The 562,890-nt window shown below is 36.4% G+C and overlaps 11 protein-coding genes across 27 annotated transcripts; 6 read left to right on the plus strand and 5 right to left on the minus strand.

The window, feature by feature from the left end:
- Positions 1-6,734: 6,734 nt before the first annotated feature.
- Positions 6,735-188,088, minus strand: grin2aa (glutamate receptor, ionotropic, N-methyl D-aspartate 2A, a). Its single transcript, XM_051105723.1, has 13 exons — positions 187,347-188,088; positions 184,877-185,284; positions 84,889-85,481; positions 72,048-72,162; positions 41,388-41,590; positions 26,668-26,839; positions 26,157-26,310; positions 25,623-25,748; positions 24,712-24,941; positions 20,132-20,292; positions 17,499-17,686; positions 15,204-15,442; positions 6,735-13,142 (listed from the first exon to the last, which is right to left on the minus strand). Exons 2-13 carry the CDS (start codon positions 185,279-185,281, stop codon positions 11,349-11,351), a joined length of 4,380 nt encoding a protein of 1,459 aa, XP_050961680.1. The 5' UTR covers positions 185,282-185,284; positions 187,347-188,088; the 3' UTR covers positions 6,735-11,348.
- Positions 188,089-192,804: 4,716 nt separating this feature from the next.
- On the plus strand, positions 192,805-204,003 carry atf7ip2 (activating transcription factor 7 interacting protein 2). Of its 5 annotated transcripts, none has more exons than XM_051105727.1 (12): positions 192,805-192,955; positions 193,640-193,725; positions 194,496-194,627; positions 195,106-195,192; positions 195,977-196,071; positions 201,988-202,040; positions 202,140-202,198; positions 202,569-202,611; positions 202,707-202,753; positions 202,853-202,913; positions 203,037-203,095; positions 203,179-204,003. In XM_051105727.1, exons 2-12 carry the CDS (start codon positions 193,642-193,644, stop codon positions 203,569-203,571), a joined length of 1,113 nt encoding a protein of 370 aa, XP_050961684.1. In that variant the 5' UTR covers positions 192,805-192,955; positions 193,640-193,641; the 3' UTR covers positions 203,572-204,003. The 5 variants fall into 5 exon arrangements, with proteins under 5 accessions (XP_050961684.1, XP_050961685.1, XP_050961686.1 ...); XM_051105728.1 differs by lacking the exon at positions 192,805-192,955 and adding an exon at positions 192,999-193,149; XM_051105729.1 differs by lacking the exon at positions 192,805-192,955 and adding an exon at positions 193,319-193,338.
- A 7,378-nt stretch (positions 204,004-211,381) lies between these two features.
- Positions 211,382-255,528, minus strand: emp2 (epithelial membrane protein 2). Of its 4 annotated transcripts, XM_051105956.1 has the most exons (6): positions 255,348-255,528; positions 255,213-255,244; positions 218,681-218,795; positions 217,518-217,614; positions 214,466-214,606; positions 211,382-212,095 (listed from the first exon to the last, which is right to left on the minus strand). In XM_051105956.1, exons 3-6 carry the CDS (start codon positions 218,756-218,758, stop codon positions 211,926-211,928), a joined length of 486 nt encoding a protein of 161 aa, XP_050961913.1. In that variant the 5' UTR covers positions 218,759-218,795; positions 255,213-255,244; positions 255,348-255,528; the 3' UTR covers positions 211,382-211,925. The 4 variants fall into 4 exon arrangements, with proteins under 4 accessions (XP_050961913.1, XP_050961910.1, XP_050961911.1 ...); XM_051105953.1 differs by lacking the exons at positions 255,213-255,244; positions 255,348-255,528 and adding an exon at positions 235,741-235,900; XM_051105954.1 differs by lacking the exons at positions 255,213-255,244; positions 255,348-255,528 and adding an exon at positions 235,625-235,869.
- Positions 255,529-264,176: 8,648 nt separating this feature from the next.
- Positions 264,177-297,415, plus strand: nubp1 (nucleotide binding protein 1 (MinD homolog, E. coli)). The gene is made up of 11 exons (XM_051105826.1): positions 264,177-264,315; positions 264,791-264,895; positions 266,696-266,829; positions 279,036-279,104; positions 279,205-279,237; positions 279,326-279,416; positions 287,432-287,586; positions 288,384-288,494; positions 291,548-291,650; positions 291,980-292,063; positions 296,831-297,415. The coding sequence occupies exons 1-11, from the start codon at positions 264,285-264,287 to the stop codon at positions 296,878-296,880; spliced, it is 966 nt and encodes a 321-aa protein (XP_050961783.1). The 5' UTR covers positions 264,177-264,284; the 3' UTR covers positions 296,881-297,415.
- Positions 297,416-298,226: 811 nt separating this feature from the next.
- ciita (class II, major histocompatibility complex, transactivator) lies at positions 298,227-316,135 on the plus strand. Of its 4 annotated transcripts, none has more exons than XM_051106135.1 (20): positions 298,229-298,899; positions 305,415-305,465; positions 305,566-305,610; positions 305,690-305,716; positions 305,901-305,978; positions 306,062-306,100; positions 306,308-306,448; positions 306,535-306,627; positions 306,737-306,787; positions 306,885-306,998; positions 309,573-309,641; positions 309,723-311,406; positions 313,229-313,408; positions 313,559-313,624; positions 313,747-313,827; positions 313,939-314,022; positions 314,140-314,223; positions 314,311-314,394; positions 314,599-314,682; positions 315,532-316,135. In XM_051106135.1, the coding sequence occupies exons 1-20, from the start codon at positions 298,554-298,556 to the stop codon at positions 315,605-315,607; spliced, it is 3,477 nt and encodes a 1,158-aa protein (XP_050962092.1). In that variant the 5' UTR covers positions 298,229-298,553; the 3' UTR covers positions 315,608-316,135. The 4 variants fall into 4 exon arrangements, with proteins under 4 accessions (XP_050962093.1, XP_050962092.1, XP_050962095.1 ...); XM_051106138.1 differs by lacking the exon at positions 298,229-298,899 and adding an exon at positions 302,974-304,098; XM_051106137.1 differs by lacking the exon at positions 298,229-298,899 and adding an exon at positions 304,115-305,101.
- Positions 316,136-322,287: 6,152 nt separating this feature from the next.
- Positions 322,288-391,143, plus strand: clec16a (C-type lectin domain containing 16A). Of its 6 annotated transcripts, none has more exons than XM_051100972.1 (23): positions 322,288-322,304; positions 325,402-325,530; positions 325,612-325,745; positions 325,838-325,986; positions 328,740-328,845; positions 332,893-333,016; positions 333,187-333,361; positions 335,808-335,858; positions 335,980-336,093; positions 346,444-346,675; positions 349,950-350,070; positions 350,771-350,871; positions 353,633-353,752; positions 355,614-355,723; positions 358,629-358,673; positions 361,006-361,056; positions 361,847-361,975; positions 363,400-363,520; positions 372,635-372,786; positions 375,236-375,440; positions 375,834-375,971; positions 379,886-380,026; positions 389,168-391,143. In XM_051100972.1, exons 2-23 carry the CDS (start codon positions 325,406-325,408, stop codon positions 389,611-389,613), a joined length of 3,090 nt encoding a protein of 1,029 aa, XP_050956929.1. In that variant the 5' UTR covers positions 322,288-322,304; positions 325,402-325,405; the 3' UTR covers positions 389,614-391,143. The 6 variants fall into 6 exon arrangements, with proteins under 6 accessions (XP_050956929.1, XP_050956921.1, XP_050956925.1 ...); XM_051100964.1 differs by lacking the exon at positions 322,288-322,304 and adding an exon at positions 324,680-324,869; XM_051100968.1 differs by lacking the exon at positions 322,288-322,304 and adding an exon at positions 324,680-324,869 and having other exon boundaries at positions 346,444-346,627.
- dexi (Dexi homolog (mouse)) lies at positions 323,200-324,545 on the minus strand. Its single transcript, XM_051100995.1, has 2 exons — positions 323,729-324,545; positions 323,200-323,656 (listed from the first exon to the last, which is right to left on the minus strand). The coding sequence occupies exon 1, from the start codon at positions 324,151-324,153 to the stop codon at positions 323,884-323,886; it is 270 nt and encodes an 89-aa protein (XP_050956952.1). The 5' UTR covers positions 324,154-324,545; the 3' UTR covers positions 323,200-323,656; positions 323,729-323,883.
- A 6,733-nt stretch (positions 391,144-397,876) lies between the features above and the next one.
- socs1a (suppressor of cytokine signaling 1a) lies at positions 397,877-399,490 on the minus strand. The gene is made up of 2 exons (XM_051098035.1): positions 399,286-399,490; positions 397,877-398,837 (listed from the first exon to the last, which is right to left on the minus strand). Exon 2 carries the CDS (start codon positions 398,761-398,763, stop codon positions 398,152-398,154), a length of 612 nt encoding a protein of 203 aa, XP_050953992.1. The 5' UTR covers positions 398,764-398,837; positions 399,286-399,490; the 3' UTR covers positions 397,877-398,151.
- Positions 399,491-406,019: 6,529 nt separating this feature from the next.
- pigq (phosphatidylinositol glycan anchor biosynthesis, class Q) lies at positions 406,020-416,622 on the plus strand. 2 transcript variants are annotated; one of them, XM_051106730.1, is made up of 11 exons: positions 406,020-406,092; positions 407,445-408,184; positions 408,274-408,405; positions 409,807-409,927; positions 410,702-410,828; positions 410,914-411,067; positions 411,533-411,644; positions 411,723-411,803; positions 413,794-413,908; positions 414,056-414,117; positions 414,355-416,622. In XM_051106730.1, exons 2-11 carry the CDS (start codon positions 407,487-407,489, stop codon positions 414,505-414,507), a joined length of 1,755 nt encoding a protein of 584 aa, XP_050962687.1. In that variant the 5' UTR covers positions 406,020-406,092; positions 407,445-407,486; the 3' UTR covers positions 414,508-416,622. The 2 variants fall into 2 exon arrangements, with proteins under 2 accessions (XP_050962687.1, XP_050962686.1); XM_051106729.1 differs by lacking the exon at positions 406,020-406,092 and adding an exon at positions 406,927-407,153.
- A 2,623-nt stretch (positions 416,623-419,245) lies between these two features.
- Positions 419,246-441,271, plus strand: rab40c (RAB40c, member RAS oncogene family). The gene is made up of 6 exons (XM_051105872.1): positions 419,246-420,479; positions 429,316-429,376; positions 433,334-433,394; positions 433,682-433,759; positions 437,032-437,254; positions 439,682-441,271. Exons 1-6 carry the CDS (start codon positions 420,338-420,340, stop codon positions 439,954-439,956), a joined length of 840 nt encoding a protein of 279 aa, XP_050961829.1. The 5' UTR covers positions 419,246-420,337; the 3' UTR covers positions 439,957-441,271.
- Positions 441,272-442,186: 915 nt separating this feature from the next.
- Positions 442,187-454,675, minus strand: tmc5 (transmembrane channel like 5). Its single transcript, XM_051106666.1, has 18 exons — positions 454,609-454,675; positions 454,411-454,526; positions 453,420-453,522; positions 453,258-453,327; positions 452,923-453,177; positions 451,298-451,440; positions 449,409-449,556; positions 449,177-449,332; positions 448,929-449,098; positions 448,776-448,851; positions 448,589-448,686; positions 446,086-446,181; positions 445,917-445,992; positions 445,703-445,836; positions 445,348-445,521; positions 445,140-445,218; positions 444,953-445,036; positions 442,187-444,533 (listed from the first exon to the last, which is right to left on the minus strand). The coding sequence occupies exons 2-18, from the start codon at positions 454,499-454,501 to the stop codon at positions 444,471-444,473; spliced, it is 2,016 nt and encodes a 671-aa protein (XP_050962623.1). The 5' UTR covers positions 454,502-454,526; positions 454,609-454,675; the 3' UTR covers positions 442,187-444,470.
- Positions 454,676-562,890: the final 108,215 nt, after the last annotated feature.

The following is a 562,890-nucleotide window of genomic DNA, read 5'->3' on the forward strand; positions in this document are numbered from 1 at the left end:
AAATCACGTTGTCATAATAGATTTGCCACCAAATGCCCCCATTTGGCTCTACTGAGCCTTGGTTTAAAAAAAAAAAAAAAAGCTTAAACTAGTCTAATAAATGCTAAGTTTTGTCATGAAACTCTAGATGGCACAGGCTGATGGGTCGTTACTGCAAACTGATGATTTTCACAGCATTAAACTACTTGGCATTAAGCTGATTGGTTCATGTCACATCTGCAGCCAATGAGCTACAACTCACTATATAGTGAGCTGAAACTAGGTCCTTTATAAAATATACAAAAATAAATAAATAAAATAAATATTTAGTGTTCATCTTTTGGAAGTGAGATTTCAGCAGCAGCAGTTGATAGTTGTAACATCCTTCATCATTCAGCAGAGTTGTTCAATGGCTCGCTGATTTTAGTGTTTTCTACTCAGGCTGATGCTCAGTCAAAGCATTTAGTTCTATGTGTAGCCTCCTACAGGATGAAAGGCACAGACTGCCATTCAAAGACCTGCTGGAATTGTCTATAGCTATGAGCTGTCGCTTTATGGCTCCCATCAACAAATTATCTCATTCAGAGGTAAATAATGCACAAGGCTTAATTATGACTCGTGCAACACAATAAACCACGCAGAATGCCAGCGCCCTTCTGCAACTGCTCTGCTGCTAACCATGATAATATTACTGTTCCCATCTCCACAGTTTGCTAAATTGATTGAATTATGCAAGATACAAACCATTCTCTATCGCTCTCCTCTGGGATCGGAGAAGTTCATATGTGAGGTCGTAACCTGATAAAGGACAAAAGAGTCAGACATGCAGCATATGGAATAAGCTTGCACAGATAAGCAGTCAACATGCAGCTGGAAGCGTATCATGCATTTGAATACATGCCCTAGATACCCAAATAAGTCTGCCTCCATTTGCTGGAAATCATATTCAAAGCATTCAGCTGGGGGATCCATACTGCTAACCCAGATAACTTTTTGACTTTTAATAATGCTAGAAGGTATCTTAGAGCATGGAACATTATTGAGTATCACATAAATCTTGTGCCCCCTGCATTATGACTCCAGAAAGATGAGCCATTACATCTGTGCAGTACCTCAGGCCAACAAGACCCAGTGATCTGAATATATCCATACTGAATAAAAGTCATTTCTTAAATAGGTAGAAGGACTGCTGACTGATGATTTCCTTAGCGTTCACACTACTATACTACACTACACACTAGAGCTGTCACTAATGATTATTTTGGTAATCGATTAATCGGTAGATTATTTTGGCGATTAATCGAGTAATTGAATAATTATATGTGACCCTGGACCACAAAACCAGTCTTAGATAGCTCGGGTATTTGTAGCAATAGCCAAAAATACATTGTATGGGTCAAAATTATCGCTTTTTCTTTTACGCCAAAAACCATTAAGTAAAGATCATGTTCCATGAAGCTATTTTGTAAATTTCCTACCGTAAATATATCAAAACTTAATTTTTGATTAGTAATATGCATTGCTAAGAACTTCATTTGGACAATTTCAAAAGCGATTTTCTCAGTATTTAGTTTTTTTGTTTGTTTTTTTGCACCCTCCGATTCCAGATTTTCAAATAGTGGTATCTCGGCCAAATATTGTCTATCCCCTAACCCAACCCTAACCCTAAACCCTACCCCTTACAGAAAACATGTTTGTATTGTTACATTTTCAGATAAACACCATTTACTATTTTTAATCATTTTAATCATTTTTAATAAATCTATAATTTACATATATTTAAACAGGCCGGTCCCCACCATGTCAAAAATTTCAGGTTTTACTATCCTTGTGGGGGCATTTGGTCCCCACAATGTAGCAAGAACAAGTACACACACACACGCACAAATATATATTGTGGTTATAAAATATATATACTTGAATATATAATTGCGAAGTGGCAATAATTAGTTCAAATAAAGTGTCAAAAGCAAGTAATCTAATAGTTTTATTGAACAAAACTATTAAAATACATAACATATTATAAACAATAGAGCTAATGTAGCTAAATTCATTATAATAAATGCCTGCAAAGGGCGCCAACGGCCTGACGATTGTTTTTATACTCTACAGTGCGATCTAATATTGACTAAACATTTAATTCAAATGTCAACTTTATCGTTAATATTTGGCCATTTATTTATGACAGAAATGCTACAGCCACTGTAACATATAAAAACGTGTAAACTCAGAGTGAGGGTTTAAGCTTTTATTTTGAATTCGCGATGAACAGTTAGCTAACTGAGAAAGCTAAGGATGAATTCTCCTGTATTTGCGTTATAAATGATTCACCTTACAAATCTGATGAAACGGCGTTCCCAGATGAACCTATGGCTACAATAAACCTAAACTTACATCAATATTCAGCAACTGAGTTTTAGACGCAACACACATGTAAATGATAATATTTCTGTCCAGCAGCATTTACTGTGAACGCAGTTGCTCTGAGACGCACGTACGTAACCTACAGGCATAGAAATCATTAAAGCGCATATATTAAACCTGCATTGCTTACATTTATTTAATTTAATTGTTTATAGGTCCACAAAAGAAATGATTGCTCCTAAAAATAAAATTATGCTTATAATTTTCAAATGGGTTTATTATATCATGCAGCCTTGGAAAACGGTCTAATAATTCCCTGTTGAAAAAAAAAAAAAAAAACAGCTAAAACCAGCCTAGGCTGGTTGGCTGGTCTTAACTGGTTTAAGCTGGAGGTAGCTGGTTTTAGCTGGTCTCCCACCCTGGCTAGGCAGGTCAGACTGGTTTTAGCTGGTTGTTCCAACTGGTCTCCCAGCCTGACCAGCTAAAACCAGCCTAGAAGTGGCCAAAACCCCTCTAAAACTAGCCCGAATGACCAGTTAAAACCAGCCAACCAGCTTAGGCTGGTTTTAGCTGGTTTTACAATGCATTTCATGGATTCTCCTCCATGGAATGCGTGACTTCCGGTATTTTGCGGTTACTCGACACGGGCAAATTGCAGGTGAGGATGTTTTATAATCGAGTACTCAAATTTAATTGGGGGTACCTGAAAGCTCTACTACACACTTTTAAAAATATTTTTATTTCGTTACATATTCTGTTGTAAAATGCTAATCATATTTTGTACATTAGCTAGTTTTGTAAATGAAAAAAGAATAATTTCATACATCAAATCTATCATCAACTACAGATGCTGCATTGTGTGCGTCATGTTTTTGCTTTCACAATGACAAGCTGCAATCTCTGAAACTCTCATTCATAATTGTGACATTGCACTAGGAATTTATGTGCATTTAATTCATAAATACAATCTTTCTGACATGACTTGAATGCAACATTAGCGTAAGGTCAGTTGAAGAAGTCACAAGGCATTCATTTTTATAACTGTACAATATATTCATCATGAAAATCTCTGATTTGTCATCTGGATTCATGCACATTGAGTTTCATTTGTTCTGCTGAATAGAGAAGGATCACAACAGAAGAAAAGGAGGGAGAGGGACAGTGTTTAGCCTAGAATACTATATTTTGTCAGCCCATGTCAGCTCCAAAAAGTAAACGCTCTGGAAGTGGGTTTTGTTGGCTAGTTTGTAAAGTAATTAATTACAGGTTCGGTGCTGCCAGTCCACATCACACTTGTGATGATTAATTGCAGCCCTTTACAAGATACAGCTGAGAGATCAGGAGCCCACATTAGCCAGTGTTTGAAAATGAGCAAAGCTGAGCAAACTTATTCATTTCCCTTCAGTGAGCAACAAAGGCGCATCTGCAGCCGAAGTCATTCCGCATGCAAGTAACTCATAGCACACAGATGCCGGCCCCTAGATTTGCTGCCATTGCATATTTCCTTTTAGCGCTTGCGGCATCTTCCTTTGTGTTCTTTTTTCATTTCTCTTTCTTCTGGAAAAAATAATGAGATTACTCTTGAGATTAAAATAAGAACCTATTCCATGGCTGAGTAATGGTTTTAGACAGGTAACATTGTTTTAGCATCCTTATGTGAAGATGATTACAAATTCTTTAGTGCTGAAACGCTGCAAGTAGTTCCAGCTAAACCAATTCATTTACACTGAGCAGGTTTTTCTCCTAAAGATTACATCTTCAATTGTTTTCTTTCTCCCAGTGAAAGTGAGTCATTGTTAGTCTTCCACAGTAAAGTTATTGTGCTTTGTTCCAGCCTATTCAACCATGAACACCAGAAGCATAAGATCCATTAAATAGCAAAGACGTAAATGATAGTGCCTTCTTCTCTCTAAAGCACAAAGCCTATTTAGATATTGGAGTATTTGTCCCAGTCATATCAGATATGATCAATATTACATTACCTCAGAACAAAGGCAGAGCTGCGTAGGTTAGGTGCACGTTCTAGAACAGCACAACCTTTGTAGCAAGGTGGAAATTGATGCAAAATGGCCTGAATTATGATTCAGCTTTATGTGATGAGAGATGCAATATCATTAAAAAAAATATGGCCACAGCTAGTGATTGGCAGCTTCATCATGATTATGCACCTGGCCATACGTCACGTCTCACGCAGAGTTTTTTGGTGAAGCATCAAATCATCCAGGTGACTACAGCCCCCTACAGCCCACATTTGGCGCCCTGCCACTTCTGGCATTTCCTAAAACTAAAATCACCTTTGAAGGGGACTGAGGCATCATTGTTCTTTGTACAAAGTTTCTTGTATCTTGTATCTTTGATAAAGTTCTCTATTTTTTAAATTACATGGCTAGATACTTTCTGGACAACACTCATATATATATATATATATATATATATATGAGATATGTGTGTATACTTCAGGGGTGCTTCCTCTGAGGAGGCAAGGGACAAAACATAACATTAAAAAGTGTATAAATCACTCATTTTATAAAAAAAAAACCATTGTCTAACAGCGACACCAGCAGGTAAAGTTAAAGCGGGAGTCCACGTCTCTCTCGCCTCCTCTGAGTCCACTGAATTTTAACAGACCCCCTAAAGTGTGCGGTGAGTTTGGTGGTGAGAGGAGGCAATGGCTCCATTGCGATATGATTGGATATGACTGGTTGTGATCAGCTGTGCTTGGTTCATGTGATAAATCCCACCTCTTGTGTTCATGTGTGATTGTGAATCAGTCTGAATGAACAATATAATGGCGTTAATGGGAAGACTAATTTTAAAAAAGGAACAACTCACTCACTTAGATATAACCACTTCGTTATGTCAAAATAAGACTTAAAATTACATGAAAACATGATCTGTGGGAGTTTTAAGTGAGTAATCAGCTTGGTGAAATTTGAAGTAAATTTCAGTGTCTGTGTGCAATATTTACTGAGCTCTAATGACTGATGATTCAAAAAATAGTTAAAAGTTAACTATTAAAAAGAACAGCTGAACAAGTTCAGAAATAAGACTGCCTTATGAAAAAATCTACCTGATCATGATGTAAAAGGACCTGTGGGAACTTTTTGCAAAAAAAAAAAAAACGCGAAATACGGACGCGAAATACATACCAATAAGTGCACAGTTTCCAACAGAAATGAACACTAGAGGTGGTAAAACAGCAAGCACTTGTAATTGTTTTTATACACAGTTATGATTACAGCTCCATATGTTTCGCTTTATGAACACAACAAACTTGCTCGGTAGCTCACCTGGCACAGATGTGGACTTAGGATCCAGAATCTTTGGGTATAAATCCTATGTAAAACATGACTCACAATGAAAGAGCTGAAAGATGAAAGATAAAAAAAAAAAAAAAAAAAAAAAAAAAAAAAACAAGCTAAAACGGCATGCTTACGATTGCGATTTTACATCACATTCGCTTTTGTTCATATTTTCAGGTAGGTTTAGATCAGGGGTGCTCAACCCTGTTCCTGGAGATGTACCTTCCTGCAGAGTTCAGCTCCAACCCTGATCAAACACTCCTAAACCAACTAAACTCTGCAGGAAGGTAGATTTTCAGGAACAGGGTCGGGCACCCCTAGTTTAGATGTAGTACAGATGGTACAATATTTTAAAACGTCATGGAGCATTAGAGTTATAGCACAACTCAATGGACATTTCAAGTCAGAGCTGTGGTGACGAGTACAAAACCAACGTCACATAAAACATACCATACGTATGTTAATCTTTTCCATTAAAGCGCCATTCAGTGGACATTTCTGTTGGAAACTGCAGTGATGTGTACTTATTGGTACGCATTTCGTGTCTTGCAATAAAAGTCTCGCGATAAAGTTCCCACAGGTACGTTTTTGTCATGAGACCAGGTTGGTAAAAATATAAAACTGATTTTTTTTCCCTGATAGTGTACATTTGTTTAATTAACAAAAATGATATCTACCATACTGATAATGATACTGTAATCCAGCATATTTAATTACTGCACTAAAAACATGGGTTGTCTAAATAGATAGACTAGATGGGTGCAAAAATAAGAAAAAAAAAAAATCTCAACACTGTCTGCGTCTCTCAACATGAGCGTCTCCACTGTGCACACATAATGCCTCATTTCTGCTGATAGCAAAGCTGCTTTTTTGACTCGTGTAATATTGCCGGGTCACGGCCTCTGTTTCACACATGTTCAGGCTGAAGACTGGAGGCCTGAGCTCTAATACAGCATGTACCAATCATCACATGCAATTACCAGAGCTGTCAGTCAGCTCACAACCCCCCCGCTTCATGAACTTTCGAGGTGTCTGCAAAAATTCACCTGCAGCACGGGCTTCGGAAATATACCGCAACAGATACAGTGATCATATAAAGTGGCAGAAAGAGCCTTTATTAGAAAAATGAAACTTTGACTTATATACATGTTTTTACATCTTGTATCCCAGCACACGTCCTGCAACCACATCGTACTGACATTTCACAAGTCACATATCAGACCTGTTCCTTTAATATGATCTACATACACATAAAAAAGCAGAGAACGAAAAAAAAAATTCCTGAACACAATACTTTATGTTACAAATGAAATGTACTTTAGAGAGAACAGGAGATATGTTCAAACCGCCCCACTGAATTAGTACTTTCTCATGCAATTTGCCAATAGCAGAAATGATTTCATTTATGCAAGTTTTTGTGTCAGCTTTATGTAAGCGATTACTTTCAACTTACATTAAAAAGTTCTTAAGACAGTTCAGTACGCACACAAGTGATAATGCTTCATTATAAAAGAACATTTAGGCAGCAGATCACATGGTTTCAGTGATAAATAGATTATAGTCACATGACAATCCCCACCCGCCCCAGTAGAAAACACTGTTCTAAAATAATTTCTACTTTTAACCACAGAAAATATGAATGCAAAGCTCACAAGATGTGTTTATTTAAACAGGAAACACAAGTGATTCTTTTCAAACAAATGCTTATTTCCATTCCGAGTCCACTACGATCAAAATTGTCATTTTTACACGGAAGGCAGCGTTCTTTTATCCTTTATTAAGTGCAAGTATTCCAGCACCTCTGTGCTCAAACTCAAACCACCAAAGAATTCCACTAAATCACTGTCTGTCCTTCATTTATTATTAAAATAATCAAGCATTTAAAATATCCGTCACTGGAAATGCATTACAGAAATCAAGCGCGGCGTTTGGTTGTAAAACTCAAGGTGATTGAATAATCCTAATATCAGTAATGCAATGATGAAAAAGAGCCGCAGTTTCCGCGATGTTTCCAAGCTGCCATTTTTGCCCCTGCAAACGTCTTCCTGAGGGTTATAAAGCGGCCTGAGAACGAAAGGGAGCGAGCTGCGGTCGACACAGTCATGCATGAGGACTCTCGCTCCTGTCTTTAGCCACCTGCCCCTTCTCACCGTGCCTTGTGTGGCTCTGGCAGATGTAATTTGAGCTGAGGTGATTTCTCCTTGAAACTACCTCGATGGGAACACAGCCAATGATGCGGTGACAGTACAACAGCTTGCCTGGCAGCCGAAAGGGCCTATTGTTCTTACTACGCTGCACTTGGCAAAATAGCGGTTTGGGAAAGAATGGATTTCAAATAGTCTTCCGTGTGGATGCAGAAGTGACTTCCATTGGAGATCCATTGTCATGTCAAGTAACGTCTCACATCCCTGCTCTCCCATGCTTCGCTTTTTGATGTTCAGTCATAAAACTCGCCTCAAAAGGAAAGAAAATTGGTTCGCTGTGTATCTTTTAGTCTAATGGGTTTTTATAAAAGACAAACCCGTGGTTATGGATGCATCTCTGTTGTCCGAAAGGACTTTTAACGTGTAAATATTCAAGATACGAACTCGGATCCAAAAGCTCCCTCTTTTTACGATTCGCAGATAGACGTACACAAACACACATCTCTGCTGAAAGAGCGTGACGAACGTGACGGACGAAGCAGAATAACCCTTAACTGGCGTTTAAGGTGTAGTTGAGAAAGTACTAATTTTTTTTTTCTGTGACTTAAAAATCCTCGACATTTAGAAACTGAACTACGGTACTTTGCCTAGTCTAGCTCGTCTTATGGAAATAATCAGCATCTGAGCTACGTTAAATTCACATTTGTGTACTATTCTATGAGGTAAATAAAAGCAAAAAATATAATAGAATAGATTTTTAATAAACTACAGATGGCTTTTGCCTAGCCGAAAACTGCTACATAAAATAATCCCACACAGTTCATCTGTATCCAGTTGCAATCAATACCTGACCTGCGCCGTTCCAGCCGACCGCCTCCGATAGCCTTCGACAAATGCAGAAGGATGAAGTAAAAAGTACATTTTGGTTTTCAAGATGTTTCTGTGTAAAAATCCCAGAAGTTTGGCGGCCTAAACGACACGCTATAGTGGCCACAGAGCTTTGGTTCATGAGCAGGATGGATTCGCAGCCTGCAGTCTCGCGACGGCCCACGTCTATGAACCAAAGAGGCCAGTTCTCCTCCCATCGATCTGTAGGCATGCTTGATCCAAGCTCACCTTCAAGTGGATTGACAGTATTTACTTAGAAAAAAATCTGCCGCAATACCTGTAGTCCCAACCCCCAACCTCCCCAGCCCAGCCCCGAAATGTTCAAGCTTAAAAAACCGCAGGGCTACAATCCCTGATAACAAACTGCATGGAGACTCTGAAATCTCGTAAGGTGACATTTGGATGCAGACCTTGTGAGTGATGTCATTTTTTCGTACACACGCTACAGAAAACGAGTGCTACTGTACAGACCTGTGAAACCCACACAAAAAATATTGTTTACTCTGTATCTTCGTAACTTTCATGAAGTATCTGAGTATGAATTTACAAGCAATTTACAAGTGTCATATATTCAAAATAGTTGCTAAGTCTTTGAGGATTTAAAAAAGCTCTATTCTTACAGCAAACCATAGATAATAGAGAAAATCAAGAAGACGTCATATCTTTGGAGGGATAGCAGACCCGAAAAGGATTTTTCTTCTTTCTCTCTTTCTCTCTTTACAAGTTAAGTCTGGCTATATGTGACAGGTAAGATACAGAAAGCGCAGCTGGTGATGTTTTCACCTGCCAATCGAGGAAGAGCAAGGATATTCACCTCGCTAAGATACGAAGTCAATGCAGATGTGGCTCTGTGATTAATACTAGAGGCTAATACCTTGCTTATTTCCCCGAAACAGCAGCTCTGCAATATGAATGAACATTTTCTTTCCATATATATGCTATATTTGCACCCTGTTACAAATAATTTGTGATCATAACATCATAACAAAAACATAGAAAGAGTTACAATTGAGTCGCATGCCATTATTATAATTCATGTAATCAAAATACATTTTCCTTAAAGACGGGGGTTATTACAAGGGTGAAAAAATAACTGAAAAACAAGTTGCAAAGAGTAAAAACTATGTATGGCATATATGATTACAAGACCTTGATATTTTACATGTGCGTACGCACATTAGCTTCTTAAAGCAGCACTTCATATGATGAATATGTTCGTGATTATGATAGTGATGACATATTCGAGATAAGTGTACAGTGAATTATGTCACATTATTGGGGAAGTTCAAAGAAAGCAAGTCTGATATGAGAGCAACACGAAGCAACACGTTCATGTCGATACACATCCTGTTTTCCAACAAGCGTTGGAGTCGTAAACATAAAGCTCGTTTCAAAGATGGCTGAAAGATCCTCTCTCTAAACGCGACTGGAAAGGAAGTCCTCGGACAACCATAGCGGAGTGAAGGAAAACATACGCAGTGTGAATGTGCCTTTAGGTCATGAAAACATTACACAAAATGACACAGAACCATCCTGAGGTATTTGATCTAATACACGATTTGGCTATGTGTTCTGATTCACATTGCATGGAGTTCATCGAGTGTGTCTGTACAGTATAAAGTTTAGTAATAGGTCTGCAGAACAAAGGTCTTGCGTGGTAGTCCTCAATGCGAATAGCGTGTTGATGGCGTTACGGACTGCAACAGAAAACCAATGCTCTAGGTCAGACTTCAAGCTTCACACGCGGCCCTCGTTACACTTAATGAGTGGATCGCAACAGCGAAGCGAGGCTCCGCCAAACTACAGTAAACAACAGTCTTCGAGAGGTGATGCTCTGATTCGGTTTCACAGTGTACAGTGACGGGATGGAAGTTTCGAATGAAATAAATGCGCGACAAACTTCCATCGCAAAAACTTCCCCACAATCTGGAAATGGAGGATCGACACGATATATTCCCAGTCGAACAACCTACATACAGGTCAAGTTTTCATTGCACAGATGACCACCTCAGCTGTCGAACGAAATCACCTTAATGTAAGTATATCTTCAACCGAAATAAGACGAGAAAAGAAACACACATGCAAAAGAAATCTATTCCTGACGGTAATATAGAAGTTCTGTTTATAAAGCAGAGGTGGGCAGTTAACTAATGATTATTGTGCTACCAAATAAGATAGAGAAGAGTCTAAATTCTAAATAGGGATTAGAATGCCAAAAATCCCAAGTCTATAGTAATAAAAGCAAAAATGCAATTGCTGAGTGCCATGGATGAAATACCCTTGCTTGCCTTAAGATCAGGAACTATTCCAGCCACAGTCCATCGGATACATATACGCTCTTGTCACATGCAGCGTGGGGCCAAATACCTGAAACCCCACCCTAGGATCTGCTTCAGCCCGGACTTGAAGCGGCACATCTGTCCTAGCACTCAGCGTTTCGAGTGCACACTGAGTGTTAGGGATAATTAACAACTTCCGTGCCGGCTCACGTTTTATTGGCTTACGCTCGACTAACTCTCGTTCTGCAGATACCTGGCCAGAAGGCATCTTTAAAATGCTGAAAACCTCTGGAAAGCGCTCATATAAGAAGAGCGGTATCTCGGGTACTTTGTAAATGTAGGTGACTGTGGCATTCTAAGTGAGTAAATAGTTCAACTACACAAAAAAAGCATTAAACATCTGACTCGAGACTAGGTATTTTCTTATACACTCGTCTATTGCTAAACTGCGAAGAATTGAGAACCCGGGGAGCTGAGTATGCACTAGTCTTGTTGGCTACATAAGGCATTACATGCTCTGAAATGTACATGTCATTGGGTATTCGACCATCCCTGGAACAGTATGAAGTGGTGGACTTCACGGAGGACCTCAGATTGTTCTCGTTCCTCGTTTTGATGGGAGCCAACTGTTTGTAAATATCCGAGGAGCTCCTGCCGTGGACCAGGCGAGTGTCATCCCGTATAGATTGCATGAAGGGGTTGTCCGAGGGGTGATCAGGGTAAAGTGACTTACTACGCTTGCTTTCCTCCAGGTTTCGGTTAAAGAGCATGGACCTGCTGCCGAACAGTTTGTCAGCCTTGATGTTAAACATGTTTGCATAAGGGCTGTCCTCCAGAAAGCGGTCCTTCTCCTTTAGGCTGACGCTCCGCGCCGGCCGGTTCAGGTCAATTTCTTTGGGCTTCTCGAGCATGATATTGTCAAAGGAGTGCTGACGGCTGAGCCTCAGTCTGTTCCTCCTCTGAACGTGCGGCCCATCCGTCTGAGGCCAGTAGTGGCTAAACATGTCATCTTGGTGCATGCTAGGGCTCATCATGGCCTCCTGCAGCATCTGGTCCTCGCTGATGTCGTAGAGGTTGCCCATGTGGAGACACGCCTCGCACCGGTTATACGGCGAGCGTAGGCCGGCGTACGGCCCCGTGCCGTAGTTGGTGACCTTAGAAAGACAGCTCCGGCAATGAGTCTGTTTGAACCGGTCATTGCTTTCGTGAGGACTAAGGTTCTTCTCCTTCACGCTGTAGTGCTTGTTGTAAACGTTGTCCGGCAGAAGGTCCGTGTCGCTTTGATGGAGGGGGCTGCTGTTGAGATGGATGATGGGCTGGTCGCATTTCCTGTAATTGTCATTGTGGTCTGAGTAAATTTCGCCGAAATCCAAATCGTCTGTTGTCAGGCCTCTGCCTTCCCTGTAGTGCTGTGACTCTGAGTGCAGACTCAGCTCCCGGTCAGAGTCTATGGTGTAGATTTTCTCCCGGCCCGCTCCGCCCTGCTTATTTTTTAAGTAGGACAGCTCTACTTCGCTGCAATCCCTAGGGTATTTTGACGTCATCGATCTTTTTTTTAAGTTATCCTTGGGTTTCAGGTGCTTGTTATTGTCTGGATCCTTGTAGGAGGTGGCCCTGCTTGAGCAGTCAGAGATATCTGAGTGTGCCGCGTCCTCTGGCAGGTACCTCTGGCTCTTCATGGACAAACGGGGGTCGAGGGTATCAGGCCCCTGGGTTTGACGCAAAGTATCCACAGATTTCTTCCACAGAGCTCGGGGCTTCGCATTGGTTTGGGCTGTGTCTGCGCTCACAGCCACCTCTACGGTATTAGGGTTTGATTCATTGAGGGTGAGGGGATGCTGACCTTGGAAGATGTAGTTGTTCAGATGGTCCTTGTGGCGGTTGGCCAGATACGCCTGCAAGTCGCTGGAGTCTCCGTAGATGTCCTTTTGGGCATAGCTACGATTGTCGGTGTAGATGAAGTTCCCCTTCTCTGCCATCATGTCCATGATCATGGGGCTCGCCGAATGCATGAACTCACTGGCACGTTTAGGAGAGTTGATCCTGGAGCCGCTGAGGTTGGTCATGTTAGTCATCTGCTTTGCAGACTTGATAAGCTTAAGCATGTTGGACTGTGGACTAAAGTCCAGGTCAGATGACTTTTTCTTCATGTCGATGTGAACCCCATGAATGCAGCTCCAAATACCCTATGGAAAAAAAGAGTGCATCAAGCTCAATATTCATACATTAATTGTGATGTCTGTGACTTGCAAATGTGCCCATCAGTGTGATCAAAGAGCATTAATGAAGTTTTTAATCAGGGCATAGATAAAGCCAGTGAGACAGATGCCTTCAAATGTAAAAACGAATTGCCAAGGGGTTTATTTTGAAAGGCGCATTTCCTTTCCTCTTACTATCTCTATGAATCTCTTTTCACTAGTAAACACTTACATCAGTTATGCTTGAGTTCTCCAACACCCGCATTTCATTACCTTAAAGATGCTAATCAGAGGCACCATATTCTCCACACTGACAGCGTGTACACAAACCCATCAGGGTTTAAAACTAAACACAGACATACTGAGCTTTTGGCTGTGCTAGAGATCACGCTGTCAAAACAGACTGCTGCGCTGTCATTTTAAGCTCCCGGCCCTGGAACGAGTGGTCGAAAATCAAATCTCTGACAAACTTTTTCTTTCAAACACTGCCCATGTCATGAGTAAAGACTGAGCTCAAACGTTAACTGGATTACCACTGACACTCTCAGAAGTAAAGATGAGTGATATTGGCTGTCCTCACTGTCAAGACTGAGGACATCTTTTATGCCATGATATTAAAATCAATAGCGGTGAGGGTGATCCAGTTCAGCAAATACCAAAACCTTCAACAGTGGGATCAAAACCCCAAGGTGGTCTCCTGCAGTACTATGGGGGGTCAGCCAATTATTGCTTGATCTCAAAATAATTTGTCCCTCATTTGTCCCTATTTTTTATTTTGCCTTTTATACTACTGTATATGACAGACAAGGCTTAAAACGCACTAAATACTAGGGATGTGCCCGCATCCGAATGTTCGGTAAGAAAATGACACGTACTATGGTACCCCTAAAGGGGAATAAATATGAAATGGGGGGAAAAATATATATTTCAATGCTTTCTCTCGCAATTATATTGTTGGGTAATTATACTGTATATAAATTGCAGGCATCAGGGAGCCACTATTATATGTAAGGCATTGAAATCACTTTTAATTGCATGCTCGTTTTTTACTTTCACTTCAAGATTTGTAATCACACACACTCTGTGTATACTAGGGATGCACAATATTATCAGAACAATATCGGAATCGGCCGATAATGGTTTTAAATTTAAATGTCGGCATTGGCTAGTTATGAAAAATTATGCCGAGGGTATGCTAGCGATTAGATCACGTCACCAGTGTGGCTGTTTCTTGAAGCAAAGTTTTGCCTGAATGATGATCAGATTCACTGTTTTGGATCGCTGCATTTACATGCACATACAAAATGACAAGTTCGGTGTGTGATACAGTAAACAGTATACAGGGTCTTAAAGCCTGTTAGGTAAGGAGTTTTAATTCTGTAGGGGGTGCTGTTGGCCTACTTCTAATAAAATTAAAGTAAAATACACAAATAACGTTTAGACTGTGTTTCTGATTAAATAAAGCAGTAATTGATGTCATAAAATCATGAGTATGTTTTAATTTAAAGGTCAGGAGCTATAGCTTACATGAATTCTTACATAACATTCTTAAAATGTTAAGGTTACCACTGCATTTTTCTGAGAAAAAAAAATGCAGTGATTGATATATAGTTTATTTCTAGTTATTTTCATATCATAATATATCAGCATCGGCTATCGGCATATCAGATATCGGAAAAATCCAATATCGCATATCCCTAGTGTATACTACTGAGCAGCAGTACTTACCACACTTTTTATAAGATTAGATGTTTGTCAGTCATGCCCAGGATCTGCGAATCATTTGCCATCGTCCTATCAATCAATCTCTCCTTACTCGGTTTATGTTGTTAGTGACATTTTATGTACTGTAATGTAACAGGCTACCACTTTCAAGCTGCTGTCCCTGGATCTGCAGAACACGTTATTCGTTTTTTGTGCCTTTCCGAATGCAGATTCACTATTTAGGCACATCCCTACTAAAAACTTTTTAAACATGTAAAAAGAAATCCTGCCTGATTTTCTCATTTTATTTCCAGGTACAGATGATTGTATGAACAGAAGCCTTACCCTGCTGATGGTGAAGAGCAGGCCAGGTTTGCCCGAGCAGACACCAGTGAAGCAGTATCTGAGCCTCCAGTAGAACAGGTGCTCCCAGACAAAGGTAATGAGGCTGAGACCCATGGCGGTCGCCAGCATGTAGAACACTCCAGCCATGTTGTCCACATCCAGCTGGCTGCTCATTACCTCGTTCTTCTCATTGTGGCAGATCCCAGTCAGCCACTGAGCCTCCAACTCCTCCATCTCACCTGAGGAGAGACGCACACGCCCAATCCCACGTCATCAATCAGCTCTTTCTCCCATTTCATGTAGACATCAGTGGGCCGCACTACTACACCTCCACAGACATATCCTCCTGTTCCAGAACTCCCCATGCGCTAGCATGTCAAAGTGAGGATCAGTAAAATTATACACTCAAGCTTTAGCCATATGTTAGCACCATCTGAGACTTTTTTTTCTCTTTCCCTACAAGGTGCAGCTGCCAGGAGGATAATTCTGCCATTTTTCATGCTCGCCATATAGCACTCCTGTGAAGCACAGCGTATAGTATGGAGAGAGAGAGAAATACTGCAGATGTCTAGGAAGGAAGATCCCTGAACTAAAAGTATGCTAAATAATTTAACAGATGGACATTGCTGCATGAATGAAACACATTCTAGTTCTGGCTTTAATACACTGCATAAAAACTCTTTAGGGTAGACATTTGCATTTACATTTATGCATTAAGCAGACGCTTTTATCAAAAATAGTAGCAAAACAAATAAGAAACAGACATATTTTCAACATAGAGACAGCAGTACACATAAATATTAATATGAGTCGTTAACACCTAATGTGCCTATGTTTTCTTAGGGGTAAAAATGTTTGGATGTCCTGTTTTTCACCTTTTTTCACTATGACTGTGACAAATTTAATTAATATTTTATAATAACAACAACTGTAATAAATATAGCTGCAAGCAGCAATTAAGGGGCCAAGCACAAAGAAGGCAAGATAAGTCATGCCATCATAGCTGGCAGCATCAGACCAACTGCATCAATGAGCAATTAAAGCCTATTTAATTGAATCAGTATTTATGATTTTAATCAAAATGGCTTAAAAAAACAAATACAGTCACTATTAATATGAATGAAAGATTTATCACTGTCGACCAGTAGGTGTTGCTGTTACAAAATTGATGTGGTGTTGTCAGTGTGAGGTGACAATGGCACAAATAAAATTTGGTGTCCATATATCAAAGCTTTGCAGAGATACGGCCTCAGAGTCATTTTGGCATCATGCCTCACATTTGTTGCACTGCTGTATGTCTATCGACACGGTTTCGTTTATCAACACAAAATCTATAACTTTTTGTCAGCACAGTCTGAAAATGATACGACTCAGTTTTGGGGGAAATCGGATGAATGGTCTAGGACGAGTTTGAAAAAGTAGGTTTTCAACATAAATCAAAGTGGCGGAGAGGAAGTTTGGCTGACTTCGGCCACCAATAACAATTTTCAGCTGTAAATTGGTATCTATGTTGTTGGCATGACCCAAGGAATATTTTGAGACCAGTCGTTACAATAGGCTTATGAGTACTCTCAGGGCGTGGTGCCAAGAACATACTGAGTTTCTTAACAACATGCCAATACGTTCGTAAAATATAGCATTTTACGACAAAATTAAAAATGGCCGAGCAAAAACAGCCATTTTTCATATCTCCCGACCATTAGGTGGCACATTGTCGAATCACTGCAAGTCGTCTCAGGTCATGCTTGTTATAATACACCAAGTTTGGTCTCAATACGCCAAACCGTTGCGGAGACGCTTTTCGTCGAATTTGTATGTGCATTATTCAAAAACGGTTTGACTAATCAACTTCATTTACATACGTTTTTGCCAGCATGGTCTGAGGATGATCTGAGCCAATTTTGGTGAACTAGGACAAGTTCAAAAAAGTAGTTTTTTTTAACTAATAAAAATAGCAAAAAAACTAACCCTTACCATTTTTAAATTTTGGTGTTCATTCTGCTCAGCATGAGCCAAGAAATCAGAGGAAAAATGAATTTTCCCTCTTTCCATAAGGTCAAAAGTTATTAGCATAAATACATAACAGCCATAACCTGGAATTGTTCGCTTCATTACCTACATATGTATACACATATTTAATAAGAATTTCAGTCCTTATAGTACTATGTTGGGGACTTCATGGTAAGGTCAGTAGTGCTTGTACAGCTGTAATCTCAGTGGGTTTATACAGCTTTAAAGCTTTTCTTTCTAACATGCGCAGCATTCTGGACTGCTGCCAGGCATGCAAGCACTTACCATCACCAATAATAGCAAGAATGGCCAAATCCACCGGGCGCTTCCAGGCCGATCCTTTCTGAAGGGCGATGCCGTAGCCAGTGGTAGCAAAGATGTAGCCACTGCCAATGGTCACTAGTTTACAGCCTTCATCCCTACCGGCCATGTAGTTCAGCACAGCTGCGTCATATATGAAGGCATCAAGTTTGCTGGTGAAAAGAAAGAGCACAGACATTATTCAGATGGCAAATAGAGAGGTTAAATGTTCTGAGTCATTCTCATGCCTTAACACCACTGCCATGTCACCAAAAGCACTGAATGAATCATGACACATTTTAACTTTACAGCAATGATGCAGTTGCACGAGTCACGAGTTTAAGGTGAGAGACAGCACTGGGTGCAATCACACCAGAAGCAACAGAGAGAGAAAAACAGCGCAATAAAAGCTATTTGATTGACTTTGGCTTAATGTTTTATACCAGGGGTTGTCAAACTGGTGTCTGCAAGAGGAAGCAGAAAATTTGAATTTGTTTTTTTACTTACAAAATGCATTTCAATAGTAAGAAATAAAAAGCCTACATACTTTACAGAATCATTTGTTTATATAAGCCTGCATCTTGCCATTGTCGCATTTAACTTGCACACTGAGGCCTGTGAGGCACAAGTCTCTGTAATGCTTTTTTGGAATAATATTTGTTCCAAGTTTGTGCTTCTTCATTAGACAGCAATCATATGACCAGCTCATGACAGAAATCTCCTACGAGCTCTGAAACTTGTCTCCAACAGCAAAAACGTGAGAAAAATCCCACTGTGTGCACCCGACTTTAGACCCCACCTACAAACTGACATTTGGAGCCACGGTGGGCTGCTTGTCAAACTCGATCTCTCTGTTGGAAAAGCCTTTGTCTAAGACTCATTAGTCTGGTTGTCTGACATTTCAAGAATGTCAAATGTAACTCAGGGATCACACTGACATCCAGTAGATTTGCTCAATGATTCTTTTGTGGCGGTGGATCTGCAGTATGTGTAGAGATACGCGAGAAATGATGCAGTGCACTTCCAAAGGAAATCATCTATGCTTTATTAATATACTGTAAGGTAATTTAATATTATGCATGTGCTGTACGCAACTGCTAATATACAACGACAGTCTTGCTGCAGTACAGAGAGATAATGAATGCTGTTTAATATCAGTCGCTGATGATCTACGCACTTCTTTCACTGTACCTCATAATACTCAGATGGCGGTATTGCTTGTGTTTCATGAATTATATGAAGCTGAATTGTCTTAGTACCCACTAAAATTGTCAGAAAATGAACTAGGGCCATTTGTTTATACCATCACTGATTTTTATCATTTTCATTTCAGAAACTGCACAAACTTCCTTGTGTTAGAACTGAGGTTTTATTTATCTAGAAATTAGCATGATAACAAAAATATATATATATATATATATATATATATATATAATGTTGAGTTTATAATAAATTTCAGTCTGTTCCCAGTGTTGCTATTGCCAACTAGTAAACTATTCTTTTTTTATTTTATTCATTAAAACGTAAACCTAAAAAAAAAAGAAAGTTTGTGTTCCACATAAGAAAAAAACCATACATAAATATGGAGCAACATAAAAATGAGTATATAATAACAAATTCATAATTTTTGGGTGAACTATCAGTTTTGTAATAGCTATGACACTTTAATAGATTAGTTCACTTCTAGAATAAAAAAATTCTGATAAATTTATTTACCCCCATGTCATCTAAGATGTTCATGTCTCTTTCTTCAGTCAAAAAGAAATAAAGGTTTTTGAGGAAAATATTTCAGGATTTTTCCCAATATAATGGACTTCAGTGGGGATCAGTGAGTTGAAGGTTCAAATTACAGTTTCAATGCAGCTTTAAAGGGCTCTACACACTCCCAGCCGAGGAATAAGGGTCTTATCTCGCAAAATGATCAGTCATTTTCTAAAAAAACCCCAAACATATATACTTTTAACCACAAATGCTCATCTTGCACTAGCTCTGTCCACGACTTCACGTATTGCGTCTGTGTACTCCGATTCAAAAAGGTATTCTAGGGTGAAAAACTCCCATCTCATTTTCTCCTCCAACTTCAAAATCGTCCGACATTGTTATTTTTATTTTGACTTCCTTTGCACGTTCGCTGTGTAAACACTGGGTTGATACTTCTGCCTATGTCATATGTGACCTTTCCAACAAGACTACATAATGTGTGGAGTCAAACAAGGGCAAGATGAGCATTTGTATAACGTATTGTAATTTTTTTTAGAAAATGACCAATCAAGTGGGATTGCTGGGATTGTGTAAAGCCTTTTGAAGCTGCACTGAAACTGCAATTTGGACCTTCAACCCGCTGATCCCCAATGAAGTCCACTATATGGAGAAAAATCCTGGAATGTTTTCCTCAAAAACCTTAACTTCTTTTGGATGGAAGAAAGACTAAATTAAATTGATTAAATTATTGATTAAATTATCAGAATTTTTATTCTGGAAGTGAAATCCTTTAAAGAATCACAGCCAGCATTCAGTGTAAGAAAATTATATGCCAGCAAAACCAATGACTCATTCACTATTTCACCCATTCTGCTCAGGCTGACAGGATAAACACAGTGAGGGTGTGCTATACATACCCAGTCTTCAAGCTGACCAGCGCATCGGTCACCCCGGACTGATGGTACTTCACCATGTACTGGTGCATGTCGGGGTAATTCTTACGGATGTTCCTCTCTGTGCTGCCATTAGGAACAGTTCCAAAACGGAATGGAGGAGAGTAGGAGTAGGGACTCTGAAACTGCAAAGTTAAAAAACAAAATAAACGATCAATAAAAGCACAGCAGGAAATAAAATGCTTCCATGGCAATAAATACAAACCATAAAAAACATGAACACTGAGTTTTATCACTTACACTCTTCAAATTATTGCTTCTAATAAGAACCAAAAAGTGTTTTACAACCCAAATTTTACGAAGTTCACAAAGAACTTTTCATTCTCTAGTACTCTGGAAAACCTATGTAGAGAAATTTTATTGTACAGTAACAATAAGAGCTTTTTAAATCTCTACAAAAGCAAAAGACAACTAAAATATCCTGTAGTTTTTGGTAAGAAAAACTTTGAAGAACCTGAATTTTAAAACTCATGTTCAGTATTGTGAAACATCTTGTAAGAGTTCATTGTACACTAAATGCAGTATTAAATACATGTTTGAGAGGAGTTTGTTAATCTAATCTAATGTAATCTAATCATAATGCAAGTATTGAAAATTCAAGTTCTTTATTAGCTTTATTTGCATTATTTAAAAAAAATCCACATTGTTTTATACATATTTTGAACTATGGGGGACATCATTAATTTGATGACGTGAAATGGTTGCACTCTGTGAGCTACTGTGCCTACCTGTTGCTATTTTTACTGCAACACAACTCGGAAAATAAAATACTGATACGATGCCACATTGTGCGGCTTTTGGTTGTAAAGTCAAGTGGAAACAAAAGAAGCGATGTAAGTCTTCACTGCTGTCCTAGTGATACAAAGATGAGAAAAGAATGGGAAGATGCCTGTGTATGAATAAAACCCTGGTTTTATTCATACTAGGACTTGTTATTCATATTAGGACTTGCATGGCTTAATATAACAAATAATGTTTCTTATGAAATATGTATAGAAAACCTATGAAAGACTTCTTATGAAAAATGAAAAATCCACATTTATACATATTTTAGACTATAGGGGGCGTCATTATTTCGATGATGTTAAATGGAATCTAAAACCCCTTGGATATCGAGTAAAATCCACGCTGAGAAAGTCCTTCAGTGGCTGCGGTGTAATGACAAGAGTCGGCATGTTTACATCCTGTCATGACGGCATCTAGCATTTTTTTTGTGTCTGCCGTTGTGCAAGCCCTTTCATGCGCTCTACTAAAAGCCTCAAAGGCATCAGGGCTAAAGTGGAGAGAACAAAGATGTGGGTCTTTAGGAAGTTCTCTTTAACATCCATGGAACCTAGACTGCACAAAAAAAAAGTTTCTTTTTAGTGGGAAAAGGTTCTTTAGTTTGTTAAAATCTGTGAAAAATAAATGGTTCTTTCAACTGTTCACTGTAAAGTTCTTTAGGGAACCCAGAATGGTCTATCACATCGCTATGAAAAACCCCTTTGGGAATGTTTATTTTTAGGAGTGTACAGTGACACTACTTGAAAATGTTTGCATAATTTTGATTTCATTTATCACCAACTTCATTAATAAGTAGTCTAGCTGGGTATTTAGGTTAATATGTGCTTGATAAGAGCCTAACATCACAGAACTAAGCCCGGCAGCTTTGCTTAAGAATCTCTTTTCATCTTTTCTTTAGACTCTATTCTGCATCACTCATATGACCAATCTGCCATAGAAAAGAAGTACTTTGCTGGTAGACTGGACATGTGTTTGAATGTGTTTGTTTGTTGACTATTTGACCAGAGTTGTGGCTCTTTAATTCATGGCTTTGCTATGAGCGCAAGCATGGGGCTTCGTCCTAAGCTGTTTCCTCTTGCTTTTCTTATCTTCCTCAAGCCCCTATAATACATGGATTCAACTCCCCTCTTGACTTCTATTTTAGAGAACCGACATTGCCTGTCTTATTATACCATTTATTCTCTATTACATGCCAAACTGTGCCCTTTTTGTCTGGAATAAGTAGCTGAGGAGCTCTTCTCGAGCCAGTCTACACCTGCTGCTCTTCTCTTGCCTCTGCACTCTTTCAAAGTACTTGACTCTGTATGGTTATTTATTTTCACCGGCCAGCCGTATTTCAAGTATTTCAACACTTAAATGGTCCCCGAATGGACAAAAAATTTCTGTTTTTGGCAATCAGGAAAAATACACATAAACTCTGGATTTGTACAGAAACACAATTCTTTGTATTCTGTTGATACATTTTTGCATCACAACACTCTACACCATTCACAAACGCTGAGCTTACACTACAACACCAACAAAAACTCCCATGACAGCTGAACAAGACAAATGCATCTACTTTAACAGAGCTCATCGCTACATAACAGAGTTCACAATCTATGTGAAATGGCTTTGGGCTTTGTTTTATTTGTGATTGAAGAGATTCTTTTCAAACAGAATATTTTATACTTGCCAGGATGCGCTAGTAGGTCAAATTTTTACTTGTTCTTGTCAAAAACTTACCGTATTTTTGACTAGCTCCACCACCAGGCCTTTCATTAACAGTAATACCTTGAAATTATATTATATTATATTATATTATGCTGCAATGCATAGTCCTTTTTTAAAGGAGAAGTCCATTTCCAGAACAAAAATTTACATATAATGTACTCACCCCCTTGTCATCCAAGATATTCATGTCTTTCTTGCTTCAGTCGTAAAGAAATGATGGTTTTTTGAGGAAAACATTTCAGAATTTTTCCCCATATAATGGACTGCTATGATGCCTCGAGTTTGAACTTCCAAAATGCAGTTTAAATGCAGCTGTAAATGATCGCAGCCGAGGAAGAAATCTAGCGAAACGTCTTTTCTTGCTCTGCCTGAACTCTGTGTAAAGAAGATCAAACACCCTCAACAGAAAAGGTAAAACAGCGATATAGGATAATTTTGAAGTAAAGGGAGAAAATACAAGTTTTTCGACATACCCTAATTGTCTTGAGCCAGAATTCACAGAGTTCAGGGAGAGCAAGACAACATGAGCCTTTGAGATTAAGAAGTATATCAATTGTATTATTTTTATGAAAATAACCAATTGTTTCGCTAGAAGATCCTTCTTCCTCGTCTGGGATTGTTTACAGCCACATTTGTGATCGTTTGAAGCCGCATTTAAACTGCATTTTGGAAGTTTGGAACTCGGGGCACCATAGAAGTCCATTATATGGGGAAAAATGCTGAAATGTTTTCCTCAAAAAACATAATTTCTCCACGACTGAAAAAAGAAAGACATGAACATCTTGGATGACAAGGGGGTGAGTATTATTAGTAAATTTTTGTTCTGGAAGTGGACTCCTTTAAGCTTCCAGGAATCCCAATTATTTTAAAGAAGGCTCAAGCTCATTGTCATCCAACACTCACAGCTGCGTGCTGGCGTGGTGCAGGATTCTCATGAAAGATTCTTGTGCATTCTCTGCCTGAAATAAATACTAATCAGTTGTGAAGGCTTTGTTTTCATGTAAAGGAGGAGCACTTGTTAGTCTTGGATATGAGCCTCATGAACAAAACATCCAGCGGCCGACATAACTTCAAGCCTGCAAAGTAAACACTCTAGACTGCAGTAAATACCCAGCAGAGACTGCAACGTCTTACCAAAGGTCAAACTACTTTGTTGTGCTATTACAGGATCGAAACCACTGTGCTGCCATCAGTGGCATAGCTTTCATTAGATCTTTGGGAGACACACACACACACTTTGCCACATAATCTATCAATAAACATGCTTACATGACCTAAATGCAAGCTAAACTTTAATGTGAATATTATCAATATTATATATTATATATATAATATATGTAATGTTAATGTAAATGTATAAATAGATGTATTAATAAATAAATGTATACACTGTTGTTCCAACATTTGGGGTCGGGAGATACGGTCAAACCAAATTTTATTCAGACACCTTCTCACATTATGCTATAGTTTAGAAAATGGTAAGAAAATATGATAAGAACTAAAGAGTTAAACTGTGTCAGAACAAATTCATCTCGATAATGTCAAATAACTTTGATAAAAAGGTATGTAACAAAACATGGTCAGGTCAGAGTATCAAATCAAATTTTTGGTCCCAAATTTTTATCAGTTTTACTGGTAGTCCACTGTATGTACAATTTTTGGGTATAATATGTCACAGTTCACTTTATTTTGCTATCCTCACTTAATGAGGAGAACTATATGAACTATAAATAAATGAACTATAGTGTCCTACACCTATAAGTAAAAAAAAAATTATCAAAAATTATATCTGGTGTCTGAATAATTTTTGGTTGGCTTCATTTAAATGTTTCAAATGTCTCTTATGCTCACCAAGGCTGCTTTTACTTAATCAAAAATACAGAAAAAAATAGTAATAATGTGAAATATTGTTACAATTTAAAATAATTTTTTGTTCAAATATATTTTAAAGTGTAATTTATTCCTGTGGTGGTAAAACTGAATTCAGTAAGAACTAAAAATCTTACTGACCCAAACATTTTAATGCTAGTATATAAATATTGTTTTACCTTTTTGTCACTTAGACCTGTCACTTGGTCCACAAATTCCTCCTGGATCATGAAGGCGGCCAGGTTGGCAGTGTAACTGGCCAGGAAGATGACAGCGAAGAAGGCCCAGACAGACACTATGAATTTACTGGTGGTGCCTTTGGGGTTTTGCACTGGAACAGAGTTGTTAAACACCAGGCCCCACAACAGCCACACTGCTTTCCCCATGGTGAAGGATGGTCCGTGGGGGTCTGTGGAAGATGCGTTTTCATTAACATTCTTCATTTGCACCAAAGCCTTTCTCAGTGCTTTAATTTCGGAAATAACATAATCTCCCCTCTGCACGGTCATTAGAGCACTTGCACAGAATAAAGCCAACATACAGTGCCCTGTTAATCTTCATATTCTTGAACAGTTCACAGGCCTTTTGTTTTCATATGAGCAGCAGGAGTTCACCGTGAAACATTAGGATAAATACACAGAAGCTAGAAACGGTTCCTTTGTAAGGTGGGTGTAGAAATAGACAGCCGATTTATCTTTAGATTGCTTTGACGTGCCTCCCTTTTGCTTTAAATGAGTCATCTAACAAGAGAAGAAATGCTTTTCAGTGCCACGTAACAAAGGCACTCCAAATGAGGCTATAAGAATTAAATCTGATCCACTTGAATCAAATGAAAATTAATTGAACTTTATTGAACTAACTCGGAGCCCCAAACCACTCGGCGCCGAACACGGTGAAATTAAGTATAAATTAAGCCCTTTATGTTTTGCAAAAGAACAGAGGGTTTGTGGTGCAGATGTGAGACGCTCTATCAGAGCAGGGCAAGGAATTACGAGCGTGCCTCAAACTCAAAGAGCGACTGCATTGCAGGGGAAACGGAGGAGGAACCGTGGAGGGAGGGAGCGAGTAGCTGAGAGTGCTAGTTACGTACCTTTGCCCTGAGCGAGGTTCCTGTTGAAGCCCAGGGGGCTGATGTACTCAAACATGAAGACAGCCATTGCAGTCACCAGCAACAGCATCACAAACATCATCACCCACACAGACGCACTGAAGGGCTCTGTGGCGAAGGAGGAGCGGAAGACAGGTAGATCGGGGGGAAAAAAAAGTCACAGTCAGCGACTATCATCCAGGCTTGATATGTGACTATAGACAAGCTGAAGAGATTAAAGAGCTTTACCGTGGGAAGCAAATGCGAAACTGGCAAGTGTCCATTGGGGAAGTTTCTCAGACCCGGTAATTATTGGCCTTATGCTAATTAAATAATGGCTTGCTGATCTAGTGCCATCAAGCATAAAGGAGCACTCAGGGTGCTATGAATCTAAAAGAGGTCCACTTCAGCGGATTTGTGGGTGACTTTATCGGCCAGTTTGATTGGTGGGAAGACTTCAATATTTTGACAGGTAGAAATAAGATTTGCCCCTCACGATCGTCAAGAAAACAGCCGCTGTGCCCTGCAGATAGTTACCTAAAAACGCTGATGGAGAGACGGTTCCGTTGCTACGGGATACCATCACGCTAATCCCTGTTTCCACGAAGGGGACGGAGAAATCGATGACCTCTGAGCGCTCCTCATTGATTGTCAGGGAGCCCACGGCCATGACTGCTTTTTTGTACACCACCTGTGGAAGGAGACGAGACGACACGGACGTTTAGTCAAAAGCTGCGAAGTTTATATACAGAACACTTGGGATATTTTGATTCAGTTTTGCAGCCAAATGAAACTTGAGTTCCAGCATTTCACTCTCTCTGGATCCAAATTGAACAAATATCTAGTTCCTTTCCCCAATTTCACATTTGATTGCTATCAGGCTTTGACTGTTACAAAATTACTTCCAGTGGAGAGACGGAGAGAGAAGCGCACCGTGCTTCTGTGAACAAAACTTTATTCAATCTAACCTTTGTTTAGCTCTGTAAATGGAAAAGCAACGTTCGATTCCAAAACGCATCGGCAGATTTGGCTATTGAAATCTTCTCACCTCTCCCACCATGCCGTTCCACACATTGTTGATCTTCTTCCCGTGCTTCCCATTGGTCACCAGATAAAGGTCGTAGGTGAACTTCACGTTGCGAGCGATTTTCTTGAGGATGTCGATGCAGAAGCCTTTGCAGCACTTTTTAATGTACGTTCCTCCTCCCACTGTGGTGTTGCTGATGGATAGAGTACATTAATCACAGTTCAACTTAAGGCAGGATATGCATTTTCTGGATTGTTTTGTGCTTTAAAAGAGACATCGGATGCAAAATTCACTTTTACATGGTGTTTGCATATAAATGTGTCTTAGCAGTGTGTGAACACAACCTCCCTACAATGATCAAAATCCATTTACTGATATTTTTAATCCCCTAAATTATCAAATTATCAAGCCATTTTGATTTTCTGAGTAATATGATGTCATACTGATCAAGCCCCGCCTACAACCGATGACGAACTGTCCTGTATTAGCATATTTCCACCCTCAGCCAGTTGTAAGCATCAACAATGTTTTCGTAAGCAATGCAGGTGTTTTGTAGTTAGATGTAAAAGTGAACATAAGAGTGGTGATGGTAACTCAACACCGAAAACCCCCCCCAAAAAATGGAAGAGAGGGGCGGAGTGAGCAGTAGCTCATTATCATTTAAAGAGACATGCACTGAAACGGGTCGCTGTGAACAGAGCTGTTTTTAACAAGGTAAAAAAGGTATTGTTTTACATGACCATTGAGGAATTTTGAAGTATTTTCATGAAATTTCATGAAGACCCTGAGGAATCATACCAACTTGGAAAATTATGTGCATCCGATGTCCCCTTTAAATATGGGAATGAATGGATATTGCGAATATGGGAATGAATGCATTAAATTATTCAAATGTTTTAGTAAGATTTGAAAGAAAGAAAAAATGAAAGAAAGAAAGAAAGAAAGAAAGAAAGAAAGAAAAAATAAAGAAATACTTTCATTAAGCAAGGATGCATTAAATTGATTAAAAGTGAAAGTAAGGACTTAAAATAAAATATCACTGTTTCCACAAAAAATATTAAGCAGCACAACTGTTTTCATCATTGACAATAATGTTTCACCAAATCAGAGTATCAGAATGTGACACTGAAGACAGGAGTAAGGCCTGCTGAATATTCAGCTTTGCCATCACAGAAATAAATTAAATTTTAAACTATATTCAAATAGAAAAAAGTTACTTTGAATTTGAAAATTTCATAATATTACTCTTTTTACTGCATTTTTAATCAAATAAAATGCAGCCTTGGCGAACATAGGAGGCTTCTTTCAAAAACTCTTAAAAATAATACCGACCTCAACAGTTGACTGGTAATGTAGATGGAAACTGTTTAACCCATGTGATGAAAGAAATGTTAATGACCATAAACACTTATCAGTAAACTGTAATTTACAAAACGGCCTTTTGTTTTTAAACAATGTGCTCTCTTTGGATTATAATGTATGAATCTGACAGATTTAAATTTAATGTCGCAACCTCAATGTTTGAGGATTAAATCTGAGCACTTGTGATTTTTTAACACTATATACAGTATATCACACACTATGCCAAGAGTGTTACTTCATATGTATAAATCCAACCTGATCTCATGACGAAAATGTACCTGTGGGAGCTTTTTCTCCAGACACAAAATACTTACCAATAAGTACATACTACTGCAGTTCAAAACAGAAATGTACACTGAGTGGCATTAACAGAGTGTTTGGTTTTCCCCCCTCAGAACAGATGAATGTACATATGTCATGTTTTATGAGACGCTGGTTTTGTACGTGTCACCACAGTTCTGTCGTGTTTTTTTTTGTGCCTTTAATGGACAGGACAGTAGAGAGATGGCAGGAAATAACTGGGCAGAGAGAGGAAAGCAGGATCAGCAAAGGACCTCAAGACGGGAATTGAACTCGGGTCACCGTGAGCACAGTTGCGCTATATGTCGGCTATCCGCCCTGACACCGCAGTTCTGTCTTGAAATGTCTGTTGAGTGGTGCTATAACTCTAATGCTCTGTGACGTTTTAAAATAACGTACCATCTGCACTACACCTAAACCTACCCAATAGTATGAACAGAAGCAAATGTGACGTAAAAATGCAATCATAAGCATGGCGTTTTAGCTTGTTTTTCGATCTCTCATCTTTCAGCCTTTCATCATGAGTCATGTTTTTCATGAGATTCGTACCCAAGGATTCCGCATCTTAAGTGAAAGTGACAACATACTGTCAACTATGGTGACCCATAGTCGAAACTGGTCCTCTGCATTTAACCCATCACGAGTGCACACACAGCAGAAGTGAACACACATGCACACACACACTGTGAACACACACCCAGAGCAGTGGGCAGCCATTGCTCCAGTGCCCAGGGAGCAATTGGGGGTTCAGTGCCTTGCTCAAGGGCACTTCAGTCACGGTATTGAGGGTGGAGAGAGTGCTGGTTATTCACTCCCCCCACCTTCAATCCCTGCCGGACCTGGGACTCAAACCCGCAACCTTTCGGTTATAAGCCCAACTCCCTAACCATTAGGCCACGGCTGCCCTAAATCCAATTCCCTGCAGCCTGAAGTATCAAACAAGCGTGTTACGTCTGGTGTAATTACCCCTCTCTCACCGAAATAGGTACATGATTGCCTAATCCTAACCCCACACCTAACCCTAAACGGGTATGGGTCAACACCGGAAAACAAAACATGTGGAGCTGCATAACTGTGTATGAAAACAATTGCAAGCACTCACTGTTTTACTGCCTTTGGTGTTCATTTGTGTTGGAAACTGCAGTGATATGTATTTATCGGTACGTATTTCACATCCTGCAAAAAAGTTCCCATGTATGTTTTCATCATGAGATCAAATAGCATAAATCACAAAAAAGGTTAAACATACATTTTAATCTCAGCACAAACATGAAATCATGAACAAAATGATCATTGTTATTTTTGTAGACCTCCTTTAGTGCAGTTACTATATACTGCATGTGTGAACTTCACACTGCGTGTGCACAAAAGCCAATCTCTGTGTGAACAGAGCGGGATTAAGCACTCAGAAGAGGAGTCAAAATTGTATTTAGCTGCAGTATGTCTAAAGCATATTTTGGACAGCAGCCTGCTTGCACAGACCATTCGCTAGCTGGGATTACAGTACAGTAGGTATAGTGTGCTGAAGCATGAACGATAAAGCCTCGCGCTGCCGGCAGTGGAGAAATTTCTTAATTACAATGAATAGTAGGGCTTTCCCTTGAGAGCCTCTCAGGGAGCCATCAAGGGAGTGCCAAACCTCTGGTGAAAATTGCAGTCGGCTGGAGATTTCTGATGCCTCGTAAAGACCACCGCCAATCTGTGCCGACTTAATTGAAGAGGGGTTCCTGTTTTCCCGAGCGAGGAGGAAGACAATTCTATTTGCGGCACAATCAAGATGATTATTTCATTTGGACTGGGGGAGAATGTCCTGTTTTTAGACTCAGTCAGGAGGAGTTGACTGGAGTTGAACCTGCATTTCCCCAGTTTACAGTACGTCAAGTTCATACTCTCATTCAACTTTTATTTCTACAGGAATGAAAATCTGGGTAATCCAATCACAAGCGGTTAGCCAGATAGATTAATGTTTATAACTGGTTTATAGAAAGAAAGAAAGAAGTTATCATCCAATTTACCAACTGTTTAATTATAATTCAATCATTTTTTTTTTTTTAATTTTATTAACTTAACAATAAAAAGGTACATTTATGGTACTATTAATTGTTACAATTAACTACATTTTCAAACAAGATTTAGAAGTTTTAAATATGTCTATTATTTGCCAATTTATTTGTCAATATTTGATTTATTCAACTTTTCATTTTTTAATTCTCAATAAACACATTTATATCATTTTACATTTTTATATTTTTTTTTAATTACAAAAAAAAAGTAAATAAATAAATCACTTTACTTAGGCCAATTTCACTCTAAAAAACTTGTTGTTTCAACATTTGTTGAGTCAACTTAAAATAATTTGTTACCCGGCTGCCTTAAAATTTTAAGTTCAGTCAACTCAAAAAAGTTTAGTCAACTTGAAATGTTAAGTTGTACTAAGGGACAACTTAGATATTTGAGTTGATTCAAATTAAAATTTTAAGGCAGCTGGGTAACAAGCCCACCATTTAAGTTTAACAAACCAAATTTTTTGTTTAGTCAACTCAAATATCTAAGTTGTCACTTAAGCACAACTTAACATTTCAAGTTAACTAAACTTATTTGAGTTAAATGGACTTTAAATTTTAAGGCAGTAAGGTAACAAATTATTTTAAGTTAACTCAAATTGTGTATTTTTTGTTTGTTTTGTTTGTTTTTTACAGTGTATATCAAATGAATAAAGAAAAGTATTTGGCAAAAGGACAAACAAATGCAATGTAGATCTTGCATTTAAAAATTATTTAGCAATATTTTTATTGTTACTTTAAACTACATTTTTAAATACATTTTATTTTCATCTATTACATCATTCTTAATATATATATATATATATATATATATATATATATTTATATTATTAAACATTTATATTATTAAACATTTGTCTTTTTTTCCTGTAAAAATGTAAAGGTCAAAACAAATGCAATGTAGAAAATAATTTATTAATTTATTTTTCATTGTTACATTTAATTACATTTTTAAACAGGAAAGAGATAAACAGGGATCTGCATTATTTTGAAGCACCTGAAACAAATATTTATAGTCATTGCATGCAGACTACATTAGGGTTACATCGGGACCACATCAAACACATGGCAGTAGCAAAAATAGTTTGCAGCAAGAAGAAGGAATTGGTGCGCATGGGAGCAATCTGCAGAGACAAAGTACACTCATAAGTGTTTTTTCTTAGTGTTGATCTGTTTAAAGAACATAGAGAGCCGAGTCTTAATTAGCTTCAATCTAAAAGTTAAATGAGGCTCCCAGGTGGCTTTGCTAGTTTAAGTGTTGTCTGTCTGAACTCTGCAGTGGAGATGTTCCACTCACAGATGGTGGTGTGATTATTAATGCAGCTCTGTCCTGTCTGCAACCCTGTCATTTTTTTCTTGGCGAAAGTACACTTTTCTCTACAAGCTTAGCTACTTTGTACAACTGTCAGCTAATTGGAGAGTGTTCTGTATTCACCCCAGTCTCTCATAATTATGACCAGAACAAGCCTCCTCCAGAGTGCGTGTTGTGCAGACTTGTAGTTAAGGGTGTGAGCTGTTAACCAAAAGGTTGTAGGTTTAAACCCAACAAGGGACAGTCCATTAACCACTGCCGGTTTGCCCCTGAGCAAAGCACTTAACCCCAGGCTACTCCAGGGGGACTGTCCCAGTAATAATGTTCTGTAAACTGTCTTGGACAAAACTAAAAGTTTTACACATTCCTGACTCAATGTAAAGATTTCTGTGAATGAAAACGATGCACAAACATCTGAATCATCTGAATATTTTCACACACATACAGATTTAATTGATTTCTTTACCAAATTGCACTGACTGCTCTAAAATATGAGACAACAATGTTTCAGAGGTTTGGGACACGTTTACTCAATAACTCTTTTATTTTGGGTTTACATATATGTTTTATTTTTTTTAAGATCAACTGTTTTTCCAAAGCATTGTAGACGCTGGTGTTTGCTGTCAGAGCTGTGCAAAGACTTGATTTCAATCAGTATCATAGCTATTAAACTATTTCTTATGATTTTAAATCTGTATTTAACCTTAGAATGATCTCAAATTAAAGTCTGATTTTATGATGACTGTGCTTTAAAATTCAATTACTATAATCTTAATTAAAGTGATCCCTTATGAAAAAGAAGTTTATTCAAGTGTGCTATTAGCATACTTTTTTAAAACTAAAAATAGTAAAGTATACTTTTAGGCTACTTTTTATGTATTTCTCAGAAATGTGCTCAGAAATGACATTTAAGTATACTTGACTTAGAAAAAGTCTAAATGTATCTGAGCAATATTTTTCTCTGAGAATCCATGTTTTCATTGTTGTATGGTAGGCGCTATTACACATTTTCTGTACAGAATTTCTAAAACACAAGCAAAGAAGAAACCAAAACACCAGATGCTTCCACACATTTTTATCACAATCATCAGTCTTTAAACAGCATCAAAACTGTAACGTTATGGAATAAAATGTCGATCAATGAAGAGGTAATAATTACTGTCAAGCTTTGGGGTGTTGATCGACTCCATTTACATTTTGGTTATCACTCTGAATCCAATTCATAGTCTTTTTTTTTTTTCATCTTTTTGTTCAAAATGTTTATTTCTTTTTTAGTATTATTTATGAAACTTACTCGTATTCAAGTGTTTATAAAAAAGATATATAAACAAATTAATACCTAATAGGGACATAGTAGTATACTTAAAATATGATGTAAAGTTCACTTAAAGAAAACTTACGAGTATACTTGCAGCATAAAACTACTAAACTAGTAGTTACTGAGAATATTTTTCAAAGTGTACTAAAAATGCTACAAGTATACCTATAAGTTCACTTTTAGTATAGTTGCAGTACAAACCAAAACGTAGATAAAAGCTAGTTGTGTACTCAAAGTTTACTACTGTTATACTTTTTTGCAGAGCTGATTTTGGCAAGGTAAAAGGGTGTTGTTTTACACAACCATTGAGGATTTTTAACCAAAGTATATTATAGACTTTTCATTAAGACCCTAAAGAATCATATCAACTTGTGGAAAATGGGCATCCAATGACCCCTTTAAATGTTTGAAAATGGTAACAGTTGAAAACATTGATTAGAAATTTAGAAAAGTAATCAGTTACATTCCCTTACCAAAAAGTAGTATACTTCAAGTTTATTTTGTTAACTAAGTAAAGTTCAAGTATATTTTTAAGTATACTTTATATAGTAAGTATACAAATATTAGTGTACTAGAAGTATACTCATAAGTGTACTATTTCAATACTCATTGGGACTAAATTGGCCCACTTTCTAGTATATAAAAGTATACTTGCAAGTATAGTTTAAGTATAACACAACTGGTTTACATCAAAATTTTTAGCCTGTACTGCAACTACGCTAAAAGTGAATTTATAGGTATACTGATAGTTTACTAATTAAATATGTGTATTAGTCTTTTTAGTATACTTTGGAATATAGTCTCAGTAAACTACTAGTTACTCGTAAGTTTTCTTTAAGTCAACTTTACATCATGCTTCAAGTATACTACTGTGTTCCTATTTAGGTATTAATTTGTATATGTTTTGTTTTTGTACAGGGTATCTGCTTGTAAAACATTTTATTCTAGCTTCATGCATTCTTTTTTAAACACTTGAATGTGGGTAAGGTTTTATAAAAAAAAAAACAAAGAAAAAACAAGATTTTGAACAAAAAGCTGAAAAAAGATAATGAATTGGATTCAGGATGATAATAAAAATGTAGATGGAATTGACCAACACCCCAAAGCTTTACAGTCATTATTACCTCTTCATTGGTCGACATTTTATTCCATAACGTTACACAGTTTGATGCCGTTTTATGTTTGATGATTGTGTCAGATTACATGTGGAGGCATGTTGTTTAGGTTTCTTCTTCACTTGTGTTTTTTGAAAATTCTGTACAGAAGATCTGTAATAGCGCCCCCTACCATATAACAATGAAAACACGGATTCGAGGAGAACAAGTATAAGTCAAGTATACTTAAATGTCATTTTAAGTATATTTCTGAGAAGTACATGAAGCCCATTTCTGAGAAGTATATAAAAAGTAGACTAAAAGTATACTTTACTATTTTAAGTTTAAAAGAAGTTCACTAATAGCACACTTGAATAAATTGCTTTTTCATAAGGGTTACTAAGGTAACTGAAATAGTTACACTACTTATTACATTTTAAATAGGGCAGCTTGTATTCTGTAACCTGTTACATTTCCAAAATAACCTTCCCAACACTGATCTTTGCTTGATTGTCCTAGATGTTCCATAACCTGCACAAAATAAATGAGTCTACAATGCAGATACAGTGCAGTCTACAAAAGGCTGAAAAGCTGAGCTATGAAATTTGTTCCTGTTATCGTGTTAGAAAAAAAAAAAAAGCTTATTGTAAATCCAGCCTAGCACTGATCGCTTGAAAGCAGAGGAGTGTTTTTGGCAGCAAGAAGTGGCTGCATGCCTTCTGACTGCAGAAATGAACAAACTTTCCTGTCTCCACTATGAGAGAGACGCACATTCGACTGCCTAGGCAAAATCCAGTTTAAAATCAATCTCTTCCCCTCTGCGCTGGCTATGACGCACACGGTGAATTCCCCCGGCTCCTGCAGAGGCTTTATTCAAACTCTCACAAGGCAGAATCCATATTATTGCAGAGTCTTCCTCACATTTCGATACCCAGCGGCAATAACAGGGGCTCCCTTATGTCACCAGACCACTTCCTCACTGCCTTTACTACACCAATTACACTCTTATGAACATGCACTGTCCACCATGTTTGCTTCTTCTTTTAGAGATTTTTTATATATACATATATACTCGCCAAGACAACACAAAGTCTGACAATCTCAGAGTTAAATCTAAGAGGTAAAAGTTGGAGGTGATAGTCTGAGCTGATAGAGTTGACAACAGGCTTTCTGACATTTGCTTTTAAAGCACAAATATCTCAGTGGCTCAGAGTGATCTTGAATTGTTTGCATCTGTTTGTGTATGTGTGTGCGTGTGCGTCCTGGTCACTGAAGCATGCCTCCTCTGTGTCTGTGGCTTGTCAAGCTGGCACTGCATCAGTTTCTGCATCTACAGACCTCCACAGCAGCTGAAGTAGAGGGTAAAACGACAGCTGAGGATACCAGATGAGCTGCCGTTCCCACATCGTCATATTTATCTCTGACAAAGATCAGTCAGAGTGCTAGACTGTCTGTCTGTCAGGCTGAGCCAAAAAAGGTGAAACTTCGCATAAATATAGTTCACTTTTTTGGAGTAAAAGTATTTGTTCAGCCATCTGTCATCTTGTACTTATCTCTATTTCATTCCAAACCTGCTGACTTTCGTCTTTCATGACATTTTGAAGTTCTGCTTATTTTGAGGAGACACTTTTCCATTCAGTTACAATGAATGTGGACTAAGAGCTTTCAAGATCCAAAAAGGATACAGAACTAAAAACCTACCTGATCTCATGGCGAAAACGTAAGACACAAGACACAAAATATGTACCAATAAGTACATATCACTGCTGTTTCCAACAGAAATGAACACTAGAGGCAGTAAAACAGTGAGCACTTGTAATCATTTTCATACAGTTATGATTACAGCTCCATATGTTTTGCTTTCCAGACATAACAAGCTTGCTCAGCCGGCACAGAATTGGACTTAGGATGTGGAATCCTTGGGTACGAATCCTGTGAAAAACATGACTCACGATAAAAGAGATGAGATATTAAAAAGCAAGATTGCACTTTTGCATCACATTTGCATTTTGGTGATACTATCAGGTAGGTTTAGGTTTAGTGCAGATGGTACGTTATTTTTATAGCGCAACTCAACAGACACACAAGTCAGAACTGTGGTGACACATACAAAACCAATGTCACAGAAAATGTACCAAATGTCTTCATTTGTTCTGGGGGGGAAAACACTCGTTTAGCGCCACTCTTTTAGTGCCAAACGTACATGGCAGTACATATTTCGCGTCTTGCTAAAAGTTTCCGCAGGTACAGGTTTTCATGAGGTCAGATTGATGAAAACATAAAAGCACCATTAATAAAAAAAACAGTCAAAACAAGTCTTCTGAGGTCCACAGAGACTGGACATTGATACTTCTTGTGAATTTTATTAGACTAAGATTACATGATACATCAGATGAACCACTTTTTAGTTTATTTGTCATTTTGAAGCCTCAGAGGCTTAATTTTCTTGCACTTAAAGAGCAGTTAAGACCTTCTTAAAACCTTTTGTGAAAGTCATATAGGTTGAAAGAAGGCATGAGGGTAAAAAAGTAAAAAGTAAAAAATGCCAAGTTTGGAGTCAGTAAATTTTTTTTTATAAAAGTAAAAGTTTATGAAAGAGGTCTCTTATGCTCACCAAGGCTGCATTTATTTTTAATAATAATAATAATAACACTGTGGAATATTATTACAATTTAAAATAGTTTCCTAATGCAATCCTTCAAAAAAAAAAAAAAAAAAAAAAAGAAAGATGGATTTTATTCCTGTGATGGCAAAGCTGAATTTTCAGCATCATTAGTTTCCTCAGTATCATTAATATTTTAATATTTTTGTGGAAACTGTGACACATTTTATTTCATAATTCTTCGATGAACAGAAAGAAGAACAGCACTTATATGAAATAATAAAATAAAAGAATGTATTGCCACTTTTAATTAATTTAACACATCCTCCTTGGATTTTTTTTTTTTTCAAGAAAAAAAAAACTGACCCTAAATATTTGAATCTTAAAATACTAAATGAACTATGGCTTCAACAACAGTTACATTTCCATTACCCTTCAAATTGCGCTAACTGAAATTGCAAATAAAAAAAATTTAAAAAACGCCAAATGGAAACACGGCAACTTCGCAAAGACACCAGTATATCACAAAAAAAGTCAAACACTCACATGAGGTGGTTTTCCAGGCAATTTGAAAAAGGAATATTTAGCAAAACTGCAATGGAATTTATTTATTTATTTTTTAAATTTACAGCTCACTTGGCGTAGATTCTTTAATGTACTATAACCTCCAAGAAACAACTCATACGTGGTTGCTCACAAGTGTAAGGGGACTTCCTTGGCATTAATGCTTGAATAACCCCTTATTTACACTGCATTACAACTCTAACACGGCTACCGGAGCTGATCGTGGCCAGTCTATGCTCTTAAAAATAAAGGTTCCAAAGATGCCATAGAAGAACCAGTTTTGGTTCCCCAAAGAACCTTTCAGTAAGCAGTTCTTAAAAGAACCATTTTTCCACTGTAAAGAACCTTTTGTTGAATGAAAAGTTTCCATGCATGGTAAAGCTTCTTTGTGGAACCACTGATGCCAATAAAGAACCTTTATGTTTAAGAGTGTAGTCAATGCTTTAGTTTATACCACGCACACCATCTCACATTTCAGAATCGCCCCAGAAGTGGCTCCCTATGCTGCTTTAGATAAATGTCTACATCTACTTTGATTAAAAGTAATAACTAGTATGGTGGCTGCAATATATGTAAACTTACCAACATTGGTTGTCATGATTTATCACGAGAGGAAAAAATGACGTTTAAGTTGTGTAACATTGGTTAATGGAAATGCCGTCATTCACAATTGTTTTTTATTGACATTTATAAAATATCACAAATGTTTTACACAAATCTCTAATAGAAATTCACCTAATGCTTCAGCAAATGAATATTGTATATATCAGTGACAGACCCAGATAGCACACGTACATCTACAAGATGTCTGTTAAAAATAACTTGATCTGGAAAGCATCTGCTGTGTACAAACATCTGACAGATGTCCGTAAGACGTCAGTTTTACATACTTTCTAAATCATAAACATCATAAAGACATCTAACAGACGTGTATTTGACATCTGACGTCTAATAGACATATTGCAGATGAGTAAACACCCTAAAAAATATGTCTTGCAGATGTAAATGCAGACGTCAAATAGATGTCTCCGTGATGTACGTGTGCTATCAGGGAATGAGCTTTCAAATATGTAAGAAATCTTCTATTGCTTTTACCATAAACATTTTCTGTGCTCTATAAGCAAACTAAAGCTTTTAGGAATGTAAATTTGAAGGTTGTTTATTGAACCACAAGGAATTTAATCAGATTTTTAAAAAACACACAGAAGATAATAACAACTCTCTGATCGTGTTTGCGTTTTGCTGAATTAGGGCAGAAGTTCCCGTTGGTGTTTCTGATGCACTAAGGCAACTACTAGTTCTGTTTACTGTAATTATAGCTCAGTAGTTAAGTTAACTGAGTAATTTTGCTGTTAAAAGCAAGCAGATGAGGAACCAATAAAGTGAGGCTGAGGGAGAGAGAGAAAGAGAGACAGGTCTATCTCAGGGAGGACCGGACTATATATCCTGCCAGTGTCTTTGCATGCCTCAGTAATTCCTGCCTCCTCCTCTTCCTCCAAACGGGCACAATGGATGCTTGAGTGGGAATTGTGCCGTTGGAGGAACACAACGGAGAGCACTGGCCTGTTTGCAAGTGGACATGTGTGGCATCCATGTATCCTCTTGTGTGTTCGTGCTCGGTTCTTTGATGAGACTAATCTTCATGCATACATAGCAGGCTACAGTGATCCTATGAGATCATATATTCTTCGCCCTATTTAGCAGTATGAAAAATTCAATAAAAGCCCCTGCGCATTTCTTTACATGGGCAGTTTTCACACACTGTGTTAATCATGGCTCACAGATCACAACAACTGTCATGGCTGTGACTTTTTTAATAACTGTTTATGCGAACTCAAACATGTACACTACATTTTCAAAAGATTGGAGTCAGTACAATTAAAAAATAATAATTTTGTAGCATTAATTTGATCAAAAGTGGCAGTAAAGATTCAGCATTTATAAGAAATGTTTCTTCAGCACCAAATTAGCATATAAGAATGATTTTTAAAGGATCATGTGACACTGAAGACTGGAGTAATGATGCTAAAAATTCAGCTTTGCCTCACAATAACAAATTAAAGGATTAATTCACTCCAGAATGAAAATTTTCTAATTTACTCACCCCTGTGTCATCGTGATGTTCATGTCTTCTTTCTCCAGTGGAGATGAAATTAAGGTTTTTAAGGAAAACATTCCAGGATTTTTCTCCATATAGTGGACTTCACTGGGGATTGACAGGTTGAAGGTCCACAATCGCAGTTTCAACGCAGCTTCAAAGGGCTCTGCACGATCCCAGCTGAGGAATAATGGTCTTATCTAGCAAAATCTGTCATTTTCTAAAAAAAATTAACCACAAATCTTGCACTCCCTTAAAAAAAAGTAGTATACTTCAAGCTTTTTTTATTAAGTATGCTTAAGTAAAGTTCAAGTATATTTTTAAGAATACTTTATTTAGTAAGAATACAAATGTAGTATACTTTCAAATGTACAGTTAATAAATTTCAATACTCCTTGGGACTAAATTGGCCCACTTTCTAGTATATAAAAGTATACTTTTAAGTATAACAGAAGTAAACTTTGAGTACACAACTAGTTTACATCTATGTTTTAGTTTGTACTGCAAGTATACTTGGTTTTATACTGCAGGTATACTCATACGTTTTCTTTAAGTGAACCTTACATCATACTTTAAGTATACTACTACGTCCCTATCAAAACATCGATGGAGTTGATCAACACCCCAAATCATGACAGTCATTATTACCTCTTCATGGGTTGACATTTTATTCAATAACGTTACACAGTTTTACATATCTAGGGTTTTGATGCTGTTTTATGTCTGACGATTGTGATTACACATGGGGTGCTTCTCATTTCTTATTTGTGCATCCTCATTTCTTCCTTGCTTCCTTTCCTCACATCTCAGCTCCACCCCTTCAGGATGCAAGGAAAAGACACGAGGACGGAGGAATCAAAGGATGAACCTTGAAATATTCTTGACCACTCAAGCGTTACTTCAAAGCGTCATCAGCTGCGCTAAAGGGATCTGCCCTTATATTGTTAAAGTTTGTTATTTAAGGCATTCATAATAAATATGAATAAAGAAAGACGCCCGTTTAAATATATGACATTATTTAAACTGCAAAGGTAAAATGTAAATGTAAATTATTACGACAGATGTGAAGGGGGAGGAGAATTTATATGTGCGTCACATTTAGTCTTTTCCGCAAAGGATACATCTGTGTCCTGTTTCGTAAGGGCTAGCTTGACTTCACGCATTACAGTCATGTTAGAAAGGTCACGTGTGACGTAAGGCGGAAGTACCGACCCAGTGTTTACAAACTGAACATGCAAAGAAAGTCAAACGCGCTTTATTAAAAAAAGCTAAAACGATGTTGGATGATTTTGAAGTTGGAGGAGAAATAAAATGGAGTTTTTCGCCCTACCCTACCGCTTTGAATTGAAGTGCATAGATGAAAAACTAACCACGTGTGACCTTTCCAAGGTGATTACGTCATGTGGGAAGAGATGCATCACAGAGCTAGTGCAAGACAAGCATTTGTGGTTAAAAAAAAAGTATATACATTTTATTTTTTAGAAAATTACCAATCGTTTCACCAGATAAGACCCTTATTCCTTATCTGGGATCATGTAGAGCCCTGTGAAGCTGCACTGAAACTGCAATTTGGATCTTCAGCCCATTGATCCCAATAGAAGTCCACTATATGAAGAAAAATCCTGGAATGTTTTCCTCAAAAACCTTCATTTCTTTTCGACTGAAGAAAGAAAGACATGAACATCTTGGATGACATGGGGGTGAGTAAATTATCAGGAAATTCAATTCAGGAGTGAACTAATTTTTTAACATAAAAAAAAATAAAACTCACATAAAACCCAGTTAAAACCTGTAAAAATCCAATTTAGTGTCTTCCAACCACAAGTGGACAGTAACACACTACAGTATTGATTAATGCATGTAGTCATGCAATCAACAACCCTCAACATATATCAAACACTCCTTAAGAGTGCTCTTACATCACACACCTCTTTAGGGTCAGAATGTCAAACATTGGAAATTTCAGGAAATGTGTGAGTGATAGAAAAGGTGAGCATAGGAGGGGAAATTAAGAAGAACAAGCCTTACTCTTTGATGTGTTTGCGGCAGGGCACAGAGTTTCTCATGCAGGTGCCGGTGAGGCGCTCAACGTTCTCCACAATGACGAAAGGCTTCTCCTCCAGAGTTACAATGGTCAGGTGATTGTCATCCGTCTCCGCATCACCAAAAGAGTTGAAGCGAGGCCACACTGGATACTTCAAAGTCAAACTCTGGTTCTCCCATTTGCCCATCTGGAAAAGAATTAAAAAATAGGAGTGTCACATTCTCGCCCAATAGCTTACTGGCATTATTGTTTTACTTACAATATTGCCAATACATCAGTGCACACAATAACAACAGTGATGGGGAAAAAATGCTGCTCATAATAGTAATAAAAATGTTAAAAAATCAAACTAAAATTAAAATTAAATTATTTTACAAATTTATAATAGTGAAAGAGGTGGTGTAGCTCAGTCTCAGCCTCAGCAGTGTCACAGTAAGCACAGATTTGTTTTTCCTTTGGATGTCATGTTTGTCTGCGTCTGTCTTCTATGGCTAGACTGTGATCACTGAGCCTGTATTTGCTGAGGATCCATCTCTGCTTTGTATCTTTCGCTCTGTCTCTCTCTCAGTCCCAGAGGGCAAGGTGTGGGGATAAAGCAATGCTTGAGAGCAAATCATATCAGATCCACAGAGGCCGGGAAACACATTCATCAAATAGTGCCACATAACACAGTCCCTGTGTCTGAATATGCAACAACACATGAAAATAAAGATGTGACACGAAAAAGAAGGAAAAAACAGGAAAAAAGATCAATAAAATAAAATAAAGATGCCAGAAAATTGTATTAATGTATGTTACAATTTAACACTGTATAGTAAATTAAATAAACAAATTAAAATATATAAATAAACAAATAAAACTAATCAAACGGCCCTGAATATGCAAAAATACACAAAAATAAAGATGTACATTTTTGCACTATGTTATTTAAAAATAAAATGTATTTAGTTTTTTGTTTGTTTGTTTATGCATGTATATTTATTATCTTTGGAGCTGTTTCTGTAGTTTCTGTATTTGAAGCAAAAACTCATGTCACACAATATTTTAAAGACTATAGATCATGTCAATACTGAATAAACGTGTCAAAATAAATAAATAAATAAAATTGAAAAGAACAGTGACAAGAATAAAATAAAATAAAATAAAATAAAATAAAATAAAATAAAATAAAATAAAATAAAATAAAATAAAAAACGATGCCATGATGTAAACTGTGACCGTGTGCAGTATGTTGTATGTTACAATTTAACATTGTACAGTAAAAACAACTAACTTAATACACAATTATAAAGACAGTGACAGGAATAAAATAAATAAATAAATAAAATAAAATAAAATAAATAAAATGATGCCAGTAAATTGTGACGTGTGCAGTATGTTGTATGTTATAATTTAACATTGTACAGTAAAAACAAATAACTTAATACACAATTATCAAGACAGTGAAATAAATAAATTAATTAATTAAAATTAAATTAAATACAATTAAATTAAATTAAATAATGCCAGTAAATTGTGACAGTGTGCAGTATGTTGTATGTTACAATTTAATATTGTGCAAAAAAAATAAATAAATAAAATGCAAATAAAATAAAAAGTGAGGCAAAAGATCAAGTAAAATATAGATGCCAGTAAAATCCTAAAATTGTACCATATGCTTTTTTAAAATAAAATGTAATTAACTAAAATGTAATAAATAAACAAATAATAAAACAAAAATATTAATCAAATAGTACCACATGGGAAAAGTTTAAATAAAATGAAGATGCCAGTAAATTGTAAACTTGTGTGTTTTATTGAAATGTAATTGAAAATAAATAATTAATTAAATAAAAAATATCTAAAACTAAATTAAATACAATAATCAAATACTGCCATACATATTTGTGTACATAGTTTGAAAGTGTTCGGTCAAATTGATATGTAATTCCTGGATGATGTTTGGAACAGTGGCATTCAAACTAACAAGAAAAAAAAAAAAACCTCTATGAAAAAGACGTTCAGCCATGACAGTCATGACCAAACTTTCTTAAGAGTATTAGGTCCATGCACTGCAGTGAAATGAGCAGTGATCGGGGGGGGACCGGGGTATCTCACTAGCTGCAGTGGCGCTAACCAGTGTCACAGGAAATTTGGGTTAATGCTGTTAATCCTATCAGCATGCTTTAGGAGGAAGCCGTAATCGCGTTCCTCCCACCCCTGATGAACCGGAGACTGAGGACGTCTGCGACACCGCCAGAGTTTCCTTTATCAGCAGCACAGCCCCCAATTCATCCACAACCTTATTAGAGTCAAAGCGCTTTTCTTTTTGAGTTTCCCCCCTCCAACTTTCTCCAACGCTTCTTGTTCTACTGTGTGAAAAATTCATTTCATTAATCTGTCTCATTTGGTTTGATGGCACATTTCTTTTGTCAAGCACTGTGGGTAAAAATGGCTCACCAAGCTTATCTGTCTCGGCTGAAGACAAAAGTAACTACTTGCAGTTTCTGTCGACTCAAGGCTTACCGTCCTACAAGAATGATTTATGAATTTGATGTTTTCAGAGTACTTCCTTTATTGAAAATAAAAGACCTGATTCCTCTTTTACCGCCAGTCGTTTATAGAGATGGCGTGCAAATCTTAGTAAGGCTGGAGTAATGCCATGTTATATTCGGGCAAAATTCCCACTTCGCGTGTCGACAGCGATGCTTACGCATGTCTGTCAGGACACATATGTTGCCGTATATGCTGATGAAGGAGCGATAGGCCATAAGCAGTTGAATAATTCAGTGTGTTTTGGAAGGGTGGGCTGACGTCAGCGAGCATGCCAATGAAAACAGAGCGCGAACGCTAAGAACAACAGAACGCTGCCTAGAGTTGAAACTGCACTGAGCCATTAATTCTTAATGGAACAGGATTCAGAAATTGCTAAACCTAGCTCTAGTCCCCTTTTTCTCTCTTATCTAACTTTCTCTCCACTGTCTCATGTGTAGTGTGCACACACATCTCTCTCTTGCTTTTATTCTGCTCACTTTTGGCCTCTGGCTCAGCTCTCTCTCTCTCTCTCTCTCTCTCTCTCTTTCTGTCTCTCTCTCTCTGCTTTTCATCCGTTATTTGGAAATGTTTGAGCATTTGTTTTTTTAAACTTTGTTGCCCTTGAAACTTCACAGTATACATTCAGTGCAAATGCACACAAGCACTTATATTGTAAACATACACAGACATAGAATGTCTGATGTCTTTCAGACTGAATATAAATAGCATGACATGAATAAGAGTTATTCCATGCCGAAATATTTAGACCAACAACACGACTGACTGAGATATTGCTTTTACACAACAGCAAAATGAACAAGATACGATTATTAAGTAACTTACATTTTAGATCCCTTATTGCCTGTTAATAAACGTCCTTTTTTAGGGGTTCAAGCACGTAGCACTGGAACCCTACTGTAATTGTTAGAATGGTTACGATCAGCGATCACCAATTAAAACGGATCGTGCATACCAAACCAAAAGTCACAGAGACTTCACACTTGGAGAGACGGTAGTACTCACACCGCCGACAATGTGACCAAAGCTCAGCCTAATCGGCTTGACAGGGTAGGAAAAGTAGGGAAGATTCTCCAGAGAGTGAATTTCAATAATTATCAAAAAAAGTTTAACTGTAAAAATGGACGCCAAAACGTTTGAAAGTGGCAGGGCCACCTTTAGTAAAATGCCTATAAATCCTGAACGGAATGACTTATCTCCACTAAACTTAGAACACTTATGTAAGAACTCAAATCGTGGAGCTTGGCCACTTGGTGGTGGTATACGAGGTGAAAAAATCATATAAATGGGTATAACTGTGCAACCATGTGTCCTATCAACACGAGGGTTGAAACTAAACTCTGCCGGACATCGGCACTCCAGGTTCGACATTGCCTATCCCTGGTGTAAACGATTGTATGTTGCACGGTTTTTCACACACATGCATGATATTTGTATCATATGATAGAACCCCTCATTCTGAACAACTTTGCCTCTAGAACCACCGCTGTCAATCAAATCATTTGTTAAATGACTTAAAAAAACGACTTTTGCTAACTAGTCCTAGGTTTTTTTGGCTCTATCTGGGAGTTTTTGAAACGTACCCTTTGGCTATAATGGGGTTGTTTAGAAAAGGGGCCTGTCTAAATTTACCCAAAATCCTATAAAGCCTAAAGGAAAACTCAAAACTTCACAAAACCTGGTGAGCACATGCGACAGGTGATTCTAAACAAGAATGCAAAGTTTTAAGGAGGTCAGACCATAGCTGGTGCTATAATGTTTAAAAAAAACATATTTCTATGGCAAATTACCTGTATTTGCCAAAAATGTTTTTTATCAATTATTGATTTAGGTGGTTACAGACTTTTCCATGTTTGCTTAAATGTCTTACCCCCCGGCTTGCAGCTATATTTATTATTTTGTACTGTTTTCTGAGGTCCACTTATGTTATCAAGATTTTTACATAAAAAACATCATAATTTAGAAGTAATAGGCTATTTTCTGTCTTTTTTTTAATGCCCCTTCATCAGAACACTCTGTTTGAATAGGCATGACTCAAGATTCATTTTTCTGCAGAGTTAATCAAACCCTAATTAAACACACCTGAACAAGTTAATCAATGTCTTTAGGATCACTAGAAAGTATATAGGCAAGTGATTTAAAAAAAAAAAAAAAAACTCTGCATTGTACACTTGCTGACTTTGAAAAAGGTTATGGAGAAAAACTGGGCATCATACACTAAATGACTACATGAAATGAAAACAAAATGTGTTCTAAAATCAGCTCAAAATATCAAAGATATTCAAAATACTCTGACTTGATGAAATCATAGCCTAAAGCTACAAAAAAATCAAAGTCCATTACATCTTACATTAAGCGGTTTCTGTGAAATCTGTCAACTTCAAATGCCTAAAAACTGCAGCTCACTTTGACTTTCTCTAACTAACATAATCTATAGACAAAAATAATTTCAAACGAAGCCACAGTAGTCTCTCAGAGCGTCAATGGTGGCGTTCCCAAATTAATCAGTATTTTGAACCGATTGGCTGAATGAACAATTTATGACTCACCCATTCCTAAACCCAATGTCACAACAGAAAAGAGCAGAAGAGAGTTCAGATGGCACCCAAGAGCTCAAAAAAAAACAAAAACAAAACACAGCTGCCTGTTTAAAATTACCAGTGTGGGAAATATAGGAAGACAAATATGTGGGGGGGTTATATGTATTTATATGAGAAACTGACTGCCTTCAGAAATGTTTCAATGCCATTTTCCTCTCCTCTTACCTCCATATAACGCATATTAGAGTAGTGTTTATAAGCGCAGCTGCTTTGTTTACAGTGATAACAAAGGAAACTCTATATCGCTGCTGTTCCATAAGTGCCACCTGCTGTTAGAGAGTGAATCTGCATTTTCATTAAGTCCGTCTGCTGTTTTTATAATGTGCAGGTGTCTTATGAGCATAATTTCACAAGTCTACAGTCAGACCATTCTGTTGCTTTTGCTTTAAATCTTGAAATTATACAATCTAATTAAAATCAAAAACATCTATACATATAAAAATAAGCTGTAATATAAGGCAATTTATTGAAATCACTTTCAGTGCCTATAGTAAGCTGGTAACCATACTTTGTGAAAACTATTTAGAATGTCTTTGCACATGACAAAAAAAGCAGTATTTTCAAAGGGTTTTAAAAATCAAAAGAGAAATAATCCTGGTATGAGGCATTAAAATCTAGCCGTGAAACCTTGTGAAAACCTTTCTCTTTTGTGTGAAAGTTCTTTGCTTTAATGAACAAAGTGAAAGAGAGCGAATATTCTTGAAACCATCCATAAAGCGAGAAGACACTTAAACTGGAGTCTTGTAAAGCAGAGAGAGAAAAAGACTAAGAAATTGGATAAACTAAATTGATGAAGAAAGGCACTTGTGCTCCAGACACTAAGTAATGACAGTGTTTGAGCCACTCAAAATCTAATCAAACAACACAGGCAATGTAGCGCCTGTGATGAAAACAGCCCCATCCCGCCACTATGCAAAGCAAGCCGGCTGCGCCTATGCATTTCAATGACCTCATTAGATAAATATAATTAAAAGGGAGCTTTGTGAAGCAATGGAGCAGAGAATCCAAATTAAGATGCTTAATTTCGTCCTCATTGTATTACTGCTCTTAATAGAGAAGAAGTAAGTTTGTTTTCTTATTTCCTTCGACCTCAGTTGTGTTTACCATGATGGTGAAAAGGGGTTAGGGTTAATACAAGCACAAACTAACCAAGGGGGCCTCTGACAACTTGATTTGAGGAGCCTAAATGGTTACAGATACAGTGAAGACAGTTTATTATAAGTATTTTAAGTGTTTAAATTAACTGCAGATCAAAAATGGGGAGACCGAGAATGTCCTACGAAAATGGAAAAATGTATTAAGAAGTTGAGTAAGACTAACAGTGCCGTACTGACAGTAAACTCACTGGCGTTGACAGATAATCTAGATGAAACGTGAGGAAGATACTAAAGCAGTGCTATAGGCGATGTCAATATTGAAGTCGGGAAAGATGCTAAAGTGCATCTTCTGAGAGTGCAGTGCAGTTCTTTTGCCAAGCTGTAGTTTGATATATCGAACTTTGTTTTATTTACTGTCAGGCAGGGTGCAGCACACTGTTTTTTGTTCCTGCTGCTGTCAAATATCGGAGTATCTGACAGCTAATGAACAACTGCCATATCACCAAATGTTTGTAAAAACAATCAATTTTTCTGTTCGCTCAAACAGACATGGTTATTTATGATAATATGCTGGTCTTGCTGATAAGACGGTCCCTGACAGTGTTTATCGTTCCACCGAACACCTGCAAGAACACACACAGGAAATATGAAGTTTGGGAGAAGACAGAGCTACATACATTTTTCAATTATTTTATTTTATTAAAGACAAATAAAAAAATACATGTATACAATTTTATAATTGCATTTGTTACTTTATTATTATTTATTATTTTTATTTATATTATGTAATTTTGTTTAATAAATAAAATAGTTTTTTTTTTTTTTTTTTTAAATGTAACCCTGTCTCCTCTCATGAAGACTATATCATACACTCTCTGAACAGGTATTTCTATCGAATAAATAATTGCTTTGTGACCACTGAACAATTTTCTTTTATATACTATGAATGTGTACAATAATTGTTTTTAATATTGTTTATTTTATTAATGTAATCCTAATAAAATAAAATAAAATAAAATAAATGGACCATGTTATTGCCAGTGAATTCACTCATACACTTTGTAGTGTATATATTGATCTGCACCATTGACACACAATGCATGCAGCACATATGGAACGATCTGAATTTGGGAAAATAAATAGTCCTCAACTGGTTTCCACACTGCATCCTATAACCTTCACTGGGAACTATTTATTAGGTGCTGGATGACTAGAAAAGTCATTAGCACTTTACCACAGGGATAGGAAATTAGCATTTTAATTGTTTGCGCGCTGTGCATTTCCATGGTCACGGTGCAAATAGATTTTGTGCTTGTAGATCTCAACCTGCTTCTATTCCAATCAAAGTTCCCCCCTTCAGGAGTGATTACATGACTGTCGCACAATATCGGAGGGCCCTGGCTTCACCTTCAGGCCCCGGGAGGATGAGGAAAGGCTTGTCACAAGCCTTCGTAGATGCTCTGCCCTCAAAAGCGACATAGAGAGGAATTGAAATGAATGAGAACGCCTTCGCCAGATGAAAACAGTATAATGCCCATCCTGGAGGCTTGCTTGCAGAGAGCTATTAAGATAAAACGCTCCATGTCTAATTCGGTTGAGAAGGTATAATTAATGACTCCTGTGTGGAGGGGAGGGGTTGCGTGCGCACTAAGCGCTAACCAAATAGCTAGCTTAAAAGCGGCTGACACTCAGCAACGCATCTGCCGCTGCCCACTCAAAATTCCACACTGGTAGAGCTGCGGCTTGCTGCGGAGTATTGACCTTGGATACTTCACTCTATATATTTCTACAAGCATCATTTATTACCAGGGCCAAAAGACGCTTAAGTGAATTATGATGTGGCTACTGAGTACTGATGTGGGAGCCGTACCCTGAGGGTTGATTAATTGTTCATATCAGTGCAGCAGAACAGTGGAACACCTGACAAAAATCAAATTCTGGTCATTGACATGGTCCTGGTAGAGTGATGGCCAAAGATGCCCATGAGAATATACTGCTCAAACTTTCTTAAAGGAACAGTATACCTAAAAATGCGAATACACCCTCATGTCATTTCATTCTTTCCTTTACCCAAACACAAAAAAGACATGAAAAACATCCTATTCAAGTCTTGTGAATCCATTGATGTTTTTTCCGCCCTTTGATATAAAGAAAGGGAATTTTATATATGTGAGGGGAAAGTTACATTAAAAACCATATCAAACTCTCCTCAGTTCTATCTGCATTCTGAGCAGTTTTGAGATATTGAGCTTCAAAGATTTTGCATTCTATAGACTTCTGTAGATAGAACCCTTTTTGTTTTCTAAAAAAAGACCCAAAATGTACACAGCTTACAAAAGAAACATCACATAATGTAACAAAATAGTCACCGAATAAAAATATGTGAATAACTCAATTTTGACACAAATGTCAGATAGAAGCTTAAAATTCCAAGGCGGCGATATTGATAAATTAACAAATTACATAAATATAACTTAGAAATATAATATAAATAATATTTAATTAGATTTTTTTCATATTTCATATATATATATATATATACACTACCGTTCAAAAGTTTGAGGTCAGTAAGACTTGTAACAGTCTTTAAAGAAGTCTCTTATGCTCATCAAGGCTGCATTTATTTGATTAAAAATATAAAAAAAAAACAGTAATATTGCTAAATGTTTTTACAATATAAAATAATGTTTTTTATTTTAACATACTTTAAAACAGAATTTATTCCTGTGATGAAAAGCTGAATTTTATCAGCTGTTACTCCAGTCTTAAGTGTCACATGATCCTTCAGAAATCATTCTAATATGCGGATTTATTATTAGAATGATCAATGTTGGATAATATCAACAGTTGTGCTATATTATTTAAATATTTTTTGGAACCTGTGAATTTTTTTTTTTTTTGATTCTTTCATGAATAACAAGTTTAAAAAGTACAGTGTTTATTCAAAATATAAATATATTATATAACAAATTAATAATTGTAAATTATTTATTATTAACTTTTAATAAACTTTTAATTATTAACTTAATACATCCTTGGTGAATAAAAGTATTAATTTCTTAAAAAAAAAAAAAGAAAGAAACAATAAAAATGTACTAACCCCAAACTTTTGAACGGTAGTGTATATATATATATATATATATATATATTTGTTAAACCATTTTCATTAAAAAATAAAATAAAACCAAATATGCTCTGTTTTAATTGCTCAATTAAGAAATATTAATCAAAAAGCATGTCTAATTAATTGAAATCATGAAACTTACACAATTTTACACAACAGCAATTAATTAAATTTTCAATTTAATTTTACCAAATGTGTTTTCCATTAATTTTTTTGGATTCCATTTTAATGGTCCCATTAAACTGTAATAATCAAAAGTATCTCTAATTAATTGATTTTATTATTATTATTATTATTATTATTATTAAATCTTCTTCTTCTTCTTCTTTGTATTATTATTATTATTATTATTATTTCATTTTGCTGGTAAATACATTTTGGTAAATAATTTTTCTGCTAAATATTACTTAGTAGAAGTACTATCATTACATTAAGTGATACATTTCTGTCACAGTTTCTTCAAGTTAAGTTTTAACTGAAGTTTTATTTTAATGGGTTCTTGTGAAGTTTCTGTTTGTATATGACAAAAGTTTTTCTCATAAGAAACAGTAAAATGCTCATGAAGTGTCTCTCAGAGCAGTTCTAGAGATTGTTCTAATGCACTCATATATTGACGCGACAGAGGCTGAAAACACAGTGTACAGTAAATTCCATGTTTATGACTTGATTCCGCAATTCCATCTATGTTTTTGAAATCATGGAGCCCTAAAAAAATCTATTGTACACACTCAAAATACTCAAAATATAGCAGATGGGTCATATGGACAATTTTTGTGATGTTCGTGTTCTTTTTGATGCTTGAAAGCCTTAGTTCCCATTCACTTACACAGCATTGAATAAATAATTCCAGTACATTCTTTAAAATTATGATAAGAAGTAATAAAGTCATATGGTGACAACATGAGTTTGAGTAAATGACAACAGATTGTTCATTATGAGTTTACTCTTCTTTTATCTTTTCATTTGAATGGCCGGCAATTAAAGAGAGGAAGGAACCACTCATAGGTTTACGTGGTGCACATTGTTCAGTACATTAAGGGAGCAATTATATTCTCTTTTGTTTGTCAAACCGTGGATCCCATTCGTCAAGTCAAGTCTGGGTTTTCTGTGTGGGCGGCAGTTGTTCTGTTGAAGTCCCATGTGGATCCAAGATCCAGCATTCAGCCAACATGAGACGACAACAGATTCCCTGGCTGCCAATCAGAGTTGAGGCCGAGTTTAATCACGGAGGCTGGAGCTGTAATTAGCTCTCCAGAAAACCAAACTCCTCCGTAACTTCTGAGGAGGATGGATTTGCTTTAAGCATGAGGCGTTGATTATTTATAGTTCAATGGTGGTAGAGCAGAGCTGGACTGAGTAGCATGGGATTTCTGTGTGACTGAGACATTAAGACGGGAGAGAAAGAGAGGGAGAGCAAGATAAACAGAGGAATAAAGGACAACAAGGCTCTAATGTGCGTCATGAGGTGCTGCTGCGCAGTCGTTTTCATCACAGCCTCTGGTCACGATTTACAGTGACCCGCTCTTTAATTAAAAGCAGCAACACTGTCTGATGAACTGCCTCTCGGCCACAGTTTTGCCACAGCGTCACCAGTACTGCCAGTACAATGACCCGCTCAGTTTCAGACGTCATTTGAGTCTATTTACTGACACTCAAACCTGGCCGGTGCATTGGGGTTATGCTTCATCTGACGCCAGCCAGCTTGTTGTGTAAAGTCTATTCAGATGGGATCAGTTTACCCAGAGGATTTCAGGCACATTTGTGTTTCATAGACGTATTTTGTGATTTTAATCCTACCCGAATCAAACATGTTTGTGTTTTTCTCACACAACCTCGGGTGAAAATTACAGAGTAAATTAACAAGAGGTTTTTTTTAGTAACTTGGAGGTCCTCTGAGAAAGTGAATTCCATTCGCATAAAAATGCAAGTGATTGTGGTACATTCTTTTTTTTAATGCTTTGCTTTTCTTCATTTATGCTGACCTTGCTAAATACCTTAAAGTCTAAATTACAGTAGATGTTAGTGCATCTTCATTATGAATTTATACTTTTTGGCCAATCTGTTCTAATTAGTACATGAAATCAAAGACAACAAATCCTGTCCAAATAGCATTTAAAGGGTTAGTTTACCCAAAAATGAAAATTCTGTCATTAATTACTCACCCTTATGTTGTTCCAAACCAGTAAGGCCTTTTTTCTCAAGACCTTTTTTGGGTCTTGAACATGGTAGTTGTGTTGCTGTCTATGCAGGATCAGAAAGCTCCTGGATTTCATTAAAAACATCTTAATTTGTTTTCTAAAGATGAACGAAGGTCTTACAGGTTTGGAACAACATGAGGGTGAGAGATTAATGATAAAATTTTCATTTTTGGGTGAACTATCCCGTTAGGAATTTGTTCCAACGACTTACACTACAAAAAAATAAATGTACTAAACATTTTCTGCCAGGACATATCCGGTAAGTTTCTGGACATTTCTTTTAACCCTAAAATACACCGCAATGCAATCCATGATTCAAAATACAGGTAAAACACTGCTGAAAAAAATCAATAAGAAAAGTTCCTTCATTTTAACACAGTACATGGTGCCCCATTTTTTTATTTGTTTATTTTATTTTATTTTATTTTATTTTTTATTTATTTATTTTTTTACAGTGCATGCATAATTATTAGGTATGACAGCATTTTAGTGCCACATTAAAAAATATATATATATATATATTATGAGAATAAAGTTGAAATTACTAAAATAAAGTCGAAATACGATGAGAATAAAGTTGAATTATTACGAGAATAAAGTCGGAATATTTTGAGAATAAAGTCAAAATACTACGAGAATAAAGTCAAAATACTTCCAGAAAAGTCGAACTATTTCGAGAATAAAGTCGAAATATTCAGAGAGTAAAGTCAGAATATTTCGAGAATAAAGTTTAAATATTTCGAGAATAAAGTCAAAATATTTCGAGAATAACGTTGAATTATTACGAGAATAAGTCAAAATTATGAGAATAAAGTAAAAATACTTTGAGAAAAAAGTCGGACTATTGCGAGAATAAAGTTGAACTGAAGTCTGTTCTGAGACTGAAGTCAAAATATTTAGAGAATAAAATTACGATAATTAATTCATAGCAATTACGAGATTAAAGTTATAATATTTTGAGAGTATATTCTAACCTATTACTTTTGCAAATGGTCCAGATTGGGAGCACTGGGAGATATAGTCTCAGCTTTCAAATTCTGTCGGTTTTATAGTGAAATACAAATAATATGTCTTACAATAATATGTTTTTCATGCTCTTTAATGTGACGTGACAGATTGCTGTATTCATTTCAGTTTAAGAGGCATGTAAGTCAATTATCTTTCCGATTACAATAATGAGACATTCGTTTCATTAAATTAAGCTATGGATACTTTTTTTTTTTAATGCCTTCTGATGTTCCTTCACTTTCAATGCGGAAGTGAGCTGTTTTCTGGTAATGTGTTAGATGTCCGGTTCATAATCCGCCATAGGGAAATAACGAGAAGAATATCGAAGTGCAGTAAATGGTAAAACAGTTTGCACTACAAACCACTGTGTTCATAATTAAGATAATATATTAAAATAATATGGTAAGACACATCAGTTTGCAATATCAAGCAGCAAAACGAGCTTTTTGTGCAGCTGCAAGTGAATGAGACCGGAAGCAAGACACAAAAAATGTACAAATGGCTGCACCAACTCTTATGGGAAAAATGAGGTGGATAAACTTGAAATAAAGAGGAAAAACACATTTATAATTTGTATTTCTTAATAAAATTGACAGAATTTGAAAACTGAGCTGTGTTATATTAAAAGCAACAAAGCACAAAATTATTGTGATTACTAGGTGGCTGGTGCACTACAAATAATAAATGGAAGACGTCGCATATTATGTCCAATCCTTTATTGAATTATACCATGAATAAAACAGATTGTGAACAGTCACTTAATGTTACATACCTCAGAAAAGACAACAATGTTAACGAGTTGGAGTCCACTTCAGCGTTTAGAATGTTTTATTGTTGTTTTTAATTAAATACATGTGAGGAATGAAAGACTGGATGCCACAGATGTTTTTGCAGAGTACGTGGTGGAATTTTCACAAAGAAAATGGTATAATTTAATGAATAACACATTATTGTAAGACACATTGTTTGTATTTGGCTATAAAACTGATTTTGAAAAGTTGAGACTTTGTTTTATACTAAAAGTACCAAAAGCACAAAGCTAATTGCTACTGGGGAGCTGACGCACTACAAATATACAATCAAAAACTTGAAATATCATTTCCAAGCATACTGTCCCCATGAGTATGACGCATGGTATGATTTCTGCTAATAATTCCACATATATTTGTGGTGTATTAAAAAGGGTTAAGTAAGAGAGCTACAGCATCCCCTAAAGGAATCGATTGGGTGTGTGAGCTGATGTTAAGATAAAAAGTTGAAAATTAAGCTGTTTCCGCAATCCTTAAAATGGACTTTTCCTCTTCCCAGTAAGATGACGCGGCTGCTCGGACGCAACAAAATTAAAATAATTTCCAGTGGCCTGGCAACTTCTCCCGGTGCTCCCAGTCCAACTTTAATATGATTTAAATTCTCAAAACATTTAAACTTTATTCTCATAATTTTCACTTTATTCTCGAAACATTTTGACTTTGTTCTTGTAGTATTTCAACTTTTTTCTTGTAATATTTTGACTTTATTCTCAAAATATTATGAATTTAATCTCGTAAACTTACTTTTCTTTATTCTTTTACATGCCACTAAAACGCACGTTGATATTCTATTCATATTTTTTTCCAAGCACATTTTACTAATTCCAAACCACATCAATCTTAATAACTACTATTATTTTTGTATTTAATCATTTAGAAGTGATATATAATTGTCCATAAAGGCTAGAAGTGAAAAAATCCTAATATACAACTGTGCATAATTATTAGCCACATTTTCTTTTACAGATAAAATGAGCCAAAAAAAAAAAAGAGATTTAACTCTGAGTGAAAAGTCAAAAATTATTAAATGCCCATGAGTAGGATGTAATACTAATGCAATACTACAATTTGCAAAGTGAAGGCATGACCACTGGACAGCGAAATTCTCTTTGGGTCAGGTGGTGAAGAAAAGACACATGTTAACTGCAAAAGAATTAAGGTGAGGAATTAGGTGTGAAACCATCAGGAACCGTTTAGTCTCCAGCGCCACCAGAACTGCAACCTACCTGGAGTCTAAAGAAGGGCAATGTGTCAGTTTCTCAGACTTGAGTAAAAAAATCCTAAGAAATTACCCTCACTTAATAAGAATAACATGCTAAAGTGTTGTGAAATACATGAAGACTGTTTTTTATAGGCTTTATAGACAGATAAGTTGAGAGTGACTCTTGAAACACCAGCATCACATTCTCTTGTACCACTCTTTCAAAAATTTATCTGGCAGTATGTTTTGGGAGTTCATTTTAGTCTGTCTGAAAACTCTGTCCTGCAGAGATAGACTAAAAATGAACTTCCAAAACTTACTGCCAGATAAATTTTTGAAAGAGTGGTACAAGAGGATGTTATGCTGGTCAAGAGTTATCAAGATTGATGTGGTTTGGAATTAGTAAATTGCTTGGGAAAAAAAAAAAAGACCAGAATATCAACATGTCTAATAATTATGCATGCACTTGATTAATTTGTGACCGCAATTCAATAATTTTTCCTTAGTTTTAGCTACATATTTCAGTGTTTTTTTTTTTTTAAATCATGGCCTCTATTTAACTAAAACAAGGGAATTAATGATAAGTTGTAGGAACAAGTTCTCAATTTGTGTCCACAATACTTAATATTCTTTTGATTTGTATTTTTTCAGTGAATCTTTGGTCTACACTGTAAAAAATAAAAAACACAATTTGTTGAATCAGCTTAAAATAATTTGTTACCCTGCTGCCTTAAAATTTTAAGTTCAGTCAACTGAAATAAGTTTATTCAACTTGAAATGTTAAGTTGTACTAAGTAACAACTTAGATATTTGTGTTTACTAAACTTAGCAGATGGGTAAGTAACCCAGCTGCCTTAAAATTTTAAGTTGATTCAACTCAAATATCTAAGTTGTCACTTAGTATAATTTAACATTTCAAGTTGAATAAACTTTTTTGAGTTGACTGAACTTAAAATGTTAAGGCAGCCAGGTTACAAATTATTTTAAGTTGACTCAACAAATTGTTTTTTACAGTGTAGTTCCTGTAACCCATATAAATGATCTGTTCACGAATCAAACCGATTCGGTTCTTGATCCGTTTTTAAATTGCAGCCTGTTCCTCAAATATCATATCTTATGACTTATTGCATAACACCTTTAATAAACTTTATATAATGCATAAACCCATAGACCACTTTTTATGATACTTTTATGATGCCGTTCTGTCATTTTGGAGCCCTAGTTTTCATTCACTTTTATTATACTGAACAGAGTACAAAAAGTCATAACGGCTTTGGAACATCATGGCGATGAGTAAATGATCGCAATTTTCATTTCTTGGTGAACTATCTCTTTACCTAATGACTGAGAAGTTACAGGCAAACTAAAAGCGTAATCTCAGCCATTTTGTCTATAAACACGATCTGCCTAATACACTGAGCATTCACACATATTAAACACTCCATCCTGCTATCGAATAAAAGTCCTGGCACAGTTCAATGATGACTCAACGTTTTAATGAGCCCTGACTGAACAATATGAAAAGCACATTGGAGGAAGGGCTTGGGGGAGTTGTGTGTTTTTTGGCCGCCTAAATTGAAAAGGAACACAGCGGTGAAAAATGAGGGCTGGTTTTCAAGGTGACAGCAGTACAGTTTGAATGCTATAGTACAGCACTTGTAGTCTCTCTCTCTCTGTGTGTGTGAAAAAGAAAGAGAAGAAGAATGGAAGCAGGACAGCAGCTTATTTCTTGCGACTATAGTCCACGGCTTAGCGGCCAGGCCAATTCACCGCAGGTCTCCGGTAGGTCACGCAGATAGGAGGATTACTTTAAGAGGGCCGACATTCCATTACTCTGTCGGACAATAGTATCAAAATAATCAGCGATACACAGATTTATGGGCAATATCAAGAGGCCGCCCTGAGCAGAGATGAGTAGGACAGAGTTGACCCCCCAGAAGGGATTCCTGACGGGAAGCCCTGGCCCCCGAGTAAATTACACAACACAAGCAATTTGCCACACGGCCGGCAAGGCCGGGAGCGAAGGGAGCGAGGGGGAGAGCGAAAGTGACAGACAAAGACAGAATGGAAAGGCTTTCTGCATAATTTTCGAGGATATAGAGGGCACTTGTGCATCATTCCATCTCATCAGTAGTCGAAAACACCTCTGTTGCCCTCCTCTAATGCTCTGTGCCATTCTTAAAACATCCACTCTAAAATAAAAGCTATTTGTGCAAACAATTATTCACTATAAGAAAGCCGCAGTCTAGAGACGGCTGTGTTCGCATTCCTCCTCCTGCAGACGTCTTGTTTAAGTGAAAATCTCTTCTTTAGGGAACTCATGCATGCAGTGAATTCTGATGGCTTCATTTTGAACACGGCTTCTCCCCATACAGACAGACAGACAGACAGCTGTGTGGTGAAATGGCTGGTCACACCTGCATTGCACTGCCTAAATGTTTGTGCTCATTTTTCTAGGCTTGTTTGCTGATGCAGAGAGCTCACGTTGACACCAGTAATTACACAGTATGGAAAAGCCGTACTAGGATCACGTTTCAGCTCTCTAGAGGATCACATGCTTGATTCGGATAGAGCTGAATACTGGAAAACAGCTACACTCTAAAAAATGCTGGGTTATTTCTTTAACCCATATGCTGGGTTCAACTTGTTGGGTCATTTTATTGGGTTATTTTTTAATATTTTTTACCCAGTTGCTGAGTAATTTTTCTGCAACTATGTTGCTGGGTAATTTTTAACGCTGGGTTATTTTTTTCTACCCAACCACTGGGTTAAAGGAGAAGTCCACTTCCAGAACAACAATTCACAAATAATTTACTCACCTCCTTGTCATCCAAGATGTTCATGTCTTTCTGTCTTCAATCGTAAAGAAATTATGGTTTTTGAGGAAAACATATCATGATTTTTCTTAATATAATGGACTTCAATTGTGCCCCCCAAATTTTGAACTTCCAAAATGTAGTTTAAATGCAGCTTCAAAGGGCTCTAAACGATCTCAGCCTAGGAAGAAGGGTCTTATCTAGCGAAACAATCAGTCATTTCTTTTGGAAAATAAAAATGTGTATACTTTATATAACGACTCGGAACTTTGAGTCTCGTTAAGCAAAATAAACAAATCCTTTTTCAAGTCATTTCGTTAATTTTAGCAAAATCAGCATCACGTGGCAGCCCATAAGATAAACGAATGACTCGAAAAACCCGAAGACTCGAAACTGAATGAATCACTCCCCGAGACGGCTCGTTCTTCGCGAGTCACATTAAAGATTCGTTCAAAATGAATGAATCGTTCAAGAACGACCCATGGACATACATCCGAGAGCCTGTGCTACGCGAACTTTTGTGCTTAAAAAGTATACGTTTTTATTTTTTCGAAAAAAATTATAATCGTTTTGCTAGATAAGACCCTTCTGCCTCATCTGGGATCGTTTAGAGCCCTTTGAAGCTGCATTTAAACTACATTTCGGAAGTTCAAAATCAGGGGCACAATTGAAGTCCATTATATGAAAAAACATAATTTCTTTATGACTGAAGATAGAAAGACATGAACATCTTGGATGACAAAGGGGGTCAGTAAATTATTTGTAAATTGTTGTTTTGGAAGTGAACTTCTCCTTTAAGCTGGTTTCTGATGAAACAGCTCAGCTGCTGAGTTACAGTCAGTCAGAGCGTGGGCTTTTTGAGTCGTCTACAGGACAAAGTGGTTTTCAGCACCGCCAATTTGCAATTCTTCAGCGGAATAAAGGTTTGTATGCATTTTATTTAATTTATAAAGTCTTTACTGTGCTGTAAATTGTATTATTTTACGCAGCAACGCAACAACGCAATGTAACATAAGGACGAGACTTTTGCCTTGCATAAAATAAATGGATTTTATTCGTTATTGTTTAATCTTAAAATATGTTTTCTAATGTCAGCACTGTTTGTTTATGGGCAGTTAACACGAGGCCACAGTCTGAAGTTCGCAGTTACCCCGGCGAACAGCAGCCCTTTACCAGCTCAGATTTCGGTATTTCGGAATTAGCACTATTTCGGTAAAAAGCATTTACAGAGAATCGTTGAATATATAAATGCTTGTTAAACAAGTTTAAATGTATGTGATATTGTAAACTATGCTGTATTCACCCAAATAAATTCAATTTGTCTTGTATTTTGTCCGTGTGTTCTTGCTTAATATTAAATGTTCATGTTTTGATTATTGCTGTTGCCTCTAGTAGTTCTGTGTGTGTTTCGAAGTTCCAGTCCATTTTAAACCAGCAATATAATAATTTTTAAATAATAGCTGACTTAAATAAAATAACCCATCATATTTGGTAAAAACGTTTAGTCCAACCAGCTGGGTCAAAATAACCCAGCATGTGTTCTGTCCAATATTTACCCAGCGCTGGGTTGCCAAATAACCCAAGTTGGGTTGTTTTTAACCCAGCATTTTTTGTTATCCATTGCTCAAATCTCTTTCATTTCTACATATTCAAATCTGCCATGTAAAAAGCAATACCGCTGCACCTTAAAGGGAAAAATGAAAATTCTGTCATTAATTACTCACCCTAATGTCGTTTCAAACCCATAAGACCTTCGTTCATCTTTACAAATTAAGATTTTTTTTATTAAACCCAAGATCTTTCTGACCCTGCATAGACAGCAACACAACTGACACATTTAAGGCCCAGAAAGATAGTACGGGCATTGTTAAAATAGTCCACGTGACATGTCAGTGGTAGACAAGCCCTCACTTAACTTCACTTAACTACTGTACCGGTTAAATTTTTAATAAAATGCCAGCCCCGGTAAGAGGAACTGTTGTGTTGCCACCCTTGGCTAAAGTTATCTTTCCTGTGTTGAGACGGCACGGTGAGCACTGATTGGAGGAATGAGAGTTTCTGCTATCAGAACGAACACAGCACTTCACTGTTGACCATGACAACATGCAGCGAGTCTTGACCGTCCCATCAGTCAAACTCTGTTGATTTGATAGTGCGTTAAATTAGGCAGCGGACGAGCACATCATCAAGTGTATCTCCGCAGCAGAACGCAGTGGCTATGAAGGGCAGAGCTGTGATTGTCAGTGTAGTGAGGGGTGGAGATGGAGAGGGGCACGGCCGTAAGTATGACAGACAGCGGAGGTGAAGAGAAGCACACCAGGCTTACTAAAGAGAATTACACCTTATCTCTGCTGGATGAGTTAAAGCCAGTGAAGGGAGCAGAAGCTCTGCCTCAGGCTCCCAACCACCTTCTTTTTTAGTGCTTTTTCCTCACATTTTCTGTCTTTGTATTTACCTCTTTGCTTCTTTCTTACTTTTGTTTGTTCATTTCATTTTGCTCTTTCTTGTAATTGTTTACTTTATCAAATTTAGAGTTCTTTTTCTTTCTTTCATTTGTTCATTTGTGTTCTTTCTTTCTTTTTTTCTTATTCTTTAGTTTGTTTGCTCATTTGCCCATTAGTTCGTTCATTCTTTCTTTCTTTCTTTCTTTCTTTCTTTCTCTCTTTCTTTCTAAGATTTTGTTTTCTGCTTTCTTTCTTTCTCGCTTGTTTACTAATTACAGAAATTACAGAAAAATTACAGAAATAAAAAATTAAGATAGAAAGAAAAGTATGTCTAATTTGTAAACAAGTGAGAAAGAAAGAGAAAGAACGCAGAATACAGAAACTAAGAACTCTTTAATTTTCTTTTCCTTTCTTTCTTTCTTTCTTTTTCATTTGTTCATTAGTTTATTATTTCTTTTTTAATCTTTTCTCTTTCATCCTTATTTGCAAGTTAGACATAGTCTTTCTCAAAGAAAGAAAGAAAGAACACAAATGAACAAATGAAAGAAATGGTCTCTTCATTTGGCCATTAGTTTATTTTTTTTCTTGCTTTTTTAAAAAATAAACTTTCTCATTTTCTTTCATTCTTGCTTGCTTGCTTTCTTTCATTTTTATTTTTTCACTTGTTTACAAATTAGATATACTTTCTCTCTTACTAATTTACTAGCATTTTCCGAGCGAAAAACGTTTCTACAACTATTTTCTTCAATATATATCAACAAATAAAACAAAAAAGTATGTCATTAAAATAAGCTAAAATAAAACAAAGTAAAATTAAAAATCAACTACAGTATAAGCAAATTTTATTTTTAGTGATGTTACGTTCAAAGTATATTAATCGTAAGTTATAAAAATAAAAATCGTTCTTTTCCGTCTTTCTTTGCTGTTATGAGAGAGCTGCTGGAAGGTCAGTCCAACAATTGGCCATGTGACACAATCATTTTCCACTGTGAGGTGGCAAAAATGGCAGAGAGATCCATTTCACACTGACGTAGTTTACAATAACTGCCTTCAACAGATTCAGTTGCAAGAAAGTCCCGAGGGTATCCCACCACCTCAAACTTACTGAGCAATAAATTCTTTTTTTTTTATACGTGTGTATATATGACAGGAAAAGGCAGAAAGAAAGAAATGCTGTATGTTACTTGACCAGCAATTACGGCCCTCAAAGTCTCAGATCTTTCCTCCATCTAGCGGTCAATCCTTTGTCATGAAGGGATCACTCAGATAAATATCTCTCTCGGCTAAAGTGCCCACAAGGTTCAGCGTCATGGCCTCATTCAGCAGCTCTGTCAATAAATAAAATTCTGAGGGCAAACTACAGCGAGCCACAGTCCAGCAGATCTCGGGGATCAGATTTTGATTAACTCAAGGTTCAGATGATTTCCAAGTTCACTGGCTGCAATAATACCTGCGCTTTGGGCCACATCGATGAGCTTACGGATGTTTGCTTCTGGTGCGGTTACAAACACACTTTTCGAGCACTGACACGGGTGGCAACCAAATAAAGCAAATAACTAGATAACAGATGTCAGAACACTGTCAACCAAGCATGCATGCGGGACTAAAGTGTTAGATTCATGAATATGTAAGTACAAAGCCCTGATTATAATGTTAATTATTTACTAACTAGCCTGTGTATGATTCAGCAATTCTTTGCTCATCACAGACTGTGTATTTCATGATTCACACTGAGATTTACACTATTATGTCGGCAGTATATGCCACACACACACACACACCACTGCCCCTGTAAGACCGGAGCGAATGGCCATGTGGCCCCTGACTGTACCAGTCACTTCCAGGCATTGAAGAGGCCCATCAGCAGCCAAGATGCTCAGACTTCATCTGTTTTAATTAGCCAATCATGTTCTCCTCCTGGCTCTCCATGAGAGCACTTCTCTCCCGCTTGGCGTCAAAACAGAAACACAACATAGCTCAACCACCCCCCAAACAATCAACCCATAGAGTCGCACCGGCCTCATCAAGCCTCGGGTTCTGGAGCCTTCTTCATCGCTCCTTCATCTCTAATTGGCATTCAGACCAGCCCTCAACACAGCAGCTGGAGCAGGGTCTTGCCAGCACTGCCTGTTTGGCTTGAATGCAGAATGATTGCTGGTTTTGAGAGGCAGAGACTCTTTTTTTGTCCATTCCATGTTACACGGCCCTAAGTAGACCAGAGCATTTATGTTAAAGGATGCTTACCCTCATAAAAAAATATATATATATTAATACATATGCAAATGCAAATTTAAACATACTCCTTCGCTATATATATGTTATAAATTAGTTTAATAAAAAACAATAACTTAAATGTACTCTATACTCTATATATATATTTGACCCTGGACCACAAAACCAGTCATAAGTAGCACAGGTGTATTTGTAGCAATAGCCAAAAATACATTGTATCAACATTATAGATTTGTACACTGGATCAAAATTGTATATTTTTCTTTTATGCCAAAAATCAATAGGATATTAAGTAAAGATCATGTTCCATGAATATATTTTGTAATTTCCGACCGTAAATATGTCAAAACTTAATTTTTGATTAGTAATATGCATTGCTAAGAACTTCATTTGGACAACTTTAAAGGCGATTTTCTCAATATCATAACAAACCATATATATATATATATATATATATATATATATGTGTGTGTGTGTATACATATATATATATATATATATATATATATATATATATTTTTTTTTTTTTTTTTTTTTTTTTATTTTATTTTATTTTATTTTATTTTATTTATTTTATCTTATGGTGGCCTAATATTTCTGGCAACTTTTCTTTGCATCCCCATTCATACAAAACAGCACTGTGCCAGTACCACAATACAGAGATGGTCTCTGACAGTATTTTACCATGGTACTCCAATATATAACATCACATAGAATGACATATTCAGTATCGTGATACTGCAAGCTACTACCTGTTTATTTTTTATGTTGATTTATTTTTTATATTACTGAGGTGCACACAGACATTTCAGACTATGTGGACTGTCGTGCTGAGAATGAATGGAGTCACTGCACAGCAAAAAGCAGTGTAAAAAAAAAACCTATAAAAGTATAGTTATTTCTCAGGCTGAAAAGGGTGTTTGATGTGAGCAGATCAATGGTGATATTTACTTGTTAAATATGACTTGAAATTATAGCTCCTGTATCAACTATGAAATGTCAGTCACAGTGGAGGCACTTCTTTGTACGATTAGAAATGCTTTGAAAAATACTGTTTTTTAAAAGAAGGAAAATGGTAATGGTTGTGACATTAGTGTCCAATCCATTTAAAACACAATAACCCCAGTGTATGACATACTGACTGCAAACTTGTCAGGGCTGTGCTTTCCTTTTGTGTCTGGATTACAATTACTCCAGCAATCTGCTCTGACAGAACACACACAGTTGTAAAAATAAAGTGTTAACCTGTGCGTACTAATAACAGGCAAAACAGCAAATCAATGCTTTGCATGCACTTCATTTGTGCATCTATTTTGGTGTTTTAATGAATGCACATAAAAAAGCTTAAGGAATAGGAAGCTCAGAGGCGACAGACTTTCCCGACTGTGTCGTGATGACAACAAAACCGTTCTAGTCACAATAAGATCAGTTGAAACAAACAGAGAACAAACAGATGCTTGTGTTTGGCAGAGCTGCCCAGACATAACTTGCAGACTAATCACAATCCCACACTTGGTAAATGAAAACAACAGCAAAAAATTGTGTGAACTGCTTTCATGGCAGACTGCAAGGTTGTGATATCATTAATAAACATTGTTTCACACATAGACACTGGCTTCTACAGCCAAAACCCAGTATTGTATTACATCTTCTATATATAGTTGTAGCTCAAAAGGTAGCTGACAGAAATGTACAAACATTTAGTACTTCTCTAGTGGAGAACATCTCCAATTTCTCGACTGCTGCTACACCTGAATGAAACTGCAGCTCTTTGAGTATAAAAGGTTTTTGCAGTGACAAAACAAATGGATGTCATTAATTTCCAGTTCATTTCAGCAACCATTGGCGACAGTAACAGAAATAAACTTTTCCAACAAGTTTTTTCTCATTTAATTTTTACCCGTTATGGGCATTTTTACCTTTATAAGACTTTTTTTTTAATAAAATGAAATGTATGGATCATCTTTTGTGGAGTTCAGAGTATAATTTTTTATCCACATTAATTTCACACTTGTCTAGTACAAATATGATGCTTTGTTTCATAATTACAATGAATACGTTCTTCGTTATTTACCTCAAAAAAAGGAAGTGAAATGTGACAACATGCCCCATAGGTGGAGTGCACTGTAACATGTGAGGGGCACGTTGTAACATGATCATATGACATCTTAAAATATTTTGTCAATAAAATAAAATTAGCTTTTTCAAATAAAATAACGCCGCTTTTTAAGAATTAAAAATAATCTTGGAGTTTAACAATGAACACATCACAACCATAACTGGGCCAGCCCTGATTACAACACACAGCTATACAGCATACTGTAGCTCAAAAAAATGTGCACGAACACATTCAGACGTTAAAAGACACTCCCCTCCTTCCACACACAGCTCTCATAAAACACAAGACACATAAACAAGCCAAAATGCTTTACATTTCTTGAAATATTAATTTCTGAATATTAAATATTGCTTTGTTTGTAACTACTTTCATTGACAAAGAGACCTGAATAACTGTTGCATCTAAAATGTATGTCACTTAATATTAACTTATTGTTTACTGAGCTGTTAGGAGAAAAAAATATCACTCTTCGTGAGATATGAACTATATCAGATGATATAAATACAAGTCTTGAATTTTGGGGGCATTCTAAGTATATTTTAATAAACTAAATCACACAGTAAATTGTGAACTCTAAATGTGCTCGTGCTATAGTGTAACCTACTACATCTCAGTGTACTCTCTAGGCATGTTTTTGTTTGGTTTTTGCAATATACTCGATAATGTCAAATCGCATATCGTTTAAACAACAATTAAGTTATTATGTAGACAATATATATCGCATACCCCTAAACTATTTTTTTTTTTTTTTTAATCAGTGTATTATAAAAACCTGACATAAATACCATGCTGGCAGAACATGCGCACAATTACCATGTTACAATATTAAATTGACAAACTGAAGGTTTCTATGCACTATATGCAATATCACAAAATCGGCATAAAATTACTGAGATGAAAATGCAGATACTGTCTGCACTATATTTGCCATTTGGTCATTTGCAAACTGAAATTGAAATAACTTTGCCCCATCTCCAACAGTCGTTGTCACTTATGTCACCAGAAATCATCAACTCAGATTAGAGGTCTGCTACCCGACCCAAAACCCAAGAGAATTTCGGAACCCGTCGGACTCGGGTCGGGTAGCAGACCTCTAATCTGAGTTGATGATTTCTGGTGACATAAGTAACAACGACTGTGCACAGCGCAAACAGAAAAACTGTGGCGCAGAGAAACTTTTATTAATAAAATAGCATCGATACTGACTGGCTATATTATATTTCTCAGCAACGAGTGGGTAAAATCGCTGTAACTAATCTCAGTTTCATTGTATTTAGAGAGAGAGAGAGACACACAGATGCAGGTAATCACACATGCAACTTTCATTCAACATTAGCAAGTTGAGAGCAATGATGGCGATACAGTAATCAGGAAAAATATTACTGTTTACAAGGAAAACTGCACAGTGGAAGAATTATGATCTTGCTGTTAAAACCATTAAAAAAATTCATAACTGGTAAGTGCTTTTTTGCCTTTTATGTTGAACCGGCCGTGAGCCTTAATGAAACTCTTTGCATTTGTTTACTGGCCGTTGCATGCAATAGCGAAATACAGCATATTTAAAAAGTTATTTATTGTAAAAAACAATTTCGGGTTCAGGCTTTAGTTTAAAGTCCGTGCAGACCTCTAACTCAGATGATTTGTTCAATTGTTTCAGACACAGGCATTTACATACACAGCGTGTGCAAAGCAAAATTTTTATAATGTGCAAAAATCAATGGCCAGGAGTTCCAGGAGTGACAACCGCATGTTTAGGGCATTTACAGGCCTAAGCATTATGGATGCAAGATCAATGTCATTCTGTCTAGCATCTGTACTCAGTTACTGCCATTAGTGCAGTCTTTGCAAAAGTGCAATATGCTTTATGACGTGCTGCTACTAATGGCCCATGTGGATATGTCGTCAGGGCAGGGTGTGAGATATTGCTTTGGTTCAACGGGGCTGTAAATCTGTCCCATGCTTTTGTCTTTGCTCTGCCAGCAGTTCATACTGATGAATAGGCTTTGTCAGATTAATATCAACATAGTGTGGTGTCAAACCGCATTACGCTGCAGTTATGTTCCTTAGAGCTACTCATTTGACATGTAACTCTGCCTACCCCGTGTGTCCTCCTAAAGCGTTTTAAAAGCTCCCAATGGTTCTGGACAGACCTGTTGTCACAGGGTCATGCTTCAAATTATTCTTCTTCATGATTTTTTATTGTCTTTCTGCTGTCCTCCACTATGAAACTACTGTGAGCAGCATCTTTTCAATTCATTGAGATGAAACCCAATTGAGAAGGTTCACTGATGAGTCAGTAGGCGGTGTAGTCTGCCGTGAGGTAGCAACATTCGTGTGGTTATTTCCTACTAAGTTGTAATTCTTTTCCTGACACTTGTAGTCCAGTGTTTTCTGTCATCTGTTTCCGAAACTCTGTCCAAAGGCGAAAAATAATATGTGAGCACAGAGTGACAACCAGTTCAACATTTTATCCGCTTTAATCAACATCAACAAGAGGCAACTTGACATGGAATTAATTAATGTAATTACTTTCATGTGGATTTAATTTGGCATTATAGCAGCTTGATCTTTGCAGCTGTCAGCTCACTGATAAAAGGAGGGAGGAGCGCGTTACATTTGTACATGGCCACTGGCAAACGCAGAGTGCAAAGAGTCAAAGGCTATTTTTAGATTGACTAAGGCCCAACAACTGAGCCGTCTGCCATTTGTTGTCCCATCACAAAAGAGTCAGAGCCCATACATGCATGAATCTCGATAGGTCAAGCGAGAAAAAAAAACATACACAGCCTGGTATCTCTTTTGCTTACAAAAACTTTATAATAGTATTACTGGGGGTTTTTTTGTTGTTTTTTTGTCATGGTGGCCAAATGTAAATACCATGATACAGTATCAATCAAAAGTTACCAATCAGCAAGATTTTTTAATATTCATCATTTATCATAGTTATGCTCATCAAGGTTGCACTTATTTGATACAGTAAAATACAGTAAAAACAGTAACACCATAAAAGACTATTGCAATTTAAAATAGCAAATAATTTTCATTTGAATATTTTTTAAAATGTAATTTATTCCTGAGGTGGCAAAAATAATTAGCAACCATTGGCCTGTCTTTAGTGTCACATGATCCTTCAGAAATCTTCTCTAAAATGTTCTAAAACATGGAACCCCATTTCTGCAACTGAATAAAAAAAAGGTAATTGTAACTTTTTATCTCACAATTCTGACTTTTTTTTCTCCCAGCTGAGAGTTATAAAGTCAGAATAGCAGGATATAAACTTACAGTTGCATGAAATAAAGTCAGAATTGTAAAAGAAATTCACAATTCTGACTTTTTTGCTCGTAAAAGCAAGTTTGTATCTTGCAACTCTTACGTCTCAGAATTGTGAGAGATAAATAAGTTACAAAGTACAATTCCAAGGGGGGAAAAATACTGATATTTTCTCATAATTGTGAGTTTATATCTCACAATTCTGACTTAATAACTCGAGATTTGTGTGACTTTATTTCTCAGAATTCAGAACTCAGAAAGAGTTTTTTTCCTCACAATTTTATATCATGCAATTCTGAGAAAAAAATCAGAACTGCGAGTTTATCTCACAATTATGACCTTTTTTAAACTTGTATTTGCGAAAAAAAGTCAGAATTGAGTTTATATCTCACAGTTGCGAGTTAAGTCAGAATTGTGAGATATAAACTTTTTTAACCTTATAAATCAATTGTGAGTTTATATCACACAATTCTGAGAAAAAAAGTCAGATTTGTGGGATACAAACTTGTATTTGCGGAAAAGCAAGTTTATATCTGAGAAAAAAGTAAGAATTGAGAGTTCATATCTCACAATTCTGACTTTATAACATGCAACTGCAAGTTATTAAGTCTGAAGTGTGAGATAAAAAGACAATTCTGAAAAAAAAATTTCTCTTTTTTTAACCCTTAGAGTTGGACTTTAAATCTCACAATTCTGAGAAAAAATTCAGAATTGAGAGATACAAAATTGCTTCTGAATTGAAAGTCTGAATTGTGAGTTTATATCTTGCAATCTCACTTTATAACTCACAGTTGCAAGTTTATATCATGAAATTTTAAGAAAAAAGTAATAATTGAGAGTTTATATCTCACAATTTTAAGAAAAAAAGTTAGAATTGTAAAATAAAAAGTTGCAATTACCTTGTTTATTCAGTGGCAGAAACAAGCTTCCATATTAAATGATAATTTGGTGCTCTTTGTTATTATTATCAATGTTAAAAACAGTTCTGATGTTTAATATTTTTGTGCAAACAGAAATCTTTTGTAACTTTATAAATAGCTGTAGTATCACTTTTGATCATGCATCCTTCCTAAATAAAAATCTTACAGAACCCAAATATTTCCACAATACAAATTAATATAGTAATCCTGCAATACTATGATATATATCATATATCTATGATATATATCATAGTATATATATCATAGTATGGTACCATGACTAAGTATCGACAACTAAACAACAGTAACAGTACAGCATGCATTGTACTACATGTCACGATTCAGTGAGATACAGCACAATATCATAATTGGATTAAGATTAAAACTGCAAGTGAGAGAAAGACTGAGTGTGGGGGGGAGAGAGAGTTAATCTACGGTATTAGTTTCAATCTCTCTTGTGCGGTTCATTTTACTTTTGTCCAGTGCCGCATCTCATTGAATCAGCTCTGACTACACTGAGAGTCTGCTCTTATTTGGACAACCTTGTTCTTCATGAAAAAAAAAAAAAAGATGTAAATTAGCACATAAATACGAACATCAAAGAAAACAACACAAAAAATGAATTGCGATTGTATCGGCATAGCTCTAAAGGAATTGAGCCTGGTTTATTCTGAAACATGTTAAATTGGCGAGCTGCATTGAAGCAGTAGAACCACTTTTTTAATTACATGTCGGATGAGAAAATGTGCTTTTAATATTAAGTTACTTACTGCAAAAAAATGTTGAAAAGTCACATGCTTTTACCTAAACAGTCTATCTTTTGTACACAGAGTCTAAACAATTTTATATTTTCGAACAGACTTTTTAAAAATATATTGTGCGAACATTCTATTAACGTTATAAGATTGAGTCTGCTAGTAAATTATTATTATTTTTGAGCATTTTTGCCTTTTTTTTGATAGGACAGGAAGCGAAGTGGGAGGGATCGGGAATGGTCCTCGAGTCAGGATTCGAACACGGGACACCCGAAGCGCAAAGATGCTGTATGTCGGTGCGCTGCCCACAAGGCTATCGGCACTAAGTTTGCTATTAAAATATTTTGATGGTGTATAATAATGAAAAAAATATTCTTCTCATTGCTGGTTCAACTAATATTTTCTCCACTGTGCCATCTAGTGTTTTGGAGAATAATGCAAAGGCGAAAGTTTCAAGTTTAAAGTGCTGTGAGCTACACTTATTAAAAAAGTTTCAAGAACTAATTTAGTCCTATTTGTGTGATAAAAATGACTTTTGGCCACACATTCATTTTTTGAAGACACTGAGGAGAATTTGGATAATGAATGTTGTTGCCACCTATTATATTTAACTTTAAACACTAATACTACTACATTGTCCCAAATGAGCTGAACGACATGGGATGCATTTTATAACCAACTGATGAAACCTCAAAAGTTTAGCAGACAGTCAAAACAGCATGAAAAATAACACAAAATAATAGAGCCCACAAGAACACTTTAACATCAGATGAATAATGAAGTCCTAAATACCTTAGGGATCTAATTTAGTGTGTTTTATCCTAGCGTAATACAAACCCAGTATCATATCTGCAAAACAACTGTTGTTTAATGAGCCATACGTTGTTATATTAAGACAGACCACCAGTATTACAGATTCAAGATGTTTTAATATTAGTGATGATCGTCACGCTCGCCCAACAAGAGATCAAAAGGCCTGATGGGAACAAATCTGTCTTTTGCCGCATGGACGTGTATTCATAACCGAATCCGTCTCTTAGTGCGAGCCTTATTCTGTCAATTAGACTCCCACCGATATTGACTGATTTGCAGAGCGAACTCCACAAATCAATTTCTTCCATTGTTTTGCCGTTCCAATTATTCCTTCCGCTCTGGTTTCATTGAACTGCATTCTCTACTAGAACAAAAAAAGGACACGCTCATCCAAGATACCTGCTCTAATGCACACGTGTGTGTTCCCGATCATGTTTGGTGTCGGGCTGGATTGCGGTGTAGAAGGAAAAAACAGGGCCTAATTACACCTCCGAATTTGCAGACTCTGGCAGTGTGCGTCTGAGGTAATTACCGCACTGACACACTTTTACACCGTTCCAGGGTGTAATTAAGATGGCGGATTCATGGGTACTAATATTGTGTGAACAGTTCTTAATGACGCTTTGCTTGGAGGAATTATAATGAAATTATAATGGCGGAGTTAAGAAGGTCAGTTGTTTTCAGCAGCGGCACGGAGCGTCCTTACCTTTTCCCACTCTCTGTCCTTGTTCAGCACGATCACAACCAGTTTGGGATGCACCTGGTAACCGTCCTCGGTGAAGGACAAATCTCTGCCATCCCAAGTCACGTTCATCATGTACCTAGAGGAAGCAGAAAGCTCATCAGGTTCAGAAATAGAGCAGTCAGGTGACACAAATCTTATCTGCTGCAGTAGGCACGAAAAGAGCTTTTCATCCTAATGATGTTCATTCTATACCTAAAAGATCAAAATAACATATGAAGGTCATTTTCAACATGCAAGCAGACAAAAAGAGGAATTAATGAGCCATCTGAAGACTAATGACTGACCTAAATCAGACGTCACATTAAGCGAAGATGAAAAATCTGCCCGAGTTATTATTAGTATCCAATGAAATCTACATGAATCACTACTATTCTTTCTTTTGTCTCTATCTTCAAAGAAATAGAAAGAGAGAGCACGTAGACGTAAAACAGAGGAGACCAGTCTAAGGAAACATTCTGGGTTCAATACAAGCTCTTTGATATAATTTGTGGCAATATGTAGATTACTACAGAAATTAATTCGGACTCATTCCTCAGTTTCTTTGTCATTTTTTTGGTTACAGTGCATAAGTAAATCGGACCAGTGTTCCGGAAGACTGGGAAGTATAGCTCATATTTTTGGGGAATTTCAACAAGCTGTCCAGGGACCACCCAGAGGTCTACAAAGTGGTGCTAGTGGGTTCCAGAGAAAATTTGAAAGATTTTTTTTTTGTGTGAAAGTTAACATGTTAACATTTCCGTTTTGTTAAATTTACCATAACTCATAATATTACTATTTTATTTATCAGAATAACAATTTCCTGATAATTTATTCACTCCTATGTCATCCAAGATGTTCATGTCTTTCTATGTTCAGTCGAAAAGAAATGATGGTTTTTGAGGAAAACATTCCAAAATTTTTCTCCATATAGTGGACTTCAGTGGGAATCGACGGGTTGAAGCTCCAAATTGCAGTTTCAATGCAGCTTCAAAGGGCTCTACATGATCCCAGCTGAGGATTCATTTTCTTATGTTGCAAAACAATGTCATTTTCTTAAAAAAAATTAAAATTTATATACCAATTAACCACAACTGCTTGTCTTGCACTAGCTCTGCAATGCATGTCTACGACTTCTGCATTACGTAAACACACTGGAAAAGTCACACATGGTTCATTTTTTGTCTGTGTTCTCCGGTTCAAAAGGTAGGGTAGGGCAAAAAACTCCAACATCACTTTTTACCATTGTTTTACCGTTTTTTCTAAAGTGCGTTTTTTGGTCGGTACTTCCACCTACGTCACACGTGACCTTTCAAACACGACTACGAAAAGCGTGAAGTCGAACTAGTGCAAGACGAACATTTATGGTTGTCACAATCTCTAGCAGGAGTGCCCATGAACTCCTCTAGTGGGCACTCCTTCCCAGTCTTTTGCTACTCCACCCCGGACTGCAATTCTCAGAAACCCCTGCCTAGGAACCAATTACAGACTCCTCCCAGTGTCAATCAGGAGGACTATAAAAGACGCACACTCACATACAGACATTACTGACCCTCCGGAGTGAGGGTCAACAGTTTCTTGAAGTGCACTTCTGCGTCATCATCCTATGACCACACAGAGGCACTGTCATCATGGAAAGAATCGGCACAAAGGATCATGGGGGCCCGAAGTGTCCATCAGTTGTACCCTTCAAAATCCTTCATTCCGAAGAGCCCTTCGAAGTGGTCAGTTTTGAGCACTTCGGTTTGGAACGACCCTCCATGACTGTTTTCACTCCGAAGTGCCCTTCGGAGGGTGATATATCCTGTTTGGAACGCACCGTGAGTATTGAATGAATGTTTATTAGCCTGTTTTCCTACTTCCCGTGTTTCTTTCCATGTTTTCCTAGTTTTGATTCTAGACTGTTTCCTTGATTCTGATTATTACTGCCTGCCCTGACCTTTGCCTATTTTGTGATTACTCTTTTGCACTGCTTTGGATATTGTTTTTTGCTGCTGTTGGACCACGTCTGTTTTTACCTCACTTTGTCTAATAAAGCATAAAGCCTTGCATTTGAATGCCCAACACCGTTGTCACAACTCTCACGTTACAATGGTTAAACAGCATATAATTTTTTTGTTTTTAGAAAATGACCCATTGTTTCACTAGATAAGACACTTATCCCTCAGTTGGGATTGTGTAGAGCCCTTTGATGCTGCATTGAAACTGCAATTTGGACCTTCAACCCATTGATCCCCATTAAAGTCTACTATATGGAGAAAAATCCTGGAATGTTTTCCTCAAAAACCTTAAATTCTTTTTTAATTTCTTTATTTTTTTATTTATATTTATTTTAAATATTTTTTTATATATTTATTTTCTAGTTTGAAGTCCTTGGCAAAAAGATTTTTTTTCTTTCCTCACAACATAAAGAGTGTTGTTAAAACCAGATGGGCATTTTTACGGAAAGTAAAACCCAAGTGAATAGAGTCTGGATCCTTCTTTTTTCACAATGCCACCATGTTCCTGTCATATCACTTTAAAAGCGATAAACCGAGGAACACGTTCTGTTGCATTGCCACTTTTCACACCATGTCGTCAGGCCTCCCCCAGAGACCCGAGTGGCAAAACACCGGCTGACACAAACACATCAGACTGCCCTTCTTCCTCAGTAATTACGACCCAGCCATTTTAACGAACACTGTGACACAGTATGGCCTGGTGGTAAGTTTTATGCCGCAGTACTGCCAGGTGAGCAGAATTAGAAGTGTGGCACGATGATCGATTTATGAAACGGGCCTTAGTGGGCGGCTAGTGACTGAATGGCAGTGCAGCTTGTTGAATTGATTGGGGTCCCATTTAGGGGGCGAAGCGAAGGCCCACTCACCCTAGATATATCGCTGAATCCAATTACATCAGACTGCGGGAGAGGAAGAGAATCGATAAGCTCCGCTCTCCTCCACTACAAGACATGTTTCCATTCACACTGGGCTCCCTTATTTATTTTAAACCTTCTTTCATATTTTACACCTCAGCCTGTTCCCTTTGCTGCCGCTAAGACTGTGAACTGTGGATCACTACACTGGTCACACCTGCAGAGCCCCTTTTACCAATTACTGAGGAAAGCAGACACTGGACACAGTGTGTCAATAGAGCTTTAGGTTCTCAGCAGGATCGCAGGAGTGTGAGAGTTGTGCTCATTAGCTTAGTATGTTCTGTCACTGCTAGACTTGTGGTGTTCGGACTGGAAGAACCATAGTGACAAACAGCAAAAACATGTGGTGGGGGAAAAAATGGAGGGAAAGGGAGAACTTAATGAAAGAAAAAGATTTGCATATGGAAAATGTGGCAAAATTGATCTTGAAGTGCACTAGACATGTTATGCCCATTTCAAACAATTGTTTTGAAACAAGTGGACATTTAAAGGGACTTGTATGGCTTAATATAATGTAAATGATGTCTCTGAAATATGTAGTAGAAAACCCATGAAAGATTTACATTATTTTAAAAAAAAACACATAGTTTTATTTATTTTGGACTATCGGAGGTGACATTATTTAGATGACGTCAAATGGTTTCACTCGGTGAGCAACTGGTGATATCTGTTGCTATTTTTACCGCAGATAAACAGGTATCACCAGCTCACCAAGTGCAACCATTTGACATCATCAAAATACAGGCACCCCCATAGTCCAAAATATCTATAAAAGATATGGATTTTTTTAAATAAAGTAAATTTTTGCATAGGTTTTCTACTACATATTTCCTCCTTTTCCTTTTCTAAAAGTGTTTTTTTTTTTTAAGATTAATTCATTTTTTAAAGATTAATTTTCATTTTGTTTGAGGGTTAGATGATGGCCAAAGTAATCTAAGCTTAAAAATATGGGAAATAAGCATGCATAATTGTGTATCCAATACTGGTTCATATATATATGACCCCAATATCAACTGATACCAATAAATCTGTGAAAAAAATATCTGTAATATTAGCCAATAACTGAAATGGTACATCCCTAAATTTATATTTAAAATATACAACAGTATATTAACCTATATAGTACATCCCTAAATAAAGTTTAAAAATAGAATGCTTAAATTATAGGTTACAAAAGGTTAATAGGTCAAAAAGTTGTCAAGAAGTGTAAATTTGATCTTTTGCAGATCATTTATTTATTTACACTGCCCTCCAAAAGTTTGGAAACACCCTAAAAAAAGTGGGATTTTTAGACAATATTGGCATGAATCTTTTTTTAATTTGTGATAATTTTGCATGGATAAGGGACAACACAAACTACGAAAAAATATTTTATTACATAAACAGTTTATAAATAGAAAAAACGTACATTTTCGATTCATCAAAATATCCACCATTTGCAGCTATTACAGCTCTGCATAATCTGGGCCTGAATTCATTGTATTCTAAACTTAATTGGCAATTAATTGTTAGCTATTAATAGCTATAAAGCTATTAAGGTGTGCTGACCCAAAAATCTTTTAAAAACCTGGGCCAGGTTTTAACCAGTAACCAGGCACTACAGCTGGCAAGGGGGCGTGTCTGACTTTGACATGTATATATTGCCATTATTATGTAATCAAAATGAAACTTATTATTGCTGGTCTTCATTTTTGTGAAAAAAAGAAGTGTACAGTGCCTCTGACTGCCCCACTCTGCCCTACATCAGCAAGACAACTAGACCCAACCCAGCAGACCCTCCAAGAACACTTCCACAACGTCGCAGCAACCCTGTACTTCATGGACAAGAACCCCAGCTCACTTCTCCCTAATTAAAGTACATAACAACCCCTGACCCATGCTTGCTCACTGTGAGCCCTTCATCAGAGTCCTCATTACAGCAGGTGTGCCCCGAAAGGGCTGCACAGCTGCTCTGGGATCATCCAGATTAAAATAGGTGGGTGGTACAACTGGCCTGAAAATGTGCACAGCACTTTATATGTGGTCAAACTGAAGTAGGCAGCTGCACTGCAACCGGCCGAGTGCGGATGAATATAACAGTTCCTCGTTAGGCATTTATAGTAACGGGGTTGACACTAATGAGGGCAGGCAAGATGTTCCCTATGCGACATATAGAATTTTTCAGTCATTAGAGAAGCAAGAAAATGTTCCAACATGAAGTTAGTTAATTTGCGGGGAGTCTGCACTTCTCGAGCCGAACCCACTTGCATGACGGAACACGTAAATGAAATCAGCTCTCCCTTGAGTAATCACTCCGGATGTGATATACAAACAAATCCAATCCTTTTTCTGACACAGGTATCTGTGCAGTGCTCAATCAATGTCATAAGAGAGCATCACATCTGTACGACAATACCAGGACAGCTGGGACTGTGGAGGTCTTTTCACCTGGGGCTCATGCAGACGTTACACAGACCCAGGGAATGGCAGAATGAGTGCATGTGTAAACCTGCGCTACTAAGTGCATCTGATACAAAGTGGGGCACGGCGAACCATATAAGATAAAATATGCTCCTGACAGCACGTGTGAGGAGAAGGGAGTGACTGGTGGGTCTGAGTGTTTGTTCTTTCTCCTCTCCCTTGAGGACACATTCAGGTCAATTAAAGTTCGTCCAGCCAAAGGTTTTAAAATAAAAACATGACCGCAACACGCTACTGTACCTATTGCCATGCTTGCATAAAAAATTGATTCTAGACCTTATGGATATGGAACATACAGTAGATATAAATGTAAACCCCTGACCAAATCATTCCACTATATTCAGTGAAGCAGTCTGTGTGTTCTGTCTGAGTGCCTTTATTTCAATGTAGACACAAGAAGAGAAGTAACAGTCCAATAACCATTAACCATCTTACTAGTGTCTTAAAGGGGTCATATGATGCGATTTCATGTTTCCCTTTGTCTTTGGAGTGTTACAAGCTGTTCGTGCATATATAAGTAAAGTTGCAAAGATTAGAGTCTCAAACTCAAAGAGATATTCTTTATAAGAGATAAGACTTAGCCACGCCTTCCTAAAATGGCTCATTCAAACACGCCGCCACGTCTACGTCACGGTGTGGGAAGATTTGCATAAAACCTCCCAAATGTATACGCAAAGAAAGAAGGTGTAACTTTTATTCTCGCTATAGTATTGTTGCAGTGGCCGCCATGTTGTGGAGACGCTGTGTGTTGTTCCAGAACAGCACAACGTAAATATTCAAGTGTGTGCAGCGCATTTTACGGAGGACTGTTTCCTGAACATGGGACATGCCGGCTGTGCACACTATAAAGTGGGACAATTCCAACTTTGCAAGGACAGTCTGCCGCTTCTGACTCACAGCCTGTAAGTACGATTTCATATTTAAAGAATTTGCTACTGGCTATTCAAACGCAAGTTTTGAGCAGTGTGAATGCATACATCGTGTTATGTTTACAGTGCAGCACGACGCAATGCAATGTGTAAAAAGACAGTATGAGTCATTGTAATTAGTAATTATGTCCTCACTGGATGCAACAAATGCCTCATTTATAATGGGTTTTATTGTTTTTGTCTCATCGCACTGGGACACGGCATTACAACATGGTAAAGGACGTGACATTTCCCTCACACAAGTTTTTCGGCCAATCACAACACACTGGATAGCTGGCTAATCAGAGCACACCGCACTTTTCAGAATGATGAGCTCTGCAAAAATCGATGAGAGCGAGTTTAATTTATTTAGGTCTGATGGGAAACCCAGAGAGGGTTGTGACTGGATAGTCTTCTGAAGTCTGGGCCACTTTTTGAGTCTTTAAAAAACAATGCTTTCTTCACCATAAGGAGGACAGCAGAGGCTCAAGAGAGTTATTTAAACCCAGCTCTTTATAATGCTTCCCATTGTGCTGCTGCCTGCCAACTTAAGTCGCTTTAATGTGCTGTGATGGCCATATAAAAGTATTATTTCTACAGGAGCTCATATTTCCCTTCACTCTAAGCCACAAAGGCTTTGAGGAGAGGGTACAGCCCGGGCCCTTTAAGGCCAAGGCGCCAGTGACATCACAGATAACCCTCCCCACATGACCTGTTGCTACTGCTTGGAAATACTTAGGCCGCTTCAGCTCATATTCCAGCATTATAACTGCCATAAGTCATATTTAATTTTGCCCATGAAACTTCCAAGTAATAGCGGTGACTCCTGTGGCATTGCCCTCTGTGAAATGGTGTTTTGTTGGGGGTGGTCAGATTGGCTCCCATCTCAATGGGAGTGTTTAAAGTGCCCTTTATTTCAGAAATGTATGGTTCCAGAGAGCACAGCTGACAGCTACCCTTGGTCCCAAGCACAGGGGAGGAGGCACACTGGACTCGCCGTGCCTCTCCCCTGTTGACAGGTAATTTCAGTATTCGTCACTGATATATGAAGGCTAAATTTTGCTAAGGTCTGCTTTTCATAGCACTTCAGACGACAGCCTTAAATCTGTCATAAAGGAAAATTTTGCTTGGGGACCACATATTTCACCCAGGCTTCTGACACTCAATTTTAACAAGAGCATGAAATGCAGAGGGAGGTTCACTTGCCAGTATTTTTTTTTTCTTTTACCCTAAAGAAAAATGCTGTGCCAAATACGTTCCCGATATTCACACCTTAAATATAGATAAATATAGATAGGATTTTCTGTGTCATTTGTTAACATTAGTTAATAAAAATTAAGAAGTATTGTTCATTCTTAGTTCATGTTAACTAATGTAGTTAAATAATGTTAACTAATGAACTAATGAACCTTACTGTAAAGTGTCTATAATTTTTTACTAAAACTAAATCAGCAATAATATTATTAAGATTATAAGAAAAATGCATTCTGAGTCATTCTAAATTATGAATTTGAAAGAAATGAATACTTCCTGAGCCATATTAGAATGATTTTTTTATTGTTATGTTAAATTGTAATATTTTACAATATTTTTGTTTTTACTGTTTTGATCAAATAAATACAGCATTAACATAAGAGACTTCTTTCAAAAACATAAAAAAATCCCAAACATTTAAACAGCAGTCTAAGTACATTGTAATTTAAATTATTAAATTTAATTATTATTAAAATTATAATTTAATTATTGCAATTATTAAATTATTCATTATATTTATAAATAATATTATAAAAAATATTCTAAACTATATTTACTCTATTATATATTATATGTGACCCTGGACCACAAAACCAGTCATACATTGCGTGGGTGAAAATTATAGATTTTTCTTTTATGCCAAAAATCATTAGAATAGTAAAGATCATGTTCCACTTAACTTAATTTCTGATTAGTAATATGCATTGCTAAGAACTTCATTTGGACAACTTTATAGCCGATTTTCTCAGTATTTAGATTTTTTTTGCACCCTCAGATTCCAGATTTTCAAATTGTATCTCGGCCGAATATTGTCCAATCCTAACAAACCATATATCAATGGAAGGCTTGTTTATTCAGCTGATTTATGTAAATCTCAATTGTAAAAAAATAGATCCTTATGACTGGTTTTGTGGTCCAGGGTCACATATGCTTTACCTAACTTGCTATTGTCTTAAATGTTTAATATATGTTTAAATTCTGTCAAAAAATGGCTAAAACTTGTTTGGAATCTTTCAAGTCCAACTTTAGAAGCATAATGCCTATTTTTTAATGATTCATTTATCAATATAATTCTATTTGTTAAGACATTCTAGATTCTATATGTCTATTATAAGCCTATTATTAGAACATTAACATTGTAATTGTATCATTAGAAAGCTACAGAGCATAAAACTCAATTTTGTTTCTGGGTCGCAGTGACTTAAAATGACGGAGCAGTGAGTCTAAATCTAACAAAAAGAAAATCTAATATTTACATGAACATTTCAGCATGGTTATTTCGTGGGAATTATTCAGTCGAAAGAACAAGGTCATGTTTTCAAAGAATCTCATACCTTCCATCTAATGATTTACATGCCTAAAAAGTCTAGAATACAAAAAAAGATCTCTTGCAGTCAGGGCACGAGTCCTCTTCTCTGCTGGCTCTAGTAGAGCCCGTCTCTGGCCAAGCCTTTGACCATCTGTGCTGAGACTATCAGGATTAATGTACCCTAGACACCAGGGTGAACGTGTATCTCAGGCAACACCGCTCCACTGCAAATGGGGCAATTCAGCGTGTCTGCTCAGCACTGGCAGGTTCTACAGAGGCATATGGGTGAGACAGACTCAGGACTGGCAGCATGCAAGCGGGGTGCTGCAGCCGGCTCCAACGCAGGAGCAAAAGGAACAAAAGCACCGGGCTCATCAAGAGCACTTTACATTTGGAGAGCTCTCCAAGCACATTAGCAAAGTCTCCATGTTGTTCTGCCCTGTGTAAAACATCATTCATTAAAAGCACAGGAGCGCTGCACTATGCTGCGCTGCGCCGTCCCGAGAGAGTTTGAGAAGTGCAGCAGTACCCACCTCTGGGTGTCTGGCTGGTGCTCTGCAACTCCCTAAAAACCTCCCTTAGCGTTTTCCCGTCTGCCCCCCTCACTTTATCCAACCATTAACTTTCTCAAGAACGCAGCTTGCGCTGAGAAATATATTAGCAGGATGTAACAATAAATTTTGCATATGCCCGACCCATGCCTGTTTTTCATAGACCTCTTGGGTTGCTTTTTTCCACCCGCTGGTTTCCTTTTTCCACCTGACTGACCAAAAACTGTATTTGCTTACATAAACAGCCTTCTTGTTTCCACTTTATAAGTGCATGAACAAGACAGACAGAAAACCAACAGACACACACAATAAGCTGGTATCATTCCCTCACTGACTTGTTTTTGATAAAGCAAAGTCACAGCTTTCAAAGTGCTCCCATTTTATCAGGACATTCAAATAAAAAAGCTTTTGATGCTCTTGAATGTACTACATCTCAAGTGTCTTAGCCTGATGTGTGATTACAAAGCAGAAAGAAGCAAATTAAACAACTTTCACCACATTCATCTCAATAAAATTAGTTAACCAATGTGTAAAGGTCAAAAATAAACAGTTTTTGTTTTGTTTGTTTGTTTCAAGAAAATAATACATTTACTCAGCAAGGATGTATTCAAAATGTCCTTTTTTAAAATATTTGTAAAAAAATTTACCAACCCCAAACTTACATATAAGGACTATACACTGTTGCACGTCCTGATTTTGATATTTTGTTGACCCTGGAACAACATTTTAATCCAAAAATTTAATTTTGACCACATCCCTACACCTAAACCTAACCTTCCCCATGAGTAATCACTAGAATTATAGGAAATGATAGATGAATGACACTGATGTACAAGCATCAAACACTGATTGTAAGCCTGAACTTCACAAACATTATAAACTGTTTTTTTCAAATCTGATTGGTTAATCACAATGTTGTTCCAGGGTCAACAAAGATGTTGATCCAGGAACATGTCATACTTGGTAAAATCAGGTTCTGCATACATGGTCCTGGCTCTTCCAAGCTTTGTAATGGCAGTGAATGGCTTTTGATATTTTAAAGTCCAATACAGTGCATCCATCCATCATAAAAAGTGCTCCGGGGGCTTAAAGAGCAAGTCATATGGGTTTTGTAACGTAGCTATCCTTCAATGTAAACAGTCTGCAAAGTTGTTAATCAAAATAATTTATGATAAATAAATATATTGTCTCGCAAAGACTAGGTCTGCAGTGATGTAGGATGATTTTTAAATGATTTTTGAAGTTGAGGGAGAAAATACAGAGTTTTTCAACATACCCTAACTGTCTTGAGCCAGAATACACAGTTCAGGCAGAGCAAGACAAGACGAGCGTTTGGGATTAGGTTGGGAGAAGTATTTAAATTGTATTTTTTTAATGAAAATAACAGATCGTTTCGTTATATAAGTCCCTTCTTCATCAGCTGGAATCGTTTATAACCGCATTTGGGATCATTTGAAGCCGCATTTAAACTGCATTTTGGAAGTTCAAACTCAGGACATATCAGTCCATTATATGGAGAAAAATCCTGAAATGTTTTCCTCAAAAAACATAATTTCTTTACGACTGAAGAAAGAAAAACATGAACATCTTGGATGACAAGGGGGTGAGCACGTTATCTGTAAATTGTTGTTCTGGAAGTGGACTTCTCCTTTAAGAGTCTACAGTTTGGCAGCTAAATCTTTGGTTGTGGGCACGATTCGCTTGCATAAGTGTTCAAATGTTTTTGTCAGTATGAATGGATTGGAGCACTATATTATTATTTTGGTGCAGCCAGGGTTGCCAGGTTTTCCCAACAAAACCTGCCAAATTGCTACTCAGAACTAGTCCTTAACAAGCCCAATCTTGTTTTGAGGGGGTGTAAAATACACGTTTTTTGTTGGGGTTCCCCTGGTGAATTTGCATTCCAGTGCGGCTAAATACAACCGTGGACTCGGCAACACTGATGGCAGCACTCGCTAACTTGCTCAAGCACTCCTCTCTGTACCAATCACAACAGGCTTGGCCAGCTAACCAATCAGAGCAGAGTAGGCTTATGGAAGGAAAGGGGTTTACAGACTTTATACTCAGAACTGATTAAACTAATCGTTTCGAAATCATTGAGAAATGACTCTATGTATAAATGTATATTCTAAAAAAATTACAATGTTTTCTGACCTTAGATGCATTTAAACATGTTGTAGGCACTTTAAAAACACCATATTAAAAACTTTATAAACCATAATTTCTAGTTTCCATTAACTGTCATACATGGTTCATGCGAGAGTGGCATTCCAACGAATGACATAGGATATAGGCGTACCGTAAGCTCCGATGAGAATATGCTAGTCTCGCGAGAGCTAAGTTTTGTTTACAGCAAAGGAAAACTAGTTTCCTCTCTCCTCCGACATTTTTCTTTACAAATCCTTGTTTTGTACTTTTAATTTGTGTCTGGTGTTTTGTTTTGTTTGCTTGTTTTGGAACACCACTCTCTTGTGAACATGCATTGACAGTTAACCAATCACAACACATTTCGGTTTTCGGAAGGCGGGCCTTCATTAAACACAGATGTAATCAAGCCATTTGTGCCAGGCTGGGAGAAATGTATTATAATAATGTAAATTATGTTAAAAATAATGCATTTTTTGAACCACCAAGCATGAAAGCATGTTCTAGTACACCCCCAAAACAAAATCAAGACTTTGTAAAAGAGCATAATAGGACCCCTTTAATAATAAAGAAATAACAAATAAAATGCATTAAGAGTGTCACAAAAACCGAAGTGGCCTATACTTGTCGCAGTTTTTTTTTTTTCTTTTGTTTATCTATTAATTATTTAAGAGAAATATATTTCTTGTCTAGCCCTATTTATTTTATTCCTTGGGTGATGCGACAATGTGTGCATCCTCATGGTCTATTGTTTATGCTGCTATTTGCGCATATAAATCTAACGCCCTAAAAGAATAAAAAAGCTTTGTTTGTCGGCCAGGAAAATAATCTAAACGAACAAAATGCTGTCTTTATACATTTCTCTGAAATTCTCTATGCTGCACGCAAATTCAGGATAACTCAAAAACTTGCGTACACAAGCTCAGACCTGACACGAGATTTGATCGTAGCAACCGCTCACATCCATATTGATAAATTCCAAGTTTTGCGTAGAAACGACGCCCAATTTTTTTGTTGTACATTCGTTTTATAAATGAGGCCCAGTAGGTCTATGATTAGAAAAGCTGAGACTTACTTTTGCAAATGCCCTATATGTCCTACATCACTAACAGAGACCTCTTAGGTTTTTCCACCTTTTCCTTTTTCCACTTGAGTGATCAAAAACTGTGTTTTCCCACATAAATAGCCCTCTTTTTTAAGTGCAGGAACTGGATGGACAGGCTGTTGACAGAAAACACTAACATACCACAGACAGATAATAACCCAGCTCTCATCCTTCACTCACTTGTGCAACGCGCTGGGTGGCAACTTGGTTTTCTCCATTTGGCCATAGCAGCTGGTTTTGGCCTCCGGGATGTCCCCAAACTCTTCCAACATGGCTGCAGCTGCTGTGGTTATAATCCCAAGCCCATCTCGAACCCGTGCCTCAAGAGGATAGTCCCAGTCATCGTAGGATACAGAGATCATTCCAGAGGGGAATGAATCTGGAGTGATTTCTGGGTTACCAGTGGTCAAGCTGGGCACGATCCAGATGTACCCGAAACCGGTCAGGCCCAATGATCTGGCCTCCTCCAAGATGTAAGCTGCTTCGTCTTTGGAGCAGTACAAGAGGATGACTGGAGACTGAACTTTCTTCAGCTGGATCTGGGTCCTGGAGTCCCCGTCTACGGCATCCAGGGTGATGGTGTGCTGGAGGTCCCAACCGACAAAGCTGTTGTCAACCGTGGTCTTCAGAATGGCAATGAAATCCTGGTAGCCTGGGAACTTGCTGGTCACTATGGAGAAGACGTGCCAGTCGTACTCTTCCATGATGTTGAGCATGAGCAGCGCCTCCTGCTGGATGGAGGCCCCAAACTGGAAGAATGTAGATTTCACATCCTGTTGAACAAAGAAAGATAAAAAAGTACTGTCACAACATGATAAATAGAGTTTATAGCTGTCAGCATTAAGGATGCACAATATATCTGTAACATTTTTGTTATATACAGTTGAGGTCAAAAGTTTACATACACCTTGTTAATAAATGTTAATTATTTTACCAAAATAAGAGGGATCATACAAAATGCATGTTATTTTTTTATTTAGTACTGACCTGAATAAGATATTTCACATAAAAGACGTTTACATATAGTCCACAAGAGAAAATAATAGTTGAATTTATAACAATGACCCCACTCAACAGTTTACATACTTTGGATTCTTAATACTGTGTTGTTACCTGAATGATCCACAGCTGTGTATTTTTGTTTAGTGATAGTTGTTGATGAGTCCCTTGTTTGTCCTGAACAGTTAAACTGCCCGCTGTTGTTCAGAGAAATCCTTCAGGTCCCACAAATTATTTGGTTTTTCAGCATTTTTGTGTATTTGAACCCTTTCCAACAATAACTGTATGATTTTGAGATCCATCTTTTCACACTGAGGACAACTGAGGGACTCAAATGCAATTATTAGAAGTTTCAAATGCTCCCTGATGCTCCAGAAGGAAAAACAATGCATTAAGAGCCAGGGGGTGAAAACTTTTTGAATTTGAAGATCAGGGTAAATTGAACTTATTTTGTCTTCTGGGAAACATGTAACTATCTTCTGTAGCTTCTGAAGGGCAGTTCTAAATGAAAAAATATGGTATTTAGACAAAATAAGAAAAAATGTACACATCTTCATTCTGTTCAAAAGTTTACACCCCTGGCTTTTAATGCATCGTTTTTCCTTCTGGAGCATCAGTGAGCTGAAAAGATGGATTTGAAAATCATAAAGTCGTTGTTGGAAAGGGTTCAAATATACTGAAAAACCAAAAAATTTGTGTGACCTGAAATATTTTTCTGAAGAACAGTGGGCAATTTAAATGTTCAAGAAAAACAAGGGACTCATGAACAGTTACCACTAAACCAAAAAAAACAAAAAAACAGCTGTGGATCATTCAGGTAACAACATAATATTTAGAATCAAGCTTATGCAAACTTTTGTACAGGGTCATTTTTATAAATTCAACTATTATTTTCTCTTGCGGACTATATGTAAACATCTTCAGTGTGAAATATCTTATTCAGGTCATTACTAATTAAATATAAATAGCATTCATTTTGTATGATCCCTCTTATTTTAAACTCTTATTATTAAACTTTTGACCTCAACTGTATGAGCAATAATCACGAGTAGCTATGCGATATGACTGTATGTCGGCACGGCTGTGGTTCAGCCATAGGTAATCACACTGTGTTTATTTACTGATTTTTGTCCTTAAACCAAACAGTACCGGCTCTTGTCATAGGACAACTTTTTTACGAACTTTTTTGATCCACTAATGTTGACTACTATATATATTCTCTTATTGTTTCAGGTAGAATTTTAATATGAGTGCATCACTAATAAACTTCAAATTAAAAACACAACATCAGTTCAAGTTAAAAATAATTCCCTCAAATAAATACACAAGTACAGCCAGAATAAAGAAACCATACAAATATTTCGAGAGCTCTGAACTCAATATTACAGACTGACAGAGTTAACAAAAGTTAATAAGGTTTTTTATTAAAATGTAACGAGACAAAAAGGAAAAAGAAGAGCTTTTCTGGTTCTTTAAGTCCTTTGAGATCCATCTGATACATGCAGCTCTGGCCTTGATGAACTCATTGTCTAATCATAATGATGCCCCGAGCCAGTTCTTTCTGACTGAGCAAATTCAATCCTCATGTGCGTTCAGAACTATTCCCTCCAGCGTCCCACAAGTCCACAGCTTTAACAGGCCCTCTGAGGTACAAAAGGCACAATGGTTTTTAGATTCATACTCGTGACTTCAAACTTTTCACTCATTTTATGAATGAGAAAATGGGAAGCTTGTAAAAGGAAAACGTCATGCTTTCATTAACCTTCTCAATCATGCAATTTTTCCCATCACCAGTTCAATGACAAACCAATTACTGCAGCCTTATAAATGGTAAATGAAAGCTAGCCAATGACTGAATACAGATTTAAGATGAGGCATCTGTCTTTGTGTTTATGTGTGAATGATGTCTGTTGGAAACAACATGTTGTGAGTCCACATGTGTTGGGAGAAGTAACGTTACACTTAGTTGTTTCGGTATTTTGGGGAAGCTTGGCTTGACATTACCAATTTCACACACTGGGGAAACTAAATAGACACTGGTGCTGCAAAGTAAACACATGATAACTGTGGATAACACACAAGCATCCACAGCACAAATAAACACAAATCTTCTTTGACCAAAACCGTTATGCTACCTTTCCATCTGGCCTCCCAGACAACACTCAGCCACGTCAATATCTTCAAACGCCATATCAGATCTTCTGCCGCTCTTTGTCGATCTTCTCCTTCAATGCCAGCCCAATATAACACATTCATTAAAGCTGCTTCTGATAGCCACACTGATTATCTTCTGTTTTTGTGACGGACAGTTAATGAAACAAGGGGTTCACGCTAGAGACGCTTGATTGAGTGCTCTTTGCAATAAATGTTTATTAACCAATCGGTGGGCTGGTAAAAACAGCTTTGTCTGCACCTATGCCCATTGTTTCTGCTAGATTTAATAAATGCCTTATGGGCTGTTGAATGCTTGAATCTGATTGGTTGTGCAGTTATTTTCAGTGAAATGCATGGCGAAAGTAGTTCCAGCCAGGTCTTGACCACATTACATGTCCATATCACATCAAATGATTTTGGTTATTTCAAAGGTCTACAACAATCTACAACGTCAAATTCATTAATAACTGCATCAGTCTGCTATTAATGGCTCAAGCCTCCATTGCTAGGTCTAAAATGACATTTAAGAATTAGCAACTGAGGCGTTGGATGAAATTAGTAAGAAATTAGTCCTAAATGCAAGGACATAAACTTGATGAATTTCTTGAAATACATCATCTGAACAATGGCACCTAATTACATTTGATAAAACAATGGCTTTTGCAAATGTTGCGCAAGAGTGGCACTGTTATGTGAAGTGGCGCCGTGAGAATAGACACATTTGCTTAAGTGATGGATGGATGACAGGACAGTCCTAATTTATTTTCACTGCCTCACCTTGGAAAGATTTTAATTATTCTTCAAAGGTTATCATGATGTTATCTTACAGTGGCACAGTACTGAGTGGCAATTTCTTTTCATTCTGATCTGGGGATGGCAAAGAAAATGGAGCAGATTGTATTACACATATGGAATAATGGAAAAAAACATTAATCAGCTTGAGCTGCCTGCTCCCCACAGTTGTCCATCAACTCTTGAAGTGCAGGGTTAAGAAAATATGACCCTCGTAATAATCGGTCCAATGGACGCCGCGTGTGTGGGGTGAACATGTAGATTGTGCGGAGTGAGCACTCGTTGACCTCATTCTGCAGATGAACTCAGGAGATGATGGAGAGAGAGAGAGAGAAAATGTGAAAAACAATGTGTTCTCTTTCTGCAATAAGGACGAAACTAATAATTACAAAGTGAGAGCAAGGAAAAGAAATAAAAGAGTCTGATGGAACGTTGATTTGGTAATTAAGTAAAAATAAGAGATTATTTTATACATCAGCAGAGTTTGATGTGTCCAAATATATTATATTATATTATATTATATTATATTATATTATATTATATTATATTATATTATAATATATTATATTATATTATATTACATTATATTAGTTGTGGGGATTTTTCAGTGACTCTTTCTATTGGTTACATCATTACATGTTTATGAGTTTGCCACTGAATCATTCATTTGAACAATTTGCTCAAAAAAACTGATTCGTTTGGAAATGAAACAAGTGACTGTCTTTATTATTGACTCACTGTATCAATTACTTAATCGATTCATTTAAAACAATGATTCTGCTTTGGCTTCAGTTGGAAGTATTTTCATTTGCAGAGCAAATTATATTATATTATATTATATTATAAAATGGATAGTTCCGGTCCTTGATTCTGATTGGTTGAGCCGCGTTTAAAGCCGTTGTAAATTACTCTACAAACATACACCTTTGTTTATGTTTGCTTGTTGCTCGACAACCACTTTGTTTCAACCACAATTGTTTCTGAGGAACTACATTGTTTGGCGGAAGAATAATGTTTTTATTTATTTCATTACTCTGTTTATTCTGTTTATCATTGCTCTGTTTTATTTTGTGAAACCTTACATGGAATAACCATTCTATAAAAGCAATAACCCCTGTGAAGCCGTGGTTTACAGTGAATTTATAACAGCTAACAACTAACACCCCTTAGCTGTTATAAAGTCACTGTAAACCACGGCTTCACAGGGCTTATTGCTTTATTATAGACTGTCACTGTGCATTAGTTGTGGTAATTTTTCTGTGACTCTTTCTGCTGTTACATCAATACATTTTAAGAGTTCATCACTGAATCATTCATTACAATGATTTGAAACACTGATTCAGTTGGAAATGAAACAAGTGACTGTCTTTAAATGCCTCACTGAGTCATTTACTTAATCGATTCATTTGTAACAATGATCCTGCTTTGGCTTTATTTGGAAGTATTTTCATTTGCAGAGCAAAATAAATGATTTATATTATATTATATTATTATATTTAGCATAATATAATTGTATAATTCAAAAATAAATTATAGCCACAACTGCAGCATGAAAAGTATGATTCATAAAGTAGATTTATAAAGACTTTGCATTGTTGCCTAAATGTAATTTCACAGCCAAGCACCGAGTGTGACATGAAAGGCATGTGTAATCACCTTCAGAGGTGTGAAAGAAGATTTGTGTGCATTTGACTGGAGCGTAGCAATACTAGTTTCTAATTTCCCACCCGCTTTCCTGAGGATCTGCATCATCCCTGCCTGCCGCTGAGCTTTCTCAATGCCATTTTCTTCATATAACAGGATGCCATTACCAGCCAGAGGCGATAAGGTTATATTGTTTGCTCAGAAATAGGAACCATGCTGTATCATATTTCGAAGCAGATCTGAAAAAAACAAGATTTGGAGTGGAGATATTTCTCAAAAGATATCGCTTAAGATCTTAAGACCTTCTGAAGTTCCCCGTTGACTCCTTTAGTGAAGTGACACTGTGTTTTGACATCAATCATTCTGCACATCTTTCATCTCTTAAGGACTAGTGTTTTTTTCTAATTGTGATGTAAACAAATCTTAATTGCATCAAGCTTCACAGCACCACATCAAAAACACGTAATTTTCCTTGTGTTCTCACACTGTTTTAAATCAAAAAGCAGACGACAAACTTGACAGACCGAATGTGTTATTTCTGAAAAAAACCAAATGCAATGAATCACATCAATAACTGCTAAGATCATCTGAGGTGCTCTTTTGGCATCTCAACAGCGTGAGCTCTCAGACACATTAGAGGCATTTAGATCTTTCTATTTAGAAACAATCGCTAAGATATTCAAATCAGAGCATATTTAGCAGCAAGAACAAGTGGCTGCAATTTCTCTAAAGCACTGGTTGATGGACCATCGTGCCTGATTAGACCTCCAGTATGAGGAGACGTGATCCGCCAATATAGGTTGGTGTCGCCATCTAAGCGAGCGATGAGAGTGCATGTACATAATCTACAGTAAGTATGCCATTTTGTATGTGAGTCAGTGTGTGGATAATCTGAAGCGCTTCAGAGGGCCGCCTCAGGGGTGGCCGGCATTATCCCCACAGCTCATGTCATTCCCAGCAGCAGAGCAAACACTGCACAGTTAGTCTAATAACACAACACAGAAGAGCCACACAGCGCTAACGCAATCACAGCGCCCGGCCCGGCTCCACTTCGTTAAATTCTGACTTTGTAAACTCTATAAATTGTCAATTCACTTTTGATGGAGTGGTACGCCACCAAGCAGCATAATGGTGTTGCTGCTAATGCCAATTTTTTGCACCGTTTTTCAAAGCCTCGGTCTCAAGAGCTGCTTCATGAGCTCACAGAGCTCTTAGTGAATAAAGCAAATGAGTGGAGCCAAAGGAAAAAAAAAGAGAGAGAGAAAGAGCCAGGCTGATATACACAGAGCAGTGCAGCAGCCAAAGAGACAGAAATGAACTTCACCATCTGTCCAACCTATGCTGAAGAAATTCTGTCCCAAATATGAAACTGCGAGGTTTCCGTCTTTTTTTGACAAAAATGAATTTCCATGACTTGTCCTCCAATTTATGATTACTGCATAAGTCATTTTAGAATTAGTTTATAAAGATTTCTGGCACACTTTCTGTGTGTGTCAAATCCCAATACATGAAATGAAAATACATTTGAAGTCAAAAGTTTACATACATCTTGCACAATATGCAAAATTTTAATTATTTTACCAAAATAAAAGAAATCATACAAAATGCATGTTATTTTTTATTGAGTACTGACCTGAAAAAGATATTTTACATAAAAGATGTTTACATACAGTCCACAAGAGAAAATAATAGTTTACATATGCTTGATTTTTAATGATTTTTTTAATTAATTACCTGAATGATCCACAGCTGCGTGTGTTTTTTTGTTACACTGCCAGCTGTTCTTCAGAAAAAAATACTTAAGGTCTCACAAATTCTTTGGTTTTTCAGCATTTTTGTGTATTTGATCCCTTTCCAACAATGACTGTATGATTTTGAGATCCATATTTTCACACTGAGGACAACTGAGGGACTCATATGCAACTATTTACAGATTTTTCAAATGCTCACTGATTCTCCAGAAGGAAAATCAATGCAGTAAGAGCCGAGGGTTTGAAAATTTTTGAATTTGAAGATCGGGGTAAATTTAACTTATTTTGTTTTCTGGGAAACATCTATCGTCTGTAGCTTCTGAAGGGCAGTACTAAATGGAAAAAAACTTTTGAACAGAATGGAGATGTGTACATTTTTCTTATTTTGCCTAAATATCATTTTCTTTATTTTAATTTAGTATTACTCTTCAAAGCTACAGAAGATACTTACATGTTTCCCAGAAGAAAAAAAACAGCTGTGTATCATTCAGGTAACAACACAGCATTAAGAATCAAGTGTATGTAAACTTTTAAACGTGGTCATTTTTATAAATTCAACTATAATTTTCTCCTGTGGACTATATGTAAACGTCTTTTATGTGTAATATCTTATTCAGGTCAGTAGTAAATAAAAAATAACATGCATTTTGTACGATCCCTCTTATTTTGGTAAAATAATGAACATTTTGCAAGATGTATGTAAACCTTTGACTTTAACTGTACGTCCAAATCTTCTAAACATTACGTACTAATACCTACAATAAACAATGAGACCAGGCTGTAAAACTCCAGTTATTTGTGATTCACTGGATAAGGAAAAAAAAAAATTCGAAAAATGTTACCTGATGAAATATTTACGAGCTTTGCTCCTAAAAAAAAAAAAAAAAAAAAAAAAAAAAAAGGTACATTCATTATAAAGACCAGAGTTATAAGATTTTATTAATTTACATTAATTTAATTTATTAAGCCAGGTCTAGAAATCACTGATGCTCATCACGAAATATATACATATATAAATAATTCTGTGATGCGCTTAAGAACACAATATGCCAAGCGCACATCATTATAAGGACTTTGCATATTGATTTCAGTTGCTTGTGAACTAAAGATGTGGGTGATGCTGGAAGTTTAAATGAGATTTACCTTCATTTTGGGCCACTCAGAGAGAGAAATAAGCTGTTTCCTGTCTCACAGTTCAAATTAAGCTGAATAAAAATAAGTCAAGCCTAAAAAAAACAAGAAGAAAAAAAAAAAACTGGAGCATCAGCTCCTTTTGACTGTGTTTATTTTAGCCAAAATCAGTGTAGTAATCAGGTGGTAAGCAATGACTGGTTGGTCAATTCTCCACTTCCTGCCCTACAGACTGAACATTTACTCTCCCTATGATTTGGAATCTCATTAAATTCCTTGCGAATCCACTTTGCAGGGCACTTTTAGGTGAACGTACCCAGAGCCAGAGCACTGCACTGCAGCACCGCCGTCACTCGTTACACAACTCCACAGGATCACAGTCTTTCTCTCTGTTTTCCATTCATTCAGTGCCTTTTTCTTTCCTTATTCATTCTCTCCTTTCATCTCCCTCTGCTCCTGTCTACCTCTCTTTATTTTATTTTTTTTCTCAGTACCCTCTCTCTCTCTGGGCTCCGCACACGAGTGTCCCTCCTAAACCCACCTTATCAGCACGTGTGATTGATGAAAAAGGGGAACGTGTGCTGAAATTCAATTATACTGACATGCTGGTGACAGAGAGAGAGAGATAGAGGGGGGGTGGAGAAAGAGAAACAGAGAAAGACAGAAAAAAAACAGTACCGTGGTGAAACGTCACTCACCGAAGTGCAATTAGCTCTCCCGTGAACAAAAGACGTGATTATTCTCTTTAAGATTACGCCTGAAAAACTTGCGATAAAAAGGTTCATCACTTTGTGTGTCTGGGAGAGAAGCATTATTTATGATCCTGTTGTAACAGACTCTTTTGAATATTTAATGAAATTCCTTCTCGATGGTTGAGCAAAAAAAAGAGGGGAAAAAGATAGAGAAGATCGGTGGAGGTATAATGAAGAGGGTCTGTAAACCCCTGGATGCTGCGCTCTGAGTAATGACTACGCCACTGTTTCATGAAGTGTTCATTACATAACTGTCATGAGTTTCTCAAAAACAGATTTTGCAGATCGCTCCCACAGCCTGAGGGGCATGTGACTGACAGCTGCCTTAGACAATAAAGTGTTCACCTCACATTACAAAGTGAAACACAGATTACTAACCACATTACCATCGAAAGAACCCTGTATAAGGGACAACGACTGACAAACCGTCAATGGTTCTGTTTTCCAGCAACATGTAATCCACTCTGAACTTCAAAAGCAAAATGCAGTAACCAAGAGAAAAAAAGGGTTTTAGTATAGGGATCTAACGATGCACCCAGGGCCAGTTGAAAATCACAGAGTCACTTGAGACCAGGTTTTCACAGCAAAACCCCCACTTGCTACTCAAAACTAACCCAAAACTAGCCCAATCACGCTTCGAGGGGGGTCCCCCTCGGGGGGGATAAGATACATTTTTTCGTCAGGGTTCCCCTGGTAAATTCACATTTCAGGGGCTAAATATGACATTATTGGGTCCAACTTGGACACCAAAAAAAAAAACGCAGACTTGCCAGCACTGGGTAGGTGTTTATATGAATGTATTTCTGAGGGGAACTGACTGTCTTTAGAAAAGTTTAGATGGTATTTTCTTTTCATCTGCATATTAAAGTAGTGTTTATAAGCACAGCGCTGCTTTGTTCACAGCATTAACCAAGAAAACGCTGTATTGCTGCTGTTCCGTAAGTGCCACCTGCTGTCAGAGAGTGAATTCATGTCTCTTTCATTTAGAGATGTTTTATGTAGGATTTCACAAAGCTAAAGTCACACCATTCTGTTTTTGCTTCAAATGATGAAATTATAAAATACAATTCAGATTGAAAATTACTCATGCTGAATGTATCTTTGTTTGGACCGTAAATAAAATGCAGTAGTTGCCTCTAATTTTAAATATAAAGAGCACAGACAAAGCCTTAATTTGTTTATATGAAGATATTTCTTTTGTTTGCATTAATAATTTTTTTTATTTATTTAATTGATTTTTTTTTTTACTTATTTATTTGACCTATTTTAATTTCTCACAAAAATGTGCAGCATTTTATATATATATATATATATATATGTGTGTGTGTGTGTGTGTCTGTGTGTGTGTGTAAAAAGCAATATAAAAGGACATCTTTTCATTTATAATTTGTCTCAAATCTCATTTTGTTAAAAAATAGTGAAAAAAAATGCATAGTGAAATCAGTATTGTCAATCGTATTGCATCATGAATCAAGTGAATTGTTACATCCCTAGATTTCAGACTGATTTGATTGTAATTTTCACACTCTTTGGAAGATCACTAAAAATAATAATTAATTAATATGTTCAAAAGTTTATATATAGACTGCCAATCAAAAAGTAATATTGTGAAATATTTTTTGTATTTAAAATAACTGCTTTCTATTTTAATATATTTTCAAATGGAATTTATTCGAATGATTAGAAAGAATATCTCAAGGATCATGTGACTGGAGTAATGATGCTAAAAATTCAGCTTTGAAATTACAGGAATAAATTACATTTTAAAGTATATTCAAACAAAATTATTTTAAATAGGATATTTCAAAATTTTACTGTTTTTGCTCTGGATCAAATAAATGAAGGCTTGGTGAGCAAAAGAGACTTCTTTGAAAAACATTAAAAATCTTACTGTTTAAAAACTTTTGACTGCTAGTGTACATACAGTGTTTTTATTAATAATAACAATAATAATAATAAAAATAATAATATATGGGATCTTGGGACAAAATAAAAGCCTCTGCAAACTAAAATAGTTGCAAACTAAAGAAGAAGAAAAAAATCCCTCAATCTGTGGCTCACAGAAACTATGACCCGATGGAAACTATGGTACAGGGACTGAAGAGATCAGGCAGACTAGAAAAACAGAACAAAGCTTACATTTTTAACCCGTCATAATGAATCTTCCATGCTCACCTGGAGAGATCCCTTCATTAATTCCCAAGCCCACTTCTGAATAAGACCTGATCTTTGTTGGAAACTCAGGAGATCAATAGAGAACAGAGGTTTTATTTTACCTCAAACAAGCGACAGCAATGAATGAATGATCACAGTGGCTTCCTCTTACAGCAACCCCCCTAAAGCACCTTAAAATAACACTTAGACTGAGCCTGCACTTGAAACATCCCAAGCTCTATCAATTCATCTAAGCTGGGTTTTTTAATACGCCATACAATAATTAGGAAACATGGTAAGGTCATATAGACGATCAGCTACTGTCTTAACAGAGACAGATATGTTCAAAAAGTGAGGCAACGAAAGGCAAAAGACGCTCTTTGGTACGAGATAAAGTTTAAAAATAGCAGACGGTTCAAGTTTGTTCATCTACACGCTCACTGAGCTTGCATTCACAACTGTCTTTTTGTTACTGCTGCTGTTTTTCTGTCAGGACTTTTTAACAAGCACCAAAACCCCACAGGGGCAAGCTGACAAAGGCAGATAAACTTTCTCCGAGCACAGATAGTCTCACTCTCGCTCTCTCTCTCTGTGGGCACTGGCCCACTCCTGTCAGAAAATTCCTGAGGACGTTCCCTTCAGAGTCCTTTATGTTTACATCATCAGATTACTAATCACATTACAAGTGCTGTCATTCTGAGAAGTGCTGCGTGTTTGCACTCTATTCCACTTGTTTGTTCAATCTTTACATGTCATGATCTGTGACGCAGCCCGTCCAGGAAGATGATGATCCACAAATCATACAGGCGGTCAGAGAGGTCAGTGTCACAACGGCTGGTAATCATCGGATGTGGCAGGGTATGTAACAGAGAGCGGGCATCTTTTTCTCTGAAATGACCTGATGACTCAATACAAAGCATTATATGGCAGAACGGCAACGTCAAAATTTCCTGTTGCTTTTCATACAGAAGCAATGGAGCTTTTACAAATGATTCATTTTATTTGTGTTTGTGATGACCCATGTGTATGTGTGTCATCTCTGGGTTGAATTGTGGAATCGCTCCGCCTCCTAACTGATTGCCCTCGGATGGGTTTATCGAGGACACCTGTTGCTGGAATCCTGTCTGGCCTTTTAAAAGGCAGTATTACAAATGGCCAGCGGGAGCTGCATGTGGGATTTGATTTCGTTTGGTTTCTGTTAACTTTGTTTTATTTTACACATCCAACATTCCCACAGCCCATTACATGTTCATGCATTCACTTAACTTTACACCACTAATTCCTGACTGTCTCATGCTACATTGTTTTGTTTCTGTATAGTTCTGTTTTGTTAATAAATTTTGTGTATTATTCGCACTTTCTTGTGGCCCTGTTTTTTGTTACGTCATGGGCATAACAGTGTTCAATCGCACTTAAGAAGCACAGAAGCACAGAAGCCAGTTATATAAAAATACATTCCATTGTCTGTGGCACATAAAAAGGAGATGTTCAGTTGAATGTCCAAGCTGCTCTTTTATTTACAATGAAAGTTAATGGTGACCAAAGCAATAAAGCAAGATTTTATGTTAGATTTAAAGGGTTAGTTCACCCAAAAATTAAAATTCCGTCATTAATTAGTCACCATCATTCCGTTCCAAACCCGTAAGACCTTCAGAACACAAATTAAGATATTTTTGATAAAATCCAAAAGCTTTCTGACCCTGCATAGACAGCAACGCAACTGACACGTTTAAGGCCCAGAAAGGTAGGAAGGACATTGTGTCATCAATGCAATGCTATAAAGCTATGAGAAAACTTTTTGTGCGCAAAGAACAAGAAATTAATGTAAGAGAAGAAATTGTTGAATTTGCGCACAAAAAATATTCTCATAGCTTTATAATATTACTGCTGAACCACTGATGTCACATGGACTATTTTAACAATGTTTTTACCACCTTTCTGGTTCTTGAACATGTCAGTTGTGTTGCTGTCTATGCAGGGTCAGAAAGCTCTTGGATTTTATCAAAAATATCTTCATTTGTGTTCTGAAGATGAACAAAGGTCTCATGGGTTTGGAACGACATGGAGGTGAGCAATTAATGAAAGAATTTTTATTTTTGGGTGAACTATTCCTTTAAATTTTAGTCTGTTCCAGTGTTATTTTAATATTTATATACTATTACCAACGCTATCTCACGAACAATACGTAGATATTTTACGAGGTGGCTAATTTGTACGATTTCGTATGACCTCACTTACGAATTTTGTGTATATTGTGTAAAATACGTACGTTTTGGCTAAAATCATATGAATTTGTACGAGGGAGGTCATACGAATTTGTACGAATTAGCCACCTCATAAAACATGTACGGATTGCCGTGAGATCAGGCTGACTATTATAGTGTTTATTAATATTTTGAATTAGCTTTTATTTTCAGTTTAAATTCCAATTTGGTTTGTTTTGTTCTGTTAAGTGCTTTTTTATTAGATTTTTATATTTCATTTAAGTTTTTTATTTAAGTTTTAGCAGTTTATTCAGCTTAGTTTTGCCAAAGCAACATTTCTAAATTCCAATCAAGATTTTTTTTTTAAGTTCATGTAATATTTAATTCTATTTCAGTTAAGCAAATGTATATATAGTGCTGCATAGTGCTGAAGACATTTTAATTACTTTTTATACTTTTATGGTGCTTTTATGGTGCTTTTATGTCCTTTTTGGAACCCATCCACTAGTATGAAAGAGAGCAGTCTGAATATTCTTCAAAACAATTCCTGTTTTGTTGCACGGAAGAAAGAAAGTCATACAGGTTTGAAACAAAATGAGGGTGAGTAAATAACAGAATTTGAATTTTTGGATGAACTTTCCCTTTAAGCAGCAATCCATGAGTGCACGAGAGAAAGAGAGTGAGAGAGTAGCACTGCATTATGGGATTGGCATTTAATCACTTCTAAAAGGAGCCAAATAATTAACATTACAGCTTTACATCAATTGTCTTCTGCAGTTTTCTTTGTCATTTTTCCTTAGCTTGCATTCATTTATTCAGTAAACAGCGAACACACACACACATCTAGACTAAATCAGATTATGTATACAGCGGCTCCAGGCAGGGCCTGAGTGTTGGAACGGAAGGACGTTCTGCCCTGTGGTTTGTGCTGTGTCCATTTCCACTGCAGAAAAACTTCAGCTGCAAACATCACCATCTAACTTTTTAAACCCACCGAAGCAGATGCCATATTTAATCGACTTCAAAACAAAAGCCAACCAAGATGAGGAAAAACACCCTTCTCTCTTTTGTCACATGGCAGGTGGTGGGGGAACGCAACCAGCCCGTGTTAAGTGCTCCCATTTCATTTTGATTGGCTGCCAGCAAACAGTACAGAGTAACTGGCACTTGTTATACTTCAGCAGACAAACGGCACTCCTGGGAGATGTCAATCAGGCATGCTCGAGGCTGTGACGTAACCACCCAGAGTTACTGAACCTGAAACCAAACAGCTCACCGAAATGCAACTGTTCACACACACTCACATACGCACAGACTAACACAAAAAATGCTGTACTTCAGCGGCAGACTTATATAATGTACGCAGACTAATATAATGTACAATGTCAAGTAGACTTTGATCTTCCCCCAGCAAATACACACACTTGAAAAAAAGGTCTTGATTTCACAGGATCCAATAAAATACATAGTCATCATATGGCGCTTTTCCACTGCATGGAACAGCTCAGTACAGCCTAGTACCTGGTACTTTTTCAGTACCATCTTGGTTTGAGTCGTACCAATACTAAAATGTGATTTGTATAAAGTGACATTTCATGAAACCACTAGATTTAAAGGTGACATATCATGAAAATCTGTCTTTTTCCATGTTTAAGTGCTATAATCGCGTCCCCAGTACATCTACCAACCCAGAAAACAGCGCTGCCACCAGTATACCAGTTTTAATGCCATGGCAAAAGTTTAAGCAGAGCATGCTAACTGTTCTGCCGTTGGCTGCACAGACGAGCACAGAACACTATTTAGAGTCCCAGCCTCAGAGGAGACAAGAGAGCAGTGGATTTATTGATTAATTTACTGTATATTACGCTGCTGCCACACAGATCTAATATAAACGTGATTTCTTTCCCAGCTGTTTAACTTCACAGACATGACTGTTTTATAACTACTGTGAGTATTTGACAGTTTAAGTGCAATAAGACATAAAAGAGAAGTTAGTTTAGTACTCACATGTCGTGTGACAGCCACTTTCTGTGCGTGTGCTTCGGATGTGCGCGCTTAGAAAACAGCATGTTTTTGCTTCCACTCAAAATAGGCATTTTTAAAATGATATAATAAATGATCTGTGGTATATTTTGAGCTGAAACGTAACAGACACATTCTGGGGACACCTGAGACTTACATTACATCTTGTAAAAAGCAGCATAATCGGTCTCCTTTAAATAGTCTGCAACAGCCACTGAAGTATCATTTGTTCGCACAACTTTTTTAAACGACTTGCTTTAAACAAATTTTGCATGCACCAAGCCAAATCCTGCCGAGCCGAGTCGTACCACGCAGTGGAACAGCGGCAACATGCTGGAAAAATCTGGTAAATAAACAATTTTCACTCAGAAATTGCTAGTAAATTTCACACACAATCACAAAGAACTGGCAAGTAACATTGAAATAAATGTGAAAATTTGAAGTAGAAAAACTTAAGTAGCATTTTCTTGTAAAACACACAATAGTCTTTATTTCCCTAATTGGGCTGTTTTAATTTTTTTTTCTCAACAAATTAATATTGGGTCCTAAATCATGACCCAGATATTAGCTTTAAGAAGTCAAAACAGCAACCTCTTTAATATTTTTTAATTGTTTCTCAAAGTGTTTTCTTCAAGATAAAAATGATATTAAATAATCTGTTATTTTAGTATTATTTTTGTATTTTCAGTTGTTTAATTTTAATTTTAGTTTAACTTAGTCATTTTGTTTTGTGCTTTTTTAAAAATTACTGTTTAGGTTTGTTTTTATTATAGTTTTAGTTTTAGTAAAATAGTAAAAACTTAAACTTATTTTATGTCAGTTCAACATTTTATTTCAATTTTTTTTCATTTAATACATATTTCATTTCATCTTTATACCAATTAACAAAAACAATTTTAAATAGTTTTAGTTTACAATAACTACTACACTGAATTCAATGTCCTGCTTTTCAGTTGTTCTTCTGAGGAAAAAGACCCTGATAATCCCACATCTCAATCTCCAGTGTTTTAGATTAGATCTCAAAACTTCCAAGAATGATGGTCAGATTTGCCATTATACCATGATTTCAATATATAAACTCAAGAATTCCTCTTCACAATTCTTACAAAAATTCTGTCAGAAATGCTACTCAAGTATATATTTTATAGCTCTGTTTTATAAACAGTCTGAGTCTATATTTGTATTTCTATTAAGGTATTTTAGGAGAAACATCTCCATAAGAACATAAGAACTCCTCTCAGACGCTTTAATATCACAATTGATTCTCAATTATGCAATGCAACGGAGAGCAAACAGAGCCTTTTGCGTAATTCTCCTGCTTCACAGCTTTCTCTAAATCTCTCGACAAAAGATGCTAATAATCTCTCTCATTATATCCCATCATCATAGTCAGGAGAATCTGGCTAAACAGAAAAAGCGAACGAAGGAAAGTGCTGCAGAGACTCGCAATTCTCTCCTTGACAGTCATTGTGTGAGAATGGTATTTCTTTCTATTGGAGTTTACAGAAAAATATTATGTGACTTTAAACTCAATTCTGAAGAAGCGAGACAATAAAAATGGGAAAATGTAGTTTGCGCTGTTCAGACAAATCAGTGGAAAACAGAGACAGAGCAGCTTTGTGTAAACTGCTCAGCCTGCCACATCTGTCTTAATATAGCCATGTGTTCACCATTAGATTGAACACACACAGACACAATCCCTGTGTAACCATGGCAAAAGTTTTTCTGAACTTTCCTAAGGACAAGAATAAACAGCCAAAGTGTCACCATTGACCGGCCCTCTATTGACTTTGTGGCTCATTTTCCGCCGGCTGCCCACTCTCTGTGTACTCATCAGCTTGACTGACAGGATGTCTGGTTCACTCTCAACCAATCAGCATCTGTGCCAGAGCAGACGTTTGGTCTGATCAGACAGCACCTGCGGGTGATCTGATGTCAGAGACGCGCTGGGACTGAAAAAACAGCTTGGGACATGCCGGTCTAATACTAAATACTGCACGCTGTATCATCTCGTTCACATACAGTATTGAATTTCACTGTATTTTGCAGTCTTTTTTTACATTTCAAACACAGAACAAAAAAACTTGAACTTTCATTATTCACTGTGAAATACAGGGCTCCAGACAAAAAAATTGAAGAAACAAACTTAGATGCCAAATTTTTTTTTAGGTGCCACAGAATATATGTGTTTTATTTTTTATTTTTTATTTTTTTTAACACTTTAACATTTAATTCATAATTTCATGTGTTAATTGTGTCTCCTCTTTTCGAAAATGTATCAGCATGTTAATCCAGAAAACCATGTACACTCTATAAAATGCGAGGTTAAATACAACTTAGCACTGGGTAAAATATGGACAAATCCAGCGGGCTGGGTTGTTTTGACCCAGCGGTTGGGTTATTACCAAGGAGGTTGGGTTAAACCTTTATCCCCACAGCTGGGTCAAAAGAACCATGATTACATGAGAACTTTCAGTACATTGTACTTCAGGCTCTTTTATAATATAGCCAACTTTTTGATATTAATTCATGTTCATTTCGTACTATAATAGTAAATGGACAGATATAGTAGGCTCACTTGCCGCTTGAACTGAATGCGCTAAACTGAGACGCTAAAAGCGTTTGCTCCTGCCACAATAAAGAACACCAAAACCGTATTTTTTGTTTGAAGTTCGTTATGAATTTGCCATCATTTTAAAGCTGATACTTTATTTATTAAGAGGTAATGAAGCTAATTGCGATTACTGATGTCACATGGACTATTTTTATGATATCCTTACCACCTTTCTGGGCCTTGAACATGTCAGTTGTGTTTCTGTCTATGCAGCGTCAGAAAACTCTCAGATTTTTATCAAAAATATCTTAATTTGTGTTCAGAAGACGAACGAAGGTCTTACGGGTTTGGAACGACATGAGGGTGAGTATTGACAGAATGTTCAATTTTTTGGGTAAATCCCTTTAAGAAGCATTTTTTCTCTAATTACTCCTATTTTTAATCTAATTGCTTTTATTATGAGAAGATTGTTGCATCCCAAGACAGTTTCAAATTAGCTTGTTGCTACCTAAGAATAGTCCATTCCTGTCTGTCATGATTTGTATTATTCACTGTCCAAATTGGAGAGTGTCAGCACAGAGTTTGAAACATGGAAAAATCATCTGGCATCTATTAAACAGATGCTCACAATGGCCAAATTGGTTTCAGAGGCTGTATTTATGATGCCTAAAAGTAGAGCCTCGGATTTCAGACCTACTTCATAATTAAGTCGTTTTTTGTTTTTTTTTACTGCAGCTTGGTGTTTTACCACAGTCTAATTGGACTAGAATCAACACACTCGATACCATGTAAGATTAAAAGTAGCCTGACCTTTAAAAAAGATGAAAAAGGCCTCTACATATTAACATTATAAGACTTCTCTAAATCCATGAGTATTTGCAAATGCATCTGAAAACGGCTTCACTCTGATGCCTTTAAAAAACAGCGATCTGACATCTCTGCATCGCTCAAAAAAATTCATCGAATCAAAGGTCTGCTACAAACGGCCCCCTCTGGCATTCAACGTGAGGGCATGAGCAGAGAAATATAAACATTTAGTAACAGTAAATTAAAGTGCTTATATAAGGCAGTGTGAGCCATCTGTGATCCGCACTGCTGAAGGAGGGAAGTGTAAGTGGGTCAGCCGCCCCGTCCTGTCCTCTACCGCACTTTAGCTTGCGGCTGAGAGCTAGCGCAACTTTAATGTACAGGTGAAGCTGACAAGCTTTCCATGTGCGCTAAGATCTTCGCCGTTGCCCATACACTGGAGCTAAAGTGCACCTCAGCACTTTAACCTTGCCGCTCGAGCACTAAAAAACAAAAACAGCCAATTAACAATGCAAGGAAACAAGTCACCATTATGCTGAAATGGCAAGACAAATAATACATGGCTTTATTACCATTTAATGCTTTTCTCTCGTTTGCTTAATTCACATCAAAAGGCTGAGGAGAACACAGCAAAAGTTGCTGACCTACTTTCACTCCTTCAAAGTTTCCAATCCCCCTTTTGAGAGGGCCGTGGAACGGCATGTTGGTAAAGCTCTCCCTGCATGGGAACAGAGGAGGAGCGGCAGGCTCAAGCTGTTCTTTAAGAGCTGTGCTCCACAGAGAGGGCTCACCTGCTCACACACAGAGATCAGATGCCCGGCCTCACCAAAACTCCCAATCACCCTCCACACACATACACACACATACACACATAATTATCTGTAGTCAGGTTGTTGTCACTCCTGGGAAGGAGGCAGCGGGAATGAAATGGAAAAAAATCTGTTTCAAAACCTAGTGAGCTGTCTCCTTAGGCAGGACTTTGAGGCATCGTAAACATTCTTATGACGCAAAGACTGTTCTAAAACATAATTATGCTGCCTCTTAAAGGGATAGTGCACCCAAAAATGAAAATTACCCCATGGTTTACTCACCCTCAAGCCATCCTAGGTGTATATGACTTTATTCTTTCAGACGAATACAACTGGAGTTATACTAAAAATGTTCTGGCTCTATGAAGTTTTATAATGCCATTGAATGAGTGTTAAGTCCAATAAAGTGAATCCATCCATCATAAAAAGTGATCCACCCGGCTCTGAGGGATTAATAAAACGTGGACGTAGACGTACAGTTGAGGTCAAAAGTTTACATACACCTTTCAGAATCTGTAAAGTGTTAATTATTTTACTAAAGTAAAAGGGATTATACAAATGCATGTTATTTTTATTTAGTACTGACCTGGAAAAGATATTTCACATAAAAGACGTTTTCATATAGTCCACAAGAAAAAATAATAGTGGAATCTCTAAAAATTACCCCGTTCAAAAGTTTACATACACTTAATTCTAAATACTGTGCTGCTACCTGTCTGGTCCACAGCTGTGTGTTTGTTTTTTTTTTGTGAAAGTGAAAGTTGTTCATGAGTCCCTTGTGTGTGCTTAACAGCTAAACTGCCCACCGTTCTTCAGAAAAATCCTTCAGGTCCCAAAAATACTTTAGCATTCTTGTGTATTTGAACCCTTTCCAACAATGGACTGTATGATTTTGAGATCCATCTTCTCACACTGAGGGCAACTGAGGGACTCATATGCAACTATTACAGAAGGTTCAAACACTCACTGATGCTTCAGAAGGAAACAAAATGCATTAAGACATGGGGGTCTTAAAACTTTATAAATTTGAAGATCAAGTAAATGTAACTTATTTTATCTTCTGGGAAACATGTAAGTATCTTCTGTAGCTTCTGAAGGGCAGTACTACATGAAAAAAAAAAAAGATATTTAGGCAAAATAAAAAAAATGTACACATCTTCATTCTGTTCAAAAGTTTTCACACCCCAGCTCTTAATGCATAATTTTTCCCTCTGGAGCATCAGTGAGTGTTTGAACCTTCTGTAATAGTTGCATTTGAGTCCCTCAGTTGTCCTCAGTGTGAAAAGATGAATCTCAAAATCATACAGTCATTGTTGGAAGAGGATCAAATACACAAAAATGATGAAAACCAAAGAATTTGTGGGACCTGAAGGATTTTTCTGAAGAACAGCGGGCAGTTTACCTGTTCTGGACAAACAAGGAACTCATTAACAACTATCACTAAACAAACAAAACACACACACACGGCTGTGAATAATTCAGGTAACAACACAGCATTCAGAATCAAGTGTATGTAAACTTTTGAACAAGGTCATTTTTATAAATTCAACTATAATTTTCTCTTGTGGACTGTATGTAAATGTGAAATATTTTATTCATGTCAGTGCTAAATAAAATATAACATGCATTTTATATGGTCCCTCTTATTTTGATTAAATAATTAACATTTTGCAGATTCTGCAAGGTGTATGTAAACTTTTGACCTCAACTGTAGTATAAGCTTCAGTGAAAAGTGACGAATCCAGAAGTACAGAGGAGAGAGCAAAACAAAACACTGGTCACGAATTAGAAGTACAAAACAAGGATTTGTAAAGACAAATGCTGGAGGATTTTGATACAAGCCAAGAGGAGATTGGTTTTGCTGTAAACAAAACTTCTTGCGAGACTAGCATATTCTCACCAGAGCTTACACTATACTAAAACATTTTTTAATAACTCAAATTGTATTCGTCTGAAAGTAGAAAGTCATATACATCTAGAAAGGTAAATTTATAAATTATGTTCTTTTTATCAAAGAATCAACATTGATGATAATAATAAGAAATGTTTCTTGAGCCCCAAATCAACATGTTACAATGATTTCTGAATGATCTTGTGACGTTGTGTAACTGTTGCTAAAAATGTTATAATATATTATATATTAAAACAAAAAACAGATATTTAATATTTCATATTAATTAATATTTCACAATATTGCTATTTTTACAGTATTTTGGTCAAATAAATGCAGCCTTGATGAGCATAAATCCCTATCAAAAACAGTAGTATAACGTTAAATAAATTAATTAAAAAAATGAATTAATAAAATAATTAATTACTACATTTAATACAATTTAAAACATTTTTTCTCTTTGCGTGTTCCAATATGTATATTTACATGTGTATCATACTGTTAGCTTAACATGCAAACAAAATATCTTGTTAGTAGTCGAGTATTCAGTTCATTTTGAGACACTGCCTATGTGGAACGTTCCAAACAGGTCACTTATGAAGATCCATTTCAGTTAAGATGCTTCTTCAGAAGGCAGCTGTTTATGTAGGCAGAAGGCAGCGAGGCAGCACATTAGGTTTGCAACAGAGCCAGAGCCAGAAAAGTCAGGGAATATGAAAGACAATGCTGACACATGTTCAAATTTAAAGGGTTAGTTCATCCAAAAATTAAAATACTGTCATTACTCACCCTCATGTCGTTCCAAACCCGTAAGACCTTCATTCATCATCAAAACACAAATTAAGATATTTCTGATGATATTTCTGACCTTGCATAGACAGCAACGCAGCTGACACGTTCAAGGCCCAGAAAAGTAGTAAGGACAACATTAAAATAGTCCATGTGACATCAATAATTCAACTGTAAATTTATGAAGGTATGAGAATACTTTTTGTACACAAAGAAAACAAAAACAATGACTTTATTGAACAATTTCTCCTCTTTTATGTTAGTCTTCACCACACCACACAGACGCTGCCTATGTGGAACATTCCAAATAGGTCACTAATGAGGATCCATTTCAGTTAGGATGCTTCCTCAGAAGAAAGCTGTTTATGTAGGCAGTGGGCAGCAAAGCAGCACACTAGGTTTTGGAACGGAGCCAGAGACAGGAGAGATAAGAGACAAAGAGAGAAGAAGAGTGAGGGAGCGCACGTGTGTCCGTGTACACTAATGAACATTGTCACTGGATGGGGCTGGCAGACGGAGCTGAACAGACAACATTTGCTTCTCATGACTAAAGGATTTGACACGGCCCTGTGCTACACGCTCAGCACACTGTAATGCTGTGTTAGCGGAGAGATTATCACAGATGCTCGGCACAGCCCTAAATGGTAGCGTGATGCAGGACAGGGATGGAAAAAAGAGAAAAAAAGGCCCCCTAATTTGCAAATCAAAGAAATGAGAGTCAGATATTTATAGCCCAAACAGCCTGAGGAGATCTACCCCACTTTTTTCTGCTCTCCACTTTCTTTTTTGCTGCCCATTGGCATTTAAAACTCACGTCTAACGTTTGTTGATAGGTACAAACTTGCGGTACACCCGTGGAGACCCACCCTGACCTCGCAACTGAAGTTTGGCTGTGGTGTCGGACGCTTCAGTCTCACTGAGCAGTCCTGGCATATGTGAGCTGGCAGAAACAACATCTACAACAACAGGCACGACAACAGGAGACAGGGCTCACCCTGCGTCAACTCCATGACAAAAACCTCCACACAAAGTAAGCAATTAAAGGTGAACTTCTAAGGGGACATGTCCAGCGCTCTGCTTTGTAATGCATCAGACACTGGCCGAGGGGGCGGTGAGTCACACGAGCACCATGCAGTCAGCAGAGCGTGCATGTACATGACACAGATCAGGGATCAGTTAAGATCTCATAGCTACAGTAACATGCAAACACTGAGGTTTCTTGGGGTCAAACTTTCTGTGTATACATGGAGGTATCTGGTTCTGGCTGAATGCTTCAGACAGTCGATACTCTATAGAACAGAGGCTATATAGTGTAGTGCTAAATTTCAGATATACAGATTACAGATATATCAGATTGCTCAAGCAAAGTATTCTGATTTATGAACAAATGACTCTGAATCAGTTCTTTTTAGTAAATCATAAACATACAGATTAACCAGAGTAATCAAATTCATGAACAAACATTTTTTTTACTGTAGTTTGAATCTCAGAAACATACAGCTCAATCAGAATGATCTAATTCACGAACAAATGACTCTTACAGTATGAGTTGGTTCTTTTTTGTAAATCAAAAACATTTAGCTGAACAAGAATAATCTGATTCACAAACTAATAATGACTCGTATGAATTAGTTTTTTTTTTTTTGAAAAATTAAAAACATACAGCTCAACCAGAGTTATTTGATTCACAAACAAATGACTCTTACAGAATGAATCTGATCTTTTTTGTAAATCAAAAACATACAGCTCAACCAGTGTAATCTGATTCACAAAGTAATGACTCTTACAGTATGAATCAGTTCCTTTGTTGTAAATCGAAAACATACAGCTCAACCAGAGTAATCTGATTTACGCACAAATGAATTTTACAGTATGAATCAGGTTTTTTTTATTTACAAATAAATGACTCTTATGAATCAGTTCTTTTTAGTAAATCAAAAACATATAGCTCAACCAGAGTAACGTGATTCACAAACAAATGACTCTTAGGTATGAATGATGTCACGCAGGTGGTAGAGCAATAACTTCTATTAATTAATCAGTTTAAGATTGAATTAATGTTTTTTTTTATTATTATTATTTACTTTTTTTGCTATAATATATATATATATATATATATATATATATATATATATATATATATATATATGATTATGGACATGGCATCTGAGGGCTAATTCTCTTTCGTTTTTCCTCCATTATTGTGCTTTATTTCCAGATTCAATCATTGGTTAATTCTCACATACTACAGCATGTTTGCACATGTTCACTTTCCTGCTTTTAAATGTCTTGACAAACTAAGACGTAAGTGAAATTTATATAAATGATGGATTACATATACAGTTTCTTTCAGGCAATGACCGTACTAGCTTGTTAGGGTTTGCAGGTAACCAGTTAGGTGAGAGGCTATCTGCTGGTCATAGGTGAAACCAGGACAGCCATGTGAGGCAATGAGAAGTGTCGGGTCGGCACATAGACAAGGCCTTCTAGGGCACTTTACCCTGCCCCTCGGCAAGTCCCCTGCTTTCAGTGCTGTCAAATGTGTGAATGTGTGTAAGAATGTGTGCATACGTGTTTGTCAGCTACGGCAATCAAAACCAGCCCTGAATGCAACTCGCATACAACCTGAGCGTAGGGAGACAGAGAGAATATGAATCAGTCAGAGATTTGACACGCACAATATTTCAGTCAATCTTACACCACCTGTTCCTGTGGTTTTTCCTCATTAGTGCATATTGTTTACCCTGCCAAATGCTCCTTCCCTTCAACTGCACACTTCTTCTTGAGTCAGGCCTCTGTAAAGCCATCAAAATGCTGTTCCTTCTCTCTTTTTCACACGCACATCCGCACGCTCTCTCGCTAGAACTCTTTCAAACACTCTACCGGTCTTTGAACCTTTTAAAAATGATAAAGATGCTATCGACAAGTCTTGTTTAAAAGCCACAAAAGCAGAGTTTCCTCAGGAATTTATGTGGATTTTTCCTCAGGAATTCCTTTCATTTGACAGCCCAGCTTCCTGTATGACTGGGTAAGGTGATGGTAAGTGACAGGGCTTCCTATAAAACAGGAAAGCAAACAGACTGGAGGTCCAGAGTGGGTTGATTATTAGAGTGGAGAGCCGTACCTCGCATGGGCCGAGCCAGAGCTCAGAGACAGCAGCACTAAATAAAGAAGCCTGCTGGCTCTGAGCCCTCAATTCTCCAGGACTGTGTCATATGTCAAATTATTTGTGAAGAGAAGTATAGAATGTGACGTCACTTCCACATACATGTTTCTCTACCCCTGTCTCTCAGGAATACAGTGTGGGTTTCTCCTCCAAGGCTTAATTTGCTGTTTTATTGCAGAGGAGTAGCTTTAGCTTAAGCTGGTAGCTGTGTTTTCAAACATGGCTTGTTTCTAGATAGCATAACCTGGTAGACCAGGGGTGTCCAATCATGCTCCTGGACAGGCACTGTACTACTGAGTTTAATTCTAACCCCAATTAAACAAACCTGCACCAACTAATCAAAATCTTTAAGCTTACTAGAGCTACATTGGTCCTCTAGGAGAAGGTTTGGACATCCTTGATAGATAAGCTATTGATATCTTAGTCCAGCTAAAGAACATTGTATACCATCTAATGTCCATCTTATACCAGCCAGTCTCCATCTTAAAACACCTAATGACCATCTAATGACCATCTTAGATTATCTCATGGCCATCTTACACCAGCTAATGACAATCTTATGCTAGCTAATTTACATCTTAGACCAGCTAATGAACATCTTAGACCAGCTAAGAACAGTAAATGACCATCTTAGACCAGCTAAGACCAGTTAATGTCCATTTTAGAATAGCTAATAAACATCATAGACCAGCAAAGACCAGCTAATGTCCATCTTAGACCAGTTTAGACCAGCTAATGTCCATCTTAGACTAAGCTAGACATTGACTGGTCTAAGATGGACATTAACTGGTCTATGTAAATGCTAATAAACATCGTGAACCAGCTAATGTCCATCTTAGATCAGTAAAGACTAGCTAATGTCCATCTTAGACCAGCTAAGACCAGTTAATGTCCATCTTAGATCAGTAAAGACTAGCTAACGTCCGTCTTAGACCAGCTAAGACCAGTTAATGTCAATCTTAGACTTTATCTAATGACCATCTAATGAACATCGCATACCAGCTAATGCCCATCTCAAGCAAGCTAATGTCCATCATAGACCAGCTAAGAACAGTAAATGTCTATCTTAGATCAGCCAATGTCAATCTTAAACCAGCAAAGACCAGCTAATGTCCATCATAGACCAACTAATGTCTATCTTAGACCAGCTAAGACTAGTTAATGCCTTCTTAGACCAGCCAATGTCAATCTTAGACCAGCACAGACCAGCTAATGCCATCTTAGACCAGCTAAGGACAGTAAATGTCTATCTTAGACCAGCCAATGTCAATCTTAAACCAGCAAAGACCAGCTAATGTCCATCTTCAGCTAGCTAATGTCCATCATAGACCAGCTAATGTCTATCTTAGACCAGCCAATGTCAATCTTAGACCAGCAAAGACCAGCTAATGTCCATCTTAAGCTAGCTAATGTCCATCATAGACCAGCTAATGTCTATCTTAGACCAGCCAATGTCAATCTTAGACCAGCACAGACCAGCTAATGCCCATCTTAGACCAGCTAAGAACAGTAAATGTCTATCTTAGATCAGCCAATGTCAATCTTAAACCAGCAAATACCAGCTAATGTCCATCTTAAGCTAGCTAATGTCCATCATAGACCAGCTAATGTCTATCTTAGACCAGCTAAGACTAGTTAGTGTCATCTTAGACCAGCCAATGTCAATCTTAGACTATCTAACGACCATCTAATGACCAGCTAATGTCTATCATAGACTAGTATAGGTCAGCTAATGTCCATCTTAGACCAGCTAAGGACAGTTAATGTCTATCTTAGACCAGCCAATGTCAATCTTAGACCAGCTAATGTCCATCTTAGACCAGCTAAGAACAATTAACGTTCATTTTAGACTAGCCAATATCCATTTTAGAATAGCTAATGTCCATCTTAAACCAGCTCATAACCATCTTAGGCTACCTAATGACCACCTTACACTGGCTAATGACAATCTTAGACTAGCTCATTTCCATCTTAGACCAGCTTATGAATATCTCATACCAGTGGCCGAATGCATAAACGGTTTAGACTAGTCTTAAAAGTTAGTCCTCTAATTTTTCCCTAGGACTGGCCATAATTTTTTTTTAATTCAGTTACTTAAAAATTTAGATTAATCCAAGTTAAATCCAACAAACAAGACTAATTACCCCTTGGGTAACTGCTAGTTGGTCAGACTAGGTCCAGGTCCAGTTGCATAAAGTTCTTAGACTATTCTTATAAGTTAGTCTTCTTATATTTTGTTAGTAGTGGTTGTAACGTTTTGAGTTAATTGGTCTACGTTAATTGATCTAATTTTATATCCAAAAATATAAAACTAATTTCCACTTGTTAGCTACATGGTCAGACTAGGTTAGAAGATTCATTGTTTACATAGTGGTTGTGCTCATGCCATTGGTCCAGATAATGACCATTTAATGACCATCATAAACCATTTCCCAATGTGTATGAGAAGAACTCAACTGACAGGGTTTAATATTCAATTACAAAATAACACACAGGAGATCTCAGTGGACTACAGGTGGTGGCTCAGGAGACATGCTCTCCCTAAGAGATTTATAAACAAATAGACACTGGGGATCAGGGTAATTACCAGGTGAAAGCTTATGAAAGATTTCTAAAATGGCTGCACACACATCGATCAATAAAACAGCAGCTTATAGTCGGGGGAAGTGTCTAACACTGACAAATGATGAAAGTGACTCAATTCTACTCCAACTCAACTTCACATTTAAGTTCATAATTCACATTCTGTACTAACATTCACAAGCACTTAGATTCACACTTAATACAGTAGGGATTGATTTGTACTTACAGTAATAACGCTGGCAAGATGAATCTAACGGGTAATGAGTCATGTTTACAGAGGGATACGGTGCCTTGGATTCAACACACCACCTGAGATTTTCTCGGAGGGGTCTGGAAGGTTTGTACCGCAATGAATCACACTGTCCTGAACACCTGCCCCATTTTCACTCAGGTATTTGAAAGAGCCATTGGGAACTGTTTAGAAAATTAAAGTGCTTTACCACCACAAAAGACAAAAGAACAAAAACAACAAAAACTAATCTTGGCAGCAACATTACTCAAACTCCACAATGGGTATCTTCTGGTGTGCATGGCTTTTTGTTGTTTTGTTTTGTTTTTTTTATTTTTTGTTGTTTTTTTTGTTGTTGTTTTTTTTCAGATAAAAAAAAATGTGCATGAGAATGAGGGAAAGAGTTTTGGGGCTCTGTAAATTGAAGATCAGTGTGATTTGCTGGAAGGAAGCAGGTGGGGACAAAGTTTGGACTTGGAAAAGAAAGATTCTTCTGGCTTTATCTCACCGAGCATCCGGCCGATGCTGCACAGCTCACTGCATCTTCCAATTACAGTTTCAGCTCAGCGATCACTGCAAACCCCTGTGTGATTTGATCTCTCTGGAAGATCCCTGCAGTTGGGGCCAGCTCATTTGCACCAAAGCTTTCTGGGAAGATGGAAAGGACTTGGCTTTGAAGGAGAATGCGACAATCTATAGACCCTAGACACATTCACATCATACTGAACAGTGCTCAAGCCACAATATTGTGTTTACTCAGTGAGGGAGATGATCGCTTTATCACAACAATGTTGATCCAATTAAATTATCGCTTTCATCTGCCTCGTCCAGCAAGTGGATAAAAGAGGGTGCACTTGTAAGCTGATCTTCACTAGCTGGTTGGTTTCCAGGCCTGACAGCAGCTTCACAATGTAAAAAGTAAAAACTAGAATTCAGAATAAACTAATTACATGATATGATAATTATTTTAATATTTTTGCCATAAAAATTAAGATCATTCAGCCTACAATACTGAATAGACATAAAAAGTGGCTTTAGAAATTACTTTATTGTTTACAGTTGATGTCAAAAGTTTATATCCCCCTTTCAGAATCATTAAAAATGTTAATTATTTTACCAAAATAAGAAGGATCATACAAAATGCATGTTATTGTTTTTTTAGAACTGACCTGAATAAGACATTTCACATAAAATATGTTTACATAAAGTCCACAAGAGAAAATAATAGCTGAATTTATGAAAATTACCCAGTTCAAAAGTTTACTTACTGTGTTGCTACCTGAATTATCCACAGCTGTTTTTTTGTTTAGTGATAGTTGTTCATGAGTCCCTTGTTTGTCCTGAACAGTTAAACTGCCCACTGTTCTTCAGAAAAATCCTTCAGGTCCCACAAATTCTTTGGTTTTTCAGCATTCTTGTGTATTTGAACTCTTTCCTACAATGACTGTATGATTTTGAGATCAGTCTTTTTACACTGAGGACAACTGAGGGACTCATATGCAACTATTACAGAAGGTTCAAATGTTCACTGATGCTCCAAAAGGAAAAATGATGCATTAAGAGCCAGAGGGTGAAAACTTTTGAATAGAATGGAGACGTGTAGATTTTACTTATTTTGCCTAAATATCATATATATATATATATATATATATATATATTTTTTTTTTTTATATATATTTTTTTTTTATCAGAAGACAAAATAAGTTAAATTTACCCTAATTTTCAAATTCAGAAGTTTTCACCCCCGGCTTTTAATGCATGGTTATTTCTTCTGCACCATCAGTGAGCGTTTGAACCTTTTGTAATAGTCTGAGTCCCTCAGTTGTCCTCAGTGTGAAAAGATGGATCTCAAAATCATACAGTCATTGTAAGAAAGGTCTCAAATACACAAAAATGCTGAAAAACCAAATAATTTGTGGGACCTGAAGAATTTTTTCTCAAGAACAGCAGACAGTTTAACTGTTCAAGACAAACAAGGGACTCATGAACAACTATCACTAAACAAAAAAACACATCTGTGGATCATTCAGGTAACAACACAGTATTAAGAATCAAGTGTATGTAAACTTTTGAACTTTTAAACTTGTGAACTGTGTGAAAATGTAAACTTTTCACATTACTGGTAATTTCTCATACAAAATTATAATACTATATAATATTAATACTATACTGCAATATCAATTTACGCCTTATGCAGAAAAATTAAAGTCATGGTGGACTCTGAAAGTTTCATTTTTGGGCCAACCATCCTTTAAAGAAGTGACGTCAAGTTAAAAAAAGGACGTGTTTTTAGGCCAATGCATTGCCTGTAGTAGCAGCTAGAACTGCACTGACTACGGAAAGAGCTTGAATTACTTTAATAGTAAAATAACATTTATTTCATTTATGCATTTAGCAGATGCAAAATCCAAAGCGACTTACATTACAGTCAAGGCACACATTTACATTTTAATCAGTTCTTCCTTTCTCTGGGAACAGAACCCATGACCTTGAGATTTTTAGCGCCGTTCTACTACTGTTTGGGCTACAGGAAGGCCCGGTTATTATAAAATGTTTTTAATAGTTAATTTTATAATTAACTGCACCAAAAGTAACATTAAATTGACAGCTGTACTAAAAATGTTCCATTTCAGTGCAATTTACAACCCTTAAACCCTTAAAGTCAGTTCAGTCATATAAAATAATATTTTAGATGCCGATCATTTTCTAGGTAACCTGACAAGGCGTATTTTTGACGGTGCAAACAGGCCCAGAATTTTGTTTAGTGGGCCGGCAGCCACGTGAGTTCACACCCCTGCGATGGTGTAAATCAATAGTGAAGGAGAGCGAAAGAGTCGTAACTGAGCCGTAATCCCGTTCCCACAGGACTGTTAGAGTGCCATGCTCTATAAAGCACAAGTCATTGCACAAAGCTGTATCTGCCGCGTGCGGCTGGGATCGGGTTTACAGCTTACCTGGCCTCCCTGCGTCAGTCCCATGGGTAGCGTGAACAGATTTTCTGACAGTCCTCCAAGCAGCCCATAATGGTTGGTTAGGCGAGATTTGATTTCACAGTTCGCCGAATCTGTGCAATCTGTGATCAATGGTGACAAAATGAGTGGGTGTGTTCATTTGTATGATTCTTGCGTGTTAAATTGGAGTAATAATAGTAATAGTGTCACTCATCATATTCACATTCAGACAGGCATAAAACCATTCAATGGGTTCACATGAAGTATCTACATTCAGGTAGAGAAGTGTAAGTAATTACAGGCCGACTACAATCAAAACAAACGTCACTGCTTCTTTAATTCCCGTATGAATCTTCTTACAGCTGTCGCTGAATTCCATCTCCGATATTGCGAACAGCTGCATCTTTTAAGCCCACCGCAGGTCTGAAATTCTCTTTCAGGGGGTTTGATCTGATGTATTTCTATTTCCAGTCCTCTCCCTTCACATGCCCGTGTGATGGCATGCCTAATTTATCTTCGCTCACCTCCCTCTGAAAATTCAATCACCCAGGATCGATTTTAGGTTTGCCAGCAAGGATCTAAAAACAGCTCTCTCTCTTCTGCCACTGACAGATCAGTCCCTGAGGGAGTCCCGGTCTAGACCGCACATCCACTGCATTGTCTCTCTCCCCTTGTTCAAGCACTAGGCCAACGTACCTTTATCTTTTCATTAAGCTGGGCTGCATGCACCTCGTGACATAGCCTTTCTCTCGCTCGAAACTTTGCAGAGGTCCTGCGCTTTCATTCTCAATGGTTCTGCACAGGTCTATCAAACTTACGTCAAGATTTTAAACTTCTTAAAGGGATAGTCAGAGCTTTCTGACCGTGCATAGACAGCAATGCAACTGACACGTTCAAGGCCCAGAAAGGTAGTAAAGACACTGTTAAAAAAAGTCCATTTGATATCAGTGGTTCAACCATAATGTTATGAAGCTATGAAAATACTTTCTGTGTGCAAAGAAAACAAAAATTACAACTTTATTCAACAATTTCTTCTCTTCTGTTTCTATGAAGGGTCAGAAAGATTTCATAAAAAAAATCTTAATTTGTGTTCTACAGATGAATGAAGGTCTTACAGGTTTGGAACAATATGAGGGTGAACAATTAATGACAAAATCTTTTGACAGAATCTCCCTTTAATGCTGACCCTGATATGATAGAAAAAGCACAATCAGAAAAAAGGACTATTTCTTACTACATTTCATTGGTTGCATCATGCTCTGTACATAGAATTGCATATTTATGGCTGTAAAAATCTGTAGAAAATCTATAGAGAAATGTCAAGAATATGAAAAGCATTTTAAATTTAACTGCAAAGAATATATTATTCAAAAAGTAATAATAATTTTATAATTTTGTATTTTTCATAATGTTTTTTGAAAAAAAATAAATTTTTAAATAAAAATGCTTAAAAATATATAGTGCCTCATACACCCAAATCAATCGTAGGTCCATGGCGAAAGTATAATGTAAACTAGAAAAATACAAATCCCTAACATTATTCAAGTTTTAATAATCACGAAAGGGTACCAGCAGGGTTATTTTTATTTGATTATCATGACAGACAGACAGAAAATAGGGCTAGTCGTTTTTTTTTTTTTTTTAGATTTTATCAATTAATTTGAATTTAATGTTTTGCCACAGTTTATTTTTTAGAAATCGGGTAATCGGGTAATTCTATTTGGAACAGAAATGGGGCCAGTGTCTAATTAGAATTAGACACTTTGACAAATAGCCAATGATAACAGTAAAGAGAAAAGAACGATCCAAACGCATGTCGGCGTACGTGACTATGTGACTCACATGTGACGCGCTCATATCGTTAGGCCAATGTTGCTAAGTCTGCGGTTTTCCTGCGGATTTGGGCTACTTTAACACTGTTGCCACGGGTTGTTTTTAATGCCTGCAGGTTGAAGCGACCCTAAATAACATCATATTTAGCCCCTGAAATACAAATTTCGCAGGGGAACCCCGACAAAAAAACATGTATTTTATCCTCCGGAATGCAATTTTTAACAGGGGATCCCCTCGAAACGTGATTGGGCTAGTTTCAAGCTAGTTTTGATTAGAAAATTGAGTGGGTTTTGTTGTGAAAACCTGGCAACCCTGAGCTAGGTGCCATTCACACAGAATGCGCTTTTGTGTTGCCAAAGATGCGATAGGGGCAGTGGAATAGGAAAAACATGTAAGAAGATGGGAGCGAACTACTTTTAAGTTGAGCACAGCGTTTTTAGTATGCGGTTTCGTGCATGAGATGCTGCAAGAGACACAAGCGCAGCAGTTAAACGTGTCCATGTTTACATAGAAAAAACAATAAATCGAATAAAGTCAAGGTAAATCAAGTTCAAAATGACTGAAGGTATAACACCAACAGACTATTAACTATAAATGTTCTGTAAAAACAATGAACAGCAGCTTTCAGCTGAGAAAAAAAAACAATTTGTTGAGTCAATTTGTTACCCTGCTGCCTTAAAATTTTAAGTTCAGTCAACTCAAGTAAGTTTAGTCAACTTGAAATGTTAAGTTGTACTAAGTGACAACTTAGATATTTGAGTTGATTCAACTTATAATTTTAAGGCAGCTGGGTAACAAACACAGCTGTTTAGTTTAACAAACACATTTTTTAATTTAGTTAACTCGAATATCTAAGTTGTCACTTAGTACAACTTAACATTTCAAGTTGACTAAACTTACTTGAGTTGACTGAACTTAAAATTTTAAGGCAGCAGGGTAACAAATTGACTCAACAAATTGTTTTTTTTTTCTCAGCTGAAAGCTGCTGTTCATTGTTTTTACAGAACATTTATAGTTAATAGTCTATTGGTGTTATACCTTCAGTCATTTTGAACTTGATTTACTTTGACTTTTGAGATTTTTTCTCAAAAGTCTTTTCTGCAAAGACATTTAACAGGTGATTTGTTTAACATTTACATCATGTTGACAACTTTGTGTGTGGTGCAATTGGAATAGAATTTCTATAAATAGAGGGTTAATAAAGTTACTTAAACAAGTTACTTGTATCATGTTGTAGTTAAATTTTCAAGTTGACTAGTTAAAAATCGTACAAAAAAATTGGTCAAGCGTTCTGAAAAAAAAAAATCAAGAATTACATTTTTTGCCATATCGCTCAGCCCTAATAGATAGACAGATTTTTACTTTTTGAGAAATATTTTATGATTTAGAGCTGTTTAGCTGTATTGAACCTGAATAACAGGGACAATTCTCTAGAGTTTGCTAGGACTCTCTTGCTGTCAATGCATCTTCAGTGACACATAAACCAAACTCACTGGTGAACAGATCAGAGACGAGAGACTAAAACATAACAATCTGGGAAGGAAGCAGGCCCAGCTCTACAGGGTTTGTGAACACATGGCTTTCACTGTGGCCTAGATTTTCAGTCGCACCATTGAACACTCTGCCTAGATAAGATATACATCAGGGACACGCATGCTCAAGTATAGTCAAACGATCACATGAATGTCATACATTTGCATGCTGTAAATTTTAAAAGCCGTCTTTGAAAGAAATCTCCTCCCTGTGGTCTCACATGACCGTGAGTGTTTCAGGAAGTCTTTCATGATCAGAAACACCATCAGGTTTAAAGGACACTGGAGAAAGAGTACTCAGACTAAGTTTGAGGTTCTTTTAATTTTTAAAAGAAGCCGTTGCTCTGTGGATTCAAATGTCTTGTAGTGAATTAAAAAACGGAGCTACCTTTCCGTATAAAAAGCCTCTTGACATCCTGTTTGTTTGCGGACTGTTTGCTGAATCCAAAGCCTGCAATAACATCCCACCCCACCCCCACCCTAAAGCGTGCCCGTCTCTCCGCTAGGCCCTTGGGTTCCTATTCTTCCACAAGGCTGCCTCGCAATGCAAGGCTGACTGCGCTACAGCCTGCCTTTTATTTTAGCCTGCAGGCTCTTTATAATTTCCCAAAACTTGGTTGCTAATGAGTTGTTCCTCCATTTCCTGCTTTTTCTTGCTTGCGGTAAACAGAAAAAAATCTTTGAGTTATAAAGATGAGATGCTCAAGCATTATCATCTCAGGCACTATGTGCTCAAACAAGGAGGTCAGTTGTTCAGATTGTGTTAACCTCATCATATGAAATACGACAGTCCCTCCTGTGAAACAATCAACATCAGGCAAACTTGTCCACCCACGGATCCTTCGCTGTATTCAGGAATGCATATAAAAACGCATTCACGTAGCGGTTTTGACAGGCCACCTAGATGATGCTGTTGATGAGTCACACAGTAAGACCATGCTGAATCACTCACATTGTGACTGACATGGGGTCACTGGGTCTTAGCCCTCATAAAGAAGTTCAGTTAAAACATTTTGACTGGAAATCTTACATTAAAGCATGGAGATTGTTTTAAAGTCGTTCCTAGTTCAACCACAGTCTATATACAGAATAGGATATTTGTGAACAAACATGTCCTGGATGTAAACCTGCATGTTTCATTTTTAGATTATGTTTTAAAGGTTTATTTTAAATATTAAAAATATGTTTAAATTGTGAAGAAATAATAAAATAATATTATGATTATTTAAAAAAAAAAATAAACATTATATGTTACAATAATGATAATAATAATAATAATATACAATTTGCATCACATGTGCTGGATGTAAACATGCATGTTTCATTTTCAGATAATGCTTTAAAGTTTTATTTAAAATATACACATAAATATGATTAAATTATGAATAAATAATCTTGTTTTCAGATATTGTTTTAATATTTTTTTGTAAATATAAAAATAAATATGATTGAATTATGAATAAATAAATAATATTATGATTATTTGAAGATAAAAAATCATAACTTTTTATAATAATAATAATAATAAAAATAACATTTGCATCATGTGCTGGATGTAAAATTACAGTTTGCTATAAATAAGTACTTATAATTAAATAAATAATATTTTGATTATTTTAAAATAAAAACATTACTTTTTATAATAATAATTATAATAATAATAAAGTTGCATTACATGTAAACCTAAATTTCATTTTCAGATGATGTTTTAAAGTTTTATAAATACATGAATGAATGAATGAATATTACATTACTTTAAATAATAATATAACTCACATTATTACTATTATTTAATTAAAATAAAGGTTTTTATTTAAAAACAAAGATTTAATAAAGAGAAATATTATTATTATTTAATTAATTAAAATAAATATTTAACCAGTACACTGCAATAAATGATAATAATACAATTTGCATCACATATGCTGGATGTAAACCTACATTTCATTTTTAGATAATGTTTTAAAGTTTTTTTTTAAATATAAAAATAAATATGAATAAATTATGAATGAATGAATGAATTAAAGTATAAATAAATAATATGATTATTTTAAAACAAAAAACATTAATTTTTACTACTGTTTTTTTCTACATTTAATTTTCAGATAAATACAAATAAATATGATTAAGTTATCAATGAATGAATAAATGAATGAATAAATAATATGATTATTTAAAAAAAAAATGTTTTAATAATATAATAATAATAATAATAATATGTTCCATCACGTGCTGGGTGTAAATCTAAATGTCATTTTCAGATTATGTTTAAAAGTTAAATAAATAAATATTACATTATTTTAAATAATAATATAATAACTCGTATTATTAATATTGTTTTATTAAAATAAAGATTTACACTTTTTCAAAAAAACAATAATTATGATAATCATATAAATATTATTATTATTTAATTCATTAAAATAAATATTTAAACAGTGCACTACAATAAACTATTATTATTATTATTATTATTATTGATTGTAAAAATATATATTTTAAATGCATAGTTTTTTATAATTTAACATATTAAAAAATAAAAATAAAATAAAAGTAGGGCTTTACTACTAGCAGATTTTTTAAATATATATGTGTTTATTTTTTAATATTAATATAAATAGTATTAATAATATAATATTAATATTATTTTATAACAATATAAATATTTAATATCAATCCGTTTTTTGTAACTTGCATTTTTCATTTTTAAGTACAATCCAGTTGTTGCAGCACTCTTACACTGGATGATATCCATGTCATACATGCAGTCGGCACAACCGCATTATGACTACGAGCGATGTACAGAGTACAGTAGGATGCACAGTGACCGCAGCTCATGTTCATGCCACCCCTTCAAACAGCAAGTGTTACATGCATTTTTCATGAACGAGCCTTTTTTATTGACACACCAGTGAGCAGTATACCCACCGCTCCCTCTTGAGCGGACAGGCGCTTGCGCTATGTATACGCGATGTTTCCTTAAATATTTATGGGTGATCTTAATCCTTCCCATTGAGTGGTCGCTGACCACTGATCGGCTGGGTGACCAAATCTCATTTCATGGTCGTTAACTGCAACAGGCTAATTGGAATGAAGCCTAGGCCCCCAGGCAGGGCAGCGTGGGGTGGTAGGGGGGCGAGCTCATTACTGCGCATTTATAGAAACTGAGGGTGAATGCCTTTGACTCGACACACTCAGAATTTCTTCCAAACTGGGCCACGAACGAGGGGACGAGAGGAGATTTTCTAGCCAACGCAGATACATACACTATATAATGAAGCTAAAGGCACAATCAAGCGAAACGCTCGACCGATTTTACCTGTAGATAAATATGTGCTCAATCTTTCTGACCTCCTTTTCTCACTTCCTTTCCTTCTTTACCTCCTTCCTCTCTGCTTCAGAGCTATTTCTGACTCCCTCAGTCATGTGCCTGCTTTAAGGAGGACAAGGGCGCTGAAGATGACCACTTGCTATAGAGCACAAACTCTCCTCGCTCTGGTGTATGTGTATTTGGGGCTGTCAGTTATGCATTGCTAAATACAGTGATTAATTAGTCCGGCGATGGCTAATAAAGACGAGGCCCTGCGTGCCGAGGCCTCTACGGTCAAGGTAGTGCAATCATTAACCTTGCCTGTTGCCGTATCGCATCTCGAGAAGCACCGAAAGGGCAAAAAACAGCTGTAATTGCACTAAGTGGGTGAAAATGTGTTTGCAGAGGCTATAATTACTAAACCGCCGCCACACCAGGAAGCCCCTCTGAATGGGAAGCGATCGTCACTGATGTTCTGCATATCTGCTGCGAATCAGATTAAACAAGTACATGAAATAAAATCTGAGCGCGGAGAGAGTTTTCCTTAAATAATGGAAGAAAAGACCGGGGAGTTCAAAATGTAATGGCTGGCAAAGCATCAGACAGATGCGACAAAGCCATTGCTTAGGTCCTGTGATGAAGAATTGGGCTATTCGGAAAGGGGATTCTGTTATTAATAATAAATTGTGATCCTCTAAATTACACATAAAACCACTGCATTTATAATACTTTTATACAATGGCCCAAAGGGTCCGGGTTTGGCTGGTTAGCACGGTCCCATTAGCATTTGCTGGAAGATGGCTGTTACTGAGTGTTTCATAAACTATAGGCACTTTTAGCCCTGTGACGTTTGGAAATAAGTGTTATCACAGTGTCATTTGCTTCATACTGCAAACAGTGTTTTGTGATTTATAGCATTTTGAGGTGGAAATGACATTTTTAACATTTCAGCTAAGGCTAATTTCACTGTTAGCATTATTTTAGGTATCCTAAATACACATTTCTTCATTCATCATATGTATTATCAGTGATGTGCATTTGGAATTCTGAAATAAGGAGGCAAAGTCCTCAAACGTTTTTTTTTTTGTTTTTGTTTTTTGTTTTTTTGTTTTTTTTCCAAATCAAATGTATATTCATGTCCTAGTCACAATTTCTTGGTTAAATAAACAGGTCAAAGACATTAAGATGTCCACATCAAAAGAAATTTACAAAAGTGATTTTATGTCCATAGAAAGCACATAAAATGTAAGTAAAGTGTCTCCTCTTAAAGGAAAAGTCCACTTCCAGAACAACAATTTACATATAATGTAATCACCCCCTTGTCGTCTGAGATGTTCATGTCTTTCTTTCTTCAGTCAAAAAGAAATTATGGTTTTTGAGGAAAACACTTTAGGATTTTTCTCCATATAATGGACTGATATGGTGCCTCGGGTTTGAACTTCCAAAATGCAGTTTAAATGCGGCTTCAAACGATCCCAGCCAAGGAAGAAGGGTCTTATCTAGTGAAACGATTGGTTATTTTCATAAAAATAATACAATTTATATAATTTTTAAACTCTCGTCTTGTCTTGCTCTGCCTGAACTTTGTGTATTCTGGCTCAAGACAGTTACGGTATGTCATTTACAACTGCATTTGGGATCGTTTGAAGCTGCATTTAAACTGCATTTTGGAAGTTCAAACTCAGGGCACCATATCAGTCCATTATATGGAGAAAATCCTGAAATGTTCCCCTCAAAAAACACAATTTCTTACGACTGAAGAAAGAAAGACATTAAAGGAACACTCCACTTTTTTTGAAAATAGGCTCATTGTCCAATTCCCCACCTCCTCATTGTCACAATGATATTACGCAGCGCCTGAAAGTGACCGGCACTTAGTTTGTGTAGATGCAGAGTTGCAGCCGGCAGAGTTGACGGCTGTGTAATATCATTGTGCCTGCTGCACCCATGGTATGGCAGATTATTACACCGAAATGAGAGTATAGTTCCTAGCCATAGCAACCTAGAACATCACAACTTTTAATTTTTTGTCCGTCTTTGTACATGATGTAACTACAGAAGGAAAAATATCGAAATATCTAGCCTATTTTCAAAAAAAGTGGAGTGTTCCTTTAACAACTTGGATGACAAGGGGATGAGTAAATTATCTGTGAATTTTCGTTCTGGAAGTGATCTTCTCCTTTAAAAAAACATTAAAGGAAAACTCCACTTCCGGAACAACAATTTACAAATAATTTACTCACCCCCTTGTCATCCAAGATGTTCACGTCTTTCTGTCTTCAGTCATAAAGAAATTGTGTTTTTTGAGGAAAACATTTCAGGATTTTTCTTCATATAATGGACTTCAATTGTGCCCCCGATTTTGAACTTCCAAAATGTAGTTTAAATTCAGCTTCAAAGGGCTCTAAATGATCCCAGCCGAGGAAGAAGGGTCTTATCTAGCGAAACGATTGGTCATTTTTTTTTTTTTCGAAAAATAAAAATTTGTATACTTTTTAAGCATAAAAGCTTGCATAGCACACGCTCTCGGATGCACGTCCATGGGTCATTCTTGAACAATTCGTTCATTTTAAACAAATCTTCAATGTGACTCGGGAAGAATGAGTCATCTCGGGGGAGTGATTCGTTCAGTCGCGCATGCACAACATCCTATTCGGTTCTGTACTGGAATTAGTTCACCTGTTTCGAGTCTTTGGTTTTTTTGAGTCATTCGTTCAATTATGGGGCTGTCACGTGACACTGATTTTGCTAATATTGACTCGACAAAATGACTCGACAAACGATTCATTTATTTTGCTGAATGAGACCTTTCTTCCTCGGCTGGGATTGTTTAGAGCCCTTTGAAGCTGCATTTAAACTACATTTTGGAAGCTCAAAATCGGGGGCACAACTGAACTCCATTATATGAAGAAAAATCCTGAAATGTTTTCCTCACAAACCATAATTTCTTTACGACTGAAGACAGAAAGACATGAACATCTTGGATGACAAGGGGGTGAGTAAATTATTTGTGAATTGTTGTTCTGGAAGTGGACTTCTCCTTTAAATTGACATTAAATTAGCATTACATTAAATTGATAAAAAGTGACAGTAAAGACATTTGTAAATGTTACAAAAGACTTTTTTTAAAATAAAGAATCCTTAAGAAAATGTGTCACAGTTTCCAGACACATTTCCACAAATGTTTTCAACATTGATAAGTATCTTAAGCAGCAAATCAGCGTATTAGAATGATTTCTGAAGGATCATGTGACACTGAAGACTGGAGTAATGATGCTGAAAATTCAGCTTTGCCATCACAGGAATAAATTATGTTTTAAAATATATATTCAAATAGAAAATAGTTATTTTAAACTGTAAAAATATTTAACAAAACTACTGTTTTACAGTATTTTTGATCAAATAAATGCAACCTTGGTGAGCAAAGAAGACTTCTTTCAAAAACATTAAAAATATCACAGATTCCAAACTCCTGAACAGCAGTACTGTATTTTTTTATTGTTTTTTTTTTTTTTGTTTTGTTTTGTTCCAAAAAAGCAACTGCCATTAAGATAAATGAATGGATAGTTTACACCAGGTATTACAGACCTCCTTGCAATTGCATAGCTGCAAAGACTCCTGCTAGAGTCGCTATAAAAATGAATCAGTGACATCTCATCTATTCAAAGCAATTCATAAAGGCTTTAATGTGGCAGTATTTTCTTTTTCAAAAACGTATTGTCTCTTTTAAAACCATTTGTGCTGTTTTTATGACTACAATGATGTCTTATCGGATAATCGTTATCTTTTTTCTATTTGCCCCAGCTAAATGGCCATAAAAGAAACAAGAAGAAAAAACACTAAATATCTTTTTTATATCAGTCCAACTGAGGACAGAGCAGAAACAAACCCAAACACACCAATGCATTCTCCTCAGACCTTTTTGTTCCTACATATCCAACGTATGTTCAAACAAACCGGCGTTATCGGAAACAAATCTGGCCTGATAATAAAACCGGCGCTTGCGGCGGCGTGGCTCGGCGTTTCAGAGCTTTTTCAATACCAGAGCTGATCTACTGCATCATGAGCTCTTCACACCAACAGCTTCCCTTTGTTCTCAGATAGCATCTCACAAGCTTTAGGGGCTTCTCTTGTTGTACTGCAAATCAATTTCCATGTCGTAAAGTGTGCAATACATGTGACGTACAGCGTTTGGCTATAACCGTGGGAACCACACACAACCCGACAAGGTCTTATCACTACGTCTAGCGCAACCGCAGACCCAGGGAGTGTGTCCTTTGCAGGGAGGTTTGTTTTAAAGCTTGTATTTGATGTTTTAGTAGATTGTGCCTCCGAAAGGACCCCAGATGCCGCCGCCACGCTTCCCGTGCCGGGGTGGACATATGCGGGCTGCCGTTGGCACGGCTGTCACAAGCTCCAGCGCTTCTCTGAGCTAATGTGCCAGGGCCAGTCACCATTAGCACAAACACACACACACATACACACACGATGGCGCCTGGTGCGAGCTGCCAGGGATCAACCTGCTCCAAATATCCGGCGACGTTACCTTGAGCGTGTGTGCAGAGGAATGCACGGAAAACACAAACACAAATAATATGCATGCACACACACAGAGCTGTGGGCTGTTTGAGCAGAAGTGTGTGCATCAGCAGTAAGGCGTCCTCATTTCAGTCCTGTGGGCTGTTTCACCCCTCCTCATGCATCCAGTCAGAGAAAGAGAGAGAGGAGGACGACGAGAGGGAAAGTGAGTGATGAAAGAGGAGGAAGAGACAGACTTGCGCGAGGTTACTTGGATAAGTGGGCCACTGCTGCAGCGTAAGACATCAGCATTCAGACGGCATAGCGGAGCGGGCTTTGACTCTCTCACACTCCCGCATTGAACAGAGGCAGACTCGCTCGCTTATGGCTGCTGATTGTCTTTCGTATACACACACAGAGCCCAGCCAAACACAGACCAGAACCAAGGATAGAGAAAGCCAGAGTGAATGAGAGAGAGAGAAAGCAAGGCCCTCTTGTGGTCAAACGTAAGCACTGCTGGTCTTTTTCCTACTACAGCAAAAAAAAATTAATCATGCCTAATACTTTGCAAATATGGTGGCAATTAATGTGTACTACAATAAATAATAGCTCTCTGTTGTAGTCAGACAAACAATGCATTGTAAATCCATTCATAAATCCTGAATCTGCTCTAAAAACACAAAACCGATTACCCAGCATGCTTCACAAATGCTAGTTTGGATAACGGATGAACAAAATTTCAGTACCATATGTGACCCTGGACCACAAAACCACATAGATGTATGGTATGTTAGGATAGGACAATATTTGGTTGAGATACAACTATTTGAAAATCTGGAATCTGAGGGTGCAAAAAAAAACCTAAAACTAAATACTGAGAAAATCACCTATAAAGTTGTCCAAATTAAGTTCTAAGCAATGCATATTACTAATCAAAAATTAAGTTTTGATATATTTAGGAAATTTACAAAGTATCTTCATGGAATGTGATCTTCACTTAATATCCTAATGATTTTTGGCATAAAAGAAAAATCTATAATTTTGACTCATACAATGTATCTCTACAAATATACCCATGCTACTTAAGACTGGTTTTGTGGTCCAGGGTCACATATCAGTTATTGGCTGATAATACTGACTATATATATATATATATATATATATATATATATATTGTTGTTGTTGCTGCTTTTTGTTTTGTTTTTTTCATTGTAATTTTTTTAGACTCTGTTTTAATGCTTACATTTTATTAATCTAAAAAAAGCCTAATTAAGTAAAATCATGAAACTTACACAGTTTAACAGCAATTTATTAAAAGTTTAACAAAAATGACATTTTAAGGCCCTATGAAATACGTAGTTTTTTTTTTTTTCAAATTCAGTTTTATTTTTACCATATTCAGTTTTTTCCATGAATTTTCTGGATTCCATTTTAATAGTTTCATTAAATTTAAACAATTAAAAGAATAGTTGATTTTATATTAATATATATATATATATATATATATATACATATATATATACATAGATTGTAGATACATAGATTGTAAATACATATCAATAAATACAATAATATATATATATATATATTATTGTATTTATTGATATGTATTTACAATAATAATTTATAATTTATAATTTAAGTAATATATTTCTGTCACGTTTTTTTTTTAAATTAAACCAAACTTATATTTTTATAAGTTGAATTGCTCAGCTCTAGAAATTATGTACACATGTTCATGTACTAGGTGGCAGGGGCTCAAAACACACAAAACATTCAGGACTCATTTAAATAGTATTTTTTCAGCTTAATATTCACAGACACTAGTCCATATCGCATTTTGATTTAAGTGTACTGAACTACTTTTGATTTATTCATCCAAAATTTGGCAAATTCCTTGACATTCCGCAGTATACAGTAAATTCCATTTTTATGACTGGATTCTGCATTTTCTCTATTGCAGAAATCACAAGGCTCTATATCAGTTATCAGCCATGACATGATGAAAATAATTATCATTTAACATCAGAACTTACATAACATGCATTCTTAAACTACACACATACTTAAACGATTTTTACATTTATGTAGCAGCGCAGCTCCCATGAGATGCACTTAAACAGTCTCAATCAAAAGCTCTTTGTTCCTTTTTAAACCTGATTTGTTTTCAAGTGTAAAAACGAGCGTAATTTTCTTCAGACAACATCCAGACTTATTGACTTGAAGTCAATGCATCAATCCCAACATGAGGTCTGGCAAGAAAGACTATAGATCTCCCTCCCAGCGTCAGGGGACTGATAGTGCTCAGCTCATATTGGATTTGATTGGATTTGTTGCTCATTTATGTCAGTGGTGTGAGCCGCACTGTAACAGCAATCCTCTGATTATTGTGCCTCGCTGCATGCCAGATGACCAGAGAGAACATCAATCAGAGCTTTGTAATTGAAACATTCTCCTCAGGAGTAGCCTGTGAGCCGAGGGATGCTGCAGACCCACCACCAGTTTAGAGGGGAATGCTGGGAGCTTGTGTTTGTCATCTTTTGGGGGGTTACTGACATTTTTCTAACATTGACAGGAGAGAAATGACATCTTCTATATAGCTATCACAGTTTAGTGTCACCTAACCATTTAGCCACAGCTCCAACATGATCTGAAACCCTGCAGATCATTAAAACCTGAAGAACTTAAGAGCTCTTCACTTCAACTTTCTCCTTGCCCTGTATGTGTCGTCAGGGTTTACACGATCATACATGCAGGCATGCTAGGATTGGTAGCTCAAGGAGACTCTGACCGGCATTTCTGTGGTGACCCTGTTGGAACAAGTCTAGAGTGTTTAATTAAGACAGTTATTTCAAATTCAAACCGGCCAATTAATGAAGCCACTTGGACAGGAAGGAGAGAAACCCCATCTTTCAAGTATCAGCATTTCTTTATAGTGAGCATCTCAGCAGAGCTGGAGAACATATCCTTTGACCTATAGGGACATCATTAGTACAACATAAAACCCTGAGCTCTCCGCATGCGGCACACAGCAAGCAGATAACACCTGCATCGCTAGCAACATGTGCCACCTGCACGGTGCTAGCAATGCCAAGGTTATGAGTTTGATTCCTAGGGAATGCAAATTCTGCTCAAATTTATGACTTGCATGGACTGTAATATGCTGTGGATAAAATATTTCAATCATGACAACTCCCAGAAGTTTTAGCTTGGTAATGGATATGACAGTCTTAATGTCTAATGTTTTGGCGGAATAGATCTGCTATGCTGCTGCTGTTGGTTATTTCTGTTGTTGTAGATTATTGCTGCTGCCGCTGCAAAGCAAGTACAGGAACTTGCTACTGCCAATACATACGCGAATACACGTCTGTGAGTATTTAAGACATACTGTAGCATATATACCAACCCGTAGCAGATCTATACAGGTGGAGCTGGGGAGGTGGAGGGTTTCAGAGGAACTCTGAAAGCGTGCTGCGAAATGCAAGTTTCAGTGTCGATGAGAAACTTTTGGAAAACACTGAAAACGCTAGTGTAGATGAAGAGCGTTTTAAAACAAAAACTCAGTTTTCAAATGTATCTGGGTTAATGAAGACGTAACCGCAGATCTTCAGCTCATTAGTAGAGACTTCAAGACCTGAAATGGGTGTGTCAGACAAAGGTGAGATGCATAATGTGCAGTGTTGTGGGGCCTCCAGGAACGTGGTTGGGAACCACTGTATTAAAGAATACTTAAAAAATTATGGTTCACTTTTCCTGAGCAGCAAACTAGCATATTAGAATAATTTCTGAAGGATCATGTGACACAAAAGAGTGGATTAATGGCTGCTAGAGATTCAGCATTGTCGTTACAAGAATAAATTACATTCGAAAATACAAAAGTCAAAAGTTTCCATACACCTTGCAGAATCTGCAAAATGTTAATTATTTTACCAAAATGAGGGGGATCATACAAAATGCTGGGTTTTTTTTTTTGACATATACTGAGGACAACTGAGGAACTCCTATGCAATTATTACAAAAGGTTCAAATGCTCACTGATGCTCCAGAAGGAAAAACAATGCTGGGAGTGAAAACTTTTGAAAAGAATGAAGATGTGTACATTTTGCTCATTATGCCTAAATATCAGTTTGTTTTTCATTTAGTACTGCCCTTCAGCTACAAAAGACATGTTTTATGCTTTAAAAAGTTTAAAAGCTGTAGATCATTCATGTAACGACAAAGTATTTAGAAGCAAGTGTATGTAAACTTTTGAACGGGGTAATTTTTATAAATTCAACTATTATTTTCTCTTGCGGACTATATGTGAAATACCTTATTTAGGTCAGTACTAAATAAAAATAACATGCATTTTGCATCTTATTTTGGTAAAATAATTAACATTTTGCAGATTCTGAAAGGTGTTGTCACGTTGTTGCTGCAGGATGGAAGACAGGATACAACGTACGGAACAAATCTAATTTTAATTACTTTCACGAGGAACAGACAGGAACACAGAGCGATATCCACACACGTAGAAACACACTAATCAACAATATGCAACAATAAAGACCGACAGGGAACTAAACACAAGGTGGAACTTAAATACACAAACTAATCAGAACATACACAGGTGAAGACAATGAAACACTCAGGAAGAAACAAGGAGGGCGTGACTAGGGTGACGAGAGGGCTGAGTCCAGGGAGCACATGGTGAAATCACAACAAAAACACACGATGACAAAAAGGATACGTGACATTACCCCCCCCTCTCACAAGGCGCGACTCGCGCCGTAACACATACACTGGGGTGGGGGGGGTGGGCGCCCTGGAGGTCCGTGCTGGACAGACACCGGGTACTTAGGGCGTACCTCCAGGGCGGATCAGGGAGTTCAGGAGGCCATGGTGGATCAGGGAGTTCAGGAGGCCATGGCCGGACAGACAGTTCAGGTGGCCATGGCGGGTCTGGGGCTCAGGAGGCCATGGCCGGGTAAACATTTCAGGTGGCCATGGCGGATCAGGGAGTTCAGGAGGCCATGGCCGGACAGACAGTTCAGGAGGCCATGGCCGGACAGACAGTTCAGGAGGCCATGGCCGGACAGACAGTTCAGGAGGCCATGGCCGGACAGACAGTTCAGGAGGCCATGGCCGGACAGACAGTTCAGGAGGCCATGGTTCAGGAGGCCATGGTAGCCCCCAAAATTTTCTTGGGGGAATTTACAATACTGCCAGCCCTAGGGAGCACTGGATGAGGTGCTGGCTCAGGAGGGCGCGCTGAAGGAGGAGCCGGCTCAGGAGGGCGCGCTGAGGGAGGAGCCGGCTCAGGAGGGCGCGCTGAGGGAGGAGCCGGCTCAGGAGGGCGCGCTGAGGGAGGAGCCGGCTCAGGAGGGCGAGCTGGGCAGAGCTCCGGCTCTGGAGGGCGAGCTGGGCAGAGCTCCGGCTCTGGAGGGCGAGCTGGGCAGAGCTCCGGCTCTGGAGGGCGAGCTGGGCAGAGCTCCGGCTCTGGAGGGCGAGCTGGACTTTGTCTTGGCTTATGAGAAGCACCAGGAACTTGATTTGACTCAGGAGATGTAGCCGTGACGTGACTTGACTCAGCCGTGACGTGACTTGACTCAGGAACCACAGCCGTGGCTTGACTTGGCTCAGTAGCTGCAGCTGCAACTTGGCGTGACTCAGGAACTTGACTTGCCTCGGGAAACGCAGCTGCAATTTGACTTGATTCAGTAGCTGCAACTTGACTTGACTCGGGGAAAACAGCTACAACTTGACTTGACTCAGGAAGGCTGGGCGGAACCAGCGGAGGATCAGGAAGGCTGGACGGAACCAGCGGAGGCTCAGGAAGGCTGGACGGAACCAGCGGATGCTCAGGAAGGCTGGACGGAACCAGCGGAGGCTCAGGAAGGCTGGGCGGAACCAGCGGAGGCTCAGGAAGGCTGGACGGAACCAGCGGAGGCTCAGGAAGGCTGGACGGAACCAGCGGAGGCTCAGGAAGGCTGGACGGAACCAGCGGAGGCTCAGGAAGGCTGGACGGAACCAGCGGAGGCTTAGGAGAATTAGGGGAGATAATAGGAGCAGTGAACTCCAGTGGGATTGCCCTGTCCATAATGTTCATTTCAGCAATCATGACTGGGGACTCAGGCTTGGGGGCCATCTTGGCTTGGGGCTCAGGAACGGAGGCCATCTTGGCCGGGGGCTCAGGAACGGAGGCCATCTTACGTGCAGATTCTGGCGTGGCGGCCATCTTGCGAGCAGGCTCTGGTGTGGCGGCCATCTTGCGAGCAGACGCTGGCGTGGCGGCCATCTTGCGAGCAGACGCTGGCGTGGCGGCCATCTTGCGAGCAGACGCTGGCGTGGCGGCCATCTTGCGAGCAGACGCTGGCGTGGCGGCCATCTTGCGAGCAGGCGCTGGCGTGGCGGCCATCTTGCGAGCAGGCGCTGGCGTGGCGGCCATCTTGCGAGCAGACGCTGGCGTGCGGCCGAGGGACAGGGCTCTGGGCGGTGGCCGGCGGATTAGAGCGCGGGGATGAGGCCGGCCGCATCGGGCTGAGGACAGCGGTGGAGCTCTGGAGGATGACTGGGGATTTGGGACTGGGCTGACGGTTCGAGCCGTTGACACGGTATGTGGAGGTTCTCGGCTCAGGGCAGGCGGGCGCGTTGCGCTGTGTCTGGGAGGAGACTGGAGGATGAGACCTAATCGGACTCTGAACTTCTTCTACTTCAAAATCAGATCCGTTTAAATAGAGAATCAGATTGATTAGCTCGATCAAGGGGAAACTACAAGTGGGAAGCTCGCAGCGTATTGTCTCATCATCCAGCCCCAAAACAAACACAGCGCCAAGAGAAGTTTCGTGCCAGCCTACCTGGTGGGAGAGTTCGATGAATTCCTCCACATACCGTTCCAACTCACGACCGTCCTGCCGCAGTCTCCACAAAGCGTCCTCAGCCCAACTCATCTTCTCTTTATAAGGTCGGTCTTTCTGTCACGTTGTTGCTGCAGGATGGAAGACAGGATACAACGTACGGAACAAATCTAATTTTAATTACTTTCACGAGGAACAGACAGGAACACAGAGCGATATCCACACACGTAGAAACACACTAATCAACAATATGCAACAATAAAGACCGACAGGGAACTAAACACAAGGTGGAACTTAAATACACAAACTAATCAGAACATACACAGGTGAAGACAATGAAACACTCAGGAAGAAACAAGGAGGGCGTGACTAGGGTGACGAGAGGGCTGAGTCCAGGGAGCACATGGTGAAATCACAACAAAAACACACGATGACAAAAAGGATACGTGACAGGTGTATGTAAACTTTTTACTTCAACTGTATATTAAAATAGAAAATAGTTATTTTAAATTACTGCATTCATCGTCAAATAAATGCAGCCTTGGTTAGCATAAAAGACTCCTTTCAAAAAAATCTTACAGACCCTAAACCTTTGAACAAAACCATATATATTGTATACAGCCTTTATAACTGTTATGTACCTAAACAGCATGCATATCTAGCATCAATGTTCTTTAAATGTTCGTACAGGATGTGTAGGAAACCGTTTGGGCACATGAGCTTTTGGTAAGAGGTACGGCTGTCTGCTCAGAGGCTGTGGCTTCCATGACAAAAAGGAAACCCTTGAATGATCATGGTATTCTCTCTCATTTGCTTGTCCCAATCCTCCAGTTACAGTTATCCCAGAGGCAGAGATGAGATTGGCTTATGCTGTCGGAAAGACAAAAGCAACAGCAGCTAAATAAAAAAATCAATAGACTTAACATGATTTAATGAGATGGACTTTTGTTTCCCTGATGGCAGGGAGTCCTAATAGATATCTCTTGCACTTTCTGCAATTTCATTTGGAAAGAGTTCAGAAACTCCCACCACAGAAAACTAAAATGAATAGTGTTGTTTTAAAAGGGCCCAGACATCTCCAGGAAAAGGGAAACAATGACTAATTGAGACGGTTATTAAAGTGTTCAGACGCCAAAGACTCAGCAAGCAGTCTGCCGACATTCAAACGGATCTTTTTATAGCATGTTCTCCCTTTGCGATCGAACGTCAATGCAGCAAACATGCTAAAAATGGCTGCGAGTTGAAAAGTGCAGAAGTATCAAAGCTCTCACACGTGTTTACACAGATGTAACACAATCCTTTGACTCTTTCTTTGAGCAGTGCATGTAAGCACGCAGCAAATCTCCAACTGTTCTCAATGGGAGCACAGCCACATATGTATGAGGTGAATTATTTAGCAGGCAAAAATTGCAAAATAAAGCAAGTCAGCAAAACGGCGCTCCGGCTTTTGATACGGCTGGCGTCAGAAGAGGCATGCGAATGGCGTAAGCACATGAGGGAGCAAAACATACTGGAAAAAAAGAAGGAAGACAGTCGGAAACGGAGAGGATGGAGGCAGATCCAGCTGTGTTGATAATGGATGAAAAGTAGCAGCTGGAAGCGGTTATCACCCCGCACTGAGTCCCAGATGAGATCCATCACTCACACGCACACGCATGCACACATGCAGCAGCCCCTGACAAACACATTATCAAGGTTATTCTCTCATATTAGCAGCCAGTGGAAGCAACCAATAAATGCTCAAAAACCATCAGGGGCTGCGCAGAACAAGAGGAAAGCAAAGAGAAAGAGAGAAAGATGCGGGGAGAAACTAAACCTTGGCTTTGTTTCCAAACAAAAACAACAGTTAGAGAAAGGAACATGGAATAAATAGAGAGCGAGTGCAGTGGTGGGAAAACAAAACACGGAAAGTCAGTCTAAAAAACACAGCTGAGACTGAGAGTGAGAGAGAGAGAGAAAGAAATGGGGTGGGCAGTAACTGCACTGCAGCAAGCTGCACACAACTTCTCCCTGCTCAGGTTATTCAACTAGACATGGGAATCTGGGAATGGGGAAGCAGGGATGCAGCAGTACGGATGGGACCAGTATAGAATTCTATTCTGGTTGCAATTACATTTCTAGTTTTTCAACAATCGTTTTACTAGTTTTGAGAGAGACAAACTTGAAAATAACGTCTGTTGCCAATTGATGCGCTCACTTCATATAAATTTAATAGGATAACACTCATATTTTCTTTAGAGGATAACGATGAGATTATGCAAATTCTCTGTGTAGATTTGCCCTTTACTCCCCTCTTCCGTTAAAAAGGGATATGTGTAGTCAAAACCACATATATTTTCTGCATGTACTCTTATTATACACAAAAAAGTAATAACTAGAAGTGTAATGGTACACAGAAGTCACAGTTCAGTCACGGTTCATAAACCCCCACATATTTGTCTTCGTATATTTCGAGCATCGCGAACAGTGAGCTTGATCTGCCTGCTACAGTATTTTCTCCTCTTTACAGACTGCATAAAAATTGCACATAAAAACTGCATTTTAGGAAATGACTGCAGTGCAGTTTGTGTGCAATTTTGGAATAGAGACTGACTAAAATAAAATAAAAAACAGTTACAATTTATAGCTGGTCGACCAGTGCATCTCTAGAACACAAAACTTCCCCACACTTCTGATTTACATCAAGCAGCTGGTTGTTCAAGATCTTGTGTGCCACCTGAACTCACCGTTCTTGTTTTGGGTTGGTGCTTAGATTGTCTTTATCTGCTCTTTCCTGTCATGACAGTTAGTGTTGCATTACCGTGTGCACCCACTTTTGGATTGATTGCCTATGGCTGACTGTATTCGTCATCTGACTGCATGAACCGAACTGTGACGTCTGTACCGTGATGTTTCAAGGTGAATATGGTAAATGTACCGTAGTCATAACTATTAACTAGATGAAAACAAACCCACCAAATTAGGTCAATGGATAGAAAAACTCAGGTCTGTATGTAAAATGCAGAGTTTATCTCCAACCCCAATAATCAAGCTCTTACTAGGCATACTAGAAACTTCCCGACAGGTGTGTTCAGGCTGGAAAGCTGGAAGTTTGCAGGACATCGGCCCTCCAGGACCGAGTTTGGGCACCCCTGGACTAGTGCGTTTTGTTTTAAAATGAAAATGATCGTCGTCACTGCCATTTTCATTGTGTTTTAGAAACAATCTCTGTCACACTACACAACCGAAAATGCATGTCACATGACAATTCATAATGAACATGATGTTATTGTTTACACAAGTCATCAAGGATACGCAGAGCAAATGTTGGCAGCAATGCCATCGGTTTTAAAGTTCTCATTTTTGATCCACTTACAATTAATCGCATCCTCTGAGTTTTCAAACGAAAACGGGGTTTGCAGCGTTTTCGAGGGTGTAGTGTAAACGACAGGCGTAACTGTAGCAAAAGTTATGCGTTTTAAAACGAAAACACACTAGTGTAAACGCAGCCTAAGGGTGCTTTCACACCTGTAGATCCCTTGCTTTGTTAAAATTATTACAATGTTGCTTTTTATTCTTGGTGTGGTTTGCTTTCACACGGCAAAGTTTATAAATGGACCGAATTTGTTAATACAAGTCATGTGCGAGTAAACTTTCCTCTCATTGGTCAAAGTTCCACAGTTTATTTTCCGGGATTCCACTCATAGTTGTCATCCGTCAGGATGTAACGACAACAGCTTTGTGGGCTTATTGTTGGGTTTTTTGTAGCTGGCGTTATATTAACTCATCATTCTGAAGAGAAGTCCAGGATTCGTCGGGAAAACATTTTTAAAATGCACCTACTACAAAGAGCAATAAAACGGCATAATAAAATGAAAAGGCACACTATTATTTTAAATGTCAAAAACGTGCTCACCCACAGACATTCACAGTTTCATTTTAGGAGGTATTACTGTAGCAATACAACAAAGCTACTGCTTTTCACTGAACTTACGTAATTACCCATCATACATTGTGATATAGCCTGATGGTTCGTTTCAATCGAGCCAAGACCACCTCATTCAGGCAATCTCGGACTGCTTTGGCACGGATCTGAGTGTGATTGCCATGTTCGCATATGCCCAAACGAACCGAGCTAAGGGGGGAAACGCGCCAGGCTCCAAAACAACGGGCCAGGTGTAAATGCACCTAAAACAGGTCTGCAGCATCTTCAAAAGTCTCAGTTTTTAAGGGTTAAAATCGCCGAAGTAGTGTAAATGTCAGGCGTATCCGTAGCAAAAGTTAAGCATTTTAAAACGAAAACGCACTAGTGTAAATGAAGCCTAATTGAAACTGGATGTTTTTATACAAAGGTTTACATATGTTATTATATATCTTGATGCACTGAAGCATGGATTAGCAGAGAGTTCAGATCCATTCCCTGTTTAGTCTTTTATCTGACCATCTCAACACTTTTTGGCTTCCTATGTCCTTTGCGGCATTCTGCATGCTAGTGGAACACAGCTATTGTCAATGAATGTTTAGTTCACTGTTTATAATGTTTTGAAATGAAAAAAAATTTATTTATCCAAACTCACTCATACAGAATTTTGAAGAATGAATCAAATGATCCAATATCAGTTGGCACAGTCTGAATAATTTATTCACTTATCAGGGGTGTGTTAGCAAACAATAAACGTAAGTTCTGTTGTGAGCAACGTAAGATAGAGATTCAGTGTTAAGTTGTGCGGTCGGAACTACAACTTTCAACTTATGGTTAATAGCATAGTTTCTTGTTAGCTTGACAAAAAACAGATTATGCTTAAAAGCAAATAAGCAGTGCATTACAATCTATATATGTCATTCCATATGTCAGGTGCTGTTTTTGAAAAAAAAAGTGTGTGCATATGCGAATGTGCTCCAGAACCCTGGAGTATGATGTAGAGTAGAAGGAAACCTGTGACCAGTGTTGGGAAAAGTTACTTTTAAAAGTAATGCATTACAATATTGAGTTACTCCCTAAAAAAGTAACTAATTACGTTACTTAGTTACTTTTTATGCACTGTAAAATCTAATTAGTTGGGCTTACTTAAAAAAAGCAGTAAAGTGAAATAGGAATAGTATGTTGGACTGACAAATGCTTAGTTAGTATAGTTTACTTACACAAGAGTTCTAGTAACTAAAAAAGAACTGTAGGGGGTACTTAATCATTTATTTTAGGCTTACACTTGACTTAGTATAGCTACTCACTGACTCCCAGAGTGCATTGCGGCATGAATAAATTATGCAATTGCTTTGTTTTACTGTTGTTGTTTTTATTTGCTAATTTTATTTACTGACTTGTGTCAGTAGTAGCACAACAAAAAGAGAAAATAAAATAATTTAATGGTTATTGTCACAATTAATAAAAATAAATAAAATTGAATTGTTACCATTGTTGTGATTCACATGCTGAATGTTGAAGTCTGTGACTTGTGCACATCACCACAAATATTAAAGGATTGTCTCAACCCAATAAAGTTTCTCAAGGTGTTTATGAAGAACAATGAAATTGTAAAAGGTCATTAATAAATATAAAAAATACATTAGCTAAAGAATTAAAATATTTGGCTAATTAGAAGATCAGAATTAGAAGGCTACCTTCTAAAAGCAACCTACTTATTACTTTTCTTCCCTTGAAATAAAAAATTATGACTTCATGTTGCATTGCTGCATTAATAGGAAGAAAATTATAATAAGAAAAACAAAGTTTCAAGTGCCCAACCAAAGGAAACATTAATCACTATAATGGTAAAAAAAAAGAAAAAGAAAGAAAGACACACAAACAACATTTTACGAAAATCAACATCAATTTATGAAGTCAGCTTATGTGATGTTCTCTCAAATATATAGTTGTATTGAAACAACATTCAAGATGACTTTGGGAAATGAGTGAATGTAAGTGAAAAATAACTGCAGATTAGCAATTGCCACTTCAAAAAAAAATTATTTTTGTTGTTATTTTTGCAAATTAGCAACATATTAGTGCACTGCTGCCTCTCACTGGTTTATTAATGTCATTGGTTCCTTTGTGGCTACTTAAATATTTTAAGTAAGTGTCACTCAAAGCAGTAAGTGAACTGTTTTACTCGCTTGAAAGTAGCTGTAACTTCATAAAACCTAGTAAGTAAAGCAACTAAGTAAAGATAACTAATTATGTCTAAGTAAGGTAAACTATTGGATTTTACAGTGTGGAAAGTAATGCGTTACTTTACCTTTGTGTTACTTTTTAAATCTGGGCAGGGCTTGCTTGTTTGTTTTTAATATAAAAAGTTCTATTTTTGGCAATTGTAAAAGCCTTTTCACACAAAAAGCCTCAGGCTTTAAGAAAAGTAAATTCACGTATGTACAGTAGACTGCAGAAGAAAAAAACTCTTCAGCAATAAAAAAAGGAAAACAAATGTTAGATTATCTTGAGTAATTTTTGTTTATTAGTATGGTTGAACTGGATCATCGAAGGCCAGCAGCAAAGACACTGGTTAATAAAATGGGATTAAATGCATAAAGGATATTTGTATTATTTAACATATTTAATTATTGCAGTTTTTTTATCATATTCTGAGTTGAATTTTAGTGTTTTTATTCATTTTGAGGAATACTGAATCTGCATTTTGTGAGTGAGATGAATTTTTTTAGAACTAACATCTTACTTCCGATTTCTCTCAACATGGGGACAGAATAATTAATCAATAAATGGGGGAAAAGTAACTGGCGTTACTTATTTGAAAAAAGTAACTCAGATATTTTCTTTTCAATTAAAAAGTAATGCGTTACTTTACTAGTTACTTGGAAAAGGTAATAATATTATGTAACTTGCGTTACTTGTAATGCGTTACCCCCAACACTGCCTGTGACTGAATCAAACATCTGAAAAGAAAGCAAAACAGGAGAACAAAAAAAGTAGCCTTTAGATGTCATATCCAGTATTTACAACAATAATCTAATATTCATTCAGTCTATAAATTAGCAGAAGTAATTACTCCATCATCTGTGTCACGCCATTAATGACGGTTCTATATTGTTAAACATGGTTCAAATTACACAGTTATTACAATTTCAGGAAACGGATGTGATTAGCTAGTTCATTTCTGCATAATACGATACATTGCTCTATGGTTGCTAAGCGGTATGTTACGTCTCTGAGGAAAAATGCAGCCAATACTGATTCACTTTTTGGGTTTGACTCACTGATTCAATGATTTGGTTAACAGCTCACTAGAGGAGAAAATCAACAGTGAATATTGACTTTCAGTCTGTTTCCTGCACAAAGCTTTTGTGCATCTTAAGAAGATTTTGATTATAGTTGTATCATACTTTTATAATGCATCTGTATGCGTTTTTGAACTCTCCAGTTCTATTCATTCAAAATTAATATGGTTTACAGAATGTCTCCTATTATGTTTTACAAATAAAATAAAGACATAAATGGTGAAAATAAATGATTATAGAATTTTCACGTTGGTTGAACTATCCCTTTAACACAATTCTATATTATATATATAAGGCATATATTTGCTATAAGGTTTGATATATGTTCTTAGAAATCCCCTCTGATACAAAGCAGCTAGATAAATCAATAACAGCATTGATTTCAAGGGCAAGCATGCACATGTCCATAAATAATAAAACCCCAGTGGCAGTGGAATCTGCAGCAGCGGGTGGCCAGGAGCTGTCCATGGTCCTGAAAACAGCTCCCTATAGGAAACACAGGGCTCCATCAGTCTCAACAGGGGTAATGGGGGGAAAAAAAGAATGATCAATACTACTTATCAGTCACCTGGCCATAACTAGAGCTGGGACCCAGAGCCTATTCTCCCAAGACGTGATTGATCAAGCTTTAAGAACAACGATACAGCCCAATGTCCCTTTTACAGCTGAACTCTGTTGCATGCATAAATAACAGTTTGGCTCCCGCTGAACAAAAGCACTGCTGGTGCAGGGAGCCAGTAAGAGGCATCAAAGCGCTGGAGGAGGAGGCTTTGTTGTACCTTGTGAATGAGGTCCATGTTCTGGAACGTGTTAAAACCCTCCACAGGAGTTTGGAGGATCTCTGGAACTTACTGTTCTTACAGTGTCTGAATATTCCTTCGCTTGCGGAGATAAACTTTAAAGAGCGCAGCGTTAATCAACTGCACGACAGTATGGCGCTGTCAACATGTAATACCTCCCTCCTCGTTCACGTTCCTTTCGTCATATGCATCTCCTCTGCACCTTCTCTAACAGAACACAGAAAGGGAGCGAACTGCGATAATCCCCTGCAGATATACACTAATGGGATTTGTGCGTCACTCCCGTTCACAAAGTGCTGACTTGCTAACAATGCCAAACTTCTGACCAGCTCCAATTTACTGTCCATCATTTTCAGCACAGGTTGCCATTCATCAGAGGACACATCTGCTAATAGGTGAATGAGATAGAGGAGAAAGAGGAGAATTTAGACATTGTACTTTGTCATTAAGACTTAAACTGAAAGTTCACCCAAAGATGAGAATCATGTCATCATTAAATCTCCTTTATGTCGTTCTAAACTTTTATAACTTTCTTTCTTCTGTGGGAAACACAAAAAAGATATTTTAAAGACTGTTTTGAATGTTTTGGCTTTACAAAGAATGTCAATATGGTTAAAAACACACAACTGATATTTTCAAAATATCTTCTTATGTGATCCACAGAAGAAAAAAAGCACATAAATTCGGACCTTTTGGCTCACCTCAGATCTGTTCTGGAAGTAAATTTCCATTCATTTTGTCCATAAAAATGATTTGTGAAGATAATGTATAAACGTTCCAAGTAGGGCTGGACGATTAATCAAAAAGTAATCGAAACCGAAATTCAGTACCCAATTTTCCCATGTCAGTTATTTTATTTTTTTAATCCTGTTAATACTTTCCAGTTAAAAACATACTACCGTGTGTGTAGTCGGCGTTATACGGAGATGTATGACCATTGCGTTCACATCTTTTGCAACATGTGAGTGGAGCGTTTAAGATGCCGCGTCAAGTTAACAAAAACTTTAACACACACTGCCACTCATCAATGTCTGTTCCAAAACAGTGGACCAATCAGAAGACCATGGAGGCGGAGCAAGCGTTACAAGCTTTTGTTTACAGTAGCGGGTTGGCATGGCAGTTTTTTGTATTTGACGGCAAGATGGCGGAGTAGGAATTCTGCGCTACATTTTTTTTTTAAACCATTCATGAGCACTGCGTCTCACGTTTTAGATGCAAAGATGTGTTCTGTGTGAATGGCCAGTAAGAACCTAGAGTAAACCTAGAGTAAATACTTGAAATGATACGTAAATACGTGAAATGATCTACACACAGTTTTGATTAATAAAGCCTAATTTTCAAACAAATACTTACAGTTGTATAATTATGGCTTCAAAACAATTTCAACATCCTGAGTGATTTGAAAACTGATACTTTTGAATGTTGTCATCACATATAGCTTCATAAGCATGAGTTTTATTCAGTAGCTAACGCGATACGGCGTTGCACTTGAGTGATGAAGAGTTACAGTACAAACCCTGTGAAACTACGATTAGAAAAAAACTAAATAGCAAAAATAGCACGGCTGCATCAACAAATGTGGTTTTTTTTACCACTTTTGCATTTTTTCAACACTATTGGTTAGGTTTAGGGTTGAGTTTGGTGTAGGGGATATTTCCAACACGATAGAGGTTAATCAATTAATCGAGGTTTTGATTTTAGGTCATATTGCCCAGCCCTAGTTCCAAGACCTACCAAGAGGTCTTTGACGGTAATATATCTAATACTATAAGCTTGTGTAGAAATCAGATATGTGAAACTCAGGGAGATTTCAAGTTTTTTACTTGCAGAATTTCCAGTGAAAAACTATTTCCGGTGAAGAAATAGAAAATACAGCAAAAGAGCTTAACAATGATCACCCATTTGTACTGCGAGTGACATTCTCCTCACACTTTTAAAATACTTCTGTATTTGTATATATTCACAGTTTTGAATGAACACAATTAATTGTCCTTGAATGTATAATCAATTATTATAAAATCGTTTTACCATTGTTTCTGATTTGATTATGCCATTTGTAATGCTTCACAGAATGAATAGTTTATTTTTTAAGTTCTTTTTGGCTTGGTTCATGGCTTTTTACTGAAGAATTTTGAAAAAAAAAAATGTAAAATGAACTTGAAGAATTTTCACAATCCAAAAAAAGGGTAAATACTTCTAGAACCACTGCCAGGAAAAAAATAAATAAATAAAAGGGAAAATGTGTGACTGTTGATTCCTGTACCATTCTTGTCATATAATCTCCCAGTGTACATTTTTCTGATTAAACTGAGAAACACAGCAGCTTATCAAAATAAAATGAGCTGTGAACAGTAAATGTGTAGCTCACTCAAAAATGACAAGTCATCGTTTACAAGCCCTTTTTCATTCTTTTTCATTTACCAGTAAACTGAGAGTTTTTCCCTGTCCTTTTCTTCGGATGACCACACCCTCTGTTCCAGCATACATCATGTCTAGCCAGCATTTTACACCCCTGCTGTTAGCACTGACTAAGCTGTGTTTCTCTCCCCATTCATTAACAGCTACACAACAGCACTCCCGCTGAACAACACACACACAAGCAAAGCAGGGGTTCACAAACATAGCCGGTCACCTCATCAACCCACAACATTCTCTCATACCAACGTTCAATTACCCCCACGACAGGACTCACTCTGACCCGCATGAACACTAGCAGCTGCAAGACTTAATGAGATATTATGAGACTGTTGATTTAGCATTATCTATATTACAACATGTTTGTCCAAACGCTGACTGCCAGCTAACTAAATCCAAAATCTGCCAATAGACAATGTCTCCCACGGAGCACCTAGATGATGAATAAATTACCCCTTGGTCCTACATCGATTCTTTTTAAAATGACAAACTGCCCACCGATGCCCTCCATAGTCTCCTACAAATAGAGTTGGAGACTGTGTTTGGTCTTACAATAGCAGATCAGAAGATATCCGCAAGGGTTGTACTGCATTAACAGTAATTAGGTGGGATTATTAAAAAGGGGTGGATGGAATATTTTTGGTGCAGTGAGCACAACCTGCTCTTCTTCTTGCTCCATTTTAAGGAAGTCAGGGGTGACGTATGTGGCCTCCGGGGCTTTGCGAGGTACATTTCACACTTTCACCTTCAAGAACGTGTGACTTTGTTCTCAATATTGGCCTAAAAGCTGGTGTTGTGACCTAACACTAATAATTATTTGCTAACAACACTATGACGTATACAAAACACTGAATATAGCTGCATATATCTGTGGCTAAAAGAAACGAAAGAATTAAAAATAAGTCTCTCACACAAATTTATCATGTGGATTCAGAAGAACTGGAATAAAGCATGAGTCATTTAGTCCACTTTTATGAAGCTATTATCTAATTATGAAGCTTAACATGCTCACTTCTCATTCATTTTCACAATACTGAAAATGTAACCAGGCTATGAATTCAGAAATTCAGAAGCACCTTTTTCCAATAAAGAATGAACATTATACAGGTTTGGAACAACATGAATGACAATAAATAATGTTTAAAAAGTCATTTTTGGTGAGCTATCGCTTTTTATTAAGTGAGAGCTACAAAGCCTTGATATTAAAATAATTAGCTTTATTAAAAAAAGGCGTGAGTGATGCAATATTCATTCTTAGACTTCCCACCTAAGGCCTTGGGTATACTTGCAAAAATATGCCAAATTTTAGGAATGGCTGTTAAATTATAGATCTGTCAGAGAGCCCAAATTATGTTTTAAAAAATTGATGGCTTTTGCAAGGAGGATGGTGAAGTTTGTATGGCAAATTGCAGGTAAATTAATAATAAACATTAGCGAAGCGTTCGACTGAGTGCAAATAGCATGCAGGATCTAAGCAATAGGACCCCCTGTCATCTCTACCCTCGGGCTGATATCAGAATATAGAGTTTAACACGATAGATCAGCAATAATAATACGTCATTTTGTGAAGATTACATCTGATCTTGATTGCACCCTGGGCAGCCCTGTTGGCAATGTCTGCATCTGATTGTGCTGAAAGAATGTAATGAAAAGTCACATTTGAGCACATGGTGATTTGGATACAGGAGACAGGATGCTGGCAGTGGTTCTGCTTGTCCTGCACCTCATATTGGCTGGAAAGATACGAGAGGAACAAGTCATTTAGACAGTACCAATGAGCACTTGGGGACTATGATATTTCTCTCCACTAAGACTATCTGGAAACAGATATACAAGAGGAACTGCACAATGGGCTACAATAAGAGAAATGCTACACTCATTTTTGAGTACTGGGACAAAACAGGCTACAAAACTGAAGAAGTTAATCTATCAAGGAATTATTTTGTCTTAAAATAATGATTTCAGATACTCTAGATACTCTTTTCGACATGGGGCGAGATTTACCAAACAGGGCAAAATTAGCATTAGACCGCAATTCCATAATAGATTTATTGATTTATTGACAGTGCGCACATTAAATAATACAGACACAGCCAGATCATTTCCATAACGACCAGCACAATCTACCAAGAGCAGAGCAAATTAGCGCCTTCTTTAAGACATGCTTTTTTGGGCGTTAAATAATGGTGCAAATACCAGTAATTTGATGAGTGCAAACGTTAGTTAATCATGTTGCGTGATGCATTTGAATACTCCACTCTCATTAATTTTGTGTCTGAAAGGGAAACTCGTACAAATGTATATTCAATAAGGTTAGGTGCAAAAATAACTGTGTCTACGCCTTTTCAGCGCTAATTCTTCACTGACAGTACTATTTTAACGCCAAAAGACGGTTTGCGCGGTTTGGGTATCTCCTGCTTCTTATATTTTCTCACAAAGTGTATATGAATATACACTACCGTTCAAAAGTTTGGGGTCAGTACATTTTTATTGTTTCTTTTTTTTTTTTTTTTTTTTTCAAGAAATTAATACTTTTATTCACCAAGGATGTATTAAGTTAATAATTAAAAGTTTATTAAAAGTTAATAATAAATAATTTACATTGTTATAAAATATTTATATTTTGAATAAACACTGTACTTTTTAAACTTGTTATTCATGAAAGAATCCTGAAAAAAAAAATTACAGGTTCCAAAAAATATTTGGCAGCACAACTGTTGATATTATCCAACATTGATCATTCTAATAATAAATCCGCATATTAGAATGATTTCTGAAGGATCATGTGACACTTAAGACTGGAGTAACAGCTGATAAAAATTCAGCTTTTCATCACAGGAATAAATTCTATTTTAAAGTATGTTAAAATAAAAAACATTATTTTATATTGTAAAAACATTTTGCAATATTACTGTTTTTTTGTTTTTTTTAATCAAATAAATGCAGCTTGATGATGACTACTTTAAAGACTATTACAAGTCTTACTGACCCCAAACTTTTGAACGGTAGTGTATATTATGGCTGGGTTTTTTTAAATTTCATGATTCAATTTGATTGTGATTCACAACCTTGTGATTTGATTCCATGGATTACTTTGGATATATATCAGGTACAGTAAATGCCACATTTTCTCAAGGAAAAAAAAATCTCTAACTAATGCTGTAAAATATACATGAGAGTCAGATGGTATTACAGTTCACCGTGTGAATTAATTATTTATGAAAAAATAACGCAATTAAAATATTTTCATGCAGTTAGCGCACTGGCCCCACCCCCAGACCTGTATGTCATCTTATATTTCATATATTTGACTGTTGACAAATATGATCTATAAATGCAGTTATGCCTTAAATTCAAGATATTGGTGAAAAAAATGCCCCTGTATGTGTTTTGTCTAATATTTATATATATCACATATCACACAATATCACATGGGCAGCAAGAGCAATATGACACATTTTAAATGAATCGTGTGAACCAATGATTCAAAAGCCCATTCATAAATAGAGCCATTTACTTCATTCCTGAATGAATCAGCCGTCTGAACGAATCGAATGAATAAATTAATGACTCATAAAGACATTTACCGCCACCTGCTGGCAGATTTATTTTCTTATTTAAAAAAATAAAAATTAAAAAAATGAGATTAAAAATTAATTTCTGTCATCATTTACTCACCCTCATGTCGTTTCAAACCTTTCTTTTGTGAATCATGAAAGAAGGTATTTTGAAGACTGTAACAAAGCTGTTTTGGTTACCAATGTTTACAAGCTTGAAACACAGATTAAGCGATTACATGAGACAGGATACGGATTTCGGTAAGTTGTACTCTTTCTTTTAACATACCTTGGGATGTTTATTCATGTTTATTTTGTGCTATAACTGGTAATAAAGTGGAAGAGATTATCAGTTTGTGTGCGCTTGACGTTGCTGCATCTCTTGAACTGAAGCGCTACAGTGATCTGCCACTCCACATCAAACAGGGGGAAAACAGCATTTATTGTTTGAATATTGTAATCAAATGGACAGAATTTGAAATATGAGACTTTGTTTTATATCAAAATAACAACGCACAAAGCTTATTTTTTAGAAGGGGTGTGCACAACAGGGGTGTGTTCTGTTCATTAACTGAAAACAGGCTAAACTACTCGATTCTTGGGATTTAAGAACTGATATCGTAAAAATGAGAACCAATTACAATCAAAAAATCAATATTTTACCCAGCCCTAAGATAGATAGATAGATAGATAGATATGTAATAACTATTGTAATGGCCTGAGATGGTTCAGAGTGCTGTTGTAAATAAACTTTTTAGCATGTTTTGATCCAGGCCTCAAGAACAAGTGGTTAAAATTTCAAAAACACACCAAAATAGATGGATTGTATGGGTAGGGAAAACAAAATTGTTGAACAATACATCAAAACCACTGGTGCCTCCTTTCAGTTATTTCAGCAGGAGGACCCATAAAATGAACAAAGGTTTTTAAAGCTTTTTAACACAGATACAGCAACGCCAGGACGCACTGTGGTAGTTTAAGCCTGCTGCGGCACAAATAGTCCTACACTCGTGGCTAAAAACAGCTTTGAATGAACATATAAGCTACATCTTTCCTCATTATTAGTCAGGGCCACGACCGCACATTTCTCCCTCTCTCGGTCACACACACAAAACAGAAAGAGATTATGGATCCCACTGCCACATCAGCTTCTTTTCCTCCTTCGTAAATTCACACACTTTTATTCCCTCATTGTGCCCAGAGAGAGAGCCAGTCAGCTAAAGTCAGCCATAAGCAGCAAAAAAAGGGTTACGGGTACAGCAAGAACTCATACAAACAGCTCTTCCTAAAGGGCCGTGCCTATGCGTCTATGCTTTCCTTCCTCTTTTTTCCCCTCTTAATCTTGTCATCTTGGATACGGCCACGGGAATGGATAAGATCATTTTTATAATTTAAAAGTGCAAGGCTTATAATTAGTTTTAAAGGAGAGGAATATGTGACCCAGTTCATCTTAAGATTAAAGTGCACTGGACAGTTTATGAAGCAGAAAGGAGAAAAAAAGCTGTATTAATCAGGCAAAGTGCAGCAGTGAGGCATGTCAGTCTTAAAGTCCCGCATTTCCTTGTCTGGAGACGTTCCAGAGGCTTCAGAGAAATACAGGGCTCTGTTTATTTATTTACAGCCCCGCATATATGAGAGCGATTTAGCTGCTCTTGTGCCGCGGATGTGAGCGTAATGCTAAAAGTCAATATGAGGAACGGTATGATTTATATTCCCAGAGCCCATTACCTGAGTCCCCTGGCAGCGTTTTACAGTGACGGTGACGTCCTTTAAACACCATTTACACTGGCCCCCCCCCAAAAATGTGTGCAAAGCAGTTCCTGCGGTACACAGATGCTTCCCATCCGTCGGGTACGTCGTCAAAGGATTTGCTGGAAGACAAGTAGATTAATTATAAAAGGGATCCTGTGCAAAAAATGCCATCAGCATTCAGAACAAGCAACCTTTTGTACCTCTTCTGCAGCATGGCCTTGTTTTAATCAATGCTGCTGTCAAAAGACCTGGAGGCTGGAAATATATGAATGGCCATCTCTTCATTACCATCATGAAAACAAACGGTATCAATATCGCATCTAATAATGTTTCTGGACTGGTTAAAGGTGACCTAAAAAAGCTTGAGGGAGTTATCTGAATGTAGTCTATCATTCTAATAATTCACAGTCCGTCTCGCAGTAGGAAGTGTGATAGGAGTGTTAGCATCTCTTTGCAGGGAAGTCTTCCAGAACATGTTGGATTTAAGGTCTAAGCCTATAGGGCTGGGTAAAAATAACCGTTTCCCAATTGATTTAAATACTTTTGATATAGAATCCTAAGACTGAAGTGCTCTGCCCATTACTCACAAAACCACGTTTTAGTTCTTATTTTCTCAATTTAACCAAGTTAGAAAACCCTCTGTGGCAATTAAGATAAAGACAATGGCAAAATCACTATGAACAAAACAAACAGAACAGTCCGGTCCAGTTCACAAAGAAATCAATCTTACGAGGAAGTGCTTCTTAGGGCACAGACACAAAAAAACAGTCCATTTTCTATTGTCTGTGGTGTAGAGATGAATGAAGCACAGCTCACACAGAAGTCACTGTCAAACCAAGCAGTTTTTTGTCTGGTCGCATGAGCATCTTGAACATGAGCGAAATCTTCACAGGGAACCTGTTCATCCTCACGCTAAACTTCCAATCGCATACATTCCTATCGAAAAGAATGGAATTCACCCATAAAATTTCGTAGAGTAACATGTGACAACAACGTGAGCAGTGTATCCCAATTCAAATGACTGCGTTATGGACCAATTCTTTTAAGCAAATCAAAAGCATACAGCACAACCAGTGTAGCCTGATTCACAAAACAAATTACTCTTATGAACCAGTTCTTTTTAAGGCCGGGACATACCAAGCCGGTTTCAAAGAAGTAGCGGCGACCAAAGCCGTCTGTGTTGTCGCTACGCGTAGGCAGTGTCTGAACAGACTGCGGTGAAAAGATCCAGCTGTCTAGATCAGCAGCTTTTAATAGCATATATTCGTCATTCAAAAGGAGAAACCATAACAAAGATATGCAAGATAAATGCAGATATATGAAAATTAAACAAAGCAGCGCTTGCTTAGTTTTTTGAATATCAATTATGTTTATAACTTTCTTCATTTTAAGCGGCTCATGTTGTTATGATAATATTCACATACTGGAATGCTTGAGTAAGATCACAACATTAGAGCAGCCTTCTGTTTGTGCCGCCTTCAATTACTTACTTATTTTGATCACTTTTGCTTTATTTTCCAGCACTGACTCATTCGCGAAACTACACTGTAAAAAACAATTTATTGAGTCAACTTAAAATAATTTGTAACATGGCTGCTTTAAAATTTTAAGTTCAGTCAACTCAAAAACAGTTTATTCAACTTGAAATTATACTAAATGACAACTTAGATATTTGAGTTGAATCAACTTAAAATTTTAGGGCAGCTGGGTTACTTACCCATCTGTTAAGTTTAGCAAACACAAATATCTAAGTTGTTACTTGGTATAACTTAACATTGCAAGTTGACTAAACTTATTTTAGCTGACTGAACTTAAAATTTTAAGGCAGCGGGGTAACAAATTATTTTAAGCTGATTCAACAAATTGTGTTTTTTTATTTTTTACAGTGTAGGCATCCAATCAGAGTTTTCGCTTTACCCGACCCCAATTCAACATGTGTCCCGTCCTTTAGTGAATCAGAAACATGCAGTATGGGCAATGTAGCCTGATTCGCAATACACTCTTAAAAATAAAGGTTCCAAAAGGGTGTTTTTGCAGTTATGCCATAGAAGAAACATGTTTGGTTCCCCAAAGAACCTTTCAGTGAACAGTTCCTAATATAACCATTTTAAAGAATTTTAAAAATGTTTAAAAATATAAAGAACATTTTTCGACTATAAAGAACCTTTTCTGCATTTGAAAGGTTCCATGGATGTTCAAGGTTCTTCACAGAACCACTGATGCCAATAAAGAACCTTTATTTTTAAGTGTGTAATTAGTAATTAGGTGGTTCTTTTAAGCGAGAAGCAAAAACATTCAATTTTGAACAATTTAAGTGAATCAAAAATCTACAACATAATAACTATAGTCCGATTCACAAACAAATAATTCTGTGCGATTCTGCCCTGATTCTCGAACAAATTACTCTTATAAACAAACTCTTTTAAGCAATCAAAAACATATAGTGTGATCAGTGTTGGACAATTCACAAACAAATAACTCTTCAACCAATTCTGAAATGGTTCAAAAAGATGAGTAGCCTATCTAAAACACAGCATTGTATGTACAATAGACAGTATATGCAAATTAAACAGAATTGAATCAATTTAAAATTGGAATCAGAAACCAACTGAGAATAGGGATGCATGACATTGGATTTTTGCCGATATCCGATATGCCGATATACCGATATTTTTCCACTCATTTTGGCCGATAGCTAATTCCAATACTGATATATTTCCTTCTGCTTGGAAACACCACCAATTCATGTAGAATAAGGCATTAATATGTGCTTAATTAGTACTAATAAATGGCTTATATTCAAGTAATATGCATGCTAATAAGCAACTAGTTAAGAAACCGTAAAATAAAGTGTTACCAAGATTATATACAAAGTCGCAAATTCGCGCCAGGCAACACAAATGATGCAAATTTGGGCATCGTGATTGCCACAAACACACAATATCACATCTTCCTCGCAAGTGTAAAAATTTCAACTCAAGCAGAAAATTTGCGTGACGCATTGTCACGCAAGCCAATCAGTGCAGAACTGTTGACACATCCATTTTGACATGTCCGGCTGTATCAGAAAATGAAATTATACACGATGACTGTATAATAATGCGATAAAAATATTTGCTTTGTGTTTGGTGTGCACACAGCATAACAGCTAGTGTAGGTGAGTTATATAGACCAGGTGGGTTCAGGAGGGTCTGATGCAGGTGGTATCTGGGTGGGCTGGCAGTTTCTGCTCTGTAGATTGAAGCCCAGACTAACAAGTTCTGTCAGAGATGTCAGAGTAGGAGTAATGGACATGCTGTTTTCACAAGGTCGGCCCCACCATGAGGCTAGACAACCTTGAAGATAAGAACAAATCCTTTAGCGACGAATGGCCACCCACCCCATCAAGCAGGGGCTATATGGTACAATACAGAGAGAATCGATATCAGGCAAGGGATGGAGTAATGACTCTCCAGGGCATTGACCAAATCTGCACCAAACCTCTAAATAGCAAAAAGACGAAAGGGAAAAGAAAGAAAGCGATGTTGCAGAGATCTTCTAAATGCTTCATTTAGCAGCACTGGCTGGACGCTTCCACAATAGTCTATGAAACGCCGGGCAGGAGTCCACCACCCTGTTCTCATCTGTGCTCTCCAGTCATTCATACCCATCCTTCAACTCCCACAATCCCTCCCCTCATTTCTCTCTTCTGTTCCCCATACGCAGCACAGTCTTTATCTTGACTACGCCACCATCTCAATGAAGCAGGAGTGCAGCCTGCGAAATCAGCCTGGCACCCTTGAATGACTCTTCTGGTGAATCATTGATTTTGTAATTCTCATGGTTTCCCTGGCAAAGCTCCCAGTTTAAAGCAATCATCACTGGCTTTTAGTGAGGGAACCTAGGAGGAGGTACAGAGCCATGCGGCTTAGCGCACTTTACTGCAGTGACTAATGATTCAGGAATAACGCGGGCCTCTGACTATCCCGAACCCACAGAGGACATCAGACAGACAGCCGCTTCTGAGGAGTCTGCAGGCGGACTTGGGTGATGCAAGTCTATGTATGGCTTCGATGTCTTCCAGAAAGAGAGGGTGGCATGCGTAGTGACATTTCAATTGATGCGAATGTGTGAGGGAGTTGTGGTGTGAATGTGTGAGGCATTTTTGCCACTTAAAAAGGAATAGTTCACTCAGAAATGAAAGTTGTGTTATCATTTATTCACCATCATGTTGTTTTACTTTTCTACTATTTTAGTTTGGAAAAAGTCATGTTATTCACTGTTATTCTAGCCCTCTAGTAAGCTGTTAACCACTGTGATCAGATGCATGTAGTCAATAAGTATATTTACATGCACTTAAAGTTCAGTCATTTGTCATGTAAATGCTTGAATCCTGAAACTGTACAAATGAAGTGCTTGCAAAGTTGTAGTTTCATCCAGCATATACATTTGAGGTTATAAATGTACACACACCTTGCAGAATCTGCAAACTGTTAATTATTTTACCAAAATAAGAGGGATAACACTACATTTAGCACTGCCCTGAATAAGATATTTCACATAAAAGATGTTTTCATGTAGTTCACAAGAGAAAATAATAGTTCAGTTTATTAAAATGACCTTATTCAAAAGTTTACATATGCTTGATTCTACTGTGTTGTTACCCGAATGATCCACAGCTGTTTTTTTTTTGTTTAGTGATAGTTGTTCATGAGTCCCTTGTTTGTCATGAACAGTTAAACTGCCCGCTGTTCAATCCTTCAGATCCCACCGATTATTTGGTTTTCCAGCATTTTTGTGCATTTGAACCCTTTCCAACAATGACTGTATGATTTTGAGATCCATCTTTTCACACTGAGGACAACTGAGGGACTCATATGCAACTATTACAGAAGATTCAAACACTCATTGACGCTCCAGAAAGAAAAACGATGCATTAAGACCCAGGAGTGTAAACTTTTGAACAGAATAAAGATGTGTACATTCTGCCCTTCAAAATCTACAGAATATACTTACATGTTTCCCAGAAGACCAAATAAGTTCAATTTACCCTGATCTTCAAATTCAAAATATTTTTACTCCCCAGCTCTTAATGCATCGTTTTTACCTCAGAAGCATCAGTGAGCATTTAAACCTTCTGTAATAGTTGCATATGAGTCCCTCAGTTGTCCTCAATGTGAAAAGATGGATCTCAAAATCATACAGTCATTGTTGGAAAGTGCTGAAAAACCAAAAAAATTGTGGGACCTAAATAACTTTCCTGAAGAACAGCAGACAGTTTAACTGTTCAGGACAAACAGCTATGTATATGTATATGTATATGTATATGTATATGTTAATTGGACTACATCGGACTACCTTGTTGTAGTGTACTTGATCTGAAAGAAAGAGGAGACATAACATGTATTCAATTCCTCAGATATCTGAGACTGTTGTTTTAACCACACAAGCTAAATTATAACTCTGCTTGTAAACATACTATAAATAACTTGAACTTGACAAACAGATTTTGTTTGATTTGTGAATTCACCATTTAGACTTTTTTAACCAGTGAAATGAATCAGCAAAAATATCTTTACAGCACAAACTGGGCATTGTTACTTTTCTTTGAGAACTTAAGAAAAGTAACATTTCTAATTAAGATCAAAGTTTAAAATCACAGTTTCATATTTTTGTGGAAACCGTAACTTTTTTTGATGAATAAAAAGTTCAAAAGACCAACATTTATTAGAAATTGATTTTTTTTATAATATTGTAAATGCATCCATAGCTGAATAAAAGTTTTCATTTCATTCAAAGAAAAAAAAATACTCCAATCTTTTGAAATACAATGATTCATAAGAACTACATTAATGGTGCTATCAAGTTGCTTTTGAAGTTTGACAGCTTCCGTTCACTTCAGTAATACGGAAACTAACACAGTTTTGAAACAATGTGAAGGTAAGTAAATGAAGGCAGAATTTACATATTTTGATGAACTATACCTTTAATGAATAAAATAAGAGTGTGTAATCAGATCGGTCGACAGATGCTGAGGAGACATTTGGTTGACGAACCGAAGGAAGGACTGTGAACTCCCTCAGGGGTGAAAAAACATGAGCCGCTCTGAACCTCAGTGGGGTCAGTCAGTGAAGTGTCACAGTCCAACACACCAACCCAATCACTTTATGAGACGAGAGAGAGCTTTATGTCACCCTGATGGAGCCATTAACCATCCTCTTTTAAACCCTGCAGAGAAACACAAGCAAACACTGTGCAACACACACACGCAGGAAGACTCACTGTCATGCCAATGACCCGCTCTACCTGCCAGACGGCCCTAGTAGCAGCCACTCTAGTTTAAGAGCCCCGGGTCCGCCCATATTCAGAGCTAGGGAGGAGAGAGTAGCTGGCACTGTCCAGGAACCATTAATAATTACGCAGTATAAGAGGGAAAAGGAGCCCACAGGGCACACACACACACACCAAAATACACACAGATAACCACAGCACTCAGCTTTATACACACCCCCTCACAAACTCACAAAACACACATGCCGTCTCACAGCCTGCGAGCGACAGATAGAGTCTCCCCCATTCATCATCGAGGCCAGGCAGAGGCCGCACACTTTACTGGATGGGTGAGGTGATGTTTTTCTAGGGCCAGAGGAGAGAAAACATCATTCTCGTCATTTGCGCCACCTACAAAACAAGTGGCAGACTCTGTCGCCACAGATACTGCGCCGCACTGACTTCCACCTGCAGATAAAAGTGCAAAAAACATGATAAAAAGCAAAAACAAGATTGAAAGACCTGCTGCTTTGCTTCAAACACCCCCATAATCTTTGCTGAATGCTAAGGTCCTCTGCACTGCACAAAACACGCAAGACAGAAGAAGAGTGCAGGACCCGTCCTTGATAAGTTTTCAATGGCTGTGTGGCTGTGGAATTACAATACAGAGCTTACCGTGCATATAAATACCTTTCGCAAGCCTTAATAAATAGCCATTCAGCTTCAGGTTTTTCTTAAAGTGATGATTACTGCATCATGCAAAACTGTTGAAGCTGAGAGGTCAAGGCTTCACTGGCTAGCAAGGCTTTCTTAGGCCCTGCTGGTGAATGCAATAAATACACCATTTAGAAACAAGTGTCTTTCTTCATTCAAAAACTAGTGCAAATAATGTTTTTTAATTCACACAATAATACTTATTAATAATTAATTACTATTATGAACTATAACTATTAATTATTATTAATTAATATAGACTATTCAGTGTGTTAATTTCTAGTTTAGACCTATTAATTGTTCAATAAAAAAAATATTGAATGGTAATATATATACATAATACATATACATTTACACACACATATATATGTATATATGTGTGTGTGTGCATGTGTGTGTGTAAAATATATATATATATATATATAAACATCTAAACATCTGTTTTATTTTTTTCTAAATTAAATTTTTTTGTTTTAATTTTCTGAATGCCTTTTTTTCAGTTTGCATTTTTCTAGACTCTGATTTATTAATTAAATTAAAACCTAATAATCAAAAAGCATACCTAATTTAAATTGTGAAACTTACACAATTTAACAGCAATTTATTAAAAGTTGAACAAAAGTTACATTTTAAGGTCATATGAAATTTTTTCTCAAGTTCAGTTTAGCAAATTCTGTTTTACATTAATTTTCTGGATTCCATTTCAATGCTTTCATTAAATTTTAATAATCAAAAGCATGTCTATTTAATTTATTTTTGTTTAAAAAATGTATTTATTTATATATTTATTCATTCATTCATTCATTCATTCATTCATTTACAGAAATAAATGTGTTGTGTATTTACATTTTCCTGTTTAATAAAATGCTGGCAAAATAACTTTTTTGGTAAAAAATAATGTTTTAATAATAATTTTATTAGTAGTAGCACTATCATTGCATTAACTAATATATTTCTGTCACAGTCTCTTCAAGTTAAACCAAACTTTTATTTTGACACTGTGATTTGGTTGCTGTGAAGTTTCTGTTTGTATATGATATGATGATGATTTTTCTCAAACAAAACAGTAAAGTGCATATAAAGTGACTCTCAATGCAGTTCTAGAGATTGTTTATGTGTTTATGTACTTGTATATCGAGGCGGCAGAGGCTGAAAATACAGGCAACGTCATTACTGTTGTTGCTGTATTTTTGATAGAATAATACAGCCTTGGTGAGAATAAGAGATGTCTTTCAAAAAACGAAAGAAAAAAAGCCTTTTAGACTTATAGAGTGTTTAAATGTGTATGTGTGTGTGTGGGGTTGTGGGTGAGTGTATATTTTTTTGAAGTACATTTACCTGTGCTCAATTTGTTGCATTTACAGCTTAGGTAATTGCCTCAAAAACAATTGTGTCTGTAGCTGGGCGCCAATGAGCAAAGATGGCAGATTTCCAGCTGCGTACTACTAGCAAAATCCTATCCGAGCAGTTACCATTAAATAAATGGGAATGCTAACCGAAAACTTTGCCAAGGTATTACAGACCTCCTGTGGTTGCTGCTCTCCTCGCATGAGGTCTGGCATAATCAAGGCAGCAGGTACAAAAAGAGCTCTTTCATCAAGAGACAAAACTTGTCTTTTACAGAAAGCTTCACCCAAAACAGAGCATGACTTGTGACTCAGTTGTGAGCATTCATCAGTGGCAGACACCTCCAGCACACGGAGAACAATCTATTCCCAGCCGTCAGATGCATCTGGAGGTGTGTTGACCTCACTCATAATTAATCTGCCAGGAACGGCTGGTTTAGGCTGGCTGACGTTGGGGAAGCTTGAGGGAGACGCACACACACTCACATAATCAGTGGAGGCCATCACATTGTCTCATTGAACAAGTAGTGAAGCACACCCAAAATGAGCCAATCAGGCGCCTGAAACAAAAGAAACACAGATGAATAATGACTCGCAGGTGATGAAACAGAGCTTAGGTGACTGGATTCATCCAGTTGGAAACTGGGATAACAGGCCCATTTTGCAAACGTTATGATAGGATAGAGAGGTGAGGACAAGCAAAAATCACAGGTAGGATGAGCCAGGACAGAACACAGGATGATGGATTTAGTTCAAATTGTTGAATTCAATTGCCGGCTAATGAAAACAAAATTCCCAGTACGGACGATGCTCTTTGTCTTTCTCTTTATAATGACAATCAAATTAAATTGTGGAATATGGATTTCCCAGTGTCACCGGATCAATACATGGTCTGGTCACTCTGACAAAAACATTCAAATGCCAAATGTTTGATGGTGGCACATATGCTAGCAGACCAGCAGGTCAGTACAGTCACAGCAAAGCTGCACAAACACTGAGCAGAAACGCTGCATCTGCTTTAATATGTTTGTTTGTTCATCATATTGGTGTTCCAGTGCATGTACAGTATCAGCCATGCTTGAACACATCTACATGACACTTTTCCATCTACCCAATTGATAAAGTCATAAAACGTATGAAATAACATAAATGGAAATATGGGAATAACAGAAAAAAATATTATACAAATTGAAACTTCTGTATTTTATCTTGGATTTTATATTCTTTTTAAAAAATCACTCTTTTTCTAGGAAAAAGTGGAATAGATCTACAATAAAATTTAACAGACCCCCTAAAGCATGCCGTGGGTTTGAATTGTAATTGAGAAGGCATGGGGGAAAGTCAAGTGAGAGGAGGCAACTTCTCCATCACAATATGATTGCAGGGTTTCTGCAGGTTTTAAGAGGGTAAATTTAAGACTTTTTAAGACCTTTTTAAGATAAACTAAAGAAAATTTAGGGAAAAAAACAGAAGGGAAAACAACACAGCAATATGTTCTCTAAGTATAGTTCAAGTTTTACTTTCACTTTTGCGTCTAGCAATTGTTTGTTTTTAGTTAGTTTCAGTTTTCCCATTTTTCCTCAGTAAATGCGTTGTGCACGTTTTACTTTCACTTTCAAATTAGCGACAATTCGACATCAAGCAGCTGTTTGTTTTTAGTTAGTTTGAGTTTTCTCTCTTTTCTTCACTTTCCTTCCATTTTAAGTAGCTTGTAAAAGTGTTGTGCGCATTTTACTTTCACTTTTAAATTTGTGGCATTACCATAACGTAACAAACTTTTATTAACAAAACAAATAAAAATACACCATGTTATAATATAAAATAATAACTTATACAAAGTTTAATATAAAAACTAAAAATACAGTGAACACTGTGTAACCAAATAAATAAGAAACGTTTATTAGTAAAACGAATAAGTAAGCTTGGAAGCATACACCTTTATGTAATTTTTTTTATTATAGAGTTTAAATAAATAAAAAAACACTGTGGAACCAAATAAATATTAAAACTTTCACTATCACCTTAGATGAATGGCAGAAGTCAACAGGCTTTTCAAAATCCAAAATATTTTTAAAACAGGCGCTTTTGCATTTCCTTTTGAAACACATACATAAAATTACATAAAGGTGTATGCTTCCAAGCGTACTTATTCGTTTTGCTAATAAACATTTCTTATTTATTTGGTTACACAGTGTTCACTGTATTTTCAGTTTTTTGAAACACTTCCGCCATGGTCATGTCTTTCTCACCTCTCTCTTCTTGTCAGTAAGCTCGACTACCTTCAGGTGATAAATGAAATTTGATCTGTGATGCAACAACTGTCGTTCGGCACACTGCATTGAGCGGGCGCGTTCAGTTTTAATTCTATTGTCTGTTCTCTAATTGAACGAAATTATTTTTATTTCTTTAAAAAAATCAAAACGACAAGTTCCTCTTCGGGTGACTGACAGATGAAGCAGCACATACTGCCATCTAGCGCGTATTGCTTAATGAATATTGAGTGACCTAAGCCATGTAGCACAGAAATTATTTCCATGTTAATGGAAAGACTAATTTAAAAAGTAAGTAAACAAATTACACACTTATATATCACCACTTTGTTACGTCAAAACAAGACTTAAAATGGACTGAAAAATTATCTGTGGGATTATTGATTATTCTAGTGAGTAATCAGCTTGGTGAAATTTAAAGTAAATATCCATGGCTTTGACCAATATTTACCAAGCTTTTTAATGACTGATGATCCAAACAATTACAAAAAAAGGTACAAATTAACTTTTATAATGATTGCTGAACATAAGTTCACAAATAAAATCTGTTGTTTAAATTGTTACTGCCTTGAGTTATCATTTTGGAATAAATGTAAAATGCTTAAAAACACTAAACTGATGAGATTCGTCTTTGACTTTAATAAATAGCATATTGATTACATTGTTAATGTAAAAATATAAAATAGATTTTTTTATTCTGATAGCGTAAGTAATGTTTAACCAAAAAAATGTGACTGGGACATGAATTTACATTTGGTTTTAAAAATAAAAAATACAAAAAAACTTTGAGGACTTTGCCTCCTCATTTCATAACACCACCACACACCACTGACTTAAATATACAAATAAGTTTCGAAGTGAAATGTCCAGAGAGTGCTGCTAAAACAAACGTTCAATACGTAACCGTGGCACATTTTTATTAAGTTGATACAGGCACGCATTGCTGCATTTTTTTTAAGCTGCTTGAGGTACGTATTGCTGTTCAGAATTCAAATATCCAGGGAGTGTCGCTAAAGGTTAATGCTCTGTTGTTTTAGAAATATCCCCTACACCAAACCCAACCCTAAACCTACTTGATAGTGTTAACAAATGCAAAAGTGATATAAAAACACATTTGTTGAGGCAACTATGCTATTTTAACTTCCTTACATGGATTTGGACTGTTTTGTTAAGCAGTAGTTTCACTGGGTTCGTACCAGAGCTCTTCATCCCTCAAGTGCAACGCTGTATCACGTGAGCTACCGAGCAAACCTACTGAATTAGAAAACTCACGCATATGAAGCTGTATATGTGATGACAATGTTCAAAAGTATTGGTTCAAATCGCGCAGGATGTTAAAATTGTTTTGAGGTCCTAACATAACATAACAATATTCTGCAAATTAGGCTTTATTAATCAAAACTCTGTACCTGTAAATCAAACTTTGTGTGAAAAGTCACTTTTACTGCCTCTAGTGTTCATTTCAGCTGGAAACTGCAGTGATTCGTACATATAGGTACGTTTTGTTTTGCTTTGTTTTTTTCAGTTTTGCAGAAACGTATGTAGAGGCATGTATTTACAACGAGCCTATGTAGCAACATTTGCTGATTTTTAAACAAACAGGTTGCAATTCCATTTGGTGCCACTAGTGGTGCAATTACAGACATTACCTTTAAACATTAACCTTAGAAAGGTTAAAAAAAAAGGTTAAATAAGAGAGAAAAAATCAGCCAGGTGTGTCCAAATATTTGACTGCTACTATAAATGAGCATTTGTGTATATTTGTCCACAACAAGAAATCCTTCACCTTTAGACGTGCTAGACACCAAGACATTTGCTGTCTTGTAAAATGTCGAGCAGGTGTTAAACCGCTCACCTCTGTCACATGTGTGCGAGGGACACACTCAGGCAGCCACGGTCATCAATCAAAACCCCGAATTCTCAAGTCTGCCTGGCCGTACGAGCACCAGTTCCCATCGCAAAAAAAAATAAACAATGAGACTCTGTTCAATGAGAGGCAGCAAACGTTAGTACTCTTATATCAATATGTTCAGCCAGGCTGCAAAGCTGAGTCATTTCTGTATGCATTATGCAGCAAAGTTTCAAAGGGACCGTAAGTCGATTCTTCGCACCAGGCTTTCTGATTACAGCCTGTAACGGGAGCAAATGAAATCCTCTGAGAGCTACAATAACCACATTTCATTTTGTTTACAATGAGGCACTCGTTCTAGATAACTCCACGCAACTGTCGTCAATGAACAAATGCAGAATGCTTAGGAGCGCGCGGCACAGCGAGCTTGACAAAAGAGAGGGTCGGAACAGCCTCCCACAGACGCCTTTAGACTAAATCTATCAAGCCCGTTCTTCACAATGACTTAGCAATTCACTTTGTATTGCTCTCTAAACTGAATTACATACAGTGCAATCATTTGATGGACCGTTTTATTTTAAGCAAGTCCCTATGAGGTGATGTCACATCATGTCTTTCCGTCTCTGCGGTTCATTTCATCATCTCTTAACCCAGAAGCCGAAACGTCCTCTCTTCTCAAAAGCTGCTATGAAACATTGGGAATAGTGTGGATCAGAGTTGGCACCGAGACATTTCAACTTGATCTGCTAATGAGGAACCTCATCAAAAGCTAAATTGGGGTCGAGTAGGAACGAGGGCGCTTCTTTCGCCGTAATACATTTCTAAGCAGATCTGTTACACCTTGACTCTCGTAGAGCAATTACGCCAAAGTTCAGCATGTGATCTAACTGCAAAATCTGAGCTTTAGATTTTTTTCATCCAGTAATGTCTGCAGGTTAGCGGTGATGACACGAGTCAGCCTGCCAAAGATAACCTCTTCTTTTCCTTCTCCTCCAAAAGCTTCCTCTACTTTTTCCGTCATTGTTGATGGATGCTCTGGTCTGATCACCAGTGCAGGGTGCCAGAAAGTGATTGACATGCTAGAGGCAGCGAGGAGCTAAGAAATCCAAACAGGTCCGTGTGTTGGACAAAGAGATAAGAGAGAGTGTGTTGAAAGGCACAGGGGGGTCCCCTGGGGGAAACTCGATGAGCTGCCACAGGGGAGGAGAACATCTGACAAAGTCAGACAGAAAGAGCGGAGATACCGCGGGAGCTGAGAATTCACTTACTGTTTTTTAACCAAGGAGGGATTGGGACTGAAATCAGCCTGGGATCTATGCCAGCCTAATACAAACTGTTGCCTTCTGTATTATGTAGCTCAAATATATCGATTTGCAATTTACAGTCATTTGATATGTGTAAAACTGATCATTTACGATGCAGAAGCAGTGTAATTAAAGTGTACAATATGCAATCAACTGGCTGTAGTCATTTCCAAACCAGTGTGACTTTCTTTCTTTCACTGAAAATAATTCTAGAGAAGAGCATTTTGCTAGATAGATCAACTGAATAAATAGGTGTTCTATTGATGTGTGGTTTGTTAGGATAGGGTGATATTTGGCTGAGATACAACTATTTGAAAATCTGTAATTTCAGAAATATTGAGAAAATCCCCTTTAAAATTGTCCAAGTGAAGTTCTTAGCAATGCATATTACTAATCAAAAATTAGGTTTTGATATATTAATGGTCAGAAATGTACAAAATATCTTCATGGAACATGATCTTTACCTAATATCCTAATGATTTTTGTCATAAAAGAAAAACCGGTAATTTTGACCCATGCTGTGTATTTCTATTGCTACAAATATACTTCATTATATTATTATTTAACCTGTTGTCTTTATTTAATGTATCGTTCAATAAATCCATCATGAAAACGTTTTTATTTAGCTTTATAAATGCTTGTATTTCAACAATAAATTTGACGTGGAAACATATTTATTTAATTTTTAAAAATGTCCAAATTAAATGTTTAAGTACAACGCTGTGTTCATTACTAAAGAATTTTTGGACTAATTAATGAATAATTTGAAAAACAAATATTTTTGCCACTTTAATTTTTTTTTGGTTTTGACAAATCGCTGAAAAATTAATTTTGGTGCGTCATTTTATACAATTGGTGTGCTATATTTCTAGTCTTTTGATAAAGATTTCATATGATTTTTAAAATGATGAAATATACCAATAATCTAATAATAATTTTAATATTATGGCCAATAACCAATAAATGGCCATTGTTAAAATTCCATACAATTTAACTTAAATAAATTAAAAAATAAAGCATTATAAAAACTAAAACAGCTCACTTTCGATGTTAAAACTGAATTTAGTACAATATTATAATATTATTTACAATATTCTAATATACAACATGAAAATGGAGTTCATTTTGATATTTTCCGAAGAACACATTTAACAGTGTTATTAAATTATAGTGTTATTACAGATTAACTTTCAGTAAGCGTTAAATGATGAAAAAGGCAATCTAAATGTAAAATAGGGGAAATAAGCATGAAAAATCAAATATTCACTGATATATTAAACATCCCTAATAGCTTTGTTTGAAATCCATTCTAGAGGACTGCTAATCATAAAACAACATCAAGTCAGTCAGTTTAAAATGAAAACCAGATCATTAAAAAAATAAAAACATAAATAAATTCAAGCGACATGAGCTTCACAAACACACTAGGGCTGTTGATGCTTAAAGTAGTTAGCCCTGGGTCATTCTAAACCCTAAAACAATTAATCCTGGATTTGATGTTTCACACTGTACATTCCTACACCCTGTTAAGCGCAGAAATAAAAGCCTTTTTTTCAGCACAATAGCCAACAGGACATCAACATAAACTTGCAACACACAGGCACAAGGTTGTGACTGGCTATGAGGAGGCAGCAAGGTTCAACGTGAAGGCATTATGACATGTCATTAGCCTATGAACACATTTGCTGTAACCTTAAGTGCTTCACCGGCAGCCTGTGAGTCATCTGTGTGTCAGACATGCATAGGAAGAGAGATATGTATGTGAGAACGTGTCATCACGATAAGGACATGGCGGAGCTCTGCTGGATTGGAATATTTTTATGCATGTTTTATCTAACTGAAAAAATTGATATACATACATAATTATTACATTCCAATCCAGCAGAGCTCCTTTTTGTGATGCCATGTCCTTCCATACATCTGACTGTCTGTATGCATGTCTGACACACTTATGACTCACAAGCTGCCAAAAGTGCTAATGACACATCATAATGCCCTTACGCCAAGCCTTGCTGATATATAAATCATCGAGCCTGCATTTACTACACCGTAAATACAGTAAAAACAGCAATATTACGAAAAATGTAAAATAACCATTTTCCATTTGAATACATTTCATATAGTAAAGCTGAATCTTCAACAGCCATTACTCCAGTTGTCAGTGTCACATGATCCTTCAGAAATCATTCTATGCATTTGCGAATATATTTCATTTTCTTCTGGTTTAGCTGGATTGAACTTGTGAACAGGTACACACATGTGCCACATGAATAGTCATGATATGCAACTATTGCCTGGCTAAATGGAATGACACAAGAACTTTAATTAAACAGCTTAAATCACATGACCACAGGCAGAGACTCAATGACGCCGATAACCTTACACACACTTCTTGGCTGCACGCACACAAAATACAGATCAAAGCCGGTCCGACCGAGCTATGACAGCTGTCTGTATGGGGTGGAAGTCAGCTGGCGTAGAAAGATTTCACAGCTCTGCCCTTGGGCCCGCTTTCTATGCACCAAACTCCAGTAAAGAGTTCAGCCCTTTGGGGCAAAACACATGTTTCAAATTGACTTCTGAGGAGTTCAATATGCACCATCCTGGCAATAATCACAGACACTTCCAAGGGAAACTGTGTCACAGAGAGATCTTTGCAGCGCATCTGCTATTTCGAATCTCAATTTAGACATAAAATGGGGCACACGAGCGCCTCTTTTCCCCTATAATCCAATAAATCCTCTCTGAAAATCTGATATTTTACAGTTAAGTGTTCCTTGATCATTCACCTCCTATGAAGGTAATTGGTTTTGAACCTGTGTTTGTTAAGTCCTCTGGTGCACTTGGACTGCCGCCAGCCTGATGCTGAAAATAAAATAAATGGTTAAAGTAACCCTGGCTTTTCAAAGCGTGTCAACACCCACCCTTTGATAAGGTTCATTGACTGCATCTCTGAATAGACTGAGGAGTCACAGGCATCCAAATGTTTTTCTTAATATGTTTTAAAAAGATTTCTGAGGGCTGTTTTTGATCATTTTTGCTCAATATATCAAGTATTGGCCGATATTAGAGATTTTGTTACAGATTACATAAATATACATCATGTTGATAGGTTATAATAGTTGACCATTTACTCACTTCATGTTGTATCAAACCTGTGAAAGTTACTTTCTTCTGTGAAACACATGTAATTTTTAGTTCTAAGCAGTACCTCGATTTTGACATCGAGGTTTGGTATGATTTCGGTAAAGCAGCGGGAAAAACTAAACATTTATTTTTTAATAAACAGTGGTTTACTGAACAAGTTGTTCTTTCTTTAAATAAATTCAGTTATAATTCAAATTTTCCTAGTGATAAAAATCTCCCTCAGCTACATTACTATAATGTTACAATTAACATTATCTATTATATTTATCTTAAAATATAATAAACATTCGACTTTAAAAAAAATATTGCACATAAATTGCACATAATGCGGTTTTTAAATTAAATTTCTATTTGTTGTTGAAATATATTTAGTTACACAGTGGCTGTCATAACTTGTTTCATAACAGATTAATTTAAACATGAATTAAATAATTAAGACATCACTATCAGGTACAGTAAAATATAATGAGTATACAGTCCAATATTTCAATAGATTTAATTTCTCTACACTCTAAAAAATGCTAGCTTATTTTTTTTTTTTAACCCAAATGCTGGGTTCAGCTCGTTTGGTCATTTTATTGGGTTATTTTTAATCATTTTTACCCAGGTGCTAGGTAGTTTTTCTGTAACTAAGTTGCAGGGTTATGTTTAATCCTGCATTAAAAATAATGTTATTTTTGCTGAGTTACAGTCAGAGTACTATTTACACAGCGCAACATAAGGACGAGATGTCAAGCTGCATCACTTCGCATGATGGAAACACCTTTTGCCTTGTATACAATAAATTGATTTTATTCATTATAGTACTGAGTTTAATTTAATTTTGATGTTAAAATATGTTCTCTAATGTCAGTAATGTTTGTTTTGGCAGGTTTTGGAGTCAGTCATGGGATCTTTCAGCTATGAGTGAAATGCTAGGCCGTGGTCTGAAGTTTGCAGTTACCCTGGCGAACAGCAGCCCTTCACGGCTCAGATTTTGGGACACACCGGCATGAGAATTATAGCTATTTCAGTAAAAAGTGATTACAGGGAACAGTTGAATACACTAAAATTAAAATGCTACTTTTAAATGTTACATTTTGATGCATAAAATGCTTGTCAAACAAGTTTAAATGTATGTAATATTGTAAACTATGCTGTATTCACTCAAATAAATTCAATTTGTCATTTTGTCCATGTGTTCTTTTTATCTTTTGATTATTGCTGTTGCCTCTAGTAATTCTGTGTGTGTGTGTGTGTGTGTGTTTTTCCAGTTCATTTTAAGCCAGCAATATAATATTTATAAACAATAGTTCACTTAAAAAATAACCCAGCATGTTTGGTCAAAACATTTATCCCAACCAGCTGGGTCAAAATAACCCAGCATGTGTTCCGTCCAATAATTACCCAGCGCAGGGCTGCCAAATAACCCAAGTTGGGTTGTTTTTAACCCAGAATGTTTTAGAGTGTAGCGAACTAACGAGCTGTGGACACTGATGACTTGCCAGAAGAAAATGAAATGCTACGTGACATTTTGTTTACAAGCTGTTTTATTGACGTCTTTCTGTGGTTGAAACACTGAATGAGCGATTACATGAGGCAAGAGGTGTTCATTCATGTTTATTTCACGTTAAAACTAGAATGAAAGAGGTGCGCTCTGCTCTGCCATTTGAACTGACCCCATTTATACTCCACAAATCTGCGGGGCGTTATGGCTCCAACGCGGCCACTCTAGTCAATGCTTGTGTTTACACCATGTGTTTCTGAAGCGTCACAGAAGCGGCTCTCCAAGACATTTATAACTGAACCAAAAGACCTGTACCAAAATGTTCGGTACGAATACGTGTACCGTTACACCCCTACTGATCATTTAATAACACCGTTTTCTCATGCTCTACATTATAATGGTGTGACACCTAAATTCACTTGTAGCATTTAAAACTATTGATTTTACTTTTGTTTATTATTTATCTAGTTTCCCTAAGGTAACTTGAACAATTTGTTTAGGTTTATATATATATAGAGAGAGAGAGAGAGAGAGAGAAATAAATTATATAAATATATATTTCTATAACATGTGAACATACATAGTCCAGGCTGTATACACAGTCGGTTTTTCATTCATTTGACCTACATTGAGGTAAATCTCAAGTGTGAAGCTCATCTTTCCACCTCAGAAACTGAGTAATGTGGGAAGCCGTTATTTATCAGTCACATAATCACTCTTTTCAGCTACAGTGAACAAGCTGCTTCTTTCAAATTCTTTCTCATTTGTTCCTCACGCAGCATTCTGTAGTATCTCACAATATTTCTCATGACTGCCGAACACTGTCACTCTACCGTTGAAGTAAACTCTTTGACATTTTCCCCTCAATGTTCTGTACATCTTCAAGGCCACTTTATAAACCAGAACGCCTCTACACTTTCCTTTCTAAGGAGGGCTGTCACGACTCGCGCATGCTCCCGTGTTTTTTGTTGCGCACAAAAAGCAGTCAAGGTTTCAGAAATGAGAATTTCATCGAATCTAAACCACGGCCTGATGTTTATCCCCCTACATCCCTGACAACTAAGTACAGCTATGTACATTTACATCAGCAAATAGCACTATTTCAAGACCTCGACTGCTGCCTCCAGCATAACAAAAATGCATTTTCTCTTCACCTCCTGAGATTAGCGACCTAACTGTGGAAGTCTCTGGAGCTACGAAAGTCCGCTGCCTCATTTGTCAAAGCTGACCCTGAAAAACTCAGCCGTTTTGTCATTTATCTTTGCTACCTTTGGACCTATTTTTAAGGCATGTCCATGCATTGAGAACGAAGGAACGTGGGAAGAAGTAGAACAAAAACTAGTTTACTCTTAAGGCGTGAGACGATTTTAGAAAGGATCATGGGTTCAGGAGAAAAAAAACTGAGGCTGAGCGCACATTGATGGTCACTGTCCCAAAATGACCGTTTTATGCTAAAATACATAGCACTTGTTTTTCTGAAGAAACACTGTCCAACAGTGACACCAGTCAGTTACAGCGGGAGTCTACGACTCTCTCACCTCCCCTGAGCCCACTGAGTTTTAACAGACCTGGTGAGTTTGGTAGGGGGTAATTGAGAATGAATGGGGGAAAGTCACTTGAGAGGACTTTCCATGATTGGATACAACTGGTTATGATCAGCTGTGATTGGTTTCATACGATGAATCCCATCTCCTGTGTTCGTGCGTGATCTACGTTTGCGAATCAGTCTGAATGAACAATATAATGCCTAGGAAGGCTAATAAAATGTAAGTAAATAACTCACACACCTATATATCACCACTTTGTCAAGTCAAAATCAAACATTTATTGGCCTGAAAACATGATCTGTGGAAAGTTTTAAAATAAAATATGTTTCATATTGTTAATGCCTTGCATATTTAATTTGGAATAAATGTAAAATGCTTAAAACACCAAACTGATGAGATTTATACTTAGTTTTATTAAATAGAATAGCCTAATAATTACATTATTATTGTAAAAATACAATATAGATTTTTATTCTGGTAGTGTAAGTAATGTTTTTGTTATTTAACCAAGAAAATGTGACTGGGACAGTTTAATATAAACAAATTGGGAAAAAATGTGAAATGTGTGACTTTGCCTTCTCATATACTACATGATGACACTCTGAAAAGAAGGCAGCAAAAAATGAACTTTGCTTCAGGCCATTCAGAATTAAGCATAGTGAACCTCCCGTTGAGCACAAAACAGGTCAATATCTTGCTATCGATTAAGACGTTAAGTCTCTGTTAATCAATTATCCAATCAAAATCCTCAAGTAGACACTTTTGTAATACATTTTGCAATAATGCTGTTTGGATAACCTCTGTTAAATCCAGCCTCTAGTGCCTGGAGCAAATGCAGCTCAATGTGAGAAAGGTTTGTTTGTGACACTTAACAGCTTCAGGAATGAAATGCTTTCTGTCCACAATTCTTTGCTAACCTATTCAGTTGAAAAGTCACCTTGAATGGTTCTCTATTAACAATTTAGCGAAGCCACCATAGGCTTGGTTCAGTACGCAACGTACATGTGAGTGTTCTTTTGAATAAGTGGCCCTATTCCAGACTCCAGAGCTGGTTCAACATCGTTAACATTAATAGCCTGAGCTCTGCAGAGAGAGAACAATGCCACTCAATACCATTCCTTCATCTACCCAGGGATATGCCTTCAATCTTCCTCAAGACTATGCCTTGCTTTTGTGAGCAATCAGCAATCACGTAACTTCCGCTGGGCTATCGTACATAAAAAGTGTTTCTAATGAATGCACGGTGCACAAAGAAAAATATATTTAATTTATGCCATCCACTTCCATTTTCTGTCTTTGAACACACTTCACTGCATCTGACAAGGAATTGTACCAATACGGAGGAGTGTATTCTGATGTAATTGTGTTCGCTGCATGAGCACTGCAGTGCATCTCTCATCTCGCCTTGGCTGAGGACAAGCGAGTCCAGAAGAATGCTTTATTCATTTTGCAGTCGCATGAAAGCTAAATAGCGTGCTTGTGAAAACGCAGCCCTCCTCTGCCTAAAATACAGTATCAGGTACTAAAAAGTTTGATGCAAAGCATACGTCATTCTTTGGCACTCAGTAATGGTGATGTCTGAATGCTTGTCGCACTCTGTTTGGAAGCGTTTCAGGCTCTGCTTCAGGCCTTGGATGATTGTTATTCTACTTTTGCACTCCAATAGTGGCAATACTATCATATTCATTAAAGAGGTAGTTCTGAAACTGAAATTCTGTAATCATTTGATTACCCTCATGTCATTCAAAACCTTGATGAACAAAAAACATCACTTGACAATAACAGTGAATGAGAACTGGGGATGTCAAGCACCAAAATTACAAAAATAGCATAAAAGTAGTGCATACAACTCACACACTATTTTTAAAGTAGGGGTAGACCAATACGTGCTTTTCAGAGCCGATATCGATTATTATAGATCAAGTAGACCCATAACCAATATATGGGTCTACCGATATGTCTGGTGTGAAAATTTAAATTTAGTCAAACTTAAGAATAACAAGCGCTCTGACAAAAACATTCTTTAAATGGTTTTAAATTATATTTACTCGGGAATAGGTTTTGAAAATAGCCAATACCGATAACCATAAAATATTGGTGGCACACCAACATATATAGCGCCTTTGGGCTTCAGGCATCTCGAGTTCGAGTCCAGCTCGTTGACCTTTCCCGATTTAAACCCTTCTCCCATTCACTTCCTGTCTCATATATTGTCCTATCCTAATTAAAAGGCAAAAACTTAAATTAAAAGGCCAAAAATTTATCTTAAAATGATAAAAATAAAAAAATATTGGCGCCCGATAATCAACCCCTATTTCAAAGCCTTCTGAAATCATAAAACAGTTTTGTGCGAGAAACAGAAACAGACAACTGATATGTGTTTTTCAGGGCCAACGCCAATACCACTTATTATAGATCAGGTAGACCGATAACCACTATTTTTAACTAATATACAAGGCTGGTGTAAAAATGCAAATTCTGTCAAAATTAAGAATATCAAGGGCTCTGACCAAAATTTTTTTTTTCACATTTTCCACAAGATGATATGATTTTTAGGGTCTTAATGAAATGTCTATAACATGCTTTGGTTAAAATTTCTCAATGGTAGTGTAAAAAACACCCTTTTAACCTTGTCAAAATCAGCTCTGCAAAAAATTAGTCTGTTCTGGTAAGTGTTGCTTTAAATGTTAATGAGCTCTGCTCACCCGCCCCTCTCTGTGAAGTGACGAGCCTGTTTACTTTAGCTGCATTTAGCCAGGAAACTTGCTAACTAGCACGTTATTAAGAAAGGCGATTGCAAAGATTCATTAAAAAAAACCTTATATCCACGTCTGCTGTAAGTGAAGCTGGATCACAAATGATTTGCGCGAACATAGACACATTTATGTAGATCGGGAGGTGCATTCCCTTCACAAATAAAAGTCATCCACTGCATCTTCAGCGGCTCATGTCAGGAGTAAATGACGACTACTACGTTCATTATGACATCCAACAACAGTACACCTTAGTTGCTTAGGAGCCATTCTTTTCTATGTCCCTGTTTCGGCATCGAAACAATGGCAATGGGACTGTTACAGCTCATCAGGGCGGGACTAAGGTAAGACGGCCAGTCACTCAATCTATCGTGGGAGCGGCCTCTGTCGGTGTGACACACACTTCCAACACACATTTATGTTCAAACAACATGAAAAAGTGAACTTTGCATCCGGTGACCAATAACTGATATTTTGAACTGATATATATATGTCTGGTGTAAAAATGAAAATCAAAATTAACAATAATAAGGGCTCTGACAAAAACTTGCTTTTAAATTTATTTTAATGGTTTTTGAAAATGACACCAATAACCATAAAAATGCTTAACATTGGCGCCAATCAGTCGACCCCTATTGTAGTCATGCAACAGTTTTGTGTGAGAAACAGACTGAAATTTAAGACATTACTAAAAAATCTTGGTATCTACCCTAGTGCTCCTTGACGTATTCATGTGATTGTTCTTTTGTGTCTGAACTTTCTCATAAAACACTGAACCACTTCACAAAACTGGTTTAAATGATTTGTTCACAAATTTGACTGATCTGGTCACAGTGATAAACAAATTTAGAAGATTGCCAGTGAATTTGAGAATGAAACACATCGAATAAAGTAAGGCTTTAGAAAACTTATATATTAAAAATATGGAACTTTTTCATTTTGCAACTTTTGCAAGCTTGAAAGCTCTGGTCCCCATTTATTGTAACTGCATGGAAAAGAGCAAGAATGCAATTATTCAAAATGTCAGTCTTGTGTTCCATAGAAGTAGAGAAAATCATAAGAGTTTGGAATGTTGAAAGAGTCATACCATGCGTTTACAGTACAGTGTAACCATATAGTGTTCATACACTGTGTAAAACAGTATAACACTGTTACAGTGAGAGAGTAAAGCAATCAAATTAACATTGTGTGCCCTTAACCGGGCCAAACAAGAACACTGCAGCAGCCAGAAAAACATCTGCCTCATGCCTCACCCTTCACAGCTGCACTGACCTGTCTTTAATTAATGAGCCAAGCTTCATAACACAGTGAATTCATTGTCATTTCCAAGCCCGTCCTGTACTTCCAGCCTGTCTTACGTAAGATTACAGTTTGGCTGTTAAGGTCCGCTGTTAGCAAGTGGCCCAATGTGTGATTACACCCTCCAATGGATTTGTCCTTACATAAGAGAGCATATAGCTGTGGGGTCAATCTCTCAGCTAGACCTTTGTTGTCTAATAAATGTCAGAGGCTTCATTTACCTCATAATTGATGGTAAATAATTTGCAGCATTTAACGAATGAAACAACAGACGACCAGCCTGTGACCCTAGATTGCTTTGGTGCAAACTACCTCGTCTTCATAACATCCTTCATTAATAGTGACATCAGCAAGTCTGAAACGCAGCGTTTCCAGGGGTCAATGGCACGTTTCCAGCATAGAGTGCAGCTTACAGCTGCTTGGGAATCCTTCAGCTGCAGGACTGCAGCAAAATTGTTTGCTCTTATTTACATAATCAAATAAACAGATAATTTTTGAATCAGATATCACAATGAGAGCTCTAGCAAAACCAAATGAGTCTGCAAAAATACTGATTAGAATTAATAACAATTTAGTTTTTAAACAGGCTTCTTGAACACTCCCCATCTGCCATTAATTGGACAAACAGACAGTCCCAGCCCAAATCTCATGCCACGTCAAGCCAACGCTGCTGTATCAACCCACAAATCATTTAATAACAGCTTTCACCCTGTCTTGCTGTGAAAAAGAGAATATTTTAACAATGAACCAATACAAACCTTTAGGTAACATTTGCAGTATGCCATATCTCAGTGAATACATCTCTATTTCTCAAATATTATATTAGTTGAATTAATGAAGGCTGTTTTCATAAACGTTCCAAATAACAACTGTTTATGCCTCCAGGAGGGAATAAATTAAAACGTGGCATTAATCTATGAAACTGTAGCTGATTGTTTTTCCGTTCAGTTCGATTCAATTCAGCCAACTGCTTCCTGGCTGATTTTATATGGTTAATTTGCAACAAAAACCTGCTCGGACTCATATTATCGCCAGGCTGAGGCCTGTGAGCATCAAAATTAGCTCTACAATTACTTTTAATGGCAAAATAAGGATTAAATGCTGAATATTTAATGGGTTGTTACTCCACTACTCCTAGTATTTTCTGAACACTGACCTTACATGCAACAGACCATAAACTGACTAGAATCACAAGCTCTGTGGAATTCAACCCAATAAAGAGATCTGCTCAAAGACTTAGAAATGAGCACGTGAAGCAAAAATGGAAAATGTGTTCTTGAGAAAAAACCGCACTGTCTACAGCTTTTCTGAGTAATGTTGCATCACCCATCCTGAAGGGATAGTTCACCCAAAAATGAAAATTCTGTCATTAATTTCTCACCCTCATGTTGTTCCAAACCCACAAGACCTTCGTTCCTCTTCAGTGCACAAACTAAGATATTTCTGATGAAATCTGAGAGCCTGCATAGACAGCAATGCAACTGACATGCTCAAGGCCCAGAAAGGTAGTAAGAAAACTGTTAAAATAGTCCATGGTTCAACCATAATTATATGAAGCTATATGAATACTTTTTGTGTGAAAGTTGTAAAAACCAGATGGTTGATTGTGGCTTTAGACTATTCTTTATGGTCAGAACATGACAAACGCTTTATGTTTTTTTAATTCTTTACACTTTTTCCAGTCATTTTTCTTTAACAGAATAAATACCTTAATAGAAAAAAATTATTTCTTAGTTCTGAATGTTTTAATGAATAATACTGTTTCAAATCAAGAAACAGGTTTGTGTTGCCTGATAATATTAATAATAATATATCTTTTTTTGTCTCTTAGAAATACACATTTGTTAGTAGCTTGTAGTTAGGATGCAGATGTACATTTATGTTCATTATCCAAATCAGTATTACCTGTAAAAATTGTAGCAACCTCATTTTTATATGGTGAAATTTAATTATTCTGACAGTTTGAGGTTTTTGTTTTGTTTTGTTTTTTGCTCTTCCATAGTATTATCCATAGATCATGATAATAACAGTTAAAACCACAAATATAGCACCTCAATACCACAGTAAAAATGTAATATGGTTCCTAGGTATTTGTATGAAAAACAGTAGTCTAAATACATTTAGTACAAAAGCATAAACGCTATAGCTTAATCTCAAAAAATACTGTAATTATACTTCATTGCTCTTCCTTCAGTACATTTAATACATGTCTACATTAATAATATGTGACCCAGGATCACAAAACCAGTCATAAGGGTCAATTTTTCAAAATTTAGGTTTATACATCACCTGAAAGCTGAATAAATAAGCTTTCCATTGATGTATGGATTGTATGTTTGTTAGGATAGGACAATATTTGGTCGAGATACCAAACCTGAATCTGAGGGTGCAAACAAATCAAAATATTGAGAAAATCGCCTTCAAAGTTGTCCAGATAAAGTTCTTAACAATGTATATTACTAATCAAAAATTACGTTTTCATATATTTACAGTAGGAATTTTACAAAATATCTTCATGGAACATGATCTTTACTTAACTTTCTAATGATTTTTGCCATAAAAGAATAATCTATAATTTTATAAGCCATGTATTTTTGGCTATTGCTACAAATATACCCCAGCGACTTAAGACTGGTTTTGTGGTCCAGGGTCACATATACTGTAATAAAATTCGACAGAAATATACCCTACATTTCTGACTCAATAGCACTGTACAGCTAGTGCTACTACAGTAAATCTATGGTAAATGATGGCGATTTGTAGATTAAGAAGCCTTCTGACTGTATCGTTGCACACAGTGTTCCTCCTGTTTGTCAGCGCTGTTTCATCTGGCTTTAAACGGAATCCTTGGTGTTCTTTACTGAATTCTAGTGCTTCACACCGGATCTCACAGTGCTGTTGTTTAGTGACGAGACTCATCAATGAGTGAACACATCTGCTCTAGTAAGTTTGCGCCGTGCCGCCATTTGAACTTTGATTTGACTACACTTTAAATGACTACAGCTCTTTTGTTCCACCTTTGCTGCATAAAAATCGAACATTTATCAAATTCTTGTTCTGAAGATGAACAAAGGTCTTACAAGTTTGGAAGGACATGAGGGTGAGTAATTAATGACAGAATTTTAATTTTTTAGTGAGCTAACCATTTCACAGTAAACACTACTTGGCAGATACTGTCTCTCAGCAAAATGTTGTTGCTCGAAGGTTGTTCATTCATAGCTTAAGAGCCATAATGGAGTTGAGTTCTCAATTATGTTCTGTTAGAATATCATGTGAAATCAAAAACAAATGAATCAATTGTTGAGATACTGTAAGAATGAAGAGCTATAGTGTTAATGTGCATACAGTATCTCAGATCATTTGGTTTAGCAAGAATTTGATCATAAATGTTTGAGGTTATATTGAAATCTTTTACTTTTGGCAAATATGAGCAAAAAAAGTATCATGGTTTCCACAAGAATATTAAGCAGTACAGTTTTCTACACCGATAATAATGTGATGCTGATTTGGTGCTCATTATAATAAAATAATGAGCGCCAAATCAGCATATTAGCATACTTCTGAAAGATCATGTTAAAGACTGAAATAATGGCTTCTGAAAAGTCAGCTTTGCCATCACAGGAATAAATTAAAATAGGTGAGACTGTGTGAAAGTCCATCTTCGCAGATGGTCTGAGCATATATTATGCAAATTACTACCTGCGGGACAGTGCTCAGACCCAATGTAAGACGTCTCTGAGCTCTCTTGTGACGCTCTACGCGATCAGGCATAGCTAAATTCTCAATTTGCTCTTTATATAATCTCACTGCAGTGTAGGAGAAACAACTGAGATTTTAAGAGATCTCATTTGTGATTATCCTGTGGGAAGTGCTTCCTTTCATCATTACTCTCCAGCACCACTGCGCAAAGCCTTATTGCCTTGGAAATAGCGGTTAGCTAATTAAATTCTTTTTCTCGCTGTCCTGTCCATGGGAGCCAGGCACACAAGAAAGCACAACTATAATCAAGAGTGTCGTAACGCTTGTCCCACGGACATTTGCTGTGATCTGATGAGTTCCGCACCCTTTGTTCAAGGCACCCTCTCTGTGATGCTGGTATAGAATGATAATAGGCAGCCATGTTTAACTCCTCTAAGGTAACAGCTAGAGACAATGTGCTGGACACAGAACATCTGTGTGAGGTTTAAGGCACATAAGAGGGATCCTGTCTACAGCTGAAGGGAACCAATGTGCATGTCCCTCAACACTAGTTATGCCATTATACAGCCAAGAACAGGCTCAGGGGATCAGGACATTAGCATTTGAGGAGATATTTGCAATCTCCGCTGTGTTGCTCTACAATAGAGCAATTATTTTGTTCAGGAGGGTGGCTCAGAATCGTTTCAGATGAATACAACTGGGGCGTTTCATTGGACACACCTGCAAATTGTGCACATGAGGCTAGATTTGCACTTGCTGAAATCACAAATAGAGAAAACAGCAATGAACACAATGGATACACAAAAGCCTCTATTTAGGGGCACTGACAGCACTTTGTTCCCACTAGTAGAAGTGGAAAAGCAATATGGCGCTCTCTTGAAAAAAGCTGTGACATCACAATGGCCTCATTGTTGTTAATTAATACTTTAATTGAAAATCTCCACCCTGTGGTGGTTCCCTCATCTACAGCAACAGCAGGTTATTAGTTGTAAGATGGCAGCAAGTTAATTACATTTCATAATTCGTATGTTCATAAATGCTCTCTTATTAGTGAACAGTAAACATAAGTGCTGCGCTTGTTCACAGCATGTCTTTGGTAATGAATTTTCGTATAAACAACATAAAGCGCTCCATGGATATGATTCGCGGGACCCGATTCAGAACTCAAAAGGACTGTAGCAAAATGTTACAGTTAGGTTTGTTTAAATGTTTATAATTTAAAAGGAAAGTTTATGTAAAAATTAAGATTCTGTCATTAATTATTCATTCTCATGTGGTTCCAAACCCGTGAGACCTTTGTTCATTTACGGAGCACAAATTAAGATATTTTTGATGAGAGCTGAGAGCTTTCTGACCCTGCATAGACAACAAAGCAACTGAGACGTTCAAGGTCCAGAAAAGTAATAAGTACATCATTAAAATAGTCCATGTGACATCAGTGGTTCAACCTTAATGTTATGAAACTACGAGAATACTTTTTGTATGCAAAGAAAACAAAAATAACGACTTCATTCAACAATTTCTTCTCTTTCATGTTAGTCTTCAACGTTCAAGACAGTTCATGACAGTTCATGACAGTACCACGTTACAGTCTACACAATAATAATTGTTTCTTGAACACCAAATCAGCATATTAGAATGAAAAATCTGTTTTGCTTTCACAGCCTTGGTGAGCGTTAGAAGCTTTTATACATTAAAAACCATACCAATCCCAGGCATCTGATGGTAATGTATATAAAATAACAAGTCACAATGTTACTAAAATTATGCAAACATTTACTACAAAACCAGAGGCCACTGATGTTAAAAGGTTTACTAACCCTGTACTTTGTTTTAGCTTGCAAATAGTAGGTTGTCTAGAGAACTGTACCAAAGAGTCTAAACTAGGCGGTGAGAAATAGGACAAAAGTAAAACTAACACACCTAATAGCATTTCAGGATTACTCTTATCATCTGAAATTATAAGATAGGTCTTAGGATATTTTTTTGAGTCCATCCCTGCACCACGGTGTGCTCTTGCATGCATTACACGCTCTTCTGGGGTGACACGTCCCTCCTCCAAACTGACAGCACTTGAAGGCTATTGGGGGTTGTATCTCATCCAAAAGAGAACATAATGATCAGCAGACTCCCTAAACACCAAGTCCATGAACATCTTAAGTGCCCTACAGGCATTAAATGAGGTCACAATAAGAATAATGGAATCTGCTTGGAATAGAAAATTCACCAACATGTTGGTGTCAAATGTAATCATGGAAAAACACTCCGCACTTTTAAACTATTATGTGTCTCCACAGAACCTTTCAGTGCACAGTTATTAAACGAACCATTTTTTTCTTGGTTTAAGGAACACTTTAAAAATCTAAAGAACCTTTTTCCACTATAAAGAACATTTTGTAGTATGGAAAGTTTCCGTGGATGTCAAAGGCTCTTAATGGAACTAAAGATGCCAGTGAAAACGTTTTACTTTTAAAGGAGAAGTTCACTTCTAGAAATTATGTATATAGTGGACCTCTATGGTGCCCATGAGTTTGAACTTTCAAAATGCAGTTTCGGTGCAACTTCAAAGGGCTCTAAATGATCCCAGCCGAGGAAGAAGGGTCTTATCTAGCGAAACGACAGGTTATTTTCTAAAAAAAATTGTCAATTTATATACATTTAACCTCAAATGCTCATCTTGTCTAGCTCTGCATGAACTCTGTATTCCAGTTCAATACAGTTAGGGTATGTTGAAAAACTCCCATCTCATTTTCTCCTTCAACTTCTCTCAATCATCCTACATCGCTGCAGAAGTACCGAGAAGTGTTTACAAAGTGAACACGCCCTTTACAAAAAATGGTAAAATGGCGATGTAGGACGATTTTGAAGTTGGGGAAGAAGCTGAAATGGGACTTTTTCGACATACCCTAACTGTCTTGAACTGGAATACACAGAGTTCACGCAGAGCTAGACAAGACGAGCATTTGAGGTCAAAAGGCATATAAATTATATAATTTTTTAGAAAATTACTGATCGTTTCACTAGATAAGACCTATTTCCAATTTCTTTACAACTGAAGAAAGAAAGACATCAACATCTTGGATGACAAGGGGGTGAGTACATTATCTGTAAATTTTTGTTCTGGAAGTGAACTCTTTTAAGAGTGTAGGATTGTTATTCAGGTACCAGCATGCTCAAAGCACACATCAGCACTGTTGATATCAAGTATATTACAACGGTTCTTTAAAAGCCACGTGTTATTGGCAAAAGTTTTAGTCCAGTGGTTGACTTACAGGTGCAAATGCAATGTGATCACATTCATTTTTGACTGTCATTGTACCACTACCACTGCTAAATCATCTGAGGCTGCATTTACACTCGCACAAAAAAATCACATTTTTTGCTCACATCTTTTTCTCACAAATCGGAATTTGTTGCACACGCGTAAACACAAAAATCTTTACAAGTTACGATTTTTTTTTTTTGCATTAAAGGGGTCATCGGATGTCCATTTTCCACAAGTTGATATGATTCTTTAGGGTCTTAATGAAAAGTCTCCAATATACTTTGATTAAAAATTCTCAATGGTTTTGTAAAACAACACCCTTTTTACCTTGCCAAAATCAGCTCTGCAAAAATTATCTCATTCTAAGAGGTTGTTCCTTTAAATGCAAATGAGCTCTGCTCACCCCGCCCCTCTCTTCTCTCTGTGGAAAGACGGTCTTGTTTACATTAGCCGCATTTAGCCGCGTTTAGCCGCTAAACTTCCTAACTACCATGTTATAAGGAAAGGCGATCGCAAAGATTCATAACAAAACGCTTATACTCACTTCTGCTGTAAATGAAACTGGATCATCAATGATTCGCGCAAACATAGACGGATATATGTAGATCGGGAGGTGCATTCCATTCACAAACAAACATAATCTACTGCATCTTCAGCAGCTCAGATGTCGGGAGTAAATGACGACCACTATGTTCATTATTACATCCAGCAACACAACACCTCAATCGCTCAATCAGAGATATTCTTGTCTAATTTACATCCCTGCTCCGGCATCAAAACATGGAAAGTTACTGGACTGTGACAGCTGGTCTAAGGTAAGAGCTCATGTCAATCAGCTATTGTGGGAGTGGCCTCTGTCAGTGTGACGCCACACCGACAGGCATCTGAGAACGGCTCAATTTGAAAAAGGGGACATTATTATTACAGATTAATTAAAAACCACTGCATGGATTTTTATCATTATAGGGTAGATTTGTACACACACTGCCAACACACATTAATGTTCAAACTACATGAAAAAGTGAACTTAGCATCCGATGACCCCTTTAAATCTAGGCCTCTTTCAAATGTGGAAATTTAATCAGATACACATCCAATTTCTGGACATCTGACCTACGTCTAAACGTCTGTCCGATTCCCCTCAGAACTCCCAATGTGAGGGAAACATGTTGCCCATACAGATAATGTTAGTGTTTTAATGCTACAGTGCTATATACTTCACATTTTATTGAGAAACATTCTACAGGTAATAAATTGGACATTCAGAAGCTGGTTTTCAACCCCTGCCCTGTGAATTTAATAAATATAACAGCTTCACTACTAAAAGCTACATTACATTTCTCAGCAATGAGGTGATAACTTAGCAGTTTTTGTCATTAAACCAACAAGCTTCACACTAATTCACACTCTCTCTCTCTCTTTCTTTTGAATTTATTTAAATAAGTATCATCTTGGCACTACATCTAACGAGCTGTAGGTAAAATAACTGAAAGAACTGAAAAATGAAAATTACCATTATTTTTATTCGTTATTTCAGATTTTATGCTGTAAAACATCCATGACAGATGTTGTCCATGCTGGCAGATAATAATGGCCATTCAACGTGAATTATATTAACAATTTTAATAGCACAGCCATTTAAACCCTGAGGGTCTACCATGTGCATGGTAAAACGATCACTGACAGTCATTTTGGGTGGGAATTATTGTAAACACAGATTTATAAAAACGGATAGTTCCGGTCCCCGATTCTGATTGGTTGAGCCACATTCTAAGCTGTTGTAAATTACTCTACAAACATATACCTTTGTTTACGTTTATGCGTTGCTCGGCAACCACTTTGGCAACTACAACCATTTCTGAGGAGCTACATTGTTTGGCGGAAGAATATTGCTTTTATTAATATCATTACACTTTATTTGCTCTGTTTTATTTTGTGAAACCTTACTACGTAAATGGAATAACCATTTTTAAAAAGCATTAAGCCCAGTGAAGTTGTGGTTTACAGTGAATTTATAACATCTAAGGGAGTTTTATGCACTCCACTTCGTGTTGTGCCTAACAACGCCTCTTAGCTGTTATAAATTCACTTTAAACTACGGCTTCATGGGGCTTACTGCTTTAATCGGATACCAGCTGCATCTAAAGTGAATGTAAACAGGCGGACCAAAAAATCAGACATGGTCAGTAGATTGGATCTGTGCATTAAGACTTGCAGTATAAATGCAGCTTGAAAGGATCTTTTTAACAGTGTCAAAAATAGCAAAGACCTCAGTTTGAACCACAATATGCAATCTACTGGGAATCTATTAGGAGTATATAAATGGATAAGCACTTTAGAGTTTATATATCCACTTTGGAAAGACAGATCATGGCATTTCTTTGTCAGTGATGGAGGAGAGAAAGAACTAAATTACCTACGTGGCCATCTCCATTGTATGTTGGCTCTCTTGGCACCTGCGTATATTAAATGACAATCATATGTCTTAAATCAATTGCTTCAGGCTGAAGATATATGGAACAGCAACCCAAAAACGTCAATAAGACAGTCAGTTGATCTTTGGCCGTAACTAGCCGTGAGCGTGCCTGCGCATCGGCCGCATTCAGTGGGAGACAGCACTTTAGATATAAAACAAAGGATCCCCTGACACATGCCAATGATCCCTGTGTTTATTGGGCTCAAATCCTGCTGCATGAGCACTAAATGAAGTAAGACCTGCCCAGCGGCCCAGCATTAATTACCACATGTATGCTTTCTTGCCTCCCAAAGAATGAAAAAGCCATGAGCTGCCATTAATTTCACCTTGTCTCTCCTAACCAGTAATGGAAAGAATCAGATCACATGACATGCCATTTGGGCCATTTAAAATGCACACAAAATAATAAATAAGACATATTTGAAGAGCTGTATTCACAAGCCTGATAGCACACACACATCATGGAGACGTCTATTTGATGTCTGCATTTACATCTGCAAGATGTTTTTTTTTAGATTGTTTGCTCATCTGCAATACGTCTATAGGACGTTTCCTATCACATGTCAAATAGATGTCTATTAGATGTCTTTAAGATGTTTATGATTTAGAATGTATGTAAAACTGACATCTTGCAGACGTCTGTCAGATGCTCGTACAAAGCAGATGCTTTCCAGATCAAGTGATCTTTAACAGACATCTTGCAGACGTACTTGTGCTATCTGGGAATGCTACCATGACAAAGATGTATGTAAACCATGCAAAGTTCACACCAATGTGTCACTAGTAGTATATACTCACATCCTAGTGATACACGGTTTAAAATGTATGCACGTGATGTATTATTCAACAAAAAAAGACGACACAAAGGTCCCCGTGACTTAAAACAGTGCAGACATTTATCTCCTTAAGGATCAACACAGAGTGCTTTAGAATGACTTAATGTACCGCTGAAGAAAATCTCCCGAGAATAAGCTTTCAAAACGTTGCTTCATTTGATACAGCGACATCCTGAGATGAAAAGCAAGTAAACACATTTAAATGCAGCAGCAACTGCTCATGAGAAACAGGATTATTATATAAACTCAATCCAAGTCTGCAACAAGATTTTATAGCGAGCGGGGATTCAGATGCGCCGCTAGTGGCCGGTAATGAAAACGGAACAAAGTCAACAGAGTGGCAAATTATCACCTCTCTAAGTTTACCACCTTGAACTGAGCTCATATCTGATTTTGGGTTTTTTCACCCTTCAAATGAAGTGAGTGTTGCATAAGGACAGCTGTGAATAAAATTATGACATTTCAGTATAAAGAGATATTTGTTATCGGGTTGAGTAAAGTGATTACTCCAGCTTTTTCTGATGGAGCATATGTCGTGAAATAACTCCATATGGTAATTTGTCAGGGGAACAGTTAAGCCACGACTGCATGTTGCACTAATGACATCATTTTACATTATTGTCATTACTAAACCACATTAAGAGTGCACACTGAACTCATTTTGTGATCTCAATAATATTTCGAGCTCATCTTCCACTCCAGATCTGGAGTAAACGAATTTGAAAAGCTCTTAAATATTCAATAATGTACCCTTGGTGAGCTGATGCTTGACATATTACCGACTGACCTTATCCGCCATGATCATGGACGAGCCGCCATGGATCCCCAGAATGGGTATCAAAGTCTGAGAGGAAATAAAATCCAAAATCTGGGCGATGGCTTCCTGGTCCGTGCCGTCCCCAAACACCACCCCGTGGATTTTAGTCCCGGACATGAGATCGCACACATGGGTGATGATGCTTTTGGGGTCTGTTTCATTCACCAGCAGGGTCACCACGTTGACATCAATAGGGTCATCTTTGCTCCACAGAGCCCTTATATCTCTATCGGAGATGTAGCGTGTTTGACCCAGGATCACGGCAATGTTCAGTATGGGCACTTTCTCTGCCGCATGTGAGATGCTGATGAGGGTAAGGAGAGCTGGAAGAGTCAGAAGAACCAACCTGGAAAACCCCATAGTGCTCGACTTCATTCCCTGCAAAACAAAAAAACACACATAATAGAGGTTGTTTGTGATATAATGCATTTAGAGGTTTACGAAACACATCAAGGAGGAGAAAACCCATAATGAATCCAGATTGCTAAAGCTTATGCAACATTGCTTAATAATTCTTTTAGGTCACAATTACACTACCTGAAATACTTATTCAATAGCAAATGCATTTTTCATACAATCCAGCGGAGTTACACAACAGCGACGAGAGGCGCAGGATTTTATAATCTCATTTTGGAATTTAGGCAATGAATAGCTAGCAATGAGCAAATGATGAATATTACATGTGACACTAGATCTGAGCAGCAAGCAGGGCAGAAGAGAGTGGAGCTGACATCATCACATGAAGAGTCTTGGACTGACTGAGCGGAGGAAGCTTACAGGCCCTCCGCTACTGTGGCCAGCATGTATACGCAAACAGATGCATTGTAAAGCAAGGCACAAAACTGCAGAGAAACAACATATGGTGCAGGGGCTGCTGGAGCTTGCGATTCACGTGAGGAATAATGCATCATATCGCCATTATTAAAGACAAATGAATGAACAAGCTAGATTTAGCACAGTTTTGGCTGATAGGAATTCAGTAGAGCAAGCAAACATGAATGGTTGATTTGTTTCAGTGCAGTTGAGCAGAGATTGGTGAAGGAAAATCATGCTTTGTGTGATTAGAAGCTAAGACTCGCTAAGTTTAATGCATTTTTGCAGATATGCATTTAAATTATATGCTTACATTTAGATTTACACTGATTTAATAATTGCTAAATATATACAGATGTTTAAATATAGCAGAGCATGCTTGTTTTTATGTCTTTAAAACAATGTTTTAAGACATTACGTGACATTTTGTCCAACACAGATACTGTGTCATCATGTTGCAAAAATTTTCATGTGAAAATAAATAAATAAATAAATCATCACATGAATTTTGAACCATGTGACACACAATAATGAATGTGGAGCTGAGATTGCATGCACTTTGGTTGGAGGCCAGGTCTTTTGACAATTACATTTTACATTTATGCGATTTTTCATTTTAATGCAACGTTAATTAATTAATCAGAGAGAGACAGAGAGAGAGAAAGAGAGAGAGAAAGGACATCATTTATGAAAGATTTTGCTGTTTGCGTGAATAAAACAGTCCTCGTTTGTTATTTCAGGCAAATGCCATATCGGTGTTCTTACAACGTGACAGAGATCTTAACATGGGAAATATATCTAGATGAATATTCCTTCTGATACCTCATTAATTTCCTCAAAACGACCATTATGCAAGTGCGCCCCCTATTGACGCGTCTCGTTTTGCGTTCTCAGCTGGAACCTCAGTACGCTGTAGGACACTATAATATTCAAAGAAAAAACATACGCATGAGAACTTTACAACAGAATTAACTATGAAGGTCGATCGTATCCATTCTGACAGAACAGAAGCTTACAATCCAGCTGTTTAATGGAAAATAAAACCAGCGGTATGATTTAACAAGAAAAGTAGGCTAGCCTGATATTGGAAGTTGGATCAACAACTCGACCAAAATCCGCATTCATCTGTTACATATCAAAGCAAGCACAGGCAAGTCGTCTATCACGTGAAAACGTTTAAAATGACACGTTTATCTTTTTCCCTGCTCTTTTTGGTTTTCTTTTTGTCTAAATTCCCTCGTTTTATCCAGTAAACGCGAAGCGCACTCCTGAGGGAAAATCTTCAGCTTTGATGCTCACATGATCATGACACGAGTTTCCTTACAGGTAAAACAAGAGCGTATTGTTTGACATAACTCGATAAAACACAACTTACTGTTTGAAAGCCCTGCATCCAAACATTACAAAGTATCAAATCCCATTTTCTTCCTTTTATGCCTCTGTTTTAGTACCGCGCATCGCTAATGATGCAAGAAAAGCCGCGTTTTCCTGCATCAAATTAATTTCACTGTAACTGGACGGTTAGACTGAATTCTAAAACGTTTATGTCCATTCTCCAGTGTCCTTTAAGAGACCAAACGGTTTGAATTTTAACAAACAGACAGAGAAAAAAAACAATAATACTCACAGCATCCCTCTTCCACAAAGCTCCAAAGATGTTGAATGGGATGACATTGCAACAGTCCTCCTCTCACCAGCCAGGTTGGAAATATGGATAATTATTCCCACCGACGAATCCTTCAAGTTCAACCACAGCAGCATATGAATCAAATTAATCCAGTGGTTTGCATGTTTATGAATTATCCATGACTCTTCCTCGGTAAACAGAACCGCGAGACTCGCGCGTTGGTAACTGAATCCGCAAGAAATTGGGACTGAATCTGCAAGCAGGACCACAGGACAGTCTCGCAGTCCTCTTTCCCCACAGCCTCTCTGGAACTGAGGGATGCCGTCAGTAACACATCCTTAAGGTGAAAATGAGAATTACACCCTGTTTCGGAGCACGGCACCCCCTAAGAAGAAACAGTTTTCAGTGCAACTGTCTTCAAATCTTGCAACTGTCTTCAAATCTCACCGTTCACCGGTGTTTAAACCGTCACTTGACGTAAGGCTAACTTACGCGTAATCCTAAAAGTTATAATAGACAAGATACTCATAAACTCGCTGGATGTGGATTATTAAAGTATGACCTCGGTTGGGTTTTGTGGAGCTTTTACCGGTCGTGGCGTGATTCTTCTGCTTTTTCAGCGGATCTGAATCATTTCGGTGAGGGATTGCCTCTCGGTGACGTATGAGCGTTTGAAATGCCAGAGCCAAACTTCACTGCGGAAACCACTGAGCTCATCATTCCCGCGTACAGTGAGCGCTGCTCGGACTTCAGGGGCTCGTCAGCGCAGATGCTGCTCTCACGTTATTCTCAACTCATCTGACCGTTCATAACGTGCTCGATTTGATGCGTTTCTGCAGCTTTCGTACAGCAGTACTTTCTTACACGAGATGAGGGAACCACGAACATTTCATCTCAGCTCGTTCATACCGTATATGACCGATCAGAGTGGCTCAGTACGCACTTATGCGTTTATCCTCACGTCTAGTTGCATAAATCAGAAACATTTTTATTGCAAGGTAGAAAGAAAGAAAAAGAAATCACATCAAAAATGCTGTGACAATGTTTTAGGTATTCAGTGGTGGCATGTTGGTCAGAACCTTAATTAATTGATAGATACAGTATACTAGAAGTCAAAAGTTTTTGAACATGATTTTTAATCTTTTTAAAGAAGTCTCTTTTGCTCACCAAGCCTTCATTTATATGATCCACAGTACAGCAAAAACAGTAAAATTTGGAAATATTTTTAATATTTAAAATAACTGCTTTCTATTTGAATATATTTTAAAATGTAATTTATTCCTGAGATCAAAGCTAAATTTTCAGCATCATTACTTCAGCCTTCACTGTCTCATGATCCTTCAGAAATCATTCTAATTGCTGTTCAAGAAACATTTTTATTATTATTATTATCAATATTTAAAACAGTTGAGTATTTTTTTTTTTTTTCAGGATTCTTTGATAATTATAGAAAGTTCCAAAGATCAGCATTTATCTGAAATAAAAAGCTTTTGTAACATACCGTTCAGAAGCTTTTTTTATAAAGAAATTATAGAAATTAATACTTTCATTTAGCAAGGATGCTTTAAACTGACCAAAAGTGTTGGTAAAGACATGTGTTATGTTACAAAAGATTTCTATTTCCAATCAGTGCTGTTCTTCTGAACTTGCTGTTCATCCAAGAAACCTGAAAAAATTCTACTCAGCTGTTTTCAACATAAAATAATAATATGATGTATAAATGTAATAATAAATGTTTTTTGAGCAGCAAATCAGCATATTAGAATGATTTCTGAAGGATCATGTGACTGGTGTAACAATGCTACAAATTCAGCTTTGAATTCACAGGAATAAATTACATTTTAAAATATATTCAAATAAAAAGCAGTTATTTTAAATAGTAAAAATATTTCAAAATTTTACTGTTTTGCTGTACTTTGGATCAAATAAATGCAGGCTTGGTGAGCAGAAGAGACTTCCTAAAAAAAACATAAAAAATCCTACTGTTCAAAACCTTTGGCTGGTAGACATACAGACAGACTTACGACAAAAATAAAAAAAAAAACATACATTTTTACAGTATTTTACAGAAAATAATAATTTATTGTACATTAAAACAATTTTTCCCACAATATGTTATAAGGAATGACAATAAGGAAACTTAATTAAAAAAAATTTCAATAAAATTACAGCATAACACATTTCTAAATATACAGTAACGGCAAAAAAAGTAGTTTCTAGATGTAGCAAAGCTTCTTCATATGATTATGAGGATGGATGAAAAAAATGATTCTTGACCATATTTCATGATTGCTTTTTCCTAACAGCAGATGCTCTCTTCAAGAAATGTGCCTAAAAGCACCGTGAGGATATGCTACCTCTCTGTTTTGCCATCATAACCTCTTTTGAATCATTTCAGTAAATGTAACTTGAACTATGGTATATTTGATTCAAACTATGCATTCAAAACACAGACATGAGTCATAGAAAAGCTCTTTGTGTGATGTCACCATGTTCTGTGGGAAGGACCTGAGTTTATTGAAGACTCTCCAAGTCAGAGCAATTGGTACACCTCCAGCCCCCAACTCCCATTATCCTCTCGGACAGAGGGAAATGGCCATTTTCTCATTTTCTGCAGTCGCAGTGAACATGATTTACCTATTAGCAGACTACTCCATGCAGCAGGTGCAGAATGTGGCTGATGCTTTAGATCTCAAAGGAGAACACGTTCCTCCTCCACACTAAGGTGAAGTTCTTAACATCTGCAAATGTTTCTGTTTTTAGCTCTGCATGTGAAACTGAAAAGAAAAGAAACATCCCAAAATGTGAGTAACCAAGTGCTTCTCTTTCTATTTTTGGTCTGTTCACTTCCACAATCATACTGGCCCTTATTTTCTGGACACTGTCTGCACCCTAACTCATGTTTAGTTTAAAAAAAAGCCAAAAAAAAGCAATTGTTCACGCTCAAACTGCGGCTCTCGCATTTCCCTGAGGGGTTTGTATTTCAGCTTAATACTGTAGTGCTGGGTATAGAGTCATGCATGAATGCAGGGAAGCGGTACCATGTCTGTTTGAGAAGTAATGCAAAGTGAATGCCTCTGCAAAACAAAGAAAATGTGAGCAGTTACATCAAGACTGTGCAACCAAAGATTAGGTAACAAAACTCAAATGAAGCCTGCTTGGAGAGATGCACAGGACTCCTAAATTAAAACTCACTAGAAATCAAAATGCTTCAATACTGAGGGAGACTATAACCATTAAAGGAATAGTTCACCCAAAAATGAAAAATCTGTCTGGATTTACTCAAACTCCACTTGTTCCAAGCTTGTATGAGTTTCTTTATTCTGTTGAACACAAAAGAAGATATTTTAAGAGTGTTGGGAATTAAACAGTTGACGGTAGCCGTTGACTTCTATAGTATTTTTCCCCATACTATGAAAGTCAATGGCTACCGTCAACTGTTTGGTTACCAACATTCTTCAAAACATCTCTTCTTGTGTTCAACAGAAGAAAGAAACTCACATGTTGACATTAGGGTGAGTAATTGATGATTTTGGGTGAACTATCCCTTTTATGGAATGATTTTTAACTGCACTGTATTGCATATGCAACTACACAAAGTGTGGTCTTAGAATCATTAAATAGAAACATTATACTCTCCCGCACAGTGGCATAGCAGCATATTCATTTGCTGCACCCCAATAGGGGGGATCTAATGCCTGTACTAGGGCCCTTGGGTACACCAGGGCCATAATATTTTCAATCAAAGATGTGGTAAATTGGGTATTTTTAGACAGGGAAACATTTAATTATGTTTCCGAGCAACCTTCTGACTGTGAAATGTGTGCGTGGTACCGCGCTAACAAAATCCCTATGGGACAGAGACGTCAGGAGCCTGCAAAAACATCTCCAACCGCAGGGTGGCGTTTTATCCTTAAGGGGGGCAATGTGAATTAAAGCTCATTGCAGTGGTTTATAAACTTTTGTAGTGGGCCTACGCAATTTGTTACGTGTTACACTAATCCCTACGCTAGTTAAGTAAAACCTATAAATAAATAAGCAGCAACTGGTAAAAAGAAATACGGGAGTAAAGAAGGGGGGTATTTTGAAGTTCTTTTCAAAGAACCGGTTCAAACATCCGATTCAGTGATTCTTTTCAGTCAGAACGCGTCATCACGCGATATAATGCTTCCTACATAAAATGTTCAGATGTAAAATAATAATAATAAATGAATGAATGAATGAATAAATAAATACATAAATTCCATTGCAACATACAACGTTAAAAGGCGTTATTGTATAACTAAATGTACACTACCAGTCAAAAGTTTTTGAGCAGTAAGATTTTTTGTTTTTTAAAGAAGTCTTTTCTGCTCACCAAGCAATATTTTTACTATTTAAATTCCTGTATTTATTCCTGTGATTTTAAAGCTGAATTTTTAGCATCATTACTCCAGTCACATTAACCTTCAGAAATCATTCTGATATTCTAATTTGCTGCTCAAAAAATATACTGTCTCCATTTTGAATGGTATAATGTATGTTACAAAAGCTTTTTATTTCAGATAAATGCTGATCTTTGGATCTTTCTGTTCATCAAAGAATCCGGAAGGAAAAATAAAACAGTACTCAGCTGTTTTAAATATTTATAATAATAATAATAATAATAATAATAATAATAAATATTTCTTAAACAGCAAATCAGTATATTAGAATGATTTCTGAAGGATCATGTGACATTGAAGACTGGAGTATTGATGCTGAAAATGTAGCTGTGATCACAGGAATAAATTACAATTGAAAATATGTTCAAATAGAAAACACTTATTTTAAATAGTAAAAATATTTCGCAATATTACTGATTTTGCTGTATTTTGGATCAAATAAATACAGGTTTGGGAAGCAGAAGAGACTTCTTCAAAAACATTAAAATTCTTACTGTTCACAAACTATTGACTGGTAGTGTATATTCAAATAGAAAAAAGTTGTTTTAAATAGTAAAAATATTTCACAATATTACTGCTTTTTCTGTATTTTGATCAAATAAATGCATGTTTGGTGAGCAGAAGAGACTTCTTCAAAAACATTAACAATCTTACTGTTCACAAATTATTGACTGGTAGTGTCATTTGCATTAAAATTACAATATTAAAAGAATTTCACAAAGATGTTTAAATTTAAGTTAATTTACAAATAAAACTGTCATACAATCACCTTGGTAAAAAATTTATTATTTGACTTGATTATTTGAAAATAATCCTCGATTACTGTTGTTCCCCACTAGGTATCTGCTCACTCACCGGTTCTCAGTTTATTTACGAATAGGACATGTCAGAAAGACGGTTCTTAGTTCAACTTAGTTCAGTGAGCCGATGATTCAAGAACCTCTCTGACCGATATGTTATTAGTCCTATTCGTGAACGAATCGTGTAGACCAGTTTTGTGAATCGGTTCCACTAGTTCTCTGAAAAGATTCGACTCAAAAGATCCATTTAGTCATAAAACAGGGTCTTTGTTACCCACTACCCTTCGTGGCGGGACTTATATTATTTAAAGAAACAGGAAATCTCCTGTAAGGACAAATCTGACGGGTAGTTACGACGCGTTAGCCATTCTAGAAAGCAGTGCAGGTGGGTTGTTTGTGAAATGTTTGTGTTTCGTGTTGTTGGGAGGATGCAACGCAAACGGTACCACACATGATAATTCGCGGGCTTCGTTTGGAGATTGTTACGCACGTTGTATGGCAAGCATCAGAGTCAGTGGGTATACAAAACGCGTTACTCGTGCTGGTGTGGCGATAGAAAACGTGAGGCCAGCTGATTTAGTAAGATATATGTATTGCATCCTGCTTAAACCTATCATTCTTTAAATTGTTAGTGGTTTGTTGTCGTCGAATGTAGCTTGCGTTTCAGATGAAACGTCATTCACCATTAGTGCGTTAGTGTCGGTAACGCTTTTAACCAGAGAGCTTCTTGTTTTGTTGCTATAAACTGCTAAAGCACGTCACTTCCGGGTAGTTCGATTCATTCATATTAGACGTGTTTACGTATATAAAAAACACTGGATTGGTTTGGGTGACGTGGTTTCATCCAATTGTTTGTATTAGTGAAGATAAATAAAATGGCTACGATTGAATCTCGGTTGCAGTTTAATCTGAAATCAAGTGCAAATGTTTACATTGAGACTTGTAAAGGAGCTAACGTTACTGCTTTATTCCATCTCTGATTTGCTTGCTTTTTATCGTGTAATGTTAATGTATTTGTTGATCATTCGAAATTAAATTAACGTTAGCTTTACATCTTGACATCCCTCAGGTATGAAAAGGTCCAGAAATGAGGACGACTCATTTCACTCGGGTCAAGAGAGTGGGCAGAAGGCGAACAAGCTCCCTCGATCCGAGGCAAGTGTGTTATTTACGTCCTTTTTTTCTCCAATGATATTAATGGAAGTGTCAGGATTTGGTAAGCCTTTGTCACCTTGGTTTTGAAATGGAAAGACAGCTGTTGTTGTTTTTTTTATTATTATTATTTTACGCCAGGGTTGGCAAAATTCTCTTCACCTCATGAGCTGTTGTATATGTAAATATGTAAATCTTTTTTCCTCAATTGAATGACATTCATTTGAATTAAGTTCAGTACTGTCAAAACAATCAGCAACCAAAAAATTAAAGCATCACAAAATGTGCACCACCCCTTTTCAGGTAACTAATAAACCTAGACATCTAGGGTAAAACATTCTGGAAAATGTCATGTGCACATTATTCTACCATAGTCCATAGTCTAATGTATTGTCCACCCAAAAATGAAAATTCTGTCTTCGTTTACTCACCCACAAGCTGTTCCAAACCTCTATGAGTTTCTTCCTTGTAACAAAAAATAAACAAATAAATAGATAACACATTTTAAAGAATGCTAGTCACCAAACAGTTGATAGTCCAAAAGCATAGAAAAAATGCTATGGATGTCATTTGGCACCATCAACTGTTACAATGTATAAAAATTTGCCTTGCAGCCAACCAAACCATGCAAAAAATAATTTACATGTTTTTAATGTGCAATTCATGTATTTGTTACTTTAATTTAAATTCTATATTAAATGGTGCACAAACTAGTTCTACACTTTCCAGAACTGCATATGATCTCACCCCATTTGTAACCTGTTTATTGATAGGTTGAAAAGATTATTGCGGATAAGGTTGTGACTGCAGTCGAGCAGTCTGACTACAAGATGAAGAATCTGATGGAGAGAATCAATGAGGTGAATAGTGAACCCAAATATGATGCCAGAATCCAGAAATTGGAAGTAAGTGACAAGCTTTGCATTTTTAGTCCTCTTCCATGATTTCCATAATGATATATATTAAAATATGTTTATTAATTAAAGGGATAGTTCACCTAAAAATGAAAATTCTGTCTTTAATTGCTCACCCTTGTGTTGTTCCGAACCTGTAAGAACTTTGTTCATCTTCAGAACGCAAATTAAGATATTTATGATAAAATCTGAGAGCTCTCTGATTCTGCATAGACAGCAAGACCGCTGAGGTCACATTAACTATTTTAACAATGTCCTCACTACCTTTCTGGGCCTGGGATCATTCCGTTGTGTTGCTGCCTATGCAGGGTCAGCTCTCGGATTTCATTAAAAATATCTTAATTTGCCTTTTTTGGATAAACTAACCCTTTAATATATTAATCCATATTGCTGTAGTGTCCTACAGGGCTATTATGTCAAAACCACCATATGTATTTTCTATGTTAAATCAGTGTTTTTTTGTTTGCAGGCTCATGTAAGGAAGATCAAACGAAGGGGAGATGCAGTATTTGCATATATCAGAAAGTTCAGATCCTTAGGAAGTTCTCAGAGTCAGGTATGAACTAGATGATAAGATTTAAAATGCTTTTCCACTATCGAGCCGAACCGTTCTCTTTGCTTAACCGTTCCATTCCGTGCCGATCCGGGTCAGTCAGCACGGATACGGTTTTATTTTCCACTGTGGTGCTGATAAAATGGAACTCTTTGGAATGTAAATACAAATGCATCAGTCGTTGCCTTGGTAACGTAATTGTAATGTAAACAGCGATATGGACGATTATTTTTTTTTAATTTTTTTTTTATTTATTTATTTATTTTTTATCTGAGATTTACTTAATTAAATAGCAGAAAAAAGAACACAATTCTTGGTGCAAAAAAACAAAATAAACAGAAGGTGACGACAGGTATAACGTTACCAACAATTGCTGAGGGGATATGCATGCCAATGGAGATGGACACAGAAGGTAAAATTCCTTTCTAAAAATACCACATTTATTGACAGTATTAATGCATGAGCTATGAACGCAGCGTAGCTGTTTACTTGGCAGTTTGATCAAGTAGCGTGCTTCCGTTTAGCACACACACTTTATCAGCACGGCAGCCGAAAATGGTTTGTAATTGTGCCGTGCCGTACCAGGCTCAGGTGGAAACACAACTGCAACCGTACCTTACCGTTCTAAGAACCGTTTGGCCCGATAGTGGAAAAGCAGCTTTAGTTGTAGAACCAAGGTTTAATGAATGATAATGCTAAGACATTTATGAAGCTGATTTTATTGTTGGAATTATGTATCTCATCGCTGGTGTTTTTTTTTTTTTTTTTTTTTTAATCTTTTTAACAGTCTCCCCCTTCTGTAAGTTCACCTCCTGTAAGTCCTCCTCCTGAGCAGCCGCAGCGATGCATCTCTCCAGCTGAACCAACAGTCAATATATACAGGTATTCTGAAGTATTTTAGACATAGCTTCATTTATGTTACATCGGTGGCACCAATAAAGTAAAATATGGCCTTTGAAGGGCTTTTGGTGAGTTTAATGTGAATCTGTATCCACCTTATTTTTCACGTAAGAGCGGGCGTGGCCATTTATTAATTTTATGGGTATGGGTTTGGCTTCTGGGCTCATCCATGTCCAGCTATTTTTAGCTGTACAAAACATCTTGTTTTGCTGCTGGATATTGCAGATTGGTGTGTCATATTGTTTTAAAGTATAATCTTAAAGGGTCATGAAACCCCCCTGTTTCAGCACTGGTTAGTTCTCACCACAGTTTTAAAAAATGCTGCAAAAGTGGTTGTGGTTGTGGTGCGCTGCGGAGCAGAGGGGGAGAGAGTCAACTTCGAGTTCAGACAGTTTCATTTTGTTCCCATTGAGTTAACAACACAAATAAATGCACAGCCATTTGCACTCTGCATCGAACACATATATATGAACGCGCTGTTGCACCTCTATTACGTTTTAAGGCTTATTTTGCGCCATTTATAATCCTTTTGATGGGTTGCGTCAAGGAGTTGTAAAAAAGTGCTATTACACTTACTCTATAAATTAATCGCGTTTGTGCCGAACTCTTACAAAGCAAACAAAAACAAACACTCTCCTTTCTCGTTTCTCTCAGTTAATATACGAAGAGTTCAGATGCAAAACCAGCTAAAAGCCATCTCGGTCAAAAATGAGATAATGATGCTGAGTGAATGCTCCTGACACACAGTATACATCCATCAAATACTTTTGCTTCAAACTCGCTAAATTCCAGCCTCAACCCATTCAGAAGTACCAGTACTTACATAGAAACCTATAAAAAGTAGCCAGAAAGAAATGCTCATTTTAAAATACGTCAGATGGATTTAGAGGCTTTTGCATCTGAACTCTTCATACGCAATCTCAGTTTGAAGCGTCTGTCATTGCAAATCAACACACACTGTCGTGAATAATTAGGAGAAGCATCTTCTCATAGGATAAGAAAATGCAGCCTCATGAATAATTATGAGACACCAACGCGTCATCGAAGTCTGTTGCCACAAACGGTGATGTCAGCACAATGTAAATTTTAAACCCGGAAGATGAAAATAGCGAAAAAAAGCTCAAAATTAACCAGTTTTCTCCAACAATTAAAATGAACAGATGCTAACATTGTAATCTATGATGTGCAAAACAAACACCTCTGCTAAAATCTCAGAAAAAGTAGTGCAGGGTTTCATGAACCTTTAATTATGAACACACTGGTTTGTATTGCGAACAGTTTTACCATTTACTGCATGTTGTTATTCTTCTCATTATTTCCTTATAGCGACTAATGAACCGAAAGTCTCACCCATAGGCTTATTTCTGCATTAAAGAATAAGGTGGATACACTATAATGCTGCAGACCGATGCCTTTCAACTTGAAAATGCTGCAGAAGCAGTGAGCCTGCTGAATGAATGACAATCACTAAAATATTCCATTTACTGTTTAATCAGAAGATATTCTAATAGAGTGATCAAAGTGAACCTTCTCAGTGGTCCTTTTTCTCTTCGGTGGGTTGTTTGTAATTCAGTAATGATTCAAGGCTGCAGTCTTGGCACCTTTCCATTTCTTTTCTTTCCCTGAGGTGCTGTATGCCGAGTGGCATTTCTTCACTTTGATGTGTGGCTGTTGCAGCCTTATAAACTAGTGTGCTTCACTAAAGAGGTATTCATTGCTGCTGAATGTTTGTGTTTCAAGGCCAACAAAGCACACTCATTCAAACCAACGATTACAGCTATTTGTTATCTTAGCCATCTGCTTAATTGTTGAATTACCACAATCACGATTCACTGTAAGAACACAAGTGTGATGGACAGAAACTGAAGGTGCTTGGCTTTTCTGTCCCCAAAATTATCTGAGATGTGAAAAATTCTCAATACAAAAGCATTGCCTTGTGGGCATTTAAATGTAATGATAAAGAGATTTTATTTTTTAATAATAAAATCAGGCCAGGCGTTGCTCTGTTTAATTGATCTGCTAGAGATGCAGCAATATTAAAGGAGAACTATAATGATTTTTTTTTTTTTTTTTTTTACATTTTCAACTTCCTTTAGTGTGTAATGTTGTTGTTTGTGCATGAAAACAATTTGAAGTTTTTCTTACAGGGAACCTCAGGTATTAAGACTTCTATAGCTTAACATAACATAAATGATGTCTCTTACTGAAATATGTAGTAGAAAACCCATGAAAGATTTACATTATTTAAAAAATCCACATAATTTTATACATATTTTGGACTATGGCTGGCGCCATTATTTTGATAATGTAGAACGGTTGCGCTCGGTGAGCTACTGGCATTGAGCTACCCTGTCTTTACCACAACACAACTTGGAAAATAAAATACTGATACAATGACGGCAACTACTAAAAACAGCTTACAGGTGGCGATGGATATTAGCGTAAGTTCAAACCAAATGCCGTACCATCAGTTTTCCCCACAAAGAGTCTAAATGCACCCGGATATCGAATGAAATCCACGCTGAGAAACATGACATCAGCGACATGACAAGCGCTGGCATGTTTACATCCTGTCATCCTTCAACCTGTCAGGGCATTTCCACCGTTACGGACGTGACATTTGCAGTCAAAACCTGAAATATAAATTCTCATAAATTATATTTATTGCCAATATATTGAACCATCTCTTTATATTAAAATACAGTCCAGACATCAGAAAAGTATCAGTCTATATTCCTGTTTTATATTTTAAATGAGGGAAAAACACATGCGTTATGGATGTGACAAAAAATAGCACAAGTTTCTGGGAGACAGTATATTTTGTAGACTTTCTGCAAACTACAATGCACAAACCAGAAGCAACAATATCTGCCGAATTGAGAAGGGGGTTGGATATTTATAAAGCATAAAATATAAATTTTATTGACGTTTTCATTTTTGTGTTTCACAGGAAAAATCAGTGTTCCGTTATGGATGTGACCGGTCTGAAAGCGGAATTTATCCGACTATGAAAACGTGTATAAAATGCTTTAAAAACTTTCTTTTCTAGTTAACTAGTCGTTCGTTTAAGCCATTGGGCTATTTAACTAATGGCGCATTTATATTAAATCAATAGACCTACTAATCCATAATGAGCTTCAATATATATTGTGTGCTCAAGCACATGTATAGAGTTTGCCACAAAGCACAAGCAAAAGTAGCTTAATGATTATTAATGTATAGAAAAAGACATTTTAATTATTTATTAATAAACCTTTCTTGTCGGCTGCAAGATGAAATTCACAGTGCTGACTCTTATCTCCACAGTTAGCCTACTGGACGTGCTTTTAGAGGGAAATACAACCTTCATACAAAATCAGGGACTATTTAATTTCATTTTTAATTGGTTCGTTTAAAAGTTCAAGCTTTCTATAGATATATTTCTCTATGTGAGACACACATGCTGAGTTTTGGTTCTTTTTGGAGACGCACCCCAGTTCACATAGACAGTAGAAAGTGCATTTGTTTTCATTATTAATTTGTAATTATATATATACATTCATTATCAATTTATAATTATAATTTACATAAATAAAGTCTGTTTCGAATTGAAAAAAATTGAGAAAAAGTGGAAAAAAATGCAAGTGACCGCATAGGCGCCTCCCTTTTATGCATGCGCATTGATATTCCGCACAAACACTTGAACACGAGCCAAAAATATAGCACATTTATAACCTATGGTTAACGGTAGAGTTTGGAATCCACATTAAAATACATTCCCACCAGTCTACATCCGAGACAGGTGTAGTTATAAATTGAAGGTTATTTCAATTTATTTAAGAGTACATTTATAATAGGTTAATGCTAGAGTGTGGGATCCGAATTAAAATAAACAATAAAATAGATGTAGTTGTAACCTGCAAATTGAACGCTGTTTGACGGCTGTTTATTCCAATAACGGGCTAATGCTGCTCCAGTTCGTTGATGATGTTGATCAAGAATAAATCGTTGCAGTCATACACTTGTTTTAATAAATCTCTTAAGCATTGAATAATAAAGATACAAAACAGGTTAAGTTAAATATGCTGAATATATATTATACAAATATTTATAAAATGCTAGACTGCGAATAAGATTAGTTTCACATTTTGCATCTGCATAACATAGTGAATTATTTTTTAACATGCAGTGATACCTGTGAGGATGACATTTGGCGTTTCATGTCTCTGCTGTTTGCAAGCTCTTACAGTAGCTGTGCTCTACTAAAAGCCTCAAAGGCATCAGGGCTAAAGTGGAGAGAGCAAAGACACTGGTCTTTAGTAAGTTTTATTTGTCCACTGGCATCTTACCATTTTTTTTTTCTTTTTCTCTTATCACTAGGAAAGCAATGACTTGCATCATTTCACTTTTCAGTCCTTTGACTGAAATTTTGAAACAAAAGTCGCACAATGTGACATTGTATCAGTATTTTATTTTCCAAGTTGTGTTGTGGTAAAAATAGCAAGAGGTATCACCAGTAGCTGTGGATTTTTAAAATAACCTAAATGTTTCATAGGTTTTCTACTACACATTTAGTAAGAGACATTATTTACATTATATTAAGCCATAGAAGACTTAATACCCAGGGTTCCCTTCAATAATTTTGTGTTATCTGAAGATAGATCTGAAATTCACTTCAAATAGAGTTATTCTCTATGTTAGTAAGCACTTTATCTGAATTCCCTCAAACACTTCGATTCTAGTCCTGAGTTTTCTTCCAGGAAAGTACACTTCACAATATCCTTCATTTAAATAATTCCCACCTAAGTCATACATCAGAAGATAAGAGGGAGGCCTGGTTGTTTTGTGTTAGTAGTGTGTTCTCACAAATCTAATATACTGATGCACATGCAGCTTTTCACAGACAAAACCAACTTTTGTTTTTGGTGAACTTTGTGTTTTTGACACAACCTTGTGTGCATTTGACAGCTGATGTGAGGTTGATATTCTGGGGACACCTGAGAGTTATATTATATCTTATAAAAAAGGCCATAATAGGACTTCTTATCATTAAGCCAATATTAAAATTTATGAAAAAAACATTAAAATTGGGTTTAAGATTAAGGATTTAAAATTGTTATAAAATAATAATCTACTGAATGAAAAATGGGGTATTTTAAGGGGTTTAGAAAAATATAAAGAGATGGTTCAATATATTGGTAATAAATATAATTTATGAGAATTTATATTTCAGGTTTTGACTGCAAATGTCACGTCCGTAACGGTGGAAATGCCCTGACAGGTTGAAGGATGACAGGATGTAAACATGCCAGTGCTTGTCATGTCGTTTTTTGTGTTTTTTTTTTGTTATATTATTTTATTATATTATTTTATTATTATTATTTTTTTACCAGTGCTATTAAATGTTTTTGAAGATGTGTTCATCTTTAGAACTCAAATTAAGATACTTTTGATGAAATCTGAGAGCTTTCTGACCCTGCATAAATGGAAAGCAACTGATACGTTCAAGGTAGTAATGTAGTAAGGACATAAATAGGTACAATAGTCCATGTGACGTCAGTGAGTCAACTGTAATTTTAAAAAAATACTGTCTATGCAAGGTCATAAGCTCTTGGATGTCATCAAAAATATCTTAAATTGTGTTCTGAAGATGAATGAAGGTCTTATGGGTTTGGAACGACATGAGGATAAGTAATTAATGACAGAATTTTCATTTTTGGGTGAACTATCATTTTAAGTGAGCATTGGGCCATCAAATTGTCAAAATAGGGGATTTATGAATGGACAAATCTACAGAAATGTATAGTATTTAACTATTATTACATTATTATAAGTAATATTTCTTTTAAATGTCTTGTCAGAGTGCATAATTCTGATTTTAGGCAACTTTATTTATTTTATTTTTTTTTCCCCTACCAGAAGTTCAGTTAATGGAGAGTGTTTCAGTGACAACGCTTCAGTGTCATCAGCAGGTCTTGTTGCTATTATCATTATTTATTCTAACCTCAACTATGTAAAATGTTTATACTGTGACACATTACAATGATTGATTTGGTTTTTTTCACTAATAGACAACGATTGTGACATGACCACATTGAGGAGACCGAAGAAAGGCTTCTGGCAGAGTTTGGTAATTGTTTCTTTTAATGTTTTATCATTATCAGTCATTACTTGGCTTTTGTCTATTCTTGGAAGATTGTTAGTTTTAAGGAGATCGGACCACAGTTGTCACTGTAACGGTCATAAACATAAAAAAAAAACGTAATATTTCTATGGTTAATTAACCTGTATTTGCAAAAAAAGGTTTGCTACATAATGTCTTTGTTCATATGTGCTTAAATGCCTTAAAGCGCTTGAACCTTGCAGCTTTATTATTTTTATAGTATTATAATATATGGCTCGTGTGATTAACGAGAAGATCAGACTCGGCTGGTGACTATAGATTAGTGTTGTTCATATATCTACTTCAAAATAGGAAAACTGTTCTCTTTTCATTTCAGCGGTCTAAGAATCCAGTTGTTGACCTTACAGAAGAAGACAGAGGTATTTGATCTTGAATAAAATTCAAATGATGCTATAAACAGTGCGCTGTTGTATTGACTGTATGGTGGACATGATGTGTTTTTCTTCTGGTTCAGCAGCCAGACTGAAAGAAGAGAGCCTGGTTACGCAAGAGTTGGATCAGGTATGCCATCATTCTCTCCCTTATTTTTCCTCTCATTCTAGATGTGCATTTTCAGACTGTTTTTTATAGTAGTTCTGTTTGCACATTTGTGCCCTGCAGCAGTTGGAACCATCTTCAAAGCTGAAACAACCATCAAGCACACCGCCTGTAGCCATTAAAGGTATGATGCCAATAAAATTGTTCGGTTTGTTTTTGTTAGTTTCTTTTTTCTGAAATTTTGGTTAATGCAATACACAAACTATTCATCAAGTCTTGTTTCACTGTCATTTTCTTTAACGAACAGAAGAAAATCAAAGTGTTCCGGAGGAGGACCGTGTCAGTTCTTCAGTACAGTTGGAAGAGGTATGCCGTTTTGTAGTTGCACTACATCAATAAGCTTATATCCTAAGAGTCATAACATTTCAGTTTCTACCTTTCTTTCATAGGAGGCCTGGCACTCCAAACTCCCTCCGTTCCCAGACACTCCGTTTCCCAAAGAGCTGCCGGTTGTAGCTGCCTCTCATAACTTGCCCCAGAAGCCAGTGGTGAAACTAGCTCGGATCGGAAGCGCACAAGAATTAGGCATCGCGTGGAACGTCGACCGGAAAGATCCCCATGCAGCAGAGATGGATTGCTACTACATTTATGTTTCCCATGAACACAAAAACGGCACTTTTTCAGGATGGAAGTGCCTTGGAGAGATCAAAGCCATGGCTCTTCCTATGGCTTGCAAGGTGTCAGACTGCAAAGGAGATAAACGACTGTGCTTCATCGTTGTGGGGAAGGATGTATTTGGCCGTTACGGGCCGTACAGTGACATACGTACTGTTGCACCGTGACAAATGTGATTTCTCCACTGTGTAAGAAGGTCTGAAGGAGTATGACTGTGACTCTTTATACTGGGATTTCAAGTATTTAATTTTTTAAGATTTCAATTTCCTAAAAGATGCTAAGTTGGGTATAAATAAAGTTAAAGCTGCTGTTTTTGTCCTTTTCTGGTATTTCTAGTTCTGAAGAAAATGTGAATTTTGTTTTTCTTTTTTCCGCTCTTCTATGAATCTCACGAACACCAAAAGTATTAAGAAAGAAGCTGCTGTCTTGTATTGTCTTTTTTTTTATTATTATTGGTTATAAAGTTACAATCTTATTTAATTCTCCTCTGGCCTTCATTATTTGAGGTCTTCAGTGGTACGAGTCAACAAAGCAATCACTAGCCAATAATAGACGGGAGTGAAATCTGATTGTTAACTTCTAATGTAAGCCGCAGAAAACATGTGAAAGACTACATTTGTTTCTTGTAATGACTACACATTTGAGGATTCTACTTCATGCTGCTTCAGAAATGACATTCAACTCAAATGGAAATAGAACGCATTTTCAAGAATGTAGATTTCTGATTTACGAATGTTTTGAATTCAGTTCCATTTTCTGCCATTAAAGATGACTTACAGGTGTTTATTTAAGATGAAGTCTCTAACTTTTTGTTTAAAAAGTACATAACCAGCCAATGTTCAAAACTCTCCTTACCTTAGCCCGATTTACAACGGTAAGCTTGTAATAATTAGAACTGCCCTGAACTAAAGATTGTTCTGGTCGACTAGTAGTTTTTAATTTTAAGGATTAGTTGATTATTAGTTGCTTGTTTAATAAACCATAATAATGAGCCTTTAATTGCCTACACAGCCTAATAAGTGCTCAACCGCACGCAAAAAAAAGCTTGCCACGGTGCACTGGCAGATATTATAATTATGTTTCAGAAAAAAAGAGCAAGGAGACTGCATTAACTTTTTTATAATTTATTGATAAGCTAGTGCTTTATTTGTTTTCGACTTAAGAGATCAAGTTGGCCACACTGACTCATCTCCGCAGTAGTGAATGCACCTGTTTGCATGTTTCATACAGATTACATAATCTGGGAATATTTGTTTTCTATTTGAATTGGTTCATTTAAAAGTAGACATTTCGCTCTCAATAGATAACCTATATTTTTTCATGTCTGTAAGACAGGTAGGATAAACACTGAGTTTCGAAGTTTGCGTTCAAGGGTACAGAGACATCCTGTTTGCTTTCGTTATTTTACAAAAGCACAATGTTTCATTTTTATTCTGAGCGTACACAAATAAACACAGGGTCTTTACAGATTCGAAAGACGTATTACTTTTATCTGTATGACCAAAAATGACAGAGTATTTTAAGAGCAAGTGACCGCACCGGCGCTTCCATCTCTCACGCAGTGAGCGCGCTACTGTTCCGCTTCTGCACTCCGCACAGACACTTCAATAGCCACATTTTTGTATGCTAAAATTAGTTTGAGCTGCTATGTAAAGTTACTATTACTAAATTTTTAGATGGACATTTTTACTTCTAAACTTTTAAATTACTTAATGTTAATTTAAGCAACAAATGGAATATTTTAGTTGACTAAACTAAAAATTTTAAGTTAGCGGGGTAACAAATTATTTTAAGTTGAAACTACTTTTTTTTTTTTTTTTTTTTTTTTTTTTATACAGTGTAGACCAGTTGTTAATGATCTGTCCGTCATGGACTGCGTGCCTTTATCACTTCCTGTGGAATTGGGTTTTTTTTCTTATTGTTGACTAACAGTTAGTCGACTAGGGTACAGCCCCAGTAATAATATTTTCAAATTTGAGTGATACTAGTAGATTTGTGTAGGAAAGCCTACTTGTGCCACCATTCTCACGTCATTAGATCACAGAATTATTAATGGATCAGTTCACTTCCAGAACAAAAATTTACAGATAATTTACTCGCCCCCTAAATGCAGCTTTAAAGGGTTATAAACAATCCTAGCTGAGGAAGAAGGGTCTTATCTAGCGAAACAATCAGATATTTTCTGAAAAAACGTACAATTTATATACTTTTTAACCTCAAATGCTCATCTTGTCTAGCTCTGCGATGCGCTCTCTGTGCACTCCGGTTCAAGACAGTTAGGGTATGATGAAAAAAACTCCCATCTCATTTTCTCCTCCAACTTCAACATTGTCCTACATCACTGCAGAAGTACCGACCCAGTGTTTACAAAGTGAACGTACAAAGGTCATCAAACGCCTTTTACAAAGGTAAAAAAGGTAAAACAGCAATGTAGGACGATGATAAAGTTGGAGGAGAAAATGAGATTGGGATTTTTTCAACATACCCTAACTGTCTTGAACAGGTGTATAAATTGTAATAGTCTGTAAGTTATACAGACATCTTGAAAAGTGTATAATTTGTACTTTTTTTTTTACCCAAACGTTTTGCTAAATAAGGCTTTTCCTTTAAAAAAAACAATTTATTTACGACTGAAAAAAGAAAGACATGAACATCTTGGATGACAAGGGGGTGAGCAAATTACCTGTACATTTTGTTCTAGAAGTGAACTAATCCTTTAAATGTACATACTGAGTGACTCATACCATCTTTGTTATAGAATATGCTTGTTGGTTCATATTGAGTTCGCTGTTTTAACGCACATATGCTTAAATTTATTTTCAAGATCTGAGGTAAACTGTTGTTGCTTTCAGTATGGCTGTAGGGTCACGCAAAATGGTATTCAAACTCACATTAGACACGTTTGTATGTGAATAAAGCACATCAGGGACGTTTCTAGGATTTTAAAACATCCAGGGCTGATGCCAAAACATCAGGGGCTAGTGCTGTTGGGTGGGAGCTCACATCATGCTCACATAAGATTTTATTAGACACAAGTGGTTGAACCTGGATCCTTCTAGGTGGGTCCGGGGGCATTAATCTGGGGGTTAAAGACCTTGTCACACTATTAACAATAGTAAATAGTAATCACTGCAAATAGCAAACATATAAAGTATTATAACAAAATTATAACATTACAAATGTTAGACAAATAAAATAATACATTTGAAAATGTATTATAATATAGTTGCATGCAAAAATAGGGCCCTATTTTTATTTCCAAATTCCAAAATTTCCAAATTTTCATTTTTCTGGACTTCTTTTTAATGGTTAAATTTAATTTTATTAATCAAAATGTAATTAATCGTGTAATTAATTAAAACCATGAATCTTATACAATTTATCAAAAGTTAAGAAAATGTACATGTTTGGGACCCTATGAAATGTTTTATTTTTCTGACTTTACGTTTTATTGTTACCAAATATGTTTTAGCATGTCTGTTTATTTGAATGCATAAAAATAGCTTTTATTTATTTTTACAGTAGCCGTATGGAACTCTGTATTGTGTATTTTTCTGGTTATCAGATGAAGATATAAAATGTTCCTATTTGTTCTCTGTTTTTGCCATGGGATTGACATCCCATGGTAACTAGGAATTCACAAGCTCCAGTGTGGATCCAGAACACTTAAGAAGAGATGATGCCAACCCCACAGAGGACTTCAGATGATGCCAACCCTGAAAACATACAGCATTACCGAATTCTGCTACTAATTTATAGTGTTCTTTGTCTGTTTGATTACGTCATTAATTGATCTTTACCACACATCTCTGCCATATGTGCATCAAGCTACTACTACATATATTGTAAAAATGTCAATTTGGTGTAAAGCTGCTTTGCAACGATATGTATCCGTGAAAAGCGCTATACAAATAAATTTGAATTGAATTGAATTTGAATTGAATTGAATAAAATATTGATTTAATTGATCTTTTAATGAAAATTATATTTTATTTTTGGCAAATAAAGGGGATTTACTATTAAAATGTAAAACATGGAAGAAATATTGTGTGAAAAAAAATGTATTCATTTTTATTAATTAATAGTAGTAGTAGTAGTAGGCATGTACATTATACTGAATGATGAATAAAGTTAAACAGAACTTTTATTTTGACGGGTTGCCGACTTGCCGTGAATACCTTTACATTTCTGTGTATATATTTGAGTTTGTTTTACTCAAATGAAACAGTGAAATGCTCATTACGTGACTAATGTATTTATGCCTTCGTTTAGTGAAACGGCAGACGCTGAAATGACTGCGCGTGTCAGTGTTACACGTTTAGAAAACGAAGCCGCGCATCCGCGCCGTTCATTCATAAAAAGACACCCAGAACATGCAGGATTCATATTTAAATAGTCTTTGCGGCATAATATTTACAGATACTAGTCCCTATCGCGACTTGATTTAAGTTTAATGACCAACTTTTGATTAATTAGTTCAAACTTTGACAAATTCCGTGTAAATATATAGGGCCATACAAAAAACATTCGGGGCTGGAGTAAAAAGTTTCGGGGCTCCGAATGATTAGCCCTAGCGACGCCCCTGAAGCACATAACAATTACCTGCGATTATCACTGTCATAGAGTTTGTATGTTGTTGTTCCAGTCAAGATGTCGTGGAACAAAACCATTTTAAAAAATAAATTTCGTGTGTCGCCATCGCGGCTAGTTAGGCCCCTTTTCTTTCTTTTTCTTTCTTTCTTCCTTTTTTTTCGTGATAATTATTGGCCTAGAGAGTCCAGAGAAATGTACTAGTGTTTTTTCCCCGAAAAGCTAGTTTGCAAAAGTAGTTTTTTTTTTTGTTTTTTTTTAATCTTCTTAACCGCAAACGATTCGACTGACAGCAGTGCTTCTAAAGGCAAAGTTGCCCGGAATGAGGAGTTCTGTCATATGATACAAATATCGTGCGACTTACAATCGTTTACGCCCTTGAAAAATGCAATATCGTGCGCAGCGATTTTCATGTTGACAAATGGTTGCGCAGTTATAGCCATTTTGGGGGAGGGTTCTCTCTTATAGCGCCACCAAGTGCCCAAGCTCCGTGATTTTTTTCATGTGACCTCAGATTGAGCTTTCACATAAGGGTGGGCGATACTGCAAATTTTGGTATCGATCCATACCAAGTAAATACAGGGCTTTTTTAGATACCTTTTCTACTTTTAAATGACCAGTTACACTTTGAAAATTAACAATAACTAATGTTGATAATTAACAAAATATTCCATCGCCTTAAAGCTATGTGGTTATGGCTATGTGGATATAAATTAACGTGGCTTAATACATTAAGAAAGTAACATTAAAAGGCTAAACTTAATATACTGATGATGCAAACTATATGCAAGCAGCCCTGGATATGAATGCAAAGTGCATGTATGTTAAATGTCTTCCTCTGATAGAAAACCATTATAAAGAAACATTTAACGTGGGTTAATGGTTGAACACGGTGATACTGTATAAAAGGGCCAAATTCGGTAAATGTAATGGGTCTGGCTAATTTTAATGTATTGTCTTAATTATAAAAATTGTTTGGGGACAGCACAAACAATTTGACCATTTATTGCACTGTTATTTTTCGCAATATTTCCCTATGGCACCGTGCCTAATGAAGCGGAAGCCTCGCACACTCACCGGAAAAAGCTTACTTTTTCACTGAAAAATAAGGTGGATAAGTTGTTGCCACAGTAGCTGATTTCTACCGTTCCATCTCTCTCTGTAGCCAATAGTCGTGACAACAAAACTGTATAGCAGGGGAGCAGCAGCAATCTTTGCAAATGATATGAGACGTGACAAGAGCGGCATATACCCACGAAGACATGTCTACACTTTGTTGAATATATTAAGCAATGTATTAAGTGTAGAGGATAGAAAATTTAGCTAAAGTATCGGTCTCAGCAGGCTAGTATCGATCCGATACCAATACCAACGTGGGTATCGATACTATCGATATTAGGATCGATCCGCTCACCCCTAGTTCTGAGTTTAGCAGAGATATCTCATTCTGTTTAGGAGTTATAGGCGTTTTACTAAAAGTTGCTGTGCCCCTTTCAAACATTTTGGCGTCCCTTCGCGATGGTAAGTTGAAAGTTCAACTTTGTTTTGATAATTATTGATATTCACTCTCCAGAGAATCTTTCTGTACTGGTTTGGTTCAGATCAGTCTTTAAGATTTAAAGGGATAGTTCACACAAAAATGAAAATTCTGTCATTAATTATTCACCCTCATGTCGTTCCAAACCTATAAGACCTTTGTTCATCTTTCAGAACACAAATTAAGACATTTTTAATTAAATCCGAGAGCTTTCTGACCCTGCATAGACAGCAACACAACTGATACGTTCAAGACCCAGAAAGTTAGTAAGGACGTCGTTATAATAGTCCATGTGACATCAAACCTAGGACTAGTTCGCAAGAGTAGGTTTTTCAAAAATGCGAAATATCCCAAAAAAATTTGCCAAGTATTCCAACGACATAAGACACTTGACCCTGCGACTGATGGTTTAGGAGTTATGAGCGATTTTGTGCTTTTGATCGCTGTAGCACCTCCGTCAGGCCGATTTGGGCAAGCCTTGGTGATCTTGTCAGCGGTCAAGTCTCAAGTCTCTTTGACTTACGGTTTGGTCTGCACGATCCGGTACAACAGATAATACCTAGTGATCAAAATGCTGGTGGGAAAAGAGTTACTATCTTTACACTTTTTACTTGATTTCATCTTTATCATTTCACAGATGAGGCAAGGTTTATCAATTGTGACATTAAATACATTTTCTAAAAATGGTGTCAGCATCTCAAAGCAGACCAAAATTAATGCAACTTTTTTTTTTTTTTTTTAAGAATTACTTACACAGTCATTTACACAAGCATTAAACAAGGATATAGCAATTACGTGTATATTAAGTAGGAAAAAATGTACTTTAATAAGTTAATATTTTGAAATGGGAAAACATCTGCACATTAAGCTTGAGAGTACTGCTCCACATCAATTTTAATTCAAGTACACTAATTTCCAACACTGAGTGTCATTAAAATGTTCCATTAAATTATTATTATTAATGATTTTGTTTTGCACACATGAGATCTTAGATTAATGCTTAACCTGGAAAAACTGAAAATGTTATAGAAGTGACATTTGCATTAAAGCAAATTTATTTCAGGCACTTTTGCACATTTATTTTTTTATTTTAACTATTGTTTTTATGATATAACATGTTTTGTACATATTATGTAATAGTTTGGCTATATTGCTTTTTTTCCATGACTGAAATGACTTCGATCAAAACTACTGCAATCATTTTTGTTCATATTTTTGAGAAGTATATGCTGTACATCAGAACATAAAAGAGTCTCAAAGCATAATTTATTTGTAAAATACATTTATTTGATTAAAAAAAAAAAGAACAATATTGAGCCCTTGGTGGGGACCAGTCTCCAGAAACAGACCTGACCTGAACAACTCAGCAGACATTTATAAACAAAGCTGCCATTGTGGTTTCATTCCAATTACAAAAGCCTTCACTATTATTCATTAAAACCTTCTGAAAAGCATTAAAGCATTAAACAAACACGTTCAGGCCTGTTGATATAATACTTCATTACAAAAAAATATTAACAGCAACAATGCAGTTAGTCTTAATAAATACAGCTTAACTTCACTTTCGCCTAAGTAATATTAGCTAATTGCTTTTAATTCCACAGCAGAACTGAGGATGAAATGATTACATACAAGACAGAAAAACTCAAACCACTGGTGTGCTTCACCAACACCATCATCTTAAGGTTATTCGCGTGAGTATGACATAAATCCCAAGTGCCCTAATCAAACACAATGCTTAAAGAACTACAAATCTGTACTTATGTTAATAGTGATTTCCAATTAAATGCTGCAAACAAATAACCATGCAATATAATTAGTCAACACTAAAAGAATATTTTACAAAAAAAAAAAAAAAAAAATCTATACACGAGAACACATCGTGCCACTAATATTGATAATTTGTTCAGCTTCAAGTATGATATAGTGCTCAGTAAACTGGCAGCACAATATTTCAGATTTTCTTTTTGACTTTTTCCCCAGGCACATGTATAATGACCAGGAAACATCACACTAGCATGTTATTAAGGCCAATTTCACATCGCGCACTGTGTATGAATACATATCAAGCCCATAGTGGTTCCATGTTATAAATATGTCCTATTATATCTCCCACTCCTGTTTTTCTCCTCAATATTTCATCTCTCTAAATCACAGCACTTTTTAATGGGCAGGTAAAACTAAATTATACACAACAAGGTTAAGAAAAAGTGACATACTATGAATAAAATCTAATTAAGTTTCCAGTATGCAGAGATTAATATTATAAGATGATCTACTTCATTCTAACTTCGGCAAGTATTGAATCTACATATAAAAACAAGTATCATTACAAATAAAGTCTCTTGGCTAAGGCTGTAGCTGGTGGCAGCTAGTGAGGTGGTGTGTTGTGCTTTATTTGCGTTTTCTTAGCACTAGATACATCAAGCCGCTCAGCAACGTCATGGGGAACGCGACCCAGGCCACGACGAAGGCGTACCCAAAGTTTCCATCCTCATAAGTCTTGTCTTTGAAATTTAAGTGCTCTGCTGTGTAGATGGATGCACCAATCATCACACACAAAGCTGTGGAAGGAAAAAAGGAGCAATTTACACTTGGTTGCTTGTATTTAAAGGTTCACACAAAAATGAAATATCTGGCATTAACTACGTTCCCCTAATGTCGATCCAAACTTATAAGACCTTCGTTCATCTTTCAGAACACAAATTAAGATACTTTTAATTAAATCCGAGAGCTTTCTGACCCTGCATAGACAGCAACACAACTGACATGTTCAAGACCCAGAAAGTTAGTAAGGACGTCATTAAAATAGTCCATGTGACATTAGTGCTTCAACCATAATGTTACGAAGCTACGAAAATTATTTGAAAACAAAAAAACAACTTTATTCAACAAAGCTCGGATTTAATCAAAAATATCTTAATTTGTGTTCTAAAGATGAACAAAGGTCTTACGGGTTTGGAACGACACAAGGATTCCTTTAAGGTTCACAGGCTTGACAGATACAGATTCAACATTCAACAAACAATACAATACAAACATTTTATAAAATTCTACTTTTTGTATACACAAAAGATTTAAAGGAGAAGTTCACTTCCAGAACAAAAATTTACAGATAATTTACTCACCCCCTTGTCATCCAAGATGTCGTAATGAAATTATGTTTTTTGAGGAAAACATTCCAGATTTTTTCTCCATATAGTGGACTTCTATGGAGTTTGAACTTCCAAAATGTATTTTAAATGCAGCTTCAAATCATCCCAGCTGAGGAAAAAGGGTTTTATCTAGCGAAACAATTGGTTATTTTCAAAAAAAAATACAATTTATAAAAAATTTTCAACCTCAAACGTTCATCTATTCTCTGCTATGCCCATGCAAACGCTGTGTAATTCAGGTCAATACAGTTAGGGTATGTCAGAAAACTCCCATCTCATTTTTTCCTCCACCACAAAATTGTCCTACATCACTGCAGAAGTACTGACCCAGTGTTTACAAAGTGAACATGCAAAGAAGATCAAACTCCCTTACAGAAAAAGGTACAATAGTGATGTAGGATGATTTTGAAGTTGGAGGAGAAAATGAGATGGGAGTTTTTCGACATACCCTAACTGTCTTGAACCGGAATACACAGAGTTTGTATGCTGTTCGCAGAGAATACACAAGACCAGCATTTGAGGTTTTAAAAAATCTTTTTTCCTGGAAAATAACCAATCGTTTCGCTAGATAATTGTTTAGGGTTTGAGATTGTTTAGAGCCCTTTCATTATGAAAGTTTAAACTCGGAGTCACCATAGAAGTCCATTATATGGAGAGAAATCCTGGAATGTTTTCCTCAAGAAACAATTTCTTTACGACTGAAGAAATAAAGACATTTTTTTTCTACAAATCTGAGGTTATCCAAGATGTAGATGAGTTTGTTTCTTCATTGGAACAGATTTGGAAAAGTTTGGCATTACATAATTTGCTCACCGGTGGATACTCTGCAGTGAATGGGTGCCATCAGAGTAAGAATCCAAACATCTGACAAAAACATCACAGTGTTCCACAAGTAATGCATACAACTCCAGTCCATCATTTAACATCTTGTGAATGGAAAACTGTGTTTGTTTGAAACAAAATAACTTGAATCCTCTGGACTGGACTGGAGTCATGTGGATTACTTCTAGATTACTGTGCCATTTTTATCTGCTGCTTTGACTCATTCTGATGGCACCCATTCATTGCAGAGGATTCGATGGTGAGCAGGTGATTTAAATGCAAAATTTCTCCAAATCTGATCTGAAGAAGAAACTCATCTACATCTTGGATGATCTGAGGATGAGTAAACTTTCAATTTTGGATGAACTATTTCTTTAAATTAAGAGTTCATTTGCAAAAACTGATAAACGCCATTAAAAAAAAAAAAAAAAAAAGCGTTGTGCATTATTCTCCACATATAGCGCGATTTGAACCCTTAAACACGTTGTCAAAAAATTCTGTATTTTGTACTTATATTATGTACTTTTTTTGTACCGAATACCGAGTTATCTGCTTTTGCTATAAAACAAACTTTTGATATATATATACTTCATATATATACTTAATCAAAATAACCCAACTGCAGTTTGATTGATATTACTTGTAATGCACAATAAACATTATTTCTGAAAATAAATAAAAATTGCGTTTTTGCAAATAAACTCTTCAAACGTACTTATGATAAAAATCGTAAAAAGTTTTTCAGTGTCCATATTACAAAGTAAGTCCTTCAAAGCTGGGGCAATTAACAGACTAGAAAGATGACATGAAAACTACAGTACAGATATTTCAAGGTGATTCCAGACCCCTCATGAACTGAGACTATACATTTTCTTTGCATAGTACATAGACTAACTAAGGAAGCACAATTGTGCAGCTAATAATGACTTGAAATATATACTGTGGGAATGAACTCACTGGACAAGAGCTGGATGATGGCTGTAAAGACAAATCTCTCGCCCTGCTTCAGACGGAAGAGCTGAAGGATGAAGACAAAGAAACCCACACAGCACAACATAGTGGCCAGTATCATGGCGGCCTGGACAGTCTGAAGATAGGCTGATAAAGAGGAAGAGAACATGACAAGAAGTATTTGTAAAAATGTTGTGCAGAATTAGCTAAAGATTATATATACAGTAGAGTCCTAAAGTTAATGTCAAAAAATACTTCTCTTTGCATTTTCCTGTGTTAAGCTCCAGTTACACACATTTACACTGCAACCAAGAGGCAATAAGTGTCTTCTCCTGGCCAGGTTTTATCAATAACCAACTGTAAACAATGCCATTAACACAAGCACTCATACTGTATGACATTTTACCCTGACCAAAGTAGGGGTGGGAATCTTCAGGCACTTCACGATCCACAAAACGATTCTTGATCTACATTTTTTCCCCAATTAATTCTTCTGCTGTGCAAATACATCTTTACAATCTTACATTTTAACCAAAATTGCCATTTCTTTGCTTTTTGTTTATAGTTGGAATCTCTGTCAGTATTGCCGTCTTAAAAGTAGGGGTGTGAATCTTCACTGGTTTCACGATTCAGTTCAATCACAATTTTCATTATTAACTCAACATCACTATGCATCACATTCTCAGTTTTCAATATTACTGCACATGGCTACATTTTCATAGAAATTTTATATTAAATTTATTTTGTGCAAACTTAATTTTTTTATTATGTAAACAGGCTGTCACTTATTTAAAAGAAGTGTTCTTTAAGTATCCGAAAGTTTTTCTTTCGCATCATTGCCGTTGGATTATTTCTGATGAGATCATAGACAGTGGCAGCTTTCTATTTCGATATATCAGATGTTTTGTCCTGCTCTGAAAACAAAACTGACTGTGTGAACATCAATTTCGTATAAAAGTATTCAAAAATGGAAGTGCATTTAACCACAGCCGGAATCGATCTTCAGGACAACGAACTCAAACTGCACGTGAAAGTCTGTCTGTGCGTGAGTTTCTTGCATCTAATAGTACTGCATTCCAAACAGCATTAATGAAAGCATATCTATAGTAAAATATGGCAGGTGGAAGCACACAGTCAAGCAATAAGCACATGTCTAGCGGCTTTCACACCGAATGTAAAAACCACTGCACCATGAAACCCGTTAATTTCAATTGCTTCCGCCGCGCGTGGACGGCTTGTTTCTGCACCAACCAAAGCACAGCACTCCACTGGCGCGCAAGCCGCTCATAAGGTTCAATATAGTTGAACTTTTTCCACTTTCCGTGTTCGGTGTGAAAGCCGCTTCTCACAGCGCAAATTCTGGGCAATGAAGCCCGCGACGTCTCTAGCGCACACACGTGCCACATGCGGGGAAAAAAACAAGCTCAGAATTGATTCTGAAATATTCAGAATCGTTAAAGAGAGAATCGCGATGCATCAGAGAATCTATTTTTCCTCCCACCCCTCGACCAAAGTAAAAAATGGTTGTATTTGATTTAGATGTTACGATAATCAAGTAGGGATGTAACGATTACCAGTTTGACGATAAATCATGATAAAATTTCCCACGGTTAGTATTACCGTTTCATATTTTAATTATCATTAAAACCGTATTAAATTACCACGATTTGAACAACTGATGATAAATACCGTACAGCATAAAGCACAGTTTTAAATAACAGTCTCATTTGCGCACGGTGTGAAAAGACGGCGGAAAAGCCAAAGAGTGCTAAAGGCATAGGCGCCGATTTTCACGGAAATAATCGAGCACCCACAGAAAAACACAAGACAGTCCGTTCATTTTAAGCAATAAGAAATTCATTGCAGCTTTTACAACTTTATTCTCGTTTTCATAGTTCATATGAAGCCGTTTTTGGCGTTATTTTAATGGTAAATGTCAAGAATGCATTACTGTATGAGAGGGTGCCAGCACGAATCGGCTTGCAGCGGGCTTCCTCTCCCATGTAACATACATAATGATCATGGCTCTGCGCTCCCTCATATATTACGTGTGCGCCCTCAAACTTTGTCTTTTGTACGCGCGAATAAGTGCTTATTGTAAACAGGTATTTATTTATAAATTATTATTTAGTGTAGCGCAACCCTCATAGAAAGAATGTTTGAACGTATTTGCAGTCCGTACGTTTCACTAAGCAATTGGGGGTTGGGCACCCACCGGCAGAAACATAAATCGGGAATTATAATGAATATATGAATGAATTAATTATATGAATGTACCTCTGAAGGTTCGGGCTGTCTTTAGAAAAGATTCGATGGCATTTTGTTTTCATTTTCACTCCAAAGAAGTGTTCTAAAGAAGTGTTCTTAATCGTAATGCTCCTTTATCCACGGAGTTCACGGGAAACAGCTGTAATTCAGCTTTTCCATAAGCGCCTTCTAGTGTCATACAGTGGATTTACAGAGACTTACATTTACATTGTGTGCAGTTTTTGTCTGGCAAAAAAACAGACCGAATTTGCATACCCTGCTATAGCCAAAATTTTGACCGGTTGATGAAAAATAAGCTTAAGTGGATTCTACACATTTAAACAATTCAGACCAGTTATCTAGATTATTTATGGAACAGATAAAATGCATATAATAATTTATTAAATCAATTATCATTTTGACTTAACTCTTTTCTTCATTTAAAGGCTAAAATGTGAGAATTATCTTTTTATGAAACTTTTTCACAGCTTTATTTGAAAATTTAAATTAGATATTTGAACATGCTATTAGTTGAACTGTTGTCAGTCGTGTTGTCATTTAAAATCCGGACAGCATTGGTAGACTACTGTTGTTGTTGTTTTAGTGATTGTGCAAACAAAAAGGCCTTTTATTTGTTGTTTGTTGGTTTTAAATATAAAACTTGGTGAAGTGATTTATGTGTCAGTACTTTTTGAACATTTCCAGTACATTTTAAGAGTACCGTGATAATACTGATAACGGGGTTAATTTTGGTCACTATAATCGTGATAAGAAATTTTCATACCGTTACATCCATATAATCAAGGCTTACCTGCTTCAGAGGTTGCACTGCCCGGTAAATCGTAACAGCCTGTGGAGTTGCAGTGATACCAGAGATCAATGGTGTTATCTTTCGAAACCCACCATTCCTTGAAAAGATGAAAAATATATTTTGACAGAATTTAAACTAAGAGGAAAAAATAAATGTTCCTTTTTCAGGACACTGTATTTTAAAGATCATTTCGTAAAATCCAAATAAGCTTTGCAGATCTTTCTTAGACAGTATTTGAACCAATTTTTTTAAGCTTGTTCAATGAAACATTAACAATTATTGCACAAGCACAGCGCAACAGGGAGACAGAAAGGAGAGTTGACCGTCCTTGCATTGGCAGTTGCAAAGAAATCTCTTTTGCTCATCAAGCCTGCATTTATTTGATCCAAAGTACAGCAGAAACAGTACATTTTTGAAATATTTTTACTATTTAAAATAACTGTTTTCTATTTGAATATATTTTAAAATGTAATGTATTCCTGTGATTTCAAAGCAGACTGTTTAGCATCATTACTCCAGTCACATGATCCTTCAGAAATCATTCTAATATTCTGATTTGCTGCTCAAAAACATTATTATTATGCTGAAAACAGCCGAGTAGATTTTTTTCAAGTTTCTTTGATGAATAGAAAGTTCAGAAGAACAACATTTACCTGAAATAGAAATCTTTTGTAACATTTTAAACATTTTTATCATCACTTTGTCAATTTAAAGCATCCTTGATAAATACAAATTTTCCGTAAGCTTCTTTAGTTCAGATAAATGCAGATAAAAATCTTTGGATCTTTCTATTTATCAAAGAATCCAGTAAAAAAACTCAACTGTTTTAAATATTGATAATAACAATAAAAAAAAATATTAGAATGATTTCTAAAGGATCATGTGACATTGAAGTCTGGAGTATTGATGCTGAAAATTTAGCTTTGATCACAGGAATAAATTACATTTTAAAATAGATTCAAATAGAAAGCAGTTTTATATATATATATATAGAGAGAGAGAGAGAGAGAGAGAAAAAAAATGAATTTCTTTAATAAAATGAACAACTGTTATAGCAGTACATGAGTTAAGCTGGGTTGTACTGAAATCCCTAACAATAACACTGAATAAAGCAGACTTATGTTTTAAAAAAAAACACAAAAGTTTAAAGAAAATAAACTTACATTTTTGATGCTTGATATGAAGAGTAGTATTGCCGAGGTGATGTGGAAGAGGATGATGAAGGCCAAAATAATCAACATGGCTGATGGTGGAACAGAGAATCAAAAGCAGGAGAATCTAGGGAGGAAAACACAAGAATATTATTTTTAAAAGAAAAATCTTGTTAAATGAATAGCGGAGACCGAGAACTCGAACTGTTGTTTTCTGCGTCTCTAGATTTGGTGGGAAAATCACCATGTGTGACAACCATTCAAACAACCTACTCTTATTCTGTACTTTGACCTCAGAAGTACTTATCCACAAGTATTTGCATTTTGACACCAATGACAAGAAATCAAAAGACAAAGATTATTTGAAATGACTGGGTAACACTTTACAATAAGGTTCCATTTGTTAACATTAGGTAAGTACATTTGCATGAGTTAACAATGACAAATACTTCTAAAGCATGTTACAATCTTAATGCAAATTTGAAATTACCACCAATATATTATTAAAACCCAATGTAGTATCTCTTAATATTATGTAACGGGCCTGACTTAATGAATTAACAACAAACATATACATAGATCAATAAATGCACTGCTCTTTTTAAAATAATGTTCATACATACAGATATTAACAATGCATAACCAAACTATTTTATATTATTTAAAAAAAAATGTTTTTAGCAATTCAAGTTTAAGAAGCTACATTCATGATACAATTTTTGTCACATTATGTTGTTCATTCAAATAGATAGTAGCCCAGTCTAAAACTTCACACAGGCTTTGCTGAAAAACGCAGTCAGCTTCTGCTTGCGTCACACACGTGAGTCGGCTGCTAATTTAGCTTCCCATGATTCACTGCACTACGGCCACATACAGACAGCCTATACATCTCAGCCTGCACCACAGCCGCTCCGAGCCATTTATGAATGACTTTTTTACCCCCCTTCACCTTGTGTAGTGGGTGTAAGTTTATAGTGAAAGTGAGGAACCCATTTTTTGACCTGAAGTGCTTTAATGCTCAGTACTTGAGGATACAATAAATTTAAAAAAAGACACCCCAAAGAACTATATCACCTCAGCACTGTCTGTGAAACACTTGTCCAGATCGTGGTTAACAGGGTTTTATCAGTAGGACACAAAATCATTTACAGTTACATTAATATACACAAGCAGAACTGTAAACTAGACAGCAGGAACTGATTTATGACAGAAGGATTTAAAAGATTTAGTGTCCAGAAAGTATAGCAAAAATCTCTGGGTCTTTTCTTGTTAATAAGGAGGTAAACGAACAGTGAACAGTATAATTTCCCGATGTTTTCCACCTTCAAAGTTTTCCTCATTTCCTTGTTATACAGTTCATACACAACCAGATCATCCATAACTACCATCTAAATTAAGATGACCATATTTTGCTTCAGGTGTATGAATTTGACCTGTGGTGGCGCCACTGAGCTGTTTTCAAGCATCATCAAGGGGGATATTTGACATTCCCATTCACAAAAAAACCTGGACATCCTGCTTAGCTTCTTTGTTGTCAAAGACAAAAGGTCACACAGGTTTGGACCGACGTGGAAGTGTATATAATGCCAGCGTTTTCATTTGTGGGAAAACTGTCTCTTTAAGAGGGATACGGGAGACAGGGTGTGGCATTTGAGCAATGCAGAGATTAGGCGGGAAAATGGCTAAAGAATGGAGAGTTCCTGTTTGAGCTCAGCTTTAAGAAAGCAAAGAAACTTACCCAATTACAGCTCACAACTGATAGAGAAAGACTCAGCCAACAGGGTCTTATTAAAAAGAGAGACCCGAGTCAGAACAGGAAGCCAACATCGGTACACGAGGGAGGGTACAGGATGAGGCTCGTCTAGTAGAAGTTTCTCAGAGCGATCTTTATTACACACAGGCCTGAAAATCCTTTCTTTTATAACTTTCACGGCTTCTTCTGTGAAGGTCAGGGAAGGTACTGGGAACAAAATTAAGCGTAGGCATTAATAAAGACTGAGAATGTTGGTCATTTATTCAGAGCCTGTAGTGGAAATCCTCTGGAGACCTTCATCCCCGCAGGCTGTATATTAGCTGTCTGTCTCTGTAGAGTGTAAAGTGGGAGGCTGGTCTCATTAAATCGTAGTGTATCGTGGTCTTGGTCCACACATGGTCTTAATTTTCTCTTCAGCTGCCTTCCTGTGTCGAACAGAGGAGTGTAGAAGAGGAGGAGCCATGGGAGGAGGAACTCGAGGCTAAAAACTCAAAACATGCTGTCCAAAAATCTGCGATCTGAAGTACGAAATGTGCTGAACAGATGATTCTGAGGCAATAGTGCAAACTGCATGATTTTTTAATGCATTAAGGATTTAAAAAATATTTTAATCATGCATTTACAATTCAAGCAGACTGAAGCTTTCAAACAGCTTTAAAACGGATGCAAAAGTGAAAGAAATTATAGTTATAGCAGTTAAAATGACAGTTGCAAAGAAGTCTCTTCTGCTCAGCAAGCCTGCATTTATTTGATCTAAAGTACGGCAAAAACAGTACAATTTTGAAATATTTGTACTATTTAAAATAACTGTTTTCTATTTGAATAAATATTAAAATGTAATTTATTCCAGTGATTTCAAAGCTGAATTTTTAGCATCATTACTCCAGTCACATGATCCTTCAGAAAGCATTCTAATATTCTGATTTGCTGCTCAAAAAACATTTATTATTAATATTGTTGAAAATGGCCAAGTAGAATTTTTTCAGGTTTTTATGATGAATAGAAAGTTCAGAAGAACAGCATTTATCTGAAAAAGCTTTTGTAATATTATAAATGTCTTTATCTTTCTATTCATCAAAGAATCCTGAAAAAAAACATGTACTCAACTGTTTTAATTTTTAAAACAGGTTTTTTTTTTTTTTAATGCATTTAGGATTTAAATCCTAATAGTTGTTAAATCCTATTTTTTTATTGCAAAAAGATTTTAAAAAAATATTTGAATCATTTATTTACAATGAGACTAAAGCTTTAAAAAGGATGCAAAAGTGCAATAGAAATTATAGTTATAGTAATTATAATAAAACCAGATGATTTCTCAAAATGTTTCTATTTTTGTACAATTCACAAGGATTTGGAATGGCATGAGTGTGAGTAAATGACAGAATTTATTAATTATTTATGTCCGTAATTATTTTACTTTATTTGATTCATTTTTTCTTCAACATGACATTTAAAGCAGGCAAAACATTGACTTCTCCAGTCATTTAGCCTGAAATCCCGTCCCTGTAAATTGGCATTCATCTGCCTCTACTGTTGTGCGTCACAAACATCTTAAATCCAAACAACCAATGTGTAGACTTTCCCACTCTACATTTTATCTTTTAATAATCTGTCCCTCTGGGACATACATTGCAATACTGGGAAAAAAAAAAAAAAAAGATCTGACGCTACATCTTCATTGTGACTTTAAAATAAAAACAAGGATTAGTTCACTCCAGAATGAAAATTTCCTGAAAATTTACTCACCCCCATATCATCCAAAATGTTCATGTCTTTCTTTTTTCAGTTGAAAAGAAATCAAGGTTTTTGAGAAAAACATTCCAGGACTTTCTTCCACATAGTGGAGAAAATTGGTCCAAATTGCAGTTTCAGTGCAGCTTGAAAGGGCTCTTTCAACATGATTATGTAACATATCAAGCATTTGTGGTTAAAAAAAATTATTATTATTGTTTTTTGGAAAACGACCGTTTCGCTAGATACGACCATTATTCCTCGGCTGGGATCGTGTAGAGCCCTTTGAAGCTGCATTGAAACCGCAATTTGGACCTTCAACCAGTTGATCCCCATTGAAGTCCACTATATGGAGAAAAATCCTGGATGTTTTCCTCAAAAACCTTAATTTCTTTTTAGACTGAAGAAAGACATGAACATTTTGGATGACATGGGGGTGAAATAAAAAAAAAAAATTCTGTAGTGAAGTAATCCTTTAAAAATGTATATTTATTAATAAACAAATACAACAAAAAGATTAAACTTAACTTACTTAATAAAAGTCTTAATGCAATAACATTATTTATTTTTCATCTAAGACTCTAGCAATCTGTTAGGATCATTTCCAAGAGCTGCTGGGAGACGCCTGTTAATTTGCTGCTAAGATCCATAATGGCGCAAATGTGGCATTTAACACACAGAGAACCAGTGTTTTGTTGTTTATGTCACTTGCCGCCCTGTGAATGGTGGGAAATTGAGGAGGAAAATTCCTCTAGATGGCTAAGTAAGAAAAATAAAACCCTTTGACTAGACTGAGGCCCGCCAAACACAGAATACATGAGGAAGAACATACTGAAAATTGTATGTTGGCTACACAGAGGGATAATCGTCTGTGCGCAGTCCCCTCAGGCCTTTCAGGAACAAAAGATCTACTGTAGAGGTTCACAGAGGCCAACGGCAAGCGTGGAATCAGCTTCACGGGTGATTCACTTCAGCCTTCACAGGAACTGTGTACCTGTAATCATCCAAAGAAGCGAAACCACAGCCACACTGGTCTTAAAGGAATACTCCAGGTTCAGTACAATTTAAGCTCTATTCTCAAAATAGTGGGATATAAACAATTGCGAGTTATAAAGTCCAATTCTAAGGGGAAAAAAACTGATGTTCTGTATTTATTGCACAATTCTTACTATAACAAGAAAAAGTCAGAATTATGAGTTCAGTTCTTTGATGAAATTAAATGTAATACAAGTATAAGAGACTTTTCTGACTTCATAACGAGTTTATATCTTAGAATTCTAAGAACAAAGTCAGTTACGAGACGTAAACACAACTGCAAAAGTAAAAGTAAGTTGCAGTTACCTTTTTTTTTTTTTCAGTGGCAGAAACTGGCTTCTATAAATCTGGTATATTCCAAATAATGGATCTGGATTATGTCTATATAAATGAAACAAGTGAGGGCAGAAAGAACTGCCACAACTACGATTACATACAATCTAGACACCTTGTGTGGCCTTTAAGTGTGGCTAACCATTTTAATGAATAAATATGTCAGTTCTGTACATTAGATCAATCAGTCAGGCTCAAGTCAACTGACAAATCACAGACATCTGTACCCCAGCTGCACAAGACAAAGAAAAAAAAACTGCATTTAGCTCAGCCTCATCGTAGAGTTGGGGGCTGAGGCCCCTTTAAAGTTTATATAGGCTGAGACATGAAAACCTATGAGCGTTTGTCTTGGAAACTCGCTGTGGAGTTTCATTTTGCTATGTATGATCCTGCGGGATGATAATGACAGCCATACCTCCCAAGCCTAGAGGTTTCCAGAGATTTAACAAACCATCATTAGTAAATTAATTGAAGTCAGCGCTTTAAAAAGGTAGAAGATAATTTCGGCATCGCGGAACGTCTGCATATCAGTGTGTGTGTAAACGCTAAGGAGCTCCTGCTCATTTCCCCTAAGCTTGGTGGAAAACGCTGACTTGAGTTTCACTTTTTAATGTCATTTTTTCACAAAAGCCACAGTCTCAAACAGACTTCCAAGTCGGCCACTGCTGAAAACAGAAACTGCTGTCATGGAACAAATGATTGAGATGAGAAGGAAAGCCTCAATGCCACCCAGCAAAGCTTTGCAGCGTTAATCCAAGGCATAGATTTATGACCAGGGCTGGATATCGAAACTGATTCACAGATTTGTTTCAATTAGAAGTTGAGTCATTTGGGAATCCTTTCGGTAACAATGTCAATAGATCTGTTTAAGTTATTACACAATTGCCGTAAAGCATGGATGGGCGATATGGGCTTCAAAATTTATCATAATAATTTCTGGTATTATTGCGATAACGACATCAAAGAATTTTTACCGGTATGATAAGACATTGCCCATCCCTACCATAAAGGGATAGTTTACCCAAAATTTTAAAAACACTATCACATTTTACTCACCCTAATGTAGTATCAAACCTACTCCAATAATGTTTTAATAAATTTGTTCATACGCTGAAAAACAAAGTGGTCCGAAAACACACCAGACCTCAATGTCTTTTATCGTGACTATGAGATGACTTTTCAATACATCTCATAGTCATACACCTTGGAAACTACATGTGGGTGAGTAAATTATGACAGAATTATCATTTGTGGGTGAAGTATTCCATCAATGTGCAAAATTTATGGTTTTTGAGGAAAACTTCCAAGGACTTTTCTCCATATAGTGGACTTCAATGGGGATCAATGGGTTGAAGGTCCAAATTGCAGTTTAAATGCAGCTTCAAAGGGCTCTACATGATCCTAACTGAGGAATAACGATAAGTCATTTTCTAAAAAAAATAAAGTTTATATACTTTTTAAACCACAAATGCTCATCTTGCACTAGACTGCATGCATTACGTAATCACGTTGTAAAGGTCACACGTGGTTAGTTCTTCGCCTGTGCACTTCGGTTTAAATAGGTAGGGTAGGACGAAGAACAACAAAGATCGTTGGTTCACCTATTTTTGTAAAGGGTGTTTGACTTTCAGCTTGAGTCAAGCTAGTGCAAGATGAGCATTTGTGGTAAAAAAGTATATAAATGTTTATTTGTTTTTTTTAGAAAATGACTGATTGTTTCACTCGACAAGTCCCTTATTCCTCAGCTGGGATCGTGTAGAGCTCTTTGAAGCTCTATTGAAACTGCAGTTTGGACCTTCAACCTGTTGATGCCCATTGTAGTCCACTACATGGAGAAAAATCCTGGAATGTTTTCCTTAAAAACCTTAATTTGATTTTGATTGAATGTACATTTTGTGGCGATTTAGTCTCCTGAATCCTCTGATGAACTGCCACTGACCACAAAAACAATCACAAAGTGCTTCACTATTGACTATTCTGAGCTGTTACGTCAAAGGCAGCAGATACCGCACTGACAACCTGACAATTTCTCCCGCTTCATTGTGCGTCATTGTTTCTCCTACAGCATATAGACAGAAGCAGTGTGAACTCACGGAAAGGAATGTTCCTCAGTAACATGACGCAGTCAGACATCCATAACTCTGCTCAGGAAACAGATCATTGAGCCAAATCCAAAGGATAAAGTGTTTTATGAATTATGTCTGGAGCAAATATTTTGCTCATGAAATCCAGATAATACAACAGTTGCTAAATAAATCAATAAATGATGACAAAAACATGCAAATGGGAACTGCAGAACACGTTACCACCCGATTTGACCTAACCTGACCCTAACTACCAGTGCTGAGCTAGAGGGAAAACCTCAAAGTAAACGAGGGATATGAGAGGGAATGTTTTAGTGAGTACGTTTGACACAGCCTGCGGTTTCAAATGTCAGCCCAAAGGTAACAAACCGTTCATGGGCTGTTTTGCAGTCCTGAGACCAACTCGCACTCTGAGATCTGAGAGAATGCAGATAAAAGGGAAGAAAATCGTGCAATGGATCAGAATCGGAAAGAAATGATGATGCACAGATTTTAGTGTGGAGTCAATCCATGCACGCCTTTTATTCCAGACGTCCTTCACTGCCAGGATTAAAGGAAAGGGCTAAAAAGAACAGCTGTGAAGCCGTGAAGGTTAACAGCCACGGGTAAACAAACAACTTGGCTTTCTTAAAGCTATAAACAACGATCTAATTAAGATCAATGCATTCCCACAGACTCATTTCCACTGAAGCACTCATGCTTAGCCTATCAGGGACAGGCATTTGTTCTAAAATACAGTCATAAATTAAACACAACCCTGTTCTTTCTCAATAAAGTTAATATTAAGCACTGAAATGTGCCTGCTGGGTACTACCTAACTGCTTTTCTAATAGGCCTCTTGTAACATTCGACGGCTACAGTTCACACTAAATATCGTGATAAGCATTTTCACACATCCTGCTATACAGCATATTTGCCAGGGGCATCTTGGGTAATCTGTAGCTAAAATCTATAATCTGGGGTATGTGTTGCAAATCGCTACAAGAATCATTTTAAAGTCAAGTAAACACATGAAGACCTCTGACACGCATCTTTGGCACGTCTGCGGTGCTTTATTCATGTGATCACAATACTGATCACCATTTGTTTTCTTTGGCCACAATTCTCTTTTTTGTTTAGTGATAGTTGTTGATGAGTCCCTTGTTTGTCCCGAACAGTTAAACTGCCCGCTGCTCATCAGAAAAATCCTTCAGGTCCCACAAATTATTTTGTGTATTTGAACCCTTTTTAGCAATGACTGTATGATTTTGAGATCCATCTTTTCACACTGAGGACATCTCAAAATCATACAGTCATTGTTGGAAAGGGCTCAAATACACAAAAATGTCGAAAAACCAAAGAATTTGTGAGACCTGAAAATTTTTTCTGAAGAACAGCGGGTAGTTTAACTGTTCAGGACAAATAAGAAACTCATGAACACCCATCACTGAACAAAAAAAACACAGCTGTGGATCATTCAGGTAACAACACAGTATTTCTCTTGTGGACTATATGTAAACATCTTTTATGTGAAATATCTTTATGTGAAAGGTCAGTACTAAATAAAAAATAACATGCATTTTGTATGATCCCTCTTATTTTGGTAAAATAATTAACAAGGGCTTTGACAAAAACATTCTTCAAATGCTTTTAAATTATTTTATTGGCAAAACAGTTTTAAAATTAACTGACAACCATATGCTTGATAATAGCATCAATAATTGGCCAGGCCGATATTCAGTCGACCCCTACAACATTAAATCTTTGGTGTGTTAAATAAATCCGTTCAGGATCATTTGAGGAAGAATCAATGCATTGGTGAATATTTTTCCCCAATCCAATTAATTTTATGACAAAATACACGCCATATTAATACATGGGTCATTCTATAACTGTGGGTACATCTCATGTCCATGACAACATATACTTTCAACAATGTAAAGCCCCGATGCTTAATTTTCTAGAACAGAATTACATTTTTCAATTACATTTTTATTTTACAACCACACTGCTATATGTTGAAAAAGCCATATCTTTTGTTCAAAAATGATGTTCATATCACATCCAAGCCTGGTATTCAGCTGTCCGGTTTTGTAAAGTTGCTCATTCCACTCTGTATTTAAGCATTAAAAAAAAAACATTACCTTAAATATAAATTAATTTTATAGTTTTGCCTTCAGTTCGATTAGGTTATCAAGACATTTGGGTGTGCGCTTCAAAACTAATAAGTGTTTATTGTGATATAACTTGTTTTATTTGTGTCTGAAAAACCATTGTCAACCAAGTTACCCACTAGAAAACCCCCCCTCAGAAATGAATGGTTTGTCTGATTCTCACATAACTTGCACAGTATGATGATATTTTTACTCTAGAAGCACATAGATGAAACACTAGAAGTTATGTTCTCTCTCTTTCCCCTTTTTTTTTTGGTTAAACTTGCAAACCTGCATCAAGAGTGAATTAATTGACTGTCAACAGTGTTACACAAGTATTACTGCTGCAAATTTGAACAAGACAATTTAACTAAAACCTATGTTTTGTTTATGAAAATATATTTCTAAACATATACCATATGGTCAGTAGTTCTAGGCTCCCATGTTGAGTGTAGGCCCAAAACACTAAAAATGTCAACTAAGTTACCTGTCAACTGTGTTACCTAGTAAAGGTAACATGGTGGACAGCAGCAAACATAGATGGTGTTTTATGCACATATTTCTACAGATCATCTTTATTTATATAGCACTTAATACAATATAGATTGCTTTAAAGCAGCTATGTAAGGTCATGTGTGGGTTTTTGGGAAACAGGAATGCTTTTTTCTTCACATTGTCAAATTTAAATGTACCCCTAATTATAGAATGACCCATATGTGATTATATTTTGCCAGTTAATGGCATGCCACATTCGAGATGGATCATTGAGGAAAAAAAAACATAAGGCAATTGGTCCTTTCTATCAGTTGCTGATATGATACAGGCAGATCTGAATGAGAGTTTATGGTCAATTTTAAAAAAGGGATGTGGTTTATTCAAACTAAATGTTTGGAGAAGTTCAACACACATCACCAGAGATACGTCTGTGAATTCACTGGAAGATCCAGTTATGAAAATTTGATTAAAAAAGAACGATCAAGACATAATTTAATATGTCTAAATCAAACTTACACTGGTGAGTCATTTTTGAGTCAGTTCAGATAGAAATAGCTCCTCAAATGAACAACTGCACCTTACATTTACAGTGTCACAGGAAATTAAATTATACAGCTCTGAACACACGCTGACAATCAGATTTGTCTCTGACGTCTCCGATTATCTTTTCCTCACTGTTCAGCCTCTGAACTACCCACTGGTGCTTGCAAATTACAATGGGAGCACCAGGCTTATTTTTGGAGAAAACACAAAAGCCAGAAATGCCGCCAGAAATTAAGCTTAATGTACAGAACAAACAAAGCTTGCTTTGGGTATCATCTATATAAGCCCCACCCAGTAAAGTGCTCTTGGACACAAAAGAAGGAAAGGAAAAAGCAAACAAACTCCCAGAGAAAATGACGTGTACAGTGTGAACGCTACTCCTATGAAAAACGTAAGGTTCCTATTACACAACCCTGAGGTTCTCCACAGATATTTCAACACAATACTAGGCAGCTTTGGCACAAGGGACTCCTCATTTTGTAAAAGGAGTGTATTTTGGCAAGGCACATGTGTTTCTGCTGCAACTGATCTCAGGAGGAGCCTCATTCACACTCTGTAGGGTCCCGCTCGGCTCTCGGCGTGGCCTGCTGGGTTGAAAGTCTGCACTGGGTGCTGATAGGTTTTCATCTCATTGCTATGGCTCTACCGCAGCGCAACCGTGCTCAGGTGCCTCAGGCCCGGTTTTCACATCGCATTCCACTGATGACACGCCGCCAGCATGAGTAACAGCTCCCACATGGATCTGTCAAAAGACACGCTGTTGAACCCCTGCGGCCACATCCAGACAACCCCTCTCACTGAGAATCAGGACGGATTCTCAGTATAACTCCTTTGATCTTTCAGTAGGGATGAAGAAAGAACTCTTGTTACTCCAAAGGATTTTCTTGTTGCGTCCAGTGCACTTAGCAGCAAGTTTTAAATATTAAGTGCGTTAAAGCCACGGACAAGAAAAGAATTTTGAGGCTCTCAAACTGTAAAGTCAGACTGACTAAGGTCATAAACGCTACTGTTCAAAACTCTGGGGTTTTGGGCCTGTATTTTTAAAATGTTTTTTACTTTTAATTTAATTTATTTATTTATTTTTTAAAGAAACTGTACTTGATCAAAAATACAATACAAATATTGCAACTATTATAATATATTATTACAATTTAAAGTAAGTGTCTATTTTAACCTTTTTGCAAATGTAATTTATTTCTGTGATGGCAAAGCTAAATTTTCTGCACCATTACTCCACTTCTCTCTCCCACTTCGCTTCCTGTCAACTATGATCTGTCCTATCTTAATAAAGGCAAGTCTTAAAAAAAAATCCAGAGGAAAAACATTTAAGTGTTTAAAAATATTTTAAATAATAGAAATTTTACAGCATTAATGAATAAGAAATATTTATGATTCTACACCATTTCTAAGTCACTATTTTCACTATTAGTCCCTCCTCTGTTTTTTGTTTTTAATATTAAATGTAAATTAATATTTAATTAAATTTTTACAACAGAATCCAGAAAATTAATGGAAACAGAAGTGGTAAAAATAAAACTGAATTTGAGAAAAAAATTACTTATTTCATAGGGCCTTTAAAAAGTATTTTTATAAAATATTTAATAAATTGCTTAAGTTTCATTAAATTCTTTAAGTTCCATTATCTCAATTAATTAGACATACTTTTTCTTTTCTTTTTTTTAACCATTAAAACAGAATCTAGAAAAATAAAAATGGAAAATAAAAAAATAATCCAGGAAAATTAAAATGGAATAAATGGAATTTGGCAAAAGAATAAAACTAGGAAAAAAATTAATAGAATAGTATTTATTTGAAATATATGTAACATTATAAAGGCAACGCTGCCAAAAAAAATAAATAAATAAATAAACTTAACAGCATTAATGAATAAGGAACATTTAGGACTCTACACTATTTCTAGATCACTATTTTCAATATTAGTCCCTTTTTTATATTAAATGTAAATTAATATTTTATTAAATTATTAAAATGGAATCCAGAAAATTAATGAAAAACAGAATTTGGTAAAAATAAAACTGAATTTTATTAATAAATTGTTAAGTTTCATTATTTCAATTAATTAGACATGCTTTTCATTAATATTTTTAACCATTAAAACAGTCCACAAAATTAAAATGGAAAAAAATTGATTTTAGAAAAAGAATAAAACTAGAAATAGAATAGCACTTATTTGAAATAAATGTAACATTATAAACATCTTTACTGTCACTTTTAATCAACTGAATGCATTGTTGCCAAATAAAAGAATTCATTTCTTTAAAAAATCCAGAGGAAAAATCATTTTTAAACATTAGTGTTTAAAAATATTTAAAACAAAAGAATCTTACAACATTAATAAGACATATTTAAGATTCTACACTATTTCTAGGTTGCTATTTTGACACTTCTGTATCTTTCTTTATCATATCTAAAAATGAACAGCTATCAATTTACACTAAGCTTTTCGATACTTAAATTCACAAAATGGATGAATTGATAAAAGTATTGACTTTAGTGTTTCTTTAGACCAAACAGTATGTTTTAGCATGGATTATCGGAAAAACGTCATTAACATGAAAACAATTGCTTTACTCCAGCTCCCTCATACTGATTCTCTAAATGACCATAAAATGCAGTTTATGATTACAAATTGACTGTTAAAACACCACCTGAAGGCACGACAATACAGACACACATCCCCCTCTTGCCTCTAAGTGCATGTCTGTCAAGGAGACGCTGTTGTTTTCTTCTCCTCTCTTATAATAGTATGGAATGTGACTGTTTATTGCTAAACATGGCGTTGTTCTTGTGTTTGAAGCTGGTGTGGGTCTCTGGTAAGACTGGTATCTCAAGTAAGACCTCGTCTTTGAGTTTTTTCATATGCTAACAGGGCTTTAAGCTTCAGCAATGTCACCCCTGTGCACACTTGGCTACCAAAATACCACAGCAACACATGTGCAATTCATTGTCTCAATCCAAAAAACATACAAACACATCATAGCGTCCCAGACTCAAACACTCAGACTGGTTTTACGATTCACACATTTTCCAAGCAACTGTGTCTGTCTGTGACACAACAGTGACCCTGGATTTCACTGGAGATCACTGGAGATGAATGTGTTTCAGTGTTATTCTTGCTGTAATTGGTGAAAACCAATAAAGACTACCAAGCCTTAAATCAATGGAAAAATCTTTAGTGCACTGCTTCATTTGTCTCTCTTATTTCATAGAATTATGTTGCTAAGAACACTCCAATAATCTGATACTATCTTCTGAATGCTCACATCAGTAGTTCATGGGAAGATGAACGTATCTGAAATTCTTGGTCACAGTTTTGCTGAAGCAATAATAGTTTGGAAACAGCTCCGTGTCCCTTACCGGCACCCTTTAACTAAAGCTCAGAATCCAGTGGATAAAGTAAGTCAGTACACTTAAATCAAACGCAATATTAGAGATCGATCAATCTACCGATATTTTTCCCAATATTTAAGCATTATACCATAATCGGCATTGTTTTGTAATATCGGATTCATCGATAAATGACGAGACAACAATGGCACACATAGCTGTAATTAGTGCTTTTTATTTAACATAACAGCCATTAATGCACATACATAAATGCCTGATATGTAGCTAGTTTATGCAGCTTGGCTTTAAGAAATAGAGATGAACTCAGAGTCACGTAAGACGATCCGTCAAACCCTGTCCCAATAAAGACGTAACTTCGCCTGAATTAAATAATATAAAGCCATGAATGAGCACATGTTGGAAATAAAAGCGCTGAATATAATTCCTTATGAGTCTCATGAAGAGTCAGCTCTTTAGCCTATTAAACAGCTTATAAACCTACTTAAACTGCAGTTAAAACGGAGTTATAGGACTCCTGCGCTTTATTTTCTCCATTTGAAAACATTAGACATTCTACATTTATTTTGCTTATTAGTGTTGCAGCTGATGCTTTTTATAAATAAAATTTTTTTTTTTTGTTGTAATATGAAGATTACATTTACCATGAAAGACTGCTATCGGTTCTGCATATTGGTTTTTCGGCACATAAGCATGCAAATAATTGTTATCTGTATAACAGATAACAATGCACGGTTTCATTTGCTACACACATACTGAAGCACATAGCTGCTCTGAGAGTCACTTTGTGAGCATTTTACAGTTTCTTTTGAGAAAAACTATCATTTCATATACAAACAGAAACCTAAAGGTTGTCACAGCAGCAACCTGTCAGAAAGTCCAGTTTAACTTGAAGAAAGTGTGACAAAAATATATTACTTAATGACAGTACTACTACTAGCAATAAAATTAATATTAAAACATTATTCTTTAAGACAAATTTACCAGAAAAAATATTTGCCTGTCTTTTATTTACCAGAAAAATGTAACACAACAGTATTTCTGCAAATAATACTAATAAATATATTTTTTAATCACATCAAATAATTTGAGATTTTGTGATTGTTAATATTTACTAAAATCATTAAAATGGAATCTGGAAAATTAATGGAAAACAGAATTTGATCAAAAATAAAACTGAATTAAAAAAGGGCCTTAATGTAATTTGTAATAAATTGCTGTGTAAGTTTCATTATTTAAATTAATTAGTCATGCTTTTGATTAATATTTATAACCATTAAACTCTAGAAAATTTCAAAAGAAAAAAAAAATGTAATCCAGAAAGAATTTGGAAAAGAATTTAAAAAAAAACAAACAAAAAAAACACATTTCATAGGGCTCTGAACTTGTACTTTTTAGTGGATCAAAACCATATAAAGTGACCAATTCTGCATGATTGAGCAACAAATGATTCCTATGAAACAGTGACTAACGTACCAGAATTCCCAAAAAGAAAAAGTCATGCAATTGTTTTTTCAAATAATCAGTTCACAAAGACAAGTTATCAATTTGACTGTGATCTGAAACTGTTTAAATATAATTTACAGCATTAGTAGAGCAACAATGTTTTTCATTTACTAGCAAAACTTTCAGCTTATTCAGAATAAAATCAAATGGGATCCAAACTGAATCAAATCATGATTTAGTGACACTCAGTTCAATAGTTACAAAAAAATATATATTTTGCAATATTCCAAACATCAGGAAGATATTTAGTCACATGCTGTTCCAAGTCATTTCGTTAAGTTGCTGATTTACCCTTAAACTTTATTTACTGGCATTTCATACTGGCATTCTTTGATTAAAAAGGGAGATACATGATTTAGTATTTCAGTCTCTTCCAAACATTAAGGGGAGGACACACGCCCCCTTCTGTAGCTTGGTCAGTCTGAGCTTGACGTGAGAGTTTCAAAAAAAAAATAAAAAAAACAAGTGTCCAGAGCTTTGGCTCAGCCAAAGGGAGAGGCATTTCCTGATCCAAACGTTGACAGATTCTAATGAAACAACCCATCCGCAAACAACTCCTGCCACCTATTCTCTGGAAAGCCCTGCAAGCAGCACATTTCTGAGTTGCATCAGTTCTGCTAGATCAATCAGCGACCCAAAACAAAAGAGAGAGAGAGACTGAGGTTGGAAACAACTTGGTCAATAAGCAACTGGAAAAACCTCTCACTTTTTTGCAGCATTGGAAAACTAATACATGGAAAAGCAGCCATCACTTTGTCCAACACAGACTCTCAACAAGGGAGTTGGTGCAAAATGGCCAGCACAACAGAGCACGGGGGTGATGTATGGATAGGTTGGACTACTACACAAACTGTAAGTGGGATGATAAATATGTTTTAAATAACGGTGGATATGAGTTTTCACGGTGGCTGGACTATACATCACACTGCGTTTTAAAGGCTCGTGCATATACCCTTTCCTAGAGCAGTTTGGCTTTTGATAGGTCAGTTTGAGTTATGGCACTCACTGCGGCTGTGTTTGTGTTGTAACAGCAGAGCGGACGGCCGTCCGGAAATCCAGTCCAGTGAAAATGACTGCACCTCATGAACACACTTCACACTCCCCACCCCCAAAACTGTCCCACGAGCAACACGCTGGAATGTGGCACTGAGAAAAACACTGAGACTGTCTCACACACACTCAGCTGAGCGAGATTAAAACACCACACATGCAAAATTAATCAAACATGCAAAACAAGTCATAGAACCGCACTGGGAACAACACTTGGCCTTGTAAAGCGCAACCCTCTACATCCAATAAGGTTTTTCCATAACACCTTATAACTGGAACATGATTGTTTACTGTAAATATTTAATGTATTAAATATGTAGTCATAATTTTTAACAACTGTTAGGAAAGTTGGGAATATATACATTTATAAAATAAATAAATAAATAAATAGGATAGAATACATTTTTACACAAAGCATACTATTGTTTTTTCTCCTATATACAATTATAGATCATATAAAAATAACATTTATAATAAAAAGATTATATATTTCAAATATATAATGAGATAAGACTTATGAAAACATTTGAAAAACACTATAAATGCTTTCACCAGGGGGCGATACGCAAGTCAAAGTTGGTGGTAGTTCACTCGAAATGATTTTAAAATGCACAACCGCCAAACATGAGAACAAATACTGAAGAGATTCAAGTACAGGTCTGTTGTGCTCAAAATATTTCTATTCTAAAAGCTGAAGTCAAACTAGATTCTCCCACTTGCTTTAAAATAAAAAAGATTACAAGTAAACAAAGCATCTAAGAATATTAAGTTAAGTCTAGTAATAAGTATAAGCTGGTGATTCATCAGCGAAGCATCACCGCCAACGCCCCTTTCCTCACAAACTCTCTCCAGTTTACGTTTCAGGCGATAAACTCTCACACACATAAATAAAGCCTTTTAGACAGCAATAAATCAGCTGCCTACTTACCCCAGCCCGTCTTTTCTAGACATCAAAGATGCTGTGATCCTCTCAAAGAGTGTTATGACTCACTTCAAGACTGTTTACATGCATGTAGAAGAAAGTTACTAATGATTCACACTCACCGCTGTAGAGAAGCCTAAAGGATCGAATGTTGTATAGTTTGGAGAGGGCAGGCAGACGTGGAGATGAAGTGATGCAAGCGTGAACGTGACTGCAGGGTAAACGTAGTAGTAGTGAAATGAGGAAAAAGTGCGCGCTCCTCCTCTCCAAAATCCTGAACAGCCCAGAACTCTGGTTGGGTGTGGTCTGGAACTCAATACGTGCTGCGTTGAGGAAGGGAGGGAGGGGAAGCTTTCTGGAAGCATTAGGTGTTGACAGCACGTACAGAATTCATTGTGGAATGCTTACTTTTGAATCTGGACAAGGTGTAAGACTTCACAAGTCAACGTCGCGTGTCATTTAGTCCCAAAACGCTGTGATCTGAATGTCTCTCGCATTCATTTTTCCCGCTCGTTCTCACGTGAGAGTGTGACAGATTTGGTTGGTGGTTTGTGTGCATCTATATGTGGTTCTCTGTGGTGTTGAAGAAGACCAACAGTGCTGAGGAAAGTCTTAGGTTGTTCCTGGCGGGAACTGAGAATGAGGCCAGCGGCAGGAAGACTGGAGCAAGGAGATTTACTCACAAAGGAAACGGCTTCGCCCCCCGAATTCAGCCACTGAATGCTTAGCTACCTCTCCCTTGTTTTTCTAAACAGCTGCTTCTGTGAACCTCCAGATGGCTATCCAATAGAAAAATAAAATATCTGAAACACTTATAGTCTATTATATAGATCGAGAGATGGATAAGCACTGTGTAGCTATGTATATTTGTAGTTTCACTGCAACAGAGCTATATTGATATTCACCATTGTTTTATGCCATCTGTAGCCATCTGCAAATATTTGTCTATTCATTTCCTGTGTGCTCCTCCCTTTAGCATTACATCCCAGGATTCTGGCTCTCTGGGTTTCGTGAATGTGTGTGTATATATACGAGATCTAAGCTGGGTGACTTTACAGGTTGACTGACTCTGAGCCAGTCTAAGACTGGATTGATTGGCTTTCTCTCTAAGAGGACAACAGTGCTTAAGCTGTAGTATTTTTTAAAAGTTTGCTCCTTTCAGTAAACAGATGTTGCTGTTACAGGACATGAGGTTTTTTAAAAAAATTAATTCACTTCCAGAATAAAAATTTCCTGATAATTTACTCACCCCCATGTCATCCAAGATGTTTATGTATTTCTTTCTTCAATCGAAAAGAAATTAAGAGGAAAACATTTGAGAAATTTTCTCCATGTAGTGAATTTCAGTGGGGATCAATGGGATGAAGGTCCAAATTGCTGTTTCAATGTGCTTTAAAGGGCTTTATATGATCCCAGCTAAGGAACAAGGGTCTTGTCTAGCAAAACAATCAGTCATTTTCTTTAAAAAACAAAAAAAAACAATTTATATACTTTTTAACCACAAATGCTCATGTTGCACTAGTTTGACTAGCTTGAAAGTTGGGGTAGGGCGAAAAATTCCATCTAACTTCAAAATCATCCGAAGACATGGGCCGGGCATTGGGCCTGTTTTAGGCCTCACCTTATTTTTATATTTTAGACATCCATCAAATATGCAGATTTAAAAATTAGCAGCGTTTGTGGAAACAACACAACTGCATTGAAATGGTTCAAACCTGTGTGAGTTCTTTTAGCTCAAGATTAATTCATCCCCGGTGCTATAAGGAATGATATAAAAAGTCATTTTTGCCAACAGCTATTAGATTATATAATCAGTGTCACATTAAATGATTTATGTAGAATCTTAAATTGCATTTTTGTATAAGGTGTAGTGTATACTTGATGCTTGATAAGGTGGGGTTGCATGAAATATGGTATTGTGCAGTATTTTATTTATTATTTTTTTATTTATTTATCGTGTGATGAGCTGTGACATGTGAATTTCCCTTTGGGATTAATAAAATAAGTCTAAATGTAAGTCTAACACAAGACCATGCCACTGTGACTGTCAAGACCGGCTCAGACGGTGTTTAGTGTAGCGAGCTCACCTTCAGCGCAGCTGGAAGAGATCCACATTCAAGCGCACGCAAAAGGCTAAAGCTTGCCACAAAGCATCAGTAAAAGTAATTACTATGAATGTGTCTGGGGAAATAGTAAGTAGATATTTGAATAATTTATTAATAAACTAGTGTTTTCTGAGTTAACGATCCTAACTCGCCATCTTCTCATTGGACGCGCCTTGAGAGAAATCATCTTTATGGATTACACAATGTAAGAGCTTTTGTTTTTGCTTTGAATTATTTCATTTTAAAGTACTAATTCAAAGATTTCTAGTTATATTTATCAAGTCTGTGAGGCAAGTATTCACTGAGTTTCAGTTCATTTTTCTGAAGTGCTCCTTTTCAAGACCAAGAGGGCAGAAAGTATCCTGTTTTCTTTATTTTATAAAAGCACAACGTTTTGTTGATATTGTGAGTGCACAGAAACAAAAGTTTATGAACAAAATGACGGCGTATTTTAAGTTTCCAGTGTTATTTATTATTATTATTATTTCCACTGGCGCCTCCTGTAGGTCTAAAGAGCGTTTTAGCTTCCAATCTCCGCGCACACGATTGGATATTGGACAGCACACATTAATCATTGTGATATGCTTGAAATTTTTATATCTATAAATCACATTTAACGAACAAAAAAAAGGCTCCAAATGTTTTTCTAAATTAACTTTATGTAAAAAACTAAACTACATATAATCACTTTGCCATTACATACAAAAGTAAACTATTTTAATAGCACCTGAAATGGTTGTATAAGCTGTTCTGGGAGAAGGGAAACAAAAAAAAAAAAAAAAAAAAAAAAAAAAAAAAAAAGACAGGCTTAGGTCAGACTCGGGCCAAGAACTCAGATAAGCTGTCAGACAATGTCCAGGCTAGGGCCTAGATTTGAGGTCCATGCAAGGCTCTATCGTCCGACATCGTTTTAGTTTTTGTAAAGGGCGTTCTTTGGCCTTTTCAACGTGACTATAATGTGTGAGGTCAAGCTAGTGCAATGGTTCCCAAACTTTTTCTGCCAAGCCCCCCTTTTGCAGAATACCCCCCCCCCCTCCTTAATTTCCACATAAATACAATTTCAGAAGGATTTATTTGAAACGTAATAATTAAAATTCAGTGTGTGACTTACTGAAAAAAAAAAAAAAAACTAAATAAGGAACTAGTCACTTTTGGAGTAGAAACATTAAAAGTAAGCATGCAGCTTTACTATGTACTATTTTTCTTTACCATGTAACAGCATTCATTGTTTTTTTTTTAAACAGATTTTCTCAATTTTTTCAAATTTTCTTCACTTTGTGAAGATCTTTGAAGTAGATTCATCATCTACTTTACATTTACCTGACACTTGTTGTCTTTTCAAAAACTTGTCCATGCTTAGAGCAGAACTACTATGCTTCATTCATTCATAATTTTACTCTGCTGATGGCAATTCTCAATTCTGATATCAATTGCACCATCTAGTGGTCAGTCATAGTGGTCTGTACTGCGAGTCGTCTTGAGGTAATAAAATATGATAAAAATTCATATTTTGTGTTTAATTATTTAAGTTTGTGGCAAGTAGCCGTATAACAAGCAAGATAATTTCACAGTGGGGTCTTGTATCACCCTGAAAACGTTTTTTTTTTTACATAAAAATCTAGGCATGTACAGAAATGAAAATTGTTGGCCGAAACTGAAACTCCTTCATAATATTTATTTATTATTTTATTAAATAATATAGTCATTTTGTAAGACTTTTTAATTTAACTTTATTTATTAAATTTAATTTTAATGATACTGAAAAAAAAAAAAGCCAATAAAATAACCATGTTTATTGAAGGTAACAATAAAATTGGACAGAAAATATATGAATATTAAATCTCAATTATTATTTTTATTCAGTTCTATGAAACAGAATCAGATCTAACCTTTTTTGATTAATTATCAAAATAATGTATAGTCCTACAAAACTATTATTATCAGAGCATGTGAGCAGAGGATACCGTCACGAGAGGGTCGCGTCATTTTACCAGCGTTGTCCAGTATTTACGCTATTGCAAACAGGAACAACTATACATAGAAATTTTCTGTCTGCGAGTTATTTGAGCTTTTCCGTTGAGCATAAGCGGTACACAAGTGGAGCATTCATATGGGCCGTGAGAAACTCAACGGAACGCACATTCATAGAGCGGAATATTGAGCGGAGCGGCACACACTGAGCGTTGCGCACTGAATACCGCCGGGCGGCGCAGCAGATATTTTTCGGCCGTTTATCTCTTTCGAATCTCTATAAAAATTGTCTGACTGTACACTAGCCTTGCCGTGCCCCCCCTCATCATAAGACGAGCATTTGAGGTTAAAAAAAGTAATTTTTTTCTTTTTTTTTTTTTTTTTTTAAATGACCGATCGCTAGATCTAGCTTCGCTAGATAAGACCCTTATTCCTCAGCTGGGATTGTGTAGAGCCCTTTGAAGCTGCACTGAAACTGCAAACTATATAGAGAAACTATACTATACAGAGAAAAATACTGGAATGTTTTCCTCAAAAACCTTAATTTGACTGAAGAGAAAAAGACATGAACATCTTGGTGTCAATCTCTGATTTTAAATAATATTTCATACTACAGTATACTACAGTAAAGTTTGACCAATAAACCCTAATTTATAGCAAAGTTACATCATCAGCATTATTAGATCCTAAAAATGTACAGTAAAAATCGACCTTGGAAATAAGAGATTCAAATGTTTTTGGAATTTTAAACATTTTAAGAAAGTTATGATGCAAAGTAAAGAAGAAACACTTAAAGATTCTGCACTTTTAGTCTACACTGTAAAAAATAAAAAACACAATTTGTTGAGTCATCTTAAAATAATTTGTTACCCTGCTGCCTTAAAATTTTAAGTTCAGTCAACTAAAATAAGTTTAGTCAACTTGAAATGTTAAGTTGTACTAAGTAACAACTTAGATATTTGTGTTTGCTAAACTTAACAGATGGGTAAGTAACCCAGCTGCCTTAAAATTTTAAGTTGATTCAACTCAAATATCTAAGTTGTCACTTAGTATAATTTAACATTTCAAGTTGAATAAACTTTTTTTGAGTTGACTGAACCTAAAATTTTAAGGCAGCCAGGTTACAAATTATTTTAAGTTGTTTCAGCAAATTGTTTTTTACAGTGTAGGTCATTTACACAAATATGCAACGCTAACATTGTTAACACTCTTTTTGCAACAAAAGTAGGCAACATACATTCTAGCCACTCAAGTTAACATTTATAGCAACCCCTGACATGCCTTTATCATCCATGGGGGGGTTCAGAAAATTCCTTGTATGCCTGTCCAAAGGACTGTATAGGATTTGTCATGGGTAAACAAATCCTGTCACACGTCAGTCTCAATCAATGACGCTGCTCATTTATAACTTGAAGCATCAGGCATGTTTTTTTTTTTGGTTTTTTTTTTTATGCTTACCCTGGTGCCAAAATTCTTCAAATCGTAACTAACCAATGGAATCATAACTAACCATTCTAGAAAGAGGAGTTTCCAAGCACGCAAACTCTTTCACTCTTGAGTCAATGCATTCCTCTTTTGTCGCTCAGCTGTCATTTTGTGTATTCGGCAGTGATTACAGAGCAGGCAAACTTTGCTCATGCTATATTTACATCCACGGTGGCTTATGAAGTGCCATTGTTTAGTTAAAGACAGCAGAAACAATACTAATAACCTTCTGAAAGTGTTGCCAAGAGAAATTCCTATGAACCGTTTTTTTACCCACAGCCCACATTTATGCTGCACAAAACATACAAAAACAAATGATTCCTACTTCATCATAACACACCGATTACAAAGAAAAACTGGTTCTTGTTTGCCTGCTTTGCACATTTCAGCTGTGTGCTTTTGTTGACAAAATTAATTGAGCACAGAGGGTTGTAATACACAAAAGCATACAGTAAAATGTGTATTTATCAACAGACCTTTAAAAAACTGTTAAACAGCTAAATTTTAAGAAAAGTTACTGCTAGGCACCATAAATGTCATAATAAAATACTTCAATCATAATAAGCAAAATAGTATTGCAGTGCACTAAAAATGACGTGTGTAATTTCTGCACAGCTAGCATCGTGAAATCCAAACCAAACCCACTAAAAATCTCCCCCAAAATCACAACACTGATAAAGCCAACATTGCGGTTTTGACAGCTCAGGCAACTTTTTGGCAAATCAACCTATCAATGGCTTATCTAAAAGTTACACCCATCACCTCTACGCTTCGTTTACATTTAAAGAAGGTTCTGGTTTGGATCAGACACAGCAGGTTTATGTGCTCAGACTTTGTGCTGGATGCCTGGATGCTTCTGGCTCAGTCGGTGCAGTGATGTGGAAACTCTGGAGATCCAGACAGCTGTGAAACAGCAGGCCGACTGCCAAACAGCGCTGAATAAGGTGGAGCCAAAAACTGGGGAGGCCCCACCGTGGCCTCTCTACACCCTCCGCACCAGTTTAACATTGTGCTTCAGATCTCTGCCTAATGAGACAGGAAAAATGGAACAAGTATTCCATGTCATGCATTAGGAATGCGGTCTCTGACTGCAGTATGTGGAATTATTTTTATTTATAGTCTATATCAACAATCCATTGTATTTCCAGGTCACTGGTAGGGCTGGGCGATATGGAGCAAAAAATATATCTCGATATATTTTGCTATATCTCGATATGCGATATATATCTCGATATCATTACAGGATAATTACCCCCCCAAAAACTACTGCAAAAACAAATATGCCAAATTCCAAAGTCTTTTTTTATTGAAACTCAGAGGTAGCCAGTTCAGAACAAAGTGAAAAATCCCTGTATACATATTGTAAAACAATAAAGGAAGAAATAATACATATTGCCTTCTTTTCATTCAAAAATAAAACAACTCAACTCAAAGTAGGCAGTGCATATAGGAAAAAAGTGCTTCTTTGACATTTAAGATATAAAAAAAAAAAACCTGATTACATAAATAACAATAATTTAACTGTAAAATAAAAGAAATAATACATATTGCCTGGGACCAAGTGTTTTTAGCATACGTATAAAGCTGCGTTGTTCAACGACGGAAATGGGTGCCATGTCCACCGCTATGTGAAATGCCACGGACTCTGTGATGCTACACCACCTTGCGCTCTTTCTTTCATATTCTACACTCCGCGTTATAGAATTGTGGAGTGTTATCTGTGTAGTGTTTGGAGTGTTGCCAGAGCTAGTGGGTTTAGTAGCCGGGATCCTTAGTCTGGTGCACTCCTCGTATGCGAGCTTGTGCCTTGTCTGTAAATGGTGGAACAGGTTCGTGGTGCTAGAAGCTTTGGTTGGCACCAACTTTCGGCATTCACGCCAGTAGACATCTGTCTGTTGTTCGTCCGACGCCTTAAAACCAAAGTATCTCCATATAATGGAGCCAGTTGTCCTTTTTTTTTGCGACGAGTTCTGTAGCCTCCGGGCTGGTTGCGGGCGCCGGCGCCGCCATGTTGAATGAGACGACAGGCGAGGGGAGGGGGAACAAAAGCAAGGAGGCGGGGGCGAGCACAGCACAGAGAAGGCAAACAAGCAAAGTGGCGAAAATTAAATATAAACATTATATCGATATATACGATATGTCAAAATTCATATCGAGTTTAAAAAATATCTCGATATATTTTAAATATCGAGATATCGCCCACCCCTAGTCACAGGCTCCTCCCAGCTTTTTTAACTATTGTCAGATATAGTTTTTGATGATTCAATGGAACAACAAACAACCTCTTGATTTAAATCTGCAGTGTATAATGTGTCAAAACTGCACAAATATTGACTGTTTTCAAACAGGTTTCCCTAACACTCCATCCTATCTCTCATTAGTCATTCAAACATATAGTCCTTTCCGCAGTGTGATACCATTGGTTAAACCAGTTTTGCTAGTTGGAACGTTCAAATAGAGCAATGCTTTGATAGAGCCATAATGTATTAAAGGGAACTCCGTGCATTAAGACTTGTATGGCTTAATATAACGTAAATGATGTCTCTTACTGAAATATGTAGCAGAAAACCCATTATCTAAAAAATCCACAATGTTTTATACATATTTTGGACTATGGGGGGGGTCCCATTATTTAATGACGTGAAATAGTTGCACTCAGTGAGCTACTGGCGCTACCTGTTGCTATTTTTATCAAAACACACGCAACACACGCAACTTGATTGTAATTTTCAGTCGAAGGGCAACAAGAAAAGCAATATAAGTCTTCACTGCTTTTCCTAGCAATAAGAGGAGAAAAGAATGGAAAGACGCATGTGGACGAATAAAACTTCCTAAAGACCAGTCTTGGGCTTTACTTTGTAACGCGTTACTGTAATTCAATTTTTTTTTTTTAGTAACGGAGTAATTTAACACGTTATAATTTCCAAATCAGTAATTAGAGTATAGTTACAGCTGTGTTACATCATTGCTGACAGAATGTGTTTTATTATCTAGATTGTAAAAAGGGTGTTGGCTAGCACACGCGACATCCTCTACCTGAGACCTACTTTGACTGGTAAGCGTCTGTGAGGCGGATACTAACAATGAAAAAGTCAGCATGGGGAGAGGACAGTACGAGTTCTGTAGGTGTAAATACAATCATTATTTTTAGTTTATTTCTTTCGAAGGCAATAACATGATTTTGCATTGTCAATTAGAGGGGAAGAAACCCTTTTCAACAGTGAAAAACTGAATATCCAATTTAAAACACCTGAAAGGGGCAGCATGGCACATTAAAACTTCTTGAGAACCTACCGGGTGCAGAGAGCAACGCATCAACTTCTATTGTCGCGTTCAGTGCCAGTGGATTAGAGACCTGCGCTCCCGCTGGACTCGATGCAACAGAGAGTGGTGCGGGACAAGACTTGATGGGTGGGTGAGGGCAGTCAGAGACTTGTGTGTGCGGGATGTGATAGAATAAAATGATTTGCGGGACTCCCGCAAAATAGAAATATCTAAACATAAAATATCTAAAACAAATGAATTGCTATTCATGTATTGCAAGCAACAACAACAACTAATATAAAACAAAAACAATTAACACGCGTAAGCATAGGCAGAGTTTCTATTTATAACACGTGTTAGGCAACACACAAACTTATTATTTCATGTACATTTCAAGGATGTACAGAAAAAAGTAACGTAACTAGTAATGTAACTAATTACTTTCGAAATAAAGTAATCAGAACAGTAATTTGATTACTTTTAAAAAAGGAATCAGTAATCAGTAATTTAATTACATTTTCTGAGTAACTTGCCCAACACTGCTAAAGACACAGGTCTTTGTTCTCTCTGCTTTAGCCCTGATGCCTTTGAGGCTTTCAGTAGAGCACAGCTAGAGCTTACAAATTGCAGACACAAGAAATGCTAGATGCCATCCTGGCAGGATGTAAACATGTCCAGGGCATTTAGACTCTTTGTGGGGAAAAATTGATGGCACAGCATTTATAAATATAAATATAGTAACAGGTAGTGCCACTAGCTCAACCATTTCCCATTATCAAAATAATTGTGCCCCCATAGACCAAAATGTGTCTAAAACAATGTGGATTTTTTTTAAATAACGTAAATCTTTTGTGAGTTTTCTACTACGTTTCAGTAAGAGACATCATTTATGTTATATTAAGCCATACAAGTCTTAAAGCGGTCATCGGATGCCCATTTTTCACAAGTTGATATGATTCTTTAGGGTCTTAATGAAAAGTCTCACTAATACACTTTGATTAAAAATTCTCAATGGTTTTGTAAAACAACACCCTTTTTACCTTGTCAAAATGAGCTCTGCAAAAATTATCTCATTCTAAGGGGTTGTTTCTTTAAATGAAAATGAGCTCTGCTCGCCCCGCCCCTCTCTTCTCTCTGTGGAATGACGATCTTGTTTACTTTAGCCGTGTTTAGCCGCGTTTAGCCACTAAACGTCCTAACTACCACGTTATAAGGAAAGGCGATCGCAAAGATTCATAAAAAAATGCTTATACACACTTCTGCTGTAAGTGAAGCTGGATCATGAATGATTCGCACCAACATAGACAGATATATGTAGATCGGGAGGCGCATTCCATTCACAAACAAACGTAATCTACTGCATCTTCAGCGGCTCAGATGTCGGGAGTAAATGACGACCACTATGTTCATTATTACATCCAGCAACACAACACCTCAATCGGAGATATTCTTGTCTAACTTACATCACTGCTTCGGCATCGAAACAAGGAAAGTTACTGGACTGTTACAGCTGATCTGAGGTAAGACGCTCATGTCAATCAACTATCGTGGGAGCGGCCTCTGTCGGTTTGATGGCACACCGACAGGCATCTGAGAACGGCTCGATTTGAAAAAGGGGACATTATTTTTACAGATTGATTAAAAACCACTGCACGGATTTTTAGCATTATAAGGTAGATTTGTACATACACTGCCAACACACATTAATGTTCGAACAACATGTAAAAGTGAACTTAGCATCCGATGACCCCTTTAATACCTGGGGTTCCCTTTAAATTTTCTGGGGAAATCAGCCTATAAATTGATTAACTAAAATTTAAGTGATCATTAACATTTTAAACGGCTCTAATGAAGACCAGATCCATGTGTTCTTAGGTGGGTGTGTTCTTCCCAGTGAGCGTGAACAAACTAACGGCCTGAATGATCAGGATTCTTGAGTAGCCGGGGTGAAAAAGTGCAGAGGAGTAAGGTCAGAAGCTGCAGGCAGTTTTGGGAAGAATGCTGTGGGTGATGACCAGATCACAGGTGGAGAAGTACAGTAGTAAAACCCTGGGGGGCTGAAGTGGGCTGGACTACCATATATCTGAACTTTGTGCATTTGTTTCCATGATAAAGAGCTCTTATGTACAGGCAACCATATATGTAAACCTCCATATCACAACCAAACAATAAGTTGTGCAGGCATGTGTTGCCACACATTTTAGATAGAAAAAAATAATATACTCAATTCCTATAAACTCAAACACTTTTTAACAGTAATTTAGAATAGTATATTTGGTAATAAATTAATATTTAAAGTTAATTTTGAAAGGGAAAATATAAGTTTTCCAGTTCAAAAAAGTAATGAAAAAAACAAAAAGTAAAGGTTGTTAAATCAAGTTCTTAAAGCAATTAAAATGTGAAGATGCTGAGAACCTGAGCTGGTCTTAAACTCCAAGCATGGAGACGCCGCCCATTTGCTCGGGGGAAAATGGGGGGTTACAAAACAACTCAATTATGTTAGCAGTAAAACCAGTTCTAACACTCCCTCACTCTTCCCAAACCCATCAACAGCTGTGAACAGCACTACATCTATTTCGCAGCACACGTTTTCCATACAATTTGCATTTCATCTTTCGTTAATTTGTTTAAAATGTGTGACCCACAGGAGAGCATTTGAGCAGAGGAGTCAAAAGCTCTCCAACCTCATGACAGAGGCTCCTCTTTCACACTGACATAAGCAGAATGAATTGCTTTCCTCCTGTTCTGATTAAGCTCAAGTGCTCTCCTAGCCCTGCGGAAGTGGAAGGAAATTAAGACAAAAGTGGCCTTTCTGATGAATATGAATGAAAGGTTTATAAAAGATCTTGTGCACAAGCTTCTCGACAGAGTCTAGTTCCTGTCTGCTTTTGGATCCGTTTACCTTGTGCCAGCTTAACTGATGATGCGGGCTGATGGCCATTGACGTGAAACCACACCTTCTGAATCAACAGACCTCAATAACCTCGATAAATAATGTCAATAAAACTACAGTGAATTGAAGTAAACTTGGTCCGATCTTAGATGGATGACCACCTGGGTTGAGCAACATTCTCAGTTCACAAGCTGGAATTCACAGGATGTTGAAGTGGAATTTCCATCGGAATGACAGGAAGAGGAATTTAATGAATTGCAATTCAAACAAATTAAACAGTCACACAATGGGGGAACTTCAATAGTCTAACAAAACAACAAAATGGGCAAGAACTTCTATTCTTCTGTAATCCTACTTGTTTGGCTCCATTTTGAAGTCTAAAAGAAAGTCAATTTGATCAAGTTCTTTCTCAATTGTCCATACAATGACAGCTAATTTATTCAACAGAATGATGAAGACAAATGTAACACAAATACATAAATGTATTTTCACTAGTAGTAGTTCAAACAGCCAGGTCCAAACCTTCTTAACTTTTCTGAATTCTGTCCTCCAACCAAAAATACAATATCATTGTGTTTTTGCTATAAGTGATTAACAAAAGAAATTTACAGTGATATGCATTCAGACAAAACTAGGGACCTATGATTTCTGTGACGCAGAAAATAAACACTTAAATCGAAGCACGATATGGACTAGTGTCTGTGAATATTAAGCCACATAATTCTATTTAAATGTGAATTGTGCATGTTCTGAAGAAAACAAAACTACCATCATATCATTTACAAATAGAACCTTTAAGGTCTTCACAGCAACCCATCAAAATAAAAGTAAAATTTTAACTTGAATAAACTGTGACAGAAATATTTATTTACCAGAAAAATATAAATACACAACACAGTATTTCTGGGGGAGTAGTAAAATAATAATGAATTAGTTTTTTATATAAAATTAATTACTTAGACCAGCTTTTGATTATTAAAATTAAATGAGACCATTAAAATGGAATCCAGAACACTCATGGAAAACACAGAATTAATAAATAAATCTGAATGTGAGAAAATTCATATTTTATATTTTTACTAATTTCATAGTGCCTCAAAAATGTAATTTTTGTCAACCTTTAATTAATTGCTGTTAAATTGTGTAAGTATTAATGATTTCAATTAAACAGACAGGCTTTTTGATTAATAACAATTCATTTAACCGTTAAAACAGAATCTAGAAAAATTGAATTGGAAAATAAATGAAATCCAGAAAAATTAAAATGGAAAAAACGGAATCTGGAAAAGGATAAAACAGACTTTATAGGGCCTTATATATAAAACAAAGGTAACTGATGCACTGTAAACTGAAAGTGTATTAACCGACAACAGGAAATCAGTGTGGCAAAATCTATTTTTAATCTATTTTTGTTCTCTTAAGCCTCATCTGAACTTTCTTCTCTTAAAAATGGCTAGGTTTTTTTTTTTTCTTTTTTTTAAGGCAAGACTACTTTTGTTAAGGTTGTTAAGGACTGTACACAGAAAAAATTGAGAACTATGGGAGTATCTCAAATTTAAATTAATTCAAATTTATTTAGTCTTATTTAAATTCTACATTCTTTTTGCTAGTAACACTGATTTAAAATTCCGTGACAAACTGAAATTTTAAGATTCCTGATTGACTTGCAAAACATATGACAAGAAGCTAAGAACCTCTTTATCTTCTCAGTATCTCTGACGGTGGTCAGGACTGAATTACACCGTAAGCAAACATCTAACACACCTTCATTTAATCAGCACTCAGCTACCATTGACTCTGTGAAGAATGTCTTCCACACTCTTCATGTGTCACAATAAAAATCTATCGGCAGAGGTCTATGGTTGCGAATGTGATTTGTAAGATGGGAGTGTGTTTGCACAGCTGTTTGAGGTCATTGCAGGCAATCCTCCCCCGAGACGAACATCAACTGCTGTCTCTTTCAATATGACTGATGATCTAGTGGCCCAGTGTACATACCCCAACATCCTACAAGACTCCCTGCTAGTCCTGTAATATTCTCAGAGGGAAAACATGTGTAGCTGGTATTGTAAGGAAATGCACGTCTGGATCTTTCCTTAGAAATGGAACAAATTTATACTGGTCGGAGTGCAACCAAAATAGAAAGCTTTCTTCCTTCCTGGAGTGTTTTCCTGGAGCAACTGTGTCATAAATGGTGGTTGCAATGTCACAAGGCCAATTGGCTTGTTGGCTGTGGTGACTTGCCATACATAGCTAGTTTGACCTCAGACACCTGACCTGTAGGGTTCACTGGGTTAAATTTGGTCTAACCATGTGATTTACATATACGGGAGGGACTAAAGTGTTAGGGATCACATACACAGCATTTTTTCTATCCTGGCACCCACACATTCCTACATGCCAAATTTGGTTCAGCCTCATAATACATCTTGGAATTTCAAGGATCATGGATTTCACCAACTGTGTAATATTTCGAAACGAGCTATTATTTCTGTAACATATTCCAAACCAAATTAAACTCTGAACAGAGAAGGCTGATGTTCCAGAACTCAATCAAATGGGTGTAGGTTTCCTTCTGAAAACCAAGACTGAATATCACCTTGCTAGTGATGGAGCTTACAGGATTTTGGACAAGATTCAATGGTCGGCTCCCTGTTGGCACAACAGGCAATATATGTCAGTATTACTGTGCAAACAAACTGGATGAAAACATTTATCTTCTCCAAACAGAAACAAGCTTTACTCAGGTATATGTTGCCAAATAAAACAAGCCGTAACAAAACAGTAGCAGTGTGATCAATTCAAAAAATGTTCCTTAAATCAACTTAGGTCAAAGTTGACATTTATTTCCCTGCATGTTCCTCACCTTATTGTGAACTAGTTTTTGTGATCTTTAATAAAATCTACTAACTTGCTCTTCCTCTGAATCAACTTTTCCGCTGATGTCACATAGGCCACATAGACTATTAGATAATGTTAACCAACAGGTCAAAAAAATATTTAAACACAGTGTTAACCTCAAATTCAGTCTGGCTTTATTCTGGTAAGCAACTCATTTTCCAAGATTTAATCAATTCCAGATGAATAAAATCAAGTTCTATACATTTTTTTCTAATTGAATTTAAGTTTTCTTTTGGAAATACACTATCAGTCAAAAGTCTTTCAACAGTAAGATATTTAATCTTAAGAAGTAAGAAGTCTCTTCTGCTCACCAACCTTGCATTTATTTTATCCAAAGCACCGCAAAAACAGTAAAAATGTGAAACATTTTTGCCATTTAATTTTTTTTTTGTTTGTTTATTACTGTGATTTCAAAGCTGATTTCTTTAAATATATTTTTTTATTACAGACAGATGTAAAAGAAAGAATAATACAGTAAAAAGAACACTGTCTGGATTTTTTTATCCCCACATTTAACCCCACTGAATTAAATGAATCCAAACCAAAATTAAAACAAAGGTGAATTTTTAGCATCATTACTCCAGTCACATGACCCTTCAGAAATCATTCTAGTATTCTGATTTGCTGGTAAAAAAAAAAAAAAAACATTTGTTAATATTATGTTGAAAACAGCCGAGTAGATTTTTTTCATGTTTCTTTGATGAATAGAAAGTTCAGAAGAAAAGGATTTATCTGAAATAGAAATCTTTTGTAACGTTATAAATGTCTTTATCATAACTTTTGATTTAAGCGTTCATTTCTATAAATTCTTTTGAATGGTATAGTGTATAATGTTACAAAAGCTTTTTATTTCAGATAAATGCTGCTCTTTGGATCTTTCTATTCAAAGAATCCTGAACAAAATGTACTTTACCATTTAAATATTGATAACAATAATAGATATTTCCTGAACAACAAATCAGCATATTAGATTGATTTCTGAAGGATCATGTGACACTGAAGACTGGAGTAATGATGCTGAATTTTCACAATATTTCACAATATTACTGTCTGTGCTGTATTTTGGATATAATAAATGCAGAAGAGACTTCTTTAAAAAAAACATTAAAAACTGTTTGAAAACGTTTAACTGGCACATTAAAGAAGTTAAATTCCAGAAATAAAAACCCCATTAATCTTCCATTAAAACAAGTCTGTGCAAAACTTTATATTTTACTTCCTTCCTACTTTATTGCATAAAATGTGACATTTTTATTAAAGAATTCTTTAAAATTTCTATAGAGAAAATTAAAAGGAAAATACCTCAGGGACCAACATTGCTAAAAAAAAAAAAAAAAAAAAAAGTGCGGGAACAGTCGCAATCTATTCACATTGACTTTAATCTAGGGCTAGGCTCCAATCACTCATGACAACTTTGCATTACAAGAAGTGCGAGTGCACAACAGTGCGAGTGCCACTGACACTAAATCCACTCAATAACAAATGCTGCAGCAAGGTGAAGACAGGGAAACACAAGGGAAAGACAAGTTGATGTTCCAATGCAGGGCAGAATTTGCATGCATGAGATGTGAAATGGTTGTGAGGAACTGGCACTCTTTAGTGGTGGTTTGCATGTCACGCATGTGCTGCTTTGTATTGCCGTTGGAAATGGGTCATGCATCAATGTTTAAAAAAAAGCTATCACCTTCATAAAGGTAAAAACTGCCTGAGACACCCTAACACTTGTAGAAAAATTGACCCAGACAGAGCACTCAGACAGGCTTTGCTGAAATATCGTCACTGTAAAACTACATTGTGCAAATAACTGTGAGAAAACTCATACAAGTTTGACTTACGAGTAAAGAATTAAAATTTTTCATTTTTGGGTAAGCTACTGTATACATTGAGCCAACTTTGCAAAAAATGAAGTCGTCTAGCAAATCTAGCAACTACAACCCCACAATATTTAGCTATAACATGAAAATGTAGGACTATTCATTAATTATATACATTGCACATTCAAAGCTTTAATGATAAATGCAAAATTCCGGTCTGAAACGCGCCACTGGAACCATTTATCTGCACAACGTGACTAAAGCCCTGTTCATTTAATTTTGCACAAGTGGTGGAAGTCATAAGCTATTGGGTGCTCAATCACCAGTTCGCTCCAAACATGTAATAAGATTTGCTCAAGCTCCTACTATCACAACACATGATAAAATGTGAAAAATCTGAATTTATGCTGAGAATTTATTGCTTCAAAACACTATGTGGAGAAAAAATGATCAAAACATATAATCTAAACAGACTGCAGGCAATAAGACAAAATACTGTTTTGCGCCAATATTAATAAGAAGGCTTAAAGAACAAAAATTTACAGAGAATTTAACCACCTTGTCATCCAAGATGTTCACGTCTTTCTTTCTTTAGCCATAAAAAAAAATTATGTTTTTTGAGGAAAACATTTCAGGATTTCTCTGAAAGAAAGACATGAACATTTTGGATGACAAGGGGGTGAGTAAATTATCCGTACATTTTTCTTCTGGAAGTGAACATCTTTAACTACTCATGACCACCCTGCAAAATTGTGGTATGTTGCAACTAGAGTTTCTGTAGGCTGCTTATTATCATTATGCTATAGTTAACAAAAAACTAGTCTACATTGGACCAAGCATGGAAATAAGAACCATCAATGGTATCACCTATAATTTGTACTTATACTGTAACAACGCACATGCTGATATCTGATATTAGGGAAGCCTGACTTTTCCTATTCCAAGAGATAATGGCTACGTACACACTGCAGCTAAATTCAGCTGTCAGTTCATCTTAATTCACTAAAATACAGGTAGTGACAACCACATTTACAGAAATTCTACACAGTGTGTACGGAACCGAACTGAACAACTAGTTGCTAATGACGTATTTTAAACACGGATCAGAAATGTGTCTTCATCTGTATGTGAGATGCAAGAAATCACAAATCCTGCAGTAGAGTGTGTTGCCAGATCTTCACAGAAAAAAAACAAACAAACAAGGACAAGCTAAAAAAAAAACACTAAAACACCCAAATGCTTTATCACAAAAAAAAAAAAAAAATCTCTCATATCCACAACAGACCACTTTATGAACGCCATAAAGTGCTTTATGAGCTAAGACCAAACAACATGCGTAAAAGCGCTTGTAAATATGAGGACATGGCAACACTGCAAGACAGCACTCTCTAAAGCAGCCTGCCGAGCATAAACAAAACAGCATGTCTACCAGCGATAGTTTAGCAAAAACTGACAGATAAAAGAGTCTTTAGCCAAAAAAACGGAAGATACCAAACGGCTAAATTCTTATTCACTCCCACAGGACACAAAAATGTGTTCAGTACACACATGGAACGATAATTTAAGGAACTCACTCCCACACTTAAATGCGGTTGTCACTCCTGAAACTTTCAGTGCGTATGTGGCCAATGTGAACAAGTAAGGTAATGATAATCAAATTATATTAAAACAAAAACAAACATTTACACTATAAAGAAGGTTAAGTAAAGTTAGTTTCATGGTACTTCCCAAGTAAAAAATTCTGTGTTGATAAGGGTCTAGGTGCTTAAATAATACAAAACACCTCATGTATTCTAAGCAAACAAGTAAATGTTTACTATTACTGCAGTTGTGTTACTAAAGATTAATGAAAATTCTGTCATTAACTACTCACCCTCATGTCATTCTAAACCTGTAAGAGCTTCAACATTCATGCATCGTGGTTCTCTTGTAAACATGCGTCAATTGACATCGAAGAGAAGAAATTGTTGAATACAGTCGTATTTTTGGGTTTATTTGTGCATAAAAAGTATTCTTGTAGCTTTATAACAGTACGGTTGAAGCACTGATGTCACATGGAGTTTTTTAACGCTCTTGGATTTCATCAAAAATATCTTAATTTGTGTTCTGAAGATGAACGAAGGTCTTATGGGTTTGGAACGACATGAGGTTGAGTAATTAATGAGAGAAATTTCATTTTTGGGTGAACTATCCCTTTAACCAACTTTTCTCGTGTGGCCAAAAAAACACCATCCTGTAGAAGTTAATCAATCATGCGAGCATTCCCCAGAACCCCACTTAAATGCTTTCCTCTTCAATTCCCCTAACGTTCAAAATAAAACCTACTGTACACCCTTGCATAAACGTCTGTTGTGCTTAGAAATTTGAATGAGTCTTACACCTGGTGAGGTGCACAGGGGAAGCTCTTGTGCAAGCCTGTGCAGCGCTCCAGGACTGTAAACAATGAATTGGCCTCCCGCTCTAGTGTGGCCTTGAAGTCAGCCAGCCAGCTGCCGCATTGTGTCACGTGCATCACCGAGGCACTGCTCCAGCATGTTCATTGTCTCGTGGATATCCCAGCCCTCAGTGCCACACACACACACAGATCATACTATATCAGAGAGGTCTAATATTACATCCAATTGTTGTATCACTGGCTCTGCTCGTTCTATCTTTACAGACATGTCAGTTTCTCATGATGCACAAGAAGTAATCTCCAAGCTGGCACGGATCTATTGCAGGCTCCTGTCTGACAAAATAAAACGTGAGCAGTGAGAACTGTAATATTACCATGAGAGGGAGGCAAACACTCTGACACAGCTGAAAGATTTCATAACAAAGAGCAGACAGCATAAACAAAGGGTGAGATATGAGCCAAACAATAATCGACTCAAAGGAATGTGAGTCTTTAAAGATAATGACAGCTGAGTATGGGTCTGAACGGAGGGATTTGTGAGGAGCAATACTACAAAACTGGGGTCAGTGCCAGCAGCCTAATTATTATTACCAACACAATAATCGAAAATGTTATTTTTAAAACAATATATGCTTGAAGTATAATCAACAGACAGCCTATTAAAAGACAAAAGCTGAAATAAGAGGGAGTTGTTCTAAATGTTTGTAACATCCTTATTAGAAACTGTTCAAACTCAAACTGGAAAGTGATTATATTGTTTACTCACCTGTATGGTGTTTGTGTATCTGTATGCTGCTACTTTTTCCAGAGACAAAAAAAAAAAGAATAATTAACCGTTTATACGGACATGTCTGTTGAGTTTAACAAAGTACGAAAACGTATCACAGCATAGTAGGCCTACGTGTGCGCTGAATCCACGAGATAATTTTGTTGGAGAAACAAACCGAGTTCTGGATTTGAATCTTTTTCGTCCTTTCAATAAAAAGATAAAATGTTAATTCATATCGGACGAACTCTTAATTTAATACAATACAATGAAGCAATAACACTTATTTCTGTCCTCGAGGGAAGGCAAAACAAACGAATTTTTCTATTCACGGAGAATTAACAAGTATGATCCGGTTCCGGTAGTGAATCAGCAACATACCGCTCAGTTGAGTTTGATTCACGAACATGACTCTTATGAACTGGTTCTTGTAATGAATCGTTCGAAAAAGATTGAAGAACTCAATAATCTGATGAACTATACTGTGTATATATATAAATATATATATATATATTTATATATACACTACCGTTCAAAAGTTTGGGGTCAGTAAGACTTGTAATAGTCTTTAAAGTAGTCTCTTATGCTAATCAAGGCTGCATTTATTTGATTAAAAAAAAAAAAAAAACAGTAATATTGCAAAATGTTTTTACAATATAAAATAATGTTTTTTATTTTAACATACTTTAAAATAGAATTTATTCCTGTGATGAAAAGCTGAATTTTTATCAGCTGTTACTCCAGTCTTAAGTGTCACATGATCCTTCAGAAATCATTCTAATATGCGGATTTATTATTAGAATGATCAATGTTGGATAATATCAACAGTTGTGCTGCCAAATATTTTTTGGAACCTGTGATTTTTTTTTTTCAGGATTCTTTCATGAATAACAAGTTTAAAAAGTACAATGTTTATTCAACATATAAATATTTTATAACAATGTAAATTATTTAATAAACTTTTAATTATTAACTTAATACATCCTTGGTGAATAAAAGTATTAATTTCTTACAAAAAAAAAAAAAAAAAAAAAGAAAAGAAACAATAAAAATGTACTGACCCCAAACTTTTGAACGGTAGTGTATATATATGTATTATATTTACAGTTTATGGACGAACCCTTTAATTGAACTCAAAGAATAAAGAATCCTGTGTGATTTATCACCTGATTCACTTACTGAACTGGAAGTTATAATTACCTTCACGTCACGTTTAAATACTATAAGGTATTAAAATTAATATCAAGTTAATATAAGTTACTCATTAATAGGTTAGTTCATATGAACACAAGTTACCTATTTAATATACACTACCAGTCAAAAGTTTTTGAACAGTAGTAAGATTTTTAATGTTTTTTTCTCTTCTGCTCACCAAGCCTGCATTTATTTGATCCAAAGTACAGCAAAAAGCAGTAAAAATTAGAAATATTTCTACTATTTAAAATAACTGTTTTCTATTTGAATACATTTTAAAATGTAATTTATTACTGTGATTTCAAAGCTGAATTTTTAGCATCATTACGATTCAGAACTCTAATATTCTGATTTGCTTCTTAAAAATATTTATTATTATTATTATTATGCTGAAAACAGCTGAGCAGAATTTTCTTTGATGTATAGAAAGTTCAGAAGAACAGCATTCTTTTGAATTGTATAATGTACTCAACTGTTTTTAATATTGATTATGATAATAATAATAATAATAATAATAATAATAAATGTTTCTTGAATAGCAAATCAGCATATTAGATTGATTTCTGAAGGATCATGTGACACTGAAATTTTTTATATATGTGACCCAGGATCACAAAACCAGTCATAAGGGTCAATTTTTCAAAATTGAGATTTATACATCATCTGAAAGCTGAATAAATAAACTTTCCATTGATGTATGGTTTGTTAGGATAGGACAATATTTGGTCGAGATACAACTATTTGAAAACCTGGAATTTGATGCTGCAAAAAATCAGAATATTGAGAAAATTGCCTTTAAAGTTGTCCAAATAAAGTTCTTATTCTTCAAAAATAAAGTTCTTAGTTCTTCAAAAATTAAGTTTTCATATATTTACAGTAGGAATTTTACAAAATATCTTCATGGAACATGATCTTTACTTGATTTCCTAATGATTTTTGCCATTTAAAAAAATCTATAATTTTGACCCATACGATGTATTTTTGCCTATTGCTATAAACATACCCCAGCAATTTAAGACTGGTTTTGTGGTCCAGGGTCACATATATGTATATATATGTATACACACTCACGTTTTATATTTTATTTCATAGTGGGTGGTTTTGCAGAACTCCTCTAGTCTGTATTGCACTGCTATCAGGGTTTTTTTCTTTTTCTTTTTTTCTTTTTTTTTCAGCGATGGCCAGTTCCAGCTCACTGGCAGTCCTCTCAATCTAACAAATCTCCTGCAGGGTTTGTGGACGGAGCACAAGAACAAATTGTGGCGGGTATGCTGTCATATTCTGACACTCCAGTGTTTTAGTGTGACTCAAGCGCTCCAGTCTGACTATGTGTGCTGATGTTTCTGTCTGACTCTCTTATTTCGTTTACAGCACTATGGAGACAAATTAGAAATGGCAAGATTAGCACATTTATAGTGAGTGAATCCAATCATTGTGATGGCTGGTGATGCCAGAGAGCCACTCCCCATGGGCAGCACATTGGCACTCTGAGTCACTGCAACAATGCACATTTGCATTCTCACTTCTCTCTTTGCTTTGCCAGCACTTTTCACTCACACATCGGAGGGCTCAAGATTTGTTTAATTCTGAGCAAAGAGATCTGAGCAAAATTCAGCACGAATGCAATCTTATCTGGTTCATTTAGCATCTTCTTGGTTAGGCTATTAATAAAATATAGTTGTTGTTGTTTTGGATGTTCACATACATACTTTGTTGGGAGGAATGTAAGGTCAGAATCACGCTACAGTATGTATTCTATCTATGGTGATTACTGTAATTAACTTCAAAGAAAAATGAGCACAGGCACTTAATAGCCCACTAAGCACTGAATTTACATTAGATGAATTGTAGACACAGCAAAGACTGGGCTCTCTCAAGCATTCCTCCAAATATATTGGATTAAATGAAGTCTTGGCAGAAATCCTGGATCATCCGTGACACATCCACTGTTCCACTTGGAATCATCAAGACACTTCATTGAACAGAAGTCATGTTGTTCTAATATAACAAGTGAGGACTGTGTATGATGAAAATCCACCGCAGTTCGTATCGCGTTCTGGAAGAGAAGGCTGAAAGTACAGGAGATCAACTCTCAATGATCCACAGGGTTGTCACAAGAGAACACTTGTTAACAAGTGTTGAACATGTCTCTGGCCCTTCAGGGTGAGTGCATCCATGGATATTGGTTGCACATTCTCTGCTCTTCTGAAGTGCTCACCGATTGGCCTCATGTTGATTGAAGTGCGCTTACTATCCTTTGTCCGGGCCTTTAAGTGTGGGGTATAGCCAAGCTTCGAAGAGCAAAATCTAATCCCGTAGACATGACTGCTTGCACTAACCTTGGAGGCTAATCTGCGCATGAGAGCGAGTGGGCCTGAGGGAAGTGGAGCAGATTTAAGTCTTTGTCCTTGGGGCCTGGAAGAAAGACTCATCACATGAGGGCTTAGCTCAGTTTCTCCACCATGAATCATAGAGCCTCCTTCCAAAAAGTAATAATAACTGATAAAAAACAATTATAATAATAATATTTATCCTAGAAGCAGGTAATAATGTCACAATGTATCCTTTTTTAACTTGGTCAGGCAACAATGAAGTCACTTTTTCTCAATAAGCAATTAACTGTCACTCCCATTTTTGAACATAGGCGTGAAAATGCACTATTCAACTTACATTTTTATAATTTATGAACAAAAACAGTTTGTAATATGATTTTAATGTGCATTTTAAATGGTAATGCAATGTCTGAATTTAAAATGGTTTTCAAAGGATGAATTTTGAAATTTTAAGTTTTCAGCTGATATATAATTTCTTATGATATCTAAAGCACGATAGGGAAAAAGGCAACAAAGAACAAAAATTTGTGACAAAGGTCAGAACTCCTGTTATGATGTAGATTTTTGAGGTGCACTCTTGTCATAAATTAATCTATTACTTTTCCTGCATAATTTGTTACACAAAATAGTGGAAAAATATCGATTAAGGAGTCTTAGACCTTTCCAACAATATATAGTTTTTCATGATTAGATTAGGATTTATTTGTAATATGGTGAAATAAACTTAGGCGTCCCGTATATTAGGGGGTTACGATATGTCCATGGGCGTGTCTCTTCATAGCTGGCTGCACTCCATAAGCATTTGTGAAGGGTTACGAAGCTTTCATTTACTTATCAAAGGGTTTGAGAAAAGTATGCTCTGCTAAAAATCAATGAATGAATGAATGAATGAATGCATGTGTAATGATAATGATGTGCATGAATGAATGCATGAATGAATGAACATTTAATGAATGAACATTCAATGAATGATTTGATTAATACATGAATGCTTAAATGAATGAATGTATGTATGTATGAATGAATGAATGAATGAATGAATGCATGCATGAATGATTGAATGAATGTATGAATGATTGACTGACTGAGTGAGTGCATGAATGATATAATAAATGCACAAATGAATGCATGAATGAATGAACAATTTAATGAATGAATGCATGCATGAATGAGTGAGTGAATGAATACATTAATGATTTAATGAATACAGGAATGCTTGAATGAATGCATGAATGATTGAATGAATGAATGAACGGATGTATGTATGAATGAATGAATGATTTAATTAATGTATACATGAATGCATGAATGATTCAGTGAATACATGAATGCTTGAATCAATGAATGATTGATTGAATGAATGAATGAACGAATGTATGTATGAATGCATGAATGATTTAATGAATACATGAATGCTTGACTCAATGAATGAATGAGTAAATTAATGATTTAATTATATAAATGCATGAATGATTGAATGAATGTATGAATGAATGTATGAATGATTAAATGAATGAATGCACAAATGAATGAGTGAATGAATGCATAAATGAACAAATGTATGTATGAATTAATTAATTATTTAATGTATACATGAATGATTTAATGAATGTATACATGAATGCATGAATGATTTAATGAATATATGAATGCTTGAATCAATGAATGATTGATTGGTTGATTGAATGAATGAATGCATGAATGATGGAATGCATGCATGAATGAATGAAAGGATAAACGCATGAATGAACGAATGTATGTATGAATCCATGCATGATTTAATGAATACATGAATGCTTGAATGAATGAATGCATGAGTAAATGAATGAATGATTTAATTATATACATGAATGCTTGAATGACTGAATGCATGAATGAATGAATGAATGAATGCATGAATAATTTAAAGAATGAATGAATGCATGAACGATTAAATGAATGGACCTTACCCAAAAAGCAGGGTAATCATGTCCAAATGTATTTCACTGAACTTTGAAACTTGGTCAGGCAGCCATTAGATCACATTTTCTCAAGGAATTGAAATACAAGCTTCATTGACTTCTCAAAGTGTTTGGGTGAAAAGTATGCTCTGCTAAAAATGAATTAATGAATAATTCTTACCTGAGATGCAGGGTCATGATGTGCAAATGTATATCTTTGAACAATGAAACTTGGTCAGACGGCCATAAAGTGACCCTTTCTCTATCAATTAAGGATGCAGGTGTGCTTCTCAACTAGATTAACCAGCAAATAAATGGGATCTATGTTGAAAACATAGTCTGAAAGAGCAAAAACAAGATCCACATCAGAAATCAGATGTATATAACTAGGCTCTGCTCACACACATATGTGACATCTCAGATCAGTTTAGGTACAGTCTAAGTTCATTTATTATCATTCATCCATAAGATAAGCCTGTGTATGGTTCATGATAAACAAGAATAAGGTTTTTTAGTTGATGATTCATTACTTTGATTCACATAACATGACACAAGATAAGGGTGATGCACAAGACAAAAACACTTGATCTGTCAAATTCAGTGTGCATCTTCAAGACGTTATCTATATACATTGTGCCTTCAACACTCAGAGCACAAACTCATGTTCCCTGTCTTGCCATATTCATAACCTAACTGTTCTAAAACCCATTTCTGGTCTCTGACTCTAATGTAAACATGATAACCACAAGATAGATGAGCAAACCTTCATACACCATTTCCAGTGGACAACGACTGAGTATATCTTAAGCTAGCCAGGTGGAATTGTTTCCTTGGTAACAAACTGACATTTATCTGTGCACTTGCCCTGGGGTATTTGAGCTTACAGAAACTGAGTACTGACTCATAAATAGAAGAAAGTCACTGACTACTCATAAAGGTTTATGAGTAGTCAGTGACTTTCTTCTATTTATGAGTCAGTACTTTTATATGGATTTGCATGATTTGCGTGCAGGCCATGTGACTGAGGGGCTCACCAATCACAATAATGTGCTTGTTATTCAAAATGTTGAACTTTGTGTTAGTATTTTTGATTAAAATAAAGTTTGAGGTCACAGATAATTCTCACTTGTTATAAATAATACATAAATTAATTAGTTAAAATGTAAAACCAAATAAATAACAAGTAAATTAATTAAAAATGTAAAAGAAATTCAGACTTGCCAGTTCCCTTTTTCTTTAGTGATTCCTTTGTCACCCCCTGCAGAACAGAATGAAGTGTTACACTGGTATTTGCATGCACTAACATAACTTTTTTAAATGCTGCACATTGTACTCTTTTTCTGTCAAAGCTAAAAAGCGTTTTTATAAATTTACTTCACTAATATTTTGTATTGCCTTTCAGAGAAAATATAGCTTCTGTACAAACAGAAAGTTTTCTGATCAACTCAGCAAAACAGAAAATTCCTCAGCACACCTGAGGGATTCATAAAAGAGGTTTTATGTGAATTGGGGATAAGGGGGGACGAGAGCTCTCCTCCCATAATGCCTGTCCATGGGCGTGTCTCTTCATGGCTGGCTGCACTCCATAAGCATTTGTGAAGGGTGTAAAAAACAAAGGATATCTCATATTACAGTACATTCTCTGTCCATGGAAAACTCAGAGGTGCAAAATTTAGATGTTAAAAAACTGATCACCTGGAGCTACAACTGTTAAGAAACAAACCAATCCCTGGAATGTTTTTCCCTTAGAAAAAGTCCTAATAAAGCAGTATATATAAGATGGTAAATCCACCATAACTCATGTTTAAATAGTTTGAGGTGTAATTCGCCACCTTTTCCCTACAACATCTATATGGCTGAAGTTGAGTTGAGCCTCAGAAGTTCAAAGAGCAGGTCTCAAAAGTATTGTAAGAGTTGTGGATGACAAATGGCCAGTCAGCCAATCACCTTTTGCCTTTCATGTAGCTCTCTGGCATTTAAAAAGAAACATCCGTAACTGGGCAATTCAAGCACAAAGCCATCCTGTATACAGTGACATGGCCCTTGGGAGGGTCTAGGAAACTAACTCCAGTGTTGCCAGAAAGTCATTTCTGCTTCCTCAAAAGCCCTGAACAAACACTTGCGTTAACTCTTCGGTGGCTGAGAGGCGCGACTGCATTTTAATCATTGTTTAACTAAACACAGCTGAGTGAGTGTGAAGATCTGAGTTCAGAACTTGTGGCTAGGGTGATACGTTTGGAATTTGTAGCCACAGAATGACATTCCTTTTCATTTGCACAAGAGTTATTACAACTGACCTCTCACACAATTTGCTCAAGTAGGCAGAAGGTCACAGTTTTTTTTTTCCAAAACCATGTGTTTGCCATTTTGTATAACACCAATAAATCTCCAAGTGTCCACTAAATGTGCCGCATCCTAAAAGAAGTGATTTTTAAGATATAAGAGCTACATATGTTCATTTTGTACAAACATATCTGAATGAATTTGTTAACCTGGCTACCACCTATAAGTGAGAATTAATTTGGAGAGAACGTTTTTCCTCATAAAAGGCATTCCAGAGCTACCTCTCAGTGAAAGAAGTTAGGAATTCCTAAACAAATTATCCTGCAGTTATATAATTCAATGACTTCCTCCAAAATGCGTTTTAAGTTTGTTTTTAACCCTAAATTACCCTTACAAAAAGTAACCATGGTTTTATTGTAGTAAGAGAGTAGTAACCATGGTGTTTTGGCATATTGATTACCACTTGTATAACCACAGTTTTATTACACATGCCATGGTTAAACTATGGTTAGTGTTTTTTTTTTTTTTTTTTTTTTTTGGTTTGATTTGTGGTAAAACTATGGTTAATTTTTGTAAGGGTACACACAACCATACCTCAATCATTTTAAAGCTGCTCTGTTTTTATACTGTAGGCCAGGGGTTCTTAACTCCGGCCCACAAGATCCATTTTTCTTGCAGAGTTTAGCTCCAACCTTGATCAAAGTTCAGGTGTGTTTGATTAGGGGTGGAGCTGAAATCTGCAGAAAAATGGATCTTGCGGACCAGAATTGAGAACCTGTGGAGTGAACTTGTTAAAAACTTACTAAATTCGTGGCTGAGGTATTACTGTATTTATGTAGAGCAAAATATGCTCATAAAACATTATTACTCCTATAATTTACTCATAAATGGAACTATATTATTCTAGAAAATCAAACATATTTTGTGTGAAATTTATTTGGTGTAAGGTGGTCCACAGTGTCACTTAAGAACACAGTCAAAAGTTTATTTTTCTGTATTTGGAGTTAAATTTGATAGTTTATGCATCTAAAATAATAATATTGTTTAAAAAGGCTTTAAAATGTATGGGGGGAAACAGAGGCACACATAACAAACAATAAAGAATTTAAAAAATAACAAATACTTTCACATTTTATTTTGATCGCTACACAAACCAAAGCCACACTGTGTGTAAAAATGGTTGACTATTGGTTATTGTGTACCAAACCAAATTGACCGCAACGCACTGACAAGTGACTGTGGGGGAACCTTCGACACACAGCGTTATCCGGGGAAGTTCATTGTCATTGCACCAGTGTCAGGAAGTGTGCATGTTTTGAAAGATGGCGGATGTTCCTAGTGATGCGCCAGAACGTAAGTTCTAAGAATGGTTATGAGTTTTCACATTAGGCGTATAGAATCCACAGTAGTTAGTCTGCCATCGGTTTACAGTGTGAATGATACTTTTGTCAACTTTACGCATATGAGACACGTTTCGCTGTGCCTCTTTGATATTTAATTATGTCTTGGAAACTGATATGTGTCATGTCAGAGAGTCTGTTGCAAAAGGTGCCTGTGTCAGCTGCCTAGACCTTAACATAACTGTTTACTTTAACATGCATAAATACAGTTACAGTTATAGCATGCTGTCAAGCTAAGTATGGGAACTTAATTCTGGTCTTTCTTTGAATAGCATAGTGGACTCATGCTTGAGACCATCTGTCATTGTGTATATTAATAATCTTAGTTAAAGACAGAAAGAGATGGTAAAATTACAGAAGCATCTGTTCAGAATCACACTACACACTTCTGTTTATTAATTGATTAAATCTGTTGTCATTCTCTCTAGACTGTCCGGGCACAAGCAGTGACCAGGCTGGTAAATCATCAGCCTGTCAAGGATGCCCAAACCAAAACATATGTGCGTCTGGTGCTGCCAAAGCTCCTGATCCAGGTATTTATTTCTATGTATGATATGTCATACTATGACTTTTTAGATTTATCTTGTAGAGTTGTTAACAGATGATGTACAACATCAGTGCTCTTTTTATTACAATAGCTCTATGCAGGGCTCTCAAGTTTTGGAAAAAGTTTGGAGTGAGATTACTATTAGGGGAGGAGCCTCTCAAATATTTGCAGCATCGGCCCCTCTGCGCCACGCAATTCTCTCAAGTTTTTGATAGAAATTCAGTTTTATCTATTGTTCAAGATTGACCAGCACAAAATAGAAATTATCACAACTGGTAAATCTGATAAAAGTCAAATTCATACAAAATTGAAAAAAAAATGTTTTATATATTTAAAAAATATAAATGTATCAAAAATAAAAAGAAAGTTGGCCCCAAACGAGCCAAATTAACAGCAGTTCTCAATGTACATACTGTACACATACAGTAGGATTGCAGAACCTGCCCTGAACATGTAGCCTATGTCAAGCTGTGTGTGTGTGTGAGAGAGAGAGAGAGAGAGAGAGAAGGCCTACACATTTCTACTTATGAATGGCATTTTGTATTGCAAGTGTTTTTTGCACATTTTGATGCCTTGATGACAGTGGTAGGGGCTCAAACTTAACTACACGAACTAGTAGTCGAATGATGTAATTTAATAACAAAATAAAATCTGTTACAGTTACTGAGAAACAATGTACAGTTAAATTACAGTTGCTTAAGAAAATGTTAATGATCCACACACACAGATTTGATTTCCAAAATTGCATTGACTGGTTTAAAATATGAGACACCAATGTTTCAGGAGTTTAGGACACAGAACAGGACACATGCTTATTTGATAACTGAATTTTAGAAAAGTAATCAAATGTAATCAGTTACATTACTTTTAAAGCACTTAAAATAGTTATGCTACTTATTACATTTTAAATAGGGTAACTTGTTATTTGTAACCCATTACATTTCCAAAATAACCTTCCCAACAATGTTGGTACATTTGTTTTTTTGAAATATATAAAACAATTTATTTTATAAATTTGTCTGTCTTTTATCAGATTTACCCAGGGTGTAATTTGTGAAAAAAGCTGAGGGGGGATTGCTTTTGAAAACTTTTTTTCTCTCTCCATAATCGGAGGTTGAAGCAACTCCAGTAAAGCTATAGCCTAACTAAGTAACCTAATGTTAGTGTAATCTGTTAACAATGCACATTATATACCGTTTTTTTAGGCAAGTACCAGATAATGAGTGCCATGTCATGAAATGTTTTAATACGACGAAAACTGTCTAACGTGATCACAATTTAATAAAAACATTGTAAGTTAGGCCTATTAACTGTAATGATTTCATTTCAAACAACGAATAAATTATATAGAGAAAGGAGCAAAGAACACAGTATTAACAAAGCATTTTGAAACTCCGAATCAGTAAACCACTGCGTCGCAAAATGATTTCAAAGCGCTCCAGTCGGATCGCGAATCATTCTAATCACGGGACTTCAAAGCGTGTATTGCAAATCGCTTGATTCAAAACGGGACTTCAGAGCGCCTATCACGAATCATTTGATTTAGATCGGAACTTAGGAGTGGATTCACGGGATGTTCTAATCACCACCGGGGATAAAAAAGATCGACCAGAGTTGGAGAAATAGAATGGGACAAGTTGTCTATTTCTCAGCGTGAGAAATACAAGGTGTGGCGTGAGAGTGTGTGAACTGGTTGAAATGCGTGTGTCTCACGGTGAATGCGTGAGACTTGAGAGCCCTGTCTATGTAAATCTGAAGTGTGTGGCTTTGTTTTCTCCCATTGCAGCCATAGAAGAAATTAAGCAGAAAATGATGTCTGTAAAACACAAGATTCTGGTTTTGTCTGGAAAAGGGGGTGTTGGGAAGAGCACGTTCAGCGCACATTTGTCTCATGCATTAGCTAGTGATGACTCCAAAGAGGTAAGACCAAAGATTGCTGTACTTCTAGAGTATTTTATGATGGATCTTATGACCATTACCCACACAACCCATACAAGCCCATACAAAATTAAACCTATTTTGTGTGAAAATTATTTGGTGTAAAGTGATCCCCAGTGTCACTTGAGATCAGTAAAGTGTCACTTTCAGTATCTTGAGTTAAATGTATAGTTACATTACATTAAATTACATTAAAATAATATTGTAAGATACAGTAGTTTACAGTATCAAGCAGCAAAACGAGCTGTTTTGTGCAGCTATGAGACTGGAAGCCAGACCTATAAAATTAACAAATGGCTGCACCCACTCTTATGGGAAAAATGAGAAATGTGGTGGATCGATTGTTTTTTTGTTTTGTTTTGTTTTTTTTTAAAGATTGAGCAGTAGGCTTGCCACGATAGACGGTGTTGACGGTGTTACCGGTTTTAAGACGCAACACCGGTGACATCACTTTTCCACCGTGACACCGTCCCCACATTTTTTTTCAAAGTATTCGTTTTTTTATTAAATATTTATTTGAATTAAATGGAAAATATAATTCTAAATAATTTACTTAAGACGAGAGCATGCACTATAATTAAAAACTGAACATGGCTACAATACGTCATATTTCATTTATCACGTGAGGAGAACGAGAGGAGTCGAATTTACAGAAAGAGAATGGCGTTGTGTTTTTTTTTTTCGTTATGTTAATAAAAGTTCTGTTTAATATCAGTGATTATTTTTTTTTTTTTGTACTTTCGTTGTCGTCCATTCAAACAATTGACGCCGAATTGCCAATTCCCGCAAAACTGAAAGTGAAAGTATAATACGCACGCATTTATAAGCTATTTAAACGCAGAAAAAAAAGAGGAAAAGAGGAAAAGAGGAAACCCCCACCCCCACGGTGATACCGGTATTACCGGTGTTGTCACATGTCGATTAACCGGTGGGGAAATTTCCTCATCGTCACAACCCTATTGAGCAGTAGTTTTATATAGTTAACACAGTTGATATTGGTTCAGTGTCTGAAGTTTAAAATAAAAGTAATTTCATTATTTTCTAAATGCTCATTATTATTTATTTCTTTTTTATATTTGTATTAATATAATAATAATAATTACTGTATTTTTATTTTTTGATGGACCCAACTTATAGAACTTATGTTGGGTCCATCAAAACATAAAATAAAATAAAAATAAAAAATAAAAATAAATATATATATATATATATATATATACATAAATAATATTATCATTATTATTTTATGCTTTTCTTGATGCTGGGGTTTGTATACAGCTTCTTGTGTATTCCTTTTTATAATTAAAAGATTTCAGAAACCAGAAATACAAATATGATTGGCAAACTTTGTATTGTCTTGTAGAAGATGAGTTCACACAGTAGGAAGACATTTGTTGATGTTTGTGTTCACATTTAAGTGATTAAATGTTGACTTTTCACAGTTATTACAATGCTAACTTTTCAGGCAGTACACAGAGGAAGAAAGATATCAAGGTATGCCAGTTAATCATTAATATTGTTTTATATTGTAGACACAATATTGTCTGTTTTTTCAAAATTTCCAACAGTTATATTACCTATAAAGCCACAGCAGAACTGTTGTGTGTCTGCAATCAAGTCACAGAGGTGATTCGCTTCTAAATGAATCCATATTCTGAACGTATCATCTGAACCAATGATTCAATGGCTCCTTCATAAAGAGCTGTTTACGTCATTCCTGAATGAATCAGCCATTTGAATGAATCTTACAGCCATCTACTGGCAGTTTTTGTTTCTTATTTGTAGTATCATTTCATTAAAATAAAATTAAATAAATAAATATTAAAAAAAACACACACACAGATGAAAGAAATTAGTCACACAAAAATTAAAATTATTCTTATTAATATTAATGTGTCTTGTCCAAAGTGGTAGACTTAGAGGTTTTTGCCAAAAAAATCACACATGGACTTAAATTATAATAGTTTTTGTTAAATACTAATGAGTTAACAAAAATGTTATTTTTGAAAATAGGCATTTTAGTAACTGACTAATAACATTTTCATTGCCATTAAAGTGAAATTACTTAAAAAAAAAAAAAAAAAAAAAAAAGTAATTTAAAAGAGGTTTTTGCATCTGAAGTCTTCATGCACATACATACACATGTATGTGTATATATATATATATAATTTTTTATATATATATATATATATATATATATAATACAATTACATATATTTTTTTCTATTCAAAGAAACTAAACACATGAAGAAACTAAACATGACAAGAACATTATCAATATGAAAATGTAAATAAACGAATGTCAAAATCTAAAATAAATCCATCATGCTATAATTAAGAAACAAAAACTGCCAGTAGATGGCGGTAAATGTCTAATGAGTCTTTCATTCATTCATTCATTTGATTCGTTCAAATGGCTGATTTATTCTCTTTATGAAGAGACCACTAAATCATCGGTTTAGATGATTAATTTAAAATGCGCATTAAGAAGTGAATCACTGCTGTGTTTTGCTTGACAAAACAGACAATATTATGTCTAAAATATAACACAATATTAAGTATTAACTGGCATACCTTAATGTCTTCCTTCCTCTATGTAATGCCTGAAAAGTTAGCATTTATTAGATTTCGGACACAGATATTGTTTTGTTCAATATTTGTCTCACTACTAATGTGATGCCAGTCAATCTTTTTCTATCAAAACTCATTTATGACCTTTTTAGTTTTTCACTCATTGGAATATGAAATGTCACAACTAATTTAGATGTGCTGCAAGCCTGGCTCATATTGATTTTTTTTTAATAATAGAGAGCATTTCATTTTAATTAATTTTCATTGTAGCTTGTTGTTCAAGTGGATTGTTTTTGCCTTACAGTACTGCGAATGTTAAATCACATTGACGAACTTGCTCAGAAATCATATCAGACATTTTAAATGCGGTGCCTTTAGCAAATCGATATCATAACAATCAGAATAGAAAAAAAACAACCAACTGTTGAGGAAAAAACGTAACACTGTGCTTTCAAACTTGGATGAGTCGCTGTGAACAGAAAAAGCTTCTGTTTGTGTATCAGCAACCAAGCCAAGCACTTCACAATAATTTTGGTCCATCTGAGACTGCTGGCTATTTTTGGCGCGTCGTAGAGCTCTGCGGCAGAAAGAGCTGTGCTTACCGGGTTCATTGAGAAGAGCACAGCTCTGACTGGGACTCTTTCTGAGCCAGTGCACTGGGGAGAGCTGTATTGATCTCGTCTCAACAAACTGCGGCCACAATAGTGCAGTCAGCGTGCAGACTGCGGCCGCTGTTTACCCTTTGGCAGCTCACTGACTGAAATAATCTTCAATCCCTCAAACAATTTCAATTGCACAGCTTGGGGACTTCCACAATGTGAAGTGCTCCATTGTTGGCAGACAACAAAAAAGCCGAGAGGAATCGAGTTCCACGCTCTCCGCTTCCAGTATTCAGAAGCGTCCTTAAAAGGTCTCACTGTGGAATTATGGGTCATGTCTTTTTTTTTTTCTTTTATATCTCACTCTCTTTCCATTGTTAGATGGCACTTTGTATTTTTCTCTTTGTTGATTTTTTTTTTTTTTTTTTTTTTTTTTTTTCTATGGACTGTTATTATTTCTTGAGCATATGGTGTATGTAGTAATGGGGCGCTGTAGCCTGCAGAAAAAAAAACTTAAGTGGTTTCTTTTTTTTGGTGCTCATCTTGGGTAAAAGTGCTGTTGCTGTTGACAGTTGCAACCCTGTGTGTGTGTCAGGATGATTTCCAAACAGCACCTTTCACTCAGGCCTGTGTGCTGATAGCTTGCTCTTATCTGCTGTCAAAAAGTCCCTCTTCTGATTCCGGAAGGGCTGTGAGCTTGAGTGGGAACATCCTGTTGTATGCCTAGTGTTGTGTTCACACTTCCTGAGAACTGAAGAGTGAGGAAAAGCATTGAGAGGCCCCTCTAGTCCAACCTTCAGCAGATAAGAGAGTCATCCACTCCAGCTCACACGCATAGTGGGTCATAAGGAGGTTATTTCACATGGAGAGAGCTAGATATTGAACAGGAAGAGAAATCTTGCATATACACTGCCTGCCCCCCCCCCCCAAAAATGCCATCTGGATTCAAATAAGGAAATACGTAAAATTTTGGGACTGATTCATTATTGTAGTGATTAAAGCGCAGGTCATATGGTTTTTAAAAGTGTCCTAATACTGTGTAAGAGTCCACTACAACAGGTCAGAAAATGTATTTAAGATTATAGTCATTTGTCAATTATTTTGATATGATTCCGTTCAAAGCAAGTCCGGAGCAAACCCCTCCCTTCCATAAGCCTACTCTGCTCTGATTGGTCAGCTGGCTGAGTCTGTTGTGATTTGGTACAAAGAGGAGTACTTGAGCAAGTTAGCAGTCGCTACCATTGACAAAGCATGCACCTTTACATAAAAAAAACATAGTGCTCCAATACGATTTTTTTGTTTAACACTTATGCAAGCGAATCGTGCCTACAGCTTAAAGGGGTCTTCGGATGCTAAGTTCACTTTTTCATGTTGTTTGAACATTAATGTGTGTTGACAGTGTATGTACAAATCTACCCTATAATGATAAAAAACCATGCAGTGGTTTTTAATTAATCTGTAAAAATAATATCCCCTTTTTCAAATCGAGCCATTCTCAGTTCCCTGTCGTTGTAGCGTCACACTGACATTGACATGAGCGTCTTACCTCAGATCAGCTGTAACAGTCCAACCTCTTTGTTTTGATGCCAGAGCAGGGATGTAAGTTAGACAAGAATATCTCAGATTAAGTGATTGAGGTGTTGTGTTGCTGGATGTAATAATGAACATAGTGGTCGTCATTTACACCCGACATCTGAGCTGCTGAAGATGCAGTAGATTACGTTTGTTTGTGAAGAGAATGCGCCTCCCGATCTACATATATCCGTCTGTGCTCGCACAAATCATTCGTGATCCAGCTTCACTTCACAGCAGAAGTGAGTATAAGGGTTTTTTTAATAAATCTTTGCGATCGCCTTTCCTAATAATGTGCTAGTTTGCAAGTTTAGCGGCTAAATGCAGCTAAATATGCAGCTATATTTTGTAAACCAAAATCTGTCTACATTCTTTATTATTAAACAAAGTAAACAGAACAACGACAGTCTGCTTTAATCGAGACATTCTTATGAAATAGTTGATTCACAGTGAATTATCAGAACTATTTCAGTAAGACAGTAATATTGTGGTTTACCTGAAAACCTGAAGCTGCACTAGGAATACATCACATATTAGCACAAACAACTTGGTATTTTGAGCACTCACTTGAAAATGTTCACATAACGTATCAATCGTACTTACAGGTTGTGGTTCGGAAACGCTTGTTGGACTTATCTTTCATTGGCAAGTGTTGAGCGAATCTGCTGTTGAACTCTCCAAGATTAGAGAAGCAGCCCTCTGTAAAATGACGAGCACACAACAAAAGGTTTGAACTGTATTACTGTGGTATTGTGGAAAAAATTTTAACCACTGATTCTTCACATCATCATCTTTCAGCAATGAAAACAAAACAGACTTGCTTTCATAGCACAGAACTCGGCGTCTTCTCGACATGATTTAAACACACTAACTAGCGGAAGTGTTTGTGGGCAGAACAGACTGTTCGTATTTTGCGGGCAGGTGGGGATTATGCTAATGTGTTACCAAGTGACGAAAATCGGTAACAGGTGAAATTTAAGGCGGGTTTGAGTTGATTTTTTTCTTTTGAGAGACAGTATCTTTATTTATCTTGCACTTTTTTAAAATAACTTTGCAGACTGTTTACATTGAAGGATAGCTCCCTTACAAACTGCAAAAGAGGTAATTTTCAAAAACCCATATGACCTGCTCTTTTAAGGAGAAGTTCACTTGTAAATTATGTTAACCAAATTAATTAATTAACCAAAATTTTGGTTCTGAAAGTGAACTTCTCCTTTAATATGTTTCTGGCATGTTGTTTGTTGGGCAACAAATCTTTTAACCCTAACTGATTTTTATTTCTCAGACAACCATATCGGAAGACATACCCATTCTCTTAATCCCTTACTCCTTATTCAAGTCTAAATTGTAAAAAAACGGCCAATCCCATTGAAAGTCTTTAGGATGTGCTGGAGTCACTCTGATATTATGTTGGATTGCCTTATTTTTGATAACATTGTGCATTAGTTGTGGCATTGTTTTGACAACTGAATCTTTGGCCGAGAACTTGTATTGAGAATGGGAGAATTGAACCACACTGTTAAGATTCCTCATGCTCACTGAATTACTGTCTTGGTGTTGTCTTCCTGTAATATGTACATGGAAACCTATTCCAACATGCTTGCTTGAGAAATAAAAGGCCACACACTGCATCAGTTAGGATCCAAAGAATTGAAGCCGAATATATAACATGCCAGCTTTAAGCAGAAAGCAGACAAATCAGTTATCAAGTGACACATTCTCACTTCCTGTTGGGTTTCTAGAAGCATCTGTATTCTGTATGTCTGTATTCTCAAAAAACTGTTTAAGATGGATACAATCAGAGTTATATTTAAAAATGTCCTGGCTCTTTCAAGCTTTAATGACAGTCAATGTGGGCTGAGATTTTGAAGCCAAAAAAAGTGTCTCGATCCATCATATAAAAAATACTCCTTCTGAAACGAGGTGATGCGTTTGTGTAAGAAAAATATCCATATTTAAAACTTTATAATCCGCAATCTCTAGTTTCCACTTACTCATACGTGTGTTCAAGAGAGAGTGGCATTCCAGCGGATGACGTAGGATGTAAGTGTAACGTATGCTCCGATGAGCATATGCTAGTCTTGTGAGAACCAGGTTTTGTTTACAGCAAAGGAAAACCAATCTCCTCTTGGCTTATATCGAAATCCTCTGACATTTTTATTTACAAATCCTCATTTTGTACTTCTAATTTGTGACTGGTTTGCTGCTCTCCTCTGCGCATTCGCATTCGCCACTTCTCCGCTGGAATGCCACTCTTCCATGAACGCATGAAGGCTAGACATTACGATTTAAAACTTTTAAATATGTGTATTTTTCTTACACAAATGCATCACTTCAGAAGGCCTTTATTAAACCCCGCAGCCATGTGGAGCACTGTTTATGATGGATGGATGCACTTTTTTGGGCTTCAAAATCCCAACAGCCATTCACTGCCATTATAAAGCTTGGAAAAGCGAGGACTTACACCTATGGCTTGAGGGTGAGTAAATCATGGGATAATTTTCATTTTTGGGTGAGCTATCCCTTTAATATTTTTATGTTTAGTAGCAGTGTTCCTAGTAAGTGAAGCTGCATTGTTTATGTTTGTGTTTACTATGTTCATCCCCACTGTTTTTCTAGAATGTTCTAGCAGATCTAACCACCTACTCATGTCATTCTACAGTAAGGGCTAAAGGTCATGCTGTTAAACTTTGTAGAATGGCATCATGAATTACAAAAAAGCTTCTCAGTGTTGATTATCATGCTAAACATTTTGCATGCCCCAAGACACATTTCTGTGTAATGAATTTAGTCAATTTACATTTTAATGTAGGTTAAGTGCTTCAGGCTTTAACTGAAGGTGCATGCACGTTGGAAATGTAGGGTAATTTATAGGTGTGCCATTCACTCACTGTAACTGGAGCAGTAAGAGGATGAGGTCATCACTACAGCATAATGAAAAGTCTTATGTAGCTGTTAATGAGAAGGTTTGTGTGCAAATGTTGATAACTGGATAAACCTGCTGTAGTATACAGTAGTAATCAAATCCAGTTCACACATTTTGCTGAAATAGATTAAACTCAATTAAATTGTGATGCAACATCATTTTAATATCAAATTACTGTGTACTAGAACATCTTTGCACCAACAGATGTGGTTTTTTGAACAATTGTTAAAGAGTTTTTATTTGTCCATGTGGACTCTCATAGTTTTGATTACGTTGCAATACTCCACCCAGCTGAAACTGGGAAGAGACTTGTGTTTGACCCAAGAATGTCTTGTTCTTCTGTCATTTTAAGTGCTTTAGGCTGTTGCAAACACCCTTTGGTTCTTCATTTTCAGTGTAGAAGCCACACTTTAGCTTCTTTAAAATCTGTGTCTGTTTTGATTTTTCTCAAACATTTTGGTTAAATCTCTTTCTGTTGGTCTGTAGAGATACAGTGAAATATTTTCATATCTCGCCTGTAGACGTGTGAAGAAATAAGATATAAGAGAGAATTTCCCTTTGGATGAACTATGTCCTCCTCCTCCTCCTCTTCCTCTTCCTCTATAACAGAGGATAAATACCCTTTATGAGAGAGCTGTGCCTATCTTAAAAAATTTCTCCTATTTCTTGTGTGTCCCAAGCTGCTTTCTAAGGAAATGCTGGCGGTTTAGTAGCTGTCTGCTGAATCCTGATGAATATAGCAGCCCCTTGTTTTGATGGTTGAGAATAATTGCCTGCAGCTGGGTGGTTTAAAACCGGTTCTTCAACAGTATTGTTGTTGTTGTTTTTAATGTGTGTGTGTGTGTGTTTTCTTTTTTCAATTAATAGCATGTGAACTCAATTGCAAAGCAAATTTAATCAGTCTTTAGGCGTTCGTTTATGATGATATGTCAGTCACCCGAAGGTCTGTGAGTATGGTTTAGGAATCTAAACCCTTGGTTTACAATCCAGTAACCCCAAAAGTAAACAAACTTTAAAAAAAAAATAAAGTGCATAAATTAAATTCGCAATTTAAATTTGTCTTTGCTTTTCTGTGAGGAGCGTATAGGCTACAATAGCTACTGTTCCATATTGTCTCAAGAGGTCTGCGGGATTGTTCGCATTTTTGTAAGATTAAGATGTGCTTTTCCACTCCTCGCTCATCATATGTTTGATGAGCCCTGAGGGTTTCAGACATTGATTTAAGAAGGCCAAATAAGACACAAGACCACGTACATTTGTGTTTCTAGCCCAAGAAAGAGGGAAGTACTGGAAAAGAAGAGCAGTTGCCAGAAGAAAAGTATTCAGACACTGGGAGGAAGTGGTGTGACTTCCCCTTTAGCTCGGTGGAAGAATCCCTGACTTTTGCCACTATGGTCTTAGCCTCCCTACAGCCCTGCTTTACCGAGTGTCCGTTTCCTGAAAGGGAGCGAAAGGGAGAGCGAGGGAACCTGCTTGGCTCCCGTGGGAGTGTTAAGTGGGGTTCTGTGCTCCTCCTCATTCACTGCTTTCACTCCGAAGTTTGCTTTCAGTAAGTTTCCTTCAGGAAGCAGAAGAACAGGGAGGGAGAAATAAACAGAGTGTGACCCAACCAAGGGTGTGTTTTAAGGGCGTGCTGCTTAATTCGGTCATCGACTGACATTTATCACAAGCAAGGAGCAAGAAGGTCATATGTTTAATTAGACTCTATATTTATTTTTAAAACAAAGGCATTTTACATTTGATGTAAAATGCTTGTAATAACATCATTGTTGATATTTCTGATCCTTTTAGGTGCATGTCTTTGTTGCATGAAAAGAAAGGGCTTTCTTGGATCCAAAAAGACAAATCATCAGCACATCTGGAATTTTTATCAGTTCCTATCATGTCCACAGATCAGTCCCACGCACAAGCTTAACTCATTGTGGGAGGTTTGCTGTGGTGTGATCATATAAACATATGCTGCGCTATGATCCAGTGGGCATGTAGCAGCTCTCGGGGGTCTATTGTAAGAGAAGAAAGAGTATTGATGGTCTTTTTTACAAAAGCCAGGAATATCATCCCTCTAGAAGATTCCCAGTGTTTTTTTTCCCCCTCTCAGGGCTAATGACATTTACATCTGTTTCTGTGAGGCCCTGTTGAGGCGTTTGCAGTGATGATAGATAGATAGATAGATAGATTTTTTTTTTTTACTTAGTACTGACTCAAACAAGATATTTCACATAGAGACATTTACATATAGTCCAAAAGAGAAAATAATAGTTGAATTTATAAAAATGTTCAAAAGTTTACATACACTTTTTTTCTTAATACTCTGTTGTTACCTGAATGATCCACAGCTGTGGTTTTTTGTTTAATGATAGTTGTTCATGAGTCCCTTGTTTGTTCTGAACAGTTAAACTGCCTGCTGTTTTTCAGAAAAATCCTTCAGGTCCCATAAATTCTTTGGTTTTCTAGCATTTTTGTGTATATGTGTATCCTTTCCAACAATGACTGTATGATTTTGAGATCCATCTTTTCACACTGAGGACAACTGAGGGACTCATATGCAACTATTACACAAGGTTCAAACATTCACTGATGCTTCAGAAGGAAAAACAATGGATTAATAGCATTAATAATAAAACTTTTGAACAGAATGGAGATGTGTACATTTTTCCTATTTTGCCTAAATATAATATTTTTTTTAATTTAGTACTGCCCTTTAGAGGCTGCAGAGGATACTTACATGTATCCCAGAAAACAAAATAAGTTAAATTTACCCTGATCTTCTTCGGTTTTTGAGCATTTTTGTGGTTTTGAACCCTTTCCAACAATGAGGACAACTGAGGGATTAAATGCAACTGTTACAGAAGGTCCAATTGCTCACTGATGCTCCAGAAGGAAACAAAATGCATTAAGAGCAAGCTGGGGGGTGTAAACTTTTTGTATTTGAAGATCAGGGTACATTTAACTTATCTTGTCTTCTGGGAAACATGTAAGTATCTTCTGTAGCTTCTGAAGGGCAGTACTAAATGAAAAAAAAATATTTAGTCAAAATAAGAAAAAATGACCAATCTTCATTCTGTTCAAAAGTTTTCACCCCCTGATTTTAATGCATTGTTTATCCTTCTGGAGCATCGAGTGTTTGAACCTTCTGTAATAGTTGCATATGAGTCCCTCAGTTGTCATCAGTGTGAAAAGATGGATCTCAAAATCATACATTCATTGTTGGAAAGGATACACATATACACAAAAATGCTGAAAATCCAAAGAATTTGTGGGACCTGAAAATTTTTTTTGAAGAACACCGGGCAGTTTAATGAGTCATGAACAACTATCAATAAAAAAAACGGCTGTGGAACATTCGATAGATGACTCAGATGATTGTGTTTGCTGTATAATTATTTTTAATGAACAGTTTGAAATTCAAATACATTTAATTCCCTTTCCTGCACTGTAGTTTTAGCAGTATTTGTTGAAGTGTTTTGAATCTGTTGTCACACATGCTTATACGTTTACTTAGCACCTGCTCTTATCTCTCACCTCTGCTGCACATCTGGCCTAGAGTTCACATATAACTGTTAGGTCTGGTATCTCAATCCACACAAAATCACGGCTGTAAACATGAACATGAGACCACAGACCTGATGCTTTCATTCATACCGCATAGTCAATGGAAAGGTTATGTTTCCCAGTCACAGCAGGTGAAAGTGACATTTAGAGATGTGTTTAAATAGCTTAAACATATACTGGAGGTGGTTGTGGTTGTGGTTTGTGTGTACAAAGCTGGAACTGAACTGATGGCCTTATGTAATCACTGAGTCAGTGCTGGTCAGACTGAAACTGTTGCTGACTCACTGAGCTATGCCACGCTGACATCTAGTGTTAGCTTTATTGTATTGCGTTGGAGGAATTTTCATTTGTCATTGGGAGACCGGGGCTCAGATTCTAGCTGTTTTGTGTTTGGAATAGTTTAATGCATCAGGTAATACGAGCAGGGTACTTAAAGGGTTAGTTCACCCAAAAATGAAAATTCTGTTAATAGTGACAATAGTCACAACTGACACGTTCAAGGCCCAGAAATGTAGTAAGGACATCAATATAGCCCATGTGAGAATACTTTTTGTGTGCAAAGAAAACTAACAGCATTGTTCAACAATTTCTTGTCTTCCGTCTTTAGTTTTCACCACGCATTCACAAAAGTATCACACATACGTGTGGTATTTGAACGTGTCAGTTGCATTGCTGTCTATGCATGATCAGAAAGATTTTTAATTAGTGTTCTGAAGATTAAATGAAGGTCTTACGGGTTTGGAACGACAAGAGGGTGAGTAATTAATGACAGAATTTTCATTTTTGGGTGTACTAACCTTTTAAACTGTGAAACTGTGAAAAACCACAGCTTTTTATATGGTAATTGTTTGACTTATATATTAAATGTCTAGATAAAAGACACGTCCTTATTAATCTTTATCCATAATCCATATACTTATTAAATATGACAGTTTTTGTGCTTGATTTTTGTTTTGTTCCTCTTCCAGGTTGCCCTGCTAGATGTGGACATCTGTGGGCCATCTATACCAAAAATAATGGGGTTAGAGGGGGAGCAGGTATGTTGTATATATCTGGCTTCTTGCTTGTTTCAGAATGCTGACATATCTGACTGATTTATAGACAGAAAATCTCATTCTCTGTTTGTTTTCGTTGTAGGTTCATCAGAGCGGCTCAGGCTGGTCCCCAGTGGTGAGATCTTTTAATTCTCTATTCTTTTGATTTGCATTCTCAAGCATCTGTGTTATTCTTCTTACATAAGAATATATTCTCTGTCTAGTATGTTGAGGACAACTTGGCCGTCATGTCCATCGGCTTCCTGCTCAGTAGTCCAGATGATGCCGTTATCTGGAGAGGCCCCAAAAAGAATGGTTGGTACAACATCATGAAAATCTGACTTTTTCTGTGTTTAAGTGCTGTAAGTGGGACCCCGGTACATCTACCAACCCAGAAAATGTGAAAAGAACAACCCAATACATTTTTTGGTAAGCGTTTCTCTACAAGCATGTAAAAACCAAGCCGCTCAGATTTCACTCCCCCATGACGTAGAAAGGCGATCATCTCATAATATTACCGCCCCTTAATCTGCACGTTTTCACCCACCCTGTCATCATTTTGTTTTCGCAAGTGACAGCGATGTACCAGTTCTAACGCCATGGCAAAAGTTCGAGCATACTAACTGCTCTGCCGTTGGCTGCACAGATGAGCACAAACACGATTTAGAGTCCCAGCATCGAAGGAGACGAGTGGATTTATTGATTTATTTACTGTATATTACTGCTACAACATAGATCTAATATAAACATGCGATTTCCAGCTGTTTACCTTCACAGACATAACCAACTGTTTTTGTAACTCATCTGTTTTTAACATAAACTTTTGACAATTTAAGCACAATAAGACATGAAAGAGAACGTAGTGTAGTACTTACATACTGTGTGACAGCTGCTTTCTGTGTGTGTGCTTCAGATGTGTGTGCTCAGAAAACTGTATCAGAAGTTTAAACTAATATGGTTTAAAACGCGGGATTTCAGCACATTAGACTAGAGTTGTCCCGATAGTACGATAGAGTTGTGCATCGACGACAGTCAGAGATATCGCCTGTTGCTGATGCCTTTGACGATAGCAAGATGATTATTATCATTATCCATCAAAAGTAGACTAGGCTATCTTTAGCAGTGATGCAGTGCAGAGGCGCTTCTAGAGTGCTTTAGAAACTTGCCTTGAGGTGCCTGGTATAAACACAAAGGTACAAATCATGGTGAGCGGGAGGGGGTGTTTCGAGTGGGAAAACGTGCAATCTGTAATTGCGTGCAGTTGCTGACGCCCGCACTGCCCGTGCTATTTTTTACGGTTTTATTTTCACTTAAATCGATCCCGTTTAGCAAGTAGGGGAGAGGATGGAAGAGGGGGGCACAGTAACTCGTTTTGGGGGAAAGGCCTCTCTTTTCGCTGTAGCCAAGTGCAGTGTAAATAAGGGGTGACAAATGTATCCATCATACAGTGATGTAACTGTTGTATTCACTTATGGTAACGGGAGTGTTTTTTTAAAGTGCATAAACTCACGCTAGACCAGACCTGGGCAAACTTGGTCCTGGAGGGCTGGTGTCCCTGCAGAGTTTAGCTCCAACCCTGATTAAACACACCTGAACAAGCTAATCAGTGTCTTCCGGTTTACTAGAAAGCTACAAACAGGTGAGTTTTATCAGGGTTGGAGCTAAACTCTGCAGGGACACTGGCCTTCCAGGACCGAGTTTGCCCAGGTCTGTGCTAGACTATGCTAGGCTAGTCAGTGATGATGTTCTTTGATAACATAGGCTAAATGTTCTTTGCTCGTTTTCTGTAGCTGCTTTTAGAATAACTAAGGAAATGTATTAGTTTGTATTAGTATTAGTAATGTTTACATATAAACAATGTTTCTATTAAATTGTTATCATGTTAAACACAAATTAAGTCATATTGAAAACATTATGCTGCTTTTATCCTTATGCTAGTGTTGGTTCATTTGCCGGCAATGAAACTAAGTAAATAATTCAATCAGTGGACCTTTCTCACGTTTCCGGGTGTCTCATAGTTGGGTAAAATCCGAGAGCAGTGAATGGGAAAGTACCACAAATATATTTTTTGCATTTCCATTTGTTCAAATAACAAAACATAAACTACATGATTTCACAACTTTTATTCAAAGGAAAAAAAATTGAGAGAGAGTCAAAAGAGAGAACAATGCCAAATTTAGCCACCCTCCCTCCCATAGACGCAGCATTAGAAACACCCTCGCATAGTGTTAACTAGTTTTATTGTGTCTTGATGAAAAGGTGGTAATATAGTGTTATAAATGCACATACATATTTTTTAAAATCAAAAGTTTAAAGGATTTATGATAATAATGACCGTTAAAACGCGTCATCACAGGCTTGCGAAAAGGGTCCGTTAGCACGATAATATCCGTCTAATGTGTATCGGCGATCTCACAGGCTGACGATAGGAAGATATGAAAATTGAGCATATTGCCCAACACCACGATAGACTAAATAATCACATCCAAACACATGTTTTTTGGCAGAGTATCTGAGGTGCGAGCTGTAAAGGCAAAGCCCTGTTCTGGAAAAGGGGGCAGGGAGCAGCAGCCCAATTTGCTAGTTGCATCTGCTTCCGCTGAAAATAGACATTTTCAAAATGATATAGTAAATACTCTGCGGGGTATTTTGAGCTGAAACTTCACAGACACATTCTGGGGACACATGAGACTTTTACATATTGTAAAAAGGGGCATATTATGTCTCCTTAAAACATGGTTATCAAAGGAAAGATTGCTATCAAATAGCACAGCTAGTTTAAATTACCCTCTAAATCACCTCCTCAAAGTCATACAGTCTTTTTTAGTTGCGAGTTGTGTTGGAAGCCAAACTTGGCAAAAGTGTGATAATATGTGCTATCAGAGCTAGCAGAGCAGCTATTTTTAAATCTATTCATTTGCACAATACCACTGATAGTGCAGGTCAAAACAAACAGGGCAGCCTCCACACTCCCACAAAACCATATGACCTGTTTGAATTCTACCCAGAATGCTCTGCTTCGAAGTTCTAGGGGAATTCAGGCACCTGATGAATAGACACTTGTTTAAAAACAGCTTAAACAGCAGTGGTTCTGGAAATTAAGAAAAGTCATGATGAAACTAGGTTTGCATTTCATCTTAAACTGAAGTTGTGAAAAAGATTGTTACGCAAATATATGAACATAGTTGTAATCTGTTAATTTTTATTAATGATTATTATTTTATTAATGATGATTATGATGATTTCTGAGAATAAAAAAAGTGCTTACTGACCCACTGACCCATATATATATATATATATATATATGAATATGAAGAGTTCAGATGCAAAAGCTAAAAGCCATCGTCAAAAATGAGATAATGATAGTGAGTGAATGCTCCTGACACATATTATACGTCCATCAAATACTTTATTTCAAACTCGCTAAATTCCAGCCTCAGCCAAATCAGAAGTACCAGCACTTACATAGAAACCTATACAAAGTAACCAGTAAGAAATGGTCATTTTTAACAAAATATGTCAGATGGATTTAGAGGCTTTTGCATCTGAACTCTTCATATAGACCCAGATAAGGTTTAATCTCATCCCTAGTGTAAAAGACGACAACTAGTGGGTGCATGTACATGTGGGTGGCAATCATGTGATTGTTGGTCTGATGGTTGAGTATAGCTTGTTGATGCATGTTTGGTTTCATGCAGCTGTTTTTTGCCATGTTTCCACTTGGTTAATCTGAAATTTTCATTTCAGTTTTTGTGTTAATCTCTGCCAACCGGTGTACAATAACTTGTACCTCTTAAAAATCACATCATGGTTAACTTCAGTGTAATTAAATAACTTTTGTGAAACAAGGGCAGCATTAGCTTCCTGCTGCAATAAAACTGTATGAAGCAGAAGTACTGCTTTCAGAATTAAAAAAAAGGTTCCGTTCTGACTGGACAACACAATGCACGCATGACTATTAGCGGAACTTGGATCAAATGCATTAGGTGATTAAAAAAAAAAAACCCCAAATGCATTATATGACATTCATCATTCTTTGTGCGTACCTGGAAGTATTATTGCTTAAATGTGTTTTATACTTTTATGCTACAAAGGAACAGAAAGCCGGTTGTCGTGTTCAATGATAAGACACTCAGAAAAGCTCTCAGGCGAGAGCACGTGGCTCTGTTTATCACTAAGTTAAGTTTAGGCCGGAAGGGTTTCACTTCCTTGAGCTCTGCATTTTTAACCACTGTCTGATATCTGAATGTCTCATCTGATGAGAACTGGTTTCCTTTACTGTGCATTTCACAGGTGCGATGAATGTGGCTTTCTTTTAGAGTATTGGAATATCTTATATTGGACAAGGTGTCAAGTAGCTACATTGATTTACATGTACAGGAGCTGAATGACTCTTGCTGTTGATATACAGCAATGACTCTTGTTGATGTATACAGAAATATATATGGCGTATATGGCATGCCATAGCAGTTTTCGAGCATGTTCACCTGATAAACTTAATAAATCAGGTGGGAGAAGCTGTTGTTGTTATTGTTTTTTTTGTTTTTTTTTCAGGAAGTAGCACTGTGTGGTTCAGGGGAAGTTGACGTGATATCTGTGCACAGCTCTCTTTTTGTTGTTTTGGGGTTGTAGAAAGTTAAAAGAAAGGCCATAAGGCTTCAAATTGTAAACATTTTTGTTAAAAACAAAACAAAATAATAATAATAATATTTCTAATAATAAAATAAAAGTTGACAGTTTAATATGTCAGCCAAAAAAAAAAAAAAAAACACACTACTGCCTCACTAGTGAGATAATGGAATTAACAGGCTCATTCAGTCAGTGAATCTTTCTGAATCCACCGCTAACCTTTTTTAGGGTGCTTTCACACCTGGCACTTTGTTTCGGAACCTGGTACGTTTCCCCCCTTAGCTCGGTATGTGTGAACACGGCAATCACCTTGCCAAAACAGTCGGTCCGAGATCACCTGAACGAGGTGGTCTCGGCTCGATTGAAAATGAACTCTGGAGCGGTTTGGTTGTAGTCAGAAAGCAGTCCGATCCAACGGACCAACGAACCAGGCTGTATCACATTGTATAATGGGTAATTACAGTTCCGTGAATAGCAGTAGCTTTGCTGTTTTGCTAATACCGCTTAAAATGAACCTGTGAGTGTCTGTGTGTGGGCACGTCTTCGCCATTCAAAATCAAAACGCGCGTTTTCATTTTATAATGCCGTCTTAATGCTCTCTTTGTAGTAGGTGTGTTTTAAAAAAATGTTTTCCCGTCGAATCCTGGACTCCTGCTCAAAATGATAAATTAATAAAATGACCGCTACAAAAAAATGCAACAATAAGCCTGCAAAGCTTTTGTCGTTCCATCCTAACGGATGACAGCTGAGCGGAATTCCAGAAAATAAACCGTGGAACTTTGACCAATGAAAAGAGAGTTTACTTGCGTTTGACTTGTATTAACACGTTTGGTCCATTTAGAACGTTTGCTGTGTAAAAGCGAACAGCACCAAGAATTAAAAGCAACATTGTAATAATGTTAATCCCTGTTTCAGAACAAAGCAATCAAACTACAGGTGTGAAAGCACCCTTAGTTATGTCTGATTCTAAATTAACTAGGGATGAAACGATTACTGGTTTGACGATAAATCATGATAAAGTTTTCTATGGTTAGTATTACCATTTTATATTTTAATTATCACTATAACCATGATTACCATGATTTGAACAACTCATGATAAATAAATACTGTTCAGCATAAAGCAAAGTTTTAAGTAACAGTCTCATGTGTGCACAGCTCGTTTGTGTGAAAACATGGTGGTAAGCTTAAAAATGTAAAATTAACCATGGTTTTATTGTAGTAAAAGTGTAGGAACCATAGTTTTTTGCCGTATTGATTACCATTTGTATAACCGCAGTTTTATTACAAATAAACCATGGTTAAACTATGGTTAGTGTAGCAAAACCATGGTTAATTTGTGGTTATCTTGGTTTAACTATAGTAATTATGTTAGTAATTATGGTAAAACCATGGTTCATTTTTGTAAGGGGAGTGGTAAGGGAATTTGTCTTAGTGTTGTCGAATGATTAATCACATCCAGAATAAGTTTTTGTTTATTTAATGTGTGTGTACTCTGTATATTTATTTGTGTATATAAATGCACACACATGCATGTGTAGTTGAGGTCAAAAATTTACATCCCCCTTTCAGAATCTGCAAATGTTAATTATTTTAGCCAAATAAAAGGCATTATACAAAATGCATGTTATTTTTATTTAGCACTGACCTGAATAAGATATTAATAATAATTTAAGAGAAAAATTACCCTGTTCAAAAGTGTACATCCCCTTAATTCTTAATACTGTGTTGTTACCTGAATGATCCACAGCAGTGTTGTTTTGTTTTGTTTCTGTTTTTTGTTTAGTGATAGTTGTTCATGAGTCCCTTGTTTGTCCTGAACAGTTAAACTGCCCACTGCTCTTCAGAAAAATCCTTTCCAACAATGACTGTATGATTTTGAGATCCATCTTTTCACACTGAGGACAACTGAGGGACTCATATGCAACTATTACAGAAGGTTCAAACCCTCACTGATGATTCAGAACGAAACACAATGCATTAAGAGCCGGGGGTTAAAACTTTTGAAAAGAATGGAGATATGTACATTTTTCTTATTTTGCCTAAATATCATATATTTTTTCATTTAGTACTGCCCTTCAGAGGCTACAGAAGATACTTACATGTTTCCCAGAAAACAAAAGTTAAATTTACCCTGATCTTCAAACTCAAAAAGAATTGAAATAAATGCAGGCTTGGTGAGCGGAAGAGACTTCTTTGAAAAACATTGAAAACCTTACTGTTCAAAAACTTTTGACTAGTAGTGTATCTGTTTGTATAAATTAATAGTTTAATAATTGTACTTACATAATATGATTTTCAAAAGCCGAAGTAACCTTTCTTAATTTGCTGGAACATGTATAACTCAGTATTTTAACTAACTGCAAAAGCTGAGTAATTGAAGCCTGCTGATTAATCAGTTGAACAATCAGTGATTAATTGATTAATCATTCTAATAATAGTTAAATTAATCAATTATCAAAATAATCGTCTATTGCAGCCCTATTTCTGTCAGTTTTCTATGTGTTCTCAAGAGTTTTACGACCCATGTGATGCTGCTGATGCAGGAGAAGGCGTTCTGACGTAGACTGTCTGTCTCTCTTAGTTCATCATTTGTATATTCTGGTTCAAATAAATAAGGGTGGGGAAAAAAAAAAATCATGCTCACTGATGAAATCTTCAGATATGACGCATCTGGGTTCTACGTCAGTATTTTCATTTATTCATAGCTTATTAACATTATGGTTGAACCACTGATGTCACACGGACTATTTTAACAATGTCCTTACTACCTTTCTGGGCACTTTTAACATTTGAGTTTGTATTATTAAGGGAAAGTTAGGGGAAATTTTGTTTGAGTGGCATTTTGGAAACGCCCAACTCGTAACAACCAGTGTTTTACTTCACCCCCCACCCCCCTCCCCACCCCCCATTCATATTTGTTACAAATTTGAACTAAACAGCAGTAGAAAAACTATATCATAGTCTACTGTATATATTCAACTGTCCATGTATTACAGCACATAGCAGTGAGTAACTTAAAAACTTAAGTAACATGCCGTGTACTCAATAACCTCAAGCATTTTTGAATGACGATCTTTGTCAGACACTTCAGAAATGTGCCAACAAATGTCATTTTGCTCGCTAGTAAATGAGGAAGTAAATGACTAAGGGTGTACTGAATATCTGCATGATTATGGCCTAGTTAGACAGTTTTGACCTCTCAGATAACAGAAGGATTTTGCATTGTCTTGAGTGACCAAGCTGTTGCTTTTCTAATTTTCACTGAGATTGCATCTCACACCAGATAAGACTGGAGTGCTAAACAGTGCCATTTTTTGCAACATGATATTGATCACTCTAATAACAGATGACGTGGCGTGTGATGTGTGGCTGAGTATGGTGTCCCGTAATTGGAATTTAAGCTCTGCATTTAACCCATTTAAGTGCATACGCACTTAAATCAGCAAGCAGCCGTTTGCGGTGTTGCCCGGGGACTATTAAGACTCAAACCAGCAACCTTTGGGTTACAATTCTGACTCTCTAACCTTTACCCCAGGAATGTCCCCAATTTATTTATATGTGTAATCTAGAACATTAATTTCCTATGAAGCTGCTTTAACATGCATTGTGAAAAGGGCTGTATTAAACACATGGCAACTGAATTGAATTCATTGACTTGTTTGTTATGGTGCATTGTCACATTTTCAGTATTTTGTTTAGGCATGATAAAACAGTTTCTGAGAGATGTGGACTGGGGAGAAGTGGACTATCTGATCGTAGACACACCTCCAGGAACATCTGATGAGCATTTGTCCATAGTGCAGTATCTCAGCGGCGCTGGGATCGATGGAGCCGTCATCATCACCACCCCGCAGGTGAACAACAGTACTCGGACGTGTCAAACGCTGCGCGTGTTCCAGGAAGCTGCGTTTACATGTCGTGATCTAGTTTGCATTATAAAAATAAAATATTAAAAAAAGATTCAAATTAAAAGATTTGCATTAAAAAAAAAGAAAACAGCAGCACAAAATGTAATATTGAAGTGAGGAACAAGAGGCTTTCACACTTAACTGAAAGTTAAAAAAATTGTTGTTTCCTTCACGCTAACAGTGAAGTGGAACTCAGTGGTGTGAACGATTTATAAAAAAGAGAAAGTTATTTATGTCTTCAAACCAGTTGCACTTCTTAAGTGCACACATGCTTGAAGCAGTCAACATAATACTCAGAACTAAGCATTTGAGCTTTACAGTTAATTATTAATCAAAGATATTAATGTTTAGAGAGGCTTTCACTGCAACTCTGTCATTGGACACACAAATGGGCTTACACTTCCGTAAAAAACAAGGTCATTGGGGTTTTTTTGTTTTTGTGTTTGTTTTCTTTTTGGGGGGGTAAACTGTAGTTTTTTTGCAATACCAGACTGTGATGCAGCAATATACTTTAGGTTGAATGTTTGCTTTTTAGGTGTTTTTTAGGGACACTTCTTGTGACACTTTGCTGCCACCACTGCACATGAGAAGAAAAGTGTCCGCCAACATAAAAAAATGTTTGCTGTATTTGTAAAGCTTTTATGGGAATAATATGTAATAGTCCTTATTAATATGTAACTATTTGTTTTGACTGCTGTATATTTTTTTATTATATATTTTTTTATTGTTCCCTTCTCAAAAAGGAAGTCTCTCTGCAGGATGTGAGAAAAGAGATCCGATTCTGCAAAAAGGTCAAATTGCCCATTATAGGTGTGATTGAAAACATGAGTGGCTTTGTTTGTCCTAAATGCAAGGTATAGTATACATGTTTAAATGCAGTATCTTACAACAAAACACAGCACACATTAACACTGACGTTTTCCGCATGTTAACGGCGTTGCACGTGATGTCTGTGTAATTTTAGTTCATTTTTATTGACATTGTTTACTCACCCTCATGTCATTCCAACCTGTATGGCTTCCTTTCTTACATGTTACACAAAAGGAGAAATTTTAAAGATTGTACTGTTTTTATTTCAAGGCAATTACTATTATTGGGGGCTAGAGCTTTAAACTTCAAAGAGGATGCGAAAGCACCATTAAGTATCAGGAGGGAAGTCAATTCAAGTCAATTGATCATTTGTGATGCGATCTGGGAATACCCGTTGGATGTCGCGCTGGGACGTTTTCAGGAAATTTGAAAAAAATTAGGTCTAATGTTTTTTTTCGTCAAAATTAGGTTTTCATTAACTTAATATTCTATAACATCTTGTCTATCACCTCTGAAAACATCTTGGCAGAATTCAGTTGTTAAGTGCAGAAAAATAGTGATTTATTGCAGCAAGCAGAAATGACGGTCTTTCTCTTATGTAAGAATGCGCTGCCGAAGTGCTTTCTCCTAACACCACAAAAAACAGTTAACCTATCATGTAATAAAGGTGTATCAATGCACATTCCCCACCGGTCTTGTGTAAACTACGGCACACAAAGTTTTATTTATTTATTAATTTTTTTATATTGCGAGATGGCGAAGTGCAAGAGATGAACGCAGTCTGAAGTAACTGCTCATTTAAAAAAATCTTACTCAATCTTGGTGATGTCAGTGCCCTAAATGCTGTTGAGATGAAGGATCGGATGATGAAGTTATTAAAGAGAAGAAGTCCAGTGACCATCTGTTAATTCACAGTTGTGCAAACAGTTACACTGAGCTTGATTTTCTAAATGTAATGTACAAGGTACACTATTCGTTTTATCTAAACATACAAGGGATGATCAAAAGTTCAGAGACTATGCCCATGATAAACAATGGAAAGCTGTTGTCTTCAGGGTAAGATTAGTCTGTTTGTGTAATGATGCAGTATAGCGCTCCTGACAGACGGCTCTTGTTAAAACCGTGAAGTGAAAGTAAAACCCGTATTTATCCATAGATCCGTAATTTCCATTCCTGAAAATCATAGCTATCAGCCATAACTTTTGTTACGTTCAATTTCACCATATGTTGGGTTTTCCTAGATCGCCTCACATATGATGATTTGTGACTGAACTTACACTACTGTTTAAAAGTTTGCAGTCCGTAAGGTGTTTTATTGGAAACAGTTATACTTTAAATCAAGGATGTATTAAATTGATTCAGTTTCTTTATTTACTGTAGTTTTGACCAAATAAATGCAGCCTTACTGAGCATAAGAGACTACTTTTGAAAACATTTAGAAAATCTTACAGACTCTACAGACCTTTTGATGCTATTGTAAGTTATTTACATATAGCGGAGATCAAAATGAGAGAACAACCTCTAATTTCCTAAATTTCAAGGTCACTGCTTAGTCCTATTTGAACTTTTCTAAAAGGAGTAGAAAGGCAGTTTTTAAAAATTTATCATAAGTTAATTGTATTCCGAAGCACAGATGAAAAAACTTAAATTAGATATTTGAAAAAGAAATCTGATCGAAATTAGAGAATACTCATAGATACCTCCAAGTTATTGGTGTTAATATTGACTGAAACCTTGTGACAGGAGGTTGTATAGATAAAGGCCAAAGCGATGACCCTTTCAGCCGTTGCAGAAGTTGGTCATTCCAAATCTGTGATTTCTCATATATTGCATCTTTACGATGACACTAATTTATCCTCCAAAAAGACTGGTCGTCCACGGAAGACATGCACAAGAAGACAGGATAATTCAGAGACTCTCAATGGCGAATCGGTTCAGCACTGCAGCTGGAATTGCTTGTCAGTTCATCACGAAACACTGTAAGGACCTGTCTCAGCATGTTTAAGAAAATTTGAACTGAAAGTGCACTCTGCAGTGACCAAACCTCTCATCAGCAGAAAGAATCAAAAGGCTAATCTCACCATTTGCTGAGAAGCATGTTGTGTGGAGAGAGGAGAGCTGGTCCAAAGTTCACTTTAGTGATGAGAGGAAGTTCAATTTATTTGTGTCTGATGGGAAAGATTTTGTTTGGCGTTAAACTAAGGAAAGACTGAAGTGTGTTAAGAAGTCATGGTTCGGGGGATGTTTTCTGCAGCAGGCCTCTAATACAGATACATGGCAAAGTGAACACAAATGTTTATCAGAACCTCCTCCAGCGCAACATGCAGTTCCTTCCCTGCAAGCACCTCCCAATCAGCCTCCAATTTTCATGCAAGACAATGTCCTTGTCACACTGCAAGAACACTGAAATAACGAAATGGCTGGACCAGAGTCCTGATCTAAACCTGATTGAAAGGGTCTGTAAATCCTTGCAAGAAGGGTGGGAGAAGAGCGGACAAAAATCACGCCAGCGCAGTGTGAGAAAGTAGTGATGTCATGCGGCCACAGATGTGCTGAAATCATTCAAAGCAAAGGCCTCTAAACTTCCTACAAATTTCTGACAGCTGCAACCTTCCATAATTTTTTGAAAATTCAAAATTCAGTGGTTTCTGTTCTCTAACATGGTAGTAGAACAGTAATATACCTACAGCTAATATTCCTGCAAATTTTGAAGGGCTGAAGATTAACGGTATTTATATAACGGTAATTATTCTTTTCTGTTCTTAATAATTAATTCACAAGTCTGACTGATCCGTTTAGAGTTCTGACAGTTGCCAGTAGTCAATAAAAAGGAAAATTGTCAGGGAATAACATCTTAAATTCTGTTGAAGCTGTTGTAGTTCTTTAGTTGTGTGGATTATTTTAATGATTCTTTGCATTATTTTTGAAGCATTTAGTTTTCATTGTACTTTCATGGAAAAGAGCAATTAAATAATGTTCAATAGAAGAAAAAAAGTCATTAGTGTTTGATGACACAAGGGTGACTAAATAAAATATTGCTTTGTGGAACGACCTGCCACGTTATATATTGTTTTTGATAGTCTCTTTCTGTTGACAGAACACATCACAGATATTTCCTCCAACCACAGGAGGAGCACAGAGAATGTGTGAAGAACTAAACCTCCCTCTTTTGGGCAGAGTACCCCTGGATCCACGGATAGGTACAAAAAGCTTTAATCGTTTACCATTCACAAGGAAGAGAAAGTGTTAAACTAGATTAAATACAACAGTGATGAAATCTCTTTTTCCATTTGTTCCGCATTAAGTGGTAAGGGGATGAGGAAGTTTAACAATTTACATCGTAGCGCTGCGGTTCAATCCATTTCTTTATTTTGTAAGAGAGTTTCCTTGTTTATATATTTACACCGTGTAGTCAGTGAATCAAGTATCAAAAAACTCCCCGTGGTGGTTCTTATAGAGCGTCTGAAGACAAGTCTGCAGCCAGCAGTTTCTAGTTCTCTAAATGCACTTCCGTCTTTTGCTTTTCAAGGGAAAAGCTGTGACGAGGGAAAGTCTTTCCTGACTGAGGTTCCAGACTCTCCTGCTGCAGTGGCCTATCAGAATATTGTCCAGAGTAAGTCATCCCAACCCCAAAAAGCATCTTTTTACAAACCTGCCTCACACGTAAGCTGATAAACTTCCATTACTAACCATTCTGGAAATGCTGGTTTAATGTGTTACCTAACAGTACTGGTAATGACAAACCAAAAATGGCAACCTTTGCCAGAGGCGAATAAAGCTTATGAACTAAACAAATGTTAGGTTACACCTGTAACTGAAAGACAGCAACTACAAAGACAGTGAATATGTTAGCATTGATTTGAAGTCATTGATTTCCCCATTCCTTTTTAATGAAGAGCCTGTTTTTTTCAGCGAATAAAGAAACTCATTGGGCATAAGATATTTAATCTTGACTTGGGTGCCAAGAATACCCAAAATAGTTTTCTGAGAACTTGTGTATACAGATCTTCTTCCCCTTTTTTGTTCCTTAAAGTCACTGAACTATATATGTTTCTCTTTATCCCTGTATGCCTGTTTGCCACTAGGTTTGCTTGCTTGTTTAATGACATCTTCAGATGCTGTAGAAACTTAATTCATACATACAGAACCAAAACCAGAAAGGAGAAAAAGTTTTATCTGAGTGATTATCGCTAAAGCAATGATTGAAGTATCTCTGAAACATCTGATTTTTATGCACAACAGTAAGAACTGTAGTTCAGAACTTAAAAAAAAAGTAACTGAAAAAGAATTTAAAAATGTATTATTTCGTAAATGTTTTAATTAAGTTTAAATCCAACTATTTATGTATTTGTGAAAAGTGATTGTCAAAATGTTAAGTGCAGTGCTATCAATTGATTAAAAAATTAATTAATCTTAATAATTAATTAATCTTTTCTGAAATGAATCGCGATTAATCCCACTTAACATTAAAGTTTTAGAATATACTTTTATATTGCAATAATTTCACATTCAATCTTAAAATTAATGTAGAAACAACATAAAGAATATGTTTTTAATACTTGCTATATATTTTCTATGACTGAAGTTATCACCGATATTACAGATGTCTTACAGATGTCTCTAGGAAATTGTTTTTTTACCCCAACGTTTAATTGACTATGGCCATTCAACATTACAGTATAATTGAGAGCTATCAATTTTAACATTTATAAGACTTTAAAAAATAACAAATTCTAATTAAAGTAAACTTAAAACAATCTACAAATTATACAGGAAAAATATAGGAAATATATAGGAAATATACAGAAATTGAATAATGTTATCAAACACTAAATACTAAATTAAATACATATGAATCCTTAAAGCTACAAAATTGTTGATTATTGATTTCATCTTTTTTTTCTTTTGTTTTTTGATTAACAGACATCACAGCAGCTGGGTTATTAGCTTATTGGCTGCTGTTACTTTAAGAGCTGCCTCTGTTAAGCGTAACGCGGATCTGACCCGCATGCTCACAGTTTCATTCACGGTTTTATATGAAATGATACTGGCTACGGTGCGTGCCGCTGCCGCATTTGTGCGTGCATTTGAAGCTTGCATGCTACGAGCACAATATAACGGCTGACAGGAAAATTGGTTTTTACTGACGTATGGCCTGCAAACATCTAATCTGACCACAGTTCACTGTTGTTCTACTGAAGCTCCCTCGTCAACTCTACCTTTCTCACGCTCGTTTGACTAGCGCCTGGCACTGAAGTAACGTTGCCGTGCGGGTCTTAAAATCTCCCGTTTAATGTGGTCGTAAAAACGTTCTGCGTCTTAATAAACACACTTCTTGACAAGAAAAAAAGAGACAGAAGCAGCACTTGTGAGTGGGGTGGCCAACCCTAGCCCCGCCCCTGTGTTAAATATTCAAAGCACTGTTAAACTGGAAAAATTAATCGACAGCACTAACACGCTAATTTTGACAGCACTAGTTAATTGTCAGCCTTGGAATTTCATAATGTTTTATCATATTCGTTTTAAAACCCTCACCTGACCTGTTTTTCCTAGAAGAACATTCGTTAAATATTTGTTTGATGTTGAACTTGAAGAATGCAGCAACATAAACATTGGTTTAAAAAATTACCAATTTATGATGTCAAATTATGTAATAGCACTTTTCATGCTAGGTAATTTTTAATCATTTTCAATTTTGTAAAATCTGCCCTTTTGCAGGGTGGCCAGGTGCTATCAGTAACTATGATGATGTGAGAAGAATCCTGCTAAATGTGTGCTGAAGTACTTGCAGATTTCTTGACATATACTTATCTAACAAATACTTCAACTAAGCCACTAAGAGTATATCTCATTGTTGAAATATATACAATATGCTGTGTTCACAAGAGTCAAAAGTTTACATACACCTTGCAGAATCTGAAAAATGGAAAAATGATTAAAAAAAATATATTTTACCAAAATAAGAGGGATCATACAAAATGCATGTTATTTTTTATTTAGTACTGGCCTGAATAAGATATTTCACATAAACAATAATAAATAAAAATAAGTTTATTTTATATAGCACCTTTCTGCAAACTCAAGGTTACTTTACATTATCAAATCAGATAAACATAACAGGAAAAAACAGAATACTACAGATAAACATAAAAAATACATGGCAAAAATCAAATCATGTAGTCAGAGATCAAGAAAACAAGAAGAGAAGAGATGTTTACATATACTCCACAAGAGAAAATAATAGTTGAATTTATAAAAATGACCCTGTTCAAAAGTTTACATACGCTTGATCCCTAATACTGTTGTTACCTGAATGATCCATAGCTGTTTTTTTTTTTTTTTTTGTTTAGTGATAGTTGTTCATGAGTCCCTTGTTTGTCCTGAACAGTTAAACTTCTTGCTGTTCTTCAGAAAAATTCTTCAGGTCCCACAAATTCTTTGGTTTTTTTAGCATTTTTGAGAACCCTTTCCAACAATGACTGTATGATTTTGAGATCTTTACTATATTACTATATTATATTGTACTAATATACAGGTGCATCTCAATAAATTAGAATGTCGTGGAAAAGTTCATTTATTTCAGTAATTCAACTCAAATTGTGAAACTTGTGTATTAAATTCAGTGCACACAGACTGAAGTAGTTTAAGTCTTTGGTTCTTTCATTGTGATGATTTTGGCTCACATTTAACAAAAACCCACCAATTCACTATCTCAACAAATTAGAATACTTCATAGGACCAATAAAAAAACATTTTTAGTGAATTGTTGGCCTTCTGGAAAGTATGTTCATTTACTGTATGTGTACTCAATGCTTGGTAGGGACCCTTTTGCTTTAATTACTGCCTCAATTTGGCGTGGCATGGAAGTGATCAGTCTGTGGCACTGCTGAGGTGGTATGGAAGCCCAGGTTTCTTTGACAGTGGCCTTCAGGTCATCTGCATTTTTTGGTCTCTTGTTTCTCATTTCCCTCTTGACAGTACCCCATAGATTCTTTATGGGGTTCAGGTCTGGTGAGTTTTCTGGCCAGTCAAGCACACCAACACCATGGTCATTTAACCAACTTTTGGTTCTTTTGGCAGTGTGGGCAGGTGCCAAATCCTGCTGGAAAATGAAATCAGCATCTTTAAAAAGCTGGTCAGCAGAAGGAAACATGAAGTGCTCTAAAATTTCTTGGTAAACAGGTACAGTGACTTTGGTTTTCAAAAAACACAGTGGACCGACACCAGCAGATGACATTGCTCCCCAAATCATCACAGACTGTGGACAGTTAACACTGGACTTCTGCAACTTGGGCTATGAGCTTCTCCACCCTTCCTCCAGACTCTAGGACCTTGGTTTCTAAATGAAATACAAAACTTGCTCTCATCTGAAAAGGGGACTTTGGACCACTGGGCAACAGTCCATTTCTTCTTCTCCTTAGCCCAGGTAAGACGCCTCTGACGTTGTCTGTGGTTCAGGAGCGGCTTAACAAGAGGAATACGACAACTGTAGCCAAATTCCTTGACACATCTGTGTGTGGTGGCTCTTGATGCCTTGACCCCAGCCTCAGTCCATTCCTTGTGAAGTTCACGCAAATTCTTGAATTGATTTTGCTTGATAAGCCTCTCAAGGCTGCGGTTCTCTCGGTTGGTTGTGCATCTTTTTCTTTCACACTTTTTCTTTCTGCTCAACTTTCTGTTAACATGCTTGGATACAGCACTCTGTGAACTGTTTGTGGCTTACCCCCCTTGTGAAGGGTGTCAATGGACAGTTCTGGACAACTGTCAGATCAGATCAGTCTTCCCCATGGTTGTGTAGCCTAGTGAACCAAACTGAGAGACCATTTTTAAAGGCTTTCCACCTTTGCAGGTGTTTTGAGTTGATTAGCTTATTGGCATGTCACCATATTCTAATTAGTTGAGATAGTGAATTGGTGGGTTTTTGTTAAATATGAGCCAAAATCATCACAATTAAAAGAACCAAAGACTAAAAACTACTTCAGTCTGTGTGCATTGAATTTATTTAATACACGAGTTTCACACTTTCACACTGAAAAATCTTATTCAGGTCAATACTAAATTAAAAAATAACATGCATTTTGTATGATCCTCTTATTTTGGTAAAACAATTGACATCTTGCAGATTCTGCAAGGTGTATGTAAACTTTTGACTTCAACTGTACATCTTTCAGTGATATAATGTTTAGCTTGTGAGAATGGGGAATTTCTTTTCCCTTTTTTTTTTTTTTTTTTTTTTGTTTTTTTAAGTAGAAGCGGATTACAGAAGTGAGCATTCTTTAGAATCCGGATATCTTGTTATTTTGACTCTACGTTGTTACATCCAATAGAATGTGACCTTCATTTGTGCTGACAATAACAAAAATATTTTTTCTTTTCACAGAAATCCGAGATTACTGTTCTTCCAATTCTACATCAGATGAACCTTGTTGATGCAGAAATGTACAACAGATCTTTGTCCAGCCAGCTGGCATATCTATGAATTCACACAACAAAGTATTCAGTCACAAAACAAAGGTCATAATGAATTTTGCTTTCTGCTCATCACTCTTGGTCACTTTTATAAACTTCTTTAAAGGGCAAATGGAAAATTTTGCCTTTTAAGTCTGAATTCCTGGTTTACTTCAAACCACTTTTTTTTTTGAGGATGGAAAAAATAGTTTCTAAAATTTCTAAAACAACGTATGTAAAAATGAAGTTGTGTTATAAATTAGAAATCAAATCAGAAGTCACAGTCCAATCCAAGAATGCAAAATTTGTACATCGTAAATGATAAAGGTGAAACATAAATAGTTATTACTGTGATGACAAAGGGCATGTTTCAGCAGGCCAAGAGAAATTATATTGTATTTCATTATCAGACAGATGTAGAATGTAGGTCGCACAGTGACGTGTCCGGTCAGTGTGATGTAATGGCTATGATGTTTAATTTTGCTAATAAATTTCTTAAGATAATTTCTAAATCCAACCTGCACTAAATCTCTGTATGTTTAATGTGTTTTTTGTTTGTTTGTTTTTTGAAACACCTGTCATAGCACACACACTGGAACCTTTTTTTAAATAGTTTCATGTTATATTGCAAGTCAAACCAACAAATGCATCATCCTTTTTGATATGCTTAAAGAGTACTTATATTATTCATTTAATATTCATATTGCTACTCTAAGTACTTAATCAAAATTTCAGGGGATTTCCACTTTCGGTTTCTGAAGGCGTTGTCTGCTAGAGCATTGTTTGGTTGTTGGTCTCTTTGGTTGTGAGTCACTGTATGGAATTCAACGGTCTGTACAGGACCAAAATAATTTTTTGGGGCTGCATCCAAAAGCAAAAAGCTGCCGCCTTAGGAACAACATAGTATTGTTTTAGTTTTAATTTGGCTGCAAGACTTACTTTCACTATCAGTCAAACCACTGGCACAGCTTACCCTTAAGCAAAGGCAAACACTTTACCTCAAAAGCTTTTGGACAAAATAATTGACATTTATGAATGAAATACTCTTTTTATCTGCTTCATAACATGGCATTTGTGCTCTTTACACCAACTTCAGAGCTGTACATACAGGATTGATTTTACTGTAGTTGGGGTAAAACATATCTACCATATGCTGGCTTCATAAACTGACCTCAGTGGACAGCTGTTAAACAAATATTGTATTTGGTTGTGTTATCCAACCTCTATATACTGGCTGAAAAAGCGGTGTTTTTTTATGTTTCAGATGTATATCAAAATCTATATTTAGTTTTATAAGAGGAAAACACATTGTGCTCAGTATATAAAAAGCAGATATTATATTAGTGGTAGGGTTTGGGATCTGTTCATGGCATTTAAATATAAATTCTTCCATTATTAATTCCTAGTAACAAAAGGAGAAGTGAGATGGAGATGTGGTCTGTTGATTTGTCCATGCACAGCACACTAGCACCATTCGTATTCTTTTGGAAAAGCACATCCGAAACTATCCTCATCTGACCTGGGTAAAACTTGCAGTCCATAAACAGTGTAGTATAAAACCGACAAATGGAATCAGCTGAGGGGATTTTTTTTATCCAGGAACAAAAGCACAGATAATTGGCTATGGTATGACAAGGAGGAAATAAAGCATTGAAATGACCGGGTCTCGCGGCTGCTGTGCAGTCATGGTTCCATTTGAGGAGGTACTGTTTCAAGTGAGAAAAGCTTTACAGGTTAGCCCTATCCTGCTGCACGAGCTTCTCAGAGAACTGCACGAGGCCAACGTCTTCTCTACCCAGTATTACCGGTCTCTCTACAAGGATGGTGAAATCGGAGAGCATTGTTTATTTGAAGACTTCTGTAATGATGGAGAAGATCTGGCTAGAAGACTCTCTTTGCCGATCTGGCAAAATTGGGACATCAGCCAAGGCATCCTGGATTTGGCACTCTCCAAAGAGGAGGTTTTGGCACTCTCAAAAGAGGACGATTTGGTTCCTTCTAGTGAGTTAAATATCATCTTTAAATATTTTTATTTACACTTTCTACTTATATTTTGCGGTGCACTGTCAAAAATGATGGTTCTTTATTGGCAGAACATTAGTCAATCCGGGAAAGCTTTTCATTCCACAAATTGTTTTTTGTAGTGGAAAAAGTTTCTTTAATTATTAAAATGTTCTTCACACTAAGAAACATTGTTCTTTTAAGAACTGTTCACTGAAAGGTTTTTCACGGAACCAAAAAATAGTTCTTTCATGGCATCTCTGCCAAAACAAATCTTTGTATTATTTTGTAATTAGAGGAATACTTTTATAAATTGGCCATAGAATGAATAAATAATATTTAAAAAGTCGTTTAAGGAAAAGTCCACTTCCAGAACAACAATTTACATATAATGTAGTCACCCTCTTGTCATCCAAGATGTTCATGTCTTTCTTCAGTCGTAAAAAAATTTTTTGTTTTTTTTTGAGGAAAACATTTCAGGATTTTTCTCCATATAATGGGCTGATATGGTGCCCCGATTTTGAACTTCCAAAATGCAGTTTAAATGCGGCTTCAAATGATCCCAAATGTGGTTGTAAATTATTCCAGCCGAGGAAGAAGGGTCTTATCTAGCGAAACAATTGGTTATTTTCATTAAAATAATACAAATGAAGTACTTTTTAATCTCAAATGCTCATCTTGCCTTGCTCTGCCTGAACCCTGTGTATTCTGCCTCAAGACAGGGTATTTCGAAAAACTCTGATAGTAGATATATATATATATATATACATACATACATACATACATATATATATACATATATATATATATTTTAGAGTCTTATTGCTAAGAATAATATCTGCACATTATCCACAGCTTATCCTCAAGTGTTCAACACAGTTTACCCCACATCTGCCATTTTGGTTGAAAAAGCTTAATTTAATAATTTATGGCAAAAAAAATGCAAAAAATAGATCACAATGTATCATTTTAATATGAAGGATTTTTGGGGGATTTTTTTTTACTGATGTTTTCCTGTTTTGAATTTGCATTGCAAATAACAGTATTTTGTTTTGTTTTTTTTATTTTTTTTTTTTAACAGCATGTATACTTTGCAGTGTAAACATGGTCAAAATTTACTTAGAAAGCAGTTTTTAGCATTAAAATGCTGATCAAATTCTCATGCGCTGTTCTCAGTCACAGACAGCTGCTCAGTATTAGGGTCAAGCACCAAAGGTGCCTAGGCACCTATTGGATCTGTCGGTCTTCTTCTTCGTCCTCTTCTTCTTCTTCTTCTTTTTCGCTTTCTTATTTTTCTTCTTCCACTCTGGGATTCTATGGCAGCCCATAAAATATGGCAAAGTTATGAAATTTGGCACAGTGATAGAGGACAGTCTCAATATTAACCATAGCAAAACTCTCTAGCACCACCAATAGGTTAAGCTTGCACTCATATATATATATGTATATATATATATTCCTTGGTTCATGCCGAGTCAAACGCACACCAAAAGTTAGTTAGATAGTTTGTCCAATTTCACTAAAATTTGCAGAGATCATTTTCAGGCAATGCTGGCAAAAAGGTTTTTGGAATACCAAGATTTTTTTGTAAAGTGTTAACGAATTTGATGAAATTAGCGCAAAAACGGACATGAGGCTATATCTTTAAAACGCTTTAACAGATTCCGACCAAACTTGGTACGTGTTATACCAAGCATGACCTGAGGGCACGTGATTAGTTTTGGCAACCTACTGGTTAAAAGATATATAAGTTTGACATTTTTGTTTATATTTTCTGAACAGGTTGACCAAAAATCATAAGAGTGATCTTGTTAGATTCAGAATTGCTTTCCAAATCAAATGATACCAAATTTTCCTATGTCAGCCACTTTGAGTGTGGACCATATTGAGTTTTTTAGTAAAATGCTGTATTTTTCAAATGCTTTATCATGTTATGAATCGTATGGAATGACTTGCGAGAAAGTTATGATATTTGGCCCATGGATAGAGGACAGTCTCATTATTAACCACAGCAAATTTGGAGTCTCTAACTCAAACTCTCTAGCACTACCAATAGGTCAAGTTTGCACTCAAATTTCTTCTTATTCATATTGAACCGTGAGGTCTACAAGTAAAATTCTTTTCTCCTCTGATTCCTTGGCTCATGTTGAGTCGAATGCATACCAAAAATTAATTTTCTGCAGGTCAAGATTTTTCTCAATATTTTATTTTGCGGAAAAAAAAAATTGAATTCGTCCTCCACAGTTTATATGATTTTCGCTAGAAAATCTGATTAGTTTCAGCACAGTGCCACATACTGTTCAAAAGATATACAAATTTGACATTTTTGTTTATATTTTCTGAACAGTTTGATCAAAAGAGTGAGCTCACTGGATTCAGAGTAGTATACCAAATCAAACGATACCAAATTTTCCTATGTCCTATGCGTGAACCATTTTGAATTTTGTAGCAAAATGCTGTATTTTTCAATCTCTTAAACATATTGTTATGGAAAGTGTTATGAAATTTGGTCTCATTATTAACAAAGCAATTTTGGAGTCTCTAAACTTTGGAGTCTCTTCCGTTAATAACTTTTGAATCGTAAGGTCTAAAAGCAAAATTTTTCTTCTGATTCTTTAGCTCATACCAAGTTGAAAATTTAAATTTCTTTGGTCAATTTTTTGTAAATTTAGAATTTTCCAAAATATCTACTTTTTCAAACTTGTCCTAGACCAGTGGTTTTCAAACCGGTCCTGCCAGCATCCCCAACACTGCATATTTTGTAGGTCTCTCATATCTGACACACCCATTTTAGGTCTTGCTGTCTCTACTAATGAGCTAATGAGTTGATTCAGGTGTGATAGATGAGGGAGAAATGTGTAGTGTTGGGGGGTGCTCGCCAAAATTGGCTCCGATCATTTTCAGAGCATTCTGACAAAAATTATCTAAATCTTTTTGATATAACTAGGGTTGTCAAAAGTTAGCGGGTTCGGTACTTTCGGTACTGAAATTTTAAAAACGTCCATTTCCCGCTCATATTTGAGCGCTGTTGAGCCGATTTTTAAACATCGCTGATTGGCCATAGTGTTCATGCGCTCAACAGACATGACTGTGATTGGCTACAATGGTAAGCGCTTCACGCTCCTCACCGAGCGCTCACACATAAGCACAACGAGAGCGTTTGAAAACCGCGTCTGTCAGCGGATCCGTCTATATGCAGATGTACTAGGAATTCGGTGACAGATGTGTCTTTCAAACACTCCCGTTGTGGTTATGTGTAACCGTGTGTTTCCACTGGCACATAGCGAGCTGAGCGAAGCGAGCGTTTTTCATTAATTCCTATGGAAGTTGAGCGTGAACGCTCACGGGGTGCGTTATGGGATTGCGCGCCCAAAAACGCGTGGAAAACGCTAGGCGCGCCGATTTTTCCTCCTTTCCAAAGCGCTCTGTAGCTTGCGCTCCCGTGGCGTCTGCCGTTGCTAAGCAACCATGACCAGCACTCTCAATGAAGACGTGGAAGTTTCATCAAAGGACAAACAGATTTCCAGCACTAAAAATCACTTGCTGTGGCTCTAAAAAAACCGAGCGCGGAATTCGAATTTTTTTTCGGCAAAATAAAATATTGAGAAAAATCTTGACCTGCAGAAAATTAATTTTTGGTATGCATTCGAAATAAGTTCGTTATTTCAAATGTAGACGCGCGGCAGCAGCGCTCATAACGGAAGCGTTTTTTAGGCGCTTCAGCGCCGCATCGAGATGAAATCATCTCAACTTTTCAGAATGCCGCAAGCGCACCGCGGGTCATGTGACAAGATTCAACCAATTAGCTTCATCCTTTCCCGTAACAACATTGAAAGCTCAGCCAAGATGGAGAAACAGCTGATCATAGCTGTACATTTTTCAGTAAATTTAGTAGCAGAGCTACAGCAAGTGATTTTTAGTGCTGGAAATCCGTTTGTCCTTTGAAACTTCCGCGTCTTCATTGAGAGTGCGGGTCATGGTTGCTTAGCAACGGCAGACGCCACGGGAGCGCAAGCTACAGAGCGCTTTGGAAAGGAGTTAAAATCGGCGCGCCTAGCGTTTTCCACGCGTTTTTAGGCGCGATATGTGAACGGCCCCGTAAGGGCTCGGTGAGGAGCGTGAAGCGCTACCATAGTGCATTGTTCAGCTTCAACCCTAATCCACCACACTTGGACCAGCTAATCAAGGTGTTCCGGACTGCTTAATTACAGCCAGGTGTGTTGAAGCAGGGTTAAGGTAGCTCTTCAGGAGCAAGGTTAGAGAACCCTAGTCTTTACTGAGTAATTAAAGACAGCTCATTAGCTCTTTATTTTTATCTCTGTTGTGCTTGGTCCCTTAACTACTGCTTGCAGCTATATTTCACATTATTCTCATTATTCAAGATGTTTATTCTCACAGACCGTTAAACTTTATATGAAGGGCTGTGTTTGTCAGAACGCCGCCCACAGAAAACGTAGTACACAGTTTCACTGACATCTTACCCCAGTCTCAGCGCAGAACTTGAGGAGAAAAATGCTTGATCAGTTTCTATGAGTAATAACTCCATTAAAGCAATAGTTAAATGTGGCTAACTTTAAACTGTTGCTTTTGGGCAGAATACCAGTCCATAATCCATAATAACATTTCCTCAGTGAAAAGTTAATCCTTTTGTCCTTTTCACATATTTGTTGGCCTGTTTTGAATTGTTTTCACTTGTAAACTGTAATCTGTGCATATATCTCTCCTGATTCAGGTGAGATGACTTTTTCACTGAAGAGGCAACGTAATGGATAGAGGACCCATATTTTTAGTTAAACTGCAGCATACTAGGCCAGCAGTGAAACTGTCAATATATTTATGTAAATACTGTCCACATTTACAGTAAGTGCTTAATATTTCTATGTGTTGCAGTTTGCACCCACAAGGAGGTAACAGTGCCTGACAGGATGCACCTGTAATCAGATCTCTCACAGACACTAGAATTGCTTTCTAAGCACGCTGTGCCGCATAGACTCTGAAGATGTTTTGTTTCTTTCATGGGGATTGCAGATCAAAAAGAAAGAGAGTTCTAAAAGATGTCAAGGTGAAACCCAACAGCAGCCACTAAAACTTCTAATGGTAGACGCCCTTCCTCAACTGACTTGACTGAGTTAGTGAATGGTAAATTAGGCCAAATGTGTTGTCACCAGCAAACCAGGCAGGCATAAAGGAAATTTTATGGTATGGGCTGTGTTAATACAAAACTCAGAGTAAACAAAGTACTTGTTCTTGCCATACCAGTCTGCCATACTTGCGTGATATTTTGGTTTCATTTTAGAAGGAGGCTGGCTTGAGATTATTTATTTATTTATTTATAAATTTATTTTGGAGCTGGGAATTTCACTGTAAATGACTTCTTTTAGGAGGCAGGTTGGTTTTGGGAAGTCAGATAATAATCTACATTATGAAAACGCAACATTAACCAGTGTATTATATAAAACTCGCCTGTTAAAAAAAAGAAAGAAAGAAAGAAAAAAACAGCACAACAGACAATGGAAAATACCTGCCATTCATGGGTAATACATTTCCGCAATAGGAGTGGCGAGCTTAGAAAAAAAAATTGGGTCAACATAAATTGCTTTTTTATAGCTTCTTAAAAATAAAAATAAAAAATAATAATCCTTACTATTAAATTATACATTATGTCAATACATCAACCTGATTGAGAGTTGATTATTTACAATTTACTGTAAATATACATGTCTAAAATATTTTAGAGGACTTTATATTAGCCAGCAACATTTGAATAGCCTAAGACTAAACCTGGAAGAGACTCTCGACCTAAAAAGATTAAATAAAAAATAAATAAATAAACAAATAATAATGTAAATATACATATAAGAACTGTGTTAGTTCATTGTCTCCATCATCTCAGAAAAATCAAAACTAACAAAAATGATAAGCACGACTCGGAATGAATAGATCATTTGTGAGAAAACAGATTTGCTAGACGACCGACGCTGGGTAAGTTTGGTTTTTGCCGAGCCAAACCAACTCCCCTCTCATACTGAAAGTAAAAGCAGTGAAGGTGTAGCCAGTTTTGGTGTTTGCCAGACAATGCCTGAGCCTGCGTAATCTGAGGACGTCGAGCGCTTCTTACAGTGTAAATCTTTTTTTTGCTCCACAACTTTAACGTAATGGATTAATAATTCCTCAGTAAACATGGAAAATCTCTGCGAAATGGGTAATGTACAAAGATATTTTAATTTATAAGACTATTTTATATTTGTGATGCGTAATTGCGTCGTAGCCCAATTTGTTTTACTTTGATAGTGCATGAAAGCAGTCATTTATTTAAAACGTGCAAAATTATCATTTTTATAGCGAGACAAATGTTTATATATCACAAACGGGCTTTTTCCCCTCATGGTCTTTTTTCTGAAAGAAAGGGCGCGCGCGCTCCACAGCATCTTGCGCGTTACTATGAAAACTACTATTAATACGTTTTCCCTGTGGCACATTTATGTCTTAAATAATGCAATACTATGTTACAACAGATGCTGAATCGCAAGATAACGTCCCAGACCCAATGTCTGAACTTTTACCTGGTGAGTAAATAGATGCACAGCACTTGTTTTAACGTGGTAAACAAATGTACCTCTGCAAGTTTTCGAATGAGAGATTGACATTTTCTTACTGTTTTCACAGACAGTGTCCTCTTGGAGTATCTGGAGTCTTTTGAAGATGATTTCGGTCAGTTTCACTTATTGCCTTATTGTGAAATTTATTGCATGACAGTATTATTGACATGAATTTCATTGTGTCTTGGCAGATCCCAACTTCTTCGATAACTTTTCGGGTAAGACAAGAATATAATTTAAATAGAATCAGTTTCTGAATCACATATGACATTTACGTTATTGAACGTGAAGGGGAACCAGTGTCTGTTTGATCATTCATTTGCATATCACGGTGTTTTTTCAAAAATAAAGTGAATTAAATGTAGTAGTAAGCTAAGTCTTTCACATCTGCTTTGCAAACAGTTGACACAGACACAACTTTCACGCCAATACCAGAAAATGCTTCTGTCCTAAATGAAGTGGAAAACAATAAGCGAAAAGGTAATGCTCATTTCTCTTAGATGTTCTCTAATAAAAGATCCACACTGAATTCAGTAAGAGGTGTGTTTTTTATCTGTCAATAGCTGATTCAGATAAACGCCGAAGACCGAAACGCAAACGAGGTAATTCAAACATCACAATGTAGTAGTAGTAGTGGGAACCAGAAGTACCATGGTGGATTATTTGACTCGGAAAGTATTTTTTAAGTAACTAAAATGTTGTCAGAACTGCCTACCTATTAAAAAAAAAGGAAGGAAACATATTTATTTCAGTCTAACAACCGCAAGTACAACGTCACATTGCTAACAGAAAGCCTAATGTCTGTATAGCAACACCACCATGCCCTGAAAGTCCCTCAGCAAACGGAAGATCACCCACCATAACCCCTGACAGTAGTTTCCATCTGAGCTCAAGTCCATTCCAGCATGTACTACGCATTCCCTTCAGCCCCCCTCTTCTGCCCTCTAGTGGTGAGTAGATGTTTTCATACTGTACTGACATTTCAAGAAAGGAGGCTTTGGCTTTGAGTTTCATTGTGAGTCTTTGGGTATTTCAGGTGGTTCACCACTACAATTTATCCAGACGATCAGCCCTCTTACGCCACCTCTTATAGGCACTGTGGTTCCAACAGGGCCTACGTATGTAATTGGTAAGTCAACTGTAAAAGCATTCTTAGATAGCCACGTGTGCCTGCATGTTTTTTTTTTTTTTTTTAATGTTGGGCACTGTATCTCTAATTTCACATTTATTATCTGCAGTGTCGCCCCAGTGTGTGAGTCCAGGCACTCAGATAATTCCTCTTTCACCTGGTATGTTAAACAAAAAGATGGTCTTGTGAATAATTATGCTTCATTAAGGGTTAGCAATATTAACTGCATTGTGTTAACTGAAATCTTCCTCTTTCAGCTGATGGCACAGTTGCCCCGTTAGAGCTCACTGGTTCCATGCTTCCAGTTGGCTCATCCTCAGACAGCGCATTCCCGGGTTTGCAATCTGTAGACACTCCCTCCCCTACAAAAGGTGAGCTCAGGGTTGGATGACAGCAATTATGTGTTTTATCCAAGTGTAGATGTGTAATAAAGATAATTTGCAAACTTTAGAATCTGTACAAAAAAAAAAAAAAAGTAATTTCTGCATGTCACCAGATGGAATAGTAAAAACAATGGCAAATTTGTACAGAGCCCCCAGGGTGAAAAAATATGAGATGGGAGAAATTATATTTGGGTTGAACCATACATACAGGTATATTTCAGTGCTTTTGAGTTTGCTTGCAAAACTAGTGCGTTCCCAACAAAAAGCTTTCCGTTTGCTCGCAAAAGCACTGAAATATAGTTTTTCCTTCCACCTCATATTTTGTCTATCTCAAAAAGTTTTGTGCGCAAATGCAGAGGCACTCATGTGAAAAATGATTCTATAAATGGATTTCTTATGAAACTGAAAAAGAAAAAAATGCACATATCATCGTTTAATCATTCTTTCAAAAGATTACACACATCCAAACAGGACTGTGAAAGAAACACTTTTAGATTAGAGGTTGTTCAGTGTTTTTAAATGTAGGCATCTAGAAAAAAAGGTCTTTTGCAATCCCTGGTAGCGCCTTCAGGCAGGGACTCTTCAGATTTTGGTAGCTCAAAATAAATGTAACTAGTCTAAATAAAAAAAAGACCATTTTATATTGGATAGGAGTCAAAATGTCAATGAAAAACATTTTCAGAACACAAATATCAACAACTATCAAGGAAGGGATTTTATTTCATTTTTATTTCAGGAATTTTCTATTTACTGAGTTAAGGCTTTTGACCTTTTTTTAGGTCTCGTCTCTTTTAGGCTCATAAAAAGCCGTTAAGGCTTTTTACGAGCTGCACAAATAAAATAAACACTGTATGAGCAGGGTAGGAAAATGGCTATGGTAACATATTAAACTGTAAAGTGACATGATTTAAAGTTCAGATACAGCTTTTCACAAAACAAAAAGTGATAAAAATTACATTTCAGCCTTTAAACCATTTTAAAGAAAAAAGATTTGGTTCAAATATGTATATATATATATATTATTTGACCCCTCTGACTCTAGCACTCTCTATTCTAATTCTTTTTATCTATTTTTAAAAAAACACTTCACCCTCTAAAACTCGCACTTTATTCGTTTACTGCTTGTTTTCTTTAAAAAAAAAAAAACTAACCGAGATTCATCATAGCACTTGCATTTTATTGCTTTTTTGTTGATTTGATTGCTTCATTTGTCCTCATTTTGTCCTCAAGTTTTTACTAAATGACTAAATGTAAATGACTAAATAATCTTATTTGTTCAGATTTTTAGACAGCACATTAGCTTCTTTCACATTTACAACTCTATGTGTTTGCTGCATAAAAACATTGGTTGATATTCACATTGGTCTAAACTAGTGCTGTCAAACGATTAATCGCATCCAAAAATAGTTTTTGTTAACATAATATGTGACCTTGGACCACAAAACCAATCTTAAGTAGCACAGGTATATTTGTAGCAATAGGCAAAAATACATTGTATGGGTCAAAATGATCGATTTTCCTTTTGTGCCAAAAATCATTAGAATACTAAGTAAAGAAGATGTTCCATTAAGATATTATGTAAATTTCCTACCATAAATATATCTAAACTTAATTTTTGTTTAGTAATGTGCATTGCTAAGATCTTCATTTGGACAACTTTAAAAGTGATTTTCTCAATATATATATATATTTTTTTGCACCCTCAGAATCCAGATTTTCAATAGTTGTATCTAGGCCAAATATTGGGTTATCCTAACAAACCATACATCTGTGGAAAGCCTGTTTATTCAGCTTTTAGATGATGTATAAATCTTCATTTTAATAGAAAATAAATCTTAATCTTAATTGACCCTTATGACTGGTCTTGTAGTCCAGGGTCACATTTGTGGATTCCAGAAATTTAGCAATTTTGGTATTTGGATTTAAGTGCGATGTTCAATACAGTGGATCACCACATTCTTTAAAACAGGTTAAAAAACCGAGGTTGCTATCTGTGATTCAGTCTTAGCATTGTTTGAGTCCTATTTTACTAAGAGGAGCTTCTCTGTAGAGATAGGTCTGTTTCATTTATCGCCTGTTCTGTTATGTGTGGGGTGCCACAGGGCTCGGTTTTGGGCCCGATTTTATTTGCCTTATACATGTCCCTTCTCCATTACATTTTTTAATCGTACAAGGTTCTATATCACTTTATCCAGATGAAACCGAATTATACATGCCGATAAAACCTGGGTCAAAGTCCTTATATGATTTGATAGCTTGTGTAAATGACATCAAAAGTTGGATGGGCGATACTTTTCTTTAGTTAAATGAAAATAAAAAGGGCTATCAGCATAATAATCCACCAAATGACTCTTATATAAAAGTAGAGAGCATGATTAACCTTTCATGAGTACAGATTCAATCTGGGATTGCTTTACTGCAAGCTTGATTTTTGGAGGAAAATTAATATTCCTTGTAAACAGAGAAACTGTGGCATTTTGCAGTTTACCAGGTGTTATCATATTAAATTTCATTCAAATTAATAGTCACAAAATGACTGCTTGTTTGTTTTGGCAATTACAGGAAGCCCACAAAAAAACAACGATTCCACACTTTCAAAAACTGAAAGGAAAACCCGCCCAGAGGCACCAGGTCAGAAACCAGTTTAATTATTGTTTAACCTTGAATGACTTTATTAAACTATGTGAAACATGATGAATGTTTGTTTTACAGAATGTGTTAAGGACTACATCAATCACATGAAATCCCACATGAGTGATGTCTGCTGCTCTATGCGTGGAGGCATGGGAATGGAGTCCCACTATGTGGATATGCATCTGGTTCAAAGGAAACTCCTTATCAAATCCGGCAAGAATGCAAACAAGTGTTTGGAGAAAGAACTGGTCGTCCTTAGTGATTCAGAGCGAAGGAAAGCGAAGCTGGACAGAAGCCAGTTGTTTCATAACAGTGATTCCAAACCAAAACAGTCAGTTGCTCTCCTCGGAAAAGCCGGAGTGGGGAAAACCACGTTCATTCAGCGTTTATGCTTGGACTGGGCAAGTGGCAGCCTGCCTCAATTTCAGTTTGTTTTTTTGTTGAACTGTAAAATTTTAGACCTCACCCAATCTAACTACAGCTTGAAAGCTTTACTGTTCGATTTGTCCGTGTCTCCTCGCTGCGAGGACACAGACTCTGTGTTCAAACATATTCTGTCTTGTCCCGATGAAGTTCTCATTATCTTTGACAGCTTTGATCACATCAAAGACTTTGAGGGGCTTCTCCAGTCCCCTGCTAAATCACACACAAACACTAAATACACCGTCAAACAGCTATTTTCAGGTTTGTTCCAAAAGGAAATCCTCTCAGGCTGCACGCTTCTCATTGCCACGAGACCTAAAGACGTTTTAAATCAGGTGCTTCGAAAAATGGACAGCCTTTTGGAGCTTTGCGGCTTCTGTCCTGAGGACATTGAGTTGTATACGTCAAAATATTTCAGGGATGCTTCCCTCCAAGAAAATGCACTAAAACAGATTAGGAATCACAGGTACATATCCAGTTTATGCTCCAACCCGCTGCTTTGCTGGACTACCTGCTTCCTGCTCGAGCAGCAAGACGGCTGCAGTGATGATTTGCCTTCAACTTTCACGGACTTGTGCCAAAGAGTGACCTCCAAGCATCTGCAAGAGGCTAGCCTTGGAATTAGCTCATTGGGTAAAAACAGTAAACAGCTAGACATCCCACAGCTGTGCAAAATTGCATGGGAGGGATTCAAGAATCATGATACACGCGTAAACCCAGGCAGTTCTACAGAATTGCTGGACTGTTGTCTTAAAAGTGGCATACTAACGTCCTACAAAATATCTGAGCATCAGGAAAATCATTTTGCGGACCTTTTCACTCAGAATCTCCTGAGCGCTGTGCACCTGGTACAGTCGAAACAGGTGAACGAAAAAATGGTGGTGGCAAACAGCGTAGTCCATCAGAAGAAACGAAAGATTCAGGGAGAGTCGCAGGACGTGCTGCAGAGGTTTGTCACGGGCTTGATCTTCCAGAAGCCTCCTGATGGGCTCAGCATCCTGGACAGCAGCATCAACATAAAAGCCAAAAGAAAGGCTGTCGAAACCCATCTGGAGAGCATGAAGCCTAATGATTTGGTTCCTGCCAGGTTACTAGAACTGTTTCATTGTGTGTACGAGACCTGCAGTGCCAAATTTGCCAAACTTCTGTTGAAGAACCTGCCTGAGCATCTGTCGTTCTGTGGGACGCAACTTTGCCCGTCAGACGTGTACGTCATATGCCATCTCCTTCAGCATGCCAGCGGATTGAAGCGGACCTTCTGCATCAACCTGCAAGATACATGCATTCCCATCAGTGGCCTGAAAGAGCTTGTGGGACTCAAATGTATCAAATCATTCTGGTGAGTCATCAAAATGCATTGCTCAAAGAATAGTTTACATAAATGTTTAAATGCTGTCATTATTTAAGCACCCTTACATCGACTACATAACTGTAGCCTTGTAATTATAAGGTTCTATCTGCATTCTGAGCAATATTTTGAGATACTGAGCTTCAGTTTTTGTGTTCCATAGACTTCTGTAGATAGAAACCCTTTTGTTTTTTTATTACATTACATAATGTAAATAAGTTGTCACAGAATAGGAATATGTGAATAACTAAATTTCGACAAAAATGTCAGATAGAACCTAATTCCAAGGCAGCGATTTCTGTGAAATACAAAACTTGGATATTTCAAGACTTTTTAAAATTCCCATGCATCTTGAGATCTTGAGTTTTAAAAAACATGTTAAGGAGTTACTCCGCCCAAAAATGAAAATGTTGTCATTAATCACTTACCCCCATGTTGTTCCGAACCCGTAAAAGCTTTGGAACACGATTTAAGATATTTTGGATGAAAACCGGGAGGTTTTGATTGTCCCATTGACTGTCAAGTAAATACCACTGTAAAGACCCAGAAGAGTATGAAAGACATCGTCAAAATAGTCCATCTGCCATCAGCGCATCATTTTATGAAGTGACGAGAATACTTTTTGTACGCGAAGGAAATAAAAATCAGGACTTTATTCACAATTCTTCTCATCTGCGCCACCGTAGCGCCATGGACCCTTTTCGCAAGCCTGTGATGACGCGTTTCAACGGTCATCATCATCATAAATCCTTTAAAGTTTTTTTTATTTTGACTTTTAAAAATATGTATGTACATTTATAACACTATACTTTGTATTATATCACCTTTTCATCAAGTTACAAAAAAAAATAGTTAACGATATGCAAGGGTGTTTCTACTGCCGCGTCTATGGGAGGGACGGTAAATTTGACATTGTTCTCTCTTGTGACTGCCGATATCAGTCTAGCTCAATTTTTTTTCCTTTGATTGAAAGTCGTGAAAACACTATCGTGTAGTTTTTCTTTTGCTATTTGAGCAAATGGGAATGCAAAAAATATATCTGTGGTACTCTCCCATTCACTGCTCTCGGATTTTACCCAACTATGACGACTTTCGCCATGAGAAACTAGGAAATGTGAGAAAGGTCCATTTGGGAGAATATCCGCTGGACGCAAACTGCGTACGCTGTTTTGTGTCAGCAGCACAACACGGATACGTCTTCTACGTTCTCTACGCTTTGATTTGAACGAAAACATCGTATCCGTGTGGTGCGGCTGACACATCGGCTGAGCTATCGAACGAGCTTGTTACATGGGAAAAGTGAAACATATGGAGCTGTAATCATAACTAATCAAACTCATCTCTAGTGTTCATTGTTGTTGGAAACTGCAGTGATATGTACTTATTGGTACGTATTTCCCATCTTGCGAAAAAGCTCCCATAGGTAGCAGGTAGCAATTTGATGATTTGTTCATGAATCATGCATTGATGAATGAATCATTCTTTTGAGTCGTTTATGCTGATTCACAAAACAGGAAGCCTAATCAGATTCACTAGTTGACTACTTTTTTCATGAATGTGGAAATGAAAGCTAGAATGGACATAAAGACTGTCAGTAAAAAACAAACTAAATGATGATTTTGGAAAATTTGGCACAAATTGTGTCGACCATGTTTATGAAAATTTGTGTGCTTTTAGAAACACTTTGAAGTTAATTGTAGTTGCGTGGAACTACTTTTCTGCTTTTGTGTCTGAACGAATTATTGTTTTAAGCATAAGGTTTTCATTTATTTCATGAATTTATTTACTAAATTAATACTTGTTTTTCTATTAGGGCACATACAGCTGACACTATTGGCTTATGGGAGGACTTGCATCAAAGCAATGATGAACTGAACCTGAAAAGTGCCATTGAGAAGTTCACCTTGGAGCCATTCAAGGCAACACAAGGGTATCACGTAGAGAGCCTGCCCGTCCTTGTCCAAATTCACAGAGAGAAGAAGTTACCAATAAGGTACAGCTTTAAATTTGTGTTTGATAGGAAGTCGGATGACTGTGAAAATGTAAATATTTCAACCGAAGGATGCCATTCCCATCGATGTCTTTCATGTCAAATTGTAGCATGAAATGATGATGTTGATAAGAAATATGATTGTACTTTCAGTGAATCTGTGTCTGCGCTGGATGAAGGTGTACCAGCCCTTCGGCATCTTAAGAGAGTGGAATTTGAGTAAGTAAATCTGACTCTTATATTTTTCTCCATTTGCCGCCGATTCCTGTTTCCTTTTCCCTTTTATCCTTTTATCCATTCAGTGATGTATTCATAATATGTGGTGGTGTTTTGCATTGCAGGCTTGGAGTGCAAAACGGTCCTGAACTTTTCCCCAAACTCGTAGAGGTTCTGCCTTCTCTGCAGTCTCTCCAGCATCTAGAGTGAGTATCCAGTTGTGGATATTGGTTTCATGGCCATGTTTGGATTGGGAGACTAAAAAAAGTGTTAGTGTTTTTAGGATTTAAAAATGTTCTTGATTCTTTGTCTTTCAGCCTTGAGAAAAACCAAATAGGAGACTCTGGAGCTGAGAAGCTTGCTGGCGTTTTACATTTCCTGGAATGTCTGAAATTGCTAAAGTAAGTTTTGAAACATGTATGTGTATGTGTACTTAATAGTCTCTAGAAAACTGTAATTACAACTTGTAAAGGAACAACTGTGCAACAACTGAACTGTCCAATGTTTCCACCATACAGTCTGTCTCAGAACCACATTGGAGATGCCGGAGTGGAAAAACTGGCTAAAGCTTTGCCATCAGTCCCTTCTCTACAGAGCCTCAGGTACAGACACCCTCGAAAATATATTTACCATGACTAAGCGTTTATAAGACCTCACTGTTAAAATGATTCCACTTTTCTCACTTCTAGTCTCTATGGAAATGCAATTGCTGACAGTGGAGCCGAACATCTTGCTTTGGTTTTACCAAACATGAACCTCCTACAGGATCTGGAGTAAGTATTTATTTGAATCATGTTAAATCGTCTTGAAAATGTTTATATAGCAAGACCGAAATAAATTAGTTTCATTTTCAAAATGAAGTATCTTAGTCATTTTAACATACAGTTTTTGTTCTGTTATTTTGTAATGAATGTTTTAAAAATGCAAGAAATGTATCGTAATATTACATCTGTGCATTTTTTGTTATTCACTTACAGTGTAAAATTCAACAAGTTCACAGACATTGGAGCTACAAAGCTCAGCGCTGCTCTGAAAAACTGCACAGGAATGAAGTCTCTGGAGTGAGTCTCTCATAACAAAAAAAAGCTTTTACTTAGCTTTTACTTGGATAACTTTCTTCTAATTCCGTATCAAATATTAGCATCTCAAAACTTGGAGTTGAATAAATAAGCTTTCCATTGATGTATGGTTTGTTAGGATAGGACAAAATCTAGAATCTGAAGGTGCAAAAAAATCTAAATATTAAGAAAATCACTCTTAAGGTTGTCTTAGCAATGCATATTACTAATCAAAAATTAAGTTTTGATATATTTATGGTAGGAAATTTACAATATCCTAATGATTTTTGGCATTAAAGAAAAATCTATCAATCTATCAATCTATCAATCTAACAATATAGTGTGGTTTTGGCTATTGCTACAAATATACCTGTGCTACTCAAGACTAGGGCTGTACGATAAATCGCATGTGATTGTGAGGCGCGCTTAATCAATGAAGCCGGTTCAAGCTACGCAAAATCGCACACATAATCGCAGATAAATCGCATTCGATTATGAGCGCGATTTTGCGTAGCTTGTCAGTGATTTACGGCTCTGTGTATTAATTGCCGCTCCAGCTGAACGCACGTGATGGAGCTTTACTATTAATCAAAGTACCTGCTTTACTGACTAAGCGTGCCTCACAATCGCATGCGATTTATCGTGCAGCCCTACTCAAGACTGGTTTTGTGGTCCAGAGTTACATTTAAGCTAGTTTAACCACAGAAAATAAGAGATCTTGCAAATCTACAGTCAGGTGGACAGAAGGAAGTTAATCTATACATACAGAGTCACTATACATTTAGTATCATTACATCACTTAACGACGTTTCCTGACATGCAAATTTTCTTGTTTTCTTTCCCCCTCATTAGGCTTTGGAATGACTGCATTCCATATGGAGTTTTTGAACACCTCCGTCTTCAAGATTCACGGATAAGATCACTTTAACGCACTTTTTAAAATGGTCATGTACTGGATATTGTTACAAGCACTGTTTTGGTTTTTTTTTACAAAAACAAATTTCACCATAAAATTCAAAATCTCATCAACATTTCGTCGTCTTATAATTATAAAGTTCTATCTGCAATCTGAGCACCTTTGAGATATTGAGCTTCAAAGTTTTTGCATCCTATAAACTTTTGTAGATAGAACCATTTTTGTTTTCTAAAAAAAGGCCCAAAATGTACACATCTTACAAAAGAAACATCACATAATGTAAATAAGTTGCCACCAAATAAGATTATGTGAATAACTCAATTTTGACAAAAATGTCAGATAGAACCTTATTATTCTAAGGTGACGATGAGTCAACAAGGACACTAAACTGCTTTAAAATGTTTCAGTTTCAGTGAGATGACTTTGACTGATATCATGACTGACTTGCACTTTCTGACACTTTTGTGCATATGCTTTTCCTCAGTACTAAAAGTACGTTTTATACTGTATTTTTTTAAACAATAAAGACATGTTTTATGAGTCTGCTTTTGATTGTGACAGTTTCAGATACATCAAACGTTTAGCTGCTTCTGTAATTCATAATTTGACTTAAACATTAGCTAATACTGCTGCTTTGATTATCTGTTCAGTTGCAGTTTTCAGGAGCTGAATAAATATGTAAATATGCTAAATAAAATGAAATGCGTACATACAATGACTTGAATACACCTCTCACCTCTTCTAATTTCTTGATATATATATATATATATACACACAGTGCCCTCCACTAATAAATATGAGCAAAGGTGGCTGTGAAAATGTATCTTTTTATTCAAAAAATTCACAAAATTTTCATTGAAGTAAAACAATTGAAAGTGGGGGGAAATCTTATTGTAAGTTTTCCTCCAATGCATGCCGGCCACAATTATTGGCACCTCTAGAAATTCTTCTAAACTATCTGCCGTTTTTTAGCACACCAGAGCGACTAGGAGCATGAAACTATCCAGCTGTGACTTCCTGTTTAACAGAATTATAAATATGAGGAACACAAAAGCCAAAATCCCCCTAATCATTCACTACAAGAATCAAAACCAAACAATATAGTTCTGATGTGCAGAACAAGATTGTTCTGAAAATCCCCTTTCCACTATCACGGCAATAATTAAGAAGTTCCAATCAACTGAAGATGTTACAAACAGAGCTGGGTAGTAACTGATTACATAATCTAGATTATGATTTCAAAAGTTAAGTACTTGTAATTAAATCACATTTTAAAATACACGTAATCAGACTACAGTTACTTTTTCATGGATGACATAATTACATATTATTTACAGGTTTACAAAAAGTATTTCAATATTGCATCAACTACTAATGAACAGATTCATTTTTATTTGAATTATCTATGTCTTTAGAAGGCGTTTGTCTTTCAAACACATTAAAATGCACAAATTCATAAATTCACAAACTCATGTAATCCTCTTTCACCTAATATATTTACTTAAAGTACCCCTGAGATTTTAAAATAAATATTTTAATAATTAAGTATCACATTTTGCTTGTTCTCTGACGCTGAACTTTTCGGTTTAAATGAGAAGCATTATGTTATGGTCATATGACATGCGGGTAAACAAATAAAATATTTCCTTTTTTTTTAGCAAGTGTTTTATTTTGACTAATTTTATAATGATTTATTTTAATTTAGCACTTTTATGATTTAATTAATTATTAGCTTTTCATTAAACTCATAAGCCCCCTGCAGTTCCTTCACGAACCCCAGTTTGGAAAACCTTGATGTAATATTTTTATATGTCAGTATGGAACAAAATTATCTTATTTGAATCAATGTGATAAATGAGATAGTAAGTAGGTCAAAAGTAATCTGAAAGTAATCTAAAAGTAGTCTGATTATATTACCTAAAATGTGTAATGTAATGGATTACATTACTAACTACAATTTTTGTCATTTAATTTAGAATCAGTACACTGTAAAAAACTATTTGTTGAGTCAACTTAAAATAATTTGTTACCTGGCTGCCTTAAAATGTTAAGTTCAGTCAACTCAAAAAACGTTTATTCAACTTGAAATGTTAAGTTGTACTACGTGACAACTTGGATACTTGAGTTGATTCAACTTAAAATTTTAAGGCAGCTGGGTTACTTACCTTACTTTTAAGTTTAACAAACACAAATATCTAAGTTGTCACTTAGTACAACTTAACATTTCAAGTTGACTAAACTTATTTGAGTTGACTGAACTTAAAATTGTAAGGCAGCAGGGTAACAAATTATTTTAAGATGACTCAACAAATTGTGTTTTTGTCTTTTACAGTGTAACGGATTACAATTTCTAAATGATCTACCCAGCTCTATTGGCTATTGGAGAAATGTTTTGTGGATGGATGAGACCAAAGTAGAACTTTTCGGTTTAAATGAGAAGCATTATGTTTGGGGGAAAAAAGAACACATTCCATCATAAGAAACTTATCCCATCTATGAAACATGCTGGTGATAGTAAGTTCATTTTCAACTTCAAGTTCATTTATTTATAAAGCACATTTAAAAAAAAGCCACAAGACTGACGGAAGTGCTGTACATAAATATTTAACCCTAAATCTAACACATAAAACAGAAATATAACACATACATTTAAAAGACCAAAAATAATGACAGATACACATTCTGAAAACAGAGTAATAATCAAAGCCATACTACAATGTAATGAGAAAGAGGAATTAGAAGGTCAGATTGAACAAGTGTGTTTTTAAAAGGGACTTGAAAATGGATAGGGAAACTGCAACTCTAATCTCTATCGGCAGATTGTTCCATAACCAAGGCCCAACCACAGAAAAAGCTTGATCCCCTCTACGTTTAAGTCTGAACAGAGGGACTAAAAGGAGATTCTGGACATTTGTGACCATTCTGAAGAAACCATCTGGCAACAGCATTTTGGACCAATTGTAGGCGAGTAATTTGTGATTGTGAAGTACCAAAGTGAGTTACAGTAATCTAACGTGAAGTGAGAAAAGTGTGTACAGTCATCTCTAAAGTTGTAACATTTAAAAAGTGTTTTTATGTTTACCCAATTTTAATGACCCATCAAAATGGATGCCCAGATTTCGCACATGAAACGATCTTTAGGTCAATACGCTGTCCAGATCTAGGCTGGTAGCCTGAGAATGATCAGTAGGGCTGAAAACAATCACCTCAGTTTTATTGTCATTTAACGTTAAAAAAATTTGTGTTAGCCAGAATTTGACCTCAAAAGTAAAGTACTAAGTGCTTAAGGATCATTTCTCTTAAAGGAGAAGTCCACTTCCAAAACAAAGATTCACATATAATGTAGAAGTACCGACACAGTCTTTGCAAAGTAAATATTCAAAGCAGATCAAACACCCTTAACAAAAAAGGTAAAACAGCGATATAGGATGATTTTGAAGTTGAGGGAGAACATGAGATGGGAGTTTTTCAACATACCCTACCTGTTATGAACCGGAACAAAAACAGTTCAGGCAGAGTAAGACAAGACGAGCGTTTGTAGTAGTTAGAAGTATATAAATTGTATTCTTTTTATGAAAATAACCAATCGTTTCGCTAGATAAGACCCTTCTTTTTCGGCTGGGATTGTTTACAACCGCATTTGGGATTGTTTGCAGATGCATTTAAACTGCATTTTGGAAATTCAAAATCGGGGCACCGTATCAGTCCATTACATGAAGAAAAATGCTGCCATGTTTTCCTCCAAAAAACATAATTTCTTTACGACTGCAGAACGAAAGACATGAGCATCTTGGATGACAAGGGGGTGAGGACATTATATGTGAATCTTTGTTTTGAAAGTGGCCTTCTCCTTAAATAGGTAAATAAATCTGGGTTTCGTCAGTGTAAAAATGAAAAGACACTCCATGCCTTCCTAGAATGTAACCCAGAGGAAGCATGTACAGGAAAAAAAGTGAGGGCACCAATATCGAGCCTCGAGGGAGGCAACAGGTGAGATGGGCAACTGAGGAAAAAAAATTACCTAATTGTACATAAAAATAACTGAAACCACTTAAGGACAGTACCTTTCAGCCCCAGAACTGACTCTAACCTAGATATCAAAATAGAGTGGTTCACAGTAACAAATGCTGTTGATAAATCTAAAAGAACCAGGACCACAGATTAGGTAGCTAAAAGGATATTTGCTAATACCCGGTTTCAGTACTATGAGCAGATTTGAAACCAGATTGAAAAATCTCAGAAATACAGTTACGCTTTAGAAAGAACTGCAGTGGGTCAAACGCAATTTGACAGAAGACAGAAATACGACAGAAGTTGTTCAGAATATAGAAGGATCTAGTGAAGGCTTCTGGTGGAGTGGAGTAGCCACTTTAAGATTTGCAGGAACAGAGCCAATTGAGAGGCACTTGTTGAAAATAGACACCAGACTTGGCCCGACAGTGTCAACGGTTAATTTGAAAAATTCAGGATGTATGATGTCATAAGGGAAAAAAGATGATTTAATATTAGCAATGTTATCTTTGAGTGATTGCAAGGAAATGGGCTCAAAAACATCCCAAGAAACAGGATGCAGTAAAGAAAGAAGAAGTTTGGTGTGGAGAGAACAGACTCTGAGTCTCAATTTAGAGATTTTGATGATGAAGTGTCTCAAGAAGCTTTCACATGGAGGGATTTCACAACAGAGGGATTAACAACTAAATTAATAACTGAGAACAAAACCTTGGGAGTTTTTTTTTTTTTTTTTAATTCTACATTTTTTAAAATCAGAAAATAAAATAGTATCATGGTTTAGGCCTGTTTTGCTGCATCTGGGCCAGGACGGCTTGCCATTATTGATGGAGCAATGAATTCTGAATTACACCAACAAATTCTAAAGAAAAATGTCAGGATATCTGTCCGAGAACTGAATCTCAAGATAAAGTGAATCATGCAGAAAGACAATAACCCCAAGCACACGAGTCGTTCTACCAAAGAATGGTTGAAGAAGAACAAAGTTAGTGTTTCGGGAATGGCTCAAAGTCCAATTAAAATTTTGTGGAAGGAGCTACAGGAAGCAGTTCATAGGAGGAAACCCAGTGACTTTAAGCAGTTCTGTACTAAAGAATGGGCTAAAAATAGTTACAAGTTTGTAGTTACAAGAAATGCTTTTTTGCAGTTATTGCTGCAAAAGGGGGTCACACCAGATGCTGAAAGCAAAGATTCACTTACTTTTGCACAGATATGTAACACTGGATCATTTTTATCAATATATAATATATAAATCTTTAAATATTTTGTCTCATTTGTTATCTATCTATCTATCTATCTATCTATCTATATATATATATATATATATATATATATATACACACACACACACACATACAAAAATTTCAGGTTTTACTATCCTTGTGGGGACATTTGGTCCCCACAATGTAGCAAGAACAAGTGCACACACATATATATACAGTATATATAAATATATATAGAGAGAGAGAGAGAGAGAGAGAGAGAGAGAGACCATTCTACAGAACTGCTGTCCCATAACCAAAAAATCTTAGATGTTTACTAAGATCCTTTTATTGCCTATTGATACCCACAATAATATTTAAAATATCAGTGAGATTAATATGTTTAAAATCATCATTTAGTGGGTACTTGCAACTGGGAGGTGACTGTCCCAAACCCTACCTCAAAAACTTCAACTTATGAAACTGATATTCAAATAATTTTCGCAATTTATTCCATATTTTCTTCGTACATTATATAAAAACGTCCTGCATTTTTCATGTCACTACTGAAACACTGTGTGTTTTAGTCCATTGGCTGAGACTGATTTTAACTACACCCTTGCATTTATGATCAGAAAATATATTTTTGTGTCACTCTCTCTCATAGCTACACGGTGAGTAGACAGGCCCCATCATTTTAAGGTAAATATGTTCAAAAGTCTGAAAATGTGTGTGTGTCTTTAAAGACTGTCACTACTGAACACCTTTTTTTTTATATATATATATATATAATTAAACACTTTTTTGGGTGTTATTCCATAACATTTAGTTCAACATCTGTTCATAACTGTGCTAGCTAACCATGTGCTGATTAGCATCTTTGAGCTAGCTTCAAAAGTATCGAAAATTGTCATAGCACACATACGTCTGCAAGATGTCTGTTAAAGATCACTTGATCTGAAAAGCATCTGCTGTGTGCGAACATCTGACAGATGTCTGTAGTTTTACATACATTATAAATCATAAACATCTTAAAAACATCTAATAGACGTCTATTTCACATCTGATATGAAACATCCTATAGACTTATTGCAGATGTGCGAACACCCTAAAAAAATACGTCTTGCCGATGTAAATGCAGACGTCATATAGACGTCTCCGTGATGCTATCAGAGTACCGAAATAGTCACGACCAGAACATTTGGTGAAATTTCAGTAGTGACATCGTTGTTTTTTTGGGTGTTAGGAAACACATAATCCTTTATATGGGGGAAATGAACAAAATTTTAGTACAGTTATGCATATTTTTTGTATGTTTTAGTATTGCTTTAGTCCAGGGGTCACCAGATCCGGTCCTGGAGGGCCGGTGTCCCTGCAGAGTTTAGCTGCAACCCTAATCAAACACACCTGAACCAGTTAATAAAGGTCTTACTAGGTATACTTGAAACTTCCAGACAGGTGTATTGAGGAAAGGAACAAGTTTGGTGACCCCTGCTTTGGTATGTCGGTTAAAATTATGTAATGTTATGTGATCGCTATCAAAACATTACTGTCATGAATGAAGCATGGGAAGTTTTGTCAAAAAAAATGTATACTGAATTTTCAGCTAAGATGTTATGATAGTGTTTGGCTCAGTGTATATTCAAACTAATTAATCCTTAAGTTTGAAATCAGTATGATCAACTTTTTGCCTTTTACAAAGAAAAACTGGATTCAAAATACAACAAATCTCACAAATTCCACTTGAAATATTGTTAAAATTGTAATTGCTATTGATTTACCTCTAAAAACTTTTTAATAAAATAAAAAAATATATATTTACAATGCAGATGTAAGCAAAATCTTAACAGGTCAATATAACCTTTCTTATTAAATTATATATTACTATGTTTCAGTAATGACAAATCTGGGGAGAGGACAAACATTCCAAAACTTCATGAAAATACAAAATGAGGATTAACCGCATAATTGCTAGAAATGTGTACTTTGGATATTCTACAATTTGCATACATACAAAATCTGTGAAAAAACTCTGACATTGAACCGTACATATATATGCTAAAATAAGCTATTACATGTAATTTGTTAATATATGTACATTATTTTTTACTTGAAGAACATCCCACTTGATTCACTAAAAATAAACCTTTCTAATGAAAGGCATAAAGGTTTTTTTTAAAACCATATGAAACTAATATACTTATAAATAGCACATTTCTAAGAAATTGAAATGTTTTAAATTAGATCTTCGTCACGGAGCGTAAACTTTTTAGCAAACAAGTGTGATTTCACAGGAACTAATTTAGCCAAGAGCAGTCAGATGACACACAGGAAGTTCTTGAAAGAAGACACCAGATATTTGAAAGTCAAATACGACACCACGGCAACACAAAGTGAAAGTAATCATTTATTAAATATATATTGAGTGGACAAACGAATCTCAGTCAAATATATCATTCTCAGGCTGTCACAAATATGCGGTTCCTAAGAGAGACTTTTAGAAAAAACTTAGACCAGCGATTCAGACACCCTGTTTGTCTCATGACGTATTGCTAGTATTAAAGGGAACAGAAACATGCTGAGGCTGAAGGGTTCTGCCTACAGAGTAATAACAAGCCCTTGCAGGGCTGACACAGAATCCTGCATGAGTGCTGAACGCCAAACTAAAAATAAATAGGCTAATGTAATATTTATATCCACAGTAGTGGTTAGTGCCCGAATTTGATCTCTGAAGAGACGCTGGCTGGCTGTTCCATGGAAAACCACAGTGCGTTCGGCTTATTTCTTCCAGGTACATATTCCATGTGGCACAATGGCTTGCTTGCAGGTCAGTCCTCTGAACCTGGACAGCCTGTGGAAACAAGACACTTAACGCACATTTATTTCCAACTATGAATCATCATTTAAAATACTGACTACTTACTTATTCACGAAAGTCACTTTTTTTTTATAAGTTGACCACTGCAGCATCTTACGTCTGCAGAGATCATATGTAGTTCCCTTTGTCGGCGGTTCTCCAGTAACCAGATGACATCTTCCCCACGAAAGCTTCGTCTGGAAGTGTCAATCATGGTTTGTTTATTCCAGATATCCCTCAAAAACATCCAGCTCAGTGTCTGTGTCATAGGGAATAGAGGCTGGGTCAGAAAGTACACCCAAATCCACCAGTGCCTGGTCCATATCCTCTGGCAAGAATACTATCCCTACATTAAGGACTATGTATTCCATTAAAAAGGCATAGTAGAGAATTAAAACATTGACAAAAAACAGGCCGAGATAAAACATATATGGAAGCTCGTTGATTAGCGATTCCACTGAATCTAACCGAGAGTAAATTGAGTGTGTCATAGACTCCAAAACATATGTTTCAGTCTCATTGAGCAGACCGAGCGAATTAAAAGCATTTAATCACACTTTAAATGAGACAGGTCACTTTGAAAGTGTGAATCCATCCATTTCAGTCAAACACGCCGTGATGCAACTCCCTTTTTAGCAGTATTTCCCCTGCAATCCGTTCAACGTAAGTATGTTGCCTCTATACAGCAAATAAGTTAGTGCAGAAAAGCATGTTTGGATGTTCCAAGTCCACGCGTAGCTCTTTGACACTAGACTTATCCCGGATCTCTCTTAAAAGCCGGGCTGTGTAGGAAATGCATAAATAAAAATCCTCTAAACGCGTTTATAACGCGTGAAAAACAAAAACAAACGGCGCTTTCTCATGACTTCACCAAAACCGTTGCACTCGCACGGAACTCTGGGAAATCGAGTCCGTAATAGTCTGCTGAACCATTCGAACGCACTATAGTAACTTCCAGAATAAACTACAAATCCCATAATGACTAAGAGCTGAGGTTTGGGCTGTCATGAGCGATAGGACGACAGGTATGTTTTCATGTGAGGATTCTGGGCCTTCACTGCGGCGGATATGGATCCATTCGCATAGCAAATTGTGTTAAAAATATACATATTGCGACATAAAACACCCGCAGAATGTTCGGCCGTTCAAGGAGCTGGGTCGGCGGGCAGGGGAAGTCCAAAAACATTCATTCTTTGGACCATTTGAAGTAAGCCTTTATAGTCCTTTTGCAGCTAATACGCTAGCCAGCTCAGCTCGGGTAGTTAAAGCTTTTTAAATTCAGCATGTGTTTGACATTAATGTGGACAGTCACATTCAGTTAAGAAATTTAGTTAAGTAAACATTTACATTACTCATGGCGGGATTTAACGTATTTGCGATGTAAAACTGAGAATATAAGAGCGAAGCTGTATGTGAAGGATTAGGCTGGGTGTCAAAACCTACTAAGCTGCCTACCAAGACAGCATTTTTGACAGACGTATGATGCCCAGAATTGGTGCCTAGGTAGGCAGCTCTGTATGTTTTGAGCCACCGCCGTAGTTAGCATACGGTTGTATGAAATGCTGGGTTAGTATCTTAAAAGCAGCTGCAGTATCTTATTAAATATGTCACTTACAATATTTTCTTGTATGCAGAAAGCATCTATGATTGTTGATCTCAAGTAAATTATAAATATATACGCTGTGCTCGTAATGTGAAATGTATCATTTATGAAGTATTGTAATTATTTTTGATTTTAGGTACATGTACCACGTCCTAACAAAGAACACAACAGTGACTGATCACAACAGAAATCTGCTGGTGGAAACGATCCGCTCCATCACTGAGATTCTCATCTGGGGTGATCAGAATGACAGCTCTGTCTTTGAGTGAGTTTCACCTTCAATTTTGAAAGTTTCCACATTCCACAGATTTGCAATAATTACCGAAACGTCATTTTCTCTTCGTAGCTTCTTTTTGGAGAAGAACATGTTTGCGTTTTTCCTCAACATACTACGGCAGAAATCCGGACGGTATGTGTGTGTCCAGCTTTTGCAAACGCTCAACATCCTTTTCGAGAACATCAGTCATGAGACTTCTCTCTGTGAGTAAACCCCTGGACGCAGTTTAAGTTTTATGTGTTTTATTTTTTTATTCATGCCCTGAACATTTAATATGTTGTCCTTTTCTTTCTAGATTACTTGCTGTCCAATAATCATGTTAATTCCATCATTGTGCATAAATTTGACTTCTCTGATGAGGAAATTATGGCCTACTATATCTCCTTTTTGAAAACATTGTCTCTGAAACTCAACAACCACACAGTGCACTTCTTCTACAACGAGGTAAGGTGCATTTGCTGGGGCAACTGTCATTTTTCAAATGACGGTTTATAGACTGAAAACAGAAGGGGGCTTTTATTTGTGGGCTTGCATGCATTCTGCATGTAACCGATCATAGCACACTTCCAGGAAGAGCTAACAGCTCACTGTGACTTTGTAAAACTGTGTTTCCTGTGTCTTGATGCAACTCGCGCCGTTATTTTCTTTCATTTTTGACAAGTGCAATCCATCTGTAAGTTTACTACTGTTTTATGTGAATTGGAACGTGACGGAAATGTTTGGGGGCTCCTTTGTATAGGGGGAAGTTATTGGTGTACTGTAAATGGTTGTTTAACCGTCATGTGTTCTTTATTCTGTGGCACCTCTGATGATTTTAATCATTGGTGTCAGGAATAGAGAGGGCCTGCATGGAAGATTTGCTTTATGAGAGATCTGATGCTGCAATGATTGATGTTCTCTTAATGTAAAATGTAAACCAGTGCATGTTAAGATAAGAAATATACTTAAACTACTATTAATCTAGTAGACCTAGTAGAATATAAACCCAGGTCAGTGTAATATAACTGAATGTTTGGGAGTGACAATAGCATTGCTTGAGGAGTCACATGAGTCTCTGCTGACATCATTTTGATTGATATAGTGATAACCACGCCAAGCTTTTGATATCTTGCGGTAAACAAAAAACACTGTAGGTGTATAACTAGTATTCCTGACTAAACTAATACTAGCAAATGTAGACATATAATTAGTAAATGAATGATCTAAATCTTCACACAGCATAAATAATTTTACATCACTGAATGAAGGAGGGAAACCCATGAAAAGTCTGACATCAGTATTGAAATACACTGGAGTTCAAAATTTTGGGATCAGTAAGACTTTTAGTTTTAAACTTTCAGATTTTTTTTAGTAAAGAAGTCTCTACAGCTTATCAAGGCTGCATTTATTTGATCAAAATACAGAAAAAATGGTAATATTGTGAAATGTTATTGCAATATAAAATAAGGCTTTCTATTTTAATATACTTTAAAGTATAATTTAATCCTGTGATGCAAAGCCGAATTTTAAATCAGCCATTATTCTAGTCTTTAGTGGCACATGATCCTTCAGAAATCATTCTAATATGCGGATTTATTATCAGTCTTGGAAGCAGTAGTGCTGCCAAATGTTGTTTTTTGGAACCTGTGATACTTTTTTCAGGATTCTTTGGTCAGTAAAAAGTGGAAAATCACAGCGTTTATTAAAAATATAAATATTTTCTAACAGTATAAGTCTTTGCCATCATTTTTTATCAGTTTAACACATGCTTGCTGAATAAAAGTATAAAAGTAAAAAAATTACTGACTCCAAACGTTTGAACAGTAGTGTATGTTGTTACTAAAGATTTCTCTTTTAAATAAATTCTGTTCTTTTTAACATTTTATTCATCACAGAATCCTGGAAAAAGCAGCACAACTGTTTCCAGTGCTGATAATAAATCAGCATATTAGAATGATTTCTGAATTTTTTTCTCATGTGACACTGAAGACTGGATTAATGATGTTGAAAATCCAGCTTTGATCACAGGAATAAATTAGATTTTAATGTAAATTAAAATAGAAAAATGTTATGTTGCATCATAATAATATTTCACAATATTATATTTAATTTCTGGATTTTTTATTAAAAAATGCAGTCTTGATGACCATAAACTATACTGATCCCAAACCTTTGAACAGCAGTGTAGCTGCACATTATGTAACGCAAAAAGCAGTAAACATTGCAAAATAATATTTAAATATTATTGAAAAATAGTTCCAGCTTTAAATTCTAAATTATTCTGCGGACATAGACAAAAAATATGTAAAACCACTTTATGGCAGGTTTGTATTTTGTCTATATTTTGCCATTGCTCCGTATTTCTTCTTCATTTGTATGTTTAAAAAAAACATAAGGATGCCTGCCTCTCATAGCTCTGAAAATATATTTACCACAACATAGTAATAAAATATATATAAAGGGTTATTTTTTATAAGAAATTATTATTTTGTTCATTAAGGATGCATTAAATTGATCAAAAGTGACAGACTTTTACATTACAACTTCATATTCATCAAAGAATCCTGAAAAAAAAAAATCAGTGTTTCCACAAAAATATTGATAATAGTAAGAAATGTTTCTTAGCATAGCATATCAGCATATCATAATCATATAATGATTTCTGAAGGATCATGTGACACTGAAGACTGGCGTAATGATGGTAATTCAGCTTCACTGCCATCACAGGAAGTAATTACATTTTAAAATATATAAAAATAAATGATGGTTATTTTAAATTGTAATAATATTTTTTTACTGTATTTTCAATCGAATACAGCAGCCTTGGTGAGAAGAAGTTCTTCTTTCAAAAACATTAAAAAAAAAAATCTTACCTACCTCAGGCTTTTGAACAGTACTTTACATACAATGTAAATGCATACAATTTTCAGCACAGAAATAGAGGAGAGGAGTGACAACTTTATTGAGGTGCGGTGTGTGTGAATTATATATAACAAGAATTTGAATTAGACACATTTTAAGCCAATTTAGTACCTTGGTATTACCTTTTCAGTGTCAGTGATGTTATGTGCCTATTTCTTCTGCTCTGTAGACATCCTAGATCCACATAAGCGAATAAAAGTTCAGGGCTTTTAATTTACGTCACCAGTTGCAGCTCTCCTCTCTCTGAGCTAATCTTCCTCGCTTATGGCCTCACTCTGTGTCTCCCATGCTTCTAGCACACTAATGATTTTGCCCTGTACACGGAGGCCATTAAGTTTTTCAACCACCCAGAGAGCATGGTCAGGATTGCGGTCAGGACTATCACACTCAATGTGTACAAAGGTGAGTAGAGCCCTGACTCAGCTGCTGCTGCTGCTGCCGCCTGATCCTCCTCTATTCTGTCAATCACTCTGTCATGCCTCTGATGCATGGGCATGCTGACGCTGCTCTCTGCCATCCGTGAGTAACACACACTTACGTACTTACATACTTAGTGACCGCTGCTGACTCTACGCACATGCACGGGCACACTGGGGATTCACTTGGGTATGGCCACGTGCTAAAGACAAAAGGGCTTTCGCTGGTCTGTTTCTCTGGCTTGAGCTTGTATAGAAATCCTTCTTTCCTTCTTGAATAACTGACTTAACATTTCTTACTGTCTGCTTGGCACTTGCCCTTGAATGGTGGTTCGTTTCACAGCTAATTAATCGATCTCTTTGGAGGTTGTTGTAGTTTAGGTCAAACTGCCATCGGTGCATGTTACTGGGGTTGTGTGCATACAGTTGCCCTAAATAATATTTGGAGATGTAAACAACACTTAAAAGTGTAAAAATGTAATTGCACTGAATAAACAACCTTTTGCAAGTCTTTATTTAAAATAAAACCCAGTTGGTGTGATATTTTATAGGGAGGGATGCACTTACATGGATAATGTCTAAATATAAAAATATTATGAATTATCTTTTGAAGCGATAACCAATATGTTGGCTATTATTAGATATCCATCTACATTTTGTCAGATTGATTACAAAAAGCATTTATTTTAAAAGTTCACCTTTTTTGTGTGCTTCAAATGACACCAGAAATCGTGCATATTTTTATAGCACCGTTAAAGTGCTTTCTAGCATGGATAAATGCAGTATGGAAAGTAGGGGTGTGCTATATGTATTATTTATGGTAATATCATAATTGTTGTTTAAATGATATGTGATTTGACATTATCGAATATATCATAAACCAAACAAAAACAGGTTTGGTTAGACTACTGTGCCAGCACATTTAGAGTTCATGCTTTCACTTTGTGATTTAGTCTATTAAAATAGATTTGGAATTTCAAGATAAGGGGCCAAATGTGCCCCTGTATGACTTTTATATGTGTTTTATAATTATATCAGCTGATATAGTTAATATCACACGAAGAGTGACTTTTTCTCAAAATATCAGCATGATTGCAAATGTAATGATTTGCTGAACAGTTAAATAAATAAGAAGTTAATATTAAGTGACTTACATTTTAGACACAGCATTTCTTGTTTTTGCTGTGTTTCAACCAGCCATGGCAGAACTGTTACATTACTGAATCAATCAGCCGTTTAAGGAAAGGAAAGGAAAGGACATGACGTGAGGCCAAGTATGGTGACCCATACTCGGAATTTGTGCTCTGCATTTAACCCATCCAAGTGCACACACACAGTAGTGAGTAGTGAACAAACACACACACCCTGTGAACACACACCTGGAGCAGTGGGCAGCCATATTGCTATCGCTGCGGCGCCCGGGGAGCAGTTGGGGGATCAGTGCCTTGCTCAGGGGACTCACCTCAGTCGTGGTATTGAGGGTGGAGAGAGCGCTGGTTATTCACTCCCTCCACCTTTAATCCCTGCCGGACCTGGGACTCGAACCTGCAACCTTTCGATTACAAGCCCCCAAATTGTTTAAACAAATTGGTTAGATGAATGACTCGATGACTTACTCATGCAGTGATTTGCCACCACCTACTGGTGATTTTAGGTTTTTATTTTTAAAGTATATTTTCTCTTTTATTCCCCAAATCATTTAAAATATCACTATTCAACGTTTTGTAAACACCAAAATATTAATTTGTAACTGCAGTTTAACTGCATTCATGTCCTGCATTAAACAGTCTGTGTAAATGCATGTAAATGCCATTTCAGATGCAGATGTTGTGCCTCCTCTGCATTGCAAACACAAATTTTGTTGATATTGATTTCATTTGATTGGTAACAGCCCAATAGTGTCTTACTATTTGAATTTATTGATTAAATTTAAGAATTTGACACAAAAGATGATGCATACATTTCATTAAGTTAGAAAAAGTGGCCTTATAAAGGTAAAATGCCCACAAAATGTAAATATCAAACTAAACTTATTAAAAAAAGTTAATTTCTGTTACTGCTGCAAATGAACCACTGCATAGAATATTAAGAATACCAAAAGCTTTGGGAGTCAGATGTCCACTGCAGTCGTGAACCTGACAAGCACAGCAAAATATGATCTAATTATCGTTATCAACAAAACTCCAGCAAATATCAAGATATAATTTTTTTCCATTATCGCACACCCTTTTTTAATGTTAAAAGAAAATATAACTTCTACAATAAAGATAAAAATAATAACCAAGTTAAAAAATAATACAGATAATAATAAATAAAAATGTCTTTGTTCCATTGATTTAAAAAAAAAAAAAAAAAAAAAAAAAAAAACTTAAAGTAACATCCAAACATTATACTTTTTTTTTAATGTAATTTTTTTTAACAATACTTAGACCAAATAGAAATAACATGGTTATCCATAATCACTTGTCTGTAATTTGTTCTCTTAAAGGGTTGGATCACCCAAAAATGAAAATTCTGCCATTAATTACTCACTCTCATGACGTTCTAAATCCGACTGTCAGTCATTTTCAGAAGGCAAATTATGATATTTCCAAAAGCTCTCTGACCAAAAGTACTGAATGTTGTAGTTTCATTGCTGTCTGTACAGTGTCAGAAAGTTCTTGAATTTCATCAAAAATATCCTATTTTTTTTTCTGAAGGAGAACGAAGGTCATACGGGTTTAGAACAACATGAGGGTGAATAATTAATAACAGAATTGTCATTTTTGAGTGAACTTTCCCTTCAATATCAGCCTCAGTTTTATTTATTGGATCGATACCAATAACATCAACAACTCACGTTTGTCTGTGACACGTTTGTGACTGTATTGCATCATGCATCTTTATGCATTTTTAAGTGTTGCTTAAATGTTCAAGTACTATCTGTGGCTTTCTTGATTCGGCAGATCAAATGCCTACTTATTATATTAACTGCAAACATGCAGTTAAAATTCCTGATTGTCAGAATAAGCAGTTGGGTGGTATGCTTTGCTTTTTAGCATGTCCTGGCAAGAGCTTGATGGATCTGGTCGATATGTTTGGTGTTTTTAGGCTGTTCTTGGTTCCAGGTGCTCTATTGTGCAGGTTTAACACCAGCCACTAGGTGGTGTGATGGTTTCATCTTTTGGCCTCTAAGGCCCAGAGCTCCACTAGCCCAGTCCCTTCATCCTGTTTAACCCTTTGTCTGTTCTTCCCCTCTCCCTCTATGGTGACTCCTGTGTGCCTTATTCCAGTGTCATGTAAGTTGGTCAAATTCAGAACTTTCTTGTGCCACTTGTATTGCATGTTCTCTCGAATTGTTTATTTAAAAACAATTGCTTCTTTTGTCTGTGTGTACACAGGTTTACAATTCACACACTGATAATAGTTGTTTGCACTGTTAAACATTGGTGCCTTTGTTTAAACCCTGTTGTTTGGCTTTAATGGTGTTTTTGGCAGTATCAGTTGTATGTGTGTGTTTTAATTTAATTTAATTTGTTTTGTAAAAAGATGCTGGAGGTTCATTGAGAGTAAAAGTGATTCCTTTCCTGACAAGACAAACATAAACAGGCCCATTTTTTTTCAAAATTCATATTCAGTTTATTAATGGTGCATACAAAGGTCTTTTGAACACTCAGAACCCTATTAATTAGTTACTATTTATTGCACAGCGAGCCTGTATAAGTTTAGATACATTTCACATCTAATACTCTCAGCATGCTTAGTACAGAACATGTTTATTGCTTAGGATCAAATGTAGTGCAACCTAGTTTCGTTTAGCGATTCTGCTTAGGGAACGTCATTTAACATAACCCTCCAACATCTGACCAGTCACGTTGCACATTGCTCTGTAATTAACCTCTGTTGCTTTTTAAAGACCACTTGCCTTCAGTATGTCTGGCACTTGTGTTATTGGTTATATTAAACCTAACATGTCTCACGTCTCTGTGGCAGTTTCCTTTCGCTCTGCCTGTTTGTGAGTAACCGTGTTTACTCTTGGTCCTTTTCTCTGCAGTGGACAACCAGCACATGCTACACTACATTCGGGACAAAACGGCCGTGCCGTACTTCTCCAATTTGGTCTGGTTCATAGGCAGCCATGTCATCGAGCTGGACAAGTGTGTGCAGACTGATGAAGAGTAAGGTTTACGTGACACCTTTTTATGTGCGGTTCACCTCCACACCACTAGGTGTCACTGCAGACCACAGTTGATTGCTGTGAAATTCTGAAATCACAACATAGCCTGCTCAATAATGTCTGTGATTAAAATATTGCACTTTTTTCCCCATCTACACCCATTTTCATCAGACATAAAAACAGAGGAAAACTCAGCGATCTGGTGGCTGAGCACCTGGACCATCTTCACTACCTGAACGACATCCTCATCATCAACTGTGAGTTTCTCAATGACGTGCTGACTGACCACCTGCTCAACCGCCTCTTCCTGCCCCTGTACGTGTACTCTCTGGTCACTCAAGAGCAGGTGAGGACACAACTGCACATGTCTGAAAAACAAATAGCATACATCTGCTAGGCTAGTATTTATTCCAGACTAGAGTTGCGTATTCATTGGAAGTGAGGGAATAAAATCTTAACACCATAGGCTTGTTTACACCTGGTCATGCATTTCCTTTGATTGGATAGCTATCCGATCGTAAAAAGTCCAGGTGTTAAATGCCCTCCGAAACGTTTTCGAGACCGTTTTAAATCCGATCGCTCAAACCACTTCAGGAGGTGTGAGGAGCATTGAGGTGTGAGGACCACTTCAGGAGCATTCCAGACAAAACTGGACAAGTATAAGTTCATCTAGTTGTTGGAATTTTTACTCCTCCTTAAATATGAAAATAATAAATGTGAGAGCGTTTTATAGGCTATATGACACGTTGTAGTGACATATGACAGCACTAATGCAATGTAATGTATTTCTTGCAAACTTGCTGAAATAAATAGCAGTGCAAACTTGCAAATAAATAGCAGAAACTGAAAATAAGTTTCGGACGCTCAGTACACGATCATCTTCATTAAAAGTAGTATGACTAACTTATCTTTCCAGTCCTGATCCACTCTCTCTCCTGTTCTGCTCTTCGGTTTCAAAATGGGACCCTGGACCACAAAACCATTCATAAGGGTCAATTTTCTAAAATTGATGTTTGTAGGATATTTATACGTATTATGTAGATCTGAAAGCTGAATAGTTGTTAGGATAGGGTTATATTTGGCTGAGATACAATTATTTGAATATATGGAATCTGAGGGTGCAAAAAAATCAAAATATTGAGAAAATCGTCTTTAAAGTTGTCCAAATGAAGTTCTTCGGAATGCATATTACTAATCAGAAATTAAGTTTTGATATGTTTATGGTAGAAAATTAATAAAATATCTTCATGGAACATGATCTTTACTTAATATCCTAATGATTTTTGGCATAAAAGAAAAATCGATCCTTTTGACCCATTCAATGTATTGTTGGCTGTTGCTACAAGTATACCCGTGCTACTTAAGAATGATTTTGTGGTCCAGGGTCACAAATTAGCTTATGATGAGTAAAATGCAGTGCATATCTGTTGCTTTCGTTGACGTGAACTCTGTTAAATTTGCTTATAGCGAGGGAATTGTTGACCGATTTATATCCAGACACATTTATGTGGTCAGGTGTAAATGGAACCATTTAAACAAATCCGATTGTTGAAAAGGTGTAAACAGGCCTATGTTATTGCAAAACTCCTTAATTCTGATGTGAATTCACTGTATTAAGCTTTTTCCTGTTGTGCATTTATGACTCTGTTTATACCATAAAAGTTAATGGCTTCCACAGTGTGTTGAATAGAAAAAAACTTTCCCTTTCTCATTTGGAAGTGTTGGTAATATCGATCTTGATATGTTATAGACATTTCTGCACACGCAAATGAAAGATAGCTGTAATCTTGAGTGTCACATGATTTTTCAGAACTCATTCTAATATGCTGATTTGCTGCCCAAGAATCATTTATTATTATTATCAATCTTTTTGTGGAAAGTCCACAGGATTCTGAAATAAAAAGAAAGTTCAAAGTAACAACATTTATTTGAAATAGAAATTTTGGTAACAATTTAATTCTTTACTATGATTTATGATCAGTTTGATGTGTCTTTGCTAAATAAAATATTAGTTTCTTAATAAAAAAAAAGTCTTACGGACCCCAAACTTTTGAATTGTAGTGTACAAAAGAAGACTTTTCTGCTCATCAAGGGAGTGTTTATTTGATTAAAAATACAGAAAAAAACTAATACTATGAAATGTTGTTGCAATTTAAAATAGTGGTTTTCTATTTTATTATACGTTAAAATAGAATTTATTCCTGTCATGCAAAGCTACATTTTCAGCATCATTACCCCAGTCTTTCATATGAAGTTGTTTTTTTTGTTTTTTTTTTAAAGAAGTCTTTCCTTTCTGTTTTATTATACTTTAAAATGGAATTAATCCTGTGACGCAAAGCTACATTTTCAGCATCGTTACTCCAGTCTTCAGTGTCACATGATCCTATTAAGCAGTATGACTGTTTCCAACATTGAAGATAAATGAGCATATTAGAATGATTTCTGAAGGACAGTGTGGCACTGAAGACTGGACTAATGGCTGATGAAAATTCAGCTTTGCATCACAGAAATAAATTATATTTTAAAGTGTAATAAAATAGAAAACCATTATTTTAAATTGCACTAATATTTCACAATATTACTGTTTTTTTCTGTCTTTTTAATCAAATAAATGTAAATAGCTATCTGATCAGAGACTTCTTTAAAAAAAAAAAAAAAAAAAAAAAAAAAAAACGTTAAAAATCTTACTCATCCCAAACCTTTGGGAATGGCAGTGTATGTAGTTATGATGTCATTTTCATCCCAAGTAAATATTTGGTTTTCATGCCAGATAACAATCTGTTTTTTTCCAGTCTGAGGAGCGCAAGATCAACCCTCAGGTGTCTCTCTACCTGCTGTCACAGGTACAGAAACATGCTTTGGATTTGTAGAGACTTGCAATGAGTAGAATAGCCACCGTTCACACGGTGTGAGCTGCATGTATGTGGTCAAGCGATAACATATAAATTGTCCCACTGCCTCTAGGTGTTCCTAATCATCCACTACCAGCCGCTTGTCCACTCCCTGGCTGATGTCATTCTGAATGGAGACCTGTCAGTGTTCACCGTGCAGACTGAACAGAGTGCTCACAAGAGTTCAGTGAGTACATTTGCCAGTTGGCATCTTCATTTGAAACTGCATGCAAAAGGTAACCAGAAGAATGCTGGATTGATTTGAACCATTTAGTAGATTTCATAAAAACAAGTGGCTCCTAGTCGATAAAATTCTCTTTAGTTCTCTTCTGTGTTTGCAGTTGCTATTTCTACCAAAAATTTGCACACTTTCTGTTTTCTTGTGTAGTAGCAGGCTCGTAAAAAACACTTTCGCTCTTTATCGAGGTCAAAGGTCATTTAGAGGCATGTGAAAGGCATTTAGTTTAAAGGGCATTTATTTCCGTTTCACAATTACAGGCACTTTGTAGATCTCTTTCTCTTTCTTTTTAAGCCTTATCGGCCTCCATTTGATATTTACATGGTGTCAGATTAGTATTGTTACATCAAACTGACCAAACTTTCCTCTACCTCAAGGAAAATGCAATCAACGTGTCAGTTTTACTATGACGCATATGTCCAATTAGCTATCACTTCTGTCGATCACCTGAAAGATGTCAGTCGAGCGTTAAATTCTCTCCGTGCCATTTTTTTAATATAAGATGCGTGTTGACCACAAATAAGCTTCTCAGAAAACAGGTAGTTAACGAAGCACCCCTGCTCCGGTCTGTGGATGAGATGGTTGAAGAGGAGAAGAGAATTCTTCTTTGTGGTTTGCCTCTGCCCTTGTTATTTTCATGAGGGTATTTACACTGAGGTAAGGCAGACAGATAAGAGCGCTGTGATATCAGTGGTGTTAATAGCTTGCTTTGATGTCTTCTCCACAGCAGACATCACTGCAGCATGTAGGTGGAAGTGAGATTGTGTAGTGCAGCCTGTAGCGCATAACTTGTTTTTGCTTTTTTTGTATTGTCTGGATATCAGAATCCGGGCCAGGCCGTGCATGTGCACATATGCAAATATTTGCAGTGAATGCGTCCCGAATGTTTGCCTGGTTGAGTCGTTAGCTTGCACCTGGCAAAAACAAAATCTCGTAAATGTCAGATTTGTTTCTGAGAGGAGAATGTCATGCTTGCTTGAACTGTAGGTTTCCACTCTTTTGAGACTGTTATCATGTGACTGGCATCTCAGTGGTGTTTGAATATTCATTTTTTGCAATGATGTATTCAGCAATGCTATCAGATAGTTGTTCATTTTTGCCATTACTCATACTTTGATGTGTCATTCAACACTCTATCAACACACTAAAATGCATTCTGAACTTCTTAGCAACACCCTTTCAACAATCTGATGTCATTTCCTATGTCAAATAAGTAAAATATATTTTTTATGACTTATTAGTTGAAGCTATACTGTTTTGGATGATTCTAAACAACTCGTGCAGTTCATGCATTTCCTGGAAATCGAACCCATGACTTTGGTGTTGCCTTCATCATACTCATCATACTACATTTTTATCCCCAGGAACATAGAATTATGTGTATATGTATATAAATGTATGTGTGTGTGTGTATTTTTTTGCTAGCATTTAAAGAAACAAAGATCTAATATTGTTTTCTTTAAATTTAAAAAAAGGAAATCTAATTTTGACCGAGAATGATGTGGTCACAGATATATTCCTACAATGGTTATTAATAAGTGCTCTGGTAATAGTACACAAGCTTCAGCAAACCACCCTGTATTATTCTGATAAATGTATGTTTATCATCAGCAAAAAAAACAAAAACAAAAATTAATGAAAGAGGCAGTCATGAGGCCTTTTCAGGGAAACGGTCTCTCTTCTTATTTGTGTCAGTATTATCAAAACCCATTTCCTCTTTCCCATTCTCTGGCTCTTTCTGTGGTCTGTTTCTGTGTCTCACCTCTCAGGCTTAACCACAGCTTGCTCTGCTAGACCCTTTTTTACAAGCTGACGGTAATCTGTCAGACCCAGCTTCCCTAAACCAGTGCGACTTGTGCGACTGCAGTATTAGATTGTTTCAAGAAAAGGGGACGTGTAAACAAAAACCCTTTGCTGTGTTTGTTCAGTACAACACAAATTGCAAACGTTCTAAATGTAAACACGTGTTGTAGATCATATAAACTATACTGTGTGTAGGTAAATAGACAACGTCAGTGACATTAAGTTGTGATATGAAGTTATTTTGCTGACTGCTACATTTGTTTTGGTTTGCACGAAACTGTTGACTGCATGCATATCCGTGCAGCCATGTACTGTAAACTAAACTCTGTCTGCGTCTGCAAAACTCGACACATCATTATGTTGTAAGTGCTGGTTTGTGTTGTTTTATGTGAGAAAATGTTGTTTATAGCATGTAGTGAGGGTAATGAGAATATATGTATGTGTATGCATATGTATATGCATGTGATTTAATAGTTAGCAGTGGGGCTGTCACTAATGATTATTTTGGTAATCGATTAATCAAGTAATTTTTTTGTAGTATAAAAATAGACCTGTGAACAATAGCCTTTAAAATTACTTAAAATATGTATATAATAGCAATGAGGCAATAATAATTATTTCAAATAAAGTATTAAAAGCTAGTAATCATATGGCTTTATTGAACAAAACTGTTAATATCCATAATGCATTATAAACAATAGAGCTAATGTACATTACGCATTATATCAAATGCCTGCAGAGGGCGCCAATGGCCTTACAATTGTTTTTACATTTTACTGTGTGATCTAATCAGTGTTTAATATTGAATCGGCAACATTTAGTTCAAATGTCCACTTAATTTTTAACATTTGGCCATTTTGGCCACCAACAGCCACTAATTTCTTGAATATGTGGACATCAAAACATGTAAACTCACAGTGAGGGTTTAAAGAAGAAGTCCACTTCCAGAACAACAATTTACAAATAATTTACTCACCCCCTTTTCATCCAAGATGTTCATGTCTTTCTGTCTTTAGTCGTAAAGAAATTATGCTTTTTGAGGAAAGCATTTGAGGAAAGAGTTGATTGGTGCCCCGATTTTGAACTTCCAAAATGTATTTTAAGTGCAGCTTCAAAGGACTCTAAACGATCCCAGCCGAGGAAGAAGGGTCTTATCTAGCAAAATGTTAGGCCATTTTTTTTCAAAAAATACAAATTTTTATACTTTTTAAGCACAAAAGCTTGAACTAATCTTCAATGTGACTCGGGAAGAACGAGTCGTCTCGGGGAGCAATTTGTTCAGTCGCGAATGCGCAACATCCTATTAGGTTTTGTACTGGAATTAGTTCACCTTGAGTCTTCGGGTTTTTCGAGTCGTTCGTTCATCTTATGGGGCTGTCACGTGATGAACGAATGACTCAAACCCGAAAACTTGTCAGATAAGAGGTGAGGTGAGCTAATCGTAGACTAAAGAGCCAGGTAAACAATGAATTAATCTTTTCTGCTTCTTACAGCATTATAGTTTTATAATTATTATAATTATCATTATAGCATTTAGTCTTGTTTGTAGTGTAATCAACGTTTGTGTGAGCAGTAGATGTGTTAGGGAAGTAACACATAACATTTTAATTGTATTTTGCTAAAATGAACGAAATTATTTAAAAAGATTCGTTCATTTTGCTGAACGAGACTCAAAGGTCAGAGTTGGCAAAATGATCTGAACTTTCCATCACTACTACGAATCACATCTAAGTTCATCGTCAAAAAGGTAAGAGTATTCACAACAACATGTAGAGATGGAGTTTGAGATGCTCCACACATGTAAATCGTAACAGCGTTTACTGTGAAGGGAGCCACTCTGAGATGCACCTAACATACACACATGTAAATAATTAAAGCGTTGTACTTTAAGAGCTGCCTAGGTCCAATATACTGTTACACCTCTCTGCCAGCACTCAGAAACAACACGCACAGACAGCGCGCATATTGCAAAAAGGGTTCTCTTTTGCTGTTGTTTTTAAACCGCAATGCTTAAAAACGTGCAAATTATATGTTTTCTTAACCACATGGCACAGGAGCATCACGTGAGCGTGCAACTGTGATAGAGATGATAGTCCAAAATCTCCACAGTTTGACTAATTTCTACTGGTTAATTGTGTCAACTATTATATCGCTAACTCCTAGTAGTTAGCTTCAGTTGGTTAAAGAGCAGGTCATATGGGTATTCCAAAAATATATTTTTTGCAGTTTGTAACATAGCTATTCTTCAATGTAAACCAGTGGTATCTTTGTTTACAAGTAACCCTCTGGAGCAAAACATTAATTATGTTAATGGCCGTTTCGTTTATATTTACAACAGACTTGGCCAGCTGACCAGTCAGAGCAGAGTAGGCTTATGGAAGGAAGGAGTTTACAGACCTCAAACTCAGAACTGCTTCGAACGAATCGTTTTGAAATCGTTCAGAAATGACTAATAATTAAATGTATGTTCTGAGAAAATTGCAAAGTTAATTAGAAATAAAAAAAAAAATGACCTTAGATGCATTTAAACCTAAACTCCAACAAAATATTAGGACATTTTATAATACCATATGACCTGCTCAATTGTAGGTCTATGCGGTATACAACATGATCATTTTTCAGATTTCAACACCTGAAGCAAGCGACAATAAAGATGCTATTCAGCACTAATTGGCTAATTGTTTAAATGTGTTGTTTAAACACATTGCATTTGCTATTGTTACTGATTAATTGCATAATTTATCTGTAAATTACGACCAGATGTGTTTTTTAACAAAAGTAAGTCAGTTACACTCTTTGAATTGCAGAATATTATTATTAAAGCTCAAAAAGCTCAAAATTTTGTATTTTTGTACCAAGAATGCAAACCATCAGATAGCAGCAAAAACATCTGACAAAATCTGTCCCACTGCAAACACTGCATTGTTTAGGAAACACTGATATGCAATATCAAGATTTCAAATTTAAGCTCCGTATTGACTTGTACTGGTATGACAAGTTATTTTGCACTGCACAGTGCACATATATTTTGCTATGTAAGCCAACACCATTTTTTCCCTTTATGAACTGAATGCATCAGCTACAAGTTAGTTATGAGATTAATCACAAATTATTCATATGAAATTATTGAAACTGCACAAGTTTCGTGTTTATCTTTCCATTTCTGGCCAAAGTTCTGAATGTATGCCAAAACTGAGGTTAGCCAAAATTTGGTTATTGAACAAACCATCAACATTTACATTTCTAGTAAGCACGTAGTCTGTTGTAGGACTGCGTTGTGTTGTGAAGAGCTCGGTTGAGGAAGCCAGTGGGAATCCTTATGTAAATGCAAAGTTCTGGTCTATCTTTTGTTGTGGCTCTTGTTGCTCTGATGTACAGCGATTTGCCTTACACCATCACCGCACTGCCTCTAACCTACTTTCCCTTTCCCGTAAAGCCTGTGAAACAGATGCTAGTACCTGTGTGTTACCAGCAAGCCTCTGCCACCCAAACACTCACATACACGCACATCACATGACCTTCCTTCATGACCACAAGCCACAGGTAGAGGAAGAGCACAGAAGGGACCAGGCAGAGACATCGGGTGTGTAGATCAGGATTTCAAACAGGTCCTTGCGCAGATGACAGGAAGTATCAAGTTTATGTAGTGCAGAGATGAAGGGCGAAACCGCCACCGTATTAGAAGCTTCCCCTGTTTTCTCATTATACGATTTACATACTGCACAACGAGCAGGGTGCATGTGTTAGCAAACGCACACACCTGCTACGCAGTTTGCTGGAAACGCACCTGTAGCCTAGTGGCATGCTTTAGCGACCCCGTTTCGGAGCTTAAACAAGTGCAATGCAGCGTTTCGACGAATGCAGCTTGGTCATTTGGGTGGGCTGAGGTTACTGAGATGTGCAACATGCATCCTTCTGATGTCACAGATCTGTTTTGATTCATAAAATGATATCACACATATATATGAGAGGACGTCAGACGACCGCACTTTAGCCTTTAGCATACTTCTAGATGTGTTTTTTTTTTTTTAATGTATTTGGCTTATTTTGACAGCAGAGGCATGAAGAGTGAGGTCATCAAAAATGCTGATCAGCTGCCTTTTTATCTGTTCCATCCTTTCTCGTAAAGAGCTGGGTCTTGACGATATACTTGTGCACTTTGAATAGAATTCACTCATTAGGTCTGTGACCACAAGCAAGACCACAGATAGCTGTTTTTTTTGCAAGTGTGGCGTCCTACTGACTGCTCCACTTCTCAGTTGCTAGCGCATGTTCTTTGCACCCTGTCACTGTGACCTGTTGTGGTCCTGTTTTTTTTTTTTTTTTGTTGAGAGTTGTTTTTAACTCTTGTGCTACCAGACACCTTATGTTCCCTAAAGCTGCTTTCTGAACTTGAAGAGAAACCGTAGATGGAGAACATCATTTCACGTATCGAAACAGTAGAGGTGGGTTCTTTGAATCCTCGCAGGCGTTCTTTGAAAAATAGACCGAGTGGTTCAAAGTGCAATAGTGCAACTGTGAGACCACGAGCAGGTGATTGTTCACAGTGTTTTCCTGCAGTTCTAAGAATGAATGTTTTATCTCGTGTGCGGCTGTCGTAAATGAGGTTGGGGTCCTTTAGTGTGATGCCCAACTGCACAACCTAGTGCGTGTCACGTCGTGTGAGTTATTGGAGCTCCGCGGAAACATCACTGCTGTCCGTGCCGCACTTACCATGTGTGTCCTTGACTGTTTGGCAGCTGTTTCCTGTCTTAGCGGGTTCTTGTTTCTGAGAAGCCAGAGGCTGTTTTCCTTTCACTGCTTCTTTAAGTTCTGCAGACGTTGTAAAAGCAGCTATTGCTGTTATTTAGGATGGTTTATGTGTGAATGTGTTGAGCCAAGACCAAGTATCAATAGGTGTATTATGTGTATTTGTGTTTTATAGGACAATATTTGAGAACATTTATGGAGTTTTGTTTTTGTAGAAGTTATGGATTATATACATACAATAAAGCCTGTTAATGTTTAAAAGTTAAGTTTGTGTTTTCTTCCAAACTGTAGAACTGTGTGTGTGTGTAAATATATATATATATATATATATATATATATATATATATATATATATATATATATATATATATGTATGTATAGATATAGATTTTTTTTTTTTTCTCCTTTTTCTCGGCACTAGAAAAATCAAATGCCTATATATATATATATTTTTTTTTCTCCTTTTTCTTGGCCAACTAGAAAAATCAAATGCCTATATATATATATATATATATTTATGTGCAAAAACCGATAAACTTCATTTAAAAAAAATAAAAGAATCCTGTGTGCACATATAGTGTGACCCTAAACACTTTTTGTCAAAAAGGCCAGTATTGCCCACCTTCAAGACATCACGATTTCACCTTTTACTGCAGAAGCCGTCAAGTGCCCTTGTTGTTTGTGAACAGAAGTCCTTTTTAGTGAATCAGTGCGTTGTATTTAGGTCAGGTGACAAGGCTGCCAGTCACACAAAAGACGCACTAGCTGACAGTTTCGTCAAAGCTGACTAAAAGTGATGGAGTATGGATAATTTTGACGAACTTGATGAACCCGTCATATCTTCTTTAGGGTGTAAAAGGAAAATAAAAGCTGAAACTTTTTCACGAAACCTTGCAAAAGCAGCATGTTACAATAGTGAGGGAAAACTGCGTGTAATCACAACCATACGGTCTATGATCACAACAATAATGTTTGTCAGGCGTCTACATTGTCAGCTGGTGAGATTACAAAGATAAAACAAGAGTTTTTTTTAAAATTCTGAAACATGAAATGTGCTTTTGCCAAATAACGACTGTTGGAGTTATCTGCTTTTGCTATAAAACAAAACTTTTAATATATTTAAAAAAAAAAAAACATACTTTCAATGAACTTTAATTTTGGCAGTTACCTGTATTTAACTTATTATTACTTAAAGGGATCCTGTTATGCTCTTTAACAGAGTCTTGATTTTGTTTTGGGGGTGTACTAGAACATGCTTTCATGCTTGGTAGTTCAAAAAATGCATTATTTTTAACATAATTTACATTATTACAATACATTTCTCCCAGCCTGGCACAAATGACTCTGTTAGTTCCAGGTTCCACCTTCCGAAAAACGAAATGTGTTGTGATTGGTTAGTTGTCCCACTGCGTTGCGATTGGTGAACAGTTTAGACGGTGTTTCAGTACTGCCACGCCCCTTGACAAAGAGGCAAGTTCCGTGTACAACTGTCAGCGTAAGCTAGATTAAAGTGATTCTTAGATTTTAAATATGGATATTTTTCTTACAAAAACGCATTGATTCGATACAGGAGGCCTTTATTAACCCCCCGGAGCCGTGTGCAAATTTTAATATAACTCCGATTGCATTCGTCTGAAAGAAGGAAGTCATATACACCTAGGATGCATGGAGAGTGGGTAAATAATACACTACAGTAGTGTTGGGTCCTATCGTCAGCCTGCGAGATCGCCAATACATGATATTATTGTGCTATAATTTAATTATTTACATACTTAGTTTCATTGCCTGAAACCAGCTCCAGCATGAGGCTAAAAGCAGCCTAACATTATCAAAGAACATCATCATCATAGCCTAGCCTATTTTAGTGCAAGTTTATGCATTTTAAAAAACACTCATGTTGTAAGTGAAGCTAATGTTATCTACACTGTATGATGAATAAATCTCTTACAAATCTCACACTGCACACATCCCCCCCGCCCCGAATTTCTGTGTGCGGGATTTAATTTAATGATATTATAATGGACCGCGTTGTGACATCATTGCATGCGGAAAACAAACGTTGAAGTCCAAAAGAGCCGTTTGTTGTAGTTCTTGAAAAGGGATTTTTTTTAAAAACAAAATATCTCCCTTTGGAGTGGACTTTGTGATTTGTAACTTTGTAGATCTTTTTTATGCCCAAACATACACACCACACACCTGATTAAAGTTCAACAAGTGCAGTTTGATTGATGTTACTTGTTATGCACAATAAAACAAATACAATTGAGAAAAAACTAAAATAAAAAATAAAACAAAATAAATAAAAATTGAGTTATCTGTTTTTACAAATAAACTCTTCATAGGTATGTATGTGTGTGTGTGTGTAAATCATACAGTATGAGTTTTTTTGAGAATGTAAAAATGCAGGAAGTTTTCTGTAAGGGTTAGGTTTAGGGGTAGGATTAGGGTAAACAAGTTTTTTACAAATGGAAAAAAAACCCTGAAATGATTACATTGCGTAATCAGGGTTGGAAATTAATGAGGGCTTGTGGCAAAAATGCCACCAAAAAGAACAAAAATAATACAATTCAAGACAAATTGGCAAAAAAAAATTACATTTAATTTTGCTCACACGGCATCAGATTGCTTTTACGCGTTGTTTTGTGCAGCGTTGAGCCTTGTAACCAATCAGACGCGTTTCTGTTGAACTTAAAAAAGCATTGGCCAATTAGAGGTGCTTAGATTAGTCAGCACTGAAAACACCAGAGCTGTGCACATACAATGATTATAATGGAAGTTTTTGCATAACTTGTTTTAGACTAGACTAACATCATGGACAGACACGAAGTGGGTATAAGGGTTTTTTTTTTATGAATCCCTGCAATCACCTTTCCTAATAATGTGCTAGTTAGCAAGTTTAGCGGCTAAATGCGGCTAAAGTAAACAGGCTCGTCACTCCACAGAGAGAAGAGAGGGGCGGGGCGAGCAGAGCTTTTTAACATTTAAAGCAGCCTCGACCAGAACAGGATGATTTTTGCAGAGCTGATTTTGGGAAGGTAAAAAGGGTGTTGTTTTACACAACCATTGAATCATATCAACTTGTGGTAAATGGGCATCCGATGACCCCTCTAATGGAAAAGTTCATTTTGAATTGACGCTTATCAATTATTTTCAAATTTCATTTTAATCGCAACAGCCGTAATACATTGTTCAATTTTAGAGGGGCATTTTTTTTTTGTTCATTCTGGTGGCATTTTTGCCACAAGCCCTCATTAATTTCTGACCCTATATGTGACCCTGGAACACAAAACCAGTCATAAGTAGCAGGGGTATATTTGTAGCAATAGCCAACAATACATTGTATGGGTCAAAATTAAGTAAAGATCAGGTTCCATAAAGATATTTTGTACATTTGCTACTGTAAATATAGCAAAACTTAATTTTTGGTAAGTAATATGCATTGCTAAAAACAACTTTTTCTCAATATTTGTATATATATATTTTTTTTTTTTTGCACCCTCAGATTCCAGAGTTTCAAATAGTTGCATCTCAGCCAAATATTGTCCTATCCTAGCAAAGCTTATTTATTCAGCTTTGGTGATGTATAAATCTTAATAAAAAAAAAATGTCAGGGTCACATATATGATTAAGAATTAATATAATAATAGTAATATTATGATTATTATTATCCCCTAAAAGAAGGCTTTTCATGAGCATCAAAATTGTACATTTTAGTCATACGTCTCATCCACTGATCATTTCTTCTAGAGCAATGCCGGTGTTCGTCGCTTCGCCAAGCCCCCAGAAAGTCTGGAGCGTTCCCTAGAGATGAGTCGTCACCGTGGGAGGAAGAGGACCCAGAAAAGACCCAACTACAAGAATGTGGGCGAGGAAGAAGAGGAGGAGCGGGGATCCGAAGAAGGGCCGGAAGAAGAGAAGGAAAAGGCTAAAGGTACAGAGGCTAGTTCAAAGGCCAGCAGGACAAGTGGGGACAAGGAAGGTGAGTAGCACTAGATGAATGTCCCAGCATGACTGACTGACCTTCCATTCTTTGGATCACACCACACTTCGGCTGTGGCTCTGCTCTCAAAACTGACCGAACAGCTGAGTCGATTTGAGTTTATAGAAAGTCCGACAGTAGAATTCCGCATAAATCTACGGTGAGGTTTAAAGGAAAATGTCATCCTAAAAAGAGAACTATGTCATCATTTACTCGTTCTCATGTCGTTTCAAACCCGTCTGACTGACTCCCTTCCGTGGAATACAAAAGGATACATTTTATTATGATTTACCCAAGTAGGATATGGATTGGAGCAATAATTCTATCAACCAGTCAGATTTTAGTCTTAGACTTAATGACTGGGGTTATTCATTTTGAACAACATTCTAAAAATTTCCCAATGTTTTTAGGGATAGGGTAGGGTTTGGTATTTTGATTGTTTCTTAGCAGTGTTCCAGAACAACAATGATGACAGTGTTGACCCAGCAACGTGTCCTGCTTGGCTAAATCGTGTTTTGCCAGTTGCGAGAGCACTCCACCTTTTCACGTCATTTCTGTGTTTTGACACAGTCACTTTGGTCCACATTCATTCTGTGCTCCCCACCTCTCCGATTGGGCAAAACCTCACCCCCACCCTCTCCCTCACTTCTATCTTGTTAAACATGTTTATGTCTCCTTGATCTTGTTGGGAGTTGTCAGACTTGAGAGGGAAAGTGAGCTAAGCCCTGTCTCCTGTCGTATTCACTCCTCTGTGTGATTCATCACTTCAGTCGCCCTACCCCATGTCTTGACACACAGCCAGTGATGTGATGTTCATTTAAGTAACTTTTTAAATTTGTGGCTAGTTTATGGATTTTGTTTTTGTGAGTAATGTTTTTAACATCCTTTTACCAGGTTTGCAAGTTCACCAGGTGATTTAATTTTTAGGGCCCTATGAAATCCGTTTTATTTTTTCCCAAATTCCGTTTTTTTCTCTTTTAATTTTAAACTCCTTTTTAATGGTAAAGTAAATTTTATAAATCAGAGAGCATGTCTAATTAATTAAAATCATAAAACTTATACGATTTCACATCAATTTAATAAATATTTTAAAAAAATGACATGTTTTAAAATGTTTTATTGTTATCAAATTCTGTGTTTTAGCATGTCTAATTATTTGAATGCGTACTTCATTTATTCAAATAGCCTTATGAAAGGTTTTTCTGTGTTGTGTGTTTAAAATGTTCTGGTTATCAAATGAAGGCATAAAACATTAATTTAATTTATCTTTTAATTATTGAAAATTAAGCAAACTTTTTTTTTTTTTTTTCCACAAAGGGGAATTTACTATTAAAATTAAAACATGGAAGAAATGTTGTGTGATTATACCCTAAAAAATAATGTTTGTTTCATTTTAGTAGTAGTAGTAATGGTAGTAATATGTATCTGGCACAGTGTCTTCAAGTTAAACCAGACTTTTATTTTGATGTAATATAAAGTAATACGTGGCATGCATGGACATGATTTAATGCTTAGGAAGAAGAGGTCAAAAGTGGAGAATATTTTTAGCCAAGGAGGGAGGTAACTAGCGTTTAATCTGGAAATGCTTGGAGTGCTTTATCTCAACTTGTAGACAAGAGCTTGGCTAGAAAATGCCTTTGCATTTACAACCAGTCATAAGTAGCACGGGTATATTTGTAGCAATATCCAAAAATACATTGTATGGGTCAAAACTATAGATTTTTCATTTATGTCCAAATTATTAGTATATTAAGTAAAGATCATGATCCATGAAGATTCCCTAACAAATTTTCAATTGTTGATTTATTTCCCTACTGTAAATATATCAAAACTTAATTTTTGATTAGTAATATGCATTGCTAAGAACTTAATTTGAACAACTTTAAAGGTGATTTTTCTCAATATTTGGAATTTTTTTTTTTTTTTTTTCAGGTTCCATATTTTCAAATAGTTGTATCTCAGTCAAATATTGTCCTATCCTAACAAACCGTACATGAATGAAAAGCTTATTTAATCAGCTTTTAGATGTATTTACATTTACTGTTATGACTGGTTTTGTGGTCCAGGTTCACATAAAACACAAGAAAATAGAAAAATAAAAATACAGTTAGTAGATTTAAATAAAAACAGAAGTTAAATTTAGTATTAAAATAAATATATAGGGCCCTATGATTTCCACTGTGCAGAAAACAGACAAATTATAGAATCCAGTCATAAAAATGGACTTTACTGTATAACATGGAATGTCACGAAATTTGCCAAATTTTGGATGAACAAATCAAAAGTAGCTCAGTACACTTAAATTGAAACAGGATATGAACTAATGTCTGTTAATATAAAGCTGCAAAAATCTTTAAATATTTAATATATATAAATTATAAAATATATATATATATTATTATTTTTATTTTTTTTTTTGCAGCTTTACATTTTATAATTTTATAATTATTTTATTATTTGTTTATTTATTTATTTATTTATTTATTTATTTTAGAAATGCAGTAAATCAGAAAAAAAATAATGAAACCAATAAAATGGAACCCAGAAAATTAATGAAAAACACAGAATTTGGTAGAAATAAAACTGAATTTGAGGGAAAAATAAAACGTATTTCATAAAGTTTTAAAATGTAGTTTTGTTACATTTTTAAGAAATTGCTCTTAAATTGAGTAAATTTCATGATTTTAATTAATTAGACATGCTTTTTGGTGAATACCTTTTCAATTTAAACATTAAAACAGAGTCTAGAAAAAAAATAATTTTTTAGCATCCATGATCCTTCAGAAATCATTTTAACATGCTGATTTCTAGTTATCAATGTTGAAAACAGTTGTGCTGCTGGAATCCATGACTTTTTATGAATCAGATATGCACAGTATGTACTGTGTATACAGCTGTGTAAATATTCATTTATAATATTTCTGTAATCTATAATCTACACATAATCTGTTCTGCAGGTTTCCCCCTTACAATCAGTGCCAAATATGTAAATAAAATTCAGTCTGGCGGTCACCACTCTACCATTCTAGAAAACATTCCCTTGTGGCTTGGGCTGTTAGATTCAGTTCTGAAACTTATTAAATGCAACCAAGTGGTTTCCCTATTTGAAAGAAATGTCTGCAGGCAAACAGTCATTTCAAGGGAAATCCATTAGTGTAACTTTAGACATCTCAAATCAGTTTGACGCGGGGATCTTCCACGGCTGATGTCTGACATAGACAACACCAATGTCCAGCTCTGCTGCTATATTCTGTGTTGTGTTTGTGTTTTGCAGAAATTGAGATGGTGGTGATGGAAAAATGTAGAATCTCCGATGTGTCCACGTTGACGGAACAGAACATTACGGATGAGGAGAAGAGCGCGGCAGCTGCACGATCTGAAGGACAAAAGTGCAGGTACAAAATCGACCACAGACCTAGAGGAAAACATATAGCTCTTGTTAGGCATTAATGAACAACTTTACAACTATAAGTCAGATTAAGAGGTTTTTATTAAGAGTCAGATGCATCTATGCTGCTCCACTTTTAAGATGAAGAGAAACTTCATCTATTAAAACCATGTTGTTGTCCAAAATTGTGCTTTATGAGTGTCAGCGTTGTTAACATTGAACCATTGACCCTTCTTATGCTCAGTTCATTGGAGTGCAGCAAAGCTCCCCTATTTAGATTGGTGAGCTCCAGAGCAAGAGGGCCCAGGACGTGTTCAGACTGTTCTCCAAGCCTTTCAGAAGCAATATTTATGTGTTTTCTCTATTCCAAGTAATACATGGCATGCCTGTGAGAAAGAGGTGTTCTTAGGAATACTCTGCATGGACATGATTTAATACTTAGGAAGAAGAGTTTACACGTGGAGAATGTTTTTATGTTAGGAGGGAGGTAACTGGCATTTATTCTGGAAATGCTTGGAGTGCTTTAGCTTGACTTGTAGACAAGAGCTTGGCTAGAAAATGCCTTTGTATTTACAACACTCAAACAATACAGTATGTCATCACAAACTGCGGAAATCATTGTACGCATTGTTCTATTGTTTACATTTTTGCATAATTTCCAGCGGAGGATAAAAGAATTCCTGTCATCTTCTTCTTTATTGTTCTAGGCCCTTCCTGGACATGCTGTATAATGCAATGGACTGTGACACTGAGGATTACCAGGCTCTTTTTGTGCTCTGTCTCCTGTATGCCATGTCTCACAGTAAAGGTATCTGATCTGTCTCTTCAGGAATAAGAGTCTCGAACAAAGCACTCAAATTAAATGAATAATTATGGTAATAGATAAAAGTGTTTTGTTTCAAATATTTAACTGAATTTAACTGCCATCGCACCAACAAATTAGATTTTAAAATGCATTTGATTAAATTTTAGTTCACCTAAAAATGCAAACCGTTCAACCGTAAGATTATGAAGCTATGAGAATACATTTTGTGCGCAAAGAAAACAAAAAAATGACTTTATTTAACAATTTCTAATCTTCTGTGTCAGTCTCCGGTGCACTGCGCTTTGTTTACAGATTTCGACAGAGAGGATGACTGGCAGTTTTTTTTTACCTAGCCTCACTTATTTAAATCAGAATATACAGATGATGAACTAAGAGAGATGGACTTTCTATGTCAGAACACGGGCTCCTATTTTTTTCTTTACACACAAAATTTTTTTTTTAGCTTCATAACATTACGGTTGTACCACTGATGTCACATGGATTATTTTAACAATGTCCTTACCAGGGCTTGAAAAGAAAAAAAATTCAATCGGTTCAGAGCAGAATCGATGTTTTAACATTTCTGTTCCTACGTTTCTCTGTATTTTTATTGTTCCGAAACCAGTTTGAGCAGAAAAAATACCGGTTAATAACGTTATTTTTTTTATTATTATTATTTGCCAATAATACTAATAATAAAGTACAGCGTTTTCTTTACTCAAAACAAACAAACAAACAAAAAACAGGAAGAAATCTGGTATTTTCACTTGCTGGACTTCACAACCAATACAGCATCATTTTTTTCTAGATTTTGGCCAGATGTATGCTACTAAACAAAAGAAACAATCTTCTGTTCCTTCTGTCCACAACAAATCCTCTAGTTAAGGCTATGTGTGTAGGCTATAAAAACGTCAGTCCAAAAACAAATTAATTTAAGGTGATGCCTACCTCTCTCATTCGGCACGAATCCAAAAGTTTCCATATTCGTGACGTATCTGGATGCTAAAATATTATTTATTATGTAATAGGTTTTGTATTTCACTCGCATCGACGTAAAACATCAGTTCACATCGGCTGTATCAGCACAGTGAGGTGGTGGTCATGCTGAACACAACAGATTGTACAACAGAGCAGTGCAACTTTTTATGTGTCTTTAACTGTATTTTATTTTGATAATGAACAGGCTTCAACGTCGCAAAAATATGATGTGTCTGTGTGCACGAGGCGCAGACACAATAGTCATACCAGCGCTGGCTGGCCGTACAGAGAGAAGCAAGACATTATTCAAAACTGTCAGGCTTTTGCAAAATAAATAAAACTAACCTACTTTCTGCCGTCTCGTTTTCCTTTCCATGAACTTTGGATCGTGTCGCAATCAACTGGAACAGATTTTTTTTCTTTTGTTTTGTTAATCTGTCAATGATTTAAGTGTAATATTTCATGTGTAGGCCTATATATTCCCTTTTATGTAAGCATATAGTTTTATTCTGTTTTCTCCATTCACAGAAGCACTGCAAGTGCGTTTGATCTGTTGAATCCATCTTACACTCTCCTAGGATAAACTCTAACGCCGGTGCATTGCCATCTTTACATACCTGTGATGAGCTCACGTTTGCATAGGCCATACTACATGAATTTGTAATTAGCCGCATTTCCATTACAGATTTGCGCTATTGAAAACTTTGTAGATAAAGAAGTATTGCGAAATGACAACGTTTCCATTAACCGATGTTATGCAACTAAAACGTCATTTGTTCCTCTTGCAATAAGTCATGGCAGTGGATTTTGATGGGATTTGGACGGATTTAGGCTTTATTTAATCGAAAGAGGCATATGCGTGTATCTTAACAGAAGCAGCGCGGAGAGCCACTTCAGAAACGTGTGCGACGCTGCTGGTATAAACATAAAATCAGCTCCAGTGACCGTGTCGGAGCCGTAACGCGCCGCAGATGCGTGCAGCGTACATAGTCTAAGCGTTAATATCAAGGAAGGCCCCTTGTACTTGAGAGCGGCTACGTATCAAGTGTTTCTTGGAGTTAATAGTACATTGAAGAATGATCATATGACTTTTTACATATGCCATGTGACCTGTAAATGCGAAAAAGCTGTTTCCATTGCAGTTTTGCGAAATATTCCTTTTTCGAATTGCCTGAAAAACCTGTTTTTGGAAAAAAAAAATTTGCAATATATGAGAGTTTTTGCTAAATTGACGCGTTTCCATTAGGTGTTTTTCAATTCGCAATTTAAATTTGCACATCTTGAAGGGTAATGGATACACAGCCACTGATTGACAGCAAATTTCAGATATTTAATGGAATGATAAAATAATGTTATTAACCGGTCAATGGCCATTTCAAATTTTCGATTCTGTTCAGAACTATAAAATGTGATTTTGTTTCTGCTTCTGGTTCTGGTTTTGGTTCTGTTCCTGTCAAAATTTAGTTTCTGGTTTTGGTTTTCGTTCCTTGAACCGGTTCAGAGCCCTGTTCCTTACTACCTTTCTGGGCCTTGAATGTGTGTGAACACTTTTTTTATTTTTTTAATCATCTTAATTTGTGTTCTGAAGATGAAGAAAGATCTTATGGGTTTGACTCATGAAGATGAGTAATTAATGACTGAACTTTCATTTTTGGGTGAACTATGCCCTAATTATTGCAATACAATGGTTTATGATTACATGATTTTAAAAAGTCTTAGGCAGCTTTATAGTGTCAACATCATGCTCATTCAGTTCTTGATCTCTTGTTGGTTTTTGTGTGTGCAGGTATAAACCCAGAGCTCTTAGAGAGGATCCAGCTACCTGTGCCAAATCAAGAGAGAAGCTCTTACAGTCAAGTGTTGGTGGAACGAGTGATCCGAATCATGAGCCAGGCTGCTCAGCCAGGTACACACACACACACACCCTCATCAGCTCACCTGCACACTCTCACTCTACTGTACTTTACAAGCGGATTCCAAATATAATCCTTCACCTGCTTAGACACGCTTATTAAATATTACACGCTGCAAATTCCAATGGTGTGCCTGAACTTGAGCGTGTAGACCAAAGCACTCATTGTTTATTCAAGGCAGTTCATATTTTAATAGAGAGGTTGTGCAATATTTTATGTACACACACACAACTTAAACAAAGCTTATTATATGTGTCTTGTTTGGTGAATGTCAGTTAAGTTTTTAATGCATTAAACTTGTTTCTTATTAAAAACTAAAGTGGTTAAAGATTATGTGCAAAATCAAAAAGGACCTATTTTTTGATGTACTAAATAAGTATATCTGGTTTCAATTTGCGGGATTCATCAGTACAAATTATTTATTAGTATATTTATTAGTATTTATTAGTATTTATTAATATTTTGAATTGGCTTCTTTTGTTTTGACTTTTTATGTTTTAACTTTAGTGTGCTTTTGTGTTTTAGTCATTTTTATTAGTTAGTTTTTTTTTATATTTTTTGCTTTTGTATTTTTCTTTTAGTTTTAATCATTTTAGTAACTTATTCAATTTCTTGGTAAGTTTTACATTTTTATTTCATTTCCAAGATAAAATTTCAGTTTTTAATTATAAAATATTTATATTTTATTTAGTTTCAGCTTTATTTAGATGAATTATTTTTAATGGTTTTAGTTTTAACAAGAACTACACTTAAATTAGTTTTCTTTCTGCTGAAAATAATATTAACTAATCATTTTATATATATATATATATATATATATATATATATATATATATATATATATATTAGGGCTGTCAAACTACTAATCGCAATGCATACAAAACTTTCAGTTTGCCTAATGTGTGTGTACTGTGTGTGTATATATAAATACACACAAATGAATGTATATATTTAAGAGAAATATGTTATTTACGTACACAATATTTTTATTTATACATAATACAAATTATATAAAAAATTATTTTTTTATTTTATTTTATTATATTTTTAAATTATATATATAGTTACATCTACTTGTAAATATTTCTTAAATGTACACATGAATGTGTATTTATTTATACATAATAATTGCAGGCAACTTTTATTTTGTAACATTTTGAAGCTTTAGTAACAGTTGATGTGATCAACCATAACCAAGGGGGCTAAAGTGTAGTGAAGTGTCACTTGTTATTTGCTGCACATTTCTTTAGCTCTGTGCTCTTTGCCACAGCCTTGAGTAACACAAATTGCAACCAATTTCCTTTGACCGTTGATCTCTTTTACCTTTGTTAAGAGGAATTGCTGATTTCTCCTTTCAGGGCTCCTGTAACCGTTGTGACATTTGAATGTTGACTTGCTTCACATACTCTATACTTAAGAGTAAAATGTAGAACCGATTGAGTCTGCAATATACATGATGAGCTGTTATCCCCATGTTTGTATGATTCATTCATCTTTGACATTTCTATCATGTGTCCATTGTGACTGTAGCATGACAAGAAGTGAAACTCCTCTTTCCCTATGATCCACAGCCTTTTCCTTTAATTTGCAGCATTCTTGTCTGCTAGCTTGATTGTTTTGCTGTTGCCGTGAATACAAATGGCACATCTGAGCTATTCTAGTGCCCAGCACTTCCCTTTTTAAGTCATGCTTTCTTGATTTGTTCTCCTCTTGAGATGGTCAGAAATTTATTGCGTAATATGAACTGTCACATGATTGGTCTGCTTTTACATAATACCACTTTGATTCAATTTTAAATTATAAAAAGTGCACCTGATGAGTTTGATTTTACGTCATATCGTGTGTGTGTTTCAGATGGAAAGGTGCGTCTTGCCACCTTGGAGTTAAGCTGTCTGCTTCTGAAACAGGCTGTGCTGTCTGGCTCTCAGTGCATTATAAAGGACATTCATTTGGCCTGTTTGGAGGTAAGAGACTTAACACAAAACATATCCTACCCCTAAAGCACTTTATTTTAGCATTACAAGTTCAGCATTTTATGTATGCCAGCACCTGCAACGTCTTTGCCAGAGTTTGTTGTTTTAGCTCATGATGAGTCAGTTTTGCCAAAAGAGAATCAATGAATATTTTTATATGCATAAAATGTTAGGGGAAAAACGATAAGGTGATCAAATTAATTACTTAAATTACAATCAAAGACATGTATCGACGTCAAAGAGTAGGAATAGTTTATTTGTATAAATGAAAATATTAATGTAATCTACATCCAAAAATATAAATAATATAATATTATTAAAATATCTTTCGTGACATATAAACATTATTGTGTATAGTTGATATCTCAGGCTTTAATCATTTGTGACCCTGTACCTCAAAACCAGTCATAAGTAGCACAGGTATATTTATAGCAATAGCCAACAATACATTGTATGGGTCAGAATTATTGATTTTTCTTTTATGTCAAAAGTGATAGAATATTAAGTGAAGATCATGCTCCATGGAAATATTTTGTAAATTTATCAAAACTTAATTTTTGATTAGTAATGTGCATTGCTAAGAACTTCATTTGGACAACTTCTAATTCAATTTTTTTTTTTTTTTTTTTTTTTTTTTTTTTTTTTTTAAATATTTAGATTTTTTTGCACCCTCAGATTCCAGATTTTTAAGTAGTCATATTTTGGCCAAATATTGCCCTATCCTAACAAACCATACATCAATGGAAAGCGTATTTATTCAGATGAAAATTTCAATTTCAGAAAAACTGACCCTTATGACTGGTTTTGTGGTCCAGGGTCACATTTATTTATTTTTGATACATAAATATTTCAGGCTTTAATTATATTTAATTATACCCAAAATTTGAATATCACATAAAAAATTTGCAAATAAGCACCATTTCCATCCAACGAGTCAAAGAGAACAAAATCATCACTTCCTGATAAACTGGCATAAGTATAAGGATAAGTATATCCTACTAAGAAAACTAATTTTCATATATAATAAATTATTTCCGCCTCAGAGCAAGCAGACGAAATACAATAGGTGGAGGTGGATACCTGCTGTTTGGGTTTTCGTGTAAGACAGATCTGGGAGGCAATTACACAGAAATACATTGATGACAGACTTTGCTCAGGCATTTCAGAATGACCATAACAACATTTCAGATGCTATGCAACAAAATCGATCCGCTAGTTAGTCAGGTTTTGCCGACCCTTTGGCAAAGTCACATGACTTTGTTGATGCGGATGGAGGAATTTTTTGCAAAATGTTTCCATCTCCCATTATTCACATTAACCCTTTAAAAAAAACTTTTCTGCGAATTAAGGATTTTTTTTTTCAGAAATTTTGTTTTTGGTACTTGTTTCTGGTATGATGTTTCAAAATGCAAATAAAAGCGTGGTGATGGAATTAACTTAAGACACACCGAATTCAAAGCTGACCTATTATGCCCTTTTTTACAAGATGTAATATAAGTCTCAGGTGTCATCAGAATGTGTGTGGGACATTTCAGCTCAAAATAACCCACAGATCATTTATTACATCATTTTGAGAATGCCTATGTTAAAGTAAAAACATAAACATGCTGTTTTCATGCATGTCTCTTTAAATGCAAATAAGCTGCTTCTCCCCACCCCTTTTTCCAGAATAGAGCTGTACCTTTATAGCACATACCTTAGATAGTCTGCTAAAAAAAACATCTGTTTGGTTTTGATTATCATGTCTATCACTGAAATCATGCGTTTTAAAGCCATATTACTTTGAACATCCGATATACACGTTTCTGAGCGCACACATACAAAGCACGTCATATAAATACTTGACTACGTTCTTTGTCATGTCTTATTGCGCTTAAACTGTCAAATACCTAAGTCAGTTTATGTTAAAAACACACATGAGATACAAAAACAGTCTGTTATGTCTGTGAAGGTAAACAGCTGGGAAAGAAATCACGTTTATATTAGATCTGTGTGGCAGCAGCGTAATATACAGTAAATAAATCAATAAATTCAGTGCTTTCTTGTCTCCTCTGAGGCTGGGACTCTAAATAGTGTTCTGTGCTCATCTGTGCAGCCAACGACAGAACAGTTAGTGCGCTTTGCTCAAACTTTTGCCATGGCGTTAAATCTGGTACATTGTTCTAACTTGCAAAAAGAAAATATGCAGCACCATGGGTGAAAATGTGCAGATTAAGAGGCAGTAATATTATAATAAGTCTTCCTATGTCATGTTGGGAGTGAAATCTAAGTTGGTAGGTTTTTTTTTTTTTTTATATATGTTTGCAGAGAATTGCTTACCAAAGCAAAGTTACTGGCTTGTCCTTTTACACATTTTCTGGGTTGGTAGATGCAACGGGGACCTGATTATAGCACTTAAACATGGAAAAAGTCATATTTTCATATTTCCCTTTAAGTCATTCTGAATCACGCTGGTGAATCACGTTGGGTTTTATTACCACATACATGAGAGCATGGCATTCTGGTGACTGTTTTAAAAATGGATATAAATATTGCTTATGCCTTGCTTTGTCATGAAAGATGAAGACTTATTATCTTTCACAATAAATGAAAAGAATGGCCTTTGACATCAAGTAAAAAAAAAAATTAATAATTAAGTCATTCATGCTGATTTGCTTATCAACCACTGCAGAAAAGTTTATTCAAGACTGATTGCAACATATTTCTAGTTAATTAGTTTCTTAATACATACATTATGCACACTTTGGTTTTTCCCAGTAATTTTTCTAACATTGGGTAACGGTTCCTTTCATTCTTATTTTGAAAGTAGACAGATTTATAGGAAGTAGGACATTTTACTTGTTTATATTGCGCAACTCAAATCATGCAATTGCTAAGATGATGTTTTCTTTTTTAGGGTGCCCGAGAAGAGAGTCTTCACCTTCTGAGGCGGTTTTATAAGGCAAGATGCTCTTTTATTTTATTTCGGAACAAATAAAAGTCACCGGTACACTCAGGTGCTTACTGGAAGCCGGAGAGTTCAAGGCAGCAGATCTTCTTACTAATAATTCTCATAATTATCACTTGTGTTTGATTTCCTTTAAAGTCTGAGGAAGAATTAAACTCAGACAGCTCATCCTAAAGACTTTGCTGTTTTGATATTTGGGAAAATCCCAACAGCTTCCTGTTGAAACTTGTTAGCGCTCTTGGTGGCTTTTTCACACTGAGACATTTCTGTGAAAGCAAACTACAATTAAGACAACAAAGCACACTAGTGCATTCAGCTTTTGTTTTGGCCACTCTGGTATTTGTCCTGACGTGGAAGAACAACGTGTTTGCAGCTTTTACAGCAGCCTGCAGCACTTTTTTCTTTGTTTTCCCTGAAGTCGTTTTCTCACATGAAATTTGAGTGCTCTGGCGTGATTCTGTTTAACGTACGTGAGAACAGCAGCCAGTTTTGCTTTTACAATTCAAAGAAAGATCCCTTCCAGAATGCATTATGCAGGCTGCGCATTCCAATTGATACAATCCAAAACATCAAGTGCGGACTGTATGTAAATAATCACAGCACTGAGTGTTCTGTTCTGGGGTTTTGGAAGGCCCTGGGATGACCTATGTTTTGATATCTCATCTACATTTCCTGTGCGCATTCATAATGGATCAGGGTGTCCCAGCTCTTCCAAGAAACTAGGCAGACACGTAGAGCAGCAGTCACGGGTTTGGACACACCTACTGTTTCTTTATCGTTTTTGTTGTCTACACTGTAACATAGTGAAGTCAAAACTATGAAATAACAGAAGTGAAAGCATGGGAATTATGCAGTGACCAAAAATGACTTGTACTGTATATGTGAAGGAGTCAGACTGTTCTGAATAATTTAACTCATGCTCATTTTCTCTATAATTCTGTATATTACCACCTTTTCTCATCATGTCCCTCCCTTCATCCTTCCCATGGGGATTTTCATGGAACTGAATGTTCACACTGATTCACGTTAACAAATGATCTCTCGACAGTACCGGCGTCAGATGGTAACCCAAGTCGATTAACTTATTAATAATAATTCATTTTTAAGATCGGAATATAGCAGTAGTCATCCTAGAATAAGTTGTATTGGTCTAGGAAGAGGGTTATTGTTGTTTAATTAATTTGGTAACAAGGTACAATAAGGTTTATTAGTTAACATGAACTAAGAGTGAACAATACTTCTACAGCATTTATTGATATTAATTTTTATTTCAGCATTTACAAAATCACAAGTTTTGTTTGGTAACATTAGTTACTGCTCTGTGAACTAACATGAACAAACAATGAACTATTTTTAGTAACATTAACAAAGGTTAATAAATGATATAATAAATGTATTGGTTATTGTTTGTTCATGTTAGTTAATAATTAACAAATGACACCTGTAAAGTGTTTCTGTTCATTTTTTTAGATTGAAGTGATGTTTACCTTTCCCTGAGGTATAGTGGGATTTAGTTTTGACTTTTTTTTTTTTTTTAAATACACACTACTGCTAATTTTTTTTTTTTTTTACAATACAACTAACATGAACAAACAACAAAAAGTACATTTATTACAGTATTTATTCATCTTTGTTAATGTTAATAAAAGTGCAGTTGTTTTTTGTTAGTTCATGTTATTTCACAGTGTAATAACAAACACAACTTTTGATTTTAATAATGTGTTAAGATTAATAAATGCTGTAAAAATATTGTTTATTCTTAGTTGATGTTAACTAATGTTAACTAATGAACATTATTGTAACGTGTGGCCAATTTTTTATGATTTTTAATCATTCATGTTCATGAAACAGTCACTTATGCTTGCCAAGGCTAGCATTTATTTGATGAAAAAATACAGTAAAAATAGTAATAACAGATAATATTAGAAATATTAGAACAAGGTAAAATGCGTTTTCTTTCACTATAGTTTAACATGTAGTTTGTTCCTGTGATGAAGTTGAATTTTCAGCATGATTAATCAAATCTTCAGTGTCACATGATCCTTCAGAAATCAGTCTAATATGCTGATTTGCTGCTCAAAATGTCTGTTGAATACAGTATTGCTTAAGAGTTTTGTTTGAATTCATTCTTTGAACAGACAATTCTAAAATTAAATAAACAGCAATAAAATTCGAAATCTTAACCTTGTCAATGTCTTTGCTGGCAGCTGATGGATTTTGTGTGTCCTTCAATTTAATGTGTCCTTATGAACTCCAAACTTTTGTAAAGTAATATATCATGTCTTTTATGGTAATTGTTTTCCTTGTAATGTTTCTCTTCCTGCAGGGGGAGGAGATTTTCCTGGACATGTTTGAGGATGAGTACCGGAGCATGATGGTAAGCTTCCTTGCTAAACACACAAATGTTGTCTTTTTTGCAACCTCACTCTGGTTGTCTTTCACAACCTGATGATGCAGCAACACATCCTGCTTCTGAGGTGAGAGGAAGTCTCTGTTATCTATCAGACATTTACTGGATAAGGAGTTGCTAATGCACACTACATTCATACTACTTCCTCTTACAAAACATTGTTTCCTGGGAATGTTGCTTTTCTGAAAGAATTAGCTTAACTGAAATTATTATTGCCATTTACTCATGCTCATTTCATCCTTCCATGGAATGGAAAAGAATAAAAAATAAATAAATAAAAATGCAGTTGCTCACTCATTTTCCAGCAGTTATAAATAATGTGGCCTTGAGGTTTTACCATAGAAGCCAACATGACTTCTCTATATTCTACATCTTTCGAAGTCATATGCTTTGTGGAAAACAGATCATATGATCTATAAAATACTACGGAATTGAAATCCTACTGTATTCTTTTATGATATTTTGTAGCTTGTAGCTCAAAAACAGTGGCCAGGATGTTCTTTAAAAATTAACTTTTAGTGCTTCACAGAAAGAAAGTATTTGGTTTTGGAATGAGATGAGAATGAGTAAATGATTCATTGCTGTTGAATGTAAAATGTTGGGAAACATAACTGTGATGTTCATGTTAAACCAACGAATGCCAAGAGGGTGTTTGTCTAACAAAATAAATGTTTGTGCTTGTTGGACTAAGATCAGCAAGCCCATAGAGTGATTAATGTTTATTATTTTTTTTTGTTTGTGTGTCCTCTGTATATAGAATAAGCCCCTAAACGTGGAGTATCTTATGATGGATGCGTCCATTTTACTTCCTCCCACTGGCACCCCCCTTACCGGCATTGACTTTGTGAAGCGATTGCCCTGTGGAGATGTCGAGAGGACTCGCAGGGTCAGTGATGCACATGTACATTCATTCTGAAAGATGTCAAAATGAATTATATGGGTGGGTCTTGTGGCCTTTCATCAAATTTTTTGGCTTTTTTGTCAAATATCCTCCCTGAACCTTTTCTCACGATCCGTGGAAGCCTGTGTTTCTTGGCCAGTGAGCACCGTTTGTCTTCTGGGAAACTGTCCAAAGCGTTTTAGAAATGGATTTCATGTGCTTCAGAAATATAACAATGCCAGGCTTTCTGCTATGTTGGTAATAACAGAGTGTCAATTTAATTTGGTCTAAATGACAAGCAGCTGATTTTGAATAAGCATATGCTTATTTGGTGATGCAGCTGTGCACATGAATGGTCAAATGCACTTCTTGGTTAAACGAGAACACCAGTTTTGGCCTAAAGAGAAAAAGAAACTTTGGCTTTATTTACAGTGCCGATTCTCATTATGAATTCAACAGAATTTAATCTGTACTATTATATATGTGTCAGTCATTCAGACTGTAACAGTAATTTAAGCAGTGTTATTTTATATTTGATATGTACATGGAAAAACTGTAAGCATTGTTTATTTAAGTGAGCAGTTGTTTAACTGTGTCTTTAATATTTAACTTTCTACATAAAAGACTATTCAATATTATATTAGTTTTGAAAGTGCTGCCAAGAGTCATAAAATTTCACACGTGTCAGTGCTGAAACTTTGATGTCAGGGCAACTCTGGGTAATGTCACAGGTGAACTTAAATTCTGATTAAATTCTGATAATATTTTAAAAGAACAGTTCACCCAAAAATGAAAATTACCCCATGATTTACTCTCCCTCAAGCCATTCTAGATGTATATGACTTTCTGCTTTCAGAAGAATACAGTCGGAGTTATATTAAAAAATGTCCTGGCTTTTCCAAGCTTTATAATAGCAGAGAATGGATTACTGAATATCAACAGCCAATGAAAAGTGCTCCATGTGGCTCCAGGTATAAATAAAGGCCTCCTAAAGCGCATCAATGTTTTTTTTTTTTTTTAAGAACAAAATCCATAATTAACTTTCTAAACTTTATGAAACTTTGCTTTTATTTGCTCCTGTAAACAAAACTTGATAAATAGTCTCCACCCATTCACTGCTATTACAAAGCTTGGAAGAGCCAGCACATTTTTTTTAAATATAACTCTGATTGTGTTTGTATGAAAGAAGAAAGCCATATACTCCTAGGATGGCTTGAGGGTGAGTAAATCATGGTGTCATTTAAATTTTTGTCTGAACTGTCCCTTTAATATTTGAGATGCATTGATAACGTTTTCAAGGATATTTTAGAAAAAACCTACTGATGTTGGACATAAATTCCAGGAAGATTTAAATCCTTGATGCTGCATGTTTATGATTACTTAGTTGCTGTAGGAGCTTTAATTGTGTGTGTGTGTGTGTGTCCTTACAGGCTATCCGTGTGTTCTTCATGCTGCGCTCGCTGTCCCTGCAGCTGCAGGGAGAACCAGAAACTCAACTTCCTCTCACACGACCAGAGGATCTCATCAAGACTGATGATGTGCTTGACCTCAGTAAGGCCTTTAGAGTCACATAAACCTCATGCTCATTGAGTTGGTTGTGCAAATCAAACATTTTCCGGTTTCAAATCTCAACTGTAGGGATTTTTTTTTGCTCTGCCAAGATTTTACTCACCGTCAAGTTGTTCCAAATGTATATGAATTTCTTTCTTCCGCTAAACACAAAAGAAGATATTTTGAAGAATGTTGGTAACTGAACAACATTTTTAGTGACTTCCATAGTTTTTTCTTCCATGCTATGAAAGTCAGTGGCTACCAGCAACTGTTTGATTTGATTCTTCAAAATATTTTATGCTCATCATAAAGAAACTCATACAGTTTTGGAACAACTTGAGGGTGAGTAAATAATGACAAAATTTTTCATTTTTGGGTGAACTATGACTTTAACTTGCAAAAAGGTGATACATTTTAGAACAGATAAAAAGATATTTTTCATTTTTCTTAAAAAAATATAGATTTTTAACTTGTCATGATGCCTAGGAATTATACAGCTGTAATGTAACTCTGACTATAAGGAGTCTTATGCCCTTACGAAGTCTTGATTTAGTTTTTGGGGTTTATACAATCATGCTTGTTTTCACATATTTGACATTATTGCAGCACCTTTCTTCCTAGTCTGTCTCAAACGTGCTAGTTAGTCCCTGTTTCGATGAAAGCCCTCCTTCTGAAATATGAAATGTGTTCTGATTGATTAGCTGGCCCACTGCTTTGTGATTGCTGAACCACTGAGAACGTGTTCTGGAAAAGTCAAGCCTTTTACCATAACTGCGAGCTTCCATTTGCTCAAAGATTAACGATAGCATCAATTTTTCCATACCATTTCGAGCCCGAATCAGATCCTGAGGATTTTTAGGAACAAAAGGATCATGCAGAATAGAGCTGCAAAACGATTAGTTGCAATTCAAAATAAAAGTTTGTTTACATACTATACTGTATGTGTGTACTGTGTATATTTATTATGTATATATATGTTTTAAAAACATTTGTATGTAAATAGATAATAATTACACACAGTACACACACATATATTAGGCAAACTTAAACTTTTATTTTGTATGCAATTAATCGCGATTAATTGTTTACCAGCCCTATATTTTACATATAAATCTACCATTTTTTTTCTTAATATATACATGTATGTGTGTGTGTATTTATATTTACATAATAAATATACACAGTACACACACATAGTACGTAAACATAAACTTTTATTTTAAATCGATTAATCGCAACTAATCGTTTTGCAGCTCAGATGCAGAACATTTGCAAGCGTGGATTTTACAGGATGTTTCAGAGAATTAGAATGTTGTGGAAAAGTTCATTTATTTCAGTAATTCAACTCAAATTGTGAAACTCATGTATTAAATAAATTCAGTGCACAGAGACTGAAGTAGTTTAAGTCTTTGGTTCTTTTAATTGTGATGATTTTGGCTCACATTTAACAAAAACCCACCAATTCAATCTCAACAAATTAAAATATGGTGACATGCCAATCAGCTAATCAACTCAAAACACCTGCAAAGGTTTCCTGAGCCTTCAAAATGGTCTCTCAGTTTGGTTCACTAGGCTACACAATCATGGGGAAGACTGGTCTGATCTGACAGTTGTCCAGAAGACAATCATTGACATCCTTCACAAACATTCATTGCCAAAGAAGCTGGCTGTTCACAGAGTGCTGTATCCAAGCATGTTAACAGAAAGTTGAGTGGAAGGAAAAAGTGTGGAAGAAAAAGATGCACAACCAACCAAGAGAACCGGGAACCGAGAAAACGTCAGAGGCGTCTTACCTGGGCTAAGGAGAAGAAGAAATGGACTGTTGCCAGTGGTCCAAAGTCCCCTTTTCAGATGAGAGCAAGTTTTGGATTTCATTTGGAAACCAAGGTCCTAGAGTCTGGAGGAATGGTGGAGAAGCTCATAGTCCAAGTTGCTTGAAGTCCAGTGTTACATTTCCACAGTCTGTGATGATTTGGGGTGCAACTTCATGCTTCCTTCTGCTGACCAGCTTTTTAAAGATGCTGATTTTGTTTTCCAGCAGGATTTGGCACCTGCCCACACTGCCAAAAGCACCAAAAGTTGGTTAAATGACCATGGTGTTGGTGTGCTTGACTGGCCAGCAAACTCACCAGACCTGCAAAAGGAGCCCCTACCAAGTATTGAGTACATATACAGTAAATGAACATACCTTCCAGAAGGCCAACAGTTCACTAAAATTTTTTGCCTTTATTGGTCTTATGAAGTGTTCTAATTTGTTGAGATAGTGAATTGGTGGGTTTTTGTTAAATGTGAGCCAAAATCATCACAATTAAAATAACCAAAGATTTAAACTACTATAATAATAGATATTTTATTTTTATTTTTTATTTCTAATGTATTTTATTTTATTTTATTTTTTATTTTATTTTATTTTTTAAAAATAAAACAAGGCCCCACCCCGTTATTTTTGCATATTCCATTTTTTAAATGAGTGACATTGTGACTTCCCAATATCCAGAAGCAGCACGCTGTAGTCCAAACAAGCTGTTTGCTGTAGTTCTTGAAAAGTAGTTTCTGTTAAAGAGATCACCTTCATCTGAAGTGGATTTAGAGCTGTGTGACCTTGAAGATCTTTGTTTAAACAGCAACATTACACTTTAACTAAAGTTGAAAAAGTGAAAAAGCACAATAGGATCATTTAAAAATGTAAACGACCCATAAAAGTTAGATTCGGCAACCTCTTATCACCTAGCTCAAGGACATTATTGTCCAGTCCTGGTTTTCTTAGCCTTTATGCTCTTTACAAAACCTGAATTTGTTTGTTTTTATGATTTTTATAGCCGAAATCTTATGAATCCTACCTCACTTGTAACATCCTGCCTTATCATCAGAAACATTACCTCTCAGTTTCATCTGAATCTTTGTGATAACATGATAACAGACATCTACAGCTGAGTGATTCACATAAACTGAATTGTGTGCCAGCTCTTGTTTCTGTGGTATCAGATAAAGTGCAGTTAGATAAAGATGAAACTGCAGCCCTTCGGTTGAGTTTTAATAGAAAAAGAACGTGAAATCGATACGTTTCTCATGAACTGCGACCATCTCCTTGCTTATGAGTTCCACGTTAAGACCTTCCTCGTTGTATCTCACACTCAGTCGCGAAGTGTTTACCACACATGATGAAATCGCACTCTCGCCGCCTATGCAGCTCTTTCATGCAATCTGTGGGTTTGCACTGTTAACCGATTTTTCACTTCACCCCTGATGCGTTGCATGGAAGCTGAGGGTCTTAACAGCTTCAGCTCAGGTCTTGTGTCCAGGTGTCCTAATTATCTCAGGCCCTCTCACTTTTGACAGGTAAGAGGGGGTGTGTGTGCAAAGATAACTGACTCAGACCTTCCACTGACACGAGGCCTTTGCTAGAGCTGGTGCAGCTGTTGTGGGCAGCAGCCTTGAGCTCTTCCAGTATATCTGGCGTCTAACAGTAAGGCTGCTTGAGAAGCACCTACAGCCTGGTCAGAGAGTGGGCAGAACGGGCCCTGGAAGTGTGAGCAGGTGGGAGGAAGCTCTGATTTTGCTGCCAAAATCAGCCCACTGCAGCTTCCTGTCTCACAGCCGTTTGTGCATAAAAGGGTTAATGCACAAGGCATGACATCGGCTGACTGTTTTCGCTATGGGTTTGAACTGGTTTCGTTTGTGACGAGCAATATTAGGTCAAGACGATGTTGATTTAAGTCGGTTAGTCTGACATTAAACTTGGTTTTACAAGATCGCATACAGTAGGGTCCAAATGTCTAAGATGAAAATCTAATTTAAATGTGTTTTGATAAAGCCAAAGTCCCAAAAATGAATAGTTTTGATTCATAATTGATCTGATGAATAGTCCAGACAAATTTGTGAAACATTTGTTCATTTAGAAAATGTCAAAAACTATAAAATGAATGATTTGACTGAATAATTCAGATGAATTTGCAATTTCACAGAGCAATTTCTGTTTTGACAGTTTCTAAATACAAAAAATTAGCCATTTTGATGGTGAACAAATCCAGTGATTCATTCAAACAAATCTGTGAACCATTTATTTTTTTAAATTTTCATAAAATAAGCTCTTGCTAGATAACATGATCACCAGATTTTATACAAATGTAGATCATGGAGTTTAGATCCTACTGTTAATAAAGCAAAACGGAGACAAAACAAATTGTAAAAAATAATTATTTTCTTGATTTAACTTTTCACCCAGATTATTGTACTATAATATAATATAATATAACATGGTAATGAAAAAGTGTATAAATTAAATAAAAAATAAATAAATAAATAATTTTCTCTAGTGGTTTCAAACTTTTGGGCCCCACTGTTTGTCTGCAAAGCATTTTACCACATATAAAATCATGTCCAATTTTCCTATCTGGAAATTCTGTTGTACATCCCCCAGCTTCACAGTAACTAGTCTACAGCTGGTTCATCTTGCACCATCATGATTTGTGATAACATTGTCCTTTTTATGTCCTTTTTAATGTGAATCTTAGAATGGCTCATCAGTGAGTGGATGGAACAAGTGCCTCGCTGAAATGACGAGCGAGACAGTCAGACAGATAGACAGACAGACCGACCTGAGAACCTGACGTGCCACTGATCTGTGTTATTTTTAGACGTGCAGGAAATGATGCATGCACACAACACAGCAGGCACATCACAGTGCATTGTGTGAACTTACATGAATTCTTGCTGAATATTTTCCACTCTGTGCTGTTGTGTTTTTTTTTAAAGAACACATTAACTGAAAGAGCTGCATCTACATTTAAATGTACTTTGTGCTCTTGTTTCTTTTTTTGCATGCATATACATAATTATTATTACACATGACATGTGAACACTTTCTGAGGAAGTTCTCAGAAAAGGTTTCTCACCTTAAACACTTAGTCACATGGTACTTTTGCATGTAACACCCCACCCCCACTTTGGTTGAGAGCTGAAATCTCTTCTATTAATTCAGGTTTGTTAAAATAGACATGCACATTACATTTTCGCATGAAATTACACAGGATGTAACTCAGTGTATTGATTTAGCTGTTGGTGTCTGGAAGGTCTGATTCAGTTACTCATATCCAGGGTGAGTGATTTGTCCTGTAGAAAAACTTCATTTGTGATGTGCTGAAGTTTATTTTAAGGTTTTCCAAGTTATTAAAAGAGAAGTTCTTTTACAGAACAAAAATTTACAGATAATGTACTCACCCCCTTGTCATCCACGATGTTCATGTCTTTCTTTCTACAGTCAATAAGAAATTAGGTTTTTTTGAGGAAAACATTTCAGGATTTCTCTCCATATAGTGGACTTCTATGGTGCCCCTGAGTTTGAACTTCCTAAATGCAGTTTAGATGCAGCTTTAAAGGGCTCTAAACGATCCCAGCCAAGGAAGAAGAGTCTTATCTAGCAAAACAATTGGTTATTTTCTAAAAAAAAAACTAACAATTTATATACTTTTTAACCTCAAATGCTCGTCTTGTCTAGCTCTGCTTGAACTCTGTGTATTCCGGTTCAAGACAGTTAGGGGTATGTCGAAAAACTCACATCTCGTTTTGTCCTCCAGTTGTCCTACATCACTGCAGAAGTACTGACCCAGTGTTTAGAAAGTAAACGTGCAAAGATCAAATGCCCTTTACAAACAAAAGTAAAACAGCGATGTTTTTCAACATATCCAAACTGTCGTGGAATACACAGAGTTCACACAGAGTTCACACATCTTAAGGGATAGTTCACCCAAAAATGCAAATTCTGTCCTTTTCACTCATCCTTACATTTCTCCAAACCTGTATGAGGTTCTTTCTTCTCTTCAACACAAAAGAAGATATTTTGAAGAATGTTCATAACCAACATCAAAACATCTCCTCTTGTGTTCAACAGAAGAAAGAAATTTGTACAGGTTTGGTAAGTTTTTTTTTTTTTTTTTTTTTTTTTTTCCAATTAATCAGTTCAATTAAACAAGTTTATCTGAATGATTATTTAGATTTATTCTGAATCAATAAAGCAATAAGCCCCAAGAAGCTGTGGTTTACAGTGATTTTTATAACAGATAAGAGGCGGTGTTAGGCACGACATGAGGCGGAACCCTTTTAGCTGTTATAAATTCACTGTAAACCCTGGCTTTACAGGGCTTATTGCTTTTTTATAAAGTCTCGATTCTGATTGGTTTTCACCATGTTTGAAGTTGTTGTAAATTACAAACATACACCTTTGTTTACATTTGATTGTTTCTCGGCAACAGCTTTGTTGCAACCACAGCTGTTTCTGAGAAATTACATAGGCTTTTTTTAAGTGATGATGTAATGCGCACCAATGAATGCTGTTTCCGGGTTGAGCCCCAACTCATTTCACTTGAATACTATCTCAGCAGCCGTTTATGAGCCCTGTTTATTCATATTAAATATTTAAGCTAAAGGTTTTTAAATTTAGAGTGTACACTACAGTCTCCACAGCATCCCAAACACAAATCAATTATACATTAGTTTATTTATATTTATATTTTCGTTGTCTGGCTATCTGGGATTTCGATATTAAGTTAATGGGTAGGATTATCATTTTTTGGTAGTATTATATCACATTGTGATATCACATTTTCTCGTGGAATCTGGTAGGGTATTTGGAGATGGAAGTGGTGATGCGTGACATCAGACCTAAACAAATTGTTTGATGGAAGAATGATGTTTTTATTACACTTTATTTGCTCTGTTTTATTTTGTGAAACCTTACTACGTATATGGAATATAAAAGCAATAAGCTCAGTGACTTTATAACAGCTAAGGGGCATTATTAGGCATGACATGAAGCGGACCCCATTAGCTGTTATAAATTCACTGTAAACCACGGCTTCAAAGGGCTTCTTGCTTTTAGAAAACGGTTATTCCATTTACGTTGTAAGGCTTCACAAAATAAAACAGAGTAGGGTTGTCAAAAGGTACCGGGTTCGGTACTTTCGGTACTGAAATTTTAAAATTGTGCTTACGTGTGAGTGCTCGGTGAGGAGCGTGAAGCGCTTATCATTGTAGCCAATCACAGTCATGTCTGTTGAGCGCGTGAACACTATGACCAATCAGCGATGTTTAAAAATTGGCTCAACAGCGCTCAAATGTGAGCGGGAAATGGACGTTTTAAAAATTTCGGTTCCGAAATTACCGAACCCGGTACCTTTTGACAACTCTAAAATGGAGCGTGTAATGATATTAATAAAAACATTATTCTTCCGCCAAACAATGTAGTTCCTCAGATACAGTTGTGGTTGCAAGAAAGTGGTTTGTAAACAAAGGTGTATGTTTGTAGAGTAATATACAACAGCTTTAAACACTGCTCAACCAATCAGAATCAAGGACCAGAGCTTCCATTTTGTAAAATGTTTTTACAATCAGTATCCAGTTATCGAAGTTACTGACTCTTTAAAGGGATAGTTCACCCGAACATGAAAATTGTCATTAATTACTCACTCTAATGTCGTTCCAAACCCCTAAGTCCTTCGTTCATCTTCAGAACACAAATTAAGATATTTTTGATGAAATCTAAGAGCTTTCTGACCCTGCATAGACAGCAACACAACTGACATGTTCAAGGCCCAGAAAGGTAGTAAAGACATCAATAAAATAGTTCATATGACATCAGTAGTTCAACTGTAATGTTATAAAGCTATGAGAATACTTTGTGCGCAAAGAAAACAAAAAGAACGACTTTAATCAGCAATTTCTTCTCTTCAGTGCCAGTCTTTGGTGTGCTTTCACTACAGAAATCTCTCAGAGTTGATTAAAAAATATCTTAATTTGTGTTTTGAAGATGAGCGAAGGTCTTACGGGTTTGGAACGACATGAGGATGAGTAATTAATGACAAGAAGGGTTATTACTTATCTTAAAAATCTTGAAAATGTATATATCGTAATGTTTTTATGTTCGTTTTGTTTTGCTTTAACTATTGCTTAGTGATGCTGATTACGTAACAAGTTCTTTAGAGAAGATTCCTTTTAATGAATTGATCAGCCTGGTTCACAAGTATGAATGATTCATTCGATTCGTTCGAATGACTAAATGATGTCACCTAGCTTCCATATAAGCACTGCCATTTATAGTCACTGCAGTGAGTGCTCTTTGTTCTGTTTCTTTTTTTAAAATACAACTTCCATCATGAATCAGCCAACATAACCACATGTAACCACCCGTGAAGTGTATCATGATTGCCCTTAGGATATGAGATTCCACAGAGCCGGTGTGCTTAATGGTATTTGTGGCTGTAAAAAATGGAGAACTACTGTACCTCAGCTGTCTGCTTAACTACTCAGACAGTAGCTACATAGAAGTGTGTATTCCTTGGTATAAGGGCAGTTCATCTTCCCCAGAGACAACACAATTCTCTGTCATTACATTTGGCTACGAGTTAAAAGGAAGAACAGTGCTCGCTCTTTCAGTTCTGAAGTAATTCCTCAACCCATTAGTGTGACTTCTAAGGAAGTTCATAGCACAAAGAGAAACTGCCACAAAGTCATAGTACCTCAGTTGTGACGATGCTGTTTTGGTTATTAGTAGTTTAGTTGGTCTACTTGAAACCAACTTCAAACGTTGATGACCTACCTCTCTTTGTTTACCCCTCCCCTTCTTCCCCCACCCCCCTCTCCACCCACCTGAGTAGCTGCGATGCACTCTGTAGGTCATGACTCACTGGAGTGTTTTTAAAAACTCCCGCATGTCTGAGTACAATCTGATTTCATGCCAAGTTAACACTCACTCAGTTACTCTTTAATGTGATTGAATCCACCCTGCTCTGACATTTTCTAAACACTAATAAGTAGTTCATGACTATGTTTAGTTGTGCAAGGCCTACTGATTCTTTGGAAATAGATTAGGTGGTTAAATTGAGAATTCAATGCTACATTTTCTGAAGCGTGTGAGCTGAGGTTACTAACGTAGTATGGTGGACCTGTGTATTTGTACAAATTTGGGTTTGTTTTAAAAGCATGAAGTTGTTACACAGTGTTCCCATTCAAAGTCTGAATTTTGACATTGATGGCTTGTTTTTTTACTGATTAACGCAGGCTTGTTCAAGGACCCTTGGAATTAACTGTCAATTGTTCAACCTTATTCTTCCTTTGTAGATAACAGTGATCTTATTGCTTGCATGGTGGTCAGTAAAGATGGGGTTCAAGCTCAGCGATTCCTGGCTGTGGATGTGTACCAGATGAGTCTCGTGGAACCAGACTCGAAACGGCTTGGCTGGGGCGTTGTCAAGTTTGCAGGCCTTTTACAGGTCTGCTTCGTTCCCTCTACTACAGTATCTAAACAAAAAGTACACTTTGGCCACATTCTTGTCAGGACTAGTAGCATGAGTATATTTGTAGCAGTAGCCAACAATAAATTGTATGGCTCAGAATGATCAATTATTCTTTTATGCCAGAAGTCGTTAGGATATTAAGTAAAGATCATGTTCCATGAAGCTAATTTGTAAATTTCCTACCGAAAATATATCAAATCTTCATTTTTGAATAGTAATATGCATTGATAAGAACTTCATTTGGACAACTTGAAAGGGGATTTTCTCAGTATTTAGATTATATATTTTTTTGCACCCTCAGGTTCCAGATTTTCAAGTAGTTGTATCTCAGCCAAATATGTGACCAAGGACCACTAAATCAGTCGTAAGGGTCAGTTCTTTTTAAAATTGAGATTTATGCTGTATAAATAAGATGAATAAATAAGCTTTCCACTGATTTGTGGTTTGTTAGGATATGACAATATTTGGCCGAGATACAACTATTTGAAAACCTGAGGGTGCAAAAAAAATCAAAATACTGAGAAAATCGCCTTCCAAGTTGTCCAAATAAAGTTGTTAGCAAAGCATATTACTAATCAAAACTTATTTTTTATATATATTTACGGTAGGAAATGTACAAAATACCTTAATGGAGCATGATCTTTACTTAATATCCTAATGATTTTAAAGTGCCCCTATTATGGATTATAAAAGGTTCATATTTTGGTTTTGGGAGCCCCCAACAAGAAGTTTACATGCATGCAAGGTCAAAAAACACTTTTATATAACATATTATAATATGCATTTCTTTTTACCTTATTTGCTCAACGACTCCCAAACGGTTTGTTAAAACGAATCATTTGTCCAAACCACTCCTTCGCGTGACACTAATCTGCAGTCATTGGTCCGATGACCCAGTCTTTTGTGATTGGTTTAACGTTACTGCGTGCAGTGAATTTCAAACACGGAGCGCCCATCACCGTTACTCTAGCCCACAACTCGGTGGTAAACAACAAGACCATAGTATATGCGTCAACCCAATGCAGAAACATATTGATAAAGCACTGCAGCTTGTACACCAACATATTGTTCTATTCTTTATCAGAACTTCAAGTAACAAACATTCACTATTCATCGACACATTTCTAGACAATAGCGAGTGAACAGATAAAGCTGTCAGCCGGTAAGCCAGAGATTTACGAGCTGCACGGAGCGAACACAACACACACACAACTACATACGTATTTTGCATGATACAGAGTAATGTTACATGAGAGCAACAAGTTTTAAAGGATTACTCCACTTTCAGAATAAAAATTTCCTGATAATTTACTCACCCCCATGCCATCCAAGATGTTGCACGACATAACACACAACTTCATATTTTGAACGATCACTAGAAAATACAACCATCAATTATTAATCACACTTACAGGTAGAGGTTCAGAGGATCAAGCCAGTCCAAATAAACTGGGCACTGATCCATCTTTTAAGAGCAAGCCTTTGGTGAATCCCGCATTGTACTTAGGATACAGCGTCTTCTCAACATGACGTAAACCACATGGAAATTTTACTGTGTTTGTGGGCGGGCAAACTGTTTGCGACGCAGAACGTGGGCGGACATTATGCAGATGTGTTACTTCGTGATGTGTGGCCGTAACAGAAAAAGATTCTGACAACTCGTTCAGGCAATTGTGAACCGACTCTTTTTTTGATAGACAATAAATTTATGTATCGTGCACTGTCGGCTTCACAACTTCGTAGATAGTTTATGTTCACATACAGCTACATGACGCACTGCATGAAAGGTCATATTTGAAAAGGCATAACAGGAGCACTTTAAAAGAAAAATCAATAATTTTGACCCATACAATGTTTTTTTTGGCTATTGCTATGAATGTACCTGTGCTACTTAAGACTGGTTTTGTGGTCCAGGGTCACATATTGTCTTATCCTAACAACCCATACATCAATGGAAAGCTTATTTATTCAGATTTCAGATGATGTATAAATCCCAATTTCAAAAAATTAACCCTTATGGTTTTGTGGTCCTGGGTCACACATTATTTGGTAATGTGTTGCTTTGTAACCCTCTGTCTGGCATCTTAAGATTTGTGAGTAAAACCTAATAGGATAAGTAAATTACTACATGGAAACGTATTTGCCTACAGCAAGACTTTGTCTTAAGTGATTCCTTTCAGCTACTTGTCAACACAACAGTTATGAAATTAGGTGCAGCTGTTTGATGACAGAAGTAATTATTATTGTGGGGAGTGATTTCTCAGCAGACATTTCCCAAAAGACGCTGAAAGTGAATGAATTCTTAAAAAAATAAATACATTCTGAAAAAAAATAATGAGGTAGATAAAATAATTGTTGCACCTTAAGTCTTAGAGAACAGTGTTCAGTTTCTTACCCTGTTTTAATCTAATGCATTTGTTCACAGGACATGCAGGTTTCAGGAGTAGAAGATGACAGCAGGGCTCTAAACATCATCATACACAAGCCCACGTCTAACCCTCACGCCAAGCCTGTGCCCATCCTGCAGGCTAACTTCATTTTTGCGGATCATATTCGCTGCATCATCGCCAAGCAGCGACTAGCCAAGGGCCGCATCCAGGCCAGACGCATGAAAATGCAGCGGATAGCAGGTCAGGTCTTGACTGCTTACCAGTTTTGCCTTGAAGCCAAAGCTTGAAGCAAAACTGTTTTTACAGCAGCTTGTATCTTCTGTTTATAGATGATACTCTTTTAGACTAAGCTGTTGTGCAACATTATGGGGGGGCGGGTGAATAGGGTAATTTTAGTTGGACTTTAGTTATACTTTAACTGGCCAGAAAAACATTTCGAATTAATGGATGCCAGGTGCAATAAGTTTAATCCCAGAGACATGGAATTTCCCTTTAGCTTAGATTTTTATCTTGTTACAATCTTTAGTTTTAGTGTGTAGCTAGAGAACAGTTAAATCATAGATCCATCACACATTTTTTTTTTCCTCATGTTATTTTTCCCTTCCCTTCTTTCCATAAACAATCATCCTGCAGCTCTATTGGACCTTCCTGTTCAGCCTTCCACAGAGGTGCTGGGCTTCAGCCAACCATCTGTTGCTTCATCTCTGCCTTTCCGTTTCTATGACCAGTCCAGACGCGGCCCAGCCTTCGCATCTGTAGATAAAGTTCCAGGTAAATGTGTGAATGATTAAGGAGGAAATCAAAGAAGATCAAGTGGCCAGCTGTTATCCACAGTTACATATTTTCAATTTTTTTTTTTTAAGGAGAAGTCCACTTCCAGAACAACAATTTACAAATTATTTACTCACCCCCTTGTCATCCAAGATGTTCATGTCTTTCTGTTTTCAGTTGTGAAGATATTATGGTTTTTGAGGAAAACATTTCAGCATTTTTCTCCATATAATGGACTTCATTGGTGCCTGATTTTGAACTTCCAAAATGTAGTTTAAATGCAACTTCAAAGGGCTCTAAACGATCCCAGCCGAGGAAGAAGGATCTTATCTAGCGAAACGATCGGTTATTTTTTTTTCAGAAAAAAAAAAAAAAAAACTTTTTACACTTGTGTACCACTAGCTCTGGGATGCACGTTCACGGCGCTAAGTACTATTGAATCACGCCGAAAAGGTCACGCAGAATGTAGGCGGAACTACAGACCCAGTGTTTACAAAGCGAACGCAGAAAGACTAAGGACGTGCAAGTAAGTTAAACGCTGTTTACAAACAAAAAGGTACATGTCGGACGATTCTGAAGTTGTAGGAGAAAATAAGATGGAGTTTTTCACCATACTCTACCTTTTTGAGCCAGAGTACACAGACGATGAACTTAGACGTGATCCGTAGCATCATGGACGTGCATCCCTGAGCCTGTGCTACGCAAGCTTTTGTTTTCAAGCTTAAAAAGTATACTAATTTTTTTTTTTCGCTAGATAAGACCCTTCTTCCTCGGCTGGCATCGTTTAAAGCGCTTTGAAGCTGCATTTAAACTGCATTTTGGAAGTTCAGAATCGGGGCACCAAGTCCATTATATGGAGAAAAATCCTCAAAATGCTTTCCTCAAAAACCATAATTTCTTTGACATGAACGTGAACATGAACATCTTGGATGACAAGGGGGTGAGTAAATTATTTATAAATTGTTGTTCCGGAAGTGGAGTTCTCCTTTAAGCTTCTTTCTTTTTTTAATGAATGCTTCTCAAGGTTGCATTAAATTGATTAAAAATAGCAGTCAGTGACAGTAAACAAGAAAAGATTTCTGCAGGTTGTTTTCCTTTGAATTTTCTGTTTATCAGAGAATTATAAAAAAAAATGTCTTTTTCCACAATAAACATGAATTGGCACCACTAGTATCATCATTGATAATAACAGGAAATGTTTCTTGAGCAGCAAATCAGCATATTAATAATGATTTTTGCAGGATCATGTGACACTGACGACTTGAACAATGGCTGCTGTAAATTTAGCTTTGCTTCACAGGAATAAATTACATTTTAAAATATATTAAAATAGAAAGCATTTATTTTAAGTTGCAACATTTTACCATCTTTTTGATCAAGTACAGTTGAAGATGCCTGTTATTTTTTATTTACTACTGACCTGATATTTCGCATTTATTTATTTTTTTTTGTTTAGTGATAGTTGTTCATGAGTCCCTTGTTTGTCCTGAAGAGTTAAACCACCCACTCTTCTTCAGAAAAATCCTTCAGGTCCCACAAATTCTCTGTTTTGTTTTTTTTTTTTGCATTTTTGTGTATTTTTTTTAAACCCTTTCTAACAATGGCTGTATGATTTTGAGATCCATTTTTTTCACACTCATATGCAGCTATTACACAAGGTTTAAGCACTCACTGATGCTCCAGAAGGAAACACAATGCATTAAGAGCCAGGGGTCTAAACTTTTGAACAGATGATGTACATTTTTCTTATTTTGCCTAAATATCATATTTTTATTTAATACTGCCCTTCGGAAGCTACAGAACACACTTACATGTTTCCTAGAAGATAAAATAAGTTAAATTTACCCTGATATTTAAACTCCAAAAGTTTTCACCCCCCGGCTCTTAATGCGTAGTGTTTTCTTCTGAAGCATCGGTATGTTTTTGAACCTTCTGTAATAGTTGAATATGAGTCCCTCAGTTGTCCTCAGTGTGAAAAGATGGATCTCAAAATTGCTGGAAAAGGTTCAAAAGTTCAACACAAAAATGCTTAAAAAAGGTTTAACTGTTCAGGACCAACAAGGGACTCATGAACAGCTATCACTTTACAAAAAAAAACTTTCAAAAAACAAACAAACAAAAAAACAAAAAACAGCTGTGGATCTGTGGATCAGCTGTGGTAGCAACACAGTATTAAGTATTAGGAATCAAGTGTATGTAAACCTTTGAACAGGGCCATTTTTATAAACTCAACTATTATTGTCTCCTGTGGACTATGTTAAATGTCTTTTATGTGAAATATCTTATTCCAGTCAGTACTACATAGAAAATAACAAGAATTTTGTATGATCCCTCTTATTTTGGTAAAATAATTAACATTTTGCAGATTCTGCATGGTGTATGTAAACTTTTGTCTTCAACTGTAAATGCAGCATTGATAAGCATAAAAGATTAAAAAAGAAAACTTAAACCCCCCCCCAAAAAAAAAAAAAAAACTAATTTTGACAGTTGTTGCTAAGTTCTGAATGTTTATTTCTTTGGTTGCAGTCTCAATATAAAGTTTCTGTTTTAGAGGAAAGTGCAGCTCACAGCATCAGAGGTTCCTGTTTCTGTTACAGTCTAAGATATATTTAATATATGTTATGAAACATTTGCCCCTTTTGCATTTTTTATTTCTGAACTTGAAGGGACTTGCTCACTCACTTCTCTCTGTGCACAGAAATTTGACTAATTCTCAATCATTGCATGTCCTAATTTTGTTTTCCCCAGAATTTCTCTTGTGCTTTTCTAAGTCACAGTTCTGTTTTGTCTGAAAAAGGTTTCTAGGTAATACTTCCTCTCTAACAGCTGTGATTCTGAGCAGTCATGATACTTCAACCCTTATTTAGACTTTTGGTTCAAGACCAGTGGGTAATTCACAAACTAATGTGGTTTAATGTGTATTTAAGTGCAATGACTACATATATATTTATATGTATATGTTTGACCTTGCTGTATTTGGATTAGCAGTGGTTTGGGTGACTCGACAATTTACTAGATTTCTATAATACATAAAATAAGAAAGCTTAACCAGTGGGGGGGGAAGGAATGATTGAAGGTAGCATTGTAGCAGTTCTTCAGCAGTGATGTTATCTTGTTGGTCTTAAAAATATCTTAACCCTTGTAAGAATCTTAGATTCATATATATATATATATATATATATATATATATATATATATATATATATATATATATATATATATATATATATATATATATATGTATGTATATGTGTTTATATTGCATATTGCATATATTATTTATTTATTTATTCCAAAAGCCCCCTCATTGCAAAGAAAAAATCCCATCAAATCTCTTAATATTTACAAAATGTATCGATGCTTTCAGATTTGGGTAGGATTGTGGTAGTTCTTAATTTCACAAAAGTGAGTTCTCTGTATAGGGAAATGGATGACTAATAGCTGTCTCTCAGTCCCTTTTGATGACGTGTTGTTGGTTCAGGTAAAAGAGATTGTGGTTCCCAGAACTCTTGGATTGATGCCAAGTGTTTTGAAAAGCCTGATCTGTTCATAGTCTGCCGGTGGATCACATCGAAGTCATATGGTAATTAAGGTAATTTCTACCAAAATGTGGGAATGAGATAATTTAGTCTTTAATTAATAGGCAAGTAAAGGTATGTATTTGTGAGTGTATATGGCATATCTTAATTTTTATTATGTTCTAATTGGATGAAGATTGGAGGTTGTTATTGATCATAGAGAAGTAATGACCAAGCTCAAACCTGTACTTTTTCCCACTCGCTTTTTCCCACTACAGTTCCAGCTTGTTTTTGTCAGTAATCAGGTTTGGTACAGAAAGTATGCCAGGACATTCAGTGACACCAGGTTTGTCAGTGTCTAAGCGATTTGCATGTGCCCATGTGTTTGCTTTCCAGGTTTTGCAGTGGCTCACATTGCCCAGCACAACCCCACCTCAGCCTCCTCCACCTCACCTCCTTCTAGTGCCCCCAGCGGCCCCTCTGACTCGGTCACAGCCAGCAGCGCATCCACACACACCATCACACAGAGTCAAACAGGTAACACACACGTTCTCACATACGTCACTCCCTTCTCTTCTTTTGTTTAACCACCCTATTTTAATACCAACTGCTTTCACTGCAATCCCAGAACACTTCATTCACGGTGCTACATAAACACCCTCTTTGCAAAGAAGCAGTTTGCGCAATCAGTTTTGTTTTGGGGTTTTTTCACAGTAGATCAGACAATGTGATATCCAGGGTCCAAAATTAATTTGTTTGCCACATCGCCCATTTTTTGTAATTTTCCTGCATTTTCAGTGCATGTCATTGTTTCTTGCATCGTGTGTCTTTCTGTTAGGCAGTCGCCAAACAGTGATTTTGTTCCCTGTATTTTTATATCTATGTTTTATGCATTTCCACAGATCTAATATAAGATCAGATGTTTTGTAAATAATTGCATTGTGATCTACATTCATGCCTTCAGCAGATGCTTTATCTGGAGCGACTTGCGTTGCACACAACACTGTAAAAAAAAAAAAAAAAAAAAAAAAAAAAAAAAAAAAAAACCCCTAAAATTTACGGTAAAAAACTGGCAGCTGTGGTTGCCAGATTTTTACTGTCTGTAAAAAAAATACGGTAGCAACATTTTAAATTTTACGGATTTAACTTAAATTTACATTTAAATAACATAATTTCATTAACTTGTATTGTTAATATACCAACCTATGGAAATTCTGAAATCTTTTTTGTACCTCTGTATAACCACCAAACGCAGGTGGTGATGAGAAATGGCAGCTGTAATTGCCAGAATTTTACCGTAAAATGTACGGTAGCAACATTTTAGGTTTTACGGTTTTAACCTAAATTTACATTCAAATACCGTAACTGATATAATGTTAATGTACCAACCTATTGAAGCACTGAAATCTGTTTTGTACCTTTCTAATACACTGATAACCACCAAACGCAGGTGGTGATGAGAAAGTCAAATGATGAATCAAAGTCCATCACAAGCAGCTTTTAAATATGAACATATTTACAAGATACTCTGTGTCATTTATGCAACCACTAAACACCATCATGACAACATTAATTTAACAACACAGATGTAACATACAACCCTAATGTACACAACTGATAAGGAAAAACTAAGAAGAAACATAGTTATTTCAACGAACAAAATGTCAAATGTAACACAGGGAACTCTGGGAATGTCAATTAACAGTAAATTATACTTTCTTTACGTACAAGAATAGTATACTACCATAAAATTACATGTTATGTCCAATACAGTTTTTCACTCTATATAATACACTGTAAAAAAAAAAAAAAATCTGTGAAATTTACAGTAAAAAATGACAGCTGTGGTTGCCAGAATTTTACCGTAAAAAGTACGGTAGAAACATTTTAGGTTTTACGGTTTTAACTTAAATTTACATTCAAATACTGTAACTGCATTAACTGATATAATATTAATATACCAACCTATTGAAGTACTGAAATCTGTTTTGTACCTTTTTAATACACTGATAACCACCAAAAGCAGATGGTGACGAGAAAGTCACATGATGAATCAAAGCCCATCACAAGCGGCTTTTAAATATTAATATGTATAGGAGGTGCTCAGTGTCATGCACAAAAAACACTAAACACCATCATGGTAACACATGAAACTGAAATAATGCATTAAAAATGAATTTAACAACAATAGATGTAACATACAACCCTAATGTAAACAACTTAACTAAAAAAACTAAGAAGAAACATCGTTATTTCAACGGAAAAAACATCAAATGTCAAATGTAATGCATGGAATTCTGGAAATGACAGTTTACGGTTATTCACTGTAATTATACATCCTTTTACGTTCAATTATGCGTCCTTTTTGTACCTCTAAAAAACGGTATACTACCATAAAATTACATGGAATGTCCAATACAGTTGTTCATATAGTAGGGGAACTTACCGGTACCCAATTAATAGTATTTTACTGTAGCATTTTTAGTCTTTTACCGTTAAAATCACAGTCATTTTTTTACGGTGAAGATGTACATTTTAGCAGTTCATGCTAGGAATCAAACCCCATGACCTTGGCTTTGTTAACATATTCATTTAGCGCTTGGCGAGTCTTAATTTTGGATCCTGCCGATATCTCAGTTCCACTTTTACAGTGTCAGTTTTATTGTCGCAACCCTATAAATGCAGATTATGAACTGCTTCTGCAGTGTTATAAACGTAGTAATTAAAGATGACAGACCTGAACACACCAGGAATGATAACTATTACAGTAACTATAACATTTTAGGGAAGTCCAGTCCACAGCTATAACAGTAATGACACACAGAAACAATTTCGCTGGAATCACTTTCAGAATGTTTTTCCCAGCTCAAGCATTTAAAGCAGCAGAGAAGGTAACTAAAGCGTTTACATATAATAAACAACGTTATCGTCTGTAGGTATGCACGCTAATGTGGTTATGTTTATACTTATCATTCTTGGTGTGTTAAGACCATGTTTATTTTACTATAAGCTCAAAGCCTCACATACACTCAAATTATTTTTTTAATTCTTTAAGTGCATGTAAACATGGTTAAATGTGTTTCATGTTGACTTCTTCCCTTTGAGCACTTGTCAGGCTGCCAATCCTTTCAAATTTAGCAAGACCTGAATTTCCTGGTAAACTGTGGTCAAGCAGATGTTTAAATGGAAGACTATTTTATGACTACCAGCTAAATATTCCCTCAAAAGACCTCTTAGGAATTGAATTGATTGCTGGGTAAAGTAAGAGTCTCTGAGGGTCTTTGTTCATCTCTAGAGGTCTATTTAGCTTCTGCTCTATCTATCTCTGCCTCCTACACTGCATTTGTCAGCAGATCGCTGGTGGTCAGGTGTGGTTTTGGAAAGACCTGAAAGCTCACGAAGTCTTCACACAACAAGAGCCCAGGAACCAATCTGGTGGCTGATTCTCTGAACAGAGAAGTGGAGTCTTGTGGCCTCTGTGAAGTCTCCTACAGATTTCTGTCTTGTGTGCGGGGGCGTTTAACTAATACGGTCATGGGCTTTTTTTGTTTCTTTCACTATGTATCTCTGTTCCTTCTCTTCTCTGAATCACTGTGATGATCTGTTTTGAAATATAGTGACCTTTTGGGGTTGTCTGAGGTGAAACTGTCCATATCATTTAATAATCATCTTGAGTTCTTTGGACAAACAGTCTTCTGAAGTCAATGAAACAAGTTGGCACTGTCACAAATGCCCGAGTGCAGCAGTGTGAGCTGACCACATTCAATGTTAGTTAATGCCTCGTGGGGCGTCACATCTTTGTAGAGAAGTTCTTAGAAACAGCAGCGGTAGTAGCAAATGACGTATTGTTTTGAAGGTGTGGATTTGTGGTGAGACAGACATCCATTTCTCCCTCGGTCTCTGTCATAACAGACATGTACCACATAGTGGTTGCATGTTTTCAAACTGCATAGAGTTAAAGTCAACAGGAAATCCAGCCGTCCCCTTTTTACCTCCGTAAAGCACGTTACTGGTCATATCGAGTGCAACAATGGGGTTCCAGTAGTAAAAACTTATAAGCCTTTTGAGTGGTATACGCTTTTGTTGAAGCAATCTCTGCATTATTTCAACTGCTTTTTAAGATAAATGTTTAACAGCTGAATTTGTGGTGAAAAACTACATTGCCTATTATGCTGCAGAAAATTCCACCAATCAGAAAGTGTTTTATATTTCTGCATTTTTAAGTCGATTGTCGTTTGCATTGTTAAATTAAAAGTTTGTAATTTTGTGACTGACCTTGCAGATGGTCCTTATAACACTTTAAACAAAGACTCTTTTAAAACCCCTGTGGGAAAAATGCATGGAATCAGTGTTGCTCAATAAGTGGGTGGACATTCATTTACTCTATTGTGCACGATACAGGAGTACATTTATTTAAAAAAAAAAAAAGATGCTACGCCCCTCAAAAATCTTGTCCCGCCTTGCTTTATGTCCCATTATGGTAGTAAAATGGGTTGAGGGCATAGGAGGAATAGGATCAAGACATTTTGCAGTCTAGACTCGAACCCAGATAACTAGCATAAGCATCCGTGCCTGGAGCTAGAGTGCTAAACAATGCACTTTAGTGAACTATTGTGTTTAAAGGATTAGTTCACTTTGACAATAAAACTTTCCTGATAATTTACTCACCCCAAGTCATCCGAAATGTTCATGTCTTTCTTTCTTCAGTCGAAAAGAAATTGAGGTTTTTGAGGAAAACATTCCAGGATTTTTCTCCATATAGTAGACTTTAATTGGAATCAGCAGGTTAAAGGTGCAAATTACAGTTTCAGTGCCGCTTCATAGAGCTCTGTACGATCCTAGCCAAAGAATAATGCTCTTATCTAGCGAAGCGATCTGTCATTTTCTTCAAAAAATAAAAATTTATATACTTTTCAACCACAAATGTTCATCATGCACTAGCTCTGCGATTCTTCACTCATTATGTAATCATGTTGGAAAGGTCACGCATGGTTAGTTCTTCATCTGGTTCCAAAAAAGGTAGGATAGGGCGAAAAACTCCAGATCGTTTTCTCCTCTAACTTCAAAATTGTCCAACATCGTTCTATCTTTTTTTTTTTTTTTTTTTTTTTTTTAAATGGCTGATCATTTCTCTAGACAAGATTCTTATTCCTCGACCATTGAAGCTGCACTGAAACTGCAATTTGGATCTTTAACTCGCTGATCCCCATTGCAGTCCACTATATGTAGAAAAATCCTGGAATGTTTTCCCCAAAAACCTTAATTTATTTTTGACTGAAGAAAGACAGACATGAACATGTTAGATGACATGGGGTTGAGTGAATTGTTAGGACATTTCTGGAAGTGACATAATCCTTTAAATCAAACTGTTCCCATAATCCTGCTTTTTTCTGTGTAGACATAAAATAGTGTGCTTTGCATGTTAAGCTAATTGATAATATCCTTTGGCTGTAGGTTACGCTTTAAATTAGATGCTAAATGCATTTGTCAGTAGGATGCGTACTGATCTGTACCTTTGTTCTCTAGTCAGGTCTGGCAGGGAAGGCCGAAGGTGCGTGTTTTCTCTGTCAGAGGATGACAGGCACGGTGGAGAGTGGGTTTAGAGCTCCATGCACACGTAACAGGCATGTCCGTGTGACGCTTTTACATGGATTGACTATGCAGAGTGGCCCCTTCCTAGTTTCCAGTGACTTGCATTGTGCTACTAATAACTAAAGCTTTTTGTGTGTGTGTGTGTGTGTGTGTGTGTACTTGGTAAGCCTGATATAATACTGCTCAGAAAATTGAGATTAGTTGAAATAACTGAAAAATAGCTGATTTGTTTGTTTAATGTCTGTATGAGTCAAAGTGTTGCAATTAAAGAGCAAAAAATGAGCTAAATTAAGCTTTAGAATGCATTTATCTGAATAGTGATTAGCATTTGTAAGTATAACCAGCATTGTAGAAACTGTAAAAAGCTTTCTGAAAAGTGCATGGTATTAGCAAGCGTGGTGTAGCTAATGAAATCCAAAGGCTCTGTGAATTAATGCCACTCCTGAATGAGAAAACGTTGTATCCTGTTTTTTGGCTTTATCCTGTCACTTCCAGGCTCGCTGCCATTCAGGTTCCTCCATTTACATTCATACTCGTGTTGTTGGCAGAGAGCTTTTTAACAGAGACACTTTACACGTGTCTGACTCACTGTCTCACCCTTCACATGTCTGATGCCCCTCCCTCTTCCCTCCTAGGCTTAATCCATAAGCATTCTTTAACTTGTGGCATGAATTCTGTTATCTACACCCCTATCTGCATATATCCATCTATTTGTCTGTCAATATCCGTCCGTCTGTACTTATCTATCCATCTGTTTGTCGTTCTGTCTATCTGTCTGTCTGTCTGTCTGTATTCAGCTGTCTGTATCCATCTGTCTGTCTATCTGTTTATATCTATATTAGTGTTGTCACGGTACCAAAATTTCAGTATTCGGTACCAATACCAGTGAAAATCCACGGTTCTCGGTACCAATTTCGGTACCAAATCAAAACACAAAAACATGAATTGAACAACACACTATTTTTATTTATAACAAACAAAAATAAAACAAAGTTTTGACTTGGAAGCTGGTATTTTGAGCTGAGGTGATGAAGCACTTGCTGGAATCCCCATTTTTCACTGTATAAACTGGCATTTAATCCATACATGTGAATTCAGCAACAGCTCGGTTCAGTTTTCTTGCCTCAGGTGAGTTTTTGTCGTACTTCTGCTGCTGAAAAGCATGTGGAACCGTTGTCTGCTTAGGAGTTTGGTTCGTGGTCGTCTTCAGCCTGCAGCTGTAAAAGGAAAATATAATATACTTCAGTAAAACAATGGGCTGAGTCTGACTAAATGCAATATTAGACTGACACCAGCTAAACAGAACTTTATATTTAACTTTTCAGTAAATAACAAACTTCAGCTTTTTATAACAAAGTTAGATAAGATTACTTATATTGAGTGTAAGATATCAATGTTACACAGACGGAAACTGTAGCATTAAAAACACTTTACAAAAAGATAACATTTAACATGACTTAAACAAGTGTTACATAACAATTATTCTTCTTAATTTCAAAATGTATTCATAATTTATTTTAAATTAAAAGTTATATCTGTTGACATTATTTCACGCACAATGAACAAACATGAACGATCAAATGTTTGTATAAAACAACATTCACACATTAATTAATGTTCACTCACTGTAACTTGATGTTAGATAATATATTAAGTCATGTTAATGAATGGTATCTTTTACCAAACTATACAGGACTGTATTTGACTGTACTTTTATTTAATCAAACTGCGCAAACTATATTTCATAGCCTAGAACTGCTTTTCTGATGGACCGATTTTAAGGCTATAAACATTAACTGTACATTTGTTCTCTAACACACATATTTTAGGTACACAGGTCATTTAAAAGCCTCAGGTGTGTAAAAATAGTAGACAATCATGTTCTGTTTTTTTTTTTTGTTTTTTTTTGTTTTTGTTTTTTTAAATAAACGCTATAGGAGCATTAAGCACTTAATAAAAAGTTTATTCTAATACTCGCGTTAGCATTAGCCGCGCTTATGCTAACGATTAAATAAGCAAATGGCGATAAATACAATAGTATAAAATTAAATGAAAACTTACCTGCTTTAACTCTTTCATTAAATCTGGGTGTCGGTCTTTGAGGTGTTTTATTAAGTTCGATGCATTTCCTCCTTTTGAGAGAGAACTTCGATGACACCGTTTGCAATGGGTTTCTGATGATCTATGATGTTGCCCTTGTCATCAGTCGCAAATACAAAATATTTCCACACGTGGCTCCTTCCTCCTTTCTTTTCAACAAGCGGATTCAGAGCAGCCGCATCAGCAGCGCCGCCGGTCGCTGTGTCTTTGTGCTTTTATGAAGAAGACGCAACTGTGCAGTTCGCACTTTTCGCATAGCGCAGCAAGAACCGGGTTGACCGGGTGCTCGGTACCACCGGTACTTAAGAAAACCTGATACCGTAACATTTAATTTTTTTTAGTACCGACTTGGTCCCGAAGTACCGGGTCTTTTGACAACACTAATCCATATGTCTGTCTGTATTTATCTGTGTCTATCTACGTTTGTCTGTCTGTCTGTCTTTCTGTCTGTCTATCTATCGATCTATCTGTCTATTTCTATATGTCTGTCTGTCTATATCTGTCTGACTGTATCCGTCTGTATTTTTCTTTCTGTCTGTCTGTGTCCATCTGTCTGTCTATCTGTCAGAAAGACATGTCTATCTGTATGTATCTGTGTGTCTGTTTATCTATATCTATCGTTCTGTCTATTTATCTGTCCGTCCGTCAGTCTGTCTGCCTATATCTATCTATCTATCTATCGTTCTATCTATCTGTCTGTCTGTCTATCTATCTATCTATCTATCTATCTATCTATCTATCTATCTATCTGTCTACCTCATCTATCTATCTGTCTGTCTGTCTCATCTGTCTATCTATCTATCTGTCTGTCTATCTGTCTGTCTGTCTGTCTCATCTATCTATCTATCTGTCTGTCTATCTATCATCTATCGTTCTGTCTATCTGTCTGTCTCATCTATCTATCTATCTATCTGTCTATCCATCTGTCTGTCTCATCTATCTATCTGTCTGTCTGTCTCTCTGTCTCTCTCTCTCTGTCTATATCTATCTATACATCTATCGTTGTCTGTATATATCGTTCTGTCTGTATCTGTCTATCTATCCATCCGTCCGTCAATCTGTCTGTCTATCTATCTATCTGTCCATCCGTCTGTCCGTCTATCTGTCTGTCTGTCATCTATCCATCTGTCTGTCTGTCTTATCTATCTGTCTCTCATCTATCTATCTTATCTATCTATCTATCCGTCTGTCTGTCTGTCTCATCTATCTATCTGTCTATCTATCTATCATCTGTCTGTCTTTCATCTATCTGTCTATCTGTCTATCTATCTATCCATCTATCATCTGTCTGTCTGTCTTATCTATCTGTCTCTCATCTATCTATCTGTCTATCTATCTATCATCTGTCTGTCTTTCATCTATCTGTCTATCTGTCTATCTATCTATCCATCTATCATCTGTCTGTCTGTCTGTCTCATCTATCTATCTATCTATCTATCTCTCTATCTATCTATCTATCTGTCTGTCTGTCTGTCTGTCTGTCTGTCTCATCTGTCTATCTGTCTATCTATCTGTCTGTCTGTCTGTCATATGGTCATTTATCAATCCATCCAACCATCCATTTTTCTTTCAGTCTCTATCTATCCAGCCATCTGTCCACATATCTACCTGTCCACCTACCTAAGTAGTAATCTATCAGTCCATCCAACCATCTATTGATCTATCTCTCCATTTATCTAACAGTCTATCTAACCATCCACCTGTCTTATATCTGTACCTATCTGTATCTAGCCATCAATCAATCCTATCTCCCTACCAAACATCTCAGCAAAACTAATAAACTCCTTTATCTCTCACATTTATCTATAAATCACAAGCATACACACAGTACAAACAGCCTTACAAAGCTGACATTGTTCTCCTAAACACAGCTTGCCATTCTCCCTTTGTCTGGTTTGTATGTTCAGTATGTGCATGTGTGTAATTCCCACCCCCATCGCCATAAGTCATGTGCAGAACTCACCAGCCCTGTTCTCCCTGTTTCAGGACTCGCCCTAGCGCCTAGCCTCACCCCTGCACCACAGCCCACCATCTCCCTCCTGTCTGACAATGATGCGGAAACGCTGAGCGTCGACTCCCTGACCCTTCTGCCTCCCGCCGACCCACCACGCCTGCGCTCCTTCAGCACCCAGTCCTCTATCCAGGATGACGCTTCGGTAGACGGGGAAGAGACGGCTGCTGCCAGCCAAAAGGAAGACGATGGCACGGGGGCGACGGACACACAGTCTCAAGACAACAGGAAGGATATTTCGATTATTCCAGAAGAAGATGAACCATCTCCTGAGTCTAGGCCATTGCATAGTGCAGAAACTGAGGATTTGATGCATATTCAGAGGGAGGAACCTGTGAGTCAGCCCGAGACAGACTCTATAGGCGTCACGGTCGACCAAGAGGACAACCCAGACCTGGAGGAGGAGACCGCGATAGACTGATATGTCTAGTGCTACTAAAACTAAAATCTACTAAGAAAACGAGGGCCAGGTTACTAAAGCAAGAGACGCATGTTAATGTCAATTACTCAGTGTGAGCGTGACCGATTCTGGTTTTACACAAGCTAGTTAAGCTAGTTTGCACATGCCTCAGCTTTAGTGATTCAGACCCTCAGTTGTATCTCTTGTGTGTTTGCCGACTGTGTCAATACAGCGGTTACCGTACTTCTCTTTATATCCAGACCATGATGCATTTCTGAGAAAAGCGGCACTCTTAGAACAATGACATTATTGTTTGTCACGAGTGCTGCTCAAAGCACAGTCTTTTTTTCTGTGTTGTGAGTTATACTTTCTGCTCTGGTGCTGAGGTGATCCAGCTGTTTCTCTGCATCTGTGACTGTTTTGTGATTGTGTGCGACTGTTGGGGTGTGTGCGCGAATGCTTTTATGATACCGAGCAGATGGCGAGGAAAGGATGTGTTTGTATAAATCTGTATTTGAGTTGGTTGGTGGGGAAAGCCCGCTTGATTTTACCAGTCTTAACACTGAGGAATGTACCAAGACTTCTGGGTCTGTCCAGCGGTGCTCTTTTCTGAAGGTATATTTAGTTTTGGTTGAACATTCGATGCCCTTTTGTGTCATTCTTTGGAGATTGTAAGAAACAGATAAGAGCTTAAACTAACCCTTTTTAATTCATCACTGCATTTAAGATCATTCAACCCATGAACTCTTGCACCATCAAGCCTTTTTGTATAAAAACCGCTGACTCACTGATATCAGTCACGTTTTTTCATCAGGTGAACAAACCTGATGTCATTAAGTTTCATTCCTAAGCATTTATGTCACTGCCGTACTTGCACACGTTTTTTTTTCTGTTTGAAATCTGTTGCCAGACAGGATGGATATACCTGTTTTTGTTCACGTAGTTACTGCTTTAAGTACCACTGAAGTGATCTCTTCCCTTTTTAAAGCTTAAGGCAACTCGTTCATATTTTCAGGTGCGTTTTAACGTTCTTTAACACTTAATATTCTAGAGGTCATCAAGAGCTTGTGCTGGACACACGTAGTCAAAGCTGGGTGTGACGTATTTGTGGTTTCGTTTTACTTTGGTGTGCAATAACAGTAATTCAAGACTTATTTCTTTCACTTACAGATTCAAGTAGTTGGACTACCATCACTAATGGACTGAAATGGAAAATTAATTTTCAGTTTATAGACTGCAGCACATAGAAGGGATCCACACACTCCTGCGGTGTGGTGCAGATGCAAATGTGTCGTAACCATAACTGGGCGCTTTTTTTTTTTTTTATTTCAAGGAATTTTTGATTTAAGCTTTATCGGCGGAGTTTGTAAATTATAACCTTTAAAGCAATACGATTACTTCTGCATATATCAGTATTTTGAGGTTAACTTCATTGTCAAGAACGAGGGGTGTCATAGTTTGTACACAGTGTAAAGATTTGTTTTGATCTAATGTTATAATTAATTTACCAACTGGAGCTATCAAAGTCATGCAATAAATTATTCTGATGTACATTTTGGTCGTCTTATTTTTTTGTTATTCTTTTAAGTGAGTTTCATAATGAAGCGGCTCATAAAACATTCATCTGCCATAAAATCTTTCTTCTCACACTGTTTATACAGTAGAAGTCTACATACACCTGCAAAATGCCAATTATTTTACCAAAATAAGAGGGATCATACAAAATGCATGTTATTTTTTATTTAGTGAATAAGATATTTCACAAATGACGTACAGACACAAATGACAAGAGCAAGAGCTGAATTTATTTTAAAAAATGACCCTGTTGAAAAGTTTACATACACTTGATTCTTAAAACTGTGTTATCTGAATGATCCACAGCTGTTTTTTTTTTTGTTTTTTTTTTTGTTAACTGATATTTGTTTATAAGTCCCTTGTTCGTCCTAAACAGATAAACTGCCCGCTGTTCCTGAGAAAAAAATCCTTCAGGTACCACAAATTCTTTGGTTTTTCAGCAGGTGAAGATTTTTTTAATTTAAAGATCAGAGTAAATTTAACTTATTTGTCTTCTGGGAAACATGTCTTCTGTAGCTCCTAAAGGGCAGTAATAAATGGAAAATATATATATATATATTTAGACGAAATACGAAAATTGTACACACATACTGTTCAAAAGTTTTCACCCCCGGCTCTTAATGCATCGTTTTTCCTTCTGGAGTATCAGTGAGCATTTGAACCTTCAGTTTAACTGTTCAGGACAATGAAGGGACTCATGAACAACTATCACTAAACAAAAAACACAGCTGTGGATGATTCAGATAACAACACAGTTAAGAATCTAGTGTACGTAAACTTTTGAACAGGGTCATTTTTATAAATTCAACTATTATTTGCTCTTGTGGACTTAATATAAACATCTTTTGTGTGAAATGTCTTTTTCAGGTCAGTACTAAATAAACAGTAACATGCATTTTGTATGACTCCTCTTATTTTGGTGTATTTTGGAATGTGTAAAATTTTGACTTCAACAGTATGTAGCTATTCTGTCAAAATACATTTGCAAATTTCCTGTTCTGGTGAAATATCACCAAGCCTAGTTTATTCCTAGAATTGGTGGGTGTCTCTGTGTTTGGGTCTCTTGATGATTAAGGGGAAATCTGGCTGGAATCCGGTTCCACTTGTGATTCGTTAAAACCTTGGTTTAATTAAAATAACAATAATGCATGCATATGTTATTACTGTGATGACAAAGCCACATTTCTGTGGGAGGGGAAATTGCAAATATAAAAACTAAGTTTGAGGTAACTTTTTTACTGTGTGAAGTGGGCCGCTTATTCTGAAGTTATTTCTCTTAGTTGATTTTCCATGCAGTCGTTTGTTAAACACTTAAATGGAAGTTTTTTTTTTATTATTGCTTTTCCAGTAACCAGTGATGGATCTTTGTGATACTGAGAAAAATGTGATATCTGTTCATTTATTAGCCTAGTGACATGACCACCACCCTCACTTCCTAGTTCAAGGAAATGCACAACAAGCAAACAAAAAGCAACAATCTAAGTAATTCAGGGGTCCCACTTCTGCTTATTAAAATTGAATGTCATGCAGTAAGTCATAAGCTGCTTTCAATTCACTATGATATGATGACAATGAGAGTTTCTGTGAAAAATTAGGCTGTGAAGGTCATCTCAGATATGTTGGATTGGATAAAAGCATCTGTTGAATGAACAAACGTTATCTTCAATGTGGTTTATCTGGTCTGAGAAACAGGTTGATATGCAGCTTATTAAGAGTGACTATATGTGGATGCCCAGAGAAGGTCTCATGAGAGACTCACTGGTGTGTTCTCTAGAGGTCTCGTTCCAGGAGCCTGTGCTGATAGTTGTCTCATGCCTTCTGCTGAAACCTGCATCACAGGGGTGTTATTTCTAAAGAACACACACTCACTAGCTTGTGGTTTGCATTACACGGCATTTGCCTGAGAAGAGCCATATGACTTGCCACAATACAGCACCTTGAATTTCACTGTAAATAGATGAGTTGGTGAGATTGTTGCGGGTGTTGCCATGCAAAAACCATTAAAATGATCATTATTGGTGTTGTATACTTGTATATTTTAACTACTAAATTTTAATGTTTTGTGACTTAAAATAAAAAAAAAACTGAAGGCTTTTGGTATGAATATGTTAGCCTTTAGGTTATCTATAAGCAATGACAAACTCTTATTTTATAAGCATTTAAAACGTACAGTCTTTCACTTTCAACATTACAGACCAACGAATTTGATGACATCACCCTGCACTTGTAAACACTTTACGAACAAAAAGGTATAACGATGTCCTCCTCTCAAGTTGTAGGAGAAAATAAGATGGAGTTTTTTCTCCATACTCAGTACACGGACAATGAACTTAGACGTGATTCATAGTAGTGATGGAAAGTTCGGATCATTTCACCGAGTCGGACCTTTGAGTCTCGTTCAGCAAAAATGAACGAATCTTTTTTCGAGTCATTTCGTTCATTTTAGCAAAATATAATTATAATATTACGTGTTACTTCCCTAACACATCTACTGCTGACACAAACGCTGATCACACTACAAACAAGACAAAACTGTAATGCTATAAGAAACAGAAACGATTAATTCATTGTTTACCTGGGTCTTTAGTCTATGATTAGCTCACCTCACCTCTTATCTTCTCTTATAAAACAATTTTTTTTCGGTGCGGTGTAAACGGTACAAATAGTTCAATCCAAATCTATTGTTTAGTGCAAACATGTTGAAAATTAGCCGATAGGCTGACGATTTAATAAATGATGTTTCCTCAAAAAAAAGCTGTTTAATCAGCATAGTGAAGCCTCTCCTCCATTGACATCCATTTTAAACAACAGCATTTGGTCTCCTTCTTTGCGCCGCAGCGTTAGCATTAGATATTGCACTTTTTTGGGTTGCAGACTTGCCTTCCAGTGGCTTTGGCCTGTCCCTTGTCATTGCGTTCCCTGGTAATAGTGTCATACACCCTTGATTTCCTGCTTTACCCCACATACACATGACCGGAAGGAGCGGAAGCTGACAACTGTGTCAAAATAAAAGCTCTGTTGTTTTCAGGCCATGTGTCGCGCTTGTCTCTCATTAGCAATCCCGCCAGCGCCCTTGTGTCGCTTCCCACCATGCTTCATACTACGATAATAAATCTTTGAAGGGTTAGTTCACCCAAAAATCAAAACTTATCCATTATTAACTCACCTTCCAGGCATCCTAGATGTATGTGACTTCCTTGTTTTAGACGAATCCAGTCGTAGTTCTATTAAATATTATCCTGGTGCTTCTAAGCTCTAACATGGCAATAGGTGGGTGTTTCTCTTCAACAGTCCAAAACAAGTGTAATAAAGTGCATCCATTCTTAATAAAACGTGCCTCACACGGTTCCGGGGGGTGAATAAAGGTCTCCTGTAGTGAAACGATGTGTTTTTGTAAGAAAAACATCCATATCTAAAACATAATAATCACTTTAATCACAGAAGCTCTTCCAGGCGGATGACGTAGGATGATGGCGTTGCGCATGCACCTGTGAGTTTCGTGAAAACCAACGTTTGTTTACAGGAGCAAAGGAAGCAAAGTTTCCTTTCTTTATCAAAGTAAGTACACTCACTCACGCCATCACGTCTTTTAGGCCTGTCACAAATGATTATTTTGGTAATCGAGTAATCTGTCGATTATTCTGACGATTAATCGAGTAATCGAACTATTATCATTTGTTTATTTTTTTAGTAATAAAAATATACCCAAGTGAACAATAGCCTTTAAAATGACTTAAAATACGTATATAATAGAAATTAGGCAACAATCATTATGGTTTTATTGTTGGCGCCGATAACCTAGTAGTTAATGCGCCACTGCATTCACGGCGACCCGAGTTCAATTCCCGTTTTGAGGTGATGCCGATCCCGCCCCCTCTCTTCACCCAACGATTTGCTGTCAGTTCTCCACTATCCTGTCTCATTAAAGGCATAAAAAGCCCTTAAAAATATCATATGGCTTTACTGAACAAACTGTTAAAATACATAATTTATTATAAACAATAGAACTAATGTACATTACACATTATAACAAATACCTGCAGCGGACGTCTATATTAAATATTAAACTAATCCTTGTTTAATATTGACAACATTAAAGGGGCTTTAATATGTGAAATGCGCCACTTCCTATATTTTGCCGATTACTTGACACGGGTAAAATGCAATGCGATTTTTTACAATCGAATACTCAAATTGAATCGAGGAATCATTGCAGCCCTAGCACCTTTAATACTGTATTTTGTTTAATGCACACTGTTGGTTTTCAGGTCAAAAGCATGTCACTGGAGCCCTGAAGTATCTCCTCGCCGCCCATAGGGGGCTGCAAACTGATCATAAGGACCATACATTTGGTAATACAAAATATTTTCTTACTAATATCAAACATCAAACCATCTAAAACCCGCCTGTCTGTGTATGGAAAAGGGGCGAGGAGATTACAAAAAGGTGGTCTTTGTGTGCTGTTAGCGTGAAACACGCTTATCTCTGTGAATCAGTGAATTGGAAGCCCTGCCTACATATTCTCAGTGGAGGCCATGGGGACCTTCTACCTTGATGTGGGATGGCAAGAGATGAGTGTTGTCATAGTAACCATTATGTGGGTAGCCGTATCACTCGCCTTCCTGGAATATAGCTTTGTGGTCTGAAACACTGTCAATTTACAAAAACCACTCCCAGGGGGCTTTAGCATCAGAACCATAAATAGATTAAAAAAATTACAGTTTGATCATGTGTAATGACTTTCCAAAGCAGTGGTAGTCAATGAGTAGGTTTGGTGTAGTGCATGAGGATAGCAACCGCCTTTTCATTTAGAAATAGATTAAACCAAAGAAAATGTTTGTTTACCTTCTAAAAAACTCTATTATTTGACACAAATATGAACTTATGTTTTTTAAAAAGTTGATTTGCCACAAATGGGAGCTTTTTGTCTTTTCTTTTATTCACAAAACTATTATTTGCCGCAGAGAAGAACTCTTGTTAAATATGCATGTTTTATTTTTTTATTAAGTATATATAACTTTTTTTTTTTTTTTAAATGTATTTGTACTTACTGTAATTTTTTTTTTTTTTTTTTTTTTTTTTTTGAAAGTTCCACTTTCTGCATGGATGGCTTGAGGTTGAGCTCTCAATGCCCAAACCAGGGCCGTTTCTATGAACAGATTACCCACACAGGCTTGTGTATGTGTGTGTGTATCAGTCAGCGTCTGCGTTTAGGAGGGGAGCGTTGTGGTTCCAAAAGGAAATACACATTTCTGGAGTGTGCACATATGTGTGTACACATATATGTTTGTGTAAGTTGAGGCCAGATGCAGTGTAGATTAGGGGCTCTTCAGGGAAACACAACTGTCTCTTTTCCTGGAAGTGACTGTGCTTTCATGTGTATTAATCACTACAGGAGGGCGAGGGAAGATAGACTGATTAACTCGGTATCGCATCAACCAATTCACGCAGTCAACCTCAGCGACCTATCTGACCTATCGAAAGAGGCTTCTCAGTTCGATTTTCTGAGTAAATAGTTTCCTATTTGTAAATTCGCATGTGAAATAAACATAGTTAATCGTTAATCTGTGTTGAGAGCAGTGAAGGGAAATCCCTTGATAAATTAGCCAAACGGGCGACCTCACTTCCACAATACGATAACAGGATTTCATTAGAATCCGGAAGGTTTTTTTCCCCCCCTCTCAGAGATAAGCTTACTTGTAATAAAGCTTTTTGACCTTTGACATGTTTTGCTAATGATTGATTCGAATCTCTACACCGAGCCAAAAAAAACAGCTCATTCCCATTATTCTACTGAGGAGAATCTTTCAGAGTTGGGTATGACACAAAATAAAACACAGAGTGTTACATATCGTCACAGTCTTATCTGATGACTATGCAGTGCAGATCACTTCCTTCAGCCTCAACTGGAATTCCAAGCAGTGATCTGAAGTTTACATGAAGCCCTGATGCAGAGTATTGTTGTGTTCTTAGTCATTTTTCTGCGTAAGCCTGTCAGATGTGTCGCAGTGTTTTATTGATACCGTCTACCAGCGTCTCTGGAGATCACAGGCTCCTCCCCGTCACACTCCATCAGTCCTCACAACCCACTTCATTTCTTGTAAATGTCTGTCTGAGCCATAAGCAGTTTACGGTCACCACAGCTCCGCCCCTCAACCACGCTACTACCTAGATTAATCAGCCTAGTTCAGAACAGAATGTCTGGCCTTAACTTCCTATAAGTCCCTGACTTTGTCATTTCAGGAATCCAGGTAGCTACGCTGGTAGACCGTAATCTAGTAAAATATACCATAGCTTTAACATGGCATGTCAGATTCTAAGAAAAAGCCAAGTTTTCACAGGCACAGATTATGCTGAGATACGATTTTTGAATCTTGTTAGACAAGGGTGAGGCTCAACTTGTGGGAAACTTTTTGCCTTTAGTCATTTAAGCATTTATATCATTTGAAAACGCCTTTGTTTAGTTTATTAGTTTAATTAACAAAAACTTAAAAAGTTATTTTCTGCATGGTTTAATTCTGAAAATTACTAAACTTTTTATTTGATGTTTTAGATAATTCACCTTTTTAAATTTAATTTAAAAAACCCATTTTCTGTATAAAATGCAATAGTTTAAACCAATTGTTTGATGACTAAAGTAGATGGGTTTTTTTTTCATATCAAAAAACTCCAAGTGTATGACTCCCCCAACAAATGAAGTAAAATTGAGATGTTTTAAGTTGTTTACAAATATATTTATTATTTTTATAAAAAGTACTATATTGAAATATATCTTTCTGCATAGCAGACATATAATCAAAGGAACACAATATTCCCAAATAGTGTAAACATTCACAGACAATGTAAACTTGCAGTGTTCAAGACTGATATTCCAGAATGTGCTACAGTATGATTCCTGCATCCTAAAACAGAGCAGGACCATGAGGAGTCCATCAAGTATCTCCAGAATATTCCAGCAGCGCTTTAATGCAATGAGTCTCGTCTTCATAGTGGATGAGGGAAGGCATGGAGGAAGTCTTTGAGGATCGGGTGCACAGGGATGCTGTCGATGTCTTTTCCACCACATGTTTGGATAATCCGCGTGCGGCACAGCTGCTGCAAGGACGGCACCGGTTCTTTCCTTAAGGGCTTGGCGAGGCCCTTCTTCGGGGAACTGATGTAGTGCTCCAGCAGTTTGAAAAGACAGTCAAAAGTCTGCTTGCTGCCAGTCAGACTGAACTTGGAATTCTTGAAGTTAATCCGGACACTGACAGGATCGTTTTGGGCTTTGTAACTCAGCGTGTAGAAAACGTCACTCTGACGACTGTCCCGGATCAGGAAAGTTCCAACTGCCTCTTTCTTCAGCCTCTGATGCGCTTCCTCCACTGTCATGGGACCCCAATAGAAGCCACTCTCCTCTAGCATCGAGGTGGTCTTTGCGATGGTCTTGAAGTCTCTGGCATAGTTGAACGGCCTGAAATGTGTCTGGAAAGCCGTTGTCTGTTGGCTGGGCCTGGGCCTGGGCCTTTGGGATTGGGAGACCTCTGGGGAGGCTTCTGTCCTTGCTTGGGGTTCTTCAGTGCCTTGATTCCCTTCCACTGAACTGTGCGCCACCATCCTATAGGAAAGACCAACCGGTGTGGTCTTCCATACCGTACCACAGGAAGGTCATCTAGATGAGACTCATCTGTCTGTTGAAGAGCAAGAACACAGTTCATCAGTGGCCTTTTCGAGTCAATCACATGGTGTACTGAACCTCACACAGGATGCAATAAACTCGCTTGTTTCATGGCAACATAGATAGTGACGCAATCGGGATTCACTCATCTGGATTTATTTGTGAAAATGACTAATCCTGTTCACTTTATTACAAAGGCGTTTAGTGTTGAAGTTTGTTACAAAACTTTTATTCTATAGCGTTAAGTCTTTTTATTTTAACATCGCTACAGTATACAAAACATTCGAAAATTCTAAAGTTTACTTTATACGTTCTATAATACGCGTTACATTATAACGTAAACAAACAAAACCGTTCTTAAATTTCGCCCTCGGCGCATATTAAAACTTTTAAATAAAAAAAACGGTCCGTTAAACCGTTTTAACAGTAAAGTTTAGTTGCGTGTAAAACTAGAATCTTACCGTCTTAGCGAATGTGAACTCCACGAGCAGTCAGTACAACTTTCCGTTTGACAAACTCTCGTCGCCGCTTCCAAAATCAGGGTTTTTTGAACTCCCATTGATTTATTCCACCGTTATATCACGATAGAGATTTCCTCAGCGCACGACACAAACCCCGTGCACTCGCGTTCTGCTCGTTCCAATGTCAGAATGAACTGACAGGCGCTTTCAAACCACTAGCCTACATATAGTGCGAACTAACTCCGCCCATTTCCAGGAATCCTTTCACTTTCAGGTTTTCTCTGAAATCAATTCAGGATTGGCCACCCCTGCTAAACAAGATCGTAGTAAAGCGTTTCATCTCTTTCACTTCTCTTTTAAACATTTATGCATTTCCAAATAAAGTTTCAGTGGTACCAAAGAATACCAAGAAAATAGCAGTTTATCCGAATGTAGAATATTTATGATCAGCTAAGGTTAAAGGCCACATGAATATCCTAATGTCATGTGTGTTTCTCGTCTGATTCAGTGGGTGTGTGTGTGTGTGTGTGTGTATAATAGTAGAATAGTTACTATTTTTGATTGCAATTGGCAGATGTTTAACTAAAAAGTAAAAAAGTAAAAGACAAGAACACTACAATAAGGTTCCACTAATTAATGTCAATGTATTAAATAACTAAGACGAACAAAAAAGAAATAATACATTTATTACAGTATTTATTCATCTTTGTTGATGTTAGTTAATGAAAATACAGTTGTGCATCGTTAGTTCATGTTCCTTCACGGTGCATTAGTGCACGGTAATAATGCATTAATAAATGCTGAAATTATCATTAAGATTAACTGAAGTAGTTAACTAATAAACATTTTTGTAGTGTTAAATAGTTGTATATAAAAGTTCATGCATCTAGGGCTTAAACATGCTTGTCTTACTGTACACAGCACCAAAAACAAACAAAAACAAAAACAACAACAACAACAAAAAACTCTGGTTGTTGTAATTATGCTTGGCTGCATTTGGCCTGGTAATTTAACACTGTGTCATCTGACAGAGCAGTTCAGATCCACAGCGGGTTTGGCTCTGTTAAGCATTATCCATAAATGAAACCATGTAAATCCACATCTGCGGAGCAGGCGAACATTTATCCATGAGTTTCATTTCTTACAAACAGAGATAGAGCTGCATGGCAACTTGCATCAGATGCATGTTGACATTCAGACACCCCACAAAAGTTCTGCTTATGAAACATAATAGCATTTGTGCCACAATTATTATTAAACATTAATTCTCCAGAATAGTTTTAATAGTTATGCATGCAATTTCGACAATGTATTGTCTGCCTGAGCTTTTAGTCTTAATGGCCCAGTCAATGAGACTAATATTTGAATAAGCCATATCCTGAAAGCCCATTTAACAAGAAGAATGACATCAGCGTAGGACAAATACCTTTTGAGTAAAATGAACTCTTCTGACTCTGTGATTCGTTTAAATGATATCATTGTGAAACTGAAATTCCAGTCATGCAAATTAGAGGGTGTATTTTCTTTACAAAGAGTTGTACGAGGAGTAGACTTACTGGTTATACTTTCGTTTCTCTCGTATTTCTCAGAAAGACTCATATTTACAGTAGGAGGACCACTAGCGGAGAATAACGTGCTTGCACTTCCACACATAAGGAAGAGGAATCTAAACAAACAGCCATGTGTCAATTATAAGAGCTCTTCCCTGAAACAATCCCCTTTATCAGATGGAGGAACTGCTTCAACATGTTAGGCGCATTTTTATTCAATGACTATTTGGTAAAATGCCATCACCACCATCATCTGAGATTATGCCTTCTATAGATTTCTCTGCAGATATTTACAGATCAGTGACAGGCCTAAATATTAATATTTTTATTTATCATGCACACAAATGCATAATTCCAAATCCATATTGTCCGGGGATTATGTTGAGGATGAGGCCATCAGAAATCAATATATATTACATATTTGCGCATATCCAATTTATTCACAAAGCCATACACTGCAGATTTTTAATAACTGACGAAACACCTCTCTCTTACACAGCAAAGTCACAGTACAATAGAAATCTGTAAAATGCGTGCGTCATCACAATACGTTTACATAATTACGTGAATGAAAATGATCCTTACCATGTTCCTTCACGGTTGAAAAGCAATGTTTGCTAATCAAACACATATCTCTCTATTGTCTTGCTGCATATTCCAGTGCTTTACGGGAAAACGAAAGTGAAAGCTATTAGTGACTTGATCCCAATTCCTACAGATGGTGCTGTTTCTCCTAAACTGCAATTGCTCGATTCCCCTTGTGCTGTTTATGAAAATAAGGGAATACTCCTTAAAGTAGCTCAACCAAAAATACATGAATCTCTAAAAAACATGTCGAAACTGTATGTTAAGATTACCTAAAACTCATTTTCACATCGTTACCTCCTTAGAATTTTATCTGACGTTCCATCTCGGAAAGTACATTATTACAAAAGCAATGCTGTAGAAAATTAGACATCATATAAAAAAAATAAACTGGTCACTTTCATTTTTGGGCTTTTCTTAAGTCACGCGATCCAGACAACAAGTCTCGTGCGGTTTCCTTGAATAGTAGTCAATGTTTAGAAACGCTTCTTCCTTACGTTTTTGTAAGGAATGGCCCATTTCAATATTAAGCTCTGCAGCAATACATTTTGCAGTATTGTAATTAGAGTATTTTTTTATTTATTTTTTTATAAATTTAACTTTATTATTATAACACAAATGTCAGCTGCTTCTACAGCTTTAGTGATTGTTAATGATCTCGGTCACACTTTATTTTAAAGTCCTAACTTATTAGTAGTTAGTAAGGTAGCTGTTAAGTTTAAGATTTGGGTAGGAGTAGGGATGTAGAATATGTGCTTTATAAGTAGGCCTTCTAATAAATAGCCAGTATGATATGAATAGGCATGTTAATAAGCATCTAGTTATTAATGAGAATTGTTCCCTGTACTAAAGTGTTACCTGATGATCTTGTTCCGTGTAATATGGATGAATCATTAAGAAGTTATGGTGAACTCATGAAAACAATGCAGAAAATCCCTTGCATTCAGAAGTAGGCTGTTCTAATCACGTGACTGGCGCCAGCTATACGGTAGACCTTTACCTGAAAACGCAGTCTTTTTTGTAAGTGCTGTTCACCACAGAGGCGTGTATACAGGGCACAGGTATTTCTGTTATATAATCAGGAGTCAGACAGTTTGGACGGGCGCCATCGCAATGCTCTTAACTGAAATAATATCGGTTTGTTTTTATGGACGATTGTGGAAGTGCTTGAAATAAAATTTGAAAACGATTTTTGTTCTTTATTTGACCAAGACTGAATACGCGTTGTGGTACTTTATGGCATAATGTAACCGTTTCGGTTTACATTGACTTCCATTGTATTTATTTTTCCATATAATGGAAGTCAATGGGAACCAAAACTGGTTGGTTACAAACAGTCTTCAACATATAATTAGCTGAAGAAAGAAATGCGTGTTTGGTACAACATGAGGATGAGTAAATGATGACAGAATTGTCTAGTGACTGATTGTGATTATATCTGTTTTTTTCTTTAAAGGAGAAGTCCACTTCCAAAACAACAATTTACAAATAATTTACTCACCCCCTTGTCATCCAAGATGTTCATGTCTTTCTGTCTTCAGTGGTAAAGAAATTGTGACCCTGGACCACAAAAGCAGTCTTAAGTCGCTGGGGCTTATTTGTAGCAATAGCCAAAAATACATTGTATCAGGTCTGTTTTATGCCAAAAATCATTAGGATATTAAGTAAAGATCATGTTGCATGAAGATATTTTGTAAAATTTCTACTGTAAATATATTTAAACTTAATTTTTGATTAGTAATATGCAATGTTAAGAACTTTATTTGGACAACTTTAAAGGTGATTTTCTCAATATTTAGATTTTTTTTGCACCCTCAGATTCCTGGTTTTCAAATAGTGGAATCTCGACCAAATATTTTTCTATCATAGCAAACCATACATCGATGGAAAGCTTATTTATTCAGCTTTCAGATGATGTATAAATCTCAATTTGGAAAAATTGACCCTTATGACTGGTTTTGTGGTCCAGGGTCACAATTATGGTTTTTGAGGAGAGCATTTCAGGATTTTTCTTCATATAATGGACTTCAATTGTGCCCCCGATTGTGAGCTTCCGAAATGCAGTTTAAATGCAGCTTCAAAGGGCTCTCAGAGGACGATCCCAGCCGAGGAAGCAGAGTCTTATCCAGCGAAACGATCGGTAGTGATGGGAAGTTCGGATCATTTTACAGACTCAGACCTGAACGCGAGCTTTTGTGCTTTTTTATTTTTGGAAAAAAATGACAGACCGTTCTGTCTCGGCTGGGATCGTTTAGAGCCCTTTAAAGCTGCATTTAAACTACATTTCGGAAGTTCAAAATCGGGGGCACAATTGAAGTCCATTATATGAAGACAAATCCTGAAATGCTTTCCTCAAAAAACATCATTTTTTTACGACTGAAGACAGAAAGGCATGAACATCTTGAATGGGGTGAGAAACGGGGTGAGTAAATTATTTTTAAATTGTTGTTTTGGAACTTTTGACTTCTCCTTTAAGCTTTTGTGTGTCTGTATTGAATTTTCTTTTTAATTGCAGATCAGTAAACTCCTATTTTTCCAATTTAAATGACATTTCAACATTCTGAATACTGAAGCTGAATATTTCATGCATTTCCATGCCTTCATCATTTTTAGATGATATAAATGCAACTGTAGCGCCATCTTCTGGAAACCAAAATATGTTCACTTGTCATTTGCACATCATTTCATTCATTAAGAGAAGGCAAACAATGTTGCTAATAATACCCCCAAACATGCTTTTCTCATTTGTTAAAGGTCATTGAACTTATTAGTGCAGATGGTATTATCTGAAGTTAAATGTTTTATAGATGAGAAAACAACATACCTATGTGAAGATAAATAAAAGGTGAAAAAAAATTAAACAAGCAATTTACATTTGCACGTGACTTAGGCCTAATTAAAGGTAGGGTGGATTAGTGTAATGTGGGACACTGACTTATGTGGGAAACCTAAGCTTCAGTGTGATTATCTCTTATTTTACAACATTAAAGTGAACATAATTGATGTTAATTACAAGCAGGGTTGTCAAGTTATTGAAATTACTTGACTTTCTGGAAATTCTGTCATAAATGTGGCCATGAAACTCTTTAAACAGGAGGTACCTCTTGTCTTTTGAAGTTACGCTGAATCAGTGACAAAGGATTTACACACAGTTAATGTAAAGGATATAAATCTGTTTTAAATAAAACAGTGTTCTAAATTGTTATCGGATTATATTTGTGATGTATTTCTACATCAAATTTTGCACTGATATTGTTAAAATGTGTGAATATTTTCTATCTTTGTTATCCCACTTTAGAAAAGAATGTTTTAAAAGTGGAACACCATGTTTTGACTAGAATATACTATGTTATTCAGTTGATAAAATGTGCCATGCATGTATTTTTGTAAAATTTCTGAACTTATAATGCAGCAGTAGTATTTGTTTTAAGATCCATGATTTTTGTTACATAGTTGCACTTATGTTAACATTTCATGTGTGAACATAAGGTTTTAGTTTTGTAGACAAACTGATGAAGACAGCAAACACACTGTAGGTCTGCATAATTAATTAACCAAACATGTATGCATTTACCAGGAGTGTTACATGTGAAGTTTGCTTTGTTAAAAATTAAACTATTTCGAAAACATAGTGTCCCAGATTTGAGCACGAGCTGTCCTACATTAAAAAATCCACTAATTCTTAAACGATTTGGCACAAAGAGCGCTAATATGTAAGTACAATATCTGAAAAATTTCGGTTACACTTTATTTTAAGGTGTCGTTATTACAGTATAATTATACATTTAAGTACTGAGTAATATTAATTAACTAAATGTACTTACTGTATGGTTAGGGTTAGGATTAGGGTTTGGCTTAGGGTTACTTGCATGTAATTTTGCATAATTAAAATAGTAAGAACATGTAACGTGTAACAAGGACACCTTAAAGGGGTCATCAGATGCCCATTTTCCACAAGCTGATATTATTCTTTAGGGTCTTAATGAAAAATCTATAACATACTTTGGTTAAAAATTCTCAATGGTTGTGTAAAACAACACCTTTTTTACCTTGCCAAAATCAGCTCTGCAAAAATCATCTCATTCTGGTCAAGGCTGCTACTATCGTTGGAGCGGCCTCTGTTGGTGTGATGCCACAATGACAGGTATCTGAGAACAGCTCGATTTGAAAAAGGGAATATTATTCATATATAATATTATTTATTATTTTTACAGATTAATTAAAACCCACTGCATGGATTTTTATCATAGATTTGTACATACACTGCCAACACACATTAATGTTCAAACAACATGAAAAAGTGAACTTAGCATCCGATGACCCCTTTAAAATAAAGTATTCAAAATTTCTTCTGATTTAATAAGGGAACATCTTGGCGATTTCATAATGATATAAGATTTTGATTGTTTTGGCTTCATATGGAAATAAAAAGGGCCCTACGTTACACTAATCCAAACTACTTTTAATAAAACGTTCATCCATAGCTCTTGTTCTTCAGTTTCCTCTTGAAATTCAAGTCTTATCATATGTGAAGCTGTTATCAGGAAAGAAAGGGTGGTTCTTTAGAGGGCTCTTTTGTCTTGAATGTTAAGATAGCTAACGTTTCATTTAGGTTAAGTCCCGTTCAGACACATTCCCCGCTCGGCAGTTCGTGTGACTCTACTGGCTTAAGGTAAGATTATTTTATCTATATAGCACATTTCATACACATTGGTATTTCAAAGTGGTTTACATTACAATTTTGAAATAATCATAACAGATATCTAAGAAATAAAAGAAATTCAATAAAAACAATGAAAAAGAGAGAAGAATAGCTCAGCACTCATTCATTAAATACACAGCTAAACAGATGTGTTTTTAGTCTGGATTTAAAAGTGTGTACATCTGATCTCTATTAGAAGCTGATTCCTTCCATCTGCGTGTGGATAATGACTAAAAGAGGATTTTTTTTGAGTGCCCTGCTGAAACAAACAAAACAATAAACATCGTCACAAAATTTGTAGTGGTTTTACTGGTTATAATGAGACTTGTATTGGATTTAATGGAAACTGTAATGGGCCCCGTGGGCTTCTACTGGTAATTGGTCGCATTCTATTGGTGCTAATGTTCCAAAAACATACAAATTTGAATTGTTTTAATGGTTCAAAGTTGATGGTTTGTAATATTTGTAATGATATTTGTAGTGTAAACCATTTCTGTGATGGTTTCTATTGTTTTTCAACAGGGTGAACCCTTGTAACTCGCTTGTCTGTTAGGTTTACATATAAAACAAAGACGATCAACACAAAATTACAATATTTTGTAGAAAAAAGGCCACACTAAAATGCTACGATTGTTAAAGATTTAATCGTCTTCGCTACAAAATGGGTCATATGAACAATACTGATCTCTTCATATTGATCAATTCATTTTGCTATTAAAACCTGCCGTTGTAAAACAGAGTCAAACGCTACTTGAATTATTTTGGGTCGGAACTGAAAAAATCCCTTGAGTTCACCCGACGGAATTTCAATGACGGACTGTCAACAATACGAACGTTATGGGTTGTCTAACGTTGCTCCTATGGTAAACCGGTTTTCAGTTAGTTTAGCAAGAGTCACCACTGGACTATTATTTTTTTTTTTCGGGACTATGCCTGCATTGGTTATCGCATATAGTAAAGTTAACTTGCTCGTTGTCGGTGACAAGAAAAGAGCAACGTCTCAGAAGTCATTGCCCTTAAAATTCCACAAGGTAACTTCTTGAGCATTTGACTAATAATGACAACATATAGTAGCATGTGTCTGCATTTGGTCTCGGTAAAATTGCGAATTAAATCGATATCGAGTTTTGCCCGGAGCATGTGGTTTCCATAGAAACGACCCAAATTCATGTTTGAAGGGCACGGGTACAACAGAACCGTTGTGATTAGATCTGTGGATGCTGCTGAGCATATCGCATGTTTTTTTTAACTTAAAAAATTGCATTATAGGTGCTGTATGCATATTGTTTCTACCCTTTTAATATTTCTCTTTGCCCATGCAGGAGTGTATCTTTCACTATTGCCGGACTTTATAGCACACCATCATGGTGCTGAAGATCTTCTTTCCCCAGTGCTGTAACACTGCCGACAGCGGCCTGCTGGTTGGGCGCTGGATCCCAGGTCACAATTCTGCTGTGGTGCTGGCTGTCGTTCACTACCCCTTCATACCGGGTCAGGTGAAGAAGTACTTGAGTGAGCTGCAGAGCCAGACTCAGGTGGATCTGACCGTCCTGGGTTCCTGGAGTATGCCCAAAGAAGGTCAAGAAGGCATGGACAGCTTCCTGAAAGACCTGAGTACCATCTTTCCTCAGAAATGTTGGCTGCAGTTGAGCCGTGAGATTGGCAAAAGAGGCTTTACCTGCCAGGTGGTCCAAAACAATGGTACGCTTCTACTGGATCAAGAGCAGAAAAATGGTGATGAAAGCAGCAAGGGAGATAAGATCATCCTCATTCATTACGACCAGAGGAAGGTTATGCTCTCCCAGCTTCACCCGGTGCAGGATGCGGGCCAGAAGTCTGATATCGAGCCTTCAGAGCTGCGCTTGGTCTTCCAGACAGTTGCTCAAAGTCAGCCTCTCTTTTTCCTCGACAAATATGATGACGGGCCTCTTAAACTCAGCCACTGGCAGTCTGAAGGCAGGGAGGCGAGTATTATTGCAGAGCTTTTAAAACAAGCGTCGGTTCCGGTCTGCGTCTTTTTAACGTGGCTGCTGTCTGTGTGGCAATGGTTGTGCAGCTTCAGGTGAGTTCATGTGTCTTAGCGTGAACCTGTTGTTGGTACTGAAAAGTGATGATGATAAATTCTTATACAAAGCTTTTGGTATTTTACAGGATTTTACATTTGCGTCCAGTGCTGTTCATTTCAAGCAAGCTCTCCACCTGTGTTCAGTCGGGGTACAGGGCAGTTCATTTCAAAACTGTTTTCTCTCCCAAAAAAGCTGCTACGCACATGGAATTCATGAGGTACAGTGCTCAAGTCAATGACATACAAGAGCAAGGAAAAATCAAGTTTAAAATACATGTGCCAACTCTTTAGAAATGTACTCTTTGTATTTACACTGCTGTTCAAAAGTTTGGGATCAGTAAGATTTTTAATGTTTTTTAAAGAAGTTTCTTGTGCTAATCTAGGCTTTATCTGTTTGATCAAAAATAGAGAGAAAAAAATATTTTGTAAAATATTATTGCAATTTAAAGTAACAGTTTTCTGTTAAACTTTCAAATATAATTTATTCCTATGATCAAAGCTGAATTTTCAGCATCGTTACTCCAGTCTTCAGTATCACATGATCCTTCAGAAATCATTCTAATGCTGATAATAAATCAGCATATGGACCCTTTTCACTGAAAATATACTCAATACTCAAAAGTTTATATATATATATATATATTTATTTATTTATTTTTTTTTAATGTATACACATTTATAACACTATACTTTGTATTATATCACTTTTGCATCAAAAAAAAAATGAATGGTGTTCGTAGGGTGTTTCTAATGCAGCGTCTGTGGGAGGGACAGTAAATTTGACATTTTTCTCTCTTCTGACTGTCGTCATCAGCGTCTCTCAGTTTTTTGGGGGGGGTTTTCTTTTGCTATTTGAACAAATGGGAATGCAAAAAATAATATATTTGTGTTACTCTCCCGTTCTCCCACTCTCCCAGAAGTTAACCCAACTATGACAACTTCCGCTGTTGAGAAAAACCCAGAAATGTGAAAAAGGTCCATTAGAATGATTTCTGAAGGATCATGTGACACTGAAAACTGGAATAATGGCTGATAATTCAGTGCTGCATCAGAGAAATAAATTATATTTTAAAGTGTATTAAAATTTGAAACCAATATTAGAAATTGCAACAATATTTCACAATATTGCTGTTTTTTCTGTATTTTTGATCAAAGAAAAACAGCCTTGATGAGCACAAGAGACTCCATTAAAAAGCATAAAAAATCCCAAACTTTTGTCTGTTCATTTATAAAATGTTACACTGATTTTGAGAAAAGTTTCAAGTTAATGACTGTTGTCGTGTAAAAATATATTTCCCTTACACCTTAAATACGTTTGAGTGTGTAAAGAATATATAACGAGTTATTAATTGACAAATATAAGTACGTTTTTGGGGAGTCTCTAACCTTGCTTCGTTATAAAAGGGTAAAAAGAAGTTTAGAATTTTTGTTTAATGTGCATTGAGTTTCCTTATTAGGAGAGTTTACATTTCCATTTTTGGTTTATACTCCAATACTAAAATTAATCCTAATTCAGCAGTTTAAAACAAACATTGTGTCATTGATCCATATATCATGTTGCTCCTTTGTTATTTATTAAATCCTATTCTCAGACCCTTCTTTTTTTTCTCCCTCTGCAGAAAAGCGAACATCTTTGTGTCTTTTTTTGTGGACATAGCCCTTGGTTTGCTGCTTATCTCGTGGCTTTATAGGGAGAATCGTATCAGTAAATTAGCAGATACTTTGGTACCCATGGCTGATGTAAGTATGAAGCATATTATATCACAATTGCTAAAAAGTTTGGGATTGGTAAGATTTTTTTAATGTTTATGAAAGTCTAGTATGCTTAACAAGGCTGCATTTATTTGATAAATACAGTAAAATATTATCACAAATTTAAAATAATTGTTTTCTATTTGAATGTTTTTTAAAACCATTCTAATATGCTGATTCTGTGCTCAAGAAAACTTATTATTTATTGTTATCAATGTTGAAAACAGTTGCGCTGCACATTTGTGTTTATGGAAACCATGATACATTTTTTTCAGGATTCTTTGATGAAAAGAAAGTTTGAAAGCACTGGATTTATTTGAAACAGAGAATGTCTGTACTGTCAATTTTGATCATTTTAATGCATCCTCACTGAATAAATGTATTAATTTCTTTTAAAAATAAAAATCTTACTAACCCCAAACATTTAAAGAGTAGAGTACATATATCCACCTTAAATTTTATGGGTGTGGTTCCGGTCTCATCTGCATCCAGCTATCTTTAGCTGTACAAAACAGCTCATTTTGATATTGCAAATTGTGTCTTACCATAGTATTTGAATGTATTATATTAATTATGAACACACTGGTTTGTAGTGCAAACAGTTTTACCATTTTCTGCACATTGTTATTCGTCTCGTTACTTCCCTATAGCAGCTAATGAACAGGAAGTCTCACCTATAGACTTACATCTGTGTTGAAGAATAAGGTGGATATCAATGTGTCAGAAATGTTGTCTTACTGAATATCTTGGACTGTCTCACAGCGTGTGGCTAATGAGCTCCAGGAGCTGTTAGAGTGGCTGATGGGAGCTCCTGCTGGACTGAAGATGAACAAAGCTCTCGACCAGGTGCTGGGGAGATTCTTTCTCTACCACATTCATCTGTGGATCAGTAAGTACATCTTCAGTTCAAGCATTTTCATGGTGTTTCATTGTTATTAATGAATCTCATGTATGTCTTGTGATTGTGTCCACAGGTTACATCCACCTGATGTCTCCTTTCATTGAGAGGATCCTGTGGTATGTTGGACTTTCAGCCTGCTTGGGACTGACCTTTGCTCTGTCCGTATTGTCCGACATCGTGGCCCTCCTCACTTTCCACATCTATTGTTTTTATGTGTACGGGGCAAGGTGAGGTTTGGTTTTGTTTGTCATGTTTCTACAGTTCCAGTAGAGGGCAGTGTCAACCTTTATATTTGCACCTCTTAAAGGGATAGTTCACCCAGAAATTAAGGTTCACTTTACTTTGTCATTCCAAACCTCTATGACTTTCTATCTTCAAAAGTGGATGGGAACCATGGACTACCAAGGTCACCATTCCCTTTTACTGTATGAAATAAAATTACATGTTATGTTCCATTCTAGAAAGAAAGTTAAACAGGTTTGGAAAGACATGAGAGAACATAAACAGAATTTTAGGCACACTATCTCTTTAAGCTTCTATCTCAGATCTGCCTGGGCAGTTACTTGCAGTTTGTATTTACAGTTGTGTGTCTTTTATTTTCATATTTCCCTTGACACAATGTTTAATCTTTTTTGAAATTTGCAGTACAGTTTCTTTGTTTGTGAAATCTACTTTCTTATCTCTGTTATCAGACTCTACTGCCTGAAGATCTACGGTCTCTCCTCCTTGTGGCGGCTCTTCAGGGGAAAGAAATGGAATGTGTTGAGGCAGAGGGTTGACTCATGCTCATACGACCTGGACCAGGTACATCTCCTGTGCACCTACTAGCTATTCAGCACATCCCTACAGAACACAGCTGACACTGCTCTGTTTCCTTTGCAGTTGTTCATTGGCACATTGCTCTTTACAATTCTGCTGTTCCTGCTTCCCACCACTGCCCTGTATTACCTCGTCTTTACCCTGGTGAGTTTGTTTTCACAGTTTATGCATCTCACATTATTTTATAAATGCTACGTCAGTCCACAAGTCAGCTGCATTGCTTTGTCACTATATATTTTTTTTATTTTTCTGGAGCGTTATGTGAGCGAATGTGGTCATTATGAACATTATATGTCATTATATGATAATTATCATGTTTAGCTCTTGAGTCCGAATGATTTTTCTGCTTGAAAAAGTATAGGGTCTGTATGATTCTTCTTTTTTTTTAAAGGGTTAGTTCACCCAAAAATGAAAATTCTGTCATTAATTACTCACACTCATGTCGTTCCAAACCTGTAAGACCTTTGTTCATCTTCAGAAAACAAATTAAGATATTTTTGATGAAATCTGAGAGCTTTTTGCAACAGTACTACCATGTTCAAAGCCCAGAAAGGTAGTAAGGACATCTTTAAAGTAGTCCATGTGACATCAGTGGTTCAAACATAATTTTACGAAGCTACAAGAATACTTTTTGTGCACAAAGAAAACAAAAATATTGACTTTATTCAACAATTTCTTCTCTTTCTTGTCAGTTTTTCATGCGCATTGGACTATGTTAACGATGTCCTTACTACCTTTCTGGGCCTTGAATGTGTCAGTTGCATTGCTGTCTATGCAGGGTCAGAAAGCTCTAGAATTTCATCAAAAATATCTTAATTTGTGTTCTGAAGATGAATGAAGGTTTTACGGGTTTGGAACGACATGAGGGTGAGTAATTAATGACAAAAATTTCATTTTTGGGTGAACTATCCCTTTAATGGTTTTCAAAGTTTTTGTATACTCACCAACACTGCATTTGTTAGATCAAATTGCAGTAAAAACTGGAATACTGCAAAATGTTATTACAATTTAATGTAACTGTTTTCTATTATAGTATATTTTTACATATAATTAATTCCTGTGATGGCAAAGCTGAATTTTCAGCATCATTAATTCAGTCTTCAGTGTCACATGATCCTTCAGAAATCATTCTAATATGCTGATTTGCTGGTCAAGAAACGTTTCTTATTATCAATGTTGAAAAGAGTTGTGCTGCTTAATACTATTGTTTTTTTTTAAGGATTAGTTCACTTCCAGAACAAAAATTGACAGGGTGTACTCACCCCTTGTCATCCAAGATGTTCATGGCTTTCTTTCTTCAGTCGTAAAGAAATTGTTTTTTGCGGAAAACATTTCAGGATTTCTCTCAATGCAGTGGACTTCAATGGTGCCCCAAGTTTGAACTTCCAAAATGCAGTTTAAATGCAGCTTCAAATGGCTCTAAACGATCCCAGCCAAGAAAGATTGGTCTTATCTAGCAAAATGATTGTTTTTTCCTAAACAAACTGACAACTTGTATACTTTTTAACCTCAAATGCTCATCTTGTCTAGGTGTGCGTTTTTTCCGGTTCAAGACAGTTCATCCTACATCGCTGCAGAAGTACTGTTCCAGTGTTTACAAAGTGAACATGCAAAGAACATCAAACGTCCTTTAAAAAAAAAGGTAAAACAGTGATGTAGGACGATTTTGAAGTTGAAGAAGAAAACAAGATGGGAGTTTTTCGACATACCCTAACTGTATCAACCCGCATTACACAGACTACACATGCACATCGCAGAGATGAGACAAGAAGAGCATTTGATGTTAAAAAATATATAGTATATAGTATATAGTATATAGTTTCACTAGATAAGACCCTTTTTTCTTGGCTGGGATCGTTTAGAGCCATTTGAAGCTGCATTTAAACTACATTTTGGAAGTTCAAACTTGACGGCTTCACTATATGGAGAGAAATCCTGAAATGTTTTCCTCAAGAAACATAATTTCTTATTGACTGAAGAAAGGAAGACATGAACATCTTGAATGACAAGGGGGTGAGTAAATCATCTGTAAATTTTTGTTCTGGAAGTGAACTACTCCTTTAATGATTCATAAAAATCATAAATATAAAATGTATATATTGATAACATAAGTAACTTGTTTCTCCGTTTGTAGCTACGGCTGGTGGTGGTGCTGTTTCAGGGAGTGATTCACCTAAGTGTCGACTTCATCAACTCCTTCCCCCTGTTTGCCATCGGCCTGCGTATCTGCAGACCATACAGACTGGCAGGTGAGCAATAAAAAAAAAAAGTCAAACATTTGTACCTTTCTTTTCTTACATAACTCTAGCCCATGTACTGTCCTTCAATGAAAACCGCCTGCTTAATTATGTGTTTATATAACTGATAAGCACTTTATGGATCTCTTTGTATTCCAGAGGGCGTTAAATTCAATGTACTTTGTCAGGAGCCAGAAACTCCTCTTCACCTGATGATGGAGGTAGGTTGATTGTTGCTAAAACAGCTGTAGTTTATTTACGCTTGGGTTTCTTTTGTGGTTTGGGTTTGACCTGTTGATTTTGTGGGATGGATATGAGGGTTATTGAGTAGCTTTGTTTGCCTCACTGTGCAGTGCAAACACTGGACATTCTTTACTTGTCTCTAGGGTTTGATAATAAATCATATACCAGATGAGCAAACATGAATGAAAAATGTCTTTTCTTTTTTCAACCTTCAGATCAACCCATTGAAGTGCAGCTCTGTGCTGCAAACTTACCGGACGCCCACTTACAGCTGTTACCCTAAGGATTCCTGGGCCGCGTTGTGCAAGAAGCTGTTTGTAGGAGAACTCATCTACCCCTGGAAGCAGAAGACTGCCAAGACGGACTAACTTTGGGACCTGGTAGACAGCAGCCAGAGACATTAACAATTGGGAGAAGGTTCCCTATTGGTCAAACTGCACAGAATTTCATGATAGTCTTAATTAGGTATTTAACAGAAGTAGATATTCCGACATTGTAGATTTAAATCACGATCTTTCCTTTTCTAAACATTGATCAGAATCTTTGATTGAAACTGTGATTATTTTTTCATATTTATTTTAAAACTACTACTACTTTTTTATAACACTGAAGATGTACCATTTAAAAAAAGTATTAATTATATTGTAACTTTGATAGTTAAAACTTGTTCCTCTCTCACAACCATAATTTAATGAAGATCATTTGAACTGGAAGTGACACCGTTGACGTCTCCTCAGTTTCTTTGCTGTCTGTCATGATGGACTGATGTACACTACCAGTCAAATATTAATATTTTTAAAGAAGTCTCTTCTGCTCACCAAGCCTGCATTTATTTGATCCAAAGTACAGAAAAAACTGTGAAATTTTAAAATATTTTTATAACTGTTTTTCAACTGAATATATTTTAAAATGTCATTTATTTCTGTGATTTCAAAGCTGAATTTTTAGCATCATTACTCCAGTCTATTATTCTACTATTATTTTTAATAATATATTTACATTTATAATACAATATTATAATATAATAATACATAATATAATACATTTTGTAATAATAATACTAATAATATCATGTTGAAACCAGCTGAGTATAATTTTTCAGGTTTCTCTGATGAATAGAAAGTTCAGAAGAACAGCATTTATCTGCAATAGAAATCTTTTGTAACATTATAAATGTCTCTATTATCACTTTTGATCAATTTAAAGCATCCTTAGTATTAATTTGAATGGTGTAGTGTATAATGTTACAAAAGCTTTTTATTTCAGATAAATATCTTTGGATCTTTCTATTCATCAAAGAACCCTGAAAAAAAATTACTCAACTGTTTTAAATACTGGTAATAATAATAATAATGTTACTTGAACAGCAAATTAGAATATTATAATGATTTCTGAAGGATCCTGTGACACTGAAGACTGGAGTAATGATGCTGAAAATGTAGGTTTGATCACAGGAACAAATTACATTTTAAAATATATTTTAATAGAAAGCAGTTATTTTTAAATAGTAAAAATATTTCACAATATTACTGCTTTTGCTGTATTTTGGATCAAATAAATGCAGGCTTGTTAAGTAGAAAAGAATTCTTTAAAACATTAAAAATCTTACTGTTTAAAAACTTTTGACTGATAGTGTAAAGATAATCACTGGTAGAAGTGGACCATTAGTCAGTAGACATTTATGAGTCTGATCTAGCTGCCTAATGTGACCTGGCTCTGAATATTAAATTTAGTACAGATTTGTGTACATTATTCACTTGTTATGTCAGTGTTGCCAAATTGTTGTTTTGTAGCTATTGTTATTAATATAAATGATTTAACAAAATCAAGATTTTTATAAACGCAGATGATCATGATCAAAATATGCATTTGTGCTGTTGATTTTCAAACCTTAAATTTACCTCAATAAAGTTTATTTAATAACTTTTTTAAACATGACAGTATCCTTGTGCATCTTAGATCATACTTATGATTCATGTTTGGACTATAAACCGTTGCTATTTGAAGTCAATTTTCAGAAACGTGCCAGTATAACAAGTCTTGCATCTTCTGTTTGGGAGAACAACCTATGAAGAATGTGCTCAAACTGGACTGAGAACACAATGATAGCAATGACAGGCTTATGACTATTCAGTGAAAACAGAAAACAGATGAAAAACATCTGAGCTGGGGATTCACCTTCATGTTTTTTAAGGGCAGTGTCTTTCTTCTTCTTTTTTTTTTGTTTGTTTTACAAGAAATTCATATTTTTCTTTAGCTAGGGGTGCATTAAATTGATCAAAAGTGGCAGTAAAGACTTATAGTGTTACAAAATATTTCTACTGAAGTAAATGCAGTTCTTTTATTATTAAAAATGATAAATGTTTCTTGAGCAGCAAATCAGAATATTAGAATGACTTCTGAAGACTGGAGTAATGATGCTGAAAATTCAGCTTTGACATCACAGAAATAAATTACATTTGTGAACTGTTATTTAAAATAATAATAAAACAATATTACCAATTCTACTATATTTCAGTGTTTTTACTGAGACTTTTTGTACAATATATAAAATTATTTTTAGTATGTCTGTGTTTTACAGTGTATAGTCATTCAAATTCTATTCAAAACAGCTGTCTCATATCTCATCCGGAGAGCAAGCGCTATTATATGTATGTTGGGGGTGAGCGTTTATGTTTTTTAATGGCTGGTGTAGAACTTGATGCAGGGTCCAGATGTCCCCTTGTGTCCCTTGAGACCCTCGTGTAGCTGTAATCTCGATGGGCAGACACAAAGACTTCATACAGCAATTTGCATTTTAATCTATTCGGGGGGAGGGGGATTATCTTCTTTTGATCCCTGAAAGTGGAGAGACCTTTGGCTTGTCCCCAGCACATTAACCCGCCTGCATCTGCCAACAGAACCTGCAACATGTAACAGAAGTGCTGGAAACAGCAGGTGAAAACAATACATTTAGATTTTTAAAAGACAGATTTCAAGGAATATTTAAAGGGATAGTTCATCCATAAATCATTATTTGTTCACTGTATGCAGAATATTACTGCGGGCAGCCTCGGTCACTAAGGGTGACTGAGGCTTTCATTCAGTGTAGCATCTCCTTTTGTGCTCCATGGAAGAAAGAAAGTTATACTGGTTTGGAACAACATAATGAGTGCTGTTAAAACAAAATATTAAACAATAGACTGAAAAAATGAGGAAGGAATTAGCATCAACTGTCCCTCAGCTTATACAGTTAAAAGAAAGACTGTTGAACATGTTCATCACTTATCTTTATATACACACTGAGAACAAATGAAGTCAGACAGCCAGTAGGAGGTGGGTTCTGTATGAATGACTGTGCTCAAAACCTAGCATGCTGTCTGCCTAGGCAGGGCATATTCAAACGCATTAAGCGTTTATACAAAATGCACCTAAACATTTTTCTTAATGCTCATTAATTGCTATTTATGTATTTGTTAATTTATTTACTGACTTTATTAGATAATATTAGAGGGTTGTGGGTATTTATTCATTTATTTTGTCAATTATTTAAATCATACACAATAAAATGTGTGTGTGTGTGTGTGTATATATATATATATATATATATATATTAATACTTTATATTAAATAATTAACAATTATTCTATTTTTTTATTATTTAAATATTATCTTTTACTTTGTTAGATAATATTAGATAATTTCCCCCAAACAATTTGTCCTCATAAGGGTTGTGGGTTTTTATTTATTTATTTATTTATTTTCTAACTTTTAATAAAAAATAATATTAGATAATTTCCGGAAAATTATTTGTCCTTATAAAGGTTATTTATTTATTTCAAAATGTATTCATAATACATATTTATTATTTATTTAAGTATTATCTAACTTTATTAGATAATATTAGATAATTTCCTTGAAATAATTTGTCCACATAAGGGTTGTGGGTATTTATTTATTTGTTTATTTATATATTTATTTTCAAACTTTTTTTTCTTTTCTTTTTTTTTTTAAATAATTTCCCCCCAAACAATTCATCCTTATAAGGGTTGTGTATTTATTTATTTATTATGTCAAAATATATTTATAATACATATTTACTTATTTATTTATTTTTATTTATTATTTATGTTAATATTATCAAAATATTTTAATTATACTTTACATTAAATTATTAACATTGTCTATCTATCTATCTGTCTATCTATCTATCTATCTATCTATCTATCTATCTATCTGTTTATAATAAATATTATAAGTATTATCTAACTTTATTTATTTAAATAATTCAAAATCTATTTATAATACATATTTATTAATTTGTTTATTTTTATTTATTATTTGTTAATTTTGTCAAAATATTTTAATTATATTTACATTTTATTAACATTTATCTATCTTTTTATTTATTATTTGCTTATAATAAATTTTGTATTATAAAATTTATTTATTTAATTAATTATCTATTTATAATACATATTTATTTATTTATATTTATTTATTATTTGTTAATTTTGTCAAAATATTTTAATTATACTTTATATTAAATTATTAACATTCTCTCTCTCTCTCTCTCTCTCTCTCTCTCTCTATCTGTCATATTTATTATTTATTTAAGTATTATCTAACTTTATGAAATAATCTTAAATAATTTCCCCTATTTATATTAATTTATATCACAATATATTAATTATACTTATATAATACTTTATTCATTAGTTTGTATAACTTTTTATATAAGTATATATAATCTATCTATCTGTGAATCTATCTATCATTTATTTATTTCTATTAATTTATATCTCAAAATTTCAATGATACTTATATACTTTATTTTTTTTATTAAGTGTATTATTTTATATAAATATTTTAATGATTTTTTAAAAAATAATTTTATATCAAAATATTTTAATCATGCTTTATATTAAGTACTTTGCTAGCATCGTCACCTTATTTTATTTATTCATTTATTTGTTTGTTTTTGTCCCTGTTTGTGCTTTTGTTGAGTGTATGGATGTTGATATATGTAAAAAATAACTACATTACAGACGCAGCCTGAGTGAGTGTGTGAGTGTGTGTTTGTGTGAGTGAGTGAGTGAGTGAGTGAGTGAGTGTGTAGGGGGAGGTACAGTCAGTCAGAGTGCAGCAGTACGCAGAGGTGAAAGCTCAGCGTGACAGTGTGTGTGATATCTCCTGTGTGAGAGAACATGGGACATATTTGGATACCCGAGAGCATTTACAGCACAAGCAATAACATCCAGCGACTCGGATTATCGTTTAATCCCGCACCTTCCGCGCCTCGCCCCACAACCGCCTGATAACGCGCACAGATCCCGAGACGAGCAGCGAGAACTTACACGAATCTTTGTTATTCAGAAGAAAACAGAAAAAGGAGCCATGATTTCTCACAGACGCGCTAGCATCGGCTGCTCAAGCTAACTGAAGCGCCACTCTGGATATTCTTCTTCCGTTTGTCAGACTAACGTTTCTTTCTCACATTTCAACAGTAATATATATTGTAAGTGTGAGGAGTTAATGCTAGACGAGGGAATTATGGTGTAAAATCAGTGTTTATGCGCTTGTTGTTGACTCGCTAGGCTCATAGCTATTAGCGTTAGCCGTTGCTGTGTTACTCCATCTGAAGAACAACGACTTGTCTTTAATAAGTTTTAATTTGTTTTACGATAACAAATATACATTCTTATTAATAATATTATCACAACCGTGCAGGTGGTTACTGGATAAAATTGTAATGAGATTATTTCTTTGTGTTGACAGCTTGGCAGGCGCATGCTAACAATGCACTAGCTCGATAGCTCAAATGCTTTTCAGTTATAGCAATAACTTGCCCTTATGGAATATGTTTTGGTAAATGTTTTTCAGAATGTTTTTCCATTTTGTGTCATTAACGATGAAATGAGCTTGTGTTAAGAAATGTGAACAACCTAGCTGTTCGGTTGAAGCATTTGTACATTTTAAGACTGGAAGAGTGATTACGACTGGACGTTTTAAAGACTGTACACTTCTGGATCTGGACTGAAAGGGTGGGGAATGGTTTGATTTGGTCTGTCTGCGGATTTGGCTTTACACCCTTTCAAAGATAGACCTGACACAAGAGACTCAAAGACCCCCAGGGTCCATTAGGGTCCGTCTTTGGCATCAGAGAGGGACACAAACAGCTGTCTCCTATTCTTTCCTCTGGCTCTGATGTGAGCAATCATGGGCACCCAGGGCAGCCCTGTGAAGAGCTATGACTACCTGCTCAAGTTCCTTCTGGTGGGCGACAGCGATGTGGGGAAAGGAGAGATCCTGGACAGCCTTCAAGACGGATCTGCTGAGTCTCCATATGCCTACAGCAGCGGTGAGTTACTCAACACTTCCCACACATCTTCACGCAGGACGCGAGTAACACATCCTTCAGCCAGAGTAATCTCACATTATATGAGCCATTCATATAATTGTGTTTTTAACAGATTTACCGACTAAAATGGTCAATGTTATTCTATTGGTCAATGTTATTCTTTTGATTATGGTGAGTCATTCTGTGGGTGCCTGTCAGTGACTTACATGAGGTGGAACCACAGCTAATAATAGTTTATTATTCTGTTTATCTCCAGCAGGATTGTGTAATGTTCACTTTTGCCCATTCAGTTTGTTAGATCGTTTTCTGCTCAGTGGTTGCCAGATACACTTCATGTTTGTTAGAAGAGATCCAGTAATTAATTTGAACAATATTTTTTAGTTTAATTGGTTTTTGGTCCACAAATAAATGCCATTGTGAACTTCTTAATTATCAGCCATTCATTTTCAAGCAATGATGCCTGCTTATTTTGACCATGTAAATGGCAAATCAAATAATATAACAAATAAATACTGTATTAATAGTATTTAAATAGGGCTGTCATGATTCCTCGATTAAATTCAAATACTCAATTTTAAAAAAGTCGAGTAACCGGCAAAATAGACAATCTATGAAGCTGCATGATTTATTAAACCCATTTAAAAAGCCTAATAAAACATAATGCTATTGTGAATTCACAAACCAATTCAGGTTTAATATACTGTATGCGCTTTAATTATTTACATGTGTGTAGGTTACATACGTGAGTCTCAGAGCGACTACGTTTGCGGTAAATGCTGCTCCACACAAACAATTATCATTTACATGTGTGAAGCGTCTCAAACTCCATCACTGCATATTATCGTGGGTTTGGGTTTATTGTAATGTTCATCTGGGAATGCAACGTGCACCATTTCATCAGATTTGTAAGGTAATCATCGTACAATCCTACACAAACAATACATTATCTTTCTCAATATACTAACTGTTCATCTTGATTTCAAAATTATGGCTTCAAAATGATTAGTTGTGGTTAATCGATTCAATTAAAAGTTTATGTTTATGTACTATAGACCTTTTCCCTGAGTAAACGATGAGCGCCGCCACTACGAATTCTAACTTCCGATTGGATGCTCTTCTGTTCAAATAGCGTCCATCTGTTTCTAACGTAAGCAGCTCCGTGTCATCTACACACTCATTAAACATTGAGGAGTGAGGCACTGACAAATGACGGTCATTGCGACAATGCAAAGTGATGGCGCTATGGAGCCATGTGCTTTTTAAAAACATTTTAGTAGGTTTAACATTAGATTGTCAGATTGGAATATACGCTAATTTGTCTAGAAACACTGGAGACCGGAAATGCAAAGCATTCTTCAAGTTAAAACTCAGACGTGACTTCTGCATTCAGGAAAAATGTCTGTATGTGTATGTACTGTGCATATTTATGTACATAAATACACATACACGTATATATTTAGGAAAAATATGTTTAAGATTTATATGTTAAGTATTTATATTTATATATACAACAAATTATATACAAGTGTTTACATACAATACATACAAATATTTTTTAGAATATATACATATATATGTGTGTGTATTTATGTATACATAATAAATATACACAGTACACACACATGTAGTATAAAAACAAATTTTTATTTTAAATTGATTAATCACAACTAATTTTTTTTTGCAGCCCTATTCAAATAAAGCAATAAGCCCCAAGAAGCAGTGGTTTAAAGTGAATTTATAACAGCTAAGGGGCGTTGTTAGGCACAATGCAAAGCGAACCCCCTTAGCTGTTATAAATTCACTGTAAACCACCGCTTTACGGGGCTTACTGTTTTTATAAAATGATTATTCTGATTATTCCAAGTAGTATGGTTTCACAAAATAAAACAGCAAATAAAGTGTAATGATATTAATAAAAACATTCTTCTGCCAAAATGTAGTTCCTCAGAAACAACATAGTTGCAACATAGTGGTTGCCGAGCAACACACAAGTAAACATAAGTTTATGTTTGTAGAGTTAGACAGCTTAGAACACAGCTCAACCAATCAAAATCAAGGACCGGAACTATCTGGTTTAAAAATTTAAACCCTTGCTCTTAGTTTACATGTTTTGATGTCCGCATATTTAACAAATTACAGTGGCTGTAGCCACACGGTCATAAGCATATGACCAAATATGAAGGATTAAGTGGACATTTGACTTAAATGTTATTTAGTCAGTATTAAACAAGGATTAGATCGCACAGTAAAGTGTAAAAACAATCGTGCAGGCATTTGTTATAACACATAAGGTACTCTATTGTTTATAATACATTATCCCCCGATTTCACAGACAAAGCTTAAGGCTGGTCCCAGACTAAAATGCATGTTTGGGTTGAAAAATCTGAAAATACTGAAAATATCTTGTTCTGACATATTTTAAAATATGTCAGTCCCATTGTTCTGTCTCAAGATGCACACCTGTAATGGTTTCTTCCAAGGCATTTTTATAAAAGCTGCTTCAATATCTTAATTTAACTAAAGCCTAGTCCTGGCTCAGGCTAAGCACCGTTTGTGAAACCGGGCCTATATATTTTAAGTTTTGTTCAATAAAACCATATGATTACTTGCTTTTGATACGTTATTTGAACTAATTATTATTGCGTCATTGCTGTTATATGTACTGTATTTTAAGTACTTTTAAAGGCTATTGTTGACTTAGGTCTATTTATAGTACTAGAAGAAAATTAATTGTAATTATCCAGTTACTCGATTAAACGTCAGAATAATCGACTGATGACTCAATTACCAAAATAATCGTTAGTGATAGCCCTATAATTAAATAATTAATACGCATATAATTGTTGTAGTATAACAATCAGTGATATGTTACGTCAAAAGCCGGAGTAAAACAATTGTAAAAATCAGTTCCACTTTTTTCGTAATGAACACTTAATAATTGGATTATATTATGACTGATTTTGCCTTTTTTTTTGCTTTAGGTACATTTTTAACTCAAAAAAGTGTGAAATTAATATTGATCCAACCTATTATCTGTCTATCTGTAGTTATAAGACACTATCAAAAATAATATGTATTAGTATTGGTGATAAAATCAATATTGATTGACTTTGGAGATGCTTTCGGTGACTGTTCCAGTACAGACATCTCTCTCAGGATACAAAACACACACAAGTAAATATAACATAGAAGTGTGAAGTGTGTTTGTTCCTCTGTTTTCATTGAACAGGTCGGTACAGCACACCGCCAAGACCGGTTAAGCAGAAGCTCTTTTGATTTATTTCACAGCTTTCCATTTGCTGTAATGAGATCACCCACGCTCTGTCATTATAGACTGAAGCCAGTGAGGTGATAGACCAATTATAGACCAATATGCCTTTCATATCCAAATGAGCCTCATGTGCGCAGACGAATTGGAGCTGGTTTGCTCTTGTTCTGTCCCTTTTCATACATATGGGCTGCTGTTTGTCTTGTTGGTTGAAGCTATTAGAGGACAGTGTGTGTTTTATGGGTGTGAGAGATCTCACAATGATGGTTCTTCTTTGAGATCTCCTAGGGGAGCTTGCTGGTCCAGCTTCAAACGAGTTGTCTTGTACAATCACTCAAAATCTACACAGATGGCTCCACGAGCTGTCCGTGGATTCGCCGATGGTGAATTACGCTGCAGGCATATATATTTCCCTGAGGGAGATGCCATCCTGACGTGCTCAGATGGTTTTTTTAATGAATTATACATAGGGTTTGTAGAGGAATTGTCAGTGTGCAGAGTGGAATATTAAACTTTTATGGACAGAAACGCTCCCTTTTTTGGTTTAAACTTCATCTTATTATACAAAACAGCTTTTTCTTTAGGAGGACATGTGGTTGGTAAGGATCTAGACTGGCAACCCCAAAGGTCATGGGTTCAAACGATGCCCTTGAGCAAAGCATTTAGCCCCAGTTTGCCTCAAGGGGACTGTCCATAAAATAAGTGTCTTGTAACTTGCTTCAGATTAATGCATTAGATAGATTACAGATTTCATTTTGTTTATCAAGAAGCCTTGATAAACTGCCTTATGCTGTTAAATGGTTTTAGATTGTTGATTCTGTATTCATTTAAATTGGGTCTTTGGTGTTTACTCTGATTGATTTGCCTTTGTGCTGGCTTTGAGTGGACATCTGTAAATATTTAGAGTCTAAAGTTGCAGATGCACACATCTTGGATGGCTGCTAGTGATCGACAGACAGATTTGGCACATATTTCATGTAACTAAACCAGAGAGTGTTTTCCTTTTAGACCGTGCTTTTCCTTTCCTTCCTTATCTAATCTGTTCTGACTGTGTCATGGACAGCGAGGAAACAGCCATGCTAAATCCAAGTAAAAAAAATGTAAACTGCAACAAACAGTAAAACTGTGTACTGTTAGGATAGCATAATAAATGGGTGTGTTGACCTTTAAAAAGGAGGAGATGTAAATGCTTTCCCATATCCTCTTTGCTTTGTTTGGTTAATTATTGAAGACAGCACTATGAAACCATTTAAAGTCATCAAAGAGACAATTATAAACCAGAATTTACATCTTATGTCATGTTAATCATTTAGTATATTTTTGGACATTTGCAGTTCATAATCATTTTTGGTTGCCATTTGGTGTCCAGTATTAAAGAGTAAGTTCCTGATTATTTATTCACCCCCATGTCATCCAAGATCATGTCTTTCTTTCTTCAGTCGAAAAGAAATTGAGCCTTTTGAGGAAAACGTGGAGGAATTTTCTTCATATAGTGGTCTTCACTGGTGGCCAGTGGGTTGAAGGTCCAAACTGCAGTTTCAACGTAGATTCAAAGGGCTCTACACGATCCCAGCCAAGGAATAAGGGTCTTATCTAGTGAAACGATCAATCATTTGCTTAACGTTTTTTTTTTTAACCACAAATGCTCTTTTTGCACTAGTGCGTCTACTCGTAATCACATTGGAAAAGTTGTGCGCTGTTGGTTCTTCATCTGTGTACTCTCATTTTTTTTCCCTCCAACTTCAAAATCATCTGACATAATTGGTTTACTTTTTTTTTTTGTAAAAGGCGTTTGACTTTCTTTGCACGTTCACTTTGTAAACACTGGGTTGGTACTTTCGCCTACGTAATGCTTGAAGTTGAGCTAGTTCAAGATAAGCATTTGTGGTTAAAAATATATACATTTCTATTTTTCTTAGAAAATGGCAGGTTGTTACGCTAGGTTAAACCGTTATTCTTCAGCTGGGATTGTGTAGAGCCCTTTGAAGCTGCATTAAAACTACAATTAGGACTTATAACCCTTTGGCCACCATTGAAGTCCACTATATGGAGAAAAATCTTGGAATGTTTTCCTCAAAACCCTTAATTTCTTTTCAACTGAAGAAAGAAAGACATGAATATCTTGGATGACATGGGGGCGAGTAAATTATCAGAAAATTTTCTTTCTGAAAGTGAACTTCTCATGGTAGTTGACTACAAACAACAAAAAGTGAGGTTGTCTAGTTTATCTCATTATCATTTTTTAAAATCAAATACATAACTTATGTTTTGACGTCTTTAGTGGCGGTGCTTTGTTTAGTATGCTGGTAGCATACGTTAGATGTTTGACAGTTTGTAAGACCCTCTTAGTAATTAGCATTTTTTTTAATGTATCCCATTTAATGCACCACTACAATGTTTTTTTTTTTTTTAAGACTGCATGTTAAGTTAAAAAAAAAAAAGTCCAACATTTAAAAATGCATCTTGAGATTAAAATGTTGTTGTTCTGTTCTTAAATATTTATGAATGCAAGAATCTTGTGTGTGTTATGTCCAGTAATGTTCAAACGTTTGGGGTTAGTAAGATTTTTTTAATGTTTTATTAAGAGGGAGAATAAATTATGACAGAATTTTCTGGTTGAACTATCCCTGTAAAACCAGTGAGTTGACCAGTCTATTTTGCGAATCCATGGCTATAGACTTTTTCCCCGTTACAGTCATAGTTTCCATTAGTACTTTAACCAAACTGAGGCCTAAACTTGGCCATGCAGCTAAACCTCTGAATGTTATTTTGAGCAAAACCTTCAAGCACTCAAAAAGAGTTCATTATGACACTGCTCTCATTGTGTTTCGTTTTTAGTGGAAAGCGGGTATCCACAGTACTCCTTCTGATGAACGATAAAGTGGTGGTGATCAGATATGGAAGCCAAAGTCATGTTGTGTGCTGTTTAAACACACACAAGCTCCTGTTGAAATGCAGGGTCTCAGTGAAACCAGCTTTTCTACCTTTCTCAGCCTCAGGCTTGTTTGTTTCATTGCGCTCATGTGCTTTGAAATCACTCTCAAATTCAGACGCGCCCTGTTCTAGCTCCTCAACGTAGATGGCCACAGCAATTCACAGCATCTAAATATGTTATGAATAAACCCGACAATGAGACGCAAAAGCATCATGCTCCAGCTATGAAAAAAATCCAACATCGCTACATTCTCAAGCATTTGTTTTCTCTGTCTATTAATAATAGGCTGTTTAAATCAAATTAAACATGCCTGGACATGTCACTGTCCACTTGATCCCTCTCAGGTGTCCCACTGGATCTTTCACTTCCAGGCTTTCCTCAAAACTAGCTGCTTCAGCCTGTCTTTGCTCAGCGTGGCTGGGAAGTCTTGGCCTGCGGCCTGAGCTGGAACCTGAGATGATAATTACACCGTACTGCCCTTGTCAGGCAGCGTAGCCGAGCCATCTGCCCATACAATTACCCAGAACGAAGGAGGAGGGATGCTAGAGGAAGGAAGTGCGATGCACCTTTGGCTTGATGTGCTGTCCTGGTTAAGAGCAAAGCTTTTGCAGGATGGAGAGCAGCAGGAAATCAGCCCCAGTGGTTCTTTTAAGTGCGAGCCATTTTCCCTTGTTACGTTCTCTTGTAGATGTTTAATAATGGAGGACTGAAGAAGTCTATGGGCTCAGAAGCAGCAGACATTCGCCTGTCAGGAGATCTTAAGCTGCCTGTCTAGCTGAGCGTGAGAGGAGACGCTCCTTCAAACATGTTCTGTTTCGGTCATCAAAGCTTTACCTTTGCTTTATTTAAAAGCTCTGCTGTAGGGACGATTAATCGAATTAGTAAAAAACTGAACACCACATCTTGACCTGCTATTGCCAAAATAAAAACATAAAGATGTTAAGACAACCATAATTTTTCCTATTGTAATTTTACAGTTGTACTGTAAGAGAAAAATGTGACCCTGGACCACAAAACCAGTCATAAGTCACATGGGTATATTTGTAGCAATAGCCAACAATACACTGTACAGGTCAAAATGATCTATTTTTCTTTTATGCCAAAAATCAGAAGAAGATATTTTGTAAATTTCCTACCATAAATATATCAACTTGATTAGTAATATGCTTTGCTAAGATCTTCATTTGGACAACTTCAAAGGCAATTTTCTCAGTATGTAGATTTTTTTTCTTTTTTGCACCATCAGATTCTAGGTTTTCAAATAGTTGTATCTTGTCCAATTATTGTCCTTATTTATTCAGGTTTCATATGATGTGTAAATCTCAATTTTAAAAAATTATTACTGTTTTTTGTGGTCCAGGGTCACAAATATCATTATTATTATTATTTTTATAGCATATAGTTTATAGTAAATTTAGTAGTATTTTTAATTTATTTAGTTATATTTTACATTTTTATTTTTATTAGTTTATTTTTATACTGTAATGCTACACAGTTAATTGAAATAAGACATAATATTTATTGTTTTTTTTGGAAAAGTAATAGTCATTTAGTAATGATAACAAAATGTTATTTTATAGTTATTTTTTAGTAAACAGAATAGTATTTTATTAGTTAAAATAAGACATTGTTTTATGTTTTTTTCTTAAATACTTAATTTTATTATTTTACAGTAAAAATGACAATAGTACAATAGTAATACTTTTTAAATTTAATTTAGTAATGCTATTATAACCACATGTTAGTTTTTAATAGCTATTTTTATGAGAAATATTGCAGATATTGTTCTTCCCTATTTGATGCAGTCCTACTCTGCTGTGTCCCCTCTTTTATGTCTTTTCAGGAAGTAAACAGCAGTTATCAAAGTGGAATAGGCTACAGAAGGGTGCGACTTTGTTTTTGCCTCTAATCAGAGAGGAACAAAGTTGATTTCCTTTTTAGAACTGATGAACCAGAGGAAGCAGTGGCCAAAACCACTCTCATTATGATGAGTAAACTCTCCCCATCTACTCGATGTTGGGGACAAGTCTATGTCCGTGTTGTCAGCACTATAGATAATCAGTTTTTTCAAGTGTGCAAAAAGATGATCCACTGAGACAAGCGCTGCAAACACTGGCCTGTATGAAAAGAGACGCAGCGAGCCTTTGTTAGAAACAGAGCTGTCTATTAAAATGCAAAACGGTTTTGAATGCTGACCTGCTGTGAAGCGCTCGAAAATGCAGATATTGCCATTCAGTCGATGGAGCCCGTACTGTTCATTTTTTCATTTTATGAATGATAAATGTAGATAAGCAGTCAAAGTAATCGCCTTATGGGAAGCGTCCTGGTCACATTTCAGCTATGATAGCATTAAGTAACAGCAGATTGGCTGCAGCTGTCAAGCTTTCCACTCAATGTGCACAGTCACTATCAAGATGGTCATTTCAGCTCTAGTGCCTTCTAATGAAAGGAAGAATTGGCTGAGAATTAAATTAGGTAGTCCACCAAATGCAATCATGCTGACGGCCGAAGCTTTTCGAGTTCCAGATCCTGTCTCGAGTGTTTTCTTTTCAGTAGACAACCTTGTGTGATATCTGATGGCAGACAGACAAGTACGTGTCTTATCTAAGTGTTCTCTGTCTCTCCTTCTGCAGGAATCGACTATAAGACCACCACCATCCTGTTGGACGGGCGGAGAGTGAAACTAGAGCTTTGGTAAGTGGATCACAACTCCTGTCTTGTTGTTTCCCTCAAAACAGAACCATGCATCACCTGCTAAAAGCAAATGTAGTCTTAAAGGCACTGTTTGTTATTTTTTAACTGCACTAAAGCGTAAAAACACCATAGTACATTTGCAGATATTTAGGAAACATGCTAAGTTCACAGACTTGTTTCTCCGAAAAACAACGCTTCAGCCAGTTATTCTACTTAGAAAATGTGTATTCCATGTAGGAATATCTTTTTTTTTTTTTTTTTTTTTTTTTTTGGTCTGTGTGATTCACCCACTGTTGGTTTACCCAATAATATTTTGACAGTCTGGGTTGCCAGTTGGCGGAAAACAAAGCGTAGTGCAGCCACTGAAGCTAGCAAATGAACTAGGTCAAAGATCACACATTCTACCTGATCTAAAAAACTCCAGCATCCAACTAAAAAGCTCTATGACTAACAGGCATATTAAAATGCGGATAAATCAACTTGTCAGCTTACAGTGTAAGACTTGTTGTCCTACATTGTCAGTTGTACTCGTTAATGCTCGTCGTGTGTTCGCCGTGTGTTCTCAACCTGACAACCCATATGTGCGTTGAGTGAGATGGAGGAGGTGGGAGAAACAATATATTGAGTTGTTGGTCTGCAGACTGCACCCATTTCATCTTCTTGCTGTCAATATTACAAATTTTGCCTGTAAATTGTATTATAATAAGGCTTCATTCCACAGACAGCAGGCTTTCCTTCTCACTGCAATGAAATAAACAGGGAGACAGATGGAAACTTGATTTGCAAAATAATAAATCCATGCCCATGTTTATCAACCTTATAGATATGAGTTGTCATATCTTAAGACATTATTTGTAAAAGCTTAAATAAATTTAAGATTTAGTTTCACATTTTTTCTAAATATAAATCATCTTAATAAATAATGTTTCTGCTCTAGATTGTTGTTGTAATATAATTTACAGAGTGGCTGTTGTAACGTTTCATGACAGATTTATACAAAACAGACATTAAATAATTAAGACATCACTAGCTATGTTTCCATCACCCTGTTTTTAGGTGCATTTTGAAGTATTGCATGAAAATCACTTAATTCGCAGAAACATTTTTACACTTGCTGAATGCTGAATGAATTCTTCCATGCACATCAAGTCATGTGAATTTGCTTTATGGGACGGCATAACCTGACCGATCATGCTGTACAGCATCTGAAATGTTATGGTCATTCTGAAATGCCCGAGCAGTCTGTCATCAAAATATTTATGTGTAATTGACTCCCAGAAATCTTACATGACTGCGTTCCCAAACAGCAGGCATGCACCTCCGAAAGCAGTGGTCACATTTATTGTGTTTCATCTGCCCTGTGAGGTGCAAGTAATTATTATAAATAAAAATCATTAGATTCTGTGGCTTCGCCTACTTTTCTTAGTGAAATTTATTGCCAGGTTATCAAGAAGTGACGATTATGTTCTCTGACTCATTGAATGGAAATGGTGCTTATTCACAAATGTTTTATGTGATATTCTAGTTTTGGGCATAAATTAAATTCACAACTTTGGAACAGGTTCTAACAGGTTAAGCAAAATATAATGAATATAGAATGAATATTTAACAAAATATTTAATTTCTCTCAGAAATTTCTCTTAAAAACTATTGTATTGACTCTTTTCTGTGGTTGAAACACTGATTGAGTAATTACATGGGACATGATGTATTTTAATAAGTTGTATTGTTTATTTCAACATGTATTTTGTACTATAAGTAGTAGTAAAGAGAAAGGGCTGATCGCATTCACTCATGCTCTGTGCTGCCTTTTAAACTGAATTTCCCGATAAAATGGACCGAATTTGAAAGAAGAAACTTTGTTTCTTTCAGAAGAATATCTAAAATGTGCAAATGTGTACCATTACACCCCTATGTCTCATAAATGATCAAAAAATCGTAACTGAAATCATTAACTGAAGAAGGCTATGAAATCTTGAGTCCACTCTCTGTTATACATCCATAAAAGCATTTAGCCACTTCCCCAGAGAGAAAGAAAAGTTTCCCAATCAGGAAGGCATTGGCATATAAGACAGCAGAATTACACATTATGAAGACAAACAACAAGCTCATTAGCGTTAACACACAGTGTGGTAAGTGCCTCAGGAGCAATTCTCAAAACCCTTAAGGAAATTCCCATGGTCTGCTGTAATGTGCTGGGCTATATAATGTAATGCTTTATAGTAATTGGGATTCTTACTGCATAAAAGGACTGTATAGAGTCTCTCCACAGGGCTTTAATCTATCTTCGCTAATGCATGTTTCAGAGATCACAGGTATGTCTGATGAGCTCTCTGTTGTGACTGTGAAAGTGCAGCACTAAACAGGAGTGGGTTCAGTCGCACAGCTTCAAAAACGACTTTTTTAATGCAAATTTATTTAACACTTTCCATTCCACTGCATGCAAGCTTAACTTTTTGAGAAACTTCTCACAGATAGAGAGTGTAGGCAGCTGGAAAGGTTATTTGGGTGCGGACCTGCCACAGTGGAAAACTCGTTTTTCTAGCCTGTGACGCCAACACAAGTGCCTGAGTCATCTTGTATTTGGATTAACTCTAAACTCAGCACAGCGTCCAAAAGAGTGTGGATTTCAAACACATAGCTTTGTTCCAAAATATAGTCAGCCGCCTATCTATTTACTGCCTACATAGGCAGCTGCCTTTTAAGGGAACATCGTAACTGAAATAGAACCACTTAAGGGACCGATTTGGAATGCTTTTCATAGGCAGTAACTCTCAGTGCTACACATACACTACCAGTCAAAAGTATTTGAACATTAATATTTTTGAAGGCTTTTCTGCTCACCAAACCTGCATTTATTTAATCTAAAGTACAACAATAACAATATTTTTACTATTTAAAAACTGCTTTCTATTTGAATAAATTTCAAAATATAATTTATTCCAGTGAGTCCGAAGCTGAATTTTTTTTTTTATCATCATTACTCTAGTCACATGATCTTTAAGAAATCATTGTAATATTCTGATTTCCTGCTCAAAAACATTTTTATGTTGAAAACAGCTGATTGGAATTTTTCTGGGTTTTTTTGCTGAATAGAATGTTATCTAAAAATAGAAATCTTTTGTCACATTAAGAATGTCTTTATCATCACTTTTGATCAATTTAAAGCATCCTTGCTAAATAAAAACATTTCGAATGGTATAGTGTATACCGTTACAAAAGATTTCAGATAAATGTTGGTCTTTGGATCTTTATATTCATCAAAGAATTGATAATAATAATAAAAAAAAATGTATCTTGAACTGCAAATCAGCATATTAGAATTATTTCTGAAGGATCACGTGACGCTAAAGACAGACAATTTAGAAAAAAAGAAAATGTAGCTATGTAAAAATTACATTTTTAAATATATTCAAATAGAAAGCAGTTATTTTAAATGGTAAAAATATTTCACAGTATTGCTGCTTTTCCTGTACTTTAGATCAAATAGATGCAGGCTTGGTGAGCAGAAGAAACTTAAAACTCTTATTGTTAAAAACTTTTTGACTGGTAGTGTATAGTGCTGAAGCATGGAGCATTAGTTTGATGCTAGCATGTTGGTAAATTAATGTGATACACTTAAAAGCAAAGGTAATGTATATCACGCAAATAATGTATTTTTATGTAAGATTTACCTATATTTTTTACAGAGCTTGTCACAATACATTGTGTTATTGATTTCTTTGCTAAGAAATTAATTGTGGCCAAAAGAAGGCAACTTAAAAGGCAGCATAATTTTGATGCCCACCTTTTGGAACAGCTTTCGTATTATAAATGCACTTTATGTCTAAAAATACTGTCTGTGAAGGAAGCTCACAGTGTTTTGAAACAGATCTCATGTGTCAAGCTTTACTGATGTAGTATTTACAGGCTGTTTGCTCCATGATTTTGTCCTGACTTGTCTTTGTTTGTTTTCAGGGACACTTCGGGACAAGGCAGGTTCTGCACCATTTTCAGGTCGTACTCCAGGGGAGCGCAGGTAAAAGCACTTCTAGTGTTCGATTTTCACTGTTTGTTCTTGCTTAGAGTGCTTTGCTAAAGTAAAAATGGACATACGTGATGTACAGTTTGCATAACCTACAAAGATGTAGCAATATGTTTATATACAGATGGGTTCAAAAGTCAAGAATAAATGCACCAGTGGGTCTGGAGTGTGTTGAAATGCATTGCAGAGTGGAGTTCATGTCCTCTAAGTGCTGTTATTGTCCCTCTTCACTGCATGAACAGGATACTGGCTAACAATACATGTTTGTTTGTCCTCTACAGGGGATTCTGTTGGTGTACGACATTACCAACCGCTGGTCGTTTGACGGGATAGACCGTTGGATCAGGGAGATTGATGAGGTAAAATTAAGCTGCCGCTTAAGATAACAGGAAGTGAGATCACTAATGTAGACTTTTCCGTAGTACTGTGGGCTATAGGCTTGAGACTGATAGAAGTCTTTGGTTAGTGCATGTACTGTAAGTGTATATTATGCACATGTGTATTCAAAAAAGTTTTATATAAGGTTGTTTAGTTTTATAGCAAGTTGAACCCAGATTCATAACATACAGTGTCACAGTGGCTCTCCTTTCCTCCTGTTCCTGTTGGTGTGTTTGATATCCAGAAAGGATGTCCTCTCTTACTACAGCCCTTTTCCTTTTAGGCTACTCTGTTACGCTCTCTTCCTTCCTTCCTTGTTTGAGAATTGTATGTTCTTGTGTATACTTAAGTGGATACGTGTGGATATCTGTGTGTAGGGACTGTGTGTTTGTTGTATGGCTGAAGATTCCTTCACACAAAGAGCTGCAGAAAGCACAAACCGCACATATGACGGAAAGAAAGAGCATGTTGTATTAGTTGGCAGCAGAGACTTAAACTTGAGGACTTTTGACCTCGTTTGGTAAATATTAGAATAACTTGAGGCTCTGCATTGACTTTGCCGCATTTACTTGAGTCAGACTTAAGCTGATGATTCACAGTGAGTCATTTCATTACAGAATGAGCTTTGACCTTGCTGAGCTTTGGAAGGGTGCACTGTGCAGTGCTTTAATCAGTAAGCTTCAAATTAGTGCAGGGAGGAAACTTTAAAGGTAGTCAGTTGAACAACATTTTGTAATTTTAAGGTTGAGACATTTTAGGTGTGTGTTTGCAAAATATTTACAGTGTTATTCTCTTATGTTCACCAAGACTGCATTTGTTTGATCAGAAATGTAGTAAAACCAGTAATATTTTGGAATATTGCTACATTTTAAAATAGCTGTTTCCTGTTTTAATTTTAACATGTAATTTATTTCTTTGGAAAAGCTACTCCAGTCTCCAGTGTCGCATGATCCTTCTAAAATTATTTTTATTTGCTGCTCAAGAAACATTTCCTATTATTATGTTGAAAACCGTTAAAGAGATAGTTCACCCAAAAATGCAAAGTCAACAAAGTAGACAAAAATTCTACAGTTTCTTCTGTTCCCTGTAAGTCTTTGCCACGTATTCACAAGAGTAAAAATGAGAGAATAAAGTCGTTATTTTTGTTTCCTTTGCGCAGAAAATGTATTGTCGTAGCTTCATAACAATGAACAGTAGCTGTGTTTCCATTTAGGATAGGATGTAGGTGCTTTTACAGGCACTTAAAAAAAAACTGCAATTTTCTCATTTACATCTCGCTTGCGCACTCACTTGATCATTCTTTAATGTGCTATAACCTTCAAGAAAAACCTTATATGTGGCTGCTCTCAAAGTATGAGGGGCTTTCCTTGCATGGCCACCAGAACTAATCACGGCCACTCTAGTCAACAGTGTTGGGCATGTTACTTATTAAAAGTAATTAGTTATAGTTACTAGTTACGTCTCACTAATAGTAACTGAGTTATGTCATTATGAAAGTAACTAATTACTAGATAAAGTAACTATTGTGTTATTATTATTTTTTTTAATTGTTCATATGTTAAAGTCCACTTCCAGAACAAAAATTGACAGATAATGTACTCACCCCCTTGTCATCCAAGATATTCATGTCTTTCTTTCTTTAGCCGTAAAGAAATTGTTTTTTGAGGGGAGGATTTTTCTCTATTTAATGGACTGATATGGTGCCCCGATTTTGAACTTCCAAAGTGCAGTTTTAAATCAGCCCATTATATGGAGAAATATCCTGAAATGTTCCCCTCAAAAAACATAATTTCTTTACGGCTGAAGAAAGAAAGACATGAATATCTTGGATGACAAAGGGGGGTGAGTACATTGTCAGTTTTTGTTCTGGAAGTGGACTTCTCCTTTAAATAACTTGGATAACCCCAATATTAAATCTGGTAAATGAATGAAAATTATATAAAGCTTTATGGCACAGTTTTTAAAACATCTGACACTTAAAATCAGTCATGATAATTTAGCACTAAACTTTAGTAATTAGAACTTTAGTAATTAGAATGCATATTTGTAATGTTGACCGAACTTAGGACTGGTGGTGGTGCTTAAGATATTGTTTGTAATTTGGTTTCTATAAAAAGGGAAAAAAACTAAAACTGATTTGCTGCAAAAAAAAAAAGGGAAGATAATAGGTGAGCGCCAGCCAATGAGATTGCCTTTTGCACATTAGTTCCGCCTGCTACCAGAGAAACCAGCAGTTCTTAAAAAGAAAGCTAAAGAAACTCCAAAGGAACTCAGTTGACCGGAAAATACAGCAAAGAATATTGTTTACGTGTAGCGTTTACATGTAGCGTGACACAAATCAACAGCTAGTCGTGTGCCTTCACACTAGAGTTTACGGTTTGTGAAATACAGGTATGCTGCGCATCCATTCAGATGAATTGAAAAACAAAATTCTAATAATATTTAAAGATTTATAGTAACACCGCATTTTATTGTCAGTAACTGTAATGGTGTTGTAACGGGGCAAATATTACTCGTTACTGAAAAAATAACGCCATTTATTTATAACACCATTATTCCTGTCACTGCTAGTCAATGCTTGTTTATACCAGCCGCTCTGACACATTTCAGAAGCACCCCAGAAGCAGCTCTTTGCTCTGCTTTGCTAAAGATAAACGTCTACATCTTTCAATCAAAAAAATTGGCTGCAATATACATAAACCTACCGACATCGGTCGTCATGACTTATCGCGAGGGGAAAAATTGACGTTTTAGTCGTGTAATATTGATTAATGGAAACGCTGTCATTTCACAATAGTTAGCGACATTTATTAAAAAATCAAAAATGTTTTGTGCAAATCTGTAATGTAAACCCACCTAGTGTTATTAAATTGTTAAGATTTTTAATGGAATTAAAGGAATGAGCATAATTATTAAAAATTCAATATCAACTAATAACTTATATGTCTCTCAGGGTATTATTTGAGATTCAAGATTCAGAGAATAAGATTTGAGACTTGACTTTATGTGAACCCACTTGCGGCTGCTCAGTACAACTCCTAGAGCTGAGTGATTGCTCTTTTCTCTGTGGACTTGAGAAAGGCACAGATACGACAGGCCTCATTGAATAAATAAATGAGACAGGCCAGCTGTGACACTGTTTGTCACAGATTCACTCAGCCTGACAGGTCTGAGCATCTCCCTCGTTCTCATCTCTCCGGTCCTCCCTTCCCCCTTTTGTAACCCACTTTCTTGACTCTTTGTCTTTCCTCAGCATGCACCTGGTGTACCCCGTATTCTTGTGGGTAACCGGCTGCACCTGGCGTTCAAGCGGCAGGTCCCCACCGAACAGGCACGGGCGTACGCAGAAAAGAACGGAATGACGTTTTTCGAAGTGAGTCCCCTCTGCAACTTCAACGTCATCGAGTCGTTTACAGAGCTGTCGCGCATCGTGCTGATGAGGCATGGCATGGAGAAGTTCTGGAGGCCCAACAGAGGTGAGTCCTCCTCAAGCGTGTGTTCATTCATAGATTGGTGATGGACCAATACACCAATGTCTCTTGACTTTGAAAGCAATAAAAAAGTAACACAAAAGGTCCATTCATTCTGCTGTTTTAGACCGTAATCCCACAAATACTGTGGAAATTTTTGGTTTCAACCTTCTGGGTGATGCAGAAAGACTGGCGTGATCAGCATAGCTTTCCATTAGCACAGAAAACCACACTGCATGTCGTCCAGAGCCGCGTAATTAGAGGCAGAAGGCTTTCAGTGAAGCACTTCTTTCTCTGTCTGTTTCCACTATTATGTGGGATTTTCCCTTGAGACCTCACAGTTGCCCAGATGAGCTGTTTAGCAGAAGCAGCGTCCTGCAGTTCTGAGAACGGGAAGCACTTTTAACATGGCTTTCAAAATGGCTGCAATTTACACTCATTATTGCTCTCCTTTTTCCTTTTCATGCAGGAGCAGATTATATTATATTATATTATATTATATTATTTCAAAAGTTTTTATCCAAAGTTTTGGGGTCTGTAATTTTTATTATTTATTTTTAGTTTTTTTGTGTATGTGTATTTTTCAGCAAGCGCTAATTAAATTTAGGGCTGTCCTCGACTAAAGATTTTTCTGGTCGACTAGTAGTCGTTCATTTTAAGCATTAATAATCGCAGATTTAATAATACATCATATAAATGATAAAAATGAGCCTTTAATTGCCTGCATAGCCTAGTAAGCACCTAAACGCACGCATAAAACTTGCCTCGACACATCAGCAGAAGTAATGATTATGAATGTGTCAGGGAGAAACGGCAAGGAGACTGCATTAACATTTGAATAATTTAGAGATAAATTAGTGCTTTCTTTGTTTTTGGGCTTAAGAGATGAAGTCGGTGACACTGACTTGTCATCTTTACAGTAGTGATGCACCTGTTTGCATGTTTCATACAGATTACATAATCTAGGAATATTTGTTTTCTATTTTAATTGGTTCATTTCAAAGTAGACATTTCACTCTCTCTATATTTTTCATATCTATAAGGCAAGTATACACAGAAGTGACACGCTTTACAGATTCAAAAGATGTATTACTTTTATCTGTATGACCAGAAATGACGGAGTATTTTAAGTGAATGCACCGGCGCCTCCATCTGTCATGCAGTGAGCGCACTACTATTCAGCTTCCACACTCCGCACACACTCTTGAATAGCGCACATTTTTCTAGGTTAACGTTAGATTGAGCAGCCATGTAAAGTTGCTACTACATACATAAGCCATATTTAAGGCCGATGAATGATAGGTGGGCATTTGTATGTCCTGCCTGATGTACAGTATTACCACACAGACCATCCGTTAATGATCTGTCCATCACAGATTGTGTGACTTCACCAATTCCTGTGGATTTATTTTATTAGATTTTTTTTCTGCAACTAAACGACTAATAAAATTTTGGTCTTCTCATCGACTAAGGGTTGGTCAACTATTCGGGGGCAGCCCTAATTAAATTGATCAAAAGTTTCAGACATTTATAATGTAATAATTATTTTTATATAATTTATAAAAAAAAATGGTAAGGTTACAAATAAATGTTGTCTTAAGCTTTCTATTCAAAGAATCCTGAAAATTGTTTTCACTGATTTTATAATAATATCAAATGTTTCTTGAGCACTAAATAAGAATATATTATATATATATATTATGTTATATTTTAAAATGTAAATTGTATTAATAACAATATTATTATTCATTTTACTGTACTTTTGATCAAACAAATGTGTTTTTAGAGATTTCTTTTAAAAACATTAAATCTTACTGACTCCACACAATTTAAATTATATTATATTTTATTATATTATATTATAGATTCACACCAGTAATGTTTTTTTTCTAAGGCATGTTTATAAAAATTACTTAAATGTCCTAATTGAACCACGGCCTAAATCCTGGCTTAGTCCAAGCTCTGTCTGTGAAACCAGGCCTATATTGTATTATATTGGGAGGTTGTCAATCCACGTATAAGAAACCTTGCTAGCAGCACTGTGTTGTTGTTTTTTTGCTAAACGTACCAAATGTCCTTCCCAGAGGTTTTTCCACATGTATCACATTCTAACGCAGTTAACTAATATTCCCATGTCAGGCTTCCCATGTGATTCTCATTTGCATTCGACTCCAACTGAAAAGAAATGCAGGCAGTGTGTTAACATCTGCTGAGGGAATGTTGAATAATTTACAACATTCTCATTACTTTTGTAAAGAGAATAAAAAATGATCTCAGCATGCAGATGCACAGAGGCAGCTACTGTTGAGTCCCTAGAGTGTCACGTTTATTTTTTCGATTTTATGGTTCGATTATGTAACCGTTCAGATTCCTTCTGATCACCTTTATCTTGTAACTCAAATATGTGTGTTTGTTCTGTCTTTGTCGTTGCAGTATTCAGTCTGCAGGACTTGTGCTGCCGTGCCATCGTGTCCTGCACGCCTGTGCACCTAATCGATAAGCTCCCACTTCCCGTGGCCATCAAGAGCCATCTGAAGTCATTCTCCATGGCGAACGGCATGAACGCCGTCATGATGCACGGACGCTCCTACTCGCTAGCCAACGCTGCCGGAGGCAGCAAAGGCAACAGCCTCAAACGCTCGAAATCCATCCGGCCGCCTCAAAGCCCGCCACAGAACTGCACCAGGAACAACTGTAAGATCTCCTAGCCTCCGGGCACAGGGGGCGGGGCCACCCCCGCCCCAGCTTCCCTTATATAACACTCAGGTGCACACGGACAAACACAAGGAAACCGTCACGGGCTGGGCCGATGACACAACAGAGGTGTGGCACCTCCCGGTGTGGGAGAGCAGGATGTGAACAAACACTTCCTGCCGCTACAGACGGCTACATCTCTCCTCTCACGTTGCTGCAGTACAGTTGATTCCTCACTCACAAACGCTTCATCAGACTCTGGTTTCGTTGCAGTAACAATCAGCAGCATGTTTCCTACTGCGCTAGCGCCCTCTGCTGGAGAATTCGTGCAGCTCAAACCCTGCGTTGGCTGAGAGGCTTGCTTTGAAGTTGTTTTATGGGCTTATATTACGCTTTGGTTGTGTTCTCATTTGCTCATTCTCATTATCCTCTGTGCTCTGCATACGGTGTTCCTCTTTTTTGCTCTTTGCAAAAACTGAAGTACCTCAGTCACATGGTCTTGCATGCTTACCAACGGTGAGAGGGCTGATGCGAAATGACTTGTAGTGCTTACATATGAACTGATGTATTAAAAATGTGATTTGCACTGCAAATTGGTGGTCTTTTGAATTTGCTGGTCGTTTGCACAATGACTTAATCAACAGAGTTGACTGTGGGACCACTAGGTTGAGAGCGGCGGCACAAGCTTCAGTTTCTCCGAAGATCCAGAAAATGTTTGATGAAATGCTCCTTGTTGGGTCAGAACTGTCTTCTCCATAAACACGGATTACAGGAAGTTTCTCCTCAGGGGACAGTATTGGCAAAGGGTTTTTTTTGGTCTTTGTTTACTCTCAGCCTCACTTCCTCTGATTTGCTTTTTCCTGCATGTCCTGTGGGATTATTTGTCATATTTACAATAGTTTAACCTTATACTGTAATTACCACAACTGCCTTGCAGCCTGATTTTTCTCACTCGAACCCTGCATTTCAGTACTTTCACATACTTTCTGTCGCTTTCCCGGCTAAAACGCGCGATGATTTCAAAGTCCATGTGTTCTGCCAGTTTTCAGTGTTGTAGCATGAGTTCAAAAGTCAGGTCTTTGCTCGAAGCCCTTTTAATCTGCACATACAGCATGGTTTCTCTATAGATATATGTCAGAATGAAGGATAATAAAGCCGTTCAAGCTTGCTTTTCAAATATCAAGCACAAATGAATCAGTGCTGCTTCTCAAACCGCGTCAGAAGCGGCAGTGCGTTTCTTCCAGATCTGATGAGCCGTAGTTGTTGAATAATAGATGCTTTTCATTTCATCAAACCTCCCAACAGTCTTTTCCCTCGCTCTCTTTCTTTCCTCTACCCCCTTCATCTCAGGGACGAGCCCCGGCCTCCAGCAGCAGACCTGCCCAATGAAGCCTGTTTGTGAAGCTGAGCGACGGGCTGCCAGCAGGGGGCCTTTAAACTTCCCTAGAGGGCTGTGAGCTCTCTGTTTGACCTATAAGCTATTTGCTACAGGCCTTTTGCAGTCGCTATAGCTGATAGAATGATCCTGGCACATGTTGGTTATGTGTTTAGAGCAGTTGTGCGTGTCTCTTGGGTGACGTAAATACTAAAGGGTCCACAGAAGGTGTTATATACCCCCACCATCACCCTAATCCCAAAAGGTTGTGGTAATAGAAATACTACAAAGAAGTGTTGTTTTATTCCTTTTTGGGCATCCGTAGGTATTAGTTTAAACCTCTCGTCTGAGAGCAATGGTTGTTCTTCTCTGTAAAATGCACATTATATGGTGCAAGGAAACTCTGTGACTTAGTTAGAACGTTCCATTTCAACTTTTTTTGTATTGTAAAGTGTTTTTCCTCTTTGTAACTGAAGCCTTTGATTATATTTTAAAAACACGCTCTTGGTTTTTAAGTCGGGCAGTGTGATGGGACCCTCCTGGTGTTGCCAAAGGGGTGGTTTCTTCTGTGTGAACGGGATAAAGGGAAATGTGATTTCGGTGGAGCAGTAGGAGCAGAATTGTAAACACTATTTTCCTTTGGTTGAAGCTAAAAGCTGCTGAATAACTTGCGTAATTATCCGAAGTTCTTGCAACAATGACAAAAAACAATTTTTTTAAATTATTGATTGTACAGTTCTTAGTGTATGAAAAGCAACGACTTTTTCACAATAAAATTGATAATGTTATCAGTACAACAAAGCTTTGATCTTCTTTGCATCCAACATGCTCTTCACAGATGACACTGGTTTACATATTAAAATATTTATTTGTTGATATTTATACAGATATCACTTTTATCAGAATAAATTAGTAGGATGTATGTGAATATGTATGTTGAGGAGAAATCAGTCTAATTACTATGGGTAAAATGTTGGTTTCTCACCTAGTCTAGTGTTTTTTTTTGTTCTTATGAGGAAATTATGAAGCCTTGAACATGACAAAAAATTTAATTATTCATTTGTGACCCTGGACCACAAAACCAGTCTTAAGTAGCACGGGTATATTTGTAGCAATAGCCAAAAATACATTGTATGGGTCAAAATTATATATATATTTTTTTTATACCAAAAATCATTAGGATATTAAGTAAGGATCAGGTTCCATGAAGATATATTTTGTTAATTTTCTTAAAGTAAATGTATCAAAACACAATTTTTGATTAGTAATATGCATTGCTAATAACTTTAAATTTAAAGGCAGTTTTCTCAATTTTTTGCACCCTCAGATTCCAGATTTTCAAGTAATTGTATCTTGGACAAATATTGTCATATCCTAACAAACTATACATGAGTGGAAAGCTTCTTTATGTAATAAATCTTAATTTTAAAATATGTACCTGTATGACTGGTTTTGTGGTCCAGGGTCACATTTGTTCACTTGATTTAAAGATTTAATGATTCAGAAGCTTGCGTTTTGATACCGATTAGTTTCGATATTGATTATTTTGGATATATATCAGGTACGGTATAAAATTTTCTCAAGGCAAAAAAAATAAATCAACTAATGCGGTAAATTATAAGAGTCAGTTGGTTCCACATTACTATAATATTAAAGGTTAAAATTAACTTATTTGTTTACTAATGCTTAAATTATACGCAGTGAAGTTTTTTTATAATAGTAAAGTTACAATTAGCCTATATAACTTTATTTTTACTAATTCGTGTTTTAAAACATTTAAAACGGTGGCTGTCATACAAATTTGACGGATTTATTCAAACATTAATTAAACCTTGAAAAACAGTAAAAATTTAGTCAATCTGTTACATGGTACATATATTTAGCAAAATTCTCCTCTCTATAGGTCATATTTCTAGCTGACTAATGAGTTTATGGTCACCGGATATGTTTTTTTCTGAGGTAAATGTGACGTTATGTGACATATTGTTTACATGCTGTTATACTGACGTCTTTCCGCGGTTGAAACACTGGTTGAGCCATTACATGAGGCAGGATATGGATTTCAGTAAGTTGTACTCCTCCTTTTAACACACCTTCGGATGTTTATCCATGTTTTTTTGTTATAAAACTTGTTTTAAACCAGAGGACATGATCATCAATTCACAGGCCGTTTCTGTTGAACTGAGGCACTACTGCGATCTGTCACTCCACATTAAAGAGCGGCAAAACGACATTTAGTGTTTGAATACTAATAAAATTGACAGAATTTGAAATCTGAGACTTTGTTGCATATCAAAAGTAACAAAACACAAAGCTTATAAAGCTCCTTATTGCATGTTCAATTATTTTTCTGTAACTCTGATGACTCTGAAAATAACTGAGAAATAATATTTCATAAAAACCTTTAATATTGCCAAAGAAGGTAAAGCCAGTGACTAAAAAATGGTACATGTGATCTTTAAACAACTGCACAAAAAAGATATATATATTTTTTTTAAATCATAAAGCTGTCATTAATATGTATTCATAAAATCAAAAGGTAATCTAATAATGTTTAAATGTTAGGAAAAAAAAAACATTTTAAGACATCTTGCCATACCAAAAGTGGACATTTCTGTAGAATGACCCTATTTATTGGATGAGAGAAGCGCTTAAATGTTTCGTTCATTACTCAAACAGGTTAGGCTAATCGATTCTTGGGATTTCAGAGTCAAAATCATATTGTAAAAATAAGAATCTAATAAAATTGGCAAATCGATATTTTTTACCCAGCCCTATTGTTTTAGTCATAGCCATTATTTAACAAAATTAAAAATGAAGTTAAACTCTACTACATGGCTATGATTGATCTAAAACAAGGGAACAAATAAATAAGGTGTGGAAGTGACTTAATAGTAAGTCTTAATTTGTGACCCGACTATCTATTTTATTTTTTATTTTTCAAACATAACATGTTCAAGGCTCCATAGGAAACACAGTCACCTACTACAGTAGACAAGCACAAAATGCCATTTCCTATGCCAGTACAGCTGATGTTTCCAAATCATTGCTCTTCCCACTCAGATATTTTCAAAATAAGTTACAGATTATTGCAATATTTACAAAAAAAGAGAAAAAAGCATGTACAATATAAAAATAGTTAAAGAATATATTTCACATATCCAAGGGCAGCGTATTCATCCAGTTTGGGTTGAAATGTGGTGTCTGGTCATAGTCCTACATGACAGAAATTAAGATCAGAATGTTTGAAAGTGCTTTCAAATGAGAAAATGACTTTACAATAACAGCTTAAGCAAAACTGATCAAATGCGCAAGTTCAATTTCAGCTTTACTCAATATATGATCTAGAAATAAATGCTGTTGGTACTTTTTTTCTGCTTTTATAGGACATCATAGCACGTGAACTACATAAATCTTGTTTGCGGGCAGTAGAGTAGCTTTATTAGGTAGGTGCCCTATTCTGGCTTCTTTAAAGCCTGCTAAGGATTGTAGTGCCTTGAGATAATCTGTGTTAGGCTGAAATCTCCACAATCGCAATATGTTTCTCTTTCTGTTGAGTGCAGCACTTTACTAATGATAACTAGATGCAAGGAGGAAGTAGGTGGAACCATACAGAACACATGAGAAACACACACCTGAGGTCTGTAAGATGCCTTTTCCCTTCTTTCCTTCTGTAATTTTTGCATTTTATCCAAAAGAAATGCTTTGTCCTTTCCTTCCTGACAGGCAGATGGAAGAAGAATGGAGTCAGTGAGGTTAAAACTATTATCTATATCATTTCTGATGACCCTGAAGTGAGGTTCGTATGATCTCAGCACTCACATTCACAATCTGCTGTCGCAGAGTGTTGATGAGCTGTTTCCGTCCCTCAGTGATTTGCCAGAGAAAATAAGTGATGACTCTGAAAGAAGAGAGAGAGAGGAATGAGAAGAGATCAGGAAGTCTCAGATATGTCCAGGAAAAAGCTTTCCTTTGGTGTAAAAATGGACCTCTCCTCCTTGTTCACAAAACTTCCAGCTTGTGGACTCACAGGATGATAAGGCTTATCAAGTAGTAGAAGAGTTCACTTCTCAGTATGTTTTCAAATATCCACCAGACCCAGTTAGTTTCAGAGGGGCCCTGAATAGAAGCAGTCCAACTGAAAATGGTGTGGAAGGGGGTGTCGAGACCCTGGAAGGGCCCACACTCACTTGAGGGCTTCAGACTGCAAAATAACCAGAAAAAACTGTAACATATAGTGGTTGGTTCTGTCACCTGAAAAGCAGTTTATCAAGAGTTCAGTTTGAAAGTGTTCATGAAGTACACAAAACAAAGTGTAGCACTGAAGATGTCACTTGGTCTGAAGACAATCGATGAATTGAAAATGTAAAATGAACGGGTCACACCTCCACACTGTGAATGCTACCATGGATAGCGCGCCCACAAACGAAGGGAAGAAGAGCAGGGCGATGAAGACGGTTTGAATCTGAGCGGCTCTGCCACTGTGTTTGGGAGGCTGACAGTTCATACTCAGACTGATCTGAAACAGGAACCGTAAGACTAACAACATGCAATATAATCTTTACTGCAAGGACAAAGGAATGCTATAACGGTGCTTACCTTTTTCAGGTAAAAGATGATAAACAGTTTTAGGACTTGCATTACAGGAAGTAGGGGGGAGAAGTAAATTCCAATCCTGGGCAGACAGGAAGAAAGATCAAAGAGACAGTGCAATCAGCTGGAAGGAATATCAAAGTATAGAGCTGAAGAGATGCAGATATTGACTTACCAAGCCAGAGTCTGAGCATAGATCAGATCAAGTACATTCCTAGCAATGTCAAACTCTGGGACGCCAAGACTCTGGATGCACCTGGTTCCGATTACACTGTAGCAATTTTGAAAAAGTGAAATGAAAGTGAATCTATTGATTCTGTGTCATGTGTAATCGGTAATTACTCTTCATGTGGAAGAATCCACAATATGCACTGTAATATAAACCATTTCCTTAGATTTATTTATTTATCAGTCTGTAAAAACACGGTTTATAGTACAAAGTAAAAGGCAAATATATTTACAGTGTACACTACCATTGAAATGCTTGGGGTCAGTAAGATTTTTTAAAAAATAAATTAATATACACTACCAGTCAAAAGTTTTTGAACAGTAAGATTTTTTATGTTTTTTGTGATATTATAAAGATGTATAATTTTAACTTTGTTTAATTTAATGCATCCTTGCTGAATAAATTGCATTTAAAATTATTTTAAATGCTCTACCAGTCAAATGTTTTTTTAGATTTGTAATGTTTTTTAAAGAAGTCTCTTCTGCTCACCAAGCCTGCATGTATTTGATCCAAAGTAAAGCAAAAACAGTAAAAGTTTTAACTATTTGTACTATTTAAAATAACTGCTTTTTATTTTAATATATTTAAAAGTGTAATTTATTCCTGTGATTTCAAAGCTGACTTTTTAGCATCATTACTCCAGTCAAATGATCTTTCAGAATAATATCATCATTCTAATATTCTGATTTGCTAATAAACATTTTATTATTATTATTATTATTATTATTATTATGTTGAAAACAGCTGAGTAGAATTTTTTCAGGTTTCTTTGATGAACAGAAAGTCCAGAAGAACAGCATTTATCTGAAATAGAAATCTTTTGGATCATCACTTTATCACTTTATCAAAGCATCCTTGTTAAAAGTATTAATTTTTATAATTTCCAAAAAAGGAAAAAAAAGATACTGACTCCAAGCTTTTGAATGGAATAAATAAATGCTGATCTTTGAATCTTTCTATTCATCAAAGAATCCTGAAAAAATGTACTCAGCTGTTTTAAATATTGATAATAATAATAAATGTTTCTTGAACAGCAGATCAATATATTAGAATGATTGAAGGTTGAATGATTGAATATATTAGAATGAAGGATCGTGTGACACTGAAGACTGGAGCAATGATTCTAAAAAATGTAACTTTGATCACAGGAATAAAATACATTTAAAAATATATTCAAGTAGAAAGCAGTTATTTTAAATAGTAAAAATATTTTACAATATTACTGCTTTTGCTGTATTTTGGATCAAATAAATGCAGGCTTGGTGAGCAGAAGAGACTTCTTTAAAAAACATTACAAATCTAAAAAAACATTTGACTGGTAGAGCATTTAAAATAATTTTAAATGCAATTTATTCAGCAAGGATGCATTAAATTAAACAAAGTTAAAATTATAGATTTTTATTTTAAATCAGTGCTGTTCTTTTGAACTTTGTATTTAGAATACTGAAAAAAGTATCACTCTTCCACTGAAATATCAGGCAGCAACTGTTTTCAACACTGATAATAAGAAATGTTTCTTGAGCAGCAAATCAGCATATTAGAATGATTGATTTCTGAAGGATCATGTGACACTGAAAACTGAAAATTCCACTTTGCCATCACCGGAATAAGCTACATTTATTATACGATATTACAATAAAGCAGTTATTTTAAATTGTAACAATATTCCACAGTAGTATTTTTTTTATTTTATTTTTTGATCAAATATAAACAAATTCAGACTAAGAGCATAAGAGACGTAAAAACATTTAAAAATTTTACCAGTTTACATCTCGCAATTCTGACATTTTTTCTCGAAATTGCACGATACAAACTCATAATTGCGAGATTTCAATTCATAGAGACAAAGTCGCAATTCAGAGAAATAAAGTCAAATTCTGAGATATAAAGTCAGAACTGTGAGATATAAACTTGCAAATGTGAGAAAAAACTTAGTCAAGATTTAAACTTGCAATTCAGAGAAATAGTGAAATTCTGAGAAATAAAGTCAGAATTGCGAGATATAAACTTGCAATTTTGAAAATTAACAGAGTTGCGAGATTTAAACTTGCAATTCAGAGAAATAAAGTCAGAATAGTGAGATATAAACTCACAATTGCGAGTTATAAAGTCAGAATTGCAAGATATAAAACTGCAGTTCTTACTTTTTTCTCTAATTGCGTACTATAGACTTTTTTGAGTTTATATCCCACTATTCTGACTTTATAACTCGCAATTGTTCAGAGAAAAAAAAGTCAGAATTGCAAGATTAAAACTTACAATTACCTTCTCTTTTTAATTCAGAAGCAAAAATGGGCTTCCATAGAGTTTATAGTATAGGTTTAAGGTGGAAATTATGCACTAAATGATTACTTTTAGTTGCTGCATTTTTCCAGTTGTGATCAACTGATTTTCGCAAACCTATTTCAACAGCCATGTCAATGTACTTGACTTCCTGTATTTGACTCACTTGAGCAGAAATTCCCCATAGAAAATGCCAATCAGACAGAATATGAAGTCAAATATCAGCAGTCGATACACGCTCTGCCCCACAAAGGACTCCCAACACTTGAATAAAAAGATTACAATCGAGTGAAGATACACATAATCATTCTTTGCTAGTAACTCATGATAAAATGAAGTCTTGGTGCACCTACTGAGACACTGCTGGGAACAAAATCCAGCCAGTAAAAGCAAAGGATTCCAAGAATGGACATCTTCAAAATAACATTTCTAGGAACAAAACAAATGACATTGTCAGCAATGGAAATCTGATGCTTCTGGTAACTGTAAGAGAACAATGATCGCACCTCACAATGCTGATGTAGATCTTTGCGCGTGGGTTGGAGTAACTCTCTATTTTGCTAATGAGAGAGTAAAGAATAGGCACTATCAGGTTGATGATCGACACGACCACAGGTAGAAGAAGAGTAGACGCCTCTGCTGTTAAATCATTTGGACTGTGATTGAAACTGAAGGCCTGCAGCAAAAAATAAGCACAAGGGTGTAAAATGCATGGAAAAAATGTATTTTTGTGGTAATGTCACACTAAATTTACCAGTTCTGGATCTGTCCCCAGGAAGTAGATGCCTGCACTGCAACCTACGGCAAGTCCTAAAGAGAGCAGCCAGGCCAGTACGTTGAGAGACAGATGCTTTATTCTGTCAGACAGATCCATTTTGTTTTTCTCCTGTAACCTTTCTGATAAGGACTCCTGGAAGACATGCGCAAAATGAGCCAATGGAAACAGAGCAGGGATGACATCTACGAGAAGATAAACAGGTATGAACCTTCAGCTGAATGGCGAGATTGTTCTTGTTGTACTGTATGGCTTTCTCATTGACAACACTGAAATCCCAGCTGCACAGGAGACGCCATGCTCCTCCAGAGACAGGTCCTGTGTCGAGCACAAAGTTCTTCTGAAAGGATCTGGACATGCTGAGGAGGAAAAGAAAACCAGATCTTGCTGCATTCTCTTCTGGCTTAGAAATGGTAGCTTGTTGCATCATTCATTACTTCTATTCATACGGTGACCTTTGAGTCCCAATATGCAAATGTTCAAACCGAAACACTCAGCCATTGACTGCCATTGAATGTTTAATATTTCAATTTGACTTTCAAATGGCAAATATTCCATATGCTGTAAAGCCAAATGTTTTTGCTAATTTAGTATTTAATATTAAGATTAACCCCTTCAGATGTACCATCTCGTTTTCGAGGTGGGTCCCAGAATACAATGTATCACAATCACAACATAAAACAAAACAAAACAAAACAAAAATTTTGTTAAATGTTAAACAGTGAACAGGAAGTTTTCTAGCTACAAAAAAAGCTTTGTATTGCTTCCAGGGATTGAAATTAACTTTTTCACTCACCAGCCAATTTGGCTACTAAATTTTTAAGTTACCGCCGATTCATAACTTCTACTAACCAAAAAAAAAACCCCAGAAATAAACCAACAGCCTGAGGCTGTCTACACTGGACATGACAAAGCAACCTTTGCAAATAATTTTGTGTCAGTACTAGGGGTGTGCGATATTGACCAAAAATTATATCTCAATATTTTTCAATATCTCGATATTTTGCCGAGTGTGTTATTGTGCTGATATCTTAAGGACTACCGTGGACAGCTGACTCCTAAAGGTTTTGATATTCTTCATATTCTGGGTCAGTTTACAGCAGTGACAGAAATTAATCTTTTTTAATACGTTTATGTTGATTTTAACCTTTTATGGGCATTTTTACTTTTATAAAGCCATTTTTTCTGAAAGTGTGTATCATCTTTTGAGTCAAATTCTTATATTTAATAAGTCAATTCTAATAATAATATATTTAGGCTGTTACTAAACAAATGAAATTAGTATCAACAAAATTCATCTTTGTAGAAGTTGCATCTGAAGTATTTATTGAATGAAAGTATTACCTGAATGCTTTAACCTGCAGTTACAAATGCATAAATAATGTTTTGATATTTTAAACATGAAATGTTAGATACTTTAAATGTAAAATTAAAACCGCCAGTAGGTGGCAGCAAGTCACTGTTAATAAGTGGGTTATTGCAATTGAACAGAATCATTTAAATGGTTTATTCACTCAGGAACGAAACACCTTCATGTTGCTCAGAATAGCAACACAGTGTTGTGGCTGTGTTTGGAATGATTTTTGTTGGCGAAATAGACCAAAAACAGCCAATATGGTGTTTTAAACGTAAGTCTCTTGATAATAACTTATTGTTTATTGAACTGTTGTATAAAATCAATATCACATTTGTAACCATGCTGATTTTTTAAAGAAAAAAAACTCTTCATGTGATATTGATCAACTATATGAAATCATATAAATATATACATTTTCTGCCCCCTTACCTTGAATTATGTGATCGTTCTTAAAGCATATTAATACACTGAATCTTGCGCACTCAGACTTCATCATGTAGTCATGCATGCGTGCACTCTGTTTTTGTAGTTTTTGCAATATACTCGATAATGTCATGATGTCTCACAAGATTTGGCTTGCATTAACTTCCCCAAGAAAATAATTAGTGAACAACCCACCAAATTGGCTAGTGATTTGACAGCCTCACCCCCCATTTGGCTAGTCGGCAGCCGTTAATTTCAAACCCTGATTGCTTCTATGCTGTAAAGGCCTTAGTAGCCTACCGTACTGCTAAATATGTTACCTGTAGATAAGAGACACCCCACACAGCACCAGATATGCAGCTATGGTGAAAAAATAGGCCAACTGCATGTTGTAGCCTGGTTTGGATACGATCACTTCACCATTATAGCCACCATAGTACAAGACCGTCTGGTTGAAATAACCCTGTCGACAGAGATATTGGCACTCCATATTCTAAAGCTCTATAAAACCAACGTTTTGTATAATGAACGCTTGAGGATGATTTAATTAAATTAATAATTCACCTAAAAATGAAAATGTGCTTACGCTCAAGCCATCCAAGATGCGCCAACCTTCTTTAGGAAAGATTTGGAGAAATTTAGGATTACATTGCTCACCATTAGATTCTCTGCAGTGAATGTGTGCCATTACAATGAGAGCCCAAATAGCTGATAAAAACATCACAATAATCCACAACTAATCCACACGACTCCAGTCTAGTGCTGTCAAATGATGGCGAATAATCGGAACCAAAATAAAAGTTTTTGTTTACATAATATATGTGTGTGTGTACTGTATATAAATACACACACATGCATGTATATATTTAAGAAAAACGTGCTATGTTTATATATTAAATACATTTATATATATAATATTAATTGTATGAACATAAATATATTCATGCAAATACTAAATATATACTGCATGTGTGTGAATTCATATCCAGTGTTAGGGAAGGTTCCTTTTAAAAGCAATGCATTACAATATTGCGTAACTCCATAAAAAGTAACTAATTTAGATTACTCAGTTACTTTTTATGGAAAGTAATACATTACATTACTTTTGCGTTACTTTTAATAATTAAAGTAATTAATTACTTTGCTAGTTACTTAAAAAAGTAATCTAAAAATATGTTACAAGCCATTTGTACTTGTAACACTGTTCATAACATTTCTTTCTCCGGTGAAAAAGTCATCTTGTCTGAATCAGGAGAGAAATATGAACAGATCTAGCACTTTTACAAGTGAAAACAGTTGTAAACAAATATGCTGGTAGATGTTGAGGTGAGAGGACAACAGGGATGGACTTTTTCACTGGAGAAAGCAGTATTATGGATTATGGGTATTTTGGATAGACGTGAGTGTTTAAAGTTAAAATGCTTTAATGATGGATTTGTTTCTTACTAACACACAGCTTTTCACTTCACAAGACGTTGATGGATGGACTGGAGTTGTGTGGATTACTTGTGGATTTTTATCAGCTGTTTGGACACTCATTCTGACGGCACCCATTCACTGCAGAGGATCTATTGGTGAGCAAGTGATGTAATGCTAAATTTCTCCAAATCTGTTGCGAAGAAGAAACAAATTTATCTACATCTTGGATGGCCTGAGGATGAGTACATTTCCAGCATATTTTTAAAATATATTTTTGGGTGAATCATTCCTTTGAGATCAGCTAATGCATTAATTGGCATGCTATTAACAATATTTTTACAACATTTAAACTAGATTAAGGATAATTAAACTATTATGAGCAAGCATTTTACATTAATTTAGAATTTATAAATGCTGTATTTGCTTATTGTTAGTGCATGCTACTTAATGCACTGGCTAATGTAAACAAATTGAACCTTATTTTAAAGTGTTATTTGGTATATGTGAACTCAGTAGAAGAACTCACCACCCCAGTGAGGAGCTCAAGGCCTCTGAAGCCTGTGACGCTGCTGATATTGGGTGCGTGCACTATTTGTGGGATTGTGATGAAGCAGAAGTTGATGATGAGGGAGAACAGGTTGAACTTCAGCAGCCACTTAAGGAACAAGAAATAGGAGAGGACAGAAGTGCCAAACCTGCCGCCGATATCCTTCAGAGTGTCATGCCATATAATCAAATACTGCCTGGCTGATGCCAAGCCAGCACGAAATCTGCGGAAAGACTGAAGAGGCAGCACTTTTAGGAATGTTAAAAACTTAATAATGACAAATCTGTATTTAAAAATTGCATTTAACTTTTTACCCGAGACACCTGTTGACCACAGTTTGTGGGGATGATGGTCTTTGATTGTTTGACAGAGTTCACTCTGTTTCTGTTGAGACAAGTACAAGTTTGTTTAAATATAAATAAGAGTTAGCATTATGGGCAATATTTTATAAATGTGTACTTAGAAAAGACGTTAACCTGATTATTTTTCTCTCACTGAATGGCATAGGTAATGATCGTATGGCTTGGAATCTGGCTCGGGCTGACTGGTTAACCAGGTCAGATACCAGTTCAGATGTATCTGGGATCACAAAAATATCTTCAGTTAGTTCACATCTAAAACTTCTTAGTGTAGAAAATCCAATTATTTATTTTTTGTAAAAAGTCATTTGTATTTATAGACTACAACAATGTTAAAAAAAAAAAAAAAAATCAGCAAGGACACATTTAACTGATCAAAAGTGAAAGACATTTATAATGTTACAAAAAGATTTCTATTTTAAATAAATACTGTTCTTTTCAACTTCCTATTCATCAAAAAATCCAGAAAAACGAATGTATTATGATTTCCACAACTATATTAAGCAGCACAACTATTTCCAACACTGATAATAATAAATGTTTTTTATGAACACCAAATCAAGACTGCAGTTATAGCTTATGAAAATTCAGCTTTACCATCACAGGAATAAATTGCATTTTAAAGTATTCTGTAATAATATTTTTTGTTGTTTTTTTAACTATATTTTTGATCAAATAAATGCAGCCTTGGTAATCCTTACTGACACCAAATTGTGTGTGTGTGAGTGTGTGTACTTGTTTTTGCTACACAGTAGGGACCAAATGTCCCCACAATGATAGTAAAACCTGAAATTTTTGACATTGTGGGGACCAGCCTGCGGTCCCCACAATGTTAAAAAATTATTAAAAATAGTAAATGATGTTTATCTGAAAGTGTAACGATGCAAACATGTTTTCTGTGAGGGCTAGGTTTAGGGTTAGGGTTGGGTTAGGGGATAGACAATATCGTTTGGTCAGTATAAAATCTATAGAAGTCTGTGGAAAGTCCCCACAATTCACAAAAACAAACGTGTGTGTGTGTGTGTAAATACATATATTTACATTTAGGCATACACAGCACTTTTATTTAGCTTTATTTGCTATACAGATTCGGTAAAACATGACTTACTGTTTTCAACTTCCTGCCGGATTTCGTTGGCAGAAAGTCCCAGGTGTCCCAGAGCCGCGCCATGCTGTGGGAAGACACTCATCCGCCTCATCCTGCTGCTTTGATCATAGATTTGTCTTGACAGAGAAGAAATAAATTCTTTTTAAATGTTATATGTGATATGTATTCCAGGAATAACAGGCTGCTGGGTTTGCTGACCTCACTGGAGGAACAAGGAAGTTGTGGTTTAATTGTTGGATACAAGGTACAAGTGGGCTGTATCTCTTATCTGTGTGTCCTGTTGTCCGGGTGACAAGTTTCACCGAACAATACCATGCAAGACGAACTCTGTACAGGTGTTGTATTACATTTAAAAAGGTATTCATTAGTTATTCATTAACTGTCTTCCAGCTCTTCAGCAGCAATATAATGACGACATATACTGAACAACTACAGTTGTTTATTTTTGATAGGATAAAAAAATCCTTCTTTCCAGGCAGAAAGTTGTAATTACGGGGGAAACTACATAAAAAAAAAACCTGTCTTGGTTGTTAAATCTCTCACCTTGGGACTTACAGTTTAACCAATGATCAGTTCTTATTTTTGCTTCTCCATTACAGGGTTGATTTGTCGTCTTTTTGTAACGTTACGATTTGATTGGGTTGTTCTGTTTAAGTGTAATATAAGTAAGCTTTTTAAGCCCATAAGTTTAACAAATGAGTAGCTAGGCCTTGTATTTCTTATTTAAATTTAGTTTAAGGAATCAGTTTTTAAGTAATCTTTTTTAAAAGTCACGTGACGTACAAAACGTAACGGAACGCAAAAATATTATATATTTGCTTTGTTTTCATATATAATAATAAAAAAAAAACGCTTATGAATGCTTAAACTCTCTGGATTCTCCTGGTAGATATGCTTACCTTAACATTGATGATTAAATGACTAACACAACACAAAAAGTCTGTCCCACATATGTTACTAGAGTCACGTGGCCTGTCAGCGTCACTGAACGAAGATTTTTGAAGAAAGCTAGCATTTCAAATTTTCAAGTCACTGGGATGAATTAAAATCACCCACATTTTGGTTTTCTTTGTTATGAAGTCTAGTTTGTGCTATACTTTTAACTATTTACCTATTATGGATATTCTCATGGATGATGTAAGGAATAATTGACGACGGGCCGTTGAATTCTTAGAAGCTAATAATACGTAAAATGCGGCCACGACGCGAAAGGGAGTGAGCATCATGTTTGATGAATTCAATAGACCTAAGTCAATTATTCCGCTTATACTACGGTTACCACACCTCAAGACATCGATCGATCAGATGATATATTTCAAGGGATTCGTCCGGTTTTTGTCCTTAAAACGCTATTGTAAGTAGGATTAATTTCTTATGCATCTCATCCAACGCCTCAGTTGCTAATTCCAAAAAACGTCATTTTAGACCTAGTAACTGAGGCTTGAGCCATTAATAGCAGACTAATATAGTTATTAAATAAGTTATTAGACAGACAGAGAAAGAGAGAGAGTCAGTGTTGCCAAGTCTGCGGTTTTCCCTCGGAATCGGGCTACTTTAACACTGTTGCCGCAGGTTGTTTTTCCTTGTCCGCGGGTTGAAGCGACCCCAATAACGTAATATTTAGCCAGTGGAATGCTCATTTTACCATGGGAACCCCGCCCAAAAACGTGTATTTTGCCCCCCAGAACACGATTTTTAACGGGGATCCCCGTCAAGACACCATTTTGCTACTTTTGGGCTAGTTTTGTTGTGAAAACCTGGCAACCCTGTGAAAGATGACGCGTGCTAATTGACGTTGTGCTTGTTCGGCCGCAGCCTCTTTACTAATAGTGAAACTTTAAGTTCATTTTCTTCACGAACAACGCCTTGTTACATCGCTTGTAAGAAATGTCATGTAGTTTTTAAGTTGTTCAACTATTTTACTGATCAAATTGTCAGAATTACATCAGCTAACAACATTAGCACACATGTTAAGGTATGTGCCAGTCTGTGAGGGAGAGAGAGTGGGAGAAAAGTGCTTTCCACACGTAATTTTGTGGCTAAAACATGGACATAATCTGTCGTTTTTATCCCATTGCTTATTGTATTTATTTGTTTGGCCAGTGTCATTGTGGGTTTTGGTTATTTTCCTGTTGTAAGACCTTTGAAATAACTGAAATAGTGTGGCGAAGTGATATGGACTAGTAATGCGGTCAAGAGCTGCCTGGAACTAATTTACGTTCGTTCGTCAGCCAATCAGATTCAAGCATTCAACGGCCCTGTAGTATAAACTGATGTGGTTACAAGCTGTCTTGATGCTTTATTATCGTTTTTGGCGTTCTGTTCTTTAGGTTTCTGTTGTCAAAAGGGCCACAGTTTACTTAAATTATATGTTACTTCATTAATTAACATAATAATATTACCAAAAAAATAGGCAAATAAAAAAATCAGTTGTCTTCACCTCAGTTACGGCCACCGTTGTCGTCAGTCTTAATTCTAAAAACTTCTTACATTTGTTTGAATGATATTAGCCTATATATGGACATTATTTTAAAGTGATAAAAAACATACGTAGCAGGTCTATGGTAAAACGTAACTAAAACGTCAAAAAGCGCATTTATTGTATGATAAATAATGTTTTGCTGTTGGTACGTAGACGTCTTCAAGAATACTGACAGGTTTTACAATCACACATCTGCACCAGCAGCTACTGCACACATCAGGCAGTAGATGGCAGTATTGGAACATTGATCTTTTTTTTTATGTCACCCAAAAGTTATTTGTCAGTCCTTTGATGCTGCGAAAGATATAACAGACCTGAAGTTAATTTTTTATTATTATTATTATTGCTTTAATAAGTTTAAATGTAGGCTAGTCATGTACAAGAGCTGAATGTGGAAAAACTCAGTGTATGAATGCTTTTAGTTGGGGTCAATCCTAATGGCAGTTTTTGACACAGACAGAGCAATTATCAAGATTAAAATGGGGTCAAAATGAATATGTTCACTCTAGATTTTACGAAGACAGACAGCATAATCTGTGCCCTTTTTTCCTTTCAGTATGGCTGAAAATGAAAAAATGAGAAGAGTACTGGTAATCGTGGTTAACAGTATGCCTTAAATAATTCATGCAAATATGTGAAGGCTTCATTGAGATGTTTTAAAATATACTTGGGATATTGACATATTAATGACATATTATCACAGCCCTATTCTGAATTGTCTTTAAAGTACAATGTGCGTTCATTGATTTTGCAAAGAGGCTATCAGACAGACAGATTGGGTAGTGTTCATTACTTTTAACGCTTTTTGTTCAAATTAAACATACACTGAAATCCTATAATGTAAGTTCAGATCTGGCTTATGATTCTGAGAATCATGTTATTGTAACTGTCTCATTACTTTTGCTACAAGTTTCCACGCCCATCTGACCCTCTGTATCTCTTTCAGGGTGGCTGTGTATAGTAGCAGCTGACAGTATTCGTCCGGCATGTGATTCGCAGGCTTGAGCAAGGGCCAATTAACTGGTGTGAACCTTTCAGCGGCAAATCCAGGCCCTGCCAGAATCCGGACCGCAGCTGTGTGATGTGTCTGACCTGAGTAACATGCCTGTCCAAGGGCAAGCCATTCACACCAACGCACGACGGCTTTTCACACTGATCAACGTGCCCTGAAGGATGTGCTGCACAGCATCATGTGCAAGGTGTATAGTATATCTAGGCTGGTAGATCCATGGCACATGGCAAAGCCACAAATCCTGCCGACCCAGAGATTCCCCTCAGCTAAATGTCATGTGAGTTAGTTTAGTATCACTAGGATTGAATCACATTGACCCTTCTGCACACAGATGTATTTGTAGAAATAGCTGCATGGGTTTGAGCCAATACCACCGTGCTCCTTCAACACGCTTTCAGTCGATTGTTGCGGCAAGGGGTCACGGCCATGACAAATGTCATTTGCTTCTGGGAGACGGCTGAAATGTGCCAGCGCAGTGACCGTTCGGGGCAGGGGTGACGCTGGGGGCAGACGAGGCCACAGGCCATGTGCCACTTAGCAACCAGTCACATTTTGTTGATGAAGAAGTAAACAGTGTTAGACAGCAGCAAGGACTGATAAGAATGGGGGGTCGTTATGGTGACAGGATTGGAGGATGAAAACCAAAAGAAAAAAATCATCGGATTAATATGAGGCCTCAGTGACTCCTTTATTCTGTCAAAATGATTCATGAAATATTTATGGCAATAATGGGGAGGATTATTCTAGTGCAGTGAAACCCGATCAGAATGGGTAATTGTATCCACTGCCTCTGTGCTGGCTAGCAGAGGGTGCGGCGAAAGAGGAGGGTCGTGCCTCTAAATCAGCACCAAATAGTACTCTGTGTCAGTCAGAATGAAGGCGAGGGAAAACACTCTGTCACTGCAATGAGATGAGAGTCGAGGATGAATATCTTGGCATAATTAAATGATGTCGTGGCCTCTTCCTTTGCCTGGACACTCCTCTGATCTGTTATTTATTGTCTGTCAGCTCTCTTATTGGGCGCAGGGAAACTTAAATGACCCCTGGTTGAAATTATATCAGTACGTAGTATTATTGTTGACTTAAATTAAAATTTAATTTGGTAATTAAAGTAAAATTTACAGTTGAGGTCAAAAGTTTTCATACACCTTGCAGAATCTGCAAAATGTTAATTTTAGCAAAATAAGGGGGATCATACAAAATGCATGGTATTTTTTTTATTTACCTGAATCAGATATTTCACATAAAAGATGTTTGCATGTAGTCCACAAGAGAAAATAATAGCTGAATTTATAAAAATGGAATTTTTTTGAATTTCAAGATTAGGGTAAATTTAACTTATTTTGTTATCTGGGGAACATGCAAGTATCTTCTGTAGCTGAAGGGCAGTACTAAATGAAAAAAAAAAAAAGATATTTAGGCAAAATAAGAAAAAGGTACACATCTTCATTCTGTTCAAAAGTTTTCACCCCTGAAAAATAGAAAAATAAATACTATAAGAGTATATAAGTATTAGTAAATTAATACTGGTACGTGGATCAATAGTTATGTATCAGTAATATATATAGATACACTGCTGGTCAAAAGTTTGTCTCTTATGCTCATTAAGGCTGCATTTATTTGAAAAAAACTACAGAAAAACTGTGAAATATTATTACCTTTTAAAAGATGGTTTTCTATTTGAATACACTTTAAAATATAATTTATTCTGTGAAGCAAAGATGAATTGTCAGCATCATTACTCCAGTCACTTGATCCTTCAGAAATCACTCTAATATGCTGATTTATTAATGTTGGCAACAGTTGTGCTGCTCAATATTTTTTTTGGAACCTGTAATATGTTTTTCGGGATTCTTAGATGAATAAAAAGTGGGGAAAAAAAAAAAAACAGAAAACTTTTCTAACAATGTCTTTCGGAGTCTTTCTATAATTTATTTTATCAATTTACCACATCCTTGCTGAATAAAAGTATTTAATTCTTATAAGTATATTAAACACACAAAAAAAATAATTGTAATATTTCACAATAGTAGTTTTTTTTCTGAATTTTGTTAGCAAATAAATTCAGCCTTGTTCATTGGAAACTTATTTAAAAAAAAAAAAACATTCAAAATCTTACTGATCCCAAACTTTTGAACAGCAGTTTTTAAAAATTAGAAGGGTCTGTAGTATTTTTCTGCCATGGTTTCAGTAAATAGTAAGAATAGCACACTTGAAGTTTCCATTCTTTACTGTGGTATAGTGTGTAAGTTTATTTTCCTTGATTTTTCAGGACTGTGTAGAGTACAGTATACAGGATAAATGGGATCCGGACATGACGGAGGCCAAACTTGAACCTGCCTCTTCGTAAGTCAACAGCTTTTATGTCACAAACATGTGTACAACCCATTGGGCCATGATTCTGACGCAAAATGATTGGATCTGTGTGGTTAGAGTAATTGAGATGCAGAATCAGCACTAACGTATAAAGCCATATGTCCAGTTTACACAGTAATTCAATCTCAAATCAATCTTAAATTAATTCAGTCCAACAACGCTTAACACAATGTTTAACAAATCCTTAGCATAGACCAATGAGATCAAGCCCTAAAGCTATACCTTTCTGCAGGCCAAAAAGTCTCTTTTGCCATTGATGGCCTTTTAAAAATAATGTATTCTGATTGTATACATTTTTGCAATCATTGATATCACAAGTATTTCGTTATATTATAGTATAGCTTTTACCAGTGATGAATTATTTTTGAAGGACTCTTAAAAGTGTGAAATTTACTTATTATTCCTTGTCTGCTTCCTTTAATATCACATCTCGTATCACTAGTGTGCGTTCCTAAGCCTTGTCATACGTCATTTTTATCCAGAGTGATTAGTCACACAACATGTACAGCAGGGGGTCCAGCTGAGCAGCTGCCATTAAGAGAAATAAAAACTCTGTTCAGGTAATGTAGACCTACTTGGCATAAACAAAGTGCCAAAGTCACCTCTGGATATCTGATCATTCCCTACTTCCAGAGCCCGTAACACTAGTCCAGCCTTGAGACCCTGTTAGCCGCATTACGTTCATCATGGTGCTTTAAAGGACAGTCGGAAGCACAGTGGTGGTGATGCTGGGGCGACCAAATCTTTCCTTTAAAAACTCCCAGGTAAGCGTGATACAGTGGCTGAAAGTAGCATCAGTTAAGGAGAAGAGAATCCAAAATAAGTTCAGTAAAGCTTTGTATTTCCCTTCAGCCTATCACCATGAAGGAAGAGTAGATAGCATAGCTTCTGCCGGCTACAAACCACCGCCTGTGCTTTAAAGAAAAATGCTTTCCTGTCTCTGCCTTTAAAGGATGAATATTTTACATTTATCAGTGCCGACAAGATTTCAGTGACATAATTTATTTGCTCCTCCAGCTGAATTTTAAATGCTCGGTGTTTCAGGTTATAAACCTTCTGTCTGAACATGTGGCGAGGTGAGGTACTTATATCTGTGTTCACATGAATTTACATTTGTTCTGCAATGCAAAACATTAAGTCCATGCCTCGGCATAGGGCGTTTCGGACCGCCTTCCAGCTGCATGTTGTCACCATAAATATGTGATTTCCAGGGAAAGCTTGTAAGCGTCAGATGCATCAGCAAGATGTGCCCGTTTTCTCAGCCATGAGTCTGTTTTATCTCAGAGTGGAGGAACCTCTTTGGCTCCCCTGATCCTCCACATTGCATAATCGAAGCAGCCGCGGTTTCGCAAGCTAATGACATGGTTCATGGGAGGGGGGTCTTTCTCGCTCAGCCAACGTCTGTCCCAGAAACGGCATCGAAAATGTGTAATTTGAAATTCTCGGGCAGCATAATTTGTCAGGCTTGGTGCTCTGTCATTACTCACTGTGTCAGGTCAGGCAAATATTTATTGGGTGCCTTCAATAATAAATGGAACATTGGAGCATCTGTCACTTTGGGTTTGGGAGATGAGTAATAAGTCCATGTTCAAGGGGCCGTACGGAAGATGTCCTCTGCGCTCGGTAAAGCTCCACTGATACGAGCCCCCCCACAGTCCATCAGCTAACCGCCGCCATGGGGCATTAGTCATGAATGAGCTCCAAAATAATATCAAAGCTCGTAATGAGGTGAATTAATAAGGTTACAGTATAAGGAATGTGCCTCGGTATTTAAAATGCATCAGTGTTCAATGTACCCTGAATTCCCTCGTCCCATCTCCGCACATTTATATTTGCCTGGTTTTTCACTCTAAAAGAGGAACTAATGGCTGCAAATATGAAGCCAGGAAAGTCACATGGCCAACGGCAGCCGTCAGGATGGGTCGTTATGATAATATTTCTGCCAGCAGTCGGTTTTGCTTTAAAGAGACTATTATGCTCTTTTACGAAGTCTTGGTTTTGTTTTGGGGTGTAATAGAACATGCTTTCATGCTTGGTGGTTCGAAAAACGCATTACTTTTCACATTTTTTACATGATTACAATACCTTTCTCCCCAGCCTGGCACAAACGGCTCGATTAGTTCTGGGTTTGATGAATGCCCGCCTTCTGAAAAACTAAATGTGTTGTGTTTGGTTAGCTGTCCCAGTGCATTGTGATTGGCGAACAGCTTAGACTGTGTTTCAGTACTGCCACGCCTCTTGCCAAAGCAGCAAGTTCCGACTGCTCCGTTATAGTTATAGATATATTAAGCTATCGTTGATGCTACAGTAGTGTTGGGTCCTATCGTCAGCCTGCGAGGTTGCTTATACATAATACTATCATACTAATTTATTAAATTATTTACATACTTAGTATCATTGCCCAAAACCAGCTCCAGCCTGAGACTAAGAGCAGCTATTAATATGACTTAATTTGTATTTAACATGACAACAGTTGAAGAAAAACATTACAAGTTACTAGTAGTATAATGGTATAATAGTATAATACAGTATAATGGTTACATTCCCATAGTTATTTAAAAACATCTACATTATCAAAGAACATCATCACTGATTAGCGTCAGACAGCAAGCAGCAAACACTTGCGTTATAAGTGAAGCTATCTACACTGTATGATGAATAAATCCCTTACCACAGACTGCACATGTCTGCGACGCGTTACGCTCCAACACGGCCACCGGAGCAGATCGCGGCCACTCTAGTCAAGGCTTGTGTTTATACCAGCAGTGTCGCGGCTCGTTGAAGCATCCCAGAAGCGGCTGTCCGAACGGCATCGCAAAAGTTAGGCTAATCCCCTACCTCGTCCCTACCTACCCCCCCAACCATTCTAATTTCCGTAGGTGGGATTTATTTTAATTGATATTCTAATTGGCCGCATTGTGACATCATTACACTGGGAATACAATGCTGTAGTCCAAAGGAGCCGTTCGTTGTAGTTCTTGAAAAGGGATTTGTTAAAAATTAAATATCTCCCTTTGGAGTAGGCTATGAGATTTGTAATATTGTAGATCTGTTTTATGCCCAAACATACACACCACACACTAAAATAAAAAAAATTGAAAAAGCATAATAGGACCCCTTTAAGACCCGCCTGTCACACAAGCCCCGCAAGCGTTTGCTTCCCTGCCCAGGCCGCTGAGTGAAATCCTACAAAATATATGTGGCTTCTTCTCTGCAATATTAAAATTCAGCCTTTTCCCAGGCGCGCTAATGTGCCAAATGTTCAGATTCATGCACACTGTGAATAAGTGCATAAATGTCAAATAGATTGTAAACAGCCTCCTGTATTATTGTACGGTGGGAGTTCAACCTAGATATGGTTCATTTAATTCTGACCAGGTGGTACCTGACTCTACAGGGCTTCAAAACAAACATTCATCATGTGAGCGAGAGCGCTCAACCACTCAACCGCTGGCTTAATATCTGTCCCGGCATGCACACGTGACCACACGCAAAGCCTGGGCTGCTCTCCTGAGTTCCGGCGTCATCGTATTTATCTTTTTTTTGCCCATTCGTTGAAGCAGAGTGCCTTTGAAAAACCGCCCCCGCCGGTACAGTAGGTTCGTCGTTTTTTGTTTTTTTTTGCTGCCAATGCCCCATTTGTCACACACGTCAGGAAATATTTCCCCTCCGCTAACACAAATACCAGCATTATGCATATGCAAGTTAATTCATGTTCATCCATTATGGCATCATTACTGTGATTAATTCTCATAACAAGCACTGTTGCTTGCAGAAAGCAAAGCTTTGCCCTGCAGTTTCATGCCATTGGTGAGAATTGCTCAGATGCCATGGAAGGATGCATGTTTTTTCAAGCAGGCACCTCATTATCATCTGCGCAGGGCGTGTAATGCTCACAGCGAGTGGGTTGAGTACAAAGTAGCAGATGGAGGGATAGTTAGGGCCGCTTGATTAGATCAGTGTCGAAGATCATTTCATGATCTTGAGTGCACTTGGGTTGTTAAAGTCAGAGCCTGTTGAGGATAGGATTGGTGACACTGAGGTCTGTGATCTTACACCAGCGAAAAACAAAACAGGGCTTGTTCCTATGTTGTGTCGACTTCAGCACTTTCTAATGGGTGGAATGTGGCTTAATTGAATCCAGCTAATTTATACCATGCAGATGGTGCCTCGCGACGGCATAGCCTAAACTGCGCTGGCAATTTTATGGCTAATTTGTATTTATATTCTCCTCCCGAAACAAATAGAGGTGGTTTAGATGTTCCATGGGATTGCAAGCTCATTTAGCAGGCAGAATTGATCTTCTCGGCGGCCGGGACGCGGAAGGGGCTCCTCCTGGGAAGGGGTGAAGAGGAGCCAGAGACGTTTCACTTAATTGAGGCTTAAACTTGGCTGCCTCTTTTGCCCTGCTCGTACAATAAAGGCACCTCTGAGCATTGCTGGGAAAATGTGGGCTATTTGTTTGGGGGGATATTCAGATTCTTCCAGGCCATTAATCTAATTTCTTTTCCAATCCAGATCCCTATTAACGATAACCTTCTTGGCACATGGCTGAATCAAATTTGCACATCATTTGCAAAATTTGAAGATTAAATAAAGCAGAAGTCACTCTCTTGGCACGTAGATACACAGTGCACTTTTGAGCGTTATAGCTCTTGGTCAGCGGTGTGTGTGATATTGGCTGAGGCTATGCATTATTCATTCACCTAATTATAGAGATATGCATATCTGATTCTGTCTGTTTTATGTCTTGTGGCACCAGGATGAACCTTGCTGATGTATGTAGGCTGTAATATATAAAGACCCTCTTGCCTTTTCTCCAGCTACTATCATGGCTTTTGACAGATAACAGGCTGCTAAGGTTGGTGATAGGAGGGGATCCTGGCTTTTGCAGTAATAGGTTGACAGCTTTTATTTACATGAATATCACCTGTTAGAGCTGTCATCAAGTGATATGCTTGGGATTTTTCTTTATTAAACATAGATAGATAGATAGATAGATAGATAGATAGATTGACTGACTGATAGACTGATAGATGCATAGATGGTGGATAGACATAGATAAATGGGTAGATTGCTGACAGATAGACAGACTGATGTTAGGTACTATAGATGAATGGATGATAGATAGATAGATAGATAGATAGATAGATAGATAGATGTGTGGATAGATAAATGGATGGGTAGACTGTTAGATGCAATGTGGTTTACGATGCTAATTTCATGCTACAATTTTCTCTGTTTTTTTAACAAAATGAGATTTAAAACAAATGAAAGTTTCCTTTTAATATTCTCAGACAAAATGTTGCATATCTCTTTTTGAAATTGAAATGTCAAATAACAAAGCTAAACTGAAATGTTAAAACAAATCCCAAATCAAATAAATAAATAATAATAATAAAATAAAGAAATAAATTAATTAATACAAATAAAAGAAAAACCTGTGCTCTTTCCATTTAAAAATGACAGTCAACCACTACATTTTAATCACGATCCAAACAAAGATGCTGTATACGTTAAGCATGAGCAGGTTTTGATGTAAATTAGACATGTAGTATGTAAGATGTATAATTTTAAAATTTAAAGCAAAAACAGAAAGGTCAGACTTTAGCTTTGTGAAATTATGTTACTGAACGAAACAAAAATAGCAGACGGGTGGAATGAGAATGCAGATTCACTCTCTGCCAGCAGATGGCGCTTATGGAACAGCAGTGATGCAGTGTTTCCTTGGTTCTCACTGTAAACAAGCAACGCTGTGCTTATAAACACTAATATGCATTATACAGAGAATAGATGGAAAGAAAATACCATCTAAACTTTACTTAAGACAATCAGTTCCCCTCAGAGATACACAACCCAGGCTCATGAAAATATGTGCCTCTAGATACATTTCTGCAACATTGTAATTGAGTACCTTACTGCAGGTTTTGCGGCAGTTTCAAAGTGAAATGTCCAGAGAGTGACGCTAAAACACACGTTCAATATCTGACCATGGCACATTTTACAGGTACACATCCGGGGAGTGTCGCGTTGGAAATATCCCCTACACCATGCCCAACCCTAAACCAGTAGTGTTAACAAATGCAAAAGTGATATAAAACACATTTGTTGATGTAGCCATGCTATTTTAACTTCCTTGTGCGAATTTGAGCTGTTTTGTCAAACCATAGTTTCACATGGTTCATACCGGAGCTTTTTATCATTCAAGTGCAACACCGCATTGTGTGAGCTATTGAGCAAACCTACTGAATTAGAAAACTCATGCATATGAAGCTGTATGTGTGACGACAACATTCAAATGTATCAGTTCTCAAATCATGCAGGGTGTTAAAATTTTGAATTCATAACGTAATATTCTGCATTGTGTTCTCTTGTGTAAAAATTAGGCTTTATTAATCAAAACTCTAAATCATACTTTATGTGAAAAGGAATAATTGTTGTCAGGTAGGCAGATAGATGATGTATTAATGTGTAATGCTGTTTTTATTGCATGTCCTCTAACAAAAAAGCAGATTCTTAGTTCCTTTCAGCCAATCAGATAAGAAGTAACGATCAGCAGTGGAAGCCTGCATTGACCTGACCTTTGGGCTTATCTTTCCTTAAATTTCCTTTAGAATCGTGTGTTTTGGTTTCCTCCGGGAACGTTTGATATCTTATTTCTTCCCTCTTACAGGAAACAACTTCTGCTTTAAAACGAAAGCTCCTGCTGTGCTCTTGTATTTGTGAGTGAGCGTGCAGGCTGTAATGGATGATAAACTTTATACTAGCTGCTGCTAATGTGGGCGCAGCTCCCATTGTTCACCATTATGTGAATATCGGTGTAGGAGTTTGTTCAGAGCTTCGCAACACGCCACATCACGCGTGCATCAAATTAAGCCAACCTGATCCGCTGCAGCCCTGAACTCAGTTAATACGAGCTGCAAAAATGGGGAAATTTGTCAATACTCACATGCTCGATCTGTCTCCATTTCCCATTTGTGGGAAATGTTTGCCTCAATGAGCGTAATGGCTGCTGATTTATCCACATCAGATGGGTAATGGAAGGTTTTCCTTTTAGCTAATGGGAACGTAAACATCATCCATTTGAGTTTATATAAATACACACAGTTAAACTGTAAGAAACTCAAATTGAATTTTCTGCTCTTAATAGTCGTTATTTATTTACAGGTACACAAAATTATCTTTTGCTGTGTATATGTGTGTGTGGGCCAGATTTTGCCTTTATTTTTGGGAACAAACGTCCCCACAAGGATAATAAAACCTAGAATCATTTACACTGTAAGAGCTAAATATCTCTCCAAAACTGCCCACAGTGGTTTAATAATATTAAAATCAGAGGATGTGCCTTGGTAGGGTAGATGTTAAAGTTCATCTTGGTGCTCCAGCTGTCCAGATTTTATGGTCATAACACTGTATTTTACATTTGTATTTACACTTATTCATTTAGTAGATGCTTTTATCCAAAGCGATTTACAAATGAGAAGAACAATAGAAGCAATCAGACCAACAAGAGGGCAACAGTATGCAAGTGAACATGTCTCAGTTAGTCTAGCACGGTACTCATAGCAACGTTTTTTTAATTAAATAAATTAGAAAAATTAATAGAATAGAATAGGATAGAATAGATAAGTTTGTTTGTTTGTTTTATTCAAAGTTTGACATGACAAGATATTGTGTACACAAAACCCTGAAATGTGTCAAACATACACATACTCCAAAAAAAAAAAAAATAGCTAAAATACAAACAGATAAAATAGCATATACATCTATATAAATAACACAGAATCACACAAAAGGTAACCTAATCAAAGACCTGTAAGTTATCTATACACTAATTTTAGAGCACGAGGAATAAAAGAAAGTTCATGACGTTTAGTGTTACTCCTAGGTACAACATATGTCTTGTGCCGCCGGAGGGAATAAGCATGTGTTGAAGCCATAGGTAAGAAGCAATGCAGTGGTGATGAACTGTCCTTGAGTATTTTAGTAAAAGTGCGTATGGTGGCTTCCTCACGCCTCTCACTCAGTGCTGGAAGAGTTGATGTGGGGAGGCCTATTATCCGACAGCATCGCTTTTGGATCCTCTCTAACTCCTCAGAGAGACCTTTAGATAGACCACCCCATACTGGGCTGGCATACTCAAGAATTGGCCGTATAAAAGTCAAGTATACTTGCAATAAGACATCACAAGAGAGACCCGCTCTTTTTGCAGCGCAAAGATAATATATTCTGGGACGCACCTTCGAAATCATGTACTTTACGTGGGCATCCCATGACAAGTCAGAGGATATTTGGATAATTGTATGTCCTGAGATAGTAGGAGAGGGAGGGGACGGAATGTTGTCCACTCTCCTGGCACTAATTACCATATCCACAGTCTTAGCTCCATTCACTACTAATGTAAATTCTTGTCCCCATTCCACTACAGAATCCAAGGCCTTCTGAGTGAGTCCAGATGAAGATCCCATTAAGAGCTCTGTGATTGTTAAATCATCCGCGTATTTCACAGGTATTACCGAAGGTGGCAAATACGAATCTAGACTATTTATACATACAACAAATAGCAGAGGGGATAAAAGTCCCCCTTGGGGAACACCAGCTGGAACCGGAAAGGAGCTTGACACACAAGAGCCCCACTTCACCTTCTAAAGATAGTAGCAGTTGACAATGTTTAATTGTGTCAAAAGCTCGAGTAAAGTCAACAAAAATAAGTGCTAGTATTAATTGGTCAGGTGCTGATGAAAAAGATTTGTCTTTAGGCATTTTCTGAAAATGGCTAAGGATTTAGCTGCTCGAATTGAGATATTACAATACTAATGATGACATGTAGATGGAGAAGAGAATTGGCCCAAGCACTGAGCCCTGAGGAACCCCAGTAGCAAGATGTTCTTAGTAATAATAATTTTTATTTTTAAAGTGCCTTTCCAAACCTCAAGGTTGCTTAATTAGCATAGGTGTCTGTGATTAAAGTTTTAGCAGTTGCAGCACTTTCATGGATGTTGGTTTGGACACAGTCCGTCTTATTCACTTTCATTTTTCGCCCACTGTTGTTCTTTATTGATGAATGATGATCATAATCTTTAAGAATCGTCTTAAAACACTGAAAAATTGTGCTGTTAGGATTACAGATGCCCCTGTTGAATAGGCTTCCATGATTTGCCCTTTTTGGAAGTCTGACAAGTCACCTATTTCACAGACCACTTGCACAGCTTAAACTATCCTGTATGTGTGTGTACAGTACATTAATGAATTTTTCTGGTCGACTAGTAGTCGTTCATCTTAAGCATTCGTCGACTATTAGTCGCACGTTTATTAATAAACCATATACGTCATAATAATCAGTCTTCAGTCTTCTCCGCAGTGACGCACATGCATGCATGTTTCATACGCATTACATAATCTGAGAATATTTGTATTCCATTTGAATTAGTTTCTTTTGAAAGTAGACATTTCCATTTCACTCTCTATAGATATATTTTTATGTGTGTAGAGCAAGTACACACTGAATTTCGAAGTTTCGTGCTCAAGTTCACAGAGATTGAGACGGCAGAAAGTGTAACCTGTTTGCTTTGTTTTTTTACAAAAGCGCAACGTTTCGTTGTTATTCTGAGTGCACACAAATTAACGTAGTCTTTACAGATTCGAAAGATGTATTACTTTTATCTGTATGACCAAAGTATTTTAAGTATCTTAAGCAAGTGACCGCACCAGTGACTCCATCCATCATGCCGTGAGCATGCTACTATTTGAATAGCGCACATCTTTTTAGGTTAACATTAGATTGAGCAGCCATGTAAAGTTGCTAATACTTATATATTTCAGATGATAAGCCGTATTTGAGGTCGATGAATGGTGTGTGTTTGGATGTCCTGCCAAATGTATTGTATTACCACATAGATCAGCTGTTAACGATCTGTCTGTCATCACTGCGTGACTTCGCCACTTCCTGTGGACTTTTTTTCTAAGCGACTTATAAAATTTTGGTCAACCAAGCTTCTTCTCGTCGACTAACGGGACGGTAGGTGGGCAGCCCTACATGAATGTATGAGTTAGTTCGTCTGAATGTCATATGTCTATTTCTGTTCGTTTTCATATATTTTTACTGTATTCACAGTGAGCAGGGGGCTGCGCAGGTGGCACCGCAGGACTTCCTGTCAGGGCTATCTGACAGCTGTTCAATAAGGCCTGATGTGCTGGGCTGCCAGTGCCACATTTATCTTCTGCCCGCATCTTATCTGCAGTGTCTCAGCACTGAGAAAGTGTCAGCCATTAATCAGTTTCATCAGTAGTTAATGCTGCCTTCTGCACCCCCTCCAAACACACACACTCAACACTGCTCACCTGGCCTTGTGTTCTTCCTGTGTCTGGCAGTCTGCAAAGAGGTGGGAGTTTTCATTAGCTCCTTGTCAAGGTTTAGTCTAATCCAGGCAGTGGGTTTGAAGCTGCACTGCGGTCCTGTCTGTCAGTCAAAGCAGCTTTACAATTTTGGGAGGAATATAAATGTTTAACTCTTGGAGTTGTAAATAAAGCATCTCTATTAATTGATCATGCAGTCTGATGCTGCCCTAGAGAACTAATCAATACTTATAAATTTCCTTTAAAAATCGTTTTAATAATGCAGAATTGTATCATTTCTGCTTGTACTCAAATGGTAAATAATTAATTAATTGAGTAGCAAATTGCAGGTTTTCTCAGTTTCAGTGCCGTTTGAAAGTTAAAAATGTTTATAAAGCTCATTTTAGTTCATCTGTCAGATGCCTCTTACAAAGTTCAGATGTAGCTCAAAGGGCTAAGTTTGCATACTAAGGCTGCAGACGCTTCTAGGTACGCAAGCTCAATTTCGTGCGTCATTGAATTTCGAAATATGCCAGACTGTAATTCATAATGCTGTGCAAGTACAGATTGCATTCTTAGTGGTCTTAATGGTGTCATGGTAAAGCAACAGTTTAAAGAGTATCTCGCCTTGGAAGTTAGCAAAAGTCATGTTTTGAACAACTTGAACAACCTGAATAACAACACATTTGGTTTAATGGCACAGATTTCACAGAACTCTCTCAAGCTCTTGATTGTTCTGTTTTTTCCTACTGGCATCATGAACAATTTTGCCTGCCTTTGGAATAAGATCTCTGTTAGTGTCTCGTATGCTCACCAAAGCTGCAGTTATTTCTTTAGAAATACAGTAAACAGTAATATTGTAAAATACTGTTACAATTTACAAATAACTATTTTCTATTTGAATATATTTTAAAATGTAATTTATTCCTCTGATGTCAAAGCTGAATTTGCAGCATTATTATTCCAGTCTTCAGTGTCATTGTAACGCCACGCCAGCAGAGGGAGCCCTCACCCATTGACTCTCTGTTACCGCTCCCTCTGCTGCTTCATGGGTTACTTCCTGTTTGGTGGCCATTTAAGGAGGCCTACACCAAACAGGCCCTGCGAAGTATTGTTTTGCCTGTGTGGACTCTGCTAAGCGTTTATCCTGTTTCATTGCCTTGTTTTTGCCTTTTTCACGGTTTTGTTTCATTGTCATAGTTTTGTCTTGTTTTTGCCATAGTTTTGTTTTTGCTTCATTGCCATAGTTTTTGCCTAGTTTCACTGCTCACTGGTATTTGGACTCTGCCTGTTTATTTGGATTTAGATGTTTCACTGTTTGTTGGAGATTGACCCTGCCTGTCTTGACTACGATCTGTTTAATAAAGCTCGCATCTGGATCTTACACGCTTCCCTGGAGTCCCGTTACAGTCATGATCCTTCAGAAATCATTGTAATATGCTGATTTGAGACTTAAGAAACATTTCTTATTATTATCACAGTTGAAAACAGTGCTGCTTAATGTTTTTGTATAAATAATACAATATTTTTTCAGTATTCTTTGCTGAATTCAAAGTTCAAAAGAACAGAATTTATTTAAAATATGCATTTTTGTACCAATGTAAATGTCATTACTGTCACTTTTGATCAATTTAATGCATCCATGTTTATTAAAAATATCTTCTTTCAAAAAAAAAAAATCACATCTTCATGACTTCAAACCTTTGAAAAGTAGTGGCGTCTTTAAAGCTGTTATATATATAATCCCAGCAGGCACCAGATGCCAATATAATGTTAGGTTGACATTTGACCCCAACGTTGGACAGATGTTGCATTTTGGTTAAAAATGAAAATCGTTGACGTAGTTGACTTAAGTATATAATGTCAATTTGACGTTGACTTAACGTTGCTTTTTGGTTACACAACCTAAAAACAACAAAATATCAATGTCAGCTAATGTTGACATCAATTCACCGTTGACTATAGATAGACATTGAATTTACAAGAATTTTGGTCTCCCGACCAACCAAATATCAACATCTTATGACGTTGTGTACCTGCAGGGATACTTCAAATGGAACCTATAGATTGAGAAAATTGAACATTTATTATTATTTATATTTGTTTAGCATACACATAGCCAATTAGCTTATACCCATATGTACAGTAATATGTTTTATATGTTTTTGTCTGATCAGAAATTACAAACTGGAATTACTTCACCTAGGGTCCTAGGAAGACTTAAAGGGGACATGGGATGCCCATTTTCCACAAGTTGGTATGATTCTTAGTGTCTTCACAAAATGTCTACAAAATAATTTGGTTAAAATTCCTCAATAGTTTTTGAGGAAAACTATCCTTTTTACCTTGTCAAAAACAGCTCTGTTCACAGTGTCCCGTTTCGGTGCATGTCTCTTTAAATGATAATGAGCTACTGCTCACTTCACCCCTCTTTTCTGTATTCGGTGGTGCGTTACCATCAAATACAAAACTAAGCAACTGCGTCCTCAGTGGCTCTGATGTTGGGAGAAAATGAAGACTCTTATGTTCACTTCAACATCCAACTACCAATCACCTGCATTGCTTACGCGACATGTTGTCACTACAGCTGCTCGAGCACGGAGAAAATGGCGGACAGCGCACAACTGGGACAGTCCATCAGTGGCTGTGGGCGGAGCCTGAGCAGTATGACATCATACTGTGTCTGTGCTTACATGTGCAGGACAGCACCCACCTTTGGTTATTGTTGAGCTGATCTTTTAATTTCATTCCTCTCTTGATTTTAATCACAGATACTGTTTTAGAATTTTACTGCACCATTTTTATCTCAGCTGTAGCATTTTGTGACAGTGATTGAAAGCTTAAAATGTTTTAAATAGGGTGGAAGGCCTCCAGTGCAGTTCAGATTAATGTCGCCACCCGGCTATGAAAAATATTTGCCTGAATAATTCATCGCACTTCCTTTCTTTTCTCCTCATCATTCATTTATTCCTTCATTTTATTCTGGAGCAATTACTGTAGCCCATGTCCTGTTCATCAGTCCAGGGACTATTATTAAATCCTCTCCTCTTGTTTTTCCCCCTTTTGTAGCACAGGTACAGAGCGGACCAGAGGTTGCGCCCACCTGCTTGATTTAAGACTCCTCTGAACAATTAATGACCGTGTCACATTATCACAAACGGGGAGAACAGAAGCCGGAGGATTAGTTGAGTGTTTTTTTCAGCCTTCGAAAATGGGCACCGCAGAATAAATGAGCTCAGTATTGACTTGGATCACGCTATTTCCTGCCAAATGCTAGAAAACATAAAACCCTCCCCACAGTTAAACAGGCCCAGATCCAGGCAGAAAAAGCCGCCCTGGAGGGACCGGTTTCCTAATGCTTCATGTGCTTACAGGGTGCATGTTTAAAAAGACAGTCAGTGCCATAGGTAGCATGTTAAACATAGAAGCGAATATGAGCTTTTCAGCTATTTTCGGATGCACATCAAACATGTGCCATTTAAGCTTGATGACTTTAAGAATAGGTTTGTGCCTTGTGACAAACCACACTGGACGATTTAGGACAAATATACAGTTGGGATTTACATTGGCAGGCTTGTACGGCATATGCGTCTTTGCCTTATAATCGTTGATTTGCCCCGGCTGGATATTTCTGCCTCTTTCATGTTTATGAATTAATTTGAAGTGCTAGGCAACTGAAGCATTTCAGAGAAGAGAGAAACAGTGTTAATCCTCAATGACTTTAAAGCAGCATGCTGTTCCATCTTTATAAATTGAGCCGCTCACCTATGCTTTCTTTTAAAATGCTGTTGCTACACTTTGTGCAGCCTTGTCTCAGTTTTTATACACGCATTTATCTTGAGCTCAGTGCGACAGCAACAATAATTGGTAAGAAAGCGCAGCTGGTATTCAGTTTTTATTTAGATGATTTTTCTCTTTAGAGAGGAGTTATTTGCTATTTTGTGCCCCAATCACCTGTTTGTATCAGAGCAGTGTGCCTGAGGATAAAAATACTAAGGGATGTTGAGAAACTTTCTGTCAAAATAAGGGGGGAATTCAGAATGCTTGTTAGTGCATTGGGCTTTGTTTTTGCTAGGATACTCTGGGTGATTGTTGGGTGTGTATAAATTGCAGAATCAACCTAGCAACAATCCAGAACACTTTCAACCAAGGAGTCGTGAGCGGTGTTTGCCCATGTATAACTTACCGTCATTGCTGTATGACTGTTAAGATGTTAAGTGTAGTTCCTAGGTGGTATAAATCCAAACTATCTTCAGACTTCAGACTATCCTTAAAGGATTACTCCACTTCCAAAATAAACATTTCTGAAAATGTACTCACCCCCATGTCATTCATGTTTTTCTTTCGCAAAGAAATTACGTTTGTTGAGGAAAACATTCCAGGATTTTTCTCCATATAGTGGACTTCAATGGTGCTCAACAGATTGAAGGTTAAAAATGCAGTTTAAATGCAGCTTCAAAGAGCTCTACGTGATCCCAGGCAAGGAATAAGGGTTTTAGCTAGCGAAAAGATAAAATATTTTGACAAATTTATATACTTTTTAACCTAAAATGCTCATCTTCTAGGTCTGCGATGAACTTCCATCTCATTTTCTCCTCCAACTTCAAAATTGTCCTACGTTGCTGCAGAAGTACCGACCCAGTGTTTACAAAGTGAACGTGCAAAGGTCAAACGCTCTTTACAAAAAAAGGTAAAACAGCGATGTAGGAAGATGTTGAAGTTGGAAGAGAAAATGAGATGGGAGTTTGTCGACATACCCTAACTGTAGAGTGCCCAGAGTATGCACATGCATCACAGAGTTAGACAAAATGAGCATTTGTGGTTAGAAAGTGAATAAATTAGTGCCATCAAACGATTAATCGCATCCAAAGTAAAAGTTTTTGTTTACATAATATATGTGTGTGTGCTGTGTATATTTATTATGTCTATATAAATACACACACATGCATTTATATATTTAAGAAAAATTTTATGTTTTATATTAAAAATATTTTTATATAATATCAGTTGAATATAAATATATACATGGATATAAATATATACATGGAAATAAATGATTTCAAATTCAAACTGTATGTGTGTGTATTTATATATACATAATAAATATACACAGTACACACACATATATTTTGTAAACAAAAAATTATTTTGGATGCGATTAATCGCTATTAATCGTTTGACAGCACTAGAATTTTTTTAAGGAAATGATATTCTAGGTTAGATAACGCTAGATAAGACCCTAATTTCTGCACTTAAACTGCATTTTTAACCTTCAATCCATTGAACACCATTGAAGTCCACTATATGGACAAAGGTCCTGGAATGTTTTCCTCAAAAAAACTAATTTCTTTGCGACTGAAGAAAGAAAGATATGAATATCTTGGATGACATGGGGGTGAGTAAATGATCAGGAAATTTTTATTCTGGAAGTGGAGTAATCCTTCAAGCTTTATTCTTATTCTTTTTCCTATCCTGAGCATGGTTTCTCCAAGGTTTTTTTTTCCATTTCTATCACCAATGGAGTTTTGGTTTCTTGCCGCTGTCGCCTCTAGCTTGCTTAGTTGGAGACACTTAATTTCCAGCAATATCGTCAAATTGATTACTTGATTACTGTATTTCGCACAGAAGAAACCTTTGCATAGTTCCTAGAACTATTGGCGAAAGTTCCTGCTTTTCGGTGTGTTCGCACCTCATGAACTGGGAATGTATTTAGTTCTAGGAACTCCATTTTTCATTGTCGCCCACTTCAGAGTTCCTGTTGCTGGTGCAAATGCAGCTAGGAAAACGGCCCTAGGGGGAAATTGGTTCTCTAGGAACCACCATTCTGGCTAGTTCCTAGAACTAAGTTCTTAGAACTATGCGGTGTGAAAGCGCTTACAGTTTCATCTCTGTACAGTGTCGCAATGATTGTCTTTTTGCAGTAACTCACCTGTCATAGTTTAATGAGTGGGTAGATGATAAGAAGTGATGCAAGATTAGCTGCATTGAAAACAGATGAGCACACATATATACAGCTACGGATCGGGGTGGTGCTCGTGGGATTTTGTCCACAAAATGATAAGAGCACACATTATTTTATTATTTCACACACAGTATTTTAACTTAAGCGCTGCAAGTCATGCTCGTTTTCTTTTGTCATCATTTATGCAAGGCATACAGCACAAGACATGGACAGATTTGCTGGTGCGCAAAACAAGTACTGTACAAGAAAGTTTATTGCTGTTACTGTGGCAGCCAAAAACAGCACAGATTAAACCTCCGCACGTTTTTCTATTTAGTTTTAGTGAAAAAGTTTCAGTTTAATTAATTCAGTCGATATATATATATATATTATCTCATTTTAACATGGATTTCTCTGGTGACTGAAACACAAGAGCACCCAAACGAAGATAAAATCAAAGACTACTTTATATATAGGAAGACTGTGCACTCCTTATACTTATAATAGGAGAAATTGCAACGCCCAATATGGCAAATAAGCCCCGCCTTCTAAAAGAAAGAGCCAATCGTTGATTAGTAAAGTCATCGCATCACTGCAGTTGCCGCTAGAAGCTCCGGTTCCTATAGAAACATTATTTGACATGAATATGTAATACCCCTTGTTCTTATGTCATTGGAATAATAAAGCATTGGTTTTGATTATAGATAAAGCATTTGGTTAAAACCTGTGATAGCGGCACTGATCAGTTACTCAGGAAAAAGGTGGATAACGTTACATGGCTTGTCCTTCCATCAGTGTTAGTATATATTCTTGCTTACACTGCTGAAAAAAAAATAGAAACCATTGTAATGGTTTTACTGGTTATAATGGGAATTGTACTGGTTTTAATGGAAACTGTAATGGTGCCTATTGGTCTCTACTGGTAATTGATCACCTTCAATTGGTGGCTTGTTAAAATATGTCCCAAATCACAGGAAACCATTTTAAATGGTTGAAAGTTGATGATTTGTAATGTTTGTAATGGTATTTGTTGTGAAAACCATTAGAATTTCTGTTTTGGTTTCTATTGGGGTTTTTTTCAGCAGGGTAGAGAAGTGATTGTTCACCTCTTGTTGTCACGCTGCACATTCTGAGATCTCATTCCTGTTTGTAACCCAACTGGTGCGTGACTAGTTTAATACCCAAGTATAAGTTACAGTTTGATGAAACACAGCAGTCACTTGTATTACATATAGAACACAAATGTATTATTGTGAGACAAATGGAAATCTATCATCCGAATAATGCTGTTATGAGCATAATGACTGCATGCGTTCAGTTTATTTGGATGATGCACGTAAGTACTTGAAATGCGGAAGTGAAACTTTGAGATCGCTAATGAAATGTAAGGATGGCAAAATAAGTGTGGGTGTTTTGAAAAGTGTTAACAATCACATTATGTCTGGTGTATATAATGAAAAACTAAAAATATCCTAAACAGATGAACGTGAATCTGGCAATATTTTATTGCACTGGGTGTTGAACTACATGTATTATGTCAGAAAAGCCATGCATGTGAATGTGTGAATGTAATGCCATGCAAAAATGAATTATTGTTCTTTTAATTTTTTTAATATTTGTGACACTGGACCACAAAACCAGTCATAAGTAGCACAGGTATATTTGTAGCCATAGCCAAAAATACATTGTATGGGTCAAAATTATTATTTTATTATATTAAAGGGGTCATTGAATGCAAAGTTCACTTTTTTAAGTTGTTTGAACATTAATGTGTGTTGGCAGCGTATGTACATACAAATCTACCCTATAACGATAAAAATCCGTGCAATGGTTTTTAATTAATCTGTAAAAATAATATCCCCTTTTTCAAATCGAGCCATTCTCAGACGCCTGTCGTTGTGGCGTCACACCGACAGAGGCCACTCCCACAATAGTTGATTGACATGAGCTCTTACCTCAGATCAGCTGTAACAGTCCAGTAACCATCACTGTTTCGATGCCGGAGCAGGGATGTAAGTTAGACAAGAATATCTCAGATTGAGCGATTGAGGTGTTGTGTTGCTGGATGTAATAATGAACGTAGTGGTCGTCATTTACTCCCGTCATCTGAGCCGCTGAAGATGCAGTGGATTACATTTGTTTGTGAAGGGAATGCGGCTCCAGATCTACATATATCCGTCTATGTTCGCGCGAATCATTCGTGATCCAGCTTCACTTACAGCAGAAGTGAGTATAAGGGTTTTTTTTATGAATCTTTGCGATCGCCTTTCCTAATAATGTGGTAGTTAGGAAGTTTAGCGGCTAAATGCAGCTAAAGTAAACAGGCTCGTCACTCCACAGAGAGTGTAGAGGGGCGGGGCGAGCTGAGCAATTTTAAAAAATAGACCCTTATGACTAGTTTTGTAGTCCAGGGTCACATTTTTGATTTAATAATCAATAATCTGTCCTTTTATCATCATTGTGTGAAAACTATTAAAAGTTCAGCATGGAGACACATTTTCCAATGAGCCTAGGTTGTGCAAAATATTGCACTGAAATATAAGTAATCCTGTCATGAAAAGCACCTCCCATGACTTTTTGTTATGAATACATAAATATACTAACTGCTGCATTAAGCACTAAAAAGATATTATGGTGTCAATCATTTCTTTTTCCATCTGCTAAAAGCTGATATGGGTTTCAAAGGTATGAGTAATATAATTACTGTTCAGAGAGAATAATTAGTAAAGTAACACCTATTACAATTTAGAAAAAGTAAATGAAGCAACTTCTGACTCTAAAACGTCCGTAATTTAAATATGTATTTTAATAGTTGTCAAGTGATATGAACTGAAGCTTTCAAGGCAGAAATGATTTTGTCACCTCTTCAGTTAGATCAACAACACGCTCAAAAGACATAAACACTTCTTGCTTCTTACTGACGTCTGACACATCTTCTCACCTTCCAGTGTGAGAAAGTGTGTCGGGACTGCGTTCCATCTGGTGCCGTGCTTCTCTCTCTCTGGTTCTGTTAAAGAGCAGCAGGCCCATTATCCTCTTATTTGTCTGACATTGTTGTTCATGTTGGCTTAATGATTGGAAACAGCACGGCTCTTCATTGGCAGGCTTGTCATTGTGTCACAATTGATGAGGTTCTGTAATTAACGCCGTGGAATTAGACAAGCTCTGTGGAACATGGTCCCCAGAGGTTAAAGCCGCAGCGCTCACCTCGCAAAAAAAGCTGGCCAATCCTTGACTTTAGGGTGGGCCCGTCTCGACTCGCTGGCTCCAATATATGTTATGCTTCAGAATGCCAGTATTTTTAATGAAGTCTGTGCACATGATTTTCTCATTGTCCTTGTGGCGGTCATTTAAAGCCACACTGTTGTAAAGTGATCAAGGAGGGCAGATGTCACGATCAATTAACACTTTATATATATATTTTTTTTTCGTCTCCCATGATGTTATCCAGCCAGGGCGTAAACGAAGCCGAAGCGCTGATGATATTGAACCCGAAACCAGACAACAAAGACAGGAAGCGTTTAGGCTATTCTTAGTCAATGTAGCGAGGCGGCTGCGTTTGGGTCGTATTTGGGTTGACGCTAGGAAGTTTGCATTTGTGTAGGGCATATGGTCCTGTCTAGATGAGGCATGGTTTGTTCATTTCCTTGTTTAGGAACGTTGCCTGTGGCTGGCGAGAGCCTCGCGTCTCTGACAATCGGTGGTGAGGTCATTTCCTCTGGCCCCTGGCTGGACTCGCTTTGCTCTGTTCTGATGGGCGCTGAATCTAAACAGCTCTGCCTGTTAGCCAAACTGTTTATCTCTCTGTTTCTCTCTCTCTTTCTGCACCTTCAATTTGTCAGTTGTCTCCCCAGCCGTTCAGCCCGTGTTTGCAGCTACAAAAGCAAACCTTTTTGTTCCCCTCTGGTTAGAATTCACGTCACTCTGTTAATTGGCTGTATTAACTGTGTCTGATTGAAACACATTTGCTGAGGCAAAAAGAGAGGAAAACGCACAAATAGCCAACTCGGGGGACAATTATCTTTTAAAATTGAAGGGACGTCTCCATTACCAGTCAGATCCTTTGTAGTTTAAATGATTTGCTGTAACACACGGCTCTGTGGTGTGTTTTTTATTTTATTTTATCTTATTTAAATAACACAATGAATTCTGCTACTGTGTTTTCAGCAAGCAAGCAGAGCTTTATGTACCACAAGCCTCCCTCATTTCAAATACAGTGAGCTGATGCTTATTTTCATTAGAAGCTCATTTAAACATTAATACGAATATTTTGAACTCTTTTTCCTGTAAAAGTGGGCATTTGTAAATTTTATGGGTCTGGCTTCTGGTCTCATCTGCGTCTAGCTATTATTAGCTGTACAAAACAGCTCGTTTTGCTGCTTGATTATTGCAATTTGTTGTGTCTTAACTTGTTATTTTAATGTATTATTTTAATTATGAACACTGGTTTGTAGTATAAACAGTTTCACCGTTTGGCATCCTTGTTTTTTTTTTTTTTTTAAAGAAATTAATATTTTTATTCAGCAAGGACGTATTAAATTAATCAAAAGAGACAGTAAAAACATTTACATTTTTATATAACGATTATTTATATTAAAAATGACTTGTGGTTTCCACAGAATTAAAGACTAAACTGAAAGGGAAAATATGAAACCGAGACAAATGAGCAAAATCTATGGCTGCCCTCCACTAAAGATTTTTCTGGTCGACTAGTAGTTGTTAATTTTAAGCATTTGTCGACTATTAGTCGCAGTTTTATTAATAAAACACATAAATCATAATAATGAGCCTTTATTTGCCTGCATAGCCTAATAAGCGCTCAAGAGCATGCAAAAAAAAGCTTGCCACAGCACACCGGCAGATATAATAATTATAAATGTGTCACAGAAAAAAAGAGGCTGCATTAACGTTTTAATAATTTTTTGATAAACTAGTGCTTTCTTTGTTTTCGGCTTAAGAAATATCAATGACTCGCCATCTCTGCAATAGTGATGTGCCTGTATGCAGGTTTCACACAGATTACATAATCTAAGAATATTTGTTTTCTAGACATTTCACTCTCTATAGATATATTTCTCATGTCTGTAAGGCAAGTGTACACAGAGTTTCAAAGATTTGTACTCAAGTTCACAGACACTGAGACGTCAGAAAGCGCATCCTGTTTGCTTTAATTATTTTACAAAAGCGCAACGTTTCGTTGTTATTGTGAGTGCACACAAATAAACGTAGAGTCTTTACAGATTCGAAAGTTGCATTACTTTAATCTGTATGACCAAAAATGACTGAGTATTTTAAGTGAATGCACCGGCGCCTCCATCTGTCCGCACTCTGGACAGACACTTGAATAGCGCACTTTTTTCCACATTAACATTAGATTGAGCGGCCATGCAAAGTTGCTACTACATACATCTATTTGAGGTGGATGAATGATAGGTATGCATTTGGATGTCCTGCCCGATGTACTATATTACCACATAGACCAGCTGTTAATGATCTGTCCGTCACAGACTACTATCTTCGGCACTGCCTGTGGAATTTTTTTTTTCTGGGACTAAATGACTCATTTTAGTTGACCAAGCCTCTTCTCGACGACTAACGGTTAGTTGACTGTTAGGGGGCAGCCCTAGCAAAATCACAACTCAGTAAGACATAATCCTGACAGCATTTTCATCACTGATAATAGTGCGCCAAATCAGCATATTAGAATGATTTTTGAAGGATCATGTGACACTGAAGACTGGTGTAACGATGCTGAAAATTCAGCTTTGCATCACAGGAATAGATTACATTTTAGAATATATATTCAAATAGAGAGCTGCTATTTTAAATTGTAATATTTCACAATATTTTGTTTTTGCTGCATATTTGAACAGATCAGTGAATGCAGCCTTAGTGAGAGCTCTTTCAAAAACATTAAAAAAAACAACATACTGACCCCAAACTTTTGAACGGTAGTGTAAAACAAAACATTCTGCAGTACATTAAATTTCATGTACTGCTGGTTGCTGAAGCACCTGCTGTCAAAATGTGAAACTGAGAGGCATAATACAACTGATTCAGTGTTAAAGTTAAGTATAAAAATCCATTTTATTTTATAGAAAAGAGTGGATATTCTTTAAAATCTGACCTTTTGTGTTCAGAAGAAAATTTATATGGGTTTGGAATGACATGAGAGTGTGTTTATATATGTAAATGTTGTTATTTGAATGTTCTATTCATCAAAGAATCCTGAATAAAAGTGGATTGTGGTTTCCACAAAAATATTAAAGACTATATGTGACTCTGGACCACAAAATTAGTCTTAAGTAGCATGGGTATTTTTGTAGCAATAGATATTGATTTTTCTTTAATGACAAAAATCATTAGGATATTAAGTAAAGATCATGAAGATATTTTGTAAACTGTCTACCGTAAATATATCAACATTTTATTTTTGATTAGTAATATTCATTGCTAAGAATTTCATTTGGACAACTTTAAAGGCAAATTTTTTGTACCCTCAGATTCCAGATTTTAAAATAGTTGTTTCTCGACCAAATATCGTCCTATCTTAAACCATACATCAATGGAAAGCTTATGTATAAGAGGTAAAAAATTTGACCCTTATGATTGGTTTTGTGGTCAAGGGTCACATATCGGGCATTTCCTCTAAGGAGGCAAGGTAGGCAGTGCCTCCTCAAAATAATAGTTGTTTCTCGGCCAAATATTGTTATATTTTAACAAACCATGCATTAATAGAAAGCATATGTATAAGATGTATAAATAAAAAAAAATCCAAAAATTTATCCTTGTGACTGGTTTTGTGGTCAGGGTTCACATATCAGAGGCGTTTCCTCTGAGGAGGCGAGGGAGGCAGTGCCTCCTCAAAATAATGGATGAGAAAAAAAATTGTAGTACAAAAGTAAGTAAACACAAATATTACAAAACATTAAAAATGGTATAAATCACATTTTTCTAAAGAAACGTTGTCCAACAGTGACACCAGCAGGTAAAGTTACAGCGGGGGTCCGCGTCTCTCTCACCTCCTCTGAGCCCATTAAATTTTAACAGAGCCCCTAAAGCATGCAGTGAATTTCTTGGGGGGTAATTGAGAATGAATTGGGGAAAGTCACATGAGAGGAGGCAATGTCTCCATTGCGATATGACTGGATATGACTGGTTATGATCAGCTGTGATTAGTTCATGCGATAAATCCTGCCTCTTGTGTTCATGCACGTTCCGCGTTCACAAATCAGTCTGAATTAACAATACAGTGGTGTTAATGGGAAGACTAATTTTAAAAAGTAAGCAAACAACTCACACTTAGATATAACCACTTTGTTATGTCAAAATAAGACTTGAAATGGCATTAAAACATGATCTGTGGGAGTTTTAGTGAGTAATCAGCTTGGTGAAATTTAAAGGAAATCTCCATGTCTGACCAGCATTTATGGAGCTTTAATGACTGATGACGTCAAAAATAGTTAAAAGTTAACTATTTTAATAATCTAAAATGTATTTTTTGATCATTTGAGAATTTTCACTCCATTTATTTCATACAAATTTGACTAAATTGATGCAAAACGATGTCTCACAGAAAGATGCACTTGGTTTTTGCATGATTTACCAGACTGTCTTATGTGTTAGAGCAGGCATGTGTGTCACAGTCAGGTGTGATGAAGGGTGTGGTGCGCCGTCAAGGTTTTCCGTGTCTCGCTGCGTGAAGGAAGAGGTGTTGGAGCGTCTGTGCGTTGGGAGCTTTCAGGCCTGCTGCAATAACTGTGGGGGTTATGACACTTGTCGTTGTTTAATTGCCTGCAGCTCTGTGGTGCCAAACTCCTGCAAACTTTTCTTAATTAGGACCACTGCCAGCTCTGACGAGCACATAGGAGCTGGAAATGCAAGAGAGGATGAACGAAGATATTTTGGCAATTAAAAAGCACGATGGATGATCTTCTTTAGGGAGGAAAAGGAAACTCTTTAAACTATCTCTGCATGAACCTCGCTTTTAAGATCATGGATGTCTTGTAAAGATGAAAAACATGGCGGTGACAGCTGATGCATGAAGGATCCGTAGATAATGACAAGTATTTGATAACAACGATTGATGAATTTAATTAACTGGTTATATGGTGAAGGACGGGAAATGGAAAGATGAGATATGTCATAAATGACATATGTCTCATCAGGAAAAGAGCAAAGCCAAGAGTGTAAAACATTAGGGAGGAATTCACTAAGAGTGATTTGTGCCTGCTGATAGTGTTGATGATGTTCAAATGTTGTCTGTGTTTTAGTACCCATTTCACTAAAGGAATTATGCAAATCACTTAATTATCACAGTAAATTATTGTTCTTATGGAAAATCATTTGAATTTGTTCTAGACAGATAAAAATAGAACGTGTTTTTCAAAATGGTGCATTTAGCAGATAAATAGTTAAGGGGGATCGCTGGAATGTAGCTTGAAAGTACTGTAACTTCTGTTGAAACCGATGTTGTCAAAGCCTAGACAAGCATGAAACATGACAGTTTTTCACAGAAAATCCATATGGCCATGATTTCATTTTTTTTCTTTTTTTCCTCTTGCTCCCATTGTGATATCACTTAGTCATTAGCAGAACACATTGACAGCCTATTGCATATCAACAAGAATTTACTGTGTGTAATGTTCTGTTAGCTGTTGTAATAGACATACACAAATTTGTGGAATGTTATTGGAGAGACATGAAAACGTACAAGATGTTTGTGTAAATTAATATGGAGGAAATGTGAGTGTGGGGGTGACCAGTTTTGTTGCTGAAATGAAAGAGACAACTGTTTCTCTGAAAGTAAAATCTAAAATCAGTGTTAATTTATTATAGTATTTATTCATATCTTGAATTTAGTCATTTATTCTATATTTTAAGTGTTTTTGTGCTTTTATATTATATTTATTATATTTATATTTGTATTTATTTATTTATTTATTTTTTGTTTCATGCTTTATTTTATTTTATTTTTTTAATTATTTTTAGTACTTCAATTTAAACTATTCTATTACAGTTAGCTGCCAAGTCAACATTTCTAAAACTAAGTTTTTATGTATTTTATTTCACCTTTATTTTAATTAACTAAAATGATTTTAATAGTTTTAGTTAACAGTAACAGAATTGTAGATAATGCTGCACTTAGACACTGTGAATCTGATCCAGAACAGCACTTATTACCACTAAAGCAGAAAGAAGTGTTAATTTATTATAGTGTCTACTGATATCTTGAATTTTTTTTTATTTTAGTACATGGTTTTTATATGCTTTATGTGCTATTTATGTGCTTTTTTCATTATTTATTTTATTTTCATTATTTGTTTATTTATTTTATTTGAATGTAATTTATTTGTATGTATTTCATTCAGTTTGAACTCATTCTATTACAGTTAGATGCCAAAATAAACAAGTTTTTTTTTTTTAGTTTTTCCATTTAATATTAATATTTTATTTTGTCACCTTTATTTTAATTAACTAAAATGATTTTAATAATTTTTCTTCACATTAACAGAATTGTAGATAATGCTACACTTAGACACTCTGAATCTGATCCAGAACAGCACTTATTACCACTAAAGCAAAAGGAAGTGTTAATTTATTACAGTATTTATTATAGTATCTATTGATATCTTGAATTAAGTCATTTATTTAATATTTTAAGGTTTTCATTTTTATTTTAGTTCACAGTTTTGTTTTATGTACTGTTAATGTTTTATTATTCTATTACAGTTAGATGCCAAGTCAACACGTTTTTTTAAAGTCTTTCCATTTAATATTTATATTTTATTTTATGTAGTACTCTTTTTTTGCTGTTGTCATTTTTTTTGCTTTATGCATTTGTTAATTTTTTATTTTTATTTTATTTTTTTATTTTTTCTTTATTTTATTTTAAATTTAAACTTATCCTATTACAGTTTGATGCCAAAGCAACATTTCCGTTTTTTTTGTTTTTTTTAGTTTTTAATTTTAATATTTTTATTTATATTTCATTTTATCTCAGCTTTATTTTGATAGTTTTAGTTAGGGATGTAATGATATCAAAATCTCACAATATGGTTAAATAATTCTATCTATCTAGTTGCGATATACTGTCTCAGTCTAAATTACATTCACACTGTTGTTAGGAAGCCAAACAAGTTAGAAAATAATAATAATAACAACGACAGTAATAGCCATATTGTAAAACAACTGCACTGTAAAATAAATATTTCTACACTTGAAATAGATATTATGAATTTGCTGAACTCACAGCACATGCAATAAACAAGTTCACTGCATTTATTCACTGTGAGCGAAGCCGCTCTGAGGCGAAGAAAACACCAGATCACGAGCTGATCGTCTGAACGAAGTGCGCGCTTTGCTGTGAAACACGAAATGAAAACACTTGCTGAAAAGATTTAGCCAAATTGCGCTTTCAGTTTTAGTTCATTTGACAGATACTGTGCCAAAGTATAATGGTCCAAAACACAACTTTAAAGACTTTTTATGTTTAAATATATTTTAAAACTACACTTTTTGCCCAGAAGACCTATATCATTTCATGATATGCAATATCGCAACATTGATAATATTGTTACATCCCTAGTTTTAGTTAAGAGTAACAGAATTGTTTATAATATTGCATATAGACACTGTGAATCTAATCCAAAACAGCACTTATTACCACTAAAGCAGAAGGAAATCTTGTTCATCAGGGTGCAAAACACAAATCATCTGACACTGATCCTTCCTGTCATAGAGTGAGTTAGTAATTCAGCAGCAGTCAGTTTTTTTGTGCTTGCTTGCTGTAGCTAATGCATTCTGAGAAAAACCTGGAATATAAAGACACAGAGGGTGAAGTTCTTTCATTAACAGCCGCTCGGTAGTGTGGGGAGCAGTAAACATAATACATGGCTGTTGTCATGACAACTAATTCAGTGAAAAGCACTTCATTTGACTTAAAATGTTTTTGCTTTGTGCTCTTCGGCAACCTGCTTTTGTGACACAAAACGCTAGTCATTTGTGACTGGTTAGCATGGAAACAATGTATGACTGTTACTGCGGGTTGACTGTATAGTGACCAAAGATGAGACACCACCAGGACATAGTTAAAATCCTCCATTATGTAACACATTTGACCAATAAACCAGTTTCTGATTCTCAGTTGGCATAAGTAATGTGATACACATTCTTACTTCACACGGACGCCACTATAGTTACGAAGTTATGATGTGAAGGTCAAAGCAGGAAACGAATCACACTTGGGTGTTCATTCATGCGTTTATCCACTGACCTTAAAAGTCCCAGGACCAACTGTGACAGATGTAGGTTATGAAATTGTCAAACTAAATATGTCTCATTTAAAGGGATAGTTCACCCAAAAATGAAATTTTGATGTTTATCTGCTTACCCCCCCAGGACATCCAAGATGTAGGTGACTTTGTTTCTTCAGTAGAACACAAACAAAGATTTTTAACTCAAACCGTTGCAGTCTGTCAGTCATATAATGGCAGTCAATGGGATCCATGGCTTTGAAAGTCAAAAAAACATACACGGACAAAACCAAATTAAACCCTGCGGCTCGTGATTCAGGTCTTAAGACACAAAACAATCGGTCTGTGCAAGAAACTAAACAGTATTTATATCATTTTTTTTTTTTTTTTTTTTTTACCTCTGATCCACCGCAATGTCCAACTGTCCTGCGCGCGTTCACAACAGCTGCCACGTGATGCGTCAATGTCCTCTGGCATAGTAGACGCATACACGGAAACAATCTGATTGTGCATATACGTCACTCGTTGTTTACACAGTGCCGCGATTGTTGGTATGACGGCTACTCAAAATGGTAATTGCACTAAAAAGAAATTCATAAAATGTACAGTAAAAAAACAGTAATGTTAACCAGCATATTGAAGTACTGAAAGTACTGATCTGTTTTGTACCTTTCTAATACACTGATAACCACCAAAAGCAGGTGGTAATGAGAAAGTCATATGATGAATCAAAGCCCATTGCAAGCAGCTTTTAAATACTAACATATTTATATAGAAGGTGCACAGTGTCATACACACAAACACTAAACCGCATCATGGTAACACATGAGCTGAAATAATGCAATAAACATTCATTTAACAACATCAGATGTAACATACAACTCTAATGTACAAAACTGATAAGAAAAAACAAAAAAAAAAACAGTCATTTCAGCAAAAAAGGGAATTCCGGGAATGTCAATTTACGGTTATTCACTGCAAACTTTACATTCTTTTTCACTTTAAAAACAGTATACTACCGTAAAATTACATCCAATGGGCCTCATTCATGAAACTTAAGTAAATATTTGAGTAAATGAGTAAATTCAGAGTAATTTGTGCGTAAAACAGACGAAAACTCTTCTCCGGATTCACAAACGCTTCGGAAACGTCCGATTTGATAGTTAAATGTGTATGTTAATGAATTCCAATTATTCGTAAATAGGGCGCTAGTACACGCTCATTCACAATTAGCATAATCCCCGCCTATAAATTACAGCTACGCAAATTGCGTGTCCAGGTGCGCAGTGGAATATTCTGGTCTACTTTCTCAGGTTTGACTCCAGTATATTGCAGAAATGCAAAAAAGACGAATAGGCCATATGCCTAACAATAAATATTCAATAATGTGTGTCAACCAGTTGTTAGCCAGTTGAAAAAATGTCATGCGCTCTTCTTAAAATAACCAGCTGTTGGCACTTGAAATCCAGCTGTGACGCTTTAGTTGCTATGATTTGGAATAGGCTATCCACGGTGGCAACGTATTGCTAGTGTCTCATTTTAAAGAATTTTACTTAATATAAAAAAGCAGTAACCAGTAATATTTACTTCTTCATTGTTGTAGGCAGTCGTTGTAGGAATGGTTGGTCTGTATTCGTCCCGCCCCTTCTCTATTTACGGCTAAGTAAATAGTGACAGTGACGAGCGCTCACATCCAAAAAAAGGATTTATTATGGCAGTGCATCAAAATTCAGTGTCATCAGTTCGCGTCAAAAAGAACACAATGTTTTACGCACCATTTACACGTGGTTGGGAGCAGGTGTATATTTCTTTCATACCAACTAACATTTTGAAAATACAAATATTTTCATGAATTCGGAAATTTACGTCAGAATGGCTTTACGAACAATTTACACAAAAATTTGTTCTGCTGGTGTTTCATGAATGAGGCCAAATGTCCAATATAGTTTTTCACTGTATATAGTAGGGGAATTTACCATTAACCGTTTAACAGGATTTTACTGTAGCATTTTTACAGTCATTTACCGTTAAATGCATGGTCATTTTTTACAGTGTACTTGTGCTTATCCTGATTGTTGCGAACCGATTAAAAACTAAAAGATTACGTTTGCTTGTGCAAACTTATCCGAGAGTGCTGACTTTTCACTGACTCCCAACTTTTGAGCCTGATCGACTGAAGTTACGGTTGCTTGCTCTTGTATATATGCCAGAGTTGATGTATCATGCGCCGGCTGTTGTAAATGCGCAGGACAGTTGGACATTGCGGTGGATCAGAGGTGAAAAATGATATAAACACTGTTCAATTTCTTGCACAGACTGATTTTTTTCATGTCTTAACATCTCAATGTATCATCATGAGCTGCAGGGTTTAATTTGGTTTTGTCTGTGTATGTTTTTTTTGACTCTCAAAGCCGTGATCCCATTGACTGCCATTATATGACTGAGAGACAGAGTTAAAAATCTTTGTTTGTGTTCTACTGAAGAAACAAAGTCACCTACATCTTGGATGTCCTGGGGGTAAGCAGATAAACATCAAAATTTCATTTTTGGGTGAACTATCCCTTCAAATATTTGTATGTAAGCTTTTTTCTGCCACAGAATAAAAATATATTGTCATTCAAATTTCAGACTATGAAATGAGCAAATACTCTTCTACAGACCTGATCTCTGGATCAACAATAAAAGAAAATTATGCTAAATGATGTGCACCTAAACACTTTATGAAACAAAACGATCCCCCACGTTTGGTGTCAGTATGATCTCAGATGAGTAAAATGTGATTTTTGAATCCCACAACTGGCACGAGAGCCGCCACCATCTGTGATGTGTTCGCTTGCCGTTCAAACGCTTTTCCCAGCTCTCAGCAGCTCATCAGACCTGCGGTGTTTCTTCACGTCACCTCTCTGTCTGTATGCAGAAGGTTGGAGCGAGGAGGAGGAGAGTCTGATGTGTTTTGACTAAATCCCGGGAGGCAAAAGGGGTGATTGGGGGGCTGCGAGCAGATGCCCAGCGCTCTGAGAGTGGGTGGGTGTATCGCGTAATTGGATTTGTCAGACATGAGCTGTGTGGTGTGGAAAGAGACAGAATGAAATCTTTGATTAAGCCTGTCGCCCTCTCTTCCCTATAATGCTTATGGACAGAGCAGATATCCCAAATGCCATCACACACAGCCAGTACCCCAGCTCCATTTTCAACAAGGTAATTTTATGCGCTCATTTTCCTGAGGCTGAAAACAAACACACACACACAAAATCACTTTTCTAAGAAGTACATATGTATGAAGAGATTCTGTGTGTGGCAAATAGCTTGATTAAAGATAATAATGGAATATCAGTCTAAGCCACATGCAGTTGTGCCCAAACAATTTTGGACGATAAAGCCCTCTTAAAATTTATGAATGTGAATGAATTTGATTAAATGACAGCTATTCTTAGACCGTTTCTCAGAACTCATGTCACTTAGACATTTTTGCCTAAATAATACTTTATCCTGTCTAAATTTTCCTACTTCGCTGATATATAGCATGTGAAATATTGTCCAAATACTTTTTTGAGCAATATACTTTATATATTTTAAAATATAAACATTATATAACATTTTAAAGTGTATAAATCACTTTTTCTAAAGAAACATTGTCCAACAGTGACACCAGCAGGTAAAGTTACAGCGGAAGTCCGCGTTTTTTCTCGCCTCCTCTGAGCCCACTGAGTTTTAACAGATGCCCTAAAAGTGTGTGGTGAGTTTGGCGGGGGGTAATTGAGAATGAGTGGGGGAAAGTTACATAAGATTGGGATATGACTGGTCATGAACGGCTGTGACTGGTTCATGTGATAAATCCCCCCAAAAAAAATTAAACAAACTGTTGTCTGTTTATATATATATGTGACCCTGGACCACAAAACCAGTCATAAGTAGCACGGGTATATTTGTAGCAATAGCCAAAAATGCATTGTACAGGTGAAAATTATCATTATCAATTATCATGCCAAAAAATCATTAGGATATTAAGTAAAGATCATGTTCCATGCAGATATTTTGTAAATTTCCCACTGTAAATATACCAAAACTTAATTTTTGATTAGCAATATGCATTGCTAAGAACATCATTTGGACAACTTTAAAGGCAATTTTCTCAATACTTCAATTTTTTTTCACCCTCAGATTCCAGATTTTCAAATAGAAATAATTGTTTATATGTTATAACAATCTGATGAAATTATGCCTAATGTGTCCAAAAACTTTTCGGAAGTGACAGTACATGTATAGACAGAAGGAGTGAAAACCACTTCATCTTTTAGCAGTTTGATTGAAGCTTAGCTAAGTTAGATCTTAGCTGAGACCTTTATTTCCTCATTAAAAACAGCATTATTAGTGCCAATATTCTGACAAATGCTGACTAATTAATGTCCTGTGCCCATAGAACGACAGTGACTGAATGAAGATTTGGCTTCTGAGATTGTCAGGCTGTAACAAAGCAGAGCAGCAGACAGCAGGCCAGGTGGGGAACTGTCCCCAACAATTAAACCACATTGGCCCGGTAATGTTTTAGTCTCAAAATTGCCCTTGATCTCATGACCTTTTTAAAATGATGTTATGGACAGTGACTGCCAGCCATGCAGGGTTAATGCGGCCCATCTGTTCGAATCTGTGGAAAGCGGGCTAGTCTAATGGCAGGGGACACATACAATTGGCCAGTGCCCTGCCTTAATTGCCTTCAATAAAGTGCTCAGCGCTGCACCTTGATGGGGGTATTTCACAGGAACGACATCTCTCTTGTGCGTCAGGGCTGTTCTACTTCTCTACATTACCCTTGATTGTCAAAGTTAAATGCCTTTGTTTGTGTACGCAGAGAGACTCATCCGTAGAAGTAAACTACAGCGGATGCACCGGAGGAGGTTGGCGCCTGTTTGACAAACAGCACAGGAACATTTATATGGGCCTGGAGGCATTTGCATAAAGATGGAAATCAATACAGCTATGTGTAATGCTCAGTCTAGACTACGGGGTGCACAATTCAATGTAGCTCTGCTCGTGTATAAATCAGACTGTCTGTAGCTCCTCTGGTAAATTAGAGACAGAGGAATAATGAAGGGAGAACCTGAGCTGTGCATAGCGCTGACTCTAGGAGACATCAGAGAAAAGAGAGATACAATTGCACACAGTGGCCTGTGGATGGAGGGGATTTGAGATGGAGGTAATTTGTAGGATGTGAGGTGAAGCCGATAGGGAAAAAAAACCCAACCTGATTAAACTGCATTTCTATAAGAAGTTCAGCTGTGCGTGATGTCTTAATGCATAAAAAGCCAACTAGAGTTGCTTAAGTTTTTCTTTTTTTCACGCTGTGCTTTATGAACACTATGTTGTTTTTTGGAAACTGGGCCCCAGCATGGGAAGCTAGTGTAGAGCCTTAACCACCTAGACACCCTCCAAAATCAGATACGGCCAAACTGCCCCACCATATAATTGATATTTTTTCAGGGTTCCCACGGGTCCTTGAAATCCTTGAAAGTTTGTGAATCTGAAAAAAAATGTCAAGGCCCTGGAAGGTTTTTGAAAATAAACAGGTCCTTGAAAGTGCTTGAATTTATTTTGTGCAAGAAGTTTTCTGGGGGAAAAAATCCATATTACATTTCGTGGTCTACGCATTTACCTTGTTTGATTTACGTTAGTTAGGCTGACCATACGTCCTTTTTTCCCCAGACGTGTCCTCTTTTTGGACCTAAAGAAAATGCATCAGGCTGCTTTCTATTGCCCAAAATGTCCGGGATTCGGCTTTTGCTTTCTACAGTCGCCATTCATTGTGTGCATTTTGGTATTAAAGCCCTACGTGGGACTGTTTTCTTGATCCTGCTCCCCGATGCATTTCAGGCCATTACCGCCTGATCACGCAAGCATTCTAATATTGGATATAATTTTCACACATCGGGGAGCCGGCATCGTATGCAGAGTATTTAAATCTCTTTTGAGTGAGCAGCTATTCACTTTCACTTTCAATTTCACGATCTCACGTACACTGTATAAAGGGAGCACATTTTAGAAGATGAGATATGAGCATATTATCTGCTGAGCAGCAAATATTCCAGCATGATTTGTCAGTCATCTCTCTTTACTCTTGTTTTAAATCACGATCAGTTAAATCTGATTCCTGCAGCTTGTGTTGGATGCAGGGTTGCCAAAACTGCATTTTTTGCACGGAATTGGGCTGATTTTAAACCGTAAAGGGTTGATTTTCTCCCGTAGGTTAAATGTTTGAAATATTGCATAAATTATATTTGACTGAAATGCTTGTATTGAAACATTTTGGATTCTACCTGTGATAAAACTGTGCAAGATATTAAGATTTGTGATGCCCACTGGTAGGAAGACATTTAGCTGTGTTGATCAGGAGTTATGTTATGTTATGTAAAATGACATCAGGTAGTGGCAGTAGCTCACCGAGTCAAAATAATGGCGCCCCGATAGTTCAAAGCAATGTGGATTTTTTTAAATAACGTGAATCTTTTTATGTGATTTCTACTACATATTTCAGCAAGAGACATCATTTACTTTATATTAGGCCATACAAATCTTAATACCTGGAATTCCCTTCAACACGGGTGTTTTTTACATTACCATTGAGAAATTTTAACCAAAGTTAGTTATAGACTTTGATAGACTCATTAAGACCCTAAAAAATCATATCAGCTCATGGAAAATGGGCATCCGATGACCTCTTTAACAAATCTGTTTATCAGCATATTACGCATACAGTTGAGTCAAAGTATGCATATTTAAAAGTATCTATTTTAGCAAATGGATTACTTCACAATATTCTAGTCCTTTATTAGTTTTCTTTCTTTTTTCTTTTTTAACGTCTTTTCTGGGAGTGCGCAAAAGAAATATCCCCTCCAGTCATGCTTATTGCCTTCTGCTAGTGTTCAGATTCACAAACAGGATTTATTGCTGGTATAAATAAGATGTCAATCTACGCTGACAAGTAATCAATATTCTTTCCACTAAAAACTAACAACATTCTGGAGCAGAAAGTTTTTGTATATAAATAGCTGCAGTGCAGTATACATCACATGTGATGAACGATTATCAGCGCATGAGTCAAACTTGGAATGCTGACAATTTCTGACACCCATCATTTTTTAAAATCAGTGTTGACTTCCAGTGTTGTGCAAGATTGTTTTTTTCCGATTCTATTGGCTGAGATCACTTTTCATGGGTACTGTATTTGGCGCCTGATTAGAAATGATACAAAGTCTCTTTGTTGCACATTTAGTCTGAATATGTTATAAAATATGCTGTTTTAAATTACAAGTGATATTACTGAAGCTAAAAATGATCAAATGAAACCGTTCTCTTTTTTGTTTTTCTTTAAGCTCCATTTCACAATAGCGAAAACTGGATTAGCTAGAACAAATTGAAATGCTACACTTTTGATCTTTTAGGATTCTGCGATCAGTCTTGCATGACACTAGTCTCTTTGTCACTGCAGAATCACTGTGTGAACGTCCCTCAAGACGGTCTGTTTATCAGTGCCGCCTGATTGCGTTTGCGTGTTAGAGCAATGAGATTGACTAAAATGGTCGCAATTCTTCTCTAAAAGTGCCGTTTTCCTCAAATCAGTGCGGTTGTAAATTTGCGGCGGGAGGACATTACTATTCACGCTTGTATTTCTCCTCACCTCAGGATCCCGTCACTGATATTGATGCCTGCTTTGTGTGCTTCCCTCCCTGAGCTGTTTGTTTCTAAAGCCTCTTTATCTTCATCTGGCTCATCCACACGCACACATGCTGTCTGCTCGTCTGACCGTCCTTTAGATACACAGCGTTTATCAGAGGCTGTAATGTGTGCTGCAATGTGTGAGATATATTTACTCAACTATAGGTGTGTGTGATTGCTGTATGTGGGAGTTGAGACAAATGTTGATTTGATTACGTTAGCATTTGAGAGTAAATATGTAAAGGGCATATTTGAAGCTCTATAGTAGTTTTTATGTAAATTTCAGAGTTAAACTTGCGTTTAATGTATACAGAAGGACTTTGCTACTTAGTTCAACCAGGACATTAGGTATCTCCAGTTAATTAACAGTGTTCAGATCAGTTCTTTAACAGCAACCTTGCGGTCAGCACCTCAATCTGATCTTGTTATCCTGTCAGACAAGCAGCCTAGTTGTCAGTGGCAAAGCATATACGCTAAGGCAAGGATATAATTGGATAAAACAAGTCTCCCGCTGTTGTCCGTGGCAACCCTGTCGTAAAGGTGAGCTGAATGTTGAATTAGGGGGTTAAACCAAGGAACCTGTACACATAATACTACCACAGGGCTGGCCAAATATGACTGTAGTCACTTATTTGTATTGTTGATGTGTGTGGATATGCTTTTTTAATTTTTAAAGGGATAGTTCACCTGAAATCCAGCCATTATAATGTCATTAAGAAGATATTTGGAAGAATGTTCAGTTGACGGAAGCCATTGACTTCTATAGTATAGGAAAAAAAATACTATGGAAGTCATTGAGGTCCAGCAACTGTTTGGCTACCAGTATTTTTCAAAACATCTTCAGCAGAAAAAAGAACCTCATACAGGATTGGAACAACTTTTTGGGTGAACTATGTCTTTAAGGCCATCAGATAACCTGTCTCAGACTGATTCGACGGCAATACATATGGATAAATTCAATTACGTGGGGCACAAACGCACCCCTTCAAACTGGGACTACAATGAAATTGATTGAAAAGAAATTGTAGCCATTCATCTCATTATAATATGATTACTGCCTGTGATTCACTGCCTAGTCTTTCAGTGGCGGGCACTTGGGAGTTTGTGAACGCCGTGCATGCTTCCTCCGAATCTCTTGAGACTGATGTATAGTGCGCTCAGTGGGACACTGTAATTTCAGAGGCCATGGAAACTTATGTTATGATCCGCGCACAGCAAATCTATAAAATCTTTAAAAGGGAAAAACTTCCCTTGTGTGCCGAATTGGTGTTCGATGGCGGGCTGTGTTATTTCGAGAACTGAGGTCTTCTCTGGGTGGATTTACTTGAACTTTCTTTTAAAGATTCTTCATGGTTCGGATGTGATTAAAGAAGGCTAGAAAACCAAAGCGGGCAGATCGTTGAGAACAAAGCCGTGAGCATTAAAGATCAGGGGTGTGAAATATAAATTTGGAGTTGGGGGTGGGGAAGATGTTGAAATGTTTTCACCACATTTTCTGCATTTAAACATGAACTGCCTTTTTATTGTTTTTTTTACTGTTCGCTGAGTTCCACTTATAATGTTACCAATATTTTTACATAAAAATCATAACAATTCAGAAGTAATAGGTTATTTTCTGTTTCTGCTTTTATCCCCCTCATCAGAACGCTCAGTTCGAATAAGATGCGACGGATTGTAGACTCGGAAGTAAACGCCCACTGTTATGATTGGCTAACAGTTGTGTAGTTGTGTAACAGCCTACATCTTTCATAGATGGATGCTGCTGTGATTTAGGTTAAAAATGCATAAATACACATCAGACCATTTTTAATAACAGAAAAAGCAATAGTTACCATGTACTAAAAACAGTTACTCACACTTGCGTGGTACAACATTAGTGTCAGATCCAATATAGCCAGTACAGCATCGTCTTTTAGTTGTAATCTTTCTGAAAATACTGCATCGAATTGTGCCTTGTTTGTAAACGAATCCACTGTAAAATGAAGTGAACAAAGGACAAAGTTCTTACACATGTGGTCTGGAACTTCATTAAAAATAAAGTTCATCCTAATGTTGGGATCAGAAGGAAGGCAATGCAAAGACTGGTTTTCCACAACTTGGTACTGCACAGTGTCTTCGGAGTCGTCTTTATCATTTGGTTTCTGTGTAGACCTGCGTTTGTCTCTCTCGTTATTTGCACTACATGCATGAATTGGTTGGTGGGCCAAAGAGGATGTGTTGTAGAAGCAGGCGTTGATCTTCTTTTGTGAAGGCGGTGTTTAGTCACACTATTACATCATAAAGTGGCACATTCAACAACCTGTTGTTTTGTCGGATTGCCTTGAATATAAGCTGTTTTTAGACTAACAAGAAAGTTTTGAGTTCTTAAACTTACAGGATGTTTTTGTAGTATAATGATCTCTTATATGTCAAAGCATCAAATGATATTTTTTTTTTTTTTATCGGTTTATGACCCCTTTAACTTTACAATAATTATATAGTACTTAAAGTAGCCTCTCCAAGTTTGTTCATGGCTCATGTCTGAAAGTTGCTTCCATCTCAGACTCAAAAATATAAAAGATTTAAAGTCACAACTGTGTTACAACCCTGTCATCTCCTTTCTGCCTGTTAGTGGCAGTATAACATCTAAATGTGATGTCAATGTTAGTTATAATTGTGGGTGGAGAGTATGAATATTTGGATTGATTTGCCCAACGGTACTTCCTCTGGTGGAACGTCATTATCCAGAGAAGTCTTTTTAGGGTTTCTTTGTATTGTTTTCCTTTAATATGCTTTACCCTGTTGGATTAATTTAGTTTTTTTAAAATCCCTAGACATGGTGTTATATTTTTTGTAATAAATCATTTATCCTTTCAATAAATATTCTTGCAATTCTTAAAAAAACAATCCAAAACATGAATGGTAGTCAGTGTTTGTCTTAATTATGACATTGAATGATATTCAAAAACAAAAGTAGTTATTGTGAAGCTTTACCTGACAATGTTGCATCTGTTTATTAGAATAAAATGTTACTTTTACTTTCCAGATATTTTCTGAATATTGCAAGTGACATGGAGACTTATTCTTTCAAGTCTGCAGTCACATCATTCTCATGCTAGTATTAAGTGCTCAAAGTGGCATCAGCAACCGTTCCAGGTCTTTAGATGCATTTCATTTGAATTTGAGCTAAATTGTGATTCTGATTACTCACTGTTATGCAGAGACATAGCAATCATTATAACTGCCCAGCACTTTCAGAAATTTTTATCCTCCCCATTTTTAGTGGAGTAATCATTATATTTAAACGACTTGGTTTTGCTATTATGCAAAGAGAAAAAACAACTATAGAGCAAACAGAAGCTTCATCCGACAGACTGCATCAGTCAAAGACTGCAACAAGCGTACAAGCATTAAAGAGCATATGGTATTTTAAACCATCCAAATATTGTGCTGGAGTCCCGTACAACAGGTTTAAATGCATCTAAGATCCGAAAAAATATAAATTTTCTCAGAATATGCGTTTAATATTAAATAGTCTGCTGTGATTGGTGTGTCAGTATACAATGTAAGCAATTCGTGCCCACAGTCAAAGTTTAGCTGCTAAACTGTAAACATTTCGCAAAACAATTATGGTGGACACTTTAGCCGAGTGCTAATGTGTCTAACTGATGAAACAATACAGTTAGTAAACTAAAATATGTCTACTGTAATGTCTAAAGAACGACAGTAAGACAGTAATATTGTGGTTTACCTGGAAACCTAGAGCTGCACTAGGTATACATCACATATTAGCACAAAAAACTTGATATTTTGAGGACTCAATTGAAAATGGACACATAACGTATCAATCGTACTTACAATTTGTGGTTCAGAGACGCTTGTTGACTCCGCCCCTCACCTGGACCCTTCCCTTCTGAACACTGCCCCTCCTTCACGGAACCCCTGCACGTCGAGGACACCAGATCCCCTATTTATTTCGGACACTTTTATTTGCCCTTTTGGACACTTTTGTTTATATTGTTTAATAAAAGCCTCTCCGAGGCCTGACATCATGCCCACTGTGTCTGTCGTTTTGCTCCTCCCACCACAGTACGTTCTTATCATGGACAAGTGTTGCGTTTAGCAAATCTGGCATTGAACTCTCCAAAAATTAAAGAAGCAGTTCTCAGTAAGATGACGTGCACACAACAAAAGCTTTGAATTGTATTGCTGTAGTATCGTGGAAAAAATTAATTTCAACTACTGATTCTTCACATCATCATCTTTCGCCAATGAAAACAAAACAAACTTGCTTTCACAGAGCAGAACACAGCGTCTTCTCGACATGATGTAAACACACTAACTAGCAGAAGTGTTTATGGGCATGTCAGAATGTTTGTATTTCGCGGACAGGTGGGAATTATGCTAACGTGTTACCAAGTGATGTAGATCGGTAACAGGCAGAAGTTTCGAAAATATGACGACTCGTTAAGGCGATTCAGAATCGACTCTTTCTGCAAGTTTGCAGACTGTTTACATTTAAGGATAGCTAGGTTACAAAGTTCAAAAGATATTTTTTGAAAACCCATATGACGCTCTTTAAGATCTAATTCTAATATAGCTATAGCCCACTTACCTGCGCCTCAGCAAATCAGATGGCCAAATATTGTCAGCTAATTAATATTCAGATAGGTTATAATATGGCTGCTCACTTTTCAGTTCATTCCTACGCCTTTACTATTATGAACCGTCTCTGAATTTAGGTGGATTAGATCATTTAAATTTAGCTGTTGTGGTTGGCACCCTTGTTCAGTTAATTAAAAAGGTATTTACAAAGTCTATTTGAGTGGAAAATTATTAATTAATTCTGTACTCTCCACACTACTTTCTTGATACCACTATGGGTGTCACTTTATTTTTAACAAAACTTTCTCTCATTTCATCTATCATGTCCTTGACTGAAACACAGGCCTCTTTGTCACATCCAATGATTACTTTCCTGTTTTGCTTTTTCTCGGAACAGTAACAGACATGTAGCCATCGTTTCATCCTGTGCTGGTGATAAACTGCTATATTTTTGCAGACATCATTTCTCTTGCAGCGAGGTATGCCTGGGAAGAAGAACACAGACGGATGGAGGAACATGAAGAGGGTGCTTCAAAGACTATAGCATGTAGGCTTTTATTCTTGTTTTTTCTTCAGTGACTTTTGGAGACTATAATTGATCTCTGAGATGAAATTGGCAAATTGAAGAGGTGCAAACGTAGAGAATGCTCGCATCTATTCTCGACATCTCCACTCACTCTCACCTCATACATTTTAAAGCTAATTTGTTTTTCAAGATTGGACTGCGATTTTCACGTTTCCTTCTCTCTCCCCTCCCGTCATCCTCTTACATTTAGCCTGTAAGCTGAGAACATTTCACCAGCTGTCATGGAAACTGGATGTAGTCTGCAACAAACACTTTTTGAATTACTTTTGATTTATTTTATTCCCTGCAGTATGGCATCTTAATTGCTGAACCAAATCCAAGACATGTATGTCCTTGTATGCCTTTGCAATATCATTTAGGTGTTCCATCTTCCTCGCTTCTGAAAAATTCTTTAAAAGAAATCAACTTTGAGCAATAAAACATACAGGCAGAAGGCATTTTGAAGCATGTTCTATTCAGGCCGTTAACTGAAGGTTCATCATTATGTGTAAAGACTTTGTACAGTGTATGCTCATACAAGGATCGTGTATTTTTAGACATGCACTTGAATTACACTCCTATGTATATGCAATACAACATGGTAATCATTTAAAACAATATTTTCAAACCACTATTTTGCAAGTATTCTCTCTTGAAATGAAAAGTCTCTTGAATGAAAACTGTGCAATCCAGTGTCACAAAAACACGTTATATATGTAATATAGTTGAATATTCAAGTATGAAGTGATTTCTCTCTTTTTTCTAAATAAAAATCAGAAAATATGTTTTTATATTTTTGTCTATTTAAATTCTGTTTACAAACTCACCACGCAACACTAATAGTCAATAACTGTACTTTATTGAAAGCCATTTGATTTCTGAAAAAAAATGACACCTTGCACTTGGAAATTGCACATTCTGTTTGAATTATATAGTCAAATAAACAAAATATGTGAAAAATACCTATTTTACCCTTAGGGTTAAACAGCGAAGTGTTTTCAACATTGATAGTAATAAGAAATGTTTCTTGAGCTTTAAATCAGCATATCTGAATGATTTCTGAAGGATTGTTTGACACTGAAAACTGAAGTAATGGTTGCTGAAAATTCAGCTTTGCCATCACAGGAATAAATGACATTTTAAATTATGTTGAAACAAGAAATGGTTACTTAAAGAAGTAATACTATTTTACTGTTCGTATTGTTTTACTTTGTTTTGTTTTTTTATTAAATAAATATAGCTTTGCATTTTAAAAATGTTACTAACCCCAAACTTTTATACAGTACTGTACATAACTCTTAATAGAATTTAAATGAAACGTTTATAATTTTTTAGTATGTTGCCCTTTTGTTGTAGTGACAGCAAAATCTGACCTTTTGTCCAAAGGTGGTCACAAAATTGCTTATTTGATGAGTCACCTAGAAATACATTTCCAGATTTAAATTGATATTGAATCCCAGATTTTCAGTGTGATGACAGATTTTTGTACCCCAAAGTACAGTGTTACAATCTTGTACCTTCACCTTACCATAGTACCACCATAGCAGTTTGTGCCACTTACTGATGATTTAAGTCTGCCATTGCAAATCCTGTTTTCTCATTATTCTCTTAGGCTCAGTACAGCCACAGTGTTTTTTTTTTAGCTTGGCAATCACTTTTTGATGCCATGCCATTAATCCACTCCCAGTTCTCACCCATGTCAGTGCCATGTGTCTTCGGTACGTAGGGCCAGCGGGTTCCCACCAACAACAGAAATAACACGACCCAAAAATTATCCTAGCATGGAATTACCATAATGGCATCGACGGTCTTCTACAGCCAATACTGCGGGCTTTGAAAGAGCTGTGTTTTTCCTGATTGCAGACTCTTTGGAGAGCGACGGCCTCCCACACAGGCCTTTGTTTCTGCAGCAGCACAGCAGGTCGAGGGGCTGACGGATGCTGACAGGTCTCTGGGGCTCAGGTGATTGCTGAATCTTTCGGCCCTTTTCAGAGCGAACGATATGAGAGCCGCAAGCCTTGCCGCTGACTCAGAATACCGGTGAGCTTGATTGATACGTAGTTGATGGAAAGATTATAAACGTAGCTTTTACTCTTAGACTCGCAAATATAGTCATATGCATGCAAACCACACTCCTCTGCTTTTTAAGTGCAGCGGCTGGCTTGGATTTCATCCGTCAGTCTGTCAGTGTAATCGTGGCAACAGCCTTCAATCATCGTCTCAGAAATGACACAGCTCGTGCGGTCATAATTAAGGTGGTAGTGATTTCCATGAATAATGTCTAATTCCGATCGCGGTTATGGAGGCTCGTCTTTACCGTGTGGTTGCAAATAGCTTCATGTTAATTAGACCATGTAAGCTGAGGATAGGCAGAGGAGGAGTGTGTTTCTGCACTTTGATTGTCGGTTGGCTTGATTGTGGATGCTTTTGCTAAATTTAGTGGCGCTTTTTATCTTTAAACAGCTACATGTAAAATTAGCATCGCCACCTACACTTCACACTGAAGCTCAAGTATTTTGTTCCAAGCGCAGAAGTTTCTCTCAGTAATGTTGGCAGGTATTAGTGTCTATATCATAGGCACTCAGAGACTCTTGGGCTGAACTTAATTTAATTGTGGCTTTATTTAACATTAAACTGAAGTGTAAACTCAGAGACCTTGTGTACTGGAAACAGAACGGAACCAAATTAATTCGAGTAAAGTTCAAATTCAAACTGAAGTTCACTTGCAGTAAACTATTAGCTAGCAAAATCACACACTAGCATGCTGGATGTTTATTTGGACAACTAGAAATAAGAAAGAGTCTTGTGAAGTGCATAGTGTTTCTGGAAGTGCAGAGAATAAGAATAAGTTACAGTCACCATTACAAATGCTGCTAAGTAACGGCTCTCTTAGTTGCTGTTGCTAACTGAGATGAGACAGGTATGCTCAGGGAATTTGGCTATTGAATATACAATATATTGGTAACACTTTACAGTAAGGTCCCATTTGTTAAAGGATTCCAGAATAAAAATTTACAGATAATGTACTCCCCCCCGTGTCATCCAAGATGTTTGTGTCTTTCTTTCTTCAGTCGTAAAGAAATTGTTTTTTGAGGAAAACAAATCAGTAATTATCTCCATATAGTGGACTTCAATGGTGCCCCCAAGTTTGAACTTCCAAAATGCAGTTTAAATGCAGCTTCAAATGGCTCTAAATGATCTCAGCTGAGGAAGAAGGGTCTTATCTAGCAAAACAATTGGTCTTTTTCAAAACAAATTGACAATTTATATACTTTTTAACCTCAAATGCTCTTCTTCTCCAAGTCTGCGTGAACTCCATTATTTTCCGGTTTGATACGGTCAATACAGTTAGGGTATGTTGAAAACCTCCCATCTCATTTTCTTCCCCAACTTCAAAATCATCCTACATCGCTGCAGAAGTACCGACCCAGTGTTTACTAAGTGAACATGCAAAGAAGATCAAACACACTTTACAAAAAAATGGTAAAACAGCATTGTAGGGCGATTTTGATGTTGAAGAAGAAAAACGAGAGTTTTTCGATATACCCTAACTGTATTGACCCGATTACACAGACTACACATGTGCATTGCAGAAACGAGACAAGACGAGCATTTGAGCTATTGAGCTTTAAGCTATTATTTAGGTTAAAAATGTCTGAGAGCCCTTTGAAGTTGCATTTAAACTGCATTTTGAAAGTTCAAACTTGGGGCACCATTGAAGTCCACTATATAGAGAAAAATCCTGAAATGTTTTCTTCAAGAAACATAATTTCTTATTGACTGAAGACAGAAAGACATGAACATCTTGGATGACACGTGGTTGAGTAAATTATCTGTAAATTTTTGTTCTGGAAGTGGACTTTTCCTTTAACATTAGTTTCTGCATTAACCAACATGAACTAACACAATATATTAACCTTAATAAAAAATTATTAATGTTAGTTAATTAAAATGACCATGTTTTAGTTCACGGTGCATTAACTAATATTAACAGCTACAGATCTTAAAAATGCATTATTAAATACGAAGATTAACATTAACTGAGATCAATAAATGCTGTAGATGCATTGTATATTGTTAATTCACATTAAAGGAGAAATCCACTTCCAGAACAACAATTTACAAATAATTTACTCACCCTTTTGTCATCTAAGATGTTCATGTCTGTCTTTCTTCAGTTGTAATGAAATTACATTTCAGCATTTTTCTTCATATAATGGACTGATATGGTGCCCCAATTTTGAACTTCCAAAATGCAGTTTAAATGCGGCTTAAAATGATCCCAAATGCAGTTGTGAACAATCCCAGCCGAGGAAGAAGGGTCTTATCACTCTACATAAATGGATCAATGTTTGCGCGAATCATTCAAGATGCAGCTTCACCTACAGCAGAAATGAGTATAAGGGGTTTTTCATCCATCATTGCAAATCGCCTTTCCTAATAATGTGCTAGTTAGAAAGTTTTGTGACTAAATGAGGCTAAAGTGAACAGGACGGCTCGTCACCCTACAGAAGAGAGGGGCGGGGTGAGCAGAGATCATTAGCATTTAAAGAGCCATGCAACAAAATGGGTTGTTGTGTAAAGAGCTGATTTTGACGAGGTAAAAAGGGTGTTGTTTTACACTACCATTGATAAATTATATTGTAGGCTTTTCATTAAAACCCTAAAGAATCATATCAACTTGTGGAAAATGGGCATCTGATGACCCCTTTAAGCTATTATTTACTATTGACTCAACAGTGACCAGAATCAGCATGTTAATGTAATGGAATTACCCTTCCAATGCAAACTCATGAGGTATTTGCATTTTATTATTTAAAATTTATTGCATGTGACAAAAATCAAGAGTTGCGTTGCATTACCTCATTTGAATTAGGTAAACTGAGCACAAATCAAGCATGCTGATGCAGTATTTTCATGGTGACGAGCCATGATGATGTTGCACACTGGATTCTCTTCATCTATTTGCAGTAGTTCCAGGTTGGATTGTCTCACGGTCCTCTGTGCGGCAAGCGATTTGTCTATTACCGTAAGGGTCATCCAGTCAGACACCCAGAGGTCACTGATGACAGCCGGGTTCCCTGGCAGTGATTGAGTCAGTAGTGGGGCACTCCAGCTCCCAAACCGCTCTCAGACACGTCTGGCCGCGGGCTCCACTCGTTTATGATGGATGAATGTTTATGGGCTAGTTTGCCTCTGATATCTTAATGGATGTGCTCCTCTTGGGGTAGCAGGAGTGCTTTCTGTTGGACAAGTGGATGGATTTATCATCCGTCACGCTGGAGAGGCTGCAGCACGCTGCGTACCTCGCTCACGCCGCCCTGCTGTAACCCACTATGATGTCAGAGCTAGAAAGCAAGCTACTATTAGGTCTGTCAGAGACATTTATGTAAGAGCAGCGCTGTAATGCCATTACAAATGTCAAGAAATTCAAAGGATACAGCCAGAACAGCTGCTCCAATTTCTTAAATGAAAGTCCGACAGGGAGGGGCGTGTTTGACTCATGTCCCGATGGCAGACCCCCTTCAGGAGTACATTCTGCCACACGTCAGTCGTGTTATGTTTTTGTGTCCTCAGCTGTTGGTGTGCAGGGACATCTGTTCCACCGATGCTTCAAGGTGCCTCCGACATTCCCCAAAGGCCTGAAATGGAGAACCCGGCACTCTGGAAACAAATGAGTTCTTGGATCCTTGTTGTCCCTGCTGACCCTTCTGTCGCTGTAACTGACGTTCGCCTGGGAAAGACAGTAGCGCTCGCACAAGACGCAGTCAGATCGCAACGGGATGAAAATAGAACGAGCCGTTTGAAATGTGGTTACTATGCAGCACAAGCTCTGATCATTTGACATGTTTTCTTGTTTACAACGGTTTTGTCATCTATTAAACAGTCTTGGGTGAAATGACATACGTTGTAGTGAGAATCATTCACCCAAAAATGAAACTCTGATATTCTTTACTCACCCTCATTCCAAACCTGTATAACTTACACTACTTTCTATTGTAAAATATTAGATATTTTGAAAAATGCTGCTCTTTTAAACTTTCTACTTTCAAAGAAACCAGAAAAAAATGCATTACGGTTTAAAAAAAAAAAAGTTTAGCCGCACAACTGTTTTCAATTTTTTTTTATAATAATAAGAAATGTTGTTCTTGAGTACCAAATCAGCATATTAGAATGATTTCTGAAGGATCATGTGACACTGAAGACTGGAGTAATGATGCTGAAAATTCAGCTTTGCCATTACATGAATAAAGTACATTTTAAAATATATTCAAATAGAAAGCAAATATTTTATATTGTAATAATATTTCAAAATATTACTAAAATAAAATACAATAATTTAAAATATGAAACTTTAATTTCAGGTAGGCCCCATATCTGTTCATCATATCTATTTTGATTTAGCTTAACTTGATGTTCTAAAATAACTAAAACAAAATCTGAAATAAAAATGCATAAAAACTATACATGCATAAAAAAAATAACTTTAAGAAAAACTTTTAAAAAAGTGAAAGCCTATCCTGAAAATTTAAAGCATTTGCAAAAGCTTGAAAAGTTTGAAAGTTAAATAGATTTGAAAACAACAGCTAAACCAGCATTCAGCCTGGTCTTAGCTGGTTATGCTGGGAGACCAGCTGGAACAACCAGCTAAAACCAGCCTGACTAGTCTGGCCAGGCTGGTAAAACAGCTAAAACCAGCTACCTCCAGCTTAAACCAGCTAAGACCAGCCAACCAGCCTAGGCTGGTTTTAGCTGTTTTTTTTCAGCAGGGTTACCCGATAACATGATTTACATTTTTTTACATGATGCTACTATGTTTCTAGCATGATTAACTTATTAACATGTTTCTAATATGATTAGTACGTTGCTAGAATGTTTTTAGAATGATTAGCATGTTGTTAGCATGTTTCTAGCATGTTTTTAACATGATAAGTATGATGTTAACATGTTTTTAACATACATGTTTAGAATGTTGCTAGCATGTTTATAGAATGATTACCATGTTATTAGTGTGCTTTTAGCATGATTACCATGTTGCTAGCATGTTTCTAGCATGATTAACTGGTTAACGTGTTTCTAATATGATTACTATATTGTCAGAATGTTTTAGCATAATTAGCATGTTGTTAGCATGATTTAACATGATTAATATGTTGCTAACATGTTTTTAACATGTTGCTAGCATGTTTCTAGCCTGATTAGCATGTTAGCCTGTTTCATATATGATCAGTATTTTGTTAGAATGTTTTTAGTATTATTAGCATGTTTCTAACATGATACACATGTTGTTAGCATGTCCATAGCATGATTACAATGTTATTAGCATGATTTTAGCATGATTAACACGTTTTTAGTGTGGTTAGCATGTTGATAGCATGTTTTAACATGATGCTACCATGTTTCTACCAGGATTAATTTGTTAACATGTTTCTAAACATGATATGTTTAGTATGTTGCTAGACTGTTTTTAGTATGAGTAGCATGTTGTTAGCATGTTGCAAGCATGTTTCGAACATAAGCATATTGTTGCATGTTTTAACATGATTAGCATGTTGCTAACATGTTTCTAGCACGTTTATAGAATGGTTAGCTTGTTGCATGCTAACATGTTTCTAGCATGATTAACAAGCTTATGTTAGTAGCATGTTGCAAGCATGTTGTTAACATGTTTCTAGCATGATTAGCATGTTTTTATCATGTTGTTAGCATATTTTTTAGCATGCTAAATTTGGTTTTGTTAGTCTGGTTTATGCTAACTGTAAGCCAGATCAGTTAAAAAAGATCTGAAGGTCTGACCCAAATTTGGTGGTTGTAGATTGAAAGCTCTAAGAGGAGATACATTTTAAAATTTTGTCTCAGAAAAAGAAGCAGAAGAAGCTTAAATAGCATTTCAGTAAATGTAGTAAAAATGTCAAAAACGCAATTTTTCAAATTTGACAAATTTTCATTTTTGGCTGAGCTACTACCTTTTAAATGTCCACCGATGTTTATGTATCCTCAGTGAGGCTGTTGATGTGCTGAGATATGGATTTCTCCCAAAAAAAAGAGTCTTTTATTTCACACTCTCTCAGGCAGCGTGAGTGCCGTGTCGACACGGTCCCACTGCATCAATTAAAAATGTGTTGCTTGAGGTTAGTCTGGATATGAGCAAGCAAGCACTTATTAATACTAGCCGCATAAAATGTGCACTCTCTGTAATTAACGTTGACCCTGGCTGCCTAATACTGTATATACCGTTCTCAAGAAGTTGCTGTTTTGTGCAAAGACTCTGTGGTAAAGTTTCACCTTGTGCTTGTACGTTCAGAGATGAATAGATGTAAACATGGAATGGAGGTGGGGGGGAAAAACATGGGGAGAAAACGAGAGCTGTTTGCTGCACTGCATGAAGGTCATGAATGACAGTGGCATCATTGAGCTATACATATGCATATTACCATGTGAATGATCATTTCAGGAGAGAATAGCGCTGGTGCGGTGCTCTGTGAAGAATGACATTAAGGGCTTGATTTATTGTATGTGAAGGAGCCTCTCAGCAGCTGTTAGTCAATGGAGAATCCATAATGATGCCCTTCGCTTCATCACTGCTTTAACTGAATGAGAGGTGCTGTAGGCTGGAATGAAAAAGATCTGCTTTTTGTTTCATCTAGAGAGCTGTACAGTGGCCTGTTTTGCATGATGGAGAGCTTGTTTAGATGTTCATTTAATTGTTTTTTCTTTTTAAATCAACATGAAATCAATAATGCAATTAATAGATTAATATTTTTTTTCTTTTAAGAATGCATGCATCTATTTCTTCTCAAGCGCCCTTCTTGATCCATTCTGCTCCCCTTTTGTTTCATCTGAACAGGTTTTCACTTTCGAAGGATACAGGCATGCATCCTTGGCCGTAGGAAAGAGGGTCATCTTTTATTCAGCATCCTTGTATGTTCCATCTGAACATTTAACATGTGAAGAGAGGGGAAGATGTATGAGGTGAGCAAAATCTTTACTCATTTTCATGATCCCTGAGAACCATCAACCTCACAGCTGCTCTTTCATCCCACACTCATGCTTTTCCCTCGCACTCGTTCTTCTTCAGGAACAGACAGATGATGATGGAGGCCTCACTGTTGTGTCTAGGGATCAGCACAGTGGTGTGTGATTGATACCCGGGGCAGAATCCCAAGTGAGGGTGAGTTATTTTGCGCACACCTACACACTCATTCACACTGAGATATCCACTCACTCATATACTGTACAAAGTGCGCGAAGGCATTGATTCAATGTCTTGACGTCTGTACACATGTATGTACACCCATAAGCTTTTGCAGTCACATAAATATAAAGCAAACAATATTTACTCTTTCATTCTTGTTACTTAAAGTGTGGGATTGCAGAAGACAGGAAGATCAGGAGAGGTAAATATGCTTGCAGACTGGATGTTAATTCAGTTTGTGGGAGATGTTTGAGTGAACAAGTGGAGGGAAACTGAGAGCGAGAGAGTGCTTAACATGATTTACCCAAGTAGGACGTCCTTGTTGGTCCTGGAACAACATTTGTATCAACCAATCAGATTTTGGAGATAAGATCAGAGCTATGGATAGGGTTAAGCACAGATCTGAGGTCTAGTACACTGTTATCACCCACTTACAGTTTATCTGATTTTTGGGGGTGGTTTAGGCTTAAAGGCATAGTTCACTCAAAAATGAAAATTCTGTCATCATTTACTCTCCCTCATGCTGTTGTATAAGTTTTTTTTCCTACTGTTAAACACAAAAGAAGATATTTTGAGGAATGTGGGTAACCAACTTGAACTTTTTTGACTTTGCGCAAAACTTCAGATAACACAGATTCCTAATGAACTGAACGGAATTTGTCTGAAATATTTCACAAAGCAGTGGCAAATGTGATCAAACATTTAAGCTTAAAGGGATAGTTCACCCAAAAATGAAAAAATGTTTTTTAATTCCCTCAAATGGTTATGGCTAGCATGAAGTAGTGTGAAACTGATCCACGATGGTTTGACTGCTATAGTATAAGCATAAATCATTGCTTTGTATGCTGAATAAGTTAAAATGTCAGCCTCTGTTCACTCTCAAATCAACTGAATTCACAACATGTTTTGATTTTTGGGGTTAGCACAAAAATAAATATTTTTACCAAGGCTGCATTTATTTGATCAAAAATACAGTAAAAAGTAGGAATGCACTGATATTAAATTTCTCAGGCAATACAGATTATATTCATAAAAACATCTGCTAAAATCTCTCCCAACTAATGCTGTAAACATGCTGTCATTTGGTACATCACTATAATATTAGAGGTTATGATAACGACAGAGGCCAATCAATTATATTCAAATGCAGTTTCTTTTCAGATATAAAAATCACAAAGCTAAAATGTTTTTATTTATTTATTGCAGCTCAATTACACATAAGATTTATTCAAACAAACATATATCATAATTAATAGTAAATAAGCACCCTCTCGTTTTTTTTTTTGTTTGTTTTTTTTGGACTAGCTAACCAAGCAATTAACTTTTGATTGACGGGATATAATCTGCTCCGATCATCGGCTGTTTTTAAACAATTGGACGGTGGTTGATAGAGCAGATAATTGCTTTTTAATTGGTTGATACAGAAAATTTTAGTCCAATTTAAAATAACTGTTTTCAAATTGAAAATATTTAAAAATAAAAATTTAATCGAGTGATGTCAATGCTGAATTTTAAGCGGCCATTACTCCAGTCTTCAGTGTCACATGATCATTCAAAAATGATTAGCTATTTTTATAAACATTTTAAACATAAGCTATTTTATATTTTAAATATTTGTATATTTTCATGAAAAATGTAAAACACTTTTCAGGATTCTTTGATGAGCAGAAAATTCAAAAGCATTTTTTTGTAACATTAAAGAAGTCTTTACTTCGACACCAAATTTGTTTGAATGGTGGTGTATACTAGGTTGTTATTTTAGTTCCAGTTCATCCTTGGACTTATGGGTAAAATTAGGTCTATGATTTTTCCAGGACCAACAAAGGATATTGATCCCGGATCATGTTCTACTTTAAAACTCATAATGCAGGAGAGAGTTTGGGAGAGAGAGAGAGACAATATGTGATAGTAAGAAATGGAAATAGGATGTAAGTAGCACAGTCAAAAAATTAAGCAGAACCTTCCGATCAATAATCAAATATTCTGACTGAAAATTTTAAAATAATTTACAGGGGCATTTTTTATGTTTGTAATAGCATTTTTCTAATTTTATTGAAAGTATCTTTAATGCCAAGTTAAAAATGTATATTTATAAGCTTTTTAACATTTCTAATTAAAACAATAGAATAAGAACTAGTAGAATAAGAAGAATAAGTAACCAATCAACTGAAATCAGTATTAGAAAAAATAATTTGTACTACAGAGGTGGCAAAAAAGAACATAAAAGTAGCTTGTAGGTGTATTTTCAGATGTTTAATGAGGCTCAGAGGTGCAATTAAATTCATAAATTCATGCTGGGATTAATGTTTTAAATTTAAAATATAACTTAATATAAACATATAAACTAAAACTGCCAGTGGGCGGTGGCAAGTCACTGATTTAATTACTGAATCAATCATTCATTTGATTTGTTGGAATGGCTGATTCATTTGGGAATGAAGCAAACGACTGTTTTTATGAATGTGTAATTGATTCATTGACTCACTAGATTTGTTTAAAAACATACTTTCATTTATAAAGGAAACACTGCTGTTGCTTGGAGATGCGCTGCGGTTTAGCTGTGACTTTGTTTGAAACTATTTTCATTGATGAAACAGAACAAAGTCAGACAATAGTGTTATATCAGACAATGTAAGTCACTTAATATTCATTTCTTGTTTATTGAATTGTTGTATTAAATGAATATCACATTTGCAAAAAAAAACAAAACACATTTTTAGTAGAAACCTTCAATGCTCCCCTCATCGCAAACACAAATATGCTAATCAGGTCAGTCACACTGGTGCTCCTAAATAATTTTTCACAGTTGCATTCAGTAGTTTTTAGTGTGGTCGCTCTGTAGAGCCCTAAAAATAGTAAAAACTGGAGCTTTGTGTAAAGATGTTTTGTACATCCACAAGAGACTTGGTTCACCATTGTTTCACCTGCACTCTTGTGTTTGGCTCTGCGTGATACTCCCTCACATTTCTGTACCTCAAGGGCTCCAGTGGCCCACTAATTAAACTGACATTGGCTCCAGCCTCTTGCCCATGGGCCGTCATGCCAGTTGATAAGGGCATTATAGGGGAGGGTGTTGTGATATGTGGTGGCCATGGTCCTCCTGCCAGCATCAGATGTTCAAAGATCAGAGTGTGAGCGCTTGCAGTGCCTGTTCCCAGAACAGAAGGGTTCACCAAGCTCTGCTGCCCCAGCAGTACTGAGATAACAGCAGACAGATGCACCCCAATGCGCCTGACACTGTTGATAATGAACACACACACGCTGGACTAACTCTGTGCAAGCAACCAGCAATTTGTCTGTAGACAGTGAACAGGAAACTGCTGTGCAATGTGACACAGTTAAAGCCAATCACAACATAAAACTACAGTCTAAAAACTGCTGGGTTAAATACAACCTAGCTTTGGGTGAAATATGGACAAACCCAGCGACTGGGTCGTTTTGACCAAGAGGTTGGGTTAAATGTTTAACCCAACCTTCTGGGTTGTTTTATTTTATTCAGCTATTGTTTACAAAATACTACATGGCTGTCTTAAAATGAACCCAAAATAGGTTGTAAATTAAATATCAGGCACATAATTATTAGAGGCGTCAGCAATAATCAGAAGGTGAAGATTTATTAACATGCAGTTTAAAAATGTTTATTATTTAATTGTTATTTATTCAACGTATTAATAAATGTTCATTTATTAAATATATTAATATATGTTCATTTTCCAACCTATTATTTTGGGTTCATTTTAAGCAAGAAATATAGTTATGTTTAAGCAATAGTTAAATAAAAATACCCAGAAGGCTTGGTTAACCCAGTCGCTGTCTCAAAATCAGCCCCGTCGCTGGGTTTGTCAATATTTCATTCAGCGCTGGGATGTTTTAACAGTGCAAAACTATTTAAAATAAATAAATTAACATTTTCATGACTCAAAGTGAACGTTAAATAAAATAAAATAAAATAAAATAAAATAAAAATAAAAAATCTTAAACTTATTCTATTTCAGCTGGTTGCCAAGTCATTTTATTTTAGTTTAGTTTATCTAGAAGTACAAACACAACTAAAACGTAAATAAATAAATAATATGAACTACATAAGAATAAAATAAATAAATAAATAAATAAATAAAAAAGGCAAACAGAAAAAAATTACTACAATTTTAAATAAAATGAAAACAGAATATATATATCAATTCAAAATATTAACAAAACTATAACTGTATATCAAATGATAATTAAAACAACACTGATTTAAAGTTTAAAGCTGAAATGAATTTACCAATTCTAATCCATTTTCTATTGTAATATTCAATGAGGAAAAATATAGGATGGAACTTACGGAGAGATTGGTGTGATACTTGTTTAATAATTGATAATTGTTTCCTTGATAAATGTAAAAAAAATAATAATAATTCACAAATAAATAAACATTAAAAAATATATGTAAATGTAACATCATAAATTTAGAAATATTTTTAAGCACAATATTTAAAATGCATTATTATATAGAATTTAACAATGCTTTTCTTATGTTGCCAAATATATTTCTTTATCCATAAAATCCTCCGTAATAACTTTTATGTTTTTTTCATTGAGAACTATTGATTAGACCATGAAAATTAGCTATTTGTTAGCATTATCCAGTAGCACACACATCCTAAGAGATGTCAGCAGAGAAGGAAGGTCATTTCAGAGGAAGAGCAAATTCAAACAGTATTTGATCAAAGATTATGAGGCCTTTTTTTTTCCATTGGAAAACTAGATCATGAATCGATCACAATAAGACTAGGAACAAGTATTAAGGAAAGTAAATATGGTCAGTTATCATTTTGTTGACTTTTGTACTGCAGATTATGGACCAATGAAATTTCACTGTGGGTGGGGCTATCAGCTCAACCAAGCAATTAAAAAAAATGTCATGGCTGATTAAGACATTCAGATTGACATAAAAGCAAATCGGCTTTTTTATCATGCCACGTCTAGTGTTAGAAGAACAGCTCCCGTATCATCTATGCTTACATTTCACTCATACTGAGATCAAAACAACACTAAGATTTTCGAAAGAACGCGTTCGGGTAGGCGCGCACACACTTACACACCCACACACACGTTCAGTCAGCTTCAAACCAGCCAGACGAGGCCATGAGGAAGCGACTGATGAGAGGACACCCGCTGTCTTCTGCTCTCGTGTGAGAAAGCTGTCAGGTTGCGTTTGTAAGATGTCAATTAAAACAGACTCCATGAATATCAGCCACCACTGCTGTTGTTCTAGCACTTTGGCCTCTGTGGAAAAAGACTACAGAGGACCAGCCAAATGTTTTGCCGGTGCCAATCAATAGATCCCCCTCCAGAGCAGTAAAGGTCACTTCAGGATGAAGAAGATAAATCCCTGCTCCCCCACTCTGTACAACAGTAGAGTGTGTTGGGCGTTTGAAATGAGAAGGCAAAGTATGTAAGTACATTGCCATTAGGGATACGTTGATATTAAAGGGACAGTTCACCCAAAAATGAACATTCTGTCATCATTTACTCACTGTCATTTCATCACAAATCTGAGTTTCTTTCTTCTGTTGAGCATGAAAGAAGATATTTTGAAGAATGTTGATGTAGCCACTGGCTGCCATAGTATTTTTTTTTCTATAAGGCTACCATCAGTTACCATCATTTTTCATTTTAAAGGTTGCAGTGTAACTGAATTAACAACAGGTCTCATGACGAAAATGTACTTGTGGGAACTTTTTCGCAAGACTCAAAATACGTACCAATAAGAATATATCTCTGCAGTTTCCAACACAAGCCGGTAAAACAGGGAGCACAGTTATGATTACAGCTCCATATGTTTCGCTTTCTGGATATAACACACTTGCTCGGTTGCTCAACCGGCACGGAATTGGACTTAGGATGCGGAATCCTTGGGTACAAATCCCATGAAAAAATGACTCACGATGAAGGAGCTGAAAGATAAGAGATCGAAAAACAAGCTAAAACGGCATGCGATTGAGATTTTATGTCACATTTGCTTTTGTTCATGCTATCGGGTAGGTTAAGGTGTAGTGCAGATGGTACAATATTTTGAAACGTCACAGAGCATTAGAGTTATAGCGCCACTCAAGAGATTTCCAACTGAGGTGACACATACAAAACCGATGTCACATAAAACATACCATATGTACGTTTATCTGTTTTGGGAAAAAGTACTTTTTAGCGCTAAGCAGTGGATATTTCACATCGAAAGTGTCACAAAATGTACATGGAGCTATGTGTTTCACGTTTCGCGAAAAAGTTCCCACAGGTAAGTTTTCATCATGAGATCAGGTTGGATACATCTAAATGATATGGATTATCAACATGTAGACCGGGGACTTGATTTTGTCTTTTGGTTGTTTATTGGATGTTAGCAGGTCTGAATGCAAACTTGCAGTAGTAAGAAAGATGTTAAGTGAAATAAATAATTGGAGAAGTCCACTATATCTCACCAGAGGTATAAAAAAGAAACCTATGCATGTATGAATTGTTGAATCACATGCATCTAGAAAATAGATATAGTGATTTTCTATTTCTTTTCAACTTTAAAATGACTGATTTTAATATTGTCAGTTTAACAATCATTCAGCCATTTTAATGTTTATTGTTGTTAATATACAGTTAGTCATTTTTCATTTAAAGGATTAGTTCACTTCCAGAACAAAAATTCACAGATAATGTACTCACCCCCTTGTCATCCAAGATGTTCATGTCTTTCTTTCTTCACTCAATAAGAAATTATGTTTCTTGAGGAAAACATTTCAGGATTTTTCTCCATATAGTGGACTTCAATGGTGCCCCAAGTTTGAACTTCCAAAATGCAGTTTAAATGCAGCTGTAAATGGCTCTAAATGATCCCAGCCGAGAACTTTCTTATGTAGCGAATGTTCGGTCATTTTTGAAACAAATTGACAATTTATATACTTTTGAACCTCAAATGCTCGTCTTGTCTCGTCTCTGCGATGCACATGAGTAGTCTGTGTAATCTGGGTCAATACAGTAAGGGTAGGTTGAAAAATTTAGTCTTTTTTTCTTCTTCAACATCAAAATCGTCCTACATCACTACTGTTTCACCATTTTTTGTAAAGTGTGTTTGATCTTCCTTGAATGTTCACTTTGTAAACACTGGGTCGGTACTTCTGCAACGATGTAGGATGATTTTGAAGTTGGGGAAGAAAACGAGATGGAAGTTTTTCGACATACCCTAACTGTCTTGAACCGGAAAAAAGTTCATGCACACCTAGACAAGACGAGCATTTGAGGTTAAAAAGTATAAAAGTTGTCAATTTGTTTAGAAAATGACCAATCGTTTCGCTAGATAAGACCCTTCTTCCTCAGCTGGGATCGTTTAGAGCTATTTGAAGCTGCATTTAAACTACATTTTGGAAGTTCAAACTTGGGGGCACCAGTGAAGTCCATTATATGGAGATAATTCCTGATTTTTTTTTTCCTCAAGAAACATCATTTCTTATCGTCTGAAGAAAGAAAGACACAAACATCTTGGACGACAAGGGGGTGAATAAATTATCTGTACATTTTTGTTCTGGAAGTGAACTTCTCCTTTAATATTTAATGTTTAAAATGACCTGATTGATACAAATAAACTTTATTTATTTATTTTATTGATTTATTTTGATGCTATGGCCAATAACTCAAAAATACCAGACAGTTAAATTTTATATTATTTTGTATTCAGGCATAGTAATTATAATAATTAAAGGGGTCATATGATGCGATTTCATGTTTTCCTTTGTTTATGAAGTGTTACAAGCTGTTTGTGCATATATTAGATCTGTGAAGTTGCAAAGATTAGAGTCTCGAACCCAAAGATATATTCTTTATAAAAGATAAGACTCAGCCACGCCTTCCTAAAATGGCTCATTCAAACATGCCCCCACATCACGTCTACGTCATGGTGTGGGAAGATTTGCATAACACCGCCCAAATGTATATGGAAAGAAAGAAGGCATAACTTTTCTTGCTGTAGTATTGTTGCAGTCACCGCCATGTTGTGGAGACGCTGTGTGTTTCGTTGTAAAAGCGAAAGTACTTTGTTTGGCCTTCCAAATAAGAACACATGAGTGTGTGCAGCAAATTTTATGGAGGACTGTTTCCTGAACCTGGGTTTTATTGTTTTTGTCTCGTTGCGCCAGGACGCGGCATCACAACATGGTAAGGGGCGTGACATTTCCTCACACGCTTGAGGTTTACTGGCCAGTCACAACGCACTAGATGGCTGGCTAATCAGAGCACACAGCCCTTTTCAGAATGTTGAGCTTTGTAAAAATCGATGCGTTTCAGAAAGGTGGGGCAGAGAGGAGCAACATTAATGTACAGTATGTGGAAAATAATGTGTTTTAGAACCACAAACCATCAAATCCACCTTATTCTTCAACGTTGAAGTAAGCCGGTTTATTATCTGCTATAGGGAAATAATGAGATGAATAACATCAACCCTGTGTGCTCATAATTAAGATAACACATTAAAATAATATGGTAAGACACTAATTTGCAATATCAATCAGCAAAACGAACTGTTTGTACAGCTAAAAATAGCTGGATGCAGATGAGACCAGATGCCAGACTCATTAAATTTACAAATGGCCACACCCACTCTTACAGGGAAAAATAAGGTGGATAGTGATAATTTTATATATATATATGTATATATATATTTATATATATATATTATAGACTGATAACTAATATGAAATGTACCAGAATGTTGTGCATCTCTAGTTTGTGTTGGCTGTAATTTTGATGTGTATTGATAACAAAGCATCAACAATTCCCTCCCAGTTCGCCTCTGCTCGAACTGGGGCGGAAAACTGCAAACACAGGATTTTCGTCCTACTTTTCAACATTCCTTCACCTTCCCTCCCCTAATACATGATAGATGAGCTGTGGGTTGATCTGCTAATTAGCTTCTACGTGTCTCCGGTAGCCGGTTGGTGGAGGACGTCGGGACACTGGCTTTTGTTGTTTCTTGCCAGGGTCCCAGATGGGAGGCGGTAATTTTACGCCCCATATCCATTAGTGATATGCCACGCGAAAGACAGAAGTCAAACTCAGTTAGATGATACCAAGTTGTCAACATGAGAGTTTGACTGCAGCCTGAGGCAATCCGATCCCTGACTGACCTCCCCCTGTTTACTCTGCAAGGCCAGGAAGAGTGTGTACGTGTGTGTCTGTGTGTGTGTGTGTCATTTTTAATGTGAGGCTGAGCATTGAATTCACATAGAAACTACAACCCCAACGGCCTCTGATGTGGTCTGACTTGAATGTATAATTCTCACCCTCAGGTGTGAATGTTACTAAGGGAGAGATGGGTAGAATTGGCAGTGTGGTGCGATATTGCATCCCATACAAACAAGAAAGCTAAAACATATATATATATATATATATACTCATTGGTTATCTTTGACCAAGATTACTTTAAGTGCATCAAAAGGAGGTGCTAAAGTCTCTAAATTCATTATATTGATAGCCTGAAGCCATTTGTGTCCCTCATGAGCTCCGTTTTGTAATCTGGCAAAACTCTCACGCCTCAGAAAGTTCCCCTGTGTGAAAGCTCTTGTTCAATAGAGCTAATTCATACATTTAAAATCACTGATAAAATGAAAAGTAATTTCTGGGCCTTTTTCATTCCTCATTCGCTCAATTCAAATCTCATTGAGATGCTCTTGAGCTCTCACTGTTTGTCTCACTGGGTTTGGAAGTGTTGAATAGAAGCTGTTAGAGGCAGGAGACGCCATGTCCCACTGCATGTCTGCTGTGAGTCAGGTCAGTGTATGTGCTACTGTAATATTTAAAGACACTGAGGCTATATGGAAAATCACAGTATAGTCTGCTTCTGAAGTTCTGGATTTTATCTGTGATGAAAATGACAGTGGGGAATTTACATTTTAATATTTAGGGAAAAATATGTACTAAGGATAATTTTGCTTGCATTTTATAAATCCCAAATACACAAAATTAAATAACATTTCTACACATTTTTCAAAATTGACAAAATTACACTCTTTCTCTCTCTATATACATTTCCGTCTTTTCTGAGAAGTCTTTTCTGCTCATCAAGGCTGCGTTTATTTGATAAAAAATACAGAAAAATGTAATATTGTGAAATATTATTGCAATTTAAAATGGTGGTTTTCTATGATGCAAAGCTGAATTTTTAGTGTCACATATTCCTTTAGAAATCATTCTAATGTGCTGATTTATTAATTTGCTTAATTTGTTTTTTATTTTATTTTATTTTATTATTTTTTTTGGAACCTGTGATACTTTTTTTTTAGGATTCTTAGATTAATACATTTAACAGCATTTATTCATGTTTGGGGTCAGTAAATTTTTTCTTTCTTTCTTTCTTTAGAGAAATGAATACTTTTATTCAGCAAGGATGTGTACAATTGATAAAAAGTTAGTAAGATAGTAAAGAAAAGATTTCTTTTTTGAATAAATGCTGTTCTTTTTATTCATCAAAAAATCCTGAAAAAAGTATCACAGGTTCCAAAAAAATATTAAGCAGCACAATTTTTGCCAACATTGATAATAAATCAGCATATTAGAATGATTTCTGAAGGATCCCGTGACTGGAGCAATGATCACTGAAATAAATTTATTTTAAAATATATTAAAATAGAAAACTGTTATTTTAAATTGCAATAATAGTTCATAATATTACTTTTTTCTTCTACTTTTTTATCAAATAAACAGAACTGAGCATAAGAGATACTCTTAAAAAAAATTGACTTTTTTCACATTATAAGAACAAAAAACTGGGTGACTGTATACCTATAAAAAAACATCAAAGAGCAAAAGTAAACATTGTTCATAAAAATAAGTGTAATTTTCTTTAAACAAAATATATGTATAAAATTCTTAGTAATCATAGTTTTAAAAATAATTCATGTTTTATATTTATTACAAAAAAAGATTTAAAAAATGATGGCGTGCTAAAAAAAAAAAACCTCCAAGGCAGTTTTAATGTGTCTTTCATATAACAAAAAGGAAATGGAAGCCTGTTGTTGTAATAAAAAACTCCCCCTAGGCCATAAAAGTACCCGAAGTTGAACAAACACCCACATACTGAAGATTTTTGCAATGTACCAGGGCACTTTTTCAGTTCTTCCACATCACATTCACATTTTGCCTTTCTTTTATTATTTCCATAGAAAATTACTCTTAATTACGACCTGCGTTTTCGAATTGATCTATTAAGGCAACGTTTCTGATTGGCAATTTCCTACCACTTAATGTTTCGAGGCTTTTAACAATTCTGACTTTACACTTTCTCCTTGTTACTCAATTCCGGGATGTAACCAAGGGCTCTTGCTAAATCGGTTTTAATCAGATATTTGAAACAACAGCTGATTGAATTACATCGTAAATTAATTTAAGTTACTGATGAGCCCATAAAATCCATCTGCTTTAATCAAACCGAATTAAAGCATAAAAAGGATTGGAACGCAGATAGCGCCTTAATTCACGGCTGTATTTTACACTCAGAGCTAAGCTAACCCAACCATCTCTGGCTGCAATTTGGCATACTAAAATATCCTTTATGTGGCGTGTTTGGACTTAATCACAACACCAGCATGACACTTTAATGTGACGTAGGCGTCATCAAAGCGTTACATCCACGCCGCCTCCGTGAGGTACGGCGAATAAAGTGCTATTTCTCGCTTTAATCCCGCTTTTAGAGGCCCGCAGCATTGCACGGGCGGGAATCTGCTGTGAGATGGGCTGTCAGCTCGCAAGAAAGGTGTCTGGGCCGGTTGTGCTTTTGGAGACATGTTGGCCCAGGTGATGAAGTGCGGTGCTGCAGGTTCTGTACTTTCATCCAGTGCAATCAGGCTCAACGTAGACGGCTTTCGCAGTGAGGAGCCTCCCCATCCGTCAATTCAACCCCACACCAGTGTTCATGTCACTCTCCATGATGCTGGATTAGGCCTCTCTGTGGAAAGCGCTAGTTCTTATCTGGCAGGTGTATGGTGAGTTCCCTTCCCATGCTAAAATCATCACTGGCTGCTTTTCGCCGCTTGACAGGTGTGGCAAACGGATGAGGACTTTTACAATAGTTTCATATCTTTTGAAGGCATTTTGTTTGTTTGTGCTTTTAAAAATGAATAATCACTTATCACTGTGTTGTTAACCGTTTACTCTTTTTACTCACTGTGAATTACCTTAATAGGCAGAGTATTTTCGTATTTATCCCCTCCAAGAATCATAATGAAGTGTTTTGCATCTCCACTGCCTTTTCAGGAATAGCACAAGCATGTGAATAATTTCACCCCGAAGCTCTAACTCTGGTTTCCCTGAGCTACTTGAGGCAAATTGATTGCTCTCGACTGACTGAAATCTTTGCATTCTTTACCGATTTCTCCTTCTTTCTGTGTTTGTATGGGGAAAATGAGATTGCTTGCTAGGGTGATGAGACTCCAAATGGCTGTCATTTCTCCTGGAATCAGATGAAAGTGGCCGCGTTGCCTGCGGAGGAGCCCAGGGCAGCGATCAGCACTCACAATTTTCCTCTTGTCCTCTCTGCTGTTATTATATGACTCTCTGGAGGGCCTCTCATCTTATCTGCAGCTCCGACCGCAGGGCCGTGCAGGGAGGCAAAGCCATCTTCTATAACTCCTCATCTGGGCTGAGTGATGGAGCGCTGGCCGGTGAGGAGGTTAGCACAGATGCTGCAGTAGATCATCCACTAGACTTTACAGTTCAGCACTCAGGCCTATACATCAGCATGAGTGTGTGTGTGTTTGTGTGTTTGTGTGGGTGGGTGATGTAGTATCTGCTTTCATGTGCTGTAACTGAAGTCACATATGTTTATAGTCACACTCAAATGTTCTGAGTATCTCATTTGCTTCTGTTTGTCTCAGGCTCTTGCCTTTTGCCTTCTCCAGAAATTCTCCTCCTTGCGATCTTTGCCTGCTGTCTCCTACGAAACGCACTACGGTAACCATGGCAATGCTGCACCTGAGCAGGAAATAGCCACTCCAAACCCACTGAAAGCAAATTCTAGCCTTGTAGCCACATGCTGATGTCTTGTTAACAGTTTATAATATAGAGTTGCTGTTCCTCATCTCATTTCTAAATAGTATTAGATAAGTACCTTATGTGATGATGACCCAGATTAACCCAGCTCACAACAATTTGCAAGGTTTTGTTTTATATTATGTTTTTAGTGTAAATAAATTCTGAATTGTAGTCATAGTTTGTGATATTTAGTAGTCAGTATTAAAGAGCCCCTATTATGGATTATAAAAGGTTCATATTTTGGTTTTGGGAGTCCCCAACAACAGATGCAGAAGTACCAAACCCAGTGTTTGTGCAAAGAAGATCAAACACCCTTTACAAAAAAAGATACAACAGCGATGTAGGACGATTTTGAAGTTGGAGAAGAAAATGAGATGGGAGTTTTTCGACCTACCTTAACTGTATTGACCCGGATTACACAGAATACGCATGTGCATCGCAGAGCTAGTCAAGATGAGGATTGTATTTTTTGTTTTGCTAGATAAGACCCTTCTTCCTCTGCTGGGATCGTTTGGAGACCTTTGAAGCTGCATTTAAACTGCATTTTGCAAGTTCAGACTCGTGGGCACCATAGAAGTCCATTATTTGGAGAAAAATCCTGAAATGTTTTCCTCAAGAAACATAATTTCTTATCAACTGAAGAAAGAAAGACATGAACATCTTGGATGCCATGGGGGTGAGTAAATTATCTGTAAATTTGTTCTGGAAGTGAACTTCTCCTCTAATAGTATTAGATAAGTACCTTATGTGATGATTAGTTTATCCCAGCTCACAACAATAGGGGTTATGTGCAAAAGACTCTGCATATGCCTCATTAAATATAAACTGTTTTACTCAAGATGCCTTCAAAGTAGACACTAAAGATAATCATAACCAATGTCCATCACATACGTGGATTGATATATGTGACCATGGACCACAAAACCAGTCGTAAGGGTCAATTTTTCCAAATTGAGATTTATATAACATCTGAAAGCTAAATAAATAAGCTTTCTATTGATGTATGGTTTGCTATAGAACAATAGTTGCTCGAGATACAACTATTTGAAAATCTGGAATCTGAGGGTGCAAAAAAATCAAAATATTGATGAAATTACCTTTAAAGTTGTCCAAATGGAGTTCTTAACAATGCATATTACTAATCAAAAATTATGTTTTGATATATTTACAGTAGGAATTTTACAAAATATCTTCATGGAACATGATCTTTACTTAATATCCTAATGATTTTTGGCATAAAACAAAAATCAATAATTTTGACCCATACAATGTATTTTTGCTATTGCTACAAATATACCCGTGCTACTTAAGACTGGTTCTGTGGTGCAGGTTCACATATGAAAGTGTTTTATTTTTATTCTTTTCACTAACATTTATATATAAAAGTCGAATAAAACATCAGCAATAAAAACAGCTAGTTAATTTAATTTAACCATTTTTATAGGGTTTTTGTTTTACATTATGTGTTTAGTGTAAATAAATACTATTAATAGTAGTTGGTATTAAATTAAGGAAATATGTTTCGTATAACGCCAAAAGCAAAAACAAATATACACTTCTGTTCGGGGTTAGTATGTTTTTTGGATAACAATTTACAACAAGGTTCATTAGTTAATGTTAATTAATCATGTGAATAAACTTTAAAATACATTACCAGTCAAGTTTTTTAACAGTAAGATTTTTAATGTTTTTTAAAGAATGTTTTCTGCACACCAAGCCTGCATTTATTTGATCCAAAGTACAGCAAAAACAGTAAAATTTAGAAAAATTTAGAAATAGTTTTCTATTTGAATATATTTTAAAATGTAATTTATTCCTGTGATTTTAAAGCTGAATTTTTAGCATCATTACTCCAGTCACATGATCCTTCAGAAATCATTCTAATATTCTGATATGCTGCTCAAAAACATTTATTTTTATTATTGTTATTATTATTATTATTATTATTATGTTGAAAACAGCTGAGTAGATTTTTTTTTTCAGGTTTCTTTGATGAATAGAAAGTTCAGAAGAACAGCATTTATCTGAAATAGAAATCTTTTGTAACATTATGTCTTTATCATCACTTTTGATCAATTTAAAGCATCCTTGATAAATAAAAGTATTTATTTATAAAATCCCCCCAACCCCCCACCTTCCTCCAAAAAAAAATTATACTGACTCGAACCTGAATGGTATAGTGTATAATGTTATAAAAGCTTTTTATTTCAGATAAATGATAATCTTTAGATTTTTCTATTCATCAAAGAATCCTGAAAAAATAACAATAATAATAATAAATGTTTCTTGAACAGCAAATCTGCATATCAGAATGATTTCTAAAGGATCATGTGACACTGAAGACTGAAGTAATGATGCTGAAAATATATATAATAAAATATAAAATATTTTCAAATAGAAAGCTGTTATTTTAAATAGTAAAAATATTTCACAATATTTTGGATCAAATAAATGCAGGCTTGGTGAGCAGAAGAGACTTCTTTTAAAAAAAACATTAAAAATCTTACTGTTCAAACACTTTTGACTGGTAGTGTATTTTCAAACATTTTAAATTGTAATAATATTTCACAATATTAAAGTTTTACTTTATTTTTGGACAAATAAATGCAGCTTTGGTGAGCATAAGAGACTTAAGAGACAAATAACTACCTTATTTTAAAAGAAAAATAATGTCTTTGACAGTAATTAAATAAAGAGTACAAAAAATAAAACAAATTGAAACCAATAGATCAAAATAAAAAATTGAGCATATGGTGCTTGTAGTTTCAATAATATTTAAGCATTCTGACATCGAGAAGCAATAAAATGTGGAAAAAAACTACTGAAACAACAGCCACAGTTTTCACTGAATAATTATCAAATGCAATGCATTAGTACTGCTGGATGCTGTTTGACTTTGAAGCAGGTTTATAATAAAATCCGCTCTTTTTTTCTCATTAGGTCTAGCCTAATTCTATCCACTAGGTCACCTCGAAGCCTGGGATGGATTCCACAGAAATGAATGTGTAATTATGAGAAAGCAACTAAAGCAACAGCCGACCCCACCCACCAAGATGGCACTGGTATCGAGGGCAGTATTAGCAGCGTGTGCCAGCCCAGGCTGGAGCTCCAGCAGCGGGTAAATGGCTTCATAGGGACCTGCTGGCCTCCTGACGGGCTTGCAGATGGCCTGAAGTTTGTTTTTTCTCTCCCTCCTCATGACAGGGCTGAGTCAGAGCACCGATGGCAGCTCACGCAACGGTGGCGCGCTGCCAGCCGAAGAATCTGTGACGGCGGTGCTCACTGACGCCGCACGAGCAGACACAAATGCATGCACACCCACGCGTTCACAAAATGCTTCGCTCATATTCATACATCACGTCTCCTCATTTTCCCAACCAGATTGTCAGAGTGGGACTGTAAAAGTCATCCATCTAACTCCGGCTCTATTGGAGTATGTCATTGGAGTGCGCAGGCTTTTGTTTTGCGCGTGTTTGCTGGTATGTGCAGCTCGCGGGGAGAGAAAAAGGGCAATTATTTGCCAGTGAGAGAAGTCACACTGACAAACACCTGTAGGTGGGTTGAGTCTTGTGTGCCACTATGACAGAATGCTAATCTAAATCAATGCAGTCTGTTAATGAACATCCCTGCCTCTTACACATCTGAGCAATTTTTAACTGACCCTGTGCCCCTAATGTCTCTTCTGCTCTGTGCCTTTTTTTCTAATTCGCCTCCTTGGAGCCTCATGGGATGGATGGCAGGCGCCACAGTCCTCTCAGAGTAAAACTACACCTTTAAATCACCAAATGGGCTCCACCTTGTCTTAAAAAGACCAGTGAATGCTGATACATCACTTGCAAAATGAGGTAATGCAACATTTATAATCCTATGCCATGTTTTGGCATTTAAACAGTGTGATGAAATGTAGCTAAGCTACAAACTACTCTGTAGAAATATTAGCTAAGGTAAGCTGAAAGCTACCCTTTAGTGAATGTACCACCCAAATGATTCAGATGAGTGAGTCACTCTTTCTTGATTTGCATTGTTTGTGTTAAATCTAAATAGATGAACACTGACCGTACGTGCCCTTTTTCCTGGACACGCCCTGGCCAGGATTTCTATATTGCCTAAAATATCCAGGTTTTGGCTTTGTTTGCGCTGTGCAGACGATCAGTGTATGACATCAAAGTGAGAGCTATAAAGAGCAGACGTTCCTTATACTTTCGAATCGCTCTCGCTGTACTTTAATGTCAAATGGCAATCGGTCTGTGCAGTGCCGTTTTAAAAAAACACACCTACACTGTAAAAAAAAAGTTGAGTTGAATCAATGTAAAATATTAAGGCAGCTGGGTTACTTACCCATCTGTTAAGTTTAGCAAACACAAATATCTAAGTTGTTACTTAGTACAACTTAACATTTCAAGTTGACTAAACTTGTTTTAGTTGACTGAACTTAAAATTTTAAGGCAGCAGGGTAACAAATTATTTTAAGATGACTCAACAAATTGTGTTTTTTATTTTTTACAGTGACACGTATTTGCATTGCTTTGACGTTCTCTGTGGATTCCACCTTCTCACACGCCAATGATCGATTATATAATAATGCCTGCATGTTATTGGTCAAACTACTTTTCGATCATTAATTTGAGCAAGTATGAAAACTGGGAAACAAATCAAAAACCTGGATATTTTAGGCAATATAGGATGTTCACCCTATGTAAACACCCCATGCAAACACATAGTTACTGACATTTAAAGAAAAATGTAATGGTTTTGCTTTTTTTGGCTCAACCAATTCATTTAAAAGAACCGATTCAAAGGAGTTATTTATTATTCATCCATCTTTCGGATTCACACATCATTTGTTCTGATTCTAAACAGTCGATGGATAATACTGTAAATGTTTATTAATGAAATATTTTTCTTCAATTCAGCTGATTCACTGAAAAGAACTTGTAGTCATTCATTCCTGATTCAAATAGAATCAGAAAAAACTGAGTAATGCAAACATCTTTATTGCTGAAATATTCTTGTTACTGAATTGACTGATTTGTTGGAATGAACTAAAAGAGTCATTTATTCCTGATTCACGCATAGTTTGTTCTGATTCTAAATGGCCCACAGAATACTGTAAACTCATATTTATTGCTCAAATATTGTCATGTTTTTCTTCACCGAAACGACTGATTCATTGAATAGAACCGGTTCTAAAGAGCCTAAAGATTTATTTCCAAATGGAACATTTTTTGCTCTAATTTTAAACAGCCAGTGGATAATACTGTAAACATTTCTTTATTGCTGACATATTGGCAAGAAAAATGTAACATTTCTCTCTCCTAAATTTTTTAAATAGAACTGATTCAAAAGAGTCAATTTGCAATTTCCAGTGCTTGTTTCTGAGTTGCTTTCTCATCTTTATTACTGAAAAATCTTTATTACTGAAAAACTGCCGTGTTTTTCGTCACCGAATCAACTGATTCAAAAGAGTCATTCATTCCCAAACTGAACATTGTTTGTTCTTATTTTAAACAGCTGATGGATAATACTGTAAACACATCTTTATTGCTGACATACTGTTAAGAAAAAATTTACATTTCTGTTTCCTGATTTGACTGATTTATTAAACAGAACTGATTCAAAACAGTCAATAATTCCCAATTCATTCTTGTATCCCAATGCTTGTCTGATTGTAAACAGTCAAGAGAAAATAGTGTAAACACATCTTTATTTACTGAAACATTGTCATGTTTTCTCATGACAGATTTGACGGATTAGTTGAAAATAACTGGTTCAGAAAAATCATTCAATCCTAATTCGGACATTGTATGTGTTCTAAACAGTGATGGAGAACGCTGTAAACACATCTTTTATTGTTAAAATCCTGTCAAACTAAATTTCACATTTTGCCCATCGCTACATTCAGATGGCGGATGAGCTCATGCTAGCAGTGATAATGCTGCCTTTTCCAGCAGGGCTCCCTCCGTTCTACCTGTTCTTCTGACATTCCTGGCGTGACTAACTGTACAAACAGGCTGATACCAAAGGGAATGTGTTGTCAGAGAGCATTAATGTGACCTCTAACCCGAGAGGCCGACGCTGCTGTGCACCAGACTGCAGCTCTGGTCTGAAGCATCCACACCCATCTCACTCTCTGCTCTCCTGCGCTCTGGGCGATGACTCTATCCGTTTATTTGACTTTCCCCTGCAGTTATTTGTGCCGCGTCAGTGCCCTGGCAGCTGGTGTGCAACGTGCCACCTTCACCTCTTATTAGGCACATATTTCACATCTCTTCTTCTCTCACTTGCTCAGGCCCAATCTCTGCGCAGGATTTCGGGTTTCGGCCCCATTCTTTTAGAAAGCCATTGCAGGCGAGTTGTATAAAGGCACATATATCTTTCATGTTTTTATTGGCAAAGATTTCTGAAAGAACACCAATTATCATTTTTGATAAGGAGATTGTGATTAATATTTCTTTTGACACAAGGATTTTCTTTTAAAGAGGTGTTAATTATGGCAAATTCCGTGACATATAGAGGAATTCCTTTTTCAACTAAAACAGGAAGAGCAGTCAAGCAGTCCCACCTCCTTTTTTAAATAGCTAATAGCATTCTGTTTATATTTTGTCTGTGTGCAAATGAAGTGTTGTTTTGCAAACTGCCACAGTGCAAAACTATACTTCATTTGCCCCAACAGAAAGCACATTTATATGGTCTGATTCGTTCTCTATCCAATATATAGTGCACTACGTGCCATTCACTGTACATAAGAAATACAAACTCTCTAAACAAGACTGCAGCTTCAACGTCTATTTATAATGTAGGGGGCGGAACGCTTCGGATTCTAGAGAGCATTTGATTGGACGGAAAGTTTAATGAGAAGCTGAAGCGATTTATATTGGCGGATGACTAACTTTTTAAGGCTTATATCTTGTAAATGCGAATTTTGTCATTGTTTTGGTGCACACTAGCTTATAAATAGCATATAGGCTAACATATTCATACTAAAAGCCAAAAAATGTTATCTTTAAAGATGATGTCTTTTATGTTGTGTATGTTTGTACTTTTAGGTTTTAATATTTTCTGCTCTGATTTTAAGAAATCAGCATGATAAAAATGTGTTTGGAGTACAACATACTTATTAGCAGCTGAAAGCACAGTCAAATTAGTCTAATAACTATTTCATTAACAAACATTCAAGGGGTGGATAATGTGTGGAATGTTTTGAGTGGCATCGTTTTAATTCTGTGGAAATCTGTTGTGGTATTTTATGTTGCAGAAAACAGCAAATAATAATAAAAGACAAAAGACTTTAGGTGGGTTTTATGGCAGTGTAAGCCACTGTGATTGATTGTGGGTAACAGAGGATAAGCCTCATTCTAGGCCAATTCCACTACTACTTAAAATATGTGTTGCTCCAGGTAAAATAGGGCTAGATTTAGTTTTTTTCTTAGTACATTTGGGTCTAGAGTTAAATATTTACCTTTAAACCACTTAATGTGACTTATTTAAATATACATTGTTCTCTGTTTTTACATAATTAATACATTTCTTCCACTCAGGTTAATTCATGGATCACCCCTACTGTGATTTAAACCTGCTGTGGGACATTGGATTATTTCTATCACGGAGGTCTAAAATAGCTATCCGTTAGCATTCCCATTAATCTCAATTGCAGTTGTTTGACTGGCGCAGAACCCTGGAGATGATGTAGTTACGGCATCTACCAGGGGCTAACGGGGTCAAGCTAACCCTCCAAACTCATTGGCTTCTGTTGCTAGACATCAGACATGTTTGGGTGTGATGTTGTCATGTTGGCTGGAGAGAAGAACCCAACCCTTGTCTAAGCGATGGCCTCTTATTGGTCCCAGACAGTCTTTTCACGGCCCAATGAGATCACAATGTTTATTTTGGCTTTCATCTGTTATGAAATGCCCTCTTCTCATTCCAGCTCTGTTAAAGGAGGAGGGCATTGGCCTTGTTTTCTGTGAACTCAGTGAGGACACTCATCTGTGGCTTCTTTCTCTCCCTCTCTTTCTCTCCCTCGCTTTCTGTTTGTATGATTTTATAATGCTCTATAAATTCAGCCGCAGAGGCCGTATTGAAAGACAAGGTCGACAATAAACCAGCTGGGGGTGTGTGTAAATTGGAGCCTGTAGAGCCAATAGTGCACAAATACGAGAGATATACTTTCAAAGCTACTCACCTTTTCGCCTCATCTCTGAGGGCCTGTTTTGAAAAAATATAATGGAAGACCAAGATAATCTTTCCCAGCATATATTCATTTTAAAACATTCTGATTTTAGAGATACTGTAGAATTGAATCGACTGCTTCAGAGACAATGCGCTTTGAAAAACTAAGGGATCCATAACATGAATTAGAGTTTGAGTTCTTTGGTGAGCTGTGTCAAAGCTGAATTAAATACTAATGGAAATTACTCCAAAGAGGTTATTATTTTGTACTAGAAAATGGGGAAGTGAAGTGATGATGATGATGTAAGCATGGGTTTTGAAGTACAATCCAATCAGTGGTCATAGTGCTTTAGACTTGAGCATGCCTTTTGAATTTCAGGTTTAAATTGAGGTAACAAAACAGGATGCAGGTTTGCAGTTCAAATGCTAATGTAAGGAAGTTTAAAGAACTAAACAGACAGACGGAAAGGCAAATGCACATAGATAGATAGATAGATAGATAGATAGACAGCTAAATCATAGATAGATAGATAGATAGATAGTCAGACAGCTAGATAGACACGGACTGAAAGATATATAGACAGAAAAAATGAATGGACAGACAGACGATAGATTAGATAGGTAGATAGACAGCTAAATCATATAGATAGAAAGATAGATGGATATACAGCTAAATCATATAGATAGATAGATACATAGATAGATAGATGGACAGACAGCTAAATCATAGATAGATAGTCAGACAGCTAGATAGATAGACATGGACTGAAAGATATATAGACAAAAAATTAGTGGACAGACAACAGATAGATGGATGGATAGACAGATGGACAGATAGACAGCTAAATCATATAGATAGATAGACAGACAGACAGATAGACACCTAGATACAGCTAGACAGCTAAACAGATGATAGATTGATCGATAGATAGATAGACAGGCAGACAGACAGACAGACAGATAGACAGATGACAATAGACAGCTAGTTCGGTCGATAGATAGATAGACTGACAGCTAGACAGATGGATAGATAGACAGCTAAATCATATGGACAGATAGATAGATAGATAGACAGACAGATAGACACCTAGATACAGCTAGACAGCTAGATAGATGACAATAGACAGCTAGATCGGTCGATAGATAGACTGACAGCTAGACAGATGGATAGATAGACAGCTAAATCATATAGATAGATAGATAGACAGATAGGTAGATAGATAGAGCATGTTTATAGTTCTAAGTCAGAGATTTCAAGTAGGAGTATCTCACATCCTGCATTTATGCAACATTTAAATAGTTTCACACAATGAGATCTACCATCTAAACATAACTGTGTGAGTCTCAAAGGTGTTTTTGCTTACCTTACTTCTTTGTTGATAGGTAATGAGGCCCAGGTGTTTCCGATTACCCCACCCCGCCGTGTTTGCTCGCTTGCGGCTGCCCAGGGGGATACCGACACGTGTGCGCGAAGGACTCACGAACCTCACATCTGATAAAGAAGTGCGATTCATGCGACAGCTGCACTAAACTCAGCCATTCATCCCAATGAGCGTGATTCTGCTTGACTTGCTTTATTAATAGAAATCAAAGGTTTCTCGTTCAATAAAGGGCAGCGGTTTAATGAATTAGTACAGGCGTCTGTAAATGTCACTGATTTGAGCTTTTTTTTTTTACTTTTCAGATTCTTTTAAAGTTCCTCTCGGGTGCCTGTCAAAGCCCAAATTGGTATCGTCCCTGTTGATTGATGGTAGGTTTTTTTGAGAAAAGCCTCAAGGGTTTCTACTTTGATCCACCAAGCCGAGGTTCTCATTACGCCTCCCTCATGAACTGAATCTTTCTGGTCAGTAAAGTGGATGGAGAGGGAGGAACCGAGAAGAAATGATTTTTCACAGTCTATTTTTAGACATTTTGGTTTCTTATTATATAGAACCGGTCAGAGATGTACGTCTTTGTGGCATTTCAGCAAAGAGCACATGATGATGGACTGTCACCTGTGTGAAGCAAACCCCAGGCTGGTGCCACATGAAATGTGTGAATTTGAATGGACTGATTATAGAGAACAGATAGATGGGGAGTGGCAAGAAAGAGAACAGATCAAAAGAGACAAAGAGGGTGAGAGAAAAAGAAAGTAAGTTCATTTTACAGAAAGAGCTGTTCAATTGCCCTGAAAGTTGGCAGAGCAATTGCCATTCGAGGTGTCTGATCCAGACTGCTCCCCCAACTCGCTCTGACCTTCAAGACAGCCAGTCTGATAGGACTTTGGAGGGGCATCTAATCTAGTCTTTTTTCCCAGCCCATAACCCTTCAAACCCCTTAGAGTATGGATATATTGAGCTATATATATGTGTGTGTGTCTATGCTATTCCCAAACTTAGCCTCTCACTGCTTCTCATTTAAAGTTGGTAAAGACAAACAGGAAAAAGCAGTGGTCCATAGACTGCACAAATAGACCCCTGGAAAACAGAAGCAACGAGAAAAGTTGGAGGTGTGAGGATGGTAAACATTGGTTTGTTTTTCTGCTCTAATGCTCTACCCCGCTGAGGTGCCTCAGTTATTTTGAACCTCTGGGACATAAACACCCCGTCTCATAAATACCATGTGCCTCTCGCTCACCTTCAGGACTGCGGCCCTAGTAGTGATGTGGAAGCTACTTTGAAACTCGAGCTTATCAAGTTACAAGCTATTCATATTTAAAATGATTAGCTTGTGAGACGAGAAGCAACTCTTTTGTAAGGTTGTTAGCTACACTGCGAACTATTAGCATAAGATGCTAACTAAACAGAAGCTATTTTTACAGTCTGGTCAGTATGTATCACAAATCTAGAGAGGTTTTACAGTCAAAAGTTTGGGATAATTAAAGGGATAGTTCACCCAAAAATGAAAATTCTGTCATTAATTACTCACCCTCATGTCGTTCCAAACCCATAAGACCTTTGTTCATCTTCAGAACACACATTAAGATACTTACAATGAAATCTGAGCGCTTTCTGACCATGCATAGACAGAAACACAACTGACATGTTCAAGGCCCAGAAAGGTAGTAAGGACATCATTAAAATAGTCCATGTGACATCAGTGGCTCAACCGTAATTTTATGAAGCTACGAGAATACTTTTTGTGTGCAAAGAAAACAAAAATAACTTTGTTCTACAGTTTCTTCTCGTCCCTGTCAGTCTTTGACACGTGTTCACGAGGGAACCACGATGCAAGAATGAAGATAGATGAATGAAGATGAACGAAGGGATTTGGAACAACATGAGGGTGAGTAATTAATGACAGAATTTTCATTTTTGGGTGAACTAGCCCTTTAAGACTTTTAAATGTTTTTGAAAGAAGTGTCCTATGCACACCAAGGCTATATTTTGATAAAAAATACAGCCTTGGTGAGCATAGGAGACTTCTTTCAAAACAAGAGCAATAATATTACAATTTTAAATAACTTTTTTCTTTTGTAATATTAATCCTGAATTTTCACCATCATTACTCCAGTCTTCAGTGCTACATGATCCTTCAGAAATCATTCTAATATGCTGATTTGGTGTGCAGTAAACATTTCATATTATTATCAATATTGAAAACAGATATTGCTTCTTAATACCATAATACACTGCTATTAAAAAGAAATGAATGGGCAAGAATGAAGCAAGGATGCATTAAATGAATCAGAACTGACAGTAAATCCATTTATAATGTTAAAAAAGATTTTGATTTCAAATAAATGCTGTTATTTTAAACTTTATATTTATAAAAAAAAAATCCACCCAAATATTAAGCATCAAAAACTTCACTGATATTTATAAAAATCATTATTAATAATTGAGCACCGATAATTGATCATTTCTGAGCACCAATTCAGCATATTTAAATGATTTTAAAATGATCATTGTTTTTACAGTATTTTTGATCAAACAAACGCCTTTGTAAGCATAAGAGACTTTTCAGCTGAACCAGGATATTCAAAATTAATCAGATTATTGATTATTTGATTATTATCAGTTTACTTGGTTATTAATACACTGTTTAAAAAGCTGAGCTGCTGTTTTGATGCTGAAAAAATGTTGTCAAAATAAAGCAATAAGCCCCAAAAAGCTGTGGTTTACAGTGAATTTATAACAGCTAAGGGCATTGTTAGGCGTGACGCGAAGCGTTTATAACACCCTTAGCTGTTATAAATTCACTGTAAACCACGGCTTCTTGGGGCTTATTGCTTTTATAAAACGGTTATTCCATATGCGTAGTAGTTTCACAAAATAAAACAGAGCAAATAAAGTCTAATGATATTAATAAAAACACCATTCTTCCACCAAACAATGTAGTTTCTCAGAAACAGTTGTGGTTGCAACAAAGTGGTTGCCAAGCAACACACAGATGTAAACAAAGGTGTATGTTTGTAGAGTAATTTACAACAGCTTAGAACGCAGCTCAACCAATCAGAATCTAAGACCGGAACTACCCATTTTATAACCGTAATTTTTGACTTTTCAGTCTGAGGTTAATCTCTTTCTTGGCTCATTTTTATCTCTAAAAGAAAACCTGCTAATAATTACACAGACCTCAATATAAGGAGTTTTTCACTTCCAGCCTTCATGGACAATTATATATCACTTATAAATGATTAAATACTAAATTAATTGTAGTTGTTAAGACTGATGTGGTTTGGAATTGGTAAAATGTGTTTGGAAAAAAAAAAAAGATCAGAATATCAGCTTGCATAATAATTATGCAAACACTGTGTAGCTTCAGTACTTTTAGTTAGATGCTCCCTGACACTCAGTTCTAGATGTAAAGTGGGGTTACAGGATGTTCTGTTTCATTTACACCCAAAGAAAAATTTCCAAAGCAAAAGTTAAAGCCAGCAGTGTGGTTAAAATGTGATTTCTGCTCTGTATTCCCAGCTCTCAGCAAGACACTTGTAGCCTTTGAGGCCTTGCCGAGGTAACTCACCATCTTTGTGAGCTCAAGGGAGGCTTCCATTGATGTTTGGAAATGTCTGCCTCCAGCTGTCTTAATATCACACAAGTACATACACAAGACACAGACACCGATAGGCCGGGCTTGATTAAACATTCTTGAGGTGTTAGCTGGTAATCTGTCACTGAACTTCTAAGGAGCCGTTTAAGTTTGGCCTCCATGTGTCACCCGGCGCGGCAGTGATAGGCCGTTCCTCACAAACACAATTTGTTCTGCTCTTAATGTGGCCGCAGAATCTACAGCACTGTGAAGACCTTTTAGACAGCTTTACTGCTGCACTCATTAAATCTGACTGAAAGCTCTGCTTTCAGCACACAAAATGCACTAGATTTGATATACGATGCAATGTCGCTTAAATATGGCTATGGATGCACCATATGTAATTGTACATTTAATGTATGTACTTGTATATCCCCAAAGGAATGCTCAGAGATTGTCTTTCATAGATCAGGGGACATAATGGAGCTCTCAGATATCTTTTCAAATCTTTGGATGAAAGGTTTCTTGATATATCACAACAGTTTTTGACAAGATACTCTACAGCAAAAAGAAGGACCACTAGGGGATTTTTATTTTTCATACTGCTGCTGGAGAAAATATGACTTTAAGTGATTATTTTACTCTCTTTCTTCCTAGAAATAAGCCAGAAAATGCAAATCTGCATATAGCTTTATGAATTAAAATAAAAAGTGATGCACTGTAAATGAAAAGTAAGCACGTTTTAACTTTTGTACACTGACAATATAACATTTTACATAATTAACTTTATTTTTATTTGTCTAGGTTTGTATATGTAAAAAAGATGATCAAATTTGATGGTCTTTGGCAATAAAAAAGCTATATGCTGCAAAAATCTGAATTGAAACAACAGATAATAAACAGATCACTTTCATCATATGACAAAAACAGGTTTTTATATTAATAAGGATTATACGATAACAATAGCCAATCCCCATTGAAAGATTAGTTTACTTTCAGAATATATATGTCCTCATACTTCACTCACCCATTTGTCATTCATGATGTTCATGTCTTTCTTTCTGCAGTCGAAAAGAAATTAAGGTTTCTGAGGAAAACATTTCAGGATTTCTCTCCATATAGTGGACTTTAACGGTTGCCAAAGGGTTGAAGGTCCAAACTGCAGTTTCAGTGCAATTGTGCAATAAGATTCTTATGTAGCAAAATGAATGGTAATTTTCTAAAAAAAAAAAATGAAGTACCGACCCACTGTTTACAAAGCAAACGTGCAAAGAAAGTCAAACACTCTTTATAAAAAAAGGTAAAACAATGATGTTGGACTATTTTGAAGTTGGTGGAGAAAATGAGATGGAGTTTTTCCTTTTTGAACCAAAGTACACAGACAAAGAACTAACCAAGCGTGACCTTTCCACCGTGATTATGTAATTCGTGAAGTAGAGCTAATGCAAGATGAGCATTTGTGGTTAAAAAGCATATAATTTTATTTTTTACCTTTTTTTTTTTTTTTTTTTTTTTTTTTTTTTTTTTTTAAAGAAAATGGCCGATTGATGCACTAAATAAGACTCTTATTTCTTGGCTGGGATTGTTGTAACTGCAATTTGGACCTTTAACCCGTTGAGCACCATTGAAGTGGAGGAGAATCCTGGAATGTTTTCCTCAAAAACCTTAATTTCTTTTCAGCTGAAGAAAGAAAGACATGAACATCTTGGATGACATGGGGGTGAGTAAATTATGTATAATTTTTTATTCCGGAAGTAAACTAATCCTTTAATCCATAGTATTTTATTTCATTAACTATTTAGTTACAAATATTCTTCAAAATATCTTCATTTGTGCTCAACAGAAGAAACAAATTCATACACACAGGTTTGGAACAACCTGAGGATGAGTAAATGATGACAGAAATGTTTTTCTTTTCTTTCTTTTGTTCTGTATTTTCTCTTTTTATTTGCTTGTTCTTTTTTTTCTTTCATTTCAGCTATACCCAAAGCAATACAACACATCTTTTCATCATTTTCATTCAGCTTAACTTTCAACAAAATTTAAATTAAGAAGTTTACAAATAAAAAAATAATAAAAAATATTAATAAAAACTAAAAAAAGTGTGTGTTTTGTGTGTGTGTGTGTGTGTGAATGTCACTACCATGACACCTTTTTTTCTGCAATTAAGCACACTTTTTTGGGTGTTATTCCATAGCATTTAGTTTTTATATGTGTACAACTGTTCAGAACTGTGCTAGCCAACCATTGCTGATTAGCATCTTTGAGGGAGGCTCAAAAACTGTCACTACTGAAACAGTCACAACTGAAACATTTAGTGAAGTTTCAGTAGTGACATCTGTGTTTTTGGGGGGTGTTATCCCATACAGTTATCACTACCGAAACAGTCACAACCAAAACATGTCATCACTGTTTCGGTAGTGACAAAAGGGAACACATAATCCTTTATTTGGGGGAAATAAACAAAATGTTAGTACAATTATGCACATTTTTAGTATTCTAGTTTTAGTAGTGTTTTAGTATGTGAGTTAAAATTCTGTAATGTGATGTGATCGCTACCGAAACATTACTGTGACATCCGAAAATATGTAGTCACTACCGAAACATGGGATGTATACTGAATTATCAACTAAGATGTTATGATAGTGTTTGATTCAGTGTATATTTAAACTAATGAATCCTTAACTTTGAAATCAGTATGATAAATGTTTTGCCTTTTACAAAGAAAGATTGGATTCAAAATAGAACAAATCTCTAAAATCACTTGAAATATTGGTATAATTGTAATTGTTATTGATTTAACTCCAAAAATGTTTTAATAAAACAATATATTTACAAGGCAGATATAATCAAAATCTTAATAGGTCAGTATAGCCCTTCTAATCAAATTATTATTACTGTGTTTCGGTAGTGAAATATTTGAAAACATTCTGAAAATACAATATAAGGATTAACTGCACAATTACTTGAAATACAGTATGTGTCTTAGATATTATACAATTTGCATACATACAAAATTTGTGGGAAAAGACATTTTTTTTCTAGACGTTTCTGTAGAATGGCCCATATATGAAAATAATAGTGCCATGGAATCATATTTGAGGGTCCAAAAAAAAAACAAAAAAAAAACAAAACTTGCTCTAGAGGAGATTTATAGTTTTTATTGTCCCCCAGCAGAAATCTCAGTATGCTATGTATTTCAATGAATTGCGCATGAACAGCTGATCTCATTGGGTATTTATCTGTCCTGTGGGCTCGCATCTGGACATTTCTGAATTGTGTCACATCCCTTCACACTGTATCATATCATGCATCTTGCGTAAGGTAATAGTGGCACTATTGGTTGAACAGCATCTCAGGGGGCCATTCTGAATTCAATTAAGCATCTGAAAGGCTGGAGACCTCATGTGTGTCAAATGAATTTGAGGCTACTGGTGTGTCAGCGTCTGCACGCTACTGTCAGGAGTCAGTTGCCATGACAGCCGATTCGCAAACCTGCCGCTCCGCAGCGACAGGTGAGTGAAACCGTGCCCGACTCAGAGATCGGCTAGACCTTTTTTTCAGCGCTTAGCCACAATGCTTGCGACCGTGTTGAAAAGCCACAGTTATTGTCTTTGTAATCAGAAGGTTTTGTGTGGGCAGAAAGGAGAATGACCACCTGCTTTTCACACCTCTGCAAAAATGCAGCAAATGATGTCAATACAAAAGCATAATGAAGAGATTTCAGACTTCCTTGAACTGTTTATTGTGACCCTGGCACCTTAACTAGCTACACCAGAATAGTTTCTCTTTCTCATGAGAGGTATAAAAGGTCTTTGTGTCTTAATGGGTTTTGATGAGCCTCGTGGGTGTTCACTATTTCACGTCCGTTCAGTGCAGTACCTATAAAAGGCCACTGCCTGTGGTCATTTAGACCAGTGATTCCCAACCTATGGGGCTCTTAAACAGTTTTAACACTCCCTGTATTTGCATAGATTTCAGTTTTATTTCTTAACAAAAACCTGTAAAACAGAAAATTAACCTCATTGTTTTTTCTGATTGTTATTAAGGAAATAAAATGTTTTTTAAAAATGTTATGAAATGTTTTATGAATTTGAGTTGTGTTTACTCCCATTTAAAAACTTTACGGTCAGTAAATTAATTAAGAAAAAAAATTAATACTTTTATTGGTAGTGCATCATATAAAAACCAAGTTATTTTTTTATTTACATTGTGGGTGAAAAACAGAGATGGAAAACACTGATTTAGACCAGATACTTTAGGTAGAAAATGTGGGGATGACAGAATTAAATATATAAAACAAACTCTAGACTTCCCAAACTGGGAAACACTGATTTTGAGCACAAACTAAAATTTGCAGTCCTAAAACAACATCGAAATTGCCATTGAAATTGCCAAGATGGTCTTCACAGAAACCCAAATTACTGTGTGAAACTTTTGGTTGTTTGATGATTTCTTTGTATAATCAGTAGTTGTTTACATGGATTAACAAACAAAGGCCATAATATGTGTCTAATTATGTGTGCTCTTTCTAAATTATCCCCAGCTTTCCTGCTTATCCAGTGTGTCCCCTCACACACTTTTAGTGGATTTGAAGTGGTCTAGACCCTCCGCTGAGCTCCTTCAGTAAAGACAGCATTTGGACAACAGTCATGGCCAGTGGAGGCGATGGAGCTGGAATCACAAGTTTCTCTATTAAATGGTAATTTCGAAACAATAGGGAGGCATCGCTCTTTAACATGGTCCAGATGACAGCAACATCTCCCCTGCTGGGCCGTTCTGTCCTTTTTGCTGGATATAATTCAGTGATCTGATCAGTATAATAACAATGATGTGCTCTATTATTGCTGCTGCCTTTGCCAGTCTGCGGGGGACGGTTTGTGAGACCCCCTCTACTCTCACTTTCATTCACACTCGCTCTTTTTGTTCTTTCCTCCATAACAAAAGCATTAACATCTGTTAAACGGGTTGAGCGGGTGAGGATGGAGAGATGGGATGTTAAGAGCTTTGCATGATGCCTGTATATTTTTAAATGCAACTATTCAGCTTTTCTGTCATACAGGACCAGCAATTGAAAAGACTATAAATGTGCTGTATCTTGTTATCATCGTGAGAAATAGCAATACTCTGTTTTTAGGATAATTAGGTACACTTTGAAATTTACAGTAAAAAAACAGCAGCTGCAGTGGGGGAAAAAATTATTTGATCCCCTGCTGATTTTGTACGTTTGCCCGCTGACTAAGAAATGATCAGTCTATAATTTTATAGACTGTGAGACAGTGAGAGACAGAAAAATAACAACAACAACAACAACAACAAAAAATCCAGAAAAATGCATTTCAAAAAAGTTATAAGTTGATTTGCATTTTAGTGAGTGAAATAAGTATTTGATCCCCTATCAATCAGCAAGATTTCTGGCTCCCAGGTTTCTTTTAAAGGGAGTGTTCCAAATCTCAGCATGTTACCTGTATAAAAGAAGCAATCAGTCAACCAGATTCCAAACTCTCCACCATGGCCAAGACCAAAGAGCTGTCCAAGGATGTCAGGGACAAGATTGCAGACCTACACAAGGCTGGAATGGGCTACAAGACCATCACCAAGCAGCTTGGTAAGAAGGTAACAGCGGCGATTATTTGCAAATGAAAGAAGCACGAAATAACTGTCAATCTCCCTCGTTCTGGGGCTCCATGCAAGATCTCACCACGTGGAGTTTCAATGATCAGCCCAGAACTACATGGGAGGATCTTGTCAAGGCATCTCAAGGCAGCTGGGACCATAGTCACCAAGAAAACAATTGGTAATTGGTAACACACTACGCCGTGAAGGACTGAAATCCTGCAGCACCCGCAAGGTCCCCCTGCTCAAGAAAACACATGTACATCATTCAGAAGAGAACTCAATGATTCAGAGAACTGGGTCGAAGTGTTGTGGTCAGGTGAGACCAAAATCAAGCTGTTTGGCATCAACTCAACTCGCTGTTTGGAGGAGGAACCCGAGAATACCATCCCCACCGTCAAACATGGAGGTGGAAACATTATGCTTTGGGGTGTTTTTCTGCTAAGGGGACAGGACAACTGCACCGCATCAAAGGGACGATGGAAGGGGCCATGTACCATCAAATCCTGAGTGAGAACCTCCTTCCCTCATTGAAAATGGGTTGTGGATGGGTATTCCATTATGACAATGACCCAAAACACACGGCCAAGGCAACAAAGGAATGGCTCAAAAAGAAGCACATTAAGGTCCTGGAGTGGCCTAGCCAGTCTACAGACCTTAATCCCATAGAAAATCTGTGGGAGCTGAAGTTTTGAGTTGCCAAACATCAGCCTCGAAACCTTAATGACTTGGGCAGGATCTGCAAAGAGGAGTGGGCAAACCTGGTGGCCAGCTACAAGATTACCAATAAGGGTTTTGCCACCAAGTACTATGTCATGTTTTGCAAAGGGTCAAATACTTATTTCACTCATTAAAATGTGAATCAATTTATAACTTTGCTAGTCAAACGAGTGTGAGAAAGGTATAGGTGACGAGGGAGCTTCAGTAAAACAACAGTAAACTGCGGTCAGATGAGATGTTGTCAGGCCATATGTCAGTACAAACGAATTTATAAATAAATCAATCTCGAATAAATCCACGTCATGTTTAGCAGCGGCAGCTCTTAAAGTTATAGCAGCCAAATAAGCTAATAACCCAGCTGCTGTGATGTCTATTAATCAAAGAACAAAAGAGGAAATCAATAACTTTTGTAGCTTTAAGGATTCATCTATATTTAATGTAGTATTTAGTGTTTGAATCTTTATTCAATTTCTGTATATTTCCTACTTGCTGAAGGGCACAGGTTTAGTTAAAGTTCACTTAAATCAGAAGTTGTTATATTTTAAAGTCTAATAAATGTTAAAATTGATAGCTCTCAATTATACTGTACTGCTGAATGGCTATAGTCAATGGTTAAATATTAGGAAGAAAATAAGTAGTTTCCTAGAGACATCAGTAATATTGGTATCAGTGGTACCTTCAGTCATAAAGAAAATGAATAAATGTTTAACAAATTAAAAATATGCTGCCTTTGTTGTTTTTACATTCATTTGAAGATTGAATGTGAAATTATTGCAGTATAAAAGTATACTTAAAAACTTTAATGTTAAGTGGGATTAATTGCGAATAATTTCAGAAAAAAACGTGTGATTAATTTGTTTTGTTTTTTTATCAATTGACTGATCTGCCAACTGACTAATAACCAAAGTAAGCACAAAGTTAGCAGGCTTGTGATGTCTGTATTGTTTGTTTAGTCTATTTGTGTCTTTCCCCTTGTTACTTTACCTTTTGTCTTCCTTTGTGTCCCTGAGGACACTTTGTTTTCGTCCAGGTACCGCTGTCTATAATGGAATGCTGTTTTTGTCTTTAACTCGACGCACCTCCTAAACTGAAAATAACCAGCCGAGACACATTCCCACTAAAACAGCATCAGGTCTTACTAGGACAATGACTCGATAGCTCGGCCCTGAACGGCGGCTTAGATTGTAGGAGCGTCTATGGCAGGAGCTGCCTAGCTGCTTTGAACTCTTCTGCTGAACGCGGTGTGTAGTCATGGACTAGCTGGAGGAAATCTGTACAGATAACAATATTAATCTGCTCAGACAGCTGGGCTGGGGGATATCTAGTGGCATTAGACTAAGGACACGGGGACCTTGGTAGACCTAAATATATATCAGGGCTGGAATGAATTTTATCTTAGTTGAGCTCACAGGATCTCTGCCACATACCTTGTACTCTAATGGTTGTAGTGACAGTCAAATGAGTTCATAAGCTGTGCTGAGGGCATGAACACCTGACCCTGTCACAAAATATGATAAGCAGAGGTGTAAATCTGTGTCATTTGATATCACATGCAAGCATTTACCTACAGTCATAGGACATTGTTACAACAACGGTCACTTTTTATAATGGCGATAATTAGGGCTGTATGAATGATCTGAAACATTGCTTAGTTGAACATTTGTTTAGTTTAAAACAATCTTTTCCAGAAATGTCAGTCATGCTAACATTTTGTAAAGTTAGGAAATAAGGCCTGACATATTGTTGTAACAACCATCACTGTAAAATTATGTATTTTTGTCAGAAGACTGTTTTGGACACTACACAGGCAATTGACTTTTTGTCAGAGGTTTAGCACACAAACAGCTCCAGGCATTTCTTAGATCATTAATATTAATTATGTTATTTGACCTTCATCCCAACTCAGGGCTTTTCAGACTCCAAGAGGGTAATTGTGGGTCCCTGGAAAATTTAAGAGAGGAAAAAAATATATTGTTGTAATAAAATATACATTACTGGTTAACAATTTGGGGTCAGTAAGGTTTTTTAAAAATCTTTCTGAAAAAAGTATCTTTTGCTCACCAAGTCTGCATTTATTCAATCAAAAATACAGTAAAATATGAATAAAATACTATTTTATTCAGACAACTGAGGGACTCATATGCAACTACAACATAAGGTTCAAACGCTCACTGATGCGCCAGAATAGAAACACAATGCATTATGAGCCGGGAGGGGGTGAAAACTTTTGAACAGAAAGAAAATTGAATCTGAAGATCAGGAACTTATTTTGTCTTTTGGGAAACATGTATCTTCTGTAGCTTCTGAAGGGCAGTACTAAATGAAAAAAACAAAGATATTTAGGCAAAATAAGAAAAATGTACACATTTTCATTCAGTTCAAAAGTTTTCACCCCCCCAGCTCTTAATGCATAATTTTTCCTTCTGGAGCATCAGTGAGCATTTGAATCTTCTGTAATAGTTGCATATGAATCCCTCAGTTGTCCTCAGTGTGAAAAGATGGATCTAAAAATCATACAGTCATTGTTGAAAAGGGTTCAAATACACAAAAATGCTGAAAAACCAAATAATTTGTGGGACCTGAAGGATTTTTCTGAAGAACAGTGGGCAGTTTAACTGTTCAGGACAAACAAGGGACTCATGAATAACTATCACTAAACAAAAACACAGCTGTGGATCATTCAGGCAACAACACAGTATTAAGAATCAAGCGTATGTAAACTTTTGAATGGAGTAATTTTTATAATTCAACTATTATTTTCTCTTGTGGACTATATGTAAACCTCTTTTATGTAAAATATCTCATTCAGGTCAGTACTGAATAAAAAATAACATGCAAATTAACTTTTTGCAGATTCTGCAAGGTGTATGTAAACTTTTGACCTCAACTGTATAATGATTATTTCCTAAAAGTGGCAGCCCACAATTATAACGATTGTTACACCCCTAGGAACAAGGCAAAGGGACTCAAATATAATGCCAGTGCCTCCAGGGACATGTAGAGGAAAAGCTTTATGAAGCATGGAAATAATGCTTCATAAACAGGAGCCATATTTAGGTACAGCTGATTTGTGAAATAAAAGAACTTTAATAGTTCCTTTCACTAGAAATTCTTTAATCCTTCAAATGACATTTAAAATTGTGATCAGAGCCTATCTAAATTTATGCTTGTGAAACACACAAAATCCAGAGATCTTGTGGTTCGATGATGACTTGAAAGCATTTCCATCCGATATAAAATGCTGACCGCTGATGGATGTTCTACCTACATAATCAATTAGGCATGCACAACGCTCTCCACCACAGCACACTTATGAACCCTTTTCCTTATTTTACACCAATTTTGCTCTCTGATAAGCCATAATATAAGGCACACCACACACTGACACAACTCATAAATTGTATCTACGCGATCACAAATTATAAATTGACTTTCAGCCCTTTTTGATAACGCATTTTCCGGTGGAGTAATCAAACTCGCATTACTTGTAAACGTTCTGACAGTGTGCACTCGCTCTCCTCTATTAGGCCGGAGGACATGCCTTGTCTTATTGTTTTCTTATGCATGCTAAAGTTGTTGGGATTCTAGGAGCAGACTGTCATTGAACAGTATCTCAGTGCTGAAGCAGATTGGACAGAGCAGCTGCCCCGGGCCGGAATGAGCGTTGCCGTGAGCGACCTCTCTCTGGGCTTCCTCTGATTTAGGATTGCTCTTTAAGGAGCTTTATTCACCTCTCTTAGTGTGACATAGCTTTGGACACACTGCATAATAAGCATATTAAACAGTTCTACATGGGAGAGAAAATGTGTGGCCTTTGCAAATAACCACAAACAGTGTCAATGAAAAATGCACTGCAGCAGACAAGACGGACCCACTCCGCGGATCCCAATGGGCCATTCTGAATCACCCAGACAGATGCTGAGGAGACGCTTAAACCCAGCTAAAAGCTTGAATATTTCTATATCTAAAGAAAGATGTTTGATACAAGTTCACATCATTGCAGAGGCAGGAATTTCTATTGCTGGTCCAAAATCGTGCTGCCTACTTAGGCTGCTGCCTTTTAAGCTAACCAGCTAACAAAAAAATTCTCTAAAAGCATTTTGCTAATGTTCACATTATGGAAATTCATGTTATTTCTGAATGTTCTCTGAACGTTTAAAACATCGATTTCTTTTAAATCTATGTAAAGCAATATTAAATATGTGTTCTGAGTTCTGTCATCACAGAAAAATGTTATTAAAGAGTTAGTTCACCCAAAAATGAAAATTAGCCTATTATTTACACACCCTCCAGGCATCCTAGGTGTATATGACTTCCTTCTTTTAGACGAATTCAATCAGAGTTAAATTAAAAATTATCCTGGCACTTCCAAGCTTTAGAATGGCATAGACGGGTGTTTCTCTTCATCAGTTCAAAACAAGTCCAATAAAGTGCATCCATCCATAATAAAAAGTGCCTCACACGCCTCTGGGGGTGAATAAAGGCCTCCTGCAGCGAATTGTTGTGTTTTTGTAAGGAAAATATCCATATCTAAAACATAACATTCACTTTAATCGAGTTTGCGCTCACTGTTGTACTTGGAAGTGCGCTCCAGTCGGATGACATAATATGTCGGCATTGCGCGTGTACCGCTCAGAACTGACGAACACGAACGCGCTGTGGAGAAACCAAAACAAAACAACGGTCACAAATTAAAAAAGCACAAAATGAGGATTTGTAAAGAAATATTTCAGAGGATTTTGATATAAACCAAGAGGGGACTGGTGTTCCTTTGCTAAACTAAGGAAACTTCGCTTCCTTTGCTCCTGTAAACAAACGTTGGTTTTCACGAGACTCACAGGCACATACGCAATGCCAATGTCCTGCGTCCTACATCATCTGCCTGGAAGAGCTTCCGTGTACAACAGTGAGGGCAAGCTAGATTACAGTGATTATTACATTTTAGATATGGATATTTTTCTTACAAAAACACATCAATTGGTATAAAATGGTTCAACAGTCTAACTCTACTATTCAGTACTACATATGTAACGTGTTTTCAGCGATACTTAGAGAACACTTACAGATACCTCCAAGTTATTGGTGTTAATATGGCACCTGGTGCTAATCCCTTTGATTGTATTACAAACCCTATTTAACTGGGAGCATTCCTCTAATTTTCACTAAGATTGCAAGATGGCGGGCCGCTCTGAAGTGACGGTAACCCTGTGACAGGAGGTTGTCCAGATGAAGGCCTTAGCGATGACCCTTTCAGTCACTGCAAGAGAAGGTGGATTTCTCAAATATTGTAGGTCTACAATGACACAAAATCATTCAAGTTCCCCAGAACGCTGAACAAATGCACAAGAAGACAGGATAATGCAGAGAGACTCAAATGTGGAATCGGTTCAACACTGCAGCTGGAATTGCCAGTTCAGTGCTGAACAGGATAAGGATCTGTCTCGCATGTTTAAGCGATATCGGACTGAAAGCACACTCTGCAGTGACCAAACTTCTTTAAACCCTTTTCTGAAGAGCATGTTGTGTGGAGAGAGGAGAACTGGTCCAAAGTTCACTTTAGTGATGAGAGGAAGTTTAATTTATTTAAGACAGATGGGAAACATTTTGTTCTGCGTCAAACTGAGGAAATTCTGAAGCCCGAGTGCTTAAAGAAGTCAGTGAAAGGTGGAGGAGGAAGTGGTTTGGGGGATGTTTTCTGCAGCAGGAGTTGGGCCTCTTATACACTTACATGACAAGTGAATGCAAATATTTATCAGAACCTCCTTCAGCAACATGCAGTTCCTTCCCTGCAAGCATCCCCCAATCAGCCTGCAACTTTCATGCAAGACAATGCTCCCATCACACTGCAAAACAGATAAAGCAGTTCCTTGAAGCTAAGAACACTTAAATAATGAAATGGCTAGGCCAGAGTCCTGATCTAAACGCGATTAAAAATATCTGGAAAATCTTTGTCATCAAAGTTATGGCTAAGAAACCCACCATTACACCAGCACATTCTGAGAAACTAGTGATGTCCTGCCACCGCAGATGTACTTAAGTCATTCAAAGCAAGGGCCTCAACACTTCCCACTAATTTCTGACAGCTGTAACCCACCATAATTTTAGTTGTAATCCTCTTTCGTGCTACATTGGTTACTGTTCTCTAATTTTGATCACTGTGTTTTCCACAAAAAGGTTTTTGATTAAACTCTCTGGTTATTTTGCTAAACATTTTAGTAGAATAGTGGTATACCCACAGCTAATATAATTTTGAGTCATAAGGATTAACAATATTTCAGAAAACACTTGATTGTTCTCTAATTTTGATCCCCACTATATATATATATATATATATATATAGTATAAAATAACTAATTTTTACACATTGTCAAATTTTGTGCTGCAAAAAGCAATACTAGTTTTAACTTGTCTATAACTTAGCAAATGACCATGGAATAAGCGGAATAATCAATCGCTTTCTGTGCGTTAAAGGATTTTAAATGCACTTCGCGACAGGTGGTTCTTTTCCCCGTGTTGTGCATTTAAAATCCTTTAATGCACAGCAAACCATTTATTATTCCTCACGTAATGCATTGTAATGCATAAAATGCAAATACATTTTTTTATCTCACATGTGCTTTTGGTCACAAAAGTTTATTGTATGGTTTAGTGTAGGCGATACATTATTTTCAAACATGACAGAGCATTAACCTATTAGGCACTCAACAGATGTGTCATTTCTAAATCAAATGAAACATCAGCAAATTAAAGTTTCGGATAAAACTGACGTCAGTTTTTAGAGCCACTTACCTGACATTTCACTTTGAAAGTGTCACTAAACCTAAATGTGATATCGTTCTGCAGAAATCGAAGGATTCTTTTCTAATGAGCCTGGGTTATCTAAAGAATTTTGTCAATAAAAATACTGAATGAAATCCAAGTTTGTTCATAATAAATATTTCTTTTAACCCTCTTGGAAATTTTTACTGAGCTGGAAGCTCATCGCAGTGCATTGTGGGATATATGTTTTGATGTCTTAGTGGCCTGAAGGTGTCATAATTAAGTTTCCTTTGATTTAAAATAGTCATGAGAATGCCTTTGCTATACTGACTCTGTAGACATCTCACTAGTTTTTGGAACAGAACTCATATATACAGGCTTTGAAGAGAAGTGCAAGAGAGCCTCACGGGGGGTCAGACACGGAGAAGGTGAAGATCATGCACATACCTGTCACACTACGGTTACACAAAGGTGAAGGAGGAATCTCATAGGCTGCTACACTTGCTTTCTCCAATCCAGCTCTCAAACTGCCTCGGGCTTCCTTCGCTGTTTCTCTTTTCAGCTGAAAGAGAGGGAGAGGCTGAGAGAGAGAGACATCCACTTTTACATTATTCAGACTAACCACATAATGGAACAGGCAATTCCCCAAACTCTCCTCTGATGTGTCAGATTTAAAGTGGAATAAAAGATTTAGCATTCTTTGTCTTCTTGTACTTTGAACTGCGGGAGATCTGTGATTCAGCTCTGAGTCGTCTGCTTGGAACTGAATAATCTCAGTTGAATAATTCGTGGTTGTTAACCTACTTGGTAACTAATAGAGTTTTCAGTAAAAAAAAAAAGCAAATGTTACTGTATTTAAAACTGGATTTTATAGCTTACAAGAGACACTCATTCCACCTACCCCCCCCAAAAAAAAAAAAAATTAGGAATTATATTTTCGTAGGATTATTTATTTGTATTGTGATTGTATTGCCTATTCAAAAATTCAAATGAAATATTCAGTTCACATTAGACAAGCACTGATGTATAAGTACTTTACCATTTATTAATGTGCTTTATTTTCATTCTGACAAAATTCTGCCAAATCTGATTATCTGTCCACAAATTTATTTAGGGAATTAAGTTTTTTCCCTTTCTTTCTTTTTATTTATTTATATTTTCCCATAATTCTAACCGCTGATTCTCATCTTGATAACAGTCATTTTTATTTTATTTTATTTTATTTTTATTTTAATACACTGTTCATATATTTTTTTTATTTAATCAGCATACATTACATATTTTAAATTATTTAAATAATTTTTTCACATAATGTTTTTTCCCACCCTTTACCATAATGAGAATTCAACCCTTAGGTTAGCCAATAATTGTAACCCTGAGTCAGTAGTACTCAGACACTGACCCCGTAGCTAACCCCCACCTAGCACAGGAGGCGTGTAGACTGCGGGCTAAACTTTAGCCCAGAGAGACACGTACACACATGAGGGCAAATATACTTCGTTTTCACAGAAATAATGTCAATTACAGGGTAGATTACTTGAAAATTGTAGTATGTTGCTGATTACAGATTACATGATGAAAACTATAGTTAGTAACGTAATCTAGGTTACTCATTTTAGTTAATGTATTCAGACTACTTTTTAGGTTGCTAAAAATAAAAATAAACAAAAATATATATATTTTTTAATTTTTTGATATCAACATTTTAAAATGCATTAAACATTACATTTCATTACCTAGTTGATAGTGAGTCAATAAAAAATGAATAATTAAATCATAAAAATGTAAAAATAATAATAATAATTTCACAGCTATCACCAGTGTTTTGTAACTTGCATAATTTTTAGTTTCATACATGAACTAATTGCTTAAGAGGTGCTATTTTCCCTGAAATTCAGAAGCACTGTTTGCAAATTTATTTACACAACATTTACGAATATAGTCAAAGCTAAATGGTATGACATTTTTAGAAAGGAAAGAAAAAAAGAATTAGGGCAAAGCAATAAATCATGAATAATTTACTGCTCTTGTGTGAATAACATGTAATCATGTAATCCATAAAAAGTAACTGTAATCTGATTATGAGCATTTTAAAATGCAACATACTTTAATTACAAGTACTTAATCCAGATTACATGTAATCAGTTACTATCCAGCACTGATGTCAATACAAAACATCTTATCATTTTTAGAATAATTAGGGGTTCAAGCGTGTAGCCTACAACGTGACCAAGGCTTGCCCCAGTCAGGCTGACGGAGTACGAAAAAGTACGAAACTTTTCACCACTCCTACAGGTACGAAAAAGTACGAAAAGTATGAAATCATTCACCACTCCTAAAGGCTCAAGTGTCTTATGTTGTTGGAATCCTTGGCTTAATTTTCAGGTATTTCGCTATTATTTTTTTTTAAAAACCTACTTTTGCGAACTAGTCCTAGGTTTTTCACCCGATCTGAACCAAGAAAGAAAGATTCTCAGAAAGATTCTCTGGAGAGTCAATATCAGTAATTATCAAAAAAGTTTAACTTTTGACTCACCGTCGGAAAGGGGCCCCAAAACATTTGAAAGGGGCAGGGCCACTTGTAGTAAAATGCCTATAACTCCTGAATGGAATGAGATATCTCAGCTAAACTCAGCTAAGAGCTCAATCTGAGGTCACAGGAAAAAATAACCACAGAGCTTGGCCACTTGGTGGCGCTATAAGAGGGAAAAAACATTAAAATGGCTCTAACTGTGGAACCATTTGATTTGCCCTATTAACATGAAAATCAGTGTGCACGGTCTTGGTCTGAAGTGCCACAGGTGTTTACAAGGACATCTGCGTATCTCAAAAGACATGGCTGCTATTGTCCGACGAAGTTTGAGCACCTGTTAGACAAGGTTAACCGAGGCCAGTCGGAACGAAACTCGGTGTGCGTGTTCGACTCACGGCCCCAAAGGTCTGAGAAAAATTTGAAAGAAATCAGCCACTTGGGGGCAATATCACATTTTTCAAGGGCGTAAACGATTGTACGTTGCGTGTTTTTTTGCACATACACTCGATATTCCTATCATATGATAGAACTCCTCATCCCGGACAACTTTGCCTCTAGAACCACTGCTGTTGATCAAATAGTTTGTTAAATTATTGAGAAGATGTAAAAAATACTTTTGCGATCTAGTCCTAGGTTTTTCGCTCAATCTGAAAAAAAAAAAAGCAGTACAACTCTCTGGACTCTCTACACCAATTTTTATCAAAAAAATGTTAAAATGTACCCTTTGGAAAGCTGTAGCCCAAATTTACTCCAAATCCCATAAAGCCTAAAGAAAAACTCAAAACTTCATGAAAACTGCTAAGCACATGCGACAGGTGATTCTAAACAAGCATGCAAAAAATTAAGGAGATTAGACCACAGTTGACGCTTTAACAGTTATATATGTTAAAAAACATCATATTTCTATAGTAAATGACCAGACGTGGCACGTCTGTTCTATGGTAAATTACCTGGATTTGCCAAAAATGCCTTTTTAATCATTGGTTTAGGTGGGTACCTCCTTGCTACATAATATTTAATGTCTTATTCCATATATGCTTAAATGCCATGAGCGCTTGAACTCTGGTAATGAACCCGGCTGCTTGCAGCTATATTTTTGTTCTTTTGAATGAGCTGAACTACGAACATGATGCCATCTTCTCACCAGGTTGTGTGAGATTCGCTCCTTTACAGAAGACACTGAGGGCGACCCACACAACAACTATCCCTTTTTCCCTCCTGTGAACTGCAAATGCACCCTGAGTGACAAAGGCAAGCCATCAGAAACATTGATCTCCTTCCACAATCACCTCTGTCGAGCATGTCCTGTAAATCTGGGCGCCTAAATCCCGCGCATGCTGCAATTGACTAGTCTCGAAATGGACCCAACACACAGTCTCAACTGGCATTTACCAAGCCCATCGATCTGTGCAGCCCAAATACTCTCGCTTAGATAGGAAATGTAATGACCTCTGCCTGGGGAGAATTAGACGGCCGAGTGCAGCGAAGAGCAATGGAACTGCGATGACGACGGGGGGGAAAAACAAAAGCAAACTCTTATCAGTATGTGAAGCATCGTCTTCCTGTCAGAGGTGTAATCCCACAGATGAATGTGTGCGGGGACGTCCAACCGTGATTAAACTTTGTGCAACAAGCCATAACATCGCCACATAATACTCGCTCTCCGACCCGCTATCTATCCCTGGCTGCTTTGCTTAACTGGCTCAATAAATTAGCTTATGTTTGAGCCCAAGAAGCCGCTCCATATGAAACATGTTCCATATGAAATCATCTTTTTCTCTTTCGCGCTCTCTCTCTCTCCCGCACAGTGTGAGGTGTGAATGCTAATCAGCGAAAGCAGCTGACGCTTGTTTAATTGGTCTAACCTGCTTTGCTGAACTGTGGAAGTCCTATGAGAGTATCTTGGCTGGCGCGCTACGTTTTTGTCCCTAACCTATTCGCCATCCATTCTGTTCCATGCTACTATTTTTATTGCTCTAACAAGGTTCCGGGCAGGGCGTGCAGCAGGGCTGCAGGTGCACCGTGGGAAATGGATGGCCTCGTCACCGCTGGAGCCCCCTGTGGAGCGTGAGGGGTGTTGCCCCAAGGAGCAGTGGCAGCTGTGGAAGGTCAAAGAAGCGTGAGGAGACACAGGTGGCTCACAATGGAAAGGGAATGAGTGACACATCTGACAGACCTGACCTTCACTGCTGCAAACTCAGTATGCACTTTCCAGTTTTTCTCAATTGCTTCGGCTCAATTCTCGAATGAGAATTTTTTTTCCTCAAAAGAATTATTTTTTTGGAGTAATTAGTTTCTTGTTCACAGTACTTTCAATTTCAAGTTTTTTGACAGTCTCCAGGAGTTTTTAACCTTTTCAAAAACTCATCACACAGTAAGCACAACAGCAGTTTATGTGGGCTAATTTGTCTAAAAAAATATATTCAATGACTACATCTGTCAAATTACATAAATTGTTTTGCTCACTCAGAAACAACCACCATCAAAACTCTATGCACCTAAAACTGTTAAACTTAAAGGTTTTTAAGTTCTTTTTAAACAATTGTTAGGACTAATTTTTCAATACTTAGGACATCTATTCACACAGTGAAGACAACAACAGTATATGTGGGCTAAACTCTGGGTTATTTTCAATTGCTTTGGCAGAAAAAACATTCACTGACTGTCTAAGATTAACTAAAACTTTGTGCCTACAGGCCAATTTGCACTTTTTTTTGATGTCAGCTCTGACATGAAATGTCCAGTGAGTGGGGCTATAATGCTAATTGTCTGTGACGTTTTGAAATAAGGTACCATCTGCACTACACCTAAACCTACCCGATAATGTGAACAAAAGCGAATTTGATCTAGAAATGCAATCTCAAGCATGCCATCTCTCGTCTTTCAGCTCTTTCACAGGAGTCATGTTTTTCACTGGATTCACACCCAAGGATTCAGCATTCTAAGTCCAATTCTGTGCCGGCTGAGCTACCAAGCAAGCTTGTTAAGTTTGTTAAGTGAAACATAGGGAGCTTAAATCATAACTGTGTAAGAAAACAACTACAAGTGCTTGGTGTTTTACCACCTCTAGTGTTTATTTCTGTTGGAAACTGAAGAGATACGTACTTATTGGTACATATTTCACGTCGTGCAAAAATGTTCCCACAGGTACGTTTTCACCATGAGATGGACCATGTTACATATACAGTACAACAATGAATTCTAAACAGTACAGGGGAAGATTAATTCATTTTTTACAAAAAAAGTCTGCAAGATGTCTGTTAAAGATGGCTTGATCTGGAAAGCATCTGCTGTGTACAAACATCTGACATACATCTTTAAGATGTCAGTTTTACGAACATTCTAAATCATAAACATCTTAAAGGAGAAGTCCACTTCCCGAACAAAACAAATTTACAGATAATGTACTCACCCACTAGTCATCCAAGATATTCATGTCTTTCTTTCTTCAGTTGTAAAAAGAAATTGTGTTTTTTGAGGAAAACATTTCAGGATTTTTCTCCATATAATGGACTGATATGGTGCCCCAAGTTTGAACTTCCAAAATGCAGTTTAAATGAGGCTTCAAACGATCCCAAATGCGGCTCTAAACAATCCCACCCGAGGAAGAAGGGTCGAAACGATAATCATAAAAAAAATACAATTTAAATCATTTTTAAATCTCAAACGCTCGTCTTGTCTTGCTCTGCCTGAACTCTGTGTATTCAGGTTTAGTATTCTGGACAGTTAGGGTATGTCGAAAAACAATCGTATTTTCTCCCTCAACTTCAAAAATAATTTCAAAGTCATCCTACATCGCTGCAGAAGTTCCGTCCCAGTCTTTGCAAAGTAAACATGCAAAGAAGATCAAACACCCCTAACAAAAAAGGTAAAACAGTGATATAGGATGATTTTGAAGTTGAGGGAGAACATGAGATGGAAGTTTTTCAACATACCCTAACATGTATGTTGAAAACAAAATGAGTTCAGGGAGAGTAAGACAAGATGAGCGTTTGACATTAAAAAGTATATAAATTGTATTATTTTTATGAAAATTACCTGAAATGCTGAAACGGTTTCCTCAAAAAATATAATTTCTTCACGACTGAAGAAAGAAAGACATGAACATCTTGGATGACAAGACGGTGAGTACATTATCTGTAAATCTTTGTTCTGGAAGTGGACTTCTCCTTTAAAGACATCCAATAAACGTCTATTTGACGTCTGATAGGAAACGTCCTATAGACGTATTGCAGATGAGCAAACACTCAGAATATGTCTTGCAGATGTCACATAGACTCTGTGATGTCTCCGTGATATATGTGTGCTATCAGGGATATTACCTGTTGTTAGTATTTTTTAGGTCATTGTTTTGTAAGTGCCAACAGTGTTTGTTGGGTGATGGCCTTTTCTAGTATTGTGAAAAAAATGATTTGATTTGAGACATGTATGAAGTGTTTGGGGTAGTTTTAGTGCTTTTTAGATGTGAAAGTTACAACTGTGCCAAGCTATAAAAAACTGAGAACTGTGTAAAACGTTTTGAAAAACTGACCCAAGTATTGAGAAATATGTCCTAGCGACTGTTGTAGACAACTGTCTACAATTTGCACAAAAACTGAATGCACATTGCTTACTGATCAAAACTTATGAGCTGCTTCTGAGTGAAACTGTCAAACTCTTCAAAACGTATAAACTTTCTGTCAACATGGGAGCAATAACATGCAAAATGATCCATTCAGTTATAAAAATCTGTCAGACACACATGTATATTCCATAATATCTATGACATGGAATGTTAGCGATGTCTGCTATATTGGCAAATGACGTGCCATAGTAATGAAGAAGGACTTTTTAATCACTTTTTAAAAAAAAACTTCCAATTAACTGACTTTTCCCATTAAATTTTACCAGCTGTTAAAATCTGTATCTAAAAAACACAGTAGCATTCAGCCAGACAAAACTGGCATTCTTAGTATAGTACAATAAGCAGTCAGTTTTTTAAAAAAAATGACATTTATATACCAAACATTTCTAGGGTTGACTGCTATTGTGAAAAAAAAAAACATAACATTTTGACCTGTATGGTTCACATAATGACAAAACAAACTTTCATTTTGGTGCCATTGGTATGCAATAAAGTAGATATAAACATATGCAATAGGGTTGTGATGTCCAATGTGACAACGGTTTTAAGAAAGTTAAGACAAAAATGAGCCAAAGCAAAGCAACTCTTCAAGGTGCTGAAAACACTGCCGCCTCATAACCCACAATGTCAAAGCGAATGCAAACAAAAACAGAATGAACTCCGGCCTAGTCGTCGCAGGAAACGTGAGCAAGAGAGGAAACAATTTGTCAGGGAAAATTAACGATGATAAATTATTTAGCGAATCGATGAATCGGGATAAAAAAAAGATCCCTGTCTATAAGGACAGGATCCGTATCAGCAGACTGGATACTGACAGATGCGAGCGCTGTGACAGATGAGAGCCCGGCGGTGTCTGAGGTCAAGGTCAGTGGTGGGGCCGTGATGGGAAGCGCTCTATGACTTCAATCTCCCTCTTTCAATGAGCGACACCATAAATCAAGGCCTGCATGAAAGGAAGGTGCAAAAACAACAAGCAAACCGGGCTGCGATGGCCCTTTTTCCTGAGAAATAAATGTTCTCTTAATTTCTGCATAATATGGCAGTTTAACTCCAATCTGAGTAAATGCCATGCTTGAGAGTGCTTGAGTGTTTTATGCTTGACTGTGATGAGTGTGTCACTGTTTCTTTCCCCTGGGACTGTGCAAAGGGTCAGAGGTTCAACCTGATGATGCGTCACTCGCCTCGGCTCATCCTGATGTGGATCTGATGTATGGAATTAAAACTGAGAATGAGTCAGCTGAGGCTAAACCATAGTGGGAGGATTCAAAGATGTCATACTTGAAATGACGCAGAGATAGAACACGAAACAAAGCTCAGTAGCGCTCGCTTGGAGATTTCTCTTATCTAGCCGTACTTGAATCTTAGATCTTTTGCTCTTTATGTTTTGTTTCTGATGGTGGTGGTGAAAATTAAATGTGATTGATTTAGCATGCAAAACTATTGATGTCCTTTTCAGGGAGGGATTCACTGATCCGTGGATTTATTCACAGCGGCGCTCTTATCGGCGTGACCAATTCGAATGCTCTCCACGGTCTTGAGAGAGTGAATGAAGTGGAGGTCTGAGGATGTGCGCTAACTGTGTACATACTGCAGAGCTCAGAGAATTCAAGTGATGCTTCGGTAACCGCTGGTGAAACTGAAACAGATGTGCTTTACCACTCGGCAGAGCGAGCCCAGATGATCAGGAAATGTTTATCACGTGTTTGTCACTATCGACATAAAAGTGTTCAGTTAATGTTGGGCGATGTGCTCAATACAGGGTTTGCACTAATGTCACGGTTTGGTCAGTTACCCGGATGTGTGGCCGTATTTGAGATACTCAGATGTAAACAACAGCACTGATTGCACGTTTAATGTACTTCTGAATAGTTGTTCTGCTAATTTACACTGTCTAAACCATGGAAAAAACATGTGGAAGCTGCTAAATTATATAGAGAAGGGCTCAGAAAAGGGCTCAGCATTTTGACAAACTAAATGAATAGGGGTAAAGATACATACAAGCAGTATTATTAAGATATTAGATTAATATTTCACCTCCCTGACCGGAAATGATGAGAACAAACACGAATGTTGTCAAGATTCTTGCCCTGGAAATCCTGGTTCAGTTTGGCCAACCACAAATGGCTTTTGTTCCTCAGAAAGTTTGTTGCATTCTTCTCCTTGATTTGTTATAACTTTTGGCAGTCTATAGTACTCCAAATGTTTTTCCTGGTCTGACCGATGAGTACAGCCGAAAACATGACAATAATTTACCATTTTCAGCAGGAATAATCAGTAAAATTTGTGAGTTCCGTTCGGTTCATTGGCATTGTTTACATTCAGTGCCTAACGTTACATTCAGCCCAGTGTTAGTGTAATCTAATAACTATACATTATATCGTTTTAGTCAAGTAGTATATGGATGTCATGTCATAAATATTTTTAATATGACTGAATTTGTATTTAACACCATAAGTTCGTATAAACATTGTAAGTTACTAATTATAATGCTTACATTTCCTCAGTTATTCAAACAGCAACTAGTACACTTCCGTTATAATCAGTGAAGCTGTCTACACTGTATGATTAATACATTTCTTATACTTACATCGCACGTACATCTGCACTTTGTCGTTTATGATGAGAGAATTCGTGAGTGAGCGAGCCCATACTGAACAACCAAACTCCGATGTTTCAGCGATGATTCATCTGAACGACTCTGATTGGCCGTTGAGTTCATAAACTCAACGGAATCGTGTGTGATTGGTTCTAACGCACAATACTGGAAAAGCGCGTAGAAAGAAATATGATGGAACAGATAAGCCCTAATTTTAATTCGATAATAATACTAGTCTGATTAATAATAATAATAATGGTCTTGATACGGTCAAAGGCATCAGCCACAGGGCTATCGTCCATACACCATAGGGGGGTCTATTGACAACCCTAGTTGACAAAGAAAAGGAAACAGTATTTCTATAAAAAAGATTTTTACATCATGCAAATAAAAATAATCAAAGATTTACCTAATTATTACAGTTTTTTGTGTGTACTTTCATGAACAGAAATACTGAATCTAAATTTTTGTGTTACTATACTCAGAAGTCAAACAAAAAGCATAGAAGATGAGATGAATTAATGCATGTTTTGAGTTCAAGCAGGCCTACACTGAAAAATATTCAGTCCCATTTGCCCTCTTCCCAGAATGCACTAGAATATGAATAATTAATACGGCGTATTGTTTGGCTTTTTGCTAGTTTTATTTACTATGTTTTTGATCTTGTCACATTAAGTGACTTCTTGTCTTGTGATTTCAGAATGAGTTTGATCCTTTATTAAAAATGATCAGGTAAATGCTACTCTTGTTGTGTTTCATGTACCAAATCTTGAAGCCTGTGTGGGTGTCATTTCAAAGTATTTCAGTTTTTCATCTTGTGATGAATATTCTTGTGATGTTGTCAGTCGTTTAAGACAGCAAATGCTTTGCTCTGCATGCTATGTAATGAAACACTTTTTTGTAACAGTTTGAAACCATGTAAATGGCAGGCTGACAGTTTTACCTAAGCATCTTTTTGTTTACTATAAAAAGTTCATGGAACAAGCATCGCATACTGACATTGGTTTCACATGTAGGCTACCTCATTTTTGAGATACACAAACCCTGGAACAGAGGAGAATGGTGTTTCCTGTACCAGGTTTAAAGTATTTCATGCATGTTTTGTGACATTAATCTATTTCAAAACAATTATGTTCTTCTGAACTAATAAGAAATGTTTCTTAAGCTTCAACTCATTATATTAGAATGATTTCTGAAGGATCATGTGACACTGAAGACTGGAGTACAGATGCTAAAAATACAGCTTTGACATCACAAGAGTAAATTACGTTTTAATTATGTTTACATTTTAAACTGTACCTTTAAAAATAGTATTGTTTCTACTGTATTTTTTGATCAAATATATATGCAGCCTTTGTGAGCATTAGAAACTTCTTTCAAAAACACCTGACTCCAAACTTCATAATGTAAAAAGGTAAATGTTATGAAAGATTTTCGCCAATGTCAACTTGACATTTTAAGTTCAGTCATGATATTTAAATAAAGCCATGCAAACAGTTTCCATCAGTTCTAAGAACATCTCATTTTGTACAAGCATGAACCTTGGAGCAGATAAGATTGGTGTAGAGACTGTGAGAAGTTCTTGCAGAGGAGACATATGGAGAGAATGTCTGCCCAAGGGCACATGTTCCCTGACTTCTTACTCCAGTTCCCCTTCTGCTAGATCTAACGACGCATACGTGCTCATACTGACAGCGAATGTCGACACACGTAGCCCCTTCGTAACTGCACACCTCAGCGTCTGCTGCCCGAGGGAGTTTCTGCCAGTTCTACAGCCATTCTGCGAGGGGAATGAAGTGTGACTGTGCCCCGTGCTTTCTTTCAAATTCATCAAAGCCTTGTGATCTCCATCTCAATGAGAGAGTTGTGAATTATAGAGCAGCAGCATCAGGGTAGCTGATTCAACTTTAATGATGCCAAGAATGCTGTGAACAAACAACGGCGCTCGCATATAGCTCTGAGATGTCTAAGCAGAGTCGCATTCTCACGTATCTCTCTTTTTAGTTCTCTCTCTCATGAACTTCTAGAGGAACAGGAGAGGGACACAGAGGGTATTCCCATGGAAACCGTGTCTCCTCGTCGTGCGAGACTGCGCCGTGCTATGCCGGATGAAGGATGGTCTCAGTCTTGATTAAAAAACTGTAGGCGATGCTTCACCTGGGTCCATTGTATTGGGAAGTCATCTTGATGGCTCCCCGGGGTTATCTCTCTTTTTCTCTTTTTCTAAATCTGACAGGTTAACACTATCAATTAGCAGTCATTGATCGGGTGAACAATAATAAAGGCTGGTTGAAAGATGATGTAGCCATTCACCTTCACCCCCGAGGCTATACACCGCTCATACAGCTGCACAACAATGTGAAACGAAAAAAGGGGAACTTCACAGTTTTGAAACTTGCTGATGTTTCACACAGACATTTACATTATGGACATTTTCAAAAGTTTCACAGAGATTTATTCTTGAGCAAGCAAGTTTTTTCTTGTCTCTTCTAAAAACTTCACATGGGCCATTCCACTAAAAGGGTGCTTTTTTGTGTCCTTCCCTGACATGTGTAAAAACAGACTTTTAATGAATATCTGATGCCAGTAAAATATCTGATATAATGAATATCTGATGCCAGTCTTTTAATGTTATATAAGCATTTTTCATAATACATCTACCAAAACCCAGTGAATTTACTTTAATATGATCTTTCTCTCTTTCTCTCTCTGAGGACGCTTGTCCCCACTCATGTCTTTTTTTTAATCCTTGCTGTATTAGCAATTGCACTTTTTATTTGAGGCAAAAATGGAAATGAAAGCTAGCATTTTTATTTCCTCTCTATATATTTTTAGTAGACAGATTTTAATTAAAACACCAAATTTACATGTATGCGTCAACGCTGTTTCATGTTTTATCATTTAATCATACACTCTCAAATATTCTGGGTTAAAAGCAACCCAGAAGTGGGTTAAATATAGACAAACCCTTCTGGGTAGTTTTATTAAACTCTACTGTTGCTTAAAAAATACTATATTTCTTGCTTAAAATGAATCCAAAATAGGTTGGAAATTAACATTTATTAGTATGTTCAATAAATAAGTGTTTATGAATAAGTTGAATAAATAATAATAAACTTTTTTTTTTAATTGTTTACTAATAAATGTTCACCTTTTAATTATTGCTGATGACTCTAGTAATTATGATTTTTAATTAGAATTTGCAACCTGATTTTTAATTTACAACCTATTTTGGGTTCATTTAAAGCCAGCCATATGTGACCCTGGACTACAAAACAAGCCGCACAGTTATATTTGTAGCATTAGCCAACAATACACCGCATGGGACAAAATGATCAATTTTTTAATGCCAAAAATCATTAGGATATTAAGTAAAGATCATGTTCCATTAAGATATTTTGTAAATTTCCTACCGTAAATATATCAAAACTTAACTTTTGCTTAGTAATATGCATTGCTAAGAATTTAATTTGGACAACTTTAAAGGCGATTTTCTCAATATTTTGATTTTTTTTTGCACCCTCAGATTCCAGATTTTGTATAAATCTCCAGATTGAAAAAATGGACCCCACATATAGTAATTTTTAAACAATAATTGCGTTAAATAAAACTAGATATTTGTAAAAATGTCAGAATTTAAATCGTTTTTTCTGTTATTTAATGCAATATACATACAACCTTATTTGGTGGCAGGTATTACAGAACATAAAATAATACTTAAAAAGGAAAGAAAAGAAAAACAAAATAGTACTGTGTGTAAGGTCTTACTATAGACTGTTTTTATAGAGTTTTCTGTGGTTGACTGATCAGGGTGAGAAAAAAATGACAACAATAACAAATGTATATATACACAAATATGTCATTTAAATAATTTGTATAGGCTATAGTAGGCTATAAATAAAGGAATAAATAATAAATTGTCTTTCTAATAAGCAGCTTGTAGTATCATGACCTTGCCTTAAGCGCATGACTGGTAATGAACTGTAAATTTGTCAACCCTG

This window comes from Labeo rohita, chromosome 3 (genome assembly GCF_022985175.1).
Source record: "Labeo rohita strain BAU-BD-2019 chromosome 3, IGBB_LRoh.1.0, whole genome shotgun sequence".
NCBI classification, from domain to species: domain Eukaryota; kingdom Metazoa; phylum Chordata; class Actinopteri; order Cypriniformes; family Cyprinidae; genus Labeo; species Labeo rohita.

Excerpts from the sequence above, each read along its gene's own strand:
- dexi (XM_051100995.1), bottom strand. The coding sequence starts at position 324,153 with ATGACACACTCAATTTACTCTCGGTTAGATTCAGTGGAATCGCTAATC.
- socs1a (XM_051098035.1), bottom strand. The coding sequence starts at position 398,763 with ATGGTGGCGCACAGTTCAGTGGAAGGGAATCAAGGCACTGAAGAACCC.
- pigq (XM_051106730.1), top strand. The coding sequence starts at position 407,487 with ATGGTGCTGAAGATCTTCTTTCCCCAGTGCTGTAACACTGCCGACAGC. Across the intron at positions 408,185-408,273 it reads CAATGGTTGTGCAGCTTCAG|GATTTTACATTTGCGTCCAG; the intron begins GTGAGTTCATGT and ends GGTATTTTACAG. Across the intron at positions 408,406-409,806 it reads ACGCACATGGAATTCATGAG|AAAAGCGAACATCTTTGTGT; the intron begins GTACAGTGCTCA and ends CTCCCTCTGCAG.
- ciita (XM_051106135.1), top strand. The coding sequence starts at position 298,554 with ATGACCGGGTCTCGCGGCTGCTGTGCAGTCATGGTTCCATTTGAGGAG. Across the intron at positions 305,466-305,565 it reads AATGTCTGAACTTTTACCTG|ACAGTGTCCTCTTGGAGTAT; the intron begins GTGAGTAAATAG and ends CTGTTTTCACAG. Across the intron at positions 313,828-313,938 it reads CAGTCTCTCCAGCATCTAGA|CCTTGAGAAAAACCAAATAG; the intron begins GTGAGTATCCAG and ends TTTGTCTTTCAG.
- clec16a (XM_051100964.1), top strand. The coding sequence starts at position 324,796 with ATGTTCGGCCGTTCAAGGAGCTGGGTCGGCGGGCAGGGGAAGTCCAAA. Across the intron at positions 328,846-332,892 it reads CACACTCAATGTGTACAAAG|TGGACAACCAGCACATGCTA; the intron begins GTGAGTAGAGCC and ends TTTTCTCTGCAG. Across the intron at positions 355,724-358,628 it reads TTCATTTGGCCTGTTTGGAG|GGTGCCCGAGAAGAGAGTCT; the intron begins GTAAGAGACTTA and ends TTTCTTTTTTAG.
- grin2aa (XM_051105723.1), bottom strand. The coding sequence starts at position 185,281 with ATGAAGTCGAGCACTATGGGGTTTTCCAGGTTGGTTCTTCTGACTCTT. Across the intron at positions 15,443-17,498 it reads TCTTGCTATTATTGGTGATG|GTGAGATGGAGGAGTTGGAG; the intron begins GTAAGTGCTTGC and ends GTCTCTCCTCAG. Across the intron at positions 13,143-15,203 it reads TGCTCTTCACCATCAGCAGG|GGTATTTGGAGCTGCATTCA; the intron begins GTAAGGCTTCTG and ends TTTTTTCCATAG.
- emp2 (XM_051105956.1), bottom strand. The coding sequence starts at position 218,758 with ATGTTGATTATTTTGGCCTTCATCATCCTCTTCCACATCACCTCGGCA. Across the intron at positions 217,615-218,680 it reads TCATATCAAGCATCAAAAAT|GAATGGTGGGTTTCGAAAGA; the intron begins GTAAGTTTATTT and ends CATCTTTTCAAG. Across the intron at positions 212,096-214,465 it reads CATCATCCAGCTCTTGTCCA|CTTTGTGTGTGATGATTGGT; the intron begins GTGAGTTCATTC and ends TTCCTTCCACAG.
- tmc5 (XM_051106666.1), bottom strand. The coding sequence starts at position 454,501 with ATGAGGCGGATGAGTGTCTTCCCACAGCATGGCGCGGCTCTGGGACAC. Across the intron at positions 448,687-448,775 it reads TTGTTCCCAGCAGTGTCTCA|TGTTGGGAGTCCTTTGTGGG; the intron begins GTAGGTGCACCA and ends TTTTTATTCAAG. Across the intron at positions 445,837-445,916 it reads TCATCTTTTACCTGAAAAAG|ATCAGTCTGAGTATGAACTG; the intron begins GTAAGCACCGTT and ends TTCCTGTTTCAG.
- nubp1 (XM_051105826.1), top strand. The coding sequence starts at position 264,285 with ATGGCGGATGTTCCTAGTGATGCGCCAGAAC. Across the intron at positions 279,105-279,204 it reads TGGGGTTAGAGGGGGAGCAG|GTTCATCAGAGCGGCTCAGG; the intron begins GTATGTTGTATA and ends TTTTCGTTGTAG. Across the intron at positions 279,238-279,325 it reads GCTCAGGCTGGTCCCCAGTG|TATGTTGAGGACAACTTGGC; the intron begins GTGAGATCTTTT and ends TTCTCTGTCTAG.
- atf7ip2 (XM_051105725.1), top strand. The coding sequence starts at position 193,446 with ATGGCTACGATTGAATCTCGGTTGCAGTTTAATCTGAAATCAAGTGCA. Across the intron at positions 193,513-193,639 it reads AAATGTTTACATTGAGACTT|GTATGAAAAGGTCCAGAAAT; the intron begins GTAAAGGAGCTA and ends GACATCCCTCAG. Across the intron at positions 203,096-203,178 it reads CTTCAGTACAGTTGGAAGAG|GAGGCCTGGCACTCCAAACT; the intron begins GTATGCCGTTTT and ends TTTCTTTCATAG.
- rab40c (XM_051105872.1), top strand. The coding sequence starts at position 420,338 with ATGGGCACCCAGGGCAGCCCTGTGAAGAGCTATGACTACCTGCTCAAG. Across the intron at positions 429,377-433,333 it reads AGAGTGAAACTAGAGCTTTG|GGACACTTCGGGACAAGGCA; the intron begins GTAAGTGGATCA and ends GTTTGTTTTCAG. Across the intron at positions 433,760-437,031 it reads GGATCAGGGAGATTGATGAG|CATGCACCTGGTGTACCCCG; the intron begins GTAAAATTAAGC and ends GTCTTTCCTCAG.